Source organism: Ranitomeya variabilis, chromosome 2 (genome assembly GCF_051348905.1).
Source record: "Ranitomeya variabilis isolate aRanVar5 chromosome 2, aRanVar5.hap1, whole genome shotgun sequence".
NCBI classification, from domain to species: domain Eukaryota; kingdom Metazoa; phylum Chordata; class Amphibia; order Anura; family Dendrobatidae; genus Ranitomeya; species Ranitomeya variabilis.
Window position 1 is genome coordinate 554,380,909 of NC_135233.1, and position 576,716 is coordinate 554,957,624.

The window sequence follows — 576,716 nt, forward strand, 5'->3', positions numbered from 1 at the left end:
CACATTCGGGATTTGTAGCAGAAAAATCTGATGCAAATACTGATATGTTGTCAGGTAAAACAAGCAGAAAATATGCTCAATTTTTATGTAATCTTGATACTTTTTTATGTGTTTTGACTCATTTTTGCATGCGTTTTTGATATGTCTTTCCCATTCATTTTAATTAATTACTGATGCTAAGAATGACTTCCGGAAAATGGAGCATTCATAAAAAAAATATTTGCATGACACTTAAGAAATGTATAGATGACTATTTTGTGCTATGAAATCCAAGAAGTGATTCGGTGTCACATTATAAAGCCCGGCAATAATTCTTGTAAATGAAGCACGCCTGCAAGAATGTACTGACATACTGTGAGAGCCATAGTGATATACAGGGACATACTGCTCCTATAAATAACCGTGTATATGAGTATGAGAGCCCTGAGGATATACAGGGACATAAAGCCGTCACTAGAATGCTACGAGCCCTCGGGAAGTAGCGGGATGAGCCTCATTCTTGGGAGAAAGTAATTTCTCTGCGGCTGTAACATTGAAAGAATTGCACTTTCCTTCTGGAAACAACATACTGCACCAAGGAAAAGTCTTCAATTCTACACAAAACATCTAGAAATTGCAGTGTAACGTGGCACGGGACAGTAGCCGTGGGCGACGTACACAACTCTTACGTCCCAGCATAGTACATGAAAGTGATGGTCCAGGCTGAGGGTGGGGTGGATTTGTGCTATGGGGGCGTTATGCCCTTGCAGGCTTCATGATAACGGTGACTTTGACTGGCCAGGACCAGATGTTGAACAGTTCAATGAGGGAGACCATCGCTCAAATAAGCAGTCCTTTACTAAACAGCAACTTGGTGGGAACTATGTACTTTAGATAGCGGGTGCAATACTTCACAAACATTAACACATGGAGCATCTTCAACATCTTCACGTAAGTTCTCTCTGCTCTCCTCAGAATGACTGTGTTCTATCTCACCACCACTCACCTTTATCTCCACCACTACCCAGCACAGTACCGTAAGTCAGAGTTCAATTATCAACCTGCGGTTCCGCGTCCTCTCATCCTCTTCAAGGAACTAGTCTGCCAGTAAGACAGATACTTAGCTTCTCAATTTCTTGTGCCTTGGAACTCCCGCCTGTGGCCCTCTCTTTATCTCACAGGCTCTGTCCCATCCTGGCCAGTTACCTCTCTGAGTTGTAGCCGCAATGTAAGGCGTCCTGTCCCAGGACCAATCTCCTGTTGATCACTCTATTCTTCGGTCACTTCTCTCTTTCTCTCCCCAGGATCGCGCTATCCATTGCCTCAGTCTCCACTCACTTCAGGGACACCCACATCATACAGCTCTGCAGATTAGATCTGTTTCTATGGCACTCTTGGCCCTATCTATCATCCTGACAGGAAACTGTTTCTATCCCTTCACCTTATTCCTTCCCACTCTAGGCTAATACCAAACATTAACCCTAACTCTACCTACTGTTGGGCAGAACACAATACTATCACCAATAGCCCATGTCACAATACACATTATGCATTACAACAATACGCGTGTCTTCAAGGGGGAACGTGGAAAGTATGAGCATCTCCTTACAGCAAGACAGTCCGTAAAATACGGCACTTCCCCCCAGCCTTAAAAAATATTTGCTGCGTCTGTGATCAGGCCCATGTAGTTCTGCTTTCAAATATTGCAAACACAGACCCAGACAGCCCCACTGCTTGCCTGCCTTATTTCAGGCAAGCATGTGAACTGTCTGGATATTTGTTGCTGGAGGTCATAATTCAATAGGTCTGTATGTAAAGTAAGCTGCGGAGACACCATCACGTGTTTCTCAACGCAAGCAATGAATAGCCAGGCCTTTCTCCGGGAAGGAACAACCATGGGAAGGGCAGCATCCAATAAAGGAGAATATCCAATAAAGGAAGACCACCTATGCCAAGCATGGTATCCATCCACAAACAGCTGTTTCGGGGTTTTTGCCCCTCATCAGTGTGGAGTAGGAAACTGGCTATTAGGAGCAGTGCCTGGTGAAAGGCTATGAAGGAACAGATGAATGACCTCGGGGAGACCAAAACATCCAACACTGCGGAGACACCATCACGTGTTTCTCAACGCAGTGATCCAGAACACTGCCCCCATCCCTTATGGGAAATATGCAAATGCATGTAAAGTAAGCTGCGGAGACACCATCACGTGTTTCTCAACGCAAGCAATGAATAGCCAGGCCTTTCTCCGGGAAGGAACAACCACGGGAAGGGCAGCATCCAATAAAGGAGAATATCCAATAAAGGAAGACCACCTATGCCAAGCATGGTATCCATCCACAAACAGCTGTTTCGGGGTTTTTGCCCCTCATCAGTGTGGAGTAGGAAACTGGCTATTAGGAGCAGTGCCTGGTGAAAGGCTATGAAGGAACAGATGAATGACCTCGGGGAGACCAAAACATCCAACACTGCGGAGACACCATCACGTGTTTCTCAACGCAGTGATCCAGAACACTGCCCCCTGTTGTGAATTTGCTTTTTGCTCCCTCTAGTGGTTACTAGTTTTTTGACTCTGGTTTTTCTGTCATTCCTTTTATCCGCACCTGGGTCGTTAGTTAGGGGTGTTGCTATATAAGCTCCCTGGACCTTCAGTTCAATGCCTGGCAACGTAGTTATCAGAGCTAGTCTGCTGTGCTCTTGTCTACTGATCCTGGTTCCAGTTATATCAGCTAAGTCTGCCTTTTGCTTTTTGCTATTTGTTTTGGTTTTGTATTTTTGTCCAGCTTGTTCCAAATCTATATCCTGACCTTTGCTGGAAGCTCTAGGGGGCTGGTGTTCTCCCCCCGGACCGTTAGACGGTTCGGGGGTTCTTGAATTTCCAGTGTGGATTTTGATAGGGTTTTTGTTGACCATATAAGTTACCTTTCTTTATTCTGCTATCAGTAAGCGGGCCTCTCTGTGCTAAACCTGGTTCATTTCTGTGTTTGTCATTTCCTCTTACCTCACCGTCATTATTTGTGGGGGGCTTCTATCCAGCTTTGGGGTCCCCTTCTCTGGAGGCAAGAAAGGTCTTTGTTTTCCTCTACTAGGGGTAGCTAGATTCTCCGGCTGGCGCGTGTCATCTAGAATCAACGTAGGAATGATCCCCGGCTACTTCTAGTGTTGGCGTTAGGAGTAGATATATGGTCAACCCAGTTACCACTGCCCTATGAGCTGGATTTTTGTATTCTGCAGACTTCCACGTTCCTCTGAGACCCTCGCCATTGGGGTCATAACAGCCCCCATCCCTTATGGGAAATATGCAAATGCATGTAAAGTAAGCTGCGGAGACACCATCACGTGTTTCTCAACGCAAGCAATGAATAGCCAGGCCTTTCTCCGGGAAGGAACAACCACGGGAAGGGCAGCATCCAATAAAGGAGAATATCCAATAAAGGAAGACCACCTATGCCAAGCATGGTATCCATCCACAAACAGCTGTTTCGGGGTTTTTGCCCCTCATCAGTGTGGAGTAGGAAACTGGCTATTAGGAGCAGTGCCTGGTGAAAGGCTATGAAGGAACAGATGAATGACCTCGGGGAGACCAAAACATCCAACACTGCGGAGACACCATCACGTGTTTCTCAACGCAGTGATCCAGAACACTGCCCCCATCCCTTATGGGAAATATGCAAATGCATGTAAAGTAAGCTGCGGAGACACCATCACGTGTTTCTCAACGCAAGCAATGAATAGCCAGGCCTTTCTCCGGGAAGGAACAACCATGGGAAGGGCAGCATCCAATAAAGGAGAATATCCAATAAAGGAAGACCACCTATGCCAAGCATGGTATCCATCCACAAACAGCTGTTTCGGGGTTTTTGCCCCTCATCAGTGTGGAGTAGGAAACTGGCTATTAGGAGCAGTGCCTGGTGAAAGGCTATGAAGGAACAGATGAATGACCTCGGGGAGACCAAAACATCCAACACTGCGGAGACACCATCACGTGTTTCTCAACGCAGTGATCCAGAACACTGCCCCCATCCCTTATGGGAAATATGCAAATGCATGTAAAGTAAGCTGCGGAGACACCATCACGTGTTTCTCAACGCAAGCAATGAATAGCCAGGCCTTTCTCCGGGAAGGAACAACCACGGGAAGGGCAGCATCCAATAAAGGAGAATATCCAATAAAGGAAGACCACCTATGCCAAGCATGGTATCCATCCACAAACAGCTGTTTCGGGGTTTACTTTACATGCATTTGCATATTTCCCATAAGGGATGGGGGCAGTGTTCTGGATCACTGCGTTGAGAAACACGTGATGGTGTCTCCGCAGTGTTGGATGTTTTGGTCTCCCCGAGGTCATTCATCTGTTCCTTCATAGCCTTTCTCCAGGCACTGCTCCTAATAGCCAGTTTCCTACTCCACACTGATGAGGGGCAAACACCCCGAAACAGCTGTCTGTGGGTAGGAGTGCCTCTCGGCCTTCTGGCTGCGATCTTGTGTCGCGGTCAGAGGGTGCGAGTGTTTCCTAGCAGCGTGCTGCTAATTTATTGCTGCGGTATTCGTACCGGCAGAGAAGTTTGAAGATGTTCATTAAGAATACAATTCGTGTGGTCGTGGAAGATGGTGCCAAAAACAACGTGGTGTACGTGGTTCGTGACCTGCTGGAGGGAAAGGCTGGAGCTCATCGGACTGATATTTTCAGCGTGAACGAATTTCATAACCAAGGTACTTATGATGTTACCTTTGTGAGTGAGCCTTGCTGTTTAACAGTCTTTGAGTGGCTCAGAAGTCATGATGGTGACCCATGCCTGGAGGGAGTGCGGGTGGAGCCTCTGTTTGGGCTCATGGAAAAAGTTGTGACGGTTACTGTTTATAATCCTTATACTGAAGTAAGTCTGTTGGAGCAGTTCCTGGCTCGGTACTGCGAATATGTTAAGGGTGGAGACAAACAGAGAAATTGCTTGGGCATTTTTAACTGTAAACTTGTGTTTCGTGTGAAACTGAAGAGAGACCCAAGTTGTTTGGGAGGTTTCACCCACCCCCCGGCGAATTTCTCAGTGGCGGGTCATAGGGGCTTTCTGACATATGCAGGGCAGCCTCTATACTGCAGGAAGTGTTTCCAGTTTGGGCACTTGCAGAATATGTGCGATAAAAGTTTGGTTTGCCGTAACTGCAAAAGAGAAGGCCATGTGGCGGCTGAGTGTCCGATGCCACGTGAATGTGACCGTTGTGGTAATACAGGGCACCTGTATAAGGATTGTCCATATGGTGTGCCGAGGAGGCCAACTAGAGAGGAGGAGAGGCGGGAAGAGGAAGAAAAGAAACGTAAGGAGGAGCGGAGGCAGGAGGAGGAAAAAAAGAGAGAGGAGGAGGTTAAGAAGCGAGAGGAGGAGAGGAAGCGGGAGGATGGCGAGGCGTCTGTGCAGCAAAGCTCTGAGGTAATTCCGCCCTCTATGATTGAGAGAAGGCGGGATAAACGGCAGGAGGACAAGGAGGCTGAGAGGAAGAGGGAGAAGCAGGAGGACAAGGAATTCTGGAGAGCTGCAAAGCAGGAAGAGCGTGCTATGATTAATAAAAATAAAAAAAAAAAGGAGTCCCCAGTTACCAAAGCAGTCGAGTTGGGTGATTTGATGGATTTTGATACTCCTGGGGCGGAGGAGTTGGCTGAGTCTGTGATTCATGGGTCTGACCCAGGAAACATTGGTGCTTTTTCCTCAGAAGAGGAGCCTGGAGGTCGAAAGTGTCCCAGGGAGGGTGGTGGGGAAATTAGTGACTTTGAGGATGGTGAAGGAGTGCCCCGGAGGAAGGCTGGGCAGAAGAAGACGCGTCTGGAGGAGTGTATGGAGGTTAGCGGCTCTGAAAGCTGCACGGCGCAGATGGTGGAGGAGGACAGTAGCGGTGCTGGTTAGCTATGTGCTATTATTTCAGTAGCTAAGTGTTTTTGTATATAGTAGCATTTGCCTTTAAAAAATGTTTTTTTTTTTTTTTTTTTTTTTAATGTAAGTTGCGTAATGTTATGTTTGTAGGTTGATTGTCTTAGTATTTTTGTTTCTGTGTATGTTATGGGTTTTGTTATTATATCACAAAATGTGAGGGTTTTTAAAAACAGGTTGCGGCGGGCGGCCATCTTGGATTTTTTTGCAACTCAAAATGCAGGAATTTTTTGTTTGCAGGAGTGTGGTATTGTGGATGGTGTGAAGGGGAGTGAATGGCCTCATGGTGCGTCTGTGTGGTCAGGGAGTGCCTGTAATAAAAATGATGGTGTGGGTTTTTTGGTGAAGGGAAATGATGTGAGTTTGTGTGACTATATGGTGATTGAGGTTGGAAGGTGTGTGTTGGCAAATTTTGAGTTTAGAAATGTTCGTTTTTGCGTTATTAATGTATATGCGCCTGTGGATAAACAGGAGCGTAGAGTTTTATTTGAAAAAATTAAGTTTTTTATTCCAGGAAGAGTGCCTGTTGTGATAGTGGGTGATATGAACTGTGATGTGGGAAGTGTGAATGTCGATGCATCAGGGAAAGTGTTAATGGATATGGTGAGTGATTTTGGTTTAAAAGATATGCAGCGGGCATGCAAGATAACTCCGTTGTTAAATACGTTTTTTTCTGACAGTGGGAGGGTGGAGTCTAGATTGGACTATTGTTTTGTTTCAAAAAATCTGATTCCTGTTAGGCCGGTTTCACACGTCAGTGGCTCCGGTACGTGAGGTGACAGTTTCCTCCCGTACCGGAGACACTGACACACGTAGACCCATAAAAATCAATGCATCTGTTCAGATGTCATTGATTTTGTGCGGACCGTGTGCGGACCGTGTCTCCGTGTGCCAAACACGGAGACATGTCAGTGTTCGTGGGAGCGCACGGATTACACGGACCCAATAGAGTCAATGGGTCCGTGTAAAACACGGACCTCACACGGACATTCTCCGTCTGGGGTCCGTGTGGCGTGCCGGAGACAGCGCTACAGTAAGCGCTGTCCCCCCCACATGGTGCTGAAGCCGCCATTCATATGTTCCCTGTAGCAGCGTTTGCTATAGAGAAAATATGAATGATAGTGTTTAAAATAAAGATCCATGTGTCCGCCGCCCCCCCACCCCCTGTGCGCCCCCCCCCGCTGGTCAGAAAATACTTATCCGGGTCCCCCGTCGGCTGTCGCTCCTTCCTGGTCTAGCCGCGCCTCCTACTGTATGCGGCCGATTACACTCATGAATATGTGGCTCCACCTCCAATAGGGGCGGAGCCGCCTATTCATGAGTGTAAATGAGCGGCCCCACGTGACCGCATACAGTAAGCCACGGCCAGACCAGGAAGGAGCGACTGCCGACGGGGGATCCGGGTGAGTATTTTCTGACCAGCGGGGGGGCGCACAGGGGGTGGGGGGGCGGCGGACACATGGATCTTTATTTTAAACACTATTCTTCATATTTTCCCTGCAGCAAACGTTGCTGCAGGGATGATATGAATCGCAGCTTCAGCACCATGCAGAGTGGGTACCACACGCTCCGTGTGGTACCCACTCGCCATACGGGCGGCACACGTGTGCCGCAGGTATGGCCTCCGTGAGTTCCCAGGCACACGGACACGGATAACTCCGGTACCGATTTATTCCGGTACCGGAATTATCTGGACGTGTGGGACAGCCCTTAGTTATGCACAGGAGAGGGTGTTTTTTTCGGATCATGTGTGTATGAAGTGTGAATTGGATTTGCATGTTAATGAGGTGGCTGGGAAAGGTGTGTGGAAGTTGAATGTGAGTTTGCTGGAAGGAGGGGGGGTGAGAGAGGAGTATGAAAGACATTATGCAGAGTGGTGTGGGTGCAGGAGTGATTTCAGAAATGTGTGTGAATGGTGGGATTGGGTTAAATGGAGAACCAAGAGTTTTTTTAAAAAACTCGGGTACAAGTGTGCGGCTGCAAAGAGAGAAAGGTTTGTTTTTTTAAATGCAAGATTGAGTTTGTTGTATAAGTTGAGGGCGGGAGGGATGGATGTGAGTGAAGATTTAGTGAAAGTGAAAAAAGAAGTGAATGATTTTTTGACCTACATTTCCTTCATTCGCGGTGATGCGCCCCCTGGTGGATGTCCTCATATGACCTGTAGCGTGGGAAAAAGTTCCCAGGCTGCAGTTCATGAGAACATCCAGCAGGGGCGCATCACCGCAACTGAATGTAAGTATAGATCACTGCTTTCCTTTCAGCACCCGGGGATTACAGGCAGAGCGAGTGGATTATCGCAGCTCTGCCTGTAATATTAGTTAACCCCTTCAGATGGATTACTTCGTGGGACCTGATCTGACAGCAGAAGGTATGTATCTTGTGCGTTTATTATTTTTCCAAGCGAGGGTGTTCCTGATGGACTGAGAGTACAATAAATTATTCCAACAACCGCTGTGTTTTTTTCATTAAAATACTTTTAAATCATGTGTGTGTTTTTTAACCCTTTCCTACAATTGGATTAATAATGGATAGGTGTCATAATTGACGCCTCTCCATTATTAATCTGGCTTAATGTCACCTTCCAATAGCAAGGTGGCATTAACCCTTCATTACCCCATATCCCACCGCTACAGGGAGTGGGAAGAGAGTGGCCAAGTGCCAGAATAGGCGCATCTTCCAGATGTGCCTTTTCTGGGGTGGCTGGGGGCAGATGTTTTTAGCCACGGGGGGGGCCAATAACCATGGACCCTCTCCTGGCTATTAATATCTGCCCTCAGTCACTGGCTTTACCATTCTGGCGGAGAAAATTGCGCGGGAGCCCACGCCAATTTTTTCCGCCATTTAACCCTTTATTTCAGCAGCTACAGCGCTGAAATTTTGCACATACACACTACTAACATTAGTAATGTGGAATATGCAAAAAAAAAGGGGATATGAGATGGTTTACTGTATGTAAACCATGTCTCATATCCTGTCGGGTTTGTGCAGGAGAAATTAAAAGCCGGCAATTGAATTACCGACTTTTCACTAACACCGCTGCGTATTTCTCGCAAGTCACACTGCTGGTCAGTGTGGAATCCGTATTTTTCACGCCCCCATAGACTTTCATTGGCGATTTTTTTGCGCAGTACGCTGACAAACGCAGCATGCTGCGATTTTGTACGGCCGTAGAAAGCCGTATAATACTGAACCGTAATATACGGCTAATAGGAGCAGCCCCATTGAGAAGCATTGTGCCGTATGTAATGCGAGTTTTACGGACGTAGTTTCTGCGCTCTTACGTCCGTAAAACTCGCATGTGTGACCCCAGCCTTAGTGTTTTGAATGGGATGGATGGAAATGAAGTTAGTGGCGCGGACTTGTGTGAGGAAGTGGCAAAGTTTTATGATGATTTGTATGCTGTGAAATGGAGGGATGAAGGTTTGGAGGGTGAGGTGTTGAGTGTTTTGGAAAATAGTTTGAATAGGATAGAAAGGGAAAGTTTGATGGGTGAGGTGACGGGTGAAGAAGTATGGAAGGTGGTGTGCAGTATGGCGCTGAATAAAACACCGGGGGAGGATGGTCTACCGGTGGAATTTTATCGTGTGATGTGGGATGTGATTGGGAAGGATTTTGTGGATGTATGTAAGTATATGTGGGCGAATGCAGAGGTGGCAAATGGTATGCGTGCAGGGGTGGTTGTGTTATTGCCAAAAAAAGGTGATTTGAAAAATCTAAAAAATTGGAGGCCGATCACATTGCTGAATTGTGATTATAAGATTTATGCGAAACTTTTGGCTAACAGGATGCGTGGTGTGGTTGGGAGTGTGGTGGGTGAGGAGCAATGTTGTGCGGTACCTGGAAGACGAATACATGGAAGTTTGTGTATGTTGAGAGATTGTTTGTGGGACTGCATGAATCGTAAGAAAGGGGTGTATGTGTTGAGTTTGGATTTTGAGAAGGCGTATGATAGATTGGCGCATGGTTTTTTGTTTAGTGTGTTGGTGAAGATGGGTTTTCCTTCTGAGTTTGTTGAGAGAGTGAGAAGTTTGTATAAGAATATTTACAGTTGTGTGTTGTTGAATGGAAATGTGGGGAGGAGAGTAAATGTATTTTCGGGTGTTCGGCAGGGGTGTCCTTTGTCCCCTATCGTTTTTATTTGCGCAATTGAGCCTTTGTTATGTTTGTTAAGAAAAGATAAGGTGATTCGGGGTGTGCAAGTACCCGGGGGTGGGGGGAGAGAATGGAAGATGAGTGGCTATATGGATGATGTGTGTGTGCTGTGTGATTCAGAGTGTTCGGTACGGCGTGTGAAGTTGTTGGTTTCTATTTTTTGTGGAGCATCTGCTTTTAAAGTGAATTGGGAGAAGAGTGAGTGTAAGAATTTTGGGGGAAGGAGTCTGAGCGATGATGTTGGAGTGAATGTGGTGAGTGGATCGATAAAGGTTTTGGGTGTGAAATTTTCAGAGAAATTGGATGGAGAGGAAAGCTGGGTGGATGTGAGAGAGAGAGTGGAGCGTAAGTTAAATTTTTGGAGTTTGAGGGATCTTACGTTTTTTGGTAAAATTTTAGTTATTAAGAGTGTTGTGTTACCTATTTTTTTGTATGTTGCGATGGTGTTTCCACCAAGCCACATGTGTATTAGAAGATTAAATAGGGTTTTGTTTGTCTTTTTTTGGGGTTCATGTATGGAGCGTGCAAGGAGAGAGATTGTTATGAAGAGTTTGGATAAGGGGGGACTGGGTTTCCCAAATTTGAATGTTTTTTTCGGCGTGAATATTATGGTGTTTGTACTAGGTGTGATTAGGATGGATGGGAAGTATGCATGTATGTGCAGGTTTTTGTTTGGAAATTTCTTGTTTCGTTTGAAATGGCGTGAAAGAGATCTTAGGAGCCCAGTGGCTTTTGAGGTTCCTGTGTGGTATGTGTGGGTTTACAAATTTTTAGTGAAGTATGAACTTTGTGATGTGGATGTGAGATTGTTGGAAAAGAAGAAAGCTGTATATAAGATGATTGAGTGTAGAGAGATGGAATGTGACATTATTGTAGGACGAGCCCATAGGCTGTTCTTGCCAGATTTTAAAATGGTAAGAGGAGATGATGTGCAGAAAGTATGGAAGAAGGTACGTGTGAATGGTATGACAAATAGGCAGAGTGAGATTGTATGGCAGTCATTGCATGGGGTGTTGCCAGTGAGGGAGTTTCTGAAAAATCGGGGTTTAGTGAGGAGTGAGAGGTGTCCGAGGAGTGGATGTGGTGGGAGTGAGAGTGTGGTGCATTTGTTTTGGAATTGTCAGTATGCTAGAAGTGTGATTGCAGGTCTGGGTTGTTTGTGTAAGGAGCTGTGTGAGGTAAATCTGTTGTCTTTTGAGCTCTTTATGTTTGGATTGGGTATGTGTGGGGAGAAGGAGAGAGTATTGTGGTTGATGATGGCATGTATAAAAGAGGTTTTGTGGGATGTGAGGAATGTGTATGTGTTTAAAAGGAAGGATATTGAGGTTAAAAACTGTATAAAAATTATTTTGGGAAAATTGTATTTTTGCTTTGTGTGTGATCAGAGGAGGAGAGGGGAGGTGGATGCAGAGGGAATTTGGAAGACTAAAAAGTGGAAACATTTTGTTAATGTATCTTGAAGTGGTTTTTGGTTGTTAATTAAAACATTTTTTGTGTGTTTTCCAATGATGATGGGAATGGCGGTGGCACTAAGTGTGTGGCACGCTGTTTTGGGAGATGAGTTCCTTATAGTTTTGGTTACCTGACTGTGGAACTTCCCATCTGAGGGGAAAAAAAAAAAAAAAAAAAAAAAAGCTGTTTGTGGATGGATACCATGCTTGGCATAGGTGGTCTTCCTTTATTGGATATTCTCCTTTATTGGATGCTGCCCTTCCCATGGTTGTTCCTTCCCGGAGAAAGGCCTGGCTATTCATTGCTTGCGTTGAGAAACACGTGATGGCGTCTCCGCAGCTTACTTTACATGCATTTGCATATTTCCCATAAGGGATGGGGGCAGTGTTCTGGATCACTGCGTTGAGAAACACGTGATGGTGTCTCCGCAGTGTTGGATGTTTTGGTCTCCCCGAGGTCATTCATCTGTTCCTTCATAATTCAATAGGTCTGCCACCCACACAAATTCCTTAAATGGTTATTATCAACACTGATCGTAGGGAAAGCACCACTCTTTTTTGGGGAAAGGGGAAGAGGTGCTCCTGATTAAAAGTGCAGACCAGTGAAGTCATCGCTTGAGGCCTGGACTGTACACCCCCGATGCTGAATTATGAGGCAGCTTTGCCTCTGCTGTTTGGTCGGAGACAGCAGCACTGTAGTTGGCCAGATCCAACTTGCTGTAGTGCAGTGCTTACAAGCTCTACAGCAACGAGCCTGAAAGTACTGTGCTTCTTGCCTAAGAAAGCAGTCACCACCGGATAGACCTTCACAATGAGAGAACGCATTCATAGTTCTCATCTGTACTAGCAAACCCAAGGATACAAATACAGCTGAAATTGAAGGTGACCATGGCTGGCCCACTTCTCCACCAGAGATATAGTGCCGCTATAATAAGCTGCAGCTAAAAATCAAATCTAGAGCTGTAAATGACATTTAAAAGGGGGAATGTGGGAATTATTACATAGCTATATAGGTTGAAAATAAGACCTCCATCAAGTTCAACATTTCTTGATGTAATCCACATTGTTGGGAGAAAGTCACTACTTTTTGCAGAAAATACAATATGTGTGCATACACCACTCTGCATGTAGATGTAGAATATATAGATGGATGACGGGAGCAGAGTAATGCCACAGCCAGTTTTGGACTGGGGTTCCAAGAGCCCACTGGTAACATTAAACCTGGGGGCTCACTGTTCAGCTACAGACATAAATATTACATTACCCTTTTTCACAAATTTACCTCTGGTTCTATATAATATTAATACTAATAAAGACTAGGGTATGATAATAATGAGAGTCTGTCTTTGTTTGTACATGGTGGCTTGTGTATAGTCCCATTCCTGCTCATATATAGGGGGTGGCAGATTCCTGCACAGTGGCCTACCGGGGAATGCACCGGTGCTCCCGTGGGCCAGTCCAAGTCTGACCAAAACAATTGGAAATTCACATTGACCCATAACCTGTCGTTCTGTCCTGAATCTGAGGAATGAGCATTAGTGATAAGCGAGCACTAAAGTGCTCGTGTGCTCGTTGCTCGGGTCAAGCAGATTGAAATACTCGAGTACTCGGCCAGAACAACGAGCCCAATGTAAGTCTATGGGAGACACGAGTATTTTTACCCCGGGGGTCCTTTTAAGATCTAAAAACATCTGTAAATGATGGAAACACTGCTCAAATGACACAGGGACATCATGGGGATCGCCCCTGGAAGCATTCCTGACTCCTAGTTCACAGCTTTAAACTGGTTTAAAACGGGTTTTTGCTGGGAAATATATCAAGGTACATCCTTTGCAGGTTAATGACTTGCATGTAAGGCCAAATATTTAACCCCAGACCGAAATTTTCCTCTCCCACTTAGGCTTAGGTCAGGTTTTTCAACTTGAACATTGCTTTCAACCACTACAAATGCATTCACTGGGAAATGTCATTGTAACATTTAACATCCCTAGCTGGCCATGTGGTGTGTGACACATAAGCAGACCCATCTTGTTTCATTTACGAAGGAGGGACTCTTAAAGTCACAGAGCTTGTTTTTACTGGTGCATCAGGCGGCATTAATCTTCTTAACCCCTTCGCGACATGCGCCGTACTAGTACTGCGCTGCCGGCGCTGCATTTGTGCCAGCCGCAGTACTAGTACGGCGCACCGATCACCGCGGTCTCACGCTGAGCGCCGCGGTGATCGGGTGCGGGTGATCGCGGGCATTTAACCCCTCTGATGCCGCTGTCAGTAGTGATAGCGGCATAGAGTGGGATCGCGCAGGGACAGGGGCTCCCTGCGCTCTCCCACCGGAGCAACGCGATGAGATCGCGTTGCTCCGGTGATCCGGAAGGAGTCCCCAGATCCAAGATGGCTGCAGGACTCCTTCCGGGTCATAAAAAGACCTGGCTAGCCGGCGCCTGCTGAGAGCTGCTGAGAGCAGGCGCCGGAAAGCCATATGAACTTGCCTGTCAGATCGTTGATCTGACAGAGTGCTATTGACACTGTCAGATCAACGATCTGATGTAATACAGTGATGTCCCACCCTGGGACAATAGTAGAAAGTAAAAAAAAAAAAAATAGAATGTATAAAAAAAAAAAAAAAAAATCCCCAAATAAAGGAAAAAAAAACATTTCCCAGTAAATCCATTTATTTATGTAAATTAAAAAAAACAATAAAAGTACACATATTTGGTATCGCCGCGTCCGTAACGACCTGCTCTATAAAACTATCCCACTAGTTAACCCCTTCAGTGAACACCGCAAAAAAAAAAAAAAAAACAAGGCAAAAAACGCTTTATTATCATACAGGCGAACAAAAAGTGGAATAACACGCGATCAAAAAGACGGATATAAATAACCATGGTACCGCTGAAAACGTCATCTTGTCCCGCAAGAAAAAGCCACCATACAGCATAATCAGCAGAAAAATAAAAAAGTTATAGCTCTCAGAATAAAGCGATGCAAAAACAATTATTTTTTTATATAAAATAGTTTTTATTGTGTAAAAGCGACAAAACATAAAAAAATTATATAAATGAGGTTTCGCTGTAATTGTACTGACCTGAAGAATAAAGCTGCTTTATCAATTTTACCACACGTGGAACGCAATAAACGCCCCCCCCTAAAAGAATTTCAGGAAATGCTGGTTTCTGTTCATTCCGCCTCCCAAAAATCGGAATAAAAAGCGATCAAAAAATGTCATGTGCCCGAAAATGTTACCAATAAAAACGTCAACTCGTCCCGCAAAAAACAAGATCTCACATGACTCTGTGGGCAAAAATATGGATAAATTATAGCTCTCAAAATGTGGTGATGCAAAAACTATTTTTTCCAATAAAAAGCATCTTTTAGTGTGTGACGGCTGCCAATCATAAAAATCCGCCAAAAAAAACGCTATAAAAGTAAATCAAACCCCCCTTCATCACCCCCTTAGTTAGGGAAAAATAATAAAATTTAAAAAAATGTATTTATTTCCATTTTCCCATTAGGGTTAGGGTTAGGGTTAGGGCTAGGGTTGGGGTTGGGGTTAGGGCTAGGGTTATGGTTGGGGTTAGGGCTAGGGTTAGGGCTGGGGTTTGGGTTGGGGTTAGGGTTTTAGTTAGAATTGGGGGGTTTCCACTGTTTAGGCACATCAGGGGCTCTCCAAACGCGACATGGCGTCCGATCTCAATTCCAGCCAATTCTGCTTTGAACAAGTAAAACAGTGCTCCTTCCCTTCCGAGCTCTGCCGTGTGCCAAACAGTGGTTCCCCCGCATATATGGGGTATCAGCGTACTCAGCACAAATTGGACAACAACTTTTGTGGTCCAATTTCTCCTGTTACCCTTGGGAAAAAAAAATGTGGGGGCTAAAATATCATTTTCGTGGAAAAAAAAATATTTTTTATTTTCACGGCTCTGCGTTATAAACTGTAGTGAAACACTTGTTGGTTCAAAGTTCTCACAACACATCTAGATAAGTTCCTTGGGGGGTCTAGTTTCCAATATGTTGTCACTTGTGGGGGGTTTCTACTGTTTAGGTACATCAGGGACTCTGCAAATGCAACATGACGCCTGCAGACCAATCCATCTAAGTCTGCATTTCAAACGGCGCTCCTTCCCTTCCGAGCTCTGCCGTGCGCCCAAACAGTGGTTTCCCCCCATGTATGGGGTATCAGCGTACTCAGGACAAATTGAAAAATAACTTTTGTGGTCCAATTTCTCCTGTTACCCTTGGGGAAAAAAAATTGCGGGCTAAAACATCATTTTGTGGAAAGAAAAAATGATTTTTTAATTTTCACGGCGCTACATTCTAAACTTTAGTGAAACAATTGGGGGTTAAAAGTGCTCACCACACATCTAGATAAGTTCCTTAGGGGGTCTTCTTTCCAAAATGGGGTCACTTGTGGGGGATTTCTACTGTTTAGGCACGTCAGGGGCTCTCCAAACGCGACATGGGTTCCGATCTCAATTCCAGCCAATTTTGCATTGAAAAGTCAAACGGCGCTCCTTCCCTTCCGAGCTCTGCCATGTGCCCAAACATTGGTTTACCCCAACATGTGGGGTATCAGCGTACTCAGGACAAATTGTACAACGACTTTTGCGGTCGAATTTCTCCTGTTACCCTTGGTAAGATAAAACAAATTGCATCTGAAGTAAAAATTTTGTAAAAAAAAAAAAGTTAAATGTTCAATTTTTTTAAAATATTCCAAAAATTCCAGTGAAGCACCTGAAGGGTTAATAAACTTTTTGAATGTGGTTTTGAGTACCTTGAGGGGTGCAGTTTTTAGAATGGTGTCACTTTTGGGTATTTTCTGTCATATAGACCCCTCAAAGTCACTTCAAGTGTGAGGTGGTCCGTAAAAAAAATGGTTTTGCAAATTTTGTTGCAAAAATGAGAAATCGCTGGCCAACTTTTAACCCTTATAATTCCCTAACAAAAAAAAATTATGTTTCCAAAACTGTGCTGATGTAAAGCAGACATGTGGGAAATGTTGTTTATTAACTATATTATGTGATATAGCTCTGTAATTTAAGGGCATAAAAACGAAAAATTTGAAAATTGCTAAATTTTCATAATTTTCGACAAATTTCTGTTTTTTTTCACAAATAAATGCAAGTCATATCGAAGAAGTTTTACCACTATCATAAAGTACAATATGTCATGAGAAAAAAATGTCAGAATCACCAGGATCCGTTGAAGCGTTTCAGAGTTATGACCTCATAAAGTGACAGTGGTCAGAATTGTAAAAATTGGCCCTGTCACTTAGGTGAAAACAGCCTTCGGGGTGAAGGGGTTAAAGGGCCATTATGAAACAGTGGGTCTCCTAAGCTGTTGTAGCCTATGCTGTGAGTGGATGGGCTGCCAAGAATTTCGACGCACCACAATACCCCTGTCATAAGATGTCCAGGGGGGACTCCTGAAAAAGTGTTGCATTGAATTCAAGGCCTGTCCTGCTACCAATTCATATGCACCGCATTACGTCTTTGAACCCACATACTGGATGGGCCCCTGAAAATCCACTTCACAATATGCATTTTGTATTCCCGTACATCTTTGCTTTACACATTGGCAGCAAGGCGAACCCTGCTGCATAGTCATATGCATCCCATTAGGCCTTGGAACCCACATACTGGATGGGACCCTGAAAATCCACTTCACAATATGCATTTTGTACTCCCGTACTCCTTTGTTTTACACATTGGCAGCAAGGCGAACCCTGCAGCATAGTCATATGCACCCCATTAGGCCTTGGAACCCACATACTGGATGTGCCCATGAAAATCCACTTCACAATATGCATTTTATACTCCCGTACTTTTTGGTTTTACACATTGGCGGCAAGGCCAGCCCTGCTCCATAGTCATATGCACCCCATTAGGCCTTGGAACCCACATACTGGATGTGCCCATGAAAATCTACTTCACAATATGCATTTTGTACTTCCGTACTCCTTGGTTTTACACATTGGCGGGAAGGCCAGCCCTGCTGCATAGTCATATGGACCCCATTAGGCCTTGGAACCCACATACTGGATGGGCCCATGAAAATCCACTTGTTTTTTTTAATGGTATCATGGTTCCCTCTTTGCACAATTATTTACAGGAGAATTTGGCAATTTTATTTGAAATGTTTTTAACACTAAGGTTCAGATACGACTTTAAAAAAGGCTAATTCTTGCAATACATGGCAATTTTATTGCAAACTACAAAATTCAGGGAATAGTATGATTGAATAGTGTGAGTGTGTACACTTTTGTATATGTTAACATACACAGGTTAATAAGTACATATAAGGATTAAATAAATATAGTGATTACGTATATATGAAGATTAACTACATACAGTATACTTAGATCATCCTCAAGAGGCTTTTAAACATCATCCGTCTGGAATATCAGAGAAGCAACATCAAGACAGGGAACCCCTGGGAGATTACCTACACTGCATGGGCATCCCCAATTATGCAGGTATCAGCACACTGTACATGTACAGGTACCCCAGTTTTGGCATCTGTCTTAGTCATGTTTCTCTGGTCTTATATAGTGATTTACACTATGTAGTAACTCTAGTTTCACCCAGACCTTCAAATGTCCACTTTTCAAGGTTGGATAAAACTGAGATATCATGGAGTCATCAGACGAGGGGCCATAAACCCCTAGAAAATAAAAGCCACAAGGATTTAGATCAAACCACCACCAGCATAATTTCAGTAAACCTTAATGTTTTACAATGACTAACAGCAAAAATATAGAGGCTTAGAACTGTTTGTGAAGTGAATAAACAAACATTTATCAAGATTGTGTCACTATGATCATTGTCTGTCCCATCTGTAAATGTTTTACAAGAAATGCAGCTATGTGATTGAATGCATTGGGTATACAGTATTTCAATCATGGTAACAAATCGCCATTTGTATATTTGCCATTTGTACATTTGAGGCAGCCAAAGATCTGGCTCTCAAGGAGAGAAACTAATATAGTGGACAAAGCTCTATTTTTAATGAACTACTGAGCCAAACTAACAGCATTGCTTTATCAAATTTATATGAAGTGTATTGTGTCCAATGTGAGCAACCAGGTAACACAAATAGGAGCTTTTTAAGGGAGCTGTTTAAGGTACACAAATGTTATCAAGTCTTTGCCAACAAGGATGTGGTTTCACCAATGTGGGTATCTTTTTTAAAAATAGACTAGTGCCATCGCAGGCCCCTTGCCCAAAATTCACCGGCTTATAACAGTACAAAGCACGTTCAGCCTGGTGATCTAGTGGCAGTTAAACAAGAGGCATTGCAGGAGACAGAGTTAAGAAGTAAGCCCAATGTAGTGGTGTGTGTCTCTGAGACTTGCAATGCAGTGCATGAGCTGCCAAACAATTCCCCAATGGAGGTACCTTTTTTAAAAATAGACTAGTGCCATCACAGCCCCCTTGCCCAAATTGCACCATACAGATCATGTTCACCCTGGTGATCTAGTAGCAGTTAAAGGAAACATTGCAGGAGACAGAATGAAGAAGTAGGCCCAATGTAATGTCATGCCCAATTCCCCAATGGGGGTACCTTTTTTAAAAATAGACTAGTGCCATCACAGCCCCCTTGCCCAAAATGCACCGTACAGAACACGTTTACCATGGTGATCTAATGGCAGTTAAAGGACACATTGCAGGAGAAAGAATGAAGAAGTAGACCCAATGTAATGTCATGCCCAATTCCCCAATGTGGGGTCTTTTTTAAAAAATGAAAGAGTGCCATCACAGCCCCCGTGCCCAAATATTCACCGGCCTATAACAGTACAGTGCACGTTCACCCCGGTCATCTAGTGGTTGTGGATGATGAGGATAAGGAGGAGGATAACAACAAACAGACCAAATGTGGAAGCGTATACCCATGTGTGGTTGTGAAGAGGTGCATGAGAATACACTTCCCCAAAAGAGAGAATGTATTTGAGGTTATGTTTCGCTGGTTTCACTTTGTGGTGTACAGAAGTCTTTCCCAATCCAGCCCTTGTTCATTTTTATAAGAGTCAGCCTGTCAGCATTTTCAGCTGACAGCCGGATGCGCTTATCTGTGATAATTCCAACCGGCGGCACTAAAAACCCGCTCTGACAGAACGCTAGCAGCAGGGCAGGCCAGAACCTCCAAGGTGTAGAGAGCCAGTTCATGCCATGTATCCAGCTTGGATATCCAATAATTAAAAAGCACAGAGGAATCACAGAGGAAATTTGTACGATTTGCAAGGTACTCCCTCACCATCTTCACAAACATTGCACTTCTAGTGACAGCACCCCTTGCCTCTGTGGCGTCACGATGGGAGGGTCTGAGAAAACTGTCCCAGAACTTTGCCATTGTTCCCCTGCCTGAGCTGGATTGTACTTCTGTCTCTCTCACTTGGACTCCTTGGTTGTACAACAAACTCTGACGTCTGCTGCCAGCATTCTCACATGGGAATTTTCTATATAATTCCGCTACAAGGGCCCTCTAGTACTGCAACATTTTAGTACACCTCTCTGCCTCTGGTAGAAAGTTCTCCTTGTAGTGTGGTTCTAGAAGTGTCACCAACCAGTAATGAGTGTCACCCAAAATTTTTATAATGCGAGGGTCACATTAAACGCAGCGCAACATAAAGTCAGCCATGCATGCCAGACTGCTAACAGGCAAGACTTCCGTGTCCTCACCAACAGGACGACTGACCATGCTGTCCTCCTCCTCCTCATCCTACTCCTCCCTGTCCTCAGGCCATCCCCGCTGAACAGACGGTATGACAGCTTTGTTTGTTGTACCGTCTATAGCGCATGAAAGTAGCTCCTGTTCTTCCTCCTCCTTCTCATTGACTACCAATCCACGATAAGAAGACATGAGGCTGGGCTGAGTGTAATCCCCCTGTATGGTTCCTTGCTCCATGTCCTCATGCTCTGCCTGCAATGCATCCTCTTTAATTGTGAGCAGAGAGTTTTTCAGAATGCTGAGAAGCGGGATGGCGACACTAATTATGGCATCATCGCTGCTCACCATCTTGTGCAGTCCTCAAAGATTTGGAGGATGGTACATATGTTGGACATCCATGTCCACTCCTGAGGTCTTATATGTGGAGTCTGAACTGAATATCAATGGCCTTGTTGATGTTGGTAGTCAACAACTGCCCTCTTCTGCTCACAAAGCCTTTCCAACATAAGCGTGGGGACATCACACACCAGCCAGTGAGCTGGATGCTGCAAACGCTGCTGAAGCAGGGCAAGGGTGGCTGAAGCTGTAGCTGACTTTCTAAAATGGGCAGACAGATGGCGTACTTTCACTAGCAGATCCGGCAGCTCTGGGTAGCTTTTCAGAAAATGTTGAACCACGAGGTTAAGCACATGGGCCAAGCAAGGTACGTGTGTGAGCTCACCTTGCCTCAGAGCCGCCACCAGGTTACGGCCATTGTCACACATGACCATGCCTGGCTGTAGGTTCAGCGGTGTCATCCAAACATCTGACTGCTCTTCTGCATTGTGCGGTTTGTCACCTATGCAGATTAGCTTCAGCACAACCTGTTGCCACTTGGCTGAGGCAGTGCTGCAGTGCTTCCAGCTTCTGACTGATGTGTTGATTTCAGAGATGGAGGATGAAGAGGAGGAGGAGGTGCAGGAGCTGTAGACTGTGGGGGCAACCCTGATTGACGTAGGGCCAGCAATCCTTGGTGTGGGGAGGATGTGTTCCATCCCAAGGTCCGGCTGGGTACCGGCTTCCACTATGTTAACCCAGTGTGCCGTCAGTGAGATGTACCGTCCCTGCCCACAAGCACTTGTCCACGTGTCCGTGGTTAGGTGGACTTTCCCTGTAACAGCATTGTTGAGGGCACGGGTAATGTTATGGGACACATGCTGGTGTAATGCCGGTATGGCACACGGGGAGAAATAGTGGTGACTGGGGACCGAGTGCCTTGGGACATCAGGTTGTGGAATGCTTCCATCTCAACAAGCCTAAAAGGCAGCATTTCTAGCGCAAGCAGAAGAGAAATATTAGAATTGAGGACTGTGGCCTGTGGGGCGTTGGCTGGGTATTTCCGCTTGCGTTCCAAAGACTGGGTTATAGACAACTGAACGCTGTGCTGGGACAAGGATGTGGACGGGCTTGCTGATGGTGGGTGCTGCTTGACTGTGGGCCCCAACAGGTGCAGGGCTAGAGGCATCTTCACATGCACGGTGTACTGGGGATTGGCTTCTATGCAAAACAGTGGAAGCAGTGGTGTGCCCAGCAGGCAGTGGTCCTGGAGCCTGGGGTTCGGCCCACAAAGTCGGGTGCTTTGCTGCCATGTGCCTGATCATCCTGGTGGTGGTCAGGCTGGTTGTTTTGCTACCCCTGCTGATGCAGGCATGGCATGTGCTGCAAATGGCCTGTTTGGGGTTATCGGCAGAATCTTTAAAAAATAACCAGACTCGGGAAGATCTAACAGTTGGAATGGCTACTTCCCTCATGTTGGTGTTACGGGGAACGGATGCACGCCTTCTGCCTGTGGCCACCACACTGCTTCTTCCTGCCTATTGGGGTGATATGCCTCCTTTCCCATGTGTGCTGCTGCCCTCGCTCTGCATGTCCTCCTGCCAGGTTGGGTCAGTTACATAGCCATCCACCACCTCGTCTTCCACATCTGCACTCTGCTCCTTCTCCTGACTTTCTGGCAATTGTGTCTGATCATCGTCCACCTCTTCTGACACTTTCCCACCATCGCCTTCGTGTGACCGAGGCTGGTCAAAGCTTTGGGCACATGCGATCTCATCTGTCCCCACTTCAAGTTGACCGGCCAAGAGCCTGGAATCTTGAACTGGAAAACTGAACAGCTCTTCAGTGTCCAAGTGTGGGATCAGTTGTCTCAGGGCACTCGGCATGGTGGTAGGAAGGAGGATCAGGGTGAGGAATATCCGGGCCACACTCACGGCTACTCAGACTTGACCGTGTGGAAGACATGGTGGTGGTGGTGGTGGTGGCTAAGTGACTTGAAGCATTATCCGCTAGCCAGCCAACAACTGTTTCACACTGCTCTGGCTTCAATAGTGGTGTGCTGCAGTCCCCTAGAAACTGGGACAGGAAGGTCGAGCGAGAAGATGTGGGTCTTTGTTGTTGCCCCCTTTCACCTTGTCCATGGCCTCATCCTCTGCATGCACCATCAGCATCACGTCCACTTCCCCGTCCCTTGCCCCTTGCCTTGACCATTTTAAATGGGCAACTGCACTATTTCAAATGCTCAACACAAATGTATTTATTAGTAGCGAAATAATATCTGATCAGTATGCCTGCAAATCTACGATTTTCCAAACCCAAACACCAGGCAGGCCTCAACCTGACATAACAGACTGTATTCAATGTTTGGGGGCTTTTTTGTGAAGTTAATTTATGCAAAATAGTGCTGTATATAAGTAGAGTAACAGACAGCAAATAAAGTGGTCCACCGGCCTACAATGAGCAAACTTGGAGCACGCAGATATATGGGGGCTGTCATGGAAATACCACACTGGCAAATATGTGGTCTTTTTTTTTTATATGCTAAATAGTGCTGTATAGAATTACAGTATCAGACAGCAAAAAAAGTGGTCCTCCGGCCTACAATGACCAAACTTGGAGCACACAGATATATGAGGGCTCTCACGGAAATACTACACTGGCAAATATGTGGCCTTTTTGTAATTTTGGAAGCTAAATAGTGATGTATAGAATTAGAGTCTCAGACAGCAAAAAAGGGGTCATCCGGCCTACAATGACCAAAGTTGGAGCATGCAGATATACGAGGGCTCTCACGGAAATACCACACTGGCAAATATGTGGCCTTTTTGTAATTTTGGAAGCTAAATAGTGATGTATAGAATTAGAGTCTCAGACAGCAAAAAAGGGGTCATCCGGCCTACAATGACCAAAGTTGGAGCATGCAGATATATGAGGCCTTTTTCGGTAAATTTAAAACACAAAAAAAGGGGGCACAAGGTTAGCACACACAACTATGCTACGTATGCCTGACAAACAATGATTTTTCAACGGTCCTCAGTCTGACAGAACAGACTGTATTTTTTTTTTGGAGGGGGGTGAATTTTTTGAAAAAAAATAAATAAATCCAACTAGGTATATAGTAAAGAAGCTGCAGCAGCAGACAGTTATGGAGCTTTGGGAGGAATGCAGTGGGAGCAATGGACGCACATACAGTGCCTGCAGGCCTTGCACTGATGTGGATATGCTGTGCACTGCCTACCTAGCGCTGCAATATCGGGACCCACGAATTAGCCCTTAAAAGGACTCTTGGTTTCTCAGGAGTTGTGGATGTAAGAGTTGCAGACCTACACTACCTCTAAAACCACGATTCTGACCCTATTTCGGCAGCAGCTCTCCCTACTCTCGCTGAAACAGGAACAGAATGCGGCGAGCAGGGCGGCGCCTGGTCTCTTATACTCAGGATGATGCTGTGCGGCCCAGCCAATCACTGCACGACCACAACAAAGATGGCTGCAGTGTTTCATGGTCTGGCAGACAATCCCTGCACCTTGATTGGGTCTCTAAAGTCCGCCAAAAACGCTGGGTGGAGACAACAGTTACTGCCGGATAATCCTTGCCGAAATGCTCGCTGCTCGCCGAGTACACCGAGCATAGCGATACTTGGGCGAGTAACGAGCATTGGCGAGCATGTTCTCTCATCACTAATGAGCATCCATAATGGTTGTCATCGCTGGCTTGGATCAGTTTGATTTTGAGCCTCTGACATGAAGTAGACTTGCAATTAAAAACCAGTTTGTGCATGCTATAGCCCCACATAATGACGAGGCATTAATGGGCTCTCAGTGAACTCTAGTGTCACATTGTTGGATTTAGCAGAAGTCTCAAAGTCTGAAATATGGATGCCGCTATCTTATGTTACAATGTTCTTTGCCAAATCAGTTCAGTAGCTCTCCTGGCCCAGCATGCCCGATTCACGGAGCACCAAGGAGACAGCGGCTGTTTATTTATACATCAATTAAGGATGGCAGAAATTACACCATGAATTCCACACATAGGTGGCGATTGCTTGGAAAGCAGATGCCACTCATGACATTTCTTAACTCTTGAAGGCCTAAGGCAAAGTTCCCAAAGATGAGAAATTTTTCTGCTGCATTATTATATGTACAAAAAACACAGCATTTTACAGTTTCAGCCAAAAAAACCCACTTTTTTTTTTAAACACTGTGGCAATTACGGTAACCTTTGGTGGCTTTCATTTTTGATATCCGTAGTATGTCAATTTTACTTGTGGTTAATATTCGTTTCATTTGCAGATTTTCCTCATTTGTGTTACAAGTATGGAACTTGTGCTCATTCCTCCAGGCTGTGATCGTACTCAGTGTTTTTGCAGCCTTTTTTCCTGCAGCCACAATTCACTCTTTTGGCAGTAAAATCGCAGTCATCAAAATGCAGGTTTTGCTGCGTCTTTTGCTGCTTTTTTTGTTGCATTTTTGCAGCATTTTTTACCTGTGTTTGGTGCTGATTACATGTGTTTTGTGTCCAGTAGAAGTTTAAAAAAAATCTAGTTTTATTTATCAAAAACGCTGCAAAACTTTTTTGCTGTGTTTTTTGCACTTTCCCATTGCTTTCTGTGGGAAAAAAAATGCTGCAACGACACTGAAAGAATAGACATGCTGCAGATTTTAAAAAAAGCAGAAGTGCTGACATTCATTTCAGTTTGAAAAAAAGTTTGTGCATGAAAAAGCAGAAAAAAACTCAGCAAAAAAACTTTGCATGTGAACATAGCCTTAAAATCCAATGGAACGTGCAAGTTTTTGTTTTTATGGTTATTCCAGAGAAAAAGCCAACACTGTTTGTACTGTTTGTTGGATGTGTACGCAGGAGATTGGTGGTAGATTGGAACGTAAATGATCATTTTGCAATTTAATATCTAGCAAGCGGATGACTTATGATTATCAGTGGTAAAGTTACTGCAATGATGTCATCATTACCAACAGATAAACCAGCAGTGTATATTTATATGCGCTCCCTGTACCAGAATAATCTCTGCGCTCCGCAGCTGGCAGCTTATCCCTTCTAAATATGGGACCTTATTCCTGCACCGGCTCCTCACTCAATGTAATAGTATCCATATGAAAAGAAAATAAACCCACTTTATAAATACTCCTTTTCCGGTTTGGAATGGTTTTAATGCTTTGGCTTCTTATGTAACACAAAATGTTGATTCATGGTAAAATGTATTTGTGATTGGATAAAAGGAAAATAATTGACTTTTTAAATATGATTCCTTTTGTCACATTAGAACAACTTTTTATTTACTGTAGTTTTGTTAGAACCAGTTAATGGGGTTGTCCAAGACATTTTTCACTCCTCTTTATGATTTCATTCAGCAATGTAGGCAAACGAGTAATATGTTTAGAATTAAAAAATTATGTCCCTGTCTAATGTTATATGTGCATCTCATGCGGGCTGACACGCCGTATAGCCCTTGCGGTTTTCAGCTTAACTGCACTGCCCGGTATACGTAAAGTCGGTGCTGGAGCACAATCCGATTCCACCTCTGCGTTCTCAGTGGGGAAAAATAGTTTGGACTTGTGCTCCCTGTTCTGTTTTAGACCAGTTTCACACATCCTGATATCTCAGGTACAGGAAAAACCGGTACCGGAGATGTCAGTGTCACTGTGTCCGTGTGTAATACATGCGGCGGACATGTGGCAAGCGAGTGCTGCCTGTGTGTCACATCAGTACCACACTCACGGGCACCAGGAAAGCAGCAGTACAGTAAGCGCTGTTCCCTGGCATCGGGTGCTGAAGACGGTTCTCATCACTCTCCCCTGCTCTGCCGGCGATCATCAAGAGCAGGGGAGAATGATGAGTAATATTCAACTGATAACAGCAACAGCATGTGGTGGCTGTTGGGACTATTACTCCCATCAGCCTACACCTTCTGCCACTAATAAAAGTGAGAGCATGCAGCAGTTGATGGGAGTATTCATCACCCGACGCCTGCGCTATAATTAAAAAGAGTTGTGGATTACCCTGTATTTTTGATAACGAGCCAGGCAAAACTGACAGCAGCAGGCTGTAACTCTCAACTGTCAACTTTAGCAATTCTGGTTATCAAGAATAGAGGGGTCCCCACGCTGTTTTTTTAATTATTGAAATAAATAATAAAACGGCATGGGGTCCCCCCCATTTTTGACAACCAGCCTTGCTAAAGTTGACAGCTGGGGGCTGGTAATCTCAGGCTGGAAAGGAGCCATGGATTTTGACCCCCCAGCCTAAAAATAGCAGCCTGCAGACGCCCAGAAAAGGCACATCTATTAGATGCGCCAATTCTGGCACTTTGATCTTCCTATTTGCCCTGTAGCGGTGGCAAGTGGGGTTCATATTTGTGGGGTTGATGTCACCTTTGTATTGTCAGGTGATATCAAACCCATGGCTTAGGGTACTTTCACATTTGCGTTTCCCTGACCTGCGGACGGCTGCGGACTTCCTCCGTGAAGCCCCGCCCTCGGCCGCACCTCCGCCTACTTCTGCCTGCCGTCCGCATGTGGCCTGCGTACCTATCTTTAACATTAGGTACGCAGGTCGTGCGGCTGTATGCGGAGGCTGCCGCATGCGTCGTTTTGACGCTGCGGCGACCAGCGTAGGACGCAGCCTGTAGCATTTTTTTTTTTATCCGCAGCGCCAAAACGACGCATGCGGCAGCCTCCGCATACAGCCGCACGACCTGCGTACCTAATGTTAAAGATAGGTACGCAGGCCGCATGCGTGTGGCATGCAGAAGTAGGCAGAGCTAGCGGCGGAGGTGCGGCCGAGGGCGGGGCTTCACAGAGGAAGTCCGCAGCCGTCCGCAGATCAGGGAAACGCAAATGTGAAAGTACCCTTAGTAATGGAGAGGTGAATTTCTCACTGTGATCTGCGGTGACCTCATCACTAACGTTTTCTCACAGTGCTGAGGTCCCCTGGTGCTGGGAACACAGCCTCACTGACCGTTGATAACAACGATGATGTCACCGCTGTTCAATAATGCTGCTTTCGCAGCAGCTCATTCACCAGTGGTTCTCAGCCTGGACGGTCACATATTAGCACCGAACAGGTTGAAAACTATTTATACTGAAAAAAAGAGAATGGACAGCACCTCCAAAAATCATACAATGATCTAATGCCGCTAGGCAAAAATACATATAACTGAATAGGAGGTTCTTAGTTTAACATTCTGATCAGACTGTATGAAGCCAACTGCCACATCACGGCAAACCTCGTAGTGGATCCTATCTACATGTGGGTCACATGGACATGTGGTCCGTGGAAACACACTGACATGTGCACAGCAATATAGATTTCAATGTGTCTACATGTGTGTCTCTGATATGTGTGAAAACTTTCACACGTACTGGACACACTGACCTGTGAAACCGACCTTAGGTTTGGTTGCTAGGATCACTTATGAATGAGTAAAGAACGCAATCTCTACACCCTCGTCTTCTATTCTCAGGACTCCTAATTACCTCTGCCTATCAGCAGCCCTGTGCAGAGCAGGAGAGCCAGGATCACAAGTCTCACATAAGGTCCTGCAGAAAGCTGTATATACAGAGCACTGAGGAGCTATATGCTGCAGAAAGGGAATTTGTGTGTAGAGGGGCATGACAGGAATGCTATACTGCAGAAGGAGGTTGGACATAAAGGGAAATACATGGACCAATATACTGCCATAAGAGGCTGTTCATAGAGTGGAGTGATACAGTGACGGAAATCAGTATTTGATCCCGTGCTGATTTTGTAAGTTTCCCCACTGACAAAGACATGAACAGTCTATAATTTTAAGGGTAGGTTAATTTTAACATTGATAGTTTATAAAAAATAAAATCCAGCAATTCACATTGTATAAATTATATACATTTATTTGCATTTTGCAGTGAGAAATAAGTATTTGATCCCTCTGGCAAACAAGAGTTAATACTCGGTGGCAAAACCCTTGTTGGCAAGCACGGCAGTCAGACGTTTTTTGTAGTTGATGATGAGGTCTGCGCACATATCAGGAGTAATTTTGGTCCACTCCTCTTTGCCGATCATCTCTAAATCATTAAGATTTTGAGGCTGTCGTTTGGTAACTCGAAGCTTCAACTCCCTCCATAAGTTGTCTATGGGATTAAGGTCTGGAGACTGGCTAGGCCACTCCATGACCTCAATGTGCTTCTTTTTAAATCCAGCCCTTTGTTGCCTTGGCTGTATGTTTTGAGTCATTGTCTTGCTGGAAGACCCAGCCAAGACACATTTTTAACGTCCTGGCGGAGGAAAGGATGTTGTCACTCAGGATTTTACAGTACATGGCTCCATCCATTCTCCCATTGATGCAGTAAAGTAGTCATGTGCCCTTAGCAGAGAAACACCCCCAAAACATAATGTTTCCATTTGAATGTTTGACAGTGGGAACGATGTTCTTTGGGTCATAGGCAGCATTTCTCTAACTCCAAACATGGTGAGTTGAGTTAATGCCAAAAAACTTAAATAATTTTTGTTTTATATCACCCCAGAACCTTCTTCTTGGTGACTGTGATCCCAGCTGCCTTGAGATCATCAACAAGTTCCCCTTGTGTAGTTTTTGTGTAGCGGATTTCTCGCCTTTCTCATGATCAAGGATACCCTACGAGGTGAGATTTTGCATGATACACCAACAGTTGTCTCTTTCTCACACAGTGTTTTACTTATGGTTTTGTAGCCCATTTCAGCTTTGTGCAGGTCTATGATCTTGTCCTTGACATCCTTTGAAAGCTCTTTGGTCTTGCCCATGTTGTAGAGGTTAGGGTCTGACTGATTAATTGAGTCTGTGGACAGGAGTCTTTTAAAAAGGTGACTATGTAAGACAGCTTTCTTTAATGCAGGTAACGAGTTGATTAGGAGAGTAACTGGTCTGTAGGAGCCAGAACTCTTAATGGTTGGTAGGGGATCAAACAATTATTTCTCACTGCAAAATGCAAATTTATATAACTTATGCAATGTGATTTTCTGGAATTTATTTTTGATATTCTATCTTTCAATGTTAAAATTGTCCTACCCTTAAAATTATAGACTGCTCTTTGTCAGTGGGCAAACTTACAAAATAAGCAAGGGATCAAATAATTATTTCCTTCACTGTATACTGCAGAAGGAGGCTGTTATTAGATGGGAATGAATGCGATTATGGGACTTGTTATATACATGTTGCCATGATGGGACATAGGGTGAAGGTTAAGGAATTTCCCTGTGGTGTTATAATTTTAAGGCCGGCGTCACACTAGCGAGTTTTACGGATGTATGAGCGCAGAAAATACGTCCGTAAAATACGCATAACACACGGCCCAATGATTCTCTATGGCCCAGCTCCTATCAGCCATATTTTACTGATCCGTATTATACGGTCTTGTACGGCTGTAGAAAATCGCAGCATGCTGCGTTTGTCACCGTATTGCGCAAAAAAATCGCCAATGAAAGTCTATGGGGGCGAGAAAAATACGGATTACACACGGACCAGCAGTGTGACTTGCGAGAAATACGCCAGACATCTCCAGACATCGCCAGGTGCAAGGAATTGTGGCAAACACTCAATCAGGAAGCTCAGACATGCTAATTAGCTGAAAAAGCCACACAGACATCCCGGAAGTCTGGCGCTCGCCTCCACGGAGTTCCAAACACCATGGCAAGCATCATAAACGTAGATATGCTCCTCATCCTGGTCCAAGAAAGGCCAGTAATCTGGGACCAAAGGGATCCTAATTATTCCAACCGGGCCAGGAAAGAGGGAGCTTGGAGGGACATATGTGGGATCTTATTCCCAGATTATGCCCAACGGCCACGTGCGGAGCAGACCCAACTTTGTAAGTACACTAATGTATTGACATTATGTAACCTACAAAAATGCTTGTCCTACATGATGTTTTTTTTGTATTTTTATTTTTAGTATGATATTTTGTCTAATTTTTTGGCCAAAGCAAAGATGATTAACATGATCAAGTGTTTACGTACATAGCTAATATAGATGTTGCGTTGTTTACTATTTTTGGGAACACAAAACTCGTACAGAGGGTTGTGGACCATGTCCTTTTCTTGTTAAATAAATGATTTATAACTTTATGTAAATCATTTAAGAAGGCTTTTTATTATCCTCATTCAAATATGATCGAATGTAAGTCCGCAAGGACAGGGTCCTCTCCCCTCTGTACCAGTCTGTCACTGTAAACTTGTTTACTGTAAAGGATATCTATAACCCTGTATGTAACCCCTTTCTCATGTACAGCACCATGGAATTAATGGTGCTATATAAATAACTAATAATAATAATAATAATGATCTATCAATGACAACTGAATTAAGCAATGTGCAGAATGAGTGTAAACAATATTTTTAAACTTGTCATTGCAGTGGATGATGTTATGAGAAGATGGCGCAGCATAAGGGACCAGTACTGTCATGAACGTCAGCAGCGTGCACAAAGTGGCTCAGCAGCACCACCAAAGAAAAGGAAATATATTATGATCGGCTTTCCTTTTTGGATGCAACTATGGATCTAAGGCAGTAAGGCAGAACGACAGTACACATTTATTTTTTAAATTATTATTCTTAATCTCATTTTTTAGGGTTATTCAATTGCGCTTTATATGTAAGTATGAGTCAACCTATTCCAAACCCAAATTTTTGGAATAAAAAAATTAAAAATGGTCCTCGAAGAGAGAGGACCCTGGCCGCAAAGCCTCTCAAGCTTCAACAAGGAATGGGTTATCATACATTAGGCGAGGGTAGAGCTGTTCATGCATTCCATGCTCATGTTCATGCATTGTTTCCACAGTAGGGGTGATACAGTAGAAAAATCTTGTATCCCATTGTGGAAAGAGGAGATTTCAGGGGAGTAGAGAATGAGATCTTGAGGTTGTGTGTAGATAATTTTCGTGAGATGAGGTCACAGAAGTGTCCTAAAATAATGTTATCAAATTACTCAAATATTAATGTTTTTTTCATGTATTTATTGTTTACTAACAGAACACAGTCCAACCTCACAGAGAGGGAGACCGGGTCTGAATCAGAAGCTGTCATAGATCCTGTTGGTCTTGAAGAAGAGGTGGCAGGCCAATCTTCGCAATCTTCTACCTCCATCATTCTGGAACCATCAGCTTCGGCATCACAAGGCAGAGCACCCAGTGTTGAAGATGCTGCACCACCACCATCAGCAGCACCACATGATCCTGGAATCCAGGAGGAGCAAGCACAAAGCAGCAGCCATAGTGGCCCACAGGTGTCCTCCCCACAGCCAATTGTGCCTTTATTAGAGAGAGTGCGCCGAAGGAGAGAGGTGCAAGCCACAAGGAGGGATGTGGACGCTGGCGTCCTCAATTATTTGTCCAGGGCAGCCACGGATGATGGAGAGGAGGCATTTGCGCGCAGCCTTGCCCGCCCTTCTCCGTGAGGTGAGGCTACGTGTGAGAGGGTGCATTCAAATCCTGATTGATCTAAACACCCCTCCAAATAACCCCATGAGGTTTTTGCATTTCTGGAGAGAAGGCAGCTTTCACCAAATAACCTCTTGCCCCTTCAATTTCCTCAACAGGAGCAGGATCAATCATGATTTGAAGCACCTACTCCACGTATGCCTACACCTCAACCCCTCCCACCCCAAAATCTGCAAAGGCCAGCACTGCACCAAATGGCAGCCTACCACCCCCATTCCCAATATGGCCACTTTTCCAGACCCAGTGATGTAGGCTGGTCCCAACCTGGATTTGGACAACATGGCCATTTTGGGGTGGGGTATGACTACAGCCAATATCTCCGTCAGCAGGAGGGGCAGAGACAATTTCATTCTGGCCAACAACCAACTGCCCAATATGGACAAGGCCTGTATTTGGCTCCGCAAGCCACATCATCCTCACAGGGTGAAGGACAATAGGCCCAACAAAGGCCCCCTGAACAGGACCCTGAGCTGCCGCCATCTCCCCCAACTTACAGGGGTCTGTAATGGTTTTGTGGGTTTTGTTATTATGAATATACACTCACCGGCCACTTTATTAGGTACACCATGCTAGTAACGGGTTGGACCCCCTTTTGCCTTCAGAACTGCCTCAATTCTTCGTGGCATAGATTCAACAAGGTGCTGGAAGCATTCCTCAGAGATTTTGGTCCATATTGACATGATGGCATCACACAGTTGCCGCAGATTTGTCGGCTGCACATCCCAAAGATGCTCCATACAAGGCAGGATGGATCCATGCTTTCATGTTGTTTACGCCAAATTCTGACCCTACCATCCGAATGTCGCAGCAGAAATCGAGACTCATCAGACCAAGCAACGTTTTTCCAATCTTCTACTGTCCAATTTCGATGAGCTTGTACAAATTGTAGCCTCAGTTTCCTGTTCTTAGCTGAAAGGAGTGGTACCCGGTGTGGTCTTCTGCTGCTGTAGCCCATCTGCCTCAAAGTTCGACGCACTGTGCGTTCAGAGATGCTCTTAGGCCTACCTTGGTTGTAACGGGTGGCGATTTGAGTCACTGTTGCCTTTCTATCAGCTCGAACCAGTTTGCCCATTCTCCTCTGACCTCTGGCATCAACAAGGCATTTCCGCCCACAGAACTGCCGCTCACTGGATTTTTTTTCTTTTTCGGACCATTCTCTGTAAACCCTAGAGATGGTTGTGCGTGAAAATCCCAGTAGATCAGCAGTTTCTGAAATACTCAGACCAGCCCTTCTGGCACCAACAACCATGCCACGTTCAAAGGCACTCAAATCACCTTTCTTCCCCATACTGATGCTCGGTTTGAACTGCAGGAGATTGTCTTGACCATGTCTACATGCCTAAATGCACTGAGTTGCCGCCATGTGATTGGCTGATTAGAAATTAAGTGTTAACAAGAAGTTGGACAGGTGTATCTAATAAAGTGGCCGGTGAGTGTATGTTCCTCCAAACCATGTATTTGTTTCGTTTGCAGTGTATGTACACTTTGTTGTTTTTTGTGGTTTTGAAGCAAACCCCCCCCCCCCAAAAAAAAAAAAAAAAAAAAAAATATATATATATATATATATATATATATATATATATATATATATATATATATATATATATATATATATATATATATATACATATACATATACATATACATATACATATACATATACATATACATATACATATACATATACATATACATATACATATACATACACATACATATATATATATATATATATATATATATAGTTGCAAGTTAGCCAAAAAAGGCTTTTGCATTTACTAAAAGTTTCAAATACCCAATTGATGTTTGTGGACTAATCATTTTAACATCACACACATTTGCTCTGTTCATAATCATCTGTTAATGAAGGAAATACAACACACACAGTACTGGTTAAATGGCAGAAAAAAATTATATTTTAACAATATATTAAGAAAAAAAAGAACATCACAACTGATACACAGCATAATCTTGCCAGGGAGTAGCACCCTGAGGAGAGACAAAATAATTAGAAAAGACATCCCTAACTTTTATTCCAAAAAGGGGACGGCGCGGAGGAGAGCCATGTGGTGTAGGCCTAATCACATTGCTCAACATGTCTTTAACAATATCATCTGAGGAGCAATCATGTATGCGGCTGTAATTGTGCAAAATTACACAGGCTTTGATCACTTCGTTCACAGAAGTTTCACTGAGCTGAATGGCAGACTGGAGAACACGCCATTTGGCCACCAGAATCCCAAAGGCGCACTCCACCAGTCTCCGCGCCCTAGAAGGCCGCAAATTAAATATCCTCCACCTGTGGTCGAGGTTGCGGCGGGGATAAGGCCTCATGACGTGTCTGGTAGGTTGGAACACCTCATCTCCAACAAAAACAAAAGGCACTGCTTCTGCAGTGGAGCCTGGGAGTTGTTATGGTGGTGGGAGATCTAACTGGTTGTCACATAGCCGCCGACCCATAATGGACGAATTGAAGACCCTAGAGTCTCCAGTTTGCCCATAGGCCCCAATGTCTACAATTATAAACCTGTAGTTACTGTCAACTACAGCTAACAGAACTACAGAGAAAAACTGCTTATAATTGTAGAATTGGGAGCCAGAGTTCGGCGGCTTACGTACCCTGATATGTTTCCCATCCACGGCTCCAATGCAGTTAGGGAAGTCACAATTTTCCTGGCAACCACGGGATATTTTGAGCCAATCAGCCAGCTTTGGCTCAGGCATCACAAGGTCCTTCAGTTTCTCCCATATTTGCCTACAGGTTGACTGCACAATGCCCGAAATTGTTGAGCGGCCAATCAAAAACTCCAGGTGAAGTCCCGCATACGACAATCCAGTTGTCAGGAAGCTGAAAGTGAAAAAAATATATATTAGCTAGGTTAAAACAGTTCACACTAAACATGAATAAGCACAATTTTTGTTTGTTTGGTCTAAAACATGATTAACGCTGTAGAATGCAAAATGTACTTAGGGTACTTCACTAGAACCTTTCAAACACTTTTTTAGATCTGCTTGTGACCTAATGTACACATATACATGAAAATACCTGCTAGAACCCAACACATAACAAAAAAAAAATCATCAACATACAGTATGTGAGGATGGTGAATACATACCGTAAGGTAAGGAGAAGCCGCTCTTTTGCGGATTTGGCTTTGCGCATCCTTGTGTCCTGATAGGTGATACCTGGACGTAATATCTCCAACAATCTATCAAATGTTGTGATGGTCATGCGACAGTACAGATAGAATTTGTCAGGATGTGCCCGCAGAGCTGTACAGATAGAATTTGTCAGGATGTGCACGCAGAGCTGTATAGAGCCTCTGAAATTGGCCTTTAGTGAGGCATTTAGTCAGAAGAGGATGCACCCACATTCTTCTGCTCCTCCTTCGCGGATTTACAATAACTGGATATGGGTGGCCAAACCGACGCGACAAGAGCCAGTTAAACAAAACCCGCTGCGTTGGGGTGAAGTGCAGGAGGTCAGACATGGTGCAAACGTTAACACAACACACCAACAAATGCACAACCACAAAATGGCCATATGGGAGGGTGCCCCTTGTTGTCGAGGCTTAAATAGGGTTGATGATGTTGATTTAAATCAATTTCAGCCTGAAAAACCGTTAAATGTCCATTTTGTCAGGTTGCGTGAAAAAAACGCATTACGGTGGTCATACGGATTACATACGCAACATTACATGCGCAAAATACGCGACCACACCTTGCCTACGGATTACATATGGATCACCATTTCTGGAATTTTGTGGCGTATTACGGCCGCAAAATACGGACCGTATGGTCTTACGCCTAGTGTGACGCCGGCCTAAGTAGTTGTCCCATGATATACCAGTGTAAGGGTATGTGCACACATCAGGATTTCTAGCAGAAATTTTCCTGACAAAAACCGGACATTTTTGCCAGAAATCCGCATGCATTTTTTTCGGGGTTTTCATGCGTTTTTGACGCGTTTTTTGTTCGTTTTTTGTGCATTTTTTTCCAAATGCATAGAATTGCAGGAAAAACGCGGAAAATCCGCAAAATGGTACTATTTTTGGGCACGTGACATTTTTTAGCGCTTTCTATTCTGATACTTGGGAGGCAGAATGAACAAAAAACAGCAAATAAAAAAATTTTGGGTTGGCTTTATGTTGTTCTGCGTATGGCAATATTGAAAAGGCAGTTTTATTCTTCAGGTCAGTACGATTACAGCGATACCCCATTTATATAGTATTTTTAGGTTTTGGCGCTTTTACACAATAAAAGCAATTTTATAGAAAAAAATAATTATTTTTGCATAACTTTATTCTGAGAGCTATAACTTTATTTTTCTTCTGATTAAGCTGTATTTTTGTGGTACAAGAGGACGTTTTCAGCGGTACCATGCTTATTTATATGTCTTTTTGATCACGTTTTATTCCACTTTTTATTTGGCAGCATGATCATACAATGGAAAAATGTGCAATAAAAAATGAAAAATAATGTATGTGTTTTAGAATTTTTCAACTTTAGGTTGCAGTTTTTTATTTTAGTGTTAGGATTTGCAAACATGAGGATGTGAGTCTGTATTTTTGCTAAAATATTAACCATTACCTTACTTAATGTATTCATCATGTACATTATTTTTCATTTTTTATTGCACATTTTTCCATTTTTGCAGGATGCAGCCAGGTCTTTTTTGTTGGTTGTGTGAACTGGGGCATCTGTCCTTGTGGGGTGCACTAATAGTATGGGTATCACACGTATCTGTGTAATTGGCGTTCTAAACAAATCTCGTTTGTGTGTATTTTTTAATAGGCAGCCACCTCCTCCATAAATTTTGCAGCTGCCCCCACTGTTACAGTGGGGTCTGCTGGATCCTGCTTGTGCATTTGTGATCTTGGTGTTGGTAAGGATGTTTTTTCTGGATTGTTTTTTGAATTTATGTCCTTTAGGTTTCTGCATCCTCAAACTTGACCTGCTTCTATGTACATTTTTACTGGGAATGGAAAAAAAAGCTGTTTAATAATTTATCTCCAGCTGTTCAAGATTCCCGATCCATCGAAAACCCAAGGATACTTGGCACTAAGTGGCTGCCATTTTTAACACCAGTGACACCATAGATACAGAGCAGGTTGTATCTTTTATCTCACAGTCAAGACAATAATCTGGACCAATACTGGAATATTCCTAAACTCAGCAAAGAACACATTAGTATGGCTCATATCATACATAATTGTAACTTCCTTTAGTTTTCCCATATGGAAATTGGTGCTTGCAAATAATTTTACTTTACTGAACACATCTGCACAGTGTCAAGCTTTAAAAGGAATCAGTCAGTAGTAATCAACCGTTCTAAGCCCTCTATATGGACATGGAGGCCATAGGAAGCTGAATTATATGATACCTTGATATCTTTGATCTGATGTCTTATTCCTGAGAAATCAAAGTTTTTCTTAATATGCAATTGAGCTGTTAAGATCTATGGGCTGGACATAGATCTCCCAGAGAATCTGCCTTCAGAGATTATTTTAATTAATGGGAGAGTTACCAGTGTGAGACATGTAGATCAGGAGAGCAGACTGTCATTCATTACATGTCTCACGCTGGTAACATCTCCATCCCCTTTAATTAAAATAATATCTGGAGACAGATTTTCAGGAAGATCTATGTCCGGTCCATAGATCTTAACAGCTCATTTACATATTTAGAAAAACAGAGATTTCTTGGAAATAAGACATCGGATTGCAGATATCAAGGTATCATTTTCTTCAGCTTCCTATGACCTACATGCCCATGTAGACGGCTTAGGAGGGTTAATCCTACTGACAGATTCTCTTTAACTGAACAAAAACACTTCTGTAATATTTTATCGCCTCTGTTCACACCACAGGAAACCCACTCTGCCGGTTACTGCCCACAGTGATGACGTCACATCGATCCGTCCGCCATTGCGGGAGAGTTGGGGGCCATCAAACACATTAGATAGTTGGCGGGTTCTTCTGAAATGTTGGGTCTTTCAGACATAATTCTAACGTATATTTCCAGCTTCAGAGACAAAAATTTCTGTTTTATAGCGAATACAATGATCAGATAAAAACCTGAAATTTATGAGAGACAGACATATCTGGAGGAATCTGGCACGTTTTGCTCAGTCTGGTTGTAAGAAACGTGCACCGAACCTTAGGATCTGTCAACACCTTCAATACTTTAAATAAACCAACGCAAAGTACAGCTCGATGTAACTATGGGGACGGGTGTAAACAGGAGGAACACACGGCAGGACGGGAGGTTTGTGGCCCATCTCGTTCATACGTGCAGAGAAAATATGTGCTACAAACAGAACGCTGACACAGCGTGACGGAGAATAGATGGCTGTATGACTTCTTCTAGAAACTAGACTCCCAGATAGGTGACTGACATAAGTGGGTCACCGGTGGGGCGGCAAATCACCATTGGGTGTTGGCAGGGACAGATTCCTTGATTCCATGGGAACCATCTCTGGCTCAGGAGCCATCATGGAGGTGCCAATTTTTTACGGTCATCACTAGTGATGAGTCATTGCTCGGGTTTTCCCCAGCATGCTCAGGTGACCTCCGAGTATTTATGACTGCTCGGAGATTTAGTTTTCATGGCGGCAGCTGAATGATTTACAGCTACGAGCCAGGCTGAGTACATGTGGGGGTTGCCTGGTTGCTAGGGAATCCTCACATGTAATCAAGCAGGCTAACAGCTGTAAATCATTCAGCTGCTGGGATGAAAACTAAATCTCCGAACAATTCACAAATACTCGGAGGTCACCCGAGCAACGAGTACACTCGCTCATCACTAGTCATCACCAATCCAATTTTTGAAACTGGTTCCTGGTTATACATTGGCTAAAAGCTAAGGGGGGTTTTAGTGGGTTTCCATCAGAACAACCTTTTGTGATCGGAGGGCCATTCTGTCATATTGAACCACTAGCAATAAGCCGCAATAAAACATTAAGGGGTATTACAAAGGCAACTTCAGAAATGTACTGCTTTTGCTTTGATTTTGAAAATCATGGTAAGACAACATCATTTTTGCCACGATTTTCCGAAATTGCCGCAAAAACACCGCTACCAAAATGCATACGCAACACGTGAACACACTTTTGGTATGCCATAAATGTCTTATAGGAGCAAGTTCACTTTTCAGAATTCCAAGACTATCAGAAAAATGGGGTCCTTGCACTTCAGAACTCCCCTAAACAACATTGAAAGATTCAGATATGGTCAGCACACATACTCCCTTCTGGAGTGCCAAACAAGAGTCAAGAGACGCCCCTGATCTATCGGAGTGATGACATACAGTACAGACCAAAAGTTTGGACACACCTCATTTAAAGATTTTTCTGTATTTTCATGACTATGAAAATTGTACATTCACACTGAAGGTATCAAAACTATGAATCAACTGAAATTATGTCATATTCTAGGTTCTTCAAAGTAGCCACCTTTTGCTTTGTTTACTGCTTTGCACACTCTTGGCATTCTCTTGATGAGCTTCAAGAGGTAGTCACCGGGAATGGTTTTCACTTCACAGGTGTGCCCTGTCAGGTTTAATAAGTGGGATTTCTTGCCTTATAAATGGGGTTGGGACCATCAGTTGTGTTGAGCAGAAGTCTGGTGGATACACAGCTCATAGTCCTACTGAATAGACTGTTAGCTGCTTTTTTCTTGCCATAATACAAATTCTAAGTAAAGAAAAATGAGTGGCCATCTTTACTTTAAGAAATGAAGGTCAATCAGTCAGAAAAATTGGCAAAACTTTGAAAGTGTCCTCAAGTGCAGTGGCAAAAACCATCAAGTGCTACAAAGAAACTGGCTCACATGAGGACCGCCCCAGGAAAGGAAGACCAAGAGTCACCTCTGCTTCTGAGGATAAGTTTATCCGAGTCACCAGCCTCAGAAATCACAGGTTAACAGCAGCTCAGATTAGAGACCAGGTCAATGCCACACAGAGTTCTAGCAGCAGACACATCTCTACAACAACTGTAAGGGTATGTTTCCACCTTCAGGATGGCCGGCGGTTTGGGCGGCGCAGCAAACCCGCTCCGCCCTAAGCCCTGCCCCCTTCTGTGACGCGATGATGCCGGACGTGTTCATTGCACCCATCCGGCATCATCGCACCCCACACATAGGGCCCTGTGATATACCTTGTGGCGGCGCAGCGTCACCGCAAGCTTGGTACACGGACATGCTGCGATCTTAAAAGATGCGCAGCATGTCCGTTATCGCAGGGCCGCCGAGTGCGTGTTACCACGCATAGTGGAGACGGGATTTCATAAAATCCCCTCCACTATGCTGTAACATCTGGACGCTGCATGTTTGACGCTGCGGCTCTGCGCAGCGTCAAACACGCAGCGTTTCCTGCACGTGGACACATACCCTTAAGAGGAGACTTTGTGCAGCAGGCCTACATGGTAAAATGGCTGCTAGGAAACCACTGCTAAGGACAGGCAACACGCAGAAGAGACTTGTTTGGGCTAAAGAAGACAAGGAATGGACATTAGACCAGTGGAAATCTGTACTTTGGTCTGATGAGTCCAAATTTGAGATCTTTGGTTCCAACCACTGTGTCTTTGTGCGACGCAGAAAAGGTGAACGGATGGACTCTACATGCCTGGTTCCCACCGTGAAGCATGGAGGAGGAGGTGTGATGGTGTGGGGGTGCTTTGCTGTTGACACTGTTGGGGATTTATTCAAAATTGAAGGCATACTGAACCAGCATGGCTACCACAGCATCTTGCAGCGGCATGCTATTCCATCCGGTTTGCGTTTAGTTGGACCATCATTTATCTTTCAACAGGACAATGACCCCAAACACTCCTCCAGGCTGTGTAAGGGCTATTTGACCAAGAAGGAGAGTGATTGGGTGCTATGCCAGATGACCTGGCCTCCACAGTCACCAGACCTGAACCCAATCGAGATGGTTTGGGGTGAGCTGGACCGCAGAGTGAAGGCAAAAGGGCCAACATGTGCTAAGCATCTCTGGGAACTCCTTCAAGATTGTTGGAAGTCCATTCCCGGTGACTACCTCTTGAAGCTCATCAAGAGAATGCCGAGAGTGTGCAAAGCAGTCATCAAAGCAAAAGGTGGCTACTTTGAAGTACCTAGAATATAAGACATAATTTCAGTTGTTTCACACTTTTTTGTTAAGTATATAATTCCACATGTTAATTCATAGTTTTGATGCCTTCAGTGTGAATGTACAATTTTCATAGTCATGAAAATACATAAAAATCTTTAAATTATATGGTGTGTCCAAACTTTTGGTCTGTACTGTATAGCACGGACATGCCATCATTCTTGGTCTGACTGCCAGGACCCCACGGATTATCTGAATGAACGGGGCACATTTATTTTTTGTTCCTGCTGCTCCTAAGTGTACAGGAAAAGTGCCAAATTTGTAAGGATCAGTATGGGTCCAAAGACCTTAGCCTATCAGAACATGAGGTTTTGGCATATGCCGGCTATATAACTGTACCAGATTATGACTGGGACATTTTTCTCTTTTCCTGACCCAGGCACAGTTTTTCGTTTTATTATACAGGCACTTTAATTTGACTTTTAAAAGTTGTCTCATTCGGATATTCAAATGGTTTTTGCCCCTTTTTTTTTTTTTTTTTTTTTTTTACAATACATGGGGCTCCATTTTATAAGCCTTTTAATGGGGGAAAATTTAAGGAAAAATAGAAAATGTATTTAATTTTTCCCTTTTTTTTTTTTACCCTTTTTTGACATTTGTTCCCCAGGTGAAAGAGTCTTCGGCTCGGCTGAGCCTTGTGTCTGGCGCCATCTAGGCACAAATCCGGCACATGACACATAACTAGATAATACAAGACCCAATGTGTACGGAGTGGATTGGGGATGAAACTAAGGCCTCACTCACGTCAGATATTGATAGGATACCAATTATAACCTGTGGGACTGCTCACATAGCAAACCAAGCGATACACACAAAACACAGAGATATGTCTGACTTCTATTTGACTATAAACGTAAGGATGAATGACCTCGGGGAGATCAGAACATCCAACACCGCGGAGACACCATCACGTGTTTCTCAACGCAGTGATCCAGAACACTGCCCCATCCCTTATGGGAAATATGCCAAAATTCCTACTCCACACTGATGAGGGGCAAATACCCCGAAACAGCTGTCTGTGGATGGATACCATGTTTTGGCATAGGTGGTTTTCCTTTATTGGATGCTGCCCTTCCCGTGGTTGTTCCTTCCCGGTGAAAGACCTTGGTATTCATTGCTTGCATTGAGAAACACGTGATGGTGTCTCCGCGGCTTTTCTACATGACTTCTATTTGAGTCACAGACTAAACGCGCCAATGCAACCAACTATGGGTCCGGAAAAAGATGTAAAGCATTCAGGGGCAATCAGTGTACTGTGCTCAGTGGTTGGCAGTTTAGCCTTACATTACTGGGGTCCTGGGTAGTGTTGAGCATTCCGATACCGCAAGTATCGGGTATCGGCCGATACTAGCGGTATCGGAATTCCGATACCGGGATTCCGATACTTGGCGCGTATCGGATACCGGAATCGGAAGTTCAATGATTCAAAATTCAGAAATTCAGCCAATGAGAAAGATTCCAAGTGTGGGCACATCCTGTTTAGCATGGAGGGCATGAAACTACTGGCAAGGCTGTGATTGGCTGCTGAAATGATGTCATGATGCAGTTTAAAAGTCGCTGGCGCCATTTTGCGATCACTCTGCTGTGAATTCAGTTAGTGACAGGACGCTGTTTGCTGACTGAGGGACAGTTTAGAGATAGCGATTTGCTTCTTTGTGCTTTCCAAAGGCTAATTTAGCAACCGCTGTGTTCACCTACTATTCACCTTCCTTTTGCCTTGTAGCGCTGTTTTCACAGCGATCTGCAAGGTCTGTGTGTGTGTGTGTGTGAGTGCAGCCCACTCTCTAGTCTGAGTGCAGCCACATAGGCCATCCATAGCTGGTTGTATTCAGTTCAGGGAGGGTGGTTCATTGCCTCATACTGTCCTTTTTTTTTTTTTTTTTGAAGTAGTGCAGGCTGCTGCACATTTTTTCCAAAAATTCCTATTAGTGTCTTTCCACCCGTCTCCAGCTAATTTGTGGAAAAACACTACATAGGATAAAGTAGAGGAGGGTTTTTGGGCCTTGCAGCGCCGTTTACGGCTGTCTGCACGGTCTCCGTGTGACTGCAGCTCGCCCTGTAATCTGTGAGCAGCTATAGCCTGGTTGTCTCCAGCTCAGGGTTTTTCACTGCGTCATACCGCCAAATCAATTTTCTTTTTTTTCAAAGTAGTGTAGTCTGCTGCTAATTAATTTAAAAAAATCCTATTAGTGTCTTTCCACCCGTCTCCAGCTAATTTGTGGAAAAACACTACATAGGATAAAGTAGAGGAGGGTTTTTGGGCCTTGCAGCGCCGTTTACGGCTGTCTGCACGGTCTCCGTGTGACTGCAGCTCGCCCTGTAGTCTGTGAGCAGCCGTAGCCTGGTTGTCTGCAGCTCAGGGTTTTTCACTGCGTCATACCGCCAAATCAATTTTCTTTTTTTTCAAAGTAGTGTAGTCTGCTGCTAATTTATTTTAAAAAATCCTATTAGTGTCTTTCCACCCGTCTCCAGCTAATTTGTGGAAAAACACTACATAGGATAAAGTAGAGGAGGGTTTTTGGGCCTTGCAGCGCCGTTTACGGCTGTCTGCACGGTCTCCGTGTGATTGCAGCTCTATCCGTTGTCAGTTCAGCCCCCAAAAAATAAATAAATAATAAAGTTCACCAAACACACCAGTTACACCACTTTACATTTGTGTAGGCCACATTAGCTCATATTCAAGTCTAGTCCACACTTTAGAAAATTAGTGTGTCTTATACCTGTTAGGAGGAGTTGCTCAGGAATAAGCACACAAAGCCGTTAGTACTTTTCTGCTTATCTTTATCAGTCAACCAAGATGAAGAAGGCAGTGAGTAAGGCACGTGGGCGTGGGCGTGGGCGCGGAGCAGGGAGGGGACGTGGGGATTCTGTGCCTGCTGCGGGCACCGGTGAGTCATCAGCACCCACTTTCACAAGGGAACAGTCGTTCATGCGCAGCTTTGTCGCCGAGCGCCGTACACCGCTGCTGCGTGAAGACCAAATTGAAGCCGTTGTGGGATGGATGGCAGCTAATGCATCAACTTCCATTAGTGCCACATCCTCTCAGACACAGAGCACTGGAGAGCAGCCATCTGTCTCTTCACCACCTGCAAAATTGCCCAGGCAGACAGAGATCCCAGGACAGGAGCCGTCTCTACTTCTGTTCTCTGAATCATCTCTTGGCTTGGAAACAGGGGGCCAGCCAAGCAGCATTGGAGAAATGGAAGAAGAGGCAGGGTGCAGTGATGCCCAACAGCTTTTTCTGTCTTCCTCTGAAGAGGCGGGTGGGCCAGTGGCTCCGGTCACCACCTCGCAGGCCGCATCAGCTGATGATGACACTCAGGTGCCACTTACTGGTGCGTGCTCTGCTGCTGAGACTACCCAGGAGGAGCAGTTGGGGGCAGAGGGTAGTGTAGATGATGAGGTCCTTGACCCATCTTGGCGTCAGGGACAGGAAGGTGGTGGGAGCAGCTCTGAGGAAGAGATTCCCCGTACGGCCCAAAGAGGGAGAGGGAGGGGGAAGACTGCGGATCCTGCAGCCTCCGCTTTGGCACCCGTAAGGAGCATGTCTCTTCCAAAAGTCAAAAGGGGGGCTCCCAAGACTTGCAGTGCCTGGTCCTTTTTTGACACAGTTGCAGATGACATTTGCTATGTCAGATGCAAGGTGTGTCATCAAAAAATCAAAAGAGGTCAAAAAGTCGCCAACCTCAATACCTCCAACATGTGGAAACATGTGCGCAACAGGCACCCGGCGGAGTTAGACAAACACACTGAAGAGCTAGGCCAACCAACAGCGGCAGCTACCACCTCTTCAGCTCGTGTTGCCTCTTCCTCTAGCTCACACGCAGCTGGTTCGGCTTCCTCCCAGGATCGCCGTGGAAGAACCTCTGGCCCTGTTGTCCAGAGACCCGCTGTCATTCCACCCGCAGCACCACTTTCCCAGTCAACCACACACTCCCAGCCCAGTCTACAGCCATCGGTAGTACAGGCATGGGAGAAAAGGCGGCCTTTCTCGTCAAACCACCCACGAGCACAGGCTCTGACTGCAGGCATTGCCAAACTTCTGTCACTGGAAATGCTGTCATTCAGGCTGGTGGAGACTGACAGCTTCCGTGACTTGATGTCATTGGCAGTCCCACAGTACAGTGTGCCCAGCCGCTTTTACTTCAGCAGGCAAGCCGTCCCTGCCCTGCACAAGCATGTGGAGGGACACATAAAACACGCGCTACTGAACGCCGTCAGTAGCAAGGTCCACCTCACCACCGATGCGTGGACCAGTCAACATGGACAGGGGCGATACCTTTCCCTCACTGCCCATTGGGTTAATGTAGTTGAGCCGGGTACAGACCGTGCGAGTGGCGCAGGACGTGTCCTGCCCACTCCAAGGATTGCAGGAATCCATTCTGTACGCATTGACTCCTCCTCTTACACCAGTTCCTCAGAATCATCGCTGCAGGAGCCGTCACAGTCCACCTCCACATGGACCCGTGATGAACGTGTACCTGTTACGACCGACATGAGCACAGCCGTGGCCAAACGTCAACAGGCCGTCTTGAAATTAATTTTTTTGGGGAATCGTAGCCACACAGCGCAGGAGCTCTGGAATCCCATCAAGCAGGAGAGCGATGTGTGGTTTGAGCCAGCGAATCTCCAGCCAGGCATGGTAGTGTGTGATAATGGCCGAAATCTGGTGGCAGCCCTGGGCCTCGGCAACCTCACTCACATCCCATGTCTGGCACATGTGCTCAATTTGGTCGTGCAGAGTTTTTTGAGGGACTATCCGGATCTTGATGCACTGCTGCACAAGGTCCGCCTAGAGTGTGCTCACTTGCGGCGTTCCAGCACGGCAAAAGCGCGCATTGCGGCTCTGCAGCGCCGACACCGCCTGCCGGAACATCGCATCATATGTGACCTACCTACCAGGTGGAATTCCACGTTACATATGTTGGAGCGGTTGTGTGAGCAGCAGCAAGCTGTAATGGAGTACCAGCTGTATCAGGCGCAAAAAAGTCGCAGTCAGCGCCGTACAGACTTCACAACCACAGAGTGGGCCACTATGAAGGATGTCTGCCAGGTTTTGCGTCCCTTTGATTATTCCACGCGGATGGCGAGTGCAGATGATGCACTAGTCAGCATGACTGTCCCCCTTATCTGCCTGCTTGAAAAATCACTGCAAGCGCTAAGGGATGATGTTGTGGAAGAGGTGGAGGATGAGGATTCACCACTTCCATCATCTTCTGGACAGTCAGCGCCACGTGGTTCCTCACAAACGCGTAGGCAGGGGACAGTTTGTGAGGAGGATGAGGAGGAGTCAATGGAGGAGGAAGACATCCGTCCAGAGGAGGGAGTTCCCGAATTGTCCAGTACTCAGTGTGTACAGCGAGGGTGGGGTGATGACGAGCGGGCAGAGATCACGCCTCCAGCTGGGGACAGCGTTTCTTGGGCAGTTGGCAGTCTGCAGCACATGGTGGATTACATGCTGCAGTGCCTGAGAAACGACCGCCGCATCGACCACATTCTCAACATGTCTGATTATTGGGTGTTCACCCTCCTCGATCCTCGCTACCGGGACAACGTAGAAAGCCTCATCACACCGTTGAACCGGGAGCGAAAAATGCGGGAGTACCAAGACACACTGGTCAGTTCCATCATCTTCTCCATTCCAACTGAGAGAAGTGCTGCTAGTGCATTCCAAAGCAGCTCAGTGCGTCCAGGCAGTGGTGGAGGCTCTGCACAAAGAGGGAGCAGAAGCAGTGCCTCTGCCCAAGGCAAGACCAGTATGGCCCAACTGTGGCACAGTTTTCTGTGCCCCCCACAAAAGTCTACACCATCACAGATGGCTCCAGTCAGCAGGAGGCAACGGTTCCGTCAGATGGTGACAGACTACATGTCTTGCCCTCTTGCTGTACTCCCAGACGGCTCTTCCCCTTTCAAGTTTTGGGTCTCAAAGCTGGATACATGGCCAGAGCTAAGCCAGTATGCATTGGAGGTGCTGTCTTGCCCTGCGGCCAGTGTATTATCGGAACGTGTCTTTAGTGCTGCAGGTGGTGTACTAACTGACCGTCGCATGCGACTATCCTCCGATAACGTTGACCGGCTTACTTTCCTGAAAATGAACAAGGCCTGGATCTCGCAGGAATTTGCCACTCCTCCTCCTGATTAAATAATTAGGTCACTGTATACGTTATCCAGGTCTCCTGTTGTGTTCATCTTTCTACCACCTGAACTTAAATTCCTGGGCTCCAACACCGCCAGTTGAGGCTCAGAAGTGCCGTCTGCACAGTCAAAACATACGACCCAGTGTTATTGGGTTTCAGTAACGTCAGCTGATCCCCAGCTGTGTATCCGGCAATGTGTCATGCGACCGCCACGCTGACACAACAACTGAAATGTAAGGGAATCTGTCCCCCCCCCCCCCAAGGCGTTTGTTACTGAAAGAGCCACCTTGTGCAGCAGTAATGCTGCACAAGGAAAAAGGTAGCTATTTTGGTTTTGCTCCTTGCACACGCAAAACTTAACACTTATAAAATGTGTCCACTGATACCGTAAAACCGTCCCGGAGGTGGGACTTTCCTTCGTAATATGACGCAGCACAGCCGTCATTCCTACCCCCCCGGCGCCGCGCCCCGGCTCCTCAGCGTTGTTTGATTCCGTCCCGGAGCCTGCGCTGTTATGTTATCCCGTGGCCAGGCACACTTAGCGCTGCCCGTCTTCTGGCATCATTTGGTGTCAGGCTGGCTGCGCCTGTGCGGCCACGCTGGCCGAGAGCCCGCCTCGCAGTGTCTTCTGATTTAATCCCACTGGGGGCCTGGGATCTATGGACATGCGCAGTGCATATCTGAACCTCCACCTCTCACTCATCTCCCTATGGCTTCTTCAGACTGTTCGGTGTCAGCTGGTCCCTAATAGCATGCCACGGCCGTGACACCGCACAGTCTGAAAAAGAAGCCGTAGGGAGGGGAGTGAGAGGCGAGGATATGCACTGCGCATGGCCATGGATCCCAGGCCCCCAGTGGGATTACATCAGAAGACACTGCGAGGCGGGCTCTCGGCCAGCGCGGCCGCACAGGCGCAGCCAGCCTGACACCAAATGATGTCAGAAGATGGGCAGCGCTAAGTGTGCCTGGCCACGGGATAACATAACAGCGCAGGCTCCGGGACGGAATCAAACAACGCTGAGGAGCCGGGGCACGGCGGCGGGGGGGTAGTAATGATGGCTGTGCTGCGTCATATTACGAAGGAAAGTCCCACCTCCGGGACGGTTTCACGGCTTCAGGGGACACATTTTAAAAGTGTTTAGTTCTGTGTTTGCAAGGAGCATGATGAAAAGAGCCACCTTTTCCTTTTGCATCTTTTGTGCTGCACAAGCTGGCTCTTTCAGCTACAAACGCCTTGGGGGGGGGGTTAAAGGTTCCCTTTCGACTTTCTCAGGCTTCGGCCTACATTGTGTTCCTCTGCTTTTCCACCTGCCCCTGGGCTCCAACACCGCTAGTTGCCGTCCAGAAGTGCTGTACGCACAGTCAACAGTCGCTCCTCTGTTATTGGGGTTCAGTAACGTCAGCTGTTCCCCTGCTGTGTGTGTGGCAATCCCTCCTACCTCCTCCAACCTCCTCCAACCTCCTCCTCCTCCACCTGTCCCTGGGCTCCAACACCGCCAGTTGCCGTCCAGAAGTGCTGTACGCACAGTCAACAGTCCCTCCTCTGTTATTGGGGTTCAGTAACGTCAGCTGTTCCCCTGCTGTGTGTGTGGCAATCCCTCCTACCTCCTCCAACCTCCTCCAACCTCCTCCTCCTCCACCTGTCCCTGGGCTCCAACACCGCCAGTTGCCGTCCAGAAGTGCTGTACGCACAGTCAACAGTCCCTCCTCTGTTATTGGGGTTCAGTAACGTCAGCTGTTCCCCTGCTGTGTGTGTGGCAATCCCTCCTACCTCCTCCAACCTCCTCCTCCTCCACCTGTCCCTGGGCTCCAACACCGCCAGTTGCCGTCCAGAAGTGCTGTACGCAGTCAACAGTCCCTCCTCTGTTATTGGGGTTCAGTAACGTCAGCTGTTCCCCTGCTGTGTGTGTGGCAATCCCTCCTACCTCCTCCAACCTCCTCCTCCTCCACCTGTCCCTGGGCTCCAACACCGCCAGTTGCCGTCCAGAAGTGCTGTACGCACAGTCAACAGTCCCTCCTCTGTTATTGGGGTTCAGTAACGTCAGCTGTTCCCCTGCTGTGTGTGTGGCAATCCCTCCTACCTCCTCCAACCTCCTCCAACCTCCTCCTCCTCCACCTGTCCCTGGGCTCCAACACCGCCAGTTGCCGTCCAGAAGTGCTGTACGCACAGTCAACAGTCCCTCCTCTGTTATTGGGGTTCAGTAACGTCAGCTGTTCCCCTGCTGTGTGTGTGGCAATCCCTCCTACCTCCTCCAACCTCCTCCAACCTCCTCCTCCTCCACCTGTCCCTGGGCTCCAACACCGCCAGTTGCCGTCCAGAAGTGCTGTACGCACAGTCAACAGTCCCTCCTCTGTTATTGGGGTTCAGTAACATCAGCTGTTCCCCTGCTGTGTGTGTGGCAATCCCTCCTACCTCCTCCAACCTCCTCCTCCTCCACCTGTCCCTGGGCTCCAACACCGCCAGTTGCCGTCCAGAAGTGCTGTACGCACAGTCAACAGTCCCTCCTCTGTTATTGGGGTTCAGTAACGTCAGCTGTTCCCCTGCTGTGTGTGTGGCAATCCCTCCTACCTCCTCCAACCTCCTCCTCCTCCACCTGTCCCTGGGCTCCAACACCGCCAGTTGCCGTCCAGAAGTGCTGTACGCACAGTCAACAGTCCCTCCTGTTATTGGGGTTCAGTAACGTCAGCTGTTCCCCTGCTGTGTGTGTGGCAATCCCTCCTACCTCCTCCAACCTCCTCCTCCTCCACCTGTCCCTGGGCTCCAACACCGCCAGTTGCCGTCCAGAAGTGCTGTACGCACAGTCAACAGTCCCTCCTCTGTTATTGGGGTTCAGTAACGTCAGCTGTTCCCCTGCTGTGTGTGTGGCAATCCCTCCTACCTCCTCCAACCTCCTCCTCCTCCACCTGTCCCTGGGCTCCAACACCGCCAGTTGCCGTCCAGAAGTGCTGTACGCACAGTCAACAGTCCCTCCTCTGTTATTGGGGTTCAGTAACGTCAGCTGTTCCCCTGCTGTGTGTGTGGCAATCCCTCCTACCTCCTCCTCCTCCACCTGTCCCTGGGCTCCAACACCGCCAGTTGCCGTCCAGAAGTGCTGTACGCACAGTCAACAGTCCCTCCTCTGTTATTGGGGTTCAGTAACGTCAGCTGTTCCCCTGCTGTGTGTGTGGCAATCCCTCCTACCTCCTCCAACCTCCTCCTCCTCCACCTGTCCCTGGGCTCCAACACCGCCAGTTGCCGTCCAGAAGTGCTGTACGCACAGTCAACAGTCCCTCCTCTGTTATTGGGGTTCAGTAACGTCAGCTGTTCCCCTGCTGTGTGTGTGGCAATCCCTCCTACCTCCTCCAACCTCCTCCACCTGTCCCTGGGCTCCAACACCGCCAGTTGCCGTCCAGAAGTGCTGTACGCACAGTCAACAGTCCCTCCTCTGTTATTGGGGTTCAGTAACGTCAGCTGTTCCCCTGCTGTGTGTGTGGCAATCCCTCCTACCTCCTCCAACCTCCTCCTCCTCCACCTGTCCCTGGGCTCCAACACCGCCAGTTGCCGTCCAGAAGTGCTGTACGCACAGTCAACAGTCCCTCCTCTGTTATTGGGGTTCAGTAACGTCAGCTGTTCCCCTGCTGTGTGTGTGGCAATCCCTCCTACCTCCTCCAACCTCCTCCTCCTCCACCTGTCCCTGGGCTCCAACACCGCCAGTTGCCGTCCAGAAGTGCTGTACGCACAGTCAACAGTCCCTCCTCTGTTATTGGGGTTCAGTAACGTCAGCTGTTCCCCTGCTGTGTGTGTGGCAATCCCTCCTACCTCCTCCAACCTCCTCCAACCTCCTCCACCTGTCCCTGGGCTCCAACACCGCCAGTTGCCGTCCAGAAGTGCTGTACGCACAGTCAACAGTCCCTCCTCTGTTATTGGGGTTCAGTAACGTCAGCTGTTCCCCTGCTGTGTGTGTGGCAATCCCTCCTACCTCCTCCAACCTCCTCCTCCTCCACCTGTCCCTGGGCTCCAACACCGCCAGTTGCCGTCCAGAAGTGCTGTACGCACAGTCAACAGTCCCTCCTCTGTTATTGGGGTTCAGTAACGTCAGCTGTTCCCCGGCTGTGTGTGTGGCAATCCCTCCTACCTCCTCCAACCTCCTCCAACCTCCTCCTCCTCCACCTGTCCCTGGGCTTCAACACCGCTAGTTGCCGTCCAGAAGTGCTGTACGCACAGAGCCAAACACCTCGCCAATGTGTTAGTGGGGTTCAGCACCGCCAGCTGTTCCCCTGCTGTGTATACGGCAACGTGTACTGCGACCGCCACGCAGGCACAACAAGTTAAATGTAAGGGAACCTGACCCCCCCCCCCCCCCCCCAGGCGTTTGTTACTGAAGGAGCCACCTTGTGCAGCAGTAATGATGCAAAGGGAAAAAGTGCCTCTTTTCGTGATGCTCCTTGCACATGCTGAACCAAACACTTATGAAATGTGTCCCCACACAGCGTTAAACCGTCCGGTAGGTGGAACTTTCCTTTGTCGTGTGACGCAGCACAGCCATCATTTTTACCCCCTTGGCGCCGTGCGCCCCCTCCTCAGCGTTGTTTGAATCTGTCCCGGAGCCTGCGCTGTTAGGTTAGCCCTTGGCCATGCACACATGTTGCGCTGCCCGTCTTCTGACCTCATTTGGTGTCAGGCTGGCTGCGCCTGTGCGGGTGCGCTGGCCGAGATCCCGCCTCGCAGTGTCGTCTAATGTCATCCCACCGCGGGCCTGTGATCCGTGCCCGTGCGCAGTGCATATCCTCTCCTCTCACTCCCCTCCCTACGGCTTCTTCAGACTGTGCGATGTCAGCTGGTCCCTAATAGCATGCCACGGCCGTGACACCGCACAGTCTGAAAAAGCCGTAGGGAGGGGAGTGAGAGGAGAGGATATGCACTGCGCACGGGCACGGATCACAGGCCCGCGGTGGGATTACATTAGACGACACTGCGAGGCGGGATCTCGGCCAGCGCACCCGCACAGGCGCAGCCAGCCTGACACGAAATGAGGTCAGAAGACGGGCAGCGCAACATGTGTGCATGGCCAAGGGCTAACCTAACAGCGCAGGCTCCGGGACAGATTCAAACAACGCTGAGGAGGCGGCGCACGGCGCCAAGGGGGTAAAAATGATGGCTGTGCTGCGTCACACGACAAAGGAAAGTTCCACCTACCGGACGGTTTAACGCTGTGAGGAGACACATTTCATAAATGTTAGGTTCCGCATGTACAAGGACCATAATTAAAAGAGCTAAGTTTACCTTTTCCAGCATTAGTGCTGTACACAATGGCTCTTTCAGCTACAAACGCCTGGGGGGGGGGGGGGGTTAAAGGTTTCCTTTCAACTTGCTCGAGTGCAGGCTTCGGCCTACACTCCGCTCCCCCTGCTCCTCCTGCTGACCCTGGGCTCTAACAACGCCAGTTTTTGCCCAGATGTGCTAGCTGCACAGAGAAAAACACCAGCCAATGTGTCAGTGGGGTTCAGAACCGCCAGCTGTTCCCCTGCTGTGTAGCCGGCAACGTGTCCTGCGACCGCCACGCAGACACAAGAACTGAAATTGAAGGGAACCTGTCCCCCCTCCCCCAGGTGTTTCTATGTTTTACAGCTACCTTGAACAGCAGTAATGCTGCATGTGTTCAAGGTGGCTCAGAAACTTATTCTCCTTGCCCATGTTGAAGTGAACACGTCTAAAATGTGTCCTCTGTGACCATTAAAACGTCCCTCAGGTGTGATTTGACTTTGTATTGACACACGCAACAAGCTCCTTGGTAACGCTGCCCGTCTTCTGGCATCATTGTTTGGCTGGCTGCGCCTCTGCGGCCGCCCTGACCCACACAACAGCCCTCGTTGTCTTATTTAATGGGACTGCGAGGGTGTGATTGATGGGCAGGATCAGTGCATCAGTTCGCCTGTCCCTCCTCTCCTTCCGCCTTCTTCGGACTGTGCGGCTTCATGGCCGTGGCATGCGATAAGGGATCAGATGACGCCGCACAGTCTGAAGCGGGTGTAAGGACCCGAGTGTGAGAGGCCAACATATGTGCTGCGCCAGGCCCTGAATCCCAGCCCCGCAGTGTTTTAACAATGTTAAGACACTGCGGGGCTGGGATTCATGGGCATCGCGAACCGCACCGGCCGACATTACATGATGCCAGAAGATGGGCAGCGCTAACGGCGCTAGGCCAGGGGATAACACGACAGCGCAGACTCCTGTACAGCAAATAACAACGCTCGGGAGGCTGCACCCAGCACCAAGGTGGGATTCTTGACACCTGTGCTGCGTCTCATTACAAAGGGAACTCTCGCCTCCATTACACAGTTTGACTGTATAAAGGGCTAAATGTTATACGTGTTCCATTCAGCGTGTGCAAGGAGAAAAATTCACAGAGCAACCTTTGACTTGCGCAGCACTGCTGCTGCATAAGCTGTGGCTCTTCTACTTTGTAACCCCTGAGGGGGGGTTAAAGGTGACTTTTGAAATCGGTTCAATTAGGCTTCGGCCTACACTCTGCTCCACCTGCAGAGCCCGGGCTCCAACAACGCTAGTTGCTGTCCGGAAGTGCTGGCTGCACAGAGCCAAACACCTCGCCAATGTGTCAGTGGGGTCCAGCACCGCCAGCTGTTCCCCTGCTGTGTAGCCGGCAACGTGTCCTGCAAAAGCCACGCAGACACAACACACCCAAAGCTGCCGCCAGTGCAGGCTTCGGCCTACACTCCCCTCCCCCTGCTCCTCCTCCTCCTGCTCCTCCTCCTGCTGTCCCTGGGCTCTAACACACCGCCAGTTGGGGCCCAGATGTGCTAGCTGCACAGAGAAAAACACCAGCCAATGTGTCAGTGGGGTCCAGCACCGCCAGCTGTTCCCCTGCTGTGCAGCCGGCAACGTGTCCTGCAAAAGCCACGCAGACACAAGAACTGAAATTGAAGGGAACCTGTCCCCCCTCCCCCAGGCGTTTTTACGTTATCCAGCCACCTTGTACAGCGGTAATGCTGCATGTGTGCAAGGTGGCTCAGAAACGTATTCTCCTCGCACATGTGGAACTGAAAACACGTCTGAAATGTGTCCTCTGTGTGACCATTTAACCGTCCCGGTGGTGTGACTTTCCTTTGTAATGACACGCTGCAACCCCCTTGGTAGCGCTGCCCGTCTTCTGGCATCATTGTTTGGCTGGCTGCGCCTCTGCGGCCGCCCTGACCCACACAACGCCCCTCGGTGTCTTATTTATTGGGACTGCGAGGGTGTGATTGATGGGCAGGATCAGTGCATCAGTTCGCCTGTCCCTCCTCTCCTTCCGCCTTCTTCGGACTGTGCGGATTCATGGCCGTGGCATGCGATAAGGGATCAGATGACGCCGCACAGTCTGAAGCGGGTGTAAGGACCCGAGTGTGAGAGGCCAACATATGTGCTGCGCCAGGCCCTGAATCCCAGCCCCGCAGTGTTTTAACAATGTTAAGACACTGCGGGGCTGGGATTCATGGTCATCGCGAACCGCACCGGCCGACATTACATGATGCCAGAAGATGGGCAGCGCTAACGGCGCTAGGCCAGGGGATAACACGACAGCGCAGACTCCTGTACAGCAAATAACAACGCTCGGGAGGCTGCACCCAGCACCAAGGTGGGATTCTTGACACCTGTGCTGCGTCTCATTACAAAGGGAACTCTCGCCTCCATTACACAGTTTGACTGTATAAAGGGCTAAATGTTATACGTGTTCCATTCAGCGTGTGCAAGGAGAAAAATTCACAGAGCAACCTTTGACTTGCGCAGCACTGCTGCTGCATAAGCTGTGGCTCTTCTACTTTGTAACCCCTGAGGGGGGGTTAAAGGTGACTTTTGAAATCGGTTCAATTAGGCTTCGGCCTACACTCTGCTCCACCTGCAGAGCCCGGGCTCCAACAACGCTAGTTGCTGTCCGGAAGTGCTGGCTGCACAGAGCCAAACACCTCGCCAATGTGTCAGTGGGGTCCAGCACCGCCAGCTGTTCCCCTGCTGTGTAGCCGGCAACGTGTCCTGCAAAAGCCACGCAGACACAACACACCCAAAGCTGCCGCCAGTGCAGGCTTCGGCCTACACTCCCCTCCCCCTGCTCCTCCTCCTCCTGCTCCTCCTCCTGCTGTCCCTGGGCTCTAACACACCGCCAGTTGGGGCCCAGATGTGCTAGCTGCACAGAGAAAAACACCAGCCAATGTGTCAGTGGGGTCCAGCACCGCCAGCTGTTCCCCTGCTGTGCAGCCGGCAACGTGTCCTGCAAAAGCCACGCAGACACAAGAACTGAAATTGAAGGGAACCTGTCCCCCCTCCCCCAGGCGTTTTTACGTTATCCAGCCACCTTGTACAGCGGTAATGCTGCATGTGTGCAAGGTGGCTCAGAAACGTATTCTCCTCGCACATGTGGAACTGAAAACACGTCTGAAATGTGTCCTCTGTGTGACCATTTAACCGTCCCGGTGGTGTGACTTTCCTTTGTAATGACACGCTGCAACCCCCTTGGTAGCGCTGCCCGTCTTCTGGCATCATTGTTTGGCTGGCTGCGCCTCTGCGGCCGCCCTGACCCACACAACGCCCCTCGGTGTCTTATTTATTGGGACTGCGAGGGTGTGATTGATGGGCAGGATCAGTGCATCAGTTCGCCTGTCCCTCCTCTCCTTCCGCCTTCTTCGGACTGTGCGGCTTCATGGCCGTGGCATGCGATAAGGGACCAGATGACGCCGCACAGTCTGAAGCGGGTGTAAGGACCCGAGTGTGAGAGGCCAACATATGTGCTGCGCCAGGCCCTGAATCCCAGCCCCGCAGTGTTTTTACAATGTTAAGACACTGCGGGGCTGGGATTCATGGTCATCGCGAACCGCACCGGCCGACATTAAATGATGTCAGAAGATGGGCAGCGCTAACAGCGCTAGGCCAGGGGATAACACGACAGCGCAGACTCCTGTACAGCAAATAACAACGCTCAGGAGGCTGCACCCAGCACCAAGGTGGGATTCTTGACATCTGTGCTGCGTCTCATTACAAAGGGAACTCGCGCCTCCAACACAGTTTGACTGTATAAAGGGCTAAATGTTATACGTGTTTCATTCAGCGTGTGCAAGGAGCGAAATTAAAAGAGCAACCTTTGACTTGTGCAGCACTACTGCTGCATAAGCTGTGGCTCTTCTACTTTCTAACCCCTGAGGGGGGGTTAAAGGTTACCTTTGAAATTGGTTCAAGTAGGCTTCGGCCTACACTCTGCTCCCCCTGCAGAGCCCGGGCTCCAACACCGCTAGTTGCTGTCCGGAAGTGCTGGCTGCACAGAGCCAAACACCTCGCCAATGTGTCAGTGGGGTCCAGCACCGCCAGCTGTTCCCCTGCTGTGTAGCCGGCAACGTGTCCTGCGACCGCCACGCAGACACAACAGACCCAAAGCTGCCGCCAGTGCAGGCTTCGGCCTACACTCCCCTCCCCCTGCTCCTGCTCCTCCTCCTCCTGCTGACCCTGGGCTCTAACAAACCGCCAGTTGGGGCCCAGATGTGCTAGCTGCACAGAGAACAACACCAGCCAATGTGTCAGTGGGGTCCAGCACCGCCAGCTGTTCCCCTGCTGTGCAGCCGGCAACGTGTCCTGCAAAAGCCACGCAGACACTTGCTCTTGGACCTTCTGCTCCCCATCCTGGTTCCAGTACCGTCAGCTGGTTCCGGGCAGAGCCTTTGGCTTAGGTGCCTCCCTTTGGTATCCGAGTTCCACCAACGTCAGGTGGTCCTTGGTAGTGCTTTCAGGCACGGGTACCTCCTGCTTAGTAACCGGGTTCCAGTAACGTCAGCTGGTCCTCGGTAGTTCCATTGGCTCTTGGACCTTCGGCTACCCATCCGGGTTCCAGCACCGTCAGCTGGTTCTCGGCAGTGTCTTTTGCTCTTGTACCTTCTGCTCCCCATCCTGGTTCCAGTACCGTCAGCTGGTTCCGGGCAGAGCCTTTGGCTTAGGTGCCTCCCTCTGGGTATCTGAGTTCCACCAACGTCAGGTGGTCCTTGGTAGTGCTTTCAGCACAGGTACCTCCTGCTTAGTAACCGGGTTCCAGTAACGTCAGCTGGTCCTCGGTCGTTCCATTGGCTCTTGGACCTTCGGGTAGCCATCCGAGTTCCAGTTCCATCAGCTGGTTCTCAGCATTTTCTCAGCCTTCTTGTACCTTCTGCTACATTTCCAAGTTCAAGAGACTAAACACGATGACCCGGAAGACCACCCCTAAGATGACGACGACACCAGAGACGACAACCACCGTGATGACGACGACCCTGGAGACGATGACCCTGAAGACCACCCCGATGACGACGACCCCGGAGACCACCCCGATGACGACGACCCCGGAGACGACGACCCTGGAGACGACGACGACCTGGAAGACCGAGAAGCAGAAGAACAAGAGGCTGCAGAACAAAGAGCAGAAGGACATTAAGCATAACACAAAATATCAGAGCAAAAAATATTATGTAAATTATAAGCAGAAGAAGACTAAGCAGTGTATGGGGGTGAGTCCGTTCCTCCTCGTGGTGCCCCTGGATAAAGCCTGATGCTGCAGGCCAAACTGAACGCGGACAAATGTAACTCTTTTGTGACAGGCAGAACGGAAGGTGTAATCTTCAAACTTTTATAGATAACTACGGGAATGCCTGTCACAAATAAGAATATGATGAAGAAGTTGAATATAAAAAAGATAATAGTTAAATAAAAAGAATATGAACAATGTAAAAAAAAAAATATATATATACGTAGAAAAGAAGAAGATGAATAAGGTGAAGAAGTTGATGTCACAGAAGCTGATGATGAGGATAATGAAGAAGAAAGTGTGGGAGAAGTAAAAAATAGGGTGAAGGGCGTGGAAGTAGTGAAACATCAATATCTGACAAAATAAATAAAAAATTAACATAGTCAAATTCTTTCTAACGCCGAACGTCATAAAAAAATTAAAAATACTGCTATTCTATTTGATTGGGATAAACCCCTGTGCCTTTAATGTCTCCGCCACCTCCCCCAATACATCCTACATTATTCTTAGTTGTTTTCCTTCATGTAGAATTAACCTACAAGGAAAGAAAGGGTTTATTTTAATTCCGATATTTTCGTCCCATTGACTTGCATTGGGATCGGGTATCGGTATCGGATTGGATTCCGATACTGTGACGGTATCGGCCGATACTTTCCGATACCGATACTTTCCGATATCGGAAAGTATCGCTCAACACTAGTCCTGGGTACAAATCCCCCCAAGGACAACATCTGCAAGGAGTCTGTATGTTCTCCTCCATGTTTGCATGGGTTTCCTCCGGGTTCTCCGGTTTCCTCCCAAACATACTAATAGGGAATGTAGATTGTGAGCCCCAATGGGGACAGTGATGATGATGTCTGTAATTTGCTCTATAAGAAAGCAGAATAATGTTTTGTTTTTTTCATGGAACGTTTATTAGAAGAAGATTGAGAAATATTTTCCATTTTTTTTTTGCATATAAGAAAAACTGATTAAATACTAATGGGAAAAAGGGACAACTACCAAACACTGACGAAAATCAGATCCAAAATACTAATAACACTCTGACCACATTTATGCACATCAGAAAAAAAAAATCACTAATATCTGAACGAGCCCCATGAAGTGAATCAGAGTATAACCTATTTCCTGGTCCCAGATGATTTGTCACTGTCTATTAGTAGGGTAGTGCCATCATACCACAGTATGTGATATGGAAATTAATTCACCTATAACTGGCCGATAGGAAAACTGAAGTGTGTATTGATAAATCCCCTGGGCCAGATGGCATTCATCCACGGATACTGAGGGAGCTGAGCTCAATAATTGACAGACCGCTGTATCTCATGTTCTTAGACTCTCTTGTAACAGGGGTTGTGCCACAGGATTGGAGGATGGCTGAAATGGTACCAATATATAGGAAAGGTAAGAAGGTGGATCCAGGTAACTACTATCCGGTAAGTTTGACATCAGTAGTGTGCAATGTTTTTGAGGGCATTATAAGAGATGATCTGCAGAAACATATTGCAGATAATAATATAATCACTGATACTGGGAGCAGTGGGAACCGAAGGGATGTGTACTGGGAGCAGAATTTGAAGATTGGGCAAAACAAAAATTGGAACAGGACCCTCAGTTTACACAGAACATTATGTTCAGTGATGAGGCTAACTTATTTGGGTGGGCCATTTATATGGATACACCTAAATAACATGGGAATGGTGACAGTTTTCTTGCGTAGGGTGTCTTGCATTGAAATCTGCTGCAATGACCTGGGTACTACGTTCATCAGACATCAACACAATTTCTATCCGCTCCTCACGTGTTAACCTCTGCGACATGTCAATGGCTGTAAACAAAGAGAGACTTGTAAATAACTCATGAAAGAATAAAGTTACATTAAAACCAAGCACACCATTGTTTTTTTTGTGAAATTCTCAATAGGTTTGATGTGTCACATGACCCTCTTCCCATTGGAAATAATTAAGTTGGATCCAAAATGGCCGACTTCAAAATGGCCACCGTGGTCACCACCCATCTTGAAAAGTTTTCCCCCTCCCATATACTGATGTGCCACAAACAGGAAGTTGATATCACCAACCATTCCTATTTTATTTAGGTGCATCCATATACATGGCCCACCCTGTACAATTGGTGGAGAAAGGTTGAACATGATGGGACAGCGGTCTTTTTTCAAACCTATGTAAAATTTGATGAAATACAGACACATATAGTGGACAGGTGCCAGTCGTCATCTGTGGGTAACGTGGCAGGTCATGGATATGACAGTTGCATGCTGATAGTAAAGCAACATCGAGTGTAATGGAATTAGTAAAGTTGCTTTATCACATGCACTTGTAAAGAAATATGGTTGTATCCTCTGTGTGGTTCCTTGGACTTGATACACTGCTGTGATTTAGGTGTACGGATTGCCACATACAGGTGCTTCTCACAAAATTAGAATATCATCAAAAAGTTAATTTCATTTGTTCAATACAAAAAGTGAAACTCATATTATATAGAGTCATTACAAACAGAGTGATCTATTTCAAGTGTTTATTTCTGTTACTGTTGATGATTATGGCTTACAGCCAATGAAAATCCAAACGTCATTATCTTAGTAAATTATAATAATTAACAAAAACACCTGCAAATGCTTCCTAAGTGTTTAAAAAGGTCCCTTAGTCTGTTTCGGTAGCTCCACAATCATGGAGAAGACTGCTGACTTGACAGATGTCCAGAAGGCAGTCATTGACGCACTCCACAAGGTGGGTAAGCCACAAAATGTCATTGCTAAAGAAGCTGGCTAATGGAAAGATGAGTGGAAGGAAAAAGTGTGGTAGAAAAAGGTGCACAAGCAACCGGGATAACCGCAGCCTTGAAAAGATTGTTAAGAAAAGGCCATTCAAAAATTTGGGGGGATTCACAAGGAGTGGACTGCTGCTGGAGTCATTGCTTCAAGAGCCACCACACACAGACGTATCCAGGACATGGGCTACAAGTGTCGCATTCCTTGTGTCAAGCCACTCATGACCAATAGACAACGCCAGAAGCGTCTTACCTGAGCCAAGGAGAAAAAGAACTGGACTGTTGCTCAGTGGTCCAAGGTGTTGTTTTCAGATGAAGGTAAAGTTTGCATTTCATTTGGAAATCAAGGTCCCAAATTCTGGTGGAAGAGTGGAGAGGCCACAATTCAAGCTGCTTGAGGTCTAGTGTGAAGTTTCCACAGTAAGTGATGGTTTGAGGAGCCATGTCATCTGCTGGTGTAGGTCCACTGTGATTTATCAAGACCAAAGTCAGCGCAGCCGTCTACCTGTAAATTTTAGAGCACTCCATGTTTCCCTTGGATATGGAAATTTCATTCTCCAGCAGGACTTGGCACCTGTCCACACTACCAAAAGTACCAATACCTGGTTTACAAACAGCAGTATCACTGTGCTTGATTGGCCAGCAAACTCACCTGACCTTAACCTCATAGAGAATCTATGGGGTATTGTCAAGAGGAAAATGAGATACACCAGACCCAACAATGCAGAGGAGCTGAAGGCTGATATCAAAGCAACCTGGGCTTCCATAACACCTCAGCAGTGCCACATACTGATCGCCTCCATGCCACGCTGCATTGATGCAGTAATTGATGGAAAAGGAGCAGCGACCAAGTGTGGAGTGCATTTACAGAACATACATTTCAGTAGGCCAACATTTCACATTTTAAAATCATTTTCACGCTGGTGTTATAAAGTATTCTAATTTACTGAGATAATGACTACGGGTTTTCATTGGCTGTAAGCGATAATCATCAACATTAACAGGAATAAACACTTGAAATAGATCACTCTGTTTGTAATGACTATATATGAGTTTCACTTTTTGTATTGAAGATATTCTAATTTTGTGAGAAGCACTTGTATAGGTTAGTGCTTGTTCACACGTCAGTTATTCGTATACAAGTGCTATCAGTTTTTTTTTCCCCACATGTGTGCATGAGCTTTACATGCAGCCATTAATTGGCCACCCTAAAGGAGTGCCAGGAATCCACGGTTGGCTCCAGTTTTGTAGAGAAGTAATTTCTGATCTGTACAAATCCAATAGAAAATAAAGTATCATTCTCCAACTGACTATTCCTTGTCCTAGGCTGGGCTATGTCCATACATGTCACTAGACAGCCATTGTTTGAGACCTGGAGGACGTGGTTTGTGCTTTTTCTGTTGACTCCGACACCTAATACCAACTGTCCATCTCTGGCTTATGACATTAGTATTCCCCACATTATCTTCTGCATGGAACGTGGCACCAAGTGGTCTTCTAATGGGCACGTACCGACCAACCTCAGTGGGTGGAGAGGTTGTTCATTGTGATAAATAACCATTTATTCCCATGGAAAAGGAAGACGTGACAAACAGCCTCATGTACAATGGGTTATTCATCTCCAAGCAGACACACAGAAAATGTCACCACATCACATCTACAGAAAAGGGTCACTTCCACCATCTTTGTTTGACACAGCTGGGGGGGATACCTAAGAATTTGCATTATTCTTCTTTTAGGACAGGTTTTGAAAGCCACAGCTGAGGATTCAATAAATATTAAATAATTTAAACCTTAATAATTGTCCCTTTGGGAAATAACAACTTTTTATATATTAGGTTTTCCAGCACCAACAAATATCTAGCAAAGCGTGTGCCATCACTTTGTAATCATAGTCATGTGAAAAAGTAGAAACTGGAAACTAAAAAAAACAAAAAACTAATTACAGAAAAATTGTCACCAGATTCTACAATAAAAACTGCAGCCCTTAATGACTAGATCTCACAGACCTGATGTAACTGGCATATTTACTATGAAAATCCATACAATCTTTTGAGACAATGTTCACATCTGGTGTCACTAGTGAGGGGACATAAATGAGTAGGAAAAAATGAGGAGTTCCTGTGTCGCCAATTCCTCTTTAATCCATTCTTTGATCTCATCCTTAAGGCTATGTTGACACGTTCAGTATTTGGTCAGTATTTTACAACAGTATTTGTAAGCCAAAACAGGAGTGGAACAGATTAAACGTATAACAGGAACACATCACCACTCCTATATTAATCACCCACTCCTGGTTTGGCTTACAAATACTGAACGTGTGAACGTGGCCCAAGGAGAAGCGGAGCTGCAGTACCCAACAATGGACACCACACAACGGACAGGGTTGTAGTAGGGTGAGAACACCACCAATGGGATATGGGTGACCTATATTAAAGGATATTAGTCATGAACCTTAAATGGGACCTGTCAACACAAAATGACTATTCAAACCCAGCACTTACTGCAATCTTTACACGGCTAAGCAATTCAGTGCACCTTGCCCTTCTTGTTTCCCCATCTCTCCATCAAAGCAGATATAGCTGTAAGGCAAGTAGTTGGAAATGATTTCTTAAGTGCGCTAAGCACTGGTGCTTGGTTTGAACAGTCATTTTATGCCCTCATACTCCCTTTATAGAGGACTAGTCTCCACTCCTGTCTTGTTTGCATCACCTAAATCCTTGCATTTTTCATAAAGTAATAATTCTAGAGCATCTTTTCGGAAAACTCAGCGTCATCTCATTCCTCTGTTATTGTTCCAAGTAATGGATTAAAAAAAAAAAAATAATAATAATAATGGATAACTGTGTGCACCCCATCCCCAATGTCCCCATATAGTCCGATGCTTGCAACGCTAAAGAACACTACTTTTATGAAGATTACTGTATTACTAACAGTAAGACGGTTAGAAAATGAGGCCAGGAAAGATGATGGCTCCTCTAATGTACCGAACACAACCCTGAACATGGAGACCTTACCTTATCTTTCCACATGACAGATCTATTATAATATATTTAATTTTTTTTACCAAGAGATGGCACCCGCTTGCTAACTTTACAACATTTCATTAGGTAGCGCCATCAGAATGCAGATAAGCCATCAGCACCACAGGGGATGGTGTAAGGAACATCACGTGTCCTGCCGAAGTCTCAGAAGACACATCTGACACGTTAATATTAAGAACATCCCCGGTTCTCCTATATCACGAGACCTTGTAGAGAGGACATATTTTAAGTGCTACTTGATTAGGGATCTCATATGCGGCCATCGTTCAGTCATTTTTTGCAGAGGGCGATGGCCGCTCCTCTTACTCCATGTACCCTATGAAACCTTGAAGCCTCTGTCTTGGTATCCTATATGACAAGACGATATTTACTCTGAGGTCGCATTCAGACATTGGAGCAAATCAGTCAGAAATCGAACCGCAACGCAAGGGCTGACCGCGGGTCTCTCAATATGAAGGCTCGGTTCAGGAGACCCGCGGACAGGGAGTGCGTTGCAATCCAATGCCCAGACCGTCTTGATGCGCCCTTCACTCGTATAGCATTGATGCGGGTTAAGGAGTTTATATCAGCCACGTGGTCACAGTAGTGATCCGGTCACCCCCCAAGATTGTCTAATGTATATGGGGGGTATTAAGTCTTACCAGCAGAATTCCAAACCTCAGCCGAACCCGCTACTGCTATCCGTGAGCTTGGCCGAGTCTAATGTGTATGGGGTTTCCAAACTTTTCCTCACCAGAGGAGTTGGGCAGCTGCTCTCCGAGAACACAGGCGTTCTCCCTCTACTGACCATGAAGGATCAACAGGCAGCCATCTCTTCTCTATGAGGCTAGTAGGCTACCAGCATTAATATGGCACCTTACACCTGGAAAGGAGAATTACTGTAAGCCATACACTGACAGCTGAGCCAAGGAGGCTAGGGCGCTGCCGTCCTACACCATGGATGCAGTAGCACAGATGTGCCGGTGTATATAGTGCATCTATGATTAATAATTAGTTTCCTACCCCCCTCTGGAGAGCGCAGATCTGGATTTACTGCAGATTTGAAAGGTGTACCACAATGCTATAGTGTCCCCAGGCTGTACCATAGGACCGCCACCCCATATACAGATGTCTGCATTATTGCTTCATCCGGTCTCATCGGCCTTATTTCCTGACTATACATCAATATCGAGGACTTCTTTGTGTGTATGACATTTCTAGTGCAATCTCTGGGCAGGCCTCCTGCCAAAGTGCTCAGCTGCGTATATAGAAGTGCGAGCCCCTTCTACCTCCTGCCATAAACCCTCCACACCTTACAGTCCTGGGGGGTCTCCATTACATATGGTTACAGAATAATTATATATATTTTAGGATCTATGAAATACTGAAGCCGGTACAATCCAACCATCTAGCTGGTACAGAAAGCGCCTCTGTCATTAGCCACGTCTTGAAGTTTCCTGAAGAGGGCGCTATGGTTTTCTGGGCATATTCGCTTTGCTGGAGACTCATTTCCATCTTCCAACACAATCCCTCGCTTCTTCGTCGGGGTCTCCCCTGTTCTGATCATGCTGTTGATCTCTTGCAATCTCTGTTGGTTAAAGCCAATAGCACATTTACCGAGTGGCATGTTATCGACACAGAACTTTAGAATTTAATTGCTTTCTTCTAATAAACCGACACTACCATGGTTTCACGCATGTAGTTATTGGGTTTAAAGGGAATCTCGTCAGCAGGTTTTTGCAATGTAGTCTAAGAGAAGATGTAGGGGCAGAAACACTGCATCCATGGACGTGGTGCTTGTTGTAGTTTCAATATAAGCAGTGTTTTATCAGTAGAAGATTATCACTACTGGACTAGATGTCTCGTGCTTCCTAGTCAACTGCTCTGTATAAACATGTCCCCACTACCGATTGGTAGCTTGCTGACAATCAGGGGTGTGGCCAGCCTATCATGTCACCATCAGCTGGGCTTATCTGTATGCTTCTCCTAAGCCTGGGATTAGGGAAGCAGCTGAGTATGGGGTGCTACCTCGCTTTTAATAGATGACATGGGACACCCATTAAATCTCATCTTGGCAGTAAGATGTGAAGGGGTCTCTATATAGATACTTGCACCTAAAAGTGTACGTGTCAGACTTACTTTTGTAGGGCTGAGGTTAAAATAATATGAGATCTTTTCCTTGGGTGACAGCGTGGAAGAGTCCTCATTGTGAGGGGAGATGTAGAGGGGGTGACTGTGAGACAACTGTACACGGCGAGAAGACAAGATCCGCATGGAAGGATAAGGCGAGAGCGGGGTAGCTTCATTCTGCAAGACAAATGGTCAGAGCGAAGAGCTGAGGATTTACAGGGCTAGAGGCAGCAAAAGAGACTGAGGAAGCCTGGTCCATCCTAAAACTAGATACTCTTCATTTGTCTCTTTAGCCCAGCGTTCCAGAGAGTTCCAGGAATATTGGCGCCTTATCTCCCAGGGGTCATGTGACAGTGCTAGTCATGTGAGCGCTGCAGCCAATGTCACATGAGCGTTGGGACACAAGGCGCCAACATCACTGGAACAGCACCAGTACGTTTTTCTTATTTTACTCGGGGACTCAGACATTTAAGCAGTTAAGAGTTAGAAAATGCCTAGAAATGTAGTAATCAGTCTTTCTACCTAACTTCTTTTGCTCTAAGTGGCCAAGTTCCAGAGAGACATGGCCGCGACTAGACAGGCTGCACTAAGAAAACCGGCAAGCATTGTGTGACGGCATTTACCGCGTTGGTATACTTCAGGGCAAAGCTCTTCATGTTTCCAATATAGATGTTGTTGTAGAAGTGGACAAGGTCTCCTCTTTCCTCCTCTTCCAGGTCACTGCTTGCTCCACTTAGTCGTGTCGGAGTCGGGGGAGCGCTGCTGGGCTGGGGTATCGGCAGAGTGCTGCTGGACCGCATTACCGGACTGGGCTCTCTGCTGCCTGCACAGAAAGGGAAAGGAGTCACTCCAAATAAAGAGGGACACCGAGGTTCTCTCTATAGCGGAGGTCACACATTCTGCAGGTCAGTCTTTACGAAGAGTCAACTGGAGGAAGGAATGCCAAATCCATCAAGGAGCTTGTACTGAACTTGGCCATTTTGTCACCAAAAGTCACAACATTTTTGCAACAATTTTAAAGCTCGAAAACTGGTGAAAACTGCTAAAGTTACTCAAAAATCAACATGTGTAATTGCAACTGTTTTTGGAAGTTTGGAAGTTTTCTACATTTTAGTCTTAGCGTGGCATAGACAAAACAGCAGGGGCTCGCAGCTTGTGCCTTCTGAGGTATCACATCCCTACCTGTTTTATCACAGGAGTGTGTGTTTCTGCTAGGTCTCCAGCACTACGAGCACATCATAAATGAAGTCAGTGACAAAGGAGCTCTACGACCACTGAGCCTGACTTAATATATGATCAGCTCAGTGAGCTGGAGGCCCAGCAGAAACATTCACTCCTATGATAAAACATGCAGGGAAAAGTGAGCGCTGTTTTGTTGTCTTTCTATTCACTGATCACAAGTGACTTATGCTTCCCCACCATGGCAGGAGCTCTGGTATGTGCTGATCATGAACTGGAGAAGCTTTGCATTGGCATTTATAAGATTACTGCAGCACAGGAAACATTTTTCTAACACAGCTAATTGCGGATCTTATAATTATTCCAAGATCTATTGACTAAAATGTCCTTTGTTCATGGGACAACCCCATTTAAATTATAAAGCTGATTTGGGTCTTCAGAATTTTTTCCCATTATCCCATTATCCCTTTTTTTTCCCCTATTGGAGTCCCGTTATCCTTACAAAAATGTTGGCATGGACTGTCCTTTGACATATAAGACTGAAGAGGATCTGTTGAATTTTCCAAAAACCATGGAATACAATAACATTGGCACAATAAATAAGGGGTTCACAATCTATCACGATAACCGGGAACAGGAGTCCACCTCTGTAAGTAATGTGTGGCCATACCCAGCTCTTTATTGGTCTCTGTCGGGGAGCCTGTCTGCGCATGGTCACTTCCACCAGATTGCTGCCGCCTTCGCCTGGATTTTATAAGGACACTTCTGTACACCTAAGTATTACAAAAAGAACCTGAAGTTTCTCTCTTTTTCTAACAAAATATATTTCTTTGCTTTGGTTGTATGAGCAAGCTTTTCTCCACTGAGTAATACAACAGAAAGGGGACACTAAAAAAAAAAAAAAAATTTCCAGGTGGACACAGATGGCTCTCTTGATTAAGTGTCTGCGCAGGATCAAGCACAGCTTTAGCCACCAATAGAGCATAACTATCACCAATTATTCCATGTATGATGAGTTTTGTGGCCTATCACAGATTATGAAGTAGTGAGCATAAGAGGAACCTTGAGTGAAAGTCAGTACTGGAAAAGAAATTATGCAAGCCACGCAATCTTCACACTCATTGGTGGCAACGTATGGGCTTGGCCATCAACCGCATGTGACAGCTCCGCCAAGGGATGCCTAAAGCACCTGACATATCTACTGATAAAAATAATAAGGAGAACCTTATTAAAAGGATATTAAAAGGGTATTCTAAATTTGTCTCCTGAACAGCGCATAGATTAGCACTTTATGGTTGCTTGGAGGGTGGGTGCTCCTCCATGAATGACAGTTCTGATCCAGCAGCTTCGTCCTGCTACCTCATATTAACAGTCTGCCAGTGTGTATTCTGAGTCTACACTGTAATCAGTATATTCACATGTAGACATAACAAACATTGCACAAGCACACAGCTCAGGAAAGTGAGAGCAGTGATTAGGAGAACTGCTCTGGAAACGGCCTTTGCTGGGGGACAGGAATTGAGAGTCTTCAGGACTGATAACAGCTTAGGTGCTGAGAACAATGGGAAGGAGGTGAGCAGCTAACTGCTGTATAGAAATCAGTGGGTTGGAGAGAGCCGAGTGCGATGTGAGGAGGTAAATCCTCTCCTAGAATCTAACTACTACACATACTCAGCTATGGACTGGGTGACCAAGCTAAATGGAAACCAGCTGTACACCAAGATAAAAGCTCTCATTGTAGTAGAATAACTGCAAATAAAGCAAGTCATCTGCAAACTTGCTTATTTTCATGCTGTCTAAACAGCTAATGCAAATGAGGATAGCCCTTTAACTATCTAGATATTGTGAAGTTATCAAACATTCATCATGTATCCTATGTACGGATACAGGTTTTTGGTTATAAATCACTTTTAGGATTATTCTTCCAACTCTGTTTAAGGCTTTGTACTTACATGACTCTTAGCATGAGGCTGTGTCCGATAACATCTCATGATGTTGTGGAAGGATGTGTCATCTTTAGTTACCTGTTCAAACAAGTTATATATTAAAAACAAACTAAAAACAAATAAACTAAACCACAATAATAAAAATTTATCAAGGTACTTCTTAGACTGACAACTGAGAATTTCTTTATTTCTAAAGTTAAAAAATATGTTTTTTCCAGAGAGATAATTTAAATGATTTTTATAATTCAATGTTACAAATACTGAAGAAATAATGGTCCCATTTTTCACTGCCTCACCTTTGCCATCACATACACAGCACACATCAAAAGCTGGTCCAGATGTCGGCCCCTCATCAGGTCTGAACAATGGACAAGGGAAAACTCAAAGCAAGTCCAGATCTTTTTCCGAAGGTCATCAGAAATCTCTAGCTTGTGGCAGAGATCACGGAGGCGAACACTGGCTAAGTGGTAAACCTGGGAATAAGGACACACATCAGGGTGTGAACATGCCTTTAGGATCCATCCATACATACATTTTAGATAGTGGTTAAAAGCTTAAATCACGAAAAGCCAGTCCTACCTGTGTACCTTTCCTCACCCCAATATCTGCCTTTGTCAGAGTGTTGGAACACCACCCAACACATAGTGGGCCGATTTTTCACAATTTATCAGGAAGATTTACATCCCAATCCCAAATATATGAAACCAACACCCAAGAATGGAGGTAGAAAGTTGAGAGAAAAAAAAAAAAAATGTAGTTGGTCCAAAAGTTGAGAATTTTTTGTGCAATCTGGAATTATTGGGGCTCATACCCTTCTACAGAAGAGAGCCAGCGACCCGACTTTCTTCAGTTTATTGCTGACGTTCTGTTGTCCTGGACATGCCGGGACTGGAGGGGTCGTTACTTGTCCTGCAGCCTGCATCTGTTGTGTGGTCATCGGGCCAGCGAGAGCCTGGGCGGTGAGAGGCTGAATGGACGTCGACACGCTACGAGCCTGTCCACTCATACTGACTTGTACTGGGAAAAACGTGATCCCGCCATTCTCATTAGCAATACCTGGCAGTAGGATAACAAAAAGGAGATGGTCACCATCAGAGGCCACTTCTCATCGATGAGATATACGACCTTCTGTAGGTCTCACCTTGTACCGGGATAGTGAGGGTTTGCCCATTATTTGCCGTTACTGTGGCAGTGGCCATTGTTACCAGGGTCTGCCCAGGAACAGGAGACGGAGTAGACTCAGCAGTGGAGTGTGGAGAGGCTTGTGATGGACTACCTTCGTCAAATGGACTATCGGCAGAGTCAACGAAGAGACGGCGGCGCGCCGTGCCAGCTATGGGCGAACTATATCGGTCAAATAAGGTCGGCGAAGAAGAAGAAAAGTCTGTAGGAATAGAGGACAGATTTTAGGAGCTGAAAGAATCCTTCAGATTAGGCAATGAACAGTTTGATGTAAACCTCACGCACTTTTTCCCAGACCGGACGCATCTGCTCGGATCTCATTGACTCGTCTTGAGCTAAGAGGAGCGGATGATCCAGGTATGCCGCTACCAACAGCTCCTTCAAAATGACGGGGGTGCATTACCTGGACAAAAAAGGTAGACACAGATTCATAATGTGGAAACTCATTAAACCCTTACGGATAGGGCAATTTTTTTTAGTGTTTTTGTATCCCCCCCAACTCTTTTTTTTTTTTTTCCACTTTTTTAATCCATCCCACTGACATAGCCAGATGGGAGCTATTTTATTTTTTTTTGCGGGTCAAGTAATCCTTTTTGAATGACACTTATTTTATTTTACCATAAAATGTACTGAAAAAGGAATAAAAAAAATTCCAAAGTGCAATGAAATTGTAAAAGGGAAAAAACAAAAAACAAATCCGCAATGATTTTTGGGGTTTTATTTTTATGGCAAAGGGGTTGGTTTTGTTTTTTGTTTTTTTTAATAGTTACAAATTATGGTCTCTCCCATGATCACCGGAGTCTGGTGTTCATAGGATCACCCTCGTGACAGCCACAGATGTCGTCAACCCATCGGCACCTTGTAATTTGTGTCATGGGAGTGGGATGGGTGCCGTGCACAGTTAATGATGCAGCCGGAGAATAACAGCGGCATTTAACAGGTTAACAGCCGTGGGTGGAGACCAGATGTTAGAGGCAGATGATGGCTGAATAACACAGCCGGAAATGAGGCAGGCTCAGTTCCTGAGCCTGCGCCATTCATCTACTCCCACTGTACAGAACTGGTTAAAGGTTTATTACAGCTCCAAGAAATTGGCAAAAATGCCTCGTACCTCTTCACAGAGAGGAACTTTTCCCTCATGGTCTTTAATCTTATCCCACAGAGGAGAGCCCGGAGTCCACGCCATACTCTCCAGGATCTGCTCTTCAATCTGATTCAGGTGTTTTACAACTTCTCGACATAAACCATCTTCTGCTTTGATAACCAGCTCAATTACCTGTGAGACAAACAATAGGTCACATCCAAACTGACAGTCAGAGACATTAAAAATGATTTAACTAAAAATCCAGGTTCTCCGAGATCCTGCACGTAAGGGGCTTCCCCAGATTCAGAAAACACATGGCCAGTTGGTGTTAAGCAAACAATCTGGGCTTTACTCCTTCTCCCCAGGTCCTGGACTGAATTTTCTACCACTGCTCCCAGTGACTGATTGTCTGCAGCTGTGACGTCACATCAACAGCACTGCAGCCATTAAGTGAATGGAGTGCCTCTGCCCAAGTTAACAGCACGACCAGGTGAGCTCAGCAATTGGCTGCAGCACTGCTGACATGATGTTAGTGCTGTAGACAATTACCGACACTGACAGCGGAGGCGGAGACTCAGCGCTGGACCTGGGGAGGGGAAGGAAAGCAGAGATTGTTTTTTTTCACTACAAACTGCAGCCTTGGGAGAGACTGGAAAATATAAAATGGCTCTCACATTCTGGAAGTGAAGAAAATGTCAAATTATCTGTATAGAACAATGGAATTTGAAGGCAAACGTAAAGGGATGTGGAAAAAAAAAAAAAAAAAAAAGGTTTGTCCGGATTTTCCAGTTTAAATGCTAATAAAATATCTATCTATCTATCTATCTATCTATCTATCTATCTGATACTAGATAGTGGCCCGATTCTAACGCATTGGGTATTCTAGAATAGAATATGTATGTATGTATGTATGTATGTATGTATGTATGTATGTATGTATGTATGTATGCATGCATGTATGTATGTATGTATATATGTAGCGCTTAGCACAGCCACATAGTATATAGCATGGCTCACGCACTATATAAACACAGCCCACGCAGTATATAAACACAGCCCACGCAGTATATAAACACAGCCCACGCAGTATATAAACACAGCCCACGCAGTATATAAACACAGCCCACGCAGTATATAACACAGCCCACGCAGTATATAACACAGCCCACGCAGTATATAACACAGCCCACGCAGTATATAACACAGCCCACGCAGTATATAACACAGCCCACGCAGTATATAACACAGCCCACGCAGTATATAACACAGCCCACGCAGTATATAACACAGCCCACGCAGTATATAACACAGCCCACGCAGTATATAGCAGTGTGGGCACCATACCCGTTAAAAAAAGAAAATAAAAAAAATGTAAATAAAAAATAGTTATATACTCACCCTACGGCGTCCAGCGAAGCTGTGCTGATGCGCGCGATGCTGCCGCCAACTTCCGTTCCCAGTGATGCATTGCAAAATGACCCAGATGACTTAGCGGTCATCTGGGTAATTTCGCAATGCATCACTGGGAACGGAAGCTGGCGGCAGCATCGCGCGCATCGGTGGACGGCGAAAGGTGAGAATAGCACAATTTTTAATTTTTTTATTATTTTTAACATTATAACTTTTTAGTATTGATGCTGCATAGGCAGCATCAATAGTAAAAAGTTGGTCCGGCATGGGGCGACACACTGGCGCTGACTGGAGGGGAGTAGGGAGGGGGCACTGACTGGAGGAGTTACAGACAGACGGAAGTACCCCACTATCTAGTGTGTGTGTGTGTGTGTGTGTGTGTGTGTGTGTGTGTGTGTGTGTGTGTGTGTGTGTGTGTGTGTGTGTTAGATACACACACACATACATATACACACACACACACACACACACACACTAGATGGTGGCCCGATTCTAGCGCATCGGGTATTCTAGAATATGCATGTAGTTAATTTATGAAGATTTAAGAATAATGCAATGAATACACAGGATTTTCAGGGTAAAATATATACATTATCAGTGAAGTGTGGTTCAAATCTCGGGCCAATTCGCGGCTAGAACGCGCCTGTCGCTGAGACCAATCAGCGACACGGGATTTCCGTTGCAACAAAGACAGAATTAGACGATTATATAGTAGACTAGATGGTGGCCCAATTCTAACGCATCGGGTATTCAAGAATAAATATGTATGTATGTATGTATGTATGTATGTATGTATGTATGTATGTATGTATGTATGTATGTATGTATGTATGTATGTCGCGCTTAGCACAGCCACACAGCATATAGCACAGCCACACAGCATAGAGCACAGCCACACAGCATAGAGCACAGCCACACAGCATAGAGCACAGCCACACAGCATAGAGCACAGCCACACAGCATAGAGCACAGCCACACAGCATAGAGCACAGCCACACAGCATAGAGCACAGCCACACAGCATAGAGCACAGCCACACAGCATAGAGCACAGCCACACAGCATAGAGCACAGCCACACAGCATAGAGCACAGCCACACAGCATAGAGCACAGCCACACAGCATAGAGCACAGCCACACAGCATAGAGCACAGCCACACAGCATAGAGCACAGCCACACAGCATAGAGCACAGCCACACAGCATAGAGCACAGCCACACAGCATAGAGCACAGCCCCACAGCATAGAGCACAGCCCACGTAGTATATAGCAGCCAGGCAGTATATAAAATACAGCCCAAGTAATATATAGCAGTGTGGGCACCATATCCCTGTTAAAAAAAAAAAAGAATTAAAATAAAAAAATAGTTATATACTCACCCTCCCTCTTCAACCGAAGCGGTCCCGACGAGCGCAATGCGGCCGCCAGCTTCCGTTCCCAGAGATACATTGCGAAATTACCCAGACGACTTAGCGGTCTCACGAGACCATTAAGTCATCTGGGTAATTTCGCAATGCATCTCTGGGAACGGAAGCTGGCAGCCGCATCGGAAGGCGAGAATAGCACAATTTTTTTATTTTTTTTAATTATTTTTAACATTATATCTTTTGACTATTGATGCTGCATAGGCAGCATCAATAGTAAAAAGTTGGTCCGGCATGAGGCGACACACTGGCACTGACTGGAGGGGAGTAGGGAGGGGGCACTGACTGGAGGAGAGTAGGGAGGGGCCAATTGGCAGCCGGACTAAGCCGGGATTTCCGTTACAGACAGATGGAAGTACCCCTTAGACGATTATATAGATGCAGCATCAATAGAAAAGAGATAATGTTAAAAATAATAATAAAAAAAAAAAAAAAAAAAATCATGCTATTCTCACCTTCCGTCGCCTCCACAGCTTTCCCGCTCCTCGCGATGCGGCCGGCAGCTTCCGTTCCCAGAGATGCATTGCGAAATTACCCAGATGACTTAGTGGGAACGGAAGCTGCCAGCCGCATCGCGAGGAGCGGGACAGCTTCGGTGGATGACGGAAGGTGAGTATAATAACTTTTAATTTAATTCTTTTTTTCACAGGGATATGGGGCCCACACTGCTGTATAGTACGTGGCCTGGTATATACTACGTGGCCTGGTATATACTACGTGGCTGGTATATACTACGTGGCTGGTATATACTACGTGGCTGGTATATACTACGTGGCTGGTATATACTACGTGGCTGGTATATACTACGTGGCTGGTATATACTACGTGGCTGATATATACTACGTGGCTGTGCTTCTATACTCACCTTCCAGCGGCCCCCGGATCCAGCCCAGGAGTTAGCGATGCTCTCGCCAGGTCCGTTCCCAGTCATGCATTGCGGCAATAACCTGTGATGACTTAGTGGTCTCGCGTGATCCTACATCATCTGGGGTCATTTCGCAAAGCATTATTGGGAACGGAGCTGCCGAGAGCATCGCGAGGATGGAGAAGGCTTCGGGGCCGCCGGAAGGTGAGAATAGCATGATTTTTTTATTTTTTTTATTATTTTTAACATTATATCTTTTTACTATTGATGCTGCATAGGCAGCATCAATAGTAAAGCTTGTCGCTGATTGGGCGCGACCAATCAGCGATGCGGGATTTATGTTTCAGTCTGTTTGTCTGTAACGGAAATCCTGCGTCGCTGATTGGTTGTGCCAGCCGGCCGCGACCAATCAGCGATATTGGCACGGGATTTAAACACCGCTTCGCTGATTCAGCGAAGCGTGGTTCAAATCCCGCGCCTGTTGCTGATTGGTTGCGCCAGCCGCCCGCGACCAATCAGCGACGCAGGATTTCCGTTACAAACAGACAGAAATGGACCTTAGACGATATAGATTATATCTCACAATAGCAATATATTGGACCGGGCAACGATGGCTCTCTGGGTCTGTGATCTCTGGGTCTCTTCTCTCCAGGACAGTGATCCTGTATAACCGTGAAGTGATGGCGTGGGAAAATCATTAATACAGTGGGAAAAATAAATAAACCCCCCTCATACATAGACTAATGTCAGCCAAGCCCACCGATTCCCACAGGTTTGGCCAACGGTCTAATGTGACAATTAGATGAGGGTCCGTGCCGCAGTGTCAGAGATCAGTCCTGCACCTCAATGTTCCCCCCCCCCCCCCCCCGGAGTAACACCAATCATTCATCTTCTATACATACCTTGTAAAAATGGTAGGGTGCCAGGTCAAACATGACTAGTACCCGTGGGAACGTGCCGGGGGGCTTGTATGAAAAGATGATCACCTCCAGGCTGCAGGCCATCAGGGACTTGTGGAAGATTTCCTGCTCCAGGATGTTCTGCAACAGATCAGGAATGATGGATTGTGACGAAATATAAAAACTACAATTCTAGGTATTTTCCTTGCTTATATAGCGCCATTATCACTGAGCCACCGTGCTGCAGAATATCCGGGGTGAGAACACAATTCTACACAGCATCGCTGATAATACAAGACTGATCAGAAACCACAAATGATAGTGTTAACTCATTCACAATCTAATTATTAATGTTTCTTTTATAGTCTCACTGTCTATTGCTGCCTGCAGGGTGAGTTAACTGAGAATCTGTCAGTGAGCTCATTCTGACGATCCAGTGAGAGAGTTACAGACTTTTAATGTCTTTTCTTGAGCTGTCCGTAAAAGCAACAAAAGAACAAATATATTATATACTAGATGGCAGCCCGATTCTAAAGAATCGGGAGTCTAGAATCCATATATACTTTATTTATTCAAATGTAAGAATAATACAATTAATAAATAATAGTAAGAAAGAACAAAAAATGGCTGCACTCACCAGCTCTTGACAATTCTTGACAGTACGGCACATTTCTGATTGGTCGCTCGCGGCAGGCGGCAACCAATCAGAAAAGTGCCGCGCACCACGAAGGCATATATCTTTGTCCACCCTGAGCGGGTGTAGGACGCTGGTGACGTCACTTATCTCCGGACATTATCTCTGGACAAAGCCACGGAAGTTGGCACAAATTGCCGGAAGTAGTATTCTAGGCAATTATATATTAGATTGTCCTGTCACCAGCCATGTGTACGATTATCGGCCGAAAGCCTCTCTGGAACCAATAATCACCCCATGTAAAGGTATCTTTATAAGTTAAAGATTCAGAATACTATGACTTTTATCATATCCTGAACAGTCAAGTTTTTTATGAACCGTTAAGGTTTTCTGGTTGAAGTAAAAAAAACTCTGAGTGTTTACAGTTTGAAACCATAAAATGTTGAAAAATTATGTCATTCTTGAGTATATCACTCAATGGTGCTCATAAACATGTCAAATTTGATCTATAATATACTTTAATATACGTTACTTTAATCTTTAATATACTTAAGAACAGGGCCCCAGACATCACACAGGGGGTCTGAAACACCGCACAGTGGTCCAAAATATCGCTGTGCTCTGCCTGGGGCCCCATATGCTGCCTGGGGCCCCTGTGCTCTGCCTGGGGCCCCAGTGCTCTGCCTGGGGCCACTGTGCTCTGCCTGGGGCCACTGTGCTCTGCCTGGGGCCCCATAGGCTGCCTGGGGCCCCTGTGCTCTGCCTGGGTGTAGGACACTGGTGACGTCACTTATCTCCGGACATTAGCTCTGGACAAAGCCACGGAAGTTGGCACAAATTGCAGGAAGTAGTATTCTAGGCAAATATATATATATATATATATTTTTTATAATATATAAGTAATTAATATAAATTATAATAATAAAGTTGGACAACCCCAAGCTGGCGCAAGGAAAAAGTTATACAAATAAATAAAAAGAGCAGGGTGGTCTTTAGTGCCAACTACTGGAGGGGCAAACCTATAAGTCAATATTGACCCTTTAAAGATACGGGTCACAGACTGGAGCCCAACAGACACATTGGATTAATGTCGGCCGAACCCGCTGATATCGATGGATTTGGCAGACAGCTTCATCTGACTTCAGCATCCGCCATTTACAACTTTAGGGCTTGTTTCCACTTGCGAGAAACACGTCCGTGTCTCGCATGCCGGCACTCCAGAGCGGAGCGTGCGGCCGCATAGGAACACATGGAGCCGCACGCTCCGCTCCCAAGTGCTGGCGCCAAAGCTTGGTTTCCACATGCGAGACACGGACGTGTTTCTCGCAAGTGGAAACAAGCCCTTAGACTGCTGATCCTTTTTGTTCTCCCGGAGAGGAGCCTCAGCAGAGATGTCCGGCAGCGGCTCTCTCAGAGAACACTTGGTAGAGCGAGCGCTCCGGTGTAGCAGAGAGTAGGACGGAGGGCTGCTGGACTAACCATTGTTCCACCAACAGTGCAGTGGGCGGCTTGAAGACACGAAGCCAAACCAGCATCCTCTTCAAAAAGAACAGACCTCCATTTTCGACACCTATTTCAGGTTCTTTGCCCCTCATCAGTGCAAAGTAGGAGAAACGTCGGCAATGAAAAGTTTAGGGGTAAAAAATTGAAGAGTGGACGTTTCCACCACTTACAGACAGATCCACATCTCCCAGACGTTTCTTTTCCCGCTCGACAACAGACTCCACCACCTTATAGTACAGCGCCTCTGCCAGACGGAAATATTTCTTTGCAATGTCTGGAAAATTAAAAGTTTATATTAAAACTATGATGGACATCATTATTGGGGAAAAAAGGGGGTTTGGCTCAACTTCTTAAGGGAGTAAAATTGAAAAGAGTTATTGAAAAAACAAATCCACTTTGCTATTTGCCTATTATTCTCCAAGAACGGTGGCATTTATTAATTCTATTGTGTACGATGTGTTGGCATGGTTGCCGGCCACCTCTGCACCAGCGGTGGCCCGGTCTCCAAGGCACAGAGCTCTGTGCTTACAAGCTTTTGGATATAGAGCTTTCTGAGCCAGCAGGACTGCTGTGTCCAGCAGAGCTCCTGCCTCTGCTTGCAGCATCAGACGTTTGTGCATAACAGCACTGTAGTGACCTGTCCATCAGGAGAGTGCCACCCCTGAAGGTGTGAAGGTTAGACAACTACATTACAGAAATACAGTGGCTTGCAAAATTTTCCACCCCCTTGGCTTTTTACTTATTTTTACCTATTCATAAGACCACAGTGAAACATGGTGGTGGCAGCATCATGCTGTGGGGATGTTTTTCAGCAGCAGGGGCAGAGAAAATGATTCGAGTAGAGGGGGGGGGGGGGCTTGGGGGGGGGGGAAGATGGATGTAATAGTAATGGATGTAAAACATTTAAAATGTAAATATTTTGGAGTGGCCCACTCAAAGCCCAGACCTTAACCCAAGTGAGACTTCACCAGAAGAAAGCCATCTAACGTGAAAGGGCAGGAGCAGTTTTGTCTTGAGAAATGGGAAAAAAATCCAGTGGTAAGAGGAGGAAAGCTCAGAGACTTATCCAAAGAGACTTCCAGCTGTAAATACTGCAAAAGGAGGCTCTACAAAGTACTGACTTTAGGGGGTGAATAGTTAGGTTTCAGTTATTTTTTCCTATTTCTTGTTTGCTTCAAAATAAAAATAAAAACGAATGTTCACAGTTGTACACATGTTCTTTACATGAACGGATGCAAACCCTCAAAAAGAATAATATTCCAGGTTGTAAGGTGGGAAAACACAAAAAATGCCAAGGGGGTGAATACTTTCATAAGCCGCTGTATTCATGTCACATACTAAAATAAAACCCTACAAAATATTAGCTCAAGTCATGTAGTAGATCATCTTCTGCATGGTTCTGTACATGATGCACTTTTAATCAGTATGGAGGGTCCCGTGTCACCATTTCTTCCTACCAAAAACTCATTGGTGAAATAAGTTTACACATTACAGCGGATAAAATGAATATTCAGGATTAGGAAAAAAAGCGCCACACCTGACTGGTGGTTGGGTGTGGTACTGCACTCTTTTTTTTTTACTTTGACAGCATTAAATTCATTACAAAGCACAACTTATGTGAAGCAAGGAACCAGGTTTTCTAATCCTGGACAATCCCTTTAAGCTCACTGTAATGCTCCATGCCAAGTGTGGTGGTTCCAGTAGTCAACATCCTAGGACCTATCCTGAGGACAGGTCATAAATATTCCTTCTGGTGACAATCCCAAAAGGCAGGCATTCTGGAAAGGTTTGCGGTGGGTCACTAGTTGACATTTATTCTTCAGGTCCCTGCACCAGCATCTGAGCCCAGCTGTTAGGGCTCTTTCACACTGTCGTATGTGGTCTCAAAATCAGAGTCTGATCTGAGAGTCATCTTACTGTGATCTCAGCACAAGTGCGGAGAAGACGGAGAACTTAATTTCTCCATCGTCTGTGTGTGCGCGTTCATCGGACTGCACTTGGATGACATCCAAGTGCAGTCTGATGTTTCATTCACACCCACAGACTTGCATGGAAGCTCGTGACGCAATAATTGGACGCAGGCATAAGAAAATAAAAAAATAGCACGAGTTATAAGCCAGTGTGAACAAACCCTTACCAAAAGTTTCCGCCCTCCGTAACCATTCTCCATTACAGGGTGTGTGCTGTACAATGTCCTCCCAGGGAGAGAGCAGCTGCTACCCGGTACAGACTTATTCGGCAGAAATGAATTTGTCATTAACCCCCCACTTTGTGAAGTGCACATTACTGGCTAATGGCACAGTTTCCCATTGTATGTGCCTAGTGCCACCTAGTGGACGAGGGAGACATTGACATCCAAAGTCCAGACCGCGACAGTGAGCAGAATATCAGGTCCTTGTCTCTAATGGCCCCTATTACTTTTTGCACTCCTATACACATTACTCAGTGTGAACACACGCACGCACGCACGAGTGAAGCCAAAAAAATTACACACAACATTCCCGAGTTACAGCACTGCTCCCGACGCACGTTTCGCAAGGAATGCTTCAACCCTGGGTCCATCCATAGTTTCATAAAGGGATGGAAACTTTGGGCAACAGGAGCGCCAACTTAGGTGGATTCCTAAGCAGTTTGCCTGACAGCCAATTCATATGGTTAGTCATCCCTCTCCACCGTATAGCCCACGGACACAAAACTCTCAAAATCTTATCAGACCCTTATTCAATCCTTCACCACACTTCAGATGTTCCAGCCAAATAGGGATTTTTGTGTACTCACCGTAAAATCCTTTTCTCTGAGCCACTCATTGGGGGACACAGGACCATGGGTGTTATGCTGCTGTCACTAGGAGGCTGACACTAAGTTGAGACAAAAAAGGTTAGCTCCTCCCCTGCAGTATACACCCTCATGCTGGCTTCCAGAGACCCAGTTCAGTGCAAAAGCAGTAGGAGATTAATATCAATATAATACATAACATTAGAGTATAACATGTCAGAAAAAGTCAAGAACCAAAAAGGTAACGAGCCGTAAGGCTAACAGGGTGGGTGCTGTATCCCCCAATGAGTGGCTCGGAGAAAAGGATTTTACGGTGAGTACACAAAAATCCCTATTTCTCCTTCGCCACATTGGGGGACAGAGGACCATGGGACGTCCCAAAGCAGTCCCTGGGTGGGTAACAATACAACCAAATAACTGTGTACCATCTGACTTATAAAATGCACAACGGCCGCCTGCAGAATACGTCTGCCAAGGGCCGCATCCGCGGAAGAATGAGTGTGGACGTTGTAGTGCTTCGTGAAAGTATGCAGGCTAGACCATGTTGCGGCCTTGCAAATCTGCTCCGTCGACGCCTGGTGCCGAATGGCCCAGGAAGCACCAACTGACCGAGTAGAGTGAGCTCTAACGCCCGCCGGGATGGGCCTGCCCCTGACCCGATAAGCTTCTTGGATAGCCGATCGGATCCATCTGGCTATCGTAGCCTTAGACGCGGCTGAACCCTTCCTGTGACCCTCATGGAGGATAAAGGGGGAATCCGATTTACGGAAAGAGGCAGTCCTAGAGACGTACCTCCTGAGAGCCCGTACCACGTCCAAAGTGTGAAGGGCCTTTTCGACCCTATGTTTTGGCTGTGGGTAAAAGGAGGGAAGAATAATATCTTCATTGAGGTGAAAAGATGACACCACCTTAGGGAGAAAAGCGGGAGATGGGCGTAAGACTACTTTGTCCTGGTGGAAGGAAAGGAAGGGCGCCCGGCAGGAAAGTGCGGCCAACTCCGAGATGCGCCTGATAGACGTTATCGCCACAAGGAAGGCCACCTTCCAAGAGAGAATAGATAGTGGGACATCTTGCAGAGGTTCAAACGGAGGTTCCTGAAGGACGCTCAGGACCAAGTTGAGATCCCAGGTCTCTAGTGGCATTCTGTAGGGGGGAAACCACGTGGGAGACCCCTTGAATGAAGGTCCTGACTTGCGAGTTAGTAGCAATCTTACGCTGGAACAACACCGACAGCGCTGAAATCTGGCCCTTGAGGGAACCGAGGGCCAGGCCGGAATAAAAGCCGGACTGGAGAAATTCCAGAATGAAGGTAATGGAGAAAACGAGAGGGGGACGACCGCGGAGTCTGCACCAAGAGAAGAAGGCTTTCCAGGTGCGGTGGTAGATGCGAGCGGAAGACGTCTTGCGAGCTCTGATCATGGTGGAAATGACATGCTGGGAGAAACCTGCTTGAGTTAGGATCCAGGTTTCAACAGCCACGCCGTTAAGGGTACGTGCACACGTCTGGATTTCTTGCAGAAATTTCCTGAAGAAAACCGGAAATTTTCTGCATGAAATCCGCTTTTTTTTGCGTTTTTTTTCCCGTTTATTTGTTAGAATTCTGCAAGCGTAATTAGCTTGCAGAATGCTAAAGTTTTCCAAGCGATCTGTAGCATCGCTTGGAAAACTGATTGACAGGTTGGTCACACTTGTCAAACATAGCGTTTGACAAGTGTGACCATCTTTTTACTATAGATGCAGCCTATGCAGCATCTATAGTAAAAGATAGAATGTTTAAAAATAATAAAAAAAATAAAAAAAATGGTTATACTCACCTGCAGGCGTCCGTTCCTATAGATGCCGGTGTGGTTCAGGGCCTTCCATGACGTCGCGGTCACATGACCGGTCTCGACCAATCACAAGACCGTGACGTCATCGCAGGTCCTTCACCGCACACCAGCTATAGAAACCGAAGCGGCAGCATGCAGCGGAGAGGCAGGAAGACATCGAAGGTGAGTATAGGACTATTTTTTATTTTAATTCTTTTTTTTTTTTACCACTTATATGGTGCCCAGTCCGTGGAGGAGAGTCTCCTCTCCTCCACCCTGGGTACCAACCGCACATAATCTGCTTACTTCCCGCATGGTGTGCACAGCCCCGTGCAGGAAGTAAGCAGATCAATGCACTCCTAGGTGTGTGGAATCACCTGCAATTATGCATTTTAATGAACATGTTGCTTTTTTTTTCGCGGAAAAAAAGGCTACATTTGCACAAAAAATGCGGAATACACTGAAAATAATGGGAGGCATATGTTAGCGTTTTTTTCGCGTTTTTATAGCGAAAAAACGCGAAAAAAACGCGAAAAATACTGAACGTGTGCACATGGCCTTAACGTAGGGCCCCTGAGCTCTGATAGTAGATCGGTCCTTGGCGCAGTAGATCTGGGCGGTGTGGCAACCGCCAGGGAACGTCGGATACGAGATGCACTAGTTCCGCATACCATGCGCGACGCGGCCAATTCGGGGTGATAAGCATCACCGGAATCCCCTCTATCTTGATTTTTCGGATCACCTTCGGCAACAGGAAGTGGAGGGAACACGTACGGGAATCGGAACCGGTGCCATGGGAATATCAGAGCATCCACCCCAACGGCCCGGGGATCCCGAGAACGCGCTATGAAGTTGGGGACTTTGGCGTTGAGCCTGGATGCCATCAGATCCACGTCCGGAGTCCCCCAGCGAAGGCAGATTTGATGAAAAACCACTGGATGGAGCTCCCACTCTCCCGAGGCGAGACCCTGACGGCTGAGAAAGTCCGCCGCCCAGTTCTCGACACCCGGAATGTGTACTGCAAAAATGGTGGAGTGGTTGTCCTCGGCCCAACGGAGGATGTGTGTGACCTCCTGCATCGCTGCCCTGCTGCGAGTGCCCCCTTGATGGTTTATGTACGCCACAGCTGTGACGTTGTCTGACTGTATTCGGACTGGGTGACCCGCAAGCAGAGGGTGAAAACGTCTCAGGGCAAACCTGATAGCACGGATCTCTAGAATGTTTATGGGAAGTTTCGACTCCCGCGTCGACCAACGCCCCTGGGCAGTGTGGTGGAGAAATACCGCTCCCCAACCGAGGAGACTGGCCAATGGATCTGAAGAAAAGACCTCCCCTGGTGGAGAGTTGACTCCAAAGTCCACCACGTGAGCGCCTGCCTGGTCCGCGGGGACAGAGGGCATGGTCGGTCGAGGGTAAAGGGACTCCTGTCCCAGTTGTCCAGTAGAGCTTGTTGTAAGGGACGGAGATGCAGTTGGGGGAAGGGAATCGCTTCCATTGAGGCCACCATCTTCATTCGGTTTGCCATGAAGATCCTGGGGGACTGCGGGCAAGGGCGAGAAAGCATCTGGGCCCCCTGTTGAAGTGCTTGGGCCTTGGACAGAGTAAGAAAGATCAGCCCCTTGGACGTGTCTAATCATGCCTAGGAAAGAGATCCTTCGAGCTGGAACAGGGGAGGATTTGTCCAGGTTGATTAACCAGCCTAGGCGCGAAAGGGAATCCAACGTAATGCGGACACTTGCTTCGCAGGCATGAAAAGATGGACCTTTGACCAGAAGGTTGTCTAGGTATGGCAACACGACCACTCCTCGGGAGTGCAGGATGGCCATGACAGCCGCCATGACCTTCGTGAATACCCTGGGTGCTGTGGCAAGACCGAAGGGCAAGGCCGTGAATTGAAAATGGTCCTCTTGGATGGCGAAAAGGAGGAACCTTTCGTGTGGCGGAAAGATTGGAATGTGAAGATAAGCATCTTTGATGTCTATTGATGCTAGAAACTAGTCTCGCTCCAATGAGGAAATGACCGACCGAAGGGACTCCATCCGGAAGTGTCGTACTTTTACGTGCTTGTTTAGGAATTTCAAGTCCAAGATGGGGCGCACGGACCCGTCCTTCTTTGGTACGACGAAGAGGTTTGAGTAGAAACCTCTGAATCTCTCGTGTTCCGGAACCGGAACGATGACCTCGTTTTGGCGGAGGGAATCAATGGCGCAATGGAGAGCGCGTGACTGAGCTCTTGAACTTGGGAGACGAGAGGGAAAAAAACGAACTGGAGGGGAGACGGAAAATTCTATTTTGTAACCAGACAACACCAGGTCTCTGACTCATTCGTCGGGGATGACGGAAAGCCAGACATGCCGAAAAAGAAGCAGGCGTCCGCCTACCTTGGTGGTGTCGACTGGAATACTCCCCGAGTCATTGTGAAGGAAATCTGGCAGGTCTAGAACCTCTGGTTCTGGGTTGTCTAGGTCTTCCTCTCCAGGACGGATTCGGTTTGTAAGAAGGCTGAGAGTCTGTCTGTGCGTGTAGATCGTTCTGATCTAGACGATGCAGTGGAGTTGGACCAGAAAGGGCCACCTCGAAAGGGGCGAAAACGAAAATACTGTTGGCGCTGAAAATCAGCTTTTGGTCTGTGTTGAGGGAGGAACTTGCTTTTTCCCCCTGTAGCATCGGAAATAAGTTGGTCCAATTTTTCTCCAAATAGGCGTCCGCCCTGAAAGGGGAGAGAAAAATATAGTTCTTACCGATAACGGTATTTCTCTGAGCCCACGACGGCACCACGGAGAGAGGGGATCCGCCCACCAAGGACAGGAAACCTACAGATAAAAAGGCGGTACCTCTCTCCTGCATCAGTTGTTTACTAGAGAACGATGGGAGACTATGAACAGAGACTTGCTTTTAACATTATCTAAATACTTATCATGAGATACCACGTGACTATTATACTATTAACATAAGGCACTATATTAATGTGCACACCCATGAAGTGAAGGGAGGGAATGTACGGGTGCCGTCGTGGGCTCAGAGAAATACTGTTATCGGTAAGAACTATATTTTTCTCTGACACCCACGACGGCACCACGGAGAGATTTGCAGAGATTTGTACATTAGGGAGGGACCACCGCTTCCAGAACCCTTTTACCAAAGGTAAGGTCCGAAGAGGAGATAAGGTCCAATCTATAGTGCCTATAGAAGGTGGATGGTGAAGACCAGGTAGCAGCTTTACATATCTGCTCAATAGAAGCTCCGGCCTTCTCCACCCAAGAGGTTGCCACTGCTCTTGTTGAGTGTGCCTTGATATTTCCCGGAACGGGTACGCCACTCGCTGAGTATGACAGGCTGATGGCTTCTGTAATCCATCTTGCCAGGGTGCCTTTAGATGCTTTCTTCCCCTTCCGGGGACCCTGGAAACACACAAAGAGAGAGGAATCCTCCCTACTCTCCCTAGTGGCTTCTATGTAACATATCAGACATCTCCTTACATCTAAAGTATGTAACGCCTCTTCCTCTTTGTTTTTGGGGTTAGGACAGAAGGAGGGCAGAGATATTTCCTGTGTCCTATGAAAACGGGATGCCACTTTTGGGAGATATGCAGGGTCAGTTTTTAGGATGACCCTATCATCTAGGATTTGCGTGAAAGGGCCTGGATATCACTGACCCTACGTGCGGAAGTGAGTGCAACTAGCAGGGAAGTTTTTAGGGATAAGATTTTGACTGAAGCATCCGCTAAAGGTTCAAAGGGAGGTTTAGATAACGCCCTAAGAACTAAATTTAAATCCCACTGAGGGGTAGATTTTACGGGTAGAGGCCTTGATCTCTCGGCTGCCTTGATGAATCTAGATATCCATCGATTTCCTGCTAAATCATAGTTGAATAGAGCTCCTAGGGCCGCTACATGAACTTTTAAGGTGTTTGTGGCCAGACCCAACTCTAATCCATTCTGTAGGAACTCCAGAATGGCATTAAGGGGGGACGCCCTCCCCAATTTTGGAGCCTGAAGATGAAAGAAATTTTTTCCAAACTTTCCCGTATTGTCTGGTTGAAACGGGCTTCCTACTTTGTAACAGTGTAGATACTAGCCCCGGAGAAAACCCCCTGTTTTCTAGTAGCTCCCTTTCAAACGCCAAGCTGTCAAGTGCAAACTTGCCACCTGAGGATGATGCACTGGGCCTTGGGAGAGAAGGTTCGGGAGATCCGGCAGAACCCATGGATCGGCGATGGACATTCATCATCCAGGAAAACCAAGGCCTTTTCGGCCAGAAAGGGGCAATCAAGATCATGTGAGCCCCGTCCTCCCGAATCTTCCTCAGCACCGCTGGAATCAGAGCAATAGGGGGAAACGCATACGCTAGATGATGGTTCCAGGGTATCAGGAACGCATCCAGGGAAACAGGGTTCCCCCCCCCGGAGTTATTGAGCAAAAGGTGTTCACTTTTTTGTTCAGATGGTTTGCGAAGAGGTCTATGTTTGGTGTGCCCCATTTTACCGAGATTTGATCGAACACCGACTGATTTAGCTCCCATTCCCCCTGCCTGAAGCGGGAGTGACTTAGGTAGTTTGCTCTGAAATTGTCTACCCCCTTTATGTGCAGGCCCGATAGAGATTGAAAGTTGCTTTCGGCTATGTGGAAGATTGAGCTGGTTATCTCCATCAGTTATCTCCATCAGACTCCGAGAACGGGTACCCCCTTGGTGATTCAGATATGCTATCACCACTTTGTTGTCCGACATAATTCTGACATGGTGAGACCGAAGGGGCCCCAGGAACTCTAAGAGTGCAAATTTGACTGCCAATAGTTCTTTCATATTGGAGGACGCTTTTTTCAGATATGGAGCCCAATTCCCCTGAGCTAACAGGTCGTTCAGGTGAGCCCCCCACCCGCTGGGACTCGCGTCTGTTGTTACTACCCGAGATACTGGAGTTACCCACGGGAGCCCTTGAGAAAGATTGCCCAGCGATGTCCACCAGCCTAGAGACCGAATTGTGTTTAGAGATAAAACGAGCCGACCTTCTAAATTCCCTTTTAGAGAGACTTCCTCTGACAAGATTTGCCATTGAAGTTCCCTTGAGTGTAATTGAGCCCATTGGACTGCCGGGATGCAGGCCGTCATGGATCCTAGGAGGGACATCGCTTGGCACAGTGTTATGGAGGGGTTGTCTCGCCTTCTGGATACCAGATTTATGATGTTTTGGATTTTTTCCCCTGGAAGGCGACATTCTTGTTTTATAGAGTCCAGCGTGAGACCCAGGTACTCCTGGATCTGGCATGGTAACAATCTGGATTTCTTTAGGTTTATTAACCAACCCAGTTCTTCCAGAGAATGTCTGATTGTTTTCAGCTGTTCCTCGCAGTGTTGTGGAGAGGAACCTATTATCAAAAAAATCGCCGAGGTATGGTACTATCAGGGTATCTTTCTCCCTCAGGTGAGCCATTACCTCCGCAACCCCGATTCAGGAGATGGAGATCTGTGCTTAGTCTTCCTTCTCTTTTTTTCCCCCTTTGAGGGATTTAAAGGTTTCCTCTACCTGGACTTTAATCAGGTTTTTGAGATCTGCTGCAAACCCGGGAAGGCCTTCTGACACTGTCTGCTGAATACAAATACTGCAAAGTCTTTTGTCCCATGAAGATGGAAGGTCTTCTTTGCATAGGGCACATATGATATGTTTAGTTTTACTTGCGCTTTTCTTCCCCTATGGTAAAAGACACAAAGATAGATTCTCACTATCGCTAACATCCACGGAGATCACTCACCACCTTCTGGACCCATAAATACCGGTTGGGCACGATCCGTGTTGGCTTTAGAGCCGGACGCTATGCTGGATTCTTTGCTGCGCAGTGATCCAGAACGCCCTCCGGTAGAGCCTTGGTGCCCTTTCTGGGTCCGTCGCTGCTTCTGCTGCTGCTGCGGTGTTGGTTGTGGAGATGCCCTGGGCAGGGGAGATACCTGCTCCACATCGCTCACTGGTGAGCACTGGCCAGACTCCATTTTGGAAGCGCTTTTGCCCCTAGATGCCCCGCTTAAAATAGCGGTGGAAGGCGCCATTTTTTTTTTTTCTTGCGCATGCGCAGTTCGCCTTGCGCCTGGAATCCCGCGCAGATCGCCCGAGCACGAAATCCCGCGCCTGCACATTTCTCCAGCGGCCGCGCAGGCGCTCTAGGCGGGGATCGCAGCGCTTGTGCGCGCGCAAGCCCCTGCCGCTTGAAAACTCGTTTGTTCCCGCGCGGGCGCAGATGGGGCAAAATGGCGGCGCACTTACTACACGCTGACTCCACAGTACCCCCCGGGAGCTCAGGCTGCAGACTGACGCCAGGGAGCCACATTGCTCCTATCCATAGGGCGGACCCTTGGACACGGCTGCTGCTGGTGAGTCTTCTTAGAGAGGCGGCTCCGGCCACCTCTCTCCGCGCACCCTAAAAAGGCCTACCAGCCCCTAGCGGTGGCGCTTCGGGTCACCACATCTAACCGAGGCAGGGGGGCCCCCGCTGCCTGGATCGGCTGATTGGCCCCGGACTCCCACGAAGAAACTTTTCCTCTGACGGAGGTGGATCTGTAGGTCTCCCATCAAGGACAGGAAACCAACTGATGCAGGAGAGAGGTACCGCCTTTTTATCTGTAGGTTTCCTGTCCTTGGTGGGCGGATCCCCTCTCTCCGTGGTGCCGTCGTGGGCGTCAGAGAAATCAGAGACTTTTTTGAGGAGGAATCCACCAGCCACTCTCTAAGCCAGATAGCTCTCCTGATGGTGACGGCGTTTGAAGCCGCTGTAGCCGCACAGTCTGCTGCGTCTAAAGATGCGTACATCACATAATTTGCTGCCATAGCAATTTGTTTGGCGAGGTCCGCCGCTTCAGCCGGAAGAGCGTGGTCCTGAAAGGAATGTGCCAGAGTATCTGCCCAGGAAACCATAGCTTTGGCGACCCATGCCGCAGCGAAGGAAGGGGATAGGGAGGAACCTGAGGCTTTAATACACTGATCGCGCCAGGGAATCCAACTGGCGCTCTGTGGGACTTTTAATTGATGCCCCGTCAGGTACTGATAACAGCGTTTTGGTAGCCAAACGCGGCACCGGAGGATCCACCAGCGGTGGTTATGTCCAATCCTTAACCAGCTCTGAGGAAAAAGGATATTTAGATTCCAGAGCCTTTTTGCCCGTAAAGCGTTTATCCGGTCGCTCCCTGTGCCTCTTAACTATCTCTAGAAAATCCGGATGGGAGGCGAACACCTTATGGGATCGCTTGTTTCTAGTGAAGGAAACTGCATGATCCGGAGCTGAATTAGGGTCATCATTAACCTTTAGTGCATGATTGACAGCCTCAATGAGGGAGTCAACAGTTGAACAGTTGAAGGGAACTCCGGGTCCATGGACGCCTCAGACTCATACTCAGAGTCGTGATCGCTTCTAGCCCCTGGGGAGGGTGAGCGAGAAGTGGAGCTATTGGAGGCTGAATGGCGTGGTGAATGATCGGGAGAGGTAGTGCGGATCCGTTTTGTGGATGTCCGAACCTCCTGTGGGTGAGAGCGGCCCCTGCTGGCCGACGATTCCCCTGTGATAGAGGGGTCTCTTAACCCAGGAAAACGAACGCCCCGCTCCCCAGAGGGGTCATGAAGGGATTCAATCGCCTTAGCTAGCGAAGCCACGGATTGGGACGTGGCCCACTCAGGGGGGCTAGGAGCACTGGGGTCGGTAGCGGCGGAGGGCTCCTGGGCACATTGGGCATCACAGGTTGGGCAGAACGGGGAGCTCTGAGGCCTGGGAAGAGGAGCCTGGCAGGTGGTACAAGCAGAGAAAAAGGTGGTATGTACCTTAGTGACCTTTTTACCCCTTGACTGGGACATGTTGTACCCCAATGTAATGCACAGAGCTGCTATGAGGAAGCTGAGGGGTAGCGCTGCAGGGAAGCAGATAGTGCCGTCTCCTTACCCGGTCCTGTGCCCCGCAATTGAGTGGAGAAGGAAGATCCTCCGTGGGGGTGAGAGAAAAGACCGTCCGGCGCTGCGTGCTGCAGGGGGAAGATGGCTGCCGAGACCCTGAAGTGTAGTCTCGCAGGGAGCGAGAAGCGCCAGAAGCATGGGCGGGGCCGTAGGAGTGATGCGTGGAGTGGGCGGAGCCTACCTGAGTGCGGCCTAGAAAGGGCCGAAGCCGGGGACTAAATTTCTGGCCTCGGCCGGCGCGCACCCGCAGACCGCGGGGAAAGAATCGCGGCGCTCTGTAAAGGATCCTGCCGCTAAGGAGCCCCCTAGAAAAGGTGACCACCATAGAAAAAAACGACCCCTAGGCCATACCCAGTGGCAGGGGCGCGCGCCATCTGCACTTACCCCATAAAGGTGCCCGGGCTACATGGGACGGTGCAGGGTTGGGGGAGCCTCCATCCACCATCCTCATGAAAGGGGGGTGGAGAGGAACCGTCCGCCTCCTTCCATCATCCGCTCTTTTTCAGTGGTAATGCAGTGGGGGCTGCACGGATGCCACAGTGGAATAGTGCCTCTGTACAGCCGAGGGTGAAACCTGGTGGGCAGGGCAGATGTCCGCCAATAAAGGCCTGGCTGCAGAAGAGGATACTGGAGGTAACACCAGTGCTCGTCTGTTACTCGGGGGGAGATCGGTGCCCATGAAAGGGGCCCGTCGCCCAAAAAGGTCAGCTCAGGCAGTGGCATCCCACGTCGCAGGAGAGGATACGGAGAGGTGAAACTCCCGTGCTCGCCTGTTGTTGGTTCGGGGGAGATCGGAACATGAAAGAATCCGTCGCCCCCTTCGTCCGGAATAACAAGGTTTAAATCCAGTGTGCCTCCTACGGACACTAAGCTTGAACTGGGTCTCTGGAAGCCAGCATGAGGGTGTATACTGCAGGGGAGGAGCTAACCTTTTTTGTCTCAACTTAGTGTCAGCCTCCTAGTAGTGACAGCAGCATAACACCCATGGTCCTGTGTCCCCCAATGTGGCGAAGGAGAAATTCAATTTTTTGATTACGTATATACTCGAGTATAAGCCGAGATGAAAGTGCCCCTCTCGGCTTATACTCGAGTCATGGTCGGCGGCAGGGTCGGTGGGTGAGGGGGAGAGAGGACTGCCGCATACTCACCTGCTCCTGGCGCTCCTAACGCTGTCCCAGCCTGTCCCATGGTCTCCCGCGCTGCAGCTCTTCCTCTATTCAGCGGTCATGTGGTACCGCTTATTAAAGTAATGAATATGGACTCCACTCCCATAGGGGTGGAGCCACATATTCATTACTGTAATGAGCGGTACCAGTGACCGCTCATTACAGGAAGAAGCTGCGGTACCATGGGACAGCCAGGGACAGCGTCAGGAGTGCCAGGAGCAGGTGAGTATTTCATATTCACCAGTCCGCGTTCCACCCGCCGGGCGCCGCTCCATCTTCCCGTCCTCTTGCGGTGTCTGTGCAGGTCAAAGGGCGCGCTGCCGTCTGCCTGAACAGTCAGTGCGGAGAGACGGGACGCTGAGGAGCAGCGACGGCAAGGGAGTATGTAATTTTTTTTTAGTGCAGCAGCAGCATTACATGTGGCACAATGCTATATGGAGCGTATATGGGGCCATAAAAAACTGCATGGAGCATCTATGGGGCCATAACTGCATGGAGCATTATATGGGGCGTCTATGGGGCCATAAAGAACTGCATGGAGCATTATATGGGGCATCTATGGGGCCATGAAAAACTGCATGGAGCATTATATGGGGCATTATATGGGGCCATAAAGAGTTGCATGGAGCATTATATGGAGCATCTATGGGGCCATAACTGCATGGAGCATCTATGGGGCCATAGCTGCATGGAGCATTATATGGGGCATCTATGGGGCCATAAAGAACTGCATGGAGCATTATATGGAGCGTCTATGGGGCCATAACTGCATGGAGCATTATATGGGGCATCTATGGGGCCATAATGAACTGCATGGAGCGTCTATGGGGCCATAACTGCATGGAGCATTATATGGGGCATCTATGGGGCCATAAAGAACTGCATGGAGCGTCTATGGGGCCATAACTGCATGGAGCATTATATGGGGCATCTTTGGGGCCATAACTGCATGGAGCATCTATGGGGCCATTACTGCATGGAGCATTATATGGGGCCATAAAGAACTGCATGGAGTATTATATGGGGCCATAACTGTATGGAGCATTATATGGACCATCTATGGGGCCATAACTGCATGGAGCATTATATGGGGCATCTATGGGGCCATAATGAACTGCATGGAGCATTATATGAGGCATCTATGGGGCCATAATGAACTGCATGGAGCATTATATGGGGCATCTATGGGGCCATAATAAACTGCATGGAGCATCTATGGGGCCATAACTGCATGGAGCATCTATGGGGCCATAAAGAACTGCATGGAGTATTATATGGGGCATCTATGGGGCCATAACTGCATGAAGCATTATATGGGGCATCTATGGGGCCATAACTGCATGGAGCATTATATGGAGTATCTATGGGGCCATAATGAATTGCATGGAGCATTATATGGGGCATCTATGGGGCCATAATGAACTGCATGGAGCATTATATGGGGCATCTATGGGGCCCTAACTGCATGGAGCATCTATGGGGCCATAACTGCATGGAGCATTATATGGGGCATCTATGAGGCCATAATGAACTGCATGGAGCATTATATGGGGCATCTATGGGGCCCTAACTGCATGGAGCATCTATGGGGCCATAACTGCATGGAGCATTATATGGGGCATCTATGAGGCCATAATGAACTGCATGGAGCATTATATGGAGCATCTATGGAGCCATAACTGCATGGAGCATCTATGGGGCCATAATGAATTGCATGGAGCATTATATGGGGCATTTTATTCTAAATGCATCTGCAAAATATGAATACATCAGCTCCAATTTGGAACAATAAACTATTGTGTCCTGGGAAGACAGGTACGGTTTATACCCGCTCCTGTCTTCTCTTACACTGGTTACAATGATGCTGATGCGTCACTAGGTGTCTGCCTCATGAAGCAGAACCTCTGGGTCCTAGCACACTCAGATCAGGTCTGTTTCCCCCTGTAAGTGGGGTTCTATTGATGCCCTGGAACCTCTAATGAGAAGACCCCTAGACAATGATGGCACATGCGCAAAAGCTCAGGTAGTGAAGGCAGGTCACAGAGCCGCCAGTTAGCGGTCTAATATCCTGATGACAGGTTCCATCCCTAAAGCGTTGACCCAGTGTCTGATACCATAAAGCCCTGGATATTCCCATCTACAGTCTCCTTACCTCTGCAGTGCTGGCTCTCCCCACCTTGTGACAGTGTGTGTTCACAAAACACGTCAAACATTTCTTTCAGGCACTTTGTAATGGTTTGTGTGGGGTTTCTGGAACAGGCACTGCAATACACAAGGAAACACTATGAATATGGCTATTTCCTCCTGACGCTTTACCTTACAGTCAATGAATTTCAGACAATTAGATAGAATATACAATTCCTTATTTAATAATGCTGCCGTCTTACCAATTAAACAACCACCCCACAGTGCTGTCACCAGGAGCCTCCCTTTTGTCTAACTTGAGGTTCCCTGCCTGTTGTCAAGAGTAATCCTTATCCAGCAGCAGAGCCAGATTAGGACAGTGATGGCGAGTCTATCTCTCAGCTATTCAGTATAGGCAAACCATCTGATGATAACAGGTACATTGCCTACTGAAAAGTGAGGAAAAGGAAGTCCCGGCTCTTATAGTGCTGGAAGATTGCCAATAAATAGGAACTAAATAGTGGATGGCAAGTTACAGAGCATTATCATCAGCACAGTTCCTGAACCTATTAGACTGGCATGTGCACAAAAAGCGGTTTTAAGTGATGTGGAGAATGGGAACAGAAAGATCAAGGGTTTCTAAAGATTTATGTATTAAAGGGGGTCTGCCAGCCCAGGCTCAGGGTATAATTTATTAAGAAAGCCATGTAAGGGATACAGACCCAATAAAAACAGCATCTTCGGTGTTTTAATCATTTAATTTTGAAGTTTAATCAGATTTGCTAATTGGGGTGTTTGGTGCACCCTGGGTGTGGCCTAATGGCTCAGTACACTGCTCCGCCCCCAGGTTTGCATGTCTCCTCCTCCCTCACTGATGACTGACAATGGTGGCTTGCCTGAGCACTCTCTGCAGACATTACTCACTCTACACAAGACAGTACCGTCAATAACCAGTGAGGGAGGTAGCGGGATGTAAACCAGTGGTAGACCCAATGCCCGGAGCCTGTTGGCCACACCCAGGGTGCACCAAGCACCTTAATTACCATATCTGATCTAACATCAGTTCCTGCAGAACGGAAGGCACTCCCATATCTATATGTGACATGCAGCCTAACCTTAGCATCTGCTGCAGCTTCTCACTGGGGGCGGCTTTCAGACCAGACAGAATGGCAAAGAGGCGACTGAGGCAGTATGTGGCGCTCGAGACGGGCGTCTGGAATGAAGCGCTCTCCTTCACGTACTTCAGACTGGTAAGGGGAGTCGAGATCCGTAACGACTTCATCTGCAGGGAAGGAGAAAATGAGTGAACTGAGGAAGCCAGCGTCTTATGTCATGTGCTATAGACCAATTAGGAGGATTCTGACGGGAAAGGCCCAAAAAACAACATCACAATTATTATGCCACTCACAGACGATATCTGCAACGTGCTCCTTTCATTTCCTTGCGAGAATTAAATGTCCAACTTACAAAATGTCTGAATTATTAGGAGTCTGCAAATAGACAACTTTGGGTTGTATGGGATGGCGGCTCTTCCATACATGTCCTTACTACAGTCGGCAGGAAAAGGAGGGATGGCGGCTCTTCCATACATGTCCTTACTACAGTCGGCAGGGAAAGGAGGGATGGCGGCTCTTCCATACATGTCCTTACTACAGCCGGCAGGGAAAGGAGGGATGGCGGCTCTTCCATACATGTCCTTACTACAGCCGGCAGGGAAAGAAGGGATGGCGGCTCTTCTATACATGTCCTTACTAGTGATGAGCGAATATACTCGTCACTCGAGATTTCTCGAGCATGCTCGGGGGTCCTCCGAGTATTTTTTAGTGCTCGGAGATTTAGTTTTTATTGCCGCAGCTGAATGTTTTACATCTGTTAGCCAGCATAAGTACATGTGGGGATTCTCTAGCAACCAGGCAACCTCCACATGTACTTATGCTGGCTAACAGATGTAAATCATTCAGCTGCGGCAAGAAAAACTAAATCTCCGAGCGCTAAAAAATACTCGGAGGACCCCCGAGCATGCTTGAGAAATCTCGAGTAACGAGTACATTCGCTCATCACTAGTCCTTCCTACAGCCGGCAGGGAAAGGAGGGATGGCGGTGCTATGGTTCGACTGGAGGATCTCATCTCCAGACTGACACCCCTGCAAGATCTATGCAAGCCTATATGATAGACCCCACATTCAGTTTTTGGTCCCCCACTTTGCAAGTAGCACACAATCCCTTACGTCACGTTCAGGAAGCCTCCATCTCGCCCACGAGCCGCCATATTTACCCTGTCGAAGTGCTGCTGTAAATGGTAGGACACCTGCGCCCTCTCGGAGGACTCCGCTCCCAGCTCAGGATTTAGACAGTGGCCTACGCTTCCAATCTCTTCCTCCGCATCTTCCAGGAAGACACGCTCATCCAGGTGACCAGCAGACAGGACAAACACCTCGTAGGTCTTTTTGATGGCTTTCCTGCAGAAGATTACATTTACTGACTGATACGGTGACTAAAAGACAACATGGAAGAAGAAATTAAACTTACAAACTGTCAGCAAAATTTCCTGGGTCCAAAAATCCTGTAAGCGACTCAGATTTTCCTTTGAGGACCTGCAGGATTGAACACACAATTTTATTCCTGTCCTCATCTCTGTCAATACTGAAGTTACTACAGCAAAGGATTAGAAGGTTGTAAACTACAGGCTCAGACATTAAAGGCAGGCTACAATAAGAAAGTGACCCATTGTTTCAATCAGATTTTTCAGTTTATTGTATTCTACATTTTATATCATGATTTATTACGTAAAATAAAAGCTAGAAATCCTGCAATTTTCACACTGGGGATTTTTGTTTGTTATTTCAGACTCTAACTACCTAATGTTTCAGGAAACAACACCTGTACATTAACCACAATGGTCAGACCCTGGTAATATTTTGTCCTGGCGCCAGCTCCATTTTAATCTCTACCCATGAAATAAATCAGCGTCTGATTTCCAACACCAAGTGACAGCGGTACCTTTTTATCAAACAGCCTATGTATGTATGGCTTCCAGAAGTGTTCTTTAATGCCTTTGACTTCCAGAAGTAAGCCTTGGTGGAGGCAGCAGAGGGTTTCGATGATGCAGGGAGGCTCAGAGGGAGGTTTGAAGTCTTTACTGCCGAAATCCTCAGGAAGGCCTGCAGGAAGAAGAGGCAGATAAGTCGATTTCATAGAAGACGTAAATTACTGCAGACAGACCTACAGGAAAGCTGCAAGGAGTCTGATCTGGTGCTTTCCCAGGCTATGGGAGATCCCCCCCCTGCTTATGACGACTAACACTTGTTTATTGCCAGGTGTTACGTGGATCTGTTATCAGATTGTTTATTAATGGTCTGAGACCAATCTGTAATTCAGTAATGAACACATGATGAACAGACGTGGTAAGGATGTGTAAATGATGAAAAAAAATGAAAATAAGAATTTCAAAACATCTCGATTTATAGCGAGAAAGAGCCTTGTGCAGAAATCCCCGCAACTTGCACACCACGGCTGCCATCAGTGAGGTTAATAATGGTCATCTTAGGGACGTACTGCTGGTTCCTCAACTATATCAATGTAAAGCTGAGCTGTTAGTGCACCTAGACTGAAGACTAGAGGGATCCGGCTGCTGGCCATTAAGCTAGCCCACACCATAAGGACCAGTGTGATGTTTCATCCTCATGGCTATGCCCATGTAGTCTTCAGACCAATCTTCCACTTTCATTGCATCCAAGACAAAAGCAGGACTCCTCTCGGAAAGCGTTAGTCCTCCATTCCAGACCCCACTGCCGTTTCCCTCTGCACCATGAAGACCTTTGAGAGCGATGGATGGCTTGAGGTCAATGGACACCTGTAGTGGGACATCTGGCTCATAGCCCAGTGTTGAGAAAACGCCTTTTGATGGTTTGTGTAGACATTGATGTGCTGGTATGTGAAGTCCAATTTTACTTAAAGTACAGAATGGATCAATCGCAGAACAAGGGGTACGGCCATTTCTCCAAAGTGTCCCAGGAGTGGTGTTTCAATATGACCAGGGCAGGTTGTATGATGCTCGTGCTCCTGTGAGCATCCTGCGTGGCACAAACGTGCTACTATTTAGGCAAAATTACATTATTTACCACTGTTTGACAAAAGGACAATAATATTTAATACTAGAGCACCACTGATTCCCTGGTGCTGTACAAGGGGAGGGTTACAAGTAAAACACAAGTAGAAATTACAGAGAAGACACTAATAGTAACAGCCAGGTACAGAGAAGGGAGAGGACCCAACCCTAGCGGCCTTACATTCGGCAGGATAATGGGGAAGGGGACAGTAGGCTGGTGGTGGTGAGGAGGCACTGGGGTCATTGCAGGCTGTAAGCTTTCTTGACTAAAGGAGTTTTCAAGTTCTGTCTGAAAGTTCAGAGTGTGGCGGATAATCGGATGTATTGGCGCAGAGAATGGGGAATACTCGGGAGAAGTCACGGAGGCGATTGGGTGAGGAACATTCTCTAGAGAGGAGGTGGTCGCGTGTTGGAAGATATCAGATTAGTTCGGAGATATACGGAGTAGATTATTATGGACAACATTTTAGGTCAGTGTTAATAGTAGGACAGAAAAATGACTGGCACATCCAAACTAGTGTGAATAGGTGCATACCAGGTGCAGCTACCTCCATATACAAAAAAGGTTGCACCCTATCGTACCAAAGCATGTCGAATATGAAATACGAATAGCAAAATGGCTTTTTGAACATTAGGAAAAATATTTGTGAGACGCTTTGCACAGAATTTGGCCAAACAGTGTGAGCCCATCAACCATCGTCAAGGTGGCCTCATTAATCTGATGGGTCCCTGACCTCCCTGTCCAAATGTGAAGACTTACCGAAGGCAAGGACAGTCATGATCCACAAGGGAAGACATGTATCAGAGAGGCAGTGTGGGGGTCATATTTTGAGGATGAAATACAGTGAGTGGCAATTATTTAGTCAGGAATGCAGCATGGGAGATAAGATAATGCTCCATGAATAAAAATAACACTGATATTTTTAAGGGCACAGCAGAGAAGAGTTGAAGGCATGAAATCTCATCATAGCGTCTATATGGAGACAAAAGGGGTGAGACCAACTCCGATCACAGAAGACATCACCTGTAAAGCAGCTGGATGTAAATGTATATTTGTGATGCTGCCTGTGTCATCAGTAATTGATCACTGTATTAAGCGTGGTAATGTAATCATGTACTAATGGTGGTTCTAGAGCTGTATTCATGTAAATACCCCATTTATAGCATAAGATATTGATAGGTCTTAAAGGAATAACTTTATCAGTGTTTATTTCTTTTACAGTCTCCTTACCTTGGAAGTTGGGGTTCAGGAGGTCTCGGCGGTTTGGACATAGTAAAGCATTCCCATAAACAAGGTCCAAGGCACAGAGCAGAAGATGGTAAGAATTCACCAAATCGTCACTAATCATTGGAAAGTTTCCTGCAGAAGAAGATGTCTATAAACCGAAATATAATCACACTTAATAAGAGTTCTAGTCACTTGCTGGTTTAATTACATTCTAGAAGTTTGCATTTAGCTTTATGGAGATATAGTTATCAAAGCATTCCTGATCCTTCACATGGTTTATAGGTCTCTCACACACAGGAAGGAAAATGGTCTCTCTGAAGCCAATCTGCAAAAGGGTAGGAAAAAAAAACAAAAACAAAACCCCACCCATAACCATATAGCAGTGTATGGCCAGCGTGCCACCTGCAGTGCGGGTTTATGTGCTGTGATAATGTGGGTTTCCTGTGAGTGCCTCAGTTTCCTCCCACCATCCACCAAAGGAGTTATTTTCCCATTAAACTAGACCTAGACATGTGGTTATGTGTGTGGTTTTGTTCTTCAGCGTTTGAGGGGAATTATATATGAGGTCTAAATGGGTCCTGGCATAAAGTGAATAAATTACATATATATTAAAGCAGACCGGTGAAACGTGGGCAGATTTTTGCTCTACATTTTCTCCCCACTGCTCTCCTGTGCAAAATAAATAAAAAAAAAATATATAAATATAAATATATATATATATATCTCCTAAAAAAATAAATAAATACATATAATAAATCTTTATAGAAAATTACATAACAAAAAGACTATGTAAAATCAGTTAAAAGGAGAACTGGAGAATTATACCTGCTAGAATACAAAACTAGACGTTTTTCGCATTAAATATTCAACAATTAATAGCATAGGAAGTCATATTGATCCATATGGAGAGAATACATATATGTTCTTAAATGCTTTCCTCATAGGAATAATAGTATTATAGGACGGCACACAACGCTGATTATATAGATGGTGCAGGACAGGGTAGATCTATGCTGCCCCCCACACTGCATCCCTACCAGCTCCGGGGTCTCCCAGGGTCTGCAGACAGCTGGGTCCTGTCTCCAGAGCAGCTGTCACCGGCTGAGGGAAGCTGAGTTCTTGTCTGACAAGGATATTGTCCTGTGACTACAGGCAATGCTACTCAGACAAGCCCAAACTTGCCCTGTGTGTTTCTGGTTGCCAGGGCAGGACTACCAGTGATGCTGAACTGGGTGCCCGCTGCATCGCTGGGAATAATTAGGGGGCCACTGGAAAACTTCATGGCTACTAGAAAAAGAAGGATCTTATTAACCCATTCCAAACCACAGGCAGGATTTCCTTCTTCTGAGATCTCGGGTAACAAGTCACTGTCCCTACTATTTACTGTATTGCAGATAGATACACGTGTACCCTACAATTATAAAAACACCTTATTCCTTGTACTACAATGTATGCAATTATAATGGACCGATGGTAACCTAAAGGGGCAGATTCAATTTTTTTTTTTTTTTTTTTTTTTGGGGGGGGGGGGGGGGGGAAGTGCATTGAACAGCAAGGAGGATTGCTGCTGAGGGGAAGAAAAAAAAAACAAAGGAAAAAAAAAAAAAAAAAAAAAAAACTATAAATCTTCAGCTTAGCGAGTGTGAGCGAGCTGAGTGTGACCTGAGTGTAAGTGTGAACGGCGGTATGTGTGACTTGTGATTCAGTGACTTTGGATTCAGGGAGTAATTGCTGTCTGTTTTTAATTAATACTTGTATTTATTTTTTATTTAACGTTTCTGTGTGGTGCAATCCCCATTAGGAAATGTGCTCCACTATTGTTAATGCCATCCAGTGCACATCTTGCCACATGTATGCAGCCCTTGATCAGCCGGTCGAGGGTGCATACTGCTGTGCGAGATGTGAGCACGTTGAGCATTTGGAAGCCCAGATTCTGGATCTAAATGTGCAGCTGACAACACTGAGATCCATAGATGATATGGAGAGGAGTCTTATGCTCACTGAGCAGACGCTCAATGGGATAGATGAGGGGGGGGGGGATGGTAGGATGGAGCTGCAGAACAGTGGAGTAGCAAGCTGGGTGACAGTTAGAAGGCCGGGTAGAAGGAAGAGTGCCAGGGAGGCTAGTCCTGATCTGGCACACCCCAATTAGTTGCCAAGTTGGCAGATGAGGGGGATGCCAGTACAGGGGTAGCACTGCTGCAGCCAGGCATGTCCTCTGAAAGCCGGAGGAGTGACTGCTCCAGTAAGGAGGGAAATAGGAGAGCAGTACAGGCCAGACAGGTGCTGGTAGTGGGGGACTCAATTATTAGTGGAACCGATAGGGCAATCTGTCACAAAGACAGGGATCGTCAAACGGTGTGCTGCCTACCTGGCGCTCGAGTCCGACACATCTCTGATCGGGTGGACAGATTACTGGGAGGGGCTGGTGAGGACCCAGCGGTCATGGTGTACATTGTTAGAGGTAGGTGGGAGGTCCTTAAAGATGATTTCAGGGAATTAGGCTGCAAGCAAGGACCTCCAACGTGGTATTTTCCGAAATACTGCCTGTACCACGCCAGAGAGGCAAGTGGAGATTAGGGAGGTTAATAAGTGGCTCAAGAATTGGTGTAGGAAGGAGGGGTTTGGGTTCCTGCAGAACTGGGCCGACTTCTCAGTTGGCTACAGGCTCTACGCTAGGGACGGGCTGCATCTCAATGGGGAAGGGGCAGCTGTGCTGGGGGAGAAAATGGCTAGAAGGTTGGAGGAGTGTTTAAACTAGGGATTGGGGGGGGGGGGGGAGAGGGTATTCAATTTACAGGAGGGGAAGATAGTGCAGATAGAGACCTAGAGACCTGGGGACAAAAGGAAGTTGGGGGTGGCGGTGGCATGGGGGGGTGGGGTTAGAACAGTTAATAATTTAAGAAAGAATAGAGGTACTGAGTGATACATAAAGTGTATGTATACTAATGCCAGAAGCCTCGCCAACAAAATGGACGAATTAGAATTAATGTTGTTGGAGCATAATTATGACATGGTGGGGATATCTATAAACATAAGGGTGAATGACCTCGGGGAGATCAAAACATCCAACACCGCGGAGACACCATCACGTGTTTCTCAACGCAGTGATCCAGAACACTGCCCCCATCCCTAAAGGGAAATATGCAAATGCATGTAGAAAAGCCGCGGAGACACCATCACGTGTTTCTCAACGCAAGCAATGAATAGCCAGGTCTTTCACCGGGAAGGAACAACCACGGGAAGGGCATCATCCAATAAAGGAAAACCACCTATGCCAAAACATGGTATCCATCCACAGACAGCTGTTTCCGCGGCTTTTCTACATGCATTTGCATATTTCCCTTTAGGGATGGGGCAGTGTTCTGGATCACTGCGTTGAGAAACACGTGATGGTGTCTCCGCGGTGTTGGATGTTTTGATCTCCCCGAGGTCATTCACCCTTATGTTTATAGCCTTTTCACTAGGCACTGCTCCTAATAGCCAGTTTCCTACTCCACACTGATGAGGGGCAAATACCCCGAAACAGCTGTCTGTGGATGGATACCATGTTTTGGCATAGGTGGTTTTCCTTTATTGGATGCAGCCCTTCCCGTGGTTGTTCCTTCCCGGTGAAAGACCTGGCTATTCATTGCTTGCGTTGAGAAACACGTGATGGTGTCTCCGTGGCTTTTCTACATGGTGGGGATATCTGAGACATGGCTGGATGAGAGCCATGACTGGGCTGTTAACTTGCAGGGTTATAGTCTGTTCAGAAATGACCGAACGGATAACCGAGGGGGAGGTGTGTGTCTATATGTAAAATCACCCTTAAAACCCATCCGGCGTGATAATATAGGTGAATCTAATGAAAATGTAGAGTCCCTGTGGGTGGAGATAAGGGGAGGGGAAAAAAAAAAAAAAATAATAAATTACTGATAGGGGTTTGTTATAAATCTCCAAAAATAACGAAAGCAATTTCCAACGGATGAGAGAGGATCTTGGTGCAATTAACTGGGACGATATCCTGAGACATAAAAATACACAAAGAAAATGGGAGACGTTTATTAGCATCCTGGATAGGACCTGTGCACAGTATATACCGTATTGGAATAAACATACTAGAAATAGGAGGAAACCAATATGGCTAAATAGAGCTGTAAGGGGCGCATGGTAACACAAACCCCACACAACACCCATAAATAAAGACACAAAACACAATTACACAGATTACTTTGGAAAGAAATTGGCCGTGGCGTTTATTTTTGGGTAACCAAACAGGAAATAATATTTTAATGGAGCTTTTGGTTTATTCATTTTATTAAATTACCATATAACAGCATAACTTTACCAAAATAACGTCCACATCCACCCGAGAGCGGGCGATTTACCCCACAAAATAAACGATACGACAAAACGTATGTAACCAAAAAGAAAAAAAGGGGAAGGAAGGGTGGGATCTTCAGAACTTGCTTGAGGTAACTGCGCTGAGCGTTCCCGAAACAGCTGGTTTTATAGCTCCAGATTCTTCCCGCTCACAGCGCTTGACCCTTTAATTCTCCGCAAATTTTTATGGATTTTAATTGAAGTAGGTAGTGATGAGGCATTAAAGGGAACCTGTCACCCCCAAAATGGCTGGTGAGGTAAGCTCACCGGCATCAGGGGCTTATCTACAGCATTCTGTAATGCTGTAGATAAGCCGCCGATGTTACCTAAAAGAGGAGAAAATGGGTATTATACCTACCGATAATTCGGTTTCCAGGAGTCCATCCTGACAGCACAATGGAGGACGTCCTCCTCCTCCTTGCAGGGACAGGAAACACAACACGAGAGGTTAAAAGGTCCCACTCCTCCCCCTTTCCCTCAGTGTTTTGACAAGTACCACACTATGGATAGATATACTTTGAAAACTTTATTAACCAAACATATTACAGCATATGAACTGGCATGCATAGGGGGGGAAATAACGGTGCTGTCAGGATGGACTCCTGGAAACCGAATTATCGGTAGGTATAATACCCATTTTCCAGGACGTCCCCCTGACAGCACAATGGAGAATACCAAAGAAAACTCCCTTAGGGTGGGACAACTGCTTGGAGAACCTTTCTCCCATATGATGTCTGTTGGGCTGCCATAACATCTAATTTATAATGCTTACAAAATGTGTTTACTCTGGCCCAAGTTGCGGCCTTGCAAATCTGATCTAGAGACGCTCCTGCTCGCTCAGCCCATGATGCTGAGACTGCTCTAGTAGAGTGCGCTTTTATCCCTGTTGGGCAAGCTATCCCCTCTGATGAGTAGGCTTTTGAAATTATAGTTGTGATCCATCTGGCTATTGAAGGCTTGGACGCTTTTTTACCTCTATTCTTACCCCCAAACAGAATAAAAAGATTAGGGTCCTTTCTCCAGGAGCTAGTGGCCTCTAGATAGCTTAATACCGCCTGCCTAACATCAAGGGAGTGTAAAGCTTGTTCTTTTTCATTAGCCGGGTTCTCACAAAAAGACGGTAAAATTATCTCCTGGTCTCGGTTTTTAACTGAGGCTATTTTAGGGATAAATGCCGGATCTAGTTTTAGAATAATATGGTCTTCTCGAACCTGAAGATATGGATCCTTAATAGATAGGGCTTGAATTTCACCTATGCGTTTAGCAGTTGTAATTGCAACTAAAAAGGCAGTCTTCCAGGTACGTATTGAAATGGGCATGTCTTCCTCAAGAGTATAAGGATTTTTACACAGTGCCCTGAGGACCAGATTTAAGTCCCATGTAGGAGCTAGTTGTCTTAACGTAGGCCGTAATCTTTGGATAGCCCTCACAAATCTAATTATCCAGGGGTGGGAGGCCAATGGATAATCTAAAAAGGTACTAAGGGCCGAGATCTGGACTTTAATTGTACTCGGCCTGAGCCCCAAGTTAAACCCAGTCTGTAAAAAATTTAAGACTCTAGGAACATCCAAAGCCCCCGGTATCACGGCCGACCTGCCACTTTCCGAACAAAACTTCCTCCAGATTTTGTGGTAGATGGCTGTGGTCACAGGCTTCCTACTAGCTTGTATGGTTGTGATTACTTCGTCCGAAAGACCTCTGGATTTCAAGATGTCCCTTTCAGGATCCACGCTGACAGATGTAGCCTCTCCGGATCCTGGTGCAATACTGGTCCTTGGTGAATGATATCCCTCCATAACGGGAGTTTGATAGGGTCTTCCACTGACATGGCCCCCAATAACGGGAACCAACTTCTTTGGCCAGAATGGTACAATCGTGAGCACCGTTGCCTGGTCCTCTTGAATCTTCCTCAGCACTATTGGAATAAGTGCTATTGGGGGAAATGCGTAAGAAAGAGGTTCGTTCCATGTTTGGCTTAAGGCATCGACTGCTTCTGGTATGTCTGAAGGGTTGAGAGAGTAAAACCTGGACACCTTTGAATTTTTCCTTGTGGCGAATAAATCTATCCTGGGCGTTCCCCAACGGTGGCATAGTATCTGGAACATCTCTTGATTTAGTTCCCATTCGGTCGGACAAACCTTCTTTCTGCTTAAATAGTCGGCTAGAATGTTTTGAGAACCTTCTAGATGAACCGCTGTTATCGACAGGACCACGTTTTCTGCCCATGTGAATATTGTTTGCGCTAGAATTTGAAGCGCCCTGTGTCTGGAACCTCCTTGATGTCTTAAAAAGGATACTGCTGTCACGTTGTCTGACAGGATTTTTACGTGCTTGCCTTTTAGGCAGGAATAGTTTCTTCTGAGAGCTTCCCAAGCTGCGTATAGTTCTCTGTAATTTGACGACATCTGACTGATTTCTTTGGGCCACTTGCCCTGAAAGAATTTTCCTCCTAAGTGTGCTCCCCATCCCCACTGACTTGCGTCTGTGGTGATTACCACACAAGGGGGAAGATATCCAAGGAACTCCACTTCTTAGATTGTCGTCCCGGGTCCACCATCGCAGTGAACTTCTTACCTTCATTGAAAGAAGCATCTTCTTGTCTAATGATGAACGGGAACGATCCCATACCGAGAGTACTTGTTCTTGTAAGGGTCTTGAGTGCGCTTGAGCCCATCTGACACAAGGGATGCACGCTGTCATCTTCCCCAAGATTTCCATGGCCATTCTTATCGTAACTGGCTTTCTTTGAAACTGTAGCACCATCTTTATTAATGAGCTTCGTTTGTCCCTTGGCAAGAAGGATTGTCTGGTTGTAGAATCCAAAAGTACTCCCAAAAAATTTTTTTCGGGTCTTTGGTCTTAGATGGGACTTTCTTCGGTTTACCACCCATCCTAGTTGTTCCAATACTGCTATGACCCGATCTGTGTGCTACGATGAGAAAATCGTCCAAGTACGGAATTATTGTTATTCCTTGGTTTCTTAGAAACGCCACTACTTCTGCTACTAATTTTGTGAAAATTCTTGGAGCAGATGCTAGACCGAATGGGAGGCATTGAAATTGGAAGTGGCAGGTTTGGTCCGGAAAACTCACCGAGAATCTCAGAAGCTCCTGAGAAGAGGGGTGAATCGGAACCTGATAATACGCACTCTTCAGGTCGAGAGTGCACATCATCGAATCCTTGTTTATAAGATGAATGGTTGACCTGATCGATTCCATTCTGAATTTTTTTGTACCTGACGTATACATTCAGAGGTTTCAAATTTATTATTGTACGGGATTCTCCCGACGCCTTTGGAATCGAGAATAGGGAGGAATAATGACCTGTGTCTAATTCTGGAAAGGGAACTCGAACTATGACCTGGGACTTGTACAGATCTTGCAGGTCTAAGAACATAGGGGAATTTGTAGCTACCACTGTTGGTGCTATAACCCTCTTCGGTACATGGGAGACCAGTTCTATTCTGTAACCGTCTGAGATTATTTTTAGGACATAACTGTTGACTGAGATCTGACTCCAGTGACTTAAAAAAGAATCTTAGTCTCCCGCCTATTCCCATGGCGTCATTGCTTTCTTGGTCTATAATTTGAACCAAAAAGGGAAGATCTTCCCCTTTTGTTCTGGGTGTAAGAATTCCTAAATGTTCCTCTGCCTGATCCCCACTGCTCTCTATACTCCGGTTGTCTGCGGGGGGGAGGGGGGGGGGGGGGGGGGGGAAGTGGCCTCCTCCGAAAGGGCTGAAATCTCCTAGGTTTATCCTCGGGAAACCCTTTTTTACTATCAGCTGCCGATTCTAGTATGTCGTCTAGAGCCTGACCAAATATCCTAGAACCTGTGAATGGAATGGCACACAATTTATTTTTGGATGCATTATCCCCCGACCAAGATCTAAGCCAAATGGCCCTACGGGTTGCGTTTGACAAAGAGCTATTTCTGGCCGCAAATCTAACAGATTCGGCTGAGGTGTCTGCCATGAAAGCCGTGGCTGACTTTATGATAGGCAGGGAAGAAATTATATCAGCCCTTGGAGTCTTATTAATTAAATGTTCTTCCAATTGTTCCACCCACAGGAACATGGATCTTGCTACCGACGTGGCTGCGATATTAGTCTTTATCAGAGCTGCAGAAGTCTCCCAGGTTCGGCGTAACAGAATATCCGCCTTACGGTCCATGGCATCCTTGAGGCTAGATGAATCTTCGAAAGGTATGGAAGTCTTCTTTGCCACTTTGGCTATGGGAACATCTACCTTAGGAATTTCTTCCCATGTCTTGATCTCGTCTGGATTAAATGGAAGACGGTTCTTAAATTCTCTAGACATCACCAACCTACGTTCCGCATCTCTCCATTCCTGAGATATCATACGGCGAATATGGTCGCTCACCGGGAACACTGTTTGTTCTTGATGTGTGAGACCTCCGAACATCTGATCCTGTCTAGATCTTGGACGTGGATCTTCCTTTATCTGCATGGTACTTCTGACCGCTTGAACCAACTCTTCTGTATCTTCTACCGGAAAGTAATACCTTCTGCCTTGTTCCTGTTCCAATGGCAATTCTCCTTCTTCCTGGTCAAACTCTCCGTATTCCGACTCTGCTTCTGAAGAAACCTCCTGGTCTTCCTGTTCTGGATCCCTTCTTGGTCTCTTACGAGCCGGACTTGGACTGCTCCTATTCCGTTGGGACATAGAGGCCAGCGAATTTTGGATTTCTTCTCGGATTAGACTCCTCATCTCCGACAACATTGCTGGTTGTTCATCCCTGACAACCTTAGTGATACAAGAACTGCAGAGAGCTTTCTTGTATGCTTCTGAAAGCTTCATGTTGCACATGGAGCATCTCCTAGATTTTGCTCCCGCTTTGCCCGACTTTTTTGCCTGAGAAAGGGGAGTTTGAGTGGCCTCTTTATCCTACAATAAGAATAAGAATGGCTCAGACTGCGTGCGGTCCTATGTAAGTAATATGCGCACTGCGCACTTACCCCAGTCTCCTCATTTCTGTCCTCCGCATTCTCTGTTGAGAAATGCCCCGTATATAAAATAAGCTTTTTAAATATCAGCAACCAAATGCGGGATATAGCAGCATCTGCCGCACTCACCCTTAGTCTCCGGCATTCTTTCCGACCGTCTGGCTAGCACAGACCACAACTCGTGTCCTGTAGCTCAAACGTTTCTCCACACTTCAAATCTGGCGCTCCTTACTCCAGAAGGAACGCTGAATGAAACGCTGCGGCGCTCTGTGCTCAGCGCCCTTAAGGACGCTTACTTCCGCGTTCCACCAAGTGGAACGCACGCTGAGATGCCAGGAGGAGAGGGCGTCAGGCGCGCCCCGGATGTGACGTCACCTTACCTGTGCTGATACCGGAAGCACTGTCCGGTATATGATTCCTATTGCCGCGTTCCACACTGTGGAACGCCCGTCGCGCCTGCTGCTGGCGCCGGTTCTCCATGCGGTGCCTCTTCTCCTGGCGCCTGAACCGAGAGCCTCCCCCCGGGAGGAAGCGGTTCAACCCAGGAGCTCGTCCGCTCGACTGGTCTCTGGGCAGAGGGACTCCCCACCGGGGAGTTTCTTGCCTGGGGCTTAATACGGCGGGGGAAGGATATTGGCCTAGCCGCACGATCCCCCGAGCCCTCCGGTCTGGTGAGTCTTCACGCTGTATAGCGCTGTTCCTCTCGTGTGTCCCTCCATGCAGGGACAGGAAAAACACTGAGGGAAAGGGGGAGGAGTGGGACCTTTTAACCTCTCGTGTTGTGTTTCCTGTCCCTGCAAGGAGGAGGAGGACGTCCTCCATTGTGCTGTCAGGGGGACGTCCTGGAAAAAGACGTTAGATTATACTCACCCAGGGGAGGTGCCGCTGCGGTCCGGTCGGATGGGTGTATTCTGTCCGCTCCGGCGCCTCCCATCTTCGTTCCATGACGTCCTCTTCGGGTTTTTACGCCGCGGCTCTGGCGCAGGCGTACTTTGTCTGCCCTTTTGAGGGCAGAGCAAAGTACTGCAGTGCGCAGCCGCCGGGCCTCTCTGACCTTTCCGGCGGCTGCGCACTGCAGTACTTTGCTCTGCCCTTAACAGCGTGAAGCCGCAGCGTGAAGACCAGAAGAGGACGTCATCCTATGAAGATGGGAGGCGCCGGAGCGGACCGAATACACCCATCCGACCGAACCGGGACCGCCCCTGGGCGAATATAATCTAACGTCTTTTTCTCCTCTTTTAGGTAACATCGGCGGCTTATCTACAGCATTACAGAATGCTGTAGATAAGCACCTGATGACCGTGAGCTTACCTCACCAGCCATTTTGGGGGTGACTGGTTCCCTTTAAATAAATACAAAAAAATAAATAAATTCTGTGAAAAGCAAATCAAGGCAGCAAAAATTGAGACAGAGAGACTCATTGCCCGAGAGTAAAAATCACAATCACAAAATATCCTTTAACTAAGTAAATAATAAGAAACTAAAAAATGAAAGTGTTGGCCCTCTAAAAAATAGTCTGGGTGAAATGGTGGATGAGGAAAAAGCCAATATGCTAAATGACTTTTTTTCATCAGTTTTTACACAAGAAAATCCCATGGCAGACAATATGATCAGTGATAACAAAAGTTCCCCATTAAGTGTCACCTGCTTAACCCAGCAGGAAGTACGGCGGCGTCTAAAAAAAAAAAAAATCACTAAAATTGACAAATCTCCGGGCCCGCATGGGATACACCCCCGAGTACTGCAGGAATTAAGTACAGTCATTGATAGACCATTATTTTTAATCTTTAAAGAGTCCATAATAACAGGGTCTGCACCACAGGACTGGCGTATAGCAAATGTGGTGCCAATATTCAAAAGGAGGACAAAAACTGAACTCGGTAATTATAGGCCAGTAAGCTTAACCTCTACTGTGGGTAAAATCCTGGAGGGCATTCTAAGGGATGCTATACTGGAGTATCTGAAGAGGAATAACCTCATGACCCAGTATCAGCACGGGTTTACTAGGGACCGTTCATGTCAGACTAATCTGATCAGCTTCTAAGAAGAGTTAAGCTCCGGACTGGACCACGGGAACCCAGTGGATGTAGTGTATATGGACTTTTCAAAAGCTTTTGATACGGTGCCACACAAAATGAGAATAATGGGGATAGGGGAAAATATGTGTAAGTGGGTTGAGAGCTGGCTCAGGGATAGGAAACAAAGGGTGGTTATTAATGGAGCACACTCGGACTGGGTCGCGGTTAGCAGTGGGGTACCACAGGGGTCAGTATTGGGCCCTCTTTTTAACATATTTATTAATGACCTTGTAGGGGGCATACAGAGTGGAATTTCAATATTTGCAGATGACACTAAACTCTGCAGGGTAATCAATACAGGGGAGGACAATTTTATATTACAGGATGATTTATGTAAACTAGAAGCTTGGGCTGATAAATGGCAAATGAGCTTTAATGGGGATAAATGTAAGGTCATGCACTTGGGTAGAAGTAATAAGATGTATAACTATGTGCTTAATTCTAAAACACTGGGCAAAACCGTCAATGAAAAAGACCTGGGTGTATGGGTGGATGACAAACTCACATTTAGTGGCCAGTGTCAGGCAGCTGCTACAAAGGCAAATAAAATAATGGGGTGCATTAAAAGAGGCATAGATGCTCATGAGGAGAACATAATTTTACCTCTATACAAGTCACTAGCTCGACCACACTTAAGGTACCTTCACACGAAACGACATCGCTAGCGATCCGTGACGTTGCAGCGTCCTCGCTAGCGATATCGTTTAGTTTGACACGCAGCAGCGATCAGGATCCTGCTGTGATGTCGCTGGTCGCTGAATAAAGTCCAGAACTTTATTTGGTCGTCCGATCGCTGTGTATCGTTGTGTTTGAAAGCAAAAGCAACGATACCAGCGATGTTTTACACTGGTAACCAGGGTAAACATCGGGTTACCAGGCGCAGGGCCGCGCTTAGTAACCCGATGTTTACCCTGGTTACCAGCGTAAAAGTAAAAAAAACAAACAGTACATACTCACCTGCGCGTCCCCCAGCGTCTGCTTCCTGACACTTACTGAGCTCCGGCCCTAAAGTGAAAGTGAAAGCACAGCGGTGACGTCACCGCTCTGCTGTTAGGGCCGGAGCTCAGTCAGTGTCAGGAAGCAGACGCCGGGGGACGCGCAGAGGTGAGCATGTACTGTTTGTTTTTTTTACTTTTACGCTGGTAACCAGGGTAAACATCGGGTTACTAAGCGCGGCCCTGCGCTTAGCAACCCGATGTTTACCCTGGTTACCCGGGGACCTCAGCATTGTTGGTCGCTGGAGAGCGGTCTGTGTGACAGCTCTCCAGCGATCAAACAGCGACGCTGCAGCGATCGGCATTGTTGTCGCTATCGCTGCAGCGTCGCTTCGTGTGAAGGTACCTTTAGAATACTGTGTACAGTTCTGGTCTCCGGTGTATAAGAAAGACATAGCTGAACTGGAGCGGGTGCAGAGAAGAGCGACCAAGGTTATTAGAGGACTGGTGGGTCTGCAATACCAAGATAGGTTATTACACTTGGGGCTATTTAGTTTGGAAAAACGAAGACTAAGGGGTGATCTTATGTTAATGTATAAATATATGAGGGGACAGTACAAAGACCTTTCTGGTGATCTTTTTAATCATAGACCTGAGACAGGGACAAGGGGGCATCCTCTACGTCTGGAGGAAAGAAGGTTTAAGCATAATAACAGACGCGGATTCTTTACTGTAAGAGCAGTGAGACTATGGAACTCTCTGCCGTATGATGTTGTAATGAGTGATTCATTAATTAAATTTAAGAGGGGACTGGATACCTTTCTGGAAAAGTATAATGTTACAGGGTATATACACTAGATTCCTTGATAAGGCGTTGATCCAGAGAACTAGTCTGATTGCCGTATGTGGAGTCGGGAAGGAATTTTTTTCCCCATGGTGGAGTTACTATTTGCCACATGGTTTTTTTGCCTTCCTCTGGATCAACATGTTAGGGCATGTTAGGTTAGGCTATGGGTTGAACTAGATGGACTTGAAGTCTTCCTTCAACCTTAATAACTATGTTATGATGTTACGCGGATCTTCTGTCTTAGGCCGGCGTCACACTGGCATATTGCATCCGATGCAATATGCTAATGACACTCGGCTCCTGCTCGCAGCAGAGCAGGAGCCGAGTGTCATGCGTCTGTGCTCCGATTCTCTCGCACAGGGAGGATCGGAGCACAGTTGCGGAGGAGGCGGAGAAATGAATTTCTCCATCTCCTCCATTGCTGGGGTCCGCTTATAATGCACAGCACTCGGATGATATCCGAGTGGTGTGCGCTGTCTCACTCGCACCCATAGGCTTATATGGGTGCGAGTGAGCCGAGAGTTTTCCCTCGGTCCGAGACAATCACAGCATGCTGCGATTGTCTCGGACGGAGGAAAACAGCCGACAAAAAGTCAGCTGGTGGGAGCTGCCCCATAGCTTAAAGGGCCACTGTCACCCCCCTCCAGCCGTTCTAAACTAAAAGAGCCACCTTGTGCAGCAGTAATGCTGCATTCTAACAAGGTGGCTCTTTTAGTTTTAGGTTCAAGTATACCCCAAATAAAACGTTTTTATACGCAGTAAGCTCGGGCCGTCTGATGTACCAGTCAGGCTTGCACACTGTGCCTGCGCGGGCATTGCGGCCAGCCACCTTTGGAATCCCCGTAAAACGTCTTCGTATCAGTATATATTTATGTTTCACCTATACAGAATATTCCGTGTAATGGCTGATACCAGAGAACAAAAGACATCCACAGAACACCAGGATGGATCTGCTGCACAGCAAATAGCTGTAGGACCTGCGATTACGTCACTGCCATGTGATTGCCCTAATCGCAGGAAGATTGGAGTGACGGCAGAGGAGCTGGCCAAGCTGGGGAGTGAGGACCCGCCTCCCTGGCTAGAGACAGGAATTGTGGCTAAGTATAAAAACGTTTTATTTGGGGTATGCTTGAACCTAAAACTAAAAGAGCCACCTTGTTAGAATGCAGCATTACTGCTGCACAAGTTGGCTCTTTTAGTTTAGAACGGCTGGAGGGGGGTGACAGTGGCCCTTTAACATTGGTCCGAGTGCAATGCGATTTTTTATCGCATTGCATTTGGCCGTTTAAAACGCCAGCCTTATGGTCTTCATTGCTGGTTTTTGCACCAAATTCTTCAAAACTGGACGGGGGAAGAGGGTGTGCGGAATTATGCGCAAAAGGAAACGATTTTTTTTTTGATCTTTATTTGCACCTCTTAAAAGAAAGCGCTAAAAGTCACAAACATAAAAATCAGACAGATCTTATACTCCAGTAGTATAATATTTGTTATTTATATTTTAGGGTGCCAAGGAAATGCATGGTAAAAATTAAGTTGCACGTTTTTGAAGGTCTCACCTCCTAACTTTGTTCCTTTTTGGTCATAGATATTTTATAATTTTCTTTTTTTAAGATTAGTTATCATTTACTGGTTGCTCAATGGCACATCATATTGCAGTTTTAAATGTTTGTTTAGTATTTATCATCATGCATATCCCGCGTTATGTATGTTATGCAGTTTACCAATCAGATTAATTGATTTCATATTTTGATAGATCGGGCGTTTCTGAACAAGGACGATACCAAATGTGTGTTTTTTTGGTTTTTTTTAACCATTTAATTTTCAATGGGGCGAAAGGAGGGTGATTAGAACTTTTAGGTATTTTATAAATAGTATATCCAGTTAAAGATATGATGACAAACTGAGTGGTTATTGTGTGTACAATATTGTGGAAATGAGAAACATGGAATAATTCACATGCCTTGAGCAAGTGGTAAATCTAAATTTAATGTCAACATATTGGACATGTTGAATCCTTATGCCAAAAGGAACAAATCTGAGGGGTAAGACTTACCAATTTGCAAAGTTCATTTTTCCTTGGCACCCTAATACATACACATATATACAAACACACACACACACACACACACACACACACATACACACAGCTCAAAAAAAAATAAAGGGAACACTAAAGTCCCACATCCTAGATATCACTGAATGAATTATTCCAGTTGCAAATCTTTATTCATTGCATAGTGGAACGTGTTGAGAAGAATAAAACTAAAAATGATCAACGTAAATCACAACTAATATCCCACGGAGGTCTGGAGTTGGAATGACACTCAAAAGCAAAGTGAAAAATGAAGTTACAGGCTGATCCAACTTCAGTGGAAATGCCTCAAGGAAATGATGCTCAGTAGTGTGTGTGGCCTCCACGTGCCTGTATGTTCTTCCTACAATGCCTGGGCATGCTCCTGATGAGGCAGCAGATGGTCTCTTGAGGGATCTCCTTCCAGACCTGGACTAAAGCATTCGCCAACTCCTGGACAGTCTGTGGGGCAACGTGACGCTGGTGGATGGTGCGAGACATGATGTCTCAGATGTGTTCAATCGGATTCAGGTCTGGGGAACGGGCGTGTCAGTCCATAGCTTCAATGCCTTCATCTTGCAGGAACTGCTGACACTCCAGCCACATGAGGTCTTGCATTGTCCTGCATTAGGAGGAACCCAGGGCCAACTGCACCAGCATATGGTTTCACAAGGGGTCTGAGGATCTCATCTCGGTACCTAATGGCAGTGAGGCTACCTCTGGCGAGCACATGGAGGGCTGTGCGGCCCTCCAAAGAAATGCCACCCCACACCATTACTGACCCACTGCCAAAACGGATGTTGCAGGCAGCAGATCGCTCTCCACGGCGTCTCCAGACTGTCACGTCTGTCACATGTGCTCATTGCTTTCATTTGTGAAGAGCACAGGGCGCCAGTGGTGAATTTGCCAATCCTGGTGTTCTGTGGCAAATGCCCAGCGTCCTGCACAGTGTTGGGCTGTGAGCACTACCCCCATCTGTGGACGTCAGGCACTCAGACCATCCTCATGGAGTCTGTTTCTAACCATTTGAGCAGACATGCACATTTGTGCCCTGCTGGAGGTCATTTTGCAGGGCTCCGGCAGTGCTCCTCCTGTTCCTCCTTGCACAAAGACTGAGGTAGAAGTCCTGCTGCTGGGTTGTTGCCCTCCTACAGCCCCCTCCACATCTCCTGGTGTACTGGCCTGTCTCCTGGTAGCGCCTCCAGCCTCTGGACCCTACACTGACAGACACAGCAAACCTTCTTGCCACAGCTCGCATTGATGTGCCATCCTGGATGAGCTGCACTACCCGAGCCACTTGTGTGGGTTGTAGAGTCCATCTCATGCTACCATGAGTGTGAAAGCACAACCAACATTCAAAAGTGACCAAAACATCAGCCAGAAAGCATTGGAACTGAGATGTGGTCTGTTGTCCCCACCTGCAGAACCACTCCTTTATTGAGTGTGTCTTGATAATTGCCAATAATTTCCATCTGTTGTCTATTCCATTCGCACAACAGCAAGTGAAATTGATTGTCAATCAGTGTTGCTTCCTAAGTGGACAGTTTGATTCCACAGAAGTTTGATTTACTTGGAGTTAGATTCTGTTGTTTAAGTGTTCCCTTATTTTTTTGAGCAGTATGTATATATATATATATATATATATATATATATATATATATATATATATATATATATACACACACACACACACACACACACACACACATACACACGCACACACAGGGCTGGGAAGACTGAATCTGCAATAGGCAAGCAGCTTTGCGTGATGAAATCAACTGAGACCAATAATAATAAAATGGAAGACATACAAGACCACTGATAATCTCCCTCGATCTGGGGCTCCACGCAAGATCTCACCTCGTGGGGTCAAAATGATCACAAGAACGGTGAGCAAAAATTCATTAACCACACGGAGGGACTTAGTGAATGACCTTCATAGAGCTGGGACCACCGTAACAAAGGCTACCATCAGTAACACACTACGCCGCCAGGGACTCAGATCCTGCAGTGCTATACGTGTCCCCCTGCTTAACCAGTACATGTCCGGGCCCATCTGAAGTTTGATAGAGAGCATTTGGATTATCCAGAAGAGTATTGGGAGAATGTCATATGGTCTGATGAAGCCAAAGTAGAACTTTTGGTAGAAATAAAAATTTGTTGTTTTTGGAGGGGACAGCAGGCCAAGTTGCATCCAAAGAACACCATACCTACTGTGAAGCATGGGGGTGTCAATGTCATCATGCTTTGGGGCTGTTTCTCTGCCAAGGGACCAGGACGACTGATCCGTGTACATGAAGGAATGAATGGGCCATGCATCGTGAGATTTTGAGTACAAATCTCCTTCCATCAGCAAGGGTATTGAGGATGAAACGTGGATGGGTCTTTCAGCATGATATTGATCCAAAGCACACCGCCAGGGCAACAAAGGAGTGGCTTCATAAGAAGCATATGAAGGTCCAGGAGTGGCCTAGCCAGTCTCCAGATCTCAACCCTATAGAAAACCTTTGTAAGGAGTTGAAAGTCTGTGTTGCCCAGTGACAGGCCCAAAACACCACTGCTCTAGAGATCTGAATGGAGAAATAGGCCAACATACCTCCACCACCAGCAGTGTGTGCCAACCTTGTGAAGACTTACAGAAAACGTTTGACCGCTGTCATTGCCAACAAAGGATATATAACAAAATATTGAGATGAACTTTTTTTAGTGACCAAATACTTATTTTCCACCATAATTTGTAAAATAAATCTTGCCAAATCAGACAAGGTGATTTTCTGGATTTGTTTTCTCATTTTGACTCTAAGGCTGTGTGCACACGTTGCGTTTTTTTCGCTATAAAAACGCATACATTATGCATCCCATCATTTAGAATGTAGTCCGCAATTTTTGTGCACATAATGCGTGTTTGTTTTTTCGCGAAAAAAATGCATCGTGGTAAAAAACGCAGCATGTTCATTAATTTTGCGGATTTTTCACGTTTTTCCCGCTATTTAATGCATTGGGAAGCTCCGGAAAATAACGCGTAAAAAAGGTGTCAAAAATGCAAGAAAAAAAAAAAAAGGTGGATTTCTTGCAGAAATTGTCCGGTTTTGCTCAGGAAATTTTTGCAAGAAATCCTGAACGTGTGCACATAGCCTCATAGTTGTGATCTACCTATGATGTCAATTACAGGCCTCTCATCTTTATAATGGGCGCAGCTGTCCCAAGTAAATCACTACTTCCAGTCTACCACCTGACAGCACCATTGGAGGACGTCCTTCTTACCCTCAGTGGGACAGGAACAACAAGCGGTTAAAAGGACCCTCCCCACTCCACCCACCAGTGTTTTTCCTGTCCCACTGCGGATAGGAACGGCAAGCGTATCCTGCGACGGTGCTGTGCAGATGGTGGGGATTGGGGGGCCCAGCCTTTCCCTTCCCCGCCGCAAGATATCTGTGGCTGATACCTGCTATGGGGGGTCCCTCAGCCTCCCCAGTGTAGCGCTGCTCCTGGGGTCGGGTCCGCTTCCTCCTCATGGGGGCTCTCGGTCCGGGCGTCTGTCTGCCGGGGGGGTAAGTGTGCGGCGGCCGCTTCCAGCAGGAGGCCGGCTCCAGCGTGCGGCCGCAGCTTCTCCGGCGACCGCTTCCAGGCGGCCGTTTCCGGGTCCAGCGGCCGCGTCACTTCCGGTCACGGCCAGCGTGGAAGATGGCGCCGGCAGCAGCGCCGGCCTGGGTGAGAGGCACAGCGCGGTCACCGCAGCGGCGGTAAGGAGGGCAGGATCAACCAGGTAAAAACCTATATAAACTCACTTAGGGGGTCCGCATGCCGCCGGCCATCCTGACAAAGGAGCACTCGGCTATACGTTTCAGGTTGTTATCTTCACTATGGAGGAGACTGCCAGACCTGAGGGGACTTCAGGAGCACATGAGTGGGCTATGTAAAAGCCATATCACAAAGCTCACCCCTCCCCCTGCTTCCCTACTTACGTACCCCACACATATCTCTATTTATCCTAGGCTGAGCCTCCCATCCCCACAGCCGAAAGGAAATCTGGGAAAAATAAATGCCCAATATGTGCCACTAAGTTTCCAGAAAATTGGCGGAAACCATTGTGCAAATCGTGCACATCCAAAATTGTGGGTGATGAGCAGACGGCGCTACTATCCAGTATGAGGTCCATGATTCGACAGGAGGTTCAGGCTTCTATCTCAAGCTTGAATCTTCCCCAGGCATCTCAGTCAGAACCGCAGACTTTACGGAAGAGGCCAAGGGAGTCTAGCCCCTCTTCCGAGGGTGAGGTTTCGGAGGATTCTGACCAGGAAGAAAGAGACGGATCTTTGAGCAGAGGGAAGAGATATCTCTTCTCTGCAGCAGACACAGATGAGCTTCTTTATTCTGTACGTAACACCATGCAGCTACAGGACACGCCAGAGGAGACCTCGATCCAGGATGAGATGTTTGGCAGATTACATGCCCAAGTGACAAAAGTTTTTCCCGTCAACAACCACATCCGTTCCATGATCCTGGAAGAATGGCAGGAAGCGGAGAAGAAACTGGTGGTGATACCCAGGGATTTTAGACTTCGTTTGCCCTACAATCCAGAGGACATTAAAGTGTGGGATGAAGTTCCCAAGATTGATGTTCCACTAGCAAAAGTGGCGAAGAAAACTTCAATCCCATTTGAGGACTCCTCCGCATTAAAAGATCCTATGGATCGTAAAGCGGACGGTTTGCTAAGGAGAACTTGGGAGTCCTCCGCAGCAATAATACGGGCCAATATAGCGGCAACATCCATAGCCCGGTCAATGCATTTATGGATTGACGATTTGGAGGATCATCTTAAAGCCAAAACTTCTAGGAGATGTTATCCTTAAATCCCTGCCATTGCTCAAACTCGCAACAGGCTTTATGGCGGACGCTTCTGCCGAATCTGTACGTTTCGCGGCCAGAAGCGAGTCTTTGTCTTAACGCGGCCAGAAGAGCCATATGGCTAAAGACCTGGTCAGGGGATCTCCAGTCAAAAAATAAATTGTGTGAAATCGCATTCTCAGGGAATAACTGTGACTTCGGCGATTTACAACAAGATCTGGAAGCGGTATTGTTCCTTTTTGGGAGGGGGTCCTGTGGATACTTCGAAACCAGATATTCCCAGAATCCTCGATTTCTTGCAACTCGGATTTGACAAGGGCCTTCGGCCTAGTACTCTAAAAGTACAGATTGCAGCGCTTAGTGTTGTTTTTGATACACCACTAGCCTCCCATCCCTGGATAGCAAGATTTTCCAGGGCCACGCAGAGAATGAGGCCACTTGTGAGGAAGTCAACTCCTCCTTGGGACCTAAACCTGGTCCTTAACACTTTGTGTAAAACCCCGTACTTACTGTCGGAAGATATGGACATAGCCAATCTCTCCTTTAAAGCTGCCTTCCTAATTGCCATCACATCAGCTAAAAGGCTGGGGGAGATGCAGGCTCTTTCTATCCAGAACCCATATCTTCAAATCTTTGACGACAGAATAGTCTTTAAACTTAACCCAGCTTTCCTCCCCAAAGTAGTATCCTCTACCAATATAAATCAGGAGATAATCCTTCTTCTTTCTGCCAACACCCTAGGAACGCAAAAGAGGGGGTCTACCATAACCTTGACGTTAGGGAGACTGTTCTAAAATACCTGGGGGCGACAGAAAGCTGGAGACAGGACACTAACTTATTTATACAATACGGTGGTCCAAATAGGGGTTGTAAAGCAGCAAAATCAACCATTGCTAGGTGGATTAAAAACATGATTAGCCTAGCATATACAGACCAAGGGAAAGATCCCCCGGATACTCTTAGGGCCCATTCAACACGAGCTATCTCTACATCATGGGCAGAGAAAGGGGGAGCCTCAGCTGAGCAAATCTGTAGGGCGGCGACTTGGACTAGTCTTTCTACCTTTGCTAGACACTATAAATTAGATGTCGTATCAGACCAGTTAGTCTTTGGTAGAAAAGTATTACATGCAGTACTCCCACCCTAGTTAACCATCCTTTGGTATTTCTCCAATGGTGCTGTCAGGTGGTGGACTGGAAAACGGTAATTAGTTCTTACCGGTAATTGTATTTCCAGGAATCCACCTGACTGCACTAATAGTTCCCTCCCACTGCAAGCTTACTGACTAATGTGATGTAACATTGGTGTGTAATTGTAAATAAACTCTCTTTTTGCATCCATCCAGATGTGGTACTTAGAAATTCACTGGTGGGTGGAGTGGGGAGGGTCCTTTTAACCGCTTGTTGTTCCTGTCCCACTGAGGGTAAGAAGGACGTCCTCCAATGGTGCTGTCAGGTGGATTCCTGGAAATACAATTACCGGTAAGAACTAATTACCGTTTTTTCTTGTAGAAATTATCTACCTGCCACTGCGGAGAAAGCCACTGTTGAAGTTCTATGCAAATTAGCTGCAAGTCCATTGGAGGGTGTGAAAGCACTTCCAGGTATAATGCACTTGCAGCTGATTTGCATATTATTTAAACGGTGGATTTCTACAAGAAAGGTATCAATTTACTCAGGTGAACAGTGGCTATACAGCCATATCTTTAGGTAGAAATTTCGGCTCACTTTTTCCCTTTAGGTGCAGCTGCATTATAATAAAAAAGCATCACTTCCAGCCTAGCCTCATAAGCTTATAGGGTCTTCAGCTACAAAGAGTGGGCTGCTGTTAATGCTGTTGCTGTGAAATGGAAGCATGCAGGATTTTCAGTGCACTAGTCCAGATGAGAACTTTCATAAAGGCGACATCCTATGAGATTGCCACGTCTAACGTCACCGAGCTCTTCAGTATGACTCCTACTGCTAACAATGTTTGTCTATGAGGATTGTATGGTTTTCGTTATCCGTTTGCAATGGGTGTCACCGAAACACCCGAGCTTAAAGTGAAGCCATCATCACTTGTTGTTTAAATCAGGTTCATAGGTATGAACAACCGTGTGTGTGTGTGTGTGTGTGTGTGTGTGTGTGTGTGTGTGTGTGTGTGTGTGTGTGTGTGTGTGTGTGTGTGTGTGTGTGTGTGTGTGTGTGTGTGTGTGTGTGTGTATATATATTTTTTAATACACATTATATACAGAGTGGTCCAAAAGTAGGTAGACAGTATGTGTATTAGGGTTATGAAGGGGGGGGGGGGATTTATGAAACATGGTTTTTGGGGTTCAAAGTGCTCACCACATATCTAGATAAGTTCCTTGGGGGGTCTAGTTTCCAATAGGGGGTTGCTTGTGGGGGTTTCTACTGTTTAGGTACATCAGGGGCTCTGCAAACGCAACATGATGCCCGCAGACCATTCCATCAAAGTCTGCATTCCAAAACGTCACTACTTCCCTTCCGAGCCCTGTCGTGCACCCAAACAGTGGTCCCCCCCACATATGGGTTATCGGCGTACTCAGGACAAACTGGACAACAACATTTGCAGTCCACTTTCTCTCTTTACCCTTGGGGAAAAAAATAAAAAAAAAATTAGTTGCTAAAAGATCATTTTTGTGACTAAAAAGTTAAAATGTTCATTTCTTTCCTTCCATGTTGCTACTGCTGCTGTGAAACACCTGAAGGGTTAATAAACTTCTTGAATGTGGTTTTGAGCACCTTGAGGGGTGCAGTTTTTAGAATGGTGTCACTTTTGGGTATTTTCAGCCATATAGACCCCTCAAGCTGACTTCAAATGTGAGGTGGTCCCTAAAAAAAATGGTTTTGTAAATTTTGTTGTGAAAATGAGAAATCGCTGGTTAACTTTTAACAAAAAAAATAAAAAAATAAACTAATAATTTGTTTCCAAAATTGTGCAGATGTAAAGTAGACATGTGGGAAATGTTACTTATTAACTATTTTGTGTCACATAACTCTCTGGTTTAACAGAATAAAATATTTTCTGTCCACCTACTTTTGGACGTGTGCGTATTTATTTTTTTTCTGATAACCTCCCAGTCTTTGAGGAAAAAAAATGACTGTCAAACCAAGCACAGGCACATTCACCTTTGGGGTGGCCTAGCGGTTCAGTGCATCTTTTCAACGGCTTACTTAATCTTACGTTACCTTTAGCGATGATGAACAACACCCAGCAGAAGTGAAAAACTTCGGACACCGTGCATGGCTGACGCCTGAAATTAGGGAAGCAAGATCAAGGTGAGAAAAAAAAAAAATATATATATATAATAATATATAGAGAAACGTCTTACATCTTAACATAAGTGTATTGTTATTCATGTGCATGTGCAAATCTGCCCCCGTCTGTACAGACCAGTTTTTGTAAAGACCCTTCAATAAGCTGGTAATTTATTGAGTAGATAATAATAATAATAATCTTTATTTATATAGCGCCAACATATTCCGCAGCGCTTTACAGTTTAACAGTTTCAAACACAACAGTCATCGTTAACAATGATTATAAAAAGTAACCTATTCTTCACATAGGATGAGGTGCTGGTAGCACAGATGGCGGGTAGGTATAGGCCTACAGTACAGTGCTAACAGATCATACTACCATTAAGATTGTATACAGAAGAGTAAAGATCCAAGAAATGTTAGGAGTAATGATCATGGGCAGTTATGAAGGCTCTGACCCTTCATTTACCCATGTCCTTCAGGAATAAGAGATCCCCAAGGCTACCTTTGTTTCCGGCCTCTGTGCTGACGCGGCTGCTCTTCTTGTGGGTTCTTGAAGATCTTTTGGAAGATAGGATCATACTTCTTGAAGAGGACGGCGGTGACCGTGAAATTACGCTCCAGCTTCCTCGTTCTCTCTCGAAATTCCGCGGGTAAGTTGGCCATGTCCTCCCACTTCTTCATCTTACTAAAGTACTCAATCAAGCTATCAGAAGGGAAACGGAACGTAAGCCTCTGTTCACGTGAGAGTTTGAAGTCCCTTCCTCCTGACATTGGGACTTGTCATGTATGAACAATAATAAATAACAATACAGAAGATCAACATTTTCCGACTAATTTTTTGATCCACAGGATTCATTGGGCACATGGTATCTGTAACTCATAGAGCGCCACAGCTCTGGTTCATTATTGAAAGAGAACATAGTGTGAACAAAGCCTAAGAAACCAGACCGTGACCTATTGGAACAGCTTTATTATTAAAAATAAAGGGATTCTATCTGTCGATCAAGAAATATTGGGCTACTATGTATAGGCTATAAACATCCAGGCGGTCCACACTTTACTTTGCACTGACATTCTAAAACGTCAGTGCAGAGTAAGAAGATTACAAGAGATTGTTCAGCTATGGGGTGGGAAGCCAGCTGTCAGACAAAGACAGACTCCCCATAAACATCGTTTATTGTCATATTTACCTTCATTCTATGTATACACAATGCTGGACGAGAGCGTGTATATAGATTACAAAACACTGAGTGCTTCCTCCTCTGGACACAGTAGTCATGCGACTGCTGGTATAGGGAGAGAGCAGGAGCAGACAGCACACTGTATTTCCTTTGTAACTGGGGATAATATACCTACCCCAGTTACAGGAGAAATCAGCAATGAAACTAATGCATTCAAATGATCAGATTCCCCCCCCAAAGGGGGTTTTAAAGACTTCCTGGGGGCCAGTGTGTGTGAAATAAATAAAAAGTAAATAAATTTAAAAAATAAATAAATCTAAAGCTGCTGCAAGTCAGAATATATATATATATATATATATATATATATATATATATATATATATATATATATATATATATATATATATATATATATATATATATATATATATATATTATAAAATTCTAAAACACTACATAAAGGGGAACACAATTGAAATTTCTTTTAGCTGTCCTTTGTTGTTGTAAAAAAAAATAAAATTAAAAATTAAAAAGAGAATGAAAAAATTACAATTTTTTTAAACATTAAAATGAAGCCCTATGTATCTATAAAAAAGGTAACAATTATTTGAGGATCCAAATGAGAAATTTACTTAGAGCCATTAAAAGCGCATTGAAGATAATGACAGTCAGGAATGGGGAAAATAAAGAGACCTGACACCTTTGGGGATGATTTTTTTCCTGAAATATGTGTTTTTTGGACTTAAAATAATTTTTGCACTTGATTTTCATTTAAACTTTTGGCGGATAGATATTTACAGGTTGTTTATTTCCCTGCAGAATTGGAGCTGGATGTTGTCTCTGGTCAGCTCAGTGACAGATTCTCTGTAAACTCATTCTGCAGTCAGAAACAGATTAACCACTATGTTGCACTAAGATGGTGAACCGGGGCAAATTTTTTTTTTGCTGCAACGAAGACGTCGAGCCGCCAGGTAAGGCCGGTTTCACACGTCAGTGGCTCCGGTACGTGAGGTGACAGTTTCCTCACGTACCGGAGACACTGACACACGTAGACAAATTAAAATCAACGTGTCTCTGCAGATATCAGTGATTTTTCCCGGACCGTGTGTCCGTTTGCAAAACACGGAGACATGTCAGTGTTCGTGGGAGCGCACGGATCACACGGACCCATTAAAGTCAATGGGTCCGTGTAAACACTGGCCACACAAGGGTGCTGTCCGTGTGACATCCGTGTGCGTTTTTCCTGTCATAGGGTTAAAATTGTAAAAATTGTTGCAATACACGGACAGCACATGGACCTTAAAAACGTACTCACGGACATCACACGGATAACTCCGGTACCGGAATTCTCTGGATGTGTGAGACTGGCCTAAGAAGCAGTTCTCAAGGCTCCGATCCAGCAGCCAGGGATTACGGGAGGTGGCCGACGGACCAGATCCTGCACATTGATTCCCTCTAAAGGTGTTGCAGAATGAATTTTACCCTACAGACCAGGAGGACACATTTATGCAGAACACCAGCGTGCATTACCTTAGTTCTGAAGACGTCAGGATCCGAGTGAGAGACACAAAATTTCCTTCCACGGTGCCCCTGCCCACCGTTGGCACGGCCTGCCGACACGCAACGTACAATGCACACGCCAACCAGTGCAGAGCATTCCCCTAAAAAATAAAGCGTCCCGCTGTCATACTGGTGCTGGCAAGTGTATGTGCACAAGGCCGTTTATCTGGCAGAACCGCCCTGTAACCCGCCTGAAAAAACACTAAGTATATGTGAAGTATGAACTCATGCACTCGCTGTTCACATGTTCAGTTTTGAGGGGGTTTTTTAACCACTTCAGGTTTCCCAAGACATGAAGCGGCTAAAAGAAGTGACTGGTCCATGTAAAAAATAAACAAACAGAAGACACGGTCCAGTGGTGGATTCATTGTAATTCCCCCGGTACTCCCCCAATGACTGGTGCTGGAGGTCCCTGGGATCAGCTGTGGTCGGCATCTCTCCAAGGAGGTAGCATCACGCTGCTCCCAAGCCTAACAAAGCCTCGGGCTTCTCCACCGACAACACACAGCCCCATGGGAACAGCATCACCACAAGGAGCCATTCTTACAGACAGGACCATTCTGTGCCTTTACCTGCACCCGGTAATGGAGTACAGATCCATCCCACCAACACTGCAGGGTCAGGATCACACCGAAAACCAGCGCCTGCTCCCATAAGACCCCACTACTATGGACGGCACCTGGGGTACTGACAACGTGGCACTCGCATTACACCTCTACACATATGCACCAAAGTGTATCACTGTGTGCAGGGTGGTGTTGTGTGAGGAGACCCCAGTCAGACCGTCGGGTCTCTTGACAGGTGCTACATGTCAACCTAGGGCTTGGGTTTTGTGATCCCAACATGCATGAAAGTGTGAAACCCACCCATATGATGTTATATGCCGAGTATATGTCATCCCTTGAGGCTATGTGCACACGTCAGGATTTTTCATCAGGATTTGTAGCCAAAACCAGGAGTGGAACAATTAGAGGAAAAGTATAATAGAAACATATGCACCACTTCTGCATTTATCACCCACTCCTGGTTTTGGCTACAAAACCTGAGGAAAAAGCCTGACAAAATCCTGACGTGTGCACATACCCTAAAGGGGTTCTCAGGGGGAAAACAAGTTATATTACCCATTAGCAGGGCAGGAGAGGCCATATTGATCGGCAGGGGTTGGGGCGAGGGTCTGAGTCCACAGAACGGGGGCTTTCATCCCCGCTAGAATAGAGCGGCAGTGCAAATGTGAGGCTGCTGGGACATTCCCTATATGGCTGGCCAGCGCTGCACTCGCCGTTTTCCGACAGCCCCATAGGGAATTAATGGAGAACAGTCAGGCCTCCAACCAGGGGAAAAGAGTGCTGGTCAATGATAAAGAATTCCCTGGTCCCAGCACATAGGAGGATAACTTGTTTTAACCAGAGAACCCCTTTAATGATGATGGTTGGGGCGATGACCAGTTAGATCCCAATGTGCCAGTTCTTCCTCTGTACAGGAGCATGTTGTCAGGATGGAGGGAGGTCTGAGAGAGATAAGCCCCCACATACTGAGATAGGAAAACCCTACAGAGGGGCCCCATACACCTCCATCAGCCACAGTTCACACCCAGGGCTTGTTTGTAGCCTGCAACTATGGAGACACATAGCTCAGCATGGGAGCTGCACACACAAAACGCTGGGATCTATAAAAATACATGATACAGGGAATAAAGGGGTTGTTGTGGAACTACAACTCGCAGAATACCCCGACACAATATGTAGGAGGAACAGTAACAATAAAGCGTCCGGCGCCCTGCCGCTGTGGGAATACAACTCCCAGCCTGTCCTGCACGCGCAGTAACACCTTCCCCCGTTCTGCAGGGTGACAGGCCCGGCCGGGTTAACCCCTCACACGCCGCCGGGCACTCCGGTGATCACGCGCTCAGGTGTAGCGCTCAGGTGTAGCTCGCAGGGTTGCAGACCGTCGGGTAACTCCTCACCTCCAGAGTGTAGTTCTGGCTAATCCTCCCGTAGCTCTCCCAGGCATGCGCACGGGCCCTCTCGTCCATGTTAAGAGCGCCGCACAGCTCTTCATAGCGGCGGCGGAGCTGCTGCTCCTCGGCCTGGGGAGGGCTTCCATCTTCTTCCTCCTCCTTGATCATGTCTTCAGGCCTTTCCTCTGGTGCAATCTGGAAGACACACAAGTACGGCGGTGACACTGCGTAGCCATTTAAATGGCCCGTGATTGACAGGAGCACACAGCCATTCACAGCAAGAGTTACGTCGAGGTTGTCACTGGAAACGCAACGTGCGTATTCCTGCCCTATTAGGGGGAGGGAAGATCTCGTCTACGAGTCTGGCTTTTTGATTGGCTAGGCCTGTGACACATCCTTTTCCTATTGGCCAGCGCTTCTCAGGCGTCTCTTGTAGACTGTCTTCTTGTTATGGTCACGTGTTTACTACGAGCCTGGCCACGAGTAACCGTTTCATGACCAGAGCTCTATTTTTAGGCAGGCAGCCCTATGTAAAAAAAAAAATTGGGGGGAGGGGGGGGGGGTGTTACAGAGATTTACAAAATTATCACTGGAGATTTCTGGTGAACTCCGAAAAGTCAGGTGACTAGAGGAGTGAGAAATATTCACCTGACCGCTGCAGCCGATCATAGGCTGCAGCAGTACTGTGACTTTGGGTGGGGGCTGGTAGGTGAAGATGCTTCCGTTTCTCGTCCATAGACTTTCCATGCTTTTCTCGTTTAGTGTGTTTGGTTTTTATTGTTTGTTTAGGAGCATTTTTTTGCATGACAACTTGTAATATTATGGGAAATGGTGTCACGTGTGCAGGAACTACAAGTAGCACTGCAGCAGGATCCCCAGGGTCTAATCCATTCACATTGGTATTGGGCACCGTTCACATGATATTCTAGATATTGGCGGTCTGTAACATCCAGTGTGAGAAAAAAAACAGAAGATCCGTCATAAAAACAAAGGTTCTGATTATGAATGGAAGTCACACTCTGTAGTGCTAAAGCATGTAGACATGGGAGATATGACATATGAATAGCAATACTGCTCTGGATAATAAGAAAAAATGAGACGCTTAGCACATAATTTGGCCAATTCATGCATGCTCCGCAACCAACATCAAGGCAGTCTCAAAACTCTTGGGTCCTAACGTGTCTAGTGTGAATACCTCTCTAAGACAAGTCTGAATTCCTGGGTAGATGTGAAAAACCTCTCTTCCAAGTCTGATTTTATGGGTAGGTGAGACACTTAGCACATAATTTGGCCAATTCATGCATGCCCACCAACCAACGTCAAGGCGGTCTCAAATCTGCTGGGTCCTAACGTGTCTAGTGTGAATACCTCTCTAAGACAAGTCTGAATTCCTGGGTAGGTATGAAAACCTCTCTTCCAAGTCTGATTTTATGGGTAGGTGAGACACTTAGCACAAAATTTGGCAAATTCATGCATATCCAGCAACCAACGCCAAGGCGGTCTCAAATCTGCTGGGTCTTAACTTGTCTGGTGTGACTACCTCTAAAACGTCTGAATTCCTGGGTGAATGTGGACACCTGTCTCAGTAATGCCGGCATTTATGAGTAAGTAGGGACCTGATGTAATTAAAACCACCACATGCTGAAGGGCGGAGTGCTCAGTCAGAGAGCTAGCTCAATGTTAATCAGAGCAGTATTGCTATTCATATTTCATATATTCCATATCGACATGATTTAGCACTACAGAGTGCAACTTTTTTGTATATCTTATATGGAGGGAGCCACTCCTAGTATGCACCTGTTCACACTAGCTTGGAAGTGCCAGTCAGTCTTTTGTTATTTCTATGTTAGCCCTCCACCCTTCAGAATGTGGTGGTTTTAATTACAGCAGGATCCTACTTACCCATAAATACAGACATTACTGAGAGACAGGGCCGGACTGGCCATCGCGCAGTTCTGGCAAATGCCAGAAGGGCAGGTGGCAGTAGATGGCCGCTCGAGTGTACCGCTGTCTGCACACTCCCCCCGCTGTCAGCACACTCCCCCCGCTGTCAGCACACTCCCCGCCCCGCATTCAACACCGGTACAGAGGCCGGTACAGTTGAATGCAATGATGGAGGAGAGAGCGTCTGCTGTCGCTCCCTCTCCCATCATTCCCCGCTCTGCCTCTGACACTGCGGGTGCACGATGACGGAGCGCCCCCACTGCCGCAGGGCCGAGGGGCACCCGGTACCGGGCCTCTGTGTCTCAGTCCTGGGGTTGTCACGGTGGCTAGGCTCAGTCCGTGACCCTGCTGAGGGGCGTCCAGTGAAAGTTGAGAATGTGATGATGTTATGGTGCGGTGCAGGTCGCGGTGAATAACGAGGACACCAGGTTGCAGTCTCTTTACCTCTTTACTGAAGGCTTCAGGATCCTCATACGGTTAACCGGGCTACCTGAGTCCGGCCGGTCCGATGGCACCTCCAGAGTTCCCTTTGCAGGTGGAAATCTGTGCCTTCCTTCTAGCTCTTGTGTGTTGTGGTCCTTCCCTGCTGTGCTTACGGGAGAGTCCCCACAACTGTTGTGTCTGTTTCTGAAGTTCCCTCACAACTCGATTATGATGTTCTTCTTCGTCCCCCCAGATGATATGGCTAGGACGCACCCATATGACGGGTAGGCTCGGAGCTCTTCCGGGACCCTAGTGTCGCCCCTCTCCAAATGTTGCCCCCTATGTCTTCTTAGGTGATTTGAGTGAGACAGCCCGCCTATAACTGACTGTCCTGCTGTAGGTTTGAAGTAAGGCCTGGAGCTCAATACTTCCTCGGCGTTCCAGCCACCGGCTACGCGCCTCAGTAGGATGTTGCCTCGTCTTACAGCACGACTCCTACTGGTGTTTCTCCTTGTTGCGTTGATCTCGTTTCTCACTCAGCACAATAAACCTCGCTTCTTGTCCTTTCTTGGGGTACCGCCGCGATGTAGTGCAGGCGCGGTCCCGTAACGTTCTTTCTGTTCGCTAGGCCTCTGTCAGGATCCCACCCCTGACAGGGACCCCCTTGAATCTTCCCCTGCAACACCCTCTGCCACAGGATGTTGCCTGGTTCCAACCCAGTCAGCTTCTGACTAACTTCCTATCTAACCCCCAGTTTTACCAAATTGTGAGGAGTGGCCTAATACATAGCACCCTTAGCTCCCCCTGGAGGCCAGACTGTGAAGTGTATTGGTGTCTGTGATACCTGGTCAGGTGAACTCCTTCAATGCCATCAGACGTACCATAGCCCCCCTTAGCGGCGGAGCATCAGTACTGCAACGACCAGGACTCTGGGGCGCTGCAACGTCATATCATCTGGCTGGCTGCATTACATTCTATGGGGGCTGTGCTGTATTACACTCTATGGAGGCTGTGCTGTATTATATACTATGGGGGCTGTGTTGCATTACATTCTATGGGGGGGCTGTATTACATTCTATGGGGGGGCAGCGGACTGTATTACATTCTATGGGGAGGGCTGTATTACATTCTATGGGGGCTACATTATATTCTATGGGGGGTTGCATTATATTCTATGGGGGACTGTATTATATTCTATGGGGGCTGTATTACATTCTCTGGGGGCTACATTATATTCTATGGGGGGCTGTATTATATTCTATGAGGGGTGATTGCATCATACTCTATGAGAGGGCTACATTATATTCTATGGGGAGCTGCATTATACTATATGAGGAGGGCTGCATTGTATTCTATGGAGGGGCTACATTATATTCTATGCGGGCTGCATTATGCTCTATGAGGGGGCTACCATATATTGTATATGCAGGGGCTGCATTATACTATATGAGGGGGCTGCATTATATTCTCTGGGGGGTTACATTATACTCAGGGGGCTACAATATATTCTGTGGGGTGGCTGCATTATACTCCGGGGTGGCATCATTATACTATATGTGGGCTGCGTTATACTGTATCGAGGACTATGGGGAATACATTATACTATATGAAGAACTATGGGGTGCATTATACTATGGGAAGTGAATTGTACTACATGGATGACAATGGCGGGGCATTATACTATATGGAGCACTATGAGGAATGTATAATACTATTTGGAGGACTGAGGAGTGTATTATACTATACTAGATGGTGGCCCGATTCTAACGCATCGGGTATTCTAGAATATGCATGTCCACGTAGTATATTGCCCAGTGATGTAGTATATTGCCCAGTGACGTAGTATATTGCCCAGTGACGTAGTATATTGCACAGCCACGTAGTATATTGCCCAGTGACGTAGTATATTGCCCAGTTACGTAGTATATTGCACAGCCACGTAGTATATTGCCCAGTGACGTAGTATATTGCCCAGTTACGTAGTATACAGCACAGAGCCACGTAGTATATTGCACAGCGACGTAGTATACAGCACAGAGCCACGTAGTATATTGCTCAGTTACGTAGTATACAGCACAGAGCCACGTAGTATATTGCACAGCGACGTAGTATACAGCACAGAGCCAAATAGTATATTGCCCAGTTACGTAGTATATTGCCCAGTGACGTAGTATATTGCCCAGCCACGTAGTATATTGCCCAGTGACGTAGTATCTTGCCCAGCCACGTAGTATATTGCCCAGTTACGTAGTATATTGCCCAGTGACGTAGTATCTTGCCCAGCCACGTAGTATATTGCCCAGTTACATAGTATATTGCCCAGTGACGTAGTATATTGCCCAGTGACGTAGTATACATCACAGAGCCACGTAGTATATTGCACAGCGACGTAGTATACATCACAGAGCCACGTAGTATATTGCACAGCGACGTAGTATACAGCACAGAGCCATGCAGTATATTGCCCAGCCACGTAGTATATTGCCCAGCCACGTATGTCACAGGTTAAAAAATCTCTATATATAATTGTCTAAGGGGTACTTCCGTCTTTCTGTCGACAACTTCCGTCACGGATATTCATTCACTGATTGGTCTCGCCAGCTGCATGTCATGGCTGCCGCGACCAATCAGCGACGGGCACAGTCCGATTAGTCCCTCCCTACTCCCCTGCAGTCAGTGCTCGGCGCCCGCTCCATACTCCCCGCAGTCACGGCTCACACAGGGTTAATGCCAGCGGTAACGGACCGCGTTATGCCACGGGTAACTCACTCCGTTACCACCGCTATTAACCCTGTGTAACCAAGTTTTTACTATTGAGGCTGTCTATGCAGCCTCAATAGTAAAAACATCTAATGTTAAAAATAATTTTAAAAAAATAACAAATCATTATATACTCACCTTCCGCCGCCTTTCCGACGCTCCGGTGACCGGTCCATGCAAGCGGCAGGTTCCGGTGCTAAGGTTGGTGTGCGACAAGGACCTGCCATGAAGTCACGGTCATGTGACCGCGACGTCATCACAGGCCCTGCGCGCCTGCGCGAGAAGGACCTGCCGTGACATCACAGTCATGTGACCGCGACGTCATCACACCCTCGGACCGGAAGCTGCCGCCTGAACCGAACACAGGCGACAGAACTACAAGGGGCCCCTCGGAAGGTGAGTATATGTTTATTTTTTATTTTTTAACCTGTGACATACGTGGCTGGGCAATATACTACGTGGCTGGGCAATATACTACGTGGCTCTGTGCTATATACTATGTGGCTCTGTGCTGTATACTACGTCACTGGGCAATATATTACGTGGCTCTGTGCTGTATACTACGTCACTGGGCAATATACTACGTGGCTCTGTGCTGTATACTGCGTCACTGGGCAATATACTACATCACTGGGCAATATACTACGTCACTGGGCAATATACTACGTGGCTGGGCAATATACTACGTCACTGGGCAATATACTACGTCACTGGGCAATATACTACGTAAGTGGGCAATATACTACGTGGCTCTGTGCTGTATACTACGTCGCTGTGCAATATACTACGTGGCTCTGTGCTGTATACTACGTAACTGGGCAATATACTACGTGGCTCTGTGCTGTATACTACGTAACTGGGCAATATACTACGTGGCTGGGCAATATACTACGTAACTGGGCAATATACTACGTCACTGAGCAATATACTACGTCACTGGGCAATATACTACATCACTGGGCAATATACTACGTCACTGGCCAATATACTACGTCACTGGCCAATATACTACGTGGACATGCATATTCTAGAATACCCGATACGTTAGAATCGGGCCACCATCTAGTCTATATATATAATTGTCTAAGGGGTACTTCCGTCTTTCTGTCGGCAACTTCCATCACGGATATTCATTCGCTGATTGGTCTCGCCAGCTGCCTGTCATGGCTGCCGCGACCAATCAGCGACGGGCACAGTCCGATTAGTCCCTCCCTACTCCCCTGCAGTCACTGCCCGGCGCCCACTCCATACTCCCCGCAGTCACGGCTCACACAGGGTTAATGCCAGCAGTAACGGACCACGTTATGCCGCGGGTAACTCACTCCGTTACCGCCGCTATTAACCCTGTGTGACCAAGTTTTTACTATTGAGGCTGCCTATGCAGCCTCAATAGTAAAAACATCTAATGTTAAAAATAATTAAAAAAAAAATAACAAGTCATTATATACTCACCTTCCGCCGCCTTTCCCGCTCCTCGCGACGCTTCGGTGACCGCTCCATGCAAGCGGCAGGTTCCGGTGCTAAGGTTGGTGTGCGACAAGGACCTGTCATGACGTCACGGTCATGTGACCGCGACGTCTGTTGTGAATTCTGTTCTCGAGCTCCCTCCTGTGGTTGTGAATGGTACTTCGGCGAGTTCTGTTCATGGACTCCCTCTGGTGGCTGTGAGTGGAGCTGCTGGTTCTGAGATTCCTTCTCCAGCTGATCTCGTTCAGGTCTTGGCTGGCTGCTCTATTTAACTCCACTCAGATCGTTACTTGATGCCAGCTGTCAATGTCCTAGTACTGGTTCAGTTCTCTTGGATCTTTCAGATGACCTGTCTATCTCAGCAAAAGCTAAGTCCCTGCTAGCTTATTTGTTACCACTGTGTTTTTGTCCAGCTTGCTATTATGATTTAATCTTGTTAGCTGGAAGCTCTGGGATGCAGAGTGGCACCACCGCGCCGTGAGTCGGTGCGGTGGTTTCTTTTGCACACTCTGCGTGGTTTTTTGTTAGTTTTTTATGCTGACCGCAAAGATACCTTTTCTATCCTCTGTCTGTTTAGTTAGTCTGGCCACCTATGCTGAAATCTATTTCATTCCTGTGTTTGTGACTTCCATCTTGACTCACAGTCAATATATGTGGGGGCTGCCTATTTCTTTGGGGAATTTCTCTGAGGCAAGGTAGGCTGTATTTTCTATCTTTAGGGGTAGTTAGCTCTTAGGCTGTGAAGAGGCATCTAGGCAGAATCAGGAACGCTCCACGGCTATTTCTAGTTGTTGTGATAGGATTAGGGGTTGCGGTCAGCAGAGCTCCCACTTCCCAGAGCTCGTCCTGTATTGCTAGTTTGCTCATCTGGTCATTTCTAGTGCTCCTAACCACCAGCCCAACATAACAGTACAGCTGGCCTACAAAGTGTTAATGCATCTCAATAGAGGGATAAGAGAATTTCTGAGACCATTTTTTTTTCTCTGCAGTGTGTTTTGTATTTCTTTTCCCCTTAACCTCTGGGTGGTTCAGGACACAGGTGTAGATATGGACATTCAAGGTCTGTCCTCTTGTGTGGATCAACTCACTGCAAAGGTACAAAGCATTCAAGATTATGTAGTTCAGAACCCGATGTTAGAACCCAGAATTCCAATTCCTGATTTGTTTTCTGGGGATAGATCTAAGTTCCTGAATTTCGAAAATAATTGTAGACTGTTTTTTGCTTTGAAACCCCGCTCCACTGGTGACCCCATTCAGCAAGTAAAAATCATTATTTCTTTGTTACGTGGCGACCCTCAAGACTGGGCATTTTCCCTTGCGCCAGGAGATCCTGCATTGCGTAATGTAGATGCGTTTTTTCTGGCGCTTGGATTTCTTTATGATGAACCAGATTCAGTGGATCAGGCAGAGAAAATTTTGCTGGCTTTGTGTCAGGGTCAGGATGAAGCGGAGGTATATTGTCAGAAGTTCAGAAAGTGGTCTGTGCTTACTCAGTGGAATGAGTGTGCCCTGGCTGCAATTTTCAGAAAGGGTCTTTCTGAAGCCCTTAAGGATGTTATGGTGGGATTTCCCACGCCTGCTGGTCTGAATGAGTCTATGTCCTTGGCCATTCAGATCGATCGACGCTTACGTGAGCGCAAAAATGTGCACCATTTGGCGGTGTTTCCTGAGCAGAAGCCTGAGTCTATGCAATGTGATAGGACCTTGACCAGAGCTGAACGGCAAGAATACAGACGTCAGAATGGGCTGTGTTTTTACTGTGGCGACTCCACTCATGCTATCTCTGATTGTCCTAAGCGCACTAAACGGTTCGCTAGGTCTGCCACCATTGGTACGGTACAGCCAAAATTTCTTTTGTCCGTTACTCTGATTTGCTCTTTGTCGTCCTATTCTGTTATGGCATTTGTGGATTCAGGCGCTGCCCTGAATTTGATGGACTTGGAGTTTGCCAGGCGCTGTGGTTTTTTCCTGGAGCCCTTGCAGTATCATATTCCATTGAGAGGAATTGATGCTACACCTTTGGCCAAGAATAAGCCTCAGTACTGGACTCAATTGACCATGTGCATGGCTCCTGCACATCAGGCAGATATTCGCTTTTTGGTGTTGCATATTCTGCATGATGTGGTCGTTTTGGGTTTGCCATGGCTACAGGTCCATAATCCTGTATTGGATTGGAAATCAATGTCTGTATCCAGTTGGGGTTGTCAAGGGGTACATGGGGATGTCCCATTGTTGTCTATTTCGTCCTCCCATCCTTCTGAAGTCCCTGAGTTCTTGTCAGATTACCGGGATGTATTTGATGAGCCCAAATTCAGTGCCCTACCTCCTCATAGGGATTGCGATTGTGCTATTAATTTGATTCTTGGTAGTAAGTTTCCGAAGGGCCGACTGTTCAATTTATCTGTACCAGAACACGTTGCAATGCGGAGTTATATAAAGGAGTCCTTGGAGAAAGGGCATATTCGCCCGTCGTCGTCACCGTCGGGAGCAGGGGGTTTTTTTGTGGCCAAGAAGGATGGTTCTCTGAGACCTTGTATAGATTACCACCTTCTTAATAAAATCACCGTCAAATTTCAGTACCCTTTGCCTCTACTGTCTGATTTGTTTGCTCGGATTAAGGGAGCTAGCTGGTTCACCAAGATAGATCTTCGAGGGGCGTATAATCTTGTGCGTATTAAACGGGGCGACGAATGGAAAACGGCATTTAATACGCCCGAGGGCCATTTTGAGTACTTGGTGATGCCATTCGGGCTTTCTAATGCTCCATCTGTGTTTCAGTCCTTTATGCATGACATCTTCCGAAAGTACCTGGATAGATTCATGATTGTATATTTGGATGATATTTTGATCTTTTCGGACGATTGGGAGTCTCATGTGAAGCAGGTCAGAATGGTGTTCCAGGTCCTTCGTGCTCATTCCTTGTTTGTGAAGGGGTCTAAATGTCTCTTTGGAGTTCAGAAGGTTTCATTTTTGGGCTTCATTTTTCCCCTTCTACTATCGAGATGGACCCTGTTAAAGTTCAGGCCATTTATGATTGGACTCAGCCTACTTCTGTGAAGAGCCTTCAGAAATTTCTGGGCTTTGCTAATTTTTACTGTCGCTTCATCGCTAATTTTTCTAGTGTTGTTAAACCATTGACTGATTTGACCAAGAAAGGTGCTGATGTGGTCAATTGGTCCTCTGCGGCCGTTGAGGCTTTTCAGGAGCTGAAGCGTCGTTTTTCTTCTGCCCCTGTGTTGTGTCAGCCAGATGTTTCGCTCCCGTTTCAGGTCGAGGTGGATGCTTCTAAGATTGGAGCAGGGGCTGTTTTGTCTCAAAGAGGGTCTGATGGCTCTGTGATGAAACCATGTGCTTTCTTTTCTAGAAAGTTTTCGCCTGCTGAGCGCAATTATGATGTGGGTAATCGAGAGTTGTTGGCCATGAAGTGGGCGTTTGAGGAGTGGCGACATTGGCTTGAAGGAGCCAAACATCGCGTGGTGGTCTTGACGGATCACAAGAATCTGACTTATCTCGAGTCTGCCAAGAGGTTGAATCCTAGACAGGCTCGATGGTCGCTGTTTTTCTCCCGCTTCAATTTTGTGGTTTCGTACCTTCCGGGTTCTAAGAATGTGAAGGCTGATGCCCTTTCAAGGAGTTTTGTGCCTGATTCTCCGGGAGTTCCTGAGCCGGCTGGTATTCTCAAAGAGGGGGTAATTTTGTCTGCCATCTCCCCTGATTTGCGGCGGGTGCTGCAGGAGTTTCAGGCTGATAGACCTGACCGTTGCCCAGCGGAGAAGCTGTTTGTCCCTGATAGATGGACTACTAGAGTTATCTCTGAGGTTCATTGTTCGGTGTTGGCTGGTCATCCTGGAATCTTTGGTACCAGAGATTTGGTGGCTAGATCCTTTTGGTGGCCTTCCTTGTCACGAGATGTGCGTTCTTTTGTGCAGTCCTGTGGGACTTGTGCTCGGGCTAAGCCCTGCTGTTCTCGTGCCAGTGGGTTGCTTTTGCCCTTGCCGGTCCCGAAGAGGCCCTGGACGCATATTTCCATGGATTTTATTTTGGATCTCCCTGTCTCTCAGAGGATGTCAGTTATCTGGGTGGTTTGTGATCGCTTCTCTAAGATGGTCCATTTGGTACCTTTGCCTAAGTTGCCTTCCTCCTCTGATTTGGTTCCATTGTTTTTCCAGCATGTGGTTCGTTTACATGGCATTCCGGAGAACATCGTGTTGGACAGAGGTTCCCAGTTTGTTTCAAGATTTTGGCGGTCCTTTTGTGCTAAGATGGGCATTGATTTGTCTTTTTCTTCAGCTTTCCATCCTCAGACAAATGGCCAAACCGAACGAACCAATCAGACTTTGGAAACATATCTGAGATGCTTTGTTTCTGCTGATCAGGATGATTGGGTGTCCTTCTTGCCTTTGGCTGAGTTCGCCCTTAATAATCGGGCCAGCTCGGCCACTTTGGTTTCGCCTTTCTTCTGTAATTCTGGTTTCCACCCTCGTTTTTCTTCAGGGCAGGTTGAGCCTTCGGACTGTCCTGGTGTGGATTCTGTGGTGGATAGGTTGCAGCAAATTTGGACTCACGTAGTGGACAATTTGACATTGTCCCAGGAGAAGGCTCAGCGTTTCGCTAACCGCCGTCGCTGTGTTGGTCCCCGACTTCGTGTTGGGGATTTGGTTTGGTTGTCGTCTCGTTTTGTTCCTATGAAAGTTTCGTCTCCTAAGTTTAAGCCTCGTTTCATTGGTCCTTATAAGATTTCTGAAATTATTAATCCTGTGTCATTTCGTTTGGACCTTCCAGCTTCTTTCGCCATCCATAATGTGTTCCATAGGTCGTTGTTGCGGAGATATGTGGCTCCTATGGTTCCCTCCGTTGATCCTCCTGCCCCGGTGTTGGTTGAGGGGGAGTTGGAGTATGTGGTGGAGATTTTGGATTCTCGTATTTCGAGATGGAAACTTCAGTACCTAGTCAAGTGGAAAGGTTATGGTCAGGAGGATAATTCCTGGGTGGTTGCCTCTGATGTTCATGCTGCCGATCTTGTTCGTGCCTTTCATTTGGCTCGTCCGGAGCGGCCTGGAGGCTCTGGTGAGGGTTCGGTGACCCCTCCTCAAGGGGGGGTACTGTTGTGAATTCTGTTCTCGAGCTCCCTCCTGTGGTTGTGAATGGTACTTCGGCGAGTTCTGTTCATGGACTCCCTCTGGTGGCTGTGAGTGGAGCTGCTGGTTCTGAGATTCCTTCTCCAGCTGATCTCGTTCAGGTCTTGGCTGGCTGCTCTATTTAACTCCACTCAGATCATTACTTGATGCCAGATGTCAATGTCCTAGTACTGGTTCAGTTCTCTTGGATCTTTCAGATGACCTGTCTATCTCAGCAAAAGCTAAGTCCCTGCTAGCTTATTTGTTACCACTGTGTTTTTGTCCAGCTTGCTATTATGATTTAATCTTGTTAGCTGGAAGCTCTGGGATGCAGAGTGGCACCACCGCGCCGTGAGTCGGTGCGGTGGTTTCTTTTGCACACTCTGCATGGTTTTTTGTTAGTTTTTTATGCTGACCGCAAAGATACCTTTTCTATCCTCTGTCTGTTTAGTTAGTCTGGCCACCTATGCTGAAATCTATTTCATTCCTGTGTTTGTGACTTCCATCTTGATTCACAGTCAATATATGTGGGGGCTGCCCAGTGGCGTAACTACAAAGTTATGGGCCCCGGTGCGAACTTCCAAATGGGCCCCCCCCCCGCCATAAAATTCAAGGTAACCCCCATAGAATACAATGCAGTCCCCCTCATAGTATAATGCAGCCCCTCCATACAGGGGCAGTGAGAAAGACACGAGCAAATGGTGACGAGGGGGCAGGGGAGAGGGCACAAGGGGGCAAGGAAGACAGGCACAAGGGGACACATGGGGGCTAGGAGGCAGGGGAGGTTACAAGGGGACTAGTGGGCAAGGGAGACTGACACAAGGGGACAATGGAGACTGACACAAGGGGCACACGGGGACAAGTGGGCAAGGGAGACTGACACAAAGGGCACACGGGGACTAGTGGACAAGGGAGACTGGCACACGGGGACACAGGGACTAGTGGGCAAGGGAGACTGACACATGGGGAATAGTGGGCAAGGGAGACTGATACAAGGGGACTAGTGGGCAATGGAGACTGACACAAGGGGACACACGGGGACAAGGGACGAGCACAAGGGGACAAGGGAGACCGGCACAAGGGGACACACAGGGACTAGTGGGCAAGAGACTGACACAAGGGGACAAGGGATACAAGCACAAGGGGACACACAGGGAAAAGTGGGAAAGGGAGACTGACACACAGGGACTAGTGGGCAAAGGAGACTGACACAAGCACAAGGGGACATAGGAGACAGGCACATGGGGACACAAGCATAAGGGAGACAGGCTCAAGGGGACACACGGCCCCCTGACCTGCCAGAGCCGCTTGCAGCTGTGACCGTGGTAGTTACGCCGCTGCCTCACACACACACACTACAGATATCACACACACATCATACTACAGATATCACACACACACATCAGTTATCACACACACTACAGATAGCACACACACATCATATTACAGATATCACACACACACATCAGTTATCACACACACACACATCAGTTATCACACACACACACTACAGATATCACACACACACACACACACACACACATCATACTACAGATATCACACACACACTACAGATATCACACACACACACACTACAGATATCACACACACACACTACAGATATCACACACACACACACATACTACAGATATCACACACACACTACAGATATCACACACACACATCATATTACAGATATCACACACATACTAGTTATCACACACACTACAGATATCACACACACACACATCATACTACAGATATCACACACACATCAGTTATCACACACACACTACAGATATCACACACACACACACATACACTACAGATATCACACACACACTACAGATATCACACACACACATCAGTTATCACACACACTACAGATATCACACACACACATCAGTTATCACAAACACTACAGATATCACACACACACATCATATTACAGATATCACACACACACATCAGTTATCACACACACACTACAGATATCACACACACATACTACAGATATCACACACACATACTACAGATATCACACACACATACTACAGATATTACACACACACTACAGATATCACACACACATCATATTAGATATCACACACACACATACTACAGATATCACACACACACTACAGATATCACACACATCATATTACAGATATCACACACATACTAGTTATCACACACACTACAGATATCACACACACACATAATATTACAGATATCACACACATACTAGTTATCACACACACTACAGATATCACACACACACAGACATACTACAGATATCACACACACTCTACAGATATCACACACACACACACACATACTACAGATATCACACACACACATACTACAGATATCACACACACACATACTACAGATATCACACACACACACACTACAGATATCACACACACACTACAGATATCACACACACACATACTACAGATATCACACACATACTAGTTATCACACACACACTACAGATATCACACACAGACATACTACAGATATCACACACTACAGATATCACACACATCATATTACAGATATCACACACATACTAGTTATCACACACACTACAGATATCACACACACACATAATATTACAGATATCACACACATACTAGTTATCACACACACTACAGATATCACACACACACAGACATACTACAGATATCACACACACTCTACAGATATCACACACACACACACACATACTACAGATATCACACACACACATACTACAGATATCACACACACATACTACAGATATCACACACACATACTACAGATATCACACACACACATACTACAGATATCACACACATACTAGTTATCACACACACACTACAGATATCACACACAGACATACTACAGATATCACACACTACAGATATCACACACACATAATACTACAGATATCACACACACACTACAGATATCACACACACATCATATTACAGATATCACACACATACTAGTTATCACACACACTACAGATATCACACACACACACACAGACATACTACAGATCTCACACACACACTACAGATATCACACACACACATCATATTACAGATATCACACACATACTAGTTATCACACACACTACAGATATCACACACACACACTACAGATATCACACACACACTACAGATATCACACACACATCATATTACAGATATCACACACATACTAGTTATCACACACACTACAGATATCACACACACATCATATTACAGATATCACACACATACTAGTTATCACACACACTACTGATATCACACACACACATCATACTACAGATATCACACACACACTACAGATATCACACACACACTACAGATATCACACACACACATACTACAGATATCACACACACATACTACAGATATCACACACACACACACACACATACTAGATATCACACACACACCACAGATATCACACACACACACATACTACAGATATCACACGCACACATACTACAGATATCACACACACACTACAGATATCACACACACATACTACAGATATCACACACACACACACACAGACATACTACAGATATCACACACACACTACAGATATCACACACACACACACACACTACAGATATCACACACACACATACTACAGATATCACACACACACATACTACAGATATCACACACATACTAGTTATCACACACACTACAGATATCACACACACACACACAGACATACTACAGATATCACACACACACTACAGATATCACACACACACACATCATACTACAGATATCACACACACACTACAGATATCACACGCACACATACTACAGATATCACACACACACTACAGATATCACACACACACATACTACAGATATCACACACACACACACACACACACACACACACACACACACAGACATACTACAGATATCACACACACACTACAGATATCACACACACACACACACACTACAGATATCACACACACACATACTACAGATATCACACACACACATACTACAGATATCACACACATACTAGTTATCACACACACTACAGATATCACACACACACACACAGACATACTACAGATATCACACACACACATCATACTACAGATATCACACACACACTACAGATATCGCACACACACATCATATTACAGATATCACACACATACTAGTTATCACACACACACTACAGATATCACACACACACACAGAAATACTACAGATATCACACACACCCTACAGATATCACACACACACACACATCATACTACAGATATCACACACACACATACTACAATTATCACACACACACTACAGATATCACACACACACACACATACTACAGATATCACACACACACACCAGAGATACCAGCTCATATACACAACTCACAATCTCCTCTCTGGTACAGGGGTGGCTGATGTAAACCGGCTGCAGCTCCTCAGCTTCTCCTGACTAAAGCGGCTCTGTCCCGCACCTCCCCCCTGCTCTCGCCTTCTGTCCCGGGGTTATTTTGGCTTTCTCTTAAATACGATCTCATTCAGACGTACATGAGATGTATGAGGGGGAAAAAATACAGACTGAGAAGCTGTCTCACCGTGATAACTGGAGCTGCTTCCTGTCTCCCACGTGCCCCGGCTACCCCCTTCCCCTAGATACGCCTCGGACTGTTGCCGTGCAGGAGGAATCTCCTGCACTGCAACATGGTGTCGGGTGCCAGCACAGCCCGCACAGTGGTCTATCCAGCACAGCCCGCACAGTGGTCTATCCAGCACAGCCCGCACAGTGGTCTATCCAGCACAGCCCGCACAGTGGTCCATCCAGCACAGCCCGCACAGTGGTCTATCCAGCACAGCCCGCACAGTGGTCTATCCAGCACAGCCCGCACAGTGGTATATCCAGCACAGCCCGCACAGTGGTATATCCAGCACAGCCCGCACAGTGGTATATCCAGCACAGCCCGCACAGTGGTATATCCAGCACAGCCCGCACAGTGGTATATCCAGCACAGCCTGCACAGTGGTATATACAGCATAGCCCGCACAGTGGTATATCCAGCACAGCCTGCACAGTGGTATATACAGCACAGCCCGCCTCTCTCCCCCCCCCCCCGAGAATGCCCCCACAGTCCAGTACTCCTTACCTTTCCTCTTGCCAGCGTTGCTTCCTGCTCCGGTCTCAGGCTCAGCTGCAGTCTATCCAGCACAGCCCGCACAGTGGCCTATCCAGCACAGCCCGCACAGTGGTCTATCCAGCACAGCCCGCACAGTGGTCTATCCAGCACAGCCCGCACAGTGGTCTATCCAGCACAGCCCGCACAGTGGTCTATCCAGCACAGCCCACACAGTGGTCTATCCAGCACAGCCCGCACAGTGGTCTATCCAGCACAGCCCGCACAGTGGTATATCCAGCACAGCCCGCACAGTGGTATATCCAGCACAGCCTGCACAGTGGTATATACAGCATAGCCCGCACAGTGGTATATCCAGCACAGCCTGCACAGTGGTATATACAGCACAGCCCGCCTCTCTCCCCCCCCCCCCCCGAGAATGCAGCCACAGTCCAGTTAAAAAAAAAAAAAACACTCTCCTTACCTTTCCTCTTGCCAGCGTTGCTTCCTGCTCCGGTCTCAGGCTCGGCTGCAGTCTGCCTGGGACACAGCAGGTGCGCGATGATATGACGTCATCGCGCACCCGCAGTTTCAGAGGCAGAGCGGGGAATGATGGGAGAGGGAGCGTCTGTAGACGCTCTCTCCTCCGTCATTGCATTCAACTGTACCGGCATCACAGACGCCGGTATAGTTGAATGCGACGGCAGGGGGGGTGAGTCGGCGGCGGCGGGGGGAGGCGGATCGAGCGGCCCATGACTGGCACCGGCTCTTCTGGCATTTGCCAGAAGTGCCCGATGGCCAGTCCGGCCCTGCTCTGACCTGCCGGCCCCGGGCCCCTGACCTGCCGGGCCCGGTCGCAATGGCGACTGCTGCAACCGCGGTAGTTACGCCCCTGTCCATACTGTACAATGGCCACACATAGTGCTCCATACTGTACAATGGCCACACATAGTCCTCTATACTGTATAATGGCCACACATGATATTGCCTACAGTATAATGGCCACACATAGTTACTCCTACACACGCGGCTGAGCTCCGTACACATTGCACATGCGGCTCCCCTCCGTACACCTTGTACACACCCGGCTCCGCTCCGTACACCTTGCACACACGGCTCCGCTCCGTACACCTCGTACACACATGGCTCCGCTCCGTACACCTCGTACACACACGGCTACGCTCCGTACACCTTGCACACAAGGCTCTGCTCTGTACACCTCATACACACGTGGCTCCGGTCCGTACACCTCATACACACGCGGCTCCGGTCCGTACACACCCGGCTCCGCTCCATATACCTCATACACACACGGCTCCGCTCCGTACACCTCATACACACCTAGCTCCGCTCCGTACACCTCGTACACACACGGCTCCGCTCCGTACACCTCGTACACACACGACTACGCTCCGTACACCTTGCACACACGGCTCCGCTCCGTACACCTCGTACACACCCGGCTCCGCTCCGTACACCTCGTACACACCCGGCTCCGCTCCGTACACCTCGTACACACCCGGCTCCGCTGCGTACACCTCGTACACACCCGGCTCTGCTCCGTACACCTCGTACACACCCGTCTCCGCTCCGTACACCTCGTACACACCCGGCTCCGCTCCGTACACCTCGTACACACCCGGCTCCGCTCCGTACACCTCATACACACCCGGCTCCGCTCCGTATACCTCGTACACACCCGGCTCCGCTCCGTACACCTCATACACACACGGCTCCGCTCTGTACACCTCGTACACACCCGGCTCCGCTCCGTACACCTCGTACACACCCGGCTCTGCTCCGTACACCTCATACACACACGGCTCCGCTCTGTACACCTCATACACACACTGCTCTGCTACATCCACACAAACCCCTCCTGACCTCACACAAAAGCTTACCCTCCTCCAGCACGATGACAACCAGCACTGCACTACTGTCCTGCACTACACGGAAGCCCTTGATCATGTGACTCCGACTCCTCCCCTCCTGTGACCTCATCACAGGTCCTGTGCTCACAGAGCAGCTGCAGCCATAGTTGTGGTGTGCGGCTCTCTGCGGTGGAGGGGCTCTGCTGCGGGACAAGTGCAGTCCCACCCGTGATCGCGCATGCACTGAGAGAGTGCACGCGCACCAGGGCCTGTAAAGAAGATTTATTTAAAGGGCCGGCGGCCCATTTTGTAGCTCGGAGTTCTTAGGGGCCCCTAAGCACTGCGGGCCCCGTCGCAATTGCGACCCCTGCGACCGCGGTAGTTACGCCCCTGGGGCTGCCTATTTCTTTGGGGAATTTCTCTGAGGCAAGGTAGGCTGTATTTTCTATCTTTAGGGGTAGTTAGCTCTTAGGCTGTGAAGAGGCATCTAGGCAGAGTCAGGAACGCTCCACGGCTATTTCTAGTTGTTGTGATAGGATTAGGGGTTGCGGTCAGCAGAGCTCCCACTTCCCAGAGCTCGTCCTGTATTGCTAGTTTGCTTATCTGGTCATTTCAAGTGCTCCTAACCGCCAGCCCAACATAACAGACGTCATCACAGCCCTGCGCGCCTGCACGAGAAGGACCTGCCGTGATGTCACAGTCATCACACCCTCGGACCGGAAGCTGCCGCCTGAACCGAACACAGGCGACAGAACTACAAGGGGCCTCTCGGAAGGTGAGTATATGTTTATTTTTTATTTTTTAACCTGTGACATACGTGGCTGGGCAATATACTACGTGGCTGGGCAATATACTACGTCACTGGCCAATATACTACATCACTGTCACATGACCGTGACGTCATGGCAGGTCCTTGTCGCACACCAACCTTAGCACCGGAACCTGCCGCTTGCATGGACCGGTCACCGGAGTGTCGGAAAGGCGGCGGAAGGTGAGTATATAATGATTTGTTATTTTTTTTAAATTATTTTTAACATTAGATGTTTTTACTATTGAGGCTGCATAGACAGCCTCAATAGTAAAAACTTGGTCACACAGGGTTAATAGCGGCGGTAACGGAGTGAGTTACCCCCGGCATAACGCGGTCCGTTACCGCTGGCATTAACCCTGTGTGAGCCGTGACTGCGGGGAGTATGGAGCGGGCGCGGAGCACTGACTGCAGGGGAGTAGGGAGGGACTAATCGGACTGTGCCCGTCACTGATTGGTCGCGGCAACCATGACAGGCAGCTGGCGAGACCAATCAGCGAATGAATATCCGTGACGGAAGTTGCCGACAGAAAGACCGAAGTACCCCTTAGACAATTATATATATAGATGGAGGACTGCAGCAGTACATTATACTTTATAGAGGACTGAGGAGTGTATTATACTATATGGAGGAATTGCAGTGTATTTTAATATATGGAGGACTATGAGGAGTGTATTATACTATATGGAGGAATTGCCGTGTATTTTAATATATGGAGGACTATGAGGAGTGTATTATACTATATGGAGGAATTGCAGTGTATTTTAATATATGGAGGACTATGAGGAGTGTATTATACTATATGGAGGAATTGCAGTGTATTTTAATGTATGGAGCACTATGAGGAGTGTATTATGCTATATGGAGGACTGAGAAGTGTATTATACTATATGGAGGAGTGTATTATACTATATGGAGGACTGAGGAGTGTGTTATACTATATGGAGGAGTGAGGAGTGTATTATACTATATGGAGGACTGAGGAGTGTATTATACTATACTAGATGGTGGCCTAATGCATCGGGTATTCTAGAATATGTATGTATGTATATAGCAGTAACATAGTATATAGCATGGGCCACGTAGTATATAGGAGCCATGTAGTATATAGCAGACAAATACTACGTGGCCTGTGCTATATACTATGTGGCTGCTATATACATACATATTGTAGAATACCCGATACGCTAATACAGGCCACGCAGTATATAACAGTGGCCACGCAGTATATAACACAGCTCAAACAGTATATAACACAGCCCATGTACTATATAACACAGCCCACGCAGTATATAGCAGCCACGCAATATCTAACACAGGCGACGTAGTATGTAACACAGGCGACGTAGTATGTAACACAGGCGACGTAGTATATAACACAGGCAACGTAGTATATAACACAGGTCATGCAGTATGTAACACAGGGCACATAGTATATAGCACAGCCCACGCAGTATATAGCAGCCACGCAGTATATAACACAGGCACACAGGCGACATAGTATATAGCACAGGCCACGCAGTATATAACACTGCCCATGTAGTATATAGCAGCCACGCAGTATATAACACTGCCCACGTAATATATAGCACAGCCCACGCAGTATATAACACTGGCCATGTAATATATCGCACAGCCCACGCAGTATATAACACTGGCCACTTAATATATAGCACAGCCCACGCAGTATATAACACTGGCCACGTAATATATCGCACAGCCCACGCAGTATATAACACTGGCCACTTAATATATAGCACTGCCCACGCAGTATATAACACTGCCCACATAGTATATAGCAGCCACGCAGTATATAACACTGCCCACGTAATATATAGCACAGCCCACGTAATATATAGCACAGCCCATGCAGTATATAACACTGGTCACGTAGTATATAGCAGCCACGCAGTATATAACACAGCCCACATAGTATTTAGCAGTGTGGGCACCATATCCCTGTTAAAAAGAATAATTAAAATAAAAAATAGTTATATACTCACCCGCCGGGATTCTGGCAATGCACGCGCAGCTGCCACCATCTTCCGTTCCCAGGATGTATTGCGAAATTACCCAGATGACTTAGCGGTCTCGCGAGACCGCTAAGTTTTCTGGGTAATTTCGCAATGCATCTCTGGGAACGGAAGATGGGGTCAGGCGCGAGCGCATCGTCGAACGACGGAAGGTGAGAATAGCAGGTTTTTTGTTTTTTTATTATTTTTAACATTAGATCTTTTTACTATTGATGCTGCATAGGCAGCATCAATAGTAAAAAGTTGGGGACACACAGGGTTAATAGCAGCGATAGCGGAGTGCGTTACCTGCGGCATCCGTTACCGCTGGCATTAACCCTGTGTGAGCGGTGACCGGAGGGGAGTATGGAGCGGGCGCCGGGCACTGACTGCAGGGGAGTAGGGAGGGACTAATCGGACTGTGGCCGTCGCTGATTGGTCGCGGCAGCCTTGACAGGCAGCTGGCGAGACCAATCAGCGACGCGGGATTTCCGTTACGGAAGTTGCCAACAGAAAGACGGAAGTATCCCTTATACAATTATATATATAGATGGAGGACTGAGGTGCACATTATAATATATGGAGGACTATGGGGTGTATTATACTAAACAAGCAAAATGCTGCCTATTCATGGAGTGATTGGATTGTTTATGTGGGAACAGAAATCCTTGTTCTCAGCAGCACGTCGCCGGTGTAAACTGTAGATGTGCTGCTGATAACATGATAATGTATGGGGACAGATTGATCTAATTGTGATTGTTCTGTTCCCTTAATTCTTTCTCAGTTGGTGTAAAGAGGCCAGGAAACAAGCGAACGACTTCAGTATTGTCGATCACACTCGTTTAGTGGCCTGAGATCAGCGCATGTAAATACAGCAGAAATGCTTCGCAGGGAGACCAGGCAAAGATGATGACAGATGTAGTTAGCACCCGGCGCCTGGGAATAGCGCTAACTCTACTGCTTTTCCCAGCCGCCAGAGCATTTAATTCTGGTATGTGTAATGATTTTTAGGGTTGATGTCAGCTGCGTAATGTCAGCTGCTATCAATCCCTGGTGTAAGTAATGGAGAGGTGTCTATCAGACACCCCCACTACTAGCCCAGACCTGGCGAGACCCAGCGACTATGAAGAGCGATGACGGAAGTAACAATACAGCTCTTCACAGTCACCGAGCTCAGCGCAAGACCTGGAATATCTGAAGAGCGGTGACTTTACTGAGATACTGATGTCACCGCTCTTCAGAGTCATCGGGTCTCGTGCTGCGCAGCGGAGCCAAAAGTGGCTGCAGGCAAAGTTTATGGAGCATCAGAATGAGTTTCGATAGCCTTTGGTCGTCTCAATCCCTTCATTATCTACGAGATCCAGTTTTCTAGGTAAAGTAGCGGCTTTTCTTGGTACTGCAACTAAAAGCAATAAATAGGACTGAGCTGTAATGCTGGATACAGCTGTGATTATATGTTATATAGTCATGTTACACTCCCCTCACTTCTTATAACCTACAAGTGTCCAAAGATATTATACAGTCACCATGTGACAAGCGGGCCTGTGTGACTTCAAATGCCAGGGCTGAATTTTAGTCCCAGTCCAACCCTGCTGAGAGAGGTGTCCACATTCACCCAGGATTTCAGACTTCAGGTCATTCATCGATGAGTTTAACAATTCATGGAATATCAAACTAACACTGTTTCTTTCAACAGATGCAGTAAACTTCCTGGACCTCAGGATTTTGACCAAGGGACTTTCAACCACTTTGTATTGTAAGGAAACAGCAATCGATAGCCTACTCCACTCTTCTAGTTTTCACCCTGCTCACCTACGCAACGGGATCCCTAAGAGACAATTTCTGAGGCTTAGGAGTAACTACAGCTCTTTTGAAGAATTCCGCACCCAACCCCAAGACTTGACCGAAAGGGGGTACCCGCAGAAAATTGTATGAACACTCACATCGCAGTGATCATCACAAAATATTAATGCCACGGAGGAGACAACTATTCCACAGCATCAATCTGATTACATCATTCGACAACCAGTGGAGAGATATCTACAAAGTTTTGGAAAAGAGCTGGCACATTTTGCTCAGTGAGCCTAAACTTCTGCCATTTATCACAACTAAGCCAAGGATTGTAGCAAGACGAGCAAAGAATCTAAAGGATCATCGTACAGACAGGCCACTTGCAGGCTTCATGCGGGGAATAATATCATTGGCTCTTTCCCCTGTGGTGGCTGCACGGTTTGCCCCTACATGATTGCTGATGTATCTCAATCCCAAATTCTCCCATGCAGGTACAATCCAATACATGCTTCAATTCCCGATCCCAGAACATCGTATATGCCCTGATATGTGGATGTCAGAAAATCTACGTAGGACAAACTACTCAGGAGCTCAGATGCAGGGTGCAACAGCTCATCTCTAACATAGCGACAGCAAGCAAAGAGGCACAAAAAGGCAAGAAACTAACATCTGTTGCTGACACTTTTTGACCAAACACGCTGGCTCCAGTAGCAGCTTGCAGTTTGTGGGAATAGAAGCAGTGAAAAATCAACATTAGGGTACTTTCACACTAGCGTTTTTGGCTGTACGTCGCAATGCGTCGTTTAGGAGAAAAAACGCATCCTGCAAAGTTACCTGCAGGATGAGTTTTTTCCCCATAGACTAACATTAGCGACGCATTGCGATGTATAGCCAAACGTCGCAACCGTCGTGCGAAGGATGCGTCGTGTTTTGGCGGACCCTCGGCACAAAAAAAAATGTTACATGTAACTTTTTTTGTACGTCGAGTCCGCCATTTTCCACCGCACATGCGTGCCCGAAACTCTGCCCCCTCCTCCCCGGACATTACAGTCTTAAGACTGCTTCCGCTGCCCACGTCGGGCATTTTTTTCACAGTATGCGTCGGTACGTCGGGCCGACGCAGCGCGTTGACCCCGTACCGACGCTAGTGTGAAAGCAGCCTTAGGGGAGGGAGCGTCACCAATCTGGTATTATGTTGCGAATGCAAGTGGATTTATCAGTTTAATAGTTTAGTTCTAGTGATGAGCGAGTGTACTTGTTGCTCGGGTTTTCTCGAGCACGCTCGGGTGACCTCCGAGTACTTGTTAGTGTTCGGAAATTTAGTTTTCATCGCGGCAGCTGCATGATTTACAGCTACTAGACATGAATACATGTGGGGATTCCCTAGCATCCAGGAACCCCCACATGTACTCAGCCTGGCTAGTAGCTGTAAATCATTCAGCTGCCGTGATGAAAATTAAATCTCCGAATACTAACAAGTACTCGGAGGTCACCCGAGCGTGCTCGAGAAAATCCAAGCAACGAGTATACTCGCTCATCACTATTTAGTTCCTTTTGGGCTCAACAAGGAACTTTAATACACTGGCTTTTATAAACAAACCTAGTTTTTTTTCTGTTCAGTTTGCCTTAGTCACTATATTTTTTTTTTCACATTTATTCCATTTAGGTCTTTGCTTGCACCCTTACATCTGACACTGTAAGTGCAGCGCCCCAGAGTCTGGTCGTTGCAGTAACGTCGCTCTTCCACCAGGGGGAGTGATGGTACGTCTGATTGCACTAAAAGAGTTCACCTTGCCAGGTATCACGGTCACACATTACACTTCACACTCCGGCCGCCAGGGGGAGCAAAAGGTCCTATCTGCTAGGCCACTCCTCACACTCGGGTAAAACTGGGGGTTGGATAGGAAGTTGGGGAAAAAGCAGCCTGGAAGAGTTCCAGAGAGGACCTGTCAGGGGTGGGATCCTGACAGCGTCCTAGCACAGACAGATCGTTACGGAGCCGTGCCTGCACCTCATTGCGGCGGCATCTTAAGAAAGGACACGAAGCGAAGTATATTGTGGAGAAGTGAGAAACAGGATCACAGCACAAAGGAGATAGAACCAGAAGGAGTCGTGCCCCGAGATCGGCAACATCCTTCTGAGGCGCGTAGCCGGCGGCCGGAACGCCGAGGAAGTAATAGACTCTACGCATTACTTTGAACTACGGCAGGGCAGTTAACTCTAGGTTGGCTGTCTCACCTTTTACACCTAATGAAGACAACGGAGGCAATTGTGGGAGAGGGGCATCTCTAGGGTCCCTATAAAATAGCTCCAGGCCTACCCCGTCATACGGGTGCGTCCTATCCATATCATCTGGGGGACGGAGAGAAAGAATAGAAACATACACGACAGTTGTGAGGACTATCCCGTGGTGCTCAGCAGGGAGGTACTACAACACCCAGGCGCTAGTAGGTAGGCTACTGATTTCCACCTGCAAAGGGAACTCTGGATGTGCCTTCGGACCGGCCAGTCTCAGCCAGCCCTGTTAGCAGTGCTCTGGATTGTGGATGCCGAAGCCTTCAGTAAAGAGGTAAAGAGACTGCAACCCTGTGTCCTCGTTATTTACTGCGACCTACACCATCACCTACATCTTTAATTGGGCGCCCCTTAGCAGGGCCAAGGACCGGGTCAGGCCACAGTGACATCCGCAGAACTGAAAGACCCGGTACCGAGTACCCCGCTGCCCTGCGCTTGGGGGCCGCTCCATAAGATGCACACTGACACTGGAAGATGCGCGCAGACACTGGAAGATGTCCACTCACACTGGAAGATGCGCACTGACACTAGAAGATGCACACTTACACTTGAAGATGCACACTGACACTGTAAGATGCCCACTGACACTGGAAGATGCGCGCAGACACTGGAAGATGCCCACTAACACTGGGAGATGTCCACTTACACTTGAAGATGCACACGGACACTGTAAGATGCGCACTGACACTGGAAGATGCCCACTGACACTGGAAGATGCGCACTGACACTGGAAGATGCACACTGACACTGTAAGATGCCCACTGACACTGGAAGATGCGCGCAGACACTGGAAGATGCACGCTGACACTGGAAGATGCCACTGACACTGAAAGATGTCCACTCACACTGGAAGATGCGCACTGACACTAGAAGAAGCACACTTACACTTGAAGATGCACACTGACACTGTAAGATGCGCACTGACACTGGAAGATGTGCACTGACACTGGAAGATACGCGCAGACACTATAAGATGCGCATTGACACTGAAAGATGCCCACTGACACTGGAAGATGCCCACTGACACTGAAAGATGCACACTGACACTGGAAGATGCCCACTGACACTGGAAGATGTCCACTCACACTGGAAGATGCGCACTGACACTAGAAGATGCACACTTACACTTGAATATGCACACTGACACTGTAAGATGCCCACTGACACTGGAAGATGCGCGCAGACACTGGAAGATGCACGCTGACACTGGAAGATGCCACTGACACTGGAAGATGTCCACTTACACTGGAAGATGCCCACAGACACTGAAAGATGTCTACTCACACTGGAAGATGCGCACTGACACTAGAAGATGCACACTTACACTTGAAGATGCACACTTACACTTGAAGATGCACACTGACACTAAGATGCGCACTGACACTGGAAGATGCTCACTGACACTGGAAGATGCGCACTGACACTGGAAGATGCGCACTGACACTGGAAGATGCCCACTGACACTGCAAGATGCCCACTGACACTGGAAAATGCCCACTGGCACTGGAAGATGCGCACTGATACTAGAAGATGTACACTTACACTTGAAGATGCACACTGACACTGTAAGATGCACACTGACACTGTAAGATGCCCACTGACACTGAAAAATGCGCACTGACACTAGAAGATGCCCATTGACACTTGAAGATGCGCACTGACACTTGAAGATGCGCACTGACACTTGAAGATGCGTACTGACACTGGAAGATGCCCACTGAGAACAGATGAGCACATAATTGGGCTGTGGGTCCGCTCTGATGCCTGAATCTGTAGTGTAGCCAGCGGCTCCAGGGACGAGGTGAGTGTGATCTGACCTGAGGCTGCTGTCTGCTCTCATCAACCATTAGAGCACGTCCGCAGCCAGATTGTCAGTGTGCAGGCACAGATAATGTGATGTGACGGCGATCGCTCTCAGCATCACAAGCATGCCAGTCACTATAAGGTGGCGGCTTTATTATGCAAATAGTAGGGTGCGGTCATGCACTGAAGTGTCCTCATTTGCATAATAAACATAAGTGGATTTTTAATAAAATATTACATTCAGCTCTACTTGCTGAGTAAGCGCTGTGGAATAAAGGAAGATATTGTATAATATCCAACTGTTTGTGTCTTTCTGGCAGTATGTGACTTTTTGGGCTCAGACTGTTACAAAACTGCCATAAAGTGCATCATTATTAATACCAGGTGAACATGACGAACTCGCCACCTCTCTCCACAGCTCGCTTTAGTGCCCCCTGCTGGGAAAGTGATGGATTCCTCTGCTGTGTGGCCTCTGAGGCGTCTTCTTCATTCAGTATTTTACACATGTAAATTATTAAGGGCTTGCTGATTGGCCAGCAGCAAGAGCAGCTCAGCTGACCAATCAAAAGGAAGGGTTCTGTGGCCAGTAAGGATGCAAGGAGCCCTGTTTAAAGGGCACCTGATTTGCAGGATGTTATATAGCAAGAGAAAATGACCAGATTAATATAGAGCTCTGGCAAAAATTAAGAGACCACTGGACAGTTTTGTAAAAATCACCATCTCTACATGTCTGACAGCCATTCCTTTCCAGTGTCAGTTGAATTCCAACCAGAGTACACCTCATTCTACTTAATGTGCTTCTGATTAGGTGATCACCTGAGCCAAATCTTATTTAACAAGGGAAAGTATAAAAAACCCTGTTGTGGTGTTCACAGTCCTCTTGCAATAGGACAAGCTGGATGGCAAAACAAGTGCTAGTAATATCCCAAAAGTAATTTGAATGAAAAAATAACTTTTAACCATGTCAGAGGAGTTGAAAAGAAAAGTGTTGAGTGAGGAAAAGAAGGGCTCAATTCTGGCTTCACTAGCAGGGGAATACAGTGAGCGTCATGTGGCCTCCATCCTTAAAATTTCTAAGATGGAAGTCCATTACAACAAGGTCAAGCAGCAGACATTGGGGACAACAAAGCTACAGATTTGACTTTATCTTCTAACTGTTAATTTCTCTGTGTTTTAGTATATGAGAGGTGTTCCAGCATTTTGCTTGTCTATGGATATGAATCTTTGGTCTGCTTATCAGCTGAGATGTACAGGGGTTCTGCTGATCTTGTGGAAAGAAGAAAAGGGCAAGAAGAAATTTTGAAAATTAGTCTTCATCACTTATGTATTTTTTTCTGGGGTGTATGTAGGCCATTTTTAGAGTGGGTTAGTATGGGAGATATTTTAGACTTCATCATGTGTATATTTATTGATATTTTGGGGGGATTAGAATATACGTTACAGTTCATCACCTTAATATCGGGAGCATATTAATATAATATAAATTGTATATATTTATATATTTATGGTGTTGTTCTCCTATGTAGCATTGTGTGTTTTTTATCTATTTCAAAAGCGGGTATTGGTCATCAAGGGTGGGTTTATATGTCCTATATGTATTTATATGTATTAGATGATAATATACACTTTTTTCACTGTTTTATTGCTTGGCTAAATGAATTGTAATCTATGTTTTTATTTAATTAGGATCAAGTGGTATTTTCACTTTATATCGTATTGTTTATAGAATAAATGATATCTTTTTGATGAGCACTCACTTTTGTTCACTTTCGTTCACTCATTTGAGTATCATCGTAACTCATGCTAGCCACATGTCTATATTGATCATATTTCAGCGCACTTTATATAACCAGTTACTATTCACTGGCAATTAATGGGCACAGGTAGTACACATGGTTTTTATTTTTATTCATTTCTTGTCCCGCTGGTTCACTGATACCTTGTCTTCATTCCCCGTTATATTCCTTCTTCTTCGTGCTCCCTTTTGGTAAGTGCACATGCACTGTGATCCTGCCCTTGGTCGCTTCCTGTGACATTCACACACTGACACGCATAGCTTAGCTTGCGTGTCATTGAGCATCGGCAGGAAGCGCGTCATAAGGAGGGGGCGGAGTGGCACGCTATGCGTCGGCATTACGGATAGGTTCAGCAATCACTTCACCTCTCCTATATAAGCACTATTGCCCCTCACCTCAGCACGCCCCCCGGAAGAAGCAGGAGGCGAAACACGCGTCAGGGTGAGGGGACACCGATTGTACAAGGTAATATATACTTTTTTCACTGCATGATACAATGTTCAGTATCCACACTGGTCCATTATAAAGGGTTACTTTGGAGCACACATGCTGTTATTAGCATTTCTGCCCTCCGTTATGCCACTGTGCTGTTTACTATAACTTCGGTATAGGCAGATAATGTGATTCTTTGTTTGGGCACGGTATACCGGCCACACTAATGAATTATGTGATATAAGGATTGCTCATTTGTGCATATTATTGTGGAATTACACTGGGATCTTATTGTTGTGTGGTTTTCATTGTATGCAGTAAAATTACTATTTAGTATATATAATATATCATTGAGTATATATATTTATACACCCTTGTATGGTGGTGTCCCCTACGGTAATTTTTGCTTTTTTATGATGTTCATTTTTAACTAGTTATTAACAAACATTGGTTATAATCAGTATTGGGATCTCTTCTTCTTCCCACATGTAATTATGTGGGATTAGTTGTTTAGATTATTGTGAAGTGCCCTGTGATGGTAAAAGACAGGTGTCGAATTAAAGCCACAGACAGGCAGAGGGCGAAAATGATCCTCCACTGACCGGGATGACTGTCATCTTATTCAAATGTTACTCAGCAACTGCAGCACCCCAGGGTCCTGGTTGTTGCAGTAATAACATTCTCCTCTAGGTGGGAGTGATGTTACGTTTGGAGGCAATAAAGGAGATCTCTTTGTCAGGTACCACAAACATACAACACTTTTCATACTCCAGTCCACCAGGGGGAGCTATGCTCCTATTTGTTAGGGCACTCTTGACACTTAGGTAAAACTGGTGGCCTGGAGAGGAAGTTAGGCAGTTGCTGGCTGAGCTTTGCTCAGGTAGTTGGTCCTTGACAGGGGTGGGAGCCTGTCAGAGGCCTAGACAGAAGGTCACAGAGCTGCGCCTGCCCTAAGTGCGGCAGTTCCTAAGAAAGGACACGAAAAGAGAATTGTATTGTAGAGAGTGAGAAGAAGTCATAGCAAAGGAGTGGATACCAGAAGGAGTTCTGCCCTACACAGGCTGCCTCCTTCTGAGGCGCAGGATCCCAGTAGCCGGAAAACCGAGGGAGCAACAGTCCTTTATGCCTTGCTCCAGAGACCGGCAGGACAACTAATTGCAAGTTACTGATCCGCCCCTATACCCAGGAGGCAAGGTAGCACCCACGAGAAGCCGGGGCATGATAGAGTCCTTGTAAAAAGCCTCAAGCCACTGGTCATACGGGTTTGTCCTATCCATCTGGGGGACAGAGAGAGAGATAACATCAATAACATCTACAACATCTGTGAGGACCTTATGAGAGGCTTAGCAGTAAGGTACTACAACACCAAGGCACTAGAGGAAGGCTACTGATTTCCACCTGGATAAGGGGACTCTGGATTTGCCTCCAAACCGGCCGGACTCTGTCTGCCCTGTGATCTGGTGCTTTGGACTGTGGATGCTGAAGCCTTCAGTAAAAGGTAAAGAGACTGCAACCTTGTGTACTCGTTCTTCACTGCGCCTCACACCATCCACCATCTACACACTGGGAAGCCCTGGGGACATACTTCACCTGTGGGAAGGTATACCATCTAGCTGCCATAACATCACCCCAGCGGACCCCTTAAAGCAGCGTCGGTCACCTTGACCGAATACCACAGGTGGCGTCACGAACATTTCCCCTTTAAAGACCTTTGCCTTTTACAACGGACGTCCCGAGGGCCACGGACCAGGTCAGCCACCGTGACATCCCCTGTGAACCGAAGGACCCAGTACCGAGTACCTCACTGCCCGCGGGGGCGCTCCACACCCGCAGGATGACATCAAGTGACCTACAAAAGGAATGGTAAATGGCAGCTGGGGTGAAGTGTAAGACAAGAACAGTTCGTAACAGCCTCCTAGAGGCAGGCCTAGAGTCATGTAAAGCTAGAAAAAACTCATCAATGAGAAGCAAAGGAGAGCCAGGCTGAAGTTTCCCAGGACCATAAGGATTGGACCATAGAGGACTGGAGAAAGCTAATCTTCTCTGATGAGTCTAATTTTCAGCTTTGCCCAACATTTGATTGTCTAATGGTTAGACCTGGCGAGTAGCGTTGAGCGATACCTTCCAATATCGGAAAGTATCGGTATCAGAAAGTATCGGCCGATACCGGCAAAATATCGGATCTCGCCGATACCGATACCCGATACCAATGCAAGTCAATGGGACGAAAATATCGGAATTAAAATAAACCCTTTCTTTCCTTGTAGGTTCATTCTACATGAAGGAAAACAACTAAGAATAATGTAGGATGTATTGGGGGAGGTGGCGGAGACATTAAAGGCATAGAGGTTTAGCCCAATCAAATAGAATAGCAGGAATTTTAATTTTTTTTAAGACGTTCGGAGTTACAAAGATATTGACTATGTTAAGATTTTTTTTATTTTGTCAGATATTGATGTTTCACTACTTCCACGCCCTTCACCCTCTTTTTTACTTCTCCCACACTTTCTTCTTCATCATCAGCAGCATCATTGACATCAAGTTCTTCTTCACCTTATTCATCATCTTCTTCATCTTCTACCTATAATTTTTTTTTGTTACATTGTTCATATTCTTTTTATTTAACTATTATTCTTCTTCATATTCAACTTCTTCATCATATTCTTATTTGTGACAGGCATTCCCGTAGTTGTTATCTATAAAAGTTTGAAGATTACACCTTCCGTTCTGCCTGTCACAAAAGAGTTAGGGTACCATCTCACAGTGGCACTTTGGTCGCTACGACGGCACGATCCGTGACGTTCCAGCGTCACTTGATTATCGCTCCAGCGTCGTAGACTGCGGTCACACTTTGCAATGCACGACGCTGGAGCGATAATTTCATGAGGTATTTGCGATGTAGAAGCCCATGGTTACTGTGCGCACATCGTATACAATATCGTGCACACCTTTGTCACACGATGCAATCATGCCGCCACAGCGGGACACTTGACGACGAAAGAAAGTTTCAAACGATCTGCTACGACGTACGATTCTCAGCGGGGTCCCTGATCGCAGTAGCGTGTCAGACACAGCGATATCGTATGGATATCGCTGGAACGTCACGTATCGTGCCGTCGTAGCGACCAAAGTGCCACTGCGAGACAGTACCCTTAGATTTGTCCGCGTTCAGTTTGGCCTGCAGCATCAGGCTTTATCCAGGGGCACCACGAGGAGGAACGGACTCACCCCCATACACTGCTTAGTCTTCTTCTGCTTATAATTTAGATAATATCTTTTGCTCTGATATTTAGTGTTATGCTAAATGTTCTTCTGCTCTTTGTTCTGCAGCCTCTTGTTCTTCTGCTTCTCGGTCTCCCATGTCGTCGTCGTCTCCAGGGTCGTCGTCATCTCAGTGGTTGTCGTCTCTGGTGTCGTCGTCATCTTAGGGGTGGTCTTCCGGGTCATCGTCTTTAGGGTCTTGAACTTGGAAATGTAGCAGAAGGTACAAGAAGGCTGAGAAAATGCCGAGAAACAACTGATGGAACTGGAACTCGGATGGCTACCCGAAGGTCCAAGAGCCAATGGAACTACCGAGGACCAGCTGACGTTATTGGAACCCGGTTACTAAGCAGGAGGTACCCATGCCTGAAAGCACTACCAAGGACCACTTGACGTTGGTGGAACTCGGATACCCAGAGGGAGGCACCTAAGCCAAAGGCTCTGCCTGGAACCAGCTGACGGTAGTGGAACCAGGATGGGGAGCAGAAGGTACAAGAGCAAAAGACACTGCCGAGAACCAGCTGACAGTACTGGAACCTGGATGGGTAGCCGAAGGTCCAAGAGCCAATGGAACTACCGAGGACCAGCTGACGTTACTGGAACCCGGTTACTAAGCAGGAGGTACCCGTGCCTGAAAGCACTACCAAGGACAACCTGACGTTGGTGGAACTCGGATACCCAGAGGGAGGCACCTAAGCCAAAGGCTCTGCCGGGAAATAAGCTGACGATACTGGAACCAGGATGGGGACCTATTCAAGCTTGTCTTCTTACAGCCCCAACTAGTGGGGTTGGAGCAAAGGGTCAGCAGGGGGAGCAGAGTGTAGGCCGAAGCCTGCACTGAAAGCATTTGGAGGTCTGTTGTGTCTGCGTAGCATTTGCAGGACACGATGCCAGCTACACAGCAGGGGAACAGCTGGCGTTGCTGAACCCCACTGACACATTGGCGGGTGTTTTGCTCTGTGCAGCCAGCACTTCCGGGCACCAACTGGCGGTGTTAGAGCCCAGGCTCTGCAGGAGGAGCAGAGTGTAGGCCGAAGCCTAATTGAACCAATTTTAAAGGTAACCTTTAACCCCCCCTCAGGTGTTACAAACTAGAAGAGCCACACCTTGGGCAGCAGTAATGCTGCCCAAGTCAAAGGTTGCTCTTTTAATTTTGTTCCTTGCACACGCTGAATGAAACACGTACCACATTTAGGCCCTTATACAGTCAAAACTGTCTTGGAGGAGGGAGTTCCCTTCTTAATGAGACGCAGGACAGCTGGCAAAAATACCACCTTGGTGCTTGGCGCGGCCTCCTGAGCATCGCATTTTGCTGTACAGGAGTCTGCGCTGTTGCGTTATCCCTTGGCCATGCGCTGTCCGTCTTCTGACATCATTTGATGTCAGCTAGTGCGGTTCGCGATGCCCATGAATCCCAGCCCAGCAGTGTCTTTACATTGTTTCACACTGCGGGGCTGGGATTCATGGCCTTGCGCAGTACATATGTTCGCCTCTCACTCGGGTCCTTACACCTGCTTCAGACTGTGCGGCGCCAGCTGATCCCTTATGGCATGCCACGGCCATGAGGCCGCACAGTGTGAAGAAGGCGGAAGGAGATAAGTGCCAGGCGAAGATAGGCACTGCTCATGCCCATCAATCACACCCTCGCAGTCTAAAGAAATTAAACACCGAGGGGCGTTGTGTCGGGCAGGGCTGCCGCAGAGGCGCAGCCAGACAAACAATGATGTGAGAAGACGGGCAGCGCTACCAACGGGGTTGCTGCGTGTCATTACAAAGGAAAGTCACACCTGAGGGACATTTTAATGGTCTCAGGGGACACATTTTAGACGTGTTCAGTTCCACGTGTGCAAGGAGAATACGTTTATGAGCCACCTTGCACAAATGCAGCATGACTGCTGTACAAGGTGGCTGTAATACATACAAACGCCTGGGGGGGACAGGTTCCCTTCAATTTCAGTTCTTGTGTCTGCGTGGCTTTTGCAGGACACGTTGCCGGCTACACAGCAGGGGAACAGCTTGCGTTACTGAACCCCACTGACACATTGGCAGGTGTTTTTCTCTGTGCAGCTAGCACTTCCGGGCGCCAACTGGCGGTGTTAGAGCCCAGGGTCAGCAGGAGGAGCAGAGTGTAGGCCGAAGCCTGCACTGGCGGCACCTTTGTGTCTGCGTGGCTGTTGCAGGACACGTTACCAGCTACACAGCAGGGGAACAGCTGGCGGTGCTGAACCCCACTGACAGAGTGGCGGGTGTTTTGCTCTGTGCAGCCAGCACTTCCGGGCACCAACTGGCGGTGTTAGAGCCCAGGGTCAGCAGGAGGAGCAGAGGGAGCGGAGTGTAGGCCGAAGCCTGCACTGGCGGCAGCTTTGTGTCTGCGTGGCTTTTGCAGGTCACGTTGCCAGCTACACAGCAGGGGAACAGCTGGCGTTGCTGAACCCCACTGACACATTGGCGGGTGTTTTTCTCTGTGCAGCCAGCACTTCCGGGCACCAACTGGCAGTGTTAGAGCCCAGGGTCAGCAGGAGGAGCAGAGGGAGCGGAGTGTAGGCCGAAGCCTGCACTGGCGGCACCTTTGTGTCTGCGTGGCTGTTGCAGGACACGTTACCAGCTACACAGCAGGGGAACAGCTGGCGGTGCTGAACCCCACTGACAGAGTGGCGGGTGTTTTGCTCTGTGCAGCCAGCACTTCCGGGCACCAACTGGCGGTGATAGAGCCCAGGGTCAGCAGGAGGAGCAGAGGGAGCAGAGTGTAGGCCGAAGCCTGTACTGGCGGCAGCTTTGTGTCTGCGTGGCTTTTGCAGGACACGTTGCCAGCTACACAGCAGAGGAACAGCTGGCAGGGCTGAACCCCACTGACAGAGTGGCGGGTGTTTTGCTCTGTGCAGCCAGCACTTCCGGGCACCAACTGGCAGTGTTAGAGCCCAGGGTCAGCAGGAGGAGCAGAGGGAGCAGAGTGTAGGCCGAAGCCTGCACTGGCGGCAGCTTTGTGTCTGCGTGGCTTTTGCAGGACACGTTGCCAGCTACACAGCAGGGGAACAGCTGGCGGTGCTGAACCCCACTGACAGAGTGGCGGGTGTTTTGCTCTGTGCAGCCAGCACTTCCGGGCACCAACTGGCGGTGTTAGAGCCCAGGGTCAGCAGGAGGAGCAGAGGGAGCGGAGTGTAGGCCGAAGCCTGCACTGGCGGCAGCTTTGTGTCTGCGTGGCTTTTGCAGGACATGTTGCCAGCTACACAGCAGGGGAACAGCTGGCGTTGCTGAACCCCACTGACACATTGGCGGGTGTTTTTCTCTGTGCAGCCAGCACTTCCGGGCACCAACTGGCGGTGTTAGAGCCCAGGCTCTGCAGGAGGAGCAGAGTGTAGGCCGAAGCCTAATTGAACCAATTTTAAAGGTAACCTTTAACCCCCCCTCAGGTGTTACAAACTAGAAGAGCCACACCTTGGGCAGCAGTAATGCTGCCCAAGTCAAAGGTTGCTCTTTTAATTTTGTTCCTTGCACACGCTGAATGAAACACGTACCACATTTAGGCCCTTATAGAGTCAAAACTGTCTTGGAGGAGGGAGTTCCCTTCTTAATGAGACGCAGGACAGCTGGCAAAAATACCACCTTGGTGCTTGGCGCGGCCTCCTGAGCATCGCATTTTGCTGTACAGGAGTCTGCGCTGTTGCGTTATCCCTTGGCCATGCGCTGTCCGTCTTCTGACATCATTTGATGTCGGCTGGTGCGGTTCGCGATGCCCATGAATCCCAGCCCAGCAGTGTCTTTACATTGTTTCACACTGCGGGGCTGGGATTCATGGCCTTGCGCAGTACATATGTTCGCCTCTCACTCGGGTCCTTACACCTGCTTCAGACTGTGCGGCGCCAGCTGATCCCTTATGGCATGCCACGGCCATGAGGCCGCACAGTGTGAAGAAGGCGGAAGGAGATAAGTGTCAGGCGAAGATAGGCACTGCTCATGCCCATCAATCACACCCTCGCAGTCTAAAAAAATTAGACACCAAGGGGCGTTGTGTCGGGCAGGGCTGCCGCAGAGGCGCAGCCAGCCAAACAATGATGTGAGAAGACGGGCAGCGCTACCAACGGGGTTGCTGCGTGTCATTACAAAGGAAAGTCACACCTGAGGGACGTTTTAATGGTCTCAGGGGACACATTTTAGACGTGTTCAGTTCCACATGTGCAAGGAGAATAAGTTTATGAGCCACCTTGCACAAATGCAGCATGACTGCTGTACAAGGTGACTGTAATACATACAAACGCCTGGGGGGGGGACAGGTTCCCTTCAATTTCAGTTCTTGTGTCTGCGTGGCTTTTGCAGGACACGTTGCCGGCTACACAGCAGGGGAACAGCTTGCGTTACTGAACCCCACTGACACATTGGCTGGTGTTTTTCTCTGTGCAGCTAGCACTTCCGGGCGCCAACTGGCGGTGTTAGAGCCCAGGGTCAGCAGGAGGAGCAGAGGGAGCAGAGTGTAGGCCGAAGCCTGCACTGGCGGCAGCTTTGTGTCTGCGTGGCTTTTGCAGGACACGTTGCCAGCTACACAGCAGGGGAACAGCTGGCGGTGATGAACCCCACTGACAGAGTGGCGGGTGTTTTGCTCTGTGCAGCCAGCACTTCCGGGCGCCAACTGGCGGTGTTAGAGCCCAGGGTCAGCAGGAGAAGCAGAGGGAGCAGAGTGTAGGCCGAAGCCTGCACTGGAGGCAGTTTTAGGTCTGTTGTGTCTGCGTGGCGTTTGCAGGACACGTTGCCGGCTACATAGCAGGGGAACAGCTGGCGTTGCTGAACCCCCACTGACACATTGGCTGGTGTTTTTCTCTGTGCAGCTAGCACTTCCGGCCGCCAACTGGCGGTGTTAGAGCCCAGGGTCAGCAGGAGGAGAGGGAGCAGAGTGTAGGCCTAAGCCTGCACTGGCGGCAGCTGTGTGTCTGCGTGGCGTTTGCAGGACACGATGCCGGCTACACAGCAGGGGAACAGCTGGCGTTACTGAACCCCACTGACACATTGGCTGGTGTTTTTCTCTGTGCAGCCAGCACTTCCGGGCACCAACTGGCGGTGTTAGAGCCCAGGCTCTGCAGGAGGAGCAGAGGGAGCAGAATGTAGGCCGAAGCCTACTTGAACCAATTTTAAAGGTAACCTTTAACCCCCCCTCAGGTGCTACAAACAAGAAGAGCCACACCTTGTGCAGCTGTAATGCTGCAGAAGTGAAAGGTTGCTCTTTAAGTTTTGAATCTTGCACACGCTGAATGAAACAGGTATAACATTTAGCCCCTTATACAGTCAAAACTGTCTTGGAGGCGGGAGTTTCCTTCTTAATGAGACGCAACACAGCTGTCAAGAATCCCACCTTGGTGCTGGGCGCGGCCTCCTGAGCGTCGTTATTTGCTGTACAGGAGTCTGCGCTGTCATGTTATCCCTTGGCCTTGCGCTGTTAGCGCTGCCCGTCTTCTGACTTCATTTAATGTCGGCCGGTGCGGTTCGCGATGCCCATGAATACCAGCCCCGCAGTGTCTTCTCATTTATTCACACTGCGGGGCTGGTATTCATAGCCTTGCGCAGTCAATATGTTCGCCTCTCACACTCGTGTCCTTACACCTGCTTCAGACTGTGCGGCGTCAGCTGATCCCTTATCGCATGCCACGGCCGTGAAGCCGTACAGTCTGAAGAAGGCGGAAGGAGATGAGTGACAACAGGCGAAGATATGCACTACTCCTGCCCGTCAATCACACCCTCACAGTCAAAATAAATAAGACATCGAGGGGCGTTGTGTTGGGCAGGGCGGCCGCAGAGGCGCACACAGCCAAACAATGATGTCAGAAGAAGGGCTGCGCTACCAAGGGGGTCGCTGCGTGTCATTACAAAGGAAAGTCACCCCTCAGGGACGGTTTAATGGTCTCAGGGGACACATTTTAGACGTGTTGCGTTCGGCAAGTGCAAGGAGAGTAACTTAATGAGCCACCTTGTACAAATGCAGCATTACTGCTGTACAAGGTGGCTGTTATACATACAAACACCTGGGGGGGGGGACAGGTTCCCTTCAATTTCAGTTCTTGTGTCTGCGTGGCGTTTGCAGGACACGATGCCGGCTACACAGCAGGGGAACAGCTGGCGTTACTGAACCCCACTGACACATTGGCTGGTGTTTTTCTCTGTGCAGCTAGCACTTCCGGGCGCCAACTGGTGGTGTTAGAGCCCAGGGTCAGCAGAAGGAGCAGAGGGAGCAGAGTGTAGGCCGAAGCCTGCACTGGAGGCAGTTTTAGGTCTGTTGTGTCTGCGTGGCGTTTGCAGGACACATTGCCGGCTACACAGCAGGGGAACAGCTGGCGTTGCTGAACCCCACTGACACATTGGCTGGTGTTTTTCTCTGTGCAGCTAGCACTTCCGGGCGCCAACTGGCGGTGTTAGAGCCCGGGGTCAGCAGGAGGAGCAGAGTGTAGGCCGAAGCCTGCACTGGAGCAAGTTGAAAGGGAACCTTTAACCCCCACCCCAGGCGTTTGTTGCTGAAAGAGCCATCTTGTACAGCACTAATGATGCAAAAGGAAAAGGTGGCTCTTTTAATTATGCTCCTTTCAAAGGCTGAACTAGACACTTATGAAATGTGTCCCCTCACACCGTTAAACCGTCCCGGAGGTGGGACTTTCCTTTGTAATGTGACGCAGCCCAGCTGTCATTCCTACCCCCTTGGCGCCGTGCGCCGCCTCCTCAGCGTTGTTTGATTCTGTCCCGGAGCCTGCGCTTCTATGTTATCCCTTGGCCAGGCACACTTAGCGCTGCCCATCTTCTGACATCATTTGGAGTCAGGCTGGCTGCGCCTGTGCGGCCGCGCTGGCCGAGATCCCGCCTCGCAGTGTCGTCTAATATAATCCCACCGCGGGCCTGGGATCCGTGGCCATGCGCACTGCATATCCTCGCCTCTCACTCCCCTCCCTCCGGCTTCTTCAGACTGTGCGGTGTCACGGCCTTGGCATGCTATTAGGGATCAGCTGACGGCGCACAGTCTGAAGAAGGTGGAGGGAGATGAGTGAGAGGCGGAGGTGAAGATATGCCCAGCGCATGCCCATGGATCCCAGGCCAGCAGTGTGATTAAATCAGAAGACACTGTGAGGCGGGATCTCGTCCAGCGCGGCTGCACAGGCGCAGCCAGCCTGACATCAAATGATGTCAGAAGACGGGCAGCGCTAAGTGTGCCTGGCCAAGGGATAACATAACAGCACAGGCTCCGGGACAGAATCAAACAACGCTGAGGAGGCGGCGCACGGCGCCAAGGGGGTAGGAATGATGGCTGGGCTGCGTCACATTACAAAGGAAAGTCCCACCTCCGGGATGGTTAAACGGTGTGAGGAGACACATTTCATAAGTGTGTAGTTTCGCCTTTGAAAGGAGCATAATTAAAAGAGCCACCTTTTCCTTCTGCAGCATTACAGCTGCACAAGGTGGCTCTTTCAGTAACAAACACCTGGGGGGGGGCGGGGGGGGCAGGTTCCCTTAAATTTGAGTTGTGCCAGCGTGGCGGTCGCATGACACGTTGCCGGATACACAGCAGGGGAGCAGCTGATGTTACTGAACCCACACTAACACATTGGCAAGGTGTTTGGCTCTGTGCAAACAGCACTTCCAGGCACCAACTGGCGGTGTTAGAGCCCAGGGACAGCAGGAGGAGCAGATAGGTGGTATTGCAGCACACACAGCAGGGGAGCAGCTGACGTTACTGAACCCTAATAACAGCGGAGCGACTGTTGACTGTGCGGACAGCACTTCCAGGCACCAACTAGCGGTGTTAGAGCCCAGGAACAGCAGGAGGAGCAGATAGGAGGTATTGCAGCACACACAGCAGGGGAGCAGCTGACGTTACTGAACCCCAATAACAGAGGAGCGACTGTTGACTGTGCGGACAGCACTTCCAGAAACCAACTAGCGGTGTTAGAGCCCAGGGACAGCAGGCGGAGCAGATAGGAGGTATTGCAGCACACACAGCAGGGGAGCAGCTGACGTTACTGAACCCCAATAACATGGCAGCAAGTGTTAACTGTGCATCCAGCACTTCCAGGCACCAACTGGCGGTGTTAGAGCCCAGGGACAGCAAGAGGAGCAGATAGGTGGTATTGCAGCACACACAGCAGGGGAGCAGCTGACGTTACTGAACCCCAATAACAGAGGAGCGACTGTTGACTGTGCGGACAGCACTTCCAGGCACCAACTAGCGGTGTTAGAGCCCAGGGACAGCAGGCGGAGCAGATAGGAGGTATTGCAGCACACACAGCAGGGGAGCAGCTGACGTTACTGAACCCCAATAACACGGCAGCAAGTGTTAACTGTGCATCCAGCACTTCCAGGCACCAACTGGCGGTGTTAGAGCCCAGGGACAGCAGGAGAAGCAGATAGGAGGTATTGCAGCACACACAGCAGGGGAGCAGCTGACGTTACTGAACCCCAATAACAGAGGAGCGACTGTTGACTGTGCGGACAGCACTTTCAGGCACCAACTAGCGGTGTTGGAGCCCAGGGACAGCAGGAGGTGCAGAGGAACACCGTTTAGGCCGAAGCCTGATTGGGGCAAGTCGAAAGGGAACCTTTAACCCCCCCCAAAAGGCGTTTGTAACTGAAAGAGCCAGCTTTTGCATCACAAAGGATGCCAAAGGAAAAGGTGGCTCTTTTCATTATGCTCCTTGCAAACACAGAACTAAACACTTTTAAAGTGTGTCCACTGATACCGTAAAACCATCCCGGAGGTGGGACTTTCCTTTGTAATGTGACGCAGCCCAGCCGTCATTCCTACCCCCTTGGTGCCATGCGCCGCCTCCTCAGCGTTGTTTGATTCCGTCCCGGAGCCTGTGCTGTTATGTTATCCCTTGGCCAGGCGCACTTTGCGGTGCCCGTCTTCTGACATCATTTGGTGTCAGGCTGGCTGCGCCTGCGCGGCCGCGCTGGCCGAGATCCCGCCTCGCAGTGTCGTCTAATGTAATCCCACCGCGGGCCTAGGATCCATGGCCATGCGCAGTGCATATCCTCGCCTCTCACTCCCCTCCCTCTGGCTTCTTCAGACTGTGCGGTGTCACGGCCGTGGCATGCTATTAGGGATCAGCTGACGGCTCACAGTCTGAAGAAGGTGGAGGGAGATGAGTGAGAGGCGGAGGTGAAGATATGCACTGCGCATGCCCATGGATCCCAGGTCCACAGTGTGATTAAATCAGAAGACACTGCGAGGTGGGATCTCGTCCAGCGCGGCTGCACAGGCGCAGCCAGCCTGACACCAAATGATGTCAGAAGACGGGCACCGCAAAGTGTGCCTGGCCAAGGGATAACATAACAGCGCTGGCTCCGGGACAGAATTAAACAACGCGGAGGAGGCGGCGCACATCTCCAAGGGGTAGGAATGACAGGTGTGCTGCGTCACATTACAAAGGAAAGTCCCACCTCTGGGATGGTATTACGGTATCAGTGGACACACTTTAAAAGTGTTAAGTTCTGCGTGTGCAAGGCGCTAAACAAAAATAGTTACCTTTTCCTTGTGCAGCATAACTGCTGCACAAGGTGGCTATTTCAGTAACAAACGCCTGGGGGGGGGGACAGGTTCCCTTACATTTCAGTTGTTGTGTCAGCGTGGCGGTCGCAGGACACATTGCCGGCTACACAGCTGGGGATCAGCTGACGTTACTGACACCCAATAACACTGGGTCGGATGTTTTGACTGTGCAGACGGCACTTCTGAGCCTCAACTGGCGGTGTTGGAGCCCAGGAATTTAAGTTCAGGTGGTAGAAAGATGAACACAACAGGAGACCTGGATACTGTAGACAGTCACCCAATTATTTAATCAGGAAGAGGAGTGGCAAATTCCTGCGAGATCCAGGCCTGGTTAATTTTCAGGAAAGTAAGCCGGTCAACGTTATCGGAGGATAGTCGCATGCGACGGTCAGTTAGTACACCACCTGCAGCACTAAAGACGCGTTCCGATAATACACTAGCCGCAGGGCAAGCCAGCACCTCCAATGCATACTGGCTTAGCTCGGGCCATGTATCCAGCTTAGAGACCCAAAACTTGAAAGGCGAAGAGCCGTCTGTGAGTACAGCAAGAGGGCAAGACATGTAGTCTGTCACCATCTGACGGAACCGTTGCCTCCTGCTGACTGGAGCCTTCTGTGATGGTGTAGACATTTGTGGCGGGCACACAAAACTGTGCCACAGTTGGGCCATACTGGTCTTGCCTTGGGCAGAGGCACTGCTTCTGCTCCCTCTTTGTGCAGAGCCTCCTCCACTGCCTGGATGCACTGAGCTGCTTTGTAAAGCACTAGCAGCACTTCTCTCAGTCGGACTGGAGAAGATGATGGAATTCACCATTGTGTCTTGGTACTCCCGCATTTTACGCTCCCGGTTCAACGGTGTGATGAGGCTTTGTACGTTGTCCCGGTAGCGAGGATCGAGGAGGGTGAACACCCAATAATCAGACATGTTGAGAATGTGGGCGATGCGGCGGCCGTTTCTCAGGCACTGCAGCATGTAATCAACCATGTGCTGCAGACTGCCAACTGGCCAAGAAACGCTGTCCCCTGCTTGAGGCATGATCTCTGCCCGCTCGTCATCACCCCACCCTCGCTGTACACACTGACTACTGGACAATTGTGTAACTCCCTCCTCTGGACGGATGGCTTCCTCCTCCATTGACTCCTCCTCATCCTCCTCACAAAGTGTCCCCTGCCTACGCGTTTGTGAGGAACCACGTGGTGCTGACTGTCCAGAAGATGATGGAAATGGTGAATCCTCATCCTCCACCTCTTCCACAACATCATACCTTATCATCCCCATTGCTTGCAGTGATTTTTCAAGCAGACAGATAAGGGGGACAGTCATGTTGACTAGTGCATCATCTGCACTCGCCATCCGCGTGGAATAATCGAAGGGACGCAAAACCTGGCAGACGTCCTTCATAGTGGCCCACTCTGTGGTTGTGAAGTCTGAACGGCGCGGAGTGCGACTTCTTTGCGCCTGATGCAGCTGGTACTCCATTACTGCTTGCTGCTGCTCACACAACCGCTCCAACATATGTAACGTTGAATTCCACCTGGTAGGTAGGTCACATATGATGCGATGTTCCGGAAGGCGGAATCGGCGCTACAGAGCCGCAATGCGCGATTTTGCCGTGCTGGAACGCCGCAAGTGAGCACACTCTAGGCGGACCTTGTGCAGCAGTGCATCAAGATCCGGATAGTCCCTCAAAAAACTCTGCACGACCAAGTTGAGCACATGTGCCAGACATGGGATGTGAGTGAGGTTGCCGAGGCCCAGAGCTGCCACCAGATTTCGGCCATTATCACACACTACCATGCCTGGCTGGAGATTCGCTGACACAAACCACACATCGCTCTCCTGCTTGATGGCATTCCAGAGCTCCTGCGCTGTGTGGCTTCGATTCCCCAAAGAAATTAATTTCAAGACGGCCTGTTGACGTTTGGCCACGGCTATGCTCATGTCGGTTGTAACAGGTAAACGTTCACGGGTCCATGAGGAGGTGGACTGTGACGGCTCCTGCAGCGATGATTCTGAGGAACTTGTGTAAGAGGAGGAGTCAATGCGTACAGACTGGATTCCTGCAATCCTTGGAGTGGGCAGGACACGTCCTGCGCCACTCGCACGATCTGTTCCCGGCTCAACAACATTAACCCAATGGGCAGTGAGGGAAAGGTATCGCCCCTGTCCATGTTGACTGGTCCACGCATCGGTGGTGAGGTGGACCTTGCTACTGACGGCGTTCAGTAGCGTGTGTTTTATGTGTCCCTCCACATGCTTGTGCAGGGCAGGGACGGCTTGCCTGCTGAAATAAAAGCGGCTGGGCACATTGTACTGTGGGACTGCCAATGACATCAAGTCACGGAAGCTGTCAGTCTCCACCAGCCTGAATGACAGCATTTCCAGTGACAGAAGTTTGGCAATGCCTGCAGTCAGAGCCTGTGCTCGTGGGTGGTTTGCCGAGAAAGGCCGCCTTTTCTCCCATGCCTGTACTGCCGATGGCTGTAGATTGGGCTGGGAGTGTGAGGATGACTGGGAACGTGGTGCTGCAGGTGGAATTACAGTGGGTCTCTGGACAACAGTGCCAGAGGTTCTTCCATGGCGATCCTGGGAGGAAGCCGAACCAGCTGTGTGTGAGCTGGAGGAAGAGGCAACACGAGCTGAAGGGGTGGTAGCTGCCGCTGTTGGTTGGCCTAGCTCTTCAGTGTGTTTTTGTAACTCCGCCGCGTGCCTGGTCCGCACATGTTTCCACATGTTGGAGGTATTGAGGTTGCTGACATTTCTCCCTCTTTTGACTTTGTGATGACACACCTTGCATTTGACATAGCAAATGTCATCTGCAACTGTGTCAAAAAAGGACCAGGCACTGCAAGTCTTGGGAGCGCCCTTTTTGGCTTTTGGAAGAGACATGCTCCTAACGGGTGCCAAAATGGAGGTTACAGGATCCGCAGTCTTCCCCCTCCCTCTTTGGCCCATTCGGGGAATCTCTTCCTCAGAGCTGCTCCCACCACCTTCCTGTCCCTCACGCCACGATGGGTCAAGGACCTCATCATCTACACTACCCTCTGCCACCAACTGCTCCTCCTGGGTAGTCTCAGCAGCAGAGCACACACCAGAAAGTGGCACCTGAGTGTCATCAGCGGATGCGTTCTACGGTGTGGTGACCGGAGGCACTGGCCCACCCACCTCTTCAGACTCAGAGAGAAAAAGCTGTTGGGCATCACTGCACACTGCCTCTTCTTCCATTTCTCCAATGCTGCTTGGCTGGCCCCCTGTTTCCAAGCCAAGAGATTCAGAGAATAGAAGTAGAGACGGCTCCTGTCCTGGGCTCTCTGTCTGCCTGGGGAATTTGGCAGGTGGTGAAGAGACAGATGGGTGCTCTCCAGTGCTCTGTGTCTGAGAGGATGTGGCACTAATTGAAGTCGATGTGTTAGCTGCCATCCATCCGACAACGGCTTCAATTTGGTCTTCACGCAGCAGCGGTGTACGGCGCTCTCCGACAAAGCTGCGCATGAAGGACTGTTCCCTGCTGAAACTGGGTGATGATGAGTCACCGGTGCCCGCAGCAGGCACAGAATCCCCACGTCCTCTCCCTGCTCTGCGCCCACGCCCACGTGCCTTACTCCCTGCCCTCTTCATCTTGGTTGACTGATAAAGATAAGCAGAAAAGTACTAACGGCTTAGTGTGCTTATTCCTGAACAGCTCCTAACAGGTATAAGAAACACTAATTTTCTAAAGTGTGGACAAGACTTTAATATGAGCTAATGTGGCCTACACAACTGTAAAGTGGTGTGTTTGGTGAACTTTATTATTTATTTATTTTTTGGGGGCTGAACTGACAACAGGGAGAGCTGCACTCACACGGAGACCGTGCAGACAGCCGTAAACGGCACTGCAAGGCCCCAAAAACCTCCTCTACGTCATCCTATGTAGTGTTTTTCCACAATTTAGCTGGATACAGGTGGAAAGCCACTAATAGGAATTATTTGAAAAAATGTGCAGCGGGCTGCACTATTTGCAAAAAAGGACAATGGAATGGATAGAACTGTATGAGTCAGTGAACCACCCTGAGCTGGATACAACCGGCTGTGGCTGCACACAGACTACAGGGCGAGCTGCACTCACACGGAGACCGTGCAGACAGCCGTAAACGGCGCTGCAAGGCCCCAAAAACCTCCTCTACGTTATCCTATGTAGTGTTTTTCCACAATTTAGCTGGATACGGGTGGAAAGCCACTAATAGGAATTATTTGAAAAAATGTGCAGCGGGCTGCACTATTTGCAAAAAAGGACAATGGAATGGATAGAACTGTATGAGTCAGTGAACCACCCTGAGCTGGATACAACCGGCTGTGGCTGCACACAGACTACAGGGCGAGCTGCACTCACATGGAGACCGTGCAGACAGCCGTAAACGGCGCTGCAAGGCCCCAAAAACCTCCTCTACGTTATCCTATGTAGTGTTTTTCCACAATTTAGCTGGATACGGGTGGAAGCCACTAATAGGAATTATTTGAAAAAATGTGTGTAGCGCCCCCACTGCCGCAGGGCCGAAGGGTACCCGGTACCGGGCCTCTGAGTCTCTGCTCTGGGGTTGTCACGGTGGCTAGACCCGGTCCGTGACCCTGCTGAGGGGCGTACAGTAATAGATGTGGGTAGATGATGGTGGTGGTGATGCTGTAATGGTGCGGTGCAGTAAATAACGAGGACACCAAGTTGCAGTCTCTTTACCTCTTTACTGAAGATCTCTGGGTCCTCAGTCCGGAATCCGGATAACCAGGCTGCGCAAGTCCGGCCGGTCCAATGGCACCTCCAGAGTTCTCTTAACAGGTGGAAATCTGCGCCTTCCTGCTAGCGCTATGTGTTGTGGTCCTTCCCTGCTGTGCTTACGGAAAGTCCCCACAACTGTTGTGTCCGTTTCTTAAGTTCCCTCACAACTCGATTAGATGATGTTCTGCTAATCCTCCGTCCCTCCCTGATGTTACGGTTGGAACGGCACCCGTATGACGGGTAGGCTCGGAGCTCTTCCGGGACCCTAGAGTCGCCCCTCTCCACAAGTTGCCCCCCAAGACTGCATAGGTGATTTAGGTGAGACAGCCCGCCTTAGACTGACTGTCCTGCCGTGGTTTAGAGTATTGCTTGAAGCTGAATATTGTAATACTCCCTCGGCGTTCCGGCCGCCGGTTGTGTGCCTCAGTAGGATGTTGCCTCGGTCTTACAGCACGACTCCTACTGGTATTCTCCTTGTTGCTTTGATCTCGTTTCTCACTCAGCACAATCTATCTCGCTTCCAGTCCCTTCTTGGGTACCGCCGCTATACTGAGCAGGCACGGTCCCGTTACGTTCGCTCAAGTTGCCAAGCCTCTGTCAGGATCCCACCCCTGACAGGGACCCTACCGAATCTTCTCCCACAACACCCTCTGCCACAAGGTGTTGCCTGGTTCCAACCCAGTCAACTTTCTGTCTAACTTCCTGCCTGACCCCCAGTTTACCCACAATGGTGGGGAGTGGCCTAGTGAATAGAACCCTTAGCTCCCCCTGGTGGCCCGGCTGTGAAATGTATTGGTGTCTGTGATACCTGGTCAGATGAACTCCTTCAGTGCCATCGGACGTACCATAGCTCCCCTTAGTGGCGGAGCCACAGTGCTGCAACGACCAGGACTCTGGGGCGCTGCACTCCCCCCTGGTTAAATCCAGTACTCCTGGACTGGGAAGAAAACAACAATACAGGTTAGCAAAAAGACATACAATTTTGTTGAGTGCAATAACAATAAGCATACTTGAACAGAGCTTCCCTTTATGGGAGGTGAGGACACTTGAACGTTACAAACATGGTTAAATATCATAGCAACATGCTATAAGTAACTTTTCTTACCCAACCGGGTATTCTACTTAGTACAAAGGTTCAAACAATAGTTTAACTTTGCCTTTAAGGACGTACACTCTGAATCCACTAAAGACCTTCTTATAATCACATTATAAGGCAATTTTAACTTTTCATTCTCATTCTTTAAATCTGCAGGACCGCCTGTCCTAACGGCACCAGACCTTCTGCCTCTCCTTTCTGTTACAGGACCGCCCCGTTCAGCCTGGGCCTACTGCCTTTTCAACTACTATACACAGTATAGAACATAACATTACTTTCAGTTTTAGATTCATGAGCCATCTCTATATGGCTCCTAAGAGGACTCACTAACTAACCCCGTACGGGTTCACTGTCTGTCCCCAGGTTTCTATCATCATTATTAAACATTTCTCACAATTAACTTGTTAAATACACATAACTTCTTCATATAAGCATCTTCATCATTTTCTTTTGTCAAGACATTATTACTTTCTGTCTTAAAGCAATATCACCCTTTAAGTGCAACAGGTGAACGTCCTCTTAAAAAGGTGACCAAGTCTCCATGAGGTAGCATATCTTCTCAAGCTACCAGTCCATACTCAGCAAAGGCTCCGGTGCGGTATCTTCACAAAGAGTCCTTCCTTAAGTAAAACCAGTAGGGAGCACCTTTAAGAAGGTGCAAACTATTTACAAAAAGTTTGTATCATGCACTGTTCATGATTGCGGCAGTTCTGGAAACTTGTGCAAAACTTGGAAAAAGCAAACAAAACAATAGGGATCCCGGGTCAACAAAGGGATCCCCTTAAGAGTTAACCCTGGACGGGTCTAGCAGCAAAAATCAGGAAACGAACAAACAGTTAAGGAACTATTTACAAATAATGCAATTTTTTACTCATTTTTCGGTAGCCCCCACCGAGGCTTCACCTGGCAGGTGGCCCTCCGCAGGCCAGGCAGGTCGGACTCCAAGCTCACTCCCGCGGCCAGGTGCACCCCGTGGGTTCGGGTCTCCTGCACGACCAGGTCGTGCGCTGCGATGAGTGTCTGCGTGGGTCGATGGATAATGCTGGCAGCAGCGGCAGCAGCGGCTTCAGCGGCGAGCTCCTCCCCCTCGGTGCGGGATACCGCCAGAACGGCAGTGCAGCGCTGCATATCCCGGGCCCACCAGCCGCTCCCCTTTAGGTGCCGGCGGTATGTGACCACATCCCCCAGCTTCAGGAAGGACTTGGCGCCATCTCCAGACAGGCAGGGCTCCACTTCATCCCGGGTGATGCGGACTCTCAGGGCTGTCCCGATCTTCTGCACGAAGCCCTTTCCCGTCTGGGGCAGGTAAACAACCACAACGCCCCACTTCGGCAGGGAGCCCTCCAGCAGTTCTCCTCGCGCCTCGCGCTCCACTTCTCGCTGGAACTCCGCGATCAGGTGGTTTCGATATTCCCCCCAGGGGAAGGGCCCGAGGTCATGCCCCCCCGGTGCATTGGTGCCAGACGGTGGGGACATCGGGACGCCACTGGTCGCACCAGTGGCCGGGTCGTGTGCAGGGGTGAGGTGGTCTCCCCGGGGATCGCGGCACTGGGTACCTTCACTCGCGGTAGCTCCTCCGGCGCCGCTCCCCTCTCCTGTGGAAGGCGTACGAACCGGGGACCATTCATGCACGGGATGCCCCATCGGCAGCTCCCAGGGATGCAAGTCCTCCAGCGGGGGCATATCGGAATAATCCGCTGGTGACGGGGGTCGGTGCGGGGCCATTCTTTTCTGCAAGCCTTCCTTGGTCTCCAGTTCCACCTCACCTGAGTCATAGTTTCGTTTCTTCGGTTTCCGTCCAGCATAGAAAATCAGAAGGCGGGTCTCGACTGCTGACGGACACGTCCTCAGAACACAGCAATATTTAGACTGGGCGGTCATTGTTGTTCGCGCTCTCCAGCTTGCCTACGCCCACTCCACTCCCCTCTTCTTCTCCTGCGCTCTCCTCAGCGCTGTAATGGCGGCGGATTTTGGCGGCAAGTGGCACAACACAGTCTTTGCAGTAAATCACAGTCCAAGCACAATAAATCACAGTTCCAAGGCACACATGACCTGATTCTTCAGGCTTAAGTAGATCCTGTTCGTGACGCCAAGTTGTAGCGCCCCCACTGCCGCAGGGCCGAGGGGTACCCGGTACCGGGCCTCTGAGTCTCTGCTCTGGGGTTGTCACGGTGGCTAGACCCGGTCCGTGACCCTGCTGAGGGGAGTACAGTAATAGATGTGGGTAGATGATGGTGGTGGTGATGCTGTAATGGTGCGGTGCAGTAAATAACGAGGACACCAAGTTGCAGTCTCTTTACCTCTTTACTGAAGATCTCTGGGTCCTCAGTCCGGAATCCGGATAACCAGGCTGCGCAAGTCCGGCCGGTCCAATGGCACCTCCAGAGTTCTCTTAACAGGTGGAAATCTGCGCCTTCCTGCTAGCGCTATGTGTTGTGGTCCTTCCCTGCTGTGCTTACAGAAAGTCCCCACAACTGTTGTGTCCGTTTCTTAAGTTCCCTCACAACTCGATTAGATGATGTTCTGCTAATCCTCCGTCCCTCCCTGATGTTACGGTTGGAACGGCACCCGTATGACGGGTAGGCTCGGAGCTCTTCCGGGACCCTAGAGTCGCCCCTCTCCACAAGTTGCCCCCCAAGACTGCATAGGTGATTTAGGTGAGACAGCCCGCCTTAGACTGACTGTCCTGCCGTCGTTTAGAGTATTGCTTGAAGCTGAATATTGTAATACTCCCTCGGCGTTCCGGCCGCCCCATCCCACCCCTGACAGGGACCCTACCGAATCTTCTCCCACAACACCCTCTGCCACAAGGTGTTGCCTGGTTCCAAACCAGTCAGCTTTCTGTCTAACTTCCTGCCTGACCCCCAGTTTACCCACAATGGTGGGGAGTGGCCTAGTGAATAGAACCCTTAGCTCCCCCTGGTGGCCCGGCTGTGAAATGTATTGGTGTCTGTGATACCTGGTCAGATGAACTCCTTCAGTGCCATCGGACGTACCATAGCTCCCCTTAGTGGCGGAGCCACAGTGCTGCAACGACCAGGACTCTGGGGCGCTGCACGTGCAGCGGGCTGCACTATTTGCAAAAAAGGACAATGGAATGGATAGAACTGTATGAGTCAGTGAACCACCCTGAGCTGGATACAACCGGCTGTGGCTGCACACAGACTACAGGGTGAGCTGCACTCACACGGAGACCATGCAGACAGCCGTAAACGGTGCTGCAAGGCCCAAAAAAACTACTCTAGGTTATCCTATGTAGTGTTTTTCCACAATTTAGCTGGATACGGGTGGAAAGTCACTAATAGGAATTATTTGAAAAAAATGTGCAGCAGCTTGCACTACTTGCAAAAAAGGACAATGGAATGGATAGAACAGTATGAGGCAGTGAACCACCCTGACCTGAATACAACCAGCTATGGCTGCACACAGACTAGAGAGTGGGCTGCACTCACACACACACAGAGACCTTGCAGATCGCTGTGAAAACAGCGCTGCAAGGCAAAAGCAAGGTGAACACACAGCGGTTGCTAAATTAGCCTGGGAAAAGCACAAAGAAGCAAATCGCTATCTCAACTGGCCCTCAGTCAGAACACAGCGTCCTGTCACTAACTGAATTCACAGCAGAGTGAGCCCAAAATGGCGCCAGCGACTTTTAAACTGCAGCATGACATCATTTCAGCAGCCAATCACAGCCTTGCCAGTAGTTTCATGCCCACCATGCTGAACAGGATGTGCTCACACTTGTAATCATTCCTCTGAATTCGTGCTGTTTGAATTGAGAACTTCCGATTCCGGTATCCGATATGCGGCAAGTATCGGATCTCGGTATCGAAATTCCGATACCGCAAATATCGGCCGATACTTGCGGTATCGGAATGCTCAACACTACTGGCGAGGCGTACAAGCCATAGTGTCTTGCATCCATTGTCAAATTTGGTGGAGGATCGATGATGATCTGGGGATGCTTCAGCAAGGCTGGAATTGGGCAGGTTAATCTTTGCGAAGGACGTATGAATCAAGCCGCATACAAGGTTATCCTGGAAAAACAGTTGATTCCTTCTGCTCAGGCAATGTTCCCCAACTCTGAAGACTGTTTTTTTCCAGCAGGACAGTGCTCCATGCCACACAGCTAGGTCAATCAATGTGTGGATGAAGGACCACCACATCAAGACCCTGTCATGGCCAGCCCAATCTCCAGACCTGAACCCCATTGAAAACCTCTGTAATGTAATCAAGAGGAAGATGGATTGTCACAAGCCATTAAACAAAGAAGAACTGCTTAAATTGTTATACCAGGAGTGGCATAAGGTCACCCAAAAGCAGTGTGAAAGACTGGTGGAAAGCATGCCAAGACGCATGAAAGCTGTGATTAAAAATCATGGTTATTCCACAAAATATTGATTTCTGAACTCTTCCTGAGTTAAAACTTTAGTATTAATGTTTCTAAATGATTATGAACTTGTTTTTTTTTTTTTTTTTGCTTTATTTGAGGTCTGCAAGCAATACATTTTTTGTTCTTTTGACCATTTTTCATTTTCTGAAAATAAATTCAAAATTTAGTGCTTGGAAATTCGGAGACATGTTGTCAGTAGTTTATAGAATAAAAGAACAATTTACATTTTGCTAAAAAATATAGTTATAAAGAGAAAAATCAGACAAACTGAACATTTTGCAGTGGTCTCTTAATTTTTTTTGCCAGAACTGTATGTTGTTGGGGGGATAGCATTCAATATAACTTGTATTTATTCATTAAAATTCCTGGTGTTTGTATCTATGAGTCCAGTGGGCGGGCCTATCAGTGATTGACAGTCTTCCCTGTATGACTGCATGCAGAGAGCTGTCAATCACTAGTAGGACTTCTATATATACAAATTCCAGGGATGTCAGCAAATAAAATACAAGATGACCTGGATTTCCCCTCAAGCCTTTGTGTGCACCGTGTGACAGGTCCTTTTCATACAATTATTACTCTCTGTAGAACACTGCAATGGGATTTTAAGTAAAAAGGTCCTCATGGGTCAGTATGTCAGGATGTGAGGGAGTGGTATAAGGGGGTTATGGAGGGTCACCTCTAGTATTGTGCTAGAATAGGCACCAGGTGGGAGCAGTGCAACCGTTGTTTTCATGTTGCAGATTTTCTACACTATTTCTGCACCCATAAAGTAAAATAGGTTTCTTGCATTTTTCTGAAAATATGCACAAATAACTCATCGTGGGAATGTAGCCTCCAGTATTTTATGGCTTTGTTTCCCTATGTCTAATGCTAAGCTGTGAGTTGTGACGTCCTCTCATTATCCTATCCAGATTCAGCACAAAATGGCTGCTGAATTCCCTGCCTCAGTTTTTATTCAGGCTATGATAGGCCCTCCTGATTCATTGCGTTATACTTATACCATGTGATGTGATGTGATACCTGATATCTATTTTGGGGACGCTTACTCAGCAATGAAATTGAATTGGGCTGTTCAGATGACCTTTTTTTCATAGACCAAGCGTCCATGTGAACATAATCGAACCACGCACTAACCTCTTCTGTGTTTTGGATGACACTTAGCTATTTAAATAAAGCATAACCCAGCACTCAACTTAGCGGTGAAAGAATAGGAAGGATTTATTCATCCCAATGTAAGCCAGACGTTTCGGTCCATAACCGGGACCTTCATCAATGACTGTAAAATTATGTACAGACATATACGGTAAATAAAAATAACAACAGTGGGTGACAATAAAAAAAACAAAGTATATACAAACATAATGTATCAAATACAGGTCCTTCTCAAAAAATTAGCATATAGTGTTAAATTTCATTATTTACCATAATGTAATGATTACAATTAAACTTTCATATATTATAGATTCATTATCCACCAACTGAAATTTGTCAGGTCTTTTATTGTTTTAATACTGATGATTTTGGCATACAACTCCTGATAACCCAAAAAACCTGTCTCAATAAATTAGCATATCAAGAAAAGGTTCTCTAAACGACCTATTACCCTAATCTTATGAATCAACTAATTAACTCTAAACACATGCAAAAGATACCTGAGGCTTTTAAAAACTCCCTGCCTGGTTCATTACTCAAAACCCCCATCATGGGTAAGACTAGCGACCTGACAGATGTCAAGAAGGCCATCATTGACACCCTCAAGCAAGAGGGTAAGACCCAGAAAGAAATTTCTCAACAAATCGGCTGTTCCCAGAGTGCTGTATCAAGGCACCTCAATGGTAAGTCTGTTGGAAGGAAACAATGTGGCAGAAAACGCTGTACATGTACAACGAGAAGAGGTGACCGGACCCTGAGGAAGATTGTGGAGAAGGACCGATTCCAGACCTTGGGGAACCTGAGGAAGCAGTGGACTGAGTCTGGTGTGGAAACATCCAGAGCCACCGTGCACAGGCGTGTGCAGGAAATGGGCTACAGGTGCCGCATTCCCCAGGTAAAGCCACTTTTGAACCATAAACAGCGGCAGAAGCGCCTGACCTGGGCTACAGAGAAGCAGCACTGGACTGTTGCTAAGTGGTCCCAAGTACTTTTTTCTGATGAAAGCAAATTTTGCATGTCATTCGGAAATCAAGGTGCCAGAGTCTGGAGGAAGACTGGGGAGAAGGAAATGCCAAAATGCCTGAAGTCCAGTGTCAAGTACCCACAGTCAGTGATGGTGTGGGGTGCCATGTCAGCTGCTGGTGTTGGTCCACTGTGTTTCATCAAGGGCAGGGTCAATGCAGCTAGCTATCAGGAGATTTTGGAGCACTTCATGCTTCCATCGGCTGAAATGCTTTATGGAGATGAAGATTTCATTTTTCAGCACGACCTGGCACCTGCTCACAGTGCCAAAACCACTGGTAAATGGTTTACTGACCATGGTATTACTGTGCTCAATTGGCCTGCCAACTCTCCTGACCTGAACCCCATAGAGAATCTGTGGGATATTGTGAAGAGAAAGTTGAGAGACGCAAGACCCAACACTCTGGATGAGCTTAAGGCCGCTATTGAAGCATCCTGGGCCTCCATAACATCTCAGCAGTGTCACAGGCTGATTGCCTCCATGCCACGCCGCATTGAAGCAGTCATTTCTGCCAAAGGATTCCCGACCAAGTATTGAGTGCATAACTGAACATTATTATTTGATGTTTTTTTTGTTTGTTATTAAAAAACACTTTTATTTGATTGGCCGGGTGAAATATGCTAATTTATTGAGACAGGTTTTTTGGGTTTTCAGGAGTTGTATGCCAAAATCATCAGTATTAAAACAATAAAAGACCTGACAAATTTCAGTTGGTGGATAATGAATCTATAATATATGAAAGTTTAATTGTAATCATTACATTATGGTAAATAATGAAATTTAACACTATATGCTAATTTTTTGAGAAGGACCTGTATACACTCATAGAGAAATGCTGTGGCTAGTTATCAGATAAACGGAAAAAAATATATATGAGGAAGATGGATACTATACAAGGCAAAGAACAACATTATATCAAATGTGAGAACATACCGTATGAAGAGGTGAAGCGTGATTATAGACGGCCGTGTAAGCCTATGGAAAAAATAACAGTAGTGGTGTTTTGTGAACGGCCTATGTGAAAGGCCAAAGGAAGACAGGTAAAAAGAGACTGGAGCTTACCAGTAATGGGGGTAAAAATGTCTTAGAGGAAAATCCAATAGGAATGTGGACTTAGCCTGCATGGGGATATGTGTAATGATTAGGAACATGTCCACATATGGGTATATGCGCTATGTCACAGCAAAGTACGCTGTACAGAAAAGTGCAGCATGTTGCATAGTAAGGCCGAGAACGCAAAGGTTACCTGTGTCCTTGTGACCACGGCATCCACCGCTGTGTTAGGAGTATACTGGAGTGTGCTCGGGGTTAAATAGTGGAGCACAGGGACTAGGCCGGCGTGTAGTTCCGGTTCCCAGTGGGGGAGCCCGGTCGCACCGCGCAGAAGCGGAAATGACGCGAGAGTGGGCGTGGCTGAAACAAGCGTTCCACCGCCAGACAAAGTTACCGGTAATATGCGTTCCACCTTGTAAAATAGCGGTGCATGCGCAATTATAGAAAGAGACACAATATGGGCATGTGTGCGCAGTGGGGCGGAATGCAGCATGGTGTGTATATGTAAATGGGAGCGGGTGAGGCACGGGAGTAATAACGAAAGTATATGAATAGTGAAGTAATAGGTATAATAAGGCACTAGGGGATAAATGGAGAAGCAATAAGTCAGATGTTAAAGGGTGCTCAGATCCGGTAAGTTGGTGTGAGATGATATACGTGGAGCACTGGAAGACCGAGAGGAGATGTGCAAAGCGTGCTGGTCTATATTCGTGCTCAGCGGTGTCCAAAGACCAGTAGACACGACTCTGAAGGGAATAGAGAGAATGGTGTTAATAATCATAAAAATGACAAGCACACATGTTTATATAAATGCCATTAAATCATAATCCTTATTGAGACCCCTAGGTGAGAGGGTCTCTAATGTGTGAATCCAAAACGCCTCTCTTTTCTTTAATAATATTGATCTATTGCCACTAGTGTTGAGCATTCCGATACCGCAAGTATTGGGTATCGGCCGATACTTGCGGTATCGGAATTCCGATACCGGGATTCCGATACTTGCCGCGTATCGGATACCGGAATCGGAAGTTCCCAGATTCAAAATGCACAAATTCAGCCAATGAGAATGATTCCAAGTGTGGGCACATCCTGTTCAGCATGGAGGGCATGAAACTACTGGCATGGCTGTGATTGGCTGCTGAAATGATGTCATGATGCAGTTTAAAAGTCGCTGGCGCCATTTTGCGCTCACTCTGCTGTGAATTCAGTTAGTGACAGGACGCTGTTTGCTGACTGAGGGCCAGTTTAGAGATAGCGATTTGCTTCTTTGTGCTTTTCAAAGGCTAATTTAGCAACCGCTGTGTTCACCTACTATTCACCTTGCTTTTGCCTTGTAGCGCTGTTTTCACAGCGATCTGCAAGGTCTGTGTGTGTGTGTGTGTGTGTGAGTGCAGCCCACTCTCTAGTCTGAGTGCAGCCACATAGGCCATCCATAGCTGGTTGTATTCAGTTCAGGGAGGGTGGTTCATTGCCTCATACTGTTTTTTTTTTTTTTTTTCAAGTAGTGTAGTCTGCTGCTCATTTTTTCAAAAAATTCCTATTAGTGTCTTTCCACCCGTCTCCAGCTAACTTGTGGAAAAACACTACATAGGATAAAGTAGAGGAGGGTTTTTGGGCCTTGCAGCGCCGTTTACGGCTGTCTGCACGGTCTCCGTGTGACTGCAGCTCGCCCTGTAGTCTGTGAGCAGCCATAGCCTGGTTGTCTCCAGCTCAGGGTTGTTCACTGCGTCATACCGTAAAATCAATTTTCCTTTTGTTTTAAGTAGTGCAGGCTGCTGCACATTTTTTCAAAAAATTCCTATTAGTGTCTTTCCACCCGTCTCCAGCTAACTTGTGGAAAAACACTACATAGGATAAAGTAGAGGAGGGTTTTTGGGCCTTGCAGCGCCGTTTACGGCTGTCTGCACGGTCTCCGTGTGACTGCAGCTCTCTCTGTTGTCAGTTCAGTCCCCAAAAAATAAATAAATAATAAAGTTCACCAAACACACCAGTGACACCACTTAACATTTGTGTAGGCCACATTAGCTCATATTAAAGTCTAGTCCACACTTTAGAAAATTAGTGTTTCTTATACCTGTTAGGAGTTGTTCAGGAATAAGCACACAAAGCCGTTAGTACTTTTCTGCTTATCTTTATCAGTTAACCAAGATGAAGAAGGCAGTGAGTAAGGCTCGTGGGTGTGGGCGCGGAGCAGGGAGAGGACGTGGGGATTCTGTGCCTGCTGCGGGCACCGGTGACTCCTCAGCACCCAGTTTCACCAGGGAACAGTCTTTCATGCGCAGCTTTGTCGCAGAGCGCCGTACACCGCTGCTGCGTGAAGACCAAATTGAAGCCGTTGTCGGATGGATGGCAGCTAATGCATCAACTTCAATTAGTGCCACATCCTCTCAGACACAGAGCACTGGAGAGCAGCCATCTGTCTCTTCACCACCTGCCAAATTCCCCAGGCAGACAGAGAGCCCAGGACAGGAGCCGTCTCTACTTCTATTCTCTGAATCTCTTGGCTTGGAAACAGGGGGCCAGCCAAGCAGCATTGGAGAAATGGAAGAAGAGGCAGGGTGCAGTGATGCCCAACAGCTTTTTCTCTCTTCCTCTGAAGAGGCGGGTGGGCCAGTGCTTCCGGTCGTTAGATAAAGCAGGGTAAGACTAATAAGTTAAAAATTAACTTTTAATAGACAATTGTTAAAATGGGATAAACTGTACCAAAAATAAGTAACCTATGATAACAAAAAAACACCCTATGTGACAACTTAAATTATAACAAACCCAAAATGCAAACACAAATACGTATCAAAATACACGTAATAAAAAGGAGACAGTCTCCTATATACAGCAAGAGTTGTGTGGCCAAAGAAATAGGCCATCCATATATCACATAGTCCTAATACAGACCATTAATACAAAAAGGGGAACCATCTCACCTCATACTATTGTATTCATCATGACGAGGGAGACAAGCCCCTAGAGTAAATCGGTGTCAAAATATATGGGGGAGGCAAATCATTCCATACATTACCCCACGTTGATCACCATGGAAACATATTACCCCAGTATTCAAGCTTCCCAACGCGTTTCGTTTACAAGACTCATCAGGGGAAGATGTAATAGATAAACACAGTCGGGTGCTAGATCCTCATCTTGTGTAAACACCCATCATCCAGGAAAAAAGGGGGTTTCACACTTACTGTGTCGCTGTCTCTTAAATAAGCCACCTCTAGCTCCTCGTGTTCGAGCGGCGCCCACTCACTTCCTGTGCGCCCTCGCTGTCGGCGCATCGTACAAAAGGCGTCTCCAGCGTGGAACGCATACACAGAGACGTTCAGCCGCTGACGTCATTTCAGCGTCCTCAACTGGAACGCATATGTGAGCCGCATGAATTCACTAGCTGTCGGCGCACTTTATGACGTAAATTATAGAGGAGATATCAGACGAGACCCGTAGCAAAATGATCAGTAAGGTTAGTAATTTAATCAGAGTGTTATAACAGGCGGATAAACCTATCCACAAGAGGCTACCCACAATACTATAGCGTATATGAAAACATCGTATGCCAATACCAGCCCTCCAAAACAGAGGGAAAAAATGCCGAGACGTCCGCTATCGGCATGAACGTTGTAACAAAAACTTCATCCTAAACAACCTCCAGAAGGAGGGAGGATAAATATATCATAGCATATGCTGTCTATCCGAAAAAGGAGGAAGATACAGAAAAAATGTTGGAGAATTATTCAAAGGACTCATGGTCCTGGCAAAAATGAAAACAAAAACAAAAAATATACAAATAGAAATGTCCTAGCGAGTTCACACCCAGAAACAGAGGACAAACAGATGGGCTATAATACAGAGTCCTACCCTTAGGGAAATGGTCGGGAGAATGTTAATACAGTATGTCATTATCCCTCAGTGCAAGGAAGGAAGATAGATGGAAAGATGTGCCTACCTATACCCCCGCTCAAAAAGTAATGTACTAACACTGACCCTATCCTCAAATCCTACCTATCATATGGAGGTTGGCACCCTAGGGATAGAGAACGAGAGGTGGCGCCCCCATTCCTCGACGGCTAGCCCTATTCTTCACCTATCTACCCTACATGGTACACATAGGGGGAGGAAACAAGGAAAGAGGGTGCACAACTAAGGTGAAGTATGTAACATTTTATCAGAGAAAACAGCTGTAAGTAAGGATTTCGTTAAGGCCACCCGGTGTTTGAGTTTTAAGGCGATCGATCCATTTAGCCTCACATTGTAGCAACAACTGATCCCAGTTTCCACCCCTCCTCGGTGGTGCTACCCTGTCAATCCCCATAAATGACAGATCAGTAATTCTTCCATCATGTTTGGTGTTAATATGCCTCGCTAGAGGGGTGTCTCTTTTCAAAGCAATATCTCTCAGATGTTCTCCTATTCGTCTTCGAAATTCCCTTATGGTTTTGCCTATGTACTCAAGGCCGCATGTGCAGACCACCCTGTATATCACCCCCTTTGTTCTACAATTGATGAAGTGGTATAGGCGGTACTCCTTCCCTGTTTGTTGACTCATAAAGGTTGAACCTGTTGCCATAACAGGGTATGCGACACAGCCGCTACATTTAAAAGACCCTTTTAGTTGGTTAGACAACCACGTCTCCTTTTTTGGTGCAATGTAGTGGCTGTGAACCAATCTGTCGCCTATAGATTTCCCTTTTTGAAACGTAATACTAGGATTCTCTCCGACCATTTCACCAATGTCCTCGTCCATATGCAAAATGGACCAATGTTTTTGCAGAATAGCCCGAACCTGTTGTGCACCATTGTTATAGGTTGTGATGTATCTCAACCTAGGAGTACTCTCATTTTTGGGTTTTGGTACCAGAAGACCATCTCTATTCACCTTTTCTACCTCCTTATAAGCCTTCCTCAGAATGCCATCTGGATAGCCCCTATCCAAAAAGTGTGATCGCAAATCATCCACTTGGTCATGAAAGTCCTGTAGAGAGGAACAGTTCCGTATTGTCCCCTAGGTATTCCTTTTTTTAGGGCCACAGGGTGATGGCTATCCCAACGGAGGAGGGCATTGGTGGAAGTTGGTTTTCTATAAGTTTTAGTCTTAATATGACCATCTGCTGTTTTTTGTATAACAAGATGTCATTATCCCTCAGTGCAAGGAAGGAAGATAGATGGAAAGATCTCGGATACACGCCCAAAAAATACGAGAGGAAGGCAGAGGGGGAGAGGTAATCAGAGGGGGCGTTTTAATGATAGAATGGGAAACGCACGTTTTTTAGATCGGGACTATTTCCTGCGGATCAGGTCCAACCCGAACAACAATTAAAATCCTTTTCAGCCCCTCAGATTATCAACCTCTCTACAAAGAGGCTGAATGATGTAGAGACACGGGTTCTTAATAAAGGTTTAAATTTTGTGCCCACATCCAACTTTCAACTTTTCAAAAGCATTAAAGATTTACATCTTTTCACAAGGAAGTTAAAGTGGAAAAAATTCTTTGTAAAAGAGGACAAACGTATCTGTAAGGAAATGGACATCCCAGATTCTCTTCTGCGAGATGTTAGATTCCTATATGGTCTGGCGGACTCTGTTCCGGAACAAGAGGGCAATGGACCCTTTACGGAACTGAAAAATAAGAGTAAAAAAATGCCCCCAGTACAGAGTGATCTTACAACCATAGATGTTTTTGTGGAATTGGTAACCAGAGACCTGGAGGAATTGGAAATAAAGACAAAAAGTGGCAAATATAATTTATCCAGGTCAGAGGTAGAAGTTTTGACCAATTTGGAAAGAGACACCAGTATTGTAATTAAACCCTCGGACAAGGGGGGCAATACGGTAATCATGAACCAGGAAGATTATGTAGCTATGTGTTATAAGATTCTGAATGAACCCAAGGATTATGAGAGACTATCTTCTAATCCGACCTCTACATATGTCATACAATTGAAACAGATCCTTGATAGGGGTTTGGAAGAGTCTTTAATTGACAAAAATGAGTATGATTTTCTCTTCCCACAACACCCAGTACTATCAACCTTTTATTGTCTCCCGAAAGTACATAAAGGGTTGACACCTCTTAGGGGAAGACCGATTGTGTCTGGGATCAACAGTTTGTGTCATCATGTGGGTATATATCTGGATGTGATTTTGAAACCCCATGTGGTCTCACTCAACTCCTATACTAGGGATTCCACGGATTTGTTAAGGAAACTGGATGGTCTGATTTTAGAACCCCAGTCCCTGCTTTGCAGTATTGATGTGGAGGCACTTTATTCATCTATAAAACACGAGGATGGCCTCAGGGCAGTTGAACATTTTATTAAGAGTAGGGGTCAACAGCATATGAGACATAACAAATGGGTCTTGGATCTTCTGGAGTTTTGTTTGACTAAAAACATTTTTCTATTTGATGGTACTGTCCACCACCAGCTCAGGGGCACAGCAATGGGCAATTCGTGTGCGCCCACATATGCTAATTTGCTCCTGGGCTGGTGGGAGGAAACTTTGTTTTTTTGTGAACCTTGGACCGAAGAACAGACTAAAATAATGTTTTGGTCAATATATATATTGACGATGTGCTACTGGTGTGGAACGGAGATGCGGTAGATTTTACAAACTTTGTGTCAAATTTAAATGATAATCCCTTGGGTTTACGTTTCACGTGTGAATATCATGAGAATGATACAGGACTTTCATGACCAAGCGGATGATTTGCGATCACACTTTTTGGATAGGGGCTATCCAGATGGCATTCTGAGGAAGGCTTATAAGGAGGTAGAAAAGGTGAATAGAGATGGTCTTCTGGTACCAAAACCCAAAAATGAGAGTACTCCTAGGTTGAGATACATCACAACCTATAACAATGGTGCACAACAGGTTCGGGCTATTCTGCAAAAACATTGGTCCATTTTGCATATGGACGAGGACATTGGTGAAATGGTCGGAGAGAATCCTAGTATTACGTTTCAAAAAGGGAAATCTATAGGCGACAGATTGGTTCACAGCCACTACATTGCACCAAAAAAGGAGACGTGGTTGTCTAACCAACTAAAAGGGTCTTTTAAATGTAGCGGCTGTGTCGCATACCCTGTTATGGCAACAGGTTCAACCTTTATGAGTCAACAAACAGGGAAGGAGTACCGCCTATACCACTTCATCAATTGTAGAACAAAGGGGGTGATATACAGGGTGGTCTGCACATGCGGCCTTGAGTACATAGGCAAAACCATAAGGGAATTTCGAAGACGAATAGGAGAACATCTGAGAGATATTGCTTTGAAAAGAGACACCCCTCTAGCGAGGCATATTAACACCAAACATGATGGAAGAATTACTGATCTGTCATTTATGGGGATTGACAGGGTAGCACCACCGAGGAGGGGTGGAAACTGGGATCAGTTGTTGCTACAATGTGAGGCTAAATGGATCGATCGCCTTAAAACTCAAACACCGGGTGGCCTTAACGAAATCCTTACTTACAGCTGTTTTCTCTGATAAAATGTTACATACTTCACCTTAGTTGTGCACCCTCTTTCCTTGTTTCCTCCCCCTATGTGTACCATGTAGGGTAGATAGGTGAAGAATAGGGCTAGCCGTCGAGGAATGGGGGCGCCACCTCTCGTTCTCTATCCCTAGGGTGCCAACCTCCATATGATAGGTAGGATTTGAGGATAGGGTCAGTGTTAGTACATTACTTTTTGAGCGGGGGTATAGGTAGGCACATCTTTCCATCTATCTTCCTTCCTTGCACTGAGGGATAATGACATACTGTATTGTCATGATCTCAATGGCAAGAGATCATAGCATCAGCATATATAGGAACTAGCTCTTGGAAGATGGAAACTGAGCTGACCATGAACTAAACCTAACGCACAACTAGCAGTGGCCGGGTAGCATGCCTACGTTGATTCTAGATGCCCAGCACCAGCCGGAGGACTAAATAAAGCTAGCAGAGGAAAATATTAGTCCTAGCTCACCTCTAGAGAAATACCCCGAAAGGAGACAGAGGCCCCCCACATGTATTGGCGGTGAATCAAGATGAAATAACAAACGTAGTATGAAAATAGGTTTAGCAAATTTGAGGTCCACTTACTACATAGCAGAAGACAGAAAGGACACTTTCATGGTCAGCTAAAAACCCTATCAAAACACCATCCAGAAATTACTTTAAAACTCTGGCATTAACTCATAACACCAGAGTGGCAATTCCTGTTCACAAGAGCTTTCCAGACACAGTAACGAAACTACAGCTGTGAACTGGAACAAAAATGCAAAAACAAACATGGACAAGAGTCCAACTTATCTAGTAGTTGTCTAGGAGCAGGAACAAGCACAGAGAGGCTTCTGATAACATTGTTGACCGGCAAGCAACTAACAGAGCAGCAAGGTTATATAGCGACTCCCACATCTTGATGGGAACAGGTGAACAGAGAAGATGAAGACACCAGTTCAATTCCACCAGTAGCCACCGGGGGAGCCCAGAATCCAAATTCACAACAGTACCCCCCCCTCAAGGAGGGGGCACCGAACCCTCACCAGAACCACCAGGGCGATCAGGATGGGCCCTATGAAAGGCACGAACCAGATCAGAGGCATGAACATCAGATGCATTCACCCAAGAATTATCCTCCTGGCCGTATCCCTTCCACTTGACCAGATACTGGAGTCTCCGTCTGGAAACACGAGAGTCTAAGATTTTCTCCACAACGTACTCCAACTCACCCTCAACCAACACCGGAGCAGGAGGCTCAACGGAAGGCACAACCGGTACCTCATACCTGCGCAATAATGACCGATGAAAAACGTTATGAATAGAAAAGGATGCAGGGAGGTCCAAACGGAAGGAAACAGGGTTAAGAATCTCCAATATCTTATACGGGCCGATGAACCGAGGCTTAAACTTAGGAGAAGAGACCCTCATAGGGACAAAACGAGAAGACAACCACACCAAGTCCCCAACATGAAGACGAGGACCAACACGACGACGGCGGTTAGCAAAAAGCTGAGTCTTCTCCTGGGACAACCTCAAATTGTCCACCACCTGCCCCCAGATCTGATGCAATCTCTCCACCACAGCATCCACTCCAGGACAATCCGAAGATTCCACATGACCAGAGGAAAATCGAGGATGAAACCCCGAATTACAGAAAAACGGGGACACCAAAGTGGCAGAGCTGGCCCGATTATTGAGAGCGAACTCCGCCAATGGCAAAAAAGCAACCCAATCATCCTGGTCAGCAGACACAAAACACCTCAGATATGTCTCCAGGGTCTGATTAATCCGCTCAGTCTGGCCATTCGTCTGAGGATGGAAAGCGGACGAAAAAGATAAATCTATGCCCATCCTAGCACAGAATGCCCGCCAAAATCTAGACACGAATTGGGTCCCTCTGTCAGAAACGATATTCTCAGGAATACCATGCAAACGAACAACATTTTGAAAAAACAGAGGAACCAACTCGGAAGAAGAAGGCAACTTGGGCAGAGGAACCAAATGGACCATCTTAGAGAAACGGTCACACACCACCCAGATGACAGACATCTTCTGAGAAACAGGCAGATCTGAAATAAAATCCATCGAGATGTGCGTCCAAGGCCTCTTAGGAATAGGCAAGGGCAACAACAATCCACTAGCCCGAGAACAACAAGGCTTGGCCCGAGCACAAACGTCACAAGACTGCACAAAGCCTCGCACATCTCGTGACAGGGAAGGCCACCAGAAGGACCTTGCCACCAAATCCCTGGTACCAAAAATGCCAGGATGACCTGCCAACGCAGAAGAATGAACCTCAGAGATGACTCTACTGGTCCAATCATCAGGAACAAACAGTTTATCAGGTGGGCAACGATCAGGTCTATCCGCCTGAAACTCCTGCAAGGCCCGCCGCAGGTCTGGAGAAACGGCTGACAATACCACTCCATCCTTAAGGATACCTGTGGGCTCAGAGTTACCAGGCGAGTCAGGCTCAAAACTCCTAGAAAGGGCATCCGCCTTAACATTCTTAGAACCCGGTAGGTATGACACCACAAAATTAAACCGAGAGAAAAATAATGACCAGCGCGCCTGTCTAGGATTCAGGCGCCTGGCAGTCTCAAGATAAACCAAATTTTTGTGGTCAGTCAATACCACCACCTGATGTCTGGCCCCCTCAAGCCAATGGCGCCACTCCTCAAAAGCCCACTTCATGGCCAAAAGCTCCCAATTCCCAACATCATAATTCCGCTCAGCGGGCGAAAATTTACGGGAAAAGAAGGCACAAGGCCTCATCACGGAGCAGTCAGAACTTTTCTGCGACAACACTGCCCCAGCTCCGATCTCAGAAGCGTCGACCTCAACCTGAAAAGGTAGAGCAACATCAGGCTGACGCAACACAGGGGCAGAGGAAAAACGGCGCTTAAGCTCCCGAAAGGCCTCCACAGCATCAGGGGACCAATCAGCAACATCAGCACCCTTCTTAGTCAAATCGGTCAATGGCTTAGCAATATCCGAAAAACCAGCAATAAATCGACGATAAAAGTTAGCAAAGCCCAAAAATTTCTGAAGACTCTTAAGAGAAGAGGGCTGCGTCCAATCACAAATAGCTTGAACCTTGACAGGATCCATTTCAATGGAAGAGGGGGAAAAAATATATCCCAAAAAGGAAATCCTCTGTACCCCAAAAACACACTTAGAACCCTTCACACACAAAGAATTAGACCGCAAAACCTGAAAAACCCTCCTGACTTGCTGGACATGAGAGTCCCAGTCATCCGAAAAAATCAGAATATCATCCAGATACACAATCATAAATTTATCCAAATAATCGCGAAAAATATCATGCATAAAGGACTGGAAAACTGACGGAGCATTTGAAAGACCAAAAGGCATCACTAAATACTCAAAGTGGCCCTCGGGCGTATTAAATGCGGTTTTCCACTCATCCCCCTGCCTGATTCGCACCAAATTATACGCCCCACGAAGGTCAATCTTAGAGAACCACTTGGCCCCCTTTATGCGAGCAAACAAATCAGTCAGCAACGGCAATGGGTATTGATATTTAACAGTGATTTTATTCAAAAGCCGATAATCAATACATGGTCTCAAAGAGCCGTCTTTTTTTGACATGAAGAAAAAACCGGCTCCTAAGGGAGATGACGATGGACGAATATGTCCCTTTTCCAAGGACTCCTTTATATATTCACGCATAGCAGCATGTTCAGGCACAGACAGATTAAATAAACGACCCTTTGGGTATTTACTACCCGGGATTAAATCTATGGCACAATCGCACTCTCGGTGCGGAGGTAACGAATCAAGCTTGGATTCTTCAAAGACGTCACGATAGTCAGACAGGAACTCAGGAATTTCAGAGGGAATAGATGATGAAATGGAAACCACAGGTACATCCCCATGAGCCCCCTTACATCCCCAGCTCAACACAGACATAGCTTTCCAGTCGAGGACTGGGTTGTGAGATTGCAGCCAAGGCAATCCTAGCACCAAATCATCATGTAGATTATACAGCACCAGAAAGCGAATAATCTCCTGGTGATCCGGATTAATACGCATAGTTACTTGTGTCCAGTATTGTGGTTTATTATTAGCCAATGGGGTGGAGTCAATCCCCTTCAGAGGTATCGGAGCCTCCAATGGCTCCAAATCATACCCACAGCGTTTGGCAAAGGACCAATCCATAAGACTCAAAGCGGCGCCAGAGTCGACATAGGCGTCCGTGGTAATAGATGACAAAGAGCAAATCAGGGTCACAGATAGAATAAACTTAGACGGTAAGGTGCAAATGGAAACAGATTTACCAAGCTTTTTAGTGCGCTTAGAGCATGCTGATATAACATGAGTAGAATCACCACAATAGAAACACAACCCATTTTTCCGTCTAAAATTCTGCCGCTCGCTTCGGGACAGAATTCTATCACACTGCATACTCTCTGGCGATTTCTCAGTGGACACCGCCAGATGGTGCACTGGTTTGCGCTCCCGCAAACGCCTATCGATCTGAATAGCCATTGTCATGGACTCATTCAGACCCGCAGGCACAGGGAACCCCACCATAACATCCTTAATGGCATCAGAGAGACCCTCTCTGAAAGTCGCCGCCAGGGCGCACTCATTCCACTGAGTAAGCACAGACCATTTACGGAATCTTTGGCAGTAAATTTCCGCTTCATCTTGCCCCTGAGATAGGGACATCAAAGTTTTTTCTGCCTGAAGCTCCAAATGAGGTTCGTCATAAAGCAACCCCAAGGCCAGAAAAAACGCATCCACATTGAGCAACGCAGGATCCCCTGGTGTCAATGAAAAAGCCCAGTCTTGAGGGTCGCCCCGGAGCAAGGAAATCACAATCCTGACCTGCTGTGCAGGATCTCCGGCAGAGCGAGATTTCAGGGACAAAAATAATTTGCAATTATTTCGAAAATTCTGAAACCCAGATCTATTCCCCGAGAAAAATTCCGGCAAAGGAATTCTCGGCTCAGATACAGGTGCATGACAAACAAAATCTTGCAAATTTTGTACCTTCGTGGCGAGATTATTCAAACCTGCAGTTACACTCTGAAGATCCATTGCAAACAGGTGAACACAGAGCCATTCAAAGGAGAGAAAAAAAAAAAAAAAAAAAATTTCAGCAGACTACTTATTTCTCTCCTTTCTTAGCCAAGGATTTTAACCCTTTAGTGGGCCGGTCAAACTGTCATGATCTCAATGGCAAGAGATCATAGCATCAGCATATATAGGAACTAGCTCTTGGAAGATGGAAACTGAGCTGACCATGAACTAAACCTAACGCACAACTAGCAGTGGCCGGGTAGCATGCCTACGTTGATTCTAGATGCCCAGCACCAGCCGGAGGACTAAATAAAGCTAGCAGAGGAAAATATTAGTCCTAGCTCACCTCTAGAGAAATACCCCGAAAGGAGACAGAGGCCCCCCACATGTATTGGCGGTGAATCAAGATGAAATAACAAACGTAGTATGAAAATAGGTTTAGCAAATTTGAGGTCCACTTACTACATAGCAGAAGACAGAAAGGACACTTTCATGGTCAGCTAAAAACCCTATCAAAACACCATCCAGAAATTACTTTAAAACTCTGGCATTAACTCATAACACCAGAGTGGCAATTCCTGTTCACAAGAGCTTTCCAGACACAGTAACGAAACTACAGCTGTGAACTGGAACAAAAATGCAAAAACAAACATGGACAAGAGTCCAACTTATCTAGTAGTTGTCTAGGAGCAGGAACAAGCACAGAGAGGCTTCTGATAACATTGTTGACCGGCAAGCAACTAACAGAGCAGCAAGGTTATATAGCGACTCCCACATCTTGATGGGAACAGGTGAACAGAGAAGATGAAGACACCAGTTCAATTCCACCAGTAGCCACCGGGGGAGCCCAGAAACCAAATTCACAACACTGTATTAACATTCTCCCGACCATTTCCCTAAGGGTAGGACTCTGTATTATAGCCCATCTGTTTGTCCTCTGTTTCTGGGTGTGAACTCGCTAGGACATTTCTATTTGTATATTTTTTGTTTTTGTTTTCATTTTTGCCAGGACCATGAGTCCTTTGAATAATTCTCCAACATTTTTTCTGTATCTTCCTCCTTTTTCGGATAGACAGCATATGCTATGATATATTTATCCTCCCTCCTTCTGGAGGTTGTTTAGGATGAAGTTTTTGTTACAACGTTCATGCCGATAGCGGACGTCTCGGCATTTTTTCACCTCGGTTTTGGAGGGCTGGTATTGGCATACGATGTTTTCATATACGCTATAGTATTGTGGGTAGCCTCTTGCGGATAGGTTTATCCGCCTGTTATAACACTCTGATTAAATTACTAACCTTACTGATCATTTTGCTACGGGTCTCGTCTGATATCTCCTCTATAATTTACGTCATAAAGTGCGCCGACAGCTAGTGAATTCATGCGGCTCACATATACGTTCCAGTTGAGGACGCTGAAATGACGTCAGTGGCTGAACGTCTCTGTGTATGCGTTCCACGCTGGAGACGCCTTTTGTACGATGCGCCGACAGCGAGGGCGCACAGGAAGTGAGTGGGCGCCGCTCGAACACGAGGAGCTAGAGGTGGCTTATTTAAGAGACAGCGACACAGTAAGTGTGAAACCCCCTTTTTTCCTGGATGACGGGTGTTTACACAAGATGAGGATCTAGCACCCGACTGTGTTTATCTATTACATCTTCCCCTGATGAGTCTTGTAAACGAAACGCGTTGGGAAGCTTGAATACTGGGGTAATATGTTTCCATGGTGATCAACGTGGGGTAATGTATGGAATGATTTGCCTCCCCCATATATTTTGACACCGATTTACTCTAGGGGCTTGTCTCCCTCGTCATGATGAATACAATAGTATGAGGTGAGATGGTTCCCCTATTTGTATTAATGGTCTGTATTAGGACTATGTGATATATGGATGGCCTATTTCTTTGGCCACACAACTCTTGCTGTATATAGGAGACTGTCTCCTTTTTATTACGTGTATTTTGATACGTATTTGTGTTTGCATTTTGGGTTTGTTATAATTTAAGTTGTCACATAGGGTGTTTTTTTGTTATCATAGGTTACTTATTTTTGGTACAGTTTATCCCATTTTAACAATTGTCTATTAAAAGTTAATTTTTAACTTATTAGTCTTACCCTGCTTTATCTAACAATTCTTAGACTGGTGATTATAGTTTAATTATCAGTGCTTCCGGTCACCACATCGCAGGCCGCATCCGCTGATGATGACACTCAGGTGCCACTTTCTGGTGCGTGCTCTGCTGCTGAGACTACCCAGGAGGAGCAGTTGGGGGCAGAGGGTAGTGTAGATCAGAGGTCCCCAACCTTTTTTGCACCAGGGACCGGCTTTAAGCAAGACCAGTTTTCCATGGCCCGGTGGGGGTGGGGCAGGGGCGGGGCTTTGGTCATATGGGGGTGGGGTTATGGAGGGATGGAGCTTAGTGCATACTTATCATATAATTATGACATTTATAATGAGAATGTGATTCAACTTACCATAGGTTCAGAATGAGTGGGAGCACCATGCTTGTTTCCCTGGTGCTCTGCACCATTATTGCCCCATAGCTGTGCCATACAGTGCTCTGCACCATTATTGCCCCATAGCTGTGCCATATAGTGCTCTGCACCGTTCATTATTGCCCCATAGCTGTGCCATATAGTGCTCTGCACCATTATTGCCCCATAGCTGTGCCATATAGTGCTCTGCACCATTATTGCCCCATAGCTGTGCCATATAGTGCTCTGCACCATTATTGCCCCATAGCTGTGCCATACAGTGCTCTGCACTGTTTATTATTGCCCCATAGCTGTGCCATACAGTGCTCTGCACCGTTTATTATTGCCCCATAGCTGTGCCATACAGTGCTCTGCACTGTTCATAATTGCCCCATAGCTGTGCCATATAGTGCTCTGCACCATTATTGCCCCATAGCTGTACCATATAGTGCTCTGCACCATTATTGCCCCATAGCTGTGCCATACAGTGCTCTGCACCATTATTGCCCCATAGCTGTGCCATATAGTGCTCTGCACCATTATTGCCCCATAGCTGTGCCATATAGTGCTCTGCACCATTATTGCCCCATAGCTGTACCATATAGTGCTCTGCACCATTATTGCCCCATAGCTGTGCCATACAGTGCTCTGCACCATTATTGCCCCATAGCTGTGCCCAGGGCCGTTTCTTCAACAGGGCGGGCAGGGCGGCCACACGGGGCGCCGTGGGGCCGGGGGGCGCAGGAGAGGCCTCGGGCCCCGGTGGTCCCCTGCCCGCTGCTGCTGCTGTTTAAGGGCTGTCAGGGGCGCGGATGCCGCGCTCAGTGCTGAGCGCGGGCGCGCCCTGCCCGAACTCAGCTGCAAATCTGACAGCTGAGCGGTCAGATCATCGCCTCGCGTCGCCGCGCCCCCCCCCCCGCACCGCACATAATGGTTGCGGCCACCTCGGCGCCGCCACTCACCTCCGCTCCGCGCTGGATGAACAGCGAGAATGAACAGCCAGGATGAGGCAGCTCGGCCACTCCCACACTGATAGCAGGGGCGCCGCGCTCTCGGCTGAGCACGGGCGCTCCCTGAGACAGTGATCAAAGAGCTAAGCACACACACTATCACTGTCAGACTAGGCTGCCTGGCTGTTGCCAATTTCAATGCTGGACAGGACAGGCTGCAGTCTAGTCTGACAGTGGTAGCAGTATAGCAAAAATGCCCACCCCCTGCCTATGGATTAGTCCTTCCCTTCCCAGCAGCCCCATTTAGCAGTCTGAGCGCGCTCAGACTCAGAGGGCAGAGGGCACTGACACACTGAACAGGTGAGGGGGTCTGAGGGATGGGATGGGTTGGGCTAGCCTTTTTTTTTGGATGGGGACCCCCACACCTGCCCCCCCCCCAACCACCCTTGGGGCATGCTGATTTGGCATGCCCCACAGCATGAAACCCGGGAGGGGGCCCAGCTGACTTACCTCATCTTTGGCAGTCTGGTGGCATCCTCACCCAGCGCACTCTTTGCACCAGACAAACATTTCAACATTCTGCTTGTATGATTGCATAACATAAAATGATATCTTTTACTGTCAAATTTTTGTCTTTTCTTTTTAAAGACCAGTTATAATGCCACCTCCTAAGCCTTCAGGAGCACAATTTCGAAAAAGAAAGCAAAAAAAGAAGAGTGAAGATGCAAAAGGTGCAAAATTAATGGCAATGTACTTGCAGACAGAAAGTGCAGTACCACACCCAGGATATGTTTCTTCAGAAACGGAACCACAAGGTTCAGGCTCTCAAAGTCTGAGCTACTTTTCACATGAAGAACGTGATCCCAAATCTGGAGATGAACATCACAAATCAAGAATGATGTCTTCAACACTGGAGTCTGAAACATCTTGTTCAATAAATACATCTGAAAATGAGCAGACTGCACCTAAACCTGCAGAGGCTGTTACAGCTGTGTCATCGCATGAGTCTGGAAGTACAAATGATGTTCTTTCTACAGACATTTCCGAAGATAACTCAGAGTGTTCAAATAAGGATGTCTTTACCTATAAAGATATAGCATTGTGGCCAAAACCAATCAAGGGTCAAGTAAAAGACCATATTGTCCTCCAAGGACCACAACCTCTGCCTGCCTCTGATTTCATATACCCCAGGGACAATGAAAAGCGTCATTTTTCCTCATTTTATGGATTCCTTGTGCTGCCAAATCGAGAGAAGGTACCCAGACGATGGCTACAATATTCTGTTTCTGCAGACAGAGTGTACTGCTTCTGCTGTAAGTTGTTTGATCACAATCCAAAATCCAAGCTTGGGACTATAGGCATCAGCAACTGGGCACATATTGGGGAATACCTATCTACACATGAATTGTCTGCTGCACATGTAAATTCACGTCATGCATGGATTGATGCACAGAATAATCTTAAAAAAAATACAGGAATTGATAAAGATTTGCAAACCCAGATTACACAGGAACATAACCGCTGGCGAGAAGTGTTGGAAAGAGTTATGGCAGTAACTGTATACCTGGCAACCAATAATTTAGCTTTTCGAGGATCGTCAAATACATTGTTTACACCAAATAATGGACATTTCCTTGGGCTTATAGAGCTTCTTGGAAAATTTGAACCAGTAATGAGAGATCATTTAAAACGAATTACTTCCCAGGAAATCCATACACATTACTGTGGAAATTTAATTCAAAATGAAATTATCTGCTTGATGGCCTCTCAGGTGAAGAAATGTATTCTAGAAAAAGCCAAAAGATCTAAGTATTTTTCAATAATGTTGGACTGCACACAAGATGCAGGTCACACTGAACAGTTGTCATACACCTTAAGATTTGTTGATATAGATGATGATCACGTAGCAATAAAGGAACATTTTATTGGCTATCGTCCTGCTACTGATACATCTGGGGAAAGTCTCGCCAATCTCCTTTTAGAAGAGATTAGTAAATGTGACCTGGACATGAACAATTGTCGAGGACAAGGATATGACAATGGTGCCAACATGATAGGCATGCAAAAAGGAGTTCAGGCTAGAATCTTAAAAAAATATCCTCGGGCATTTTTTAACCCCTGTGGATGCCATAGTTTAAACTTGGTTATAGGTGACGCTTCCAAATCATCGGTAAAATCTGTAAATCTGTTCGGTGTGTTACAAAGGCTTTATAACCTGTTTGCATCATCTTCTAAACGATGGTGTATAATAAGTGAACATGTGAAGCATCTTACGCTGAAGAAGGTTTCTCATAAATCTGCAACCTACAATTTTTAGGATCTGTTTCCAAAATAATTAATAGATATTATTTACCTACAACTTTGTTCTCACCGTTAATAATTAGCATACTTGTCCCTTTTCCCCAAGTTCTATATAAGTTAAAGGCAAATTATAATTTATTAAAAAAAGGGAAGATACAAGCCTGCTCTCTATTTATTACTCAAGCCCACAAAAATAATGTTTATTATTTTCGGTGCCGGGGGGGGGGGGGGGGGGGAGAAATTTCCTACTCTCGCCCTGTGTCATTTTTGGGCTAGAAACTGCCCTGGCTGTGCCATATAGTGCTCTGCACCATTATTGCCCCATAGCTGTGCCATATAGTGCTCTGCACCATTATTGCCCCATAGCTGTGCCATATAGTGCTCTGCACCATTATTGCCCCATAGCTGTGCCATACAGTGCTCTGCACCATTATTGCCCCATAGCTGTGCCATATAGTGCTCTGCACCGTTCATTATTGCCCCATAGCTGTGCTGCTGCTGCTGCAATAAAAATAATAAAACACATACTCACCTGTCTTGCTTGCAGCTCCTCGGCGCCATCTTTCCGGCGTCTCTCTGCACTGACTGATCAGGCAGAGGGCGGCGCGCACACTATATGCGTCATCGCGCCCTCTGCCTGCACAGTCAGTGAGGAGAGAGAGACGCCGGAAAGATGGAGACAGCGCCCGGCGTGTGGGAACGAGGAGAGGTGAATATGACATACTTACCTGCTCCCGGCGTCCCGCTCCTTCCCCCTGCCTGTCTTCGGTGCCGCCGCAGCCTCTTTCTCTATCAGCGGTCACCGGCACCGCTTCATTAGAGAAATGAATAGGCGGCTCCGCCCCTATGGGAGGTGGAGCAGCCTATTCATTTCTCTAATGAGCGGTCCCACGTGACCGCTGAACAGGGGCGCCGCGGACCGGCTGAAAAACCCCAACGGCCCGGTCCCGGTCCGCGGACCGGCGGTTGGGGACCTCTGGTGTAGATGATGAGGTCCTTGACCCATCTTGGCGTGAGGGACAGGAAGGTGGTGGGAGCAGCTCTGAGGAAGAGATTCCCCGTACGGCCCAAAGAGGGAGAGGGAGGGGGAAGACTGCGGATCCTGCAGCCTCCGCTTTGGCACCCGTTAGGAGCATGTCTCTTCCAAAAGCCAAAAAGGGCGCTCCCAAGACTTGCAGTGCCTGGTCCTTTTTTGACACAGTTGCAGATGACATTTGCTATGTCAAATGCAAGGTGTGTCATCACAAAGTAAAAAGAGGTCGAAATGTCAGCAACCTCAATACCTCCAACGTGTGGAAACGTGCGCAACAGGCACGCGGCGGAGTTACAAAAACACACTGAAGAGCTAGGCCAAACAACAGCGGCAGCTACCACCCCTTCAGCTCGTGTTGCCTCTTCCTCCTGCTCACACGCAGCTGGTTTGGCTTCCTCCCAGGATCGCCGTGGAAGAACCTCTGGCCCTGTTGTCCAGAGACCCGCTGTAATTCCACCCGCAGCACCACGTTCCCAGTCATCCACACACTCCCAGCCCAGTGTACAGCCATCGGTAGTACAGGCATGGGAGAAAAGGCGGCCTTTCTCGTCAAACCACCCACGAGCACAGGCTCTGACTGCAGGCATTGCCAAACTTCTGTCACTGGAAATGCTGTCATTCAGGCTGGTGGAGACTGACAGCTTCTGTGACTTGATGTCATTGGCAGTCCCACAGTACAATGTGCCCAGCCGCTTTTAATTCAGCAGGCAAGCTGTCCCTGCCCTGCACAAGCATGTGGAGGGACACATAAAACATGCGCTACTGAATGCCGTCAGTAGCAAGGTCCACCTCACCACCGATGCGTGGACCAGTCAACATGGACAGGGGCGATACCTTTCCCTCACTGCCCATTGGGTTAATGTCGTTGAGCCGGGTACAGATCGTGCGAGTGGCGCAGGACGTGTCCTGCCCACTCCAAGGATTGCAGGAATCCATTCTGTACGCATTGACTCCTCCTCTTACACCAGTTCCTCAGAATCATCGCTGCAGGAGCCGTCACAGTCCACCTCCACATGGACCCGTGATGAACGTTTACCTGTTACGACCGACATGAGCACAGCCGTGGCCAAACGTCAACAGGCCATCTTGAAATTAATTTCTTTGGGGAATCGAAGCCACACAGCGCAGGAGCTCTGGAATGCCATCAAGCAGGAGAGCGATGTGTGGTTTGTGCCAGCGAATCTCCAGCCAGGCATGGTAGTGTGTGATAATGGCCGAAATCTGGTGGCAGCTCTGGGCCTCGGCAACCTCACTCACATCCCATGTCTGGCACATGTGCTCAATTTGGTCGTGCAGAGTTTTTTGAGGGACTATCCGGATCTTGATGCACTGCTGCACAAGGTCCGCCTAGAGTGTGCTCACTTGCGGCGTCCCAGCACGGCAAAAGCGCGCATTGCGGCTCTGCAGCGCCGACACCGCCTGCCGGAACATCGCATCATATGTGACCTACCTACCAGGTGGAATTCCACGTTACATATGTTGGAGCGGTTGTGTGAGCAGCAGCAAGCTGTAATGGAGTACCAGCTGCTTCAGGCGCAAAGAAGTCGCACTCAGCGCCGTTCAGACTTCACAACCACAGAGTGGGCCACTATGAATGACGTCTGCCAGGTTTTGCGTCCCTTCGATTATTCCACGCGGATAGCGAGTGCAGATGATGCACTAGTCAGCATTACTGTCCCCCTTATCTGCCTGCTTGAAAAATCACTGCAAGCGCTAAGGGATGATGTTGTGGAAGAGGTGGAGGATGAGGATTCACCATTTCCATCATCTTCTGGACAGTCAGCACCACGTGGTTCCTCACAAACGCGTAGGCAGGGGACAGTTTGTGAGGAGGATGAGGAGGAGTCAATGGAGGAGGAAGACATCCGTCCAGAGGAGGGAGTTACACAATTGTCCAGTACTCAGTGTGTACAGCGAGGGTGGGGTGATGACGAGCGGGCAGAGATCACGCCTCCAGCAGGGGACAGCGTTTCTTGGGCAGTTGGCAGTCTGCAGCACATGGTGGATTACATGCTGCAGTGCCTGAGAAACGACCGCCGCATCGCCCACATTCTCAACATGTCTGAATATTGGGTGTTCACCCTCCTCGATCCTCGCTACCGGGACAACGTAGAAAGCCTCATCACACCGTTGAACCGGGAGCGAAAAATGCGGGAGTACCAAGACACACTGGTGAATTCCATCATCTTCTCCATTCCAAGTGAGAGAAGTGCTGCTAGTGCATTACAAAGCAGCTCAGTGCGTCCAGGCAGTGGTGGAGGCTCTGCACAAAGAGGGAGCAGAAGCAGTGCCTCTGCCCAAGGCAAGAGCAGTATGGCCCAACTGTGGCACAGTTTTCTGTGCCCGCCACAAAAGTCAACACCATCACAGACGGCTCCAGTCAGCAGGAGGCAACGGTTCCGTCAGATGGTGACAGACTACATGTCTTGCCCTCTTGCTGTACTCCCAGACGGCTCTTCCCCTTTCAAGTTTTGGGTCTCAAAGCTGGATACATGGCCCGAGCTAAGCCAGTATGCATTGGAGGTGCTGGCTTGCCCTGCGGCTAGTGTATTATCGGAACGCGTCTTTAGTGCTGCAGGTGGTGTACTAACTGACCGTCGCATGCGACTATCCTCCGATAACGTTGACCGGCTTACTTTCCTGAAAATGAACAAGGCCTGGATCTCGCAGGAATTTGCCACTCCTCTTCCTGATTAAATAATTAGGTCACTGTCTACGTTATCCAGGTCTCCTGTTGTGTTCATCTTTCTACCACCTGAACTTAAATTCCTGGGCTCCAACACCGCCAGTTGAGGCTCAGAAGTGCCGTCTGCACAGTCAAAACATACGACCCAGTGTTATTGGGTTTCAGTAACGTCAGCTGATCCCCAGCTGTGTAGCCGGCAATGTGTCCTGCGACCGCCACGCTGACACAACAACTGAAATGTAAGGGAACCTGTCCCCCCCCCCCCAAGTCGTTTGTTACTGAAAGAGCCACCTTGTGCAGCAGTAATGCTGCACAAGGAAAAGGTAGCTATTTTTGCTTAGCTCCTTGCACACGCAGAACTTAACACTTATAAAATGTGTCCACTGATACCGTAAAACCGTCCCGGAAGTGGGACTTTCCTTCGTAATATGACGCAGCACAGCTGTCATTCCTACCCCCTTGGCGCCATGCCCTGGCTCCTCAGCGTTGTTTGAATCTGTCCCCGAGCCTGCGCTGTTATGTTATCCCTGTTGTGGATTCTGTTTGCGGGCTCCCTCTGGTGGTTACTGCTGGTACTGGGTGACTTTGGTGGGTTGCGGCCTTTGGTTTCCATCTGTCCATCAGAGGCTGGGTGTTTCCTATTTTACCTGGCCTCTCTGTCATTTCCCTTGCCGGCTATCAATGTGTTCAGATGTGCTCTGTTTGGTTCCTGCCTACCTGCTCCCAGATCTTTCAGGATAAGCTAAGTGCTGATTTTCAGTTGTTTGGTTTTTTGTCCAGCTTGCTTAGAATGTCTCTTTGTTTGCTGGTTGCTCTAGTGGACTGAGGTTCTCCCCATGTGCCATGAGTTGGCACATGGGTTCTTGTAATCTCAGGATGGTTTTTTTGATTAGGGTTTTTTGCTGACCGCTCAGTCCCCTTTTGTGTCATTCTGCTTTCTAGTTTTCAGCGGGCCTCTATTTGCTAAAGCTATATACATCATCTCTATGTATGTGCCTTCCTCTCATTTCACCGTCAATACATGTGGGGGGCAACTATATCTTTGGGGTTAATTCCTCTGGAGGCAAGTGAGGTCTTTGTTTTCTCTGCAGTACTAGTTAGCTCTTAGGCTGGTGCGTGGCATCTAGAACCAACGTAGGCACGCTCCCTGGCTATCTCTAGTTGCGTTTGTCAGGCGTAGGGCAGCGGTCAGCCCAGGTTCCATCACCCTAGAGCTCGTCCGATATTTATTATACTTTGCTTATCCTGTGCTATCCCTAGCCATTGGGGATTCATGACAGTATAGCCGGCCCACAAAGTGTTAATTGTTTGGGCTGAAGCAGGAGGAAAAGAAGTGTTCAAGGAAAATTTTTTTTTTTTTTTTTCCTTCAGAGTTTTGCTGCCTAGCCCTTAATTGCTGTCTAGCTGCTTCTTACCTCCTCTTAACCCTTGAATGGCTCTGATCTTAGCTGTTTATCATGGATGTCCAGAGTTTGGCTTCCAGCCTGAGTAATCTCGCGGCAAAGGTTCAAAACATACAGGATTTCGTTGTTCACACTCCCATGTCTGAACCTAGAATTCCTATTCCAGAGTTTTTTTCTGGAGATAGATCTACCTTCCTGAATTTCAGGAACAATTGTAAATTGTTTCTCTCTTTGAAATCTCGCTCCTCTGGAGACCCTGCTCAACAGGTCAAGATTGTTATATCGTTCCTATGGGGCGACCCTCAGAATTGGGCATTTGCATTGGCACCAGGGGATCCTGCATTGCTCAGTGTGGATGCGTTTTTTCTGGCATTGGGATTGCTCTATGAGGAACCTAACCTAGAGATTCAGGCTGAAAAGGCTTTATTGGCCCTCTCTCAGGGGCATGATGAAGCGGAAATATATTGTCAGAAATTTTGGAAATGGTCGGTGCTTACTCAGTGGAATGAGTGCGCCCTGGCTGCAAACTTCAGAAATGGTCTTTCTGAGGCCATTAAGGATATTATGGTGGGGTTCCCTGCGCCTACAGGTCTGAATGAGTCTATGGCTATGGCCATTCAGATTGATCGGCGTTTACGGGAGCGCAAACCCGTGCACCAGTTGGCGGTGTCTTCTGAACAGGCACCTGAGACTATGCAATGTGATAGAATTCAGTCCAGAAGTGAACGGCAAAATTATAGGCGGAAAAATGGTTTGTGTTTTTATTGTGGTGATTCAGCTCATGTTATATCAGCATGCTCTAAACGCACAAAAAGGGTTGATAAATCTTTTGCCATTGATACTCTGCAGTCTAAGTTCATTTTGTCTGTGACTCTGATTTTTTCACTGTCTTCCATTTCCGTCGATGCCTATGTGGATTCAGGCGCTGCCCTGAGTCTTATGGATTGGTCATTTGCTAAACGCTGCGGTTTTAGTCTAGAGCCTCTGGAAGTTCCTATTCCTCTGAAAGGAATTGATTCTACACCATTGGCTATGAATAAACCGCAGTATTGGACACAAGTGACCATGCGCATGACTCCCGTTCATCAGGAGGTGATTCGCTTCCTTGTACTGTATAATTTACATGATGTACTAGTGCTTGGTCTGCCATGGTTACAAACTCATAATCCTGTCCTGGACTGGAAAACAATGTCTGTGCTAAGCTGGGGATGTCACGGGGTTCATGATGATGCACCTCCGATTTCTATAGCTTCATCTACTCCTTCGGAGATCCCTGCGTTTTTGTCGGATTATAGGGATGTTTTTGAGGAGCCTAAGCTCAATTCGCTCCCTCCCCATAGAGAGTGTGACTGTGCTATAGAATTGATTCCTGGCAGTAAGTTCCCTAAGGGTCGTTTATTTAATCTGTCACTGCCAGAGCATACTGCTATGCGGAATTATATTAAGGAGTCTTTGGAAAAGGGACATATTCGTCCATCTTCGTCCCCTCTGGGAGCAGGTTTTTTTTTCGTGGCAAAAAAAGATGGTTCCCTGAGGCCTTGTATAGATTATCGCCTTCTGAATAAGATTACAGTCAAATACCAGTATCCATTGCCATTATTTACTGATTTGTTTGCTCGCATTAAGGGGGCTAGGTGGTTCACTAAAATAGATCTTCGTGGTGCGTATAATCTGGTGCGGATAAAACAGGGTGATGAGTGGAAAACCGCATTTAATACGCCTGAGGGCCATTTTGAGTATTTGGTAATGCCTTTTGGACTCTCCAATGCTCCGTCAGTCTTTCAGTCCTTTATGCACAATATTTTCCGTGAATATCTGGATAAGTTTATGATTGTGTATTTGGATGATATTTTGGTGTTTTCTGATGACTGGGAGTCTCATGTTCTACAGGTCAGGAAGGTGTTTCAGGTTTTGCGGGCCAATTCTCTGTTTGTGAAGGGCTCAAAGTGTCTCTTCGGAGTCCAGAAGATTTCTTTTTTGGGGTACATTTTTTCTCCTTCTACTATTGAGATGGATCCCGTTAAGGTTCAGGCTATTTGTGACTGGACACAACCTACATCTGTTAAGAGCCTTCAGAAGTTCTTGGGGTTTGCTAATTTTTATCGTCGGTTCATTGCTAATTTTTCCAGTATTGTTAAACCTTTGACTGATTTGACTAAAAAGGGTGCTGATGTTGCTGATTGGTCTCCTGCGGCCGTGGAGGCCTTTCGGGAACTTAAGCGCCGGTTTTCTTCTGCTCCTGTGTTGTGTCAACCAGATGTTTCACTTCCTTTCCAGGTGGAGGTTGATGCTTCCGAGATTGGAGCGGGGGCGGTTTTGTCACAGAGAAGTTCTAATGGCTCGGTGATGAAGCCATGTGCTTTCTTCTCTAGAAAATTCTCGCCCGCCGAGCGCAATTATGATGTGGGTAATCGGGAGCTTTTGGCCATGAAGTGGGCATTTGAGGAGTGGCGTCATTGGTTTGAGGGTGCTAAACATCGCGTGGTGGTCTTGACTGATCACAAGAATCTCATTTACCTTGAGTCTGCCAGGCGTTTGAATCCTAGACAGGCTCGTTGGTCGTTATTTTTTTCTCGTTTCAATTTCGTGGTTTCATACCTGCCAGGTTCAAAGAATGTGAAGGCAGATGCTCTTTCCAGGAGTTTTGTGCCTGACTCTCCTGGAGACACTGGGCCTGCTGGTATCCTTAGGGATGGAGTAATATTGTCCGCCGTATCCCCAGACTTGCGACGCGCATTGCAGGAGTTTCAGGTGGATAAACCGGATCGATGTCCACCAGAAAGACTGTTTGTTCCGGATGATTGGACCAGTAGAGTCATCTCCGAGGTCCATTCTTCTGTGTTGGCTGGTCATCCTGGAATATTTGGTACAAGAGACTTGGTGGCCAGGTCTTTTTGGTGGCCTTCCTTGTCTAGGGATGTGCGTACCTTTGTGCAGTCTTGTGAAGTGTGTGCTCGAGCTAAGCCTTGCTGTTCACGGGCTAGTGGGTTGTTGTTATCCTTGCCCATCCCGAAGAGGCCTTGGACGCACATTTCCATGGATTTTATTTCTGATCTCCCGGTTTCACAGAAAATGTCCGTTATCTGGGTTGTGTGTGACCGCTTTTCTAAGATGGTTCATTTGGTGCCCTTGCCTAAGTTGCCTTCCTCCTCTGAGTTGGTCCCTTTATTTTTTCAGAACGTGGTTCGTTTGCATGGGATTCCGGAGAATATCGTTTCTGACAGGGGATCCCAGTTTGTGTCTAGATTTTGGCGGACGTTTTGTGCCAAGATGGGCATTGATTTGTCTTTCTCGTCTGCATTCCATCCTCAGACGAATGGCCAGACGGAGCAAACTAATCAGACCTTGGAAACTTATTTGAGGTGTTTTGTTTCTGCTGATCAGGATGACTGGGTTGCTTTTTTGCCACTGGCCGAATTTGCTCTTAATAATCGGGCTAGTTCGGCCACGTTGGTCTCTCCTTTTTTTTGTAATTCGGGGTTTCATCCTCGTTTTTCCTCTGGTCAGGTGGAGTCTTCGGATTGTCCTGGAGTGGACGTGGTGGTGGACAGGCTACATCACATTTGGAATCAGGTGGTGGACAATTTGAAGTTATCTCAGGAGAAGACTCAGCAGTTTGCTAATCGCCGTCGCCGCGTGGGTCCCCGACTTCTTGTTGGGGACTTGGTGTGGTTGTCTTCTCGTTTTGTCCCTATGAAGGTCTCTTCTCCTAAGTTCAAGCCTCGGTTCATCGGTCCTTATAGGATCTCGGAGATTCTTAACCCTGTATCTTTCCGTTTGGATATCCCAGCATCATTCGCTATTCATAATGTGTTCCATCGGTCGTTGTTGCGGAGGTATGAGGTGCCTGTTGTTCCTTCGGTCGAGCCTCCTGCTCCGGTGCTGGTGGAGGGAGAATTGGAGTATGTTGTTGAAAAGATCTTGGATTCTCGTGTTTCCAGACGCAAACTCCAGTATTTGGTTAAGTGGAAGGGTTATGGTCAGGAGGACAATTCCTGGGTGGTCGCCTCCGATGTTCATGCGACTGATTTGGTCCGCGCCTTCCATAGAGCTCACCCTGATCGCCCTGGGGGTTCTCGTGAGGGTTCGGTGACCCCTCCTCAAGGGGGGGGTACTGTTGTGGATTCTGTTTGCGGGCTCCCTCTGGTGGTTACTGCTGGTACTGGGTGACTTTGGTGGGTTGCGGCCTTTGGTTTCCATCTGTCCATCAGAGGCTGGGTGTTTCCTATTTTACCTGGCCTCTCTGTCATTTCCCTTGCCGGCTATCAATGTGTTCAGATGTGCTCTGTTTGGTTCCTGCCTACCTGCTCCCAGATCTTTCAGGATAAGCTAAGTGCTGATTTTCAGTTGTTTGGTTTTTTGTCCAGCTTGCTTAGAATGTCTCTTTGTTTGCTGGTTGCTCTAGTGGACTGAGGTTCTCCCCATGTGCCATGAGTTGGCACATGGGTTCTTGTAATCTCAGGATGTTTTTTTTGATTAGGGTTTTTTGCTGACCGCTCAGTCCCCTTTTGTGTCATTCTGCTTTCTAGTTTTCAGCGGGCCTCTATTTGCTAAAGCTATATACATCATCTCTATGTATGTGCCTTCCTCTCATTTCACCGTCAATACATGTGGGGGGCAACTATATCTTTGGGGTTAATTCCTCTGGAGGCAAGTGAGGTCTTTGTTTTCTCTGCAGTACTAGTTAGCTCTTAGGCTGGTGTGTGGCATCTAGAACCAACGTAGGCACGCTCCCTGGCTATCTCTAGTTGCGTTTGTCAGGCGTAGGGCAGCGGTCAGCCCAGGTTCCATCACCCTAGAGCTCGTCCGATATTTATTATACTTTGCTTATCCTGTGCTATCCCTAGCCATTGGGGATTCATGACATATCCCTTGGCCAGGCACACTTAGCGCTGCCCATCTTCTGACATCAATTGGTGTCAGGCTGGCTGCGCCTGTGCGTCCGCGCTGGCCGAGAGCCCGCCTCGCATTGTCTTCTGATTTCATCCCACTGGGGGCCTGAGATCCATGGACATGCGCAGTGCATATCTGAACCTCCGCCTCTCACTCATCTCCCTACGCCTTCTTCAGACTGTGCGCCGTCAGCTGATCCCTAATAGCATGCCACGGCCGTGACGCCGCACAGTCTGAAGAAGCCGTAGGGAGGGGAGTGAGAGGCGAGGATATGCACTGCGCATGGCCACGGATCCCAGGCCCGCGGTGAGATTACATTAGACGACACTGCGAGGCGGGATCTCGGCCAGCGCGGCCGCACAGGCGCAGCCAGCCTGACACCAAATGATGTCAGAAGATGGGCAGCGCTAAGTGTGCCTGGCCAAGGGATAACATAACAGCGCAGGCTCCGGGACAGATTCAAACAACGCTGAGGAGCCAGGGCACGGCGCCAAGGGGGTAGGAATGATGGCTGTGCTGCGTCATATTACGAAGGAAAGTCCCATCTCCGGGACGGTCTCACGGTTTCAGGGGACACATTTTATAAGTGTTTAGTTCTGTGTTTGCAAGGAGCATAATGAAAAGAGCCACCTTTTCCTTTTGCATCTTTTGTGCTGCACAAGCTGGCTCTTTCAGCTACAAACGCCTTGGGGGGGGGTTAAAGGTTCCCTTTCGACTTTCTCCAATCAGGCTTCGGCCTACATTGTGTTCCTGTGCTTCTCCTGCTGTCTCTGGGCTCCAACATTGCTAGTTGTTGCCTGGTAGTGCTGTACGCATAGTCCCAACAGTCCCTCCTCTGTTATTGGGGTTCAGTAACGTCAGCTGTTCCCCTGCTGTGTGTGTGGCAATCCCTCCTATCTCCTCCACCTCCTCCTCCTCCTCCTGTCCCTGGGCTCCAACACCGCTAGTTGTTGCCTGGTAGTGCTGTACGCACAGTCAACAGTCCCTCCTCTGTTATTGGGGTTCAGTAACGTCAGCTGTTCCCCTGCTGTGTGTGTGGCAATCCCTCCTATCTCCTCCACCTCCTCCTCCTGTCCCTGGGCTCCAACACCGCTAGTTGTTGCCTGGTAGTGCTGTACGCACAGTCAACAGTCCCTCCTCTGTTATTGGGGTTCAGTAACGTCAGCTGTTCCCCTGCTGTGTGTGTGGCAATCCCTCCTATCTCCTCCACCACCTACTCCTCCTCCTGTCCCTGGGCTCCAACACCGCTAGTTGTTGCCTGGTAGTGCTGTACGCACAGTCAACAGTCCCTCCTCTGTTATTGGGGTTCAGTAACGTCAGCTGTTCCCCTGCTGTGTGTGTGGCAATCCCTCCTATCTCCTCCACCACCTCCTCCTCCTCCTCCTGTCCCTGGGCTCCAACACCGTTAGTTGTTGCCTGGTAATGCTGTATGCACAGTCCCAACAGTCCCTCCTCTGTTATTGGGGTTCAGTAACGTCAGCTGTTCCCCTGCTGTGTGTGTGGCAATCCCTCCTATCTCCTCCACCACCTCCTCCTCCTCCTCCTGTCCCTGGGCTCCAACACCGCTAGTTGTTGCCTGGTAGTGCTGTACGCACAGTCCCAACAGTCCCTCCTATGTTATTGGGGTTCAGTAACGTCAGCTGTTCCCCAGCTGTGTGTGTGGCAATCCCTCCTATCTCCTCCACCTCCTCCTCCTCCTCCTGTCCCTGGGCTCCAACACCGCTAGTTGCCATCCAGAAGTGCTGTCCGCACAGTCCCAACAGTCCCTCCTCTGTTATTGGGGTTCAGTAACGTCAGCTGTTCCCCTGCTGTGTGTGTGGCAATCCCTCCTATCTCCTCCACCACCTCCTACTTCTCCTCCTGTCCCTGGGCTCCAACACCGCTAGTTGTTGCCTGGTAGTGCTGTACGCACAGTCCCAACAGTCCCTCCTCTGTTATTGGGGTTCAGTAACGTCAGCTGTTCCCCTGCTGTGTGTGTGGCAATCCCTCCTATCTCCTCCACCTCCTCCTCCTCCTCCTGTCCCTGGGCTCCAACACTGCTAGTTGTTGCCTGGTAGTGCTGTACGCACAGTCAACAGTCCCTCCTCTGTTATTGGGGTTCAGTAACGTCAGCTGTTCCCCTGCTGTGTGTGTGGCAATCCCTCCTATCTCCTCCACCACCTCCTCCTCCTCCTCCTGTCCCTGGGCTCCAACACCGCTAGTTGTTGCCTGGTAGTGCTGTACGCACAGTCCCAACAGTCCCTCCTATGTTATTGGGGTTCAGTAACGTCAGCTGTTCCTCAGCTGTGTGTGTGGCAATCCCTCCTATCTCCTCCACCTCCTCCTCCTCCTCCTGTCCCTGGGCTCCAACACCGCTAGTTGCCATCCAGAAATACTGTCCGCACAGTCCCAACAGTCCCTCCTCTGTTATTGGGGTTCAGTAACGTCAGCTGTTCCCCTGCTGTGTGTGTGGCAATCCCTCCTATCTCCTCCAACTCCTCCTCCTGTCCCTGGGCTCCAACACCGCTAGTTGTTGCCTGGTAGTGCTGTACGCACAGTCCCAACAGTCCCTCCTCTGTTATTGGGGTTCAGTAACGTCAGCTGTTCCCCTGCTGTGTGTGTGGCAATCCCTCCTATCTCCTCCACCACCTCCTCCTCCTCCTCCTGTCCCTGGGCTCCAACACCGCTAGTTGCCGTCCAGAAGTGCTGTCCACACAGTCCCAACAGTCCCTCCTCTGTTATTGGGGTTCAGTAACGTCAGCTGTTCCCCTGCTGTGTGTGTGGCAATCCCTCCTATCTCCTCCACCTCCTCCTCCTCCTCCTGTCCCTGAGCTCCAACACCGCTAGTTGCCGTCCAGAAGTGCTGTCCGCACAGAGCCAAACACCTCGCCAATGTGTTAGTGGGGTTCAGCACCGCCAGCTGTTCCCCAGCTGTGTAGCCGGCAATGTGTCCTGCGACCGCCACGCTGACACAACAACTGAAATGTAAGGGAACCTGTCCCCCCCCCCCCCAAGTCGTTTGTTACTGAAAGAGCCACCTTGTGCAGCAGTAATGCTGCACAAGGAAAAGGTAGCTATTTTTGCTTAGCTCCTTGCACACGCAGAACTTAACACTTATAAAATGTGTCCACTGATACCGTAAAACCGTCCCGGAAGTGGGACTTTCCTTCGTAATATGACGCAGCACAGCTGTCATTCCTACCCCCTTGGCGCCATGCCCTGGCTCCTCAGCGTTGTTTGAATCTGTCCCCGAGCCTGCGCTGTTATGTTATCCCTGTTGTGGATTCTGTTTGCGGGCTCCCTCTGGTGGTTACTGCTGGTACTGGGTGACTTTGGTGGGTTGCGGCCTTTGGTTTCCATCTGTCCATCAGAGGCTGGGTGTTTCCTATTTTACCTGGCCTCTCTGTCATTTCCCTTGCCGGCTATCAATGTGTTCAGATGTGCTCTGTTTGGTTCCTGCCTACCTGCTCCCAGATCTTTCAGGATAAGCTAAGTGCTGATTTTCAGTTGTTTGGTTTTTTGTCCAGCTTGCTTAGAATGTCTCTTTGTTTGCTGGTTGCTCTAGTGGACTGAGGTTCTCCCCATGTGCCATGAGTTGGCACATGGGTTCTTGTAATCTCAGGATGGTTTTTTTGATTAGGGTTTTTTGCTGACCGCTCAGTCCCCTTTTGTGTCATTCTGCTTTCTAGTTTTCAGCGGGCCTCTATTTGCTAAAGCTATATACATCATCTCTATGTATGTGCCTTCCTCTCATTTCACCGTCAATACATGTGGGGGGCAACTATATCTTTGGGGTTAATTCCTCTGGAGGCAAGTGAGGTCTTTGTTTTCTCTGCAGTACTAGTTAGCTCTTAGGCTGGTGCGTGGCATCTAGAACCAACGTAGGCACGCTCCCTGGCTATCTCTAGTTGCGTTTGTCAGGCGTAGGGCAGCGGTCAGCCCAGGTTCCATCACCCTAGAGCTCGTCCGATATTTATTATACTTTGCTTATCCTGTGCTATCCCTAGCCATTGGGGATTCATGACAGTATAGCCGGCCCACAAAGTGTTAATTGTTTGGGCTGAAGCAGGAGGAAAAGAAGTGTTCAAGGAAAATTTTTTTTTTTTTTTTCCTTCAGAGTTTTGCTGCCTAGCCCTTAATTGCTGTCTAGCTGCTTCTTACCTCCTCTTAACCCTTGAATGGCTCTGATCTTAGCTGTTTATCATGGATGTCCAGAGTTTGGCTTCCAGCCTGAGTAATCTCGCGGCAAAGGTTCAAAACATACAGGATTTCGTTGTTCACACTCCCATGTCTGAACCTAGAATTCCTATTCCAGAGTTTTTTTCTGGAGATAGATCTACCTTCCTGAATTTCAGGAACAATTGTAAATTGTTTCTCTCTTTGAAATCTCGCTCCTCTGGAGACCCTGCTCAACAGGTCAAGATTGTTATATCGTTCCTATGGGGCGACCCTCAGAATTGGGCATTTGCATTGGCACCAGGGGATCCTGCATTGCTCAGTGTGGATGCGTTTTTTCTGGCATTGGGATTGCTCTATGAGGAACCTAACCTAGAGATTCAGGCTGAAAAGGCTTTATTGGCCCTCTCTCAGGGGCATGATGAAGCGGAAATATATTGTCAGAAATTTTGGAAATGGTCGGTGCTTACTCAGTGGAATGAGTGCGCCCTGGCTGCAAACTTCAGAAATGGTCTTTCTGAGGCCATTAAGGATATTATGGTGGGGTTCCCTGCGCCTACAGGTCTGAATGAGTCTATGGCTATGGCCATTCAGATTGATCGGCGTTTACGGGAGCGCAAACCCGTGCACCAGTTGGCGGTGTCTTCTGAACAGGCACCTGAGACTATGCAATGTGATAGAATTCAGTCCAGAAGTGAACGGCAAAATTATAGGCGGAAAAATGGTTTGTGTTTTTATTGTGGTGATTCAGCTCATGTTATATCAGCATGCTCTAAACGCACAAAAAGGGTTGATAAATCTTTTGCCATTGATACTCTGCAGTCTAAGTTCATTTTGTCTGTGACTCTGATTTTTTCACTGTCTTCCATTTCCGTCGATGCCTATGTGGATTCAGGCGCTGCCCTGAGTCTTATGGATTGGTAATTTGCTAAACGCTGCGGTTTTAGTCTAGAGCCTCTGGAAGTTCCTATTCCTCTGAAAGGAATTGATTCTACACCATTGGCTATGAATAAACCGCAGTATTGGACACAAGTGACCATGCGCATGACTCCCGTTCATCAGGAGGTGATTCGCTTCCTTGTACTGTATAATTTACATGATGTACTAGTGCTTGGTCTGCCATGGTTACAAACTCATAATCCTGTCCTGGACTGGAAAACAATGTCTGTGCTAAGCTGGGGATGTCACGGGGTTCATGATGATGCACCTCCGATTTCTATAGCTTCATCTACTCCTTCGGAGATCCCTGCGTTTTTGTCGGATTATAGGGATGTTTTTGAGGAGCCTAAGCTCAATTCGCTCCCTCCCCATAGAGAGTGTGACTGTGCTATAGAATTGATTCCTGGCAGTAAGTTCCCTAAGGGTCGTTTATTTAATCTGTCACTGCCAGAGCATACTGCTATGCGGAATTATATTAAGGAGTCTTTGGAAAAGGGACATATTCGTCCATCTTCGTCCCCTCTGGGAGCAGGTTTTTTTTTCGTGGCAAAAAAAGATGGTTCCCTGAGGCCTTGTATAGATTATCGCCTTCTGAATAAGATTACAGTCAAATACCAGTATCCATTGCCATTATTTACTGATTTGTTTGCTCGCATTAAGGGGGCTAGGTGGTTCACTAAAATAGATCTTCGTGGTGCGTATAATCTGGTGCGGATAAAACAGGGTGATGAGTGGAAAACCGCATTTAATACGCCTGAGGGCCATTTTGAGTATTTGGTAATGCCTTTTGGACTCTCCAATGCTCCGTCAGTCTTTCAGTCCTTTATGCACAATATTTTCCGTGAATATCTGGATAAGTTTATGATTGTGTATTTGGATGATATTTTGGTGTTTTCTGATGACTGGGAGTCTCATGTTCTACAGGTCAGGAAGGTGTTTCAGGTTTTGCGGGCCAATTCTCTGTTTGTGAAGGGCTCAAAGTGTCTCTTCGGAGTCCAGAAGATTTCTTTTTTGGGGTACATTTTTTCTCCTTCTACTATTGAGATGGATCCCGTTAAGGTTCAGGCTATTTGTGACTGGACACAACCTACATCTGTTAAGAGCCTTCAGAAGTTCTTGGGGTTTGCTAATTTTTATCGTCGGTTCATTGCTAATTTTTCCAGTATTGTTAAACCTTTGACTGATTTGACTAAAAAGGGTGCTGATGTTGCTGATTGGTCTCCTGCGGCTGTGGAGGCCTTTCGGGAACTTAAGCGCCGGTTTTCTTCTGCTCCTGTGTTGTGTCAACCAGATGTTTCACTTCCTTTCCAGGTGGAGGTTGATGCTTCCGAGATTGGAGCGGGGGCGGTTTTGTCACAGAGAAGTTCTAATGGCTCGGTGATGAAGCCATGTGCTTTCTTCTCTAGAAAATTCTCGCCCGCCGAGCGCAATTATGATGTGGGTAATCGGGAGCTTTTGGCCATGAAGTGGGCATTTGAGGAGTGGCGTCATTGGCTTGAGGGTGCTAAACATCGCGTGGTGGTCTTGACTGATCACAAGAATCTCATTTACCTTGAGTCTGCCAGGCGTTTGAATCCTAGACAGGCTCGTTGGTCGTTATTTTTTTCTCGTTTCAATTTCGTGGTTTCATACCTGCCAGGTTCAAAGAATGTGAAGGCAGATGCTCTTTCCAGGAGTTTTGTGCCTGACTCTCCTGGAGACACTGGGCCTGCTGGTATCCTTAGGGATGGAGTAATATTGTCCGCCGTATCCCCAGACTTGCGACGCGCATTGCAGGAGTTTCAGGTGGATAAACCGGATCGATGTCCACCAGAAAGACTGTTTGTTCCGGATGATTGGACCAGTAGAGTCATCTCCGAGGTCCATTCTTCTGTGTTGGCTGGTCATCCTGGAATATTTGGTACAAGAGACTTGGTGGCCAGGTCTTTTTGGTGGCCTTCCTTGTCTAGGGATGTGCGTACCTTTGTGCAGTCTTGTGAAGTGTGTGCTCGAGCTAAGCCTTGCTGTTCACGGGCTAGTGGGTTGTTGTTATCCTTGCCCATCCCGAAGAGGCCTTGGACGCACATTTCCATGGATTTTATTTCTGATCTCCCGGTTTCACAGAAAATGTCCGTTATCTGGGTTGTGTGTGACCGCTTTTCTAAGATGGTTCATTTGGTGCCCTTGCCTAAGTTGCCTTCCTCCTCTGAGTTGGTCCCTTTATTTTTTCAGAACGTGGTTCGTTTGCATGGGATTCCGGAGAATATCGTTTCTGACAGGGGATCCCAGTTTGTGTCTAGATTTTGGCGGACGTTTTGTGCCAAGATGAGCATTGATTTGTCTTTCTCGTCTGCATTCCATCCTCAGACGAATGGCCAGACGGAGCAAACTAATCAGACCTTGGAAACTTATTTGAGGTGTTTTGTTTCTGCTGATCAGGATGACCGGGTTGCTTTTTTGCCACTGGCCGAATTTGCTCTTAATAATCGGGCTAGTTCGGCCACGTTGGTCTCTCCTTTTTTTTGTAATTCGGGGTTTCATCCTCGTTTTTCCTCTGGTCAGGTGGAGTCTTCGGATTGTCCTGGAGTGGACGTGGTGGTGGACAGGCTACATCACATTTGGAATCAGGTGGTGGACAATTTGAAGTTATCTCAGGAGAAGACTCAGCAGTTTGCTAATCGCCGTCGCCGCGTGGGTCCCCGACTTCTTGTTGGGGACTTGGTGTGGTTGTCTTCTCGTTTTGTCCCTATGAAGGTCTCTTCTCCTAAGTTCAAGCCTCGGTTCATCGGTCCTTATAGGATCTCGGAGATTCTTAACCCTGTATCTTTCCGTTTGGATCTCCCAGCATCATTCGCTATTCATAATGTGTTCCATCGGTCGTTGTTGCGGAGGTATGAGGTGCCTGTTGTTCCTTCGGTCGAGCCTCCTGCTCCGGTGCTGGTGGAGGGAGAATTGGAGTATGTTGTTGAAAAGATCTTGGATTCTCGTGTTTCCAGACGCAAACTCCAGTATTTGGTTAAGTGGAAGGGTTATGGTCAGGAGGACAATTCCTGGGTGGTCGCCTCCGATGTTCATGCGACTGATTTGGTCCGCGCCTTCCATAGAGCTCACCCTGATCGCCCTGGGGGTTCTCGTGAGGGTTCGGTGACCCCTCCTCAAGGGGGGGGTACTGTTGTGGATTCTGTTTGCGGGCTCCCTCTGGTGGTTACTGCTGGTACTGGGTGACTTTGGTGGGTTGCGGCCTTTGGTTTCCATCTGTCCATCAGAGGCTGGATGTTCCCTATTTTACCTGGCCTCTCTGTCATTTCCCTTGCCGGCTATCAATGTGTTCAGATGTGCTCTGTTTGGTTCCTGCCTACCTGCTCCCAGATCTTTCAGGATAAGCTAAGTGCTGATTTTCAGTTGTTTGGTTTTTTGTCCAGCTTGCTTAGAATGTCTCTTTGTTTGCTGGTTGCTCTAGTGGACTGAGGTTCTCCCCATGTGCCATGAGTTGGCACATGGGTTCTTGTAATCTCAGGATGTTTTTTTTGATTAGGGTTTTTTGCTGACCGCTCAGTCCCCTTTTGTGTCATTCTGCTTTCTAGTTTTCAGCGGGCCTCTATTTGCTAAAGCTATATACATCATCTCTATGTATGTGCCTTCCTCTCATTTCACCGTCAATACATGTGGGGGGCAACTATATCTTTGGGGTTAATTCCTCTGGAGGCAAGTGAGGTCTTTGTTTTCTCTGCAGTACTAGTTAGCTCTTAGGCTGGTGTGTGGCATCTAGAACCAACGTAGGCACGCTCCCTGGCTATCTCTAGTTGCGTTTGTCAGGCGTAGGGCAGCGGTCAGCCCAGGTTCCATCACCCTAGAGCTCGTCCGATATTTATTATACTTTGCTTATCCTGTGCTATCCCTAGCCATTGGGGATTCATGACATATCCCTTGGCCAGGCACACTTAGCGCTGCCCATCTTCTGACATCAATTGGTGTCAGGCTGGCTGCGCCTGTGCGTCCGCGCTGGCCGAGAGCCCGCCTCGCATTGTCTTCTGATTTCATCCCACTGGGGGCCTGAGATCCATGGACATGCGCAGTGCATATCTGAACCTCCGCCTCTCACTCATCTCCCTACGCCTTCTTCAGACTGTGCGCCGTCAGCTGATCCCTAATAGCATGCCACGGCCGTGACGCCGCACAGTCTGAAGAAGCCGTAGGGAGGGGAGTGAGAGGCGAGGATATGCACTGCGCATGGCCACGGATCCCAGGCCCGCGGTGAGATTACATTAGACGACACTGCGAGGCGGGATCTCGGCCAGCGCGGCCGCACAGGCGCAGCCAGCCTGACACCAAATGATGTCAGAAGATGGGCAGCGCTAAGTGTGCCTGGCCAAGGGATAACATAACAGCGCAGGCTCCGGGACAGATTCAAACAACGCTGAGGAGCCAGGGCACGGCGCCAAGGGGGTAGGAATGATGGCTGTGCTGCGTCATATTACGAAGGAAAGTCCCACCTCCGGGACGGTCTCACGGTTTCAGGGGACACATTTTATAAGTGTTTAGTTCTGTGTTTGCAAGGAGCATAATGAAAAGAGCCACCTTTTCCTTTTGCATCTTTTGTGCTGCACAAGCTGGCTCTTTCAGCTACAAACGCCTTGGGGGGGGGTTAAAGGTTCCCTTTCGACTTTCTCCAATCAGGCTTCGGCCTACATTGTGTTCCTCTGCTTCTCCTGCTGTCCCTGGGCTCCAACATTGCTAGTTGTTGCCTGGTAGTGCTGTACGCATAGTCCCAACAGTCCCTCCTCTGTTATTGGGGTTCAGTAACGTCAGCTGTTCCCCTGCTGTGTGTGTGGCAATCCCTCCTATCTCCTCCACCTCCTCCTCCTCCTCCTGTCCCTGGGCTCCAACACCGCTAGTTGTTGCCTGGTAGTGCTGTACGCACAGTCAACAGTCCCTCCTCTGTTATTGGGGTTCAGTAACGTCAGCTGTTCCCCTGCTGTGTGTGTGGCAATCCCTCCTATCTCCTCCACCACCTCCTCCTCCTCCTGTCCCTGGGCTCCAACACCGCTAGTTGTTGCCTGGTAGTGCTGTACGCACAGTCAACAGTCCCTCCTCTGTTATTGGGGTTCAGTAACGTCAGCTGTTCCCCTGCTGTGTGTGTGGCAATCCCTCCTATCTCCTCCACCACCTCCTCCTCCTCCTCCTGTCCCTGGGCTCCAACACCGCTAGTTGTTGCCTGGTAGTGCTGTACGCACAGTCCCAACAGTCCCTCCTATGTTATTGGGGTTCAGTAACGTCAGCTGTTCCCCAGCTGTGTGTGTGGCAATCCCTCCTATCTCCTCCACCTCACCTTCTCCTCCTCCTCCTGTCCCTGGGCTCCAACACCGCTAGTTGCCGTCCAGAAGTGCTGTCCGCACAGTCCCAACAGTCCCTCCTCTGTTATTGGGGTTCAGTAACGTCAGCTGTTCCCCTGCTGTGTGTGTGGCAATCCCTCCTATCTCCTCCACCACCTCCTACTTCTCCTCCTGTCCCTGGGCTCCAACACCGCTAGTTGTTGCCTGGTAGTGCTGTACGCACAGTCCCAACAGTCCCTCCTCTGTTATTGGGGTTCAGTAACGTCAGCTGTTCCCCTGCTGTGTGTGTGGCAATCCCTCCTATCTCCTCCACCTCCTCCTCCTCCTCCTGTCCCTGGGCTCCAACACTGCTAGTTGTTGCCTGGTAGTGCTGTACGCACAGTCAACAGTCCCTCCTCTGTTATTGGGGTTCAGTAACGTCAGCTGTTCCCCTGCTGTGTGTGTGGCAATCCCTCCTATCTCCTCCACCACCTCCTCCTCCTCCTCCTGTCCCTGGGCTCCAACACCGCTAGTTGTTGCCTGGTAGTGCTGTACGCACAGTCCCAACAGTCCCTCCTATGTTATTGGGGTTCAGTAACGTCAGCTGTTCCTCAGCTGTGTGTGTGGCAATCCCTCCTATCTCCTCCACCTCCTCCTCCTCCTCCTGTCCCTGGGCTCCAACACCGCTAGTTGCCGTCCAGAAGTACTGTCCGCACAGTCCCAACAGTCCCTCCTCTGTTATTGGGGTTCAGTAACGTCAGCTGTTCCCCTGCTGTGTGTGTGGCAATCCCTCCTATCTCCTCCACCTCCTCCTCCTGTCCCTGGGCTCCAACACCGCTAGTTGTTGCCTGGTAGTGCTGTACGCACAGTCCCAACAGTCCCTCCTCTGTTATTGGGGTTCAGTAACGTCAGCTGTTCCCCTGCTGTGTGTGTGGCAATCCCTCCTATCTCCTCCACCACCTCCTCCTCCTCCTCCTGTCCCTGGGCTCCAACACCGCTAGTTGCCGTCCAGAAGTGCTGTCCACACAGTCCCAACAGTCCCTCCTCTGTTATTGGGGTTCAGTAACGTCAGCTGTTCCCCTGCTGTGTGTGTGACAATCCCTCCTATCTCCTCCACCTCCTCCTCCTCCTCCTGTCCCTGGGCTCCAACACCGCTAGTTGCCGTCCAGAAGTGCTGTCCGCACAGAGCCAAACACCTCGCCAATGTGTTAGTGGGGTTCAGCACTGCCAGCTGTTCCCCTGCTGTGTATACGGCAACGTGTACTGCGACCGCCACGCAGGCACAACAAGTTAAATTTAAGGGAACCTGTCCCCCCCCCCCCCCAGGCGTTTGTTACTGAAGGAGCCACCTTGTGCAGCAGTAATGATGCAAAGGGAAAAAGTGCCTCTTTTCGTGGTGCTCCTTGCACATGCTGAACCTAACACTTATGAAATGTGTCCCCTCACACCGTGATACCGTCCGGTAGGTGGAACTTTCCTTTGTGATGTGACGCAGCACAGCCGTCATTCTTACCCCCTTGGCACCGTGCGCCACCTCCTCAGCGTTGTTTGAATCAGTCCCGGAGCCTGCGCTGTTAGGTTAGCCCTTGGCCATGCACACATTTTGCGCTGCCCGTCTTCTGACATCATTTGGTGTCAGGCTGGCTGCGCCTGTGCGGCCGCGCTGGACGAGATCCCGCCTCGCAGTGTCTTCTGATTTAATCCCACTGGGGGCCTGAGATCCATGGACATGCGCAGTGCATATCTGAACCTCCACCTCTCACTCATCTCCCTACAGCTTCTTCAGACTGTGCGGTGTCAGCTGGTCCCTAATAGCATGCCACGGCCGTGACACCGCACAGTCTGAAGAAGCCGTAGGGAGGGGAGTGAGAGGCGAGGATATGCACTGCGCATGGCCATGGATCCCAGGCCCGCGGTGGGATTACATTAGACGACACTGCGAGGCGGGATCTCGGCCAGCGCAGCCGCACAGGCGCAGCCAGTCTGACACCAAATGATGTCAGAAGACGGGCAGCGCAAAATGTGTGCATGGCCAAGGGCTAACCTAACAGCGCAGGTTCCGGGACTGATTCAAACAACGCTGAGGAGGCAGCGCACGGCGCCAAGGGGGTAAGAATGACGGCTGTGCTGCGTCACATCACAAAGGAAAGTTCCACCAACCGGACGGTATCACGGTAGGAGGGGACACTTTTCATAAGTGTTAGGTTCAGCATGTGCAAGGACCATAATTAAAAGAGCTAAGTTTACCTTTTCCAGCATTAGTGCTGTACACGATGGCTCTTTCAGCTACAAACGCCTGGGGGGGGGGGTTAAAGTTTCCCTTTCAACTTGCTCCAGTGCAGGCTTCGGCCTACACTCTGCTCCCTCTCCTCCTCCTGCTGACCCTGGGCTCTAACACCGCCAGTTGGGGCCCAGATGTGCTAGCTGCACAGAGCCAAACACCAGCCAATGTGTCAGTGGGGTTCAGCACCGCCAGCTGTTCCCCTGCTGTGTAGCCGGCAACGTGTCCTGCAACAGCCACGCAGACACAAGAACTGAAATTGAAGGAAACCTGTCCCCCCTCCCCCAGGCGTTTCTATGTTTTACAGCCACCTTGTACGACAGTAATGCTGCATGTGTGCAAGGTGGCTCAGAAATTTATTCTCCTTGCACATGCAGCGCCCCAGAGTCCTGGTCGTTGCAGTACTGTGGCTCCGCCACTAAGGGGAGCTATGGTACGTCCGATGGCACTGAAGGAGTTCATCTGACCAGGTATCACAGACACCAATACATTTCACAGCCGGGCCACCAGGGGGAGCTAAGGGTTCTATTCATTAGGCCACTCCCCACCATTGTGGGTAAACTGGGGGTCAGGCAGGAAGTTAGATCAGAAAGCTGACTGGGTTGGAACCAGGCAACACCTTGTGGCAGAGGGTGTTGTGGGAGAAGATTCGGTAGGGTCCCTGTCAGGGGTGGGATCCTGACAGAGGCTTGGCAACTTGAGCGAACGTAACGGGACCGTGCCTGCTCAGTATAGCGGCGGTACCCAAGGAGGGACTGGAAGCGAGATAGATTGTGCTGAGTGAGAAACGAGATCAAAGCAACAAGGAGAATACCAGTAGGAGTCGTGCTGTAAGACCGAGGCAACATCCTACTGAGGCGCACAACCGGCGGCCGGAACGCCGAGGGAGTATTACAATATTCAGCTTCAAGCAATACTCTAAACCAATGGCAGGACAGTCAGTCTAAGGCGGGCTGTCTCACCTAAATCACCTATGCAGTCTTGGGGGGCAACTAGTGGAGAGGGGCGACTCTAGGGTCCCGGAAGAGCTCCGAGCCTACCCGTCATACGGGTGCCGTTCCAACCGTAACATCAGGGAGGGACGGAGGATTAGCAGAACATCATCTAATCGAGTTGTGAGGGAACTTAAGAAACGGACACAACAGTTGTGGGGACTTTCCGTAAGCACAGCAGGGAAGGACCACAACACATAGCGCTAGCAGGAAGGCACAGATTTCCACCTGTTAAGAGAACTCTGGAGGTGCCATTGGACCGGCCGGACTTGCGCAGCCTGGTTATCCGGATTCCGGACTGAGGACCCAGAGATCTTCAGTAAAGAGGTAAAGAGACTGCAACCTGGTGTCCTCGTTATTTACTGCACCGCACCACTACAACATCACCACCACCATCATCTATCCACATCTATTACTGTACGCCCCTCAGCAGGGTCACGGACCGGGCCTAGCCACCGTGACAACCCCAGAGCAGAGACTCAGAGGCCCGGTACCGGGTACCCCTCGGCCCTGCGGCAGTGGGGGCGCTACAACTTGGCGTCACGAACAGGATCTACTTAAGCCTGAAGAATCAGGTCATGTGTGCCTTGGAACTGTGATTTATTGTGCTTAGGACTGTACTTTATTGCAAAGACTGTGCTGTGCCACTTGCCGCCAAAAGCCGCCGCCATTACAGCGCTGAGGAGAGCGCAGGAGAAGAAGAGGGGCGTGGAGTGGGCGTAGGCAAGCTGGAGAGCGCGAAAGACAATGGCCGCCCAGTCTAAATATTTCTGCACTGTGAGGACTGTTGTGAATTAGACTTTTTGGCTCCCTCTTGTGGTCACTAGTGGTATGACTCTGGGATTGTCTTTTTTCTGTTTGGCACTCACCTGGGTCGTTAGTCCAGGGGTGTCGCTATATTAACTTCCTGGATCCTTAGTCCAGTGCCTGGCATCGTTGTATCAGATCCTTCTGTTGCTCCTGTCTGCTGGTCCTGGCTCTTGCAAAATTAAGCTAAGTCTTGCTTCTTTGTTTTTTGAGTTACTTGCTTTGCTACTATTTTTGTCCAGCTTGTACTAAATGTGATTTCTGACCTTGCTGGAAGCTCTAGGGGGCTGGTGTTCTCCCCCCGGCCGTTAGACGGTTCAGGGGTTCTTGAATATCCAACGTGGATATTTTAATAGGGTTTTTGCTGACCATATAAGTCATCTTACTATATTCTGCTATTAGCTAGTGGGCCTCTCTTTGCTAAATACCTAGCTCATTCTTATGTTTGTCTTTTCCTCTTACCTCACCGTTATTATTTGTTGGGGGCTTGTATCCAACTTTTGGGGTCTTTTCTCTGGAGGCAAGAAAGGTCTTTCTTTTCCCTTCTAGGGTTAGTTAGTTCTCCGGCTGGCGCGAGACGTCTAGAACCAACGTAGGCACGTTCCCCGGCTACTTCTATTTGTGGTGCTAGGATTAGATATATGGTCAGCCCAGTTACCACTGCCCTATGAGCTGGTTTTTTGTGTTTGCAGACTTGGTATTGATTCCCGAGACCCTCTGCCATTGGGGTCATAACAGTATGCCAGGCCAACATTGAATGTTTAATGCATTGCAGAAGTGGGATATAAGAAAGGAAATTCTGAATTTTTTTTTTTCCTCTCTTCCTCTCCTTTACCTCTGAGTGGCTTGAGCTTGCTGCAGACATGAATGTCCAGACCTTGATTACAAGTGTGGACCAGCTTGCTGCTCGTGTGCAAAGCATACAAGATTTTGTTACCAGTAGTCCTATGTCTGAACCTAAAATACCTATTCCTGAACTGTTTTCTGGAGACCGATTTAAGTTTAGGAATTTCAGGGATAATTGTAAATTGTTTCTATCTCTGAGACCCCGTTCATCTGGAGACTCAGTTCAGCAAGTTAAAATTGTTATCTCTTTTTTACGGGGCGACCCTCAGGATTGGGCTTTCTCGCTAGCGCCAGGAGATCCGGCATTGGCAAATATTGATGCGTTTTTTCTGGCGCTCGGATTGCTTTACGAGGAACCCAATCTTGAGGTTCAGGCAGAAAAAGCCTTGCTGGCTATTTCTCAGGGCCAGGATGAAGCTGAAGTGTATTGCCAAAAATTTCGGAAATGGTCCGTGCTTACTCAGTGGAATGAGTGTGCTCTGGCCGCAAACTTCAGAAATGGCCTTTCTGAAGCCATTAAGAATGTGATGGTGGGTTTCTCCATTCCTACAAGTCTGAATGATTCCATGGCGCTGGCTATTCAAATTGACCGGCGTTTGCGGGAGCGCAAAACCGCTAATCCTCTGGTGGTGTTGTCTAAACAAACACCTGATTTGATGCAATGTGATAGAATTCAGACCAGAAATGAGCGGAAAAATCATAGACGTCAGAATGGGTTGTGTTTTTACTGTGGTGATTCTACACATGTTATATCAGCATGCTCTAAACGCCTAACAAGGGTTGTTAGTCCTGTCGCCATTGGTAATTTGCAACCTAAATTTATTTTGTCTGTGACTTTAATTTGCTGATTGTCCTCTTACCCTGTTATGGCGTTTGTGGATTCAGGTGCTGCCCTGAGTCTTATGGATCTGTCATTTGCCAAGCGCTGTGGTTTTGTTCTTGAGCCGTTGGTTAATCCTATCCCTCTGAGGGGTATTGATGCTACGCCATTGGCGGAAAATAAACCCCAGTTTTGGACACAGGTAACCATGTGCATGACTCCTGAACATCGGGAGGTGATTCGTTTTCTTGTTCTGCATAAAATGCATGATTTGGTCGTTTTGGGTTTGCCATGGTTACAGACTCATAATCCAGTCTTGGATTGGAAGGCAATGTCTGTGTCAAGTTGGGGCTGTCAGGGTATTCATGGTGATTCCCCGCCGGTGTCTATTGCTTCCTCTACTCCTTCGGAAGTTCCTGAGTATTTGTCTGATTATCAGGATGTGTTCAGCGAGTCCAGGTCCAGTGTTCTGCCTCCTCATAGGGACTGTGACTGTGCCATAGATTTGATTCCAGGTAGCAAATTTCCTAAGGGAAGACTATTTAATCTGTCTGTACCTGAGCATACCGCAATGCGTTCGTATATCAAGGAATCTCTGGAGAAGGGGCATATCCGTCCTTCCTCTTCCCCTCTTGGTGCGGGATTTTTTTTTGTGGCCAAGAAGGACGGATCTTTGAGACCTTGTATTAACTATCGGCTTTTGAATAAAATCACTGTAAAATTTCAGTATCCTTTGCCTCTGTTGTCAGACTTGTTTGCCCGAATTAAAGGTGCCAAGTGGTTCACCAAGATAGATCTTCGTGGTGCGTACAACCTTGTGCGCATTAAGCGAGGAGATGAATGGAAAACCGCGTTTAATATGCCCGAAGGTCATTTTGAGTACTTGGTGATGCCTTTTGGGCTCTCTAATGCTCCTTCAGTGTTTCAGTCCTTTATGCATGATATTTTCCGGAAGTATCTGGATAAATTTATGATCGTTTATCTGGATGATATTCTGTTTTTTTCTGATGACTGTGACTCGCATGTAGAGCAGGTCAGGATGGTGTTTCAGGTTTTGCGTGAGAATGCTTTATTTGTTAAGGGCTCAAAGTGTCTCTTTGGAGTACAGAAGGTTCCCTTTTTGGGGTTTATTTTTTCTCCTTCTGCGGTGGAGATGGACCCAGTCAAGGTCCGTGCTATTCATGATTGGACTCAACCCACGTCAGTTAAGAGTCTTCAGAAGTTCTTGGGTTTTGCTAACTTCTACCGTCGTTTTATTGCTAATTTTTCTAGCATTGCTAAACCTTTGACGGATATGACCAAGAAAGGTTCTGATGTTGCTAACTGGGCTCCTGCAGCCGTGGAGGCTTTCCAGGAGTTGAAGCGCCGGTTTACTTCGGCGCCTGTTTTGTGCCAGCCTGATGTCTCACTTCCCTTTCAGGTTGAAGTGGATGCTTCTGAGATTGGGGCAGGGGCCGTTTTGTCGCAGAGAGGCCCTGGTTGCTCTGTGATGAGACCTTGTGCCTTTTTCTCGAGGAAGTTTTCGCCTGCTGAGCGGAATTATGATGTTGGCAATCGGGAGTTGTTGGCCATGAAGTGGGCATTTGAGGAGTGGCGTCATTGGCTCGAGGGTGCTAAGCATCGTGTGGTGGTCTTGACTGATCACAAAAATTTGATGTATCTCGAGTCTGCTAAACGCCTGAATCCTAGACAGGCCCGCTGGTCATTGTTTTTCTCCCGTTTTGACTTTGTGGTCTCGTATTTACCAGGTTCAAAGAATGTGAAGGCTGATGCTCTTTCAAGGAGCTTTGTGCCTGACTCTCCAGGAGTCGCAGAACCAGTTGGTATTCTTAAAGAGGGAGTTATTTTGTCAGCCATTTCTCCGGATTTGCGACGTGTGTTGCAGAGATTTCAGGCTGGTAGACCTGACTCTTGTCCACCTGACAGACTGTTTGTTCCTGATAAGTGGACCAGCAGAGTCATTTCCGAGGTTCATTCCTCGGTGTTGGCAGGGCATCCGGGAATTTTTGGCACCAGAAATCTGGTGGCTAGGTCCTTTTGGTGGCCTTCCTTGTCACGGGATGTGCGGTCGTTTGTGCAGTCCTGTGGGACTTGTGCTCGAGCTAAGCCTTGCTGTTCGCGTGCCAGCGGGTTGCTCTTGCGCTTGCCTGTCCCGAAGAGGCCTTGGACACACATTTCCATGGATTTCATTTCAGATCTCCCGGTGTCTCAGGGCATGTCTGTCATCTGGGTGGTATGTGATCGCTTTTCTAAGATGGTCCATTTGGTACCTTTGCCTAAGCTGCCTTCCTCTTCCGATCTGGTTCCTGTGTTCTTTCAGAATGTGGTTCGTTTACACGGCATTCCTGAGAATATCGTGTCTGACAGAGGATCCCAGTTTGTTTCCAGGTTCTGGCGATCCTTTTGTGCTAGGATGGGCATTGAGTTGTCGTTTTCGTCTGCCTTTCATCCTCAGACTAATGGACAAACGGAGCGAACTAATCAGACTCTGGAGGCTTATTTGAGGTGTTTTGTTTCTGCGGATCAGGATGATTGGGTGACCTTCTTGCCGTTGGCTGAGTTTGTCTTTTTTCTGTTTGGCACTCACCTGGGTTGTTAGTCCAGGGGTGTCGCTATATTAACTTCCTGGATCCTTAGTCCAGTGCCTGGCATCGTTGTATCAGATCCTTCTGTTGCTCCTGTCTGCTGGTCCTGGCTCTTGCAAAATTAAGCTAAGTCTTGCTTCTTTGTTTTTTGAGTTACTTGCTTTGCTACTATTTTTGTCCAGCTTGTACTAAATGTGATTTCTGACCTTGCTGGAAGCTCTAGGGGGCTGGTGTTCTCCCCCCGGCCGTTAGACGGTTCGGGGGTTCTTGAATATCCAGCGTGGATATTTTAATAGGGTTTTTGCTGACCATATAAGTCATCTTACTATATTCTGCTATTAGCTAGTGGGCCTCTCTTTGCTAAATACCTAGCTCATTCTTATGTTTGTCTTTTCCTCTTACCTCACCGTTATTATTTGTTGGGGGCTTGTATCCAACTTTTGGGGTCTTTTCTCTGGAGGCAAGAAAGGTCTTTCTTTTCCCTTCTAGGGTTAGTTAGTTCTCCGGCTGGCGCGAGACGTCTAGAACCAACGTAGGCACGTTCCCCGGCTACTTCTATTTGTGGTGCTAGGATTAGATATATGGTCAGCCCAGTTACCACTGCCCTATGAGCTGGTTTTTTGTGTTTGCAGACTTGGTATTGATTCCCGAGACCCTCTGCCATTGGGGTCATAACAGAGGACGTGTCCGTCAGCGGCGGAGATCCGCCTCCTGATCCTCAATGGAGGGCGGAGATCGAGAAAACAACACCACCCACGAAGGAGAGAGCGGGAAAAAGACCAGGAAGTGACCCACGTGGAGGACGCCATGGCCAGCAGCTCCGAACCTGACAGTGGGGTTGAAGTGGAAGTTTCCCCCAACTACCCGGATGAGCACAGCAGCCCGTTCTCCGTGGACAGCACCGAACTCCTGCGAGTCGAGATGGAGAGCTTGCTCGACCAGCTCCTTCAGCTGAACATGAAGGCTCAGGCTCCGCACCAGGCAGCGCCGGAAGAAGGTCCTCAGGCGTCGGACCCTGCACCGTTACTGGAGCGACCGCTGAGATCCTCGCTGACACCGCCGGAGGAACCCGCCGCGGAGGAGGAACCTGCATCGGCTGGTGAGTCCGCCGACCCCGTCCCGCTGGCCGAGGGTTTGCTGGTGGGTCCAGTAGCAGCACCACCTCTCCCGGGAACCCGCAAACTCCAACGCCTGCTACCATGGGAGGAAGCCACGGGCATGGAACACCGTATGCGAGCCCCAATCGCCCCCACTCCCCTGCTGTGTGAGGTCCACGCGGAGTGCACAGTGTGCCGCTGGGTGAACCCCGGATCCAATCTTATGGGGTTCCCCGGGGTGGAGACCCAGGAGGGAGAGATGGTGCAGGCCCTAAGCTGGGAAGAATATCAGGTCCAGCTAGAGCAGCAGTGGAAGGAAAAGGAAATAAAGTACCAGGCCGGGCTGGAGGCCTACCATCGGAAAGACTTGGCGGTCAAGGACCGGGCCCGCAAAGACCCCACTGCTCACCAGGCCCTGCGCAGGCAGGGCATCATCACCACCTTCAAGCTCCGTGGAGGCTGGGGCTTTATCAAAGAGCCGGGTCTGTATGCGGAGGTGTTTGTGAACCGGAGGGATGTTGAGTCGCACCTCAGGGAGGGCCACCCAGGCCGGGATCTCTATCCGGGGGATGAAGTCTCATACACCAGGCACTTTGGGGAAAAAGGGTGGTTTGCCCTGAATGTCCGCAAGGAGCCAAACCCTGCGATGCCTCCGATTAGGGTGCCAGTGAAGCTGACCCCTGTAGCAAAGGTGTCCCCTTGCGGTCAGCCCGTGGTCGTTGCCAGGACCACCGAAGACACCCCCACGTGCACTATGGTCAAGACCACGACATGCAGCATTGTCACCTCCACCACCCTCGTGGCCAAGGAGGCACCTCTCTCGGTGGGTGGTGCCCTGCTGCTGCGGAGCTGAAGACTGTGGGTACACAGACCCCCAGATGGGATGACAGACCCCCTTATGCAGTACCAGGCGGTTCGCAATACCCAAAGGGGTTGCCTCCGCCGGTGCTGCCTACTGGGTGGTTTGAGTAAATGTCTCAGTATTCTGCACATGTAAATAGTTCCTTAACTGTTTGTTCGTTTCCTGATTTTTGCTAAACCCGTCCGGGGTTAACTCTTAAAGGGATCCCCTTGTTGACCCGGGATCCCTATTGTTGTGTTTGCTTTTTCCAAGTTTTGCACAAGTTTCCAGAACTGCTGCAATCATGAACAGTGCATGATACAAACTGCTTGTAAATAGTTTGCACCTTCTTAAAGGTGCTCCCTACTGGTTTTACTTAATAAGAGACTCTTTGTGAAGTTACCGCACCGGAGCCTTTGCGGAGTACGGACTGGTAGCCTGAGAAGATATGCTACCTCATGGAGACTTGGTCACCTTTTAAAGAGGACGTTCACCTGTTGCACTTGAAGGGTGATATTGCTTTAAGACAGAAAGTAATAATGTCTTGACAAAAGAAAATGATGAAGATGCTTATATGAAGAAGTTATGTGTATATAACAAGTTAATTGTGAGAAATGTTTAATAATGATGATAGAAACCTGGGGACAGACAGTGAACCCGTACGGGGTTAGTTAGTGAGTCCTCTTAGGAGCCATATAGAGATGGCTCATGGATCTAAAACTGAAAGTAATGTTATGTTCTATACTGTGTATAGTAGTTGAAAAGGCAGTAGGCCCGGGCTGAACGGGGCGGTCCTGTAACAGAAAGGAGAGGCAGAAGGTCTGGTGCCGTTAGGACAGGCGGTCCTGCAGATTTAAAGAAGGAGAAAGAAAAGTTAAAATTGCCTTATAATGTGATTATAAGAAGGTCTTTAGTGGATTCAGAGTGTACGTCCTTAAAGACAAAGTTAAACTATTGTTTGAACCTTTGTACTAAGTAGAATACCCGGTTGGGTAAGAAAAGTTACTTATAGCATGTTGCTATGATATTTAACCATGTTTGTAACGTTCAAGTGTCCTCACCTCCCATAAAGGGAAGCTCTGTTCAAGTATGCTTATTGTTATTGCACTCAACAAAATTATATGTCTTTTTGCTAACCTGTATTGTTGTTTTCTTCCCAGTCCAGGAGTACTGGATTTAACCGGGGGGGAGTGCAGCGCCCCAGAGTCCTGGTCGTTGCAGTACTGTGGCTCCACCACTAAGGGGAGCTATGGTACGTCCGATGGCACTGAAGGAGTTCATCTGACCAGGTATCACAGACACCAATACATTTCACAGCCGGGCCACCAGGGGGAGCTAAGGGTTCTATTCATTAGGCCACTCCCCACCATTGTGGGTAAACTGGGGGTCAGGCAGGAAGTTAGATCAGAAAGCTGACTGGGTTGGAACCAGGCAACACCTTGTGGCAGAGGGTGTTGTGGGAGAAGATTCGGTAGGGTCCCTGTCAGGGGTGGGATCCTGACAGAGGCTTGGCAACTTGAGCGAACGTAACGGGACCGTGCCTGCTCAGTATAGCGGCGGTACCCAAGGAGGGACTGGAAGCGAGATAGATTGTGCTGAGTGAGAAACGAGATCAAAGCAACAAGGAGAATACCAGTAGGAGTCGTGCTGTAAGACCGAGGCAACATCCTACTGAGGCGCACAACCGGCGGCCGGAACGCCGAGGGAGTATTACAATATTCAGCTTCAAGCAATACTCTAAACCAATGGCAGGACAGTCAGTCTAAGGCGGGCTGTCTCACCTAAATCACCTATGCAGTCTTGGGGGGCAACTAGTGGAGAGGGGCGACTCTAGGGTCCCGGAAGAGCTCCGAGCCTACCCGTCATACGGGTGCCGTTCCAACCGTAACATCAGGGAGGGACGGAGGATTAGCAGAACATCATCTAATCGAGTTGTGAGGGAACTTAAGAAACGGACACAACAGTTGTGGGGACTTTCCGTAAGCACAGCAGGGAAGGACCACAACACATAGCGCTAGCAGGAAGGCGCAGATTTCCACCTGTTAAGAGAACTCTGGAGGTGCCATTGGACCGGCCGGACTTGCGCAGCCTGGTTATCCGGATTCCGGACTGAGGACCCAGAGATCTTCAGTAAAGAGGTAAAGAGACTGCAACCTGGTGTCCTCGTTATTTACTGCACCGCACCACTACAACATCACCACCACCATCATCTATCCACATCTATTACTGTACGCCCCTCAGCAGGGTCACGGACCGGGCCTAGCCACCATGACAACCCCAGAGCAGAGACTCAGAGGCCCGGTACCGGGTACCCCTCGGCCCTGCGGCAGTGGGGGCGCTACACACATGTGGAACTGAAAACACGTCTAAAATGTGTCCTCTGTGTGACCATTTAACCGTCCCGGAGGTGTGACTTTCCTTTGTAATGACACGCAGCAACCCCCTTGGTAGCGCTGCCCGTCTTCTCACATCATTGTTTGGCTGGCTGCGCCTCTGCGGAAGCCCTGCCCGACACAACGCCCCTCGGTGTCTAATTTATTTTGACTGCGAGGGTGTGATTGATGGGCATGAGCAGTGCATATCTTCGCCAGGCTGTCACTCATCTCCTTCCGCCTTCTTCAGACTGTGCGGCTTCATGGCCATGGCATGCGATAAGGGATCAGCTGATGCCGCACAGTCTGTAGCAGGTGTAAGGACACGAGCGAGAGGCGAACCTATGTACTGCGCCAGGCCATGAATCCCAGCCCCACAGTGTGAAACACTGTAAAGACACTGCGGGGCTGGGATTCATGGGCATCGCGAACCGCACTAGCCAACATGAAATGATGTCAGAAGATGGGCAGCGCATGGCCAAGGGATAACACAACAACGCAGACTCCTGTACATCAAAATGCGATGCTCAGGAGGCCGCGCCAAGAACCAAGGTGGTATTTTTGCCAGCTGTGCTGTGTCTCATTACGAAGGGAACTCCCGCCTCCAAGACAGATTGACTGTATAAGGGCCAAAATGTTGTACGTGTTTCATTCAGCTTGTGCAAGGAACAAAATTAAAAGAGCAACCTTTGAATTGTGCAGCACTACTGCTGCATAAGGCGTGGCTCTTCTACTTTGTAACACCTGAGGGGGGGTTAAAGGTTACCTTTAAAATTGGTTCAATTAGGCTTCGGCCTACACTCTGCTCCCCCTGCAGATCCTGGGCTCTAACACCGCCAGTTGGTGCCCGGTACTGCTAGCTGCACAGAGAAAAACACCAGCCAATGTGTCAGTGGGGTTCAGCACCGCCAGCTGTTCCCCTGCTGTGTAGCCGGCAACGTGTCCTGCAACAGCCACGCAGACCCAAAGCTGCCGCCAGTGCAGGCTTCGGCCTACACTCTGCTCCCTCTCCTCCTGCTGACCCTGGGCTCTAACACCGCCAGTTGGGGCCCGGTACTGCTAGCTGCACAGAGAAAAACACCAGCCAATGTGTCAGTGGGGTTCAGCACCGCCAGCTGTTCCCCTGCTGTGTAGCCGGCAACGTGTCCTGCAAATGCCACGCAGACACAAGAACTGAAATTGAAGGGAACCTGTTCCCCCTCCCCCAGGTGTTTGTATGTTTTCCAGCCACCTTGTACAGCAGTAATGCTGCATGTGTGCAAGGTGGCTCATAAACTTATTCTCCTTGCACATGTGGAACAGAACACGTCTACAATGTGTCCCCTGAGACCATTAAAACGTCCCTGAGGTGTGACTTTACTTTGTAATGACACGCAACAACCCTGTTGGTAGCACAGCCCTTCTTCTGACATCATTGTTTGGCTGGCTGCGCCTCTGCGGCCGCCCTGCCCGACACAACGCCCCTCGGTGTCTTATTTATTTTGACTGCGAGGGTGTGATTGACGGGCATGAGCAGAGCATATCTTCGCCAGGCTGTCACTCAGCTCCTTCCGCCTTCTTCAGACGGTGCGGCTTCATGGCCGCGGCATGCGATAAGGGATCAGCTGACGCCGCACAGTCTGTAGCAGGTGTAAGGACACGAGCGAGAGGCGAACATATGTACTGCGCCAGGCCATGAATCCCAGCCCCGCAGTGTGAAACACTGTAAAGACACTGCGAGGCTGGGATTCATGGGCATCGCGAACCGCACCAGCCGACATGAAATGATGTCAGAAGACCGGCAGCGCATGGCCAAGGGATAACGCAACAACACAGACTCCTGTACAGCAAAATGCGATGCTCAGGAGGCCGCGCCAAGCACCACGTTGGTATTTTTGCCAGCTGTGCTGCGTCTCATTACAAAGGGAACTCCCGCCTCCAAGACAGATTGACTGTATAAGGGCTAAATGTTATACGTGTTTCATTCAGCGTGTGCAAGGAGAAAAATTAAAAGAGCAACCTTTGACTTGTGCAGCACTACTGCTGCATAAGGTGTGGCTCTTCTAGTTTGTAACCCCTGATGGGGGGTTAAAGGTTACCTTTAAAATTGGTTCAATTAGGCTTCGGCCTACACTCTGCTCACCCTGCAGAGCCTGGGCTCTAACACCGCCAGTTGGGGCCCGGTACTGCTAGCTGCACAGAGAAAAACACCAGCCAATGTGTCAGTGGGGTTCAGCACCGCCAGCTGTTCCCCTGCTGTGTAGCCGGCAACGTGTCCTGCAAATGCCACGCAGACACAAAGCTGCCGCCAGTGCAGGCTTCGGCCTACACTCTGCTCCCTCTCCTCCTGCTGACCCTGGGCTCTAACACCGCCAGTTGGGGCCCGCTACTGCTAGCTGCACAGGGATAAACACCAGCCAATGTGTCAGTGGGGTTCAGCACCGCCAGCTGTTCCCCTGCTGTGTAGCCGGCAACGTGTCCTGCAACAGCCACGCAGACACAACAGACCTACAAATGCCTCCAGTGCAGGCTTCGGCCTACACTCTTCTCCCCCTGCTGACCCTTTGCTCCAACACCGCTAGTTGGGGCTCTAGGAAGACAAGCTTGAATAGGTCCCCATCCTGGTTCCAGCACCGTCAGCTGGTTCCGGGCAGAGCCTTTGGCTTAGGTGCCTCCCTCTGGGTATCCGAGTTCCACCAACGTCATGTGGTCCTTGGTAGTGCTTTCAGGCACGGGTACCTCCTGCTTAGTAACCGGGTTCCAGTAACGTCAGCTGGTCCTCGGTAGTTCCATTGGCTCTTGGACCTTCGGCTACCCATCCGGGTTCCAGTACCGTCAGCTGGTTCTTGGCAGTGTCTTTTGCTCTTGTACCTTCTGCTCCCCATCCTGGTTCCAGTACCGTCAGCTGGTTCCAGGCAGAGCCTTTGGCTTAGGTGCCTCCCTCTGGGTATCCGAGTTCCACCAACGTCAGGTGGTCCTTGGTAGTGCTTTCAGCACGGGTACCTCCTGCTTAGTAACCGGGTTCCAGTAACGTCAGCTGGTCCTCGGTAGTTCCATTGGTCTTGGACCTTCGGCTACCCATCGGGGTTCCAGTACCGTCAGCTGGTTCTCGGCAGTGTCTTTTGCTCTTGTACCTTCTGCTCCCCATCCTGGTTCCAGTACCGTCAGCTGGTTCCGGGCAGAGCCTTTGGCTTAGGTGCCTCCCTCTGGGTATCCGAGTTCCACCAACGTCAGGTGGTCCTTGGTAGTGCTTTCAGGCACAGGTACCTCCTGCTTAGTAACCGGGTTCCAGTAACGTCAGCTGGTCCTCGGTAGTTCCATTGGCTCTTGGACCTTCGGGTAGCCATCTGAGTTCCAGTTCCATCAGCTGTTTCTCGGCATTTTCTCAGCCTTCTTGTACCTTCTGCTACATTTCCAAGTTCAAGACCCTAAAGACGACGACCCGGAAGACCACCCCTAAGATGACGACGACACCAGAGACGACGACCACTGAGATGACGACGACCCTGGAGATGATGACCCTGAAGACCACCCCGATGACGACGACCCCGGAGACGACGACCCTGGAGACGACGACCCTGGAGACGACGACGACATGGGAGACCGAGAAGCAGAAGAACAAGAGGCTGCAGAACAAAGTGCAGAAGAACATTAAGCATAAGACTAAATATCAGAGCAAAAGATATTATCTAAATTATAAGCAGAAGAAGACTAAGCAGTGTATGGGGGTGAGTCCGTTCCTCCTCGTGGTGCCCCTGGATAAAGCCTGATGCTGCAGGCCAAACTGAACGCGGACAAATGTAACTCTTTTGTGACAGGCAGAACGGAAGGTGTAATCTTCAAACTTTTATAGATAACAACTACGGGAATGCCTGTCACAAATAAGAATATGATGAAGAAGTTGAATATGAAAAAGATAATAGTTAAATAAAAAGAATATGAACAATGTAAAAAAAAAAAATATAGGTAGAAGAAGAAGAAGATGAATAAGGTGAAGATAGTTGATGTCAAAGAAGCTGATGATGAGGATAATGAAGAAGAAAGTGTGGGAGAAGTAAAAAAGAAGGTGAAGGACGTGGAAGTAGTGAAACATCAATATCTGACAAAATAAAAAAAAAAATAACATAGTCAAAATCTTTCTAACGCCGAACGTCATAAAAAAAATAAAAAAAAACCTGCTATTCTATTTGTTTGGGCTAAACCTCTGTGCCTTTAATGTCTCCGCCACCTCCCCCAATACATCCTACATTATTCTTAGTTGTTTTCCTTCATGTAGAATGAACCTACAAGGAAAGAAAGGGTTTATTTTAATTCCGATATTTTCGTCCCCTTGACTTGCATTGGGATCGGGTATCGGCATCGGATTAGATCCGATACTTTGACGGTATCGGCCGATACTTTCCGATACCGATACTTTCGGAAGGTATCGCTCAACACTAATTGCCACCTCTCCTGGGTGGGGGGACTGAATCAATGACCTGAAACCTGAGTTGCGAAACTGAGTGCCCTTGTGTATGGAAGTGATGAGGGATTGGTAATAATACATTTTTACACCGGATTGTGGATTTATGCTTTGAAATTCTGTCACGGACCGACTGGGTGGTTTCACCGATATAAGGGAGGCCACACGGGCATTTAATCATGTACACCACAAAAGATTAATCATATGTGCAAAGAGAGAAGCGTCAAGCTATATAAAGGGGACCACCACTGTATATACTGGTATAAATTTTATTAAACAACTAGAAAACACAAACACCACACTATTTAAAAACAATTAAAACCAAAACCCAAATGAACCATGGGTTCCACATGAGGAACCTCCCCCCTGGACATGTATGATGGTACAGAATAGATGAACAAATAGGAAAATATGCAAACAAGTCTATAATGGTGCAAATAGTGGCAATAATAAGTATGTCTTAGATTGAAAAATCAATAAGCATGGCTAGGATGACATCACCTTAGAATAATGGCATATACATGTACAAACATAGCATAGCTAACAGCATAGGCAGCAAGAGATGAATGTTTACAAAAGGCACATATCTAAATGATAACTGCTAATGAGCATTTTGGACAGAATGCAGCAGGATCATCTATAAATGAAACACTCTATAGTTAGAATCACCAAAAGGGAGAAAATACTATGTCACAATAAATAGATACACCACCCAAAAGCGGAAATGCAACATACTCCCAAGGTGATTGACGATATAGGCTGCCCACTATAACTGAGAAAAAAAAAAAAGTTTGTGCCTCGCCACACTATATCTTACTCCTTTAACACAAAGGAGTGCACCTAGAATAAACACATATCATGGTCACGTTAGCATATTGTATGAACATCCATTAAATAAGTGAGCCTATAAATGCCTATTTTGAGGGGCCCATAAAAGAAATGCAGCCCAGGTAAATACCGTATAATACTGCGTGATGCAAAATAAGGCCCACACTATCAATTGCAAGGGAATAGTCTTGCTGAGCGAACATGACCAAAAATTACCATCACCCAAAATTTCCAGGGGGCATGTAGCCCGACGCGTGTCGCCACCAGAGTGGCTTCGTCAGGAGCAGGTGTCTGTCAACACAATTAGCCGATATATATATACAAAGAGAGTTACCGACCTTTATCAAAGGAAATCCCTGACAGCTGAGGGGAAAGAAAACAGCGTCGAGACAGGGGATGCGTTCTCGGTGTACCGGAAGCCGGAAGTAACAGAATGCAGAGGGATTATAACTAGAAAGTGCCCGTATGGTTCCAGACGAACAGCGCATGCGCCCGGCCCCATGTCGATGGGAGCACACAACCATAGCCTAGGAGTACCAATATGGCCACAGACAGATCCACAGCGCATGCGCGAGGCTCCGAAATACGAGGAGCACAAAAATAAGGAGAAAGGCTGTGAGCAGTTATTGCTGTATATACAGTGGGGCAAAAAAGTATTTAGTCAGTCAGCAATAGTGCAAGTTCCACCACTTAAAAAGATGAGAGGCGTCTGTAATTTACATCATAGGTAGACCTCAACTATGGGAGACAAACTGAGAAAAAAAAATCCAGAAAATCACATTGTCTGTTTTTTTATCATTTTATTTGCATATTATGGTGGAAAATAAGTATTGGTCAGACACAAAATTTCATCTCAATACTATCCATATCAGATTGCGTCGTATGATAGGTAGAGGATAAAAATATGCACAGAAGAATTGTGACTTAGAGATACTGGTGTGACCATGGCCAAACATATTGCGCATGCGCCAATCTCCATATTCATGGAGATACAGAGTTGTAGCTGAGAGATACCAGTATGGCCGCAAACAAATTTGCTGCGCACGCGTGAAATTCCAGATTGAACAAGGCGCAAGGTATATTAAAACTTTACAAGAGGTTCATTACTGCGCATGCGCCAATATCGAATTGCGCCATGAAATAAGCCTGCATACCAAAGACCAATGGCTGCAGAATTACATGCGAGAAGACCCATACACATGGATTACCGTGCATGTGCCTTTAACAAATGCTTATAGAGTCAGGAGCACCAAAGCCCAAAATGACCCTAATATAGTATGCAACCATATACAGTGGGGCAAAAAAGTATTTAGTCATTCAGCAATAGTGCAAGTTCCACCACTTAAAAAGATGAGAGGCGTCTGTAATTTACATCATAGGTAGACCTCAACTATGGGAGACAAACTGAGAAATAAAAATCCAGAAAATCACATTGTCTGTTTTTTTATCATTTTATTTGCATATTATGGTGGAAAATAAGTATTTGGTCAGAAACAAAATTTCATCTCAATACTTTGTAATATATCCTTTGTTGGCAATGACAGAGGTCAAACGTTTTCTGTAAGTCTTCACAAGGTTGCCACACACTGTTGTTGGTATGTTGGCCCATTCCTCCATGCAGATCTCCTCTAGAGCAGTGATGTTTTTGGCTTTTCGCTTGGCAACACGGACTTTCAACTCCCTCCAAAGGTTTTCTATAGGGTTGAGATCTGGAGACTGGCTAGGCCACTCCAGGACCTTGAAATGCTTCTTACGAAGCCACTCCTTCGTTGCCCTGGCGGTGTGCTTTGGATCATTGTCATGTTGAAAGACCCAGCCACGTTTCATCTTCAATGCCCTTGCTGATGGAAGGAGGTTTGCACTCAAAATCTCACGATACATGGCCCCATTCATTCTTTCATGTACCCGGATCAGTCGTCCTGGCCCCTTTGCAGAGAAACAGCCCCAAAGCATGATGTTTCCACCACCATGCTTTACAGTAAGTATGGTGTTTGATGGATTCAACTCAGTATTCTTTTTCCTCCAAACACGACAAGTTGTGTTTCTACCAAACAGTTCCAGTTTGGTTTCATCAGACCATAGGACATTCTCCCAAAACTCCTCTGGATCATCCAAATGCTCTCTAGCAAACTTCAGACGGGCCCGGACATGTACTGGCTTAAGCAGTGGGACACGTCTGGCACTGCAGGATCTGGGTGCATGGTGGCGTAGTGTGTTACTTATGGTAGGCCTTGTTACATTGGTCCCAGCTCTCTGCAGTTCATTCACTAAGTCCCCCCGCGTGGTTCTGGGATTTTTGCTCACCGTTCTTGTGATCATTCTGACCCCACGGGGTGGGATTTTGCGTGGAGCCCCAGATCGAGGGAGATTATCAGTGGTCTTGAATGTCTTCCATTTTCTAATTATTGCTCCCACTGTTGATTTCTTCACTCCAAGCTGGTTGGCTATTGCAGATTCAGTCTTCCCAGCCTGGTGCAGGGCTACAATTTTGTTTCTGGTGTCCTTTGACAGCTCTTTGGTCTTCACCATAGTGGAGTTTGGAGTCAGACTGTTTGAGGGTGTGCACAGGTGTCTTTTTATACTGATAACAAGTTTAAACAGGTGCCATTACTACAGGTAATGAGTGGAGGAAAGAGGAGACTCTTAAAGAAGAAGTTACAGGTCTGTGAGAGCCAGAAATCTTGATTGTTTGTTTCTGACCAAATACTTATTTTCCACCATAATATGCAAATAAAATGATAAAAAAACAGACAATGTGATTTTCTGGATTTTTTATTCTCAGTTTGTCTCCCATAGTTGAGGTCTAACTATGATGTAAATTACAGACGCCTCTCATCTTTTTAAGTGGCGGAACTTGCACTATTGCTGACTGACTAAATACTTTTTTGCCCCACTGTACATACAAGCACAAAAAAGGCTTATAGTGATTAAAGAAAATCATATAAAGTAGTGCATGTAGAGATGTTGCTCCAACCTCACAGATTGCATTATATCACCTAAGAAGCAACCGAATGGCTTCAACAATACACACACTTAAGATAGTAAACAGGATTCTGAAGTGATGATAAGAGGCGAAACCTCAAATAAATAATTATTATATACAAATTACTAAAAATAAAAATGTAGCTGAAACGGAAACTATCAGAGAAATATACAGGTCCTTCTCAAAAAATTAGCATATAGTGTTAAATTTCATTATTTACCATAATGTAATGATTACAATTAAACTTTCATATATTATAGATTCATTATCCACCAACTGAAATTTGTCAGGTCTTTTATTGTTGTAATACTGATGATTTTGGCATACAACTCCTGATAACCCAAAAAACCTGTCTCAATAAATTAGCATATTTCACCCGGCCAATCAAATAAAAGTGTTTTTTAATAACAAACAAAAAAACCATCAAATAATAATGTTCAGTTATGCACTCTGTGATGAGGGAACAGCCGCCATCTTGGACGGGCATACTAACACAGATTGGCGTGACTCCATTTTGTCTCCTGGTCACAGGTCTGCAGAGAGGAGTGCTCCTGGCCCCCACCTTTCTCTCTAATGAACATAGTGCCTATTAGTATGGTAATCGGCTGAGCTCAGTGTAGATTGCAGAAGGTACTTCAAAGCTCAGGGAGGAAGCCACACCAGCAGGGGGCTTGGAAATGCCTGGGGGCTTAATTAAACCACGCATGTCAAGTGGCCACTGGATACACATCTCTTATGGCTGTCCAGTCAAACCGTCTACAACAGGGAATCATGAATTATGGACGCATAATCCGAGGTACCGGCTCATAAAAATATTCCCCTCGTCCTAAAGAAATTGTGCATCTAATAGTGCGACTCCTGTGTCCGTGGGGGGTCTGAAACCCGAGATATAGAGATCAGCCTCCCACGGGGACCGAATGGGTCCAGGTTTGATCCCTGTCTGACCGGCAGAACAAACCACAGGCGCTGGTACTGCCCGGGTACTGATCCGATCATCCTGAGAGAAGTTATCCCATTTATTAGATATTGGAATAAATCTTGCAGGGAGGCAGAGGGGTGGAGATTGCTAAGCCCACCCAGCTACAGGGGGAGGGACACGGCAGGGTTAAGAGCTGGAACATGTGGAGAGTGGGACACAGAAGATGACCAGCTAAGAAACAGGGCATGCCAGCCAGAGGGGAGCAAGCACACGCATTCTGGGGGCTGCCCGGCAACTAAAGTTTTGGACCTGCGGAACGCTGCGCCCCCCGGCTTCCACAAGCGACCTCTAACCTGGTAAAGTGACCTCCAGCATTATACCTTAAGCCTTGTATCATTGTTGTTATATTGTACTCTGACTGTAACTCTTGATATATTGTGATTGTATATTTCTTGTAATTACCTAGTGCGCCCTTAAGGCAATTAAATCATAAATTAATTTTGGGCTGATCCTTTTACTCTGATTGCGAATCCTAGAATACCCAGTGTGGGTAACAGGGCAGTCTCCCCGGCGGCCATTTGCTCTAGGTGCAGTTCCCTTACTGACCTGAGAGACAAAGGGGGCGCCGGAGAGCTGTGCCTGTGTAGTGACGTCACGGATTGGTGACGTGGGAGGAACAGGGGCTTCCTTCACACACTCAATACTTGGTCGGGAATCCTTTGGCAGAAATGACTGCTTCAATACGGCGTGGCATGGAGGCAATCAGCCTGTGACACTGCTGAGATGTTATGGAGGCCCAGGATGCTTCAATAGCGGCCTTAAGCTCATCCAGAGTGTTGGGTCTTGCGTCTCTCAACTTTCTCTTCACAATATCCCACAGATTCTCTATGGGGTTCAGGTCAGGAGAGTTGGCAGGCCAATTGAGCACAGTAATACCATGGTCAGTAAACCATTTACCAGTGGTTTTGGCACTGTGAGCAGGTGTCAGGTCGTGCTGAAAAATGAAATCTTCATCTCCATAAAGCATTTCAGCCGATGGAAGCATGAAGTGCTCCAAAATTTCCTGATAGCTAGCTGCATTGACCCTGCCCTTGATGAAACACAGTGGACCAACACCAGCAGCTGACATGGCACCCCACACCATCACTGACTGTGGGTACTTGACACTGGACTTCAGGCATTTTGGCATTTCCTTCTCCCCAGTCTTCCTCCAGACTCTGGCACCTTGATTTCCGAATGACATGCAAAATTTGCTTTCATCAGAAAAAAGTACTTGGGACCACTTAGCAACAGTCCAGTGCTGCTTCTCTGTAGCCCAGGTCAGGCGCTTCTGCCGCTGTTTATGGTTCAAAAGTGGCTTTACCTGGGGAATGCGGCATCTGTAGCCCATTTCCTGCACACGCCTGTGCACGGTGGCTCTGGATGTTTCCACACCAGACTCAGTCCACTGCTTCCTCAGGTTCCCCAAGGTCTGGAATCGGTCCTTCTCCACAATCTTCCTCAGGGTCCGGTCACCTCTTCTCGTTGTACAGCGTTTTCTGCCACATTGTTTCCTTCCAACAGACTTACCATTGAGGTGCCTTGATACAGCACTCTGGGAACAGCCTATTTGTTGAGAAATTTCTTTCTGGGTCTTACCCTCTTGCTTGAGGGTGTCAATGATGGCCTTCTTGACATCTGTCAGGTCGCTAGTCTTACCCATGATGGGGGTTTTGAGTAATGAACCAGGCAGGGAGTTTTTAAAAGCCTCAGGTATCTTTTGCATGTGTTTAGAGTTAATTAGTTGATTCATAAGATTAGGGTAATAGGTCGTTTAGAGAACCTTTTCTTGATATGCTAATTTATTGAGACAGGTTTTTTGGGTTATCAGGAGTTGTATGCCAAAATCATCAGTATTAAAACAATAAAAGACCTGACAAATTTCAGTTGGTGGATAATGAATCTATAATATATGAAAGTTTAATTGTAATCATTACATTATGGTAAATAATGAAATTTAACACTATATGCTAATTTTTTGAGAAGGACCTGTAATACTCAAATAGTGAAGATGAAGACAGATTTTTATTATTGAAGCCAAAAATGCATATATGGCATCACCGATGAATCGCATCAGACCCTAGAGCATTATGTGACAATTTTACATGTGAAAGTGCCATAAGATTGCCAAATTAGTTCCATAGTGTTCCAATTTCGCCAAAATTTAAGGAAGATAAACCTTATATATGGGCCAATGCCCAAAATACCTTCAGAATCGCTGTTCGTCTGGAACCATACGGGCACTTTCTAGTTATAATCCCTCTGCATTCTGTTACTTCCGGCTTCCGGTACGCCGAGAACGCATCCCCTGTCTCGACGCTGTTTTCTTTCCCCTCAGCTGTCAGGAATTTCCTTAGATAAAGGTCGGTAACTCTCTTTGTATATATATATCGGCTAATTGTGTTGACAGACACCTGCTCCTGACGAAGCCACTCTGGTGGCGACACGCGTCGGGCTACATGCCCCCTGGAAATTTTGGGTGATGGTAATTTTTGGTCATGTTCGCTCAGCAAGACTATTCCCTTGCAATCGATAGTGTGGGCCTTATTTTGCATCACGCAGTATTATACGGTATTTACCTGGGCTGCATTTCTTTTATGGGCCCCTCAAAATAGGCATTTATAGGCTCACTTATTTAATGGATGTTCATACAATATGCTAACGTGACCATGATATGTGTTTATTCTAGGTGCACTCCTTTGTGTTAAAGGAGTAAGATATAGTGTGGCGAGGCACAAACTTTTTTTTTTCTCAGTTATAGTGGGCAGCCTATATCGTCAATCACCTTGGGAGTATGTTGCATTTCCGCTTTTGGGTGGTGTATCTATTTATTGTGACATAGTATTTTCTCCCTTTTGGTGATTCTAACTATAGAGTGTTTCATTTATAGATGATCCTGCTGCATTCTGTCCAAAATGCTCATTAGCAGTTATCATTTAGATATGTGCCTTTTGTAAACATTCATCTCTTGCTGCCTATGCTGTTAGCTATGCTATGTTTGTACATGTATATGCCATTATTCTAAGGTGATGTCATCCTAGCCATGCTTATTGATTTTTCAATCTAAGACATACTTATTATTGCCACTATTTGCACCATTATAGACTTGTTTGCATATTTTCCTATTTGTTCATCTATTCTGTACCATCATACATGTCCAGGGGGGAGGTTCCTCATGTGGAACCCATGGTTCATTTGGGTTTTGGTTTTAATTGTTTTTAAATAGTGTGGTGTTTGTGTTTTCTAGTTGTTTAATAAAATTTATACCAGTATATACAGTGGTGGTCCCCTTTATATAGCTTGACGCTTCTCTCTTTGCACATATGTACCCTTTCGGTCAAGCTTGGGCTAACCCCCTTTTTTGTTAATTTTAGCTATTTTGCATGGATGGTGCCCTCCACTGTTTGCTTATACATAAAAGATGAATCACACGTAAAGAAATCTCTGATGTGGAAGGTCTTACCCGACCGAGGATGTTGAAAGGTGCCTCCCTTCTGTACATTGTTGCACTGAGCACAGTGCAAACAAGGAAATGTGCCGGTTTTTGGTTTACATAAAAAGCGCTGTTTATGTGAAGAGTTGGGGCCCATGTCGGCCCTGACTAGACTATCTCTGAGATTGGGTGGTCTTTTAAAGCAGGGCAAAAATGGTTCCCTGAATTCTGGCACATCAGGATGTGCAGTGGACAGAAGATGCCAATGTTTTCTGATGGATTTATGCATTATGTATGAGGCAGGATGATACAAATGGACAAACGGGATACGTTTGCCCTTACTATTTGTGGGAGAACCAGAAGGGGGGTCCCTAGAATGATCTAGAACTGACGAGGGGTAACCCCTCTTTTCAAACTTAGTAGTCATATCATGGAGTCATTGTACTCTCAGAGGGCCATCGGGGACTATTCGTTTGACCCTCTGGAACTGGGATCTGGGAACTGAGCGCTTCACCGGAGGGGGGTGGAAACTTTGATAATGGAGGATACTGTTCCTCTCCGTGGGTTTGATGTAGATGTCCGTGGTCAGAATGCCATCGGAATCCTTGAGAACCATAGTATCCAGAAAGTTGATGGCATGTGGGTCATAATTCATGGTGAATTTAATCCCAGGCTAGGCCTCATTGGGAAATGTAAAGAACTCCTGAATACCTCAGGGTTAAGAGAATCTCGAGAGGCCTTAGGGTTCTACTACGCCCCACCCTCTTTCACGACTGCCCTGAATTCCGTACTAAGTTTGAACAAATACTTAATAAGTGTTCCTTCGATTTGATAACACTCACCCTAGAACATCTGCATAAAGCCATCGAGATCAACGCAGCACAGATTAAGAACATTGAGTCGCAACTAGCCTCTGCAGGAACACCGGACGAACTTCAAACACTCAGGACTCAGATCCAGGATCGCATTAACCTTCATAAAAGGGACATCGAGAATCGTAAGCACAACAAGTTCGCCAGGGACATTATTGATTACGAAACCAATCAGGTGTATCGATGGCAGGACAGCTCCTCATCAAGACGTCAATCTACTCGCAACCCAAGATCTTCTACGGACTATTCCACCTCAGGTTCGGAGCCAGACAGGAATCCCCTCCCTTCTACCTCAGTCCCTTTTTTAGGACCTCGTCGACGTTTCCCACAAAAAAAAACAAACGTGGCTATGGAAAGAAGAAACGCTCCGGATCAAATAAGAATCACGAGATCCATGGTATAGACTCTATAGTTGTTAATATTTCTTCTAGGTCACTGGGCATTTCTGAATTGGAAGTTTTACAAAAGGGCCTATCGTTTTGTCCTTCTTACCAGTGCAAAACTTTCAAACACCAAATGGACCTTCAACGGTTTTTTCGCCTTCTCAGACTCAAGGCTTATTTTTCCTCATCACCCACCCCCCCCCTACAACTGCTTTACTCCCCACTAACCCCATGTCTATTTTGAACCTTGGTCTCTGTAACAAAAGTTCATTTCGCCCACCTCAGGGCTCTCACGCGGTAGAAACCTTTATTGGTTTTGTACAGGACTCCTTCCTTACTGTACATGATAATATTGAAAAAAAACGGTTATTTTTTCCTTCTAATTTGTCCTCCACTGAACATCATGCACTCTCCTCATTACAGAAAGATGACAGTTTAATTATAAAACCAGCTGACAAGGGAGGTGCCCTAGTCGTTATGGATAAAATGCATTACATATCAGAAATCAATAGACAACTGTGTGATACCATGATCTATAGTAAACTTGCTAAGGACCCCACCCCGGAGATCCATAACAAAATCGAATCTATTCTTACCAAATACCTTTCTAAAGGCGTCCTTGATGCCAAAACCTACGACTACCTTAAGAAGGATAATGCTATTATACCGGTGTTCTATATCTTACCCAAGATCCACAAAAATCTACAGAATCCTCCAGGGAGGCCCATAGTTGCCTCCACTGACTCAATTCTTTCTCCATTATCCATTTACCTTGAAAAAGTCTTGACTCCTATTACCCAAATATCCCCATCATTTCTCCTTGACACAGGGGGATTCCTTCAGTGCATTTCATTAATTAAGCAAGTACCGGCTGAGGCTCTGCTGGTTACTCTCGATGTCAAGGACTTGTACACGTCCATTCCACACATCAATGGTATCAATTCTGTCCATCATTCTCTCACCACGGCTGGCTTTGACACCGATCAAATCAATCTCTGTGTGGACCTTTTAATAACGGTCTTAACAATTTTTTTCTTTTCCAGAATACCTTTTACTTACAGACGCGGGGGACCGCTATTGGCTCCAATGTAGCGCCCCCCTATGCAAACACCTACATGTCTGACTTTGAGTCTTCCGTCATCTATAAACATCCACTATTCATCATAGCGTTTCCCTCTGGAAGTGCTATATTGATTACATATTTTGCATTTGGGGGGGCTCATTGGAGTCCCTACAGGAGTTCTTTACATTTCTCAATGAGGCCTGGCCTGGGATTAAATTCACCAAGAATTATGACCCACATGCCATCAACTTTCTGGATACTATGGTTCTCAAGGATTCTGATGGCATTCTGACCACGGACATCTACATTAAACCCACGGAGAGGAACAGTATCCTCCATTATCAAAGTTTCCACCCCCCCCCCTCCGGTGAAGCGCTCAATTCCCAGATCCCAGTTCCAGAGGGTCAAACGAATAGTCCCCGATGGCCCTCTGTGAGTACAACGACTCCATGATATGACTATTAAGTTTGAAAAGAGGGGTTACCCCTCGTCAGTTCTAGATCATTCTAGTGACCCCCCTTCTGGTTCTCCCACAAATAGTAAGGGCAAACGTATCCCGTTTGTCCATTTGTATCATCCTGCCTCATACATATTGCATAAATCCATCAGAAAACATTGTCATCTTCTGTCCACTGCACATCCTGATGTGCCAGAATTCAGGGAACCATTTTTGCCCTGCTTTAAAAGACCACCCAATCTCAGAGATAGTCTAGTCAGGGCCGACATGGGCCCCAACTCTTCACATAAACAGCGCTTTTTATCCAAACCAAAAAGCGGCACATTTCCTTGTTTGCACTGTGCTCAGTGCAACAATGTACAGAAGGGAGGCACCTTTCAACATCCTCGGTCTGGTAAGACCTTCCACATCAGAGATTTCTTTACATGTGATTAATCTTTTGTGGTGTACATGATTAAATGCCCGTGTGGCCTCCTTTATATCGGTGAAACCACCCAGTCGGTCCGTGACAGAATTTCAAAGCATAAATCCACAATCCGGTGTAAAAATGTATTTTTACCAATCCCTCATCACTTCCATACACAAGGGCACTCAGTTTCGCAACTCAGGTTTCAGGTCATTGATTCAGTCCCCCCACCCAGGAGAGGTGGCAATAGATCAATATTATTAAAGAAAAGAGAGGCGTTTTGGATTCACACATTAGAGACCCTCTCACCTAGGGGTCTCAATAAGGATTATGATTTAATGGCATTTATATAAACATGTGTGCTTGTCATTTTTATGATTATTAACACCATTCTCTCTATTCCCTTCAGAGTCGTCTCTACTGGTCTTTGGACACCGCTGAGCACGAATATAGACCAGCACGCTTTGCACATCTCCTCTCGGTCTTCTAGTGCTCCACGTATATCATCTCACACCAACTTACCGGATCTGAGCACCCTTTAACATCTGACTTATTGCTTCTCCATTTATCCCCTAGTGCCTTATTACACCTATTACTTCACTATTCATATACTTTCGTTATTACTCCCGTGCCTCACCCGCTCCCATTTACATATACACACCATGCTGCATTCCGCCCCACTGCGCACACATGCCCATATTGTGTCTCTTTCTATAATTGCGCATGCACCGCTATTTTACAAGGTGGAACGCATATTAACTTTGTCTGGCGGTGGAACGCTTGTTTCAGCCACGCCCACTCTCGCGTCATTTCCGCTTCTGCGCGGTGCGATCGGGCTCCCCCACTGGGAACCGGAACTACACGCCGGCCTAGTCCCTGTGCTCCACTATTTAACCCCGAGCACACTCCAGTATACTCCTAACACAGCGGTGGATGCCGTGGTCACAAGGACACAGGTAACCTTTGCGTTCTCGGCCTTACTATGCAACATGCTGCACTTTTCTGTACAGCGTACTTTGCTGTGACATAGCGCATATACCCATATGTGGACATGTTCCTAATCATTACACATATCCCCATGCAGGCTAAGTCCACATTCCTATTGGATTTTCCTCTAAGACATTTTTACCCCCATTACTGGTAAGCTCCAGTCTCTTTTTACCTGTCTTCCTTTGGCCTTTCACATAGGCCGTTCACAAAACACCACTACTGTTATTTTTTCCATAGGCTTACACGGCCGTCTATAATCACTAGGGTTGAGCGAAACGGGTCGTTCATTTTCAAAAGTCGCCGACTTTTGGCTAAGTCGGCGTCTCATGAAACCCGATCCGACCCCTGTGCTTGTCGGCCATGCGGTACGCGACTTTCGCGCCAAAGTCGCGTTTCAATGACGCGAAAAGCGCCATTTCTCAGCCAATGAAGGTGAACGCAGAGTGTGGGCAGCGTGATGACATAGGTCCTGGTCCCCACCATCTTAGAGAAGGGCATTGCAGTGATTGGCTTGCTGTCTGCGGCGTCACAGGGGCTATAAAGGGGCGTTCCCGCCGACCGCCATGTTACTGCTGCTGCTCTGAGCTTAGGGAGAGGTTGCTGCCGCTTCGTCAGAAGCAGGGAGAGCGTTAGGCAGGGTCCACTAACCACCAAACCGCTTGTGCTGTAGCGATTTCCACTGTCCAACACCACCTTCGGTGTGCAGGGACAGTGAAAGCAATTTTTTTTTTTTTTTTTCCCTCAGCGCTGTAGCTCATTGGGCTGCCCTAGAAGGCTCCCTGATAGCTGTATTGCTGTGTGTACGCCACTGTGGAAACCAACTGCTTTTTTCAAAGCACATATCCTCTTGTTCCTTCCTTTCTGCACAGCTATCTTTTTTGTTTGTCCACACTTTTTATTTAATTTGTGCATCAGTCCACTCCTATTGCTGCCTGCCATACCTGGCTGAGATTACTGCAGGGAGATAGTAATTGTAGGACAGTCCCTGTTTTTTTTTTTTTTTTTTTTGTGGGAGATTAAGATTGGCATTTCTGCTACAGTGCCATCCCTGTGTGTGCCATCTCTCACTGAGTGGGCCATAGAAAGCCTATTTATTTTTTTCCTTGATTTGTGTTCTAAAATCTACCTCAACACAAAAACACTACATCAATCAGTGGGAGAAAAATATTGGCCTCAGTCAGGGCTTGTGTGCCACTCCTGTGCGTGCCATCTCTCATTCAGTGGGCCATAGAAAGCCTTTTTTTTTTGTTTTTTTTTAATATTATTTGGTTTCTAAAGTCTCCCTGAAAATAAAAAAAAAAAACTTAAAAAAACAGTGGGAGAGTAATATTGCCCTTTCAGCTTGTGCGCCAGTCTTGACTCCTGGGTGTGCCACCTCTCTCTCTCTAATTGTGGGCCATAGAAAGCCTATTTATTTTTTTCCTTCATTTGTGTTTTAAAATCTACCTCAACACAAAAACACTACATCAATCAGTGGGAGAAAAATATTGGCCTCAGTCAGGGCTTGTGTGCCACTCCTGTGCGTGTCATCTCTCATTCAGTGGGCCATAGAAAGCCTTTTTTTTTGTTTTTTTTTTAATATTATTTGGTTTCTAAAGTCTCCCTGAAAATAAAAAAAAAAAAACTTAAAAAAACAGTGGGAGAGTAATATTGCCCTTTCAGCTTGTGCGCCAGTCTTGACTCCTGGGTGTGCCACCTCTCTCTCTCTAATTGTGGGCCATAGAAAGCCTATTTATTTTTTTCCTTGATTTGGGTTTTAAAATCTACCTTAATAAAAAAACACTACATCAGTCAGTGGGAGAAAAATATTGGCCTCAGTCAGGGCTTGTGTGCCACTCCTGTGCGTGTCATCTCTCATTCAGTGGGCCATAGAAAGCCTTTTTTTTTATTTTATTTAATTATTTGGTTTCTAAAGTCTCCCTGAAAAAATAAAACATAAAAAAAAACCAGTGGGAGATTAATATTGCCCTTTCAGCTTGTGCGCCAGTCTTGACTCCTGGGTGTGCCACCTCTCTCTCTCTAATTGTGGGCCATAGAAAGCCTATTTATTTTTTTCCTTGATTTGGGTTTTAAAATCTACCTTAATAAAAAAACACTACATCAATCAGTGGGAGAAAAATATTGGCCTCAGTCAGGGCTTGTGTGCCACTCCTGTGCGTGTCATCTCTCATTCAGTGGGCCATAGAAAGCCTTTTTTTTTATTTTATTTATTATTTGGTTTCTAAAGTCTCCCTGAAAAAATAAAACATAAAAAAAAAACAGTGGGAGATTAATATTGCCCTTTCAGCTTGTGCGCCAGTCTTGACTCCTGGGTGTGCCACCTCTCTCTCTCTAATTGTGGGCCATAGAAAGCCTATTTATTTTTTTCCTTGATTTGGGTTTTAAAATCTACCTTAATAAAAAAACACTACATCAGTCAGTGGGAGAAAAATATTGGCCTCAGTCAGGGCTTGTGTGCCACTCCTGTGCGTGTCATCTCTCATTCAGTGGGCCATAGAAAGCCTTTTTTTTTGTTTTTTTTTAATATTATTTGGTTTCTAAAGTCTCCCTGAAAAAAAAAAAAAAAAAACATAAAAAAACAGTGGGAGAGTAATATTGCCCTTTCAGCTTGTGCGCCAGTCTTGACTCCTGGGTGTGCCACCTCTCTCTCTGTAATTGTGGGCCATAGAAAGCCTAATTTTTTTTTTCCTTCATTTGTGTTTTAAAATCTACCTCAACACAAAAACACTACATCAATCAGTGGGAGAAAAATATTGGCCTCAGTCAGGGCTTGTGTGCCACTCCTGTGCGTGTCATCTCTCATTCAGTGGGCCATAGAAAGCCTTTTTTTTTTTTTTTTTTTTTTAAATATTATTTGGTTTCTAAAGTCTCCCTGAAAAAAAAAAAAAAATAAATTAGGTGGGAGATTAATATTGACATTAGTGCTTGAGTGACAGTCCTGCTTGTGTGTCATCTCTGTGATTTGGTGCCACAGAAAACAGAGTGTGTAACATTGTGCCTGATTTTCCTTGTGGTCTCACCAACCTGTTAAGGGATATTGAAATCATACTGAAGTTATAGCTCACCGTGTAAGTTGTTTGACAGCAACAAATAAAGTTACTTTGGTTAAGATTTTAAAACAATGAGGAAGTCTGGTGCAAGAGGTCGTCGTGGGCGTTCATTGTCAGCTGGTAATGATGGTAGTGGTAGTGGAGCATCAGGTGGTCGTGGGGATAAAAATATTCCACCTAAGTCTGGAGCTGTGGAGCCAGTTTCGTCGTCAGGCTACACAAGGCCTCGAACGCTCTCTTTTCTGGGAGTAGGAAAACCGCTTTTAAAGGCGGAGCAGCAACAGCAAGTTTTGGCTTACATTGCAGACTCAGCCTCTAGCTCTTTTGCCTCCTCTTCAGAAACTGGTAAATGTAAAAGCAGCGCGTCGCTTGTGGATGTTCACGGTCAGGGACAAGTCGCTTCCTTGTCCTCCTCAGCAAAAGCTACAACAAGAGAGAAGGATGCAGCAGGCGACACAACGGGTCACTCCATGGAGCTCTTTACACATACCGTCCCTGGCTTAGAAAGTGAAACATTTAACAGGCCATGCCCATTACAAGTAGATTCTGACATGGAGTGCACTGATGCACTGCCACAGCCAGAGTACTATGCTGCTCCTTTGACTCAGACCACCACATTGCCCTCTCAGGGTACAGATCCACAATCAGACCCTGATGAGACTATGTTGCCCCGCCACGAACGCTATACCACCGACCGACACAGTGACACAGACGAAGTTGCACACGAGCTCGAAGAGGAGGTAATAGATGACCCAGTTATTGACCCCGATTGGCAGCCATTGGGGGAACAGGGTGCAGGCGGCAGTAGTTCAGAAGCGGAGGTGGAGGAGGGGCCGCAGCAGGCATCAACATCGCAACAGGTTCCATCAGCCGGGCCCGTATCTGGCCCAAAACGCGTGTCAAAGCCAAAACCTGTTGGAGGACAGCGTGGCCATCCGGTTAAAGCTCAGTCTGCAATCCCTGAAAAGGGATCCGATGCTAGGAAGAGTGCAGTCTGGCATTTTTTTAAACAACATCCAACTGATCAGCGCAAAGTCATCTGTCAAAAATGTTCAACTAGCTTAAGCAGAGGTCAGAATCTGAAAAGTCTAAATACTAGTTGCATGCATAGACACTTAACCACCATGCATTTTCAAGCCTGGACTAACTACCAAACGTCCCTTAAGGTTGTAGCACCCTCGGCCAATGAAGTTAGTCAGCAACGCAACATCCCTTCCGTCACTGTAAGGCCACCATTTTCCGCACCACCGGCAGATTCTGTGCAGGTTTCTTTGCCAGCCAAAAGCAGTCAGGGTCAGGGAATCACCAGTTTTGTAGGAGGAAATATTGCATCTAGGGCACCGGCGGAAACAATACCGTCTCCAACCGTCTCTCAGTCTGCCATGTACACCGGCACACCCGAAAGTTCCACGATCTCCAGCTCTCCAGTCCAGCTCACCCTACATGAGACTCTGGTTAGAAAAAGGAAGTACTTATCCTCGCATCCTCGTACACAGGGTTTTAACGCCCACATAGCTAGACTAATCTCGTTAGAGATGATGCCCTACCGGTTAGTTGAAAGCGAAGCTTTCAAAGCCCTGATGGAGTACGCTGAACCACGATACGAGCTACCCAGTCGACACTTTTTTTCAAGAAAAGCCATCCCAGCCCTGCACCAGCATGTTAAACAGCGCATCGTCCATGCACAGGCAATCTGTGAGTACAAAGGTGCACCTGACTACAGATGCATGGACCAGTAGGCATGGCCAGGGACGTTATGTGTCCATCACGGCACACTGGGTGAATGTGGTGGATGCAGGGTCCACAGGCGACATCAATTTAGGGACAGTTGTGCCTAGCCCACGGTCTAGGAAACAGTTGGCTGTAGGCGTTCGCACCCCCTCCTCCTCGTCCTCCTGCAGAAGCTACAGCTCTTCCACAGAACGCAGTCGGCCAACCACTCCATCGGCAGATGACACTGTTGCACACCAGTTGTCCCATTATGGGCCAGCTACTGGCAAGCGTCAGCAGGCTGTATTGGCTATGAAGTGTTTGGGCGACAACAGACACACCGCGGAAGTTCTGTCCGAGTTCTTGCAACAAGAAACGCAGTCGTGGCTGGGCACAGTAGATCTTGAGGCAGGCAAGGTAGTGAGTGATAACGGAAGGAATTTCATGGCTGCCATCTCCCTTTCCCAACTGAAACACATTCCTTGCCTGGCTCACACCTTAAACCTGGTGGTGCAGTGCTTATTGAAAACTTATCCTGGGTTCTCCGACCTGCTCCTCAAAGTGCGTGCACTTTGCTCACATATCCGACGTTCGCCTGTACACGCCAGCCGTATGCAGACCTATCAGCGGTCTTTGAACCTTCCCCAGCATCGCCTAATCATAGACGTTGCAACAAGGTGGAACTCAACACTGCACATGCTTCAGAGACTGTGCGAACAGAGGCGTGCTGTTATTTATTTGTGGGAGGATACACGGGCAGGCAGTAGGATGGCAGACATGGAGTTGTCAGGTGTGCAGTGGTCTAAGATACAAGACATGTGTCAAGTCCTTCAGTGTTTTGAGGAATGCACACGGCTGGTTAGTGCAGACAACGCCGTAATAAGCATGAGCATCCCCCTAATGCGTCTGCTGATGCAAAGTTTGACGCACATAAAGGAGCAGGCGTCTGCACCAGAGGAAGAGGAAAGCCTTGATGACAGTCAGCCATTGTCTGGTCAGGGCAGTGTACAGGACGAGGTAGCGGGCGAAGAGGAGGTGGAGGACGAGGAGGATGATGGGGATGAGTATATTTTTAATGCGGAACCTTTCCCGGGGGCACTGGAAATTGGTTGCGTGTCACGGCCGGGTTCTGGTTTTTTGAGGGACACAAGTGACGTAGATTTGCCTGCAACTGCCCCTCAACCAATCACAACCGGAGATTTGACAACTGGAACTTTGGCCCACATGGCGGATTATGCCTTACGTATCCTAAAAAGGGACACACGCATTACGAAAATGATGAACGATGACGATTACTGGTTGGCCTGCCTCCTTGATCCACGCTATAAAGGCAAATTGCAAAATATTATGCCACATGAGAACTTGGAACTAATATTAGCAACCAAACAATCAACTCTTGTTGATCGTTTGCTTCAGGCATTCCCAGCACACAGCGCACGTGATCGTTCTCACACGAGCTCCAGGGGGCAGCAGACTAGGAGTGTTAGGGGTGCATACATCAGAAGTGGCGTTGGACAGAGGGGTTTTCTGACCAGGTTGTGGAGTGATTTTGCTATGACCGCAGACAGGACAGGTACTGCTGCATCAATTGAAAGTGACAGGAGACAACATTTGTCCAGTATGGTTACTAACTATTTTTCATCCCTTATCGATGTTCTCCCTCAACCGTCATTCCCATTTGATTACTGGGCCTCCAAATTAGACACCTGGCCAGAATTGGCAGAATATGCATTGCAGGAGCTTGCTTGCCCGGCAGCAAGTGTCCTATCAGAAAGAGTATTCAGTGCTGCAGGTTCAATATTAACCGAAAAAAGGACTCGTCTGGCTACCCAAAATGTTGACGATCTAACATTCATTAAAATGAACCACAACTGGATTTCGAAATCTTTTGCCCCACCTTGCCCGGCCGACACCTAGCTTTCCTATGAAAAGCTCTTGCCTGTGAATTACTTTTCTAATGTCTAATTTGCTGCAGCTGATTGTACAGCATACGACATGTTTACACCTCCCTAAATGGCCAAACTCCCCACACGGGGCCGTGGTATCGCGACTTGGCGCAAGCACCCGTGAGACTGCTGTTTGTCTGAAGAGGTGGGTGTGCTCGCTTTTGGTTGACGGCATTGCTACTGGGTCCCTCATAGTACAATGTAGTGTCTCTGGCGGTGGTGGTGCGCACCCAACGTCAGACACACCGTTGTAACATGAGGGGCCCTGGGGCGGTCCCGCCGGCCTCAAGAGAGTTCCCCCCTCCCCCAGCTCAAAATGTGCTGTACCACGTGCAAAATTATGTCGCACAGCTCCACCAATCTTTAGTCTATTCGCTGACATGATTCAATGTCTGGCACTGACAATACAAATTTGTAGACATCTATGATGCAACTTAAAGTAGTCTGTGTCTGTGTCCTATATTGGCACCATTAAATAGTTACCGCCAAATTACTATGTCAGAAACTCAGCAGATGAGCCCACCCCTGTACCTAAGTATGCCACCTTTTTTTTTGTTTTGGTTGTTTTGCGAGACATTAACATCTATTTATATTTTGGGAGTACTGGGACAGACACTCCTTGCAATACTCCTCCACTGACCACCAAGCTGCCTGTGTATCCATGTAACCGATGTAAAACTGCCATGAGCCTATTGTTTGTTATTTTAGGCCTTTGATAGCCTGTCTGCGGTCCCTACTTTCAATACTCCACCACTGACCACCATGCTGCCTGCCGTGTATCCATGTAACCGCTGTAAAACTGCCATGAGCCTATTGTTTGTTATTTTAGGCCTTCGAAGCCTGTCTGCGGTCCCTCCTTCCACTAGGCCTCCACTGACCTGACCACTGCTGCCCGTGTACCCCTGGAACCAATTTTAAAGTGCCTACAGCCAGCCCATTTTATTGTGTTAGGCCTTCGAAGCCTGTCTGCGGTCCCTCCTTCCACTAGGCCTACACTGACCAGACCACTGCTGCCCGTGTACCCCTGGAACCAATTATAAAGTGCCTACAGCCAGCCCATTTTATTATGTTAGGCCTTGGAAGCCTGTCTGCGGTCCCTCCTTCCACTAGGCCTCCACTGACCTGACCACTGCTGCCCGTGTACCCCTGGAACCAATTTTAAAGTGCCTACAGCCAGCCCATTTTATTGTGTTAGGCCTTCGAAGCCTGTCTGCGGTCCCTCCTTCCACTAGGCCTACACTGACCAGACCACTGCTGCCCGTGTACCCCTGGAACCAATTTTAAAGTGCCTACAGCCAGCCCATTTTATTGTGTTAGGCCTTCGAAGCCTGTCTGCGGTCCCTCCTTCCACTAGGCCTCCACTGATCTGACCACTGCTGCCCGTGTACCCCTGGAACCAATTATAAAGTGCCTACAGCCAGCCTATTTTATTATGTTAGGCCTTCGAAGCCTGTCTGCGGTCCCTCCTTCCACTAGGCCTACACTGACCAGACCACTGCTGCCCGTGTACCCCTGGAACCAATTTTAAAGTGCCTACAGCCAGCCCATTTTATTGTGTTAGGCCTTCGAAGCCTGTCTGCGGTCCCTCCTTCCACTAGGCCTCCACTGATCTGACCACTGCTGCCCGTGTACCCCTGGAACCAATTATAAAGTGCCTACAGCCAGCCTATTTTATTATAATTATGTTAGGCCTTCGAAGCCTGTCTGCGGTCCCTCCTTCCACTAGGCCTCCACTGACCTGACCACTGCTGCCCGTGTACCCCTGGAACCAATTTTAAAGTGCCTACAGCCAGCCCATTTTATTATGTTAGGCCTTGGAAGCCTGTCTGCGGTCCCTCCTTCCACTAGGCCTCCACTGACCTGACCACTGCTGCCCGTGTACCCCTGGAACCAATTATAAAGTGCCTACAGCCAGCCTATTTTATTATGTTAGGCCTTCGAAGCCTGTCTGCGGTCCCTCCTTCCACTAGGCCTCCACTGACCTGACCACTGCTGCCCGTGTACCCCTGGAACCAATTTTAAAGTGCCTACAGCCAGCCCATTTTATTGTGTTAGGCCTTCGAAGCCTGTCTGCGGTCCCTCCTTCCACTAGGCCTACACTGACCAGACCACTGCTGCCCGTGTACCCCTGGAACCAATTTTAAAGTGCCTACAGCCAGCCCATTTTATTATGTTAGGCCTTCGAAGCCTGTCTGCGGTCCCTCCTTCCACTAGGCCTACACTGACAAAGGTACACCTGACAACAGACACATGGACCTGTAGGCATGGCCACGGAAGGTTACGTGTCCTTTGTGGCTCAATGGGTTAATGTATTGGATGCATGGTCCACACAGGGGACAGCCTGCTAAGTCTGTCTGCAGTCCCTAATTCAAGTTGTCCTCAACTGAATAAAGCTGAGCTTCTACCTTCCGGCTCTGATTAACTGCTGTTTTTAAACACATTGGTGGTTCCGGCCTACTAACGGTGTCTGCCCCTGCCTGGTGTTGTCCTCAACTGAATACAGCTGAGCTTCAACCTTCTGCCTCTCATTAACTGCTGTTTTTTTTTTTTTTTTTTAAATGGTGTTTAGGGCCTACTAACGGTGTCTGCCCCTCCCTGGTGTTGCCCTCAACTGAATAAAGCTGAGCTTCAACCTTCTGGCTCTCATTAAGTGTTTTTTAAAAAACAAAATGGTGTTTAGGGCCTACTAACGGTTTCTGCCCCTCCCTGGTGTTGGCCTCAACTGAATAAAACTGAGCTTCAACCTTCTGCCTCTCAGTAAGTGTTTTTTAAAAAACAAAATGGTGTTTAGGGCCTACTAACGGTGTCTGCCCCTCCCTGGTGTTGCCCTCCACTGAATAAAGCTGGGCTTCAACCTTCTGGCTCTCATTAAGTGTTTTTTAAAAAACAAAATGGTGGTTAGGGCCTACTAACGGTGTCTGCCCCTCCCTGGTGTTGCCCTCAACTGAATAAAGCTGTGCTTCAACCTTCTGGCTTTCAGCCTATAGTATCAGATATTAAACTGCATTTGGCCTTCAACTTTGGTTACGGCCTACTAACGGTGTCTGCCCCTCCCTGGTGTTGGCCTCAACTGAATAAAGCTGAGCTTCAACCTTCTGGCTCTCATTAAGTGTTTTTTTAAAAAACAAAATGGTGTTTAGGGCCTACTCACGGTTTCTGCCCCTCCCTGATGTTGGCCTCAACTGAATAAAGCTGAGCTTCAACCTTCTGCCTCTCATTAAGTGTTTTTTAAAAAACAAAATGGTGGTTAGGGCCTACTAACGGTGTCTGCCCCTCCCTGGTGTTGCCCTCAACTGAATAAAGCTGTGCTTCAACCTTCTGGCTTTCAGCCTATAGTATCAGATATTAAACTGCATTTGGCCTTCAACTTTGGTTATGGCCTACTAACGGTGTTTGCCCCTCCCTGGTGTTGCCCTCAACTGAATAAAGCTGAGCTTCAACCTTCTGGCTCTCATTAAGTGTTTTTTAAAAAACAAAATGGTGTTTAGGGCCTACTAACGGTTTCTGCCCCTCCCTGGTGTTGGCCTCAACTGAATAAAGCTGAGCTTCAACCTTCTGCCTCTCAGTAAGTGTTTTTTAAAAAACAAAATGGTGTTTAGGGCCTACTAACGGTGTCTGCCCCTCCCTGGTGTTGGCCTCAACTGAATAAAGCTGAGCTTCAACCTTCTGCCTCTCAGTAAGTGTTTTTAAAAAAACAAAATGGTGTTTAGGGCCTACTAACGGTGTCTGCCCCTCCCTGGTGTTGCCCTCAACTGAATAAAGCTGTGCTTCAACCTTCTGGCTTTCAGCCTATAGTATCAGATATTAAACTGCATTTGGCCTTCAACTTTGGTTACGGCCTACTAACGGTGTTTGCCCCTCCCTGGTGTTGCCCTCAACTGAATAAAGCTGAGCTTCAACCTTCTGGCTCTCATTAAGTGTTTTTTAAAAAACAAAATGGTGTTTAGGGCCTACTAACGGTTTCTGCCCCTCCCTGGTGTTGGCCTCAACTGAATAAAGCTGAGCTTCAACCTTCTGCCTCTCAGTAAGTGTTTTTTAAAAAACAAAATGGTGTTTAGGGCCTACTAACGGTGTCTGCCCCTCCCTGGTGTTGCCCTCAACTGAATAAAGCTGAGCTTCAACCTTCTGGCTCTCATTAAGTGTTTTTTAAAAAACAAAATGGTGTTTAGGGCCTACTAACAGTTTCTGCCCCTCCCTGGTGTTGGCCTCAACTGAATAAAGCTGAGCTTCAACCTTCTGGCTCTCATTAAGTGTTTTTTAAAAAACAAAATGGTGGTTAGGGCCTACTAACGGTTTCTGCCCCTCCCTGGTGTTGTCCTCAACTGAACAAAGCTGAGCTTCCACATTCTGGCTTTCGGCCTATACTATCAGATATTAAACTGCATTTGGCCTACTAGTGTGGTTAGGCCCTTGAAACAGTGTCTGCTGCTCTTGGGTTTGCTACTCCACTGAACAAAGCAATGCCGCCTGTTTAGTCCTGTTACCAATTTTGATCTGCATTTAGCCTACTTTATTCTTTGGCCCTATATCTGTTTCCTCCTCATCCTGCCCATTGCCCAGCCACTGCTAGATGAGTCTGCTGGTACATTGACCTAGACCACTACATTCCCCTTGTACTCTACACAGCCAGAATCTGACCCTGTTGAAAGTAAGGTTCCCCTTCCCGCATATTATACCACCTTACACAGGGACAAAGAGGAAGGTGCAGATGAAAGTGCAGGTTCCTTCATCAGGTGGGGGGGGCATACTCGTTGGCGACGTCACTGGCACAGGGCCACTCAGAGTACGCAAATGTGTCGCTGCTGGTGGGAGGCGCCCCCGCCATGCAAACACACCGCCGTACTTTGAGGGGCCCTGTGCCAGTGCCAATGCGAATGAGTGGGCCCCCCCTGCTTGCTCAGGATCACAGCACTTGCAACGTTGAAATACTTACCTCTCCCTGCTCCACCGCCATGACGTAGTCCACGTTTCCTGGGCCCACTAAAACCTTGAACCAGCCCTACCCCCCACAACTTTTGCCAAATGACCCCCAATTTCCAGTGCCCAACTATTATTATAAAGTTAATTAAGATTGACAAGCTTCAGAAAACAAGAATGGATGTTTTTGGCAGTAAAATGGGCACTGTAGGTGTTTTCCTGGCCTCCACTCACTGCCGGCTATGCTTCCCCATTGACTTGCATTGGGTTTCGTGTTTCGGTCGATCCCCGACTTTTAGCGATAATCGGCCGACTTCACTCGACTCGACTCTGGACTAAATCGGGTTTCACAAAACCAGACTCGATCTTAAAAAAATGAAAGTCGCTCAACCCTAATAATCACGCTTCACCTTTTCATACGGTATGTTCTCACATTTGATATAATGTTGTTCTTTGCCTTGTATAGTATCCATCTTCCTCCTATATATTTTTTTCCGTTTATCTGATAACTAGCCACAGCATTTCTCTATGAGTGTATATTTGATACATTATGTTTGTATATACTTTGTTTTTTTTATTGTCACCCACTGTTGTTATTTTTATTTACTGTATATGTCTGTACACAATTTTACAGTCATTGATGAAGGTCCCGGTTAGGGACCGAAACGTCTGGCTTACATTGGGATGAATAAATCCTTCCTATTCTTTCACCGCTAAGTTGAGTGCTGGGTTTTGCTTTATTTGTCACTACGGTTTGGGAACCTACCCAGGCACCACTAAGTTAGTTGTGCACACGTCGCTTTATCACTTAGCTATTTAAGTCTGAGAAATCAGACCCCATACAGATCAATCATACAGCATATCATTCTTATAGATTCATCAAAATTTGTTAACATAAGAGCGTATGATCTGCTGCAGTCACAAAGTGTCCACATCATGTTCCCGTACTTTTCGTCTCCTACCTCGGAATGACACAAGTTGTTCATCCACAGTGACATTTTTCTTCTTAGACTGAATTGCTGGCATCAGACTAGTTGTCTGGGAATCGGCCGCATCAGATCCAACTTCAGAATCCGGATTCTCATGAATCACTCTCCGGCCACTTATGGGGTCGTCGTCTTCGGGCACTTTCTCCAGTTGATATCTTCTTCTGAGGCGTTGGCAAACTTCTCCAATTCATCGTCACTCAATGGGCGTCTTCTCCACATTTTTGTCCAACTTTCCAAATAGTGGACATTCACAATTTTCATGGGGTAAAATCAGTGTTGTGAAATGAAATAGCACTACACGAATACCCAGTAATGATAATAAAATTACAATCACCGACACCACGGGATCGGTGGCAGCATGGGAGGTATCTGCTTTATTTTAAGTAGGGGTTGTCTTAGTAGTGGACAACGCCTTTAATATATTTTTTTTAACAAGTGATTTTTGGTTATTTGAACATGAGTATAACACTCTAATACTTCTGGATAGTGATGCCAGCCGGCCAGTGGGGGCCACTATTGGGTCCTTGGCAGCCGTGATGGTACATTGGCACTACCCCCATTAGGTTTTGCATGTGGTGGTGATGGTCTGACAGACGGAGCTTCCCTCCTCTTCTGGTTAACCAACTAGTTAGTGTGGTCAGTCTTTCAGCAGGAGCCCAGGTATATAGGTCAGCCGTGATCTACAGCTTATCACCCGGGTGCAACGACTGTGCCCACCGTCATATGGCATTGGGGTCCATGTTTCATGTGGCTTCCAGTGGGTCTGTTTATGTTGCAAGAATGTAGGGACATCCTTCCTCACATAGACTGTTCCTTCCTTTAAGGGTAGGTGCAGACAACCATATTATTGGCTAGAGCCAACAAAACATCAGATCGCACCTGGACCAATGATATGCTATGAGGCCGTGCACACGTCCAATATTTTCCTTTATTCAATCTAGGAGTTATGTGGATATCGTCGGCGCTGCTGTAAAGTTGAATGTCCAGGCATATTGAAATAAAGATAATGGTTTTATTCTCAATGCATTTCAAAGTCACTAGGACTTCTTCCTCAGGATCCGCACTAATGCAGATTGCCATCCATACCTCATCTTCCACACCAACTGCTATCCGTGCCCCCACTATCACAAAGATGCCCTGTATAACACACATCTCTATCCATACCCTTAAATCTCTAGCACACAGTTCCCATAGCTCCCCCTCTATAAAAAAAAAAGCTCCCATTTCCCTTTCATGGCTATACAAGTCTCCTCACTCTGACAAGCCAGGCCTGGTTTATCACTCTCCGCAAGGAGAAACATTACCCCTTAGATCACAGTCTTAAGCCTCTCACCCAGCAAAATCAGATCTCATGCTTTGCACTGAGGAGGGGCAACATTCAGAAACGCTGTGTATATAAATTGAGATTCTGGTTTGGCTTTTGCCCTAACTTTGTAGCAAGGCTCTTTATAGAGTCCATATTGACTTATAGGTGGCGCTAGAGTTCTCGTCCTCTTCCTCTCTGAAGAGACTATTTGCATATTTAATTTCACAGAGGAGCACTGCATGGCGTATATACCATATTTTTTGGACCATAAGATGCACTTTTTTCGCCCAAAATCATGGGGGAAAATGAGGTTGTGTCTTATAGTTGCAATATAGTTACAAATCCTGGCAGCGGTCCCGATGCAGGAGGGCCCGATGTAGCTGGAGCGGATGTAGCTGTACTCTGTGGTATGGTGGTGTTGGGACTCCGTAGTGTGGTGATAGCGGGGCTATGTGCTGCGTGGGGGGCTCCGCCGGCATTTCGTCAAAGCCCGGAAGCCCCCGCAGCTCCGTTGCTGTGACGTGGTGGCCTCAGGAAAGATGGCTGCCGGGGGCGGTGCATGATCAGATTCAAATCTCGGCCACGAGACCTCGTCTCCCGATATATCAGGATGAGATCTCATTGCCGAGATCTGAATCTGAGCATGCGCTGCCCCCGGCGGCCGTCTTTCCAGAGGACACTGGTAGCCATATTCCCGGAGGCCTCCGAGTCGTAGCAACGGAGCTGCGGGGGCATCCGGGCTTTGACGAAATGCCGGCGGATCCCCCCACGCAGTACAGAGAGCCGCTGCAGCCCCGACACCACCGTCCCACAAAGCACAGCTACCCCACAGGCCACCGCAGCCCCACAGAGCACTGCAGCCCCACAAGCCACCACAGCCAAAACAGAGCAGCAGCAACACCGCTCCAGCCTGGGATGGGATTTCCCAGAGTCCACCGCACCAGCCTGGACCACCGAACAACCTCTGTGACTACTCCTCCACTAGTGCCGAAACCTCTCCTCGGTAAGCTGAATTCCGACTGTAAGACGGACACCCATTTGACACATTTTTCCCCCCCCCTATTTTCCTTCTGAAAATTTGGGGTGTGTCTTATGGCCCGGTGCGTCTTATAGTCCAAAAAATTCGGTAAGTCTCCTCACTCTGACATGCCAGGCCTGGCTTATCACTCTCCATAAGGAGAAACGTTACTCCTTAGATTCCTCTCTATAACACACAGTTCCCCCTCTGTAAAAAAAGACAGCACCCTATGTATGTAACCCACAGCTCCCCATTGTTCCCCCTCTGTAATAGACAGCTCCCCATGGTTCCCCCTCTCTAATAGGCAGCTCCCCATGGTTCCTCCCTATAACACACACATCAACATGGTTCCCCCTCTGTAACACAGTTTGCCACAGTTTCTCTTCTATAACAGACAGCTCCCCACGGTTCTCTCCTAACAGACAGCTCCCCATGGTTCTCTCCTAACAGACAGCTCCCCATGGTTCCTCCCTTGGTAACAACTCACCACAGTTCCCTCCGAACACACAGCTTTTCAGTTTCCTCCTAACAGACAGCTCCCCACAGTTTCCTCCTAGCAAACAGCTCCCCACAGCTTCCTCCTGACAGCTCCGCAGTTTCATCCTAACAGACAGCTTCCCACAGTTCCCTCCTAGCAGACAGCTCCCCATAGTTTCCTCCTAACAGACAGATCCCCACAGTTCCCTCCAAACAGACAGCCCCCCGCAGTTCCCTCCTTACACCTTACAGACAGCCCCCCTCAGTTCCCTCCTTAGACAGCCCCCCACAGTTCCCTCCTTACAGACAGCTCCCCACAGTTCCCTTCTGACAGACAGCTCCCCACGGCTCCCTCCTAACAGACAGCCCCCCACGTTCCTCCCTCGGTAACAGCCACCCCCCCCCCGTTTCCTTCTAACAGACAGCTCCCAATGGTTCCTCCCTCGGTAACAGACAGCTCCTCAGTTTCCTCCTAACAGACAGCTCCCCATTAGGGTGACCACAAAAAATCGATGTTGGAATTTTGTCCGTCTGGACCCCACAAAACGATTCCCCTTTCCGGATATTGAGATAGCCAAAATTTGAGCTCGATCAAACGACGTTAACCCGTGCCGCTCATCGCTCAAAGTTTGAAAAAATCTGAATTTTTGCCCAAAAAGCTGACATATGAAGCCATAACTCCAGAATGGTAAATAATAAAAACACGCTTAATATCTCAAAAGAAAGCTAATGTTGTTCTTCAAAATTTATATTTTATACATAATTGTTATTTTAAGTCAAACTGAGTTAAAACATCTTTTAGCCCCAAGAACGTGACCTGGTACCACTAGGAGCATACTTCGTATATTTTGTTATTAAGTGATACATTTTTTTTTTTTTGGTATATTTTTGAGTTTAAAGTAGAAATATAATAAAAAAACAAGTAATACTGATAAGTCTAATGACTTTTTTTATTTTAAAATATAAAAATGAGGTATTTAATACATACAAAACAGACACAGAAAAGTTACAGACGTAGTACCTACATGAGTTGATAATTTTACATAGTTATCTAATCTAATCTGACTGCGCTCCTCATAAAAACAAGCACATGCTGCTTACAATTTTCCAAGTGTGTGTTATTGTTTTTATAGCTATTATAGTATTATTTTAAAAGATATTTGAAAATATTTTATTGAAATTTAAGTTAATATATATTTTTTCGTTTTTGTAGTTAACTGTTATTTACCTATTGGACTCTGAAATGGCATTCACATCAGGTGTACAAAGCCGGAACAAGGATAAATTATTTCTTGTGGGCTATCCCATTCACCAGATCACCGGTTGTAAACTACCCTCAAATCGTCAAGTCTTAAGTGCTTTATTTTATAATAAATTAATATTATATTAATATATTAATATATATATATATATATATATAAATATATTAATTTATAATATAATACCTTGACCCTCTTGAGTACAAAGTCTCGAAAACTTTATTACATGCTAGAAGGCAAACATTCAGAGAACAATATACTAAAAACATGTTAGATAAAGTAAACATTCCTGAAAAAGAGCCCGTGGTTGTCCATTGGGACGGTAAACTTTTACCGGGTGTTTTAAAAAATGAGCAATGTGAGCGAATAGCTATTGCTATTTCATATGGCGAAAAGGAACAGCTGCTGGGAGTTCCTGTAACAGCAAGCAGCTCTGGAGAGGAGCAAGCCGTAGCCGTATATGAATGCCTACAGGAATGGGGTCTTCCCAACACCGTCAAGGCGATGTGCTTCAACACTGCAGCATCGAACACGGGAAGACTCAAAGGAGCATGCGTCCTATTGGAGCAAATGTTAGGAAGAGAATTGCTACACCTAGCTTGCCGTCACCATATCTTGGAAATTGTGTTAAGAGGCGTATTCGACACAAAAATGGGATCAACCACTGGACCTCATGCAGATATTTTCAAAAGATTCCTCACTGCGTGGCCCAAGATAGACAAAGGAAAATACGACACAGGTATCAGTGACAAGCTAATACAAAAGCAGCTAACTACAGAAGTAATTGCAAATGTTACTGCTGAATTCGAGACCAAATTAACTGAGAGCCACCCCAGAGATGACTACAAGGAGCTGTTGCAGTTGGTTCTCGTATTTGTTGGATCACTAGACGGCAATGTTGTGGGTTTTAGAACTCCAGGAGCCATTCATCATGCTAGGTGGATGGCAAAGGCTATTTACTGCTTAAAAATGTTCATTTTTCGTCGTCAATTTAAGATGTCTAAAGAAGAAGAAAGTTCTGTGCGTGCCATTTCTGTTTTCCTAGTTAAAATTTATTGTAAAGCTTGGTTCAATGCTCCAAAAGCTCATCTTGCGCCAAAGCAAGATTTAGGTATTTTGCATAGTCTGTTAGACTATAAAGAATGTGACAACGACATTGCAGAAATAGCCCTGACCAAATTTTCGAACCATTTGTGGTATTTGAATGCAGAGTTGGTGGGATTATCGTTTTTTGATCCCAACATTACAGACGATTAAAAGTTGTTAATGGCTAATAAATTGCTCAGTAGCACAGATGAACCATCAGAGCACGCTAGGGTTGTAAATCCAAAAGTTAAGAAAGAAAAAGTAAAAGAGGTCGTTGATGGAGGATTGTTAAATTTACTTACCAAAGAAACATTTACATTCTTTGACTGATTTAATATAAAAACGGATTTCCTAAGACAAAATCCAAACACCTGGCCTCAAAATAATGACTTCCAAGAAGGATTGAAAATTGTCAAAACATTAAAAGTAGTTAATGATATGGCTGAGCGTGGTGTTAAATTAATAACCGACTTTAACGACCTTCTGACAAAAAATGAAGAACAAAAGCAATATGTCCTGCAAGTTGTAAGCAAATGCCGAGCATTATATTCTGAAGTTTCAAAAACTACTTTAACAAAACCTCTAGAATAGATTAGATAACTATGTAAAATTATCAACTCATGTAGGTACTACGTCTGTATCTTTTCTGTCTGTTTTGTATGTATTAAATACCTCATTTTTATATTTTAAAATAAAAAAAGTCATTAGACTTATCAGTATTACTTGTTTTTTATTATATTTCTACTTTAAACTCAAAAATATACCAAAAAAAAAAAAATGTATCACTTAATAACAAAATATACGAAGTATGCTCCTAGTGGTACCAGGTCACGTTCTTGGGGCTAAAAGATGTTTTAACTCAGTTTGACTTAAAATAACAATTATGTATAAAATATAAATTTTGAAGAACAACATTAGCTTTCTTTTGAGATATTAAGCATGTTTTTATTATTTACCATTCTGGAGTTATGGCTTCATATGTCAGCTTTTTGGGCAAAAATTCGGATTTTTTCAAACTTTGAGCGACGAGCGGCACGGGTTACCGTCGTTTGATCGAGCTCAAATTTTGGCTATCTCAATATCCGGAAAGGGGAATCGTTTTGTGGGGTCCAGACGGACAAAATTCCCACATTTTTTCAAACCCATATAAGATCCGGTCACCCTACTCCCCATAGTTCCTCCCTTGGTAACAGACAACTCCCCACGGTTCTCTCCTAACAGACAGCTCCCCAAAGTTCCCTCCTAACAGACAGCTCCCCACATTCCTTCCTTGGTAATAGACAGCTCATCACAATTTCCTCCTAACAGACAGCTCCTCACGGTTCCCTCCTTACAGATAGCCCCCACGGTACCCTCGGTAACAGACAGCTTCCCAGTTTCCTTGACAGGTCCCCAGAGTCTCCTAACAGACAGCTACCCACAGTTCCTCTCTCGTTAACAAACAGCTGCCCACGGTTTCTCCCTCGGTAACAGACAGGTCCCCAGTTTCTCCTAACAGACAGCTACCCACGGTTCCTCCCACGGTAACAGACAGCTCCTCACAGTTCCCTCCTTACAGACAGTCCCCATGGTAACAGCTCCCCAGTTTCCTAACAGACAGGTCCCCAGAGTCTCCTGACAGCTATCCACGGTTCCTCCCTCATTAACAAACAGCTACCCATGGTTCCCTCCTAACAGACAGCTACCCACGGTTCCTCCCTCGGTAACAGACAGCTCCTCACAGTTCTCTCCTTATAGACAGCCCCCACGGTACCCTTGGCAACAGCTCCCCAGTTTCCTTCCTTCTAGACAGGTCCCCAGTCTAACAGACAGCTATCAATGGTTCCTCCCTCATTAACAAACAGCTACCCATGGTTCCCTCCTAAGGCCTGTTTCACAGGTCAGTGGCTCCGGTATGTGTGGTGAGTTTCCTCACGTACCGGAGACACTGACTCACGCAGACACATTAAAATCAATGTGCCTCTGAACATGTCGTGTTTTCACGGACCGCACACGGAGAACAGTGTGCACTCTCCTCCATGTGCACGTACCGCCGTAGGAGAAACAGCGCTAGAGTTAAGCGCTGTCCCCTGCTTTTGGTGCTGAAGCCGGCATTCATTCCTTCTCCCCAGCAGCGTTCGCTGGAGAGAAGGAATGAATGCCGGCTTCAGCACCAAAAGCAGGGGACAGCGCTTAACTCTAGCGCTGTCTCCTGCACGGTCCGTGTGGTCCTCAGTCGGCACACGGCTGCCGCACGTGTGCCACACTGATGTGCCACGTGAGCACACGGACACGGATAACTCCGGTACCGATTTTTCCGGTACCGGAATTATCTGGACGTGTGAGACTGGCCTAACAATTATCCATGGTTCCTCCTTCATTAACAAACAACTACCCATGGTTCCCTCATAACAGACAGCTACCCAGGGTTCCTCCCTCGGTAACAGACAGCTCCCATAGTTCAACCCTTTGTAACAGACAGCTCCCCATGCTCCCACCCGACAGTTAACTGTGCACATCTGTGTATAGTACTCCACCCCTCAGTGACTTGACCCATAGCAGGAAGCTAAACTGATCACTGCTTCCTGTTTTCTGTACTGATCACAGAGATAAGTGCAGGGAGGACCAAGAACTGTAGAACAGCTTCACAGCCTCTCCAGTCAAGTAGGAAAGCTTCATTAGTGCTTTGCCCAGTCATTAAAGAGAATATATTGTCAGAAAATTACCACTATGCAGGTCATGTTTTTGTCAAATATATATATTTTTAAATCTTGCTAATTTTTTTTCTAAATTCTATTTAAATCTTGCTAATTTTTTATAGAATTTCATGTGTTTAACCCCTTTACCTCCGAGGGAGGTTTGCATGTTAATGACCAGGACAATTTTTAAATTTCTGACCACTGTCCCTTTATGAGGTAATAACTCATAAACGCTTTAACGGATCTTGGCGATTCTACATTGTTTTTTTTTTCATGACATATTGTACTTCATGACAGTGGTAAAATTTCTTCGATATCACTTGTGTTTATTTGTGTAAAAAAACTAAGCTTTTGCGAAAATTTAGCAATTTTTAAACTTTGATTTTTTTATGCCCTTAAATCACAGAAATATGTCACACAAAATAGTTCATATATAATATTCCCCACGTCTACTTTACATCAGCACAATTTTGGAAACATTTTTTTTCATTAGGAAGTTATAAGGGTTAAAAGTTGACCAGCGAATTCTCATTTTTTTGCCACAAAATTTACAAAACCATTTTTTTAGGGACTACCTCACATTCGAAATCACTTTGAGGGGTCTATAAGGCAGAAAATACCCAAAAGTGACACCATTCTAAAAACTACACCTCTCAAGCTAAGCAAAATAACATTCAAGAAGTTTATTAACCCTTCAGGTAAATCCACAGGAATTAATGGAATGTGAAAGGTAAAAACGAACATTTAATTTTAACTTTTTTTCACTAAAATGTAACTTTAGACTATTTTTTTTATTTTCACAACGGTAACAGGAAAAAATGGTCCCCAAAAATTTATAATGCAATTTCTCCTGAACATGCCGATACCCAATATATGGGGAAAAACCACTGTTTGGGCACACGGCAGGGCTTCGAAGAGGAGTGCCGTTTGACTTTTTCAGTGCAAAATTGGCTGGAATTGAGATAGGACACCATGTTGCGTTTGGAGAGTTCCTGATGTGCCTAAACAGTGGAAACCCCCCACAAGTGACCCCATTTTGAAAACTAGATCCCCAAGGAACTTATCTAGATGTGTGGTGAACACTTTGAACCCCCAAGTGTTTCAATAAAGTTTATAATGTAGCACCGTGAAAATAAAAAATCATATTTTTTTCCACAAAAATGATTTTTTTAGCCCCCAATTTTTTATTTTCCCAAGAGTAACAGGAGAAATTGGACCTCAAAAGTTGTTAACCAATTTGTCCTTAGTAGGCTGATACCCCATATGAGGGAGAAAACTACTGTTTGGGCGCATGGCAGAGCTCGGAAGGGAAGTAGTGACGTTTTGGAATGCAGACTCTGATGGAATGGTCTGCGGGGGTCATGTCCCATTTTGGAAACTAGACCCCCTAAGGAATTTATCTAGATGTGCCTAAACAGTGGCAATGCCCAACAAGTGCCCCCTTTTTGGAACTAATCTACTGTTTCCTGGTATGTGAATTTTATAATGTAGTGGCATACGTGAGTTGTGTAGTGTTCGTTAGGTTGTCATACATCAGTTGGGTAAGTCAGAAGTGAAATTGGCAGTGCATGGAGGTGTGGTACAGTCTGAAACATCTTTCATACACAGGCCAGGTTTATTGGGGCAGCTGTCGCATTGACAAATGGTATCCTTGCATATTCCCATTTTGTAACACACTCGGAAACTCTTTTGTGACTTGCCTTTTTTTCCAGTTTGCTGGATCTTCCCCGGGAAATATTGACTTGGTATGATACAAGCACCTTCAGTTCTGGAAGTACTGGGGCCCATCTGATTTCCAAAGATTAAGGCCTTAATCACTACCTCCTGGAACTGAAAGTACGATGTAGCCGTCTGGCCTGCACATCGTGACAGCAGGAAAGTGTTGAGCATTGTCATTTGTACAATGTGCACAGCCAGCTTTTTGTAATATACCTTGGCCTTTTTTCAAAGCACTGTACGGCTGGAAGAGTTGATCAGCGAGATCAATGCCCCCCATGTTTTTGTTGTACCTCAGTACACAGTCAGGTTTGCTGACCTGTGCAGAGAGAGGTACCTCGTACAGTGCCAAGGGCGCTGCCATCACCATGCATGGTGGTCAAGAAAAAGACATCCCTCTTGTAGTTGTACTTGACCACCAGCAGGTGGTCGCTACATTGGGCTCTGTTGTCACCCCTTCTAAGCATCTGCCCAATTAGCGTTTTCGGGAGGCCTCTCTGATTTTTGAGGACAGTACTGCAGGCTGTGGTACCTCGTGCAGAGGGTTTTGAAGAGTGGGATGCTGGTAGATAAGTTATCCACGTAGAGGTGATAACCGTTATCCAGCACTGGGTGCACCAAATCCCATATAATTTTCCCATTCACTCCCGGGACAGGGGGGCATTCAGGGGATTCAATCCTGGTGTCCTTTCCTTCGTATACTCTAAATCTGTGGGTGTACCCTGAGGTACTCTCACACAGCTTGTAGAGTTTACTTCCGTACCTGGCCCTCTTGCTGGGCAGGTACTGACGGAATCTGAGCCTTCACTTAAAATTAAGGACATCCACACAGATGTCCCTTTGGGTCACGTACACTTCAGCAACTTTTTGTTGAAGTGTTTGATGACTGGCCGAACTTTAAACAGACGGTCAAAGTTGAGGTCATCTCTGGGAGGACATTTATAATGCAGGAATTTGTTGATGGCCTCAAAACTAGTCTGGGCCATGACTATTAGGAACACTAGTGTGTTCAAAACAGCTGACATGTGCCAGAAAAGATGTGGGCTCACCGTCGGAGCCCAGATCAAAGGGAGGGTGTCCAACATCGGCATACTATTACGCCTGCTGTCAGAAAGGGGTTAAAATTCTCAGAGTCAAAGAAAGAAGTTTTATTCCAATTAACAAACCCCACCTCCCTCTAAAAAAAATAAAATGGACTTTTTTGAGTGTTGTGTGCAGGTTTTCAAGGACTCACGGTGGGATGAAGTTCTTCTAGTTCTTCCCTTCAAATGAAGTTTCACAGATCGAAGAAAGTTCCATCACAAGTAGTCAAAGAATATGTTTAATAAAAAATAATTAAACTTCCATTTGCTCTATAGAACATCATAGAAAGTAATTCAATAAATTACAAAGGACTTTTCTCTGAAGACGAACTACAAGCCGATTCAGACCACACGGAACACAACCGGCATATTGCAGGTATCTGAAAACATAGTAGACACGCAGGTCGTAAAGCCGGAAACATGGGCTATAAATACGAGTCGTAAAACGGCTAACATTCTCATACTATCTACCGACACACATTGTAAAAATATCCAGAGACTCGATACTGCTAGTGGGATTCATCGATTCCTTAAGTGCTTTGCTTTTCCTCCAGATCTAGCCAGTCCTTCATGTGCTTCCCTAGAAAGCAGGTGGAAATCCCGCTGTAGTGTCACCATATTGCAAATGCTTGAAGTGTGTCAATGTCATTGATTTTGGACGAGATTTCGATGCCAACAGTGGAATGTAGACACTTTCGAAAAAACATAAATGCTTAAGGCTAGAGTTCTGCGTAGGCCTGTAACATCTGTATACGTTAGGTGGAAAGAAGTCCTACAAAGAGGAGCTCAAACGTACTTGCAGTACCCACAGATGACCAGTAGGAGGCACATTCACCAATGTAATGCGTATATTCATCATTTGCGTTTTTATCGTCTTATGATATTTGTTGCCCTTTTTGCACCGAATTCTTCAAAACGGAGCACGCGGGTTTATAAATTTTTGCGCAAAGTCAAAAATCGTCTTTATTCTAGTCTTTTAAACTTTTTTTTATTTTTCAAAATATCAGTGAGAAAAAATGACATTTTGCAAAATGTCTCAAAATTTTGTTTTCTACCATATAAAAAATGACTCCGGGGGCTGGTTGGGAACGGGAGTACAATAGCGCAAAAAATGTTGCCATTTTTCAAAAAAGTTAAAATTGATGAATGGAAATCATCTGGGAAGCCTAAACCATGGCGAGAATGGTAGACTAAAACAGAAAGACAAAAAAACCCCAGATGAACTCATAAAAAGGCGACTCTAAAAAAAAGGCGCAAGTATAAAGAGGAGAATGGGGCAAAATAATGCAAAAATAGGCGCAAAAAGCAATGACGCATAGACCCCATGATCTGCAAATCAATGCTAAGTAGGGAACCTGTAAAGCAATTCACAGGTTTCTTAGTGTATTATCGTACGCACTGTGAATGAAAAGATTGAAGCCCTGGTGTGCCCCCTACACAATTGGTTAGAAACCAGTCCCTAACGTGGAAATGCTCTCGGCAGTAAGTGCTTGAGTGACGGCTATAGCGCCTAACCGCAACAGCTGCCACTTAAAGGGAAACTGTTAGCAGGTTTTTGCTGTGTAATCCGAGCAGCACAATGTAGAGGCAGAGAGCCCGATTCCAACGATATGTCACTCACTAGGCTGTTTCAATAAAATCAGTATTTTATCAACAACAGATTATCACTACAGGACTAGATGTCTGGTGTCTCCTAGTCAACTGCTCTGTAAATCCCCGCCTCCACCACTGAGTGGCTGCTGTCAATGTATAGTGTACACAGAAAGCAGCCAATCAGTGTTGTGGGCGGGTTTATATAGAGCTCAGCATTCGAGTTTTACTAGGTCTGCAGTACAGAAAACTGTGATTCTATCACAACTACCGATCCCAGGAAACAAAGGATACATCGCATGAATCAAGCTCTCAGCCCTTTTATCATGCTGCTCTCTGCAGCAAAAAAGCTGATGACGGATTCCTTTGAAAAGCAGTAGGCAGTGTAGAGATCATTAGAGCACTTCAGTGTTAGGCACCATCTTTGGAGCACTTTGGGAAGGAGAGACCACAGGATCAAACTTCAGCTTCACAGTGATGCTGATAATAAAACCATACACATGTATGCCTGCTCTATGTCCCAGTAACATTGGAGCTGGGCCTCATGAATTCTAGGCGTCTCACATACAGTTTCCTTCTGTTGTAGCATTATGTCTGCACTACAGCCTTACACATTACCCCTTTAATAGGTTACTACAAGTCACCATTGCATTTGCTTAGGATGTGCTAGTGAAAGCCACAAGGTCCTCTTTTGTTTCGGGATGTGTTTGGAAAAAAGGCTCATGCTAGCATACTGGTGCCTACTGATACATACTGGTGTGGGCATTATCTGAGTATGGTATTGGAACACTATGAAAAATAACTATTTCCTCACATTGAAGATGTAAGTGCTACATGATACCCAGGTGCTGAGTGATGTGTGGGCTGGTGGCACAGTTGTGAGCATTGCCAAATTCTAAAGATGCCCGACACATGATGTAGCAGCAAAACAAGTCCAGGCACAATAAGGGGTTGTTCACTTTTGGGGATTTTAATTTTTTTCATTAAACCCATGTATTTTGGGCTGAAAAATCATTTTTACAATTGGGTTTTTGTTAAAAATAGTGCACCGTTTGCCTTCTATAGCCTCTGTATTAGGACTCGCCCACACAGACATCGATTCTCTTTTGTGAGAGAATTGGGTCGATTATGCTAATGACACTCGGCTCAATATCAGAGTCTGATCTGAGTGTTATCCGATTCTCTCATGTGAGCACAGGTGTGAAGATGGAGGACGTAATTTCTCCATCTTCTCCGTTGTCGCTGTCTGTCATGCGATTCTCTCATGTGAGCACAGGTGTGAAGATGGAGGACATATTTTCTCCATTGTCCCGGTCTGTTATCTGATTCTCTCATGTGAGCACAGGTGTGAAGATGGAGGACGTAATTTCTCCATCTTCTCCATTGTCTCTGTTATCCGATTCTCTCATGTGTGCACAGGTGTGAAGTTGGAGGACGTAATTTCTCCATCTTCTCCATTGTCTCTGTCTGTTATCCGATTCTCTCATGTGAGCACAGGTGTGAAGATGGAGGACGTAATTTCTCCATCTTCTCCATTGTCTCTGTCTGTTATCCGATTCTCTCATGTGAGCACAGGTGTGAAGATGGAGGACGTAATTTCTCCATCTTCTCTGCATAAAATTGGACTGCACTGGGATGACAGACTTGTATGGGTGCGCGTGATGTAATCATCAGAGGCACTCGTAGCATGCTGCAATTGTTTCCTCCGAATCAGCACGAGAAAAAAAACACAGATCTGCACTGCCCCTGTATAACATTAGGCCAAGTGCTGTCCAATAAAACAGTGCAATCTTACACTAACTATTGATGGCTGTAGAATGAGTTAACGAAGAATCTATCAGTGAGCTCACTATGGTGGGGAATTTGTAAGTCTTATCTCTAATTTTTTATCTCCTCTAAGGTAATTTAGGACCATAATAAAGTAGAATCTGCCGATAAAATAAAGAGCCTGTAAAAGCCCAAAGGTGCAACACTTCATGAAATCCAATTGCAAAATTGTAGTTAGCCCTAAATACCTGCACTTATGTAAAAAAAAATGTCACCATTAATAGTTAAATTCTCTGTTCTCATCAGAAGAGCTCCATTCACTCTTATCTGTAAGTAAGTGACTACTTTAGTATAAAGCTGCACTATTGGACACGACCATCAACCACATTGTACGACCAGATCCATCCATGGTCCATGCATTGAATGCCGTCCGTGCTAATCTCACGGGACACTGATCAGGGCTCAGACGATGGCGGGATTGTGGGTGGGAAGAGAACACAGGAACATATATAAGGAGGAGCTAGAAACACAAAGTGACCATCGATTCTTAATGGCCAAAACTAACAGAACAACCAGATATTAGTTGTGGTGGCCACTTGGTCGGCTCACAGTAAATACAGGAGGGTCATGGCATCTACGGCCATAATCAGTGCGGTGGCATAAGGACAAGACAGATTCATCAGAGTGAGTGTGGCCTGGGAATAAGAGGCTTCATCCATTAACAAGCCAAACATTGGATTTTACCAGCTCATGGTATGAAGTAGTGCAGTGTTATAGATACTTCTCACTACTAGTAACCAAAAGTGGCTTAGGAAATGAGGCAACTACAAGAATCATTAGCTACTATTATAGGCATCTTCATAAAATTGGTGCAACCAAAGCGTGTTTTTTACTTGCTGATAAAACGCTATGTAATCTGACAGCAGCATAATGTAGGGACTGAGACCCTGATTCCAGCAAGGTATCACTTAGTTTACTGGGTGCTGCAGTTGGTATAGAACCCCAGTTTTTTCTGCAGCACACCTAGCTGAACCCTGTATAACCCTGCCCACACCACTGATTGGATGCTTTCTGTATACACATTATAGTGACAGAGAGCTGCTAGACAGTGCTGTTGGACTAGAAGCCATGTGACACCTAGTCCCGTAGTGATAATCTCCTGCTGATAAAGCACTGATTCTATTGAAACAAAAAAAACACAGCCCAGCAAGTGACACACTAATGTCGGAATAACAAAAACATTTATTTCCTACCCACAGGATACGTGTATAACTTCTGGAATTTGGCTGCTGAAACTGCCACTGATGACATACAGGAGCCCAAGTTTCCTGTGCGAATGAGTGACTGTGAGAATGAACTGCCGACCAGATCTACAGCCAGTGAATGGAGCAGCGGTCGCACATGCTCAGATCTATAGCCAGTGAATGGAGCAGCGGTCGCATATGCTCAGATCTACAGCCAGTGAATGGAGCAGCGGTCGCACATGCTCAGATCTACAGCCAGTGAATGGAGCAGCGGTCGCACATGCTCAGATCTACAGCCAGTGAATGGAGCAGCAGTCGCACATGATCAGATTTACAGTCAGTAAATAGAGCAGCAGTCGCACATGATCAGATCTACAGCCAGTGAATGGAGCAGCGGTCGCACAAGCTCAGATCTACAGCCAGTAAATGCAGCAGCGGTCGCACATGCTCAGATCTACAGCCAGTGAATGGAGCAGCGGTCGCACATTCTCAGATCTACAGCCAGCGAATTGAGCAGCGGTCGCACATGCTCAGATCTACAGCCAGCAAATGGAGTAGCGGTCGCACATGCTCAGATCTACTGCCAGAGAATGGAGCAGCGGTCGCACATGCTCAGATCTACAGCCAGTGAATGGAGCAGCAGTCGCGCATGCTCAGATGTACAGCCAGTGAATGGAGCAGCGGTCACAAGCTCTCACACTACATACATTGCTGAAGTTAGTCGGTGTGAAACCAATTTTCAGTCAAATATAGAAAAAGAAAAGCGTTTTTTTTCCTCTTCCTATTAAAAAAAAAAAAATCAGAAAAAAAAAACAAAAAAAACCAAACAATTTCTTCAATGGTCTGGATAACAAGTTTAATAAATTACGATAAATAAAATAGTTGAACGTCTACCATCAGGATGATAAATATGGTCGTCCACGAACAGAACAACAGAATGCCACAGTACCTGAGATCTTCCATACTGATAGTAATGACCGTGATGTCAGGGAGGCAGCATTACACATTGGCACCTGATATACATAGAGACTGAGGTTTGGAGATGCCAACCTGCCCGAATACTGATAATCTGACCATTCGTGGACTGGTGGGGTCTAATCTGCTTGAATGCACCGGTGACATAACAGGCATCGAAATTTGGTGGCACTGAGAAATTGAACTTAGGTATAAAAAAATAAAAAAATTAAATCTTTAGTTATCGTGCCTTTTCAGCTTATTCTTGGAGAAGGAACATTTGGTGGAGACATCACCTTTTCTACGAGATGTCACCCGCTTGCCATTTTTCCAGTCCCCTTATGCAGACCCTTGTGCTCCGTAAAGGGGGAGGGTGTCGGATTAGCTTCCATCCTTTGTGCTTTCACATGGGCGAGGCATAAAAACAAGGCTCTTACAGAGTAAAAAAAAAAAAAGAAATTTGGAAATAAATATCTGTGTCGCTCATTTCATGTACCGGTAAGACTACATGACGTTGTCACAACTTTACAAAAATAAAATCAAATCCTATTTTTATGATTTTTTTTTTCCCTTTTTTTTTTTTAAAAGTAAAATAAAAACATTCGTAAATTGCCCCAAATTATTGCTGAGTTCTGTAAATGATGCGCATGAATACATTGTAAAAAAAACAAAAAATAAACTAAAGGCAGAAAAGAAAACCACAATATACTTGGAGGATTCTGTGTTTCACTGCAAATATATTATTTATATACAGCTCTTAGAGAGCACTTTTTTATTTTTCCTTTTTTTGTCGTCCTTTTTTTTCTATTTTTTTTCCATAAAATTACCCCCCGTCCCCTTCCCGCGAACCAAAAATTAATGCCTTTTGCTGCGATTTTCTCGCAGCGCGACGTCTATTTTCTCATTATTACATACAAGTTTGTCTCTGAGAGATTGTTGCATGCAAAAAAACGTTTTCTTAAAACGCCATTTGCATCTTCAGAACAAATACTGAAATGTTCCTCCTGTCCGGAAAAAAAAAATCCTTTGATGCAGTTATTACTGATATTTACAAGTAAAACGATTTTAGGCGGGAGAGGGGGTCCAAAAGGCTTCTTTTTTATCTTTTCTTTTTTTTATTAAATATAATTTAAGTGCAAGTTCAGTAAGGTTCAGTCTTCCTCCGAAGAGTCCGAGTCGTCAGATGAAGATGACGAGGGGCTGTTGGATCCTGATGAAGGGTCTGCCTTCTCAGAACCTTCGTCTGTGCTGTTCTCGTTTTGGGAGCCCCCCTGTGTTGCAGCTTTTTCTTCCCCAATCTGGGCGGCGGGAGGAGACGGTGGTAGTACTGCTGCCGAATCCGAGACTGGAACGGGATCAGTGTTCTTCTTATTATTAGTATTTTGTACATCAAAAACACTGGGCTGGGGCACAGCTGGGATGTGAAGATTAAGGCTTGGAGTGAGGAGCATCCCTGGGTAGAGTATGTTAGGTAACAACAATGGGTTAATCGATAAGGAGCCTGCCTGTAGTGCGGCCCCCATGGACGTGGAAGGAGGGCTCGAGTTTTGCTTGCTTTTGTCCTCTGCCGGAGATATCGTCCTCTCTTTATTGTTATCGGCTTCTTTGCTATCCTTTGTGCAGTTCTTCTTCTTGCCTTCGGCGCAGGGCTGGGAGGACTTATTCAGTAGGCTTCCCATGCCCAGCAGATTGGGCAATCCAGCCATACCAGACAGCAGCATAGGGAACATGGCAGCCATGTTTTTCGCATCGCCGCCAGTTGTAGAGAGGCCAGTGGGTAAACCTATTAATCCCGCTGTTAACTGCAGAGACTGGAGGTTCTGGAAGTTCTGCTGTAGGGCTTGATAGCTGGCCAGATCCATGCTCTGGATCAGCCCATTAGCGAGCAGAGGGTTGACATTCACCGAGTTGCCTGCAGTGGCGGCAGCAGTGGTGGCCTTGGCAATCTCGCTTTTCGGCCTTCTCCCCCTTCGGCTCACTTCCTCGCGCACCACCGGGCCAGTTAGGATACGATCAAACATGCTATCCGGGAGAAAACCCTGCGAGAGAGAAGAATAAAAACAATGGCGTCAATTTTTTGTATTTCATCCACTCAAGATAACCGTCAACTATGTGCTACACCAGATTCTGCCAACTCTGTGCTACACCAGATTCTGCCAACTCTGTGCTACACCAGATTCTGCCAACTCTGTGCTACACCAGATACTGCCAGCTGTGCGCTACACCAGATACTGCCAACTCTGCGCTACACCAGATACTGCCAACTCTGTGCTACACCAGATACTGCCAGCTGTGCGCTACACCAGATACTGCCAGCTGTGCGCTACACCAGATACTGCCAACTCTGCGCTACACCAGATACTGCCAACTCTGCGCTACACCAGATACTGCCAACTCTGCGCTACACCAGATACTGCCAACTCTGCGCTACACCAGATACTGCCAACTCTGCGTTACACCAGATACTGCCAACTCTGTGCTACACCAGATACTGCCAACTCTGCGCTACACCAGATACTGCCAACTCTGCGCTACACCAGATACTGCCAACTCTGCGTTACACCAGATACTGCCAACTCTGTGCTACACCAGATACTGCCAACTCTGCGCTACACCAGATACTGCCAGCTGTGCGCTACACCAGATACTGCCAGCTGTGCGCTACACCAGATACTGCCAACTCTGCGCTACACCAGATACTGCCAACTCTGCGCTACACCAGATACTGCCAACTCTGCGCTACACCAGATACTGCCAGCTGTGCGCTACACCAGATACTGCCAACTCTGCGCTACACCAGATACTGCCAACTCTGCGCTACACCAGATACTGCCAACTCTGCGCTACACCAGATACTGCCAGCTGTGCGCTACACCAGATACTGCCAGCTGTGCGCTACACCAGATACTGCCAACTCTGCGCTACACCAGATACTGCCAACTCTGTGCTACACCAGATACTGCCAACTCTGCGCTACACCAGATACTGCCAGCTGTGCGCTACACCAGATACTGCCAACTCTGCGCTACACCAGATACTGCCAGCTGTGCGCTACACCAGATACTGCCAACTCTGCGCTACACCAGATACTGCCAACTATGTGCTACACCAGATACTGCCAGCTGTGCGCTACACCAGATACTGCCAACTCTGCGCTACACCAGATACTGCCAACTCTGTGCTACACCAGATACTGCCAACTCTGCGCTACACCAGATACTGCCAGCTGTGCGCTACACCAGATACTGCCAACTCTGCGCTACACCAGATACTGCCAACTCTGTGCTACACCAGATACTGCCAACTCTGCGCTACACCAGATACTGCCAACTCTGCGTTACACCAGATACTGCCAACTCTGCGCTACACCAGATACTGCCAACTCTGCGCTACACCAGATACTGCCAACCCTGCGCTACACCAGATTCTGCTAACCCTGCGCTACACCAGACTCTGCCAACTCTGCGCTACACCAGACTCTGCCAACTCTGCGCTACACCAAATACTGCCAACTCTGCGCTAGACCAGATACTGCCAACTCTGTGCTACACCAGATACTGCCAACTCTGCGCTACACCAGATACTGCCAACTCTGTGTTACACCAGATTCTGCCAACTCTGCGTTACACCAGATTCTGCCAACTCTGCGCTACACCAGATTCTGCCAACTCTGCGCTACACCAGATTCTGCCAACCCTGCGCTACACCACACTCTGCCAACTCTGCGCTACACCAGATTCTGCCAACTCTGCGCTACACCAGATACTGCCAACTCTGCGCTACACCAGGTACTGCCTACTCTGTGCTACACCAGATACTGCCAACTCTGTGCTACACCACACTCTGCCAACTCTGCGCTACACCAGATTCTGCCAACTCTGCGCTACACCAGATACTGCCAACTCTGCGCTACACCAGGTACTGCCTACTCTGTGCTACACCAGATACTGCCAACTCTGTGCTACACCACACTCTGCCAACTCTGCGCTACACCAGATTCTGCCAACTCTGCGCTACACCAGATACTGCCAACTCTGCGCTACACCAGGTACTGCCAACTCTGTGCTACACCAGATACTGCCAACTCTGCGCTACACCAGATACTGCCAACTCTGCGCTACACCAGGTACTGCCAACTCTGCGCTACACCAGATACTGCCAACTCTGTGCTATACCAGATTCTGCCAACTCTGCGCTATACCAGATTCTGCCAACTCTACGCTATACCAGATTCTGCCAACTCTGCGCTATACCAGATTCTGCCAACTCTGTGCTACACCAGATTCTGCCAACTCTGCGCTACACCAGATTCTGCCAACTCTGCGCTATACCAGATTCTGTCAACTCTGCGCTACACCAGATTCTGCCCACCCTGCGCTACTCCAGATTCTGCCAACTCTGTGCTACACCAGATTCTGCCCACTCTGCGCTACACCAGATTCTGCCCATTATCAGGCTGTTACACCAGCTAAAGGACATTGGGTGACTGTCAGCTGACCACCATCCTGTGTACGCTATAAAAAACCGCTGCCAGACTTCTCTGCCGGCAGCTTATCAATCCATGGACATGCCCGATCGACATCTTCCCTAACGATCAGTTTTCCGGTGTCCGAGGCCATTTACACATGGAAAAAAAGCTTTGTGACATATCTTCTCAGAGAAATCTCCTTCTTTCTCCTCCTACACTGATGTTTCATTCACAAAGTTCTCCATTCACGAGTACGATCTGTCTTCAGTGCATACGGTCTTCCCCATTACTGAGATAGGAGATGACGGTTGGTGCTCATGACATTCTATGGAGAACTGTAACAGAATGTCTACCCTTAACTCCTCCGCTATCCTCTGCGTATTATCTTATTAGCACCAACTATCGTCTCCTATCAATAAAGGGAAGATCTGTATTCACTGAAGACAGATTTTACCCCTGGACTGAGAGATCTCTCTGATCAGATACATCAAAGTTGCTTATTTTCAGGTGCACTATTGACTTATGAAATAAAATGAGAATTATGGTGACTGCAAGCGGAAACGCATTGGTCTACCTGCGGTTTTCCAGATGTTGCCACACTACAAGGCCCAGCAATGTAACAGCTGGAGAATCACTGAATAGATATCTTGAAGGTCTTTACTTACAGATTGCTTTACGACATCCCCCCACTCAGGAGCCACGCCGTACTCTGGATTCTCCTTCAGGAAGCGGCACAGGTCTTTCATAGGAGGAGCAAATGCACCGCCAACCTAAAAAGACGGGAGGGTTAGTGCCTGCACGATAGACCAAAACCGACCCGATTATGTCAGATCAAATACAACATGGACGTCCTACTGAGGGTTCATGTAGACATCCACAGATCGCAGCGGCTCTACTGACCGGAGCGCGACAGCCTCATGTATTTCTAGGAGGTGTCACGCTTGGGAGACCTGCGGCCAGCTCGTGAAGTGGTGGTCAGTGCTGGGACTGATCTGCCCAGACATCGGCATGAGCCCTATGAAGAACACATGGTGCTGGTAGTGTTCATCACCGACCGTTCCTTTCATATGGGAGCAATGCGATCTGCTGATCGTTGCCGATCTGGCTCATTTTTACGGGAGAAGTCAAATATTTCAATGGACACATGAATCGTCAACCATGTCCAACATAGATGGGCAGGATAGGAGAGTCCAGAGCCAGTGGCCCCTCTGTGCCATGTGTGGTCAGCACATCGTCCGCCATATTGTAGAAACGTCTGTAGGGGACCAGAATGGTGGCCGCTCTCCCACGTACCTTCCGGGCATTCCTCTTGTTGATGAGCTGGACGCGCTCCTCTCCGGTGAGGCTGTTCACATCCAGCTTGGTGGGATTCCGGCAGCGGTGCCTCTTCTGCTTGGGTCTGCCATCATGAAGCTGCATCCTCTATACAAGACACAAATTTATAGGGCATCGATATCGTAATTAACCACTTCAGGAACGGGACATTTTCCTGTTCATGTCCAGACATATTTTGGGTGTTATTGTATACCCCCAGGACATGATGTTTTGATTGACTCTTATTACAATGTTGCGGCGGCCAAAAAAAACGTAATTCTGTCATTGTTATTTTTTTCTTTTTACACTGATCTGATTTACTTTATATTTTCATAGATCGGACATTTCTGAATGCAGTGATACCAAATATGTATTTCATTTTTAATGGGACAAAAGGGGGGTGATATGAACTTTTGTGCATATTTTAAAACCTGTTTTTTCTTACTTTATTTAACAGGCCCCTTGAAGCACCGATCGCCCAATCACCTGTGATATACATAGCAGTGCTTCAGCTGTGTATAGCAAAAATCACAATCTCAGCAGTCACAGAAAGATCATGATAACAGGCACGGGGGTCTTCTGAAGACCCCCAGCTGTTATGACAACGCATCGGCGCCCCGCAATCACGAGACAGGGGTCCGATAGGCGGGACTTGTGACGCGCTTCCGGCTGGCTCGTGTTAAAAGCCGCTGTCAGTGATTGACAGCGGCATTTAACTGGTTAACAGCAGCACCCTCTGCTGTTAGAGGCATTTGATGGCAGACTAAATCAGCCATCAAGTGCGGGGAAAAATGCGGGCTCAGTGAGTGAAACTGCATCAAAGGAAGGGACACGGCCGATGACATAAATATACGTCATGAGTCGTGAAGGGCTTAAAATGGCTCAATTTTTTTCTTGTTCGTATGCTGAAAAACGTTTGCCTCTTTTTTTCATGATATGTAGAGCTTCACTTTTATATTCTATTTATGTCTATTTTTCCCATTCTTTTTTTCACTTTTTTGTTCATTGATTTTATGTACTGTTTACCCTTCATAAGGCCCTAACCCCTTTACCCCCAAGGGTGGTTTGCACGTTAATGACCAGGACAATTTTTACAATTCTGACCACTGTTCCTTTATGAGGTTATAACTCTGGAACACTTCAACGGATCCCGGTGATTCTGACATTGTTTTCTCATGACATATTGTACTTCATGATAGTGGTAACATTTATTTGATATTACCTGCGTTTATTTGTGAAAAAAACGGAAGTTTGGCGAAAATTTTGAAAGTTTTGCAATTTTCCAACTTTGAATTTTTATGCAATTAAATCACAGAGATATGTCACACAAAATACTTAATATGTAACATTTCCCACATGTCTACTTTACATCAGCACAATTTTGTAACCAAATTTTTTTTTTAGGGAGTTATAAGGGTTAAAAGTTGACCAGCAATTTCTCATTTTTACAACACCATTTTTTTTTAGGGACCACATCTCATTTGAAGTCATTTTGAGGGGTCTATATGATAGAAAATAACCAAGTGTGACACCATTCTAAAAACTGCACCCCTCAAGGTGCCCAAAACCACATTCAAGAAGTTTATTAACCCTTCAGGTGTTTTACAGGAATTTTTGGAATGTTTAAATAAAAATGAACATTTAACTTTTTTTCACAAAAAATTTACTTCAGCTCCAATTTGTTTTATTTTACCAAGGGTAACGGGAGAAAATGGACCCCAAAAGTTGTTGTACAATTTGTCCTGAGTACGCTGATACCCCATATGTGGGGGTAAACCACTGTTTGGGCGCAATGCAGATCTCGGAAGCGAAGGAGCGCCATTTGACTTTTCAATGCAAAATTGACTGGAATTGAGATGGGACGCCATGATGCGTTTGGAGAGCCCCTGATGTGCCTAAACATTAAAACCCCCCACAAGTGACACCATTTTGGAAAGTAGACCCCCTAAGGAACTTATCTAGATGTGTGATGAGCACTTTGACCCATTAAGTGATTCACAGAAGTTTATAATGCAGAGCCGTAAAAATAAAAAATCATATTTTTTCACAAAAATGATCTTTTCACCCCCAATTTTTTATTTTCCCAAGGGTAAGAGAAGAAATTGGACCCCAAAAGTTGTTGTACAATTTGTCCTGAGTACGATGATACCCCATATGTGGGGGTAAACCACTGTTTGGGCGCATGGGAGAGCTCGGAAGGGAAGGAGCGCCGTTTGACTTTTCAATGCAAAATTGACAGGAATTGAGATGGGATGCCATGTTGCGTTCGGAGAGCCACTGATGTGCCTAAACATTGAAACCCCCCACAAGTGACCCCATATTGGAAACTAGACCCCCCAAGGAACTTATATAGATGTGTTGTGAGAACTTTGAACCCCCAAGTCTTTCACTACAGTTTATAACACAGAGCCGTGAAAATAAAAAATCTTTTTTTTTTCACAAAAATTATTTTTTAGCCCCCAGTTTTGTACTTTTCCAAGGGCAACAGTTGAAATTGGACCCCAAAAGTTGTTGTCCAATGTGTCCTGAGTACGCTGATACCCCACATGTGGGTTGGGGGGGAAACCACCGTTTGAACGCATGGCAGAGCTCGGAAGGGAAGGAGCGTCATTTGGAATGCAGAGTTAGTTGGATTGGTCTGCAGGCGTCACATTGCGTTTGCAGAGCCCCTAATGCACCTAAACAGTAGAAACCCCCCACAAGTGACCCCATATTGGAAACTAGACCCCCAAAGGAACTTATCTAGATGTGTTGTGAGAACTTTGAACCCCCAAGTGTTTCACTGATGTTTATAACGCAGAGCCGTGAAAATAAAAAAACTTTTTTTTTTCCACAAAAATTATTTTTTAGCCCCCAGTTTCGTATTTTCCCAAGGGTAACAGGAGAAATTGGACCCCAAAAGTTGTTGTCCAATGTGTCCTAAGTACGCTGATACCCCATATGTTGGGTTAAACCCCTGTTTGGGCGCACGGCAGAGCTCGGAAGGGAAGGAGCACTGTTTTACTTTTTCAACGCAGAATTGGCTGGAATTGAGATCGGACGCCATGTCGCGTTTGGAGAGCCCCTGATGTGCCTAAACAGTGGAAACCTCCCAATTATAACTGAAACCCTAATCCAAACACATCCCTAACCCTAATCCCAATGGTAACCCTAACCACACCCCTAACCCTGACACACCCCTAACCCTAATCCCAACCCTATTCCCAACCGTAAATGTAATCCAAACCCTAACCCTTACTTTAGCCCCAACCCTAACCCTAACTTTAGCCCCAACCCTAACTGTAGCCTTAACCCTAGCCCCAACCCTAACCCTAGCCCTAACCCTAGCCCTAATGGGAAAATAGAAATAAATACATTTTTTAAATTTTTTTATTTTTCGCTAACTAAGGGGGTGATGAAGGGCGGTTTGATTTACTTTTATAGCGGGTTTTGTAGCGGATTTTTATGATTGGCAGCCGTCACACACTGAAAGACGCTTTTTATTGCAAAAAATATTTTTCGCGTTACCACATTTTGAGAGCTATAATTTTCCATATTTTGGTCCACAGAGTCATGTGAGGTCTTGTTTTTTGCGGGAAGAGTTGACGTTCTTATTGGTAACATTTTCGGACATGTGACAGTTTTTGATCGCTTTTTATTCCGATTTTTGTGAGGCAGAATGACCAAAAACCAGCTATTCATGAATTTCTTTTGGGGGAGGCGCTTATACCGTTCCGCGTTTGGTAAAATGGATAAAGCAGTTTTATTCTTCGGGTCAGTACGATTACAGCGATACCTCATTTATATCATTTTTTTATGTTTTGGCGCTTTTATACGATAAAAACTATTTTATAGAAAAAATAATTATTTTTGCATCGTTTTATTCTGAGGACTATAACTTTTTTATTTTTTCTTTGATGATGCTGTATGGCGGCTCGTTTTTTGCGGGACAAGATGACGTTTTCAGCGGTACCATGGTTATTTATATCCGTCTTTTTGATCGCATGTTATTCCACTTTTTGTTTGGCGGTATGATAATAAAGCGTTGTTTTTTGCCTCGTTTTTTTTTTGCGGTGTTCACTGAAGGGGTTAACTAGTTACAGACGCGGCGATACTAAATATGTGTACTTTTGTTTTTTTTTTATTTAGATAAAGAAATGTATTTATAGGAACAATATATATATATTTTTTTGGATTTTTTTTTAATTTTTTTTTACACATGTGAATTTTTTTTTTTTACACTATAACATTGCCCCAGGGGGGGCATCATGTTATAGTGTAAGATCGCCGATCTGACACTTTGCTGCGCACTGTGTCAGATCGGCGATCTGACGTGCACAGATCCAGGCTTCCTGGCTCCTGCTCTGAGCAGGCGCTGTGAAGCCACCTCCCTGCAGGACCCGGATGCTGCGGCCATTTTGGATCCGGGCCTGCTGCAGCAAGGAGGAGGTAAGAGACCCTCGGAGCAACGCGATCACATCGCGTTGCTCCGGGGGTCTCAGGGAAGCATGCAGGGAGCCCCCTCCCTGCGCGATGCTTCCCTATATATGTTTGATCGCAGTGTGCCGGGGGTTAATGTGCCGGGGGCGGTCCGTGACCGCTCCTGGCACATAGTGCCGGATGTCAGCTGCGATAGTCCCGTGAGCGTGGCCGATCGCATATGACGTACTATTCCGTTGGTGGTCATACGGGCCCACCCCACCTCGACGGGATAGTACGTCTAATGTCAGAAAGGGGTTAAAAGATCTTTGGGAGCATTTTATCATATTAATAAATTATTTTTGTAACCGATTTTCCTTATAACTGGGGCTGGTATATTCTTTACTGGGAAAAGTCAGCCTCTTGCCTGCATAGCAGAGCTTACTAGGTCTCTTTGGACCCAACATCTCCAGCTCTCCCTACAACCAGGTCAGATAATAGCTGGATTTGGATGAGAAAATGCTGTTATTGCTTCCCACACTGCATACACAATGCTTGTTCAGTGCTGTGTATACAGCGATCAGGTAGGCAGAGGATTGTAATAAACCATCTCTGCCTTCTCTAATGGGGAGTCTGGCTGTGTCTGACAGTCATCTCCTTGCCCCTGCAGGATCTTTTTCAAGCAGTTAAGTCTGCAATGACGTTTTAGAATGTCAGTGCAAAGTAAAGTGAGGACCGCCCGGATGTTTATAGCCTATGGTAGTCCAGAAGTAATTACATTACCACCATTGACATTTTTTTAAAGCTAGTGCTTCTACCATCCTCAGATCATAATATAATGATCCAAATGATGTATAAGGAAACTTACAGGAATGAATGCTCCCAAGTCTTCCACGTAGCCCGGATGAGCCTTGAGCCAGCTTTCTAGATCCCTTCTCTTTGGAGCATCGTCTCCTGCTAGCCTCGTGCCATCTTTTAAATTAATAACAGGGACAGGGCTGTCGGCATCCAGTGCTCCAGGAAGTTGGGGGCCAGAGTGGAGCTGTGGGCGAGATGCAGGTTGTGACGGGGAGGGGGTCACAGCTTGTTTTACCTGGAATAAAGGGAATGACAATTTTTCTAATACAATATTACCCAAAAAACAGGAATGTTATTTTTAAATGTCCTTCTAGAAACTAAGTATAGTAAATTTTCCCTCTAACCTCTCCCACTAGTCAGCATGTATAAAAATATAGCAAAAATAACTCATTATTCAACTCATGACATCTTCCCAGACTATTGAAAATGAAATAGCTTTGGTCTATCCGGCTGTCCGCCCGAGACGTCATCGATAGCTGTGCTGAGATAAACATGTGCAGGGCTGGACAGTACAGCTCCGACAAATGTTTAATGGCCACTCCCCGGCAAGTCAGATTCCATTCAAATAAATGTAGAGCTGATCTGTAGTACCCAGCAGCGGCCACTACACGGCTGACGGGGCCGTGCTGTTCAGCAATGAGACAGCTTACATCTGGAGAGCTGAGAAGACTTTATCATGGGGTGTCGGACCCTCACTGTCTTAATACCGCTGACCCAACCAGAGGGCCCGACAGGGCAGGAAGATCAGAGGGCACTCGCGCACCCTGACAATGGGTGAGCTGCTGCAATGTCAGTACGTACATAGCTGAGGATTGTGCTGTCAATCATCAGAGACGATACTGACTGCCAGCAAATAAGACGGTGGCCTACATCTCTCATAAAACATCCATCTTCCAGGACTTACATGATTGAGCAGCTTATTTCTGTTCATATACAGGATATCAACACCCTCCACGTTCTTCCTCCTTCCTCTTCTTCTCTTGATGACAGGCTGGGCATCTGTCCCCATGCCATTCACATTGGCACTTGGCACCATATTGTGAGAACCTTAGAAAAGATGAGAATAAAGATTAGAATAATTACACTTTACTGCTAAGGTCAAAGAACAGAATAAGTAAAGGCTTATATGCCTGTAACATTATTCTTATTAGATGTCAGTGGTTCCAGAGTTAATCAACATGTCAGTAGCATTACGTGTCAGGAACCAATCTTCATGCCTTCAATTATTTTGAGATCTCCTGCTCCAGGATCCAAGCTTTTATGATGGACATGTCCCTCTAAGTGGATCAGTCTGGATCTGAGATGGCTGGGACCCCCCACTGATCCTGAGAATGGTCTCCATTTATTCATTCAGAAAGTCCATAGTGAATGAAAAGAGTTGGAGTGGGGGTGCACAGCCACCATTCCAATCTGATGGGACATTTCAGAATTTCGCTCTTGTAATCAGGTGGGGTCACAGCTATCTGACTTCTACAGATCCCCAAGTTACCACCCATCCTTAGAATCGGTGATAACTTTTTTTTTTATTATCAGAAAACGGTTTTATTGAGGTATAAACGTAAGAATATGGAAAGTACAGATCAGGAATTACAGTGATATTTACAAAAAGTAAAAGGCACATTAGCATGCAGCATATGAAAAGAGCATGGACTTCAGATCTTGGTTATAAATGAAAATAACCCCTTACTCCAATCTGTGAATTCCCACCCAACAACCCCCCACCCTTGTTTGGAATGCAAACCAATGAAATAACATACAAACAAGGACCAAGTTTTCAGTGCCAAAGAATAGAGAAGTTGTCTCTCCGGTTGTACAAGGATTATCCGAGAGTAAACTATCAAAGATCACATCTCTAGCGAGTGCTTCAGATACCACTGTAGGGCATGCCATCCAGTCTCCCCACTGCTTCCCGAATTTGGCTGTGACCCCCCTCTTAGTATAAACCCTTTTCTCCATTAGGATAGAAGAATTTAGCCACAACACCACCTCCTCTAGTGTAGGTGGAGTGCTGGGCGGCCAATGTTTAGCGATAGACTTTCTTGTGTGGTAGAGAATTTTTGCTATAGCCAGTTGTAATGGAGAAGTTTCAATATGTCCCACACCCCTTAAAACACAAGATTTGGGTTTCATTGGCAGTCGACTGTTCTATACTTCTCTAACCAGCCTACTCACGTTATCCAATAGGTTCGCAAATTTAGGGCATGACCAGAACATATGGACCATATCTGCCCCTTCATTACATCCTGGACAGTGGTGGTCCAATGTCCCCTATATCCATTTCCCATCTAGACCTGATCAAGACCATAGGATCTCTTAAAATATTGGATAGCAATTTTTTTTCATTAATCAGGCCTCTACTTGGATTTGGCTTTGAGTATATCTGACTCTAGGAGTTCCAAAAGATTATTGCCTCTCCCCAGATACAAGTACCACAGCCCCTGCATCCATAGTCTTCTCCACTGCCCTTCCCGTGAAATATTGGAGCCGAGAGGACAGAAAATATTCCCATGCATTAGGAAAGGCTAAGCCGCCCTGATCCTTGGACAACTCTAATGTTTCCAGCTTTATTCTAGGGACGCCCTTTATCCAGATCAGGTCTCGGAAGGTATTATGCATTTTTTTAAACCATTGTTTTGGGATCCAAACATGAGAATTATGTGGGGCACGGAGTACAGAGGGCATGAGGCACTTATTAACGAGGCTTGTCCTGCCAAGGACAGAGAGGGGTACATTCCCCCATGCTCCGACTTTATTTCTTCACTTTCCCCATGCTCTGACTTTATTTCTTCACTTCCCCATGCTCTGACTTTCTTCACTTCCCCATGCTCTGACTTTCTTCACTTTCCCCATGCTCTGACTTTATTTCTTAACTTTCTCCAGGCTCCGACTTTATTTCTTCACTTTCTGCAGTCTCCGACTTTATTTCTTCACTTTCCCCATGCTCTGACTTTATTTCTTCACTTCCCCCATGCTCCGACTTTATTTCTTCACTTTCCCCCATGATCTGACTTTATTTCTTCACTTTCCTACACTATCTGAATCGATTTCTTCACTTCCCCCATGGTCTGACTTTCTTCACTTTCCCCCATGCTCTGACTTTATTTCTTCACTTTCCCCATGCTCTGACTTTCTTCACTTTCCCCCATGCTCTGACTTTATTGCTTCACTTTCCCCATGCTCTGACTTTATTGCTTCACTTTCCCCATGCTCTGACTTTATTTCTTCACTTCCCCCATGATCTGACTTTCTTCACTTTCCCCATGCTCTGACTTTATTTCTTCACTTTCCTCCACTATCTGAATCGATTTCTTCACTTCCCCCATGGTCTGACTTTCTTCACTTTCCCCATGCTCTGACTTTATTGCTTCACTTTCCCCATGCTCTGACTTTATTTCTTCACTTCCCCCATGATCTGACTTTCTTCACTTTCCCCCATGCTCTGACTTTATTTCTTCACTTTCCTCCACTATCTGAATCGATTTCTTCACTTCCCCCATGGTCTGACTTTCTTCACTTTCCCCATGCTCTGACTTTATTTCTTCACTTCCCCCAATGCTCCGACTTTATTTCTTCACTTTCCCCCATGCTCTGACTTTATTTCTTCACTTTCCTCCACTATCTGAATCGATTTCTTCACTTCCCCCATGGTCTGACTTTCTTCACTTTCCCCCATGCTCTGACTTTATTTCTTCACTTCCCCCATGGTCTGACTTTCTTCACTTTCCCCCATGCTCTGACTTTATTTCTTCACTTTCCCCATGCTCTGACTTTCTTCACTTTCCCCCATGCTCTGACTTTATTGCTTCACTTCCCCCATGATCTGACTTTCTTCACTTTCCCCATGCTCTGACTTTATTTCTTCACTTTCCTCCACTATCTGAATCGATTTCTTCACTTCCCCCATGGTCTGACTTTCTTCACTTTCCCCATGCTCTGACTTTCTTCACTTTCCCCCATGCTCTGACTTTATTGCTTCACTTTCCCCATGCTCTGACTTTATTTCTTCACTTCCCCCATGATCTGACTTTCTTCACTTTCCCCCATGCTCTGACTTTATTTCTTCACTTTCCTCCACTATCTGAATCGATTTCTTCACTTCCCCCATGGTCTGACTTTCTTCACTTTCCCCATGCTCTGACTTTATTTCTTCACTTCCCCCATGCTCCGACTTTATTTCTTCACTTTCCCCCATGCTCTGACTTTATTTCTTCACTTTCCTCCACTATCTGAATCGATTTCTTCACTTCCCCCATGGTCTGACTTTCTTCACTTTCCCCCATGCTCTGACTTTATTTCTTCACTTTCCCCATGCTCTGACTTTCTTCACTTTCCCCCATGCTCTGACTTTATTTCTTCACTTTCCCCATGCTCTGACTTTATTTCTTCACTCTCCCCCATGCTCTGACTTTATTTCTTCACTCTCCCCCATGCTCTGACTTTATTTCTTCACTCTCCCCCATGCTCCGACTTTATTTCTTGACTTAACTACTAGGGGATTCAGGTTTACAGGGATGTAGTCATTAACCTTGCTTGTAACAAATGCCTGGGGATTTGAAGTTTTGAACCATTTTACATCTAACCTCAACAAATCTACCATCAGTCTTTAAATGAGTCAATATGTGTAAATGGGATAATTCTATGCACAGTTAGGCTGAGCCCCAGAGTAAATAGGATGAAATGAATGTAAGGTGTACCCCAACCAGGTCCTGTGTATCTGATTGATAGTGTTGTTTGTTAGATGGGTCTCCTGTAACCCTATTATTGAAGGACTGAATCTTTTTATATAGTCAATGAATGGTTGCTCAACTTATTAATATTCAAAAATAAATCGTCATAGTACCCGTCTTAAAGAACGCCCATAAAGGAAGATGACTCTTGTGCAATAACCGTTCTCCCAGCTCTTAAAAGTATCCAAATTTTTATGCAGAAGTATTCCAACCCCCATCTTCCCCAACTGTGACTCTAATCCCCCCACCACCCATTTATGTTGTAAACCTGTCCTTACTAGTAAGGGATGGGGCTCAAGCAAACCTTTAACCACCTGCAAAGGAAGAAGCTCAATAAACAGTATACCATTCTGTTAGTGTCTTGCTAGAGGACCTGCCGCACTAATGAAAGTAAGTGCCACAGAGGTTTGGACCAAAAATACCAGCCACAATAGTACTACTGTCCACATAGTAACATTACATGAGGCCTCAGTCCGGCAGCCTGGAGATAATTAGCAAGTAGTGAAGAGAATGACGGGGTTTTCATAGCTGTAACCGGCACACCAGATGGTTTCAAGACATGGAATGGAAATAGTGGAAAAATATCCAAACCATGGAGTATCTAGACATGTTGAGCAAATATAGGAGGTTGGTATCTAGACATGCTGAGCAAATCCAGGGTAGAAGGTTGGTATCTAGACATTGCTGAGCACATAGAAGGTTGGTAATTAGACATGCTGAGCACATAAAGGTTGGTATCTAGACACGTTGAGCGCATAGAAGGTTGGTAACTAGACACGTTGAGCGCATAGAAGGTTGGTAACTAGACATGTTCAACACATAGAAGGTTGGCATCTAGACATGTTGAGCACATAGAAGGTTGGTAACTAGACATACTGAGCACATAGAAGGTTGATATCTAGACATGCTGAGTAACTAGACATGCTGAGCACATAGAAGGTTGCTATCTAGACAAGCTGAGTACATCTAGAAGGTTGTTAAGTAGACATGTTGAGCACATAGAAGGTTGGTATCTAGACATGCTGAGCACATAAAGTTGTTAACTAGACATGTTGAGCATATAGAAGGTTGGTAACTAGACATGCTGAGCACATAGAATACATCTTGCAGTCATGAAATGAAATTCTAATGATCCAAACCGAAATATTAAGGCTTTCCCATTTGACCACATACCTGACGCTGGAGTAGATTTGGGAAAGGTTACGAGGCTGGCTTCTGATGCATTCTGAAGATCTTGTAGTCGAGCCAAATACTGCTGCTGCCCCATTCCTTCCTCACTGTCAAGCGGTCGTTTCTGAGGAATCCCTTGTTTCTGAAATGTTAATTTCAAGCCGCCTTCCTGAAAAAAAGAGGACAGGTCTGTGTTATCAGAATACCGCACAATATACGGCCTCACATCTTCCACATGTCACATAAATCCCTGTGACCAAACCTCAAGCTGACAGCTCCATAACACTCGCCAGATAGAAAAGCGGAAGCATTTACTTCTCCACACACCAGATGTCATTCTAGGGACGCCTCGCCTCTGGAAATCTATCTGTGCCTCTTCAGGTCACAACTGGTCTTTAGCTTTCAGGAATGACGGGTTATGGAGACAAGAAGACTATCTCATTGGGCAGGCCCTCATCTGGGGGACACGAGGAAAGAGAATCATTCAGAAGACGGACAATTACACTGATTATCACCGGTAACGAGCCCTGCACCAGGTTTTCACCTTAAATGTGACAGCAAGCAGAGATCGTTAAAATGGCGAGGACCTCTAACAAAGTATATTATACATTTAGCTTTATTTCTATAAAGCCAGAAAACAACCAAATCATATTCAGGACCAAAGTTGAAAATACAGCTACTGCTTGGATTGTTTGTGCCCATCCTATACCCAAAGTCCTACACGGTGCCCAGTGACTGAGGGGTCCATACCCAAAGTCTTACACGGTGCCCAGTGACCGAGGGTCCTATACCCAAAGTCTTACACGGTGCCCAGCGAACGAGGGGTCCATACCCAAAGTCTTACATGGTGCCCAGTGACCGAGGGGTCCATACCCAAAGTCTTACACGGTGCCCAGTGACCGAGGGGTCCATAGCCAAAGTCTTACATGGTGCCCAGTGACCGAGGGTCCTATACCCAAAGTCTTACACGGTGCCCAGTGACCGAGGGGTCCATACCCAAAGTCTTACACAGTGTCCAGTGACCGAGGGGTCCATACCCAAAGTCTTACAGTGACCGAGGGGTCCACACCCAAAGTCTTACACGGTGCCCAGTGACCGAGGGTCCTTTACCCAAAGTCTTACACGGTGCCCAGTGACTGAGGGGTCCATATCCAAAGTCTAATATGGTGCCCAGTGACTGAGGGGTCCATACCCAAAGTCTTACATGGTGCCCAGTGACCGAGGGGTCCACAGCAACACCCGGCTCACACAGCGAACATGTAAGAAACACCTAGGGGCTGATGTGGGCATCTCCACTCCTCTGTCAATAACTACATTTTTATTTTTTGTTCAGATTATCTTTTATGGAAGCAGAGGTGAATTTTAATGCACTTTCTCCCTTTTTGGAGTTTCTGGCCAGAAATTGATTAGATAGGGAAGCAATATAAAATACAAATTATAAATAGGCCTTAAACAGCACCTAGCTATCACCAGTGTGAGGCAGCTCTTTTCATTAAAAAAAATGAAAGTGGGTAACTCCAGACTGGTGATGTTTCTAAATAGAAGTAGTTGAGAAAATTGTGCGGAACACTCCCTAATGTCCACCGAAAGGGCCAGAAACTTGGTGCAATCCTGGCATATAGAGAAAGATCCCACAAGCCTCTACAGTCCCTGTCACTGTGAAAGCATGAGATCTTGCGCTCTGCACTAACCAGCAAGTAACCACAATCCATGCGGCAGCGCTAGGTTAGTGCAAGGCACGAAATCTCGCTCTTATCTTTAAATCCCATTTTCAAGATGTCAGATGCAAAGCTTTTAAGGCCTAGGACACATTGTATTAGTGGCACTGTTGGTCGTACATTCTCTTGAGTTCTATGTAACACAAAGCGTGCACTCCCTTGGCTAAAGAAATCCTGGTTGCTAAAAAGAAAAACACAGGTCACTGCAAAGCATGTGGATGCGCACACCGAAAATAGTCAAAACAGCCAAATGTAGGAACGAAAAACACACAAAAATCCCATCATTGTGAACTGAGGCAGTGCAATAAAAATAGCACCTTATGGAAGCACACAAAAAAAAGCTGGGAAGCTTTAATATTTGCATTTGTTCATATTAATATTTGGCAAGTCCAAAGCACAATGAGCTTAAAACTGGCAAAAAAAAACCAACCCCCTGCAAGATCTGCCTTAAAAATAGGTGTTAAATAGGAAGAAAGAGCAGCCAGCCAACTTGGAAATGAGCATGCTGCACACAGCAACCAGGTCCCAGGGCAAGAAAAAGAAAAAATAAACATACGTCATTGATTTTCACTGTAAACTCCTTTTCTTGTACATGCTTCTTCACCTTTGACATCTGTTGCGATTGGTTGCTTTCTTCCTTGATGGGAGCGCACGTGGGGGGCTGAGCTCCAGGGTCACTGTACTCGGTGGCAGCCCCAGGACTGTCCAGTAGTTTGGTGGTATAGAAGGACGCCACACTAGTGCCATCATAGTTCTTTCGTGTAGCGGGCCATTTCCCTTTCAATACTACCTGGCAAATGCTGTCCAGCCTGTTTATTATCACCCGATCCTGCAAGAATAAATGGTATTATAGGAGGTTTGTTAGAAATAATGGGATATGGCAGGACAAAATTTGCCAAGCTGCAGACCCAATGAGAGAACGTTGTGGGCATGCTCTGTGCTCTATGCAGAGGTGACTGCGCAGAGAGGGGAAGGAGATAAGTTATGGTCACCGCCTCTTTTAACTTGTGTGATCCTATGTTAGCGTTATCTGCTCCAAATATGATGTCTAATAAATGTTTAATGTACCAATTCTATATTTTTATAACCAGACACTGATACATAATCTTATTTTCTCAGCTATTTTTATTCTATGGAATATTCATTATAATTCTATGTACTATGCATAATGACATCTTGCTTGGGCTTCAGTTAGAGCATTTCAAGATCTGATTTACAGCACTAACATGGAGTATAGGAATCTGTAGAATGGAGACGTTCGTTTTGTGGGCATGCTCACTGCCCTATGCAGAGGCCATTGTGCGGGGAGGGGGTGGGAGGAGAGCTGTGTTCATCTATAGTGCACGGTGGATCAAATGATATCTAGACATACAGTAGGTGTGACATGTCGATGACAATGAGAATGCTGAAAAGTGATCTATACAGAATAGGACATGTCAGCCGAATATTAGGATTAGTGGCCAGAAAATTCAAAGAACAATTCTAAAATATGTATATCAGTCACCTTAGGCCAATGGGCAGCAGCAAACATGTATCCTCCTTGTAAAAGATAGTTTGAGTTTGGAGTCCCGTTATCTAGCTGGAAGCTGTCCTGAGTTTCATCCTGTAGAGTGCTCATGGAGGCCACACTTTCTTCGTCATAAGCCTTCACATGGGACACTGTTGGGTAACACAAAGGCAATATGATCAGCCAAATCTGCTGTATGAGAAGGGTGAACAAAAAGTGAATTGGCTTGGAATTTAAGAATCTCTACAGGTCTGACTTCTGGGGCCCCCACCGACCCTGAGAACAGGGTTCTGAAGAGCCCCTTCTGAATAGCCAGGAGGACCCTCCATTTCACTCATTCTCTACGGGACTACCGGGGACAGCCAAGAACAGAAAAGCACATGAAGAGAAAATAATTGCTAAATAAAACATGTGCTGGTATATTAGCTCCTGAAAACCTCAGTAGCTTGGCGACACACATCTCACATTCAGCATGTATTACTGGCAGAGACACTCCCATGAAGAGAAATCTGAAAATTGGATCCAGAATGAATGAAGACTGCAGTTAATACAATTGGCCTAACGTGTGGGAATCATTTCCTCCATGTGAAATGTGTCCATTACCTTAAACAGGTTATCCGGGGCAAAGGGTTTTAGGAGACCCTTCACCCATTGCTGCAGCCAATAATCGAGCTCGGTGGCTTGTGCCGTCACTTCAGGGAAGGCTTCTAAACGTCAATAATTGTCTGCAGTGCGGTCGATGTGACGACATGAAAATGAAACAACTGCTGGCTCCAGTCTGTAACGTCACGCACTATTCTGGGATTTTACGAAATTGGGGCTTATCGTGAGAAATACTATTAAATTTGAAACCACGTTGGTGGTCTCCGCCGATCCGGTCATTCATGTGACCGGGGCATTACGGTGACATTTGCATGCAAGCACTGATGTCAGTGATCGGCTGCCGTAGACATCGAAATAACTGTCAGGACATTACTGCAGGCCCAGCAGGGAGCACCAAAGCGGTGGCACATCCAGTGAGCATTCCCTACACCTAGGATAAAATGATTACAATTCCGGACCACTAAAAAAACATGAGAGTGATAACTTCCCAGCACTCGTACATACCACATTTTTGTCCATCCCCATCATCAATCTCACTGTCCTCAGACGAAGACGATGAAGATGAAGAGGAGGAAGACGATGAGGATGATGATGAACACGAAGAGGAAGAAGAGGAAGAGCTGGATCCTGACCGAGAGCAAGAAGAAGAGGACGATGACGAAGAGGAAGATCTGGATGAGCAAGAAGATCGGTTGGAGTCAGAATCCGAGTCTGTACTGGAGGCAGACCCTCGCTTGCTAATTCTTGGCTTTTTGGAAGTCAGATTGGGTGTTAGGGGCTCAGTCCTTGCTGCCACCATTCGCCTGTCAGTCTCAGCCTTCACCACTGACTTATGCTCCCCAGGAAGAAGCAATGGGCCATTACTGAGGCTTACTGTCTCAACCTTCAGCTTCATAGGCTCTGCAGCCAGTAAAGGAATCTCGTCCTTCCCATCTTCATCCTTTCCTTTGACCTCATCATTGGCACTCCCTTTTAGGTCTTGTGTCCGAGATTGAGGAGTAAGAGGGGATGGAGATAATAGCAACTGGCTTTGTGGTGCAGAGAGCGGAGTAGAAGGAGTTCCTTTATTCTGGTTGTAGCTTTTCTGAGATGCCATAAAAGAAAGTTCTGGATCCCGCAGAATGTGATAATCTGTTCTGCTTACACCATGCTTAGCGGCTCCGATTAGCAGATCTCGATCATGTTTACCGCTCTCCCACCACACTGGTAAGTCTGGGTTTGGTTGGCAGAGCTTAAGGCGCTCAAACAGCTGAGGGTGGTGTATAGCCTGCTCGCGGATCTTCCTCAGGAGCTCAATACGGTACAGCGTTCTGGAGGCTCTCTCCTCTGTGATTGGCTGGATGGAGATGGAAGAGTCCGCCAGGTCTGATGAGAAAAATAATTGGGTTCATTATATTATTTCTCAAAAACATGAGAGCAAGAAAAGTCATAAAAATAACTAAAAAGTCCAACAGAAATGAAATAATATCCTATTTTGAATATCCCCCCCCATAACTCAAGTTATCTAGGAATAAGCTCCAGAAATATCCCAGGACAGTCTCCAGAGCTCACACTAAACACACACCTTCTTTAGAAGGCAATCGGCACACCTGTCGGCACATTGCTATAAAGGCATAGAGGTACTTCTCGAGGCTCTCATCTGTCTTCTTGTGGAGTCTTGCCATAGCTCGAAACTTGGTCCAATCAAACTGTCCTCGTCCCGGATCAAACACCACCCCGAATGTGGAAACTACGCGGTAAAAGTCTGCTTCCTCCCTTCGAGTCCATCTAGAAGAGAATGTATGTACAATCATGGAAGGGACAGATGTCCACATTAACGTCTGTCACTAATTAGATCTCAATAGATTAATCTCTGGGTCACTCTGGTACCCTGAAAGTGACGCAGGGTCTAATTTAGGTTTAGCAACCAATGTAACAGATATGGCACTCACCCCGAAGATGCTGTGATTAATGTCCTTTATTTGCTACATCCAGCATTTAGACATTCATGGAGAGGCGGCAGGAAAGAAAGAGAGAGGTGCGGGGAGGCAGGTGAGGACGACGGCCGTTTCGCGCAAGTGCGCTTCCACGGGTCCAAGCGCACTTGCCCGAAACGGCTGTTTCCTACCGCCTCTCCATGAATGTCTAAATGCTGGATGTAGCAAATAAAGGACATTAATCACAGCATCTTCGGGGTGAGTGCCATATCTGTTACATTGGTTGCTATAAGTGAAGTCTTTTTCTCTCTGAACATTAATAGAGCACCACCCATGTTTGCATTTACTGAAAGTGTTTCAAGTCTGCTTGTTCACGCTTAATGAATAGCCTGTGAAGATTAACCCACCTGGTGCCGCTCAGTTTCTAAATCTTTTACTTTGGTTCATTTCTAATTTAGGTTTCACTACTTACAGAACATTTCTGAAATCTTATATCAGAAGCCTTTACTACAATGAAGCTGCTAAGGTACTGGTTAGCACTGCAGCTCTAAGTGGTGGATGGCCAACAGACTTGCATAATAGTCGGCCATCTTCTGCTTTACCAACAACTACCATACAAAAAACGAAAGCTAAGCATTACTAATAGACAGCTGCCAGCCGAGCATCGTTCAGCCATAACTATCTCTTTAACTCCTTGGCCGAGCACTCCAGTCTTCTCTACGAGAGAGCCACTGCCAGAATACATTAGTGGGAGATTCCTCTGCTCATTTCACCATGAACAAGAGGATTGGCAGTCCGAGATCTGTCAGGGAAGATTTGGCCAGGCCTGCCGATATCAGACGACATTAGTCTAATGTGTATGCGGGCCATAAAGGGGTTTCCTTGAGTTGTCTCTTGAGCAGCTAAGAGCAGTGCAGTCTCCTCGCTTCCTGGTCTTTGGCAGGGTGTTATCTCCTCCTTGAGTGGCAGATATGGTGAACAGAACTGTAGTATTAGTAGAGCTATAAAGCTCAGCACAAGTTCTGCTGTAACACATTCTAAGTCTAAACAGTTATTATCTCTTTGTGTAAACATAATAATAAGGCCTTTGGACAAGCACACATCTCAGGACAGAGAGAGCAGTGATTAGGAGACCTGCTCTGAAAGCTGTGGCTGGTGATGCTGCATGAGAGGGAGGTGAGCAGATAACTGCTGTATACAAATCAATGGGCTGTAGAGAGATGAGTGGGAGATTAGGAGTTAACCACTCTCCTGGACTGTAGCTACTGTACTCTTGGCCAGGCACCAGAGGCTGGGTTCCATGGAAATGAGCTGTACACACAATAAAAGCTCAGGCAGAAAAAGCAAGAAAACGCCAAACTTGCTTATTTTCAAACTGTCTAATTGAAAGAAACATAAGAAGTTGAGAATACCCTTTTAAGTAGCATTGTGATCTTTAGCAACTTTCTTACGTGGAACGGACATGTCAGAAGTTTACAATCTGTGTCCAGAACTGAGAGGAACTTGACTGCAGAAATGTCTGTGACCTAGCTTTCGGTATATGAAGGAGCTCTAGGCTTGGTTTCTCTGCGCTAGAGATCAGCAAGCCCAACTAATAACATTTTCTGGCACGTCTCAAACACAAGTCAAAAGCTATTCAGTCTGAAGAATATTCCCTATTCATTCACCCTTAGGCCTCGTTTCTATTTAGCATTTTATGGCAGTTCATTTTTAGGTAAATATCCATTTTCTGCACCTCCGGGATCTGTTCCAGCTTTGTCTAAAAATAATCAGTATAATTCTGAATAGAAATCAACCTTAACCCCTTAGTGACGGAGCCAAATTTTTCAAATCTGACCAGTCTTACTTTATGTAGTAATAACTCTGGAACGCTTGAACAAATCCCAGTGATTTTGAGATTGTTTTTTCGGGACACAATATACTTTATGATAATAATAAATTTAGGTCGATATGTTTTGTGTTTATTTATAAAAAATATCAGAAATGTGAGAAAAATGTTAAAAAAATAGCAATTTTCAAAATTTGAATGATTATCCCTTTAATCCAGATAGTCATACCACAGCAAAATATTAAAAAATAAAATTTCCCTCATGTCTGCTTTACATCAGCACTATTTGTAAAACGTTATTTTATTTTATTAGCATTTTAGGAGGTTTAAAAATGTAGCAGTAATTTTTCATTTTTTCAAGGAAATTTACAACATTTACTTTTTTTAGGACTTATCCATATTTGAAGTGCCTTTAGGGGTCCTATATATTGGGAAACCCCCAAAAGTGATACCATTTTAAAAACAGCACCTCCTTACATATTGAAAACGGCTGTCAGGTAGTTTATTAACCCTTCAGGTGCTTTTCAGGAATTAATGCAAAGTGGCATGACAGAAATGAAAATGTGCATCTTTACCACCTAAATGTCTCTAACTTCTAAACAGATTACTACAGCTGTCAGACTCTAAGGCCACAATTTGGTCTTGAAGTGCCATGGCAAACATCAGGACCACACAATCATGATCTGAGGGCACCAATTGGGATAAAGAGGAAGCCCCCACGCTCTGTTAACCATTTATAATGATGTAGTCACTATTGACAGCAGCATCTAAGGGGTTAAACAGATTTGGACGGTGCAAAAACTGATCGTGGCTGATACAGCAAGTTGTCAGCTATAGTGTACAGCCGACAGCTGCTGGATTGTCACCTGTATGGGGAGGCTATTCTCTTATATATCAGGTCAGTTAAAAGGCGTATTAGCTGTCATTAAGGGGTTAACAGACCTCTGCCTAAAATATCGGATGTCTGGGTAGAAATGTGGATCTCATATACATTAATCACAGACGGAATACTTCACCAACCTTTGCTGCCTTTCAATTTTTGCGGCTACTTTTGGATTCAGGGAAACATCTTCATACAGTGTTTGTGTCACGGGGGTGTGAACAGGAAACATGGGTGGGATTTGTTGAACCTGTCTAAATTTGGTGGTGCGCTGGCATGTTGTTATAAGTCGCCGTAGCCGGGTGGTGAGTGCGGACTGTGTAGGCCAGTAGCTTTTGTCCCCCTCCAACACCTGCCCATCTGGTAAAACAAGATGAGAAAAATTAAGAGATTTCCATAAGATTTATCTCCACCACATCCAGCATTCTAAAATTGCACTCATTTTATGGCCGAAAGCGTTGGCACCCTTGAAATTCTTCCAGAACAACTTCTTGATTATGTTGCACACCGTGGACAAAGGAACATCAAGATCACTGGAGATGGACTTGTAACCTTGAGATTGTTGATATTGTTCAACAATTTTGGCTTTCAAGTCCTCAGACAGTTCTGTTCTCCTCTTTCTGTTCTCTGTGCTTAGCGTAGCACACACAATGCAGAGTCAACTTCTCTCCTTTTTATCTGGCTTCTTCTGTGATTTTCATATTGCTCACACCTGTTACTTGCCACAGGTGAGTTTGAACAAGCATCACCTGCTTGAAACAAACTTGTTTACTCACAATTTTGGAAAGGTGCCAACAATTTTGTCCAAAATTATCTCCAATTTGCTTTCTTTCTCAGTTTTCTTGTGTTGTTTCAATACGCAGGAAGTAAAAACATGTGAATAACAAAACATGTGTAATTGCAATCATTTTCTGGGAGAAATACTTCATTTTCTGGAACAATTACAAGGGTGCCAACACTTTCGGCTACGACTGTAAAAGGGTTAATACGGTTTCCTTTTCAATGATGCATGACAACTTTCTTAAAACTGAATAGTCCTTCAAAGAAGGCGGGCAGAAGACTATTTTGGTTAGAATTTACCATTACCTTTAGGGAAAATACAGGCAGCAATTTCTTACCTCCGTCTGCTATCACCAGGTCACCGGGAGAGGATGCATCATCCTGCAGGGAGGACAAGATAACATGCACACATACAATGGTGAACTTGTGTTTTGTTTTGTTTTTTTGCAATTTCATCATAATTGGAATTCCATATTTTTCTAGAATTTTGTATGGTAAAATAAATGATGTCATTCAATTCTACAATTCTGCAAAAAAAGGAATTAATATGGCTGTGTCGATGGAATAATAATAATGATAATAATAAAAAATCTATAGCTCTTAGAATAAGGGGTAGAGAAAAAGAAGCAAAAGCGCAAAAATGAAAAAAAAAAAATCCCTGGTTATTAAAAGGGTTAAAATGGCTCTCTCTGCCATATACAAACAGAGTAATGCCCTTAAGAGGTAAAGAATGGTGAGACAATCCCTTTAAGTCCGCAAGTGAAACATTTGGCGGTCTTACTTCCAGGTCATCCTTGAACAGTGCGGGGGCAGGCTTGTACTCCGGATCTTCCACATCCCTGTAGGACATAAAATAATCGATGACTCTTCCTCCATGGCGGTCCAGCAGCAGAGTCACTACGTACCGACTGTGGCGCTTGTAACTCACCCGTCTATGTAATCGTTGGCTCTCTGTTCTGCTGCTACAGCTTTTTCATCGGGCTTTCCAGCTCGTTCAAGAAAACAAAGAGTGGGGTCCGCCCGGATTGTGTTGTACTTTTCATACCCTGCAGAGATTAAAAAAAGAGCTGTGCATAAGTAATATTTTCTACTTTCTGCAATCATTACCTACACCATTGGCATCTGCGTAACGAATAATTGCCATCAGTGTGATAATAATGGAGGATCAATTCTCAACTGTGACAACCGTTAATGTAAGCATAGATGTTTATAAAGGCAAAGTCAGGTGGCCGAATAAATCAGATCGAGATTGGAACGCAATGCTCGGACTGGCTGGCAGCTCTCCCCACCAGAGCGTGACCGCTTCATACTTTTCTATGTAGCTGTCATGCTCGGGAGAGCCGCCAGCCAGTCCGAGCATTGCATTCCCAGTTACATGCTGTCTCACTAGGCCCTTATAGCTGTAATTGAGTGGTGTGTCCCTGACCGTCATCATTCTGAGGACACGGTTGTAAATGACGTGACCTTGGCTCAAATGTTAGATGAGAAGCGAATGCTTTGTATTGGAATGATTTTTACAATGACAATGTGGATGGGTATGGCAAGATGGCGGCAGAGATTGGGAGCACACACCCTACCTCAGGGGGTGCTCTACTCACCGTGCTTGTAGACTCCAATCAAAAGTGACTTGTCGGCATCTGCGTCCCACCAACCCACCGGTAACTCTGAGTGATCAGGCTCAGGAATCCATAAATCAATTTCACTAAAGAAGAAGAAAAAAAAGATATAAAAACATAAATCCAGAGGAGTCAATAAATGGCAATAAGATAAGGAAGCTCTTATTTAGCGATACCTGACATCCATTCCTTCCAGGACACTTTTGCTGTGGGCCCCGATCACTTCCTGCTTGAGATAGTACAACATTCTCACCCTAAGTAACACCCTGCGAGAAGACGGAACCAGATGAAGGCATGACAACGACACGCGAGAATTACACAAGTGACTTCTAGGAGACAATGACGCCATCTCTTACTTGTTACAGTGATGCTTTAAGTGCTTCTTATAGCCGTCATCTTGTAGAAGATGTTCTGGGTTGTACTTTCGTAACCATTCAGCCTTGTGGATGTCAAACGTGCTGGCCTGAGTCTTCACCTTCTTCCCCTTTCTACCTCTCGGTACAGGAGCGGATAATCCTAGAGAGACGCAGACATCGGAATAGAAAATAAATGCTATTACAGCTTGTGATTTAGGTAAAAATACTTAGAGCAGAGCTGCCCTCTTGGGTGAAGGCAAGTATGAAGCCTGCAGAACTGTGAATGAAGCTCTGGGGTACCACACAGTTGGAAACTCAGGCTCGAATCAGAAAAAAAGACAGAAAATGAGATTGTAGGAAACACACAACAGCTCCTACAGCACTCCCAATGGTAGAGCTACACAACATCTACATTGCTTATAATGTGCAGGCCCACTCACCTACATACGGCAGCGGGCATTGTACACATACAGCAGACATCGGATGTACGATAGCCAAACCAATTGCTTTGATGGGGCGGGGTGACTACATAAAACAGGATTCAGCAGCCTGCGACACTAAGTGTTGTAACGCTATACCTCCCATCGTGCAGGTGGGAAGACATGTTGGTTCATAGCGTCATAGATTACTAACCCTGACCCAATGGGGGCTCTAGACTCTCACAACAGAAGATCTACTCGATTTCATGGGGTGTTGGTTGGATGTATCGGGCTGTGACGTACTCCACTTGTACCTTTAACAGCCGCAGGTGGAGCTCTGTTTGTGGCGGTCAACGTGTTAAGTCCCAATGTGAATCACTGAGCGTTGTTCCACGCGTGACGTGATCGCGTGACGTCATCGCGTGCCGCTGATGGGTTGTTATGACAGCCTGGTGTCTGCTGATGACCCGCGTGCCTGTCATTACAATCCTCCTGTGAAAGCCAGCCTAAGCCAGGGGTACATAGGATGATTTCTGCGATACACAACAGTGCTGAAGCCCTGCTTTGGGTAGCACAAGCGATTAGACGATCACAGCTTCAAGTTCCCTAAGGGGACTATTAAATACTATTACATTTTCTTACTTAAATGTATCTATTTGGGGCTAAAAATCATTTTTCCAATTGGGTTCCATTAAAATTTTTTCCTCGTTTTGCCTTTACGAACTCATTTATGACCACAGACCACATCAAAGTTGTATTTGCGGAGAATAGCAATAGATCCTGTAAAAGCAAAATGCTGCAAAATTTTTAATGAAACCCGATCGTAAAAATGATATTTAGCACCAAATTCATACATTTAAGTGAGAAACAAAAAATGACCCCAAAGGTGGGCAACCCCTTTAATGCAAAATCTTAATTCCCGATCCTAATAACTGGAATACTATTATTATACACCTACCTAGTGGAGATAGCGAGGCCATGACAGAGGAACATGTATTGATTAGCATTAATATTAATGATCTCCATTTTCTGGAGAATGTGGCAGCCATCACATAGATAATATTATTCATGGTTTTGTAAAGTATACTGAATAGTAATCTTCAAATATGTAAACCAGAATGGAAACAAATGTCACTGTGTCCTTCAAAAGTTCCATCAAAAGCAGAGATTGTTAAATGATGGGGATTTATTCTTCACCAATATGTCATATTTCCAATTTCCAGGCAGAAACGAGCAACACATCCACCACAAAACATGGAGAATTTCAACACTACTCCCAGAACTTATAGATTTGCATGGACAACCTGGGACTTAATATAAACAGGATTACGTTTTGGATTTTTTAAATTTTAACCTCTCAGCAACGATGTAGGAAATAGAAAAGTGTAACATACCAAGATGGTTTTGAAGCTCCCGCGTCCGCCCATCTTCTGTAGGAGTGATGAGGTCCCACACGAAGCTCTTGATCTTCTCATCTCCTCGGTAGTGCACCAGGCAGTAGGCCAGCAACGCTCGGCAGATGATCTCCACATCCTGCTCATTCAGCTGTCTCTTGAAGCGGCCATGTGATAATATGTCTCTCCATCGTCCCCACCTAGAATGAACCGCAGACAGTAGAAGGCCACAATATTGGTTAATTGTCTCTTGCCCTGCTGCCAGCTATGGCACCATCCCAAAAGAAACGTAATCTGACTGCACTGTATTTCGGCTTACATCCCATAATGACCTGCGCTGTTCCAGTGCCATCATCTGTAGATGTAATTTCCACAGCCCCAGCTACAGGGTCTGGACCCTCAGGAGTAGGATTGTTATTCCTCACAGTGGATGGAAAAGTCCTGGTGTCCCACTATTTATGTGAGTTTTCTATGGTGCAGAGCACATGTGAAATGTCCCTACCATCAATCACTTGATAATCGCTTAATGAGTTAAAAGCTTGCTGTATTTTATATCTTGTTCTCCTTTTAATTGCAAGCAGATCGGTTGGGTTCCAGATCCTGAAATCCCCAATGAGCACCCAAAAACGTCCCATGAGGTGCACAGTTTAAGAGTTAGGGACACACATACACAGACTGTAAATTGCCTGCAGAAGAAAGCACAAGTTTTCTACTGCATCTGAACCTCAATCTGTGTGTCCTCTGAGGCAGGAGATGTGCACTCTTGTCTTCTGAGCCGCGTACATGTCTTCCGAGTTGTGGGCTATAGTCTTCTGAGTTGCACACTCCCGTCTTCCGAGCTAAGCACTCCCGTCTTCTGAGCTGTGCGCTCCCGTCTTCCGAGTTGTGGGCTACTGTCTTCTGAGCTGCACGCTCCAGTCTTCTGAGCGGCGCACTCCCGTCTTCTGAGCTAAGCACTCCTGTCTTCCGAGTTGTGGGCTACTGTCTTCTGAGCTGCGCGCTCCTGTCTTCTAAGCTGTGCGCTCCTGTCTTCTAAGCTGTGCACTCCTGTCTTCCGAGCTAACCACTCCCATCTTCTGAGCTGTGCGCTCCTGTCTTCCGATCTAACCACTCCTGTCTTCTGAGCTGTGGGCTCCTGTCTTCTAAGCTGTGGGCTCCTGTCTTCTGAGCTGCGAGCTCCTATCTTCTAAGCTGTGCGCTCCTGTCTTCTGAGCTGCAAGCTCCTGTCTTCTAAGCTGTGCGCTCCTGTCTTCTAAGCTGTGCGCTCCTGTCTTTTAAGCTATGTGCTCCGGTCTTGTGAGCTCACCACTCCTGTCTTCTGAGCTGTGGGCTCCAGTCTTCTGAGCTATGGGCTCCTGTCTTCTGAGCTCCTGTCTTCTGAGCTGTGGGCTCCTGTCTTCTGAGCTGCGAGCTCCTGTCTTCTGAGCTGCGCGCTCCCGTCTTCTAAGCTAAGACCTCCCGTCTTCAAAGCTGTGAGCTCTTGTCATCTGAACTGTGGGCTCCGGTCTTCCGAGTAGTGGGCTCCTGTCTTCTGAGCTTTGCATCTCTCTGGGGGTTTCAGAGTGATTGTTGGGATCTCAGTACCTGGACAAAACCTATCTATTTGCAATTAAAAGAACAACAAGAGCAAATGTCCAGTTACTAAAGAACATTTGCTAGCATAAGGCTTAGCCCGATACAAACTACTTTGTAAGCCCAGGTAGAAGAGTCCACTGGGTGGCTCACGCCAGCTCCTTTCTGGTATTCCTGAGAACGGGGTTTTCTTTATGTATAATCAGAGTGTTGGGTGGGAAAAAGTTATAGGTAACCACCCAAAGCTCAGCTGTGCTTTTTCCGAGTTGCAGAATAACATATAGCGTTCTGCAATGAGTAACCCAGTTTGGATTTAGTGGTGCCTGTAGATCCTGGACGACGTCAATAATACTAATGTGGGGTTATATTTTATCACTGCTTAGTTTATGGTCAACAAAGATCATGGCGATAACCTATTCTAAATATGTACATCTATTATCTCTATTAATATGCCTGAATTGTGGCCAAACCACAATGTCAGAGTTGGTACCCACTTGGACACCAATATTTGACTCATATATCATCAACTCTTGGGATACAAACCGCTAAACCTTGATCCAATGATCATTCTGACAATACATATTCCTATAATTAGAAGCTTTTCTATGAAATTCTTACCCATAAACCAAAAGATTTTTCTCCACTCGAAAGCACTCAGTTCTGCCATATCCATTTAGGCGATCATATGGTCTTCGCAGCTTGGGTTTATCATCTCCGTCACTTTCTGCTTCAGAAAGCTCTGCGAGTTCATCCTTGGTAGCGCTAAAGGGCCGGGTTTGTTTGCGAATTCTCGGTGTATCAATGACCAGGCTGTTCTGCAGGTGGATATAAATCACAGCTGAGCTTTCAGTACATTAGTTAGACATTTATTATCAACTATATAAATATTCTTAAGTTATACAGGTCCCTTCTTGTGTAGAATAATGAGCTCGACCTCTTCTATTCACACTTGGAATAAATGCCCTCTTACATGAGTAAACGGCAATCAGGAGGCAAAGACCAAATGCTCCTTCATCAGCTGTTTGCATCTTTTAATGCAGCCTAAAGTGGTTGTACCATGAACAAAGAACATTTTAATAAATAGATCTTGGACTAAAAAGGAGATTTTTGTGTACTCACCGTAAAATCTTTTTCTCCGAGCCAATCATTGGGGGACACAGGACCATGGGTGTTATGCTACTGCCACTAGGAGGACACTAAGTTAACAGAAAGATTAACTCCTCCTCTGCAGTATACACCCCTTCACTGGCTACAATTCAACCAGTTCAGTAGTAAAGCAGTAGGAGCATTAAACAAAAGACAAACTATGTCAAAACCGAAGAAGTAACAACAAGCCAAACAGGCTAACAGGGTGGGTGCTGTGTCCCCCAATGATTGGCTCGGAGAAAAAGATTTTACGGTGAGTACGCAAAAATCTCCTTTTCTCCTACGCCTCATTGGGGGACACAGGACCATGGGACGTCCCAAAGCAGTCCCTGGGTGGGGAGCAATCATAGCTGCTAGTACCCCATGTACCACTGGCTTACAGCTATGGTACCGCTGATTGCAGAATGCGTCTGCCAATGGCGGCGTCTGCAGAAGAGAGAGAATGAATGTGGTAATGTTTCGTAAAAGTGTGCAAGCTGGACCATGTCGCAGCCTTGCAGACCTGTTGTGCTGACGCCTGGTGCCGAATGGCCCACGAGGCGCCCACCGACCGAGTAGAATGGGCCTTGATCCCTGCTGGGATAGGAACACCTTTGACACGATAGGATTCCTGAATAGCCGACCGAATCCATTTGGCTAGAGTAGCTTTGGAAGTGGGAGAACCCCTCCTTGGTCCCTCTGGAAGTACGAATAGGACATCCGACGTGCGGAAGGGAGCCGTCCGAGAGACGTACCGTCGAAGGGCCCTCACCACATCAAGAGTGTGCAGAGCCTTTTCAATGCGATGGACTTGTGCCGGACAGAACGAAGGCAGCATAATCTCCTCGTTGATGTGGAAAGAAGAAACGACCTTGGGCAGAAAAGCAGAAGTCCTCAAGACTGCCTTGTCCGAGTGAAAAATTAGAAACGGAGGTCGGCAGGAGAGTGCCGCTAGCTCCGAAACACGTCTGATGGATGTAATGGCCACTAGGAAAACTACCTTCCAGGAGAGGAAGGTCAGGGAAATGTCCTGTAGCGGTTCGAAGGGGGTCTCCTGAAGAGCTCCGAGGACTAAATTAAGATCCCACGGATCCAAAGGCATTTTGTAGGGAGGCGCCACATGGGAAACTCCCTGAAAAAAAGTCTTCACCGGCAATCTATTGGCAATCTTTCGTTGGAACAAGACTGACAATGCCGAAACCTGACCCTTGAGAGAGCTAAGTGCAAGACCCGACTCTAGTCCAGATTGGAGAAAGTCCAATATGGCAGGAATGGAAAATACCAGAGGAGATCGCCCTTGTGCGTCGCACCATGTGAAGAAGATTCGCCAGGTACGGTGGTAACTGCGCATGGACACAGGTTTCCTAGCCTTGATCATGGTGGAAGACACCTTGGGAGTGAAACCCGCTTGGCCTAGAATCCAGGATTCAACGGCCAGGCCGTCAAAGACAGGGCCCCTGAGTTCTGGTGGTAAATTGGGCCCTGTGAGAGAAGATCCACATGATCTGGAAGATGCCAGGGGACGTCGGCGACCAGCTGAACCAGTTCCACGTACCATGCTCGGCGCGGCCAGTCCGGCGCCACGAGAATCACTGGTACCCCCTCTGCCCTGATCTTCTTGATGACCCCTGGTAGCAGGGGAAGAGGGGGAAAAATGTACGGGAGGCGGTATTGATGCCACGGCAGGACCAGGGCGTCTACTCCGATGGCCCATGGGTCGAGGGACCGTGCAATGAACTGTGTAACTTTGTTGTTCAACCTGGAGGCCATGAGGTCCACATCCGGGGTCCCCCAGCGATGACAAATCTGCTGGAAAACCTCCAGGTGAAGGGACCACTCGCCCGAGGCGAGGCCCTGGCGGCTGAGGAAGTCCGCAGCCCAATTCTCCACACCTGGTATGTGGATCACCGAGATGGGCGAATGGTTGGACTCGGCCTAACGAAGGATGTGGGACACCTCGAGCACAGCCGTCTTGCTGCGGGTTCCTCCTTGACGGTTGATGTACGCCACAGCTGTGGCGTTGTCGGACTGGATTCTGACGGGGTGACCCGCCAGAAGATGGTGAAACCTGGACAACGCTAGCCTGATAGCTCGTATTTCCAGGAGATTGATGGAAAGGCGAGACTTTGGAGCGGACCACTGCCCTTGTGCTGTGTGATGGTTGAAAACCGCCCCCAGCCCATGAGGCTGGCATCGGTGGTTACCACCAACCACCGCACTGGGAGAAAAGACCTTCCCTGGTTTAGGGAGGACTTCAGCGTCCACGACCTGAGGGTCCTTCTGACCTGTGGGGACAGAGTGAAACGGCAGTCGAGGGAGGACGGGTTCCCGTTCCACGCCGACAGCAGCGCATGTTGTAGGGGACGGAGGTGAAATTGCGCGAAAGGAACCGCTTCCATGGCTGCTACCATCTGCCTGAGAACGCGCATGCTGAAACGAATGGAGTGGGGGACTGGACGGGAAAGACTCTGAGCTCCCTGCTGCAAGGCCAAGGCCTTGTCTTGAAGGAGAATGACCAGATGGCGAGAAGTGTCCAGTGTCATTCCAAGAAAGGAGATCCGTTGAGCCGGAATAGGAGAGGATTTTTCGAAGTTTATCTTCCAGCCCAGGCGAGAAAGAGTATCCACCGTGAGAACGACGGACTCTTCGCAGGCTGGATACGATGGATCTTTTATCAGTAGGTCGTCAAGGTACAGGAGTACCACCACTCCCCTGGAATGAAGAATGGCCATGGCAGCCGCCATGACCTTCGTGAAAACTCTGGGAGTGGTGGCGAGGCCGAAAGGTAAGGCCACAAACTGGAAGTGTTCCCCGCGAAATGCGAAGCGAAGGAACTGCTGATGAGGAGGAAAGATTGGGATGTGGAGGTAAGCACCCTTGATGTCTATCGATGCCAGGAACTCTCATTTTTCCATGGATGCGACGACAGAGCGAAGGGATTCCATTCTGAAGTGCCGAATTTTGACAAATTTGTTCAGAAGTTTTAGGTCTAGAATCGGACGCAGCGATCCGTCCTTCTTTGGGACCACGAATAGGTTCGAGTAGAACCCTTTGAACCTTTAGTCTAGGGGAACCGGAATGAAGACTCCGCCCCTTTGTAGTGCCCGTATGGCCTGGAGAAAAGCTGTTGTCTTCGATTTGGGAGGACAAGACTGGAAGAAGCATGTGGGGGGGTGGGGGGAGGAAAATTCAATTTTGGACCCGGTAGACACCAGTTCCCTGACGCACTCGTCGGAGACGACCGAGAGCCAGGCTTGACGGAACGAAAGTAGACGACCTCCTACTTTGTTGGTGCCCCCCGGAGGTTGCAAGGAGTCATTGAGTAGAGGATCTAAGGGATCAGGATCCCTTAGACCCAGATGGTCTTGGTCTGGGCTTCCAGTTAGGTCTGTAAGAGACCTGGGAACCTCGGTCACCGCGCGAACCTCGCCCTGATGCGGAGGAGAAGGATGTAGATGACCAGTTGGTATTGTTACGAAAAGGCCGGAATCGAGATTGTTGTTGATATCGAAACGGCAGGGTAGGCTTTTGTTGGGGGAGAAATTTACTTTTTCCCCCGGTGGCATCCGAGATTATTTGGTCTAATTTTTCTCCAAATAAACGACCAGCCTGGTAGGGCAGAGATGTCAAAGAGCGCTTGGAAGCCGAATCTGCTCGCCAATCCCTGAGCCACAGCGCTCTTCTAATGGAGATTGCATTTGCGGCTGCCTGTGCAGCGCAATTGGCTGCGTCTATTGAGGCATTGACTACGAAGTCCCCAGCCTGGGCTATCTGGTTAGCCAGGTTGATCGCCTCTGGAGGAAGGTTGCTGTCTTGGATGGTCGTGGTAAGCACCTCAGCCCAAGCGACCATAGCCTTAGCCACCCAAGAGGCAGCGAAAGATGGGAAGAGAGAGGCTCCTGTGGCCTCGAAGACTGAGCGAGCCAGGTAATCAATCTGACGAACTGAGGAACCGTCTGACAGGGATAGGATAGTTTTGGAAGCGAGATGTGATACAGCAGGGTCCACTGAGGGGGACTGCAGACAATCCTTGATCAGTTCCTGAGCAAAAGGGTATTTGGCCTCGATGGGCTTTTGACCCATAAAGCGTTTGTCGGGACGGTCCCTGTGTTTTTGTACAATCTCCTTAAACTCAGGATGAGTGACAAAAACCCTTTGGATCCGTTTAGTCTTTTTGAACGACACCACGTGTTCAGACGTAGATACGGATTCCTCGTCCACCTTCAGGGTCTTGTTGACTGCTTCATTGAGAGAATCGAGTCTCTTGGGAGGTGGAGGAATCCTGAACGAAGGAATCGTCGGACTCATATTCAGAGTCGTTTAGGTTCTCTGGAGAAGGGGACCGGGAAACTGAACTCGCCGACGCTGAAAAACCATCTCGTCCGTGGTCAGGGGATGAAACATGGGTACGTTTTCTGGAGCGCCGAGTACTTAGTGACAGAGTACGCACCCTGCTGGTGGACGGATCCGTACCGTCGCCCGAGTCCTCCGCGATCTGACTGTAAGGGGGGTCACGGAGGGAGTCAATTGCCCTGACTAGGGAAGCCATAGATCGTGACAGAGAAGCTGCCCACTCAGGGGGGCTAGGCTCTACAGGGTCGGCGGCATCGGTGGCGGCATCAGCCCAGATCCGTGGGCGGATCTGCCCACTGCGGCCTACTCCGGCTGAAAAACCGGGGACTAAATTTCTGGGCCTGCCCGGCGATGCACGGCGGCGGCCGCGACGGAGCGCCGCTGACCACCGCTGACCCCCGACCGACGGCGCCTCTCCCCAGGGACCCGGACCGCATCTCTGCCGCAAGGATAGCACAGGGTATATACTCACAGCCTCCGGTTGTCCCTGTGAGAGTGCGCACTCAATCCATGCACCCATGGGGGATGGAGAGGCCTGATATTCTTCTTCCTTTTAAGGTGGTGAATCCACATTCTTGTAGTGCCCATATGGGCTTTCTGTGCAACGCCATCAGGTGTGGGCCTTGTCTGACGGCCCCCGGAGAGGTACATTAGAGCCAGGCTCTATGTGCTCGCTGTCTTGCGGGGGGGGGGGGGGGGGGGGGGGGAGATCGGGACCAAGGAGGAGACCATCGCCCTGGTAAAATATGGCGTGCTCCAGGCGTCGCAGGAGAGGGACGGGGAGGTATACTCGCCGTGCTCGCCTGTTGCTGGTTTGGGGGAGAGCGGACCCTATAAAAAAGGAATCCGTCGCCCCCTTCACTCCGTTGGATAAAAAATAAAAATTTACAGAAAAAAATTAAAAATTAAAATAAGAAAGTTGGGGTCTGAAACCAGACCCAAGTGCCTCCCACAGACACTAAGCAAGAACTGGTTGAATTGTAGCCAGTGAAGGGGTGTATACTGCAGAGGAGGAGTTAATATTTCTGTTAACTTAGTGTCCTCCTAGTAGCAGCAGCATAACACCCATGGTCCTGTGTCCCCCAATGGAGAAAAGAAGTTCCACAATTGGATGTGTTGGAAAAAATGTTCCTGTGCTGAGATAATCTTATAAATGTGCCCCTGCTATGTACTGTGTAATGGTCGTGTCTGATCATGGAGAGCTGCTCCAGTTCAAGGTCGGCACATATTTCAACTCCTGGCTAGGGAGGATGGTACATAAGTCACTTATTATAAGAGAATATCACAGACAAAACAGCAAGAGCTTGAAATTGCTGTTTTCTGAGATAATGCATTTCCCTGTCTGTTATCACAGGAGTGAGTGTTTCTGCCACTTCCCCAGCCCTGAGAACGCATCATAAATACATTAATTGAGGCATAAGTTCTACTGCCGCTGGAGTCTCTAGGTCACTGACTTGATTTATGGTGCGCTCAAAAGGCAGGAGAAGAAACACTCACTCCTGTGATAAAACAGGCAGGGAAATGTGTTACCTCGGAATGAAGCAGCTGTGAGTCCCTGCTGTTTTATCTGTATACTTGTCATAATTGAATTATGCTTCCCCTTGGTCAAAAGCTGTGGTATGTGCAGACCATGAACTGGAGCAGCTCTGCATGGTCAGACATAGCCATTTCGCAGGATATAGCAGGGGCACATTTATAAGATAATCTCAGCACAGGAACTTTTTTTTAACACATCCAATTATGTAACTTATTATTCTATGATCTTTTGATTAAAATGTGTTTTGTTCATGGGACAACCCTTTAAGGTAGGGATTCACAAATTTGTGTGTCTCGATCAGTGATGAAGCAGCCGAGGGTCTTCTGACACAAATTTAACAACATTATATACACCATGGAGGCTATTAAGTTCTCCTCGGGGGGGGGGGGGGGGACTCGCGGTTGATTCATGAATCATCAATAGTGATACAAGGATGTGTGAGTGGGACCTAAAAAATACAAGAGGATGTTCCTCCAACAATATGCAAATGGTTAAAGAAATGAATGATCGTATGTACAGTTTGCAAAAGTTACTTTAAGAGGGCACAGATAGACATGCTATAGCACCAATCAGCACTCATTATGGGTAGAAATCTGTCAGCGTAAACTAAGCTCCTAAACAGATTTCCAGGTAATAAAAGGTACATACAGCTAGTGATGGCTAGGTGACCACTCAGTCACAGAAGGGCCAAGAGCTGGTGTCAATCAATGGGCCTATCTCACTGTCACCAAACCAACAGAAACCAAAGGTCTGGTCAATGGGCTGTGTACGTTCTTCCACATCCCTGCTTCGAGTACTTACTCTATAGTGACTATGTGCGCTGGGGAAAGCTGTGATCAATAATTAGGATGGATTGGAATCAATATTTTGCCACTAAACCATACATTTTTCTGTTCGGCTGTTCCTGGTGGATATATCAATGGGACTCAAAGACCCGAAGCTGGCCATACACATGAGACAATGATCAGCTGGACCACAGCTGGTCAATCATCCGTCAGATGGTTGGTCTGTACAAATGACCATCAGCATGCCAGACTAGAGCCCGCAGTACGCTTTAGATTGGCTGGTTCATCTGGTTTCTCAACGATATCTTGTCTGGAGAAAAATCTTCCGGAGAACAAAACAATTAGCCGTCCAAAATCGGACATGCCTAATCCTTATCTTCCCCAACATCATTTGTCGAGGGAGAATCAAGAGCCCCCCTACACATTGAACTGTTGGCTGAACATGGGGATCTTGATGGGTTCTAATGTGTATGGGGGCCCAAACCTAGCAGATTAAAGAGACAATACAACACTGTGGAAATGTGCAAGGTGGCAAATGAATGTCTAAATTTGGCCGATCGTGCCATACACTTCTTACATCTGACAATAGGCAATAAACAATTCCACAATACAGTTCACTTTATGGGTTGATAATAGTCTGTCGCTGGCCATCTGGCATGATCACTTGTGTATAATTGGTCAAAATCAGTCATTTTTCTTATCTTTTAATCAGTCTTTGCCCCCTACGTTCTTGGATCTATGCATTAGGATACAGACACAAGCTCTTTGCATCGATCAGTAGACTGACATAGAGACATCTGACTCTTCACTCTCGGTAAATCGTTTCCGCAGCTCGATAATGCAGGTCCATTTGCTTTATACCATTTTAGGTGACATTAGCTATAATGTGTGGAGATTTCAGACTTGTCTGATGAAAGTCAATTACAATATACCAGTCCGTAACGCACAGACGGGAGAATATCATACTTACTCTGCCACTCACTGAATCGATGTCGATTTCTGCCTTTTTTGCCCATTTCTGCCAGAAGTTCGGGTCATCCAAAGAGATGTCAGTTCTGTTACCAGAAGCCACAAAACTTGCCTGGAGAAATAAAATCAGATCTCAGTATGTCTATCTTGTGGTGAGGCAGGTATTACCTACTAGGCAGTACGAGGTTCCCCCCACTAATACATACTGAACCTATTGCTTACCTTGGCAAACGTTGAACCCCTTCCTTCAGACTCTATAGTAATGGTCTTTGTCCTCCTCTGAAGGATTTGGTCAATGTCTTCCTCACAGAACTTGGAGCCTTCATCCTCCTCATCCATGATGGCTCCATACGCTCCCCGCCTGAGAAGGTCTTCTATCTCTTTCTTGGAGAGTTGCTGAATCTGTCCATGCGTGAAAGCAATCACTCCAGTATGAGCATGTATGTATCGGTTCTCTACTCACACGTCAATCTACAGGTTTGGGGGTTTTTTTTTTTGTTAATTTGGAATTGTATCTTCTCATCACTTTTATCAATGCGTAAGACACTTGTCCTCAAGAATAGTCTTTGATGACCAAAATATCAACTAGAGATGGGAGGATCAATTAGCAGGACTCCGGACCATCAGCCAGGTCAGTAGTTATCTGTGACCGCTGGATGGGAGCTTCACGATGCTCCTTACCACCCAGCATTCCTGGTCTTCTTTTGATTAGTCAGCCTGATGAGATGTCACCATTGGTAGCCCAGCTAATCAAAAGAAGAGCCAAGAATGCGGGGAGGTAAGGAGAGTCCCATCCAGCGGTCACAGATTACTGACCTGACCGATGGACCAAGTCCTGCAAATCAATTCTACCATCTTTAGTAATCATATTTCATTAATTGTATTTTAACTAACTGAAAATTAAAAATAAAAAACAAAACAAAACAAAGGAAAGGGTTTTGGTTGGCAGCCGTAGACCACCATTCCTGGGAGCTGGATCATTTTACTAGAAACCGATATAGAAAGTGTCCCTCACCCCTCCAATGCTGTTTTCTCTCCCGCTCATACTCTGGAGGACAGCTTTGTCTAAACCCAACTTCAGGCTCGCTCGGTCGAACATCTCCCGCTCATAGGAGTTTCTTGTAATTAACCGATAAACCTTCACAGCCTTGTTCTGACCAATTCGGTGACATCGGGCTTGAGCCTTGAAAAGAAATGACAGGCAAAGTTAACCTGTTGCGGACATGTCCATTATTTGTTTGATCAATGTCAACGTAGCTGTATGAATTTCTTTTTTCAATACTCTTTTTTTTGTGTGTGTGTGGGGCGGAGGGGGCGAATTGACCCCCAAAAAACTGTATGTGGTGAGCACGCCGCATGAACGAGCACTGCAACATTGTCTTTTTGACCAATATTGACTACTTAATCGTCGACTAATGTGAAGGAATGCGTCAATGATGCCACATCAGCCACTAACCTGGAGATCATTCTGAGGATTCCAATCAGAGTCGAATATAATACAGGTGTCGGCAGCAGTCAAATTTATTCCCAGACCTCCTGCTCGGGTGCAAAGGAGGAACACAAACCGATCAGAATCTGGTTTACTGAAGCGGTCAATGGCTGCTTGCCGGAGATTTCCTCGGACTCGACCATCGATGCGTTCATAGAGATATCTGAGAAGGATTGAGAGGAGCAAGAGTCCAGATTGGCTTTTAGTAAGATTTAAACAGTGACAGAAGGATGCACATTAGGATCTCAGCACACGTCTGTGGGTAATCGGATGGGAACGGTCCTTTACTGCACACCATCGGTACTGTTTCTTCAGTTTTTTACTGCTTCCTTTCCTTATCCCTATTACTAAGCTGTGATCTCATCTCACTTTCTATATTCACCACAAAATGGCGGCTGCGTTCCCTGCCTCTGCTTTTATAGAATCTCTCATAGTCCTTTCTTTTGGCTGTGATATCACGTGATATGATCAACCAATTATCTTCAAAAATGTATCTCATAAGTTGTCACAGGTGCTGATACAGAACCAGGCGTGAGTTATCATATTGCACATACTAAAATATGTGTAATTTACACACTAATAAGGCGTCTCTGCAAAAAGCATCTATCACCTAACCACTAGATGAATAACAAATGCTAGATTGGTGGGGAAACGAATGATGGGCTCCCAATTCAGGGACCCGAGTTCTTGTTTCCACCAACCACTTCAGCTTGAGAGCATACCCCTTTGGGGAAAGCAGAAGTCCCTTATTCCAGCGATAATTGTGGGTCCCAATGTAGCATATATCTCTATGTAGCCCTTTCACTGCAGGCTGAACGCAGTAGGATGGAAAAGCAGGACTTGTGGCAGCTTTTGGGACAAACACTTGAGCTCTGCTTGTGTGTCAGTATATTCTATGTACCTCTGACACAACAAAAGAATACAACAGAAGGCTAGATGCACATTACGTCTGTGCTCAGACCGCTCAGGCGGTGTGTGCCCCATAGTGGCCACAGTCAAGATGGAGTCCGTGGCATCCGTCCATCATAAGGACCTATTCCAAAGAAACGTATGCTGCAAAATATACTACTTTTTTCTTTTGCAGACTGCTGCTTTCCTGTACAGTCAAACAAGCAATATGCAGGCACTCACAAGCCAGAGGCAGAAAGAACACGCTTTTTGCCTCCATCTCTAGAAAGGGGACCTTAGGGAACGCCACGGTATATGTCAGGAAAAGCCCCCCTACGCAGTGTGCACCTAGCCTAAGCAATGCGGCATTCATGGGAACATATCACATACATGCACTCACCTCTTGTGCATGAGATAGTCCTCTAATATGTCCAAGCAACGCACCATCTGGGAGAAGATGAGCACCTTGTGGCCTCCAGCTTTCATTTTCGGCAGTAGCTTATCAATGAGCACCAGCTTCCCAGCAGACTGGATCATGGCCTGGAGGTAGAAATCCATAGCCATTGGGTTGTGTGTCTCTCTGAACTCTCCGAGGATCTTCTCTTCAGCTCCTGCAAGATCATTTGTGCATATGCTGAGTCTACAGCTCAAGATGTCTCTTAACCATCTGATATTTCCTCCATATCACATTGATCAATGCAATGGACACATGCAAAGGCCCTTTGTAACAATCAGAAGCACTTTCCTATAGGTAATGTCTAATAATAAATGAAAGGGGTTGTCTCCATGTGACTGTATGTGACTGCAGATTTGTGAATCCTCACATCGCCTGTGAGGAGTCTCCGATGCTGGCAGCGCACAGTCATGTGACCATAAGTATATGATTTGCATACGTCCAGCCACATTCCAACTAGACTGTCCGACCTTGCTCAATACACTTGCACTGAGCGAGGCCGCGGCCACCTAGTCGGCATCTACAAATCAAATCCTCACAGCGCGCAATGCTCACAATGTGAGGATTTACAAGTCTGCAGTCACATAGAGTGACTTTAGATTTGCAGCCTAAGACCGGACAACCCTTATAAAGGAAATCTGTCCGTTGATTTATGCTTCCCAAACCACGGGCAGCATGAATCAGAGGCTGGCTGCATGATTGTGCCAGGTATGTTTTTCTCTGAAACACTGTGGCATTAAAGGTCCAGTCGGGGTAAATAGGAGGAGAGAAGTCTAGTCTGGCCAAACCCCATCAGGTTTCTCCCACTGTGCTATCTCCCATGTCTGTACATAAGGAGACACCTGTCAATCACAGGGAGCGAGGCGGGGAGAAGCTGGCCAGTCGTTGCTCCGGACTAGTCTCGTCTCCCCCTATGGTCTCAGGCTGGATCTTTAATCTATGTTCTCCCTGATATGCCAAAATGGTTTGGGCATCATGAATGGCTTGGTTTGGGCATAAATGGCGACGTTTTCAGAACCCAGACCTCCATTGACCGGCTGATCACAGAAACAACTTGCCTGTAAAAAGTGTTGTGTAGATGAGACTAATCCCAAGACTATGTCCTCACGTATCACTGCTGTCCCTCTGCTGACATGAATGAAATGGAAGACAAACCCCTTGTGCCGGTTGCTACGTGCGCACCTTTAATGAGATACGGATGGTTGCAGCACTTGCGCAGCTCCATCATGGTGTTCACTAGGTTGGGGACATTGGCTTGGCCGGCCCCTTTAGATAAGAAGGCAAAGTTCTTTTCCAGGATGGCTCTGTAGTACTTCTTCTGGATGTTGGTCAGTTCCACTTCTATGATAGTTTCTTCCTTAGGCGCTAGTTTTTTTTCCACGTCCTCCTTGAGCCTTCGAAGCATCATTGGCTTAAGGATAGCCTGCAGTTTTTGGACCTGAAATTAAAAACAGAAACACATGCAAGGAAATAGCAGGGAATTTGACAGCTACCCCAAAATATATTGTGTGTCCAAAAGTCACATGTTGGTTACTACTTTGCTGATATAACCGTAGTTGTGCATCTTTCCCTGAATTACATAACTAGGCTCAGAATATGCAACATGATTGCTAAGTGCGGCTCCCTTTCAGCATGTAGGATACACCGGACATTAACACGAGTATTCATTACCTGCTCCTCGGTCTTCAGATCTCCAAACTCTTGCATGAACGTAGATTCTGAGGGGAAGCGCAGCGGCTCTAGGAAATGTAAGAGACTGAACAGCTCCTCCACCGTGTTCTGCAGGGGCGTTCCTGTTAGAAGCACCTTGTGCTCCTGTGGGATGGAGAACATTAGGATAAGACCACTATGGAAAGGCTGCAATGTAGGGAGACAAGTGTCATCTAAACCCCAGCTTTTAGAATACCAACTGTGATGCTAGTCACTAGTCATGGACAAGCCGTGAGGCAGGGTAGTCAAACGTTCCAGGGTGAGAAACCAAGAGAGCACGTGGTAAACTAAAGGGGAAAGACAAAGGCGAAATCAGGTCATGGTCCGAGGTCAGAATACCAGGAAGCTGGTGGATCAGAGCAAAGGGGCTAGGCAAATGGATGGTCAGAACGAGGTCCAAGACACACCGAGTGGAGGAATCGTGACACAGATTTTATTAAAATAATCTGATTATGTCAGCACAGACTATATCGCTACCACTGAGCGGTATGTTTCACAGCTATCTGCAGCTTGTTTCACACTTTACAATCATCTGCCAAACTCGTGTTTATTATGGAAAATGTCAGTATTCCGCGTGCTACAAATCAGGGGTGTAACAAGAGGGCTATATTTAGTGCTGGTGTGGGCACAGACAAGGTAACAAAGCCATTTATAAAATCAGAACAAATGGGATCCGACAGGCCTGTTCTAAACAACTGATTCATTCAGCTCAATTAAAGGGGTTGTAAACCTTTTTTCTTACCGGAAAGCATGCAATTGGGGCAAGAAATCATTTTTTCATAGGGTTTGTTGCCCTGTTTACGCTCTATAGCCTCTGTCTTGCCCTGTCTACTGCTGGCTGCAGAACGAGCTAACAGAGTGCATCAGCCAACCCACTATATCTCTATTATGTGTCTTTTTACGAGCTCCTCTTAGCGGACTAATGACCACAATCCACAACAAAGTTCAATGTGCAAAAAGTCATATGGGGCAAAATATTTAATGATTTTTAGATCCAAATACATGCATTTAGGTAGAACAAAATAAATAAAATATCACAAAAGGGAGAGTAGTGAGACCACTAACTATAAATGCCATTTTTCCTATAGTTACAAAAATTGAGAAAAGACACAGCTCCACCAAGGTCAACCTTTTCTCCACAAGTTATAAATGCTCTATCCCTACAATGCCATTTGACATGAGAAGAAACATCCAGCCCCATTTTTTAAATGCTGATATACGTGTCAGCCATTACTATCTCTTGTGGTCGGCAGTCCACAGTCTGACTGCTCTAACTGTAAAGAACCCTTTCCGATTTAGGGTTTGGAAACTGTGAAGCCTGCTCTGCTCTCAATGCAGAATGAGTACAAATTGACCTGAGCACAACGGACACAAGTGTCATATAATGTCACCATAGATTTCTCTTCTGGATAGGCAGAGTGGTGGAAGTGGCAGTACACCAGAGCTGACCGTATGATCTTTAATGTGACACTGTAAAACTCAGCTGTGCTGCCCCTTCCAAACATGGACTGCTTCAAACTTATCTGAAAAATGTGACCCATCTATGCACTTTCTAGTAATGTGGGAGGTTAGACCAGGATATCGGAGCTGTCTGATGTTACATCTCTCACAGGAGAAAGCCGGTTTTAAGCTATGGTTGGGGGTATGTGGGTTCTTCTTTTCCTTGAGTGTTGCTGCTTGCTTATGATTGGGCAATGTCAAACAGGGGAAAAAGTACACTCTCCCAATTTCAACTCCCACTGACCAAATGTATCCGTCAAATATCTGGTAGCATTAAAGCCTCAGTTCTGAAGGAAAAGAACTAACAAAGAGTGAACTGCGCTGATCTAAAATGTCACATAACATGCGGCTGTGAGCTTGGAATGGTGATATGGATTCTCAGTGGAGCGACAGGTCAGTGGGTAGAGAACAGAAATCCATGGAAATACCTGCGTCTGGACACTATACATACCAGGTTCATGAGTTTCAGGCCTTCCAGCAACTTGCAGTTCTTGTTCTTCAGCCTGTGCGCCTCATCAATTATAACACACCTCCACTCAATGGCATTGAGCTCTGGGCAGCCCCCCAAAATCATCTCAAAGGTGGTGATGATGGCATGAAACTTGTAAGTCCCTCGGACAACTCGACCCTGCGATGTAATAAAGCCTCCATTATCTCATTCATATGATCTCTAATTCCCTGACCTGTGTTGTCTTCAGGTCTACTCCAGATGATTTACGGTGCCGTACCTGAGAATCCCGGAAATACATCTCATACTGCTGGATCATCTGCCGGCTGATCATGCTGCCATGGTATACCACCACATTCAGATCTGCCCAGGTACGAAACTCGCGCTCCCAGTTGGTGATGGTGGAGAGAGGAGCAATGATGAGGAACGGGCCACGGATACCAGACAGGTAAATCTCATGAAGAAACGTCAGGCTCTGAATGGTTTTTCCGAGACCCATTTCATCTGCCAAAATACAGTTCCTCCTATGAAGTTGAGACAGAGTGAAGAAAAAGTCAAATCAGTGTTTTCACTCAGATTATCAGATGTGGCGCTTAAACTTTTGAAACAAAGATGTAACAGGGGGTCTACATTATCCCCTTCCCGCTGTGGACAATTTTAATTTTTGCTTTTTCCTCTCCTTCTCTTCTTCCAAGAGCCATGGGGTGTGGGCTGTTACATGCACAAGTCAACTGTATAACACGACGGGCATGGAAATCATCTATGGCGGGCTCAGCTCCTGAGCCTGCTGCATAAACCCGTGCTCGGTGTATGATGTACATATGTTAAAGGTCCTGCAATATGTCACAAGTGTGTGGAAAAATACATCTCTAATGTCTATCAATTTCAGGCTTCTTCTGTAAGACATTTTCGGCTGTGTCCCCATGACATGCCCCCCTGCTCCTTGGTTGTAGATACGCGGCTTTATAGCAATCTGATCTGGTCTTTCTCCACTTTACCTACTGGATGATGGCCAGCTCACCTGTTATACCAGTTGAACAGCAGCCAGTTCAGTCCCTCCAGTTGGTATTCTCTAAGCTGATTACCAGTTTTGTATTCTCGTGACTGGTGAATTTTCTTCCAATTATTTGGAGGTGGTCGTTCCTGGGAAAGAAACATCAAAAGCACATGCTATAAGAAGCTTGTTAGGACAGGTGCACATGACTGTGTATTCTCCATCCAAGAAAAACTGTCTGATTATTCTATTCACAGTGTGATCAGAGGGGGATCCCTATGTCTCGGAGGAGGAGACTTAAAAAATAACAAAACAAAGAAAAAGTTTTCTCCATTCGATCTGTTGGTGAAAATTGGCCCACTGACTAAGCACTCCACCCATCATCCTGTGGTGGTTTTATCACAGCAGCATTCTATCTACCCACATAAATGTAGCCGTCAGCCTAGGGGAGGATTCACATTAGGCAGGATCCCAACAACGAGAATCGCCTTACCATGGCTGCTGGGCACGCATGAATTGGCCAAAGTATTCTCATATTTTCTAGAGCAGTAATGCAATTCATATTTCATGTTTGCATGCTATAGTGCTACAGAGTGCTACTTTATTTGTTGGTAATATATGTAGGTGATGCTCTATTTGCGTATTGCTCCAGTCTGACCGCTGCCTCTCTTCCAACATCTCTCTGCCTATAGGCACAGGACGTGCGGACGCCATCTTGAATGTATGATGGCGCCACTCCATCCTCCCTGCTCTGTTTCTGCTGTGGGTCATCTCGGAAAAAGCACCTGCGGCCTCCATGAACCGACAGCCACCAGGTAGGAGTCTTTTCTCCCTGAAATTACAGGATGAGTGCGCGGGAGCGCTCCAGAGACACGTCCTCACCGCATGCATGCCCGGCCACGTCCCCCCTCCGTTGTGACCCACAATTAGCATCTCCATGATGAAGATTATTTTTTAAACCGGTTTCAGGTAAAACATGTAACGCGACTATAACAAATGAGAACTGCCTAAAAGTGACAATCTGGCTTGTAGAGAACTTACCGCTCTCCTGGTATCAGGTCTAACCGCTTGCAGGTGCTCAAACTCCTCTATTTTTGCCAGATCCACGTCTTCCTTCAGTTCCCATGTACTGTCTTCATAGGGCAGCGAGCACCACTTCACTAAGTAATAAATGACAGGCTGAAAAGGCGAAAAACACAGCATTAGACCAAGAGCTAGTTCTCCTGATGTACAAAGCCTGTTCCAGGTGCAGATTTACCTCCCCGGTGTCATTATCTTCACAGAAGGAGACTTCTAACACACGATCCACTTCCACATAATCGGGATTGAACATTTCTTCTTCCATCTACAAAGCAATGGTTAACTCATTACTTGCCAAATTAGCAATTTTCATTTTTTTTTTATTTTTTAATGACAGATTTTTAAAGATTTGGGTTCTAATGAATCAGAAACATTATTTGCAAAATTTTTTCAAGTACGGATTTATCAGAAAAGGGCGTCCCAATATTCAATTAAAAATGACAATGACATGATTTCCTATTTTGTAAACATTCATTTTACAAACACAACACAAAAAATTGGACCCAATTATAAAAATGATAAAATCTTAGTTGCTAGAAGCTAAAGATTAGGCGTCCCAAAAAAAGGACATTGGTAGATAATGGGTTGGGATCAGAACTTGGGGCACTTTGGGTACTGATTAATTAGTGCAAGAATTTAAAGGGATGTGATGGCTTCAGCTAAATAAAGTTCTAAAAGGTTCCATATGCCTGTCATTTCCCAGAAATACTTATTCTTGTGATCCTTTCTTTGTGCCTCCGGAAGATCAAATCTGCTCTCCTGACACGTCTGTCGGCTTTTAATAAATACTTCACCTGTTATAGGACTGTGCAATTCCTCAGTTATTCTTCCTGGAAGCATATGCATAAATGACCAGCTACGGATGTCATAAGGACAAGATCTCCGCACTATATTATTGTCCTGTTACATCCAATGGGTGGCGCTAGAGTTCAAGTCATCTTCCTCTCTGAGGAGGCTATTAATATGGGAAATGGTTAAAAGGGTATTCCCCTCTCTAAGATCCCATCCCATTATGTAATAGGTGCAATTATATTAATATTAGAAAATAAGTCCAATTAGAAATGTAGTATAGTTCTTCAGATTCGCTATGTCGCTTACCCCATGTGCAGGGCATTGATGTAGCTTAGTTTTCCATGGTGATGACCAATCACACGGTAAGTTAGTTGTCGTAACCATGGATATCCAAGCTACTGCAATGCCCTGCACATGAGGTAAGTAACATAGCGAATCAGAATAACTATACTACATTTCTAATTGAATGTATTTGCTGATATTATTATTCTTACAGCTACTACATATTGGGATAGGATTTTGCAGATGGGAATAACCCTTTAACACCCATGTGTGAATTTATTAAAGTATTTCCCCAAGAGAAGTGGCAGAGGAAAAGATAAGATGTTCCATATTTGTAATGCAGACATTTCAGCGGTGCTTATAGATCCTTTCACTACTTACATCAGCAAAAAAGTGTGCCCTCTGCGCCTGCCTGATCTTGAAGCGCTTGATCTTCTGCTGGATTCTCTTGTCCTTCAGCAGCTGCGGCTCGGTGGCCCATTCACAGTGCAGGTAGGAGCTGAGAGTGGGGTAACAAGCGGGGGTCAGCGGCATAGCACAGTGTGAGCCGAAACAGGCACATTAGTGACAACATTCGCCAGTACATCCCTGTCCCTGAGCTAGATTGGCAGCACTGGCTTTCTCCCACGAGGTCTCCCGAAACGCAAACCCCTGTTCCTGCACACTGACACTGGAGGAGCACGGCGGCACACTCACTAGGCGGGCACGGACTACGGCTTTGGGCATGCTCTTCTCAAGCTCCCATCTTAAGCCAGACTGGCAGGAGCCGGAGATCAGTGCTGAGTACGGCTGTGGGCACGCACTGATCTCTGGCTCCTGCCAGTCTGGCTTAAGATGGGAGCCAGAGAAGAGCGTGCCCACAAACACTGAGTGCGCTCCCGGCCCTGAAACTATGAGCACACCGCTGGGCTCCTCCATCTACTTTTTTTCAGATCGGTGTAAATGCCTGATCCGTAACGTTTCCAGCACTTGGAGCCTCAAAATCACTAGAACGGGGTTTTGTGACCCCAATAGTTCCATACTGTGTCGGGACCTTACAGAGCGGTGAAGAAGAAAGCAGAATGCTGTATAGTCAAGCCTATGGATGATGACTCATATGTCCCCATACTATTCAAGTCTTATTCCGGGAATTGGGAACCCTGTTCAAGTGATTAGTACCATCGATGGTATCCCTGGCAGCAATGGTAAAACTGGCAGTGATGGTACCCCTAGCAGTAGTGGTGTCTCTGGAAGTGATGGTACCCCTGGCAGCAATGGTGTCCCTGGCACCAATGGTACCCCTGGCAGCAATGGTACCACTGGTAGTGATGGTATCCCTAGCAAAAACGATACCCCTGGCAGCAATGGTATCCCTGGAAGCAATGGTACCACTGGTAGTGATGGTATCCCTGGCAGCAATGGTACCACTGGTAGTGATGGTGTCCCTGGCAAAGACGGTACCCCTGGCAGAGATGGTACCACTGGCAGTGATGGTATCCCTGGCAGCAATGGTACCACTGGCAGAGATGGTACCCTGGGCAGAGATGGTACCCCTGGCAGAGATGGTACCCCTGGCAGAGATGGTACCCCTAGCAGAGATGGTATCCCTGGCAGTGATGGTATCCCTTGCAGAGATGGTACCCCTAGCAGAGATGGTATCCCTGGCAGTGATGGTATCCCTGACAGAGATGGTACCCCTGGCAGAGATGGTACCCCTGGCAGAGATGGTACACCTAGCAGAGATGGTACCCCTGGCAAAGATGGTATCCCTGACAGAGATGGTACCCCTGGCAGAGATGGTACCCCTGGCAGAGATGGTATCCCTGGCAGAGATGGTACCCCTGGCAGAGATGGTACCCCTGGCAGAGATAGTAAATCTGGCAGAGATGGTACCCCTGGCAGAGATGGTAGCCCTGGCAGAGATGGTATCTCTTGCAGAGATGGTATCCCTAGCAGTGATGGTATCCCTGGCAGCTATAGTATCTCTGGCAGCAATGGTACCCCTGGCAGTGAAGGTACCCCTGGCATTTTTTGCTTCACAGAGACAGGTAACAAATAAAGATAACGGGTAAAAAACCCATTTGACCAAACACTCGGGGCACAGCTGTATTAGGGTCTATTCACACTACTTTGCGGAGTATATCGGACACACACAACGGTATAACTTCCTGACAGATCTCTGACATACACCAGGGACATAAACCACTGGATCAATACAGAGCGGCGGTCAGTGCCCATGAGCGGTATACTTGCTGGATGCTTCTGGCATTATGATCACCGCAGGGCATGGCCGCATCCTCTCCGATCCTGCACAGAACACTGTCTATGAGATACACCCAAACCGTTACCCTTGAACCCAAGAAAGGGTACAGATATAAGGATACAAGTTTGCTTTTTTTTTTTTACTTACTAGTTTTTGTACTTTACGTAAAATTCCTCCACCTCAACCAACATCCCGGACGTGGTCTGAAACAAGAGAAAAAACACATGACGGTGACCCATGTTCTTATAAGAGGCCCACATGGCGGAAGACCTCACTGGTCCTTACCTCTTTTTTCACAATTCTGGAGGATAAGATCTTGTCTACAATAGCAGCATCTTCTTCACTAGGGTTTTCCTACAGAAAAAAAATATTTATATCCAAGTCATGAGTGATCCCTATTATCCCAAAGGACAGCAGAAAAGGTTCATCTGGAAACCAATGAGCAAATACCAAGTTCTGTAACTTAAAGGGATGTTCTAGTTTCGAAAACTTTGAAATGTGGCCGTCCCGATGGTCAGCAGAGGGCCTTATATACCGATGAGTTAGTGTTACCGCAATGAAAATGGCACCAGCCGTACATCACAGATACACCAGCCCCTGTCACAAGAGAACTGTCCGGGCCACCAATTAGCAGCTCCCCAATTTAACTCAAAACGAGGGAACCAATATACTGTAAATGGACACAATAAAGGGTCCTACGGAGACAGAATACTAACAGGGGGCAAAAGAAGCTCCGCAATCCAGATACAACTCAACCTTCCAATAACGGATCTGACGGATCTCCTGAGATCATTATTTGGGCCACCCTTCATCTTCTCAAATGTTTAGCAGTTTGAAAAGATCTTGTCCCGAAATGTGACAATCCGAGACCTCGATGGAGTTTCAGAGTAATACATAGAAGCAAGTAATAACACAGCTAGTATCGGATTCAGTCTGCTGGTGGTCTGGGCTACAGAAGGGGCATCAGTCATGTATGTATGGGGGCACAAAGGGGACATAACGTATGGGGGCATAAAGGGGACATAACGCATGGGCGCACAAAGGGGACATAATGCATGGGGGCACAAAGGGGACATAACGTATGGGGGCACAAAGGGGACATTACTCATGGGGGCACAAAGGGGACATAACGCATGGGGGCACAAAGGGGACATAACGCATGGGGGCACAAAGAATCATTATTAATGTATGGGGGGCACAAAGAATCATTATTAATGTATGGGGGGCACGAAGAATCATTATTAATGTATGGGGGCACAAAGGAGACATAATGAATGGGAGAACAAAGTGTCATTATTAATGTATGTGGGCATGAAGATACATTATTAATGTATGGGGGCACAAAGGAGACAATGCATGGGGCACAAAGAATCATTATTAATGTACGGGGCAACAAAGGAGACATTTTTAATGTATGGGGCAATATTAATGTATGGGGGCACAAAGAATCATTATTAATGTATGGGGGCATGAAGAATCATTATTAATGTATGGGGGCATGAAGAATCATTATTAGTGTATGGGGGCACAAAGGAGACATAATTTATGGGGGCACAAAGGAGACATAATGTATGGGGCACAAAGTATCATTATTAATGTATGGGGGCACGAAGAATCATTATTAATGTATGGGGGTACAAAGGGGACATAATGTATGGGGGCACAAAGAATCATTATTAATGTATGGGGGTACAAAGGGGACATAATGTATGGGGGCACAAAGAATCATTATTAATGTATGGGGGTACAAAGGGGACATAATGTATGGGGGCACAAAGAATCATTATTAATGTACGGGGGCACAAAGGAGACAATGTATGGGGGCACAAAGAATCATTACTAATGTATGGGGGCATGAAGAATCATTATTAATGTATGGGGGCATGAAGAATCATTATTAGTGTTTAGGGGCACAAAGGAGACATAATTTATGGGGGGCACAAAGGAGACATAATGTATGGGTGCACAAAGAATCATTATTAATGTATGGGGGCACAAAGGGGACATAATGTATGGGGGCACAAAGAATCATTATTAATGTATGGGGCACAAAGGGGACATAATGTATGGGGGCACAAAGAATCATTATTCATGTACGGGGGCATAAAGGAGACAATGTATGGGGGCACAAAGAATCATTACTAATGTATGGTGGCACAAAGGAGACATGATGTATGGGGGCACAAAGAATCATTATTAATGTATGGGGGCATGAAGAATCATTATTAGTGTATGGGGGCACAAAGGAGACATAATTTATGGGGGCACAAAGGAGACAATGTATGGGGCACAAAGTATCATTATTAATGTATGGGGCAACAAAGGAGACATTTTTAATGTATGGGGGCAATATTAATGTATGGGGGCACAAAGAATCATTATTAATGTATGGGGGCATGAAGAATCATTACTAATGTATGTGGGCATGAAGATACATTATTAATGTATGGGGGCACAAAGGAGACAATGCATGGGGCACAAAGAATCATTATTAATGTATGGGGCAACAAAGGAGACATTTTGAATGTATGGGGGCAATATTAATGTATGGGGGCACAAAGAATCATTATTAATGTATGGGGGCATGAAGAATCATTATTAATGTATGGGGGCATGAATTATTAGTGTATTAGTGTATGGGGGCACAAAGGAGACATAATTTATGGGGGCACAAAGGAGACATAATGTATGGGGCACAAAGTATCATTATTAATGTATGGGGGCACGAAGAATCATTATTAATGTATTGAATTTTTATACAATTAAATCAGAGATATGTCACACAAAATACTTAATAAGTAACATTTCCCACATGTCTACTTTACATCAGCACAATTTTGGAACCAAAATTTTTTTTTGTTACGGAGTTATAAGGGTTAAAAGTTGACCAGCAATTTCTCATTTTTACAACACCATTTTTTTTAGGGACCACATCTCAGTTGAAGTCATTTTGAGGGGTCTATATGATGGAAAATACCCAAGTGTGACACCATTCTAAAAACTGCACCCCTCAAGGTGCTCAAAACCACATTCAAGAAGTTTATTAACCCTTCAGGTGTTTCACAGGAATTTTTGGAATGTTTAAATAAAAATGAACATTTAACTTTTTTACACAAAAAATTTATTTCAGCTCCAATTTGTTTTATTTTACCAAGGGTAACAGGAGAAAATGGACCGCAAAAGTTGTTGTACAATTTGTCCTGAGTACGCTGATACCCCATATTTGGGGGTAAACCACTGTTTGGGCGCATGGCAGAGCTCGGAAGCGAAGGAACGCCATTTGACTTTTCAATGCAAAATTGACTGGAATTCAGATGGGACACCATGTTGCGTTTGGAGAGCACCTGATGTGCCTAAACATTGAAACCCCCCACAAGTGACACCATTTTGGAAAGTAGACCCCCTAAGGAACTTATCTAGATGTGTGGTGAGCACTTTGACCCACCAAGTGATTCACAGAAGTTTATAATGCATAGCCGTAAAAATAAAAAAATCATATTTTTTCACAAAAATGATCTTTTTGCCCCCAATTTTTTATTTTCCCAAGGGTAAGAGAAGAAATTGGACTCCTAAAGTTGTTGTACAATTTGTCCTGAGTACGCCGATACCCCATATGTGGGGGTAAACCACTGTTTGGGCGCAAGGGAGAGCTCGGAAGGGAAGGAGCGCCGTTTGACTTTTCAATGCAAAATTGACTGGAATTGAGATGGGACGCCATGTTGTGTTTGGAGAGCCCCTGATGTGCCTAAACATTGAAACCCCCCACAAGTGACACCATTTTGGAAAGTAGACCCCCTAAGGAACTTATCTAGATGTGTGGTGAGCACTTTGAACCCCCAAGTGCTTCACAGAAGTTTATAACGCAGAGCCGTGAAAATAATAAATGTGTTTTCTTTCCTCAAAAATATTTTTTTAGCCCAGAATTTTTTAATTTTCCCAAGGGTAACAGGAAAAATTTTACCCCAAAAAGTTGTTGTCCAGTTTCTCCTGAGTACGCTGATACCCCATATGTGGGGGTAAACCACTGTTTGGGCACATGCCGGGGCTCGGAAGGGAAGTAGTGACGATTTGGAATGCAGACTTTGATGGAATGGTCTGCGGGAATCATGTTAGGTTTGCAGAGCCCCTGATGTGCCTAAACAGTAGAAACCCCCCACAAGTGACCTCATTTTGGAAACTAGACCCCCCAAGGAACTTATCTAGATGTGTGGTGAGCACGTTCAACCCCCAAGTGCTTCACAGAAGTTTACAACGCAGAGCCGTGAAAATTAAAAATCATTTTTCTGTCCTCAAAAAAGATGTTTTAGCAAGCAATTTTTTTTTCACAAGGGTAGCAGGAGAAATTGGAACCCAATATTTGTTGCCCAGTTTGTTGTGAGTATGCTGGTACCCCATATGTGGGGGTAAACCACTGTTTGGGCGCACGTCAGGGCTTGGAAGGGAAGTAGTGACATTTGAAATGCAGACTTTGATGGAATGGTCTGCGGGCGTCACGTTGCATTTGCAGAGCCCCTGATGTGCCTAAACAGTAGAAACACCCCACAAGTGACCCCATTTTGGAAACTAGACCCCAAAAGGATCTTATCTAGATGTGTGGTGAGCACTTTCAACCCCCAAGTGCTTCACATAAGTTTATAACGTAGAGCTGTGAAAATAAAAAATAATTGTTCTTTCCTCAAAAATTATGTTTTAGCAAGTAATTTTTTATTTTTGCAAGGGTAACAGGAGAAATTGGACCCCAATAGTTGTTGCCCAGTTTGTCCTGAGTACGCTGGTATCCCATATGTGGGGGTAAACCACTGTTTGGGCGCACGTCGGGGCTTGGAAGGGAGGGCGCACCATTTGACTTTTTGAACGCAAGATTGGCTGGAATCAATGGTGACGCCATGTTGCGTTTGGAGACCCCTGATGTGCCTAAACAGTGGAAACCCCTCAATTCTAACTTCAACACTAACCCCAACACACCCCTAACCCTAATCCCAACTGTAGCCATAACCCTAATCACAACCCTAACCCCAACACACCCCTAACCACAACCCTAACCCCAACACACCCGTAACCCTAAATCCAACCCTAACCCTAATCCTAACCCTAATCCCAACCCTACCCACAACTGTAACCCCAACACAACCCTAACCCTATCCTTAACCCTAACCACACGCCTAATCTTAACCCTATTTCCAACCCTAGCCCTAATTCCAACCCTAAGGGTACCGTCTCACATAACGATTTACCAACGATCACGACCAGCGATACGACCTGGCCGTGATCGTTGGAAAGTCGTTGTGTGGTCGCTGGGGAGCTGTCACACAGACCGCTCTCCAGCGACTAACGATGCCAAGGTCCCGGGTAACCAGGGTAAACATCGGGTTACTAAGCGCAGGGCCGCGCTTAGTAACCCGATGTTTACCGTGGTTACCAGCGTAAAAGTAAAAAAAAAAAAAAAAAACGTACATACTCACATTTCGGTGTCCTTCAGGTCCCTTGCCGTCTGCTTCCCGCTCTGACTGAGTGCCGCCGTACAGTGAGAGCAGAGCGCAGCGGTGACGTCACTGCTGTGCTGTGCTCTCACTTTCCGGCCGGCAGACAGTCAGAGCGGGAAGCAGACGGCAAGGGACCTGAAGGACACCGAAATGTGAGTATGTACGGTTTGTTTTTTTTTACTTTTACGCTGGTAACCACGGTAAACATCGGGTTACTAAGCGCGGCCCTGCGCTTAGTAACCCGATGTTTACCCTGGTTACAAGCGAACGCATCGCTGGATCGCTGTCACAACGATCCAGCGATGACAGCGGGAGATCCAGCGACGAAAGAAAGTTCCAAACGATCTGCTACGACGTACGATTCTCAGCAGGGTCCCTGATCGCTGCTGCGTGTCAGACACAGCGATATCGTATGGATATCGCTGGAACGTCACGGATCGTACCGTCGTAGCGATCAAAGTGCCACTGTGAGACGGTACCCTAACTCTAATTCCAACCCTAACCCTAAGGCTATGTGCCCACTTTGCGGATTCGTGTGGGATTTTTCCGCACCATTTTTGAAAAATCCGCAGGTAAAAGGCACTGCGTTTTACCTACGGATTTACAGCGGATTTCCAGTGTTTTTTTGTGCGGATTTCACCTGCGGATTCCTATTGAGGAACAGGTGTAAAACGCTGCGGAATCCGCACAAAATTGACATGCTGCGGAAAATACAACACAGCGTTTCCGCACGGTATTTTCCGCCCCATGGGCACAGCGGATTTGGTTTTCCATAGGTGTACATGGTACTGTAAACCTGATGGAAAACTGCTACGAATTCGCAGCGGCCAATCCGCTGAGGATCCGCGGCCAATCCGCTGCGGAAAGGCGGCCAATCCGCTGCGGAAAGGCGGCCAATCCGCTGCGGATCCGCGGCAATCCGCTGCGGATTCGCAGCCAAATCCGCACTGTGTGCACATGCCCTAACACTACCCCTAACCCTACCCCTAATTCTAACCCTAATTCTAACCCTAGTTCTAACCCTAACCCTAGTAGAAAAAAAAAAAAAAAAAAAAAAATTATTTATTTTTATTATTGTCCCTATGGGGGTGATAAAGGGGGGTCATTTACTATTTTTTTTATTTTGATCACTGTGATAGGCTATATCGCAGTGATCAAAATACATCTGAAACGAATCTGCCAGCCGGCAGATTCGGCGGGCGCAGTGCGCATGCGCCTGCCATTTTGGAAGATGGCGGCGCCCATGGAGAAGCCGGACGGACACCGGGAGGCCCGGTAAGTATGAAAGGGGGGTGATCGGATCACGGGGGGGGACCGGAGCACAGGGAGGGGGGACCGGAGCACGGGGGGAGCGGACAGGAGGACGGAGGAGCGGACAGGACGACTTAGGGGGGCGGACCACGTAACGGAGCACTGGGGAGGAGATCGGTGGGTGTGGGGGGGGACAGATTAGGTTTTCCAGCCATGGCCGATGATATTGCAGCATCGGCCATGGCTGGATTGTAATATTTCACCGTTTTTTTGGGTGAAATATTACAAATCGCTCTGATTGGCAGTTTCACTTTCAACAGCCAATCAGAGCGATCGTAGCCATGAGGGGGTGAAGCCACCCCCCTGGGCTAAAGCACCACTCCCCCTGTTCCTGGAGATCGGGTGAAATTGGAGTTAACCCTTTCACCCGATCTGCAGGAGCGCGATCCCTCCATGACGCATACGCTGCGTCACAGGTCGGATTGGCACCGACTTTCATGACGCAGCGTATGCGTCAAAGGTCGGGAAGGGGTTAATGTATGACCAGAAGTAGTCACAACGGTCTGCACCAGATGGAGAAGAAAAGTGAAAATGAATGATTTCACCTGGAGATATGAGAGGATTTACCTGTAGTGTATACAGTCCACACAGCATCTGTGTATAACTCGAATCTGTCACTAGAAGGTCGCGGTGTGGTGGAAGTAACATCCTTAGTAGTGCGTTATTTTGTTAGTGGTAATCTTGCTGATTTTATTTGTTCACTATGTAGTAATATGGTAATACGTCGTCAGGTCATGGTGTGGGTTGTATTGTACGAATATCTGTCTAGATACAGTGGGTTTTGTTCAGTAATAAGTTGATGTAAGATTCAGATACTATTTGGTGGTAATATATGGTCATGGTGTGGCAGTATTATTTTGCCTTTGTACAGTATTATTATTCAGCATGTTAGAAATCTGTAGTTATGGTACAGTGATACTGTCACAGTGGTATTATTGGCAATGTCTGCAGTGTGATTCCTATAAGTGTGTCCTAGAAGTGTGTAGATTAATTTAGAATTAAAACCAGAATTGAACCAGAAGGGAACTGAAGGTAACTGGCAAGTCACTGTAAACAATGTTTCTGTTTCTTTTCACTTTCACCCCTATAATGCTTCACTTTCTACTAACTCCCCTAATCCCAACACCTAGTAAGGAACTGTTCATCTCTTCCTCAATCCTCCCCATCCATCTCACCTCTTCCTCAGAACTGTTCCTCAACATACAATCCTCTGTCTCAAAGCACAGACAGCCCCCTCATGCCCTCCTGCTCCCACCTGCTAACACTTTCTCTGCTCCTCCTCACGGCTGGTGATATCTCTCCAAATCCTGATCCTCCTCACCACATCCCCACAGTCAGTTCTACCTCCCATCCACGCTCTATCACAAATTTCCGTAACCTCTCTAACCTTATACCCATTCGCCCGGTCCCCGCTTCCCCAGTCCCACCAACAGGAGCACTTTGGAACGCTCGCTCTGTATGCAACAAGCTTTCCTACATCCACAATCTTTTTGTTACTACCAAACTTTCCTTCCTCGCCATCACCGAAACCTGGCTCACCCCTTCTGACACAGCCTCTCCTGCTGCACTCTCGTATGGTGGCTTCCACCTATCTCACACACCCCGCTCCAGCAGTAAGCATGGCGGAGGAGTTGGTTTTCCCCTGTCAGATAACTGCTCCTTCACCCCAATCCCACTGCCACCCTGTTACCCTCCCTTCCTTTGAGGTGCACTCTGTGCGCATCTACTCCCCCTCCAACTGGCTGTCATTTACTGCCCCCCAGGGCCAGCCACCACCTTCTCTTGACCACTTCACCACCTGGCTACTTCATTTCCTTTCTGCGGACATCCCCACTATCATCATGGGTGACTTCAACATCCCCAATGACATTTCCCTCTCAGCTGCCACTAAACTTTTATCTCTCACTTCCTCCTTCGGCCTCACTCAATGGTCTTCTACAGCCACTCACAAAGATGGTCACACACTGGACCTCATCTTCACCCGCCTCTGCTCCCTGTCTAACCTCTCTAACTCACCTCTTCCTCTTTCTGACCACAATTTACTCACATTCTCTTCCCTCTCCACCCCACAAACTTGCACACCCTCGCAGAAATCTTAAACATCTTGATCTACATTCACTCTCTGAATCCCTCCTCCCTCTCACAGACATAAGTTCCCTACACAATGCGGATGACGCTGCCGCTCTATATAACACCACAATAGCTACAGCTTTGGAATCTCTTGCCCCTCTCACGCATACCAAAGCTCGCAAAATCAACAGACAGCCCTGGCACACCAGCCTGACCAAAGAACTGAGGCAAGCTTCCAGGGCTGCTGAGCGGAGATGGAAAAGATCCTACTCCAACGAGCACTTCATCGCATTCAAACAGTCCCTCACTACTTTCAAGACCACACAAGCCACAGCAAAACAAACCTACTTCTCATCTCTCATATCCTCCCTGCCTCACAACCCTAAACAGTTATTCAACACCTTCAACTCTCTCCTCCGTCCCCCAGCACCTCCTCCCTCCCCACTCATTTCAGCTGAAGACTTTGCCTCATTTTTCAAGCAGAAGATCGAGAACATCAGAGAAAGTTTTAGTCGACAACCCCCAGAGCCCTTCCTCCCAACTACCCAGCCCTCCACCTCCAAAACCAACTTCTCCACCATTACAGAAGATCGACTCTCCACTCTACTCTCAAGATCGCATCTCACCACCTGTGCACTTGACCCGATCCCTTCCCACTTCATCCCAAACCTCGCCAAAGTCTTCATCCCAACTCTCACCCATCTCTTCAACCTATCACTAACTGGTGTTTTCCCTTCAAGCTTTAAACATGCCTCAATCACACCTATCCTCAAAAAGCCCTCTCTTGACCCATCTTCTGTATCTAGCTATTGCCCTATATCACTTCTCCCCTATGCCTCAAAACTACTGGAATAACACGTCCATCTTGAACTGTCCTACCATCTTTCTTCCTGCTCCCTCTTCGACCGCTTACAATCAGGCTTCCGGTCACACCACTCCACTGAAACTGCCCTAACTAAGGTCACCAATAACCTATTAACCGCCAAGAGCAAGCGACACTACTCTATCCTCCTCCTCCTGGACATGTCCTCTGCCTTTGACACAGTGGACCATTCCCTATTACTACAGACCCTCTCATCCCTTGGCATCACAGACTTGGCCCTATCCTGGATCTCGTCATACCTAACTGACTGAACATTCAGCGTCTCCCATTCACACACAACCTCCTCACCTCGCCCCCTATCTGTCGGAGTCCCACAAGGTTCAGTTCTAGGGCCCCTGCTCTTCTCCATTTACACTTTTGACCTGGGACAGCTCATAGAATCTCACGGTTTTCAGTATCATCTCTATGCTGACGACACACAGATCTACATCTCTGGACCAGATATCACCACCCTACTAACCAGAATCCCTCAATGTCTGTTCAATATTTCATCCTTCTTCTCCGCTAGATTTTTAAAACTTAACATGGACAAAACAGAATTCATTATCTTTCCCCCATCTCACGCGACCCCCCCAGCGAACCTATCCGTTACAGTAAACGGCTGCCCACTCTCCCCAGTCCCACAAGCTCTCTGCCTCGGGGTAATCCTTGACACTGATCTCTCCTTCAAACCGCATATCCAAGCCCTTTCCATTTCCTGCCGCCTTTAACTCAAAAATATTTCACGGATCTGTACATTCCTAAACCAAGAATCTGCAAAAACCCTAGTCCATGCCCTCATCATCTCCCACCTCGACTACTGTAACCTCCTGCTCTGTGGCCTCCCCTCTAACACTCTCGCACCCCTCCAATCTATTCTAAACTCAGCTGCCCGACTAATCCACCTGTCCCCCACTATTCCCGGGCCTCTCCCCTCTGTCAATCCCTTCACCGGCTCCCCATTACCCAGAGACTCCAGTACAAAAGCCTAACCATGACATACAAGGTCATCCACAACCTGTGTCCTCCATACATCTGTGACCTCGTCTCCCGGTACTTACCTGCACGCAACCTCCGATCCTCACAAGATCTCCTTCTCTACTCCCCTCTTATCTCCTCTTCCCACAATCGCATACAAGATTTCTCCCGCGCATCACCCCTACTCTGGAACTCTCTACCACAACATATCAGACTTTCACCTACCATTGAAACCTTCAAAAAGAACCTGAAGACCTACCTCTTCCGGCAAACCTACAACCTGCAGTAACCACCGATCGACCAAACCACTGCAAGATCAGCTCTATCCTCACCTACTGTATCCTCACCCATCCCTTGTAGATTGTGAGCCCTCACGGGCAGGGTCCTCTCTCCTCCTGTACGAGTTGCGACTTGTATTGTTTAAGATTATTGTACTTGTTTTTATTATGTATACCTCTCCTCACATGTAAAGTGCCATGGAATAAATGGCACTATAATAATAAATAATAATAATAATAATAATGCTGGTCACCAGTAATTGTATGGTGATAATATTTATTATTTGGTAACTATATATCTGTATTATTTAGATGGATTACTTAAAAAATGATCTTATTGCTGAGTTTTCTGAGTTATATAGAATATTTGCAATTTTGATTAATGGGGACAGGACATGGGTCTTTATGGAGTCTAGCTGGTGATGGTGGAGGGTCCAGGCCCACACTTTGCTTTGGGTCCTGGTTTCGTCTGAAAGCGGATATGACACACTATAGTAACAATGGTGCCACTGACAAAAAGGCGCAACGTTTCATGTGTGTCCCTAGGTTTATAAGAAAAGCCAATATCTCAACGATGATTTAGGAGTTCTTACAGTAACAATTCATGATCAACTCAAATTACAGGTTTATTGTCTATTAAAACCATGTCCGCCTCTAGTTCCCATGTCCAGAATGTCCATCAGACGCAGCGTACACACAGCGCTGCTCTTCTCACCCTTAATCCTAAGCTATACAGGTCGTAAAAATATTAGAGGTGTGCTGGTACTCTAAGGCTACTTTCACACTAGCGTCGTACGACGTATGACGAATTGCGTCGTTGTGACGTACCGACGCTAGCAGTGAATGCGCCGCACAACGGGGGCAGCGGATGCTGTTTTTCAATGCATCCGCTGCCCCATTGTGAGGTGCGGGGAGGCGGGGGCGGTCTCGACGCACCAAAAAACGTTACATGCAACGTTTTTTGGTGGCGACGGACCGACGCAACAGGACGTGTGGCAATGCGTCGGACTGCGTCGCTAATGCAAGTCTATGGAGAAAAAACGTATCCTGCAAGCACTTTTGCAGGATGCGTTTCTTCTTCAAAACGACGCATAGCGACGTGCAGTGCACGACGCTAGTGTGAAAGTAGCCTAAGACACACAAACAATAAGGGCTAAAGTAAATCAGGAACTACATTTTACAATACAGACTGCAGACATTATTGATTAGATCTGATCAGGCTGGTGTACTTTCTTTAAAAATCCATGAAAAGAATAGCGGCATAATCCTTTGTGAAATACCAAAAAGCTCATTTTATCTGAGGATTATACAGCCAGTATGACACTGATTTGCAAAGTAAGTTCACCAGCCTCAACAGGTCTACGGCATCTCTTTTAAAAAAGGATGGAATTTCTATTACCGAAATTTGGTAGGTCTAAATAGTATAGAGCCAGCCCACCCTGGCAGACATACCACAAAGAGTTGTAAAGGCTGCTCTGCCGGCAGGGGGGCAGGACTCTTTTTGTTTTTAACACTGGCCTTTGGTTCTTCCACGCATTGTTTCCTCCCCGCCTCCTCAGCATACTTCTTCCGCTTTACTTGCCGATTTGATCTTCGTTTCTACAAGACATAAATATAACTTAAATTAATGTAATGGAAAATCATAGAGGTGAAAATTAAAAAAATTCAGAAGCCGTGCAACATCTCAGGCCATTTTCACCAGGGCTATGGAGTCGGGAGTCGTGGAGTCGGAGCCCATTTTGGTGGAGTCGGTGTCATGGAAATTGAGGAGTCTGAGGTTTAGCTTACCGACTCCACAGCCCTGCCAGGAGTCGGAGCCCATTTTGGTGGTGTCGGTGTCATGGAAATTGAGGAGTCGGAGACGGAGGTTTGGCTTACCAACTGCATAGCCCTGGCAGGAGTCGTGGAGTCAGAGCCCATTTTGGTGGAGTCGGTGTCATGGAAATTGAGGAGTCGGAGACGGAGGTTTGGCTTACCAACTGCATAGCCCTACTGCATAGCCCAGGCAGGAGTCGTGGAGTCAGAGCCCATTTTGGTGAAGTCAGTGTCATGGAAATGTCAGAGTCGGAGGTTTGGCTTACCGACTCCACAGCCCTGATTTTCACATATGGATAAATATGGACTTACTCCATAAAAGAACAGGGATTACAGATGCAGAGAATAAAAAAAAAATCTAGGAAGGGCTTACGGTACTTAGTGCAAATCCTGAGCTTCTGTTTATAGAGGTCTATGGAGACCAAATAGAAGTGGGTGCGTGGGTACGTCTGGATGTGCAAGTGCCAACACGGTCCAAGTCTTGGACCCGTGGAAGCACATTCGTGCGAAACGGCCGTCGTCCTCACCTGTTTCCCCGCACCCTCTTTTGTTCATTCTCCTGCCGCCTCTCCATGGAAGTCTAAACGCTGAGTTCAGCGAATAAAGGACATTAATCACAGCTACGTTGGGTGAGTGCCTGATCTGTTTTTTCGTTTGCTACACATAAAGTCTTGATTTATCTTTCTTCGGTGCACCACCCCCACGTGCTGATGTCTTGGAAGTGTGGAAGTCTGCTCAGCTCCGCTTAAAGAAATCAACCTGGAAAGAGTATTTCACCTAGTGCCGCAGATTCCTCTGAACCTTCAAACAGTTTATTAGTATAACTACACCAAAACAGAAAAATGCATATATATCTGATGGTGCAGCCGCAGGAGCAGGGAGCCAGCTGTTAGACACAGCCAGACTCCTCACAGAGAAGGCAGAGACGGTTTGTTACGGTCTCTGCCTTACCAAGCTCTGTGTACACACGTTGTCATGTCGGACACTGTTCATACCAGGGCGTTTGACAGACAGCGGTAATTCCGCTTTTGTCCACTATGTGCTCAGTGGCGTCTGGTCCGGGTTAATTTAGCTGGTGCTCGGATTGGAAGCTGGTCCACGCCCACTGCCTTTATATAGTTCTTCTGAACATTGGGCGTCGCCGATTATAGCTTCTGTCTAGTGCTTGGTTATCTCGGTCTGGAGTGGGGAGCTAGGAGTTGGAGTATCGTATCTGGTGGTGTATTTCCCTTTGTCTTATTTACTCCTTCCTATATTTGTATTTATTTTGCCCTGCGCATTTATAGTGTATTCCTGAGTGACTGCGGCGTGGTGTATATTTTCCGTTATCCTTGTCTGTGCTAACTGTGGGTATTGGTGTATTATCTTTTCACTGGGTGGTGGGCGGTGGTTTCAGCCTAGGGTTGAAACAGGAGACAGGGTGAGGGTCGAGGCCTAGACATGCACACCATCAGTGTAAACTCTAGGTAGAGGGTCAGTCAGGATTTCCCTAGTCTGAGGGAAATTGCAGGGGCCCGGGTTATTAGCTCTTGCCCACCTAGTCTTCCTGTGACATTATAATCGGCCTTAAAAAAAAAAAAAAAAAAAAAAAAAAGGGGGGTTTCTTTTTGTTTTGTCATGGATCCCATGACTTCCATAACCTGCCAGTTGGAGGCGCTGTCCCTACAGGTCATTGAGTTGAGGGGGGCAGTGCAGCAACAAGGACTAGCAGTATCTAATGTGCAAGCTGGAGCGACAGGTAGAGTTGCTGAGCCTAAGTCTCCTTTGCCTGAAAAATTTGCTGGGGAACGCAGTAAATTTGTTTCTTTTCGTGAAGCTTGCAAACTATATTTCCGTATGCGCCCGATCTCCTCGGGTAATGAGGCTCAGCGTGTGGGCCTGGTGTTGTCATTGTTAAGCGGGGATCCCCAAGCATGGGCGTTTTCTTTGCCATCTGATTCTGCTGCATTTGACTCTGTGGAGAGTTTTTTTTCCTTTCTTGGAAACATTTATGATGAGCATGACAGAATGGCTCTAGCAGAATCTAAGTTACGCACTATTCACCAGGGGGAGCGAGTTGCCGAGGATTACTGTTCTGAATTTCGTCGCTGGGCGATCAATACACAGTGGAATGATCCAGCGCTGCGGAGTCAGTTTATTCATGGGGTTTCTGGAAGGGTTAAAAAAGCCCTTCTGATGTACGAGACTCCTGCTTCTCTAGATTCCGCTACGAGTCTGGTTGTCCGCATTGATCGCCGTTTGTGTCAGGGGGAGCATGAGACACCGCCTATGGGAGAGGGTTTAGGTTCACGTGAGGTTGCTGCAGGTGAGCCCACGGAGCCTATGCAAATCGCAGGGGTGTCACATGTGAAGCGTCGTGCCCCTGAGCTCAGGAAGCAGGGAGCCTGTTTTTACTGCGGTAAAACTGGTCATTTTATTAACATCTGTCCTCTGCTGTCTAAGAAAAACGCAACGGCGGAAAACTTCAAAGCTCAGAGGGTGTGGAGGAGACCAATCGGAGCTTATGTGTATCCTCCATGGTGGTTTCTCAATGCATGCTCCCTGCTAAGGTTATTATCGCTGGCAGTGAGCTGCCAATTACTGTTTTTATGGATAGTGGTTCAGCCACAAATCTCATTGATGAGGAGTTTGCGCGCACAGCAGGTTTTAGGATTGAAAAACTGCCTCATCCTATCCGCGTGGTCACCATCAATGCTGCTCCTCTCTCACAGGGGGAGATTACTGAATTTGTGGCTGAGGTGAAACTCTACATTGGGGTTCTACATTCCGAGCAGGTTACATGGAAGGCTACGTTCACATTTGCGTTGTGCGCCGCAGCGTCGGCGCCGCAACGCACAACGCAAACAAAAACGCAGCAAAACGCATTCACAACGCTGCGTTTTGCGCCGCATGCGTCCTTTTTTTCATTGATTTTGGACGCAGCAAAAATGCAACTTGCTGCGTCCTCTGCTCCCCGAACGCTGGCGCCGCAGTGACGCATGCGGCGCAAAACGCAAGTGCACCGCATGTCCATGCGCCCCCATGTTAAATATAGGGGCGCATGACGCATGCGGTGCCGCTGCGGCGCCCGACGCTGCGGCGCTGACCGCAAATGTGAACGTAGCCTAAGGTGCTCAGGAATCATCCTGCTCAGGTGGTTTTGGGTTTTCCATGGTTGTCTATGCACAACCCGGTAATTGACTGGAAAACTCAGGACATAATTCAGTGGAGCGAGTTCTGCCAGGAGAATTGCCTGGCCACATGTGTGTCTGCTGTGACTTCAAGCGTTCCGGAGTCACTTCTGGATTTTGTGGATGTGTTCTCTGAGAAGGGTTGTTCAGAGTTGCCGCCACATCGTCCCTATGACTGTACTATCAGGTTTAAACCAGGGGCCAAATTGCCTAAAGCAAGGATGTTTAACATCTACGGTCCGGAGAGACAAGCGTTAAAGGATTACATTGCTGAAAGTTTGAGCAAAGGGCACATCAGGCCTTCATCCTCGCCTGTGGCAGCAGGGTTCTTCTTCGTGAAGAAGAAAGATGGCGGATTACGCCCGTGTTTGGATTTCAGGGAGTTGAACTAGATTACGGTTCGTGATCCATACCCTATGCCACTGATACCAGATTAGTTCAACCAGGTGGCACGTGCTAAGTGGTTTACCAAGCTTGACCTCAGGGGGGCGTACAACCTCATAAGAGTCCGTCAAGGTGATGAGTGGAAGACGGCTTTTAATACCCCTGAGGGTCATTTTGAAAATTTGGTGATGCCATTTGGGTTGACTAACGCACCTGCAGTATTCCAACATTTCATTAATGATGTGTTTTCGCATGTTTTGGGGAAATTCGTTATCGTGTACCTAGATGACATTCTCATATATTCTTGCGACCGTGATGCTCATTTAGATCATGTCAGGTAGGTGTTACAGCTTCTCAGAGAGAATAAGCTGTATGCTAAACCTGAGAAATGTGTATTTTCTGTTCAAGAGTTGCCTTTCTTGGGTTATATTGTGTCTGCTTCTGGTTTTAAAATGGACGCCGCTAAGGTGCAAGCGGTGCTGCATTGGGAACGGCCTGATAACCTGAAAGCACTTCAGCGGTTCCTTGGGTTTTCTAACTACTATGGGAAATTTATCAAGGATTTTTCCATCATTGCTAAACCGCTAACTGACATGACTAAAAAGGGTACCAATTTCTCCGTTTGGCCTGAGGCTGCTGTACGCGCATTTGAATTTCTTAAGAACAGTTTTGTTTCAGCCCCCATTCTTGTGCAGCCAGACGTATCAAAACCTTTTGTTGTGGAAGTCGATGCGTCTGAGGTTGGTGTGGGGGCGGTACTATCACAAGGCTCATCTTTGAGTGATTTGCGTCCTTGCGTTTATTTTTCCAAGAAACTGTCGTCCGCCAAACGTAACTACGATATCGGCAACAGGGAGTTGTTGGCAATTAAGTTGGCCTTTGAGGAATGGCGACACTTCTTGGAGGGGTCGGTACATCAGGTTACTGTTATTACCGATCATAAGAATCTGCTGTATTTGGAGTCAGCCAAGCGTCTGTCCCCCAGGCAGGCTCGCTGGGCATTGTTTTTCACTCGGTTCAATTTTGTCGTCACTTACAGACCAGGGTCTAAAAACACTAAGGCGGATGCTCTATCCAGGTGTTTTCCGGGGGGAGAACCTCGGGAGGATCCAGTACCCATCCTCCAAAAAGGGTGTTGTGGTTTCGGCTCTCACTACCGAGGTTGAGGCTGAGATTGCCGAGGCTCAGGAGGAGGTACCATCTGAGCTTCCCATCAACAAATCTTTTGTACCGATTCATCTCTGCTTAAAGGTTTTGGCGGAGCATCATGATGCTGTCCTGGCTGGCCACCCAGGGGTTAGAGGTACCTTGGAGTTGGTGTCACGTCGGTTTTGGTGGCCCAAGATCCGACAGGACGTGGTCTCATACGTGTCAGCTTGTACCACGTGCGCTAGGGCTAAGACGCCCCGTTCCCGTCCTGTTGGCACACTCCTTCCTCTTGAGGTACCTAGTAAGCCATGGACGGAAATCTCCATGGATTTCATCACTGATTTGCCCTCCTCAGCTGGTAACACGGTCATCTTGGTGATTGTTGATCGGTTTTCAAAAATGTCGCACTTTGTGTCTTTGCCTTCGTTGCCTAACGCTAAGACTCTGGCTCAGGTAATTGTGCAGGAGATGGTCAGACTTCATGGGGTTCCGTCTGACATCGTGTCTGATAGGGGTACTCAGTTTGTGGCAAAATTTTGGAAAGCATTTTGCTCACGGCTGGGGATCAAGTTGTCTCATTCTTCGGCGTTTCATCCTCAGTCAAATGGTCAGACTGAGCGTATGAACCAAAATTTGGAATAGTACTTACGCTGCTTTGTCTCTGATAACCAGGAGGAGTGGTCTACGTTCCTTCCTTTGGCTGAGTTTGCCATCAATAATCACCGCCAAGAGTCGTCTGGGGAATCTCCGTTTTTTTGTGTTTACGGGCTACATCCTCAATTTTGTACTTTGAGTCAGAGGGGCTCTTCCGGCGTTCCGGAGGAGGACCAGTTAGGAGCACAATTGTCATCAGTCTGGAGGAGAGTTAAACAGCGCCTGTTGAGTGTGGGTGCTAGGTACAAACGTGTGGCTGACAGTAGGCGTGTGCCAGGTCCGGACCTGAGTGTGGATGACTGGGTGTGGTTATCCACAAAAAACATAAGACTCAAGATACCATCCCTTAAATTGGGTCCAAGGTTTATTGGTCCATTTAGGGTCGCCGCCGTCATTAACCCTGTAGCGTACCGATTGGAGCTTCCTACGGTGTATAAGATAAACAACGTGTTCCACAGATCGTTGCTAAAAAAGACGGTGGGTCTTGTGGACGCGACACCTATGCCTTCTCCAGTCTTGGTGGATGGTAATTTGGAATTCGAAGTCTCCAAGGTGGTTGACTCTCGTGTAGTGCGCTGCACTTTACAGTACTTGGTACACTGGCGTGGTTATGGGCCTGAGGAAAGGTCCTGGGTACCAGCCTCGGACGTTCATGCGGACCGGCTGGTCAGTATGTTTCACCGCCGTCATCCGGACAAGCCGGGTCCTATAAGCCATGAGAGCCCTGGGGTCCCTCGTAGAAGGCCTGGTACTGTCATGTCGGACGCTGTTCATACCAGGGCATTCGAAAGACAGCGATAATTCCGCTTTTGTCCACTATGTGCTCAGTGGCGTCGGCTAGATTTTATCTAGCTGGTCCGGGGTTAATTTAGCTGGTGCTCGGATTGGAAGCCGGGCCACGCCCACTGCCTTTATATAGTTCTTCTGAACATTGGGCGTCGCCGATTATAGCTTCTGACTAGTGCCTGGTTATCTCGGTCTGGAGTGGGGAGCTAGGAGTTGGAGTATAGTATCTGGTGGTGTATTTCCCTTTGTCTTATTTACTCCTTCCTATATTTGTATTTATTTTGCCCTGCGCATTTTTAGTGTATTCCTGAGTGACTGCGGCGTGGTGTATATTTTCCGTTATCCTTGTCTGTGCTAACTGTGGGTATTGGTGTATTATCTTTTCACTGGGTGGTGGGCGGTGGTTTCAGCCTAGGGTTGAAACAGGAGACAGGGTGAGGGTCGAGGCCTAGACATGCACACCATCAGTGTAAACTCTAGGTAGAGGGTCAGTCAGGATTTCCCTAGTCTGAGGGAAATTGCAGGGGCCCGGGTTATTAGCTCTGGCCCACCTAGTCTTCCCGTGACACACGTGCTGCATATACAGTATGGAAAGAGATTCCTCCTCCGGACCCAGGGGTTATGTTAAAGGGAGCAGAATGCGAATGAGAGAAAAGTTTACAGCTCTTTATATTGCATGTACAAAAGCCCCCAAAAATGGGCCTGATGGACTGGTTCATCCTAAAGCCACCCCCATATACATTTATGTACAAAATCCAAAGTGACACGTTGAGTAATCTATAGCCATCATCCTTCCAGTAAAACAAATGGTGATAAAAGAGGCAGGGATGATAGAGCCGTCATTAAAGGGATCCTATGGCCGTCATTAAAGGGAAGCTTACTTCTCAGTTCCCGCTCAGGACTGCGAGGTTATTCTATGTGTGGGCTGACTTAACAAGTCTCAGAAATTACAGTATTATCCTCAGAAAATGACTCTTAGAGGCAAAAAAGAGATAAAAAAACTGGTTCCCAGCATGGCGGTGAGACTGCCAGGTAGAGAATAATGTTCTGCTTACACAAGAAAAGCTTCAGGAAACTGTAAGGGTAGGACAACTTGTCAAGACGGTGGGTGAAAAAGTGCTTGTATTAAACCGCCGCGGGATCGATAGCAGAAGAGGCAGACATGTAAGACACACTGGGGAAAATGTTCGGGAAGCGTCTACGTAAAATGTTCTCTGTTGTCCGTAGCAACCAATCACAGCGCACCTTTCTTTTTATCGGAGCAGTTCAAGGACTGAAAGCTGCTACGATTGGTTGCTGGGCCGTAGCAACCAATCAGAGCTCAGCTTTCATTTTTTTAAACAGTCTGGTAAAATGAAAGCAGCGTTGTGATTGGTTGCTATGAGCAACAAACTCAGTTGTAATATACACTCACCGGCCACTTTATTAGGTACACCTGTCCAACTTCTTGTTAACACTTAATTTCTAATCAGCCAATCACATGGCGGCAACTCAGTGCATTTAGGCATGTAGACATGGTCAAGACAATCTCCTGCAGTTCAAACCGAGCATCAGTATGGGGAAGAAAGGTGATTTGAGTGCCTTTGAACGTGGCATGGTTGTTGGTGCCAGAAGGGCTGGTCTGAGTATTTCAGAAACTGCTGATCTACTGGGATTTTCACGCACAACCATCTCTAGGGTTTACAGAGAATGGTCCGAAAAAGAAAAAAAATCCAGTGAGCGGCAGTTCTGTGGGCGGAAATGCCTTGTTGATGCCAGAGGTCAGAGGAGAATGGGCAGACTGGTTCGAGCTGATAGAAAGGCAACAGTGACTCAAATCGCCACCCGTTACAACCAAGGTAGGCCTAAGAGCATCTCTGAACGCACAGTGCGTCGAACTTTGAGGCAGATGGGCTACAGCAGCAGAAGACCACACCGGGTACCACTCCTTTCAGCTAAGAACAGGAAACGGAGGCTACAATTTGTACAAGCTCATCGAAATTGGACAGTAGAAGATTGGAAAAACGTTGCTTGGTCTGATGAGTCTCGATTTCTGCTGCGACATTCGGATGGTAGGGTCAGAATTTGGCGTAAACAACATGAAAGCATGGATCCATCCTGCCTTGTATGGAGCATCTTTGGGATGTGCAGCCGACAAATCTGCGGCAACTGTGTGATGCCATCATGTCAATATGGACCAAAATCTCTGAGGAATGCTTCCAGCACCTTGTTGAATCTATGCCACGAAGAATTGAGGCAGTTCTGAAGGCCAAAGGGGGTCCAACCCGTTACTAGCATGGTGTACCTAATAAAGTGGCCGGTGAGTGTATATATCTGGTGATATGGAGTTCTCGTAGTTGGGGGGCAGAAGCCCCAGTCTCCTGCTCCGACAGCTGTAATACATGGCTGCTCCCGCCTGCCACTGTGGGAGACCCCCGCTCTCTGACCTGGTTAATAGGGGGGTCCTCGCGTTGGTGAACCCTCGTTATTGTGGCCATATGCTGTAATGCAGCATATGAGAATAAAATGTGTATTATGTCACGAGTCCACATGGCCGGCTACAGTCATATCCAGTAGCCCACGCACTACACCACGGGCTGTAACCCTCGCACATCTGTCCATACGACATCCACAGGCTCCTGCAGAGAAGTACGCCTGCGCAGGAGTGTGATGCCGGGGAGACTGTGGATGATGTAGGACGCATCATCCACACAGAGCAAGAACACAGACCGCCCTCGGACCGGACCGCCCCGCAGGTGAGTATAATAAAAGGTATTTTTCTAGTCTTACAGGTGGGGTTGAGGACAGATATACAAAATTATAGAATGCTGCATATAAGCCATGAAAGGTGATGGCTGTATCTCATATCGGTCAAACCTGGTGACAGGTTCCCTTTAAGAGCTGCTGAAAAATATCAGATGCTGTGCAACAAGTGGTTAATTATAATGACTACTTATAGAGAGGAAGAAAAGTTATTACACACCTGAGCGTCTTCATCCTTCAAAGTTAGCGAGGCTGTTTCAGAGTCGGAGATTTCATCGGAGGATTCAATCTTTCGCTTTTGATTCTTGCCCAGAGTAATAATTAATTTGCTGTTGGAATGAAGAAAACTGAACACTTAGAAAGGGAAATAAGGGTGAAAATTGAGAAAACCCAATCAAGCTCCTATAACATCTCTCAACTGTCTTATTAGATTGCTAGGAGCTTCAATCAAATATTCGGAAATGATATAAAATAGCACAAAACACACACACAGTGTGCAATACACAGATGCGCTGCCCACTATGGGTGCCAGAAATCAGGAGATGAATGAGTGCACAACCCTGCACTAGAAGGACGTTACATACAGAACACCATAGTGATGAAGGACCAGGGTCCTCGTCTGACACCGCTGTTGTGATGGATTTTGCCACCTAATCTGAGAGCAGCATAATGTAGAGACAGAGATGCTAATTCCAGCGATGTGTCACTTTCTGGGCTTCCTGATATGGTTTTGATAAAATTAGTATTATAAGCAGGAGATTATCACTAGACGACTAGTAAACCTGCTGCCAGGTAGACCTCCATACTCATGAGCTCTGTATAATCCCGCCCCCACCTTTGATTGGCAGCTTTCTGCCTATGCACAGTGTACACAAAAAGCAGAAAATCAGTGGTGAGGGAGGGGTTATACAGAGCTCAGCATTTAGAGAGCTGCTAGATATTATACAAAGGAAAACAGTGATTTTATCAAAACGGGCAACAAGCAGCCCAGTAATTGATACATTGCTGGAATCAGGGTTTCGAATCTGCAATTATAACACATCCGTTTCATATTTTAAACATACACCGAAAAAAACACAAATCTTTCTGAACAGCTTTATGAACCAAGTGCAACCTTTATCCAACTACACCTTCCCTCTAATTTAAGGCTATGTTCACATGTTGCTTTTAGGCTGCAGCCAAAACCTGACCACTTGGAATCAAACAAGCTGCAGACAAAAAGCAGGTTTATCTGGCTTTTCTGCTGCTTTTCTTGCTGCGCTTTTCAGGATCCCAAAGTTCAGCTTGGCTTCCACCATACAAGCATGAACAAGGCAAGGTGTGAGGCCACCAATATAAGACGTATGTGACACCTTAAAACAAGGGAAATTTCATCAAATTATTTAGTAAAAAAATATTTTTATGTCTGAAAAAAATTAGTGACTATTCTGAACAAAAAAATTTACGAGTTCATGAAAAAATATATACCGTATATACTCGAGTATAAGCCGAGATTTTCAGCCCATTTTTTTAGACTGAAAGTGCCCCTCTCGGCTTATACTCGAGTCGTTGTCCTAGGGGGTCGGCGGGGGAGGCGGAGAGGCAGCTGTCACATACTCACCTGCTCCTGGCGCGTTTCCTGCATCTCCGATGGTCTCCGGGCAGCTCTTCCTATACTCAGCGGTCACGTACCACTTATTAAAGTAATGAATATGGACGCATATTCATTACTTTAATGAGCGGTACGTGACCGCTGAACATAGGAAGATGCCCCCGGCTCCCGGAGACCAACTGACAGTGAGGCGCTGCCAGGGAGCGCGCCGGGAGCAGGAGAGTATGACGGGGGAGGTGAGCATTGCGCGATATTCACCTCTCCCCGCTCCGCGCTGCTCTGTCTTCCGTCCTCTGGCTGTGACTGTTCAGGTCAGAGCGCGCGATGATGTGGTTAGTGTGCGCCCTCTGCCTGAACAGTCACTGCGGAGGATGGAAGATAGAGCGGCGTGCAGCGGTGGAACGGGGAAGGTGAATATCGCAAGTGCCGGGGGCCTGAGCGACGAGAGGGGAGTATGTGATTTTTTTTTTTATTTTAATCGCAGCAACAGCATATGTGGCATAATGTATGGAGCATCTTATGGGGTATAATGTGTGGAGCATCTTATGTGGCATAATGTATGGAGCATCTTATGGGGTATAATGTGTGGAGCATCTTATGTGGCATAATGTATGGAGCATCTTATGGGGTATAATGTGTGGAGCATCTTATGGGGTATAATGTGTGGAGCATCTTATGGGGCATAATTTGTGGAGCATCTTATGGGGTATAATGTGTGGAGCATCTCATGGGGCATAATGTGTGGAGCATCTTATGGTGCATAATGTGTGGAGCATCTCATGGGGCATAATGTGTGGAGCATCTTACGGGGCATAAAGTATTGGGCATCTTATGGGGCATAATGTATGGAGCATCTTATGGGGCATAATGTGTGGAGCATCTTATGGGGCATAATGCGTGGAGCATCTTATGGGGCATAATCTATGGAGCATCTTATGGGGCATAATCTATAGAGCATCTTATGGGGCATAATCTATGGAGCATTTTATGGGGCCATCAACCTTTATGCAGCATTGTATGGGGCAAATGTTTCTATGGAGAATCTTATGGGGCCATCATTAACTTTTGTGCAGCATTAAATGGGGCATATTTTAATATGGAGCATCTTCTGGGGCCCATCATAAACTGTATGGAGCATTATATGGGGCGAATTTTGTATGGAGCATCTTATGGGGCCCATCATGAACTGTATGGAGCATTATATGGGGCTCCTGATTCAATATGAATATTCAAAAACACTTAACCTACTGATGTCTCAATTCATTTTACTTTTATTGGTATCTATTTTTATTTTTGACATTTACCAGTAGCTGCTGCATTTCCCACCCTAGGCTTATACTTTGGTCATTAAGTTTTCCCAGATTTTTGTGGCAAAATTAGGGGTCTCGGCTTATACTCGGGTCGGCTTATACTCGAGTATATACGGTAATTAAAAATGTAACAACAGAGGGGTGGTGGGTGGATTGGTCAGAAATAATTTACCTAAGACATCGGCAGTGCATTTTGTAGGGCAGACACTGTTTAGTTTCACACATTGGTCAGCCATTGAGTTGTTCAGGTATTCTTCAGTGTCACACATTGGTCAGGCAAGGTTTAGTTTTACAGATTGGTCAGGCAAGGTTTAGTTTTACAGATTGGTCAGGCAAGGTTTAGTTTTACACATTGGTCAGGCAAGGTTTAGTTTTACACATTGGTCGGGCAATGTTTAGTGTTACACAATGGTTGGCCATTGAATTGCTCAGGCGACGCTTACTTTCACACATCACTAATTTAAATAAACTGTACTAATCCTCACTGACACTCTCAGGTGAAGATAGCCATTATGGTTTAAAGGGAACCTGTCAGCAAGATTGTGCACAGCAACCCAAAAAACAAAACAGATTGCCACATCCACCTTTCTTGCTATTGGGGGGGCTCAGCACATGTAGTAACATCTACTAGTATTGTTTCATAGGACATCTAAGCTTCATGTTGTGCTTGTGGTCTCTGTCTGAACCTTTTTCAACATATTTTCCTTTGATGTACAGTCTCTATATTATTTTCGGATCCAATAACATCAACAATGGCTGAAGCCCTATATCACATGTGAAGCTTCATGGGGTGTGCGACTATTAAAAATGAGTGGGTATGCTGGCATCGAGGAGACTGTGCCTAGCGCCCACTGCGGCACTGTCCATATGGCTGGAAGCAGAATCATGGCGGACATTTTCGATGTCGTTTTTCTCCATTATGCTAAGTGTTCATTCAGATGTCAGTTTATCTTGAACGCACTTTCTGTTTTTCTCAGATAAACCATGTACCCGTTATAATCTATGAACCTGTTCACATGTCCATGTTTGGTTTTTTTTTTACAGAGAATCCGCAAAAAAAAACCCCAAAACAGTCCTGTCCATTTATTATCCAAATCGCGGATTAAACTCGCCCACTTTATTTCAGGGGGTCGGTGAAAAAAATTAGACCGCAAATGGAAGCCATTGTGCCACTCATGTGCTGTCCATTTTCACTTTGGTTGGAGAAGCTTGGATCTTTTTTTATTTATTGACTTATGAGAAAATCAGGTGCAGCGCCCCAGAGTCCTGGTTGTTGCAGTAATGTTGTTCTTCCACCAGGGGGAGCGATATTACATCTGAAGGCAATAAAGGAGATCTTCTGTCCAGGTATCACAACCACACACAAGACACTTCACACTCCAGCCGCCAGGGGGAGCAAAGGTTCTATCTACTAGGCCACTCCTCACAGTGAGGTAAAACTGGTAGTTGGAGGGAAAGTTAGAAAGTTCCTGGCTGGGGACTGAGAGAGAAAGGTCTCCAGAATCGAGCTGGCTGGAGGGAGTTCCAGTCAGATCCAGACTGCGGTCTGAGGAGGACGAGGGTCCACGGAGCTGCGCCTACCCCACGTGCGGCAGCATCCAAAGAAAGAGATATAGAAGAGAAGTGTATTGCAGTGAGTGAGAAACGAAGGCATAGCAAAAGGAGAGGAAACCAGAAGGAGTTCTGTCCTGTGAGAGGCTGTCTCCTTCTGCAGCGCAGGAATACCGCTGGCCAGAATACCGAGGATCTCTACGCTTTACTTCAGAGACTGGCAGGACAGTTATTTCTACGTTGGCTGCCCGAACTTTATACACAGAAGACACGGTGGCAACTTGTGGGGGCCGGGGCGTCTCTGGGGTCCCTATAAAAAGCCTCAGGCCACCGGTCATACGTGTTTTGTTCTATCCGACCATGGGGAACAGTGAGAGGAGTAATAACAGTGAGGACCTTATTGGAGCTTATGCAAGTAGGGACCTACTGTGTTACTGTGAGCATAGGAAGGCTATTGAATTCCATCTGGATAAGAGGACTCTGGATTAGGGTTGAGCGACTTTTATTTGTATAGGATCAGGTCGGGTTTCACGAAACCCGACTTTCTCAAAAGTCGGGTCGAGTGAAATCGGCCGATCCTATAAAAAAGTCGGGGTCGGCCGAAACGCGAGACCCAATGCAGTGCAATGGGATACTATGGTTCCCAGGGTCTGAAGGAGAGGAAACTCTCCTTCAGGCCCTGGGATCCATATTTACGTGTAAAATAAAGAATTAAAATAAAAAAAATTGATATACTCACCCTCTGACGCACCCTGGTAGTAACCGGCATCTTCCGTTCCTAAAAATGGCGGTTGAAAGACCTTTCGAATGCTTCACGGCTTGTGATTGGTCGCGGCGGCCCACGTGACCGCTGAGCGACCAATCACAAGCTGGTGACGTAATTCTAGGTCCTGTTCTGGTTCTCAGGTACATGAGAATTACGTCACGGCTTGTGATTGGTCGCAGAGCGGTCACGTGTGCCGCCGCGACCAATCACAAGCCGTGACGTCATCGAAAGGTCCTTCACGCGCTGATTCTTAAGAAGGAAGGCTGCCGGAAAGAAGCAGGGCGCGTACGAGGGTGAGTATATACCTAATAGGAATATACTCACCCTCGGCTTCTTTCCGGCAGCCTTCCTTCTTAAGAATGAACGCGTGAAGGACCTTCCGATGACGTCACGGCTTTGTGATTGGTCGCGGCGGCTACCTGAGTCACACAGATGGGACCGGCTCTGTGTGCTTGTCCGCACAGAGGATGACCAGGAGCTACATGAGTCACACAGATGGGACTGGCTCTGTGTGCTTGTCCGCATAGAGGATGACCAGGAGCTACCTGAGTCACACAGATGGGACCGGCTCTGTGTGCTTGTCCGCATAGAGGATGACCAGGAGCTACCGGAGTCACACAGATGGGACCAGCTCTCTCTGCTTGTCCGCATAGAGGATGGCTAGGGGCTACCAGAGTCACACTGATGGGACCGGCGGTGTGCTTGTCTGCATAGAGGATGACCAGGGCCTACCTGAGTCACACAGATAGGACCAGCTCTCTGTGCTTGTCTGCACAGTGGGTGACCAGGAGCTACACGAGTCATACAGATGGGACTGGCTCTGTGTGCTTGTCTGCATAGAGGATGACCAGGAGCTACCTGTTATGATCCTTAGTGGATGAGGATCACAAATTACTCCAGCTAAGTAACAAACATAGGACAAGCTCTAGGGAGGTGGCAAACTGGACTGACCGCAAATCTGAACCTATCCAAACACACTAGAAGTAGCCGGTGAACGTGCCTAAAAATCCTAGACGTCTCGAGCCAGCCTGAGGAACTAACTACCCCTAGAGAGAAAGAAAAGACCTCTCTTGTCTCCAGAGAAATAATCCCCAAAGATATAGAAGCTCCCAACAGATAATAACGGTGAGGTAAGAGGAAGGCACATACACAGGGGTGAAAGCAGATTCAGCAAATGAGGCCCACTAATACTAAATAGCAGAAAATAGAAAAGGGAATCTATAACCCTTACAAAATATCCACTCTGAGATTTCAAGACCCCCACACCAACTAACGGTGTGGGGGGAGAAACTCAGTCCCCTAGAGCAACCAGCAAGCGAGGAAATCACATTTTAGCGAGCTGGACTAAAAACATAATGAACACTGATAATCAAAAAATGATCAAACAAAAACTTAGCTTGTCTTGGAGAGGCTGGGAGCAAGGTAGACACAAGGAATCTGAAGAGCACTGAATACATTGATAGCAGACAAGGAACTGAGTCTCCAGGTGAGCTAAATAGGAAACCAACCAAGGATAACGAACCAGCTGATGCAGCCAACCTGCAGAAAGACGACACTACACAGTACCGCTTGTGACCACTAGAGGGAGCCCAAAAATAGAATTCACAACAGTACCCCCCCCCCTTGAGGAGGGGTCACCGAACCCTCATCAAGACCCCCAGGGCGATCAGGATGAGCCGCGTGGAAGGCACGAACCAAATCGGCCGCATGAACATCAGAGGCGACAACCCAGGAATTATCCTCCTGACCATAGCCCTTCCACTTAACCAAATACTGAAGCCTCCGTCTAGAGATACGAGAATCCAAAATCTTCTCCACCACGTACTCCAATTCGCCCTCGACCAGCACCGGAGCAGGAGGCTCAACAGAAGGAACCACAGGTACCACATACCTCCGCAACAAAGACCTATGGAACACATTATGAATGGCAAACGATGCTGGGAGATCCAAACGAAAAGACACCGGGTTAAGGATTTCCAAGATCTTATATGGACCGATGAAGCGAGGCTTGAATTTAGGAGAGGAGACCTTCATAGGAACATACCGAGAAGACAGCCACACCAAATCCCAAACACGAAGTCGGGGACCCACACCGCGGCGGCGGTTGGCAAAGCGCTGAGCCTTCTCCTGTGACAACCTCAAATTGTCCACCACATGGTTCCAAATCTGCTGCAACCTATCCACCACAGAATCCACCCCAGGACAGTCAGAAGGCTCAACCTGACCCGAGGAAAAACGAGGATGGAAACCAGAATTGCAGAAAAAAGGCGAAACCAAAGTAGCAGAACTAGCCCGATTATTAAGGGCAAACTCGGCCAATGGCAAAAAAGTCACCTAATCATCCTGATCAGCAGAAACAAAACATCTCAAATAAGTTTCCAACGTCTGATTAGTTCGCTCGGTTTGGCCATTAGTCTGAGGATGGAAGGCCGACGAAAAAGACAAATCAATGCCCATCTTAGCACAAAAAGTCCGCCAAAACCTGGACACAAACTGGGATCCTCTATCAGACACAATATTCTCAGGAATGCCGTGCAAGCGAACCACATTCTGAAAAAATAGAGGAACCAAATCGGAGGAAGAAGGCAACTTAGGCAAGGGCACCAAATGGACCATCTTGGAAAAACGATCACACACCACCCAGATGACCGACATTCTCTGAGAGACTGGAAGATCCGAAATAAAATCCATGGAAATGTGCGTCCAAGGCCTTTTCGGAACAGGCAAAGGCAAAAGCAAACCGCTGGCATGAGAACAGCAAGGCTTAGCCCGAGCACAAATCCCACAAGACTGCACAAAGGAACGCACATCCAGCGACAAGGAAGGCCACCAGAAGGACCTAGCCACCAAATCTCTGGTACCAAAAATCCCAGGATGACCCGCCAACACCGAAGAATGAACCTCGGAAATAACTCTGCTGGTCCATCTATCCGGGACAAACAGTCTCTCCGGTGGACAACGGTCAGGTCTATCCGCCTGAAATTTCTGCAGCACTCGTCGCAAATCTGGGGAAATGGCAGACAAAATCACTCCCTCTCTGAGAATGCCAGCCGGCTCAGAAACTCCCGGAGAGTCAGGCACAAAACTCCTAGAAAGTGCATCAGCTTTCACGTTCTTCGAACCAGGCAGGTATGAGACCACGAAGTTGAAACGGGAGAAAAACAACGACCAACGAGCCTGTCTAGGATTCAGGCGCTTGGCAGATTCAAGGTAAATCAGATTTTTGTGATCAGTCAAGACCACCACACGATGTTTAGCTCCTTCGAGCCAATGTCGCCACTCCTCAAATGCCCACTTCATAGCCAACAACTCCCGATTACCAACATCATAATTCCGCTCGGCAGGCGAAAACTTTCTTGAAAAGAAAGCACATGGCTTCATCACAGAGCCATCAGAGCTTCTCTGCGACAAAACAGCCCCTGCTCCAATCTCAGAAGCATCAACCTCGACCTGGAAGGGGAGAGAGACATCTGGCTGACATAAGACTGGAGCTGAAGAAAACCGGTGCTTCAGCTCCCGAAAGGCCTCCACGGCCGCAGGAGACCAATTAGTCACATCAGAACCCTTCTTGGTCAAATCCGTCAAAGGTTTAACCACGCTAGAAAAATTAGCGATGAAATGACGGTAAAAATTAGCAAAACCCAAGAACTTCTGAAGACTCTTAACAGACGTGGGCTGAGTCCAGTCATGAATAGCCTGGACCTTGACTGGGTCCATCTCCACAGTAGAAGGAGAAAAAATAAAACCCCAAAAGGAGACCTTCTGTACTCCGAAGAGGCATTTTGAGCCCTTCACAAACAAAGCATTAGCACGCAGGACCTGAAACACCATCCTGACCTGCTTCACATGGGACTCCCAATCATCAGAAAAGACCAAAATGTCATCCAGATAAACAATCATAAATTTATCCAGATATTCTCGGAAGATGTCATGCATGAAGGACTGAAACACAGAAGGAGCATTAGAGAGTCCAAAAGGCATCACTAAGTACTCAAAATGGCCTTCGGGCGTATTAAATGCTGTTTTCCATTCATCTCCCTGCTTAATGCGCACAAGGTTATACGCACCACGGAGATCTATCTTGGTGAACCAACTGGCACTCTTAATCCGAGCAAACAAATCAGACAATTGTGGCAAAGGATACTGAAATTTGACTGTGATTTTATTCAGAAGACGATAATCTATACAAGGTCTCAAAGAACCGTCCTTCTTGGCCACAAAAAAAAAAAACCTGCACCAAGAGGGGAAGAGGATGGGCGAATATGTCCCTTCTCCAGAGACTCCTTTATATAACTCCGCATCGTGGCATGCTCTGGTATAGACAAATTAAAAAGTCGTCCCTTAGGGAATTTACTACCAGGAATTAAATTTATAGCACAGTCACAATCCCTATGAGGAGGCAGGGCACAGGACCTGGGCACATCAAATACATCCTGGTAGTCAGACAAAAACTCAGGGACCTCAGAAGGAGTGGAAGAAGCAATAGACACCAACGGAGTATCGCCATGAATTCCCTGACAACCCCAACTTGACACAGACATAGCTTTCCAATCTAAAACTGGATTATGAGCTTGCAGCCATGGCAGACCCAAAACGACAACATCATGCAAATTATGCAGAACAAGAAAGCGAATCACCTCCTGATGTACGGGAGTCATGCACATGTTCATTTGCGTCCAATACTGAGGCTTATTCTCAGCCAATGGCGTAGCATCAATTCCCCTCAGAGGAATAGGAAATTCCAAAGGCTCCAGGACAAAACCACAGCGCCTGGCAAACGACAAATCCATCAGATTCAGGGCAGCACCCGAATCCACAAAAGCCATAACAGGGTAGGACGACAAAGAACAAATCAAAGTAACAGACAAAATAAATTTAGGCTGTATAGTACCAATGGTGACAGGTTTAGATTTCTTTTTTAAGCGTTTAGAGCATGCTGAGATAACATGAGTAGAATCACCACAGTAAAAGCACAACCCATTTTGACGTCTATGACTTTGTCCCTCAATTCTGGTCAGAGTTCGGTCACATTGCATAGACTCAGGTCTCTGTTCGGAAAATACCGCCAAAGGATGAGCAGATTTGCGCTCCCGCAAACGCCGATCAACCTGAATGGCTAAAGCCATAGAATCACTCAGACTTGCAGGGGTGGGAAACCCCACCATAACATTCTTAACGGCATTCTCTGAAATTTGCAGCCAGGGCACACTCATTCCATTGAGTAAGCACTGACCATTTCCGAAATTTTTGACAATACACCTCTGCTTCATCCTGACCCTGAGAGATAGCCAGCAACGCTTTTTCTGCCTGATTCTCAAGATTAGGCTCCTCATAAAGCAGTCCAAGAGCCAGAAAAAATGCATCCACATTAAGCAATGCAGGATCTCCTAGCGCCAGAGAGAAAGCCCAATCTTGAGGGTCGCCGCGCAACAAGGAGATAACAATTTTAACTTGCTGAGCAGAATCACCAGAGGAACGAGGTCTCAGAGATAGAAATAACTTACAATTATTCTTAAAATTTAGAAACCTAGATCTATCTCCAGAAAACAACTCAGGAATGGGTATCTTTGGTTCTGACATAGGGCTATGAATAACAAAATCCTGAATACTTTGCACCCGTGCAGTAAGATGATCCACACTAGAAGTCAGAGTCTGAACAGTCATGTCTGCAGCTGAGCTCAAAACCACCCAGAGTTCAAGGGGATGAAAGAAGCTAAACAGACTGCAGCAAAGGAAAAGCGGGAGAAAAAAAAAAAAAATGTACTCAGGTCTTCTTTTTATCCCACTTCTGCGATGCATTAAACACTTTTTGGCCTGCTATACTGTTATGATCCTTAGTGGATGAGGATCACAAATTACTCCAGCTAAGTAACAAACATAGGACAAGCTCTAGGGAGGTGGCAAACTGGACTGACCGCAAATCTGAACCTATCCAAACACACTAGAAGTAGCCGGTGAACGTGCCTAAAAATCCTAGACGTCTCGATCCAGCCTGAGGAACTAACTACGCCTAGAGAGAAAGAAAAGACCTCTCTTGCCTCCAGAGAAATAATCCCCAAAGATATAGAAGCCCCCAACAGATAATAACGGTGAGGTAAGAGGAAGGCACATACACAGGGGTGAAAGCAGATTCAGCAAATGAGGCCCACTAATACTAAATAGCAGAAAATAGAAAAGGGAATCTATGCGGTCAGTAAAAAAACCCTTACAAAATATCCACTCAGTCCCCTAGAGCAACCAGCAAGCGAGGAAATCACATTTTAGCGAGCTGGACTAAAAACATAATGAACACTGATAATCAAAAAATGATCAAACAAAAACTTAGCTTGTCTTGGAGAGGCTGGGAGCAAGGTAGACACAAGAAATCTGAAGAGCACTGAATACATTGATAGCAGGCAAGGAACTGAGTCTCCAGGTGAGCTAAATAGGAAACCAACCAAGGATAACGAACCAGCTGATGCAGCCAACCTGCAGAAAGACAACACTACACAGTACCGCTTGTGACCACTAGAGGGAGCCCAAAAATAGAATTCACAACACTACCTGAGTCACACAGATGGGACCGGCTCTGTGTGCTTGTCTGCACAGCGGATGACCAGGAGGAACCCGAGTCACACAGATGGGACCGGCTCTCTGTGCTTGTCTGCATAGCGGATGACCAGGAGCTACCTGAGTCACAGAGATGGGACCGGCTCTGTGTGCTTGTCTGCACAGCAGATGACCAGGAGGAACCTGAGTCACACAGATGGGACTGGCTCTCTGTGCTTGTCTGCATAGCGGATGACCAGGACCTACCTGAGTCACACAGATGGGACCGACACTGTGTGCTTGTCTGCATAGCGGATGAGCAGGAGCTACCTGAGTCACAGAGATGGGACCGGCTGTGTGCTGGTCCGCATAGAAGATGACCAGGAGCTACCTGAGTCACACAGATGGGACCGGCTCTGTGTGCTTGTCTGCACAGAGGATGACCAGGAGCTACCTGAGTCACACAGATGGGACCAGCTCTGTGTGCTTGCCTACACAGCGGATGACCAGGGGCTACCCGAGTCACACAGATGGGACCGGCGGTGTGCTTGTCTGCATAGAGGATGACCAGGAGCTACCTGAGTCACACAGATGGGACCAGCTCTCTGTGCTTGTCTGCACAGCGGGTGACCAGGAGCTACACGAGTCATACAGATGGGACTGGCTCTGTGTGCTTGTCTGCATAGAGGATGACCAGGACATACCTGAGTCACACAGATGGGACCGGCTCCGTGTGCTTGCCTGCACAGAGGATGACCAGGGGCTACCTGAGTCACACAGATGGGACCGGCTGTGTGCTTGTCTGCACAGCGGATGACCAGGAGCTACCTGAGTCACACAGATGGGACCGGCTCTGTGTGCTTGTCTGCAGAGAGGATGACCAGGGGCTACTTGAGTCACACAAATGGGACCAGCTCTCTGTGCTTGTCTGCACAGCGGATGACCAGGAGCTACACTAGTCACACAGATGGGACCGGCTCTGTGTGCTTGTCCATATAGCGGATGACCAGGAGCTACACGAGTCATACAGATGAAACCGGCTCTGTGTGCTTATCTGCATAGAGGATGACCAGGAGCTACCTGGGTCACACAGATGGGACCGGCTCTGTGTGCTTGTCCATATAGCGGATGACCAGGGGCTACCTGAGTCACACAGATGGGACCGGCTCTGTGTGCTTGTCAGCATAGAAGATGACCTGGAGCTACCTGCGTCACACAGATGGGACCGGCTCTGTGTGCTTGTCCATATAGCGGATGACCAGGAGCTACCTGAGTCACACAGATGGGACTGGCTCTGTGTGCTTGTCTATATAGCGGATGACCAGGAGCTACCTGAGTCACACAGATGGGACCGGCTCTGTGTGCTTGTCCATATAGCGGATGACCAGGAGCTACCTGAAATTGACATCCAGTCTGAATGCTTTTTATATAAACCATAGGTCTGTACGAAAAATCTCTTCTGTGTATTGGCACACAGGATATTATTGGATCAGTGTACTGTCCGATCAGCACATTGACAGCATACCAACCAAATATATGCTTGTCTGAGAGACCGGTTAAAGGGGTATTTCCATCTCTAAGATAATATGCCAATTTGTAGTAAATGTAGTAGTAATAATAATAATTAGGGATGCGATATAGATACTCAGATAAGCACTTATCCGAAGCTATTCGATCAGCCCTAATAATAATACAATTATTAGGAAATGCCTCCAATTAGAACTGTAGTATAGTTCTTCTAATTGGCTATGTCACTTACCCCATGTGCAGGTCATTGCAGTAGCTTAAGTATCCATGGTTACAACACTTAAACAGTGACAGTTAGTGGTCGTAACCATGGAGTCCTAAGCTACTGCAATGCCCTGCACATGGGGTAATCGACATAGCGAATCAGAAGAACTACATTACATTTCTAATTGGAGGTATTTGCTATTACACCTACTACATATTGGGATAGGATGTTGGAGATGGGAATACCCCTTTCAGCCATGTTTGGACATAGTGTAACTACTGCGCTGTTTTCCGCAGCAGAAAAAAAAAAATCAGCATTTACCTCCACCATAAGCAGGTGTAACAGGGGGCCAGCTTAGTTTAGCACCAGGCCTTGGTAAAGATTTCTAATTCCGCATAGTTGTCTGTACAGTGATATGTTTACATCACTTCTTCACCTTCAACCTTTTTTGGAAATTTTTTTTTTTGCTAAATATATTGTGCACATAAAAAAAAAAAAGATTTCCAAAGAGAACTTGTCCGTTCCTTGGTAAGTGATGTGAATGGCCTCTTCTTATAAAGCACGGGTGCGCACCTATGGGTGTATGAAGCGACATGGAGGAACGCGTGCCATTTGTGGTGCCATGCGATACTGACTTCTTTGTATTCTGGATACAGAGTATGATGAAGCTTCGGCGGAGGACGGCCTTAATAATGTCTGCCAGTGCTCTGATCTCGCTACCACCGCCTAACAGTTCAGTGCGGCGCAGTGTAAGACAGGGAAACCAGAGGTTAACCTAACTGTTACAAAACAGCATTTGATCCTCTCTGGGGAAAGACGGAAGACTTAAAAATATAATCACAGGGCTGTGGGGAACCTGGGGTGGACCTGCGGAGAAGGCCGCCTTAGAAGCAGATACCTCACACATTGCAGGTTTGATCATTACTGCCCGGATAGAAATGGCTGAGCTACGCCTGCCTCCTCACAAGGGCCGGGAGGCTGGCTTTATTGTGTAGTCACGGCAATTAGTTTACATGAATGCAGCGACTCTGGAACTGCGGGCGCCTGAACCGCTCACTCCCCCTCTTGAAGGCATTATCAATCTTCTAACTGCATTGCCGTGAGGAGATATTATGAAGCAGCCACTGATGGAAACTCCATTTCTGCTCCCGGCATTCAGACATCCTGGAATCTACAACACGCCTGACTACAAAGAGGGGTGTAACCGCCAAGATGAGGCCCTCACAGCGACTAACGGGCCTCCAACATCAACCTCAGCACATGCCGATCTGTAGAGTCAATGCCAAAGTGAACAATAAGAATAAGGCACAGGGGACATCTCTGCGATCAGCGAGAACACCACATTAGCCTTCAATCAGTGTGAAAATTAAGTGAAATCCGACTCGTATTGATCGAATCTATGAGAAAAATAAGTGACCGGTCACTTCTGGCCAGGCTTGGATTCCACATGGTATAACCATAATATATAGAAATAATCAGTGAACGGATTTGCTGTGTGCATAGTCCACAAAATAATTTATACCACAGATTCCTTGAGAATTTTTAAGTGTGTGAGATAAATACTTTTAAAGGGGACCTCTCAGTAGGTCATAAGTGCCAATTTTTTTCCTCTTATTTCATTCCCATGGCTCTCCAGAGCAATCCATTTTTTGTCTTTTTAAAATCTGCCCCATGGTTCCAGAGATATGGGGCTTTTTATTTAGCTCTAATTCTTAAGATCTTCATTGAGGGGGGGTGTGGTTCACAGGATTCTCAGGGGGCATGTCTGCATAATTACACTGTGAGCCACGCCCCTTTGTAAAGGTCAAAATGCCTGTATCTCTGGAACCGTATGGTGGATTTAAAAAGGACCAAAAGCGCAATACTCAGGGGAACAGCGGGAATAAAATAAGAGCAAAAACTAGACAGTTTTTACCTGGTGACTGCGCTTCCTTAAATTAAAAATTTCCATTGCCAACATACACTTTATTTACTCCACAACAATGCAAAAGAGCACATGGTCCGCAGAGGACGCCTATGCAGAACATAAGCCATTACCTCTCTAATCACAGTGCACACCCCATAATCACCACCATAAATCTATCCAGCATTTGAGCTACAAAATGCATTACCCCAGTCCCTTACATGCAATCAAGTAGACAGTCGGACATTAGAAGGCAGTGCTCACCCGCATACCTGACCCTGCTACAATGGCCAATTTCCAAATATCATCTATTGTATCAAAAATGTAAATGATACCGAACACTTCTCATATACCTGTAACTGCATAAAAAGAGATCAATTTATCATAATTAGTAAGAAATTACAACCAAATCCTTTACGAATTCAATCCAATAGCACCAGTAGCCAGATTATTCATTATCGTGGATTATGAGATGCCCATAGCCTACATTCACATTGTGAGAGCTCTGTCCCGCCACATATGCTTCTCTGCTAGGTTATTACACAAGATAGCCTGGAATACAAAGCTGTCACATAATTGCCAATTGTAACTTTGTCTTTAATCAGGCGAATTACTTTACAAGGCTGGAATATCAGATGCTGGATGAAGAAATGACTGATGGTAGCAGTTCTGGATGTGTGAAGGAGGCCTCAGCCTGTGTGCACACAGTGTGTTTTTCAGGTGGATTTTGTCAAAAATATAAATGGTAAAGCACCCCTTAAAACGAGCAAAATGCACAGCAACGTCAAATCAGTATTGTAAAAGATGCCGGCGGTGACTTGTATATGTAGCCTAAGGTTTTTTTTGTGTGTTTCTCTGCTAAGTTTTCACAGCAGTAAGTCTCCAATCATATATTGGGGTCTTTGAACGCCTTATATGTTTTTCTCCAAAAACTCAATAAAATATCAGTGTAAGCACATCCTATGCTACGTGCGCACGATGCCTTTAGATGTGTAGTTTTTGAAGCAGGAGGCTCTTCAGGAAAACACCCACAATGTTCGTCCTGAAGCTTCTTTTTTATGTATTTTTGGATGTTTTGCTGCTGAAATAAAAACCACATGTGCACATAACACTAAAGGGTGTGTTCACACTGAGTTTTATCTGCTGAATTTTTGCAAATAAAGTATCAGTGTTTTCTTTACAGGTGTTTCTCTATATAACCAATGTTATTCAATGAGACAGGGCTGATCTGCGATTTTCTTCTCAGGTGGAATCTGGATGAAAAACAAATTGCAGCATGCTGCGAGTGGCTACGTATATCAGATAAGACTCACCAATGCAAGACAATGGCTGCGAGAGAAAAAAAAATAAAAAATCGCACAGAACGCAGACAAAGCATGTTCCATCCGATTTTTACACACACATCTCAAAGGAAACCCGACATTTCACCAGCCAAATACAGTAAATTCACAGCCAGAACCATCAGAATAGAACAGAAATATGTCAGTTAGATATATAATTAGTCCCCCTTATTTTTAATAACCAGCTAAGGGAACGTCTGTGAGCTGGCCTTATTAGGCTGGGAAGGGGCCAAAATCCATGGATCTTCCCAGCCTATTAGTATCCGCTCACAGTTGTTTGCTTAGCCCTTGCTGGTTATTAAAAATAGGGGAGATCCTATGTCATTTTTTTAGGGTTCCCACTTTTAAATAACCAGTAAAGGCTAAGCAGACAACTGTGAGCTGATATTAATAAGCTGGGAAGTTCCATGGTTATTGGCCCCTTCCCAGACTAGTAAGACCAGATGACAGCTGCCGCTTTCCTTTAGCTGGTTATTAAAATAGGGGGAGCCCACACCATTTTTTTACATTGATCCCTAAAATGCTGCCAGATAATCTCCACAGAGTTTATTAAATATCTGATGGCTATCTATCTATCTCTCTCTCTCTCTCTCTATATATAAGACTGCTTAATTAGTTTGTAAACTACCTTTAAATTACAGAGATAATTACAGTATGTAAAAGAGGATGTTAAAAACACATTGCATACAGATTGCATATGCATGTGAGATGGAAGCTAGTTGAGAAAAATTGCACTGTACTTCCATAACACTTGTCTGATTTTTCAGGAGGTACGGTATATTGATTTTATATTTGGGGCATAGCATATTCATATTGATTTTATATTGGGAGAACAGTATATTGATTTTATATTCGGGGGTACGGTATATTGATTTTTATATTCAGGGGCACAGTACACTGATTTTATATTCAGGGATACAGTATATTGATTTTATATTTGGGGCACAGTACACTGATTTTATAATCAGGGGTATGGTATATTGATTTTATATTCAAGGGGTATGGTATATTGATTTTATATTCGGGGCACAGTACACTGATTTTATATTCAGGGGTATGGTATATTGAATTTATATGCGGGGCACAGTATACTGATTTTATATTCGGGAGTACGGTATATTGATTTTATATTCGGGGGCACAGTATACTGATTTTATAATCAGGGGTATGGTATACTGATTTTATATTCAAGGGGTATGGTATATTGATTTTATATTCGGGGCACAGTACACTGATTTTATATTCAGGGGTATGGTATATTGAATTTATATGCGGGGCACAGTATACTGATTTTATATTCGGGAGTACGGTATATTGATTTTATATTCGGGGGCACAGTATACTGATTTTATAATCAGGAGTACGGTATATTGATTTTATATTCGGGAGCACAGTATACTGATTTTATAATCAGGAGTACAGTATATTGATTTTATATTCGGGGGCATAGTATACTGATTTTATATTCAGGGGTATGGTATACCGATTTTATATTCGGGCGCACGGTATGCTGATTTTATAATCAGGGGTATGGTATACTGATTTTATATTCGGGCGCACGGTATGCTGATTTTATAACCAGGGGTATGGTATATTTGATTTTATATTCGGGGGCACAGTATACTGATTTTATAAACAGGGGGGGGGGGGGTATGGTATATTGATTTTATATTCGGGGGCACAGTATACTGATTTTATAATCAGGGGTATGGTATATTGATTTTATATTCGGGCGCACAGTATACTGATTTTATAATTAGGGGTATGGTATATTGATTTTATATTCGGGGGCACAGTATACTGATTTTATAATCAGGGGTATGGTATATTGATTCTATATTTGGGAGCACAGTATACTGATTTTATATTCGGGAGTACGGTATATTGATTTTATATTCGGGGGCACAGTACACTGATTTTATATTCAGGGGTATGGTATATTGATTTTATATTCGGGGGCACAGTATACTGATTTTATATTCGGGAGTACGGTATATTGATTTTATAGTCGGGGGCACAGTATACTGATTTTATAATCAGGAGTACGGTATATTGATTTTATAAATGGGGGCATAGTATACTGATTTTATATTCAGGGGTATGGTATACTGATTTTATAATCAGGGGTATGGTATATTGATTTTATATTCGGGCGCACGGTATGCTGATTTTATAACCAGGGGTATGGTATACTGATTTTATATTCGGGGGCACAGTATACTGATTTTATAATCAGGGGTATGGTATATTGATTTTATATTCGAGGGCACAGTATACTGATTTTATAATCAGGGGTATGGTATATTGATTTTATATTCGGGCGCACGGTATGCTAATTTTATAATCAGGGGTATGGTATATTGATTTTATATTCGGGCGCACGGTATGCTGATTTTATAATTAGGGGTATGGTATATTGATTTTACATTCGGGGGCACAGTATACTGATTTTATTATCAGGGGTATGGTATATTGATTCTATATTTGGGAGCACAGTATACTGATTTTATATTCGGGAGTACGGTATATTGATTTTATATTCGGGGGCACAGTACACTGATTTTATATTCAGGGGTATGGTATATTGATTTTATATTCCAGGGCACAGTATACTGATTTTATATTCGGGAGTACAGTATATTGATTTTATATTCGGGGGCATAGTATACTGATTTTATATTCAGGGGTATGGTATACTGATTTTATATTCGGGGGCACAGTACACTGATTTTATATTCGGGGGTATGGCATATTGATTTTATATTCGGGGGCATGGTATACTTGTTTTATATTTATAGTTTTAGGTCATTTTAGTAAAAAATTATTTTGTAGGGGTGTCCTGAGATTTTTTTTCTTTTTTCCCACCAATGAGCAACAATCCTAAAAAGGTTTGGAAACACAATCATAGCAAAACCCATCTGGATGCTACCATGTTACAGGCATCAACATGGATGTTGCTTCTTTTACTTTTTACACTACTCTGAGCCCTTTCAATAATATTTTTATTTTAAAGGGTTAATTAATTGGCAGAAGTACATGACATGTCTACATGTAATGCTACGAATCTCTGATAGATCCTGCTTCTACAACCTGACCCTGCGCCTAGAATAGGTGTCCCTGACCACTTGCTCCGTGGACTCTGTAAATCCTGTAGGAGTGATCCACCAACCTGGCCACCTCTCCATTCTCTGCACCATGAAGGACTGTAAATGTCATACATGTAAACAATAAGAAAACAATTACTGGATAATCTCACCCAATATTATTCTTCTCTTTGAGTTTGGAGGTGAGCCTGGCTTTGGTTTTCTTGCTCTCTTTTTCCTTAGGTTTGGACTTTGCTTTTCTTCCCCGTTTCTCCTCTTTACCCTCTGAAGAGGAAACACTGGGAAAGTTCTCAGGGCTCATGACCCGAGGAATGTTCCTCTCACCCCTCTCCTTGGCTTTCGCGATGGCCTCAGAGATAATCCGATTAGCCTTCTCCTGCTTGCTCTCGGAATCAGCCTTTTTTTTGGGGCGCTTCTCAGATATTGACCTCACCTTAGAATTCGGCAGCTTGTGGTAGGACCGAGAACCATCAAGCTTTTTGGAGGAGGGCGGCTGAAAAAGAAGGTGAATGACTATCAATATATGACACCACTAAAGCAGAATTACCCTAGAAGAGATACAGAATGACCAAAATAATCAGAGATCTGGTTGACATTTACAAGAGTAGATCACACGAGATTTGATTAAACAATTTCTATGACTGGAGCATTTTTCAGAAAAAGATTTGCCGAAATCACTGCTTCAGAAACAACCTCACTGACATTGAGAAGCTCTGGAGATGGACAGAAGCATGCACAAAGTGGGGCAATACCGTCTGGTAAGGGATAAGTACAAGCGATGGTAGAGGTGTTGTGGGCAAGGACAACACCTATAAAATGCTCGGAAAGCCACTGCTGCTGCTCCGTGACCCGAGGAAATGGTTCTTCCAGATGTATAATGGCAAGAATGGAAACTGTCACGTTTAGACGGCAACACTACGAGAACGAAGAGCCTTAGGATTAACACGTTTCTGAGCCAGACCAGAGCCTTTCTCATGGTATATAAACCAAGTATCTAGTTTTTGTACCTTGAGAAAGCTGCCGGTCCTGCACAGAAACGCGTTGGTATCAATAAAAACCTATTTGGAATCCCAAACCTCATTGACATGTAATTCCAATATGGGGTCCTTACATCATAAAAGGTTGCCGGGGCATCATACACCCTTTCTCAGCAAAAGGTTGGCAATTATGGAAAATATACCCACCAACAGTCCCAATTTTGCCAGAATAGTCCATGAAGTTGGTCACCATGGTGAGGGTTATCAAAACCATTCCTAAAAATGGCTGTTTTGGGGGAATTCCCAAGGCAGGGCTTACATTTCCCTGGATTTTGCGTTGTCTTAATTCTTGTTGCCAATTTCCTCCTAAGATGGCCACACATGCGAGGAGGTATTGCTAATACTGAAAGCCAGTATGACATCTCCCATATTCTTAGATCGCCCGTTGGAAGGTTCTAATCCTTACTTCTTGTAATACAAAAAAAGAGGCTGGTAAATTGAGAAAAGACTTTCCAGCGTGTTGGATGGTGTCAGAATAAAATTATGGCTTGTCAAGAGATGTGCTTCATATCACCTCATACACGACCCTACTTCTATTGGACCAATGCAACAAGACGCAAGTTATACCTTTAATGCAACAGTACCGTAATGAAGCCTTGCAGACCTTGAAATAGAGTTGAAGGTGCTGTCCACTAAAGAAAAAATTACCTTAACGTGCTCATGACGATCATAAAGAACTTATCAATAAACTTGTGTCTTCAAAGGTGTCTCAACCTTCATCTACCAGCCTTGGTCCTTCACTTGTAGCCCAGGGTGTCTGACTACTTATTTCTAAGGATAAGCCAGACCCTTCCCTGTCCTCTAGCCAGTCAGTCAGCCTGACCACACACAGATCTGATGATGGATGAAAGTGAGGGACAGTGTCCGACATCTAAAAAAGTCAGAAAACACTTGAAAACAATAGTAAATTGGTACGTTCTTTATAATCATATAATGATGAGATCTAATGCTATTTTTTTGTTAGGCGAACAACTCCTTCAAATATCTCTAAAATGTTCTCATCCCTACGGATAAGATGATCATATGCTTACAGTAAGACATACAATGGATATAAATGGAACAGAGAGGTCAGTAAAGATTACAAATTTGTTATTAAAAATGTAAGACATTTGGGTAGACTGTCTATGCAGAATATTTTTTGCTATGCTCACAATTTATTATCATTTTGCAGGGCGATAATAAAGGATTGTCTGTATTACCCATTCACTCGCTACCTCGTACAGAGGGGGATGGAGACTATTAAAACCATTAATCCACAATTTCACATCGGAGTCTTATTGTGTAAACTGAAGTAAATCTACTGCATTCTCCACCGTTCTGTTACCTCTTATGAAAGAGGGGGGGGGGAAACGATATTAAAACCAATCATTTACGGTAGTATTTTATTGCAAAGCTGTGTTGCACAGATACATGCGCACATCCATTCAAAGCCTCGGAGACACATAAATATTGGACCGGCATTTGCCAGCGCTTGGCAACTTTATTACAGCAGTATGTGCCAAAGTGAAAATAGGATAAAGTAAATGTCATCTGCGGTCCAAGGACGGCTACATAGCTAGAATCACACTAATCGCTCTGCTGTATTATAGCATCTTGGAAGTGGCAAAAAAATAGTCACAAGGCCATTGTGTGAGAATATTCACTAATACCCTCAGTAGCAGATCCCTACAAAATCCATCCAGACTACCGCTACCCACTTTCTTCTAAGGATGAGCAGGAGTCCTATGCCAATCATGTTACAATGGTACGCTTGGGACAGCAGCCAGAAGGCAGCGCCTTTCGGACTGGTTTTGTCCAATCCGCACCAATAATTTTCCGCAGCACCACTTGGTCCGGCTAGTCTGTAAGTCCTGCTCCCGTCTCAATGCCTTGAAGAGGTGGGAAACGTGGTAGGACCAGGTGGTCAATCACCAGAGAGTAGCTGAGGGGCATTTTCTGCCTTTTGGGGTGTTGAAGTAGGATTGAAAAGCATCAGAACAGATGCTTCGGGGGGAGCGTTGAGTTTATCACTTCGTGTCATGGTAAGTATAACGACCCAACAGGGGGTCAGACAGCGGATGGCGCAACATCACAACGCTAGGGGAGAGGAGGGCCCTACCAATAGGGAATGAGGGATGGTCACCTCCTGCTCAAACCTGATCCTGTCCTTGCACTCCCTTAACGCCCTAAGTGGGCCCTTCACCCCACTGCCGTCAGGAACCTTGTCCCTCGCTGCCACATAACACTGTCCTGGCTAGTGCACTGGCTGGCAAGGGCGCAAGCCTCACCGTTGCAAATAGTACCACACAGGGGACAGTGACAAACACGAGAAAGACAATGTGAAAACACAACACTTAGCTTCCAGACTCTGCTGCCAAGCTCCACACCGCAGATGACACAGAAACAGGACTCCAAAACTCTAGACGTAGCTGACGCCAGAGAGCTGCAACTGCACGACTGGTCTCCATAAAGAAACCCTATCAACAGTCAGCTGATGCATCAGGTGACCATTTAAAGGATGGTGGGTGGTGGTCACCACCCACATCAGCTGACCTAGCAACTCTGCAACTGCAATGCACTGCCAACAAGGAAAACTGACATTAACCCCCGCTGGCCTGAATGGAAAAAAGCTACATTTATTTAAAACATAGTGGAACCAGAGCTGCCAAGAATCAAAAAATGGATTGTGACACTTCCCTTACCAATGTGCGAGCTTTTAAAACTCATTTTTATCTGCCACCCATACCTTGCAACAGAGAAGATCACTCGGCCCTCCTGGACTTGGGTCACTTGTTAGCAGCAATTTTGGGACAGATGGAAGTAGGACAGATAATACTTCCAACAAAAACAATAGTCAATAGTCCACAATATGGTACATAATTCAACAACGGTTATTAAATTGGACACAAACCAGGCACAAAAATCTATATATCAAAAATAATATATAAAGTCAAGAGCAGAAACTCAGGTATTTGTGGCTGCGGATCCACATATATGTACCAGGGAAGGGCAATACGGAGCCTCTATGTACACAATTAATCTCATACAGGGCTAGTGCATAAGTATAAAATAAGATTAGATTAAAAAAAATATTATTCAGCATAAACTCCACTTAAAGTTATTAGGATAGTCTATATCATCCTTGCATATGCTCCCCCATCCTGGTATATGCAGCCCATGCTTGGTACATGCAGCCCATCTTGGTGTATGCAGTCCATGCTGGTATATGCAGCCTATCCTGGTATATGCAGCCCATCCTGGTATATGCAGCCCATCCTGGTATATGCAGCCCATCCTGGTATATGCAGCCCATCCTGGTATATGCAGCCCATCCTGGTATATACAGCCCATCCTGGTATATGAACACCCCCGCCTGCGCCACTGTTGTTCAATACATAGATAAAAAACAATAAACACTCCTAATCACCTTTCCTTCGCTCCCGTGACGCGCATCGTTGTCTTCTAAAGCCACCAGCTGACTTCAACGTCTAATCAACCGGGGAGCATGACGTCACTGCCATAGCATGAATCCAGCCAAGTGACTGAATCATCCAGAACAGCCACCACTTATAGTTACAAAAATAATCTTTATGATCACAGAACTTGGAGTAAATTACGGTAGTACATACAACCTGTAAATGAGACTGCTGATAATCTTAATCAATGGAGAAATCCCTCTTACCCATAAACAGATGGGATGGGTCCTCTGGAACAGGAATTGGTATAACTTTTTAAAACATTTTCCAAAAAGTGAACTGCGCAAAGTTGTGTAGCATGCTCAGACACATCTGCTCACTGATTACTTTGATACCAAAAAATAAATAAATAAATAAATAAATAAATAAATAACACTATAAAATATTTATTTTTAAAACGCACAAAAAAATCTTAAAGCAAGCCTACATCAGACCTAAAAGTACCTACACCACCTATTTAGGTATTGTCATCATGCCGCCTGTACAGCTGTGGACAAAAAGTTTTAAATCCTGATTTTCACAAAGTTTGCAGCTTCATTTTTATAGTGGCAATTTGCATTAACTCTAAATTGTTATGAAGAGTGATCAGAAGCCTGCAGACTTAGGAATCCCACCAGAGCACGCACTGTACGCTGCAAGGATTTGCTTGTTTCTGAGAAGGGACCAGAGGGTATGTATGCGTTATACATACTCCCGGCCAGAGCCTGTTCAGTGGGCGCAGCCACATGAGGCCATGCCCTCTAGTCGGCCACGTCACTAGTCAGGACATGGCCTCGCGCTATACAAGTCAGACTATGGCCAGGAGCATGTATAACTCATACATACCCTCCGGTCCCAGCTCAGAAACCGGCACAAGCAGTCATCACTGCCCTGTATCAAAAGGGCTTTACAGGTAAGGACATTGCTTCTGATAAGATTGTCTTTAAATCAACCATTTTCATGATCATCAAAGTGAGGTTCAACTGCTTTAAAAAAGGCTTCAGGGCGCCCAAGAAGGTCTAGCAAGTGCCAGGACTGTCTAATAAAGAGGATTCAGCTATGAGATCACTTCAACACCAATGCAGAGCTTGCTCAGGAATGGCAGCAGTCAGGCTTGAGAGTAATGCAAAGGCTTTTAGAGACTGGCCTGGTGTCAAGAAGGGTAGGAGAAAAGCTCCTCTCCAAGAAAATCAACAAGGCCAGCCTCACATTCTGCAGGAGCACAGACTACAGAGGAATGTGGGAAAGTTATATTCTCTGATGAAGCCCCTTCAGACTGGTTGGTTGTCTGGAGAAGAATAGATATGTGCTACCATGAGTCTGGTGTCATGGCTACAGTAAAGCATCCTGAGACCAATCATGTGTGGGGACCTCTCATCCATGGAGGGGCTCACTCACAATTTTGCCTAAGAACGCTGCCACGAATAAGGAATGGGATCCAAAAATCCTCCACGAGCAGCTTCTCCCAACGACACAGGAGCAACATGATAGTGAACACTGCTTTTACGAGCATGATGGAGACCATGTCACAAATCAAAAGTGAGACCTAAATGTCTCAGTGAACAAAACATTGAGATTTTGGATCCATTGCCAAAAAACTTCCAGAGAACCTGAGGTCAATCAAAAAGCAGGTGGACCACCAAAAATACAGAAATTGTGATAAACTCCAAGCCCTGAATGGGCCGTCATCAGTCAGGACCTGGCCCAGGAGATGCCAGGGCGAAGAGCAGAAGGGTCAGCATGTTAATATTGAGTCTCTACATAAACTTGTCGATAAAATTAAAAATAAAAAACATTATGAAATACTGATAATTCATTTTAGATTATGAGTAAAACAAACATTTCAAGATCCGCTGGTGACGAATGCATCAAGCATTTTTAATAAATAATCTATAAATCCTATTGTGTGTGCTTTTTGCTTACACGGTCATGTCCCTCCGACAGGTGACAGATGCCTCCTCCATGGCACCATGATAAGACCCCGGACACAATGCGACTTAGCCAGCACGTGTCACTGTGACAGCTGAAAGCCCCTGTGCTGGACGCGGGGTCTGCCCCTCATCTGGTAACACATGACGTAGCACTATACAACAGTGCGATGACTACATATACTATACCCACATCAGAGCCAGAACATACCCTAGAAATACACAATGGCGGTATACACACATACGCACACACCCACACAGATAAACAGGCTCCGTCCTGCACTCCCTGCTACTCCAGCCAATGATTGCTGCCCCCGTCTTTATTCCTGATGGAGAAAGCCTTAATCTACGCAGCTTAATGTACAAAACAATGATTAACGGCCGCATCCGCATCTGCGGCTCTTCTCAAACTTGCGATGTCTAACCGCAGACACGAAACGACATGCAGCCAAAAACACTCAGATTTGCACGCCACATTTTTTTCTCTCTCTCTCTCTCTATATATATATATATATGGGGGAGGGGGCTGTTATAGATATATATATATATATATCCCACTGAACAGACTAGGACGGAGGGGGCAGGATGTGCAGAAATCCCACTTGGCACTTTCTCACCTCGCTCCGAGCTCCCACGGGCAGGCGGTAGGGGTATCCACAAGCATCCTGGTTCCCTAAGGCAGCGAGCGCCACCGACTCTTGCGGCAAGGACAGAAGAGAGTGCTGTGGTTAAAGGGCCGGCAGCCTGAGTCAGGGGACTACAGAAGGCACCACCGGCTTAAGATGGCGATGGAGCAAGGCCACTTACACGGGAGGTTAGACAGCCCCCTCCTCTTCCACGCTCATTCAGCCTCTCACTTACCCTTCCTCTTGGCCTCTTCGCTGAAGACATCCTTAATCTCCAAGGATTTTTTTTTCCTCTCTGCACCCCCCCTCCCCTCCTTCAAAAAAAGTAACCCCCCTCCCCACAAAAAAGCCTTCAAAAGCCGGGGAGAACCAGGCTTTTCCCATTCAGGAGCATCACCCTTACACAGCAACTATACATTGTGTATCCTGAATGTTATTATATTTTTTTTTCTCCCTCCTGATGAAGCTGGAAGAGGGGGATGGAAGAAAGGAGGGAGAGGGGGGATTCCGCTCTGTGTCTGGATGTCGGCAGAAGCTGCTGATAAAACCAGCTATAAAAAAGGAGAAAAATGAAAGCTCTGTAGCCTCAAAAATGCATCAGCATGAATATTAGAGATGCCGATAAAAAAAATAAAAAAATATATATATATACACACCGAGCACAGCGCAATGTGAGCGGCCAGCAGAGGGCGATGAGAAACATCATTTTATTCTACCAGGATCTGAAGTTTAACACCTTCACTGCCTCTGGCATAGCAACAAGAAGAAACATAACACAGATATATATGAGGTGTACAAACCGAGGATATATAGTACATACTCTGCTGTCATATCATCTGCTGGTATAGTCCGGAGACGTCCAGGATGCTCCCCGTAATGGGGAAGACCCCCAGAGGAGTTGTCAAATCTCCCACACCAGCAATTGTATCCCTGTCATCAGGCTTCGAATATAGATGAAAATTGGGAGCCACCAGCTCCCTTCTCCACCATGGGCGGCAGTAGACCTGCGGATGGCCAGAGGTCCGGGATGTGCACATATTAGGGGGCATGATGACGAACTTGATTGTGCCACCTCTGCAGGACCGCAGGGGAGATGGAGGAGGGCATCACCACCCATAATGGCAGTGGGGTGAGGAGAGTATGTTTCATTGGCACAACCAGCATGGGAGGACTGGAGGCGGCACAAATAGAGGACATTACCATATGGGGGCCTATTATTGTGTGGGGACACTACTGTTACTCTGCAGAGGCTAAAAAAGCATAATGAATACTGTGTGAGGGCACTAAAGGGCAAAATTAATACATGGAGGCACAGAGGGAGCACTGTTATGTGGAGGCACAGAGAGAGCACTGCTATGTGGAGGCACAGAGGAAGCATTGTTATGTGGAGGCACAGAGGGAGCACTGCTATGTGGAGGCAGAGAGGGAACACTGTTATGTGGAGGCACAGAGGGAGCACTGTTATGTGGAGGCACAGAGGGAGCACTGCTATGTTAAGGCACAGAGGGAACACTGTTATGAGGAGGCAGAGAGGGAACACTTATGTGGAGGCACAGAGGGAGCACTGTTATGCGGAGGCACAGAGAGCACTGCTATGCAGAGGCACAGAGGGAGCATTGTTATGTGGAGGCAGAGAGGGAACACTGTTATGTGAAGGCACAGAGGGAGCACTGTTATGTGAAGGCACAGAGGGAGAACTGTTATGTGGAGGCACAGAGGGAGCACTGCTATGTGGAGGCACAGAGGGAGCACTGTTATGTGGAGGCAGAGAGGGAACACTTATGTGGAGGCACAGAGGGAGCACTATTATGTGGAGGCACAGAGAGAGCACTGCTATGTGGAGGCACAGAGGGAGCACTGTTATGTGGAGGCACAGAGGGAGACATATGTGGAGGCACAGAGGGAGCACTGTTATGTGGAGGCACAGAGGGAGCACTGTTATGTGGAGGCACAGAGGGAGCACTGTTATGTGGAGGCACAGAGGGAGCAGTTATGTGGAGTGTTATAATCTGGTGGCCTATGAGCAGCATGGACGAGCTCTGGAGTAGGTGGCCTCTATACTGACCGCAAACCCTGAACTTAACACCGCAACTATAAGTAGCCGTGGGATGTTCCTGTCACTCCCTCGACACCTCGTCACAGCCGGAGGACTAATTACCCCTAAAGAAAGATACAGGAAAACTATCTTACCTCAGAGAAAATCCCCAAAGGAAAGACAGCCCCCCACAAATATTGACTGTGAGAGGAGAGGGAAATTACAAACGCAGACTGAAAACAGAATTTAGCAAAGGAGGCCACGCTACCTAGAAAGAAAAGACAGGACAGAGTACTGTGCGGTCAGTATTAAAATACTACAAAAATCCACCACAGAGAATACAAAAATCTCCACACCTAACTAAAGGCATGGAGGGTAACTCTGCGACTCCAGAGCTTCCAGCTTGGCTGAATAAATCCTTACACAGACAAAGCTGGACAAGAAAAACATAGCAATTCACTGAACTATAAAGTCCACCGCATGTGGACTGCAAAAACAAAGCCAGGACTTATCTTTGATGATTTGGACAATCCAGCAGGAGAAACCAAGCAGAGATGTGAATCCTCAAGAAAACAATGGACAACTGGCACTCACTAAAGGGTGAAGCCAGACTAAATAGCCCCGTCCAAAGTGGAAGCACCTGATGACTGCTGTGAAGGACACACAGCAGCACTACCACTTATAACCACCGGAGGGAGCCCAAGAGCAGAACCCACAACAGAATTCACAACAGTACCCCCCCCTTGAGGAGGGGTCACCGAACCCTCACCAGAGCCCCCAGGCCGATCCGGACGAGCCAAATGGAAGGCACGAACCAAATCGTCAGCATGAACATCGGAGGCAACAACCCAAGAATTATCCTCCTGGCCATAACCCTTCCACTTGACAAGATACTGAAGCCTCCGTCTTGAAAAACGAGAATCCAAGATCTTCTCCACAACATACTCCAACTCCCCATCAATCAACATCGGGGCAGGAGGATCAACAGAGGGAACCACGGGCACCACATATTTCCGCAACAAAGATCTATGAAAAACATTATGGATGGAAAAAGAGGCTGGAAGGGCCAAACGAAAAGACACTGGATTGATAATCTCAGAAATCCTATAAGGACCAATAAACCGAGGCTTGAACTTCGGAGAAGAAACCTTCATAGGAACATGACGAGAAGACAACCAGACCAAATCCCCAACCCGAAGCCGGGAACCCACATGCCGACGACGGTTGGCAAAACGCTGAGCCTCCTCCTGAGACAACACCAAATTGTCCACAACATGAGCCCAAATCTGCTGCAACCTGTCAACCACAGAGTCCACCCCAGGACAATCAGAAGACTCAACCTGCCCTGAAGAAAAACGAGGATGAAAACCAAAATTACAAAAGAATGGTGAAACCAAGGTAGCAGAACTAGCCCGATTATTAAGGGCAAACTCGGCCAATGGCAAGAAAGCCACCCAATCATCCTGATCGGCAGACACAAAGCATCTCAAATAAGTTTCCAAAGTCTGGTTAGTTCGCTCGGTTTGGCCGTTTGTCTGAGGATGAAATGCGGAAGAAAAAGACAAATCAATGCCCAGCTTAGCACAAAAGGACCGCCAAAACCTAGAAACAAACTGGGAACCTCTATCGGACACAATATTCTCCGGAATGCCATGCAAACGAACCACATGCTGAAAAAACAACGGAACCAACTCAGAAGAGGAAGGCAATTTAGGCAAAGGTACCAAATGAACCATCTTAGAAAACCGGTCACAGACCACCCAGATAACAGACATCCTCTGGGAAACAGGAAGATCCGAAATAAAATCCATAGAAATATGCGTCCAAGGCCTCTCAGGGACCGGCAAAGGCAAAAGCAACCCACTGGCGCGGGAGCAGCAAGGTTTGGCCCGCGCACAAGTCCCACAGGACTGCACAAAAGAACGCACATCCCGTGACAAAGAAGGCCACCAAAAGGACCTACTAACCAAATCTCTGGTACCAAAAATCCCAGGATGGCCAGCCAACACAGAACAGTGAACCTCAGAAATCACTTTACTAGTCCATCTGTCAGGAACAAACAGTTTCCCCGCTGGACAGCGATCAGGTTTATCAGCCTGAAACTCCTGAAGAACCCGTCGCAAATCAGGGGAGATGGCAGAAAGAATCACCCCCTCCTTCAGAATACCAACCAGCTCAAGAATCCCAGGGGAATCATGCAAAAAACTCCTAGAGAGGACATCAGCCTTAACATTCTTAGAACCCGGAAGATACGAGACAACAAAATCAAAACTGGAGAAAAACAGGGACCATAGGGCCTGTCTAGGATTCAGCCGTTTGGCAGACTCGAGGTAAATCAGATTCTTATGATCGGTCAAGACCACAATACGGTGCTTGGCCCCCTCAAGCCAATGTCGCCACTCCTCAAATGCCCACTTCATAGCCAACAACTCACGATTGCCGACATCATAATTGCGTTCCGCAGGCGAAAACTTTCGAGAAAAGAAGGCACACGGTTTCATCAAGGAACCATCAGAATTCCTCTGAGACAAAACGGCCCCTGCCCCAATCTCAGAAGCGTCAACCTCAACCTGAAAAGGAAGAGAAACATCCGGCTGACGCAACACAGGGGCAGAAGTAAATCGGCGCTTAAGCTCCTGAAAGGCAGAAACATCCTCAGAGGACCAATTAGCTACATCAGCGCCCTTCCTCGTCAAATCGGTCAGGGGTTTAACCACACTGGAGAAGTTGGCAATGAAACGGCGATAAAAATTAGCAAAGCCCAAAAATTTCTGAAGGCTCTTCACGGATGTGGGCTGGATCCAATCATGAATGGCCTGAACCTTAACCGGATCCATTTCTATAGATGATGGAGAAAAAATGAAGCCCAAAAAAGAAACCTTCTGTACTCCAAAGAGGCACTTAGACCCCTTCACAAACAAGGCATTATCACGAAGGACCTGAAATACCATCCTGACTTGTTTCACATGAGACTCCTAATCATCTGAAAAAATCAAAATATCATCCAAATATACAATCATGAATTTATCAAGATAATTCCGAAAAATATAATGCATGAAGGACTGAAACACAGATGGGGCATTACAGAGTCCGAATGGCATCACAAGATATTCAAAATGGCCCTCGGGCGTATTAAACGCAGTTTTCCATTCGTCACCCTGCTTAATACGAACAAGATTATATGCCCCTCGAAGGTCAATCTTAGTAAACCAACTAGCCCCCTTAATCCTGGCAGACAAATCAGAAAGCAAAGGCAAAGGGTATTGGAATTTGACCGTGATCTTTTTCAAGAGGCGATAATCAATACAGGGTCTCAAGGAGCCATCCTTCTTAGCAACGAAAAAAAATCCCGCTCCCATTTGTGAAGAAGATGGCCGAATATGCCCTTTCTCCAAAGACTCCGTAACATAACTCCGCATTGCGGTATGTTCAGGCACAGACAGGTTTAAGAGTCGGCCCTTAGGAAACTTAGAGCCTGGAATCACAATCACAGTCCCTATGCGGTGGAAGAGAACTGGACTTGGGCTCATCGAATACATCCTGAAAATCAGACAAAAACTCTGGAATTTCGGAAGAGGAAGAAGAGGAGATGGACATTAAAGGAACATCATTATGAACCCCCTGACAACCGCAACTAGTCACAGACATAGACTTCCAATCCAACACAGGATTATGTACCTGCAACCACGGAAAACCCAACACATTAGCTTCTTGGCAACAAAAAAAAAACCTGCTCCCAATGGAGAAGAGGATGGCCGAATATGCCCCTTCTCCAAAGACTCCTTTACATAGCTCCGCATGGCGGCATGTTCAGGCACAGACAGGTTGAAAAGTCGGCCCTTAGGCAACTTAGAGCCTGGAATCAAGTCAATAGCACAATCACAGTCCCTATGCGGTGGAAGGGAACTGGACTTGGGCTCATCGAAAACATCCTGGAAATCTGACAAAAACTCAGGAATTTCAGAAGAGGGGGAGGAGGAAATTGACATCAGAGGAACGTCATCATGAACCCCCTGACAACCCCAACTAGTCACAGACATAGATTTCCAATCCAACACCGGATTATGTACCTGTAACCATGGAAACCCCAGCACAATAGCATCATGCAAATTATGCAACACCAGGAAACGACAATCTTCCTGATGGGCTGGCGCCATGCACATGGTTAACTGTGTCCAAAACTGAGGTTTATTTTTAGCCAATGGTGTAGCATCAATACCCTTCAAAGGGATAGGACTCCGCAAAGGCTGTAAGGGAAAACCACAACGTCTGGCAAATTCTAAGTCCATCAAATTTAAAGCGGCGCCTGAATCCACAAATGCCATGATAGAGAATGACGATAATGAGCAGATCAGGGTCACAGATAACAGAAATTTAGGTTGTACAGTACTGATGGTAACGGAATTAGCGATTCTCTTGGCACGCTTAGGGCAATCAGAAATAACATGAGCAGAATCGCCGCAGTAAAAGCACAACCTATTCTGACGTTTGAATCCTTGGCGTTCAGCTCTAGACACAATCCTATCACACTGCATTGGCTCAGGACTCCGCTCGGAAGACAATGCCATAGTGTGCACAACTCTGCGCTCATGCAAGCGCTGATCAACTTAAATGGCCAGAGACATAGAATCACTCAGACCTGCAGGCGTGGGGAAGCCCACCATACCATCTTTAACAGATTCAGAAAGACCCTTTCTGAAAATTGCCGCCAAAGCATCCTCATTCCACTTAGTAAGCACAGACCATTTTCTAAATTTCTGGCAATATGATTCTGCCGCTTCTTGACCCTGACACAGGGCCAACAAGGTTTTCTCAGCATGATCCACATAATTAGGTTCATCATACAATAACCCAAGTGCCTGAAAAAAGGTGTCTACATTAAGCAAGGCCGGATTCCCAGATTCCAGGGAAAATGCCCAATCCTGCGGGTCGCCACGCAACAGAGAAATGACAATTTTTACCTGCTGGATGGGATCACCAGAGGAACGGGGCTTCAGAGCAAAAAACAGTTTACAGTTATTTTTAAAGGTCAAAAATTTGGACCTGTCCTCAAAAAACAGATCGGGGGTAGGAATTCTAGGCTCTAAAACAGGAGTCTGCACGATATAATCAGAAATACCCTGTACTCTAGCAGCAAGTTGATCCACCCGAGAAGCAAGTCCCTGAACTCATTGTTGGCCAGTTGTACTGTTATGATCTGGTGGCCTAGGAGCAGCATGGACGAGCTCTGGAGTAGGTGGCCTCTATACTGACCGCAGACCCTGAACTTAACACCGCAACTATAAGTAGCCGTGGGATGTTCCTGTCACTCCCTCGACACCTCGTCACAGCCGGAGGACTAATTACCCCTAAAGAAAGATACAGGAAAACTATCTTGCCTCAGAGAAAATCCCCAAAGGAAAGACAGCCCCCCACAAATTTTGACTGTGAGAGGAGAGGGAAATTACAAACGCAGACTGAAAACAGAATTTAGCAAAGGAGGCCACGCTACCTACAAAGAAAAGACAGGACAGAGTACTGTGCGGTCAGTATTAAAATACTACAAAAATCCACCACAGAGAATACAAAAATCTCCACACCTAACTAAAGGCATGGAGGGTAACTCTGCGACTCCAGAGCTTCCAGCTTGGCTGAATAAATCCTTACACAGACAAAGCTGGACAAGAAAAACATAGCAATTCACTGAACTATAAAGTCCACCGCATGTGGACTGCAAAAACAAAGCCAGGACTTATCTTTGATGATTTGGACAATCCAGCAGGAGAAACCAAGCAGAGATGTGAATCCTCAAGAAAACAATGGACAACTGGCACTCACTAAAGGGTGAAGCCAGACTAAATAGCCCCGTCCAAAGTGGAAGCACCTGATGACTGCTGTGAAGGACACACAGCAGCACTACCACTTATAACCACCGGAGGGAGCCCAAGAGCAGAACCCACAACAGAATTCACAACAGTGGAGGCACAGAGAGAGCACTGCTAAGTGGAGGCAGAGAGGGAACACTGTTATGTGGAGGCACAGAGAGAGCACTGTTATGTGGAGGCACAGAGAGCACTGTTATGTGGAGGCACAGAGGGAGCCCTGTTATGTGGAGGCACAGAGGGAGACTTATGTGGAGGCACAGAGGGAGCCCTGTTATGTGGAGGTACAAAGGGAGCACTGTTATGTAGAAGCACAGAGGGAACACCGTTATGTAGAGGCACACAGGGGGCACTGTTATGTGGAGGCACAGAAGGAGCACTGTTATGTGGAGAAACAGAGGGACCACTGTTATGTGGAGGAACAGAGGGAGCACTGTTATGTGGAGGCACAGAGGGAGCACTGTTATGTGGAGGCAGAGAGGGAGCACTGTTATGTGGGCGCACAGAGGGAGCACTGTTATGTGGAGACACAGAGAGAGCACTGTTACGCGGATTCACAGAGGGAGCACTGTTATGTGGAGGCACAGAGGGAGCATTGTTATGTGGATGAACAGAGAGAGCACTGTTATGTGTTGGCACAGAGGGAGAACTGTTATGTGGAGGCACAGAGGGAGCACTGTTATGTGGAGGCCCAGAGGGAGCACTGTTATGTGGAGGAACAGAGGGAGCACTGTTATGTGGAGGCACAGAGGGAGCCCTGTTATGTGGAGGCACAGGGAGCACTGTTATGTGGAGGTACAGGGAGCACTGTTATGTGGAGGCACAGAGGGAGCACTGTTATGTGGAGGCACAGAGCGAGCACTGTTATGTGGAGGCACAGAGGGAGAACTGCTAAGTGGAGGCACAGAGGGAGCACTGTTATGTGGAGGCGCAGAGGGAGCACTGTTATGTGGAGGCACAGAGGGAACACTTATGTGGAGGCACAGAGGGAGCACTGCTATGTGGAGACAGAGGAAGGCCTTTTATGTGGAGGCACAGAGGGAGCACTGCTATGTGGAGGCAGAGAGGGAGCACTGCTATGTGGAGGCACAGGGGGAGCACTGCTATGTGGAGGCACAGAGGGAACACTTATGTGGAGGCACAGAGAGAGCACTGTTATGTGGAGGCACAGAGGGAGCACTGTTATGTGGAGGCACAGAGGGAGCACTGTTATGTGGAGGCACAGAGGGAGCAGTTATGTGGAGGCACAGAGAGAGCACTGCTATGTGGAGGCAGAGAGGCAACAGTTATGTGGAGGCACAGAGGGAGCCCTGTTATGTGGAGGCACAGAGGGAGCACTGTTCTGTGGAGGCACAGAGGGAGCACTGCTATGTGGAGGCAGAGGGAACACTGTTTTGTGGAGGCACAGAGGGAGACTTATGTGGAGGCACAAAGGGAGCACTGTTATGTGGAGGCACAGAGGGAGCACTGTTATGTGGAGGCACAGAGGGAGCACTGTTATGTGGAGGCACAGAGGGAGCAGTTATGTGGAGGCACAGAGAGAGCACTGCTATGTGGAGGCAGAGAGGCAACAGTAATGTGGAGGCACAGAGGGAGCACTGTTATGTGGAGGCACAGAGGGAGCACTTATGTGGAGGCACAGAGGGAGCACTGCTATGTGGAGGCAGAGAGGGAACACTTATGTGGAGGCACAGAGGGAGCACTGTTATGTAGAGGCACAGAGGGAGCACTGCTATGTGGAGGCACAGAGGGAACACATGTGGAGGCACAGAGGGAGCGCTTATGTGGAGGCACAGAGGGAGCACTGTTATGTGGAGGCACAGAGGGAGCAGTTATGTGGAGGCACAGAGGGAACACTTATGTGGAGGCACAGAGGGAACACTTATGTGGAGGCACAGAGGGAGCATTGTTATGTGGAGGCACAGAGGGAGCACTGTTATGTGGAGGCACAGAGGGAGCAGTTATGTGGAGGCACAGAGAGAGCACTGCTATGTGGAGGCAGAGAGGCAACAATAATGTGGAGGCACAGAGGGAGCCCTGTTATGTGGAGGCACAGGGAGCACTGTTATGTGGAGGTACAGGGAGCACTGTTATGTGGAGGCACAGAGGGAGCACTGTTATGTGGAGGCACAGAGCGAGCACTGTTATGTGGAGGCACAGAAGGAGCACTTATGTGGAGGCACAGAGCGAGCACTGTTATGTGGAGGCACAGAGGGAGAACTGCTAAGTGGAGGCACAGAGGGAGCACTGTTATGTGGAGGCAGAGAGGGAACACTGTTATGTGGAGGCACAGAGGGAGCATTGTTATGTGGAGGCACAGAGGGAGCACTGTTATGTGGAGGCACAGAGGGAGCACTGTTATGTGGAGGCACAGAGGGAGCAGTTATGTGGAGGCACAGAGAGAGCACTGCTATGTGGAGGCAGAGAGGGAGCCCTGTTATGTGGAGGCACAGAGGGAGCCCTGTTATGTGGAGGCACAGAGGGAGACTTCTGTGGAGGCACAGAGGGAGCACTGTTATGTGGAGGCACAGAGGGAGCACTGTTATGTGGAGGCACAGAGGGAGCACTGTTATGTGGAGGCACAGAGGGAGCACTGCTATGTGGAGGCAGAGAGGGAACACTTATGTGGAGGCACAGAGGGAACACTTATGTGGAGGCACAGAGGGAGCACTGTTATGTGGAGGAACAGAGGGAGCACTGTTATGTGGAGGCACAGAGGGAGCCCTGTTATGTGGAGGCACAGGGAGCACTGTTATGTGGAGGTACAGGGAGCACTGTTATGTGGAGGCACAGAGGGAGCACTGTTATGTGGAGGCACAGAGCGAGCACTGTTATGTGGAGGCACAGAGGGAGAACTGCTAAGTGGAGGCACAGAGGGAGCACTGTTATGTGGAGGCGCAGAGGGAGCACTGTTATGTGGAGGCACAGAGGGAACACTTATGTGGAGGCACAGAGGGAGCACTGCTATGTGGAGGCAAAGATGGAGCACAGTTATGTGGAGGCACAGAGGGAGCACTGTTATGTGGAGGCAGAGAGGCAACAGTTATGTGGAGGCACAGAGAGAGCACTGCTATGTGGAGGCAGAGAGGGAGCACTGCTATGTGGAGGCACAGGGGGAGCACTGCTATGTGGAGGCACAGAGGGAACACTTATGTGGAGGCACAGAGGGAGCACTGTTCTGTGGAGGCACAGAGGGAGCGCTGCTATGTGGAGGCACAGAGGGAACACTGTTTTGTGGAGGCACAGAGGGAGACTTATGTGGAGGCACAGAGGGAGCACTGTTATGTGGAGGCACAGAGGGAGCACTGTTATGTGGAGGCACAGAGGGAGCACTGTTATGTGGAGGCACAGAGGGAGCACTGTTATGTGGAGGCACAGAGGGAGCAGTTATGTGGAGGCACAGAGGGAGCAGTTATGTGGAGGCAGAGAGGCAACAGTAATGTGGAGGCACAGAGGGAGCACTGTTATGTGGAGGCACAGAGGGAGCACTGTTATGTGGAGGCACAGAGGGAGCACTGCTATGTGGAGGCAGAGAGGGAACACTTATGTGGAGGCACAGAGGGAGCACTGTTATGTGGAGGCACAGAGGGAGCACTGTTATGTGGAGGCACAGAGGGAGCACTGCTATGTGGAGGCACAGAGGGAGCACTTATGTGGAGGCACAAAGGGAGCACTGTTATGTGGAGGCACAGAGGGAGCACTGTTATGTGGAGGCACAGAGGGAGCAGTTATGTGGAGGCACAGAGGGAACACTTATGTGGAGGCACAGAGGGAGCATTGTTATGTGGAGGCACAGAGGGAGCACTGCTATGTGGAGGCAGAGAGGCAACAGTTATGTGGAGGCACAGAGGGAGCCCTGTTATGTGGAGGCACAGGGAGCACTGTTATGTGGAGGTACAGGGAGCACTGTTATGTGGAGGCACAGAGGGAGCACTGTTATGTGGAGGCACAGAGGGAGCACTGTTATGTGGAGGCACAGAAGGAGCACTTATGTTGGGGCACAGAGCGAGCACTGTTATGTGGAGGCACAGAGGGAGAACTGCTAAGTGGAGGCACAGAGGGAACACTGTTATGTGGAGGCAGAGAGGGAACACTGTTATGTGGAGGCACAGAGGGAGCATTGTTATGTGGAGGCACAGAGAGAGCACTGTTATGTGTAGGCACAGAGGGAGAACTGCTATGTGGAGGCACAGAGGGAGCACTGTTATGTGGAGGCACAGAGGGAGCACTGTTATGTGGAGGCACAGAGGGAGCACTGTTATGTGGAGGCACAGAGGGAGCACTGTTATGTGGAGGCACAGAGGGAGCACTGTTATGTGGAGGCGCAGAGGGAGCACTGTTATGTTGAGGCACAGAGGGAGCGCTGTTATGTGGAGGCACAGAGGGAGCAGTTATGTGGAGGCACAGAGAGAGCACTGCTATGTGGAGGCAGAGAGGCAACAGTAATGTGGAGGCACAGAGGGAGCACTGTTATGTGGAGGCACAGAGGGAGACTTATGTGGAGGCACAGAGGGAGCACTGTTATGTGGAGGCACAGAGGGAGCACTGTTATGTGGAGGCACAGAGGGAGCACTGCTATGTGGAGGCAGAGAGGGAACACTTATGTGGAGGCACAGAGGGAGCACTGTTATGTGGAGGCACAGAGGGAGCACTGCTATGTGGAGGCACAGAGGGAACACTTATGTGGAGGCACAGAGGGAACACTTATGTGGAGGTACAGAGGGAGCACTGTTATGTGGAGGCACAGAGGGAGCACTGTTATGTGGAGGCACAGAGGGAGCAGTTATGTGGAGGCACAGAGAGAGCACTGCTATGTGGAGGCAGAGAGGCAACAGTTATGTGGAGGCACAGAGGGAGCCCTTTTATGTGGAGGCACAGAGGGAGCACTGTTCTGTGGAGGCACAGAGGGAGCACTGTTATGTGGAGGCAGAGGGAACACTGTTTTGTGGAGGCAGAGGGAGACTTATGTGGAGGCACAGAGGGAGCACTGTTATGTGGAGGCACAGAGGGAGCACTGTTATGTGGAGGCACAGAGGGAGCACTGTTATGTGGAGGCACAGAGGGAGCAGTTATGTGGAGGCACAGAGAGAGCACTGCTATGTGGAGGCAGAGAGGCACCAGTAATGTGGAGGCACAGAGGGAGCACTGTTATGTGGAGGCACAGAGGGAGCACTGTTATGTGGAGGCACAGAGGGAGCACTGCTATGTGGAGGCAGAGAGGGAACACTTATGTGGAGGCACAGAGGGAGCACTGTTATGTAGAGGCACAGAGGGAGCACTGCTATGTGGAGGCACAGAGGGAACACATGTGGAGGCACAGAGGGAACACTTATGTGGAGGCACAGAGGGAGCACTTATGTGGAGGCACAGAGGGAGCACTGCAATGTGGAGGCACAGAGGGAGCAGTTATGTGGAGGCACAGAGGGAACACTTATGTGGAGGCACAGAGGGAACACTTATGTGGAGGCACAGAGGGAGCATTGTTATGTGGAGGCACAGAGGGAGCACTGTTATGTGGAGGCACAGAGGGAGCAGTTATGTGGAGGCACAGAGAGAGCACTGCTATGTGGAGGCAGAGAGGCAACAATAATGTGGAGGCACAGAGGGAGCCCTGTTATGTGGAGGCACAGGGAGCACTGTTATGTGGAGGTACAGGGAGCACTGTTATGTGGAGGCACAGAGGGAGCACGGTTATGTGGAGGCACAGAGCGAGCACTGTTATGTGGAGGCACAGAAGGAGCACTTATGTGGAGGCACAGAGCGAGCACTGTTATGTGGAGGCACAGAGGGAGAACTGCTAAGTGGAGGCACAGAGGGAGCACTGTTATGTGGAGGCAGAGAGGGAACACTGTTATGTGGAGGCACAGAGGGAGCATTGTTATGTGGAGGCACAGAGAGAGCACTGTTATGTGAAGGCACAAAGGGAGAACTGCTATGTGGAGGCACAGAGGGAGCACTGTTATGTGGAGGCACAGAGGGAGCACTGTTATGTGGAGGCACAGAGGGAGCACTGTTATGTGGAGGCGCAGAGGGAGCACTGTTATGTCGAGGCACAGAGGGAGCACTGTTATGTGGAGGCACAGAGGGAGCAGTTATGTGGAGGCACAGAGAGAGCACTGCTATGTGGAGGCAGAGATGCAACAGTAATGTGGAGGCACAGAGGGAGCACTGTTATGTGGAGGCACAGAGGGAGCCCTGTTATGTGGAGGCACAGAGGGAGCCCTGTTATGTGGAGGCACAGAGGGAGACTTATGTGGAGGCACAGAGGGAGCACTGTTATGTGGAGGCACAGAGGGAGCACTGTTATGTGGAGGCACAGAGGGAGCACTGCTTAGTGGAGGCAGAGAGGGAACACTTATGTGGAGGCACAGAGGGAGCACTGTTATGTGGAGGCACAGAGGGAGCACTGCTATGTGGAGGCACAGAGGGAACACTTATGTGGAGGCACAGAGGGAACACTTATGTGGAGGCACAGAGGGAGCACTGTTATGTGGAGGCACAGAGGGAGCACTGTTATGTGGAGGCACAGAGGGAGCAGTTATGTGGAGGCACAGAGAGAGCACTGCTATGTGGAGGCAGAGAGGGAGCCCTGTTATGTGGAAGCACAGGTAGCACTGTTATGTGGAGGTACAGGGAGCACTGTTATGTGGAGGCACAGAGGGCGCACAGTTATGTGGAGGCACAGAGCGAGCACTGTTATGTGGAGGCACAGAGGGAGCACTGTTATGTGGAGGCAGAGAGGGAACACTGTTATGTGGAGGCACAGAGGGAGCATTGTTATGTGGAGGAACAGAGAGCACTGTTATGTGTAGGCACAGAGGGAGAACTGCTATGTGGAGGCACAGAGGGAGCACTGTTATGTGGAGGCACAGAGGGAGCACTGTTATGTGGAGGCACAGAGCGAGCACTGTTATGTGGAGGCACAGAGGGAGCACTGTTATGTGGAGGCAGAGAGGGAACACTGTTATGTGGAGGCACAGAGGGAGCATTGTTATGTGGAGGAACAGAGAGCACTGTTATGTGTAGGCACAGAGGGAGAACTGCTATGTGGAGGCACAGAGGGAGCACTGTTATGTGGAGGCACAGAGGGAGCACTGTTATGTGGAGGCACAGAGCGAGCACTGTTATGTGGAGGCACAGAAGGAGCACTTATGTGGAGGCACAGAGCGAGCACTGTTATGTGGAGGCACAGAGGGAGAACTGCTAAGTGGAGGCACAGAGGGAGCACTTATGTGGAGGCAGAGAGGGAACACTGTTATGTGGAGGCACAGAGGGAGCATTGTTATGTGGAGGCACAGAGAGAGCACTGTTATGTGTAGGCACAAAGGGAGAACTGCTATGTGGAGGCACAGAGGGAGCACTGTTATGTGGAGGCACAGAGGGAGCACTGTTATGTGGAGGCACAGAGGGAGCACTGTTATGTGGAGGCGCAGAGGGAGCACTGTTATGTCGAGGCACAGAGGGAGCACTGTTATGTGGAGGCACAGAGGGAGCAGTTATGTGGAGGCACAGAGAGAGCACTGCTATGTGGAGGCAGAGAGGCAACAGTAATGTGGAGGCACAGAGGGAGCACTGTTATGTGGAGGCACAGAGGGAGCCCTGTTATGTGGAGGCACAGAGGGAGCCCTGTTATGTGGAGGCACAGAGGGAGACTTATGTGGAGGCACAGAGGGAGCACTGTTATGTGGAGGCACAGAGGGAGCACTGTTATGTGGAGGCACAGAGGGAGCACTGCTATGTGGAGGCAGAGAGGGAACACTTATGTGGAGGCACAGAGGGAGCACTGTTATGTGGAGGCACAGAGGGAGCACTGCTATGTGGAGGCACAGAGGGAACACTTATGTGGAGGCACAGAGGGAACACTTATGTGGAGGCACAGAGGGAGCACTGTTACGTGGAGGCACAGAGGGAGCACTGTTATGTGGAGGCACAGAGGGAGCAGTTATGTGGAGGCACAGAGAGAGCACTGCTATGTGGAGGCAGAGAGGCAACAGTTATGTGGAGGCACAGAGGGAGCCCTGTTATGTGGAAGCACAGGTAGCACTGTTATGTGGAGGTACAGGGAGCACTGTTATGTGGAGGCACAGAGGGCGCACAGTTATGTGGAGGCACAGAGCGAGCACTGTTATGTGGAGGCACAGAAGGAGCACTTATGTGGAGGCACAGAGGGAGCACTGTTATGTGGAGGCAGAGAGGGAACACTGTTATGTGGAGGCACAGAGGGAGCATTGTTATGTGGAGGAACAGAGAGAGCACTGTTATGTGTAGGCACAGAGGGAGAACTGCTATGTGGAGGCACAGAGGGAGCACTGTTCTGTGGAGGCACAGAGGGAGCACTGTTATGTGGAGGCACAGAGGGAGCACTGTTATGTGGAGGCGCAGAGGGAGCACTGTTATGTTGAGGCACAGAGGGAGCACTGTTATGTGGAGGCACAGAGGGAGCACTGTTATGTGGAGGTACAGGGAGTACTGTTATTTGGAGGAACAGAGGGAGCACTGTTATGTGGAGGCACAGAGGCAGCTCTGTTATGTGGAGGTACAGAGGAAGCATTGTTATGTGGAGGAACAGAGAGAGCACTGTTATGTGTAGGCACAGAGGGAGCACTGTTACGTGGACGCACAGAGGGAGCACTGTTATGTGGAGGTACAGAGGGAGAACTGTTATGTGGAGGCACAGAGGCAGCTCTGTTATGTGGAGGTACAGAGGAAGCACTGTTATGAGGAGGCACAGAGGGAGCACTGTTATGTGGAGGCACAGAGGGAGCACTGTTATGAGGAGGCACAGAGGGAGCACTGTTATGAGGAGGCACAGAGAAAGCACTGTTATGTGGACGCACAGAGCGAGCACTGTTACGTGGACGAACAGACGGAGCACTCTCATGTGGAGGCACAGTGGGAGAATATTATGAGGAGGCACAGAAGGAGCACTGTTATGTGGAGGCACAGAGGGAACACTTATGTGGAGGCACAGAGGGAGCACTGCTATGTGGAGGCAAAGAGGGAGCACAGTTATGTGGAGGCACCGAGGGAGCACTGTTATGTGGAGGCACAGAGGGAGCAGTTATGTGGAGGCACAGAGGGAACACATGTGGAGGCACAGAGGGAACACTTATGTGGAGGCACAGAGGGAGCATTGTTATGTGGAGGCACAGAGGGAGCACTGTTATGTGGAGGCACAGAGGGAGCAGTTATGTGGAGGCACAGAGAGAGCACTGCTATGTGGAGGCAGAGAGGCAACAATAATGTGGAGGCACAGAGGGAGCCCTGTTATGTGGAGGCACAGGGAGCACTGTTATGTGGAGGTACAGGGAGCACTGTTATGTGGAGGCACAGAGGGAGCACTGTTATGTGGAGGCACAGAGCGAGCACTGTTATGTGGAGGCACAGAAGGAGCACTTATGTGGAGGCACAGAGCGAGCACTGTTATGTGGAGGCACAGAGGGAGAACTGCTAAGTGGAGGCACAGAGGGAGCACTGTTATGTGGAGGCAGAGAGGGAACACTGTTATGTGGAGGCACAGAGGGAGCATTGTTATGTGGAGGCACAGAGGGAGCACTGTTATGTGGAGGCACAGAGGGAGCACTGTTATGTGGAGGCACAGAGGGAGCAGTTATGTGGAGGCACAGAGAGAGCACTGCTATGTGGAGGCAGAGAGGGAGCCCTGTTATGTGGAGGCACAGAGGGAGCCCTGTTATGTGGAGGCACAGAGGGAGACTTCTGTGGAGGCACAGAGGGAGCACTGTTATGTGGAGGCACAGAGGGAGCACTGTTATGTGGAGGCACAGAGGGAGCACTGTTATGTGGAGGCACAGAGGGAGCACTGCTATGTGGAGGCAGAGAGGGAACACTTATGTGGAGGCACAGAGGGAACACTTATGTGGAGGCACAGAGGGAGCACTGTTATGTGGAGGAACAGAGGGAGCACTGTTATGTGGAGGCACAGAGGGAGCCCTGTTATGTGGAGGCACAGGGAGCACTGTTATGTGGAGGTACAGGGAGCACTGTTATGTGGAGGCACAGAGGGAGCACTGTTATGTGGAGGCACAGAGCGAGCACTGTTATGTGGAGGCACAGAGGGAGAACTGCTAAGTGGAGGCACAGAGGGAGCACTGTTATGTGGAGGCGCAGAGGGAGCACTGTTATGTGGAGGCACAGAGGGAACACTTATGTGGAGGCACAGAGGGAGCACTGCTATGTGGAGGCAAAGATGGAGCACAGTTATGTGGAGGCACAGAGGGAGCACTGTTATGTGGAGGCAGAGAGGCAACAGTTATGTGGAGGCACAGAGAGAGCACTGCTATGTGGAGGCAGAGAGGGAGCACTGCTATGTGGAGGCACAGGGGGAGCACTGCTATGTGGAGGCACAGAGGGAACACTTATGTGGAGGCACAGAGGGAGCACTGTTCTGTGGAGGCACAGAGGGAGCGCTGCTATGTGGAGGCACAGAGGGAACACTGTTTTGTGGAGGCACAGAGGGAGACTTATGTGGAGGCACAGAGGGAGCACTGTTATGTGGAGGCACAGAGGGAGCACTGTTATGTGGAGGCACAGAGGGAGCACTGTTATGTGGAGGCACAGAGGGAGCACTGTTATGTGGAGGCACAGAGGGAGCAGTTATGTGGAGGCACAGAGGGAGCAGTTATGTGGAGGCAGAGAGGCAACAGTAATGTGGAGGCACAGAGGGAGCACTGTTATGTGGAGGCACAGAGGGAGCACTGTTATGTGGAGGCACAGAGGGAGCACTGCTATGTGGAGGCAGAGAGGGAACACTTATGTGGAGGCACAGAGGGAGCACTGTTATGTGGAGGCACAGAGGGAGCACTGTTATGTGGAGGCACAGAGGGAGCACTGCTATGTGGAGGCACAGAGGGAGCACTTATGTGGAGGCACAAAGGGAGCACTGTTATGTGGAGGCACAGAGGGAGCACTGTTATGTGGAGGCACAGAGGGAGCAGTTATGTGGAGGCACAGAGGGAACACTTATGTGGAGGCACAGAGGGAGCATTGTTATGTGGAGGCACAGAGGGAGCACTGCTATGTGGAGGCAGAGAGGCAACAGTTATGTGGAGGCACAGAGGGAGCCCTGTTATGTGGAGGCACAGGGAGCACTGTTATGTGGAGGTACAGGGAGCACTGTTATGTGGAGGCACAGAGGGAGCACTGTTATGTGGAGGCACAGAGGGAGCACTGTTATGTGGAGGCACAGAAGGAGCACTTATGTTGGGGCACAGAGCGAGCACTGTTATGTGGAGGCACAGAGGGAGAACTGCTAAGTGGAGGCACAGAGGGAACACTGTTATGTGGAGGCAGAGAGGGAACACTGTTATGTGGAGGCACAGAGGGAGCATTGTTATGTGGAGGCACAGAGAGAGCACTGTTATGTGTAGGCACAGAGGGAGAACTGCTATGTGGAGGCACAGAGGGAGCACTGTTATGTGGAGGCACAGAGGGAGCACTGTTATGTGGAGGCACAGAGGGAGCACTGTTATGTGGAGGCACAGAGGGAGCACTGTTATGTGGAGGCACAGAGGGAGCACTGTTATGTGGAGGCGCAGAGGGAGCACTGTTATGTTGAGGCACAGAGGGAGCGCTGTTATGTGGAGGCACAGAGGGAGCAGTTATGTGGAGGCACAGAGAGAGCACTGCTATGTGGAGGCAGAGAGGCAACAGTAATGTGGAGGCACAGAGGGAGCACTGTTATGTGGAGGCACAGAGGGAGACTTATGTGGAGGCACAGAGGGAGCACTGTTATGTGGAGGCACAGAGGGAGCACTGTTATGTGGAGGCACAGAGGGAGCACTGCTATGTGGAGGCAGAGAGGGAACACTTATGTGGAGGCACAGAGGGAGCACTGTTATGTGGAGGCACAGAGGGAGCACTGCTATGTGGAGGCACAGAGGGAACACTTATGTGGAGGCACAGAGGGAACACTTATGTGGAGGTACAGAGGGAGCACTGTTATGTGGAGGCACAGAGGGAGCACTGTTATGTGGAGGCACAGAGGGAGCAGTTATGTGGAGGCACAGAGAGAGCACTGCTATGTGGAGGCAGAGAGGCAACAGTTATGTGGAGGCACAGAGGGAGCCCTTTTATGTGGAGGCACAGAGGGAGCACTGTTCTGTGGAGGCACAGAGGGAGCACTGTTATGTGGAGGCAGAGGGAACACTGTTTTGTGGAGGCAGAGGGAGACTTATGTGGAGGCACAGAGGGAGCACTGTTATGTGGAGGCACAGAGGGAGCACTGTTATGTGGAGGCACAGAGGGAGCACTGTTATGTGGAGGCACAGAGGGAGCAGTTATGTGGAGGCACAGAGAGAGCACTGCTATGTGGAGGCAGAGAGGCACCAGTAATGTGGAGGCACAGAGGGAGCACTGTTATGTGGAGGCACAGAGGGAGCACTGTTATGTGGAGGCACAGAGGGAGCACTGCTATGTGGAGGCAGAGAGGGAACACTTATGTGGAGGCACAGAGGGAGCACTGTTATGTAGAGGCACAGAGGGAGCACTGCTATGTGGAGGCACAGAGGGAACACATGTGGAGGCACAGAGGGAACACTTATGTGGAGGCACAGAGGGAGCACTGCAATGTGGAGGCACAGAGGGAGCAGTTATGTGGAGGCACAGAGGGAACACTTATGTGGAGGCACAGAGGGAACACTTATGTGGAGGCACAGAGGGAGCATTGTTATGTGGAGGCACAGAGGGAGCACTGTTATGTGGAGGCACAGAGGGAGCAGTTATGTGGAGGCACAGAGAGAGCACTGCTATGTGGAGGCAGAGAGGCAACAATAATGTGGAGGCACAGAGGGAGCCCTGTTATGTGGAGGCACAGGGAGCACTGTTATGTGGAGGTACAGGGAGCACTGTTATGTGGAGGCACAGAGGGAGCACGGTTATGTGGAGGCACAGAGCGAGCACTGTTATGTGGAGGCACAGAAGGAGCACTTATGTGGAGGCACAGAGCGAGCACTGTTATGTGGAGGCACAGAGGGAGAACTGCTAAGTGGAGGCACAGAGGGAGCACTGTTATGTGGAGGCAGAGAGGGAACACTGTTATGTGGAGGCACAGAGGGAGCATTGTTATGTGGAGGCACAGAGAGAGCACTGTTATGTGAAGGCACAAAGGGAGAACTGCTATGTGGAGGCACAGAGGGAGCACTGTTATGTGGAGGCACAGAGGGAGCACTGTTATGTGGAGGCACAGAGGGAGCACTGTTATGTGGAGGCGCAGAGGGAGCACTGTTATGTCGAGGCACAGAGGGAGCACTGTTATGTGGAGGCACAGAGGGAGCAGTTATGTGGAGGCACAGAGAGAGCACTGCTATGTGGAGGCAGAGATGCAACAGTAATGTGGAGGCACAGAGGGAGCACTGTTATGTGGAGGCACAGAGGGAGCCCTGTTATGTGGAGGCACAGAGGGAGCCCTGTTATGTGGAGGCACAGAGGGAGACTTATGTGGAGGCACAGAGGGAGCACTGTTATGTGGAGGCACAGAGGGAGCACTGTTATGTGGAGGCACAGAGGGAGCACTGCTTAGTGGAGGCAGAGAGGGAACACTTATGTGGAGGCACAGAGGGAGCACTGTTATGTGGAGGCACAGAGGGAGCACTGCTATGTGGAGGCACAGAGGGAACACTTATGTGGAGGCACAGAGGGAACACTTATGTGGAGGCACAGAGGGAGCACTGTTATGTGGAGGCACAGAGGGAGCACTGTTATGTGGAGGCACAGAGGGAGCAGTTATGTGGAGGCACAGAGAGAGCACTGCTATGTGGAGGCAGAGAGGGAGCCCTGTTATGTGGAAGCACAGGTAGCACTGTTATGTGGAGGTACAGGGAGCACTGTTATGTGGAGGCACAGAGGGCGCACAGTTATGTGGAGGCACAGAGCGAGCACTGTTATGTGGAGGCACAGAGGGAGCACTGTTATGTGGAGGCAGAGAGGGAACACTGTTATGTGGAGGCACAGAGGGAGCATTGTTATGTGGAGGAACAGAGAGCACTGTTATGTGTAGGCACAGAGGGAGAACTGCTATGTGGAGGCACAGAGGGAGCACTGTTATGTGGAGGCACAGAGGGAGCACTGTTATGTGGAGGCACAGAGCGAGCACTGTTATGTGGAGGCACAGAGGGAGCACTGTTATGTGGAGGCAGAGAGGGAACACTGTTATGTGGAGGCACAGAGGGAGCATTGTTATGTGGAGGAACAGAGAGCACTGTTATGTGTAGGCACAGAGGGAGAACTGCTATGTGGAGGCACAGAGGGAGCACTGTTATGTGGAGGCACAGAGGGAGCACTGTTATGTGGAGGCACAGAGCGAGCACTGTTATGTGGAGGCACAGAAGGAGCACTTATGTGGAGGCACAGAGCGAGCACTGTTATGTGGAGGCACAGAGGGAGAACTGCTAAGTGGAGGCACAGAGGGAGCACTTATGTGGAGGCAGAGAGGGAACACTGTTATGTGGAGGCACAGAGGGAGCATTGTTATGTGGAGGCACAGAGAGAGCACTGTTATGTGTAGGCACAAAGGGAGAACTGCTATGTGGAGGCACAGAGGGAGCACTGTTATGTGGAGGCACAGAGGGAGCACTGTTATGTGGAGGCACAGAGGGAGCACTGTTATGTGGAGGCGCAGAGGGAGCACTGTTATGTCGAGGCACAGAGGGAGCACTGTTATGTGGAGGCACAGAGGGAGCAGTTATGTGGAGGCACAGAGAGAGCACTGCTATGTGGAGGCAGAGAGGCAACAGTAATGTGGAGGCACAGAGGGAGCACTGTTATGTGGAGGCACAGAGGGAGCCCTGTTATGTGGAGGCACAGAGGGAGCCCTGTTATGTGGAGGCACAGAGGGAGACTTATGTGGAGGCACAGAGGGAGCACTGTTATGTGGAGGCACAGAGGGAGCACTGTTATGTGGAGGCACAGAGGGAGCACTGCTATGTGGAGGCAGAGAGGGAACACTTATGTGGAGGCACAGAGGGAGCACTGTTATGTGGAGGCACAGAGGGAGCACTGCTATGTGGAGGCACAGAGGGAACACTTATGTGGAGGCACAGAGGGAACACTTATGTGGAGGCACAGAGGGAGCACTGTTACGTGGAGGCACAGAGGGAGCACTGTTATGTGGAGGCACAGAGGGAGCAGTTATGTGGAGGCACAGAGAGAGCACTGCTATGTGGAGGCAGAGAGGCAACAGTTATGTGGAGGCACAGAGGGAGCCCTGTTATGTGGAAGCACAGGTAGCACTGTTATGTGGAGGTACAGGGAGCACTGTTATGTGGAGGCACAGAGGGCGCACAGTTATGTGGAGGCACAGAGCGAGCACTGTTATGTGGAGGCACAGAAGGAGCACTTATGTGGAGGCACAGAGGGAGCACTGTTATGTGGAGGCAGAGAGGGAACACTGTTATGTGGAGGCACAGAGGGAGCATTGTTATGTGGAGGAACAGAGAGAGCACTGTTATGTGTAGGCACAGAGGGAGAACTGCTATGTGGAGGCACAGAGGGAGCACTGTTCTGTGGAGGCACAGAGGGAGCACTGTTATGTGGAGGCACAGAGGGAGCACTGTTATGTGGAGGCGCAGAGGGAGCACTGTTATGTTGAGGCACAGAGGGAGCACTGTTATGTGGAGGCACAGAGGGAGCACTGTTATGTGGAGGTACAGGGAGTACTGTTATTTGGAGGAACAGAGGGAGCACTGTTATGTGGAGGCACAGAGGCAGCTCTGTTATGTGGAGGTACAGAGGAAGCATTGTTATGTGGAGGAACAGAGAGAGCACTGTTATGTGTAGGCACAGAGGGAGCACTGTTACGTGGACGCACAGAGGGAGCACTGTTATGTGGAGGTACAGAGGGAGAACTGTTATGTGGAGGCACAGAGGCAGCTCTGTTATGTGGAGGTACAGAGGAAGCACTGTTATGAGGAGGCACAGAGGGAGCACTGTTATGTGGAGGCACAGAGGGAGCACTGTTATGAGGAGGCACAGAGGGAGCACTGTTATGAGGAGGCACAGAGAAAGCACTGTTATGTGGACGCACAGAGCGAGCACTGTTACGTGGACGAACAGACGGAGCACTCTCATGTGGAGGCACAGTGGGAGAATATTATGAGGAGGCACAGAAGGAGCACTGTTATGTGGAGGCACAGAGGGAACACTTATGTGGAGGCACAGAGGGAGCACTGCTATGTGGAGGCAAAGAGGGAGCACAGTTATGTGGAGGCACCGAGGGAGCACTGTTATGTGGAGGCACAGAGGGAGCACTGTTATGTGGAGGCACAGAGATAGCACTGCTATGTGGAGACACAGAGGGAGCACTGTTAGGTGGAGGCACAGAGGGAGCACTGCAATGTGGAGGCACAGAGGGAGCAGTTATGTGGAGGCACAGAGGGAACACTTATGTGGAGGCACAGAGGGAACACTTATGTGGAGGCACAGAGGGAGCATTGTTATGTGGAGGCACAGAGGGAGCACTGTTATGTGGAGGCACAGAGGGAGCAGTTATGTGGAGGCACAGAGAGAGCACTGCTATGTGGAGGCAGAGAGGCAACAATAATGTGGAGGCACAGAGGGAGCCCTGTTATGTGGAGGCACAGGGAGCACTGTTATGTGGAGGTACAGGGAGCACTGTTATGTGGAGGCACAGAGGGAGCACGGTTATGTGGAGGCACAGAGCGAGCACTGTTATGTGGAGGCACAGAAGGAGCACTTATGTGGAGGCACAGAGCGAGCACTGTTATGTGGAGGCACAGAGGGAGAACTGCTAAGTGGAGGCACAGAGGGAGCACTGTTATGTGGAGGCAGAGAGGGAACACTGTTATGTGGAGGCACAGAGGGAGCATTGTTATGTGGAGGCACAGAGAGAGCACTGTTATGTGAAGGCACAAAGGGAGAACTGCTATGTGGAGGCACAGAGGGAGCACTGTTATGTGGAGGCACAGAGGGAGCACTGTTATGTGGAGGCACAGAGGGAGCACTGTTATGTGGAGGCGCAGAGGGAGCACTGTTATGTCGAGGCACAGAGGGAGCACTGTTATGTGGAGGCACAGAGGGAGCAGTTATGTGGAGGCACAGAGAGAGCACTGCTATGTGGAGGCAGAGATGCAACAGTAATGTGGAGGCACAGAGGGAGCACTGTTATGTGGAGGCACAGAGGGAGCCCTGTTATGTGGAGGCACAGAGGGAGCCCTGTTATGTGGAGGCACAGAGGGAGACTTATGTGGAGGCACAGAGGGAGCACTGTTATGTGGAGGCACAGAGGGAGCACTGTTATGTGGAGGCACAGAGGGAGCACTGCTTAGTGGAGGCAGAGAGGGAACACTTATGTGGAGGCACAGAGGGAGCACTGTTATGTGGAGGCACAGAGGGAGCACTGCTATGTGGAGGCACAGAGGGAACACTTATGTGGAGGCACAGAGGGAACACTTATGTGGAGGCACAGAGGGAGCACTGTTATGTGGAGGCACAGAGGGAGCACTGTTATGTGGAGGCACAGAGGGAGCAGTTATGTGGAGGCACAGAGAGAGCACTGCTATGTGGAGGCAGAGAGGGAGCCCTGTTATGTGGAAGCACAGGTAGCACTGTTATGTGGAGGTACAGGGAGCACTGTTATGTGGAGGCACAGAGGGCGCACAGTTATGTGGAGGCACAGAGCGAGCACTGTTATGTGGAGGCACAGAGGGAGCACTGTTATGTGGAGGCAGAGAGGGAACACTGTTATGTGGAGGCACAGAGGGAGCATTGTTATGTGGAGGAACAGAGAGCACTGTTATGTGTAGGCACAGAGGGAGAACTGCTATGTGGAGGCACAGAGGGAGCACTGTTATGTGGAGGCACAGAGGGAGCACTGTTATGTGGAGGCACAGAGCGAGCACTGTTATGTGGAGGCACAGAGGGAGCACTGTTATGTGGAGGCAGAGAGGGAACACTGTTATGTGGAGGCACAGAGGGAGCATTGTTATGTGGAGGAACAGAGAGCACTGTTATGTGTAGGCACAGAGGGAGAACTGCTATGTGGAGGCACAGAGGGAGCACTGTTATGTGGAGGCACAGAGGGAGCACTGTTATGTGGAGGCACAGAGCGAGCACTGTTATGTGGAGGCACAGAAGGAGCACTTATGTGGAGGCACAGAGCGAGCACTGTTATGTGGAGGCACAGAGGGAGAACTGCTAAGTGGAGGCACAGAGGGAGCACTTATGTGGAGGCAGAGAGGGAACACTGTTATGTGGAGGCACAGAGGGAGCATTGTTATGTGGAGGCACAGAGAGAGCACTGTTATGTGTAGGCACAAAGGGAGAACTGCTATGTGGAGGCACAGAGGGAGCACTGTTATGTGGAGGCACAGAGGGAGCACTGTTATGTGGAGGCACAGAGGGAGCACTGTTATGTGGAGGCGCAGAGGGAGCACTGTTATGTCGAGGCACAGAGGGAGCACTGTTATGTGGAGGCACAGAGGGAGCAGTTATGTGGAGGCACAGAGAGAGCACTGCTATGTGGAGGCAGAGAGGCAACAGTAATGTGGAGGCACAGAGGGAGCACTGTTATGTGGAGGCACAGAGGGAGCCCTGTTATGTGGAGGCACAGAGGGAGCCCTGTTATGTGGAGGCACAGAGGGAGACTTATGTGGAGGCACAGAGGGAGCACTGTTATGTGGAGGCACAGAGGGAGCACTGTTATGTGGAGGCACAGAGGGAGCACTGCTATGTGGAGGCAGAGAGGGAACACTTATGTGGAGGCACAGAGGGAGCACTGTTATGTGGAGGCACAGAGGGAGCACTGCTATGTGGAGGCACAGAGGGAACACTTATGTGGAGGCACAGAGGGAACACTTATGTGGAGGCACAGAGGGAGCACTGTTACGTGGAGGCACAGAGGGAGCACTGTTATGTGGAGGCACAGAGGGAGCAGTTATGTGGAGGCACAGAGAGAGCACTGCTATGTGGAGGCAGAGAGGCAACAGTTATGTGGAGGCACAGAGGGAGCCCTGTTATGTGGAAGCACAGGTAGCACTGTTATGTGGAGGTACAGGGAGCACTGTTATGTGGAGGCACAGAGGGCGCACAGTTATGTGGAGGCACAGAGCGAGCACTGTTATGTGGAGGCACAGAAGGAGCACTTATGTGGAGGCACAGAGGGAGCACTGTTATGTGGAGGCAGAGAGGGAACACTGTTATGTGGAGGCACAGAGGGAGCATTGTTATGTGGAGGAACAGAGAGAGCACTGTTATGTGTAGGCACAGAGGGAGAACTGCTATGTGGAGGCACAGAGGGAGCACTGTTCTGTGGAGGCACAGAGGGAGCACTGTTATGTGGAGGCACAGAGGGAGCACTGTTATGTGGAGGCGCAGAGGGAGCACTGTTATGTTGAGGCACAGAGGGAGCACTGTTATGTGGAGGCACAGAGGGAGCACTGTTATGTGGAGGTACAGGGAGTACTGTTATTTGGAGGAACAGAGGGAGCACTGTTATGTGGAGGCACAGAGGCAGCTCTGTTATGTGGAGGTACAGAGGAAGCATTGTTATGTGGAGGAACAGAGAGAGCACTGTTATGTGTAGGCACAGAGGGAGCACTGTTACGTGGACGCACAGAGGGAGCACTGTTATGTGGAGGTACAGAGGGAGAACTGTTATGTGGAGGCACAGAGGCAGCTCTGTTATGTGGAGGTACAGAGGAAGCACTGTTATGAGGAGGCACAGAGGGAGCACTGTTATGTGGAGGCACAGAGGGAGCACTGTTATGAGGAGGCACAGAGGGAGCACTGTTATGAGGAGGCACAGAGAAAGCACTGTTATGTGGACGCACAGAGCGAGCACTGTTACGTGGACGAACAGACGGAGCACTCTCATGTGGAGGCACAGTGGGAGAATATTATGAGGAGGCACAGAAGGAGCACTGTTATGTGGAGGCACAGAGGGAACACTTATGTGGAGGCACAGAGGGAGCACTGCTATGTGGAGGCAAAGAGGGAGCACAGTTATGTGGAGGCACCGAGGGAGCACTGTTATGTGGAGGCACAGAGGGAGCACTGTTATGTGGAGGCACAGAGATAGCACTGCTATGTGGAGACACAGAGGGAGCACTGTTAGGTGGAGGCACAGAGGGAGCCCTGTTATGTGGAGGCACAGAGGGAGACTTATGTGGAGGCACAGAGGGAACACTGTTATGTGGAGGCACAGAGGGAGCACTGTTATGTGGAGGCACAGAGGGAGCACTGCTATGTGGAGGCAGAGAGGGAACACTTATGTGGAGGCACAGAGGGAGCACTGCTATGTGGAGGCACAGAGGTAACACTTATGTGGAGGCACAGAGGGAACACTTATGTGGAGGCACAGAGGGAGCACTGTTATGTGGAGGCACAGAGGGAGCACTGTTATGTGGAGGCACAGAGGGAGCACTGTTATGTGGAGGCACAGAGAGCACTGCTATGTGGAGGCAGAGAGGCAACAGTTATGTGGAGGCACAGAGGGAGCCCTGTTATGTGGAGGCACAGGGAGCACTGTTATGTGGAGGTACAGGGAGCACTGTTATGTGGAGGCACAGAAGGCGCACTGTTATGTGGAGGCACAGAGCGAGCACTGTTATGTGGAGGCACAGAAGGAGCACTTATGTGGAGGCACAGAGCGAGCACAGTTATGTGGAGGCACAGAGGGAGAACTGCTAAGTGGAGGCACAGAGGGAGCACTGTTATGTGGAGGCAGAGAGGGAACACTGTTATGTGGAGTGTTATGACCCCAATGGCAGAGGGTCTCAGAAGTAAATACCAAGTCTGCAAACACAAAAAACCAGCTCATAGGGCAGTGGTAACTGGGCTGACCATATATCTAATCCTAGCACCACAAATAGCAGCAGCCGGGGAACGTGCCTACGTTGGTTCTAGACGTCTCGCGCCAGCCGGAGAACTAACTAACCCTAGAAGGGAAAAGATAGACCTTTCTTGCCTCCAGAGAAAAGACCCCAAAAGTTGGATACAAGCCCCCAACAAATAATAACGGTGAGGCAAGAAGAAAAGACAAACGTAAGAATGAACTAGGTATTTAGCAAAGAGAGGCCCACTGACTAATAGCAGAATATAGTAAGATGACTTATACGGTCAGCAAAAACCCTATCAAAATTTCCACGCTGGATTTTCAAGAACCCCCGAACCGTCTAACGGCCCGGGGGGAGAATACCAGCCCCTAGAGCTTCCAGCAAAATCAGGAATCACATTTAGTACAAGCTGGACAAAACATAAGAGCAAAGCAATTAACCAAAAAACAAGGAAGCAGGACTTAGCTTAATTTTGCAGGAACCAGGACCAGCAGACAGGAGCAAACAGAAAGGACTGATTACAACTATGCCAGGCACCAGACTGAGGATTCAGGAAGTTCATATAGCAACACCCCTGGACTAACGACCCAGGTGGGTGCCAAACTGAGGAAAGACAATCCCAGAGTCATATCACTAGTGACCACAAGAGGGAGCCAAAAAAGTCTAATTCACAACAGTTGAGGCACAGAGGGAGCATTGTTATGTGGAGGCACAGAGAGAGCACTGTTATGTGTAGGCACAGAGGGAGAACTGCTATGTGGAGGCACAGAGGGAGCACTGTTATGTGGAGGCACAGAGGGAGCACTGTTATGTGGAGGCACAGAGGGAGCACTGTTATGCTGAGGCACAGAGGGAGCAGTGTTATGCGGAGGCACAGAGGGAGCAGTGTTATGTGGAGGCACAGAGGGAGCAGTGTTATGTGGAGGCACAGAGGGAGCACTGCTATGTGGAGGCACAGAGGGAGCACTGCTATGTGGAGGCACAGAGGGAGCACTGCTATGTGGAGGCACAGAGGGAGCACTGTTATGTGGAGGCACAGAGGGAGCACTGTTATGTGGAGGCACAGAGGGAGCACTGTTATGTGGAGGCACAGAGGGAGCACTGCTATGTGGAGGCACAGAGGGAGCACTGCTATGTGGAGGCACAGAGGGAGCACTGCTATGTGGAGGCACAGAGGGAGCACTGCTATGTGGAGGCACAGAGGGAACACTTATGTGGAGGCACAGAGGGAGCACTGTTATGTGGAGGCACAGAGGGAGCACTGCTATGTGGAGGCACAGAGGGAGACTTATGTGGAGGCACAGAGGGAGCACTGCTATGTGGAGGCACAGAGGGAGACTTATGTGGAGGCACAGAGGGAGCACTGTTATGTGGAGGCACAGAGGGATCACTGCTATGGGGAGGCAGAGAGGCAACAGTTATGTGGAGGCACAGAGGGAGCACTGTTATGTGGAGGCACAGAGGGAGACTTATGTGGAGGCACAGAGGGAGCACTGTTATGTGGGGGCACAGAGGGATCACTGCTATGTGGAGGCACAGAGGGATCACTGCTATGTGGAGGCACAGAGGGAAACTGTTATGTGGAGGAACTGAGGGAGCACTGTTATGCAGAAGCACAGAGGGAACACCGTTATGTAGAGGCACACAGGGGGCACTGTTATGTGGAGGCACAGAAGGAGCACTGTTATGTGGAGGAACAGCGGGAGCACTGTTATATGGAGGAACAGAGGGAGCACTGTTACGTGGACGCACAGAGGGAGCACTGTTATGTGGAGGTACAGAGGGAGCACTGTTATGTGGAGGCACAGAGGGAGCACTGTTATGTGGAGGTACAGAGGAAGCACTGTTATGAGGAGGCACAGAGGGAGCACTGTTATGTGGAGGCACAGAGGGAGCACTGTTAGGAGGCAAAGAGGGAGCACTGTTATGAGGAGGCACAGAGAAAGCACTGTTATGTGGACGCACAGAGGGAGCACTGTTACGTGGACGGACAGACGGAGCACTCTTATGTGGAGGCACAGTGGGAGAATATTATGAGGAGGCACAGAAGGAGCACTGTTATGTGGAGGCACACAGGGGGCACTGCTACGTGGAGGCACAGCGGGAGCACTGTTATGTGGACGCACAGAGGGAGCACTGTTACGTGGACGCACAGAGGGAGCTCTGTTATGTGCAGGTACAGAGGGAGCACTGTTATGAGGAGGTACAGAGGGAGCACTGTTATGTGGAGGCACAGAGGGAGCGCTGTTATGTAGAGGCACAGAGGGGGGACTGTTATGTGAGGGAAGAGAGGGAGCACTGTTATGTGGAGGAAGAGAGGGAGCACTATTATGTGGAGGCACAGAGGGAGCACTGTTATGTGGCGGCAGAGGGAGCACTGTTCTGTGGAGGCACAGAGGGAGCATTGTTATGTGGAGGCACAGAGGGAGCACTGTTATGTGGAGGCACAGAGGGAGCACTGTTATGTGGAGGTACAGAGGGAACACTTATGTGGAGGCACAGAGGGAGCCCTGTTACCAAGTGGAAGCACAATTACCATGTGGAGGGGGACAAAAGCTGCACGGTTATAGTAGTCACCCACTATTACAGGAGGGGGACACGACAGGTGGGTATTATTATTGTGTAGGGCACCCGGGGTCATTATTAATGCCTGTGTCACTCCGTGTGGATGTAGCAAAATGTGGTTTGCGTAGAGGTAACACAAAGTGGCGGCAGTTCTGGGAAACTGAAGCTAAAGATACCTGTATGTTACATCAAGCAAAGAAGACACAATTGGAAAGAGTCTTCATGACGGTCTGGGCCGTATACAGCAGACAGGGAACGTGAGGGACTACAATCAGAGTGAACCCCACCAGCGAGTGACGAGAATAATCTGCACTGAATATGTATAGAGATAGAGGTCGGCGGCACAGCTACTGGTATCTACCACTATGTGTGTGATACAAGCGGTTCCCTGAAAAATGCCCACAGGAAAATTGCCCACAGGAAAATTGCCCACATGAAAAATGCCCACAGGAAAATTGCCCACACGGAAAATTGCCCACACGGAAAATTCCCCACACGGAAATTTGCCCACACGGAAATTTGCCCACACGGAAAATTGCCCACATGGATAATTGCCAATGGCAGCATCACAAAGTTTCAGATCTATATTTGAGGTGAAAGGTGAGGGTGTTCACATGATGTGTGATCAACTTGTGATTTACAGCTGACCTAGTGCAAAACTGCAAACATGCTGAAGATCTGTGGTTTGTAGCAGTCTGTTACAGTATTATCAGCAATAGATAGATCTAGTCTGCTCTCATCTTTCACGGATTCTGCCTTACTCCTCCCACCGGCACAGAACAGCAGCACATGCAGAACCAGCAGCAGTGTGATCCAGAGGAGCCATCACTGCTATCAGTACCAACAAAAGAATCACTGTATTATCTGTGGAGTTACATGGGACTGCAGGTCAGATCTAATACATCATCATCTCAGTGGGTGCCCACCAAAAGCAGGGTGCTGCTGGCTGAGATAGATGGTCCTGGAAGCCCAGAAGGCACCGCAGAAAGGTGAGATTCTATCAGAGGAGCGGAAGTGCCATAGCAGCTCTGCTCTCCCATTGACTCAGGGGCAGTGAATCTGGGTCCTGCACTTCCTTCCCTGTCCACTTATGGCTACCAAGAGTGAGCGAACAGACCCTACGTAGTTATGTATCATACACATATACTGCAGGTGCAGGCAGGCATAGGATGGAAGGAAATGCAGAGTGGATTTGAATAAGGGTATGTAGGCCCAGACACACCACAATTTGAGAGGAATAAGGGTCTCTAGGCCCAGACACACCGCACTGAGAGTGGATTAAGGGTCTCTAGGCCCAGACACACCACAATGAGAGTGGAATAAGGGTCTCTAGGCCCAGACACACCGCACTGAGAGTGGATTAAGGGTCTCTAGGCCCAGACACACCACAATGAGAGTGGAATAAGGGTCTCTAGGCCCAGACACACTGCACTGAGAGTGGATTAAGGGTCTCTAGGCCCAGACACACCACACAGAGTGGAATAAGGGTCTCTAGGCCCAGACGCACCACACAGAGTGAAATAAGGGTCTCTAGGCCCAGACACACCACACAGAGTGGAATAAGGGTCTCTAGGCCCAGACGCACCACACAGAGTGGAATAAGGGTCTCTAGGCCCAGACGCACCACACTGGGAGTGGAATAAGGGTCTCTAGGTCCACACACACCGCACTGAGAGTGGAATAAGGGTCTCTAGGCCCACACACACCACACTGAGTGAAATAAGGGTCTCTAGACCCAGACACACCACAACGAGAGTGGAATAAGGGTCTCTAGGCCCAGACACACCACACTGAGAGTGGAATGATAACTCCTAAGAACAGAATCCATACTCCGGGACTAGGGATGAGTGAACCGAACCTGTAGAACCTGGAGAAATAAACTGGGCCCAGAGACCTTTGTTGAAATCCATTCTGCATTTTCTTCGCTGCCTGTGTTGTGCTGTATTGTATTTCAATGGAGCCCATGGAAGTCAAGGACAATCACCCAGCAGCTAATTATTTGCAGGTGTGCAATGATTGTTTAATAAACTTAAGTTATTGTTGTTATTAGAACTCCTTAGGGTACTTTCACACTAGCGTTTTTGGCAGCACGTCGCAATGCGTCGTTTAGGAGAAAAAACGCATCCTGCAAAGTTGTCTGCAGGATGCGTTTTTTTCCCCATAGACTAACATTACCGACGCATTGCGACGTATGGCCACACGTCGCAACCGTCGTGCGACGGTTGCGTCGTGTTTTGGCACACCGCCGCCACAAAAAACATTACATGTAATGTTTTTTTGTGCGTCAGGACCGCCATTTTCGACCGCGCATGCACGGCCGAAACTTCGCCCCCTCCTCCCCGTACCTTGCAATGGGGCAGCAGAAGCGTCTTAAGACTGCTTCCGCTGCCCACGTCGGGCATTTTTGTCACAGTATGCGTCGGTACGTAGGGCCGACGCAGCGCGACGGCCCCGTACCGACGCTAGTGTGAAAGCAGCCTTAATAAACTGTTTTTAATAAACTTGTCGGTAGTTTTTTATGTGGGCAATTTTCGCCGACATTCTTCTGTGCTGCAGAGCATCTCACCTATAATTCTATACTATTCTCTGTTCTGCAGAGCATCTCACGTATACCTGCATACTATCCCCCTGTCCTGCAGAGCATTTAACCTATAGAGATCTTTGCTATTCTCTGTGCTGCAGAGCTTCTCACCTATAATTCTATATTATTCTTCTGCCCTGCAGAGCATCTCACCTATAATTCTATATTATTCTTCTGCCCTGCAGAGCATCTCACGTATACCTGCATAATATCCCCGTCCTGCAGAGAATTTAACCTATATCGCTTCGCTATTCTCTGTCCTGCAGAGCATCTCACCTATAATTCTATATTATTCTTCTGCCCTGCAGAGCATCTCACGTATTCCTGCATAATATCCCCGTCCTGCAGAGAATTTAACCTACATCTCTTTGCTATTCTCTGTCCTGCAGAGCAGCGCACCTATAATTATATATTATTCTTCTGCCCTGCAGAGCATCTCGTGTATACATGCATATACTATCCTTCTGTCCTCCAGAGCATTTAACCCATAATTCAGCCTGTGGGCAATTTTCTGTGGGCATTCTTCACCTTGCACCTCAAATATCATGGATCTGAAACTTTGTGATGCTGCAATTGGCAATTTTCTGTTTGGCAATTTTCCGCGTGGGCAATTTTCCGTGTGGGCAATTTTCCGTGTGGGCAATTTTCCGTGTGGGCAATTTTCCGTGTGGGCAAATTTCCTGTGGGCATTTTTCCTGTGGGCATTTTTCCTGTGGGCATTTTTCTGGTCACCGATACAAGCATCAGCCTGCAAGTGACACCTCCACTATCTGTCCTCAGAGGGATATCACTGCGGGGTTACATAGGACTGCACGCTGCATTACTACATTTGCAGACAGGGAACAAGTATTTTTAATTTTGGTTAGCAATACTTTTATTTTATGAGTGATGAAAGGTCTCAAAATAAGCGCTGTGCAGAAAACTGGCCTGGTTTGCTACAAATATCTTGGCATGGCTCACTGCATGCTTCCTGGTTCCTCAATGCCCCTGAAGCCAGTGGACTAGTTATGCGATATATTGCTATATATCGCCTGTGCCTATTGCGGTGATGTTATCATATGAGATACGTCCACTTTCTCCCTCGCTATATAGTTTAGGCTCCGTTCACATTATTACAGTGTTCTGCTAATGTAGGGCAGAGACCCTGATTCCAGTGTTGATATTTACCAGGCTGCTTGCTTTAGGTTTCATAAAATCACAGTTTTATAAGCAACAGATTATCACTAGAGGACTAGTAAACCTTCTGCTAGGTAGTCCATCATATTCATGAGATCTATATAACCCTGTCGCCACCACTGTGCATTGTGCATAGGCAGAAAGCAGCCACTAAGTGATGGGGCGGGGTTATATAGAGCCCAGCATTTAGAGAACTGGTAGATCTGCAGTAGATACAATAGTGATTTTATCACATCTGCCGCAAGCAGCCCAGTAAGTGATACAGTTAGGTCCATATATATTTGGACAGAGACAACATTTTTCTAATTTTGGTTATAGACATTACCACAATGAATTTTAAACAAAACAATTCAGATGCAGTTGAAGTTCAGACTTTCAGCTTTCATTTGAGGGTATCCACAATAAAATTGGATGAAGGGTTTAGGAGTTTCAGCTCCTTAAAGGGAACCTGTCACCATGTTTTTGGAAGATGGGATAAAAATAGCGTTAAATAGGGGCAGAGGTGGGCGTTACATTAGTGTGTTTGTTATGCGTTTATTACCCACCTAAGTTGCCGAAATACCTTTGCAAAGTCTCCGTTTTCGCCTGTCAATCAGGCTAGTCTGCTCAGATGGGCGTTGTCTTCCCCCAGATTTTGCGTAGTTTTCCGTTGGTGGCGTAGTGGTGTGCGCATGCCCAAGGTCCCGAATCCTCTGCCAGGGGATTTCAAAGAGCGCGGTGTCCGTTATTGCATTGGTGATCGGTGGGCGCGGCCATCTTCCTTTGGCCGCGCGTGCGCAGAAGCGGCGCTCTGCTTGCCGCGGCGCTCTGCTGGCCGCGGCTTCAGGAAAATGGCCGCCGCGATATCCATCTGCGCACGCGCGGCATCCCGCGGCCATTTTCCTGATGCCGCGGCCAGCAGAGCGCCGCTTCTGCGCACGCGCGGCCAAAGGAAGATGGCCGCGCCCACCGATCACCAATGCAATAACGGACACCGCGCTCTTTGAAATCCCCTGGCAGAGGATTCGGGACCTTGGGCATGCGCACACCACTACGCCACCAACGGAAAACTACGCAAAATCTGGGGGAAGACAACGCCCATCTGACCAGACTAGCCTGATTGACAGGCGAAAACGGAGACTTTGCAAAGGTATTTCGGCAACTTAGGTGGGTAATAAACGCATAACAAACACTCTAATGTAACGCCCACCTCTGCCCCTATTTAACGCTATTTTTATCCCATCTTCCAAAAACGTGGTGACAGGTTCCCTTTAACATGTGCGACCCTGTTTTTAAAGGGATCAAAAGTAATTGGACAATTGACTCCAAGGCTATTTCATGAACAGGTGTGGGCAATCCCTTCGTTATGTCATTCTCAATTAAGCAGATAAAAGGCCTGGAGTTGATTTGAGGTGTGGTGCTTGCATTTGGAAGGTTTTGCTGTGAAGTAAACATGCAGTCAAAGGAGCTCTCCATGCAGGTGAAACAAGCCATCCTTAAGCTGCGAAAACAGAAAAAAACAAGCCGAGAAATTGCTACAATATTAGGAGTGGCAAAATCTACAGTTTGGTACATCCTGAGAGAGAAAGAAAGCACTGGTGAACTCATCAATGCAAAAAGACCTGGGTGCCCACGGAAGACAACAGTGGTGGAGGATAGAAGAATAATCTCCATGGTGAAGAGAAACCCCTTCACAACAGCCAACCAAGTGAACAACACTCTCCTGGAGGTCGGCGTATCAATATCCAAATCTACCATAAAGAGAAGACTGCATGAAAGGAAATACAGAGGGTTCACTGCACGGTGCAAGCTACTCATCAGCATCAAGAATAAAAAGGCTAGACTGGACTTTGCTAAAAAACATCTAAAAAAGCCAGCACAGTTCTGGAAGAACATTCTCTGGACAGATGAAACCAAGATCAACCTCTACCAGAATGATGGAAAGAGAAAAGTATGGCGAAGGAGTGGTACAGCTCATGATCCAAAGCATACCACATCATCTGTAAAACACGGCGGAGGCAGTGTGATGGCTTGGGCATGCATGGCTGCCAGTGGCACTGGGTCACTAGTGTTTATTGATGGTGTGACACAGGACAGAAGCAGCCGAATGAATTCTGAGGTATTCAGAACCATACTGTGTGCTCAGATCCAGCCAAATGCAGTCAAACTGATTGGTCGTCGTTTCATACTACAGATGGACAATGACCCAAAACATAAAGCCAAAGCAACTCAGGAGTTTATTAAAGCAAAGAAGTGGAATATTCTTGAATGGCCAAGTCAGTCACCTGATCTCAACCCAATTGAGCATGCATTTCACTTGTTATAGACTAAACTTCAGACAGAAAGGTCCATAAACAAACAGCAACTGAAAACCACTGCAGTGAAGGCCTGGCAGAGCATCAAAAAGGAGGAAACACAGCGTCTGGTGATGTCCATGAGTTCGAGACTTCAGGCAGTCATTGCCAACAGAGGGTTTTCAACCAAGTACTAGAAATGAACATTTTATTTAAAATTATTGAATCTGTCCAATTACTTTTGGTCCTTTTAAAAACAGGGTGGCACATGTTAAGGAGCTGAAACTCTTAAACCCTTCATCCAATTTTAATGTGGATATCCTCAAATGAAAGCTGAAAGTCTGAACTTCAACTGCATCTGAATTGTTTTGTTTAAAATTCATTGTGGTAATGTCTATAACCAAAACTAGAAAAATGTTGTCTCTGTCCAAATATATATGGACCTAACTGTACATTGCTGGAATCAGTGTCTCTGTCCCTACATCATGCTGCTCTCAGATGGGGTTATATAAACCTAATGGTAGATTCCCTTTGAAGGTTCCTTGCCACATGACGTACAATAACAAGCTAAACCAGACCCTCTATTCGCAGACACGTGTTTTGGGCTGTTTTCCCCTCAGCAATGCTAAGCAGGAGGTCTGATCTACCTCATTAAAGGGTTGATCTTGACTTTTAGGACTGCCACATCCAATAGGTGACGCTAGAGTGCAAGTCTTCTTCCTCAGAAGGAATTCCTCGCGGAGCACTGCATGGCCTAAAAGCCTCCTTACGCCAATTTGGCCACAAGGAGAAACAGGACCACTTAGATATAAAAAGCTAAAAAATAGTAAGAGACTGTCTAAGTCTGTGTGTGGAGGAAGCTGGAATAGCATGATTTGCGTAGTTCCAGCACTCCTGTGCAGGCAACATGGAGATAAATGATGTTTGCCTGCTGCCATTAGCCGGATTACCTCAGAGGAAGGAAGCTTCCGGAACTCAAGGCCAATGGCTTACCAGAAGGCTCACATTTGCTCTGTGTGGAGCATTTCTTCTAACAGGAAGGTGCTCCTTTCAGCTTCTTGTTACCACTTTTGATTTCTCATCAGTCAGTGTGTCATCCGTGTGCCTGTTTTCACGGTACGGATAAAGAAATAAGTGACTAATCTTCCCCTATCCCTTACAATACTAAGCACAGGCTGTACGCCACTGCCATCCCTGTGCTGTGCATGTTTTACCCGGACCCATAGACCTGTACTGGCCCTTGTCATCCGTGAAAAAAAAACTGCTAGCACAGATACGTGGAACACTGACATGTGAATGAGGCCTACGGCATGGCTGACACACTTAACAGCTCTATAGACGGTGTCGGTAAGACCCGCCAAACTACACCCTCACTGGGGTTCGGTGACGCAAACACATGGCTTTGGCACTCTGCCAAGTTACAGACCCCTTGGTTATTCGGGTGGCACTTCTTCAGAACCCCAAATGTTAAAGCAGATTTTTCCCATTGAAGCAAATATGCGTGCACTGCTGAAAGGTTGGGGTCTGTTGACACTGACATCATGGCTTCCATCAGACCAGGAGCCCTGCTGAATATAACATGCTTGCTGCACCATTAGTGTGGATGGATCCTACTGACTTGTAATCACTCAAGTCATCATTTTGTATGGTTAACACTAGTGCTGAAAACTGGCGCACATTACACTGTACGGTGCACTATGTGGGGCCATTATACTGTACGGTGCACTATGTGGGGCCATTATACTGTATGGTGCACTATGTGGGGCCATTATACTGTACGGTGCACTATGTGGAGCCATTATACTGTACGGTGCACTATGTGGAGCCATTATACTGCACGGTGCACTATGTGGAGCCATTATACTGGACGGTGCTCTATGTGGAGCCATTATACTGCATGGTGCACTATGTGGGGCCATTATACTGTATGGTGCACTATGTGGAGGCATTATACTGCACGGTGCACTATGTGGAGCCATTATACTGCATGGTGCACTATGTGGAGCCATTATACTGTACGGTGCTCTATGTGGAGCCATTATACTGCATGGTGCACTATGTGGGGCCATTATACTGTATGGTGCACTATGTGGAGGCATTATACTGCACGGTGCACTATGTGGAGCCATTGTACTGTACGGCGCACTATGTGGAGCCATTATACTGTATGGTGCACTATCTGGAGCCATTATACTATATGGTGCACTATCAGGAGCCATTATACTGTATGGTACACTATCTGGAGCCATTATACTGTATGATACACTATCTGGAGCCATTATACTGTATGGTGCACTATGTGGAGCCATTATTCTGTATGGTGCACTATGTGGAGCCATTATTCTGTATGGTGCACTATGTGGAGCCATTACACTGTATGGAGCACTATGTGGAGCCATTATACTGTATGGTGCACTATGTGGGGCCCATTGTATATAGGGGACTATATGGGGAACCTAGGGGGTACAATGGGACAAAAATTACTTTGCAAGGGCAGCAAAGTTATGAGATATGCTGTTCCGTGACGCTGCTGAATATTTTATTCGGGAGTTGGGAGGTCAGGGTGCGGTGGGGGGAAATGAGAACTTCTGCTATGGGGCCCCATGATTTCTATGTACGCCTCAGATGATACCACCCAGAGCTGTGTGTCTAATGCCCAATACATTACACCACTGTTTCCATAGAAATGGTCGCAGCCGGGTCACACTATTACACCACTGCTCCCATAGAAGTGGATGGAACAGGGTCACACATTGCACCACTGCTCCCACAGAAGTGACACCACTGCTCCCTTAGAATTGGATGGAGCTGGGTCACACTATTACACCACTGCTCCCATAGAAGTGGATGGAACACAGTCACACATTACACCACTGCTCCCATAGAAGTGGATGGAGCGGGGTCACACATGCAAAAAGTGCCATTTCGCTTTTAAGTGCAGGATTTGCAGCTCTGTCCTAAAAAATATATACACTGAAAGAAAACACTGCATCAAAACTGCACCAAAAAGTGAACAAGAACATAAAAAATGCAGCAAAAACGCAATAATCAGAGCAGATTGCTATTGCATATTTTCGTGGGGACAGTTGCAGAAAAAACAAAGGGGAAAAAGCAGAGTTTTCACACGTGGGAACATGGCCTGCTGACATTTCCTATTTTCTACAGGTCACTTGTCAGCTTTCCTGGGTGCACTGGGACCCGGACCTGAGGGTCACATGTGTCACGCCATAACAATGTCACGCTAGGCCATCTAATCAAAGGAGACGAAGGGATGTTGTCAGGATATTGTAAGTCGTCGGACTCGGATTACTGATGAAAACTTTACAATCCGCACTTTTGTGACAATTCAAGGTGTTGCCAGGACACGAAAATAACAACAGAGCCACTTTAGTCAATGCACGGTGTCCGGAATTGCAGCTCAATCCTATGCACTGGAATAGAGCATTGGTCATTGGTGTCTCAGATAGAACCGCCCACGAGGAACTGTTGAAAACAAAACAATTGAAAACTACAACATTCAAATGAAAATATTCACCATCTGTCACCCGCCTGCAACTGCCACCATCAGAAATGTCTTTAATTAGAGCGGTTTAACCGTCAATAGCGCCAGTGGCATCTAAGCAAAGGGGCAAGGTGTCCAAGGCTCGTTATGGCTGCCAGGGTCCTAGTGAAGGACACCTTCAGTCTCCTATGAAGCCATGACTCCATTCTATAGTAAAAATAGTATGTTAAAGGGGTATTCTCATCCCCAAGATCCCATCCTAATATGTATTAGGTGTAATAATATTAAGGAATATCTCCAATTATAAATGTAGTATAGTTCTTCTTATTCGCTATGTCACTTACCCCATGTGCAGGGCATTGTAGTAGCTTAGGTATCCATGGTTACAACCACTAACAGCTATCTGTCTAAGCTACTGCAATGCCCTGCATATGGGGTAAGCGACATAGGAAATCAGAAGAACTATACTACATTTGTAATTGGACATATTTTTAATATTATTACTGTTACACCTACTAGTTATCGGGATAGGGTCTTGGAGGCGAGAATACCTCTTTTAAGGCTCTTGTAAAACGGAGAAGAAAAAACTAAAGTGAAAAGATGAAAAAAAGGTGTGTAATCATGTTCCATCATAATAGTTAATATATATCAGACCACAAGAACCATATAAGCCATTTCAGGAGACAGGTACATTTTTAAAACCAAAATGTTCTAAAAATGAGTGAATATCAATACCAACGGTTCCCTTTAATCCAAACTGTGTCCGTGTTGTCCACAGTCACCAAGCAGACGGGTGGTGAGGGAAAGCCATTGGGTGGATGCCGGACAATACACAATGTCTGGTGGGATCAGAGAGGCTTTGGGAGGATAGTCAATCAGTCACCCTGCTCTTATCAGCCCTCTGATCGTGGTGCTAAGTGGGAATGTTTTTAGCTTTTCCGCACGGAGCTGTGACAGCACATGTTACATAAGGACCGCTTACGGTGCAGGCGGCCGAGGTCACAACTACGGAGAATGGAATGCTCCACTTTGGAGAGAAGTGGGGATATGCTCAATGTACAAGGTCAAGAGTCTGGTGATGTATGGAGCGTTAGGATATAGTAAGTGGGACAGACCCTGGGATTAGGGCTTATTCTGGGCTCCAGGACTCTGGAGTCAGAGTCGGAGCCCATTTTGGTGGAGTCGGAGTCATGGAAACTGAGGAGTCGGAGGTTTGGCTTAGGCTGTGGAGTCGCAGTCATGGAGTCTGAGCCCATTTTGGTGGAGTTGGTGTCATGGAAATTGAGGAGTCGGAGGTTTGGCTTAGGCTGTGGAGTCGCAGTCATGGAGTCGGAGCCCATTTTGGTGGAGTTGGTGTCATGGAAATTGAGGAGTCGGAGGTTTGGCTTAGGCTGTGGAGTCGCAGTCGTGGAGTCGGAGCCCATTTTGGTGGAGTTGGTGTCATGGAAATTGAGGAGTCGGAGGTTTGGCTTAGGCTGTGGAGTCGCAGTCGTGGAGTCGGAGCCAATTTTGGTGAAGTCGGTGTCATGGAAATTGAGGAGTCGGAGGTTTGGCTTAGGCTGTAGAGTCGGAGTCAGGGCCCATTTTGGTGGCGTCGGAGTCATGGAAATTGAGGAGTCGGAGGTTTGGCTTAGGCTGTGGAATCGGAGTCGGAGCCCATTTTGGTGGAGTCGGAGTCATGGAAACTGAGGAGTCGGAGGTTTGGCTTAGGTTGTGGAGTCGGAGTCGTGGAGTCGGAGCCCATTTTGGTGGAGTCGGTGTCACAGAAATTGGGGAGTCGGAGGTTTGGCTTACCGACTCCACAGCCCTGCTGGGCTCACACAACAAAAATTTACAGCTGCATTTTTCCTCATTCCTCGGCACAAACATGGTGCAAAGAAGAAGTTCAAGTCCCTGATCTTTAATTATCAAAAGCGAATCAATGACTCCATATTACATTTCAACGTGGAGGAACGGGTAACATTCGGATGACCCACAGACAATGATTACGGAAAGACCCTTGACCATTTCTTGCATTCATTGATTAGCTGTGCATGGATCTCTTCAGCATCAGATCGCGTCATGATCGTGGAATCAGTTTTCAATAAATACTGTGTGTTCAGATTAGACATTTCTGCCTCCAGCATCTTCCCCATAACCCCTGGTGCTCATGGTTCATATGAATTCTCCATTGATTCCTACCCGGAGATAGATCAGGACCTGCTCTTGATATCGTACATGTGCTTACAATAGGGAGCTACTGTTTATAGGGGTCCGAGACAAAGAGGGGTCTATCACAGACGCTTCCATTGTAGTGAAGCTCCACTATTTTCTTGAAAGTATTTTCATATGACATTAGTGCTCACCGCCGCTTGTATTTCCCTTAGTCTCTGACTCTATTTTGCTCCCACACTTAATAATTTCCGAAATGCCCTTTCCCACTTCAAAAACTTCTCTCGTGCTGCACCAGTTATCTAGAGTGCGCTACCCAAGGCAACTGCATTCCAGAAGTTGTCTGGGCTCATGATATCAATGACTTATACTGTGAGTAATTCTCCTTCATGACCGAATCGGCCATGTCCCTGCCTTTCACTGATAAGAGACGTTTAACACGCACGACATGAATTGCGTCATTGATCCCGCCCATCAGCACCCCAGTCACGTGATTGCGGGGCGCCGATGGGTTGTGCGTCCGTGTGAAAAACTGGCAGACGTGTCTGTTTTTTATCAGCAGCGCAGGTTGCAAAACGTTCTGCGCACATGCACACTGCTCACACATGGATGACATTCGTGTGTCATCAGTGTGACACGTGCCGGCACCTGGGAAAAAGCGGTACAGTTCATACTGTTCCCAGGCGCTGGGTGCTGAAGACATATCTGATTATTGTTGGCTGGTCTGGCTGGCTGAGATAAGCGCAACCAGGCGACAATGATGAGAGTTGTATTCAGCACCCGCTGTGTACATCGAATGAAAAATTTAAAATATAAATAAAACAATTGGCGTGGACTCCGGTGTAATTTTAATAACCAGAAGAGGGAAAACCCACGGCTGGGGGTTGATGTTAGTAATATGGGAAAGGGAACAATATCCCAAAAGGTTCCCAGGCTATTAATAACAGCTAACAGCTGTTTGCTTAGTGTTTACTGGTTAATGACGTAGTGTCCCCCTATAAATTCTAACCAGCAAAGGCTAAACAGACAGCTGTGGACTGAAATTAATTAGCCAGGGAAGGGGCTATGGATTTTGGCCCCCTCCCGGGCTACAAACATCAGCCCTCAGCTGCACCAGAAATGGTGCATCCATAAGATGCACCAAATCTGGCACTTAGCTTCACTCTTCCCACTTGCCCTAGTGTGGTGACAAGTAGGTTAATAGGGTTGTGGCTGATGTCAGCAGACCTAATAAATAGGTAAAAGAGGGTGGGGAGCGTTTATTTCAAATAAATGAGCCTGTGTTTTTTAATTAAAGGACTTTATTCCGGAAGTGTATTTTTTACAATATAACTATGGGGTTAATAATGGGGGTGTCTTATAGATGCCTCTCCATTACTAACCTCTGGGCTTCATGTCAGCTGCCATAAAACAGCTGTCACAAACCCCAACCCTATTACCCTACCTGCCACCGCACCAGGGCAAGTGGAATGAGCGAGGCTAAGTGCCACATTTGGCGCATCTTATTGATGCACAATTTTTTGGGAAGCTGAGGGCTGATGTTATTAGCCTGGGAGGGGGGCCAATATCTATGGCCTCTTCCCAGGCTACTAATATCAGCCTGCAGCTGTCTGGTTAGCCTTCCCTGAGATTACAATTTATAGGGGGACCCTACGTCATTTTTTTTTTGGTGTAAACTAAGCAGCAAAGGCTAACCACACAGCCATGAGCTGTTATTATTAACCGGGGAATATTTTGGGCTAATAGCCCCTTTCCCAGATTACTAATATATCAGCCCCCAGCCATGGGCTTTCCCTCGGCTGGTTATGAAAATTACAAGGGAGCCCACACTAAAGCAAGTAAAGCAGCCTAAAGACACCCCCTCAGAGAATCCTGTCAGCTCCATTGCCTTGGTAAAGGCAAAAAAAAAAAAACACTAAATAAAAAGGACCATATCTCAGGCACTATGTGACGGATTTATAAACAGTATAACGGAATACTCCGGGGAGCAGCAGAAATACTCTATGAACCATCAAAGGTCACTTCTGATTTGGTGACAGGTCCTCTCTAAAGCCCTGAATGGACCTGCAGCCTTCTTCTATCTAAGAGAGAAGCAGTTCAGTTCGTGGCCACTACCCAATATAAGGATATGACAGTTGAAGAGTTCAGCGGTGGCTCTCCCCTGAGCGTGGTGGAGACCAGCAGCGGCTCTCATGCGCATGAGGGAGTTTGTGGAAGCTCTCCCATGCATGCAGCGGCGTCTAGCAGAGGCTCTCTCCTGCGCGTGGAGGCGTCCAGCGGTGGCTCTCACCTGTGCACAGAGGAGAGCGGCAGCGACTCTCCCCTGCGCACAGAGGAGTCCGGTGGCGACTCTCCCCTGCGTATGGAGGTGTCTGGTGGCGACTCTCCCCTGCGCACAGAGCAGTCCGGTGGCGACTCTCCCCTGCGCATGGAGGTGTCCGGCGGCGACTCTGCCCTGCGCATGGAGGTGTTCGGCGGTGGCGACTCTCCCCTGCGCATGGAGGAGTCCGGCGGCGACTCTGCCCTGCGCATGGAGGTGTTCGGCGGTGGCGACTCTCCCCTGCGCATGGAGGAGTCCGGCAGCGGCTCTCCCCTGTGCGCAGAGAATCAGGAGGTAGCTGTCGGCTGAACCATCATTTGGCTGACAGCAATCTAGGGTGTATGGGGGGTTAATTATTGTTCAGTAATATTCATGTCCCAGGGATCTCCATTGACTTGACAGCTTTTATGTGGAGTCTCTCTGGCCCTTGCGATCTCATATGGTCAATATTAAACCAATGGTGAATACCGCGTGAGCGCACATAGATTCCACCGCCATTATCCGCCCATGTAGATAATGATGGCAGAGGAGACCCAGAAGTGCCTTATAACCGGCTCCTATCACAGTAAATGGCTGCACCCAGATGAGGGTGCCGGTAATGAAATCTGGCTTAGTGGTTGTGCCGGTAATGTGACTAGTATAGGAATAATACCGAGATGACGGCGTACAAAGGCTCGGCGGGCTGCAAACTTAACCACTTCACTACCAGCAGAAGACAACAACAAAGAAACAGGTTGAGTCACAATGAGATATGTATGAAACCGTGCGGAGCAGGTAGGGGCTCCATAAATAAATAATCAGAGTAATGAAGAAGATGCCCGGACCCCCAGAGACCTCCCCTTATTACTCACTTTACACCGGAAAGGTCTGGCAGCTATGGATTTTCTTTTTTTATTACCGATTAGGAAATGTGAGGATTATTAACCTGTTCCCAGCCAGAAAGCACTTTCACCAAAGCGTTGGAGAAGAAGAATGGAGTCTCAGATGTAGCAGAGCTGAATTTGTCTGACGATGCCGTCCTATGTGATACATGCCACATGACAAACTAGCCTCTGCTGCATCGGCCAGGCACCATACACACAGAGGACGCAGACAGCCTTTTCTGCTATTTTGTCCCGAGGCCTTTTATGGCTGCGCCAGTGCAAAGATCCAACTTACAGCTGTGAGCGGAGGGGATGAGGCATGGCCACTGCATCTCGTGTTACCCCAGCTGGCCCTGGATGGGGGGAACCGCTTTATTATGCCCCTGACTCTTCTTCCTGTTCACCCTTCACCCTGAGATCGGCCCAGGCCAATAAGCAGCGAGCGTGCTGGTGTGTGGGGAGCCTCCAACTTTCAGTAATAGCTTCCTGCAGTCTGTCCCCCTCCCTGTGCACAGCGTAATAACTGGGATCATGTTACATGGCCGCCTGACAGGCCCTGCCAGCAGTCGTTGGGGAGGAGGAGGAGATCAGGCTCACACGGAAGTACTGCAACTTGGTGGTGGCCTGCTGCCTGCTCTACAACTTCACAAGCAGCGTGTACGGGCAGGGGCAGCGCAGAGCAGGGGCAGCGGAGCACACAGGCAGCAGAGGGGCAGGGGCAGCAGAGCACAGGGGCAGCAGAGCGCGGGGGCAGCAGAGGGGCAATGGAGCCACAGGGGCAGCGGAGGGGCAATGGAGCCACAGGGGCAGGGGCAATGGAGCCACAGGGGCAGCGGAGGGGCAATGGAGCCACAGGGGCAGCGGAGGGGCAATGGAGCCACAGGGGCAGCGGAGGGGGCAGGGGCAATGGAGCCACAGGGGCAGCGGAGGGGGCAGGGGCAATGGAGCCACAGGAGCAGCGGAGGGGGCAGGGGCAATGGAGCCACAGGGGCAGCGGAGGGGGCAGGGGCAATGGAGCCACAGGGGCAGCGGAGGGGGCAGGGGCAATGGAGCCACAGGAGCAGCGGAGGGGGCAGGGGCAATGGAGCCACAGGGGCAGCGGAGGGGCAATGGAGCCACAGGGGCAGCGGAGGGGGCAGGGGCAATGGAGCCACAGGAGCAGCGGAGGGGGCAGGGGCAGCGGAGGGGCAATGGAGCCACAGGGGCAGCGGAGGGGCAATGGAGCCACAAGGGCAGTGGAGGGGGCAGGGGCAATGGAGCCACAGGAGCAGCGGAGGGGGCAGGGGCAGCGGAGGGGCAATGGAGCCACAGGGGTAGCGGAGGGGCAATGGAGCCACAGGGGCAGCGAAGGGGCAATGGAGCCACAGGGGCAGCGGAGGGGCAGGGGCAGCGGAGGGGCAATGGAGCCACAGGGCAGCGGAGGGGCAATGGAGCCACAGGAGCAGCGGAGGGGCAGGGGCAGCAGAGGGGCAATGGAGCCACAGGGGCAGCGGAGCGCAGTGGAGGTGCAGGGACAGCAGTGGTGCAGGGGCAGTGGAGTGCAGGGACAGCAGAGGGACAGTGGAGTGCAGGGGCAGTGGAGTGCAGGGACAGCAGAGGGACAGTGGAGTGCAGGGGCAGTGGAATGCAGAGACAGCAGAGGGACAGTGGAGTGCAGGGGCAGTGGAGTGCAGAGACAGCAGAGGGACAGTGGAGTGCAGGGACAGTGGAGTGCAGGGACAGCAGAGGGACAGTGGAGTGCAGAGACAGCAGAGGGACAGTGGAGTGCAGGGACAGTGGAGTGCAGGGACAGCAGAGGGACAGTGGAGTGCAGGGACAGCAGAGGGACAGTGGAGTGCAGGGACAGTGGAGTGCAGAGACAGCAGAGGGACAGTGGAGTGCAGGGGCAGTGGAGTGCAGAGACAGCAGAGGTGGAGTGAAGGGACAGTGGAGTGCAGGGACAGCAGAGGGACAGTGGAGTGCAGGGACAGTGGAGTGCAGGGACAGTGGAGTGCAGGGACAGTGGAGTGCAGGGACAGTGGAGTGCAGGGACAGTGGAGTGCAGAGACAGCAGAGGGACAGTGGAGTGCAGGGACAGTGGAGTGCAGAGACAGCAGAGGGACAGTGGAGTGCAGGGACAGTGGAGTGCAGGGACAGCAGAGGGACAGTGGAGTGCAGGGACAGTGGAGTGCAGGGACAGCAGAGGGACAGTGGAGTGCAGGGACAGTGGAGTGCAGAGACAGCAGAGGGACAGTGGAGTGCAGGGACAGTGGAGTGCAGGGACAGCAGAGGGACAGTGGAGTGCAGGGACAGTGGAGTGCAGAGACAGCAGAGGGACAGTGGAGTGCAGGGGCAGTGGAGTGCAGAGACAGCAGAGGTGGAGTGAAGGGACAGTGGAGTGCAGGGACAGCAGAGGGACAGTGGAGTGCAGGGACAGTGGAGTGCAGGGACAGTGGAGTGCAGAGACAGCAGAGGGACAGTGGAGTGCAGGGACAGTGGAGTGCAGAGACAGCAGAGGGACAGTGGAGTGCAGGGACAGCAGAGGGACAGTGGAGTGCAGGGACAGTGGAGTGCAGAGACAGCAGAGGTGGAGTGAAGGGACAGTGGAGTGCAGGGACAGCAGAGGGACAGTGGAGTGCAGGGACAGTGGAGTGCAGGGACAGTGGAGTGCAGGGACAGTGGAGTGCAGGGACAGCAGTGGAGTGCAGGGACAGCAGTGGAGTGCAGAGACAGCAGAGGTGGAGTGAAGGAACAGTGGAGTGCAGGGACAGTGGAGTGCAGGGACAGCAGTGGAGTGCAGGGGCAGTGGAGTGCAGAGACAGCAGAGGTGCAGATGCAGTGGAGTGCAGGGACAGCATAGGTGCAGTGGAGTGAAGGGACAGGAGAGGTGCAGGGGCAGTGGAGTGCAGAGACAGCAGTGGTGCAGATGCAGTGCAGTGCAGGGACAGCATAGGTGCAGTGGAGTGCAGGGACAGCAGAGGTGCAGGGGCAACAGAGCCGCAGGGGCAGGAGAGTTGTATGTGCCATTTACCTATTTGGGAAGGCGTTGACTGTGCAGTGAGCTAACCTGCAGTCCTATGTAAAACCACAGACACATATTATATCACCATGAGCTGTGCCGGATGGAAGCTGAGCTCTGCTATATCTGTGTGTAGCGCGTGGTCATGCAGCTTCTGAGTACAGTGCTTTACAGGGTGGGTCCCATGGGCCTTATTGGAGGCAAAATAAAAACTAAAGAAGACTTTGACGCAGATTTTCTGTACGTCTGGTGAAATCTGCAGTATGGATTGTACATTTGCAGCTGAGGACAATTTACAATGCAGATTTTCTATGTGACTGTGAAATTTCATTCATTATTCTGCCACCAAAAATCATTGCCTGGAATGGCTGATAACAGAGAACTAAATCCAGCAATACTGAAACAAATCCATTTACTGATCGCTGAAGATCCAACCATCGGATCGCCACCAATCCCAAGAACTGGGCTCTGCACAGCCCCATCTAAGTGGAGTGGAGGGGAAACATGGGCTGTGCGCTTCATTCATTGTCTATGGAAGTGTCGGAGATAGCGATGTGCAGTCCCACAGACCGTGAATGGCGCAGTGTTGTGCTCGCTCAACCTCCACTCCATTCTCCAGATTAATCGGGATTACACTGAGTAAATTAAAGAGAAGGGATCATTTAAAGAGGATGTCCGGCTTTTGGGTAAAAGTCTGCAGTCACTCTATGTGACTGATTCTCTGATAACGGCGCCAGGAGCGGAAAGTCATATGACCACAAGTAAGCCATCTGCATATTTCAAACCACATTCCGACTAGACATGTCCGGCCTCACTCAATACAGTTGCATGGAACAAGGCTGTGCACGTCTAGTTGGCATGTGACCACATGTATGCATATTATATACTCACGGTCATGCACCCGCTGCTCCCACTGCTGGAACCAGAGAATCGTGAGCGCTGCGAGGATTTACAAGTCGGCAGTCACATAGGGTGACTACACACTCGCTTGCACCTCAAGGCCGGACAACCCTTTTAAACACTTGTCAGAAATACTTTAAGAGAGTCCATTACCCCCAAACTGCAAATTCAGTTACTTAAACATCTAAGTTGAGCACTGAGCCCCTATAAACATCATACCAGTAATACACATGTTAGTGTTATAGATACAGATAAATATAAATTTACTTTTAATTCATATGAAAGGAGGGAGCTTCGGGCCCCCTTGGCGTGTCCCATGTCTGGGTGAACTGTTACCTACTCCAATTGCTTATGCAGCACAGTCCCTCACCTGTAGTAACAGCACTGGCTTTCTCACAGCAAACACCTCTCAACCTCACATGTCTAATCCCACACATGAGCTCCGACACTGGAGGAGCTTAGTGGTGTGCTCCCAACGTCAGGCCAGGTGCGCAGTCAGTGTGGGTACCGGGGCACAGTCAGTGTGGGCATCGAGGAGCAGTCAGTGTGGGTACCGGGGCACAGTCAGTGTGGGAACCGAGGAGCAGTCAGTGTGGGAACCGAGGAGCAGTCAGTGTGGGAACCGAGGAGCAGTCAGTGTGGGAACCGAGGAGCAGTCAGTGTGGGAACCGAGGAGCAGTCAGTGTGGGAACCGAGGAGCAGTCAGTGTGAGAACCAAGAAGCAGTCAGTGTGGGTACCGGGGCACAGTCAGTGTGGGAACCGAGGAGCAGTCAGTGTGGGTACTGAGGAGCAGTCAGTGTGGGTACCGAGGAGCAGTCAGTGTGGGAACCAAGGAGCAGTCAGTGTGGGAACCAAGGAGCAGTCAGTGTGGGAACCGAGGAGCAGTCAGTGTGGGAACCGAGGAGCAGTCAGTGTGGGTACCAAGGAGCAGTCAGTGTGGGTACCGGGGCACAGTCAGTGTGGGAACCGAGGAGCAGTCAGTGTGGGTACTGAGGAGCAGTCAGTGTGGGTACCGAGGAGCAGTCAGTGTGGGAACCGAGGAGCAGTCAGTGTGGGAACCGAGGAGCAGTCAGTGTGGGAACCGAGGAGCAGTCAGTGTGGGAATCGAGGAGCAGTCAGTGTGGGTACCGAGGAGCAGTCAGTGTGGGTACCGGGGCACAGTCAGTGTGGGAACCGAGGAGCAGTCAGTGTGGGAACCGAGGAGCAGTCAGTGTGGGAACCGAGGAGCAGTCAGTGTGAGAACCGAGGAGCAGTCAGTGTGGGAACCGAGGAGCAGTCAGTGTGGGAACCGAGGAGCAGTCAGTGTGGGAACCGAGGAGCAGTCAGTGTGGGAACCGAGGAGCAGTCAGTGTGGGAACCGAGGAGCAGTCAGTGTGGGAACCGAGGAGCAGTCAGTGTGGGAACCGAGGAGCAGTCAGTGTGAGAACCAAGAAGCAGTCAGTGTGGGTACCGGGGCACAGTCAGTGTGGGAACCGAGGAGCAGTCAGTGTGGGTACCGAGGAGCAGTCAGTGTGGGTACCGAGGAGCAGTCAGTGTGGGAACCAAGGAGCAGTCAGTGTGGGAACCGAGGAGCAGTCAGTGTGGGAACCGAGGAGCAGTCAGTGTGGGAACCGAGGAGCAGTCAGTGTGGGTACCAAGGAGCAGTCAGTGTGGGTACCGGGGCACAGTCAGTGTGAGAACCGAGGAGCAGTCAGTGTGGGAACCGAGGAGCAGTCAGTGTGGGAACCGAGGAGCAGTCAGTGTGGGTACCAAGGAGCAGTCAGTGTGGGTACCAAGGAGCAGTCAGTGTGGGTACCGGGGCACAGTCAGTGTGGGAACCGAGTAGCAGTCAGTGTGGGTACTGAGGAGCAGTTAGTGTGGGTACCGAGGAACAGTCAGTGTGGGCATCGGGGTGCAGTCAGTGTGGGTACCAAGGAGCAGTCAGTGTGGGTACCGATTCATAGTCAGTGTGGGTACCAGTGTGCAGTCAGTGCAGGTACCAGTGCACAGTCAGTGTGGGTACCGGCGCCCAGTGAGAGTGGGTACCGGGACACAGTCAGTGTGGGTACCGGCATGCAGTTAGTGTGCGTACCAATGCCCAGAAAGAGTCGGTACCGGGGGGCAGTCAGTGTGGGTACCGGTGCAGTCAGTGTGGGTACCGGCACGCAGTCAGTGCGGGTACCGGCGCACAGTCATTGTGGGTACTGGGTAACAGTCAGTGTGCGTACCGGTGCAGTCAGTGTGGGTACCGGACAGCAGTCAGTGTGGGTACCGGGGATCAATCATTGTGGGTACCGATGCAGTCAGTGTGGGTACCGGGGAGCAGTCATTGTGGGTACCGGGGAGCAGTCATTGTGGGTACCGGTGTGCAGTCATTGTGGGTACCGGGGAGCAGTCATTGTGGGTACCAGCGCACAGTCAGTGTGGGTACCGGGGAGCAGTCAGTGTGGGTACCAGGGAGCAGTCATTGTGGGTACCGGTGCAGTCAGTGCAGGTACCGGTGCACAGTCAGTGTGGGTACCGGCGCGCAGTCAGTGCGGGTACCAGCGCACAGTGTGGGTACCGGGGAGCAGTCATTGTGGGTACCGGGGAGCAGTCAGTACGGGTACTAGTGCACAGTCAGTGTGGGTACCGGGGAGCAGTCAGTGCGGGTACCGGTGCAGTCAGTGTGGGTACCAGCGCACAGTCAGTGTGGGTACCGGCGCCCAGCGAGAGCAGGTACTAGGACATAGTCAGTGTGGGTATCGGCATGCAGTTAGTGTGCGTACCGGTGCCCAAAAAGAGTCGGTATCGGGTAGCAGTCAGTGTAGGTACAGCACGCTCTGATCTCTGGCTACATTCTGAAGCCACTCGCTCACTACACTTCCGAATGTAGTAAGTGGTGGCCGCAGACTGGCAAGGGCCAGAGATCAGAACCGCATCTCACGCTTCTTTCATCCAGAAAAAAATATCTTTTTCATATCTCCATCTTTTTACAACTGTGTCATTTGTGTTCCATCCACATTTAATAAAAATTGACAAACCAAGAACAGATTCCTAGGCTGATGACCACAATGTATGGGTAAGAATGAAATCAGTTGCACTAATGATCTACATCGGATCCGATGCATATCACTGAATCAGGAGAACAGACGTGTGATGGTACTGGTCACTCCATCACTTGGTCTGGTGGCAGTCCACACTCGTCAGCGCACGGACAGCACACATCTGTACAATCCGATGTCTGAACAAGCCCCCATGTATCCTGACCTCCTCCTGCTATTCCCAGATGTTCACCTCAGCTCCTTCAAGTTAGATGGTTTCCCCTGGTGAGCAGCAATCTTCAGGTCTGACCACAGATTCTCAGTTGGGTTAAGGTCTGGGCTGTCACTAGGCCACTCCAAAACATTTACACATTTCCCCTTAAGCCACTCGAATGGTTGTGAAAACCAAAATTTGTGTCAGTCTCAAAACTTTTGGCCACTTCTGTACATTCTTATTTTTAATATGGCAACTTTAAGACATGAGTACTCCTGAAGACCAAATTCAGACGTCCATTTATCACAATCCGAATACCAACCTGGATGGACACAATGGGCAAGGGTCGCCAGACCTAAACTTCACAGCCCGGAAACATGGACATCTGAATTCAGCCTTATTCTCACACCAGAGGAGCAGTTTTCTTTCCTGAATTCCATAAATCATACTGTGTTTTGCACTTATTTCTATTGCTGCTGGTTTCACTTTTTGTTCTGTTGGGCAGTCCCCCTTCCAGCCTGCAGGTGTCAGTGTAGAGAGCCCATTCTAGACCAACTGTAATGTCTGCTTATATAATGTGCAAAAGTATTTCAGTCATTCTGTATATTAAAAGCGTTATTTCAAGACTATGCGTCATCAAAAAAAATGTTCAAGTTAAAAAAAAGTAAAGTAATATATTCATCTTTAAGAAATATTTATTTTTTAGTAGCAGAAAATATGAAAAATGATTATACAAAATGTGATATTTTCCACTTTTGAACAGTAGGGGGAGCAGCTGCTGGCATTTGTTCTAAAAGTCTACTGCTGGCTCGCATTACGACTGCAGTAAAAGTGGGCGGGATCTGCTGATGTGTCTGATGTCTCCTCCCCCTTCCGGGCGTTTGCAAAAAGATAAGGGAGGATGAAGTTTAGGATCATAGTGCAGAGACACCAGTCTTTACAGAGATCTGAGAGGAGCAGTCATATCACTGTGATCCCAGCGCTCAAACAGGATTAGATACATGGACCGTATCACACAAAAGACCTGGATACTTGGCTCAGCTGACTGAATTACACATGACAGGATTAGGTACATAGCTCAGCAGATGGTATCACACAATAGGATTAGATGCACATCTCAGTGGACAACTGCTGTGATCCAAGCGGAGCAGTCATATCACAGCAGCTGCTGCGCTCAGATCACAGTAACTGCTGATGGATGAGTGCTCACTGAGGGGTAAGATCAGCCAAGTAACCTGGGACTAGTACAATGTAAGGGTTGGAGACCGACCTCAGTCTCCTACGACCTGTCGCTGTCATATTTGTGGTATGTAAGTATCGTGCGCAGACACTTACACCCCAGCAAAAAAAAAATGGCAGCCCCAGCGGATGCAGAAAAAAATAATAAAAGTAAATGTTAAAACAGTGTATTTTATTTTGATATAAAAATAAATGATTATATAATCAATTTATTCCACGTTCATTCCAGTATTTGTCCTGTGAACTCAATCTGAACAGTCCTTACTAAAAATTAAAATTCATCCCATCTCCAGTTACGGATTAAAATGCTCTTAGGGGGTCTACTCTACTGCTCGGAGTCCAGAATATAAAACTTCAGGGTAATCTATGCTTTCTGTCGGGCTAAAATGAGGCCATCGCCACTTTTTACACCCCACAAGAGAGCCATAATCAGGGGTGCCAACTGCAGAATGCAATGGGGGTAACATAGAAGTACAGCACAGATGATGGAACAGGGGAACAGCACAGAAAGAAAGCACATGGGTGGGCACGGTGGGGGTGAGCGCTGTAGGAAAGCACAGGAGGATGGAAAAGAGGACAGTATAGAAATGCAGCAAAAGAGGACAGAAGAGGAGGATAGCACAGGAGGACAACAAATAAAGGACAGCACACAGGAGGACAGCACAGGAGGACAGCACACAGGAGGACAGCACAGGAGGACAGCACAGGAGGACAAGACAGGAGGACAAGACAGGAGGACAACAGATAAAGGACAGCACAGGAGAGCAGTACAAGGAAACAGCAAAAGAGGACAGCACACAGGCGGACAGCACACAGGGGGACAGCACATGACAGCACACAGGAGGATAGCACACAGGAGGACCGCACACAGGAGGACCGCACACAGGAAGACAGCACAGGAGGACAGCACACAGGAGGACAGCACACAGGAGGACAGCTCACAGGAGGACAGCACAGGAGAACAGCACACAGGAGGACAGCACACAGGAGCATAGCACACAAGAGGACAGCACACAGGAGGACAGCACAGGAGGACAGCACAGGAGGATAGCACACGAGGACAGCACACAGGAGGACAGCATACGAGAACAGCACACAGGAGGACAGCACAAAGGACGACAGCACACAGGAGGACAGCACAAGACAGCACAGGAGGACAGCGCACAGGAGGACAGCACACAGGAGGACAGCACACAGGAGGACAGCACACAGGAGGACAGCACACAGGAGGACAGCACACAGGAGGACAGCACACAGGAGGACAGCACACAGGAGGACCGCACACAGGAAGACAAAAAGAGAAATGATCCAGCTGGAGGTGGAGGCAGTTCAAACTTTGTGAGACTTTATTAGACAACTAAACCGATAAATAGTTCTTCAAAATGAAAAATCTTTACATAGCAAACACCTGGCACACCAGTGAGGAGGATCAACGCGTTTCAACTATGAAGTCTTACTCATGATCTGACCGCACACAGGAGGACCGCACACAGGAGGACAGCACAGGAGGACAGCACAAAGGAGGATAGCACACGAGAACAGCACACAAGAGGACAGCACACAGGAGAACAGCACACAGGAAGACAGCACACAGGAGGACAGCACACAGGAGGACAGCACACAGGAGGACAGCACAGGAGGACAGCACACAGGAGGACAGCACACAGGAGGACAGCACAGGAAGACAGCACAGAGGAGGACAGCACAGGAGACCAGCACACAGGAGGACAGCTGTTGTGAATTCTGCTCTTGGGCTCCCTCCGGTGGTTGTTGGTGGTAGTGCAGTTGTCTTGGGGTTGTAATCCGGGCAGGTGTTTCTGCTGATTGCAGCTCTATTAGGTATTTAGGTGTGCAGGATCCATGAGTCCATGCCAGTTGTCCATTGTACTTGGAGGGATTGCATCTCTCTCTGGCTCCTCATGCCCTGCTGCTAATTCAGCTAAGATAAGTGTCTGTTTTTTTGTCTCTGTGCACACATGCAGTGTGCTTTGCAATTCAGTGCAATTCATTGTGTTTTTGTCCAGCTTAGACTTTGTTTGGATTTTTCAGTCATGCTGGATTCTCAGGAGATGCAGATATACTTTCTATGTCTTTAGTTAGATGTAGAATATTTGTATTATCTGCTGTGGATATTTTTAGGATTTTAATACTGACCGCTTAGAATTCTGTCCTATCCTTTTCTATTTAGCTAGAAGTGCCTCTTTTACTAAATCCTGTTTTTCTGCCTGCGTGTTTTTCCTCTTATACTCACAGTCAATATTTGTGGGGGGCTGCCTATCCTTTGGGGTTCTGCTCTGAGGCAAGATAGAATTCCCATTTCCATCTATAGGGGTATTTAGTACTCCGGCTGTGTCGAGGTGTCTAGGACGTGTTAGGTACATCCCACGGCTACTTCTAGTTGCGGTGTTAGTTTAGGGTTTGCGGTCAGTACAGGTACCACCTACTCCTGAGAAAGTCTCTCATGCGGCTCCAAGGTCACCGGATCATAACAGTACAACTGGCCCACAATGAGTTAAATGCATCTCAGAAGAAGGGAAGAAAGAGCCATTTTTTTTTCTGTAGCCTGCTTTGTCTTTTCTTCCCTCTTTTCCTCTGGGTGACTGAGGAGTCTTGTGCTAGCATGGATGTTCAGGGATTAGTTTCTCGTATAGACCAGCTTGCTGCTAAGGTACAGGGTATTTCTGATTATATTGTTCAGACTCCGCTTTTAGAACCTAGGATTCCTACTCCTGATTTGTTTTTTGGGGACAGGTCCAAATTTTTGAGTTTTAAAAACAATTGTAAACTGTTTTTTGCTCTGAAGCCTCGTTCCTCTGGTGATCCCATTCAGCAGGTTAAAATTGTCATCTCCCTGCTGCGTGGCAACCCTCAGGATTGGGCATTTTCCCTGGAATCTGGGAATCCGGCCTTGCTTAATGTAGATGCCTTTTTTCAGGCTCTAGGATTATTATATGATGAACCAAATTCTGTGGATCAAGCGGAGAAGATCTTGTTGGCCCTGTCTCAGGGTCAAGAAGCGGCAGAATTGTATTGTCAGAAATTTAGAAAATGGTCTGTGCTGACTAAATGGAATGAGGATGCTTTGGCGGCAATTTTCAGAAAGGGTCTTTCTGAATCTGTTAAAGATGTTATGGTGGGGTTTCCCACGCCTGTTGGTCTGAGTGATTCTATGTCTCTGGCCATTCAGATTGATCGGGCAGCGGGAGCGCAGAACTGTGCGCGCTGTGGCGTTGTCCTCAGAGCAGATGCCTGAGCCTATGCAGTGTGATAGGATTCTGTCTAGAACGGAACGACAAGGATTCAGACGTCAGAATAGGTTGTGTTTTTATTGTGGCGATGCTTCTCATGTCATTTCAGTCTGCCCAAAGCGTACAAAGAGAATCGCTAGTTCAGTTACCATCGGAACTGTACAACCTAAATTTCTGTTATCTGTGACCTTGATCTGCTCATTGTCGTCATTTTCTGTCAAGGCGTTTGTGGATTCAGGCGCCGCTTTGAACTTAATGGACTTTGAATTTGCCAGGCGTTGTGGTTTCCCCTTGCAGTCTTTGCAGAACCCTATTCCTTTAAGGGGCATTGATGCTACACCTTTGGCTAAAAATAAACCCCAGTTTTGGACACAGGTGACCATGTGCATGGCGCCAGCCCATCAGAAAGATTGTCGTTTTCTGGTGTTGCATAATTTGCATGATGCTATTGTGCTGGGTTTTCCATGGTTGCAGATACATAATCCTGTGTTGGATTGGAAGTCTATGTCTGTGACTAGTTGGGGTTGTCAGGGGGTTCATAAGGACGTTCCTGTGATGTCAATCTCCTCTTCCTCCTTTTCTGAAGTTCCAGAGTTTTTGTCTGATTTTCAGGGTGTATTCGATGAGCCCAAGTCCAGTTCCCTTCCACCGCATAGGGACTGTGATTGTGCTATTGACTTGATTCCAGGCTGTAAGTTTCCTAAGGGACGACTTTTCAACCTGTCTGTGCCCGAACATACCGCCATGCGGAGTTATGTTAAGGAGTCTTTGGAGAAAGGGCATATTCGGCCATCTTCTTCACCATTGGGAGCGGGATTTTTTTTCGTTGCTAAGAAGGATGGCTCCTTGAGACCCTGTATTGATTATCGCCTCTTGAATAAGATCACGGTCAAGTTTCAATACCCTTTACCTTTGCTTTCCGATTTGTTTGCCAGGATTAAAAGGGCTAGTTGGTTTACTAAAATTGACCTTCGGGGGGCATATCATCTTGTTCGTATTAAGCAGGGTGACGAATGGAAAACTGCGTTTAATACGCCCGAAGGCCATTTTGAATACCTTGTGATGCCATTCGGGCTCTCTAATGCTCCATCTGTTTTTCAGTCCTTCATGCATGATATCTTCCGGAATTATCTTGATAAATTCATGATTGTATATTTGGATGACATCTTAATTTTTTCCGATGATTGGGAGTCTCATGTGAAACAGGTCAGGATGGTATTTCAGATCCTTCGTGATAATACTTTGTTTGTGACGGGGTCTAAGTGTCTCTTTGGAGTGCAGAAGGTTTCTTTTTTGGGCTTTATTTTTTCTCCCTCATCTATAGAGATGGATCCGGTTAAGGTTCAGGCCATTCATGATTGGATTCAACCCACATCTGTGAAGAGCCTTCAGAAATTTTTGGGCTTTGCTAATTTTTATCGCCGTTTCATTGCTAACTTCTCCAGTGTGGTTAAACCCCTGACCGATTTGACGAAGAAAGGCGCTGATGTAACGAATTGGTCCCCTGTGGCTGTCTCTGCCTTTCAGGAGCTTAAACGCCGATTTACTTCTGCCCCGGTGTTGCGTCAGCCAGATGTTTCTCTTCCGTTTCAGGTTGAGTTTGACGCTTCTGAGATTGGGGCAGGGGCCGTTGTGTCTCAGAGGAATTCTGATGGTTCCTTGATGAAACCGTGTGCCTTCTTTTCCCGTAAGTTTTCGCCTGCTGAACGCAATTATGATGTCGGCAATCGGGAGTTGTTGGCTATGAAGTGGGCGTTTGAGGAATGGCGACATTGGCTTGAGGGAGCCAAGCACCGTATTGTGGTCTTGACCGATCATAAAAATCTGATTTACCTCGAATCTGCCAAGCGGCTGAAATCCTAGACAGGCTCGATGGTCCCTGTTTTTCTCCCGTTTTGATTTCGTGGTCTCGTATCTTCCGGGTTCTAAGAATGTTAAGGCTGATGCCCTCTCTAGGAGTTTTTTGCCTGATTCTCCTGAGGCATTTGAGCCGGTTGGCATTCTGAAGGAAGGGGTGGTCCTTTCTGCCATTTCCCCTGATTTGCGACGGGTTCTGCAGGAATTTCAGGCTGACAAACCTGACCGCTGTCCTGTGGGGAAACTGTTTGTTCCTGATAGATGGACTAGTAGAGTGATTTCTGAGGTTCACTGTTCTGTGTTGGCTGGTCATCCTGGTATTTTTGGTACCAGAGATTTGGTTGGTAGGTCCTTTTGGTGGCCTTCTTTGTCGCGTGATGTGCGTTCTTTTGTGCAGTCCTGTGGGACTTGTGCGCGGGCCAAGCCTTGTCGTTCCCGTGCTAGTGGGTTGCTTTTGCCTTTGCCGGTCCCTGAGAGGCCCTGGACGCATATTTCTATGGATTTTATTTCAGATCTTCCGGTTTCCCAGAGGATGTCGGTTATCTGGGTGGTTTGTGACCGGTTTTCTAAGATGGTTCATTTGGTGCCTTTGCCTAAATTGCCTTCCTCTTCTGATTTGGTTCCGTTTTTTTTCAGCATGTGGTTCGTTTGCATGGTATTCCGGAGAATATTGTGTCCATCACAGGTTCCCAGTTTGTTTCTAGGTTTTGGCGGGCCTTTTGTGCTAGGCTGGGCATTGATTTGTCTTTTTCTTCCGCATTTCATCCTCAGACAAATGGCCAGACCGAGCGAACTAATCAGACTTTGGAAACTTATTTGAGATGCTTTGTGTCTGCTGATCAGGATGATTGGGTGGCTTTCTTGCCATTGGCCGAGTTTGCCCTTAATAATCGGGCTAGTTCGGCTACCTTGGTTTCGCCCTTCTTTTGTAATTTTGGTTTTCATCCTCGTTTTTCTTCGGGGCAAGTTGAACCTTCTGATTGTCCTGGTGTGGATTCTGTGGTTGACAGGTTGCAGCAGATTTGGGCTCATGTGGTGGACAATTTGGTGTTGTCTCAGGAAGAGGCTCAGCGTTTTGCTAACCGTCGTCGGTGTGTTGGTTCCCGGCTTCGGGTTGGGGATTTGGTCTGGTTGTCTTCCCGTCATGTTCCTATGAAGGTTTCTTCCCCTAAGTTTAAGCCTCGGTTTATTGGTCCTTATAGGATTTCTGAGATTATCAATCCGGTGTCTTTTCGTTTGGCCCTTCCGGCCTCTTTTGCCATCCATAATGTTTTCCATAGATCTTTATTGCGGAAATATGTGGTGCCCGTTGTTCCCTCGGTTGATCCTCCTGCTCCTGTGTTGGTTGATGGGGAGTTGGAGTATGTGGTTGAGAAGATTTTGGATTCTCGCTTTTCGAGGCGGAGGCTTCAGTACCTTGTCAAATGGAAGGGTTATGGCCAGGAGGATAATTCTTGAGTTTTTGCCTCTGATGTCCATGCTGCTGATTTGGTCCGTGCCTTTCGTCTGGCTCATCCTGATCGGCCTGGGGGCTCTGGTGAGGGTTCGGTGACCCCTCTTCAAGGGGGGGGTACTGTTGTGAATTCTGCTCTTGGGCTCCCTCCGGTGGTTGTTGGTGGTAGTGCAGTTGTCTTGGGGTTGTAATCCGGGCAGGTGTTTCTGCTGATTGCAGCTCTATTAGGTATTTAGGTGTGCAGGATCCATGAGTCCATGCCAGTTGTCCATTGTACTTGGAGGGATTGCATCTCTCTCTGGCTCTTCATGCCCTGCTGCCAATTCAGCTAAGATAAGTGTCTGTTTTTTTGTCTCTGTGCACACATGCAGTGTGCTTTGCAATTCAGTGCAATTCATTGTGTTTTTGTCCAGCTTAGACTTTGTTTGGATTTTTCAGTCATGCTGGATTCTCAGGAGATGCAGATATACTTTCTATGTCTTTAGTTAGATGTAGAATATTTGTATTATCTGCTGTGGATATTTTTAGGATTTTAATACTGACCGCTTAGAATTCTGTCCTATCCTTTTCTATTTAGCTAGAAGTGCCTCTTTTGCTAAATCCTGTTTTTCTGCCTGCGTGTGTTTTTCCTCTTATACTCACAGTCAATACTTGTGGGGGGCTGCCTATCCTTTGGGGTTCTGCTCTGAGGCAAGATAGAATTCCCATTTCCATCTATAGGGGTATTTAGTCCTCCGGCTGTGTCGAGGTGTCTAGGACGTGTTAGGTACATCCCACGGCTACTTCTAGTTGCGGTGTTAGTTTAGGGTTTGCGGTCAGTACAGGTACCACCTACTCCTGAGAAAGTCGCTCATGCGGCTCCAAGGTCACCGGATCATAACAGTCAGCACACAGGAGGACAGCACACAGGAGGACAGCACACAGGAGGACAGCACACAGGAGGATAGCACACAGGAGGACAGCACACAGGAGGACAGCACACAGGAGGACAGCACTGGAGAACAGCACACAGGAGGACAGCACAGGAAGACAGCACAAGCATGCAGGACAAGAGGACAGCTTTGGCTGGCTAACATTCCATATGGCAATAAAAGCACATATCAGGCCAATTCAGCCAATGAGAAGAATTTTTTTTACCCTAAAAGTCGCTCACAGGTGACTGACAAGTAGCTAAAACCGCCGACTGACTGGTGTCAGGGTGCAGCAAACGCTGGGATTTGTAATTTAGCTTGTGGGCACAAATCCTGATTTGGGGATCAGTAGGCGTTAGTTCGGACCACCAGTTGCGATCAACGCTGCAGTGATTCCACACGTTTCTTCAATGAATAGCTCCGCCTGACCTCACCTTAACGTCACAGGCAGGCAGAACCCGAAATCTCAGATTTCAAGCAGGTCAGCCAAGGACATTATTTTTGTAGTATTCTAATTTTTTTTTAGCCATTAAAGAAATAGAATGATCTGGTCTGGTATTGGCATAATAGGACTTACCAAAAGAATCTTATTGCCAGGTCATTATTACTGCATAATGTAAGTCATGAAAATGAAGCCCAAAAAACATCAGCAACATTGGGTTTTGTTTTTTTTCATCATTTCACTGCAGTTTGAATTTTTTCTCTGTTTTCCGGTATATTGAAAGGTGAAACAAATGGTGTCCTGAGAAAGCACAACTTATTCTGCCTAAAAACAAACCCTCATACATCTACACTGATAGCAAAATATAAAATCTTTGCTGGCAGATGATGGCTGTGGTATTCAGTGTATTTTTCCATTGAGCTGTAGTTTTTACTAGCACCATTTTGGGGTTTGTTTGTCATTTTGACATGTTTTTTATTGCATTTTTTTAGGATGCAAGATAATGGAAAAACTCCAGTTTAAGGAGTACTTTTTTTTCTTTACAGCGTATATCGTATGGGTTAATTAATTTGATATTTTCATAGATCAAACTTTTACGGACAAAGTGATACCAAATAACATATACAGTATCTATTTTTAGTATTGTAGTAAGTATTAAAATGGACATTCTCCTCTCAAACCACATGCAGCGCTCATCCCACAGCACTGTCACCTCTGGTCTAGTCCTACTCACAGAACTGACAGTGCTGTGAGACGAGAGCTGCCGATGCCCAGATATTTGCACTGACACACTGCTCTGCTCACCTACCCCACATTTAATAACTTGACGTGTCAGCAGTGGGATCAGTGAGGAGAGCAGAGCTGTGCCTCATTACATTAAAGCCAGGTCAGAGCATGTTCTCGGCTAGTGAAACTCTGCTAACAACCACTAGCTTTTAGGGGAAATTAGCATCTAATCTTTACAAGTTAATACTCAGTAATGGAGATGAGAAATTAAAAAATAAATTACGTTTTGTTCAGCTCTGCAGCCACTATCCCAAGCTGTGACCAGTTTAACCTTCTCAAGAGACCTGTCACACTGAAAATGGTATCTGATCTGCAGGCATGTTATAGAGCTGGAGGAGCTGAGCAGATTGATATATTATTTTGGGGAGAAAAATGAAGCACAAGGTCAGTCCTACTCAGCTATCAATTACTGACAAGGACCGCCCACTGGACTGCTGAGCAGGGCGTTCTATTAACAAAAAATAAGTCATGGTAAATCTTTACCAACAAAACAAATTTCGGGCAGCAATTCAGACAGAGAATTAACGATTCTAAACTTTTTGATGAAACTGCAGTTCCTTTAGCTGAAAGCAGTGGCTCAGGTTCTCTATGGGGTCCATGAAAAGGATAATTTTGGACGGTATTGCAAGTATTTATTAACAAATAAGTGTTTTTTTAATGCAATTTTAAAATGTAATAAAAAAATGCAATTTACCTTTCCTTGTGAAGGCACGTATTGCCTGTCGTGGATGTTGAGGTGATTGGACATCAGTGGATTCCATGTATTCAGCTGTTGGCCTGGAGGCGGAGAATTGAGCAGATCATTTGGGATGTTTATCGGCTGGGGCTCAATGTGAGTCTCTGGGCCAGGATGGTTTAGGACAGCATGTTCTGAACTGGAGCCATCTTGAGAATATGCTGCGTCATCGAAATGTGGCAAAAGATCTTCTTGCAACAAATCCACGGGATCTAGCCCCGTAAACGGCTCCGACTGAGAATCCACTTGCTGCAGCAGGTTGTCTTCAAGAGGGGAAAAGCCATTGCTCTCCAAATGATCATTAAAGTGGCTCAGCCGGACGTTGGGACCATCTTGAGTTGGGAAGTTGATGGTCATGGGGGACATTTTTGTTCCGTTGTAGTTACCCTGAGGATGTGACGAATGCACCATCTGGAAATCGTTACTGTGGAGCTGCTCACTTGGGTTCAAAACATGAGGACTAGGTGTCGGCTTGCCTCCTAAATCTGAAAACCCCGGACTCTCGGTGAAATCGGACAGCGAATGTGTAGCGTGGTTTAGGTGATTGTTGGAGAAGGGGTAATGAGAAGAGAAGGTTGGCGTGGAATTCACAGAACAAGGTGCCGGAGAGTGGCTGTCAAACGCGCAGTCATGTTGGGTCGCCACTGGATTGCCACAGAAACGCAACGACGTGGATGTTGATTGAGAAAACTGTTGTAAAGGCAAAGAATCTTGTGGAGCAGTGTTACTGACCAGAGTGATCTGCTGGGCATTGGAAGTTCTATGGGGTAAGGACACGTTAACGTCCATGAACGTTTTTGGTTGACTCAAAGTTTCCTGACCCGTGCTCAAATTGTTCCTATTGTGCTGCTGTTGTATTGGGACCTGCTGTTGCTCGCCGGCCTGAAACAAGGCAAAATCATGGTGGGTTACGAATCCTTTACTTTGCTGCATAGTCTGAGAGTGTCCGTGATGCTGGCTGAACGGGGAGCCATTCTGAGTTGGGATAGTTGTGGCAGTTTGGTGACCCCACATGGGGCTTCCGTCGTCGGCGAACATGCCATTGCCTTGGCTCGGAGGATGTATTGGAGAGCAGCTGAACTGTGATCGTGGAGACAGGACGCTGTCCACCGGACTGTTGTATGACCGGTTTACTTGGTGCAACTTGATGGAATCGAACTGATGAAGCGTATCAAACTCATTGAGTTTTTGGTGCGTCTGAGTGTCCTGCACGTGGTTTAAGGAGTCCACGTGAAGGGGTTCAAACTCTGGGCCCAGGTTCAATTCATCAACCAGGGACACGGGATCGTGGTGGGCGAAAGCATCGTCAGACAGACCCAACGTTTCATCGAAGAGGTGTGTGTCATCGAAAAAATCCATCATGGGATCAGTCATATTGATAGCCTTAACTGTTAGGAGAGCTTCATTAAGGGCTGCTTACGTCAGGAGCCAAGCCATGGCGGAGCGAATCGTACGAAGGGGATATTCAGCATGATTACATTATTAGGTAATTAACCTGGAGAAGAAAGGAGACACACAATTACTATATAGACCTTATGTAAAGTCAGAGATGTAGTGTGAATGCAGGCCTGATGGAGAGTAAGTGCTTGTATGTATGCCTGTGCAGCCCATCGTTGCCATGTGGAAAAGGGCCTTAGCGGCAGGGCTGTGGAGTCGGAGTCGTGGAGTCAGAGTCGGAGCCCATTTTGGTGGAGTCGGAGTCATGGAAATTGAGGAGTCGGAGGTATGGCTTACCGACTCCACAGCCCTGCTTTCTATCTTTTTTTTTAAAGAACAAAAATAAAAAATAGAAATCTTGCGATTCTCACATTGGCCACTGGGATGGTTTTTAGACTCTAACTTCTTAATGTTTTAGGAAACAATACCTGTACATAGTCACAATGAACAGACACTGGCCCTATCTTTTGTATTGAAGCATCTATTGAACTTGTGAAAATGTAACTGTGAAGGCAGGGGGAGCAGGGAAGCAGTGGCATCACCTACTGTGATTGGTGGATCCTGTGTTATCAGCTGTGTATAGAGGTGTTACCTGTCATTGTCATCCTTCCTCTGATGATAAGGAAACACCTGTAAACTCTTCCTGAAAACACAAGAAGTAAGAGCCTAAAGAAGCCCCAGTGGCCAGTGTGAGACTTACAAGATTGCTAATTTTGTTTTTTTTTTAATAAATATCGTGATATGAAAAAAACCAAGTCATTTCCAACATTGCCATTTTTATAATACATGTAACACTAAAAAAGCAGATTTCAATTATAGGTCATTTCCTGATGACCACTTCCCTTTAATATCATTATATTATAGGAACAAAGAATTACATTTTTCATAGCCAGGCCAACGAAAGTATAAGGAAAGAAGATCACAGCTGGAAATGAAGGTAAAAAAAAAAACATTTTCACAAGATGGTATCAGGCTTTAGGGAAGTAGAAATATGGGAGATCGAGGGAGTAAAGTAGCTGCTCCCAACAGGGCTGTCGAGTCGGAGCCCATTTTGGTGGTGTTGGTGTCATGGAAATTGAGGAGTCGGAGGTTTGGCTTACCGACTCCACAGCCCTGGCAAGACAGCGAGCATTGGCTAGTCTGAGATGCACTTAAAGGGATCATCAGGAACCAACCTAATCAGGTTTTGTCTTACGTGAATTTAAAGATGTATTTTTCATATCACTAAATTTACTAGAAAAAACTAAATAAAACAAAAATAGTAATCTTGCACTTTTCACACTGGCCACTGGGGCTATTTTAGACTCACACTTCCTGTCTTCTCAGTTTTCAGCAGGCTCATTATCATCAGAGGCAGGATGACAATGACAGTTTACACCTCTATACACAGCTGATAACACAATAGGAAATATGACAGCTGACATGCTCCCCCTGTCTTCAGTGACCCTTGCACATGATCATTAGATGCTTTAATACAAAAGATAGGGCCGGAGTCTACACATTGGGACTAATGTACAGGTGTTGTACCTAGAAACATCAGGAAGTTACAGTCTAAAAACTACAATGTCCGGTGTGAAAATTGCAGGATTTCCATTTTTAATTTTAATACACATTGTGATATGGAAAAAAGAATCATTGCCAATAAATACATAAAACACACTGAGGACACGTTTTGGTATATCTATTAATATTATATGGAAATCCATGTGACCCACTTCAAATAAAATAAAAATGGGCTGAATTAAGAAAGAAAACAAACATGCCTTGCGAAAGGTAAAATTCAGCAAGATGTGAATGTAAAGACTTCTGTTCTCCTTTGTATTTACTACCATGCCCAGGCTCAAAGAACAGCCCCATAACTGTATGTGTGAACTAGACCCAACACCGTAATGTTCCGTGAAGTTCATTTACCTTTCTACTAGAAAAATAAAATGCTCAGAAGTTGAAATTTTAAAAATCACTTAAGCAATTTGCTAGTTGAATGTATTTTTACCCTTTTAATTGCCCAGAGGAGCATGCATGGCTTATACGTCTCCTCACTCTGACAAGCCAGGCTTGGCACTCACTCTCCACAAGGAAAAATGTTACTTCTTAAGGTACCGTCACACTAAACGATATCACTAGCAATCCGTGACGTTGCAGCGTCCTGGCTAGCGATATCGTTGTGTTTGACAGGCAGCAGCGATCAGGATCCTGCTGTGATATCGCTGGTCATTGATTAAAGTTCAGAACTTTATTTGGTCGTCAGACCGGCGTGTATCGTCGTGTTTGACACCAAAAGCAACGATGCCAGCAATGTTTTACACTGGTAACCAGGGTAAACATCGGGTTACTAAGCGCAGGGCCGCGCTTAGTAACCCGATGTTTACCCTGGTTACCAGTGTAAAATGTAAAAAAACAAACAGTACATACTCACCTTCACGTCCCCCGGCGTCCGCTTCCCACACTGACTGAGCGCCGTAAAGTGAAAGTGAAAGTACAGCACAGCGGTGCGCTCTGCTGTTAGGGCCGGCGCTCAGTCAGTGCAGGAAGCGGACGCCGGGGGACGCGAATGTAAGTATGTACTGTTTGTTTTTTTTTTACATTTTACGCTGGTAACCAGGGTAAACATCGGGTTACTAAGCGCAGCCCTGCGGCATCGTTGGTCGCTGGAGAGCGGTCTGTGTGACAGCTCTCCAGCGACCAAACAGCGACGCTGCAGCAATCAGCATCGTTGTCTGTATCGCTGCAGCGTCGCTTAGTGTGACGGTACCTTTAGACCTCAGTCCAGAGCCTCTCACCTAGCCAAATCAGATCTCATACTTTGCACTAATGAGGGGCAACACCCTGAAACACCATGTCTGCAAACTGAGATTCTGGTTTGAATTTATCACAAGTCATGTGACAAGGCTCGATAAAGAGTTAATATTGACTTTTAGGATTGCTCCTTACAATAGAGTTCTAGTCCTCTTCCTCTCTGGAGACAATTTACATATTTAATTTCCCAAAGGAGCATGCATGGCTTATAAGTCTCCTCACTCTGACATGCCAGGCTTAGGCTGTCACTCTCCACAAGGAGAAATGTTACTCCTTAAAATGAAATTAGCCGAAAAATTCAACCCCCTCCAATAAACAGCATAATTGGGCCTGCAGGTAGAAATGCAAATCCATCGGTTCCTCATATCTGTTGCTGCATTCCTGAGAACTTAGTGTTTTAAATAATACGCAAATGAAGCATGAAAGGACACTCCCGGAGCCGATGTCTCCGCAGGTCTTATCCCTCTCCAGCAATGGCCTCTATCTTTATTAATGGTTCCCTGTCTACTAGGTAAGGAAATCAGACAGAGGCTGGTGCTGACCGGGGAAACAATCTCAAAGGGCGGAGGTTCTGGGAAATGCTCTGTCACACCCAGAGCACTTAATGCCTCATTTGCAATTCAATGAAAACGTTAACATTTTTGGGAATGCAGCAACAAACAGAAAATATAAAAGGTGTCGGTGGACCTGCATGTCCATATATCTTGTTTGGAAAGGTGTCACGGGGAGACTAGGTGGGCAAGAGCTAAAAACCCGGGTCCCTGCAATTTCCCTCAGACTAGGGAAATCCTGACTGACCCTCTACCTAGAGTTTACACTGATGGTGTGCATGTCTAGGCCTCGACCCTCGCCCTGTCTCCTGTTTCAACCCTAGACTGAAACCTCCGCCCACCACCCAGTGAAAAGATCATACACCAATACCCACAGTTAGCTCAGACAAGGATAACGGAAAATATAAACCACGCCGCAGTCACTCAGGAATACACTATAAATGCGCAGGACAAAATAAATACAAATATAGGAAGGAGTAAATAAGACAAAGGGAAATACACCACCAGCAACGATACTCCAACTACCAGCTCACCACTCCAGACCGAGATAACAACGCAAAGACAGAAGCTATAATCGGCGACGCCCAATGTTCAGGAGAACTATTTAAAGGCAATGGGCATGGCCCAGCTTCCAATCCGAGTATCAGGTAAATTAACCCCGGACCAGCTAGATAAAATCTAGCCGACACCAATGAGCACATAGTGATCAAAAGCGGAATTACCGCTGTCTGTCGAACGACCTGGTCTGAACAGCGTCCGACATGACAAAAGGGGGATGAGGTGCAGGTGATTTGACTGATGGATTACCTTTATAGGTAATTCCTGAGTGATTGATAAATTAGAAACTCCACTGTTTCCCAGAGTAAGAAATAAAAATAACCCTATGTGCTTAATAATGTTCTGCACAAATATATGTGTATATCTATATCCTGCCCCACATCACTTATGGAGTGGTTGTATATTTTCATGTAGGAGTTATCTTTCTACGTTTGTAGAGCAGCTGCAGGAGAAAATGACGAGTGTTCAAGAAAGATAAAAAATGGCATGACTGGGCACTACGGAGACATTCATACAGAAGAAACCATTTGTAATGAAAAGTTGAGCACAGTTCTCCATGTCCGCTTACAATACTGGACAAGTAACGACATGCCAAACACCTGTCACACTGTGATGGTCTTCGGTAAGGGAGAGGGGTCTCAAACTGTCCCGGGAACTAGGACCCTAACTATCCCTGTCCCAGGGGTACTCTTAAAAGGTAGAGAGGCCTGAGTTTCCGACCTTACTATGCTCCTGGTAACGTCCTAAGCTGTCTTCTCCCCCAGGAGGCCTGGGACAGATGTATTAATGTATATACACGTAAGACAAATAGGGGTAACAAAAAGCAACTCACATACAAAAACACTCACCAAGAGTAGAGAAGAACAAAGGGTAGGATAGGAAGGTACAAACCAAATAGGAATAGGATAATGGAGAAACCATCCACCCAAAAACAGCAAACAACAATCTTCAGCAGCAACTGCGAACTGCAACTTCAGCACACCAACTCCAGCAAGCTAGGAGGTAAAACTGTCATAGGCAGGGATGAGAAGGTCTGGCCAGACCAGATGAGCGGGTCAGTAGCAGATGTGAGATGGAGCTGCATGTCGCTAACTAGCACACAAAGAGTCGTTAACGGTTATGATCCGGTGACTTTGGAGCCGCATGAACTTTCTCTGGAGTAGGTGGAAACTGTACTGACCGCAAAACCTGAACTAACACCGCAACTAGAAGTAGCCGTGGGGTGTGCCTAACAAACCCTAGACACTTCGACACAGCCGGAGGACTAAATACACCTATAGATAGAAATAGGAATACTACCTTGCCTCAGAGCAGAACCCCAAAGGATAGGCAGCCCCCCACGAATATTGACTGTGAGTAGGAGAGGAAAGACACACGCAGGCAGAAAACAGGATTCAGCAAAAGAGGCCACTCTAGCTAAATAGGGAAAGATAGGACAGAATACTAAGCAGTCAGTATTAAAACCCTTCCAAAAATATCCACAGCAGATGATACAAAAAGTTCCACAATCTAACTAAAGACATGGAATGTATATCTGCCACTCCAGAGAATCCAACAAGACTGAGAAAATACTGACACAATCTAAGCTGGACAAAAAAACACTGAATAGCACAGAATTATTAAGCACACAGCATGTGTGCCACAGAAACAAAACCAGACACTTATCTTTGCTGATTTGGCAGAAGGCAGAAGGAACCAAACCAGGACCAAAACCTCCCAACAACCATGGACAACTGGCAAGGACTAATGAATCCTGCACGCCTAAATACCCCAGTCAGAACTGCAATCAGCAGATACACCTGACCAGGACTGCAACTCAGGGGCAACTGCATTACCACCTACAACCACCGGAGGGAGCCCAAAAGCAGAATTCACAACAGTTAACCTCTTCAGCGCCAAAGGAAATGAAGACCATTTAATATGAGGGACAAAACACACAGGCTAAATGGAAGACCTGCGATTCTCAATACCTAAAGATAGCCTAACCCCAAATCTACCAGGAGGACGTGACAGTCGTGACAACACCATGATGGAAACCCACCGAACCCCTATAAAGGTGAACTATAGGTATAGATGTTAATTTTGATCGACTGGAGATGTGAACCATCCGACAGCACGAGTGTTGTCCACTTTTCAAGGACTACTAGATAGAAAAAGGTAAATATTTTTTTTCCCTCATCTGCGACAAACTCAGACCAGACTCATGACAATCTTAAAAAACCACTGATGAAACTGGGACCTATAGTCTGATACGTGAAGAGAATGGACATCTCAATGAGCCTTTGTGTATGGTGGAGTTAAAGGGGTATTTCCATCTCTAAGATCCGATCTCAATATGAAATGGAGCAGACAGGCAAGGAACAGCCTAAACGCAGCTGCATCAGGGCTCCTCAACCTTCAGCTGCACCCAGTGACGCCGACACCAGAAGATAGAGGGAATTTACTAAACCTCCCTATATCGTCCCTGAAAATCTGGGTGATGAGGCTTTTGTTTACCTGGTTGCCCATGTATACGTCCTGTAGTTCTTTCATGAGAGGTCGCACATGCTCAGTAGATATCTTCTCTTCTAGCAGTGTCGCTGTTCAGTAGGACAGGGCATGATGGCTCACAGCCGCTGTGCACCTATCAAGAGGAGCCGCTATCCTCCTCCCCGGCTGTGTGATAGCCAAAGCAGGGGCGAACATACTATTGGTCCCACCAGTGCAGCTGCCCAGGGGCACAAAAGGGCCACTTCTCCCTCCTGTCACAGACACATAGCCCTGCATTATGACAAACTATTGGGCCCTTCACAGTTCTTACACCAGGGCCCTCTTTTGCCCGCGTCCACCTCACAGCGAGCACAGAACTACCAATCACTAAACCACTAATGGTTTTTCTCTGTCCATATTAATAATAATGGCCGCCTCCTGCCAATACACAGAAGACAGCTACAACTGGGCCATTATCTGGATGAAAATCTGTTTCTGTTGCCATGAGCAACCAATCAGAGCTCAGCTTTCATTTGCAAACTAGCACCAGTGAAATGTATGCTGCACTATGATTGGTTGCTATGACAAGGTGGCGGATAGTGTGTGTATATGTAATACCAGCTGTGCGAAGGAGAGCATAGGGAACATGGAGAAGCAGCAGGGGGTCACATGGTCAGCACTGAAGAGGGAGCAGCTCCGCAATTGAGGAGTTTAGGCTTGCGGCTGAGAACAGCTGATTGGCGGGGGTACCGGGTGTCGGACCCCAACCGATCAGACATTGATGACCTATCCAAAGTATAGGTCAATGAAAAAATAGGACCAGACCAACCCTTGTAAAACAACCCCATATTATTGTTAGGCAGACAGTTCTTCTGACATTAGCTAAACCCAGATTTGTCCAGATAGAGAAGTGTGAGCCGTCACTTCACAGAACACATGTCCACTGCTCCAGTGGTGCCAGACTTACACCACTCCATCCAGGGCCGGCCCGAACGTATAGGCGATCTAGGCGGCCGCCTAGGGCACCGACCCTAATGGGGCGCCAGAGAAAAAATAGAAAAAATCTTTTCAAAAGGCAAAAGGTGTATGGAGCGGAGCTGAATGTTTATGAGGTGTATGGAGCGGAGCCGTGTGTACGGAGCGGAGTCGTGTGTGTATGAGGTGTATGGAGCGGAGCTAAATGTGTATGAGGAGTACGGAGCGGAGCCGCGTGTGTACGAGGTGTATGGAGCGGAGCGCGTGTGTACAGAGCGCAGCCGCGTGTGTAGGAGTAGCTATGTGTGGCCATTATACGGTACGAAGTATCATGTGCGGCCAATATACAGTATGGAGCATCATGTGTGGTCATTATACAGTATGGAGCATCATGTGTGGCCATTATACAGTATGGAGCATCATGTGTGGCCATTATACAGTATGGAGCACTGTGGCCATATTTTTTTGTTTATAATTATTCTTTATGAAACAGTGTGATCAGCAGTGCTAAATGGGTGTGGTTGGGACGTGGATATGGGTGTGGCTAGTTATGAATGGGTGTGGTCAGAGGCGTGGCCTAAAATTTGCCGCTGGGTTTGCATTCTAGGTCTCGGGAGTAGAGACGAAAGTAAGAAACACCAAAACGTTCTAGATCTTACAATCAATGCGGATCAAACAACCAAACAGGAGACACAGTGTAGCATGGCAAGTCTCTGAGCGCTGATTGTGCCGGCCAAGTGTACAGCCATTCATTCATCTGTACAGGAGCCTGTAACATGTAAAGCCCAACCAGGAGGCCAGGTAAAGCCCAACCAGGAGGCCATGTAAAGCCAAACCAGGAGGCCATGTGAAGCCCAACCAGGAGGCCATGTAAAGCCAAACCAGGTGTAATAATTATAGGGGATAACTCAGGAGACTCTTTGCGTGGAACAAGACAACTACAGGACACAGTTTTATAAGTGGTAAAGTCTATATTATAACACGGTGATTCAAACAGGTGCAGAGAGAAACTCAAGTCCACAACACTTGGTGTAAATATTAAATGCAGCTTAGCAGTCTATAGGAAACTTCAGAGGAAAATGCAATCACGCAGAAAGTCTATGAAGCACAATTATACTTGAGGATACTTGACACGAATAAGTCCTTGTTTTAGTCCAAACACGGATAGATATGCTTATAAGGCAGTTCAAATAATATCTTAGCACAACCAGGGAGGCCTGGGTAAAAGTCTCAGGTTTTTGCAGAGCAGCAACAGCTTACATGTCCAGCAAATGCAGATGGAAGTAAACACGAGCAGCAGATGAAGGAGGATCACTGGAAACTGGTGTATGCAGCAGGAACTCAAAGCAGAGTAGCAGGATCACCACACAGGTTCACAGGAGCAGGTATATAGTCAAGGAGTCACCAGAGTCAGGAGCTGGATGCAAGGCAGAATACTCTAGCACAGACTGAAGGCTGGGGTGGAGTTTTATAGCAGGAAGACACAGTGCACATGAGACCAAAGACGCCATCTTGGAAAAGGGCAGTAATGCACAAAAGGTAATAAAAAATGTTCAGAGTCCTGACACCAGGAGGCCATGTAAAGCCCAACCAGGAGGACATGTAATGCCAAACCAGGAGGCCATGTAAAGCCCAAACATGGCTCATATATGTGCCCCCATTATGGCTTTCCAATATCTTATTAAAACTAATTGACTTAAAACTAGGTTTTGACCCATTACATACATTGGGACAAGCCAATCTTATATGCTGTAGTCCCACACATAGCATTAAATAAGGTTATACTAAGTAATGTTGGCGCAACGTCTCCCGGCACTAGCAAGACACTGTTAGGCCACATAAGCGCTGCAGCCTATCAGCAAGCACTAATATGCCATGTGGGCACTGCAGCCCATCAGCAAGCACTAATATGACATGTGGGCACTGTAGCCCATCAGCAAGCTCTGATCTGCCATGTGGGCACTGCAGCCCATCAGCAAACACTGATCTGCCATGTGAGCACTGCGGCCCATCAGCAAGCTCTGATCTGCCACGTGGGCACTGCAGCCCATCAGCAAGCTCTGATTTGCCATGTGGGCTCTGCCGCCCATCATCAAGCACTGATCTGTCACGTGAGCACTGCGACCCATCAGCAAGCTCTCATCTGCCACGTGGGCACTGCAGCCCATCAGCAAGCACTGATCTGCCATGTGAGCACTGCAGCCCATCAGCAAGCGAAGATCTGCCATGAGAGCACTGCAGCCCATCAGCAAGCACTGATCTGCCACGTGGGCACTGCAGCCCATCAGCAAGCTCTGATCTGCCATGTGGGCACTGAAAACCCATCAGCAAGCACTGATCTGCCATGTAGGCACTGCAGCCCATCAGCAAGCTCTGATCTGCCATGTGAGCACTGCAGCCCATCAGCAAGCACTGATCTGCCATGTGAGCACTGCGGCCCATCAGCAAGCTCTGATCTGCCATGTGGGCACTGAAAACCCATCAGCAAGCACTGATCTGCCATGTGGGCACTGAAAACCCATCAGCAAGCTCTGATCTGCCATGTGAGCACTGCAGCCCATCAGCAAGCTCTGATCTGCCATGTGGGCACTGCAGCCCATCAGCAAGCTCTGATCTGCCATGTGGGCACTGCAGCCCATCAGCAAGCTCTGATCTGCCATGTGAGCACTGCAGCCCATCAGCAAGCTCTGATCTGCCATGTGGGCACTGCAGCCCATCAGCAAGCTCTGATCTGCCATGTGGGCACTGCAGCCCATCAGCAAGCTCTGATCTGCCATGTGGGCACTGCAGCCCATCAGCAAGCACTGATCTGCCATGTAGGCACTGCAGCCCATCAGCAAGCTCTGATCTGCCATGTGAGCACTGCAGCCCATCAGCAAGCACTGATCTGCCATGTGAGCACTGCGGCCCATCAGCAAGCTCTGATCTGCCATGTGGGCACTGAAAACCCATCAGCAAGCACTGATCTGCCATGTGGGCACTGAAAACCCATCAGCAAGCACTGATCTGCCATGTGGGCACTGAAAACCCATCAGCAAGCTCTGATCTGCCATGTGAGCACTGCAGCCCATCAGCAAGCTCTGATCTGCCATGTGGGCACTGCAGCCCATCAGCAAGCTCTGATCTGCCATGTGGGCACTGCAGCCCATCAGCAAGCTCTGATCTGCCATGTGAGCACTGCAGCCCATCAGCATGCGAAGATCTGCCATGTGGGCACTGCAGCCCATCAGCAAGCTCTGATCTGCCATGTGGGCACTGCAGTCCATCAGCAAGCTCTGATCTGCCATGTGAGCACTGCAGCCCATCAGCAAGCACTGATCTGCCATGTGAGCACTGCGGCCCATCAGCAAGCTCTGATCTGCCATGTGGGCACTGAAAACCCATCAGCAAGCACTGATCTGCCATGTGGGCACTGAAAACCCATCAGCAAGCTCTGATCTGCCATGTGAGCACTGCAGCCCATCAGCAAGCTCTGATCTGCCATGTGGGCACTGCAGCCCATCAGCAAGCTCTGATCTGCCATGTGTGCACTGCAGCCCATCAGCAAGCTCTGATCTGCCATGTGAGCACTGCAGCCCATCAGCAAGCTCTGATCTGCCATGTGAGCACTGCAGCCCATCAGCAAGCTCTGATCTGCCATGTGGGCACTGCAGCCCATCAGCAAGCTCTGATCTGCCATGTGGGCACTGCAGCCCATCAGCAAGCTCTGATCTGCCATGTGAGCACTGCAGCCCATCAGCAAGCGAAGATCTGCCATGTGGGCACTGCAGCCCATCAGCAAGCTCTGATCTGCCATGTGGGCACTGCAGTCCATCAGCAAGCTCTGATCTGCCATGTGAGCACTGCAGCCCATCAGCAAGCACTGATCTGCCATGTGAGCACTGCGGCCCATCAGCAAGCTCTGATCTGCCATGTGGGCACTGAAAACCCATCAGCAAGCACTGATCTGCCATGTGGGCACTGAAAACCCATCAGCAAGCTCTGATCTGCCATGTGAGCACTGCAGCCCATCAGCAAGCTCTGATCTGCCATGTGGGCACTGCAGCCCATCAGCAAGCTCTGATCTGCCATGTGGGCACTGCAGCCCATCAGCAAGCTCTGATCTGCCATGTGAGCACTGCAGCCCATCAGCAAGCTCTGATCTGCCATGTGGGCACTGCAGCCGATCAGCAAGCTCTGATCTGCCATGTGGGCACTGAAAACCCATCAGCAAGCACTGATCTGCCATGTGGGCACTGAAAACCCATCAGCAAGCACTGATCTGCCATGTGGGCACTGCAGCCCATCAGCAAGCACTGATCTGCCATGTGGGCACTGCAGCCTATCAGCAAGCACTGATCTGCCATGTGGGCACTGAAAACCCATCAGCAAGCACTGATCTGCCATGAACCTAGCATGAAAAACACAAAAGTTGAACAATAATTCTGCGACTTCTCAAAGTAACTTAGTCGATGGTTGTGATGAATCGGGGCCAATTGCTCAGTCAGACTCTCTTTATTCCCGGTGTGGTCAGTCCCAAGTGAAAGCTACACCAAAACAATTCTCACGAAAACTAGAACCTCGGCCTATTAAAAAAAAACATACAATTCTTCTTCCTTACAGAAAAATAATAAAAGCTGTAAGTGTTGAAATGCAGAAAATCCCTACAACCTTCCATTGTAGGCCAGACATTGGTTATGGGTCAATAGGAAAATATAGAACAATTTTTCATGGTTTTTTTTTTCATTTTTTTTAAACCGTGTTTTGTTAAAAATAGTCAAAGGCTATGTGCACACGTCAGGATTTTCTGCAGAATTTTCCTGAACAAAACCAGACTTTTTCTGCAGGAAATCCGCATGCGTTTTTCGTGCGTTTTTTTCCGGAGCTTCCTAATGCATAAATAGCTTCAAAAACACGAAATATCCACAAAATTAATGAACATGCTGCGTTTTTTACCGCAATGCGTTTTTTTCGCGGAAAAAACGCATCATGTGCACAAAAATTGCAGAATGCATTAAAAATGATGGGATGCTTATGTATGCGTTTTTTAAGCGTTTTTTCCGCGGAAAACGGCCGAAAAAAACGCGAAAAATCCTGAACGTGTGCACATAGCCAAAAATGCAAGAGAATTAGGCTGCCGTCACACTAGCAGTATTTGGTCAGTATTTTACCTCAGTATTTGTAAGCCAAAACCAGGAGTGGGTGATAAATGCAGAAGTGGTGCATATGTTTCTATTATACTTTTCCTCTAATTATTCCACTCCTGGTTTTGGCTTACAAATACTGATGTAAAACACTGACCACATACTGCTAGTGTGATGGCAGCCTTAGACACTTTATAACATTTGTTTGGATGGCTAGATTGTTAGATGCAGTTGGGGCCTCCTAGTCGTGTGACAGCTGCCGTTTACTGGCCCCAGGTAGCACACATCAGATCTCCATCCAGCGGCCATGTCGCCCCCTCTGCTCCTCACTAGTAAGCGCCTCCTTGTCCATTACAGCTGGAGAGCATGGGTGGAGTACGGATCACCCAAACTGCAGCTGCTCCGCAGAAAGGAGCCCTTGTGTATTCCCGCTGGTAAGGAGAGCGGGAACCAGATCCAGCATGGGGGGGGGGACATCCCGAACCAAGAGCTGAAGATCCAAACCTATGTGCATCACAACAACTGGCCATCTTATAGCAAACCACAAAAAATGCAGAAAATCCTGCTGTGATTGCTCCACATCGGTCCAACTGGATTGTACGAATCAGTTTGCAGCCAGCAAATGAAGAATTGGGTAGTCCACCATGTGACGGCCCTTTAATACTGGCCCCAAAAGTGCTGCACAAATTAAAAATATATAATACCTATCCCCTGATCGGTGCTGCTACTCTACTCACAGGTGTGTACCCCCCGCTGGTCTCCTGACAATCAGTCACTTGACCGCTGTAGCCAACTTGACCGTAGCGGTCACCTGATGCATCCCGTCTTTCTCAATACTAGGAGGCCGATAAGGGATGCAACACCCAATGAGGTGAAATCCAAATAATTCTCATTTTAGGACTCGCTTGGTGCCATGCACTTATTCACACTAAAACATGTCTAAGCCTGACGTTTTAATGGATTACTCTCCAATTTGGAGGCTCTGCCCCAACTTCCTGATCATTGTGCATGCATCCAACATTAAGGGACTTGTCGCCAGGTTATAAGTGTCCAGTCTCTGCCCGTATTTTATTCCCGCTGCCCCCGAGTTTGCCATTTTCTCTATTTTTTTAAATCCGCCATACAGTTCCAGACATATGGGCCTTTTATGATCTTTACTCAGTGGGCGGTGCTTATAAATTAATTATGCAAAGCACTCTAAGGACACGCACCTAGATAATCCGGGAGCCACGCCCACTTGTAAAAAAAAACCCATAAAAGTTATCACTAAATAAGAAGGCCCATATTCCAGGAACCATGGGGTGCATTTAGAAAATAAAAAAAAAATACTCAGGGGAACAGTGGGAATAAAAAAAGCAACAATTGGACATTTTTGAGTTGGTGACTCTAAAAAGATCACATTTACATTTCTCTAAAGGTCAAACAGTATATAAACCCTGTGCACCGACTGTTTGCAGGGTCTGTTTGGCATCACAGTGCATGGAGTCCTTGTTGTGCCATGCATCATAGTGCATGGAGTCCTTGTTGTGCCATGCGTCACAGTGTATGGAGTCCTTGTTGTGCCATGCGTCAAAGTGCACGGAGTCCTCATTGTGCTATGCGTCACAGTGTATGGAGTCCTTGTTGTGCCATGCGTCACAGTGTATGGAGTCCTTGTTGTGCCATGTGTCAAAGTGCACGGAGTCCTCATTGTGCTATGCGTCACAGTGTACAGAGTCCTCGTTGTGCCATGCGTCACAGTGCACGGAGTCCTTGTTGTGCCATGTGTCAAAGTGCACGGAGTCCTCATTGTGCTATGCGTCACAGTGCACGGAGCCCTTTTGTGTCATGAATCACAGTGCACGGAGTCCTTGTTGTGCCATGCGTCAAAGTGCACGGAGTCCTCGTTGTGCCATGCGTCACAGTGTACAGAGTCCTCGTTGTGCCATGCGTCACAGTGCACAGAGTCCTCGTTGTGCCATGCGTCACAGTGTATGGAGTCCTTGTTGTGACATGCGTCAAAGTGCACGGAGTCCTCATTCTGCTATGCGTCACAGTGTACAGAGTCCTCGTTGTGCCATGCGTCACAGTGCACGGAGTCCTTGTTGTGCCATGCGTCACAGTGTACAGAGTCCTCATTGTGCCATGAGTCACAGTGCACGGAGTCCTTGTTGTGCCATGCGTCACAGTGTATGGAGTCCTTGTTGTGCCATGCGTCAAAGTGCACAGAGTCCTCATTGTGCTATGCGTCACAGTGTATGGAGTCCTTGATGTGCCATGCGTCACAGTGTATGGAGTCCTTGTTGTGCCATGCGTCACAGTGCACGGAGTCCTCGTTGTGCCATGCATCACAGTGCACAGAGTCCGTGGTGTGCCATGCGTCACAGTGTACGGAGTCCTTGTCGTGCCATGCGTCACAGTGTACGGAGTCCTTGTCGTGCCATGCGTCACAGTGCACAGAGTCCGTGGTGTGCCATGCGTCACAGTGCACAGAGTCCGTGATGTGCCATGCGTCACAGTGTACGGAGTCCTCGTTGTGCCATGCGTCAAAGTGTATGGAGTCCTCGTTGTGCCATGCGTCACAGTGTATGGAGTCCTCGATGTGCCATGCGTCACAGTGTATGGAGTCCTTGTTGTGCCATGCGTCACAGTGCACGGAGTCCTCGTTGTGCCATGCGTCACAGTGTATGGAGTCCTCGTTGTGCCATGCGTCACAGTGCACGGAGTCCTCGTTGTGCCATGCGTCACAGTGTATGGAGTCCTCGTTGTGCCATGCGTCACAGTGCATGGGGTCCTTTTTAACCAACCACCTGCCAATAAGCACATGAGCCTCAGGCCTGGGGCACCAAGCATCATGTGCATGAGGCATCACTGCAGCACACCCATTGCGATGATGCCTCCTGCACGCGATGCCTTGTGCTCCGGGCCTGAGGCTCATTTTTTGGCAGGTGCCCTTTCCTGGAGGAAACATATGGAGCAGACAGAGCTTAATGCTGATTAACACAGCAAGGAAGAAGCAAACAGTGTGTGATACCAATCCAGAGACAGAAAACGGGGCTACATGAGACATTTCCTCTCTGCCAGTGATCCAGACAGCTAGGAGGAAGCTCAGGGTGTCTGCTACAGACTCAGCGCGGAGGGAGGAGGAGGCATGGCGTCTGCCATTGACTCCGGATGGGGGAGGAGGAGGAGGATAAGACATGGCTACAGTGCTCTTGGTATTACCAGCAACTCTAATGCAGCTAAGACTTTCCGGTGAAGAAAGCATAAAAGCATCTGATTGGACGCTGTGGCAAAAAATAAATAAATAATTTAAAGGGGAATTCCACCTAGTTATCCTGCTGCTGGATCAGGTCTCACAGGACGTGACTGGGTCCGTGTGCAGCTGCTCATCATCACATGCGCTGTTCTCTTACATCCCATGGTCAATAGTCCGTCCCTAGAGGGTTTCTTCAGGTCCATGTGTAAAATGGCTCATATACACTTTCACATTGATTAATTAATTACACCTCAAATCTCGTTGCCACATTTTAATTTCCACTATTTTCTTTTCGCCGAAGAAGTGGTTTAGGACTTAGACCTTCTTAGGTCTACTTCGATAGGAGTAAAGGCAATTTTCTAGTATGTTAGATTTAAAGATTTGTCCAAAGTAACCATTTTTTGCCCTTTTGTTATTCCCGCTGCTCCCCTGAGTGTTCCGCTGTTTTCCTTTTTTAAATCCGACATATGGTACCAGAGATATTGGGCCTTTATGTTTAGTGCTAATTTCTCGGGTCTTTGAAAGGGGGTGGTGCAGCCCAAAGACACGCCCCAGAGGATCATGTGAGCCATGCCTTCTAGGGGAAAAAAAAGGCCCATATCTCTGGGACCGTACAGTGGATTTAAAAAAGAAAAAAAGTGGAATGCTCAGGGGAGCAGCAGTAATAAACTCAACAGCAAACACTGGACACTTTTGACTGGGTGATAGGGCCTTTTTAACAACCATCACAGACTTTAAAGAGTTTGTAAACCACAAAATGCCAATCTGTGTGTCCTCGTTGATAAAAAGTAAAAAAAATTAATTTCTGCAGTGTCTGAGAACATATCCAAGCTGCTGAATCTCAGCCATTCTGATAAAAGCAGCCTTTTGCAATAATTAATTCCTGCATCCGCCTCTGCCCAATGGGGCTCACAATCTCAACCCAGACACAACACCAATTTTACAGAATGCCAGCCAACAATCGGCAACAGAAGGACACCAGACAACCTAGAAGAAACCCATATGAACTCTACGCAGATGTTGACCTTGGTGGATTAAACCCAGAGGCACAGTGCTGCAAAGCAACTGTGCTACCCACTGAGCCACCCAATTACCCAAACTGGCCTTCCCAAAGTCCCAAACCATCTCCTGATAGACTTGATCTATATGCTTGAATTCTGCAGCCAGAGTCATATTTCTGTCCAGTCGCTTCACCGATGCCTCCATCTTGTGCCAGTCATTACACAGGCTACCCATTCGCTACAGGGTCCAGTATAAACTCATCTCTCTTACCCACAAAGCTCTCCACAGTTCTGCACCGCCTTATATCTCCTCTCTCATCTCTGTCTATCGCCCTACACGTGCCCTCCGTTCTACAAACGACCTAAGACTAAAGGTACCGTCACACTGAGCAACTTTTCAACGAGAACGACAGCGATCCGTGACGTTGCAGTGTCCTGGATAGCGATCTCGTTGTGTTTGACACGCAGCAGCGATCAGGATCCTGCTGTGACATCGCTGGTCGGAGCTAGAAGTCCAGAATTTTATTTCGTCACTGGATCACCCGCTGTCATCGCTGGATCGGTGTGTGTGACACCGATCCAGCGATGTGTTCGCTTGTAACCAGGGTAAACATCGGGTTACAAAGCGCAGGGCCGCGCTTAGTAACCCGATGTTTACCCTGGTTACCATTGTAAATGTAAAGAAAAAAAAACAGTACATACTTACATTCCGGTGTCTGTCAAGTCCCTCGCCGTCAGCTTCCCGCACTGACTGTGAGCGCCGGCCGTAAAGTAAAAGCAGAGCACAGCGGTGACGTCACCGCTGTGCTGTGCTTTACGGCCGGCACTGAGACAGTCAGTGCGGGAAGCTGACGGCGGGGGACGTGACAGACACCGGAATGTAAGTATGTAGTGGGTTTTTTTTTTCACATTTACAATGGTAACCAGGGTAAACATCGGGTTACTAAGCGCGGCCCTGCACTTAGTAACCCGATGTTTACCCTGGTTACCCGGGGACTTCAGCATCGTTGATCGCTGGAGAGCTGTCTGTGTGACAGCTCTCCAGCGACCACACAACGACTTACCAACGATCACGGCCAGGTCGTATCGCTGGTCGTGATCGTTGGTAAATCGTTTAGTGTAACGCTACCTTAACATCCCCTGTAATCCGAACCTCCCACCTCCGTCTCCAAGACTTCTCTCGTGCTGCGCCAGCTCTCTGGAATGCACTTCCCCAGACGATCAGACTGATACCTAGCCCCGACCTATTCAAGCGCGCTTTGAAAACCCATCTCTTCAAACAAGCCTACCACATCAACTACTCAGTAAACTAACTTTGCCCTGCTCCCTTCTTCCAAATATTATTCTGAATCTGCACCCTACTATTCATCTGTCTCCACACCCTCCATGCTCATGATAACTGCACTTGATACTTGACTATTGCACTTAAACACACGGGCTGATGACCGGATCATGCAGCTTTATATGAAAATCCCTATTTATTATAATTGCCAGACCTGAAATAACAAGCACTTTTAACCTATTGTGTCCCCCCCATTTCCTTGTAGATTGAAGCTTGTGAGCAGGGACCTCACTCCTAATGTCACTGTTTAAATTGTCTTAACTCGTACCGAATTTATTGTTTGTACATGTCCCCACTTAATTGTAAAGTGCTGCGGAATATGTTGGCGCTATATAAATAAAAATTATTATTATTATTATGCTGTGTTCATACAGGGGTATTCCTGTCTCACTAGGATATGCTATCGCTGAATAATTTCCATCTGACCCCACAATCCTGAGAATTAAGGGGCCACATTGTTGCTCCTGCTGGGGAGAAGGATGGTTTGTTTTTACCGTAATTCTGTCTATACCGCTGAATGCAGCATTGAGTTGTGAAGGCTTTACATGTGCTCAGGCGACATGGCCCAGCGAGGAACGGAGAGGGTGTGACGCGCCAAGTAAAGTTCTCCAACATACAGTGGTTCAGACACATGAACATGTCACAGACATTAACCCTTTCATAAGCTGAGGGCATTTACGTAGCGAAATTTCAGCTTCTGGATCCTAAACAGACCTGTCCATTTTGTGATCCCATTTGAGGATCAAACGCGCCAATTCAATTGAAAAAAAAAAATTATTACCTCTCCAGTGCCATCTGAGTTCTGTGAGGTTTTTTTTACTGGTTGAATAGTAGAAAGAATTTTTTCCAAGGCAGAAAATCAGAGCCAGCGCACCCACAAAAAACGCTCAGTTATTTTTTCATATGCAGAAAACAACTAAGGATGCCTGAATGAGGCCTATGACACTTTCCTCCTCTTAGATTTTCTCAGAATTTTGTAATGATGGCGCAGACATAGCTAAGATTATGGTTTAAGGACTGTGACCCGATGTATAGAGCGAGGTCCATAAAGCCACAGTTGGGCGAGTTTGGTTTGGGTGTGTCAGATTATACAGTGGTGCAGTTGTCCACGGGAACACACTGATAAGGAAGTTCTGTCTGCGAACCGGAGGATAAATAAAGTTGTTTAAGTTGAACTTTATTGGGTCACTCGCCTCATTATCGCACACACATGAAAGCCGCTGGTTAAAATATAGTGGAGAATGTGGGCAGTGTGAACTGAGGCGTACCCTGAAAAAGCTGCATGTCCGTGAGTGAGCCTACACAATTACAAATCAGGACCATGGACAACATGGAGGAGCTACTAAAGCACCTGGTCATCAACCAGCAACAGCAGCTGCAGTTACAGTGGCAACAGCAGGAGCAGCACAAGCAGCAGCAACAGCAGGAGCAGCACAAGCAGCAGCAACAGCAGGAGCAGCACAAGCAGCAGCAACAGCAAGAGCAGTACCAACAGCGCAGAAATCCTCAAACTGATTCTGCAACAGATTGTGGACCTGCGAGAGACGCCACCGCCGACCCTGGTTCGTCCTGAAGCCCGCGACAAAGTCAGGTCAGCACTGAAGAAGACGAGTACGGAGGATTTCCTCACTATGGTTGAACACACAGTGGAGCGAGAGAGTTTGCAGATATCCCAGTAGGCTGAAGTGTTGGTCCTATTCCTGATGGGAGACGCCCAGAAGGCGTACTTTGACCTCAGCTGGGAGGATGCCCAGAACTATGGGAAACTCAAAAGGTGAGTTCCTTGCCCAACTATGGGTTAATATGTATGTACTGGCTTACCAGTGGTCCTTTGTGGAGAACCGAAACGCTAGGTCTCAGGCGTATGACTTATTGCATTTAGTACAAAAATGGCTCCAGTCTGAGACATTGAGCCCAGCCCGATTGGTAGCAAGGGTAGTAGTAGTCGACCGCTTGGTGAGAATACTGCCATACACAGCTGGGTGGGGCAAAGGGACGAGGCCAACCTAGATCAGGTGGTTAGCCTGATCGAGCATCATGTGGCCACCCAGGAACTCGTACGGGACTCTGCCCCACTGCGAGTATCACTCTGGCCCCTGCAAGCACAGGAGTCTGGAAAAGGGACCTAATCCTCTGCTGGGGTCAGTCAGAACTGAGCCCATACTGAGAGGCTAGCCCGAAGTGAGAGTGGCATAAGAACAGTTATCCCTAAACCGGTCTCGTGGACTAGCGGTGCGACCATCTACACCAGCTTTTGAACCCCATCTGTGCCAGGAGCGCATCAATGGACACTGGGCGGTGGCTCTCTTGGACTCACGAAGCCTAGTGATACTCGTCCATGGGTCACTGATCTCTGGGTTAGAAGCCACTGGGGGAAAGTTGGGGTCATTTGTATACATGGCGAACTCCGGGAGTATCTAACGACGGAGGTAACATTTTCCACTCCGTACAGGGAGGTTAAACATAATATGGGAGTTGTGAACACGCTTCCTTTTGGGACTGTATTAGAAAAAGACTTGCCCTTGCTCTGGTCCCTGTGGGATAGTAAAATTAACCCTCCCAGGGTAAAGGTCTGTCCAGCACAGAACCAGAAAATCCTGAGTCGGGGTTACCTACCGTAGGGGGTCACCCTTATGGGAAAGGAGTGTACACCTGACAGGTTTCCCATAGAGGTGTTAGCAGGAGAAGTCAAGGAGACCACATCAATCCTGGAGATGGAAGTGTCCCAGGGAACATTTGGGACAGCTTAGTTTCAGGATCCCACACTGACCCGAGCCCAGGTCAGGGTGACAGGGGTAGCTCAGCAATCGGGGACAGAGGCGGTTTTTCCATGCATGGTGGTCTAACAGGGGTTGCTATACTGGGTTGACAAAATCCGTGACGAAGTAGTGGGACAGCTGCTAGTGCTGCAGTTGTACCGTCGGGCGGTGCTCGAGATGGCTGGGTGGTTACCTAGGGGTTAAAAAGACACAATAGCAGATCCTGCAGCGATTTATACGGAGGTGCAGAGGTTTTGTAAGTCTTGCTCAGAGTGTCAGCTGACCGCACTCACCGCACGTTTCTGAAGTCCATTGGTTCCTCTGCCTATTCTAGAGGCACCTATTGAGCGGATTGCTATGGATCTGGTAAAGACCATTGTAAGGTCAGCTCGTGGCCACCAACACATGGTCATAGACTACGCTACTCATTACCCAGAGGCTATTCCACTCCGTCACACCTCGGCAAAACTTATTGCCTGGGAGCTGTTTGCCATGGTCTTATTGCCTGGGAGCTGTTTGCCATGGTCGCTCGCCTTGGGCTACCTAAGGAGATCCTAATGTGTTATGAACTGGTGGTTTAGGAGCAACATGGGACGTGCTCTGGAGGAGGTGGTACCTGTACTGACCGCAGTTCCTGAGCTTAACACAACACTAGAAGTAGCCGTGGGATGTTCCTGTCACTCCCTAGACACCTCGTCACAGCCGGAGAACTAACTACCCCTAAAGATAGAAACAGGAAAGCTATCTTGCCTCAGAGAAAATTCCCAAAGGACAGACAGCCCCCCACAAATATTGACTGTGAGTGGAGAGGGAAATGACATACACAGAATGAAACTAGGATGTAGCAAAGAAGGCCAATCTAGCTAGATAGATAGAACAGGACAGAATACTGTGCGGTCAGTATTAAAAACTAGAAAAATCCACCACAGAGTTTACAAAAATCTCCACACCTGACTAAAGGTGCGGAGGGTAAATCTGCTTCCCAGAGCTTCCAGCTTAACTGAATAAATCCATACTGACAAGCTGGACTAGAAAAAACATAGAATGTGCTGAACGATTAAGTCCACAAAAAGTGGAAAGCAAAAGAACAAAGCAAGGACTTATCTTTGCTGAACTGGTCAGAATATCAGGGAAATCCAAGAGAGATGTGAATCCAAGCAGGAACCATTGACAACTGGCACTGGCTGAAGGATAGAGCCAGGATAAATAGCCGAGCCAGAATAGCCGATCAGTGGAAGCAGCTGCGGACTGCTAAATCCAAGGAGCAGCAGTTCCACTTAAATCCACCGGAGGGAGCCCAAGAGCAGAACTCACAAAAGTGCCACTTACAACCACCGGAGGGAGCCCAAGAGCGGAATTCACAACACTAATGGTTCAGGGGACTTCTTTTATTACCAAGGTGACAAAGGAACTTTGTTTCACACGTCGGTGTACCATCCACAGACCGAAGGTTTAGTTAAAAGAGTTAACAAAACCCTTAAATCTATACTTTAAAAAAGCGGGCTCCAAAATTGGGAAGGATTGGGACATGAAACTGCCGTATGTAATGTTTGACGTCCGAGAGGTACCGCAGTTTTCAATGGGGTCCTTAACTTTCGAGCTATTACACAGCAGGCATCCTAGGGGTCTGCTGGATGTAGCCGAAGAGACGTGGGAGCATAGAGCACGTGGCCAGTATGCAGGACCTGATCGCGGTGGTCATGCCTGTAGGAAAGGAACATCTTATGCATGCCCAGGCAGCGCAGAACTGAGCTTCTTATAGAAAGACCACGGTCAGGTCCTTTAACCCCTTCCCGACCCATGACGCCACATAGGCGTCATGAAAACCCGTGCCAATCCGACCCATGACGCCTATGTGGCGTCATGGAATGATCGCGTCCCTGCAGATCGGGTGAAGGGGTTAACTCCTATTTTACCCGATCTGCAGGGAGAGGGGGAGTGGTACTTCAGCCCAGGGGGGGTGGCTTCACCCCCCCGTGGCTACGATCGCTCTGATTGGCTGTTGAAAGTGAAACTGCCAATCAGAGCGATTTGTAATATTTCACCTAAAAAACTGGTGAAATATTACAATCCAGCCATGGCCGATGCTGCAATATCATCGGCCATGGCTGGAAACACTAATGTGACCCCCCCCCACCCCACCGATCGCCCCCCCAGTGCTCCGTTATAGGGTCCGGTCCCCTCCGTCCGCCTGCCGACTCCCCCGTCCTGCTGTCCGCTCCCCCGTCCTCCTGCCCGCTCCCCCCCTGCTCCTATGTCACCCCCCCGTGCTCCGACGCCCCCCCCCGTGCCCCGATCTCCCCCCCCTTATACTTACCGAGGCTCCCGGTCCCCGTCCGCCTCCATCATGGGCGCCGCCATCTTCCAAAATGGCGGGCGCATGCTCAGTGCCCCCGCCGGCCGGCAGATTCATTAGAGGTACATTTTGATCGCTGTGGTAGGTTCTATCACAGCGATCAAAATAAAAAAATAATAAATAAACCCCCCCCTTTATCACCCCCATAGGTAGGGACAATAATAAAATAAAGAAAATATTTTTTTTTCTTTTTCCACTAGGGTTAGGGTTAGAACTAGGGTTAGAACTAGGGGTAGGGTTAGGGGTAGGGTTAGGGTTACGGGTAGGGTTAGGGTTAGGGGTAGGGTTATGGCATGTGCACACAGAGCGGATCGGCCGCGGATCCGCAGCGGATCGGCCGCGGATCGGCAGCGGATCCGCAGCGGATCCGCAGCGGATCGGCAGCGGATCGGCAGCGGATCGGCAGCGGATCGGCAGCGGATCCGCAGCGGATCGGCAGCGGATCGGCAGCGGATTGGCAGCGGATCGGCAGCGGATCGGCAGCGGATCCGCAGCGGATCGGCAGCGGATCGGCAGCGGATCCGCAGCGGATTGGCAGCGGATCCGCAGCGGATCGGCCGCGGATCGGCAGCGGATCCGCAGCGGATTGGCCGCGGATCCGCAGCGGATTGGCAGCGGATTGGCCGCGGATCCGCAGCGGATTGGCCGCTGCGAATTCGAAGCAGTTTTCCATCAGGTTTACAGTACCATGTACACCTAAGGAAAACCAAATCCGCTGTGCCCATGGTGCGGAAAATTCCGTGCAGAAACGCTGCGTTGTATTTTCCGCAGCATGTCAATTCTTTGTGCGGATTCCGCAGCGTTTTACACCTGTTCCTCAATAGGAATCCGCAGGTGAAATCTGCACAAAAAAACACTGGAAATCTGCTGTAAATCCGCAGGTAAAACGCAGTGCCTTTTACCTGCAGATTTTTCAAAAATCATGAGGAAAAATCTCACACGAATCCGCAACGTGGGCACATAGCCTTAGGGTTAGGGTTGGAATTAGAGTTAGGGTTGGAATTAGGGCTAGGGTTTGAAATAGGGTTAAGATTAGGCTTGTGGTTAGGGTTACGGATAGGGTTAGGGGTGTGTTGGGGTTACAGTTGTGGTTAGGGTTGGGATTAGGGTTACGGTTGGGATTAGGGTTAGGATTAGGGTTGGAATTAGGGTTACGGGTGTGTTGCGGTTAGGGTTGTGGTTAGGGGTGTGTTGGGGTTAAGGTTGTGATTAGGGTTATGGCTACAGTTGGGATTAGGATTAGGGGTGTGTTGGGGTTAGTGTTGAAGTTAGAATTGAGGGGTTTCCACTGTTTAGGCACATCAGGGGTCTCCAAACGCAACATGGCGCCACCATTGATTCCAGCCAATCTTGCGTTCAAAAAGTCAAATGGTGCTCCCGCCCTTCCAAGCCCCGACGTGCGCCCAAACAGTGGTTTACCCCCACATTTGGGGTACCAGCGTACTCAGGACAAACTGGGCAACAACTGCTGGGGTCTAATTTCTCCTGTTACCCTTGCAAAAATAAAAAATTACTTGCTAAAACATAATTTTTGAGGAAAGAACAATTATTTTTTATTTTCACGGCTCTGCGTTATAAACTTCTGTGAAGCACTTGGGGGTTGAAAGTGCTCACCACACATCTAGATAAGTTCCTTCGGGGGTCTAGTTTCCAAAATGGGGTCACTTGTGGGGTGTTTCTACTGTTTAGGTACATCAGGGGCTCTGCAAATGCAATGTGACGCCCGCAGACCATTCCATCAAAGTCTGCATTTCAAATGTCACTACTTCCCTTCCGAGCCCTGACGTGTGCCAAAACAGTGGTTTACCCCCACATATGGGGTATCAGCGTACTCACAACAAACTGGGCAACAAATATTGGGGTCCAAATTCTCCTGTTACCCTTGTGAAAATAAAAAATTGCTTGCTAAAACATCTTTTTTGAGGAAAGAAAAATGATTTTTTATTTTCACGGCTCTGCGTTGTAAACTTCTGTGAAGCACTTGGGGGTTGAACGTGCTCACCACACATCTAGATAAGTTCCTTGGGGGGTCTAGTTTCCAAAATGGGGTCACTTGTGGGGGGTTTCTACTGTTTAGGCATATCAGGGGCTCTGCAAACGCAACCTGACGCCCGCAGAGCATTCCATCAAAGTCTGCATTTCAAAACGTCACTACTTCCCTTCCGAACCCCGACGTGTGCCAAAACAGTGGTTTACCCCCACATATGGGGTATCAGCGTACTCACAACAAACTGGGCAACAAATATTGGGGTCCAAATTCTCCTGTTACCCTTGTGAAAATAAAAAATTGCTTGCTAAAACATCTTTTTTGAGGAAAGAAAAATGATTTTTTATTTTCACGGCTCTGCGTTGTAAACTTCTGTGAAGCACTTGGGGGTTGAACGTGCTCACCACACATCTAGATAAGTTCCTTGGGGGGTCTAGTTTCCAAAATGGGGTCACTTGTGGGGGGTTTCTACTGTTTAGGCATATCAGGGGCTCTGCAAACGCAACCTGACGCCCGCAGAGCATTCCATCAAAGTCTGCATTTCAAAACGTCACTACTTCCCTTCCGAACCCCGACGTGTGCCAAAACAGTGGTTTACCCCCACATATGGGGTATCAGCGTACTCAGGAGAAACTGGACAACAACTTTTGGGGTCCAATTTCTCCTGTTACTCTTGCAAAAATAAAAAAATTCTGGGCTAAAAAAATATTTTTGAGGAAAGGAAACACATTTTTTATTTTCACGGCTCTGCGTTATAAACTTCTGTGAAGCACTTGGGGGTTCAAAGTGCTCACTACACATCTAGATAAGTTCCCTTGGGGGTCTAGTTTCCAAAATGGAGTCAATTGTGGGGAGTTCCTACTGTTTAGGCACATCAGGGGCTCTGCAAACGCAACCTGACGCCCGCAGAGCATTCCATCAAAGTCTGCATTTCAAAACGTCACTTACTTCCCTTCCGAACCCTGACGTGTGCCAAAACAGTGGTTTACCCCCACATATGGGGTATCAGCGTACTCAGGAGAAACTGGACAACAACTTTTGGGGTCCAATTTCTCCTGTTACCCTTGGGAAAATAAAAAATTGTGGGCTAAAAAATCATTTTTGAGAAAAGAAAAATTATTTTTTATTTTCATGGCTCTGCGTTATAAACTTCTGTGAAGCACTTGGGGGTTCAAAGTGCTCACCACACATCTAGATTAGTTCCTTGGGAGGTCTAGTTTCCAAAATGGGGTCACTTGTGCGGGAGCTCCAATGTTTAGGCACACAGGGGCTCTCCAAACGCGACATGGTGTCCGCTAATGATTGGAGCTAATTTTCCATTCAAAAAGCCAAATGGCGTGCCTTCCCTTCCGAGCCCTGCCGTGCGCCCAAACAGTGGTTTACCCCCACATATGGGGTATCATCGTACTCAGAACAAACTGGACAAAAACATTTGGGGTCCAATTTCTCCTATTACCCTTGGGAAAATAAAAAATTCTGGGCTAAAAATCATTTTTGAGGAAAGAAAAATTATTTTTTTATTTTCACGGCTCTGCGTTATAAACTTCTGTGAAGCACCTGGGGGTTATAAGTGCTCACTATGCATCTAGATAAGTTTCTTGGGGGGTCTAGTTTCCAAAATGGGGTCACTTGTAGGGGAGCTCCAATGTTTAGGCACACAGGGGCTCTCCAAACGCGACATGGTGTCCGCTAACGATTGGAGCTAATTTTCCATTCAAAAAGTCAAATGGCACGCCTCCCCTTCCGAGCCTTGCCGTGCACCCAAACAGTGGTTTACCCCCACATATGAGGTATCGGCATACTCAGGAGAAATTGCCCAACAAATTTTAGGATCCATTTTATCCTGTTGCCCATGTGAAAATGAAAGAATTGAGGCTAAAAGAAATTTTGTGTGAAAAAAAAGTACTTTTTCATTTTTGCGGATCAATTTGTGAAGCACCTGGGGGTTTAAAGTGCTCACTATGCCTCTGGATGAGTTCCTTGGGGGGTCTAGTTTCCAAAATGGGGTCACTTGTGGAGGAGCTCCAATGTTTAGGCACACAGGAGCTTTCCAAACGCGACATGGTGTCCGCTAACGATGGAGATAATTTTCCATTCAAAAAGTCAAATGGCGCTCCTTCCCTTCCGAGCCTTACCATGTGCCCAAACAGTGGTTTACCCCCACATGTGAGGTATTGGTGCACTCAGGAGAAATTGCCCAACAAAATTTAGGATCCATTTTATCCTGTTGCCCATGTGAAAATGAAAAAATTGAGGCTAAAATAATTTTTTTGTGAAAAAAAAGTACTTTTTCATTTTTACGGATCAATTTGTGAAGCACCTGGGGGTTTAAAGTGCTCACTATGCTTCTAGATAAGTTCCTTGGGGGGTCTAGTTTCCAAAATGTGGTCACTTGTGGGGGAGCTCCAATGTTTAGGCACACGGGGGCTCTCCAAACGCGACATGGTGTCCGCTAAAGATTGGAGCCAATTTTTCATTAAAAAAGTCAAATGGCGCTCCTTCCCTTCCGAGCCCTGCCGTGCGCCCAAACAGTGGTTTACCCCCACATATGAGGTATCAGCGTACTCAGGACAAATTGGACAACAACGTCCCTGGTCCAGTTTCTCCTTTTACCCTTGGGAAAATAAAAAAATTGTTGCTAAAAGATCATTTTTGTGACTAAAAAGTTAAATGTTCATTTTTTACTTCCATGTTGCTTCTGCTGCTGTGAAACACCTGAAGGGTTAATAAACTTCTTGAATGTGGTTTTGAGCACCTTGAGGGGTGCAGTTTTTAGAATGGTGTCACTTTTGGGTATTTTCAGCCATATAGAACCCTCAAAATGACTTCAAATGTGAGGTGGTCCCTAAAAAAAATGGTTTTGTAAATTTTGTTGTAAAAATGAGAAATCACTTGTCAAATTTTAACCCTTATAACTTCCTAGCAAAAAAAAAAATTGTTTCCAAAATTGTGCTGATGTAAAGTAGACATGTGGGAAACGTTATTTATTAACTATTTTGTGTCACATAACTCTCTGGTTTAACAGAATAAAAATTCAAAATGTGAAAATTGCGAAATTTTCAAATTTTTTGCCACATTTCCGTTTTTTTCACAAATAAACTCAAAAATTATCGACCTAAATTTACCACTAACATGAAGCCCAATATGTCACGAAAAAACAATCTCAGAATCGCTAGGATCCGTTGAAGCGTTCCTGAGTTATTACCTCATAAAGGGACACTGGTCAGAATTGCAAAAAACGGCAAGGTCATTAAGGCCAAAATAGGCTGGGTCATGAAGGGGTTAAACAAGGGGATTGGGTATTAGTCTTAGTGCCCACAGCAGAAAGTAAGCTCTTGGCCACGTGGCGAGTGTTATACGATGTCTGAGAAAAGGTTGGGGAGGTTAATTATAGTGGTGCCCCCATCCACGGCAATGGACTGACAACGGACGTGCCGGCTACCAAAAAAGTTTTGGATTTGTTTATAAGTTGGAAAATAAAGTCGTTTAGGTTGAACCTTCTTGGGTCACTGCCTCATTGCCGCGTGGACACCAAGCTTCTGCCTTACACCCATTATAAGCTATCCAATTAGTGCTAGTAGGGTCGACAAGGCACTGAGACCCCCGAGGGAAGGGTAAGGCCCAGGGGTCTATTTAATCACAGATTTCCAGCTGTAATAACTGAAAAAAGACCCAATTACAGAAAAGAAGTGATTCCCCAGTAAAAATTTTATAGATTAAGGGTATGTGCACACGTCAGGATTTCTTGCAGAAATTTTTCGGACAAAATCCGGACATTTCTGACAGAAATCCGCATGCGTTTTTTTTGCATGTTTTTTACGTGTTTTTTGTGCTGTTTTTTGGCGGATTTTATGCAGATTTTAGCGTTTTTTTTCCTGACACTCCAATTTCATGGGAAATCTGCAAAAAATCCGCAAAAATAATGAACATGTTGCTTCTTTTTCCGGAATGCGTTTTTTTTGCGGAAAAAAACGCAACATTTGCACAAAAAATGTGGAATGCATTCTAAATGATAGGATGCATAATGTATGCGTTTTTATGCGGTATTACAGCGTTTTTATAGGGGAAATCCGCAAAAAAAAAACACAAAAATTCCTGAAGAAATCCTGACGTGTGCACATACCCTCTATGTCCTCTCCGGTGTCCGAGTGCAGCAGATAAGAGTAAGGTCACAGCACTGACGCCATGAGCTGGAGAGCTGGACATTCACCTTTCCCCAGATGACCTCTGCATTACACAACCACCAGTGCGGGATGGACTAGGACTGGACCCGATGGTGGCCGCTCCTTGCTAGAACGCTTCAAACATCCGCTATAATGTGCAACCTCAAAATAACGGTGTCCCCCAGGGACGGGGTCCTGCAACGGAAGAGCCAGCTGGCAACATGTTTTTACACCAGACCTGAAAGCAGGAAGCGTTAATCTGTAACCCGTCACCGGCAGGACGATTCACCTCTATAGTTCTAGGTTCCCAGTCTACTATGGGGGCGGCATTATTTCCTATCATACCAATGACTACTGACAATCAGGTTTTTTTCTTACTTAAATACACATATTTTTGGCTAAAAATCATTTTTGTAACTGGATTACAATAAAACGTTTTGCATCTATAGCACAGTGTATTGCTGGCTGTAGAATAAATATACTGAGAGTCTGTCAGTGAGCTCCTTCTGAGGGTCTAATGGGAAAGCTTGTAATTGTATTATCTGCTCTTTTCTATGCTCCTTTCAGCTGATTTTATGACCAAAGACTGCATCAAAGCTAAATGCACAGAAAAACAAGGAACCTATGAAAGCAAAAAGGTATTATTTTTTATGAAATTCAATTGCAAACATTATTGCCGCCGGTCCCCTGAGTATTCTAGTTTTTGTATTTTTCAAATCCTCCATACGGTTCCAGAGATATGTGCCTTTTTATCTAATGCTTATTTTTATGGTTCAGCAAGTGGGTGTGGCTCACGGGATAATTATGCAGAGCCACGCCCCAGAGGATCTGTGAGCCACGCCCCCTAGGTACAGTCCATCCATAAAAAGGTGCACTAAACAAATGTCCGTATCTCTGAAACAGTATGACAGATTAAAAAAAAAAAAAAAACAGAATACTCATGAAAAGTAGCGGGAATAGAATAAGAGTAAATACTGGACATTATTACCTGGTGACAGGTCCATTTTTAAAGGGCCCTCCCTTCAAATGCAGAATAGGTTGCCTATTCACTACAATAAAAAAAACCTACATAGCCTGCACAGCATATTTTTTCGTGGTCACGCACGACCACAAGGGACCATGAATTTATGTGACCAGTCAGGTCTGCATATGGCATGGGCGCACATGCTGCCTGCGTTTACATGCCAATTAGCGCACGTTGTGATTTATTTTCTAGGACCAAAGACCGGTGAAGGATAACTTCGGCAATATCTGAGACCGCTGATTTACTAACATGTGCCCATTTTGAGTAAATCTGGCCCTTAAAGTAGAACTCTAGACGACAGAGAATATGCCCTCCAAACCCCCGACATATATTTCCATAAATTCCTTGTACAATATCCCATATAAATGGCGCCGCCGTCGCTACGTCTGAATGTAGGTGACACATTCATGAGAGCGTGGAGATCTGGTCCAAGGCCAACAGCTCAAACCAACTTCTGGAAGATGACAGGGCCAGAGAATGAATCACTTACATTATTTATATATGTGTGCCATTCTTGCCTTAAAAAATGTACCAAACCGCTGCACACAATCACAGGCTGCAGCGGTCAGATGACCAAATAATGGGACGTGATGATTTACTGTCCTGATGATCAGGCTTTGAAATTCAATATAAGCGATTCTTCTCTCCCTTAGGGGAGTCAGGAGGCCCCCCATACACATTAGGTGGTCCGCTACACCTGATAAACTAATGGTGACTAATGAGTACGGGGCCTCCGGACCCCCTCCGACATCAAAGATTCAAACATTTGGAATTTCAACCATCTGATCCTTTTGGCTGCAGGGTACAGAAGCAAAATCAGAGTGATCTACCCCTGTCTCCATACACAACACGTGCACGCTCTGCTGAGCTGGTCTACAAATCAGAAGAAACTGTCCAATGGTCCCAAAATACCAACATGGCCCCTAGACCGGGATCCTGTGACTTGTCATTTGCTCAAATAAAATGGGATAAACACATTGTAAAAAATCCCCTGAGCACTCCTGATTCTGCCACTTTTTTCCGTTTTGTGCTGCGTCATTCCATTGCAGAGATATTCACATTTGTTTCTTCTGCAGCGCAGCATGTGAAATCTCTGCTTAAAGCCCAACTGGGCGTTTTTTTACAGCCTTCTCTGTGCACTTTCTTTATCCCCTCCCAGACGCTGCCAATCACATCCCGAAGGCTGATGTAGCAGTCTCAGAGTTGTGAGGGAGCGATGAAAGACTCCTCTAGTTGCACTACAGGCGGAGATGTCACATGCCGAGCTATAGAAGAAACCATGTGAATATCTCGGCAATGGAGGGACGCAGAGCTAAATGGAAAACAGCGTCAGAATCTGGGGAGCTGAGGGATTCGTACTAGATATCTAACTCCAACCTGTCGAGCATTTCCAGATCCGCTGCCTGGCACCGAACTGATCCACCATCACCTGGCACAGGCATCAGCTCGAGGACCAGTCCGTTTTCCAGCTTTACCACGTAATGGAGTGACGAGCTGCACACCCAAACTCTGCCTAGTCCTGGAAATAAAGTGTTAAAACATTTCTCCTGGTCCGAAAGTTGTGACACAAAGACGTGGGACTCGGAGATGCCCCCCGCACTGGGCAGCGCCATGGAGCGGAGCACAGGGTGGGCCGCAGGATGCCCCCAGTGCCACGGACCATGCTGTAGGCCTCGCTGCCTCCATGTCAGACGTGCCAGAGCTGTGCCCTCCATGGGGCAGGTAAGAGGCCAGCACATGGCAGTGCCCACACCTGCACCTCTCAGGCCACAAGCCCAGTGCAGGGGGTGCTGAGCCCCTCACCCACCACAGGCATCACCCCGAGAACTCAGCCCAAGTGCCACCCTCACCCAACTATTACTGCCCCGGCCAACATGTGAGCTTACCCGGGATCCCGCCCGACACACGACCGAGCGGGGTGGAGCAGTAGGCGGGGACCCCCTCCCCAAAGCTGATCACCGATGAATCGATCCTAGGTATCGATCCCCCCACAGGAAGGGCCGATGCTGATGAGGAGGGAGGGGGTCTCTCCCTGGTGCGGCTCTACGAGGCCAAGTTTCCCAATGGTGATAAAGCGGCCACTCCAGCCCCTCACGGCGAGCGTGAGATCTTCCCCCGCCTCATTTACATATCTGTGTCCCGGCCGCTGATTGGCTGCCCCGCTGAGCCCCAGGCTGCTGATCTGAAAGAAGTGCGCAGCTCGGTTTAGTGAGTGCGTGGAGGAGGAGGAGGCAGGACGTGTCTGCTGCCGGGGGTTACCGCTGTCACAGCAGGGGCTACCCCCGCCCGGCCGGCCACGGGCGGCCCCCACGTCACTCACACCTAGCAGATGGCCGCTGAACTCTCACCCTGGGTGTGCAGGGGCGCCATACAGCCTCACACGGCCTTGTCCTCACAGACTGGCACCATGCCCCTCATAGTGTGTATAATGGTGGTCTCACAGCCCCCCTGGCACCTATCATAGGCTCCTGACAGGGGTCCATGAGGAGTTTGTAGCCTCCAGTAGGGTGCTCTGCAGCACACTGTACCCCATGGCTGTGCCCCGGTGTGACCCCCAATGTCTCCTTGGCATCTAACATGGAGTTCCCCTTTAATAACACTCAGATAACTTACTGAGAAATCAACTACATGGCCAAAAGTATCATAAGAACCACGGGATTCAGGCTTCATATCGAGGCTCACTGCCCCCCTGTGTATAACGTGCAGTCCCCCGCCAGGCTGTCTGCCCCTAACATGGGAAAGAATGGCTCTGACTTGTGTGGAGGTGACGGAGCCTCTGTGGACTATGTAGCCCGGGGTGGACACAGACAGAAGAGGGCCCCTGTACACTATATGGGCCCTATAAAATATAGCAGCTCATCATAATGCACAATCACACCTGTATTGGAGGAAGAAGTGGCCCCCTGCCTCTTGGGGCCTGTACACTATATGGGTCCCCTGCAGTCCGACAGCTCATCATAATGTACAATCCCACCTGCATTGGAGGTAGAGGGGCCCCTGCCTCTTGGACCCCTGTACACTATATGGGCCCTCTGCAGTCCGGGCAGCTCATCATAATGCACAATCCCACCTGCATTGGAGGTAGAGGGGCCCCTGCCTCTTGGACCCCTGTACACTATATGGGCCCTCTGCAGTCCGACAGCTCATCATAATGTACAATCCCACCTGCATTGGAGGTAGAGGTGGCCGCTGCCTCTTGGACCCCTGTACACTATATGGGCCCTCTGCAGTCCGGGCAGCTCATCATAATGCACAATCCCACCTGCATTGGAGGTAGAGGTGGCCCGTGCCTCTTGGGCCCCTGCACGGCTGCACCAATAGTATATATCCGCCCTTGGTTTGGCAGCATTGATCTTTTTCAATTATGTGCAAAAATGTTTAAAAGCACCCAATTTTTTTTTTTTTAATTTTCAAATTTTTGTCACATAAGTTAAAAAAAAGTTTGCTATATGCACACTATCAGGATTCTCCGATGTTGCTGGTGAGAGCGGCCGTCATGTAGCTGCAAGTGTATAATTTGCATAAGTTATACGTTCTAACTAGACGTGCTCCTCCTCTTTCAGCGCACTTCTATTCAGAGAAAATGAGCACAATGTTATGACCCCAATGGCGAGGGTCTCAGAGGAACGTGGAAGTCTGCAGAATACAAAAATCCAGCTCATAGGGCAGTGGTAACTGGGTTGACCATATATCTACTCCTAACGCCAACACTAGAAGTAGCCGGGGATCATTCCTACGTTGATTCTAGATGACACGCGCCAGCCGGAGAATCTAGCTACCCCTAGTAGAGGAAAACAAAGACCTTTCTTGCCTCCAGAGAAGGGGACCCCAAAGCTGGATAGTAGCCCCCCACAAATAATGACGGTGAGGTAAGAGGAAATGACAAACACAGAAATGAACCAGATTTAGCACAGAGAGGCCCGCTTACTGATAGCAGAATAAAGAAAGGTAACTTATATGGTCAACAAAAACCCTATCAAAATCCACACTGGAAATTCAAGAACCCCCGAACCGTCTAACGGTCCGGGGGGAGAACACCAGCCCCCTAGAGCTTCCAGCAAAGGTCAGGATATAGATTTGGAACAAGCTGGACAAAATACAAAACCAAAACAAATAGCAAAAAGCAAAAGGCAGACTTAGCTGATATAACTGGAACCAGGATCAGTAGACAAGAGCACAGCAGACTAGCTCTGATAACTACGATGCCAGGCATTGAACTGAAGGTCCAGGGAGCTTATATAGCAACACCCCTAACTAACGACCCAGGTGCGGATAAAAGGAATGACAGAAAAACCAGAGTCAAAAAACTAGTAACCACTAGAGGGAGCAAAAAGCAAATTCACAACAGTACCCCCCCCTTAGTGAGGGGTCACTGAACCCTCACCACGACCACCAGGGCGATCAGGATGAGCGGCATGAAAGGCACGAACTAAATCGGCCGCATGAACATCAGAGGCGACCACCCAGGAATTATCCTCCTGACCATAGCCCTTCCACTTGACCAGGTACTGAAGCCTCCGCCTGGAGAGGCGAGAATCCAAGATCTTCTCCACCACGTACTCCAACTCGCCCTCAACCAACACCGGAGCAGGAGGCTCAGCAGAAGGAACTACAGGCACAATGTACCGCCGCAACAAGGACCTATGAAATACATTGTGAATAGCAAACGACACAGGAAGATCCAGACGAAAAGATACAGGATTAAGGATTTCCAATATCTTGTAAGGCCCAATAAAACGAGGTTTAAATTTGGGAGAGGAGACCTTCATAGGAACAAAGCGGGAAGAAAGCCATACCAAATCCCCAACGCGTAGTCGGGGACCCACACCGCGGCGGCGGTTGGCAAAGCGCTGAGCCTTCTCCTGTGACAACTTCAAGTTGTCCACCACATGATTCCAGATCTGCTGCAACCTATCCACCACAGAATCCACCCCAGGACAGTCAGAAGGCTCCACATGACCCGAAGAAAAGCGAGGATGGAAACCAGAGTTGCAGAAAAAAGGCGAAACCAAGGTGGCGGAACTAGCCCGATTATTAAGGGCAAACTCAGCCAACGGCAAGAATGTCACCCAATCGTCCTGATCAGCAGAGACAAAACACCTCAAATAAGCCTCCAAAGTCTGATTAGTTCGCTCCGTCTGTCCATTAGTCTGAGGATGGAAAGCAGACGAAAACGACAAATCAATGCCCATCCTACTACAAAAGGATCGCCAGAACCTGGAAACGAACTGGGATCCTCTGTCTGACACAATATTCTCAGGGATGCCGTGCAAACGAACCACGTTCTGGAAAAACACAGGAACCAGATCGGAAGAGGAAGGCAGCTTAGGCAAAGGAACCAAATGGACCATCTTGGAGAAGCGATCACATATCACCCAGATAACGGACATGCCCTGAGATAGCGGAAGATCAGAAATGAAATCCATGGAGATATGTGTCCAAGGTCTCTTCGGGACAGGCAAGGGCAAGAGCAAACCGCTGGCACGAGAACAGCAAGGCTTAGCTCGAGCACAAGTCCCACAGGACTGCACAAATGACCGCACATCCCTTGACAAGGAAGGCCACCAAAAGGACCTGGCCACCAGATCTCTGGTGCCAAAAATTCCCGGGTGACCTGCCAACACCGAGGAATGAACCTCGGAAATGACTCTGCTGGTCCACTTATCCGGGACAAACAGTCTGTCAGGTGGACAAGACTCAGGCCTATCAGCCTGAAATCTCTGCAACACACGTCGCAGATCCGGAGAAATAGCTGACAAGATAACTCCATCTTTAAGAATACCAACAGGATCAGCGACTCCAGGAGCATCAGGCACAAAGCTCCTAGAAAGAGCATCGGCCTTCACATTCTTTGAACCTGGTAAATACGAGACAACAAAATCAAAGCGGGAGAAAAACAATGACCAGCGGGCCTGTCTCGGATTAAGGCGTTTAGCAGACTCGAGATACATCAGATTTTTGTGATCAGTCAAGACCACCACACGATGCTTAGCACCCTCGAGCCAATGACGCCACTCCTCAAATGCCCATTTCATGGCCAACAACTCCCGATTGCCCACATCATAATTTCGCTCGGCAGGCGAAAACTTCCTAGAGAAAAAGGCACAAGGTTTCATAACAGAGCAACCAGGGCCTCTCTGCGACAAAACGGCCCCTGCCCCAATCTCCGAAGCATCCACCTCAACCTGAAAGGGAAGTGAGACGTCAGGCTGGCACAAAACAGGCGCCGAAGTAAACCGGCGTTTCAACTCCTGGAAAGCCTCCACGGCAGCAGGAGCCCAGTTAGCTACATCGGAGCCCTTCTTGGTCATATCCGTCAAAGGTTTCACAATGCTAGAAAAATTAGCGATAAAACGACGGTAGAAGTTAGCGAAGCCCAAGAACTTCTGAAGACTCTTAACTGACGAGGGCTGAGTCCAATCAAGAATAGCTCGGACCTTGACTGGGTCCATCTCCACAGCAGAAGGGGAAAAAATGAACCCCAAAAAGGGAACCTTCTGTACACCAAAGAGACACTTTGAGCCCTTGACAAACAAAGAATTTTCACGCAAAATTTTAAAGACCAACCTGACCTGCTCCACATGCGAATCCCAATTATCAGAAAAAACCAAAATATCATCCAGATAAACAATCAAAAATTTATCCAGATACTTCCGGAAAATGTCATGCATAAAGGACTGAAAAACTGAAGGCGCATTGGAGAGCCCAAAAGGCATCACCAAGTACTCAAAATGACCTTCGGGCGTATTGAATGCGGTTTTCCATTCATCACCTTGCTTAATGCGCACAAGGTTGTACGCACCACGAAGGTCTATCTTGGTGAACCACTTGGCACCCTTAATCCGGGCAAACAAGTCAGACAACAGCGGTAAAGGATACTGAAATTTGACAGTGATCTTATTTAAAAGCCGATAATCAATACAAGGTCTCAAAGATCCGTCCTTTTTTGCCACAAAAAAGAATCCCGCACCAAGAGGGGAAGAAGACGGACGAATATGTCCCTTCTCCAGAGACTCCTTGATATATGAACGCATAGCGGTATGTTCAGGTACCGACAGATTAAACAGTCTTCCCTTAGGAAATTTACTGCCTGGGATCAAATCTATAGCACAGTCACAGTCCCTATGAGGAGGCAGTGCACTGGACTCAGACTCACTGAAGACATCCTGATAATCAGACAAATACTCCGGAACTTCCGAAGGCGTAGAAGAAGCAATAGACACAGGCAGGGAATCCCCATGAATACCACGACAGCCCCAACTTGAGACTGACATAGCCTTCCAGTCCAGGACTGGATTATGGGTCTGTAACCATGGCAGCCCTAAAACAACCAAATCATGCATTTTATGTAAAACCAGGAAACGTATCACCTCGCGGTGTTCAGGAGTCATGCACATGGTAACCTGTGTCCAATACTGCGGTTTATTTGCTGCCAATGGTGTAGCATCAATACCCCTAAGAGGAATAGGATTTTCTAATGGTTCAAGAGTAAAACCACAGCGCTTAGCAAATGAGAGATCCATGAGACTCAGGGCAGCACCTGAATCTACAAACGCCATGACAGGATAAGATGACAGTGAGCAAATCAAAGTTACAGACAGAATAAATTTAGGTTGCAAATTACCAACGGTGACAGGACTAACAACCTTAGCTATACGTTTAGAGCATGCTGAGATAACATGTGTAGAATCACCACAGTAGTAGCACAAGCCATTCCGGCGTCTATGAATTTTCCGCTCATTTCTAGTCAGGATTCTATCACATTGCATTAAATCAGGTGTCTGTTCAGACAACACCATGAGGGAATTTGCGGTTTTTCTATCACATTGCACCGAATTAGGTGTCTGTTCAGACAACACCATGAGGGAATTTGCGGTTTTGCGCTCCCGCAACCGCCGGTCAATTTGAATAGCCAGTGCCATAGTATCATTCAGACCTGTGGGAATGGGAAAACCCACCATAACATTCTTAATGGCTTCAGAAAGGCCATTTCTAAAATTAGCGGCCAGTGCACACTCGTTCCAATGTGTCAGCACGGACCATTTCCGAAATTTTTGGCAATACACTTCAGCCTCGTCCTGCCCCTGAGACATAGCCAGCAAGGCCTTTTCTGCCTGAATCTCAAGATTGGGTTCCTCATAAAGTAAACCGAGCGCCAGAAAAAACGCATCAAGATCAGTCAATGCCGGATCTCCTGGCGCCAGCGAAAAAGCCCAATCCTGAGGGTCGCCCCGTAAGAACGAAATAACAATTTTTACTTGCTGAGCAGAATCTCCAGATGAACAGGGTTTCAGGGACAAAAACAATTTACAATTATTCACGAAATTCCTAAACTTAAACCTGTCTCCGGAAAACAGTTCAGGAATCGGTATTTTAGGTTCTGACCTAGGATTTCTGATAACATAGTCTTGTATGCCCTGCACACGAGTAGCCAGCTGGTCCACACTTGTAATCAAGGTCTGGACATTCATGTCTGCAGCAAGCATAGCCACTCTGAGGTAAAGGGGAAGAAGAAAAAAAAAACTCAGAATCTTCTTTCTTATAATCCCTCTTCTGCAATGCATTAAACATTTAATACTGGCCTGGCAAACTGTTATGACCCCAATGGCGAGGGTCTCAGAGGAACGTGGAAGTCTGCAGAATACAAAAATCCAGCTCATAGGGCAGTGGTAACTGGGTTGACCATATATCTACTCCTAACGCCAACACTAGAAGTAGCCGGGGATCATTCCTACGTTGATTCTAGATGACACGCGCCAGCCGGAGAATCTAGCTACCCCTAGTAGAGGAAAACAAAGACCTTTCTTGCCTCCAGAGAAGGGGACCCCAAAGCTGGATAGTAGCCCCCCACAAATAATGACGGTGAGGTAAGAGGAAATGACAAACACAGAAATGAACCAGATTTAGCACAGAGAGGCCCGCTTACTGATAGCAGAATAAAGAAAGGTAACTTATATGGTCAACAAAAACCCTATCAAAATCCACACTGGAAATTCAAGAACCCCCGAACCGTCTAACGGTCCGGGGGGAGAACACCAGCCCCCTAGAGCTTCCAGCAAAGGTCAGGATATAGATTTGGAACAAGCTGGACAAAATACAAAACCAAAACAAATAGCAAAAAGCAAAAGGCAGACTTAGCTGATATAACTGGAACCAGGATCAGTAGACAAGAGCACAGCAGACTAGCTCTGATAACTACGATGCCAGGCATTGAACTGAAGGTCCAGGGAGCTTATATAGCAACACCCCTAACTAACGACCCAGGTGCGGATAAAAGGAATAACAGAAAAACCAGAGTCAAAAAACTAGTAACCACTAGAGGGAGCAAAAAGCAAATTCACAACACACAACTAGTCGGTACATGACCGGAAGTATGCAAATCACATAACTGCAGTCACATACCAGAAGTCTACAGACTTTCATCCCAAGCCTCTACAACCCCTATCATCATGCTGCCTAAGTCACGATTGGAGAATTTCAGAGAAGATACGATGTGAAGATTTCCCCACCAGCCGGCTTCTCCCCTCAGGACTAGAGGAAATTGACAGGTCTTCCTAAGTACACACATGTGAAAGCCCTGTCAATCACCTGGAGTGTTCCAAGGAGAAGCCGACCATGGCCTACTTCGGACTAGTCTACCTAGGGGTCCTTCCGTATCTGGGCAGCATGAATCAATTGACAGGTTCCTAATATAACTTGGTGCCCTCATCTCTCTTTGCACAGAGAAGGTCACCACAGGAAAGTAACTAAATGGAACATTTCTGACTTTCATTGAATTCATCTGGATGGATGTAGACAACAAATAGTATAAAGTAAGAATTTTCTAACTTTTGGTATCATTATTGGGCCTTCTAGATATGTGATGGCCAAACAACCAAAACAAAATCCTACCTGCCAACTCCCCCATAGGGTGCATGAGATTCCCAGAAAAGGTGGTGTCCTGCAGAAGAAACAGCAAATCTCCTGGACACTTCTCTTTGCTCTTGGGTGCAGTCATTGACAGATGTAAATGTCCCTGAGATGACAACAACCAGCAGTGATTTCCTGCTCCACACAGCTGAAGGCCATCTGATGGTTGTGTATTGTTACTCCTACATACAGTACAAGTCAATTACATCTTAAAGTGCCAGTGTCAAAAGCATTTTAGATGCAATGATGTCTAAGCAAAGTGAGAATAGTGAGCATTAAGGGCCCACTGCACAGGTCTTCACTTTTTGGAGTGCTTACATGCCCCATTTAAGAGATCATGCGTCTGGTATTTCTCCTCCAATCAATGTGCAGCTATTTACTACATTGATTTATTGATGTGGATACATCAAAATTGTTTTTTAGGTACACTTGTTTTTTACAGGCCTCAAAAATTCTGCAACTTTATAGGCACAGTCATGGGTACCTAGCTTGTGCCTGTTCAGAGTAAGAACCATGAAGCACTTTGGCCCTTTATGAATCATAATACCATATGTGATATTTGTACTGTATAGTTTGTTTTTCCCATGCTTTACAATCTGAGAATGTCTTTATTCGCTTTTGTGTTATGAAAATACAAACTTTCTGGAAATTGTAGACATTTCAGCTCAGCATATACATCTACTAATTATAATGTAGCACTCCATGTATTCCTATGAGCTGCGAAGGCACCTCCTTTATGTTACTGTTTTGTCTTTTTGATTGATATTTTTCCATTGCCTAATAATTAGGAAACAAGCGTGAGTAGTGCACCTGTAGAAGTGAATGAAGAAGTGGTCACACATGAACTATACCTCCCTTCCAATTTGACCCAGGAACCTCGTTCTTGTGATTGATGAGCGTCCATAAGGTTGGGCCTCCAGGAATCATACAGGAGAGTTCAGGAGAGAGAGTTCCCCTTGAAGTAACTTAAAAAAATGTACACAGCTAGTTCCTCTTAGTGATGGCTTCGGTCAGCCAAAATTGTATTATTTGACTTTTTTTTAAAGGACCCATGACAATACCATTTTTACCCCCTTTCAATTTGACATGGTATACAATTGAAAAAGGGTTTGTGTAGGAAAACCCTAAACATTGATAGTTTATCCCCATATACTCAAGGTTCTTTATACATTTATAATACATCCTATTGGTAGGCATAGAGGAAACCTGACATGAAATTCCTGCCCATGAACGTCAGGCACCATGACTGAATCCCTGGCTGCTTTAGTGCAGTTCTGTATATTTTACGAAATGACTAGTCTCAGATGACTAGTCTAAGTGGCCGGTCCCTGACGGTTTCTCCTGCCATGTTCTCTATGACCGACAGGTCTTTCTCTGTGTCATGGTAGAGACCAGAAAGTCTAGGGGTGGAGGAAGGGGGAAAAGCCTCCAGAGACTGGACACTTGGTGGTCTTTGTGGCATATAAAAGCCATTATGGCTAAATGATCGTTAACTAGTAAGTTACAATCTGTACTAATGTAGACCCATAAGCTCCAGTGCCTCTATTCACTGGACACCTCTCAGTTCTTTGGTTCATGTCACTGCACTTTTGGTTCTGTGGGAACCCATGTCCCTCTAAACTAGGGTGGCCAAGATTAGGAGGGGATGCATGTGCACATATAGCCACATTTAAAGAGGTTGTCCACTACTGTAACATTAGGATAGGTGGAGCGCCCCCACGTTAAGGGCAATGGGATACTCGGCACCGTGTCTATCTCTCTTGGTTCTGGGGATGTCACGGTGGCCCGACCCGGTCCGTGGCCCTTCTGAGGGGCGTCCAATTAAAGGTGTAGTTTGTCTGGTGTTCGTGTCGCCACCTGTGGTACTCGGTCAGGGTGACCGACGCTGCTTAGGGGTCCGCTGGGGTGATGGAATGGCAGCTAGATGATATACCTTCCCACAGGTGAAGTATGTCCCCAGGGCTTCCCGGATGTATAGGTGGTGATGGTGGACGATGTAAGGCGCAGTGAATAACGAGGACACAAAGGTTGCAGTCTCTTTACCTTTAACTGAAGACTTCAGCGTCCACAGTCCAGAGTACCGTTCACAGGGCAGGCAGAATCCAGCCGGTCCGAAGGCACATCCAGAGTTCCCTTATCCAGGTGGAAATCAGTAGCCTTCCTACTAGCACCTGTGTGTTGTAGTACCTCCCTGCTGAGCACCACGGGATAGTCCTCACAACTTTCGTGGATGTTTCTGATCTTCTCTCTCTCTGTCCCCCAGATGGTATGGATAGGACAACCCGTATGACGGGGTAGGCCTGGAGCTTATTTATAGGGACCCTAGTGACGCCCCTCTCCCACAATTTGCCTCCGTGTCTTCTTAGGTATTAAGGTCGGGCAACCAACTTGGAATTGACTGTCCTGCCGGTCTCTGAAGTAATACGTAGAGTGAATTACTCCCTCGGTGTTCCGGCCACCAGCTACGCCCCTCAGAAGGAGGCTGACGATCTTGGGGCAGAACTCCTCCCGGTATTATCTCCTTGTGCTGTGACTTCGTTTCTCACTCTCCACAATACAATTCCTTTCCTGTCCTTTCTTAGGATGCTGCCGCAATGGGTGCAGGCGCTGCTCCGTAACGTTCTATCTTGTGCTTGGCCTCTGTCAGGGTCCCACCCCTGACAGGAACCGTCTGTCTGCAGCTCAGATGTTCCTCCTTCTCCCCCTGTCTGCCTGAGAGGTCCTCTTTGGGTCAAACCCAGGTAGCTTCTGCCTCACTTCCTATCCAACCCACCAGTTTTACCTGTGTGTGAGGAGTGCCCTAGTAGATAGAAGCAAGGCTCCCCCTGGTGGACTGGAGTGTGAAGTGTAGTGTGTGACTTGTGATACCTGGTCAGGTGAACTCCTTTAGTACCATCAGACGTAATATCACTCCCCCTGGTGGAAGAGCGACATTACTGCAACGACCAGGACTCTGGGGCGCTGCATAGGTAATCTGTCTGATCAGTGTGGGCATGACACCTGGCCGGTCAGCTGTTCTCGGAGCCGGCGAGTGCCGCAGATGCTCAGTCACGGAGTTGCTCCATGTACCGGTAGTGGCCGCGGCCAGGTGCTGCACATACGCCCCCTATTGATTCGAATGTTAAAGTAGTGGACAACCTCTTTATACAAATAAGGAGCCACTTGTTGATGTCCAGGGGGTAATCATGATGGTGACCACTCCGTGCAATTCTAAGGGATGAAAAGATTTTAAAAAATGACTTCGCTGAATTCAGGGTGCCACTGTATTCTGCATATAGCCAAATAAGCATAGACTAGACTTAGATTTCTACTATAAACCTTCTATTTATAAAGGTAAAAATATATATGCAGATACCGATTCCTTTATAGATCAGCATTGGTTCTACCAAGTGTACCGGTAGCTCCTTACTAATCAGGTGTAACCATGACGGGTATGGTACATGTGGGCCAGATGCCTCCTAGCCCTCAGGTAGGCTTACATATTCCATCATCTTCTCACAGTCATTTGGTATGCACACTATGGATCATCTTCCTTTTGTAGGTTCCTGTGCTCCCTCCCCAAGTAGATCTCATCCCCATTAAGCACACCGCACTGTCACCAAGTGTCGTACAGGTGGGAATAAGGCGAGGAGCAGTCACTAATCACAGATCTCTGGGGTACAAGGAAAGGCCACAAAGTGTTCGATTGTCAGTAGTCAGCGTGACAGCAGTCAGGGATGTCAGTGTCAGGCAGGATTAGCTCACTGACTGTCTCCTCCCACTGTGCTTGTCACCCAGGGACTGCGCCAGGTTCTGCTGGAGAAGAGGATTCCTTTCCCACGCAAGCATCATGAGACAGTTCAGCTGCAAATCAGATGCAGTGTCAGCTCAGTGCAGCCATCATCAGAGCCAGACTGCAGGCAATCCAGGCGGTGCCATTTAGCTGCTGCACTATGCCCCTGCTCCACACTGGGACCAGTACATTTACTGACCAGCTTAGCCCTCCAATGTGATCGGCAGTAATAGAGGAGATTCTACTGCATGGAATGTTGTAATATCCCGCACAGTCATTAGTTAAAGGGAACGAGTCACCATGAAATGCAGTCCTACCTGCAGGCACCATGTTATAGAGCAGGATAGCGGAGAAGATTGATGTATAGTTTTGAGAGAAAAGATTCAGTATAATTTTTGCTTTCATCATTTAGATTTCTGCTTTTTCTGGTGTTTTTAGTCCAGTGCGTGGTCCCCTCATCGTGAGTAATGTGTGGCTCATAGGTTGGAGCAGAAAGATTCACACTGCCCTGGTCCAGTGTCCAGTCTGGTCCTCTGGGGCAGGTCAATCAAAGCCGTCTTTTGTTATGGCTCACCTGGTGAGATAGATCCACTAAGCCACAGGTCTATGTGAACATATGGACCAAGGGTGATGACACCCTGAACAATGCACTATGCTGGACGGGAAGCAAGCAGAGCAGGACACACTGGGAGCGACAGTTAGGAGCGTAGACAAACACGAGAGAGCAGATGAAGGGTTAAACTGATGGTCTGAACCAGGAATGAGTAGGCAGGTTGAATGAACCAGTGGCATTAAGCGGAGATGATTGCAGTGTAATGTGAAAAGTCTCTAACAGGTCATAATGCATACAGCAGACGATGGGTTAATCAGCAGGTCTGAGAAGCAGTAGATGCAAGCTGTAGAAACAAGAACAGCTTTCAGAGATTATATGTATGATGGCCGCCCGAGTATTCCCCTCACACTGTATGATGCCCCCAGTATTCCCCCAAACTGTATGATGACCCCGGGTATTCCCCCCTCACTGTATGATGACCCCGAGTATTCCCCCACCAACCGTATGATGGCTCCCAGTAGTCCCCCCACACTGCATTATGCCCCCCAGTATTACCTCCACACTGTATGATGACCATCAGTAGCCCCCACACTGTTTGATGGCCCCCAGTAGTCTTCCCCACACTGTATGATGGCTCCTGCGTATTCCAAACGTACTGTATGATGCCCCCAGTATTCCTCCCACACTGTATGATGGCCATCAGTAGCCCCCCACACTGTATAATGGCCCCCAGTATTCCCCCCACACTGATAAAAAAAATCTGAGCCATCCGCTGTCAGACAGTACCAATGTGTGGGCGGAATTACACGGTGATGTCATCACGCCACCCTAGGCTCGCCCACGCTTCTCCCTGCTTTTCTGTAGGCCACAGGCACAAAGAAACCTGCTGTCTACAGAACATGGAGCAGTAGTGCAGGGAGAACATGTCTCCCTGCCCCACCGCAAAGTTTAACTGTATTGGCTTGGTGTGCACGCTGATACGATTTAGAGTGCCGGCAGCTTCGGGTGGCCCCTCCGATCGGGACCTACACTACTGCTCCAAAAACATACTGCTAGAGAATGTAGATTGTGAGCTCCAATGGGGACAGTGATGATAATGCCTGTAAAGCGCTGCAGAATTAATGGCGCTAAATAAGCAAACAAAATAAATCAGTAAGTCAACCTTATAAGGGATGTCCACTACTCAGTTCATACCTTCTCAATCCCTTTGTTTTTTCCAGTAAAATAATAACACTTATATGCACTGAAAGCGCCATTCCAGCGGTGTCAGCACTGGCTCTCCTGGGGCTCCTAAAGATGTAATTGCCATTCAGAGGCAGGCAGCAGGAGCTCTGATGACTTCCTCTGGAGGTCTTGATTTGTCCGAAAGAGGGAAGTGTGAAGCCAGCACTGACTCGCCACAGGCTCCATGTGGCATAACAATATTGCAAGAGACCCAGGAGAGCCAGTGGAGGTGAGCATACGTGTTACTAAATTACTGGAGGGAACATGGGATTCAGAAGAGGTTGTCTGAGCAGTGGCCGACACCTTCAAATGGTCTTGAATGATGTCAGGGACATCAGAACAACTTGTGAAGCCCTATGTGGAGGAGAGCAAACACCAAAGACCGTAGTGGAATGGAACAGAGCCGAACCCTGGAGTTGAGCCTGGTGAAGATCCTCTTCACTTCTGTAGTCAGCATCCTGGGCACCTCTTGCACTTACTAGGCCCGTTATTATGTTGTGATACAATCCGTGTCATGACGGTGAAATGAACATCATGACATTGTGGGCAGAGGCGTAGCTCGGGGGGGGGCGAAACTTCTGAGTGCTGAGTGGGCCCCTAACCAGGTAACCTTCATTACAACTGGGTGACGCACCCTAATAGTGGATGTAGGAGATGACTGCGCTGTTACTGAAAATAATCTCTATATAAAGACCAACATTGATATTACCGCCATATGGTCAGTGGTAGATACCAGTCCTACAGAACATATAAGAGATCACAGCACAGTTACAGATAGTGACTTACCGCTGACGTTCTTTCTGATGGAATCGTTCACTTTTCCCATCTTTTCCATCTGGCCCAGACCGACATGACAACTTCTTCCACCCAGGACTCTGCTGCAGAGATTACAACAAACACACATTTCACTTCTCATATTCCAGCCATCACCATCTATTCCCAACCTGCACAAACTCCTCATCCTGCTGATACCCCAATACTGAGCCGCTGCTGCCGTATGTGTCCCTATTACTGCCCCTGATACCCCAATACTGAGCCGCTGCTGCCGTATGTGTCCCTATTACTGCACCTGATACTCCAATACTGAGCCTCTGCTGCCGTATGTGTCCCTATTACTGCCCCTGATACCCCAATACTGAGCCGCTGCTGCCGTATGTGTCCCTATTACTGCACCTGATACCCCAATACTGAGCCTCTGCTGCCGTATGTGTCCCTATTACTGCCCCTGATACCCCAATACTGAGCCGCTGCTGCCGTATGTCCCTATTACTGCCCCTGATACCCCAATACTGAGCCGCTGCTGCTGTATGTGACCCTATTACTGCACCTGACACCCCACAATACTGAGCTGCTGCTGCCTTATGTGTCCTTATTACTGCACCTGACACCCCAATACTGAGCTGCTGCTGCCTTATGTGTCCCTATTACTGCACCTGCTGTGTGGTTCTCTGTGCCTTTTAAATTCTAAAGCAACTCTAGAATACAGTAATGCCAGGTGCAAGTGCAATAGAACACAGTGCCCACATTTTGCCCATAGAAAGTAATATTGCCCTCTGTGTGCTCCTTTGACAGTCACAGTGACATGAGTTCCCCTCTAACAATAAGTGCCCACTTTACATTTAATAATGTCCCGTGTCTCCCCTGTACAGCCCCCCTATACACAGTATGATGTTCTCTTATTCACAGTATAATGCCCCTCGTATATATACTGACCCCTTAGTATCCACCAAACTGTTTGATGGCTCCAACACTGTATGATGGCCCCGTCATTGTAATCTCCACACTGTATGATGGCCTCCTAGATAGCCTCCATATAGTATAATAAACCAGATAGACCTCAATATAGTATAATGCACCCCCCCAAGCAGACTCTATTATAATGCAGGCCCCCATAGGCAAACTCTAATATCATGCAGCCCCTCATAGGCAGACTTTAATGTAATGAACCCCTCAGGCATACTCTAATATAATGCAGCACCCCCCAGGCAGACTTTAATATAATGCACCCCCCAGGCAGACTCTGATATAATACAGCCCCCATAGGCAGACTTTAATATAATGAACCCCTCAGGCAGACTCTAATATAATGCAGCACCCCCCAGGCCGACTCTAATGCAGCCCCCAGGCAGACTCTAATATAATATACAACCAACTGAGGTAGTGAAGTCACAAACACGATCCAAATTATATAAAATATAATTATTTATTTAAACAGGGATATTCCATATATATTAATACATATATCATAATTATATATAATTACAAATAACCGTAACTATAATAAGCAGCAGTGGTGAACCCACTATTGCACATGGACTTAACTAGAATTAGGTAACAAGGACAGAACATAGAGAGTGACCTATCCCAATACTATTATTCCATCCAAAATACAAATAATGTTATGTCAACAATGGTCCATAGTTTATGGAATGATATGGCCCCTTCTCAAGAGTCAAACTAATGGAGCATGCCAATATAATATCTAAATAGATTTTATAAATAGATCATTAGGCCCATATAGATGAGGGTAAATATAAACTAATTTGGCATGATAACTAAACTAAGCCCATATCTACCAGGATAAAAAACCATCAGACAGATATGTTATAATGAAGTAAATCTATTATTTGAAATCATGCCTATGTAGATGGGGGTAGATATAAGTTAATTTTGTATAGTACAAAAACCCTCCAAGAGAACCAAACCCATAACTACAGGGATGGAAAACCATTAAAGAACATATTGTAATGAAGTAAATCTATTACCTGCGGTCATATTGACAAGGGATAGAGTCACACTGATACCTCGACGCGCGTTTCGCTGGCTCCGCAGCTTCGTCAGGAGGTAGCTACTAGTGTATATGGCGTCTATATATATAGTAGTAGTGATTACCTAACTGTCTGCAGCTGTAGCGGCGCGTACCCGGCATGTTGTCGCTCCGTACTGAGCACGGCGCTCAGGAACCACGTCTTCCGGTCACATGATCCGGTCAGCTGACCAGACCTGTCACCAAGACTACGCGATGCCTTTGTTGAGCGCAATGCACATACCAAACAACAGCGCATGCCCGGGACGCGCACCGATCTGCACATGTAACAGGCATATCTTATGGTAAGGAATCGCCGCTGCTCTCAGCATAATAACCAATCATAGCCCAAAATGGAATAGAAATTGTATGGACTGTATTCCCTATCACTAAGTGTCCACATCCTTGAATGTGCAATTAAAATATATACTATAAATAATTTATACAATAAGTGCATGTACATGTGCAATAAACGTGGAGTGCATATATATAAGAATTTCTCATTTTACACATAACAAGTGATCATGTGACCGGAAGACGTGGTTCCTGAGCGCCGTGCTCAGTACGGAGCGACAACATGCCGGGTACGCGCCGCTACAGCTGCAGACAGTTAGGTAATCACTACTACTATATATATAGATGCCATATACACTAGTAGCTACCTCCTGACGAAGCTGCGGAGCCAGCGAAACGCGCGTCGAGGTATCAGTGTGACTCTATCCCTTGTCAATATGACCGCAGGTAATAGATTTACTTCATTACAATATGTTCTTTAATGGTTTTCCATCCCTGTAGTTATGGGTTTGGTTCTCTTGGAGGGTTTTTGTACTATACAAAATTAACTTATATCTACCCCCATCTACATAGGCATGATTTCAAATAATAGATTTACTTCATTATAACATATCTGTCTGATGGTTTTTTATCCTGGTAGATATGGGCTTAGTTTAGTTATCATGCCAAATTAGTTTATATTTACCCTCATCTATATGGGCCTAATGATCTATTTATAAAATCTATTTAGATATTATATTGGCATGCTCCATTAGTTTGACTCTTGAGAAGGGGCCATATCATTCCATAAACTATGGACCATTGTTGACATAACATTATTTGTATTTTGGATGGAATAATAGTATTGGGATAGGTCACTCTCTATGTTCTGTCCTTGTTACCTAATTCTAGTTAAGTCCATGTGCAATAGTGGGTTCACCACTGCTGCTTATTATAGTTACGGTTATTTGTAATTATATATAATTATGATATATGTATTAATATATATGGAATATCCCTGTTTAAATAAATAAAGAATTATATTTTATATAATTTGGATCGTGTTTGTGACTTCACTACCTCAGTTGGTTGTATGTTGTCTCATGTGAAGAGGATCATAGTTAGTTGTTATAGAGGAATATTGTTGGTGGTCTATCTTATTTCTGTCTGTGTTTACAGATGCCTCTAGTACCGATTACATGGACTTTAGAAAACGCGATAGAAATTTGATTACCCAATTAGGAGCATTATTTGGAGAACAAGGGGTAACGGAGACTGAAGATAGAGACGTTAAGGATTTGAAGCTTAACATTAGGGACCTGCTTAAAAAACGTACAAAGTTGTGGTGGAATAAGGTGGCTTTGGAAAACTATTTACAAAAGGATATTATTCCTAGGGGTTTAAGGATTCAGATACACCCTACTCTAGATAATGGTGATCCAAGTTTTTCCAATAAGTGGGAGGAGTCCCTAAATAAATGTTCCCGTACATTATTGGAACTTCTTATTGGAGCTGATCGAAAATCATTAGAGAATATAGAAGGGGAAATTGATACCCTAAGAAGTAAAATCCAGAGTGCTTTATCGATAGAAGAGTGTAATAAATTTGATAAGGAACTTGATACGGACTTAATTAAGTGGGAAAAGGAGATACAAGAAGTGAAGGTCCGTAAGTTCCAGCGAGACCTACAAGACTATTCATCTAATAAAATTTACAAGTGGCAATATAAACGAAACTATCGTAAACCAGTGTCAAGATCATCTTCTATTACCTCATTAAGATCGGAGGAATCATGTGGCGAACATTTTTTAGAAAAGCGGGGTGGGCCAAGAGAGGGAAATATTGCGGAACAACAGACCCACAAACCCGCTACTCCATTCCCCTCCATTCAAACACGCAACTACAGGAAAAACAACAAGAAACCATAAGAAATCTTAAGGTAATAAATCTTTCCAATACAAAACTAACAACTTCACAAACGAGGGTGTTGGAAAAGGGACTATCATTTTCCCCTTCGGCTAAATTTAGCTATTTTACAATGGTGAAGGATTTGGAATTATTTGCTAGGAAGCTTTCTTTTAAAAAATACTTTGCTAATCAATCCAAACAATTATTTCCAACAGACATTGAGCAACAAGCCCTAGCAGATTTGGAGTCCCTCTTGGAGGAACAAAGAGCCTTGGGAGATGAGCGTTTTCCTACCTATCTGCATGGCCGTTCACAACATTTCCCCCCCACAGGTATTTGTCCCAATGTAGACATTTTTGTAAAATTGGTTAAGGAAGACATCATGCTATTAGCTGAAGATGTCTCTAGACATAATTTACCTGTTGCTGAAAATATAGCTATTCAAGAATTAAAAAAGATTAAGCATCTTGTAATAAAACCTGCAGACAAGGGGGGAAATGTTGTGTTATGGCCTGTAGAGATGTATGAGCGTGAAGCTTTCAAACAATTGTATAACAAACAGTGTTATGCTAAACTAGAAAGCAATCCCCTAAATAAATTCAAATGTGAACTGGATATAATCCTTATACAGGGTTTTGAACAGGGAATTATCTCCAAAAAAATGTTGGAGGGACTCACAAATAATACACCGATTGTTCCAACCTTTTACCTCACCCCCAAGATTCACAAAGATGCCCGCAACCCACCGGGACGGCCCATAGTCTCTGGAATTGGTGGTCTCTGTGAGGATGTGTGTCATTTTGTGGATTTCTATTTACAGAGATGTGTTGAGACCCTGCCTTCCTTTATTAGGGATACCTCTGATATCCTCAGGAGACTGAATGACGTCCAACTAGAACATGATATGTTTCTAGTTGCCTGTGACGTCGAATCGCTCTACACATCTATACGTCACGACCATGGGATCACGGCATCGAGGTCCTTCTTAAATATGACTAATTTGGATTTTGATTTGATTAATTTTATTATTGATCTCTTAAAATTTTCATTAACGCATAATTTTTTTACTTTTAAAGACCGCTTTTTCCTACAGCTCCAGGGCACAGCTATGGGGGCGACTTGTGCGCCCTCGTATGCTAACCTGTTCCTGGGGCTGTGGGAGAGAGAAGTGGTATATAATTTGGAGGACTTCGCTGCCGTGGTCTCATGGTCTAGATATATAGATGACATATTGTTTATCTGGCAAGGAACTGAAGATCGGCTGATCTCATTCCTTGGTAATTTAAACAATAATACACTTAACATCAATTTGACTTGGAAATATAGTAGACAACATGTGGAGTTTTTAGACGTCTCAATTGAGGTGGGTAACAACAGATTTCTGAAGACTGATGTGTTCCGTAAAGATACGGCAACAAACGCACTCCTCCATGCAGGGTCGTCGCACAATCCACAGACTATTAGGTCCGTCCCGGTGGGGCAATTTTTGCGGATTAAACATATCTGTTCTGATGATACGCGATTTGAAAGTCAGGCACAAATCTTGAGACATAACCTCAAACAACGAGGGTATAATCACAAAAATATTCGTGAGGGATATAGACGTGCTAAATTTACATCTCGGGATCAACTTCTGATGAAAAAGAAAAAATCCCTCAAAAATCAGAAGAAAAAGTAAGATTAATAACTGACTTTAACTCTAGATGGACAGATATTTCACAGATTTGTAAAAAGCATTGGTCAGTCTTGAGGGTAGGCTAAATACCTCCCTGAAACTCCATCTATTACATGGAGACGGTCAAAAAATCTTAAAGATATTCTAACACGTAGCCACTATGTGGCACCCTATAAGTCACCCTTTTCACAGAGAAAAGGTCCACAATGGGGCTGTTTTAAGTGTGGGGACTGCTCGGCCTGCAAATATGTGGAACGTATATTTACGTTTCACAAGAGTGACTTCTCTCGAACATACACAATTACTCATCATATTACATGCAAAACCGAGATGGTAATTTACTTTGCATCGTGTCCTTGCAATCAAGTATATATTGGCATGACTACACGTCAACTGAGAGTCAGGATACTAGAACATGTAAATGATATAAAAAAGGCTATTCAAGTGCAGGATGTAACCACACTTAAAACAGTCCCTAGGCATTTTAAAGCCTTTCATAATAGTGATCCTAGTGGATTTAAAGTTAGAGGTATAGATAGGGTGCAGTTGGGCATCAGAGGAGGCAATTATCAGAAAGAATTGCTAAAAAGGGAGACAAAATGGATAGTGACCCTCGATACTCTTATACCTAAGGGTCTCAATGAAATGGTAAGCTTCAAATCCTTCATTTAAATTACGGCGTGAATTTTAATTCTATATGTTGTCTGTCTGTTTTTATGTAGAGTATTGTTGTTTTATTTCTGTTTAATAACTCATTTTTGTTCATATATATGTAGCATTACAGGCATTTATTCTCTGGTCCGTATCCCGTGATGTAAGTGTAGTGCCCCCACTGCCGCAGGGCCGAGGGGTACCCGGTACCGGGCCTCTGAGTCTCTGCTCTGGGGTTGTCACGGTGGCTAGACCCGGTCCGTGACCCTGCTGAGGGGCGTACAGTAATAGATGTGGATGATGGTGGTGGTGCGGTGCAGTAAATAACGAGGACACCAGGGTACAGTCTCTTTACCTCTTTACTGAAGGCTTCAGGTGTCCAATCCAGGGCACTGTTAACCGGGCTGTCTGAGACCGGCCGGTCCGAAGGCACATCAGGAGTCCCCTTCACAGCTGGGAATCAGCGTCTACCTTCTAGCGCCTGTGTGTTGTAGTCCTTCCCTGCTGAGCACCCCGGGATAGTCCTCACAACTGCTTCTGTCTGTCTCTGATGCTCGTTCTCTCCGTCCCCCAGATGATATGGCTAGGACGCACCCGTATGATGGGGTAGGCCTGGAGTTCTTCCAGGACTCTAGAGTCACCCCTCTCCCACAGCTGCCTCCGTTGTCTGCTTAGGTGTTTTAGTGAGACAGCCAACCTATAATTGGCTGTCCGGCCGTGGTTTGAAGTAATGCTTGTAGTCTCTTACTTGCTCGGCGTTCCGGCCACCGACTGTTGCCCCTCAGAAGGATGTTGCCTCGATCTTACAGCACGACTCCTTCTGGTTCTATCACTTCTTTGCTGTGTCCCCGTTGCTCACTGGTTTGTGCTATTCTTAGGAGTCTGCCAGGATCCCATCCCTGACAGGTCCTCTCACTAGCTCTTCCCTGTTACTTCTCCCTGTCTTCCTGTCCAACCCCCAGTTTTACCAGAGTGTGAGGAGTGGCCTATTAGATAGAACCACTCCCCCTGGTGGCCGGAGTGTGAAGTGTAGTGTGAGTGTTACCTGGTCAGGTGAACTCCTTTAGTGCAATCAGACGTAACATCACTCCCCTTAGCGGCAGAGCGACGTTACTGCAACGACCAGGACTCTGGGGCGCTGCACCCCCCCCCGGTTAAATCCAGTACTCCCGGACTGGGAAAATAAGAACAACAATACATGTTAACAGGAAACACACAAAATGTTGAAACATCATAAACAATTAAACATAACAGTGCTTCCCTTTATGGAAGGTGAGGACTCTTGAACGTTGCAAAAGTTAGGTCATGCACAGTTTATGACTCTCAGTTCAGTGGTTGAAACAGCGGGGACCCCGGGTAAACAAAGGGGTCTCCTTGTAGAAGTTTTTGGAGCAATTCACTGTCCATTACTCCGTTGTCCATTTTTAAAACCTGCAACAGAAAATATGCACACAAACATTTTCAACTAAATAGCAGCCCTCATTAATACCTCCAAGTTTTGTAGCGGAGGGGAGTTTGATTCTGAGTGCTGCGCATAGACCTTCGCAGCGCAGGGGTTGCTACTGGCCTAACAGGGCCCAATGTGCTTGCTACTGCTAGTGTAGTGCACTGCCTTCTAGCTACACTTCTAGTGAGTCTGGGTAGCACTGGCAGGCTAGAGCTCTCAGGGCTGCTGCTACCAACAGTGGGTACGACAGATTCGCCGATAGCGGAGGGAAGACTTGCCGGTTCAACGGTTGGCATGGCATCTTCAGGTCGGATCTGCTGAGCTTGCTGAGGCTGCGGGACCGGATGATCTGGTACCACCATTGTTTCTGGTGGGTCCGGCTGTTGGAACATTAGAACAGGTACCACGATGGCCTGATTTATCTGAGTCCAGGACTGGGGAAAATCACCAAGGACAGTGTGGATCATCTTCTCCTCTTCCACAGGCGGGGAGATTCCTGGAGCCGTTTCCCCCTCTCTCAATTTATCAGGGCAGATCTTAAGATGATCCCTGGATATCGCTGCCGAGGTCTCCCCTCCGTCCTTGCTGATGAGACAGACCTTCGTGTTGTCGAAATCAGATGGCAGGATGGTATACGGTTCCGCTTCCCATTGGTCATCGAGCTTGTGTAGTCTCCTCTTTCGTTTGAGTACTTGCTCACCAGGTGACAGGGGAATCGCAGGAGCGTGCTGGTTGTAGTCCCTTTCTTGTTTTTGCCTAGCCTGGGCGAGACTTCTTTCTACGCACTCCTGTACTTTGCGGTACCTTTGCTGCCTCTCTACATCCCAATCTGCATCCGGTGAGGTATCTTCGGGGACTAGGACCCCCATGTCCAGATCAACGGGTAACTGGCTAGACCTTCCTCGCATCAGGTATGCTGGAGTGCAATTGGTGGAATTTACTGGGATGTGATTGTATATATCCACCAAGTCAGGCAACTTTGTCGGCCACAGGTTCCGTTCCTCTACAGGCAAGGTCTTCAATAAGTCAATCACCACTTGGTTCATCTTTTCGCACATCCCATTGGTTTGAGGATGGTACGGTGTGGTTCTGATCTTCTTACACCCGTACAGTTGACAAAATTCTTGGAACACTTCTGCTTCGAATGCTGGTCCCTGATCGGTCAATACCTTCTCCGGGTAGCCATGGGGCCTACAAAAGTACTGCTGGAAGGCCTTGGCGGCAGTCCTGGCCGTTAGATCCTTGACAGGTACAACCACCAAAAATCTGTGTGGTCTACGATGGTAAGAGCGTAGATATAGCCTGATCGGCTAGGTGTCAGCTTCACATGATCCAGCGCTACCAGTTCGAGCGGCCATCTGGTGATGATAGGCCGCAGGGGAGCTCGTTGGCTGCCATGGTCCTTCCTGCGTAGGCTACATGGACCGCACTCCCGACACCACTTTTCAATGGCTCTCTTCATGCCAATCCAATAGAACCTCCCTCGGAGTAGCCTCTCTAGCTTCCTCCATCCGAAGTGTCCGGCTCCATCGTGGTAGGCTCCCAGAACCATGGGCGCATCTCGCCTTGGCACCACTATCTGCCACACCAATTCATGAGTACGTGGATCGATGCTTCTCCTGCACAGCTTGCCATCATGGATAAACAGTTTGCTTCTCCCCTTCCACAGCTGTTGGGTTTCCTGTGGGTCATCTGGGCTGGGACGTAACCCTGCCTGCGTCAAGAGCTCTTTCACCCGACGGACCGCGGGGTCACCATCCTGGGTTTCCGCCCACCCGTGATGGGGCAGGGGGTTCAGCGTAGCATCCGGTTGGTTCTTATGCCTGTTCCTCACATGATGGGAATTCTGAGTGGCTTTAGGGCGATGGAATGCGGGCAGCTCCACCTCTTCAAGTGCCTCCGGGTCTTCCTCTGCTTCTGGCAAATTGGGCATCCGAGACAAGGCATCGGCATTCGCATTCTTGTGTCCTGCCCGGTACTTGATGGTGAAGTTGTAGTTGGACAGCCGGGCCATCCACCGCTGCTCCAAGGCCCCGAGCTTGGCTGTATCCAGATGCGTTAGCGGATTGTTATCCGTGAAGACGGTGAACTTCGCTGAGGCCAGATAGTGTTTGAACCTCTCTGTCACTGCCCAGACGATGGCCAGGAACTCCAGTTTAAAGGAACTATAGTTGTCAGGGTTCCTTTCCGTGGGACGAAGCTTCCTGCTGGCGTAAGCGATCACCCTCTCCTTGCCTTTCTGGACCTGGGACAGCACGGCTCCCAATCCCACATTGCTGGCATCCGTGTACAGCACAAATGGTTGGTCGTATTCAGGATAGGCCAGTACCTCTTCTCCCGTCAGTGCCGACTTCAAACACGTGAAGGATCCTTCCAGCCCCTCGTTCCAGTCAAATGGGGCGTTCTTCCCCTTGGCCTTCTTTGATTGGCCCACCAACAGGTCTTGCAAGGGCGCGGCCTTCTTGGTGAAGTCCTTGATGAACCTTCGGTAGTAGCCTACCAGTCCGAGGAACTGCCGGACTTCGTGGAGGTTGCTGGGCTTCGGCCAGTCTTGGATCACCGTGACCTTGTCGGGGTCTGGCGCCACTCCTTCGGCGCTCACCACATGGCCCAGGTACTGCACTTTGGGTTTCAGCAGATGACATTTGGACGGTTTCACCTTTAAGCCAAAGTTGGACAGGGCTTCAAACACCTCAGCCAGGTGCTTCAGGTGGTCTTCGTAGGTCTTAGAGAAGACAATGACATCATCCAAATACAGCAGCACGGTTTCAAAGTTCTTGTGTCCCAGACAGCACTCCATCATCCTCTGGAACGTCCCCGGGGCATTGCACAATCCAAAGGGCATGTAGTTGAATTCGCAGAGACCCATCGGTGTCGTGAAGGCCGTCTTCTCTTTGTCCGACTCCGCCACGGGAACCTGCCAGTACCCACTGGTGAGATCTAAGGTAGAGAAGTAGTTAGCAGATTTTAAGGCAGCCAGAGACTCCTCTATCCTGGGCAGTGGGTATGCATCCTTATGTGTAATGCGATTCAACTGTCTATAATCAACACACATCCTCATTGTACCATCCTTCTTTTTAACCAGGACTAATGGAGCTGCCCAGGGGCTACAACTGTCTCTCACCACCCCAGCCTCCTTCATTTCTCGCAACATGTCCTTGGCACACTGGTAATGAGTTGGGGGTACAGGGCGGTATCTCTCTTTTATGGGCCGGTGATCTCCCGTGGGGATATGGTGTTGAATCCCTTTCACCTGTCCAAAATCTAAGGGGTGTTTGCTAAATACCCGCTCGTACTCGTGAACCACCCTGTAAGCCCCTTGTTTTTGATGGGATGGGGTAGAGTCAGTGCCCACATGCAATTCCCGACACCAATCTTTCGTGTGCCCTGCAGAACCGTTGTCCTCCGCCACGTTTGACGGGACCAAGGGTTCAGGTGTCCTTATCACACTATTGTTGACAGTGAACAGTTTGGCGAGTGTGGCATACTTGGTGAGATGAACCTCTTCCTCCCCACAATTGAGGACACGTACGGGCACCCTCCCCTGGCGCACGTCGACCACCCCCCGGGCTGTCAGAATAGTAGGCCTATTGTCTGAATACACGGGTTCTACCAAGGCCTGGTAGTCCTTTCCCCTGAGGCCTATGGCTGCCCGACACCATATTAACATTTCACTCCTGGGGGGTATCGCAATGGGGTTTGAATCACTCACAGTGACACGACCAATCTCACCACCAGTCAGCTCTACCTGCTGTCTCTGCATCAGAGCTCTGATTTCTTTTTGCAGGGCACGTTGTTCGCTGTGGCCAGCGGTTTCGGCTACCTGTTGAAACAAAACAATAACTTCTGCAAGACAATTTTCTATAACATTGGTACCGATAGTCATCATGGGATTACATTCTCGGCGGTCAATATCAACAATCACAATCCCCTGAGCTTTCAATTCCACCCGCCCCACTTTGATAGTGGCCTCTTTATACCCCACTTGTGGCAATGGCTGACCATTACTGGCTGTTATGGTGAAATCGTCATCGGGGCCACGAGTAATATCGGTGTCCTCCCAATACCGTTTATAGAGTACATAATGCATAGTCGTCACCTGAGAACCTGTGTCCAGCAAAGCATTCAGGGGGATGCCGTCAACCACTACAGGAAGAACTGGTCGCCCTCCAATGTATTTGGCTCTCCAATGCTGTGGGCCTGACCGTCGTATTCCTGGGGGTTGGCCCTTTGCCCCAGGGGTTGCTCGTTTAAAGGACAGTACCTTGCCAGGTGGTCCACCTGATGACAGCGGCGGCAGATGGGTCGTCCATCCTCATGGAAGCGATCGTTGGACCGGCCTCTGGTCGGCGGGGTCCTCCTCTGTCGCATCCAAGGAACATCCTCCGGTCTGGTGGCCAGCTGGATCTTCTCCTTGGGGGCCTCCTGTAGGGACCGCACCGTCCGGGCCAGGGCAGCAACGCTCTTGGTCAGCTCCTGCATCTGAAGGCGGAGTCCTGCAGGGGAGTCGTCTTCTAGGCTCTGGGCATCGGCCTCGGCGGCGACTGGAACATCCGACGCCACCTCCTGGTGGTATGTGAGAGCGGGACGCCTGGGAGGTGCTGCACGGCTAGGCTGTCGCTCCTGCCATGCCTGGATAGCTTTATCCTTGAATTGCGCAAAAGTCAAGTCTGGATTTTGCATGGCCAGGAAGTGCAGTTGACCCCTTTGGTGGCTGCACAGGAGCCCCTCAATGAACCGCTCCTTCAGGAGTTTATCCTCATCCTGCATGCTGTCAGGGTCACTCTGCTTAATGGCCCGCATCGCCTCCTGAAGATTAAGGGCATAATCCCGTAAGCTATCCTGCGGCCTCTGCTTGCACCCATAGAAAGTCAGTTTAATTTCGGTAGCAGTGCGGGTATCAAAGGTGGCTTTAAGCTTTGCAAAAACCTGCTGTGCAGTTCCCTTATCCGCGGCGGGCCAGGATTTCATTTCTCTCAGAGCCGCCCCAAAGAGTTGGTTTGTTATCAGATGAACCTTCTGAGGCTCTGTCAGGGGATAGAACTCGAGCAGGCTGCAGATCCCTTCTTTAAAGTCAGTGAATGTATGTGAATCCCCGGAGTATCGTGGGAGCCAGGCCGCCCCGGGCAGGTATGGCATAGAGAAGGGCATTATAGCCTTTGCGGTAGCGGCGGTGTCCGACTGGCTGATGGGGGCAACGGGCTCCGGGGCTGCCAGTGGTGGTATTAGGGCCGCGGCTTCGCCTGCTGCGGGGACCGGTGGTGCCCCTGCGTCTACGGCTGCGGCCGCCACCTCCTCTCCTCCCGACTCGGACATGGCTGTCCCTTCCTCCCACTAACCTGCTGGAGGTCGGAGTTCCTCTTCCGGGATTGGCGCCTTACCGCGCTTTTCCGTTCCGCGCTTCTTTTGGCCGGTTCCGCCCACGAAGCTGAGGCTCCCCCTTCCGTGCGCGGCAATGGCGAATTTTGGCGGTAAATGACAATACACAGTCCTTGCAAGAAGTCACAGTCCAAGTATAATAAATCACAGTTCCAAGGCACACATGACCTGATTCTTCAGGCTTAAGTAAATCCTGTTCGTGACGCCAAGTTGTAGCGCCCCCACTGCCGCAGGGCCGAGGGGTACCCGGTACCGGGCCTCTGAGTCTCTGCTCTGGGGTTGTCACGGTGGCTAGACCCGGTCCGTGACCCTGCTGAGGGGCGTACAGTAATAGATGTGGATGATGGTGGTGGTGCGGTGCAGTAAATAACGAGGACACCAGGGTACAGTCTCTTTACCTCTTTACTGAAGGCTTCAGGTGTCCAATCCAGGGCACTGTTAACCGGGCTGTCTGAGACCGGCCGGTCCGAAGGCACATCAGGAGTCCCCTTCACAGCTGGGAATCAGCGTCTACCTTCTAGCGCCTGTGTGTTGTAGTCCTTCCCTGCTGAGCACCCCGGGATAGTCCTCACAACTGCTTCTGTCTGTCTCTGATGCTCGTTCTCTCCGTCCCCCAGATGATATGGCTAGGACGCACCCGTATGACGGGGTAGGCCTGGAGTTCTTCCGGGACTCTAGAGTCGCCCCTCTCCCACAGCTGCCTCCGTTGTCTGCTTAGGTGTTTTAGTGAGACAGCCAACCTATAATTGGCTGTCCGGCCGTGGTTTGAAGTAATGCTTGTAGTCTCTTACTTGCTCGGCGTTCCGGCCACCGACTGTTGCCCCTCAGAAGGATGTTGCCTCGATCTTACAGCACGACTCCTTCTGGTTCTATCACTTCTTTGCTGTGTCCCCGTTGCTCACTGGTTTGTTCTATTCTGAGGAGTCTGCCAGGATCCCATCCCTGACAGGTCCTCTCACTAGCTCTTCCCTGTTACTTCTCCCTGTCTTCCTGTCCAACCCCCAGTTTTACCAGAGTGTGAGGAGTGGCCTATTAGATAGAACCACTCCCCCTGGTGGCCGGAGTGTGAAGTGTAGTGTGAGTGTTACCTGGTCAGGTGAACTCCTTTAGTGCAATCAGATGTAACAATCACTCCCCTTAGCGGCAGAGCGACGTTACTGCAACGACCAGGACTCTGGGGCGCTGCATAAGAACAAATGAATAATGGCCCAGTATGTGATGAATATAGTGGACTATAATACTTCGGTCACCTGCATCAATATCAACATTGGAATTTGATCGATTCATATGTACTACTGTAATTCTATTATATGTCAATAGGTGGTCGTATTGCTCTGTTCCCTTCCTTTTTTAGGTTTAAAAGTTGTTTAAATTATATATGCACGTCTGCACTTTAAGATATATATATTGTAGATATGTTGTCACTATACACGGATCAGAAGAGCTGGTCCTTATATAATTTATGTATATTATATATTGTATTTTATCACTTGTTATGTGTAAAATGAGAAATTCTTATATATATGCACTCCACGTTTATTGCACATGTACATGCACTTATTGTATAAATTATTTATAGTATATATTTTAATTGCACATTTAAGGATGTGGACACTTAGTGATAGGGAATACAGTCCATACAATTTCTATTCCATTTTGGGCTATGATTGGTTATTATGCTGAGAGCAGCGGCGATTCCTTACCATAAGATATGCCTGTTACATGTGCAGATCGGTGCGCGTCCCGGGCATGCGCTGTTGTTTGGTATGTGCATTGCGCTCAACAAAGGCATCGCGTAGTCTTGGTGACAGGTCTGGTCAGCTGACCGGATCATGTGACCGGAAGACGTGGTTCCTGAGCGCCGTGCTCAGTACGGAGCGACAACATGCCGGGTACGCGCCGCTACAGCTGCAGACAGTTAGGTAATCACTACTACTATATATATAGACGCCATATACACTAGTAGCTACCTCCTGACGAAGCTGCGGAGCCAGCGAAACGCGCGTCGAAGTATCAGTGTGACTCTATCCCTTGTCAATATGACCGCAGGTAATAGATTTACTTCATTACAATATGTTCTTTAATGGTTTTCCATCCCTGTAGTTATGGGTTTGGTTCTCTTGGAGGGTTTTTGTACTATACAAAATTAACTTATATCTACCCCCATCTACATAGGCATGATTGCAAATAATAGATTTACTTCATTATAACATATCTGTCTGATGGTTTTTTATCCTGGTAGATATGGGCTTAGTTTAGTTATCATGCCAAATTAGTTTATATTTACCCTCATCTATATGGGCCTAATGATCTATTTATAAAATCTATTTAGATATTATATTGGCATGCTCCATTAGTTTGACTCTTGAGAAGGGGCCATATCATTCCATAAACTATGGACCATTGTTGACATAACATTATTTGTATTTTGGATGGAATAATAGTATTGGGATAGGTCACTCTCTATGTTCTGTCCTTGTTACCTAATTCTAGTTAAGTCCATGTGCAATAGTGGGTTCACCACTGCTGCTTATTATAGTTACGGTTATTTGTAATCTAATATATAAAGCTGAATGTGTGTGTGTGTGTATGTATGTATGTCCGGGATTGGCATCTGAACCGTAGCAGCTACAGCCACAAAATTTTGCACAGTCACACGTCTGGACCCCGAGAGCGTCATAGGCTATGTTGTGAGGTGAAATTTTAACCCCGCGCTTTCCAATTCACCAAACAATTTTGCCCCTATCTACATAATGGGGAAAAAGTGAAAGGAAAAGTGTTGGAGGCGTCGCAGCTACAGGCACAAAATTTTGCACAGTCACACGTCTGGACCCTGAGAGCGTCAAAGCTATATTGTGAGGTGAAATTTTAACCCCGCGCTTTCCAAGTCACCAAACAATTTTGCCCCTATCTACATAATGGGGAAAAAATGAAAGGAAAAGTGTTGGAGGCAAATTAACAGCTGCCAGATGTGAACAAGGGGGACTTAAAGAATGACAGCGATGGCACCAAAGAGTATATACTGTACAGTTGCTAAGGTGGGGCCCCAACATGGGATAATCACACCACCACGGGGATATGAACACACACACAAAATGCGCCACACACTACCACGTGCTCGAACACATATACCACCCTCAGTGCACATTTCACCACACATACACCAACCTCGCCACATAAAAGTAGAAACACAAAAGTCGCCGCTCAAAACTCGCCACGCGCAAAACTCTCCACATGCAAAACTCGCCACACGTGCAAAACTCGCCACACGCAAAACTTGCACACGCAGAAAAATTGCCACACGCAGAAAAATTGCCACATGCACAAAAGTTGCAACACATGCAAAAGTTGCCTCACACAAAACTTGCACATACTCAAAAGGCACCACACATAAAACTCGCCACGCGCAAAACTCGCCATGCGCAAAACTTGCTGCACACAACTTGCTACACTAACCTGTCACATGCAACTCGACACACAAAAAGTTGCTACACGCATGTCGCCACACAAAACTCATCTCACAAAAGTCCCTACATGCATGTCGCCACACGCAACTCAACACACACAACTTGACACACGAAACTCGCCCTAAAACACACACAAGTCTGGTATCCTTCAAAAATAAAAATCTGATTAATAAGCAGACAAACTACAAGAGCAACAAATGTACCATATAGGAATCCGGCAGCTGTCAGTCACATGACCAGTCTATTATGTGTATGTGTGAGCTAATATATACTGCCAGGGGGTGGGCTTACTGTTGGCTGGGGATTTATCAGGCTGCCATTTTAGCTTACAAATACTGAGGTAAAAATACTGACCAAATAACGTGTGAACGAGGGCTAATACAGGAGGAGATGGCATACAGCTATATACTATATACAGGAGATGACACACAGGTATATACTATTTACAGGGGAGATGACACACAGGTATATACTATATACAGGAGGAGATGACACACAGATATATACTATATACAGGAGAGATGACACACAGGTATATACTATATAGAGGAGGAGATGACATACAGGTACATACTACATACAGGAGGAGATGACATACAGGTATATACTATATACAGGAGGAGATGACACACAGGTATATACTATATACAGGAGCAGATTACCTACAGGTATATAGTATATACAGGAGGAGATGACACAGGTATATGCTATGTATAGGAGGAGATGACATACAGGTATATACTATATACAGGAGATGACACACAGATATATACTATATATAGGTGAGATGACACACAGGTATATACTATATACAGGAGATTACATACAGGTATATCTAATATATAAAGCTGAATGTGTGTATGTATGTATGTGTGTATGTCCGGGATTGGCATCTGTACCGTCGCAGCTACAGCCACAAAATTTTGCACAGTCACACGTCTGGACCCCGAGAGCGTCATAGGCTATGTTGTGAGGTGAAATTTTAACCCCGCGCGTTCCAATTCACCAAACAATTTTGCTCCTATCTACATAATGGGGAAAAAGTGAAGGGAAAAGTGTTGGAGGAAAATTGACAGCTGCCAGATGTGAACAATGAGGACTTAAAGAATGAGAGCGATGGCGACAAAGAGTATATACCGTACAGTTGCTAAGGTGGGGCCCCGACATGGGATACTCACCACACACGGGGATATGAACACAAACACAAAATGCGCCACACACTACCACGTGCTTGAACACATATACCACCCTCAGCACACATTTCACCACACACACACACCAACCTCGCCACATAAAAGTCGAAACACAAAAGTCACCACTCAAAACTCGCTACATGCAAAACTCGCCATATGCAAAACTAGGCTCACGCAAAACTCGCCACACGTGCAAAACTCACCTCATGGAAAACTCACCTCATGCAAAACTTGCACACACAGAAAAATTGCCACATGTACAAAAGTTGCACCACATGCAAAAGTTGCCTCACACAAAACTTGCACATACTCAAAATGCACCACACATAAAACTCGCCACGCGCAAAACTCGCCATGCACAAATCTTGCTGCACACAACTTGCTACACTAACCTGTCACATGCAACTCAACACACAAAATGTTGCTACACGCATGTCGCCACACAAAACTCATCTCACAAAAGTCGCTACATGCATGTCGCCACACGCAACTCAACACACACAACTTGACACATAAAACTCGCCCTAAAACACACACAAGTCTGGTATTGTCCTTCAAAAATAAAAATCTGATTAATAAGCAAACTACAAGAGCAACAAATGTACCATATAGGAAATACGGCAGCTGTCAGTCACATGACCTGTCTATTATGTGTATGTGTGAGCTAATATATACTGCCAGGGGGGAGGGCTTCCTGTTGGCTGGGGATTTATCAGGCTGCCAATAGCAACCAATCACAGCTCAGCTTCTATTTTGCTACAGTTAATTAACCTGAGCTCTGATTGGTTAATATAGGCAACAAAGACATTCTCAGTATAACAAAGCTAATATATGTTGTGAAATGCTTCTATTTGCTTAGTTTTTGCCTTTTAATAATTACATTTCTATCTATTTGTTTTGTGGTTTTTGTGTGCAGAATAAATTTTTGTTAACACATTCTATTTTGCTAACAGCAGTCATTAACCCGGGCGAAGCCGGGTAGTACAGCTAGTTATATATAATTATGATATATGTATTAATATATATGGAATATCCCTGTTTAAATAAATAAAGAATTATATTTTATATAATTTGGATCGTGTTTGTGACTTCACTACCTCAGTTGGTTTTATGTTGTCTCGTGTGAAGAGGATCATAGTTAGTTGTTATAGAGGAATATTGTTGGTGGTCAGACTCTAATATAATGCAGCCCCCCATAGGCAAACTTTGATATAATGCAGCTCTCATAGGCAGACTTTAATATAATGCACCCCCAGGCAGACTCTAATATAATGCACTCCCCAGGCAGACTCTGATATAATGCAGCCCTCATAGGCAGACTCTAATATAATGCAGCCCCATAGGTAAACTCTAATATAATGCACCCCCCAGGCAGACTCTGCTATAATGCAGCCCCCATAGGCAGATTTTAATATAATTCACCCCACAGGCATACTCTAATATAATGCACCCCCCAGGCAAACTGTAATATAATGCAGCCCCCCCATAGGCAGACTCTAATATAATGCACCTCTCAGGCAAACTCTAATATAATGCAGCCCCCCATAGGCAAACTCTAATATAATGCACCCCTCAGGCAAACTCTAATATAATGCAGCCCCCATAGGCAAACTGTAATATGATGCACCCCCCAGGCAAATTCTAATATAATGCACCCCCCAGGCAAACTCTAATATAATGCATCCCCCAGGCAAACTGTAATATAATGCAGCCCCCCCATAGGCAGACTCTAATATAATGCACCTCCCAGGCAAACTCTAATATAATGCAGCCCCCCATAGGCAAACTCTAATATAATATAATGCACCCCTCAGGCAAACTCTAATATAATGCAGCCCCAATAGGCAAACTGTAATATGATGCACACCCCAGGCAAATTCTAATATAATGTACCCCCCAGGCAAACTCTAATATAATGCATCCCCCAGGCAGACTCTGATATAATGCAGCCCCCCATAGGCAGACTCTAATATAATGCACACCCCAGGCAAACTTTAATATAATGCAGCCCCCCATAGGCAAATTCTAATGTAATGCACCACCCAGGCAGACTCTGATATAATGAAGCACCCCATAGGCAGACTTTAATATAATGCCCCCCTAGGCAGACTCTGATAAAATGCAGCCCCCCATATGCAGACTTAAATATAATGCAGCACCCAGGCTGACTATAATATAATGCACCCCTCCAGGCAGTTTCTAGTATAGTGCACCCCCCAGGCAGACTCTGATATAATGCAGCCCTCATAGGCAGACTTTAATATAATGCACCCCACAGGCAAACTCTAGTATAATGCACCCCTCAGGCAAACTCTAATATAATGCAGCCCCCATAGGCAAACTCTAATATAATGCACCCCCCAGCAAACTAATATAATGCAGCCCCCCATAGGCAAACTCTAATATAATGCACCCCCCAGGCAAACTCTAATATAATGCAGCGCCCATAGGCAAACTTGTTGTGAATTTGGATTCTGGGCTCCCCCGGTGGCCGCTTGTGGAATTGGACTTGTCATCCTCTTTCCTGTTTCACCTGATTCCATCAGTAGTGGGTGTCGCTATTTAAGCTCATTTCTCTGGTGGTTTCTTGCCGGTCAACAATGTTATCTGATGCCTCTCAGTGCTTGTTCCTGCTTCTGACAACTACTAGATAAGTTGGACTTTTGTCCATGTTTTGTTTTGCCTATTTGTTCCAGTTCACAGCTGAAGTTTTGTTACTGTGTCTGGAAAGCTCTCGTGGATCAGGGATTGCTACTCTGGCGTTATGAGTTAATGCCAGAGTTTAAGGTAATCTCTGGATGGTGTTTTGTTAGTGTTTTTCTGCTGACCATGAAAGTATACTATCTGTCTTCTGCTATCTAGTAAGCGGACCTCAAATTTGCTAAGACTATTTTCCTGCTGCGTTTGTTGTTTCATCTGAACTCACCGTCATTATATGTGGGGGGCTACTGTCTTCTTGGGAATATTTCTCTAGAGGTGAGCCAGGTCTTATATTTCCCTCTGCTAGCTATTTAGGTCTTAGGCCAGAGCTGGGCATCTAGCGATAAATAGGAAATGCTACCTGGCTATTTCTAGTTGCGCGGCAGGCTTAGTTCATGGTCAGTATAGTTCCATCTTCCGAGAGCTTGTCCCTCTATAGGCTTGCTATGATCTCTGCCTGCAGAGATCATGACAGTTTGACCGGCCAATAAAGTGTTAAAGACCCAGGTTGAGAAAGGAGAGTGATAAGAAGTCTGCTGGAATTTTTTTTTTTTTTTTTTTTTTTCCTCCAGTCTGCCTTGCTGCAGTCTTTTTTCTCTCCCTCCTCCTAATCTCTGTATGCTCTGTGTGCACCTGACAATAATGGATCTCCAGAGTGTAACTGCGGGTTTGAATAATCTCATCACGAAAGTACAAAATTTACAAGATTTTGTGGTACATGCTCCGGTATCTGAGCCGAGAATTCCTTTGCCGGAGTTCTTCACAGGGAATAGAGCTAGCTTCCAGAATTTCCGAAATAATTGTAAGCTTTATTTGTCCCTGAAGTCTCGTTTAGCTGGAGACCCTGCTCAGCAGGTTAGGATTGTGATTTCCTTGCTCAGGGGTGACCCTCAAGATTGGGCCTTCTCATTGCCAGCAGGGGATCCTGCGTTACGCGATGTGGATGCGTTTTTTCTGGCCTTGGGCTTGCTTTATGAGGAACCTCATTTGGAACTTCAGGCAGAGAAAACTTTGATGGCACTATCTCAGGGGCAAGACGAAGCTGAAGTTTTCTGCCAAAAATTCCGTAAATGGTCTGTGCTTACTCAGTGGAATGAGTGCGCCTTGGCGGCAACTTTCAGAGAAGGTCTCTCTGATGCCGTTAAGGATGTTATGGTGGGGTTCCCTTTGCCTGCAGGTCTGAATGAGTCCATGACAATGGCTATTCAGATTGATAGGCGTCTGCGGGAGCGCAAACCGGTGCACCATCTGGCGGTGTCTATGGAAAAGACGCCAGAAAGTATGCAGTGTGATAGAATTCTGTCCAGGAGCGAGCGACAGAATTTTAGACGGAAGAATGGATTGTGTTTCTATTGTGGGGATTCTACTCATGTTATATCGGCATGTTCTAGGCGTACAAAGAAGCTTGATAAGTCTGTTTCCATTGGCACCATTCAGTCTAAGTTTATTTTGTCTGTAACCCTGATTTGCTCTTTGTCATCCATTGCCACGGACGCCTATGTTGACTCTGGCGCCGCTCTGAGTCTTATGGATTGGTCCTTTGCCAATCGTTGTGGTTTTGATTTAGAGCCTTTGGAGACTCTTATTCCTCTGAAGGGGATTGACTCCACCCCATTGGCTAATAATAAACCACAATACTGGACACAAGTAACCATGCGTATCAATCCGGATCACCAGGAGATTATTCGTTTCCTGGTACTGTATAATTTACATGACGATGTGGTACTGGGATTGCCATGGTTGCAGTCTCACAACCCAGTCTTGGACTGGAGAGCAATGTCTGTGTTGAGCTGGGGATGTAAGGGTATTCATGGGGACGTACCTTTGGTTTCTATTTCGTCGTCCATTCCCTCTGAAGTCCCTGAGTTCCTTTCTGATTATCAAGACGTCTTTGACGAACCCAAGCTTGGGTCGTTACCTCCGCACCGTGAGTGCGATTGTGCCATAGATTTGATACCGGGTTGTAAATATCCAAAGGGTCGTTTGTTTAATTTGTCTGTGCCGGAACATGCTGCTATGCGGGAATATATAAAGGAGTCTTTGGAAAAGGGACATATTCGTCCATCTTCTTCTCCCTTGGGAGCTGGGTTTTTCTTTGTCTCAAAAAAAGACGGCTCTTTGAGACCATGTATTGATTATCGGCTTCTGAATAAGATCACTGTTAAGTATCAATACCCATTGCCATTGCTTACTGATTTGTTTGCTCGTATAGAGGGTGCTAAGTGGTTCTCTAAGATTGATCTTCGTGGGGCGTATAATTTGGTGCGGATCAGGCAGGGGGATGAGTGGAAGACCGCATTTAATACGCCCGAGGGCCACTTTGAGTATTTGGTCATGCCTTTTGGTCTTTCTAATGCCCCTTCAGTTTTCCAGTCTTTTATGCATGATATTTTCCGCGATTTTCTGGATAAATTTATGATAATATATCTGGATGATATTCTGATTTTTTCTGATGACTGGGACTCTCATGTCCAGCAGGTCAGGAGAGTTTTTCAGGTTCTGCGGTCTAATTCTTTATGTGTGAAGGGGTCTAAGTGCGTTTTTGGAGTCCAGAAAATTTCCTTTTTGGGGTATATTTTTTCTCCCTCTTCCATTGAGATGGATCCCGTCAAGGTGCAAGCTATTTGTGACTGGACTCAGCCCTCCTCTCTTAAGGGTCTTCAGAGATTTTTGGGCTTTGCCAACTTTTACCGCCGATTTATTGCTGGTTTTTCGGATGTCGTTAAACCACTGACTGATTTGACCAGACAAGGCGCTGATGTTGCTAATTGGTCCCCTCATGCTGTAGAGGCCTTTCAGGAGCTTAAGCGCCGTTTTGCCTCTGCCCCTGTGTTGCGTCAGCCTGATGTGAATCTGCCTTTTCAGGTTGAGGTTGACGCTTCGGAGATCGGAGCTGGGGCAGTGTTGTCGCAGAAAGGTTCCGACTGCTCCGTCATTAGGCCTTGTGCTTTCTTTTCTCGCAAATTTTCGCCCGCAGAGCGGAATTATGATGTTGGGAATCGGGAGCTTTTGGCCATGAAGTGGGCGTTTGAGGAGTGGCGCCATTGGCTCGAGGGGGCTAGGCATCAGGTGGTGGTATTGACTGACCACAAAAATTTGATTTATCTTGAGACTGCCAGACGCCTGAATCCTAGACAGGCGCGCTGGTCTTTATTTTTTTCTCGCTTTAATTTTGTGGTGTCATACCTACCGGGTTCTAAGAATGTTAAGGCAGATGCCCTTTCTAGGAGTTTTGACCCGGACTCTCCTGGTAATTCTGAACCCACAGGTATCCTTAGGGAGGGAGTAATTTTGTCGGCCGTTTCTCCTGATCTGCGGCGGTCCTTGCAAGAGTTTCAGGCGGATAGACCGGATCGTTGTCCGCCTGATAGACTGTTTGTTCCGGATGATTGGACCAGCAGAGTCATCTCTGAGGTACATTCTTCTGCATTGGCAGGTCATCCCGGAATTTTTGGTACCAGGGATTTGGTGGCAAGATCCTTCTGGTGGCCTTCTCTGTCACGAGATGTGCGAGTCTTTGTGCAGTCATGTGACGTTTGTGCTCGGGCCAAGTCTTGTAGTTCTCGGGCTAGCGGACTGCTGTTGCCCTTGCCTATTCCTAAGAGGCCTTGGACACACATCTCGATGGATTTTATTTCAGATCTGCCTGTTTCCCAGAAGATGTCTGTCATCTGGGTGGTCTGTGACCGTTTCTCTAAAATGGTCCATTTGGTTCCTCTGCCCAAGTTGCCTTCTTCTTCTGAGTTGGTTCCTCTGTTTTTTCAGAATGTTGTCCGATTGCACGGTATTCCTGAGAATATTGTTTCTGACAGAGGTACCCAATTTGTGTCTAGATTTTGGCGGGCATTCTGTGCTAGGATGGGCATAGATTTGTCTTTTTCATCTGCTTTTCACCCTCAGACTAATGGCCAGACCGAGCGGACTAATCAGACCCTTGAGACATATCTGAGGTGTTTTGTCTCTGCTGACCAGGATGATTGGGTTGCTTTTTTGCCATTGGCAGAGTTCGCCCTCAATAATCGGGCCAGTTCTTCCACCTTGGTGTCCCCGTTTTTCTGTAATTCGGGGTTTCATCCTCGATTTTCCTCCGGTCAGGTGGAATCCTCGGATTGTCCTGGAGTGGATGCGGTGGTGGAGAGATTGCATCACATCTGGGGGCAGGTTATGGACAATTTGAAGTTGTCCCAGGAGAAGACTCAGCGTTTTGCCAACCGTCATCGTCGTGTTGGTTCTCGGCTTTGTGTTGGAGATTTGGTGTGGTTGTCTTCTCGTTTTGTCCCTATGAGGGTCTCTTCTCCTAAGTTTAAGCCTCGGTTCATCGGCCCTTATAGAATATTGGAGATCCTTAATCCTGTTTCTTTCCGTTTGGACCTCCCTGCGTCCTTTTCCATTCATAACGTTTTTCATCGGTCGTTATTGCGCAGGTATGAGGTACCTGTTGTACCTTCAGTTGAGCCTCCTGCTCCGGTGTTGGTTGAGGGTGAGTTGGAGTACGTTGTGGAGAAAATTTTGGACTCTCGTGTTTCCAGACGGAAACTCCAGTATCTGGTCAACTGGAAGGGTTACGGCCAGGAGGATAATTCTTGGGTCAATGCATCTGATGTTCATGCTTCTGATCTTGTTCGTGCCTTCCATAGGGCTCATCCTGGTCGCCCTGGTGGATCTGGTGAGGGTTCGGTGCCCCCTCCTTGAGGGGGGGGTACTGTTGTGAATTTGGATTCTGGGCTCCCCCGGTGGCCGCTTGTGGAATTGGACTTGTCATCCTCTTTCCTGTTTCACCTGATTCCATCAGTAGTGGGTGTCGCTATTTAAGCTCATTTCTCTGGTGGTTTCTTGCCGGTCAACAATGTTATCTGATGCCTCTCAGTGCTTGTTCCTGCTTCTGACAACTACTAGATAAGTTGGACTTTTGTCCATGTTTTGTTTTGCCTATTTGTTCCAGTTCACAGCTGAAGTTTTGTTACTGTGTCTGGAAAGCTCTCGTGGATCAGGGATTGCTACTCTGGCGTTATGAGTTAATGCCAGAGTTTAAGGTAATCTCTGGATGGTGTTTTGTTAGTGTTTTTCTGCTGACCATGAAAGTATACTATCTGTCTTCTGCTATCTAGTAAGCGGACCTCAAATTTGCTAAGACTATTTTCCTGCTGCGTTTGTTGTTTCATCTGAACTCACCGTCATTATATGTGGGGGGCTACTGTCTTCTTGGGAATATTTCTCTAGAGGTGAGCCAGGTCTTATATTTCCCTCTGCTAGCTATTTAGGTCTTAGGCCAGAGCTGGGCATCTAGCGATAAATAGGAAATGCTACCTGGCTATTTCTAGTTGCGCGGCAGGCTTAGTTCATGGTCAGTATAGTTCCATCTTCCGAGAGCTTGTCCCTCTATAGGCTTGCTATGATCTCTGCCTGCAGAGATCATGACACAAACTCTAATATAATGCAACCACCCATAGGCAAACTCTAATATAATGCACCCCCCAGGCAGACTCTGATATAATGCAGCCCCCCATAGGCAGACTTTAATACAATTCACCCCACAGGCAACTCTAATATAATGCACCCCCCAGGCAAACTCTAATATAATGCACCCCCCATAGGCAGACTCTAATATAATGCACCCCCCAGGCAAACTCTAATATAATGCACCCCCCCATAAGCAGACTCTAATATAATGCACCCCCCAGGCAAACTGTAATATAATGCAGCCCCCTGAAGGAAGATGGACTGGTTCCGAGGTACCTCTCTTGCGCCGGTTTCGGAACTGTCTGGGCTGTCACAATTGTTGCCGGGGGGAAAGCTTTCTGAGCCGGATGCACCTTTGCACTCTACAGCAGGGGGTGTGTTGTGAATTCTGCTTTTGGGCTCCCTCCGGTGGTTGTAGGTGGTAATGCAGTTGTCCCTGAGTTGCAGTCCTGGTCAGGTGTATCTGCTGATTGCAGTTCTGACTGGGGTATTTAGGCGTGCAGGATTCATTAGTCCTTGCCAGTTGTCCATGGTTGTTGGGAGGTTTTGGTCCTGGTTTGGTTCCTTCTGCTTTCTGCCAAATCAGCAAAGATAAGTGTCTGGTTTTGTTTCTGTGGCACACATGCTGTGTGCTTAATAATTCTGTGCTATTCAGTGTTTTTTTTTTGTCCAGCTTAGATTGTGTCAGTATTTTCTCAGTCTTGTTGGATTCTCTGGAGTGACAGATATACATTCCATGTCTTTAGTTAGATTGTGGAACTTTTTGTATTATCTGCTGTGGATATTTTTGGAAGGGTTTTAATACTGACTGCTTAGTATTCTGTCCTATCTTTCCCTATTTAGCTAGAGTGGCCTCTTTTGCTGAATCCTGTTTTCTGCCTGCGTGTGTCTTTCCTCTCCTACTCACAGTCAATATTCGTGGGGGGCTGCCTATCCTTTGGGGTTCTGCTCTGAGGCAAGGTAGTATTCCTATTTCCATCTATAGGGGTATTTAGTCCTCCGGCTGTGTCGAGGTGTCTAGGGTTTGTTAGGCACACCCCACGGCTACTTCTAGTTGCGGTGTTAGTTCAGGTTTTGTGGTCAGTACAGTTTCCACCTACTCCAGAGAAAGTTCATGCGGTTCCAAAGTCACCGGATCATAACAGTACAACTGGCCCACTATGAGTTAAATGCATCTCAGAAGAAGGGAAGAAAGGTGTTGAGTCATTTTTTTTTCTGCAGTTTGCTTTGCCTTTTCTTCCCTCTTTTTCTCTGGGTGGCTAAGGAGTCTTGTGTTAGCATGGATGTTCAGGAATTAGCTTCTCGTGTAGACCAGCTTGCTGCTAGGGTACAGGGAATTTCTGATTATATTGTTCAGACTCCTGTTTTAGAGCCGAAGTGTTATGGACTGGTAATTTAGGAGCGGCATGCGACTAGCTCTGAGCAGGTGGTAACTATACTGACCGCAGTTCCTGATCTTAACACAACACTAGCAGTAGCCGTGGGATGTTCCTGTCACTCCCTGGACACCTCATCACAGCCAGAGAACTAGCTACCCCTAAAGGTAGAAACAGGAAAGCTATCTTGCCTCAGAGAAAATCCCCAAAGGACAGATAGCCCCCCACAAATAATGACTGTGAGTGGAGAAGGAAATGACACACGTAGAATGAAACAGGATTTAGCAAAGGAGGCCACTTCTAGCTAGATAGACAGTACAAGAAAGAAGTACAAGAAAGAACACTGTGTGGTCAGTAATAAAAACTAGAAAAAGTCCACCGCAGAGAAATGCAAAAATCTCCACACCTGACTAAAGGTGTGGAGGGCAAAATCTGCTGCCCAGAGCTTCCAGCTTAGCTGAATAGATCCATACTGATAAGCTGGACAAATGAGCAAAACATAGAATGTGCTGAACAATAAAGTCCACAACAAGAGGACTGCAAAAGGACAAGCAAGGACTAATCTTTGCTGAACAGGTCAGAGTGTCAGGGAAATCCAAAAGAGCCGTGACTCCAAGCAGGAACAATTGACAACCGGCATTGATTGAGGGATAAGGCCAGATTAAAATAGCCGAGCCAGAAAGACGATCAGTGGAAGCAGCTGCTGATGCTAAATCCAAGAAGCAGCCATACCACTCAAAACCACCAGAGGGAGCCCAAGAGCAGAACTCACAAAAGTGCTACTTACAACCACCGGAGGGAGCCCAAGAGCGGAATTCACAACACCGAATATTCCTACTCCTGATTTGTTTTTTGGTGACAGGTCCAAAATTTTTGAGTTTTAAAAACAACTGTAAACTGTTTTTTGCTTTGAGACCTCGATCCTCTGGGGATTCTATTCAGCAGGTTAAAATCGTCATTTCCCTGCTGCGTGGTGATCCACAGGATTGGGCATTTTCCCTGGAATCTGGGAATCCGGCATTGCTTAATGTAGATTCCTTTTTTCAGGCTTTAGGACTATTATATGATGAACCTAATTCTGTGGATCAAGCGGAGAAGACCTTGTTGGCCCTATCTCAGGGTCAAGAGGCGGCAGAATTGTATTGTCAGAAATTTAGAAAATGGTCTGTGTTGACTAAATGGAATGATGATGCTTTGGCTGCAATTTTCAGAAAGGGTCTTTCTTAATCTGTTAAAGATGTTATGGTGGGGTTTCCCACGCCTGTCGGTCTGAGTGATTCTATGTCTTTGGCCATTCAGACTGATCGGCGCTTGCGGGAGCGCACAACTGTGCGCGCTGTGGCGTTGTCCTCAGAGCAGCGTCCTGAGCCAATGCAGTGTGATAGGATTCTGTCTAGGACAGAACGACAAGGACTCAGACGTCAGAATAGGTTGTGTTATTATTGTGGCGACGCTTCTCATGTCATTTCAGTCTGCCCTAAACGGACAAAGAGGATCGCTAGTTCATTTACCATCAGTACTGTACAACCTAAATTTCTGTTATCGGTGTCCCTGATCTGCTCATTGTCATCATTTTCTGTCTTGGCGTTTGTGGATTCAGGCGCCGCTTTGAACTTAATGGACCTTGAGTTTGCCAGGCGTTGTGGTTTCCCCTTGCAGCCCTTGCAGAACCTTATTTCTTTAAGGGGCATTGATGCTACACCTTTGGCTAAAAATAAGCCCCAGTTTTGGACACAGGTGACCATGCGCATGGCGCCAGCCCATTAGGAAGATTGTCGATTTCTGGTATTGCATAATTTACATGATGCTATCGTGTTGGGTTTTCCGTAGTTGCAGGTACATAATCCTGTGTTGGATTGGAAGTCTATGTCTGTGACTAGTTGCGGTTGTCAGGGGGTTCATAATGATGTTCCTTTAATGTCCATCTCCTCTTCTTCCTCTTCCGAAATTCCAGAGTTTTTGTCTGATTTTCAGGATGTATTCGATGAGCCCAAGTCCAGTTCTCTTCCACCGCATAGGGACTGTGATTGTGCTATTGATTTGATTCCAGGCTGTAAGTTTCCTAAGGGCCGACTCTTCAACCTGTCTGTGCCTGAACATACCGCTATGCGGAGTTATGTTAAGGAGTCTTTGGAGAAAGGGCATATTCGGCCATCTTCTTCACAGATGGGAGCGGGATTTTTTTTTGTTGCTAAGAAGGATGGCTCCTTGAGACCCTGTATTGATTATCGCCTCTTGAATAAGATCACGGTCAAGTTTCAATACCCTTTACCTTTGCTTTCCGATTTGTTTGCTAGGACTAAGGGGGCTAGTTGGTTTACGAAGATTGACCTTCGGGGGGCATATAATCTTGTTCGTATTAAGCAGGGTGATGAATGGAAAACTGCGTTCAATACGCCCGAAGGCCATTTTGAATACCTTGTGATGCCGTTCGGGCTCACTAATGCTCCATCTGTTTTTCAATCTTTCATGCATGATATCTTCCGGACTTATGTTGATAAATTCTTGATTGTATATTTGGACGATATTTTGATTTTTTCTGATGATTGGGAGTCTCATGTGGAACAGGTCAGGATGGTATTTCAGATCCTTCGTGACAATGCTTTGTTTGTGAAGGGGTCTAAGTGTCTCTTTGGGGTGCAGAAGGTTTCTTTTTTGGGTTTTATTTTTTCTCCTTCATCTATTGAGATGGATCCGGTTAAGGTTCAGGCCATTCATGATTGGATTCAACCCACGTCCGTAAAGAGCCTTCAGAAATTTTTGGGTTTTGCAAATTTTTATCGCCGTTTCATTGCTAACTTTTCCAGCGTGGTTAAACCCTTGACCGATTTGACGAAAAAAGGCGAATTGGTCCTCTGCGGCTGTTTCTGCCTTTCAGGAGCTTAAACGTCGATTTACTTCTGCTCCGGTGTTGCGCCAACCGGATGTTTCCTGTCATGAATCCCAATGGCTAGGGATAGCAAGGGACAAGCAAAGTAATACAAAATATCGGACGAGCTCTAGGGTGATGGAACCTGGGCTGACCGCTGCCCTACGCCTGACAAACGCAACTAGAGATAGCCAGGGAGCGTGCCTACGTTGGTTCTAGACGCCACGCACCAGCCTAAGAGCTAACTAGTACTACAGAGAAAATAAGACCTCACTTGCCTCCAGAGGAATGAACCCCAAAAGGTACAGTTGCCCCCCACATGTATTGACGGTGAAATGAGAGGAAGGCACACACATAGAGATGATATATATAGGTTCAGCAAATTGAGGCCCGCTGTAAACTAGAAAGCAGAACGATACAAAAGGGGTCTGAGCGGTCAGCAAAAAACCCTAATCAAAAAAACCATCCTGAGATTACAAGAACCCATGTGCCAACTCATGGCACATGGGGAGAACCTCAGTCCACTAGAGCTACCAGCTAGCATAGAGACATAATAAGCAAGCTGGACAAAAAAACCAAACAACTGAAAATCAGCACTTAGCTTATCCTGAAAGATCTGGGAGCAGGTAGGCAGGAACCAAACAGAGCACATCTGAATACATTGATAGCCGGCAAGGGAATGACAGAAAGGCCAGGTAAAATAGGAAACACCCAGCCTCTGATGGACAGGTGGAAACCAAAGGCCGCAACCCACCAAAGTCACCCAGTACCAGCAGTAACCACCAGAGGGAGCCCACAAACAGAATCCACAACAGTACCCCCCCCTTGAGGAGGGGTCACCGAACCCTCACGAGAACCCCCAGGGCGATCAGGGTGAGCTCTATGGAAGGCGCGGACCAAATCAGTCGCATGAACATCGGAGGCGACCACCCAGGAATTATCCTCCTGACCATAACCCTTCCACTTAACCAAATACTGGAGTTTGCGTCTGGAAACACGAGAATCCAAGATCTTTTCAACAACATACTCCAATTCTCCCTCCACCAGCACCGGAGCAGGAGGCTCAACCGAAGGAACAACGGACACCTCATACCTCCGCAACAACGACCGATGGAACACATTATGAATAGCAAACGATGCTGGGAGATCCAAACGAAAAGACACAGGGTTAAGAATCTCCGAGATCCTATAAGGACCGATGAACCGAGGCTTGAACTTAGGAGAAGAGACCTTCATAGGGACAAAACGAGAAGACAACCACACCAAATCCCCAACAAGAAGTCGGGGACCCACGCGGCGACGGCGATTAGCGAACTGCTGAGTCTTCTCCTGAGAGAACTTCAAATTGTCCACCACCTGATTCCAAATCTGATGTAGCCTGTCCACCACCACGTCCACTCCAGGACAATCCGAAGGCTCCACCTGACCAGAGGAAAAACGAGGATGAAACCCCGAATTACAAAAAAAAGGAGAGACCAACGTGGCAGAACTAGCCCGATTATTAAGAGCAAATTCGGCCAGTGGCAAAAAAGCAACCCAGTCATCTTGATCAGCAGAAACAAAATACCTCAAATAAGTTTCCAAGGTCTGATTAGTTCGCTCCGTCTGGCCATTCGTCTGAGGATGGAATGCAGACGAGAAAGACAAATCAATGCCCATCTTGGCACAAAACGTCCGCCAAAATCTAGACACAAACTGGGATCCCCTGTCAGAAACGATATTCTCCGGAATCCCATGCAAACGAACCACGTTCTGAAAAAATAAAGGGACCAACTCAGAGGAGGAAGGCAACTTGGGCAAGGGCACCAAATGAACCATCTTAGAAAAGCGGTCACACACAACCCAGATAACGGACATTTTCTGTGAAACCGGGAGATCCGAAATAAAATCCATGGAAATGTGCGTCCAAGGCCTCTTCGGGATGGGCAAGGATAACAACAACCCACTGGCCCGAGAACAGCAAGGCTTAGCTCGAGCACACACTTCACAAGACTGCACAAAGGTACGCACATCCCTAGACAAGGAAGGCCACCAAAAAGACCTGGCCACCAAGTCTCTAGTACCAAATATTCCAGGATGACCAGCCAACACAGAAGAATGGACCTCGGAGATGACTCTACTGGTCCAATCATCCGGAACAAACAGTCTTTCTGGTGGACAACGATCCGGTTTATCCACCTGAAACTCCTGCAATGCACGTCGCAAGTCTGGGGATACGGCGGACAATATTACCCCATCCCTAAGGATACCAGTAGGCCCAGAGTCTCCAGGAGAGTCAGGCACAAAACTCCTGGAAAGAGCATCTGCCTTCACATTCTTTGAACCTGGCAGGTATGAAACCACGAAATTGAAACGAGAAAAAAACAACGACCAACGAGCCTGTCTAGGATTCAAACGCCTGGCAGACTCAAGGTAAATGAGATTCTTGTGATCAGTCAAGACCACCACACGATGTTTAGCACCCTCAAGCCAATGACGCCACTCCTCAAATGCCCACTTCATGGCCAAAAGCTCCCGATTACCCACATCATAATTGCGCTCGGCGGGCGAGAATTTTCTAGAGAAGAATGCACATGGCTTCATCACCGAGCCATTAGAACTTCTCTGTGACAAAACCGCCCCCGCTCCAATCTCGGAAGCATCAACCTCAACCTGAAAAGGAAGTGAAACATCTGGTTGACACAACACCGGAGCAGAAGAAAACCGGCGCTTAAGTTCCTGAAAGGCCTCCACGGCCGCAGGAGACCAATCAGCAACATCAGCACCCTTTTTAGTCAAATCAGTCAAAGGTTTAACAATACTGGAAAAATTAGCAATGAACCGACGATAAAAATTAGCAAACCCCAAGAACTTCTGAAGGCTCTTAACAGATGTGGGTTGTGTCCAGTCACAAATCGCCTGAACCTTGACGGGATCCATCTCAATAGTAGAAGGAGAAAAAATGTACCCCAAAAAAGAAATCTTCTGGACTCCGAAGAGACACTTTGAGCCCTTCACAAACAGAGAATTGGCCCGCAGAACCTGAAACACCTTCCTGACCTGTAGAACATGAGACTCCCAGTCATCAGAAAACACCAAAATATCATCCAAATACACAATCATAAACTTATCCAGATATTCACGGAAAATATTGTGCATAAAGGACTGAAAGACTGACGGAGCATTGGAGAGTCCAAAAGGCATTACCAAATACTCAAAATGGCCCTCAGGCGTATTAAATGCGGTTTTCCACTCATCACCCTGTTTTATCCGCACCAGATTATACGCACCGCGAAGATCTATCTTAGTGAACCACCTAGCCCCCTTAATGCGAGCAAACAAATCAGTCAATAATGGCAATGGATACTGATATTTGACTGTAATCTTATTCAGAAGGCGATAATCTATACAAGGCCTCAGGGAACCATCTTTTTTTGCCACGAAAAAAAAACCTGCTCCCAGAGGGGACGAAGATGGACGAATATGTCCCTTTTCCAAGGACTCCTTAATATAATTCCGCATAGCAGTATGCTCTGGCAGTGACAGATTAAATAAACGACCCTTAGGGAACTTACTGCCAGGAATCAATTCTATAGCACAGTCACAATCTCTATGAGGAGGGAGCGAATTGAGCTTAGGCTCCTCAAAAACATCCCTATAGTCAGACAAAAACGCAGGGATCTCAGAAGGAGTAGATGAAGCGATTGAAATCGGAGGTGCATCATAATGAACCCCCTGACATCCCCAGCTTAACACAGACATTGTTTTCCAGTCCAGGACAGGATTATGAGTTTGTAACCATGGCAGACCAAGCACTAGTACATCATGTAAATTATACAGTACAAGGAAGCGAATCACCTCCTGATGAACGGGAGTCATGCGCATGGTCACTTGTGTCCAATACTGCGGTTTATTCATAGCCAATGGTGTAGAGTCAATCCCCTTCAGAGGAATAGGAACTTCCAGAGGTTCCAGACTAAAACCGCAGCGTTTAGCAAATGACCAATCCATAAGACTCAGGGCAGCGCCCGAATCCACATAGGCATCAACGGAAATGGAAGACAGTGAAAAAATCAGAGTCAGAGACAAAATGAACTTAGGCTGCAGAGTACCAATGGCAAAAGATTTATCAACCCTTTTTGTGCGTTTAGAGCATGCTGATATAACATGAGCTGAATCACCACAATAAAAACACAATCCATTTTTCCGCCTATAATTTTGCCGTTCACTTCTGGACTGAATTCTATCACATTGCATAGTCTCAGGTGCCTGTTCAGAAGACACCGCCAACTGGTGCACGGGTTTGCGCTCCCGTAAACGCCGATCAATCTGAATGGCCATAGCCATAGACTCATTCAGACCTGTAGGCGTAGGGAACCCCACCATAATAGGAAGAAATCAGCTGGGTATACTCCAAAGAATAAACAGTAGCTATAGCAATTGGATATAGTTAAAACGTAACCTTTAATCGATTACCATAAAAAATGGCTACAAAAACACACACCCAAAAAAAAAGTGAATGAACTGTGCCCTAAAAACCACACAGGACAGGAGGACTAATACACACAAACACATAAATGTTTAAAAATTGACTGCACCTTGGTTAATATTTAATGTATCCAACCGTGGCCCAAGAAAAGGGACCCTGAGGGGCGGGATTATGCTATATATACATACATCTCAAACCCTTGATTTCTTAAAGGATATAAACCCCCTGAATTTCTTGGGGTCCGTTATTCCTCCAATGTATTGCGCACTAAAGTATGTTAGCATAAATCACTGTTCTTAGATATACCAATGCAGATACATCCCCTATACGGTTTTTCTATAATCCAATAGTGACAGTCAATGGATATAAGCAGCGTTTCACTGCGGCTTCAAAATAAACAATAGCGCATAGTATCCCAAATCACATGCCTCAAGGAACCCCTGCTTCCTCATCTATTTATGAGCGTTCCAGCTATGCTTAATACAGGATTTAACGTGAATTCATATTAGAAGTGCTCTACAATAAGGCACTAATATGTCAAATGTGCGCCTGCAGAAAAAAGCCCACTGCCGTGGGTGGATCTCACCAGCATGTCACAGGTATATTCTGTCACTATCCAAATGCTCCATATGATGAGATGTTAATGAAGCCGCAGCGGTGGACAGCGTCTCCCGACGCGTTTCATCCTACCGGAATCATCAGGGGAGTAACAGGGTCTAAGTTAGCTGCCTTACCGATCTCCCCCGTTCCTGTGATATATAGCGGTTCTGATCCTTAGCGCGTGAGGAAGCTCCGCCCCCCGCGTGTGACGCGTCTAAGGTCGTGTGAAGTACTTCCGGTGTAGGTTAAGACGCTCATCTGACTTGGTGAACCGCAAACAAAGCAAACCAGTGGAACGCAAATTCCCCCCGGAGTGCGCATGCGTTTCTACTCCAGATACATGCTGCGCCAACCACAATACTTACAAATTGGGGAATGTTATTTACAACAATGTGCACAACAGACCCCTTAATAGCCAAATCCAATGCAGGTAGAAAAATATATATTAATAAACCCTCCTTATGAATAAGGCTATAGAATAGGACGAATATTATCAGTATCTTTTATTAATATATGTACATATCGTCCTATACCCAAAGTGGCATGATTCAGAGTTAACCTCTACCATTCTTGCAAAACACGAAAGAGGTATTAAGAGCGCCAAAAGTGTAACCCAAGAAGGATAAATATGAACTATAAAAATGGCTATGAATTCATTTACTTGGACGCGACACCACTAGGACCCATATTAGAAAAAAATTTGCAAGGGAAAAAGAGAAGAGGGGGAACAGGTGCAGGGGGACCTAATAAACCCTGTAAAGAATCTGGCCCTGTCACTGGACTATACCCTGCCTATCAGCGGAGGTTGGCACCCTATAAAGAAAAGTACGCAAAGAAAAAGGCGCCCCCACTCGACGACGGCTGTCCCTAACTACCTAACCCTATTCTATCCCTGTACAGTGCATGGGAGATAGGAAAGTAAAGTTTAACTTGACAGGTAGTTTTAAATGTTGCAGGGCATTGGCACACTCTTCCTAAGTGCTATGAGACTACCTAGCATGGGGGTTGGCGCCCTAAAAATCCTGCGCATTGGCGCCCCCACTCCACGGTGGCTATCCCTTAGAGAATGTCCCTTGCTAAAAATAGCAAGAGGAAATGGACAGAGATGGAGATTTATAGAAAACAACTATAAGATTGTACCTCATTCATGCCTTTTGGCTGTACAGTTTGAAGAATAAATATCCACCTACTCTCTTTTTGGAGGATCAATTTATCCCAATCCCCTCCTCTTATTGGTGGGGATCAGTGGCGTAGGAAGGGGGGTGCGGGGGGGGGCGGGCCGCCCCGGGCGGCACAATGCGGGGGGGCGGCACAATGCGGGGGTGAGTCAGTGGCGTATCTAGGGGGGAGCAGCCGGCAGGGGGGCGCAGTCGGGCTGCCTAAAGCGGCGGTCCGCAGTGTCTCCCCCGGCGGCTGCATTCTGTCACCCCCCGCACTGGGAGTCAGCTGTTCTCTGTGCCGACTGTCAAGCTGACAGCCGGCACAGAGAAGCTGCAGCGTGCCGGCTCCCAGTGTTCAATTGTACTCGTATCTGTGATGCGAGTACAATTGAAGCTCTGACTGCCGGGTCAGAGCGATGCCAGCAGCGTGATCAGGTCATGTGATCACGCTGCTGACGTCACTCACCTGCGCGGCAGAGCAGGAGCTGCAGAGCGGTGGTAAGTGCTCCAGTGGAGCTGAAGACACCGAAGGTGCAGGGGGGGATTTACTGTGAGTGGGGATGGGGGCATATATTGTGGGGGGGATTTAATGTGAGGGGATGGGGGGCATATATTGTGGGGGGGATTTACTGTGAGTGGGGATGGGGGGCATATATTGTGGGGGGGGATTTAATGTGAGGGGATGGGGGGCATATATTGTGGGGGGGATTTAATGTGAGGGGATGGGGGGCATATATTGTGGGGGGGATTTACTGTGAGGGGATGGGGGGCATATATTGTGGGGGGGATTTAATGTGAGGGGATGGGGGGCATATATTGTGGGGGGGATTTAATGTGAGGGGATGGGGGGCATATATTGTGGGGGGGATTTACTGTGAGTGGGGATGGGGGGCATATATTGTGGGGGGGGATTTAATGTGAGGGGATGGGGGGCATATATTGTGGGGGGGATTTACTGTGAGTGGGGATGGGGGGCATATATTGTGGGGGGGGATTTAATGTGAGGGGATGGGGGGCATATATTGTGGGGGGGGATTTAATGTGAGGGGATGGGGGGCATATATTGTGGGGGGGATTTAATGTGAGGGGATGGGGGGCATATATTGTGGGGGGGATTTAATGTGAGGGGATGGGGGGCATATATTGTGGGGGGGATTTACTGTGAGTGGGGATGGGGGGCATATATTGTGGGGGGGATTTAATGTGCGGGGATGGGGGGCATATATTGTGGGGGGGATTTAATGTGCGGGGATGGGGGGGATATATTGTGGGGGGGATTTAATGTGCGGGGATGGGGGGGATATATTGTGGGGGGGATTTAATGTGCGGGGATGGGGGGCATATATTGTGGGGGGGATTTACTGTGAGTGGGGATGGGGGCATATATTGTGGGGGGGATTTAATGTGAGTGGGGATGGGGGGCATATATTGTGGGGGGATTTACTGTGAGTGGGGGGGATTTAATGTGAGTGGGGATAGTGGGATATATTATTGGATTGGGGATATTTAATATGAGTGGAGATGGGGGATTTATTGTGGGGGGAGATTTAATGTGAGTGGAGATGGGGGATTTAATGTGTGGGGGAGATCTGAGGACACAAAATGAAGAGCAAAGGGGGAGATGGGGGGGCATATATGAGGAAACAGTATGGGGGATGGGTGCAGACAGCTTGGGGTCAAACGGGGGGATGTATGCGGATACAGTATGAGTAGTGATGTGAAAAACGTATGTGGACAGAGTACGGGGAGTGAGGGTGTTGGGATGTGTGCATGCGTAGCATGGGGGACAGTGTAAGGGCACAGCCAGGAGGGGACAGTATACAAAGGAGGGGGAGTGTGATGAGAGAGTGCAGTATAAATACTGGGCCCTATAGAGGGGACACAGTGTGAGAGGACAGTGTGAAGAGGGGTCCGGTATAGAAAGGAGAGGTCAGTGTGAAGAGCAAGTACCATAAGACAGACAGTGTGGGGGTCATATTTTATGCAGACAATATAGTGAGGGGCAATTTTTTATTCAGGAGCATTATAATGACACTTGTATCTTTAAGGGCGTCATGTGGAGATTTTCTGCAAAAGAACGGAGAAGATGGAAGTCTGCAGAGAAAACTCTGGATCAGAAAACTCATCATGGGGTCTGGACAAGATGAAGAAATGAAGGAGAACAACTCCAGAGGCGACGTCATCTATAAGGTACCTGGATGTAAATGTTATTTGTGATACTAACTAACTCTCATGTTTTTATTTATGTTAGGAGCATTAAAGGGGATGTCCAGGTTTGTGATGAGTCTGCAGTCATTCTTTGTGACTGCAGACTTCTGACTTTTCACAGTGCACCCTGCACACTGTCAGGATTCTCTGGTGCTGGCGATTTACATACATGCGGTCACGTGCTGACTAGACATGTGTGGCCTCACTCTATGATAATGAACTGAGCGAGGCTGGGCACGTCTAGTCGGAATGTGGTCAGAAGTATACAAATCGCATGCTTGTGCTGACATGACTGTCCACCGGCCAGGGAGAATCCTAAAAGTGTGCAGTGCATTAGTTGTGAGAATTCAGAAGCTGCAATGTCAGGATTCATCTCTGCAGGTTCCAGTCGTCGACACATGGACACTTCACTCATATGCGATTTTCATACTCGTGGTCCTGTAACAACGAGCTTCTCTTCTGCTTCTCTCAGTTTTTCACTTAACATTGGGAGCTTAAGGGAGAGGAGCTCGTCGGTACATGACTAAGTGTGAAAATCGCATACGTTCTGGGGGGGGCGCCAAACTCGGGAACAGCCCCGGGCGGCAAAAGCTCTAGCTACGCCCCTGGTGGGGATATTTTATCAATACCAACAAACATAATTTTTTTTGGGTTGCCTTGATGGAAAAGATTCATATGGGTTGCTACGGGGGTTTCCCTTTTTTTAACAATATCCCGAACATGTTCACCTACCCTCTTTCGAAATTCCCTCTTTGTCTTCCCCACATACTCCAAACCACATTCACAGGTGGCTTTATACACCACACCTTTTGTACGACAATTAATAAAATGCCGAATGGAGTAGGGGGTACCAGTTACATTGCTCTGGAAGGTTTTTGTGGATGTGATTGAGGCACATGCCTTACATGAACCACATCTATAACAGCCAATTGTTGCATTCATCCATGTAGGTCTGTTTGCTGGTTGATAATGGCTGTGAACCAACCTATCTGATAGGGATCTACCTTTTTTATACGTAATCTGCGGCTCCCTTGGAATATATCCCCGTATGTCATTATCCATCTGGAGTATGGACCAGTGCTTATCCAGCACATTCTTAATGTCCCTTGCTCCATTAGAGAACCTGGTGATAAAACGAATGACATTCTCCTCATCAGTTTTAGGTTTTGGAATCAACAGTTGTTTTCTTTCTTTTTCCAAAGAGTCCTTATAGGCCCTATTGAGGACCCCTTCTGGGTAACCCCTCTCTAAAAAACTGTTTTTGAGGTCATCTGCTTGTTCATGAAAGGTGTCATTATTCGAGCAATTTCTGCGAACTCTCAAATACTGGCCCTTAGGGATGCCTCTTTTGAGTGGGACAGGATGATTACTTTCCCATCTAAGGAGGGAGTTGGTAGCTGTTTTTTTCCGGTGTGTTTTGGTACTAATCTCACCATCCTGTTTTCTCTCAATGCAAATGTCTAGAAATGCCAAACTAGTCGAGTTGGCTTCATAGGTGAACCGAAGACCAAGATCATTAGTGTTGAGGCTCTCGACAAAATTCCCAAATTCCATGGTACTACCCTTCCAGATTATCAGGACATCATCCAGATACCTTAACCAAAGTACTATCCTCTCATCCGGGTCCGTAGTACAATTACCAAAAACCACTGTTTCCTCCCACCAGCCCAGGAGCAAGTTGGCATACGAGGGCGCACAAGGGCTGCCCATCGCAGTGCCCCTGAGCTGGTGGAAGTACTTACGGTCAAATAGGAATACATTTTTTGTTAAACAAAAATTCAGGGCTTCTAGAATGAATTTGTTATGTTTTTCATATTGTATCCCTCTTGTACTCAGATAGTGGTTCACAGCCAGCAGACCTTTGTCATGTGGGATTGATGAATATAATGCCTCTACGTCAATGCTGCCCAAAATCATATCTGAGTCTAAATAGATACCATCCAATTTACTTAATAGGTCAGTGGTGTCACGTACAAAAGAATTCAGGGAACCAACAAAGGGTTTCAAAATACTGTCCAAGTATACTCCAAGTCTTTCAGTGAGACTGTTGTTACCGGAGACTATGGGTCTTCCTTTCAAAGGGTTTAGACCCTTATGAACTTTCGGTAAACAATAGAAAGTCGGCATGACCGGATTTTTTGGGAGAAGAAAATCCCTTTCCTCCCTACCTAAAATGCCATCATCATAGCCTCTCTTAATGAGAGTTTTTAATTCCTCCCCAAATACTACCGAGGGATTACTAGGCAAAATCCTGTACTCTTCTTTTCTGTCCAACAGGGAAAGGCATAAGTCATGGTAATCAGTTGTGTTCATAATGACCACGTTGCCCCCTTTATCAGAGGGCTTTATGGTGATACTGTGATCTTTTTCCAGGTTACTTCTGGTCCACTTCTGGACTGAATTCTATCACATTGCATAGTCTCAGGTGCCTGTTCAGAAGACACCGCCAACTGGTGCACGGGTTTGCGCTCCCGTAAACGCCGATCAATCTGAATGGCCATAGCCATAGACTCATTCAGACCTGTAGGCGTAGGGAACCCCACCATAATATCCTTAATGGCCTCAGAAAGACCATTTCTGAAGTTTGCAGCCAGGGCGCACTCATTCCACTGAGTAAGCACCGACCATTTCCGAAATTTTTGACAATATATTTCCGCTTCATCATGCCCCTGAGAGAGGGCTAATAAAGCCTTTTCCGCCTGAATCTCCAGGTTAGGTTCCTCATAGAGCAATCCCAATGCCAGAAAAAACGCATCCACACTGAGCAATGCAGGATCCCCTGGTGCCAATGCAAATGCCCAATTCTGAGGGTCGCCCCGCAGGAAAGATATTACAATCTTGACCTGTTGAGCAGGGTCTCCAGAGGAGCGAGATTTTAAAGAAAGAAACAATTTACAATTGTTCCTGAAATTCAGGAAGGTAGATCTATCTCCAGAAAAGAACTCTGGAATAGGAATTCTAGGTTCAGACATGGGAGTGTGAACAACAAAATCCTGTATGTTTTGAACTTTTGCCGCGAGATTACTCAGGCTGGAAGCCAAACTCTGGACATCCATGTTAAACAGCTAATATCAGAGCCATTCAAGGGTTAAGAGGAGGTAAGAAGCAGCTAGACAGCAATTAAGGGCTAGGCAGCAAAACTCTGAAGGGAAAAAAAAAAAAAAAAAATTTCCCTTAAACACTTCTTTTTCTCCTGCTTCAGCCCAAACAATTAACACTTTGTGGGCCGGCTATACTGTCATGAATCCCAATGGCTAGGGATAGCAAGGGACAAGCAAAGTAATACAAAATATCGGACGAGCTCTAGGGTGATGGAACCTGGGCTGACCGCTGCCCTACGCCTGACAAACGCAACTAGAGATAGCCAGGGAGCGTGCCTACGTTGGTTCTAGACGCCACGCACCAGCCTAAGAGCTAACTAGTACTACAGAGAAAATAAGACCTCACTTGCCTCCAGAGGAATGAACCCCAAAAGGTACAGTTGCCCCCCACATGTATTGACGGTGAAATGAGAGGAAGGCACACACATAGAGATGATATATATAGGTTCAGCAAATTGAGGCCCGCTGTAAACTAGAAAGCAGAACGATACAAAAGGGGTCTGAGCGGTCAGCAAAAAACCCTAATCAAAAAAACCATCCTGAGATTACAAGAACCCATGTGCCAACTCATGGCACATGGGGAGAACCTCAGTCCACTAGAGCTACCAGCTAGCATAGAGACATAATAAGCAAGCTGGACAAAAAAACCAAACAACTGAAAATCAGCACTTAGCTTATCCTGAAAGATCTGGGAGCAGGTAGGCAGGAACCAAACAGAGCACATCTGAATACATTGATAGCCGGCAAGGGAATGACAGAAAGGCCAGGTAAAATAGGAAACACCCAGCCTCTGATGGACAGGTGGAAACCAAAGGCCGCAACCCACCAAAGTCACCCAGTACCAGCAGTAACCACCAGAGGGAGCCCACAAACAGAATCCACAACAGTTTCCCTTCCGTTTCAGGTTGAGATTGACGCTTCTGAGATTGGCGCAGGGGCCGTTTTGTCCCAGAGGGATCATGTTGGTTCCTTGACGAAACCGTGTGCATTCTTTTCCCGTAAATTTTCGCCTGCTGAACGCAATTATGATGTCGGCAATCGGGAGTTGTTGGCTATGAAGTGGGCATTTGAGGAGTGGCGACATTGGCTTGAGGGAGCTAAGCACCGTATTGTGGTCTTGACCGATCATAAGAATTTGATTTACCTCGAGTCTGCCAAGCGGCTGAATCCTAGACAGGCTCGATGGTCCTTGTTTTTTTCCCGTTTTGATTTTGTGGTCTCGTATCTTCCGGGTTCCAAGAATATTAAGGCTGATGCCCCTTTCTAGGAGTTTTTTGCCTGATTCTCCTGAGGTCCTTGAACCGGTCGGCATTCTGAAAGAAGGGGTGGTTCTTTCTGCTATTTCCCCTGATTTACGACGGGTTCTTCAGGAATTTCAGGCTGACAGACCTGATCGTTGTCCAGTGGGGAAACTGTTTGTTCCTGACAGATGGACTAGTAGAGTGATTTCTGAGGTTCACTGTTCTGTGTTGGCTGGTCATCCTGGTATTTTTGGTACCAGAGACTTGGTTGGTAGGTCCTTTTGGTGGCCTTCTTTATCACGTGATGTGCGTTCTTTTGTGCAGTCCTGTGGGACTTGTGCACGGGCCAAGCCTTGTTGTTCCCGTGCTAGTGGGTTGCTTTTGCCATTGCCGGTCCCTGAGAGGCCCTGGACGCATATTTCTATGGATTTTATTTCTGATCTTCCGGTTTCCCAGAGGATGTCGGTTATCTGGGTTGTTTGTGACCGGTTTTCTAAGGTGGTTCATTTGGTGCCTTTGCCTAAATTGCCTTCCTCTTCAGATTTAGTTTCGTTGTTTTTTCAGCATGTGGTTCGTTTGCATGGTATTCCGGAGAATATTGTGTCCGACAGAGGTTCCCAGTTTGTTTCTAGGTTTTGGCGGGCCTTTTGTGCTAGGCTGGGCATTGATTTATCTGTTTCCTCTGCATTTCATCCTCAGACAAATGGCCAAACCGAGCGAACTAATCAGACCTTGGAGACTTATTTGAGATGCTTTGTGTCTGCTGATCAGGATAATTGGGTGGCCTTTTTGCCATTGGCCGAGTTTGCCCTTAATAATCGGGCTAGTTCGGCTACTTTGGTTTTGCCTTTTTTTTGTAATTTTGGTTTTCATCCTCGTTTTTCTTCTGGGCAGGTTGAGCCTTCTGACTGTCCTGGTGTGGATTCGGTGGTTGACAGGTTGCAGCAGATTTGGGCTCATGTGGTGGACAATTTGGTGTTGTCTCAGGTGGAGGCTCAACGTTTTGCTAACCGTCGTCGGTGTGTTGGTTCCCGGCTTCAGGTTGGGGATCTGGTCTGGTTGTCTTCCCGTCATGTTCCTATGAAGGTTTCTTCTCCTAAGTTTAAGCCTCGGTTTATTGGTCCTTATAGGATTTCTGGGATTATTAATCCGGTGTCTTTTCGATTGGAGCTTCCGACCTCTTTTGCTATCCATAATGTCTTCCATAGATCTTTATTGCGGAAATATGTGGTACCCGTTGTTCCCTCTGTTGATCCTCCAGCCCCTGTGTTGGTTGCTGGGGAGTTGGAGTATGTGGTTGAGAAGATTTTGGATTCTCGTTTTTCGAGGCGGAGGCTTCAGTATCTTGTCAAATGGAAGGGTTATGGCCAGGAGGATAATTCTTGGGTTTTTGCCTCTGATGTCCATGCTGCTGATTTGGTTCATGCTTTTCATCTGGCTCGTCCTGATCGACCTGGGGGCTCTGGTGAGGGTTCGGTGGACCCTCCTCAAGAGGGGGGGGGGGGTACTGTTGTGAATTCTGCTTTTGGGCTCCCTCCGGTGGTTGTAGGTGGTAATGCAGTTGTCCCTGAGTTTCAGTCCTGGTCAGGTGTATCTGCTGATTGCAGTTCTGACTGGGGTATTTAGGCGTGCAGGATTCATTAGTCCTTGCCAGTTGTCCATGGTTGTTGGGAGGTTTTGGTCCTGCTTAGATTGTGTCAGTATTTTCTCAGTCTTGTTGGATTCTCTGGAGTGACAGATATACATTCCATGTCTTTAGTTAGATTGTGGAACTTTTTGTATTATCTGCTGTGGATATTTTTGGAAGGGTTTTAATACTGACCGCTTAGTATTCTGTCCTATCTTTCCCTATTTAGCTAGAGTGGCCTCTTTTGCTGAATCCTGTTTTCTGCCTGCGTGTGTCTTTCCTCTCCTACTCACAGTCAATATTCGTGGGGGGCTGCCTATCCTTTGGGGTTCTGCTCTGAGGCAAGGTAGTATTCCTATTTCCATCTATAGGGGTATTTAGTCCTCCGGCTGTGTCGAGGTGTCTGGGGTTTGTTAGGCACACCCCACACGGCTCCATCTAGTTGTGGTGTTAGTTCAGGTTTCGCGGTCAGTACAGTTTCCACCTACTCCAGAGAAAGTTCATGCGGCTCCAAAGTCACCAGGTCATAACAGGGGTGTGTCGGGCATAAAAGGGGTGGTGCATGGGAAACAGGGAGACTCGGCGGGAATGCAGAGCGTGCGGCAGGGGAAGGTTGGTGCTCTCTCCTGTGTGCAATGTGATAGCGCAGGCTCGCGCTATAGTGCCCCGGCATATGTGCACACTGACTGTGAGCAGCAAGTTGCTGCGTGCCCGCTCACTCCCGTGACTGAGAAGCCAACCCATACCATCCCGTTCATTGCCGCGTGCGCGCGGCCTAAGACTGAGCTGATGATTCAGACAGGCAGAGCCGTGTAGTTCGTATCCCGCTTTCACTGCCGAACTGAGCCACATTCCGGCGGTGCCACAGACTGTGCCGCATCACACAGTACAAACCGTGGATGCAGGACCTCACTTAGGACAACCCGGATACACCGCCTACGTCGGGAGCCAGATCTTTAACTTTTTCAGGATCACCCCAGAGACTTCACGCGCCGCTTGCCTGGGCGCCACCGTGGGATTTCAAGCCTCAACAGCCAGGAAGCCAACAGACTGATTTATTTGTTCCATGAACCTTTGTTCTTTTCTTTCCCTCATTGCCAATACCCTCTTGCTTAACCTTTTACAGTATCTCCCTGTCTGGAGTATCCCCTGTAATAAATCCATTAACTATTGCTCTGCCTCCGTCCCTTACTGTATCCCGCGTACCTGCTATCTCACACCCCCATAGGCAGACTTTAATATAATGCACCCCTCAGGCAGACTCTAATATAATGCAGCCCCCCATAGGCAGACTTTAATATAGTGCACCCCTCAGGCAGACTCCGATATAATGCAGCTCCCCATAGGCAGACTTTAATATAATGCACCCCCCAGGAAGACTCTGATATAATGCAGCTCCCCATAGGCAGACTTTAATATAATGCACCCCCCAGGCAAACTCTGATATAATGCAGCCCCCTATAGGCAGACTTTAATTTACACTAGTGCACCCCCCAGGCAGACTCTGATATAATGCAGCTCCCCATAGGCAGACTTTAATGTAATGTATGTTCTCCCCGTATTTGCGTGGGTTTCTCCCACATACCAAAGACATACTGATACGGAATTTAGATTGTGAGCCCCATCGGGGACAGTGATGATAATGTGTGCAAACTGTAAAGCGCTGCGGAATATGTTAGCGCTATATAAAAATAAAGATTATTATTATTTATTATTATAATACACCCCCCAGGCAGACTCTGATATAATGCACCCCCAATAGGCAGACTCTAATATAATGCAGGCCTCCATAGGCAGACTTTTATATAGGGCAGCCTCCATAGTATCTATAGAATGATGCACCCCCATAAAAGAAAAATCCAATACTCACTTCCCTTCCTCCTGGTTACTGCACTGCTCCGGGCTCACGCTCATCTCCTGACATCACCGCCCCTGCTGTCAGTGTCGGCATCAGAAGCTGAGAGGGGGATGATGGGAGAGGGAGCGTAACGCTCCTTCTCTCATCAATGTGGTCAGCTGTATCGGCTAGATGTCGATACAGTTGAACGGCTGCGATGATGGGCGGGGGGCCCACTGCTGGCACCGGGCTCCCCGCCTGCTCAGGGGCCCTGTAGCAGCCGGGTGGCAGAGCAGGGAGATCGAATCTCCCTGCTCTGCTGCAGAATGTAACTGGGAGTTCTAAAGACTGAAACAGTGACAGAATGGGGACTCAGTTAGCTTCAGTATGTGGCAGCTTATAGCTTGGGCAGATGCCCTCAGAACCAATGTGAAATGGCTGAGGGAACTCACAAATGCAGTGAGCTTGGACCAGGAGTGCTCTGTGTCACCGCAAAGTACAGTACAGATGGGCAGGTCGCTCGCCAACTGGCCACTGACTTCAGAGGCTGATAATCTCTTGTCTGGGGCGAAACAGACTAAGGAAGGTCTATCCCTGGCAGAATTGGGAGGATGCTGAGGAACTGTGCGGTAAGGTCCAATCCGGGTATGTGCTGTGTGACAGAAAGGAAAGAGCAGGGAAAGAGGAAGAGATGTGCATTGTGAAATCTGTTGTAAATGCTGTGAAGAATATGGATGTGCTGCGTAAAGAAAATAGTAAAGTTGTTCCTATGAAAGTTGATGACCACACCAGCCACACAACACCAACACACTACACACGGTGCACACAATCACCAGACCTCACAATAATTTTGCAAAGGAAAGAAGGATAAAGTGTGAGGCAAATATTTAGACCACACCCCTAACCACACCCACATTCACACCCCCTACCCATGCCCCTAACCACACCCATATCCACCCTCCTAACCACACCCATGTCCACACCCCTCCCCCACACCCATTCAGCATTGCCAATCACATTGTTTTATGAACCATAATCAAAAAACAGAAAAAAAAATATTTCCAACAAGTAATGAATTAAAGTATAAATGCAAACTTGGTTGTGTTATTTTTAAATAAGAATATTTTAAACTACAAAATTCTATTTTAAAGCAGATCTGTCACCTAAATGTGCACTATATAAAAGCTGGACTGTCACGATTCCTCACCTCTGCCACCAATATGTCACGGATTCCCCCCGTGACCGTCACCCCTACGTCACGGATCGGGATGACTTTAGGCCAACAGACGGCTATCACATGTGCAGGGGGGCTTATCTTAGTTATCCCTCCACTGCTACAATGTGATAAAAAAACACACACAAGGCTATTGACCTCTTAGTTTACAGCAGGGGCTTATTTTAGGTATCCCACTGCTCTTCAATATACCACGAACTGCAGGGATTTATGAGTATCCCGCTTACAGTTCCACTTGAAACCTGCAGCTCTCTGGCTCCCCCTTTACCCCCAGGTCAGATTAGGTACTGCACCTAGGATAATTAGTCACCAGAAAGGCTGCCTGCTATGTACTGGCTATTGGGCACACTACAGAGAGGCGATTAATCTATTCCCGCTCAGGCAGGAACAATAATTATCAATGTCGCCGTCGCTACAACGACTCCCAAAGGCACAGTACACGGTATTGCTGCCACCAGCTTCGATTAAACGGGTCCGAAGCTAACCCAAAACAGTAGGGTATGTTTTAGAACGAACTAGTATTAAATATTATACTCCAGAAATTTTAAGGCAGTGTTTATATAAAAATATTACGAGGATGTTACAAAATGAGACAATTGCAAATATGTACAAGGTAAATTATAAAATAAACAGGGATTAAATAAGAAAAGGTACAACTCACATGTTCTCAGTTCATCAGGCAACCAGGCTAGTGGGTGGAGTTCCCATATGTCCCAATGCATTAGGACGGCAGTCAGGCTTCTCATACTCCAGCAGACAGACCCTAGGCTGGGGTGAGGGTAGAAACTTATAAAGTGTAGCTTGGTGACATCACCAACAGGGCTGGCTTATCCAGACCCTCCTCTCTCTTCAGTCTTAGTAGATTTCCCACAAGTTTGTCTAATGCCTGTATCTCCGCTACAGAACATGTCAGAATCATAACACACCCAGCATTCATCTCGTATTAACGTTGGCATTCTAATGAGATCAAATATGTCCTATTTGTGATGCATAATTACAGAGAAATCCCTATTTTTTACCTGATGGAGTTAGAAGCTCATGCTTACAGTGATGGATAGATGCGTCGATGGAGATTCACAAACTGGACGTAGTATTTTTCTAGCTTAAATGGTTGGCCCAATATCTTACAATAATATGACAAAGAGCCTCATGGATTCTAGAGACTTCTAATCCAGTTCTAGTTGGGGGAAAGTTTGAGCCTACCCAAGCGATCGTAAAAATTCTTTTGGGAGGGGCATGCAGAGTGAGTTGCGCAAAGTCCTGGGTTAACAGCCAGAGCAATAAAAGCTCTTCCACCCCCATTGAAAAGAAAAGCTTCACACACATTGACAAGGCAAGCTCTCGCCTGAGTGAAAGGGAAGGGTTTTTTTTTAGCCCACAGCCTGGGCTAACAAGAGAAACTAAACTTATATGATATTTCATACAATATCGTGACATGCACGCTACATGACAGATAAGAATATTGCGGTTTTGGTTAATAGGAGCAATTAGAGAATACAGTCAATGACGCTCACCTCTCTCCACAGTGAGGTGAAATGATGGCGGAGAATGACTGGCAGCAGCGGTCCCTGACCATTATGAGCCAGCACAGATCGGTTCTGGGCAGAACAGGCAGATAGTTTGTAAGGTCTTAGCTCCTTAAGAAAAAAAATACAAAAGTCCCAGATAACCCCTTTAATTGCCCCAATTAACCAACATCACGTTATTATTATTTGTGCCATTTGGGCATTAAAGGAGTGTGGACCTATCACGTTAGGGCTATGTTCATATTGTGTTTCTGTCACACGTCAGTTGCTCCATCAGGTCTTCTGTGTGAAGCCTTGAAAAATCGGATTCTAGCACGACCTGTGACGGGCTATTGACCTTAGTGTTACTTTGTGCTTTATCTGACCTCACTTTTGGCAATGTCCACCTTTCTAGGGCATGCACAAAAGCAAGGTCGATTGTACTTATAATATAATCTACTATATAATTGTCTAAGGGGTACTTCCGTCTTTCTGTCTGCAACTTCTGTCACGGAAATCCCGCGTCGCTGATTGGTCTCACCAGCTGCCTGTCCTGGCTGCCGCGACCAATCAGCGACGGGCACATGAGAATTAGTCCCTCCCTACTCCCGTCCAGTCAGTGCCCGGCGCCTGCTCCATACTCCCCTCCAGTCAGCGCTAAAAAAGGGTTAATGACAGTCCTAACGGACCACGTTATGCTGCGGGTAACGCACTCCGTTAACGCTGCTATTAACCCTGTGTGACCAACTTTTTACTATTGATGCTGCCTATGCAGCATCAATAGTAAAAAGATCTAATGTTAAAAATAATAAAAAAACAAAAAACCTGCTATTCTCACCTTCCGTCGAGGCGCGCGTGGCTGCCACCAGCTTCCGTTCTCAGAGATGCACTGCGAAATTACCCAGAAGACTTAGCAGTCTTGCATCGACAGAGCTTCGCTGGATGATGGAGGGTGAGTATAGAACTATTTTTTATTTTAATTATTTTTTTAAACAGGGATATGGTGCCCACACTGCTATATACTACGTGGGCTGTGTTATATACTGCGTGGGCTGCATTATATACTACATGGCTGCTATATACTATGTGGGCAATGTTATATACTGCGTGGGCTGCGTTATACACTACATGGCTGCTATATACTGCGTGGGCAATCTTATATACTGCGTGGGCTGCGTTATATACTACATGGCTGCTATATACTACGTGGGCAGTGTTATATACTATGTGGGCTGTGTTATATACTGCGTGGGCTGTGTTATATACTGCGTGGGCTGTGTTATATACTGAGTGGGCTGTGTTATATACTGTTTGGGCTGTTATATACTATGTGGGCTGTGTTATATACTGCGTGGCTGCTATATACTACGTGGGCAATGTTATATACTACGTGGGCAGTGTTATATACTGCGTGGCCACTGTTATATACTGCGTGGCCTGTATTAACGCATCGGGTATTCTACAATATGTTGTGGCCTGTGCTATATACTATGTGGCTGCTATATACATACATACATACATATTCCAGAATACCCGATGCGTTAGAATCGGGCCACCATCTAGTGGTATATACAGTTATATGAAAAAGTTTGGTCACCCCTATTAATCTTAAGCTTAATGTTTTATAAAAAATTTTTTTTTTGCAACAGCTATTTCAGTTTCATATATCTAGTAACTTGTGGACACAGTAATGTTTCTGCCTTGAAATGAGGTTTATTGTACTAACAGAAAATGTGCAATCTGCATTCAAACAAAATTTGACAGGTGCATAAGTATAAGTATGGGCACCCTTATCATTTTCTTGTTTTAAATGCTCCTACCTACGTTTTACTGACTTACTAAAGCACTTTTTTGTTTTGTAACCTCATTGAGCTTTGAACTTCATAGCCAGGTGTATGCAATAATGAGAAAAGCTACTTAAAGTGGCCACTTGCAAGTTGTTCTCCTGTTTGAATCTCCTCTGAAGAGTGCATCATGGGCTCCTCAAAACAACTGTCAAATGATCTAAAAACAAAGATTATTCAACATAGTTGTTCAGGGGAAGGATACAAAAAGCTGTCTAAGAGATTTAACCTGTCAATTTCCACTGTGAGGAACATAGTAAGGAAATGGAAGAACACAGGTACAGTTCTTGTTAAGGCCAGAAGTGGCAGGCCAAAAAAAACATCAGAAAGGCAGAGAAGAAGAATGGTGAGCTCAGTCAAGGACAATCCTCAGACTACCTCCAGAGAGCTGCAGCATCAACTTGCTGCAGATGGTGTCACTGTGCATCGGTCAACTATACAACGCACTTTGCACAAGGAGATGCTGTATAGGAGAGTGATGCGAAAGAAGCCGTTTCTGCAAGAATGCCACAAATAGAGTCGGCTGAGGTATGCAAAAGCACATTTGGAGACGCCAATTTCTTTTTGGAAGAAGGTCCTGTGGACTGATGAAATCAAGATTGAGTTGTTTGGTCATACAAAAAGGCGTTATGCATGGCGGCAAAAAAACACAGCATTCTAAGAAAAACACTTGCTATCCACAGTAAAATTTTGTGGAGGTTCCATCATGCTTTGGGGCTGTGTGGCCAATGCCGGCACCGGGAATCTTGTTAAAGTTGAGGGGCGCATGGATTCCTCTCAGTATCAGCAGATTCTTGACAATAATGTTCATGAATCAGTGACAAAGTTGAAGTTACGCAGGGGATGGATCTTTCAGCAAGACAATGATCCAAAACACTGCTCCAAATCTACTCAGGCATTCATGCAGAGGAACAATTACACTGTTCTGGAATGGCCATCCCAGTCCCCAGACCTGAATATCATTGAACATCTGTGGGATCATTTGAAGAGGGCAGTCCATGCTCGGCGACCAACAAACTTAACTGAACTAGAATTGTTTTGTAAAGAGGAATGGTCAAAAATACCTTCATCCAGGATCCAGGAACTCACTAAAAGCTACAGGAAGCGACTAGAGACTGTTATTTTTGCAAAAGGAGGATCTACTAAATATTAATGTCATTTTTCTGGTGAGGTGCCCATACTTATGCACCTGTCAAATTTTGTTTGAATGCAGATTGCACATTTTCTGTTAGTACAATAAACCTCATTTCAAGGCAGAAACATTACTGTGTCCAACAGTTTTTAGATATATGAAACTGAAATAGCTGTTGCAAAAAAAACAATTTTTATAAAACGTTAAGCTTAAGATTAATAGGGGTGCCCAAACTTTTTCATACAACTGTATAGTCCCCCATTCCGGTATATGTAATCCACCATCCTGGTACATATAGTAATGCCCCATCCGGGTATATATAATCCCCCATCCTGGTATATATAATCCCCCATCCCAGTATATATAATTTGCCATCCCAATATATGTAATCCTCTATCCCGGTACATATAATCCTCCATCCCAGTATATGTAATCCCCCATCAAGGTATATAAAATCCCCCATGCCGGTATGTGTAATCCCCCATCCTAAGAATTGTCAATGAATCTACAGGAAAAGGTAGCTGAACTGTATAAAACATGAAAGGGATATAAAAAGATATCGAAGGAATTGATAATGCCAGTCAGAAGCATTCAAATTGCGATTAACACATGGAAATCAGGGGCTCTGTAAAAACAAAACCACAGTCAGGTAGACCAACAAAAATTTTGTCCACAACTGCCAGGAAAATTGTTCTGGATGCAAAGAAAAACCCACAAAACATATCAGCTGAAATGCAGGACTCTCTGAAAACTAGCGGTGTGGCTGTTTCAAGATGCACAATAAGGAGGAACTTGAAGAAAAATGGGCTGCATGGTCGAGTCGCCAGAAGAAAGCCATTACTGCGCAAATGTCACAAAGTATCTTTCCTACAATACACAAAACAACACAGAGAAAAGCCTCAAAACTTCTGGAATAAGGTAATTTGGAGCGATGAGACCAAAACTGAACTTTTTGTCCACAACCATAAACGTTACATTTTTTTCCAAGAAGAGTGGGCCGCTTTACCATCTGAGAAAATAGAGAACCTCAATCACAACTACCACAAAAGACTTCAAGCTGTCATTGATGATAGAGAGGGCAATACATGGTATGGGGGAAGAAATGTGGTATGTAAACTTTTGATCAGGGCCATTTGGATGTTTTGTGTTGTCATTATGATTTAAAGGGAACCTGTCACCCTAAAATCGAAGATGAGCTAAGCCCACCAGCATCAGGGGCTTATCTACAGCATTCTGTAATGCTGTAGATAAGCCCCCGATGTATCATGAAAGATTAGAAAAAAAGGTTAGATTATACTCACCCAGGAGTGGTCCCGCTGCGGATCTGCAGAACTGCAGAAAAACAGAAATATAGTAATTTTTGCAAATTTATTAAAAAGGAAAAACTGAAATGTCATATGGTCATAAGTAGGGTTGAGCGAAACGGATCGTTCATTTTCATAAGTCGCCGACTTTTGGCAAAGTCGGCGTCTCATGAAACCGAGCCGATCCCTGTGTAAGGTCTGCCATGCGGTACGCGACTTTCGCGCCAAAGTCGCGTTTCAATGACGCTAAAAGCGCCATTTCTCAGCCAATGAAGGTGGACGCAGAGTGTGGGCAGCGTGATGACATAGATCTCAGTCCCCACCATCTTAGAGAAGGGCATTGCAGTGATTGGCTTGCTTTCTGCGGCGTCACAGGGGCTATAAAGGGGCGTTCCCGCCGACCGCCATCTTACTGCTGCTGATCTGAGCGTAGGGAGAGGTTGCTGCAGCTTCTTCGGAAGCAGGGATAGTGATAGGCAGGGTACAGAAAGCCACAAACCGCTTGTGCTGTAGCGATTTCCACTGTCCAATACCACCTTTTGTTTGCAGGACAGTGGAAGCTACATTTTTTTTTCTTCAGCGCTGTAGCTCATTGGGCTGCCCTAGAAGGCTCCCTGATAGCTGCGTTGCTTTGTGTGTACGCCGCTGTGTAAACCAACTGCTTTTTTCAAAGCACAAATCCTGTTTTTCCTTCCTTTCTGCACAGCTATCTTGTGTGTTTATCCACACTTTTGTGTGCAGCAGTCCTTTTACAGCTGCCTGCCATACTTTTCTGAGATAACTGCAGGGAGATAAATATTGGCAAGTCTGCCTCCGTGCCATTGCTGTGTGTGGCATCTCTCTCTCATTGTGTGCCACTGAAAACACTGTGTAATACTTGTCCTTTTTTTTTTTTTTCTAAATTCTCCCTTTTCCAAAAAAAAAATTAGTGGGAGATAAATATTGTCAAGTCTGACTCCGTGCCATTGCTGTGTGTGGCATCTCTCTCTCATTGTGTGCCACTGAAAACACTGTGTAATAGTTGGCCATTTTTTTTTTTTTGGGGTACATTCTCCCTTTTAAAAAAAAAATATATATATTGGGAGATAAATATTGTCAAGTCTGCCTCCATGCCATTGCTGTGTGTGGCATCTCTCTCTCATTGTGTGCCACTGAAAACACTGTGTAATACTTGTCCTTTTTTTTTTTTTTTTCTAAATTCTCCCTTTTCCCCAAAAAAAATTAGTGGGAGATAAATATTGTCAAGTCTGACTCCGTGCCATTGCTGTGTGTGGCATCTCTCTCTCATTGTGTGCCACTGAAAACACTGTGTAATACTTGTCCTTTTTTTTTTTTTTTTCTAAATTCTCCCTTTTCCCAAAAAAAAATTAGTGGGAGATAAATATTGTCAAGTCTGCCTCCGTGCCACTGCTGTGTGTGGCATCTCTCTCTCATTGTGTGGCACTGAAAACACTGTGTAATACTTGTCCTTTTTTTTTTTTTTTCTAAATTCTCCCTTTTCCAAAAAAAAACATTAGTGGGAGATAAATATTGTCAAGTCTGCCTCCGTGCCATTGCTGTGTGTGGCATCTCTCTCTCATTGTGTGACAGTAATAGTTGGCCTTTTCTTGGGGGGGGTACATTCTCCCTTTTCAAAAAAAAAAAAAAATATTGGGAGATAAATATTGTCAAGTCTGCCTCCATGCCATTGCTGTGTGTGGCATCTCTCTCTCATTGTGTGCCACTGAAAACACTGTGTAATAGTTGGCCTTTTTTTGGGGGGGGGGTACATTCTCCCTTTTCAAAAAAAAAAAAAAATATTGGGAGATAAATATTGTCAAGTCTGCCTCCGTGCCATTGCTGTGTGTGGCATCTCTCTCTCATTGTGTGCCACTGAAAACACTGTGTAATACTTGTCCTTTTTTTTTTTTTTTTCTAAATTCTCCCTTTTCCAAAAAAAAAATTAGTGGGAGATAAATATTGTCAAGTCTGACTCCGTGCCATTGCTGTGTGTGGCATCTCTCTCTCATTGTGTGGCACCGAAAACACTGTGTAATACTTGTCCTTTTTTTTTTTTTTTTCTAAATTCTCCCTTTTCCAAAAAAAAAATTAGTGGGAGATAAATATTGTCAAGTCTGACTCCGTGCCATTGCTGTGTGTGGCATCTCTCTCTCATTGTGTGGCACCGAAAACACTGTGTAATACTTGGCCTTTTTTTCTTTTTCTAAATTCTCCCTTTTCCAAAAAAAAAATTAGTGGGAGATAAATATTGTCAAGTCTGACTCCGTGCCATTGCTGTGTGTGGCATCTCTCTCTCATTGTGTGCCACTGAAAACACTGTGTAATACTTGGCCATTTTTTTGGGGGGGGGTACATTCTCCCTTTTCAAAAAAAAAAATTAGTGGGAGATAAATATTGGCAAGTCTGCCTCCGTGCCATTGCTGTGTGTGGCATCTCTCTCTCATTGTGTGCCACTGAAAACACTGTGTAATACTGGGCCTTTTTTTTTTTTTTTTTTGGATAAATTCTCCCAGAAAAAAAAAAAAATAGTGGGAGATTAAGATTGGCATTTCTGCTTGAGTGCTGGGCCTGTGTGTGCCATCTGTCTCAAATTATTGGGCCACAGAAAACCTAGTGTGTAACATTGGGCCTGATTTTCCTTTCAGTGTCAGGCACCTATAAAGGTATATATAAATCCTACAGAAGTTTGAGTTCACCTTATAAGTTGTTTTACAGTAACAAATAGTGTTACTTTGGTTACGTTTTGCAAGCAATGAGGAAGTCTAGTGGAAGAGGTCGTGGCCTTGGGCGGTCATTGTCAGCTGGTAATGATGGTAGTGGTGGTGGAGCATCAGGTGGTCGTGGTAAAAGCAGTACAGCACCTAAGTCTCGAGTTGTTGAGCCAGGTTCCTTGTCTGGCTACACAAGGCCTCGAACGCTCTCTTTTCTGGGAGTAGGAAAACCACTTTTGAAGCCGGAGCAGCAGGAACAAGTATTGACTTTCATTGCTGACTCTGCCTCTAGCTCTTTCGCCTCCTCCTCGGAAAGTGCCAAATGTCAGAGCAGTGCATCGTCAGTGGATGCTCCCGGTCAGGGACAAGTCGCTTCCTTGTCTTCTTCACCCAGAACAAGAGAGAAGGATGCGTCAGGAGACACAACGGGTTACTCCATGGAGCTCTTTACACATACCGTTCCTGGGTTAGACAGTGAAACAGTTAACAGGCCATGTCCATTAGAAGTTGAATCGGACATGGAGTGCACAGATGCACAGCCACAGCCAGATTACTATGCTGTTCCTTTGACTCAGACCAGAACATTGCCCTCGCAGTGTACTGAGGCAGAATCAAACCCAGCGGAGACTATGGTGCCCCGTCACAGACATTTATCCACCATGCATTTGCAAGCCTGGACTAACTACCAAACGTCCCTAAAGGTTGCAGCACCCTCGGCCAATGAAGCTAGTCAGCAATGCTACATCCCTTCCCTCCCTGTAAGCCGACCATTTCCCACACCACCTGCAGAATCTGTGCAGCTTTCGTCGCCAGGCCAAAGCAGTCAGGGAATCACCAGTTTAGTAGTAGGAAACACTGCATGTAGGGCACCGGCAAGAATACCATCTCCAACCCTCTCTCAGTCACCCATGTCCCCTGGCACCACCGCTAGTTCCACGATCTCCAGCTCTCCAGTCCAGCTCACCCTACATGAGACTCTTGTTAGGAAAAGGAAGTACTCATCCTCGCATCCGCGTACACAGGGTTTGAACGCCCACATTGCTAGACTAATCTCATTAGAGATGATGCCCTACCGGTTAGTTGAAAGCGAAGCTTTCAAAGCGCTGATGGACTACGCTGTACCACGCTACGAGCTACCCAGTCGGCACTTCTTTTCTAGAAAAGCCATCCCAGCCCTCCAACAGCATGTTAAAGACCGCATCGTCCATGCACTCAGGCAGTCTGTGACTACAAAGGTGCACCTGACAACAGATGCATGGACCAGTAGGCATGGCCAGGGACGTTACGTGTCCATCACGGCACACTGGGTGAATGTTGTGGATGCAGGGTCCACAGGGGACAGCAATATTGGGACAGTTTTGCCTAGTCCACGGTCAAGGAAAGAGTTGGCTGTAGGCGTTCACCCCCCCCTCCTCCTCTTCCTCCTCCTCATGCAGAAGCGAGAGCTCGTCCACACACCCCAGTCGCACATCCACTCCATCCGCAGCTGCCACTGTTGCACACCAGGTGTGCCATTATGGGACAGCTAGTGGCAAGCGTCAGCAGGCTGTATTGGCAATGAAGTGTTTGGGCGACAACAGACACACCGCGGAAGTTCTGTCCGAGTTCTTGCAGAATGAAACTCAGTCATGGCTGGGCACTGTACATCTTGAGGCAGGCAAGGTTGTGAGTGATAACGGAAGGAATTTCATGGCTGCCATAGCCCTTTCCCAACTGAAACACATTCCTTGCCTGGCTCACACCTTAAACCTGGTGGTGCAGTGCTTCCTGAAAAGTTATCCGGGGTTACCCGACCTGCTCCTCAAAGTGCGCAGACTTTGCTCGCATATCCGCCGTTCGCCCGTACACTCCAGCCGTATGCAGAACTATCAGCGGTCTTTGAACCTTCCCCAGCATCGCCTAATCATCGACATTTCAACAAGGTGGAACTCCACACTGCACATGCTTCAGAGACTGTGCGAACAGAGGCGTGCTGTTATGTTTTTGTGGGAGGATACACATACACGGGCAGGCAGTTGGATGGCAGACATGGAGTTGTCAGGTGTGCAGTGGTCGAAGCTACAAGACCTGTGTCAAGTCCTTCAGTGTTTTGAGGAATGCACACGGCTGGTTAGTGCAGACAACGCCATAATAAGCATGAGCATCCCCCTAATGCGTCTGCTGATGCAAAGTTTGACGCACATAAAGGAGCAGGCGTCTGCAGCCGAGGAAGAGGAAAGCCTTGATGACAGTCAGCCATTGTCTGGTCAGGGCCGTGTAGAGGACGCGGTAGCGGGCGAAGAGGAGGAGGAGGACGAGGAGGATGATGGGGATGAGTACTTTTTGAATGAGGAAGCTTCTCCTGGGCCAACAGAAATTAGTGGCATTGCAAGGCCGGGTTCTGTTTTTTTAAGGGAGACAAGTGACGTAGATTTGCCTGTAACTGCCCCTCAAACCAGCACAACCGCAGATTTGCCAACAGGAACTTTGGCCCACATGGCGGATTATGCCTTACGTATCCTCAAAAAGGACCCACGCATTACTAAAATGATGAGCGATGACGATTACTGGTTGGCCTGCATCCTTGACCCTCGCTATAAAGGCAAATTGCAAAATATTATGCCACATGAGAACCTCGAACAAATCTTAGCAACCAAACAAGCTACTCTTGTAGACCGTTTTATTCAGGCATTCCCAGCACACAGCGCCGGTGATGGTTCTCACACAAGCTGCAGGGGGCTACATGGCAGAGGTGTTAGGGGTGCACAGATCAGAAGTGGCGTTGGACAGAGGGGTTTTCTGACCAGGTTGTGGAGTGATTTCGCAATGACCGCAGACAGGACAGGTACTGCAGCATCTATTCAAAGTGACAGGAGACAACATTTGTCCAGTATGGTTACTAACTATTTTTCTTCCCTTATCGATGTTCTCCCTCAACCGTCATTCCCATTTGATTACTGGGCATCAAAATTAGACACCTGGCCTGAATTGGCAGAATATGCGTTGCAGGAGCTTGCTTGCCCAGCAGCTAGTGTGCTATCAGAAAGAGTATTCAGTGCTGCTGGTTCAATATTAACCGAAAAAAGGACTCGTCTGGCTACACAAAATGTGGATGATCTCACCTTCATTAAAATGAACCACTCCTGGATTTCAAATTATTTTGCCCCACCTTTCCCGGCTGACACCTAGCTTTCCTATAAAAAGGTCTTGCTTGTGGACTGGTCTTACTGAGTGTTCCAATCTGTTAATTTGCAGCAGCTGTTTGTCCAGCATACGACATGTTTACACCTCCCCCAATGGGAAAAATCCCCCCACGGGGCTGTTGTCTCGCCACTTGGCGCAAGCACCCGTTACAGTGCTGATTGTCTGAAGAGGCGGGTGTGCCCGCTTTTGGTCGACAGCATTGCCACTGGGTCCCTCATAGTACAATGTAGTGTCTCTGGCGGTGGTGGTGCGCACCCAACGTCAGACACGCCGTTGCAACATGAGGGGCCCTAGGGCGGTACCGCCGGCCACAAGAGAGTTCCCCCCCAGCTCAAACTGTGCTGTACCACGTGCAAAATTATCTCGCACAGCTCCACCAATGTTTAGTCTATGCACTGACATCATTCAATGCCTGGCACTGACAAACAATACCAATATCTATGATGCTAGTTAAAGTAGTCTGGGTCAGTGTCCTATATTGACACCAGTAAATACTAATTTACTGCCAAATTACTTTGTCATAAACTCTGCAGATGAGCCCACCCCTGTACCTAAGCATGCCACCCTTTTTTTACTTATAGTTGTTTTGCGAGACATTAACATCTATTTATTTTTTTGGAGTACTAACTGTGTCAGACACTCCTTGCAATACTCCTCCACTGACCACAATGCTGCCTGCCCGTGTATCCATGTAACCGATATAAAACTGCCATGAGCCTATTGTTTGTTATTTTAGGCCTTTGATAGCCTGTCTGCCGTCCCTACTTGCATTACTCCTCCACTGACCACAATGCTGCCTGCCTGTGTATCCATGTAACCGATATAAAACTGCCATGACTGGCTACTGTTTGTTATGTTAGGCCTTTGTGAGCCTGTCTGCGGCCCCTACTTGCAATACTCCTCCACTGACCACAATGCTGCCTGCCCGTGTATCCATGTAACCGATATAAAACTGCCATGAGCCTATTGTTTGTTATTTTAGGCCTTTGATAGCCTGTCTGCGGCCCCTACTTGCATTACTCCTCCACTGACCACAATGCTGCCTGCCTGTGTATCCATGTAACCGATATAAAACTGTCATGACTGCCTACTGTTTGTTATGTTAGGCCTTTGTGAGCCTGTCTGCGGCCCCTACTTGCAATACTCCTCCAGTGACCACAATGCTGCCTGCCTGTGTATCCATGTAACCCATATAAAACTGCCATGAGCCTATTGTTTGTTATTTTAGGCCTTTGATAGCCTGTCTGCGTCCCTACTTGCAATACTCCTCCACTGACCACAATGCTGCCTGGAGTGCCTGCCTGTGTATCCATGTAACCGATGTAAAACTGCCATGACTGCCTACTGTTTGTTATTTTAGGCCTTTGTGAGCCTGTCTGCGGCCCCTACTTGCAATACTCCTCCACTGACCACAATGCTGCCTGCCTGTGTATCCATGTAACCGATTTCAAACTGCCATGACTGCCTACTGTTTGTTATTTTAGGCCTTTGTGAGCCTGTCTGCGGCCCCTACTTGCAATACTCCTCCACTGACCACAATGCTGCCTGCCCGTTTATCCATGTAACCGATATAAAACTGCCATGAGCCTATTGTTTGTTATTTTAGGCCTTTGATAGCCTGTCTGCCGTCCCTACTTGCATTACTCCTCCACTGACCACAATGCTGCCTGCCTGTGTATGCATGTAACCGATATAAAACTGCCATGACTGCCTACTGTTTGTTATGTTAGGCCTTTGTGAGCCTGTCTGTGGCCCCTACTTGCAATACTCCTCCACTGACCACAATGCTGCCTGCCCGTGTATCCATGTAACCAATATAAAACTGCCATGAGCCTATTGTTTGTTATTTTAGGCCTTTGATAGCCTGTCTGCGGCCCCTACTTGCAATACTCCTCCACTGACCACAATGCTGCCTGGAGTGCCTGCCTGTGTATCCATGTAACCGATGTAAAACTGCCATGACTGCCTACTGTTTGTTATTTTAGGCCTTTGTGAGCCTGTCTGCGGACCCTACTTGCAATACTCCTCCACTGACCACAATGCTGCCTGCCCGTGTATCCATGTAACCGATATAAAACTGCCATGAGCCTATTGTTTGTTATTTTAGGCCTTTGATAGCCTGTCTGCGGCCCCTACTTGCAATACTCCTCCACTGACCACAATGCTGCCTGGAGTGCCTGCCTGTGTATCCATGTAACCGATGTAAATCTGCCATGACTGCCTACTGTTTGTTATTTTAGGCCTTTGTGAGCCTGTCTGCGGCCCCTACTTGCAATACTTCTCCACTGACCACAATGCTGCCTGCCTGTGTATCCATGTAACCGATTTCAAACTGCCATGACTGCCTACTGTTTGTTATTTTAGGCCTTTGTGAGCCTGTCTGCGGCCCCTACTTGCAATACTCCTCCACTGACCACACTAATGCTGCCCGTGTACCCCTGGAACCTATTTAAAAGTTCATAGAGCCTAGTTATATATTTTATTTACTATTAATAAGGCCATGATGGACTACGCTGTACCACGCTACAAGCTAACCAGTCGACACTTCTTTTGCGAGAAAAGCCATCCCAACCCTCCACCAGCATGTAGAAGACCGCATTGTCCATGCACTCTGGCAATCTGTGAGTACAAAGGTGCACCTGACAACAGACGCATGGACCTGTAGGCATGGCTGTTGTGGATTCTGTTTTTGGGCTCCCTCTGGTGGTTACGGCTGGTACTGGGTGACTTTGGTGGGTTGCGGTCTCTGGTTTCCACCTGTCCATCAGAGGCTGGGTGTTTCCTATTTAACCTGGCTTTCCTGTCATTCCCTTGCCGGCTATCAATGTACTCAGATGTGCTCAGTTTGGTTCCTGACTACCTGCTCCCAGATCTCTCAGGATAAGCTAAGTTTTGTTTTTCAGTTGTTTGGTTTTTTGTCCAGCTTGCTAATTATGACTCTATGCTAGCTGGTAGCTCTAGTGGGCTGAGGTTCTCCCCATGTGCCATGAGTTGGCACATGGGTTCTTGTAATCTCAGGATGGTTTTTGATTAGGGTTTTTTTGCTGACCGCTCAGACCCCTTTTGTATCATTCTGCTTTCTAGTTATAGCGGGCCTCATTTTGCTAAATCTATTTTCATCTCTATGTGCGTGCCTTCCTCTCATTTCACCGTCAATACATGTGGGGGGCAACTATACCTTTTGGGGTTCATTCCTCTGGAGGCAAGCTAGGTCTTTATTTCCTCTGCAGTGCTAGTTAGCTCTTAGGCTGGCGCGTGGCGTCTAGAATCAACGTAGGCACGCTCCCTGGCTATTTCTAGTTGTGTTTGTCAGGAGTAGGGCAGCGGTCAGCCCAGGTTCCATCACCCTAGAGCTCGTCCGTTATTTATGTTATTTTGCTTGTCCAGTGCGATCCCCATCCATTGGGATCCATGACACATGGCCACGGAAGATTACGTGTCCATTACGGCGCAATGGGTTAATGTGTTGGATGCATGGTCCACAGGGGACAGCCTACTAAGTCTGTCTGCAGTCCCTAATTCAAATTGTCCTCCACTGTCTAAATCGGAGCTTCCACCTTCTGGCTTTCGGCCTATAGTATCAGAAATTAAACTGCATTTGGCCTTCAACTTTGGTTACGGCCTACTAACGGTGTCTGCCCCTGCCTGGTGTTTTTCCACAACTGAATAAAGCTGAGCTTCAACCTTCTGGCTCTCATTAAGTGCTGTTATTTTAAAAATTGGTGGTTAGGTCCTACTAACGGTGTCTGCCCCTCCCTGGTGTTTGCCCTCAACTGAATAAAGCTGAGCTTCAACCTTCTGGCTCTCATTAAGTGCTGTGTTTTTAAAAATTGGTGGTTAGGGCCTACTAACGGTGTCTGCCCCTCCCTGGTGTTTGTCCTCAACTGAATAAAGCTGAGCTTCATCCTTCTGGCTCTCATTAAGTGCTGTGTTTTCAAAAATTGGTGGTTAGGGCCTACTAACGGTGTCTGCCCCTCCCTGGTGTTTTTCCTCAACTGAATAAAGCTGAGCTTCAAACTTCTGGCTCTCATTAAGTGCTGTGTTTTCAAAAATTGGTGGTTAGGGCCTACTAACGGTGTCTGCCCCTGCCTGGTGTTTTTCCTCAACTGAATAAAGCTGAGCTTCAACCTTCTGGCTTTCGGCCTATAGTATCAGATATTAACCCCTTAATCCCGTTTGACGTACTATCCCGTCAAGGTGACCTGGGACTTAATTCCTGGTGACGGGATAGTACGTCATACGCGATCGGCCGCACTCACGGGGGGAGCGCGGCCGATCGCGGCCGGGTGTCAGCTGCCTATCGCAGCTGACATCCGGCACTATGTGCCAGGAGCGGTCACGGACCGCTCCCGGCACATTAACCCCCGGCACACCGCGATCAAACATGATCGCGATGTGCCGGCGGTGCAGGGAAGCATCGCGCAGGGAGGGGGCTCCCTGCGGGCTTCCCTGAGCCCCCCGCAGCAACGCGATGTGATCGCGTTGCTGCGAGGGTCTTACCTCCCTCCCTGCAGGCCCCAGACCCGGATCCAAGATGGCCGCGGATCCGGGTCCTGCAGGGAGGGAGGTGGCTTCACAGAAGCCTGCTCAGAGCAGGCACTGTGAAGCAGCCTGCACTTCTCGCAGATCGGTGATCTGTCAGAGTGCTATGCAAACTGACAGATCACCGATCTGTATTGTCCCCCCTGGGGCAAAGTAAAAAAGTAAAAAAAAAAATTTCCAAATGTGTAAAAAAAAATAAAAAAAAAATATTCCAAAATAATGAAAAAAAAATATATATATTATTCCCATAAATACATTTCTTTATCTAAATAAAATAAAAAAAACAATAAAAGTACACATATTTAGTATTGCCGCGTCCGTAACGACCCGACCTATAAAACTGGCCCACTAGTTAAGCCCTTCAGTAAACACCGTAAGAAAAAAAAAAAAAAAAACGAGGCAAAAAACAACGCTTTATTACCATACCGCCGAACAAAAAAGTGGAACAACACGCGATCAAAAAGACAGATATAAATAACCATGGTACCGCTGCAAACGTCATCTTGTCCCGCAAAAAACAAGCCGCCATACAGCATCATCAGCAAAAAAATAAAAAAGTTATAGTCCTGAGAATAAAGCGATACCAAAATAATAATTTTTTCTATAAAATAGTTTTTATCGTATAAAAGCGCCAAAACATAAAAAAATGATATAAATGAGATATCGCTGTAATCGTACTGACCCGACGAATAAAACTGCTTTATCAATTTTACCAAACGTGGAACGGTATAAACGCCTCCCCCAAAAGAAATTCATGAATAGCTGGTTTTTGATCACTCTGCCTCACAAAAATCGGAATAAAAAGCGATCAAAAAATGTCACGTGTCTGAAAATGTTACCAACAAAAACGTCAACTCGTCCCGCAAAAAACAAGACCTCATGTGACTCTGTGTACTTAAATATGGAAAAATTATAGCTCTCAAAATGTGGTAACGCAAAAAATATTTTTTGCAATAAAAAGCGTCTTTCAGTGTGTGACGGCTGCCAATCATAAAAATCCGCTAAAAAACCCTCTATAAAAGTAAATCAAACCCCCCTTTATCACCCCCTTAGTTAGGGAAAAATAAAAAAATTAAAAAAAATGTATTTATTTCCATTTTCCCATTAGGGTTAGGGTTGGGGCTAGGGTTGGGGCTACAGTTAGGGTTGGGGCTAGGGTTAGGGTTGGGGCTAAAGATAGGGTTAGGGTTTGGATTACATTTACGGTTGGGAATAGGGTTGGGTGTGTCTGGGTTAGGGGTGTGGTTAGGGTTACTGTTGGGATTAGAGTAAGGGGTGTGTTTGGATTAGGGTATCAGTTATGATTGGGGGGTTTCCACTGTTTAGGCACATCAGGGGCTCTCCAAACGGGACATGGCATCCGATCTCAATTCCAGCCAATTCTGCGTTGAAAAAGGAAAACAGTGCTCCTTCCCTTCAGAGCTCTCCCGTGTGCCCAAACAGGGGTTTAACCCAACATATGGGGTATCGGCGTACTCAGGACAAACTGGACAACAACTTTTGGGGTCCAATTTCTCCTGCTACCCTTGTGAAAATACAAAACTGGGGGCTAAAAAATCATTTTTGTGAAAAAAAAAAGAATTTTTATTTTCACGGCTCTGCGTTATAAACTGTAGTGAAACACTTGGGGGTTCAAAGTTCTCACAACACATCTAGATAAGTTCCTTGGGGGGTCTAGTTTCCAATATGGGGTCACTTGTGGGGGGTTTGTACTGTTTGGGTACATCAGGGGCTCTGCAAATGCAACGTGACGCCTGCAGACCAATCCATTTAAGTCTGCATTCCAAATGGCGCTCCTTCCCTTCCGAGCTCTGTCATGCGCCCAAACAGTGGTTCCCCCCCACATATTGGGTATCAGCGTACTCAGGACAAATTGGACAACAACTTTTGGGGTCCAATTTCTCCTGCTACCCTTGTGAAAATACAAAACTGGGGGCTAAAAAATCATTTTTGTGAAAAAAAAAATAATTTTTATTTTCACGGCTCTGCGTTATAAACTGTAGTGAAACACTTGGGGGTTCAAAGTTCTCACAACACATCTAGATAAGTTCCTTGGGGGGTCTAGTTTCCAATATGGGGTCACTTGTGGGGGGTTTGTACTGTTTGGGTACATCAGGGGCTCTGCAAATGCAACGTGACGCCTGCAGACCAATCCATTTAAGTCTGCATTCCAAATGGCGCTCCTTCCCTTCCGAGCTCTGTCATGCGCCCAAACAGTGGTTCCCCCCCACATATTGGGTATCAGTGTACCCAGGACAAATTGGACAACAACTTTTGGGGTCCAATTTATCCTGATACCCTTGTGAAAATACAAAACTGGGGGCTAAAAAATCATTTTTGTGAAAAAAAAAAAAGAATTTTTATTTTCACGGCTCTGCGTTATGAACTGTAGTGAAACACTTGGGGGTTCAAAGTTCTCACAACACATCTAGATAAGTTCCTTGGGGGGTCTAGTTTCCAATATGGGGTCACTTATGGGGGGTTTGTACTGTTTGGGTACATCAGAGGCTCTGCAAATGCAACGTGACGCCTGCAGACCAATCCATTTAAGTCTGCATTCCAAATGGCGCTCCTTCCCTTCCGAGCTCTGTCATGCGCCCAAACAGTGGTTCCCCCCCACATATTGGGTATCAGCGTACTCAGGATAAATTGGACAACAACTTTTGGGGTCCAATTTATCCTGATACCCTTGTGAAAATACAAAACTGGGGGCTAAAAAATCATTTTTGTGAAAAAAAAAAGAATTTTTATTTTCACGGCTCTGCATTATAAACTGTAGTGAAACACTTGGGGGTTCAAAGCTCTAAAAACACATCTAGATAAGTTCCTTATGGCGTCTACTTTCCAAAATGGTGTCACTTGTGGGGGTTTTTAATGTTTAGGCACATCAGGGGCTCTCCAAACGCAACATGGCATCCCATCTTAATTCCAGTCAATTTTGCATTGAAAAGTAAAATAGCGCTCCTTCCCTTCCGAGCTCTGCTATGCGCCCAAACAGTGGTTTACCCCCACATATGGGGCATCGTCGTACTCAGGACAAATTGCACAACAACTTTTGTGGTCTAATTTCTAATCTTACCCTTGGGGAAATAAAAAAATGGGGGCGAAAAGATCATTTTTGTGAAAAAATATGATTTTTTTATTTTTACGGCTCTGCATTATAAACTTCTGTGAAGCCCTTGTTGGGTCAAAGTGCTCAACACACATCTAGATAAGTTCCTTAGGGGGTCTACTTTCCAAAATGGTGTCACTTGTGGGGGGTTTCAATGTTTAGGCACATCAGGGGCTCTCCAAACGCAACATGGCGTCCCATCTCAATTCCAGTCAATTTTGCATTGAAAAGTCAAATGGCGCTCCTTCCCTTCCGAGCTCTGCCCTGCGCCCAAACAATGGTTTACACCCACATATGGGGTATCAGCGTACTCAGGACAAATTGCACAACAATTTTTGGGGTCCAATTTCTTCTCCTACCCTTGGTAAAATAAAAAATTGGGGGCGAAAAGATCATTTTTGTGAAAAAATATGATTTTTTATTTTTACGGCTCCGCATTATAAACTTCTGTGAAGCACTTGTTGGGTAAAAGTGCTCACCACACATCTAGATAAGTTCCTTAGGGGGTCTACTTTCCAAAATGGTGTCACTTGTGGGGGGTTTTAATGTTTAGGCACATTAGGGGCTCTCCAAATGCAACATGCGTCCCATCTCAATTCCAGTCAATTTTGCATTGAAAAGTCAAATGGCGCTCCTTTCATTCCGAGCTCTGCCATGTGCCCAAACAGTGGGTTACCCCCACATATGGGGTATCAGCGTACTCAGGACAAATTGTACAACAACTTTTGGGGTCTATTTTCTCCTGTTACCCTTGGTAAAATAAAACAAATTGGATCTGAAATAAATTTTGTGTGAAAAAAAGTTAAATGTTCATTTTTATTTAAACATTCCAAAAATTCCTGTGAAACACCTGAAGGGTTAATAAACTTCTTCAGAGTGGTTTTGAGTACCTTGAGGGGTGCAGTTTTTAGAATGGTGTCACACTTGGGTATTTTCTATCATATAGACACCTCAAAGTGACTTCAAATGAGATGTGGTCCCTAAAAAAAAATGGTGTTGTAAAAATGAGAAATTGCTGGTCAAATTTAAACCCTTATAACTCCGTCACAAAAAAAAATTTTGGTTCCAAAATTGTGCTGATGTAAAGTAGACATGTGGGAAATGTTACTTATTAAGTATTTTGCATGACATATGTCTGTGATTTAAGGGCATAATAATTCAAAGTTGGAAAATTGCGAAATTTTCAAAATTTTCGCCAAATATTCGTTTTTTTCACAAATAAACGCAAGTTATATCGAATAAATTTTACCACTAACATGAAGTACAATATGTCACGAGAAAACAATGTCAGAATCACCAAGATCCGTTGAGGCGTTCCAGAGTTATAACCTCATAAAGGGACAGTGGTCAGAATTGTAAAAATTGGCCCGGTCATTAACGTGCAAACCACCCTCGGGGCTTAAGGGGTTAAACTGCATTTGGCCTTCATCTTTGGTTACGGCCTACTAACGGTGTCTGCCCCTCCCTGGTGTTTGCCCTCAACTGAATAAAGCTGAGCTTCAACCTTCTGGCTTTCGGCCTATAGTATCAGATATTAAACTGCATTTGGCCTTCAACTTTGGTTATGGCCTACTAACGGTGTCTGCCCCTCCCTGGTGTTTGCCCTCAACTGAATAAAGCTGAGCTTCAACCTTCTGGCTTTCGGCCTATAGTATCAGATATTAAACTGCATTTGGCCTTCAACTTTGGTTACGGCCTACTAACGGTGTCTGCCCCTGCCTGGTGTTTGTCCTCAACTGAATAAAGCTGAGCTTCATCCTTCTGGCTCTCATTAAGTGCTGTGTTTTTAAAAATTGGTGGTTAGGGCCTACTAACGGTGTCTGCCCCTGCCTGGTGTTTTTCCTCAACTGAATAAAGCTGAGCTTCAACCTTCTGGCTTTCGGCCTATAGTATCAGATATTAAACTGCATTTGGCCTTCAACTTTGGTTACGGCCTACTAACGGTGTCTGCCCCTCCCTGGTGTTTGCCCTCAACTGAATAAAGCTGAGCTTCAACCTTCTGGCTTTCGGCCTATAGTATCAGATATTAAACTGCATTTGTCCTTCAACTTTGGTTACGGCCTACTAACGGTGTCTGCCCCTCCCTGGTGTTTGCCCTCAACTGAATAAAGCTGAGCTTCAACCTTCTGGCTTTCGACCTATAGTATCAGATATTAAACTGCATTTGGCCTTCAACTTTGGTTACGGCCTACTAACGGTGTCTGCCCCTCCCTGGTGTTTGTCCTCAACTGAATAAAGCTGAGCTTCAACCTTCTGGCTTTCGGCCTATAGTATCGGATATTAAACTGCATTTGGCCTTCAACGTTGGTTACGGCCTACTAACGGTGTCTGCCCCTGCCTGGTGTTTGTCCTCAACTGAATAAAGCTGAGCTTCATCCTTCTGGCTCTCATTAAGTGCTGTGTTTTTAAAAATTGGTGGTTAGGGCCTACTAACGGTGTCTGCCCCTCCCTGGTGTTTTTCCTCAACTGAATAAAGCTGAGCTTCAACCTTCTGGCTCTCATTAAGTGCTGTGTTTTTAAAAATTGGTGGTTAGGGCCTACTAACGGTGTCTGCCCCTCCCTGGTGTTTTTCCTCAACTGAATAAAGCTGAGCTTCAACCTTCTGGCTCTCATTAAGTGCTGTGTTTTTAAAAATTGGTGGTTAGGGCCTACTAACGGTGTCTGCCCCTGCCTGGTGTTTTTCCTCAACTGAATAAAGCTGAGCTTCAACCTTCTGGCTTTCGGCCTATAGTATCAGATATTAAACTGCATTTGGCCTTCAACTTTGGTTACGGCCTACTAACGGTGTCTGCCCCTCCCTGGTGTTTGCCCTCAACTGAATAAAGCTGAGCTTCAACCTTCTGGCTTTCGGCCTATAGTATCAGATATTAAACTGCATTTGGCCTTCAACTTTGGTTACGGCCTTCTAACGGTGTCTGCCCCTCCCTGGTGTTTGCCCTCAACTGAATAAAGCTGAGCTTCAACCTTCTGGCTTTCGACCTATAGTATCAGATATTAAACTGCATTTGGCCTTCAACTTTGGTTACGGCCTACTAACGGTGTCTGCCCCTCCCTGGTGTTTGTCCTCAACTGAATAAAGCTGAGCTTCAACCTTCTGGCTTTCGGCCTATAGTATCAGATATTAAACTGCATTTGGCCTTCAACTTTGGTTACGGCCTACTAACGGTGTCTGCCCCTGCCTGGTGTTTGTCCTCAACTGAATAAAGCTGAGCTTCATCCTTCTGGCTCTCATTAAGTGCTGTGTTTTTAAAAATTGGTGGTTAGGGTCTACTAACGGTGTCTGCCCCTCCCTGGTGTTTTTCCTCAACTGAATAAAGCTGAGCTTCAACCTTCTGGCTCTCATTAAGTGCTGTGTTTTTAAAAATTGGTGGTTAGGGCCTACTAACGGTGTCTGCCCCTCCCTGGTGTTTTTCCTCAACTGAATAAAGCTGAGCTTCAACCTTCTGGCTCTCATTAAGTGCTGTGTTTTCAAAAATTGGTGGTTAGGGCCTACTAACGGTGTCTGCCCCTGCCTGGTGTTTTCCTCAACTGAATAAAGCTGAGCTTCAACCTTCTGGCTTTCGGCCTATAGTATCAGATATTAAACTGCATTTGGCCTTCAACTTTGGTTACGGCCTACTAACGGTGTCTGCCCCTGCCTGGTGTTTGTCCTCAACTGAATAAAGCTGAGCTTCAACCTTCTGGCTCTCATTAAGTGCTGTGTTTTTAAAAATTGGTGGTTAGGGCCTACTAACGGTGTCTGCCCCTCCCTGGTGTTTTTCCTCAACTGAATAAAGCTGAGCTTCAACCTTCTGGCTCTCATTAAGTACTGTGTTTTCAAAAATTGGTGGTTAAGGCCTACTAACGGTGTCTGCCCCTCCCTGGTGTTTGCCCTCAACTGAATAAAGCTGAGCTTCAACCTTCTGGCTTTCGGCCTATAGTATCAGATATTAAACTGCATTTGGCCTTCAACTTTGGTTACGGCCTACTAACGGTGTCTGCCCCTCCCTGGTGTTTGCCCTCAACTGAATAAAGCTGAGCTTCAACCTTCTGGCTTTCGACCTATAGTATCAGATATTAAACTGCATTTGGCCTTCAACTTTGGTTACGGCCTACTAACGGTGTCTGCCCCTCCCTGGTGTTTGTCCTCAACTGAATAAAGCTGAGCTTCAACCTTCTGGCTTTCGGCCTATAGTATCAGATATTAAACTGCATTTGGCCTTCAACTTTGGTTACGGCCTACTAACGGTGTCTGCCCCTGCCTGGTGTTTGTCCTCAAGTGAATAAAGCTGAGCTTCATCCTTCTGGCTCTCATTAAGTGCTGTGTTTTTAAAAATTGGTGGTTAGGGTCTACTAACGGTGTCTGCCCCTCCCTGGTGTTTTTCCTCAACTGAATAAAGCTGAGCTTCAACCTTCTGGCTCTCATTAAGTGCTGTGTTTTTAAAAATTGGTGGTTAGGGCCTACTAACGGTGTCTGCCCCTCCCTGGTGTTTTTCCTCAACTGAATAAAGCTGAGCTTCAACCTTCTGGCTCTCATTAAGTGCTGTGTTTTCAAAAATTGGTGGTTAGGGCCTACTAACGGTGTCTGCCCCTGCCTGGTGTTTTCCTCAACTGAATAAAGCTGAGCTTCAACCTTCTGGCTTTCGGCCTATAGTATCAGATATTAAACTGCATTTGGCCTTCAACTTTGGTTACGGCCTACTAACGGTGTCTGCCCCTCCCTGGTGTTTGCCCTCAACTGAATAAAGCTGAGCTTCAACCTTCTGGCTTTCGGCATATAGTATCAGATATTAAACTGCATTTGGCCTTCAACTTTGGTTACGGCCTACTAACGGTGTCTGCCCCTCCCTGGTGTTTGCCCTCAACTGAATAAAGCTGAGCTTCAACCTTCTGGCTTTCGACCTATAGTATCAGATATTAAACTGCATTTGGCCTTCAACTTTGGTTACAGCCTACTAACGGTGTCTGCCCCTCCCTGGTGTTTGTCCTCAACTGAATAAAGCTGAGCTTCAACCTTCTGGCTTTCGGCCTATAGTATCAGATATTAAACTGCATTTGGCCTTCAACTTTGGTTACGGCCTACTAACGGTGTCTGCCCCTGCCTGGTGTTTGTCCTCAACTGAATAAAGCTGAGCTTCAACCTTCTGGCTCTCATTAAGTGCTGTGTTTTTAAAAATTGGTGGTTAGGGCCTACTAACGGTGTCTGCCCCTCCCTGGTGTTTTTCCTCAACTGAATAAAGCTGAGCTTCAACCTTCTGGCTCTCATTAAGTGCTGTGTTTTTAAAAATTGGTGGTTAGGGCCTACTAACGGTGTCTGCCCCTCCCTGGTGTTTTTCCTCAACTGAATAAAGCTGAGCTTCAACCTTCTGGCTCTCATTAAGTGCTGTGTTTTTAAAAATTGGTGGTTAGGGCCTACTAACGGTGTCTGCCCCTCCCTGGTGTTTTTCCTCAACTGAATAAAGCTGAGCTTCAACCTTCTGGCTCTCATTAAGTGCTGTGTTTTCAAAAATTGGTGGTTAGGGCCTACTAACGGTGTCTGCCCCTGCCTGGTGTTTTTCCTCAACTGAATAAAGCTGAGCTTCAACCTTCTGGCTTTCGGCCTATAGTATCAGATATTAAACTGCATTTGGCCTTCAACTTTGGTTACGGCCTACTAACGGTGTCTGCCCCTCCCTGGTGTTTGCCCTCAACTGAATAAAGCTGAGCTTCAACCTTCTGGCTTTCGGCCTATAGTATCAGATATTAAACTGCATTTGGCCTTCAACTTTGGTTACGGCCTACTAACGGTGTCTACCCCTCCCTGGTGTTTGTCCTCAACTGAATAAAGCTGAGCTTCAACCTTCTGGCTCTTATTAAGTGCTGTGTTTTCAAAAATTGGTGGTTAGGGCCTACTAACGGTGTCTGCCCCTGCCTGGTGTTTTTCCTCAACTGAATAAAGCTGAGCTTCAACCTTCTGGCTTTCGGCCTATAGTATCAGATATTAAACTGCATTTGGCCTTCAACTTTGGTTACGGCCTACTAACGGTGTCTGCCCCTCCCTGGTGTTTGCCCTCAACTGAATAAAGCTGAGCTTCAACCTTCTGGCTTTCGGCCTATAGTATCAGATATTAAACTGCATTTGGCCTTCAACTTTGGTTATGGCCTACTAATGGTGTCTGCCTCTGCCTGGTGTTTGTCCTCAACTGAATAAAGCTGAGCTTCATCCTTCTGGCTCTCATTAAGTGCTGTGTTTTTAAAAATTGGTGGTTAGGGCCTACTAACGGTGTCTGCCCCTCCCTGGTGTTTTTCCTCAACTGAATAATGCTGAGCTTCAACCTTCTGGCTCTCATTAAGTGCTGTGTTTTCAAAAATTGGTGGTTAGGGCCTACTAACGGTGTCTGCCCCTGCCTGGTGTTTTTCCTCAACTGAATAAAGCTGAGCTTCAACCTTCTGGCTTTGGGCCTATAGTATCAGATATTAAACTGCATTTGGCCTACTAGTGTGGTTGGGCCCTTAAAACAGTGTCTGCTGCTCCTGGGTTTGCTACTCCACTGAACAAAGCAATGCCGCCTGTTTAGTCCTGTCCTGTTACCAATTTTGAACTGCATTTAGCCTACTTTATTCTTTGGCCCTATATCTGTTTCCTCCTCATCCTGCCCATTGCCCAGCCACTGCTAGATGAGTCTGCTGGTACATTGACCTAGACCACTACATTCCCCTTGCACTCTACACAGCCAGAATCTGACCCTGCTGAAAGTAAGGTTCCCCTTCCCGCATGTTATACCACCTTACACAGGGACAAAGAGGAAGGTGCAGATGAAAGTGCAGGTTCCTTCATCAGGTGGGGGGGGCATACTCATTGGCGACGTCACTGGCACAGGGCTCCTCAGAGTACGCAAAAGTGTCGCTGCTGGTGGGAGGTGCCCCCGCCGTGCAAACACACCGCTGTACTTTGAGGGGCCCTGTGCCAGTGCCAATGCGAACAAGTGTGCCCCCCTGCTTGCTCAGGATCACAGCACTTGCAACGTTGAAATACTTTCCTCTCCCTGCTCCACCGCCGTGACGTAGTCCACAATTCCTGGGCCCACTAAAACCTTGAACCAGCCCTACCCCCCACAAATTTGCCAAATGACCCCCAAGTTCCATTGAACAACTATTATTATAAAGTTAATTAAGATTGACAAGCTTCAGAAACAAGAATGGATGTTTTTGGCATTAAAATGGGCACTGTAGGTGTTTTCCTGGCCTCCACTCACTGCCGACTATGCATCCCCATTGACTTGCATTGGGTTTCGTGTTTCGGTCGATCCCCGACTTTTAGCGATAATCGGCCGACTGCACTTGACTCGACTCTGGACAAAGTCGGTTTTCACAAAACCCGACTCGATCTTAAAAAAATGAAAGTCGCTCAACCCTAGTCATAAGTATTCAGACCCTTTGCTCAGTATTGAGAAGAAGCACCTTTTGAGCTAGTACAGCCATAAGTCTTCTTGAGAATGATGCAACAAGTTTTTCACACCTGGATTTGGGGATCCTCTGCCATTCTTCCTTGCAGATCCTCTCCAGTTCCATCAGGTTGGATGGTGAACATTGGTAGACAGCCATTTTCAGGTCTCTCCAGAGATGCTCAATTGGGTTTAGGTCAGGGCACTGAGTGGGCCAGTCAAGAATGGTCTCAGAGTTGTTCTGAAGCCACTCCTTTGTTATTTTAGCTGTGTGCTTAGGGTCACTGTCTTGTTGGAAGGTGAACCTTTGGCCAAGTCTGAGGTCCAGAGCACTCAGGAGGAGGTTTTCATCCAAGATATCTCTGTACTTGGCCACGTTCATGTTTCCTTCAATGACAACCAGTCATCCTGTCCCTGCAGCTGAAACCCCCCCCCCCCCATAACATGTTGCTGCCACCACCACGTTTCACTGTTGGGATTGTATTGGGCAGGTGATGAGCAGTGCCTGGTTTTCTACACACATACTGCTTAGAATTATCACCAAAAAGGGCTATCTTTGTCTCATCAGAACAGAGAATCTTTTTTCTCATAGTCTGGGAGTCCTTCATGTGTTTTTTAGCACACTCTATGCAGACTTGCCTATGCCTTGCACTGAGGGACCACTCTGCCATAAATGCCCGACTTGTGGAGGGCTACAGTGATAGTTGACTTTGTGGAACTTTATCCCATCTCCCTACTTCATCTCTGGAGCTCAGCCACAGTGATCTTGGGGTTCTTTACCTCTCTCAACAAGGCTCTTCTCCCACGATTGCTCAGTTTGGCTGGACGGCCAGGTCTAGGAAGACTTCTGGTGGTCCCAAACTTCTTCCATTTAAGGATTATGGAGGCCACTGTGCTCTTAGGAACCGTGAGTACTGCAGAAATTCTGTTGTAACTTTGGTCAGATCTGTGCCTTGCCACAATTCTGTCTCTGAGCTCCTTGGCCAGTTCCTTTGACCTCATGATTCTCATTTGGTGTGACATGCACTGTGAGCTGTGAGGTCTTATATAGACAGGTGTGTGCCTTTCCAAATCAAGTCCTATCAGTTTAATTAAACACAGCTGGACTTGAATGAAGGAATAGAACCATCTCAAGGAGGGTCACAAGGAAATGGACAGCATGTGACTTAAATATGGGTGTCTGAGCAAAGGGTCTGAATACTTATGACCATGTGATATTTCAGTTTTTCTTTTTTATTAAATTTGCAAAAATTTCTACATTTCTGTTTTTCTCAGTCAAGATGGGGTGCTTAGTGTACATTAATGAGAAAAAAATCTACTTTTTTGAATTTGCCAACTGGCTGCAGTGAAAAAATTTTAAGGGATCCGAATACTTTCTCTATTTACTGTATACAGTGTGGAAAAAAAGTATTTAGTCAGGGACCAATTGTGCAAGTTCCCCCACTTAAAAAGATGAGAGAGGCCTGTAATTGACATCATAGGTAGACCACAGCTATGAGAGTCAAATTAGAAAACAAATCCAGAAAATCACCTTGTCTGATTTTGCAAGATTTTTTTTGCAAAATATGGTGAACCCAATACATGTGTATGGGAAGTGCAGCGCCCCAGGATTACTGGATTCAACGGGGGGGGGGGGGGGGGGGGGGAGTGCAGCGCCCCAGGGTCCTGGTCGTTGCAGTAATGTCATTCTTCCACCAGGGAGAGTGATGTTACGTTTGAAGGCAATAAAGGAGATCTCTTTACCAGGTAACACCAACACACAACACAGTTCATACTCTAGTCCACCAGGGGGAGCTATGCTCCTATTTATTAGGGCACTCTTCACAATTAGGTAAAACTGGTGGTCTGGATAGAAAGTGAGGCAGAAAGAAGCTGACTGAGCTTGGCTCAGGACAGTTGCTATCTGAGCTCCGCTCAGGTAGTGGGTCCCTGACAGGTGTGGGATCCTGTCAGAGGCCTAGACAGAAGGCCACGGAGCTGTGCCTGCCCGATGTGCGGCAGCATCCTAAGAAAGAGACACTGAAGGAGAACTGTATTGTAAAGCATGAGGAAAGTCATAGCAAAAGGAGAGGAAAACCAGAAGGAGTTCTGCCCTGCACAGGCTGCCTCCTTCTGAGGCGCAGGATCCCGGTAGCCGGAACACCGAGGGAGCAACAGTCCTTTATGCCTTGCTCCAGAGACCGGCAGGACAGCTAATTCCAAGTTACTGATCCGCCCAATACCCAGGAGGCACCGTGGCAACTTGTGGAGGCTGGGGCGTGCTAGAGTCCCTGTAAAAAGCCTTAGGCCACCAGTCATACGGTTTGTCCTGTCCATCCGGGGGACAGAGAGAGGCAAAACATGTAGAATATCTATCACAGTTGTGAGGACCTTATGAGAAGCTTAGCAGTAAGGTACTACAACACTCAGGCGCTAGAGGAAGGCTACTGATTTCCAGCTGGATAAGGGGACTCTGGATTTGCCTTCAGACCGGCCGAACTCTGCCTGCCCTGTGATCTGGTGCTCTTGACTGTGGACGCTGAAGCCTTCAGTAAAAAGGTAAAGAGACTGCACCCTTGTGTCCTCGTTCTTCACTGCGCCTCACACCATCCACCATCTACACACTGGGAAGCCCTGTGGATACACTTCACCTGTGGGAAGGTATACCATCTAGCTGCCATAACATCACCCCAGCGGACCCCTTACAGCAGCGTCGGTCACCCTGACCGAATACCACAGGTGGCGTCACGAACATTATCCCTTTAAAGACCTTTCCCCCTTTTTACAACGAACCTCCCAAGGGCCACGGACCCACATTGAATATTGATGATGTGATTAATATGTTGCACTACCTCAGAAAAGACTTGACTTTGCCCTTAAAGGGCATGTTTACTTGTTGCACTTTAGTGATAATGTTTGAAAATATTGAGTAGTTAGATAGCATTCTGTTTTTCATAGTCAATAGGATGTAGTTTAATAGTATTGAGTTAAAGTTAGATAGTCTGATATGATGTACTTTGATGGCCAATTTTTTGAAGTAAGCTGGCAATGTAAATATGTTTTTGTTTGTAACGTTCAAGTGTCCTCACCTCCCATAAAGGGAAGCTTAGTATATATTAACTTGTTTTATAGCATTTCAAAGATGTGCATGTCTTTTTTCTAATGTATTGTTGTTTTCTTTTCCTAGTCCCAGAGTACTGGATTCAACGGGGGGGGGGGGGGGGGAGTGCAGCGCCCCAGGGTCCTGGTCGTTGCAGTAATGTCATTCTTCCACCAGGGGGAGTGATATTACGTTTGAAGGCAATAAAGAAGATCTCTTTACCAGGTAATACCAACACACAACACAATTCATACTCCAGTCCACCAGGGGGAGCTATGCTCCTATTTATTAGGGCACTCTTCACAATTAGGTAAAACTGGTGATCTGGATAGAAAGTGAGGCAGAAAGAAGCTGACTGAGCTTGGCTCAGGACAGTTGCTATCTGAGCTCCTCTCAGGTAGTGGGTCTCTGACAGGGTTGGGATCCTGTCAGAGGCCTAGACAGAAGGCCACGGAGCTGCGCCTGCCCGATGTGCGACAGAATCCTAAGAAAGAGTCACTGAAGGAGAACTGTATTGTAAAGCGTGAGGAAAGTCATAGCTAAAGGAGAGGAAAACCAGAAGGAGTTCTGCCCTGCACAGGCTGCCTCCTTCTGAGGCACAGGATCCCGGTAGCTGGAACACCGAGGGAGCAACAGTTCTTTATGCCTTTCTCCAGAGACCGGCAGGACAGCTAATTCCAAGTTACTGATCCGCCCAATACCCAGGAGGCACCGTGGCAACTTGTGAAGGCTGGGGCGTGCTAGAGTCCCTGTAAAAAGCCTCAGGCCACCAGTCATACGGGTTTGTCCTATCCATCCGGGGGACAGAGAGAGAGACACAACATCTAGAATATCTATCACAGTTGTGAGGACCTTATGAGAAGATTAGCAGTAAGGTACTACAACACCCAGGCGCTAGAGGAAGGCTACTGATTTCCACCTGGATAAGGGGACCCTGGATTTGCCTTCAGACCGGCCAGACTCTGCCTGCCCTGTGATCTGGTGCTCTGGACTGTGGGCGCTGAAGCCTTCAGTAAAAAGGTAAAGAGACTGCACCCTTGTGTCCTCGTTCTTCACTGCGCCTCACACCATCCACCATCTACACACTGGGAAGCCCTGGGGATACACATCACCTGTGGGAAGGTATACCATCTAGCTGCCATAACATCACCCCAGCGGACCCCTTACAGCAGCGTCGGTCACCCTCACCGAATACCACAGGTGGCGTCACAAACTTTATCCCTTTAAAGACCTTTCCCCCATTTTACAACGGACCTCCCGAGGGCCACGGACTGGGTCAACCACCGTGACATCCCCCTTGAGAACCGAAGGACCCGGTACCGAGTAACCCACAGCCCTACGGGGGCGATCCAGGAAGGACAGGCAAGATGGCTGATTGTAGCTTCCTGCATTATACAAACGTGGCTTATATGTGTAGACTCTGCTGCTTATGCTTTTTGTGGGCCTTTTAGGGTATGTGCACACGTTGCGGATTCTGCTGCAGATTTTTCCGCAGCGGATTTGGAAAATCCGCAGTGCAAAACCACTGCGGTTTTCACTGCGGATTTTCTCGCAGTTTCTTCTGCAGATTCCTCTTCGGGTTTTCAACTGCACTTTCCTATTGGTGCAGGTTGAAAACCGCTGCGGAATCCGCACAAAGAATTGACATGCTGCGGAAAATAATCCGCTGCATTTCCGCGCGGATTTTACCGCAGCATGTGCACAGCGTTTTTTTTTTCCCCATAGGTTTACATGGTACTGTAAACTTGGGGAAAACTGCTGCGGATCCGCAGCGTCAAATCCGCTGCGGATCCGCAGCAAAATCCGCAGCGTGTGCACATACCCTTACTGTTCCAATCAAAATTATTGAACCCCATTAAACATTAAGTTTATTTGCAAAATTTAAAAACTTTCTGCTGTTTCCAATAAACCAATCAAACAAGAGCAATGTAAATGAGGGAAATCCACTAATATATCATCACTCCTCCATATGAGGCCACTAATAAAGGAAATTATACAGAAACTTCTATAGATTGTTCTATCTTTTTATTTATCCATAAACAATGTTATTGTTATGGAAGGTGATGGAGTAGATGATGGTGATGACTCCATTCCTCAGGCCTCAGCTTGCACAAGTGCTGTGAAATCCAGGTCTGCATCACACATGATGGAAAGGTGAAGAGCAGGAATGTATGAAGTGTGATCTGCCTGCTCAGAGTTTTCCTGGATCCCTCTAGGATGTTCATCCTGCAACATTGTGTTCAGCTTCATGGCTTTCTGTCTGTCCATGGCAAGTAGGTGAAGGATCAGCCGCTTCCTTCAGTCTGTGCATAGCAGTAAGGTGAAGGAGCATCCGCTTCCATCCGTCTGTCCATGGCAGGTAGGTGAAGGAGCAGCCACTTCCTTCCGTCTGTCCATAGCAGTTAGTGAAAGAGCATCCGCTTCCTTCTATCAGTCCATATCTGGTTGGTGAAGGAGCAGCCGCTTCCTTCCATCTGTGCATGGCAGGTACGGGAAGGAGCAGCCGCTTCCTTCCGTCTGTTCATGACAGGTAAGTGAAGGATCGTCCGCTTTCTTCTATCAGTCCATATCTGGTTGGTGAAGGAGCAGCCGCTTCCTTCCGTCTGTTCATGACAGGCAAGTGAAGGAGCATCCGCTTCCTTCCGTTAGTCTATATCTGGTTGGTGAAGGAGCAGCTGTTTCCTTCTGTGTGTCCATTTCCACCACATTGTAGATGAGTCCACATGGTGACATAGCAAGTACGACTGCAAGAATTCCTTCAATTTCAGCCACTAATTACTTGCTATATTAATCCAGAGGAAGGCGAAAAATAACCCCGAGGACTCGTTGTTGGATAATCCTCATATCAAGGGAAAAAATTCCTTCCTGACCCCAAAAATGGCGATCGGAATGAATCCCTGGATGGTTGGTGCTCTAATCTACATGGATGTTACGTGGTGGAAGCTTGGTAGGTTTGTCACAGTCCGGGAAATAAGAAAGTCCAGTGTACTTGTATCATCTGATTAAAGGTTCATTCCTTGATGTTGCTGGAATGGGGCTGATTTCTGGAAGAAGAGAAATATACACGTGTGAGAATCAGCTCCTCACATACAGTCAGGGGCGTAACTACCGCGGTCGCAGCGGTCGCAGCTGCGACGGGGCCCAGACTACTTAGGGGCCCCATGGACAGGAGTGAAGGAGAATGAAATGACCCATGATTGATGATGATCCACCATTTGTGAGTGACCCGCAGCAGGGAGCCGTCACCGCTCTCTAATTATACTTACCTACTCCCGGCACGGTCCCTGGACGTCCCTGCTTCTTCCAGCGCTGCAGATTCTTCCTGCATGAGCGGTCACATGGTCCCGCTCATTACAGAAATGAATAAGCGGCTCCACCTCCCATAGGGGTGGAGCCGCATATTCATTTCTGTATTGAACGGTAACTGTGACCGCTCAATACAGGAAGAATCTGCAGCGCTGGAAGAAGCAGGGACGTCCAGGGACCGTGCCGGGAGTAGGTGAGTATACAGCGCTGCGATATTTACCGCTCCTCGTTCCGGTGCGGCTCTGTCATCAGCGTCCTCTGGCAGTGACGCTCAGGTCAGAGGGCGCGGTGACGTAGTCAGTGCGCGCCTTCTGCTGAACGTCAGTGCCGAAGACGGAGCCGCACGAGGAGCAGCCAGGTCAATATTGAAAGTGCCGGGGGTCCTGGGCGAAGAGAGAGAGGTGAGGTGAGTATGTGATTTATTTTTTTTATGGCAGCAAAAGCAAAAGGGGCAAGTGACTGTACGGAGCATTTTATGGGGCCATAACGCTTGTGCAGCGCCAGCACTATAAGGGGCAGTGACTGTGCGGAGCATCTTATGGGGCCATAACAATTGTGCAGCACTATAAGGGGCAAGTGACTGTGCGGAGCATCTTACGGGGCCATAACACTTGTGCAGCACTATAAGGGGCAGTGGCTATACGGAGCATTTTATGGGGCCATAACACTTGTGCAGCGCCAGCACTATAAGGGGCAGTGGCTGTGCGGAGCATCTTATGGGGCCATAACAATTGTGCAGCACTATATGGGGCAAGTGACTGTACGGAGCATCTTATGGGGCCATAACACTTGTGCAGCACTATAAGAGGCAGTGGCTGTGCGGAGCATCTTATGGGGCCATAACACTTGTGCAGCACTATAAGGGGCAGTGGCTATACGGAGCATTTTATGGGGCCATAACACTTGTGCAGCGCTATAAGGGGCAGTGGCTATACGGAGCATTTTATGGGGCCATAACACTTGTGCAGCGCCAGCACTATAAGGGGCAGTGGCTGTGCGGAGCATCTTATGGGGCCATAACAATTGTGCAGCACTATATGGGGCAAGTGACTGTACGGAGCATCTTATGGGGCCATAACACTTGTGCAGCACTATAAGGGGCAGTGGCTGTGCGGAGCATCTTATGGGGCCATAACACTTGTGCAGCACTATAAGGGGCAGTGGCTGTGCGGAGCATCTTATGGGGCCATAACAATTGTGCAGCACTATAAGGGGCAGTGACTGTGCGGAGCATCTTACAGGGCCATAACAATTGTGCAGCATTATAAGGGGCAGTGGCTATACGGAGCATTTTATGGGGCCAGAACACTTGTGCAGCGCCAGCACTATAAGGGGCAGTGGCTGTGTGGAGCATCTTATGGGGCCATTCCAATTGTGCAGCACTATATGGAGCAAGTGGCTGTGCGGAGCATCTTATGGGGCCATAACACTTGTGCAGCACTATAATGGGCAGTGACTGTGCGGAGCATCTTACGGGGCCATAACACTTGTGCAGCACTATAAGGGGCAGTGGCTGTGCGGAGCATTTTATGGGGCCATAACACTTGTGCAGCACTATAAGGGGCAGTGACTGTGCGGAGCATCTTATGGGGCCATAACGCTTAAGCAGCACTATAAGGGGCAAGTGGCTGTGCGGAGCATCTTATGGGGCCATAATGAACGGTGCAGAGCATTATATATGGCACAGCTTTATATGGAGTATCTATGGGGCCATAATGACCGGTGCAGAGCATAATACATGGCACAGCTTTCTATGGAGCATCTATGGGGCAATAATGAACGGTGCAGAGCATTATATATGGCACAGCTTTCTATGGAGCATCTATGGGGCCATAATGAACGGTGCAGAGCATTATATATGGCACAGCTTTATATGGAGTATCTATGGGGCCATAATGACCGGTGCAGAGCATAATACATGGCACAGCTTTCTATGGAGCATCTATGGGGCAATAATGAACGGTGCAGAGCATTATATATGGCACAGCTTTCTATGGAGCATCTATGGGGCCATAATGAACGGTGCAGAGCATTATATATGGCACAGCTTTATATGGAGTATCTATGGGGCCATAATGACCGGTGCAGAGCATAATACATGGCACAGCTTTCTATGGAGCATCTATGGGGCAATAATGAACGGTGCAGAGCATTATATATGGCACAGCTTTCTATGGAGCATCTATGGGGCCATAATGAACGGTGCAGAGCATTATATATGGCACAGCTTTCTATGGAGCATCTATGGGGCCATAATGAACGGTGCAGAGCATTATATATGGCACAGCTTTCTATGGAGTATCTATGGGGCCATAATGAACGGTGCAGAGCATTATATATGGCACAGCTTTATGTGGAGCATCTATGGGACCATAATGAACGGTATGGAGCATCTATGGGGCCATAATGAACGGTGCAGAGCATTATATATGGCACAGCTTTATATGGAGTATCTATGGGGCCATAATGACCGGTGCAGAGCATAATACATGGCACAGCTTTCTATGGAGCATCTATGGGGCAATAATGAACGGTGCAGAGCATTATATATGGCACAGCTTTCTATGGAGCATCTATGGGGCCATAATGAACGGTGCAGAGCATTATATATGGCACAGCTTTCTATGGAGCATCTATGGGGCCATAATGAACGGTGCAGAGCATTATATATGGCACAGCTTTCTATGGAGCATCTATGGGGCCATAATGAACGGTGCAGAGCATTATATATGGCACAGCTTTCTATGGAGTATCTATGGGGCCATAATGAACGGTGCAGAGCATTATATATGGCACAGCTTTCTATGGAGCATCTATGGGGCCATAATGAACGGTGCAGAGCATTATATATGGGGCAGCTTTATATGGAGCATCTATGGGGCAATAATCAACGGTATGGAGCACTATGAGGGGGGCTGCGTTGTATTCTATGGGGGTTACCTTGAGTTGTATGGCAGGGCTGCGGGGGGGCCCCATTTGGAAGTTCGCACCGGGGCCCATAACTTTGTAGTTACGCCACTGCATACAGTATATATTATACAGGGGGGTAAGGATAAGGTGTATGTAGCGCCCCCACTGCCGCAGGGCCGAGGGGTACCCGGTACCGGGCCTCTGAGTCTCTGCTCTGGGGTTGTCACGGTGGCGAGGCCCCGGTCCATGACCCTGCCGAAGGGCGCACAGTATCTGATAGATGTAGAAGGTGGTGGTGGTGCGGTGCAGTAAATAACGAGGACA

General features: G+C 47.1%; 3 protein-coding genes across 9 annotated transcripts; 1 reads left to right on the forward strand and 2 right to left on the reverse strand.

Annotated features, from left to right (window-relative positions):
* Positions 1 to 57,401: 57,401 nt before the first annotated feature.
* On the forward strand, positions 57,402 to 350,802 carry LOC143807039 (uncharacterized). Its single transcript, XM_077288208.1, has 2 exons — positions 57,402 to 58,447; positions 350,772 to 350,802. Exon 1 carries the CDS (start codon positions 57,429 to 57,431, stop codon positions 57,771 to 57,773), a length of 345 nt encoding a protein of 114 aa, XP_077144323.1. The 5' UTR covers positions 57,402 to 57,428; the 3' UTR covers positions 57,774 to 58,447; positions 350,772 to 350,802.
* RBL2 (RB transcriptional corepressor like 2) lies at positions 62,133 to 127,331 on the reverse strand. Of its 2 annotated transcripts, XM_077288206.1 has the most exons (22): positions 127,028 to 127,331; positions 125,035 to 125,165; positions 122,826 to 123,026; positions 122,252 to 122,316; positions 98,954 to 99,082; positions 96,615 to 96,775; positions 96,144 to 96,208; positions 95,890 to 96,073; positions 94,730 to 94,896; positions 93,643 to 93,752; positions 77,983 to 78,086; positions 75,679 to 75,816; positions 71,107 to 71,271; positions 70,281 to 70,398; positions 69,955 to 70,197; positions 69,625 to 69,869; positions 69,110 to 69,286; positions 68,820 to 68,891; positions 67,538 to 67,640; positions 66,312 to 66,511; positions 65,698 to 65,865; positions 62,133 to 65,146 (listed from the first exon to the last, which is right to left on the reverse strand). In XM_077288206.1, the coding sequence occupies exons 1-22, from the start codon at positions 127,187 to 127,189 to the stop codon at positions 64,967 to 64,969; spliced, it is 3,288 nt and encodes a 1,095-aa protein (XP_077144321.1). In that variant the 5' UTR covers positions 127,190 to 127,331; the 3' UTR covers positions 62,133 to 64,966. The 2 variants fall into 2 exon arrangements, with proteins under 2 accessions (XP_077144321.1, XP_077144322.1); XM_077288207.1 differs by lacking the exons at positions 122,252 to 122,316; positions 122,826 to 123,026; positions 125,035 to 125,165; positions 127,028 to 127,331 and adding an exon at positions 99,988 to 100,077.
* On the reverse strand, positions 274,486 to 478,316 carry CHD9 (chromodomain helicase DNA binding protein 9). 6 transcript variants are annotated; one of them, XM_077288200.1, is made up of 39 exons: positions 478,110 to 478,316; positions 444,403 to 445,939; positions 373,651 to 373,991; positions 353,894 to 354,002; positions 344,426 to 344,572; positions 332,277 to 332,345; positions 332,139 to 332,194; positions 330,131 to 330,248; positions 328,854 to 328,940; positions 328,637 to 328,774; positions 327,623 to 327,744; positions 326,882 to 327,125; positions 326,605 to 326,781; positions 324,615 to 324,758; positions 324,126 to 324,381; positions 322,890 to 323,100; positions 321,569 to 321,764; positions 321,128 to 321,295; positions 320,335 to 320,514; positions 320,114 to 320,224; positions 311,962 to 312,158; positions 309,772 to 309,971; positions 307,959 to 308,118; positions 307,779 to 307,868; positions 307,585 to 307,688; positions 306,915 to 307,032; positions 306,768 to 306,825; positions 306,325 to 306,367; positions 305,347 to 305,566; positions 302,147 to 302,349; positions 301,087 to 301,947; positions 299,977 to 300,131; positions 299,077 to 299,301; positions 296,758 to 296,923; positions 291,762 to 291,904; positions 290,868 to 291,092; positions 285,581 to 285,709; positions 284,953 to 285,057; positions 274,486 to 281,858 (listed from the first exon to the last, which is right to left on the reverse strand). In XM_077288200.1, exons 2-39 carry the CDS (start codon positions 445,816 to 445,818, stop codon positions 280,971 to 280,973), a joined length of 8,580 nt encoding a protein of 2,859 aa, XP_077144315.1. In that variant the 5' UTR covers positions 445,819 to 445,939; positions 478,110 to 478,316; the 3' UTR covers positions 274,486 to 280,970. The 6 variants fall into 6 exon arrangements, with proteins under 6 accessions (XP_077144315.1, XP_077144314.1, XP_077144317.1 ...); XM_077288199.1 differs by having other exon boundaries at positions 299,029 to 299,301; XM_077288202.1 differs by lacking the exons at positions 444,403 to 445,939; positions 478,110 to 478,316 and adding an exon at positions 426,953 to 427,100 and having other exon boundaries at positions 299,029 to 299,301.
* Between the last annotated feature and the right edge of the window lie 98,400 nt (positions 478,317 to 576,716).

Bases quoted from the DNA above. Each gene is read 5' to 3' on its own strand.
- LOC143807039 (XM_077288208.1), top strand. From the start codon at position 57,429: ATGACCCGGAAGACCACCCCTAAGATGACGACGACACCAGAGACGACA.
- RBL2 (XM_077288206.1), bottom strand. From the start codon at position 127,189: ATGATCAAGGAGGAGGAAGAAGATGGAAGCCCTCCCCAGGCCGAGGAG. The intron at 125,166-127,027 runs GTGAGGAGTTAC...TTTATTTTTTAG, and splicing joins GCCAGAACTACACTCTGGAG to GGGAATGCTCTGCACTGGTT. The intron at 96,074-96,143 runs GTAAGTTTAATT...AATCTTCTGCAG, and splicing joins GGAAATTTTGCTGACAGTTT to GAAAGCCATCAAAAAGACCT.
- CHD9 (XM_077288199.1), bottom strand. From the start codon at position 445,818: ATGACTGATCCCATGATGGATTTTTTCGATGACACACACCTCTTCGAT. The intron at 321,765-322,889 runs GTGAGTGCATGT...AATCCTTCTCAG, and splicing joins GACTATCTCATGCACAAGAG to ATATCTCTATGAACGCATCG. The intron at 285,058-285,580 runs GTACGTGGGAGA...CCGTCTTTTTAG, and splicing joins ACAAGAGGAATGCCCGGAAG to GTTGGCGGTGCATTTGCTCC.